Here is a 535,974-nt window from a genome sequence, read left to right as displayed (position 1 = left end):
GGGAGGAAAATTCTTCCTCTGACAGGACCAGATTAAAATTAGCCGATCCTGGGCAGTAGAAACTCAAAGGAGCCTCTAGTGCAAAGTGTACCTCTTCCCTGTCAATCGGCCAGTTAATCAATCATTTTTTATTGAGTGCTTACTGTGTGCAGAGCACTCTACTAAGGGTTTGGGAGAGTACCATATGAGAACATGTGTTTCTATGATCCCCACCTTCAAGGAGTTTACAGTCTGGTGAAGCTCTTGCAATCTAGATGGTGGGGAACACCTCCCCATATAGCTCAGCACACACTGGAACAATTTTTTTTATTGGGGCTGTGACCATGGTGTGTGTGTTGGGGTGGGGTTTAGGGGGAGGGGAGAGAGAGGAGGAAAGAGAAGAGAGAGAGGGAGAGAGTGTGTGTGAGAGAGAAATGGGGAGAGATTTTAGTGGCTATGGTGGGCCATTTGCTGAGAGGGGTGGAAGACTGAAGACCCCAATGGGTGCCTTAATATAGTGATTGGGGCAATTGTCCATTTTGCTAAATGGTTAAAGTTGGGGGATGCAGGGGGTAGTTATGTCGACCTACCGTTGCATTTAATTCTCTGGTCAAATTTCTAACTGGTCAGAGGAAAGACTAAGGTGAAATGGAGAGAAAGGAGACCTCCTCTTCTCTCTGGAATGAGGAGGGCATGTCATCCGGCAGTTCTGGTCCCCCACACTGATTCCACATTGGGTGCTGCTGTGATTTGCTTCTATTGCTTAGTACAGAACTTCATTCTCTGTAGTCAATCAGTAAATACTAATCAATTAATCAATGGTATTTATTAAACGCTTACAGGAGGCAGAGTACTGTACTAAATGCTTGAAAGAATATAATACAACAGAGTAGGTAGACACAATCCCTTCCCACAAGGAGCTTATACACTAGAAGGGGAGACAGAAATTAAAATAAATTACAGATGGATATATACAAAAGTGTTACAGGGTGAGTATCAAAGTACTTAAGGAATTCAGACTCAAGGTATGGGGAAATGCCAACCCGTTCCAAAAGCAGTTAGTGTAAAGGTGGCCATTTGACTCATTCTCATATCTTAATAATAATAAATAATGATGGTATTTGTTAAGCGCTCACTATGTGCAAAGCACTGTTCTAAGTGCTGGGGAGGTTACAAGGTGACCAGGTTGTCCCAGGGGGGCTCATAGTTTTAACCCCCATTTTACAGATGAGGTAACTGAGGCACAGAGAAGTTAAGTGACTTGCCCAAAGTCACACAGCTGACAGTTGGTGGAGCCGGGTTTTGAACCCATGACCTCTGATTCCAAAGCCCATGCCCTTTCCACTGAGCCATACTGCTTCTCCGTAAGAATAATAATAGTAATAATAATAAAAATAATCTTATTACCCTTCTCTCAGTAATCCATATTCATTCAAAAAATATGTCAGCAGGCAAATGCGTGTCGATATATGTGCCACACAGCTGCAAGTAGTCGAGGCCACAGATTGAGATTTGAATATCTTGAGGCAGAATGTACGAAAGTATACGAGGGAAAAGCAAAGAAGAAGAAATGATAACTTTTCTAAATCTGTGGTTTTCTTTAGGACATGGTCTGCTGTGCTAAGAACGAGAAAGAACCCCCCTCAAAAGAACTGTACATCAATTAGGTGGATGATTTTTTCCTAAAATCATTGTCCTGGTGTCTAGGCTGCCATCCCCTACAACCCTGTTTATTTACATTTACAAAGGGCAAACAGTGTGCAGCTTTGCCTCTTGTTTAAACAGTATGTAAAATGAACTCCAGACAGCTGATATTTTACATTTCCTATTTGCATCAGTAAAATTGCTTTTTCACAAGCATTAAGAAATAACTCATTAAAGCCGGTTTTAAACTGTCTGCACTTTCACCAAAATCAGAAGTGCCAGCGTCCGAAAAATACAGATAATTAAAAATAAAGAAAATAGCCAAAATAATCTACTTTCATAAATAATTTCTGAAAGAAAGGTTTTATTCAAGTTGATTACTTTGGTTATCTACTTAGGTTTTTCTCATGTAAAACCTAAAATTTTCAATCTGGCCTCATTCTGTCGCATTTTCTAGAACCTTGGATATTTTAATTACACTATACTAACTTTGCTATTGCATTTTAATTTATACTTAATGCTTCATGGTATTTCATTTCAGCAGCATATAATCAGTCTGCAATTTACCAAAACAGTAGCACAGATGATTTGGAAATGAAAAATCAATGAAGGGAATCATTTTGTAGTTTGCATATTGCAAGTAAGATGCAATTTTAGGAGAAGCAATATCCTTGTTTTAAATATTGTTGGTTTCTCGCCAGCCAGAGAGTTAAGTATGATATAAATTAATTGGCAATGATATTAATACATAATGTTATTTTACCAAAGAATAGTCCATTTTCAGATGGGAAAAATGTAATTCTGATGAAAAAAATGACAGGTTCCTCAAGACTTTCTCCAGGAGATTTCAATAACTGTCCAAGTGAATGAATAATAACAATAATATTAATGGCATTTATTACACACCTACTATGTGTAAAGCCCTGTTCTAAGCGCTGGGGAGGTTACAAGGTGATCAGGTTGTCCCATGGGGGTGTTCAGAGTCTTAATCTCCATTTTACAGATGAGGGAAGTGAGTCCCAGAGGAGTTAAGTGACTTGCCCAGAGTCACACAGTTGACAATTGATGGAGCTGGGATTTGAACCCATGACCTCTGACTCCAAAGTCCAGGCTCGTTCCACTGAGCCATGCTGCTATTCTAACTACTGTCTAAGTGGCTCATGTGAAAGTTTCTTTCATTCCTAGCAATAGCATATTGATGATTCAGGCCCAAGCTGCCCGAAGGAAGAAGAAAAATCTAACTGCAAAGGAACTGTTGGTTCAAAGCAGTGCGTTGTTTCAGACTTTAAATTTTGCAACAGTCTTTCTAGATATTAATATTTTGTGCCTCGAAGAATGAGAATGGCAGAAGGTCTCTCTGGGAGAGACAAGCTAGCACTATCCACTGGAGTTCTTTCTCAAAAGGTTTTTGAAAAGTTTTTCTTAGATGGAACTTGCACTGAAGAAAATGTTAAAGAAATGCTTTCCTGCATGGTGACAGGGAACTAGTACCCGAGCAGAAGAACCAATACTTCCTGCCATGCTTATCAGAGACAACAAGTTTCTAGGGAGGAGAGGTAGTTTATGCTGGAACATTACTAGAGGGAATGTTCCAGAACCTCAAGGGAGCTCTGTGATTCAGCCTAACAAGCAGGACAGACTGAGTCATTTATTTCTTCTTATATAAAGCATGAAGTGAGATGTTTGAAGACTTACAACAAGTAAATTGGAAAATATATAAAGTGAACACATAGGGTATGTGTGCCTTATTTGGTGTAAACAAGAAACTTGGAAGGTTAGAAGAGATGCCACATTTTGGGTTGTGCGATATGGAAAAGACACATTAGCATTTAATCTGTCCTTCTCCCAGATCAGAATATGGTGAAGCATTTTTTTAATGGTATTGGTTAAGCGCTTACTATGTGTCAAGCCCTTTTTTAAGTTTTGGGGTAGATATATGTCAATTAGTTGGGGCACAGTCCCTGTCCCACATAGGGCTCACAGTCCAAGTAGCAGGGAGAATAGGTACTCAATCCCCAATTTACAGTTGAGGCAAATGAGGCATTGAGAAGTTAAGTGACTTGCCCAAGGTCACAAAGCAGGTGTGTTAGATTGGAATCCAGGTCCACTGACTCCCAGGCCAAGCTGCTTCTACATTTCTGGGGTGTTGGGAGAAACAGTCATATACCATAGCAGGGGCAGGGAGGACAGAATTCATGTCAGCAGATGATATTTACATGTCGCAAAATAATAGATTGTTCTATACAGGAGTAGTACTTTGGCCTTGGGGGAGAAGATGAATGATATTTGCGTTCCATCAAGATATTAGTCTGAACACAAACAATCCCCAGAGTTTGAACCTTGGGAAGAAAACTAGAAAATGTTTCAAATGCAAACTTCCTTTTTGTTTTTTTTGGAAGTGGCAGGAAACTTTGAGTTTCTAGACAGAATTACATTTAATCATAATTTTCATGTCCTGTTTCATTTTGGGCCTTCTCTCTTCTCTATAAGAGTATAAATGATTTTACCAAATATAGAGTGCTTATCATGCAATAGCCTTTTCAGCCACAGGTGCCAGCATGGATTAGATCTCACCATATTGACTATAAGCTCCTTGAGGGCAGGGATCATGTCTGTAAACTCTGTTATATTGTATCGTGTCTCAGAGTTCGATGATTTCTTTAGTCTTTAAGCTCCTTGAGGGTAGATACTGCCTATGCCTATGCCTTCGTATTGTACTCTCCAAAGTGCTTAGAACTGTATTCTGCACATGGTACGTCCTCAGTAAAGTCGACTGATTGATTACTCTCCCAAGTGCTTAGTACAGTGCTCTGCACAAGGTAAGTACTCAGTAAGTGCCTTTGATTGATTGATCAGTAGGGCACTCTGACCAAGTTACAACACAGCTAAAGGAGCATAGTTCAAAAGAATCTGAGACAGTTTGTCATTTTTAATAGGAAACTGAACATAAGAATTTGTCAACAACTTTTAAATCGTTAGATGTCAATTCCCAAAGTTGTAGAGCACTCTGATTTTAGCAACACTGTAAAATGGCAAACTGCTAAGTATCCTTTTAATGTGTTATTCTGAAAAATGAATAGCTAATAAGGCCAGATGGCATAACAGAATTTCCTGACAATATGTTGCAGTTTCTTACTGGTCTTTGGGGACTGATTATGAATCTATAGGTCTCAATTCTAGCTTAGGGAATATTTCACAACTCTCTGTCCTTTCTTGTTGCAACTCACACAACTGTCTCTGTGATCCCAGCTCTGAAGATGAGTGAAATGCAAATGAAATTCCTGAAAAATTACACAAGGTGTGTAATTCTTTGGCCCCCGCAGGGCTTGTTAGCTGTAAACTGGATCTGGTTATCTCAGATATTCAGTTAATCCAAGAGAAAGGTTGTAGATTGTGTTAATTTCTCAAGTAGAATTTTAATCAGGATAAGTCATTTAAAAGAATGTGCATGGAACTTTTTAATGCTTGGAGGTGAATGAAGTTGAACTTGAAAGTTTTGATAAAGAAAAAAGGCAAATTTTCATCTCCTTTAATTCACATTCTGGAAATATATCACTGTCAGAATCCTCTACATGCCAGTAAGTAGAAATGCTTCCCTGAACAGGGTACTGTGAGTGTTCTTCATCTGATCCAGTCACTACTTTTGTCAGTTATAATTAATCAGCTAAGTAGGATGCTTCTACTGAACAAGGAAACATAAATTAATTTAAAAAAAACCCAACAAAACAGTGGATAGCAAAGATTTAAACTGCACACCCTATCCCTTGATATAACACTGTTTTCACACTCATAACTGCTTAAATAACTTTCCAAAGTTATTTCTTGATATACTGGTAGTAAGATCTGTTTTTATACACGGAGGGAATATTAGTCCTCATATGACTCACTGTGTGCTCTCTCTCGAACAGACATCTCTCTTTCAATCTTCATACTTTCCAGTTCCCCATAGCTCACGTCACTTTGAGATATAGTAAATACCCACTCACCTGGCTATGCCTTGGTGGTTTCTGACTGAAACATTTTCTGCCAATCCAAAAAAGCTTCAGGACAACCTGATCAGTTTGGCTAAAAAAGCATAAAATATAGCAGTTGAGGGGGTCAGTGACTTTGGGCACTAAACCTTCATATTCTGTGTTAAGTTCTCATGTAGAGAATGATGTAGAAGTCATGACGTAAAACCAGTAATTTAACTTTGTCTGGAATTGCACATTAGACAGGAAGGCCCATATAAAACAGACCCACTTTCAGTCTGAGTTTTTAAAAGATCCCTGTGCCAAATATGTCTTTCTGTGGATTAATATTCAGAATTTGCACACTGACACCTGGCAGGGCTTTTCCAAACCTCCAATTAGGAAATCTTGTTTTAAAATGATACCCTATTTTTCAAACTAATATAGATTCTCACAGACATATCCATTATAAGTAATGTGTTGGCTGTCCTGTTGAACTTGTTTTTACAGAGCTAGAGAAAAGACTGAGCTCAAGCTTTTTAAGCTATGGAAAACTCTCAAACATGAAGCAATCTTCAATCACCGGCAAAAGTATAAAGCAGATTTTTACTACTTAGCACATTATTCCCTCATATTTTTCCCTTGTTTATTTTTTTCTTTTTGCAAGAGGGTAATAGTTATCTTTGATTGCTACGGGCACTTATAACAGCTGCATAATTAATATTGGCAGAGGTAATAGATTTGTAGAACAGTAACAAGCTGGAGCCCACTGACTAGGGAGGGTTTATAATTTCTCAAAAAATTGGAGCTTCTGGGCAGTTGACAGCTAAATAGTGACTTATGGAAAAAATATCTATGAACCATTTTTCTGTCGGAAAATATGTTGTTATTCCTTCAGGTGGCAAGCATTTGCTGAAGTCGGCTTTGTTCCAAATACAGAACTTGATTTCTGTCCAAATAAATTAGGTTTTAAGAGATGTGTGAAGGGCCCCAATCCAATTTATTGCTCCAGTTCAATGGAAGGGCCCTTCACCATCCGTCTCCCTTCTTTCCCTCCCCGCTGTACCCTCTGACTACACCTCAGCTCGCATGTTTCGCTCCTCCCAAGGTTACTTCCTAACTATACCTTACTCTCATCTCCAAACCAGTGTGCACACCCTTCCCCCACCTTCATGAGTTCTCTTCCCATTAAAATTTTCCAAGCTATATCACCCTCCACTTAAAAATCCTCCTGTAAAACCTCCCCCAGGACTAATCCCACCTTCTTGAGCCATTCCCTAACTACCAAGGGGCTTACAGCTAGCAGGGAGACAGACATTAAAATGACATTCGGGTATACATTACATGTCTGAGGATGGAGTGAGTAAGGGAAATGAGGCCTCTGTCAGGGAATGCTTCTTGGAGGAGATGAGATTTTAACAAGGCTTTGAAGATAAAGTGGTGGCCTGGTGTAAATTGTATAGATTCCATTTGGGACTATCTATCTTCTCTATTTAAACTCCTACTTTAATGTATTTTCCCAATACTTGGGACTGAAGTGCTCAATGAAAGTGACTGTGGTGTTGATAGTAAAACTCTCTCATTTTTAACAGGGTGACAAAGACACAGAAGCTTCACTGTCATGACAGGAAGGGTGAAGACTTGTATAAGATTCTCATGGTCCAATACAGCAGTCAGAGCATGAAAATGAAGCTTATGTATCTTAAAGTGTGTGACTTTAAGCTAGATTGTAAGCTCCTCCATATTGTAAGATCACTGTGGGCAGGGAACATGTCTACCAACTCAGTTACATTGTATTCTCCCAAGCGCTTAGTACAGTGCTCTGCACACAGTAAGCGCTCAGTAAATACGATTGAATGAATGAATGGTCTATTCCAAGGAAGCATCCAGGAAATCTAGTTGGATTCTTGAAGAGTGAAACCCCTGAGACTTGCTCAGCTGAATTATCATGATGGCCTTGAATTTTCACTATCCTCACTTCCTTCCATTTTGTTTCCTGGAATAAATTCCTCCCAATTTAAAAGGTCAAGAAGCTTGTAGAGAATTAGGTTATATTCTCTTTGTGAGAAAAGAAGCCAGTTGAGTAAGTTGTCAAAGTCTCCCTTGTTGTCCTGAATTTTGTTACATGTTCCGTAATAATGATGTACATTCTCTGCCCAGGATGCCATAAATAGAACCAAGTCCAGTGTTATGAAATGAAATTATTTTTATTTTTGGATGGAGCATAATGCTTCCCTTGAGTCAAGTTTAACTTTGAACATGAGATCTGCTGGCAATCTGAAAAAGTCTTTATTGACAATGCTGGGATAACAAGGTGAGAGGAAAAAAGATGGAAAGATTTTCTCCCAAGGTTTTATATATTTCCAAATTAAGCATTTAGCCAGCATTAGCCCTCTAATTAATGGGGAACAAAGTCCAATGAGGTTTTTTTTTTGATGAAATGCAGTTGGTTCCTTTATCAAAGCACTATTGCAAATCGATTTTTGTTTACTCAATTTTATCATAGTGATTGAATTATATATTCTTTGCTTGTGCAATGACCTGGCCATCCTAATGTGTTCTCTAGACTTTAAGCTCACTGTGGGCAGGAAACATGTATCTTGCTGGGCTCTCCTGTTGAGGATGTCCTTGAGTGTCTTCGATTTCTTTTTAATTCAAGTCTGGCAATTACAGTGCTCATTTTTCACTGAACAGGCTGGTTTGCTTTGCTTTGAAATGCATGTTTGATGGCAGTTGTGATTACATCCTAACAATGGCGACCAGAAAAGAGAAATAGAACTGAGGTGGGCCAGGAAGGAGAGCTGCACTCAAGGCCAAGGTCAGAAAAACACATTTACTGTGCTTTTCTGAATCCTCGGAAGACTTTGCTGCTTGCATTGCTAAGATGGGATACTCATCAGGTGAGAAAATTCCTGGTTAGCACCATCAGTTGTCCTTGTAACTAAAGTAAATTATTCCATATTGTTTGCCAGTTATTTAGTCAGAAACAAGGAGATCAGAACACAAGAAATGCCGTTTCCAGGTTATAGCAATGGTCCATCCAGACCAGCATATATATCTGACAGTGATGACACGATACTTAGGGTTGACATTCATCCTAATGATTAGAAATTATCTTAGCTGTGCTCTGGTCCAGCGGAAAGAGAATGGCTCTGGTAATATGGAGTCCCGTGTTCTAGTCCGAGCAGCTGAAGGAGGGGAATGTCTGCCAGGGCTAGGCAATCAGCAGTGAAAGTTGAAGAATAAAGAACCACTTAGGATATTCTACAAGATGGAAAAGCCCAAAAGAAATCCTGAAAAATAATTAGCTAATGTAGGTAACAGAGACCTCGGTGGCTACCAAAGCAACTTATGGTGCTAAGTAAGGCCTATCACTGGCACTACGCTGCAGCCACTCCCGCTATAGAGCTTACATGTTGGACTTCAAAAAAAAACAACACCTTTTCATGCACTTTACACTAAGCTGCATCCCTACCCACCTACTCTCCACCCTATGTCCTAGCAGAAAAAAGTGACTGGCAGGAATGAGAAAGAATGAGTAATTCCATACTCCCAACTACCACTATAATTAACTCCTTTGAACATGTGCCCAATTCTGGAATCTTAAGACAGAGGTTCATCTGTCATTCTTTAGAGGAGACTTCATCATCGTGATCAAGACAAACATCACTATCCTGTCCTAAGGTATCCTAAACATCTTTCATTTTTCCTCTTTCAGGTCCAAGCTTTTCTCTAATAATCCATTATGGACATCCTGTCTATGGATTGATGTAAACTTTTCTCAGACCTGATGTTTTTGTCCTCAGGTTTTCCTGTGGTTATGACCCACTGCGCAAAGCGTTTCCTTTAGTCGGTTTGCACAGGCACCCTCAAGGTTCAATTAGGGCCCCCTCATCCTGCATTGTGGGATTTTATGAACCGTAATTTCCTGTTCATGCTGACCATACTCTTCAGCCTTGATTGGGGTGGTTGTTAGGATTCAAAAGTGATTGAGGCTAACCACACTGTTATTTTCCTACTTCCATCTCTGTAAAATAAGGGAATTAAGTGCTTGGCAACAAAAATAGCCACAGTTCCAAGTTCCTCTTTTCTTCTGTTTGAAAATGACTTGCTGATAGGCTGTCATGATGAGATGGATTATGCAATATGATCATCAAAACCTGTATTAATGCCTGTTTGGTTTTTCTCGTATTGGACAGTTTCAAGTCAGAGTTGCTCTGAGAATGAAGCAATTTTGGATGTTCTCATAGCTCCAATTGTTTGGTTTGGGGGGAGGAGGGGAGCAGAATTTAACTGCTTCTGATGGAACAGAGGTAAAGAGGAATGAGTATACTCTGATAACCATTACCATGGGCAGGAGTGGCAAAGAGGTATGTGTGTGTGTTTGTATGTGCGCGCACGCCCATTTATGCTTGATGGTTGTATTGAGGTGGCAGTGTGGAAAGGAAAATGTGTCCTTAGCTCAGAGCTTCCACGGTACTGGTCTAGGCTGCACGTTTCCATAGTCTGCATTGATTCGTTACATTAACAAATAACTCTTCTGTAAGAAAAATCACAATCAGCATGAGTCAAAGCATAGTCTGAGGAGTGCCCAGGGCATTGTGAAGACAAGATCAACTGGCCTGATGCACTGTACAGACAGGATTGTCAATTTAGGAGCCACAAACTATTAGTGTCACGCCCAGGGGCGATCTCTGTCATCGCATTTGTGTAATTGACAGGTAGCTTCTAGGTCTTTCTGCCCCACCATCCTCCTGCTTCCCTGGGGATCCTTAGGTAGTCCATTCCCAGAAGTGTGGTTTAGGGAGAAAGCCCAGAGCTTGCAATCTCATGATATCCTGATGTCAAAAGTGCCCCAGCCCTCACTCTGGCATTTAGCTGATGCTGCCTGAAAGTGCTAAACTGCTACAAGGCAGCTAAAACTCTGGATGTCAATTTTTAGAGAGGGCTGCATAAATACTTTAATTTGAGGGCACTTAGAATATGCTAGCAGTACATTTCCTGGCCTGCATTTATTTGGAGGGAGATGAGCGGCAGTTACAGACTCTCATGAAGGCTGAATGTACTATTGCTACAGCATAGCCACTCTCTGATGGCTCCAGGGATTTGCAGCTGCTCATCTAATTCATCGGTTTCATAAGATTTCATTCCCACTCTGATTTGAAAGTCTAAATGGGACATGTCTGCAGGAGTGGTTGAATTGCCTCTTGGGACTTCAATTTATTGTTGTAGCAACGACTTCACGCGTGTGGTCGAGCCACATGACTGAATCCCATGGTGAACCTAGTTAAAAATCATCTTCCCAACTTTAGAGCCCTGTGTGCTCACTGATGCAGGCATACACAGTAAAAAAAAAACAAAACACTTGTGATATTTGTTAAGCACTTATTATGCATAAAGCACAGGGCTAAGTGTTATTCCTGCCCCACATGGGGTTCACTGTTTAAGGGGGAGGGAGAACAGATATACCGTCTTTACAGATTGTGGTATTTGTTAAGTTCTTACTGTGTGCCAAGCACTGTAGTAAGTGCTGGGGGTGGGGGGGGATATAAGTGAATCAGGTTGGACATAATCCTTGTCCAAAGTGGGGCTCATGGTCTCAATCCCTGTTTTACAGATGAGGTAACAGAAACACAGAAAAGTGAAGAGACAGTGGCAAAACTGGGATTAGAGCCCATGGCCTTCTGATTCCCAGGTCTGTGCTCTACCCTCTATACCAAGCTGCTTCCAAGCTGGAATAATAATAATAATAATGATGGCATTTGTTAAGTGCTTACTATATGCAAAGCACTGTCTAAGTGCTAGGGAGGATACAAGGTGATCAAGTTGTCCCACGTGGGGCTCACATTCTTAATCCCCATTTTACAGATGAGGTAACTGAGGCCCAGAGAAGTTAAGTGACTTGCCCAAAGTCACACAGCTGACAACTGGTGGAGCCGGGATTTGAGCCCATGACCTCCGACTCCCAAGCCCGGGCTCTTTCCATTGAGCCACACTCCTTCTCAAGTGGGCAGGATTAACATTTTAAAGACAATGAAACACAGAGGCCAAACAGCTTGATTTAGCATGGGACAGTCGAAAGACCATTACAACAAACAGCTCACCTGGCAAGCAGAAATAAGGAAAGGGGTTGCTCTCCTTGATTAAAGGCTTCGTGAAAATCAGTGAACTAGGAGAGTCAGAGGAAGACCTTGTGTAGGATAAACCCATTAGTTAAGCAAGGATCTATCTCCACCTGCAGAGAATGCTGAGGAGAATGGTAATAATAATTACGGTATTTGTTACGCATTTATTATGTGTCAAGTGCTGTTCTTAGAGCTGGCATAGATATAAATTAATCTGGTCAGATGCAGATCCTGTCCTACAGGGGCTCACAGATTAAGTAGGATGTGGTAAGGTTTTGGGTCTCCATTTTACTAAGGGGGAAATGGAGGCACAGAGAAGTGAAGTCTCTTGTCCAAGGTCACACAGACAAGTTGCAGAGCCGGGATTAGAATCCATCCAGACCCACTGACTCCCAAGCCCATGCTCTTTCCACTAGGACATGGTGTAGATTTTGAATTTGACATTTCAGCCACACAAACACATATGGATAAGAGCTTACTCTCTGAAGCAGAAAATATATGCTACATTAAATGCATAGACTGCAAACTTCTCCCCTCTCCACGCCCTTCCAGCAAGCCTGTTCTTTTGAAGCACAGAACGCTAACGAGAGAAGAATGTCTTCATTTTGCTTTGTACGGAGTCACGGGCATATTGTTTGGTTTTCTCTTAATCTCTTCTTCAAGTTGGGCACCAAACAATTGGCTACTGCTTTTTGATGAAAAGAGGCTGCTGACATTTTGAACAGATAGTGTGATTAACTCAGATATCATGAAAATGTTTCCAATTTTAACATTTCCAAACAATTAAAGACATTTGAAAGTGACCAAAGCTCAAACCATGGTTGGTAAAGTGAGTAATCTTTGTTTATTTTGGCAGTTTTCACTGAAATATTTTTCACATAAGTAAGAGTTGTAATTGAAACACTGCTAGATGAAACATTCTGAGGCAAATTACTACAGTTTGCAGAACTATCAACCACCTCCTGTGGGCAGTGTTCTAACCCCAGCTCCTCAACTTACATGCTGTGTGACCTTGGGCAACTCACTTAACTTCTCTGTGCTTCATTTCCCTCATCTGCAAAATGAGGATTTAGTAACTGTTTTCCTTCCTAATTAGAATGTGAACCTCATGTGGGGAGTGATTATCTTTTATCTCTGCCGGTAATTACTACAGCACTTTGCACATTGCAAGTGCTGAACAAATACTACACTTATTACTAGTCATTTGATAACATACAATAGAAGTAAAAGAAATGGTGCCTGACCCCAATTATTGAATATTTGTAATTTATAGGACCCAAATATACAATCAATGCAATAGGATTTGCACATGCCATCCCCTATTAATATTAATAAAACTCTTGCAGATAAAATTCCCTGAACATTAAGATTATGGCTTGTGCTATAAATATCCTGTATATAAAAGTTTCATTTAATCCTACTGCTTTAATGCTCAAAATGCTTGAGAAACCTGGTTATCTTGGTTTGACACAGCAGGAACTATTGTCAAACTTATGGACTTCTAATACAGCAGTTGCTAAAAATGGATTTCCACCAAAGGCTTGCTTTAGAAGTAGAACAGCAAAAGTTTCCCAGCTTCTGTGTTCAGTAAATGAGGCATTCTGACAACTGACGAGTGTTTGTGATTTCCAGTGCTGATAGTCTTCCCAAGATGGTCTCTTGTCACCAAGAGTACATATTCCAGGGCATTTTTAAAGAGTTGAAATGGCAGCCCCTTTGAATTGCTCTTTCAGCCTGCTGGAAGAGAGAATAAAAGAGAGACACTCGCCTTTTCTTCCTATTGCATGTTGGTAAATCAAACAAAGGCACCTAATGGAAAGAGCATGGAACTTTGAATCAGATGACCTGAGTTTTGATCCCAGCCCTACCATTAGCCTGCTTCAGGATCTTGGGCAAACCTTTTAACTTCTCTGCATCTCCGTTTCCTCATCTGTATTAAAGGAATAAGTTGACCTCTTAAATTGGGTGTCTCATATGTGAAAGGCACTGTCTGATCTGATTATTCATTCATTCATTCAATTATATTTATTCAGTGCTTACTGTTTGCAGAGCACTGTACTAAATGCTTGGGAAGTACAAATCAGCAACAAAGATGGTCTCTACCCAACAATGGGCTCACAGTCTAGAAGGGGGAGACAGACAACAAAACAAGTAGACAGGTGTCAATACCATCAAAATAAATAGTTATAGCTCTATACACATCATTAATAAAATAGAGTAATATATCTGTATAAATATACACGAGTTCTGTGAGGAGGGGAAGGGGGCGGGGGGCGATGGGGAGGGGAAGAGGAGGAGAAGAAAAGGGGGGGCTCAGTCTGGGAAGGCCTCCTAGAGGAGGTGAGCTCTCGGGTTTTGAAGGGAGGAAGAGAGCTAGCTTGGCAGATGTGTGGAGTGAGGGCATTCCAGGCCAGAGGTAGGACGTGGGCCTGGGTCGACGGTGGGACAGGCAAGAATGAGGCCCAGTGAGGAGGTTAGTGGTAGAGGAGTAGAGTGTGCCGGCTGGGCTGGAGAAGGAGAGAGGGGAGGGGAGGTAGGAGGGGGCGAGGTGATGGAGAGCCTTGAAGCAGAGAGTGAGGAGTTTTCCTTGATTCAGGAGAGCCTTGAAGCAGAGAGTGAGGAGTTTTCCTTGATTCAAAGGTTGATAAGCAACGAGATTTTTGAGGAGGGGAGTGACATACCCAGAGCGTTTCTATAGAAAGATAATCTGGGTAGCAGAGTGAAGTGTAGACTGAAGCCGGAAGAGACAGGATGATGGGAGATCAGAGAGGAGGCTGATGCAGTAATCCAGTTGGGACAGGATGAGAGATTGAGCCAGCAAGGTAGCAGTTTGGATGGAGAGGAAAGGACGGATCTTGGCGATATTGTGGAAGTGAGACGGGCAGGTTTTAGTGATGGATTGGATGTGTGGGGTGAATGAGAAAGTGGAGTTAAGGATGATATCAAGGTTGCAGGCTCGTGAGACGGGAAGGATGGTAATGTTATCTCCAGTGACGGGAAAGTCAGGGAGAGGACAGGGTTTGGGTGGAAAGATAAGAAGCTCAGTCTTGGACATGATTACCTTATACCTCCCCTGGATTTATCACAATTCACTGCACATGCGAAACAGTTTATGAATAGCAATGCTACGAGCTGTAATGCCTGTGTACTAACAGGTTCTATTGGTGTGTTAAGTGAAATGCAATGCTGTTGTTGAAGTAAGAACTTAGGAAGATAACATCACTCTTCTTTTAAATTTCCTGCAACTTCTCATCAGCTTCAAAAATCCAATTTTTGCATTTAAGTGGAGTCTCAGCAACAATATTTCAGATGGTGAGTTTCCCCAACAACCCAAAAGCAGAATAGTGGTCAGGTATTGGAACCCTTGCTGTGTTTTTTTCCTTCTCCAATCTTCTTGTCCTGCCCCTGTCTCCCTGAGTGTTTTTCAGTGAATGAGCCCACTGATACTCCTAATCATACTTTGGTATCCTGGGACCCTTAATAATAATAATAGGGGTACTAAACATTTATTATGTGCCAAGGACTGTACTAAACACCGGGGTAGATATAAAATAATTAGGTTTCACATGGGGCTCACAGTCTAAGTAAGAAGGAGAACAGATATTGAATCCCCATTTTGTAAATGGTGAAATTGAGGTCCAGAGAAGTTAAGTGACTTGTCCAATGTCACACAGCAGGCAAATGGCAAAACTAGGGTTAGAACCCAGGTCCTCTGTCTTCCAGGCCAGTGTTCTTTCCACTAGGCCATTTCTGCTTCCCTTCTGGCTACATTCCGAAGAATTTTGAAATGTGAGGCATGATGCAAAATATATGGCCATTGGAGCCATCTATTATTTCCTTCAGTGGTGACTTCTATTTCGAATGTTTTAAAAATAATTGAGCATTTAAATCCTTTTTTAAATTTGAATATTTTAAGTGCTTATTTTGAAAATCTGTATCACTTATTTTAAAAACATTTCCTCATCCTTAATCTCATGCTTTATTTCTCTTTATTTCTCCAGTGGCTCTTCAAGAACATCCAATAATGTGACATCAATCCCATTGTTTTCAGTAGATTTTGTTACAGCTGCATTTTACTCATATGCTTCAAGATCTTCTGACTGTGATGCTGGAGAAACTCTCTCTGAGGCATCCTGGGAAATAATCCGAGCTCTTGAAATGGGTATGAAATGAACCCTATGTCCCCACTGGATATTCTTTAGTAGCTAATATTTTCAGTAGTGTTCTTTTCGTCTCGGTTTCCTGAGAAAAGATTAACTCTATAACTCCAAGCTGGTTTTTATCAAAGTGCATCTACACTAGCAAGTGTTTTCTGGTTCTTTTGGTTCCTTCTTGATATTATCTTCTTCCAGAAACCAAATTGATCTTGTCTTTCAGTGGCTATGAAAGCTAGGGAGTTTTCAGACTGATTGGGCAGGGTATGTTTTCTCTTTATCGTACTTTCTCAGGCGCGTAGTACAGTGCTCTGCACACAAGTGCTCAACAAATACGACTGAAGGAATGAATGAATTGTCAGGATTTATAGAAATAATATGTTGGGATATGGATTAATGGGGTGAATTATAGAACCTGAAAATATGACAATAGCAAGTTGCAATTTCTGATTTTTGATAGGGGAGAAACGCTGGGCAAAGATTCACATTTTGTATGGTTCCAGCATTAGGGAGATTTTGGAGCACGGGGATGGGGGTAGCTTCCCAGGGCAATAGTCAGAAAAGATATATTGAAATTGTTGAAGCTTGGGTTAAAGCGGTGTCTTCTAAAATAGCTTAGGGGACTTCCTGCTAATATTTCATTACATGGCCGTTGAGGCAGGCCTGTGAGAAAATCTTTTAGCGGTCAGAGATGGGGCCTGTTTAATCCGCGTGAAACAATAGCCTGCATTGGGACCTCTACAGGGACTCAGAATGACGTTTAAGACTGATGCGTGACTGATAAAGCATCCCACATTACTAGTAGGTGAAGATGGCTATGTTACAAGGCAGACAATAATAGTAAAAGGAGAGTAAAGACACATGGAAAACTGGAATTATCTTTGAATGAATTCATAAATTAGGCTCATACAAGTGAGTAGTGTGGTAAGTGAAAAATGACCATCACTCCTCCCTGCTTCCAAACCTTCAAAGCATACCTCCTCAAAGAGGCCTTCCCTGACTAGGCCCTCATTTTCTCTTTTCCCACTGCCTAATGTGTTGCCCTTGTCCTTGGATTTGTACCCTTTGTTCACCTCTTCCTCAGCCCCACACCATTAATCTACATATCCAAACTTTATTTATATTGATGCTTGTCTCCCCCTCTGTACTGCAAGCTCTTTGTGGGAAGGGAACATGTCTACCAACTCTGTTATATTGCACTCTCCCATATACTTAGTAAAGTGCCTCGCACACAGTAAGTGCTCAAATACGATTGACTGATTGATTGAAAAATGAGTCATGGGTGTTGCAATCTAAATTAATGGGTAAGGGAAGACTTCATGGGGGCAGTGAGGCTTCTCCTTGGTATATTTCAGAAATAGGCCGGGAATTACAGTCCTCTAGACTGTAATTTTGTGGTTAGGGAACATGTCTAACAATCATATTGTATTGTAATCTCCCAAATGCTTATTACTGTGCTGTGCACCCCATAAGTGCTCAATAAATGCTACTGATTGATTGAATGATTTTCCTGATATAAGTATTTCGCAAAGCTTGTCTCAGCTGTCAGTTCCAAAAGCTTTCAGTTTTATGATGTCAAGTGACCTGGTAATTTTGTAAGGCACAACCAGTTCTCTTTCTTTTGATGGTCCTATCATGTGGGAATTTAACAAGTGAGTTGATTCCAATGCCACCGGAATGCTGAGGTTTTCTGTGAATGGCAGAACTCTGTTCTCTGCACTTCAGTGACAAGAGCAGCTCTCTACTCTGCAGCAGAACATTTTGTGCCTTAAGGGAGTTAGAAAGGAAATGAAGAGACATTTGTTTTAATCTGTGGGCAGAGCATAATATTTTGGGACAGGATTAGTTACTCATATTTCATCGGTTTGGAGAAAGGCAGGGTGAATTTCAAAATCTCCGAAATCACGTAACCAATCAATAGTATTTATTGAGTGCCTCCTATGTGTATATACAGTATTCCATTACTCACTTGGGAGAATATGGTAGAGTAAGTAGACACGATCTTTTATCTTCAAGGAGTTTACAATCTAACAGGGGAGGCAAACAAAAATAATTTACAGATAGGTAGAAGGAAAAGGGAGTATGAATTTAAACATGAAAGGAGACTGGGACTCCTTTCAAGATGGCATTGGATGATTTTATTCAATATGTGTGCATATGTGACACACACATGCACATATACACTACTAATCTTCAGGTTCGAAGACATGTTACTGATGGTGAAACTTTCATCAGTGAGCATGGGTGTAGTTGTCAAGATCAGTATGTGTCTGATAATCCTTCCGCATCTTGTGTGCATAGATTGCTTTCACTACATTTGTTGTGTTCCTTTGTTTCCTTCGGTGATTGTTTTATTATTAATAACAGGAAGGGCTTCGACTTCTAACTGGGAGAGGCTACAGAAGCAGACAGTGATTTCAGTGAGAGACTGGCATTTCAACAAAAGTACTGTAAGCAATTTCTGCAAAGCCCTGTACTTGGCTCTGACTGGAGTGAAAAGAGAAGAGTAGAATGAGAGCGATAGGACAAGCCCTCAAGGAGCTTTCATTCTAACATGTAGACACAAGGAAACATAAAACATGAACTTGTAGGTAAAGTGTAAGAACACCGCAAAGAAGAGCTTAGTAAAAAAGGCTAGTGGCTCTCACCTTGAAGCATATGGGTCCGGAGCTTTTCCTTGATGTGGAGGGAAATGAATAACCATGAATAACCTTTTGAGGAGGAAAGAGATGTGAGCAGAATGACATTTTCAGAAGATCTACTAGACTGCAAGCTCCTCGAGGGTAGAAATCGTATCTACTCTGTGTGGTAAGCTCCAAAATGTCTAGTAAGGGGCTCTGCACTTCATACCATTTACTTATGTTTATGTATTTATTTATATTAATGTCTTTCCCCCCTCTAGACCGTAAGCTTATAGCAGGTAGGGAATGTGCATACCAACTCTGTTATATTGTCCTCTCCCAAGAATTTAGTGTACAGCAAGTATTCATTGAATACAATGGATTGATTAATTGAAGCTTATTGACAGCCTTAAAGCTAACAGTCAGGCATTTCTTCTTGATGCAGAAGAAACTGATTTTAAAAAATATAGTATTGTATTGCTTATACCTGTTATAATGAGCTCAAAAAAGCAGGCTTGCTATGTCTTAACTTATCCTTTCAGCTCCCTATGATATTCTTCCCTCATGAACTGGGCACTTAAAATTTCATGGCATCTTGTGATTTACATTTTTTGATGGTCCCCAAGGAAAGATTTGGCTCAACATATATTTAGACTATTAAGTCCACTGTAAAAGAATGACTGATGTCATTTGCATTAACTCCCTGTGGCTACCAATTGCCTTCTTTATATTTAATTTTACATGCTCTTTTAATGAAGCCTGTAACTTTTTAGAAAGCTCTGTGACACGCTATATGAAAGAATTTACACAGACTTAGTATTGGGCATTTTTCTTTACTAATTGAAGGAAATGACTGCCTTAGTTGATGATTGGAAAAGTTCAGGGCAGTTTTAAAGCTTTTCTTTCAAAAACCCATTTTAACCACAGATTGAAAAGGTCAATCTTTAAAATTGTAGTCACTTTTTCAATGACTTTCCCTCCTCCCACAGTAATTAATAACCTCGATTTGGGTCCCTAGTTGGTGCATTTAGCAAAGCTCATTGTGGGCAGGGAACATGTTTACCCAACTCTTTTGTACTGGACTTTCCCAATGTTTAGTACAATGCTTTGAACACAGTAGGTGTTCAATAAATGCCATTTATTGGTTAATAAAATAAAATAAATAGAATAGTAAATATGTACAATCTCTTCTTCAGGTTGGGCACCAAACAATTTGCTACTTCTTTTTGATGACCAGTAAGTAAGTACCAGGTTCTCTGAGGCACCTCTTCTGGCTGCCACGTTGGGTCTTCCTCCCTATTTTGAGGGAGGAATATTCAATTAATCTAATTCAATTAGATTAATCTAATTCAATTCATTCAGTTAATTAGATATTCAATTAATAGTATTTACTGAGTACTCTATTTATTTTACTTGTACATATCTATTCTTTTTATTTTATTTTGTGAATATGTTTGGTTTTGTTCTCTGTCTCCCCCTTCTAGACTGTGAGCCCGCAGTTGGGTAGGGACCGTCTCTATATGTTGCCCACTTGTACTTCCCAAGAGCTTAGTACAGTGCTCTGCACACAGTAAGCGCTCAATAAATACGATTGATTGATTGATTGATTGATGACAAGAGGCTGCTGACATTTTGAACAGTTAGCATGATTTACTCAGATATCATGAAAACGCTTCCAGTTTTAACATTTCCAAACAATTAAAGACATTTGAAAGTGACCATAGCAGGTCAACTCTACCCTACCCCCTCTGACATCACTTGTGAGTGGTGACCATCTTGGGAAAATCTGGTTCGGGCACCATCTCTGTAATGTCCAAAGCAGTGGCCATGTTAGTGAGCTCAGGGAGACATAAGACAGGTAATCAATCAGTCAATCAATCAATCAATCGTATTTATTGAGCGCTTACTGTGCGCAGAGCACTGTACTAAGCGCTTGGGAAGTACAAGTTGGCAACATATAGAGACAGTCCCTACCCAACAGTGGGCTCACAGTCTAAAAGGGGGAGACAGAGAACAAAACCAAACATACTAACAAAATAAAATAAATAGAATAGATATGTACAGGCAAAATAAATAAATAAATAAATAGAGTAATAAATAAGTACAAACATATATACATATATACAGGTGCTGTGGGGAAGGGAAGGAGGTAAGATGGGGGGATGTAAAGGGGGTCGAGGGGGAGAGGAAGGAGGGGGCTCAGTCTAACCATCTGAAGTGGCGATCCTGGGGCTGGATGGTCCCAACCATCCCCTAAAGTCTATGCCTTAGTCCAGCACTGAGGGAGCATTTTAAACACCTAATGACCCCAAGATCTCAAACCAGTTGGGAAGTAGACACAGAGGGCAGGTTGTAATGATGTACAACAACCAGAGATTAGGCAACTGACTTGAGCAGAGGTTTAAGGATGATCGGAGGATGAAGAGGAAATGGAAGCAGCGTGGCTCAGTGGAAAGAGCCTGCGTTTTGGATCCAGAGGTCATGGGTTCAAATCCCGGCTCCGCCAATTGTCAGCTGTGTGACTTTGGGCAAGTCACTTCACTTCTCTGGGCCTCAGTTACCTCATCTGTAAAATGGGGATTAAGTTTGTGAGCTCCACATGGGACAACCTGATCACCCTGTATCCTTCCCAGTGCTTAGAACAGTGCTTTGCACATAGTAAGCTGTAGTTACCTGTATATATGAATATATGTTTGTTCATATTTATTACTCTATTTATTTTACTTGTACATATTTATTCTACTTATTTTATTTTGTTAATATGTTTTGTTTTGTTCTCTGTCTCCCCCTTCTAGAGTGTGAGCCCACTGTTGCGTAGGGACCATCTCTATATGTTGCCAACTTGTACTTCCCAAGCGCTTAGTACAGTGCTCTGCACACAGTAAGCACTCAATAAATATGAATGAATGAATGAAAGTAAGAGCTTAGCAAATACCAAAATTATTACTATTATTATTAAAACAAGAAAGTGCCAAATGGAGAGGGTAAAATATCCAAGTTGTGAATGGTGAGATTGTCAATCAAGTATTGGCCTTATCAACCACACCCAACACACTAATAAAATATCTGTCAGTAAAGTCCTCTTCTAACTTGAAGGACAGCTATATATGTTATGTTATATAATCACCAGTGTCTTTATCATGTGGTTCATTCTTCCTAAACATTTGTGATCACTCACGTAGGAAGTTTAAAAATCACACTTTGCCTTTTTCTTTTGATTTTGCTGCCTTTTCCCCTTTTATATCAGCTTTTAGCTTTAAGCTTGGAAGTGACCTTTTGTGTTTGCAGAAAAGATAAAAAAAAAAAAAACCTTTTCAAATGTGATTTGACTACAGGTAAAAAATGTAGCAGCTCTAACTTCCATTGAGGTTGATGAGAGAAAAATACTACTATTTCATGGTATTTGCTTATTGCTTACCTTGTGACAGGCACTGTACTAAGCACTGGGATAGATACAACCCAATCAGGTTGGACACAGTCCGTGTCCTGCATGGGGCTCACAGTCTTAATCTCCATTTTACAGATGAGATAACAAAGGCACAGAAATGACTTGCCTTAAGATCACAAAGTAGACAAGTGGCAGAGCTGGAATCCTTCTGACTCTCATGCCAGGTCTCTATCTTCTAGGACTTGTACTTCCCAAGCGCTTAGTACAGTGCTCTGCACACAGTAAGCGCTCAATAAATACGATTGATGATGATGATGACTCACTGCTTCTACTTGATTCTGACCTTACTAACTTAAAATGCCTAGCAGAAACCACTCTGGCTTCTTCTGAAGAAACAAAATGAATTTCAAATTATTTAAATGGAAGGAGCAGAGTGGCCTAGTGGACAGAGCATGAGCCTGGGAGCCAGAGGATCTGAGTTCTAATTCCAAATCCACTATTTTTCTGCTATCTGAGTTTGGGCAAGTCACTTGAATTCTCAGTACCTCGATTTTCTCATCTCTAAAATGGGAATGAAATCCTACTGTCTCCTTCTTAGACTGTGAGCCCCATGTGGGACAGGAACTATGTCCAACCTCTGCCGTCAACCTCCTCACTATACCTCGTTCTGTCTTGTCCCGCCATCGACCCCTGGCCTGGAATGCCCTCCCTCCGCACATCCGCCAAGCTCTCTCTCTTCCTCCCTTCAAAGCCCTACTGAGAGCTCATCTCCTCCAGGAGGTCTTCCCAGACTGAGCCCCCTTTTTCCTCTCCTCCTCCCCATCCCCCTGCCCTACCTCCTTCCCTTCCCCGCAGCACCTGTATATATGTTTGTACAGATTTATTACTCTATTTTACTTGTACATATTTACTATTCTATTTATTTTGTTAATGATGTGCATCTAGCTTTATTTTTATTTATTCTGGTGACTTGACACCTGTCCACATGTTTTGTTTTGTTGTCTGTCTCCCCCTTCTAGATTGTGAGCCCGTTGTTGGGTAGGGACCGTATTTATATGCTGCCAACTTGTACTTCCCAAGTGCTTAGTACAATGCTCTGCACACAGTAAGCACTCAATAAATACGATTGAATGAATGAATGAATTAATCTTGTATCTACCTCAACACTTAATAGATGTCTTGGCACATAGTAACTTCTTAATATAGAGTTTAATAATAATTGCCATTAGTGGTGACTCTTACTGCTGTGTAGCTTACTGTGCTGCTGAGGCACTGGGACAAGGATTTCTTTGGGGGAAATACTACATTTTTCAAAAAAGTATTGTTCAGACAAATACAAAAGTAGAGGTTGCTAAGCAAGTAAATTAATAAGCATAGAACAGTAAACTTTTATGCTGCTTTTATCCTAATTAAATATCTGTAAAAGCTTGTTGTGATTAACCTGATTCTGGGCTAAATATTAGAACAAACCAATTTGTGCCGCAATTATTCTGTCCTGAAAATGATACGGTGGCATCATTATTCAAAACTTATTCCATTTTCAATCAAAGATCCTTTTTTTCATGAACAACTCATTTGAAGAGTGGCTTATTCCACTTGTTTTACCCTGAAAAATATGATTATTCATTCTGACTTTTCATAATTATGTTTGACTCTCAACCTAATTAAGAATTAAAATGTTGTCATTATCTCTACAGTGTGGTTAGTCACCATGATAGGGGAATGAGCCTTTTTGATTGCCTTCTGCCATTTCTTATTCAAGCTATCCATTCTTTTCACTAAGATAACTAATCATCCGTGGCTCTTTAAAATGAGCTGTTCTTTGGCATAACATTAGAGAAATCATTAAGAAACAATGGAAAAAACCTCAATGCCTCTTGAGAAGCAGAGTCTCTCAGTTAATGGATTGAGAAAGAAAGAAGGAAATGGCAATCAATGGTATTGAGCAAATTACTGTGGGCAGTACACTGAACTAAACACTTAGGAAACTACAATAAAGAAGGTAGATGCTATCCCTACCCACAAGAAACTTACAATCTAGGTTTATTCTTACCTTTACCCTCAGTGCAACCAATAACTAGTCGATATTGCATGGGATGGATGTATTACACATTTCAAAAGTTTTTTCATGATTGACATTTGTGATCCAAATACAACTGTATCTTTTGTCTCCTCTCCTCACTTTTTATAGGTCGCCTTCAAAGCTCACTTCTGAGCCTATAGCTTTCTCTCCTGATACTCTCAACTCTTTCAGGAAGCCCATTTACTCATTTTCTGATTTCAACTACCACCTCTATGTAGCTAACTCCCAGATCTATTTGTAATTCTATATAGCCTAGTGCTTAATACAGTGTTTGGCATGTAGAAAGTCCTTAAAAATCACTGCTGTGACCTCCCACTTCTCTCCCAGCTCATGATTTCTTCTGTCTCCGAATATTTACCTCCTCAAACTTTGTATTTGAAAAGCTGAGCTCCTCATCTTTCCTCTTAAACCCTCACCTCTCTCTAAATTTATTTATTACTGCAGGGACAACACTATCTTTCCAGGACCTCCCACTAGTTACCTCAGAGTCATCTTTCTCCCCCTTCTCTTATCTATCCCACCAAATCCTAATTGAGTCTTCCAAAGGGATATATGGTGAAAAATCTTTGTTCAAAGATGGCAATGCTGGCTGGGAAGTTTGCTATCCTGTGGTTGGAAAAATCAGTGCTTGAATTGCATTTCCTGCCTCCCTGAGCTCTCTTGAGATATCAAGATCTTCATATCCCTTATTCCTTACTATCTCCTAATTGATGGTTCAGGACGTACCTAAGAGACTCCATCAGAATGAACTTTAAAGAGATGTTCAGATTACTTTGAAAAATGAAATTCTGCTCCTTTTGTTAGGAAGAGATCGCGCTATTGGGATGGCCCCCAAACAATAAAGTTTTACGTATTTTCCAATGGAGTGTGCATGATGACTATCTCTAGGCAACCAAGCTTCCACATGCACCTGCCTTCTCTGAACATTTTGTAGGTTCGTGGGGGAAAGGTGGGCTGTGACACTCTTAGCACTCCATTCACATTTTCCCCAGAGTAGGCAGCTAAACCTTTCTGGAGATTACCCAAAGACTGACCCGAAGGGGATCTCTGATGATCTCCTGTGGGAGGCAATGCTTTTAGAGGTTCTTTAGTTGTCACCCCTACATGGGGCTCATACAGAGTTTTCTGTGAAACAGATGTGAGTTGTTGTCAGGCACAAAATCTATACAAGCCTTTTCCGGCCCAATATAATACCTTTTTTTTTTCCAAATTGCAACTATTCTGTGCAGCTCTACTGAACTATGTTATTTGTTTTTTCAAGGCTGTATTTTTATAGGGGATCATATTTGATCTGAATGTTAATAGGCTGGCTGCAGTGAGCTAGGGGACTTTCTGTTTTTCCTCTGCCTGTACTGAATCTACCAGAGGTACAGTACCTGCAGTGTCTCACCTGGCCTTTCCAATTCCCTAAACCCACAGATGGGACATGATGAGACAAAGCAGCAGGGCGATGGTCTAGAAGCCGGAGGACTTGGGTTTGAATCCGAGTCGTACCGTTAGCCTGCCGTGTCATTGTAGGTGAGTCACTTAACTTCTCTGTACCTCAGTTTCTTCATCTGTAAAATGGGAATAATAACACCTGCCTTATGTCCTTACCTCACAGAGGTGTTGCGAGGGTTGAAATGTAATGATTAATGTGAGAAAGCCTTGGTAATAAAAGCGTTATAGCAAATAGAGAACAGTGTGGCGCAGTAGATAGAGCTCAGGTCTGGCAGTAAGAAGGTCATGGGTTCTAATCCTGGCTCTGCCACTTGTCTGCTGTGTGACCCTGGGCAAGTCACTTCACTTCTATGGGCCTCAGGTACCTCATCTGTAAAATGGGGATTAAGACTGTGAGCCCAATGTGGGACATAGACTGCGTCCAACCACTCTAATTTGTGTCTTCCCCAGTGTTAAGTACAGTACCTGGCGAATCATAAATGCTCAAAAAATACCATTAAAAAAAGGGTGTGGGAAGGGGACAGTGGTGAGGAAGACAAGATTAAAGTAGAGTGAGTAGGTTGGCATAAGAGGAGTGAGGTGTTTGGGTTGGGTTGCATTAGTATTAATAAATACCACAATTATTCTTACCCACTACTAGTGGGGCCTGTTTCTACCTCATCCCTTATCAGACAAAAGGCAATTTATTCTCTCTGGGCCATATACAAGGTCATGGCTTTTCAGCTGTTGGATTAATTCCAGTCAAAGCTGAAATCCATGAAGTCAAGAACTAGATTGGCAGTGACACAGAAGGGGATATGCAAATAATACAAGCTAGCTAGAGGAAATCTTAAAATTCTGGGCTAGAAACAGTCCTGGTTAGAAATTGATATAACTTCCTTCACTTGTGTACCTTATAGATTAACATGTAATTTAAGGTCAGATAAGTTTCTACTTGAATCAGTCAATCAATGGTATTTATTGAACACTTACTACGTGCAGAGTACTGTACTAAGCGCTTGCACTATACTTGAAGAGATGAACAGACTGCACTTTCAGAGGAAGACCTACTGTCATCTTATTCCATTACTTACGCTGTGGAGCCTGCTACAAAAAGGAGAGATGTTACGACAAAGACTAATCTACTCAAGGGAAAAATAGCAAAGTTAGGTTTCCCAGACCATTCTTAGGCCTCTAAAGGAAATTTAGGATTGCCTATTTTCCATTTTTGTGATTGTCCATTTCTGGAATTATGAAATGGTCTAGTTATCCATGAGGGTCCAGGCTGCATGGAACCTGTACTGATAAATGCACCTGACTTTTCAGCTACCCTCATGCAAATGTAGAGTAATACAAAGCCACCAGCAGCACAACCAAAGGACTCTGATATAAAATCAGAAATCAGGAAAGTGACAGTTATCTCTTCTTAGCATTAATGTAGGCAGAATTTACAGGCTCCTCACAATCTCTACCCGTTGCTTGCCTTTTGGGAACATTTCAATTCCACCCTTCCACAGCAAGTGGAGAGTCTGAAGAGAGAAAGGAGATGAAACTCAAATCATTTCTATTTTCCGGTAGAAGTGGAATGCATTCATCTTTTCTTCCAATACATCTCATTCAATTTAAGTCTAGAAGTGATAATCCTTTTCACATTGCCCAATCTGATGGAATTCTAATGAATTCTGAAAATATTAATGATGAAGTGTGCTTGTAAAAGATGTTCCCCCAAACCATTATTTATTCCATTAGCATCAGTATTTTATTCAACTTTCAAAACATTAAAGCGAGTTATGCATTACTACATATTCACATGGTATTCTAATTAACGTTTTCATTTCCTATCCTTTTCTAATTGAAGTGGCTTTCTATTGCCCACTTCCAGGTGCGGAAGACAAATAACTTTTACGTATGTAATGGATGAATGTATTTTTTTAATCCAGTTTCCATCATCTGAAAAACTATTTAGAATCAGGAAATCTGGAATAAAACCCAAGGCTTTGCAGATGGTTTAACTTTAATACTAGTTTTCATCTAAATTATCTTAAGTATTATTAAGTCTCAAGATAGGAACTAAGGGTTGTGGAAAAACAAAATATTTCATTACTGTTGCCCTCTATACCAACCCATCAGCCAGGCTGTATAAAGCCTTGGAGAGGCCTAGGATTACTTAATCAGTGATATTTACTGAGCACTTACTATGTGCAGAACACTATGCTTAGAACTTGGGAGAATACAACAGAGTTGGTAGACATAGCTCCTGTCCTCAAGAAGCTCAAAGTCTAGAGGGGGAGACAGGCATTGAAATAGTGAGAGAAGCAGTGTGGCCTAGTGGATAGAGCATGAGTCTGGAAGTCAAAAGGACCTGGGTTCTAAATCCAGCTCCACCACTAGTCTGCTGTGTGACCCTGAGCAAGTCACTTAACTTCTCTGTGCCTCAATCACCTCATCTGTAAAACGGAGATTACAACTGTGAGCCCCATCTAGGATCTGGATTGAGTCCAATCTGATTGGCTTGGATCTACCCCAATAATAATAATAATAATAATAATAATGATGATGGCATCTATTAAGTGCTTGCTATGTGCAAAGCACTGTTCTAAGCGCTGGAGAGGTTACAAGGTGATGAGGTTGTTCCACAGGGGGGCTCATAGTCTTAATCCCCATTTTACAGATGAGGTAACCGAGGCATAGAGAAGTTAAGTGACTTGCCCAAAGTCACACAGCTGACAATTGATGGAGCTGGGATTTGAACCCATGACCTCTGACTCCAAAGCCCGTGCTCTTTCCACTGAGCCACGCTGCTTCTCAATGCGTACTACAATGCCTGGCACGTAGGAAGAGCTTAACAAATACCATAAAAAAGTATGGATATGTACAGAAGTGCTGTGGGGCTGAGGGTGAGGTGAATATCAAGTGCTTTATTAAGTGATTAATTGATTTCATTCAATCGTACTTATTGAGCATTTACTCTGTGCAGAGCACTGTACTAAGCACTTGATTTTACAAGACCCCTCAAGGGGGGCGTGATATCATCATGTCAAGCTGTATATAACATCACTGGGCAGTGGCAACAGAGAAAGCGAAGGAGTAAGAGGAAGCAGCACAGGCTAGTGGAGGAAGAAAAATGTCTTCAATCAACAGTCTCTATTCCGAGTATGCGTGAGGATGACATGCAGCACATCCACTTGATTGACAGATTTCATCACCCCAGTCCTTTTTCCTTATCCCACAGTTGTTCTGGGGAGGAAGATTGTTCAAGCAAGGTCCCAGAGAACAGCAGGCTGGACATGAGGTGAGACAAAGGACAACCCTCACAGCTAGTCATCTGGGGAGAGATTAGACGGGAAGCAAGTGATCGCTGCTTCCCCTTCTGTTTTTTGTCAGTTTGAGACCAAGGGGTTGCAGAAACAAAGCTGTTTAACAAAACAAAGCTTTTTCTTCCCAAAACACTGCTTTTGCCAGCCGGGAATCCAAAAATCTAAATTGCAAATTTTTACAAATCCTTAGCAGAAAAAAGATCAGCATCCTCAATCGGATAGATTCTAGGGCCATTCAACAAACCAAGAATTAGAAACAAAATTACAGGAGAATTAACACTACAATATAAGTTTGTCTGTATTTCTATGCTATGCATATAGTCAGTTTTGTTATGAGCTATCTATTTTGTTCATACATTATCTACAATCTGAAAACTTGGATTATTTTCACATATAATAATATTAATAATTGTGGTACTTGTTAAACACTTACTTGTACTAAGCATGGTCCCAAGGGCTGATAATCATGTCAGACCAGTCCTTGACCCACATGGGGCTCATAGTCTAAAGGAAAGAGAACAGGTATTTAAGCCCCATTTTATAGATGAGGAAACTGAGGCATGAATAAATTAAATGACTTGTCCAAGGTCACCCAGCAGGCAAGTGGTGGAGCCTAGATTAGAATCCAAGTCCCCTGACCCCCAGACCTGTAATGAATTCAGAGTCCTAAGGAGAGGAAAGGGAGTATTGTTGGAAATAAATTTGGTTTGCAGTTTAGATTGTTGTCCTGGTTATATTCAGAGATTGAATTAATCCATATTTCAGTCCAGTCTCCTATTGAAAGTGGTTGTTATGTGGAAGCAAATGACATCTCTCACATCTCACATATTTCTGTTTTCCTTTCCACACTTTCTTTCCATCAGAACTACCATATCCTTTGGGAAGCAGGGTGCCCTAAAGGCACAGGCCTGAAAGTCAGAAGACCTGGTTCTAATACCTGCTCAGCCACCTGTCTGTTGTGTGACCTTGGGCAAGTCCCTTAAATACTCTGTGCCTCATTTCCCTCATCCTTAAAATGGGAATTGAAGGTCTGTTCTCCTGCCCCCGTAGAAGGTGAGGTCTGTAAAGGGCAGGGACTGTCTAATCTTACTGTATTCTGTCTACTCCAATGTTTGGCATATTGCACGGGCTTAACAAATGCCATTATTATTGCTGTTATCATTATTATTATTATTAGAAGCAACTTGGCCTAGTGGAGAGAATGTGGGGCTGGGAATCAGAGCACCTGGGCTCTAATCCCGGTTCTACCATTTACCTGCTGTGTGAACTTGGGCAAGTCATTTCTCCGTGCCACAGTTACCTCATCTGTAAAATGGGAGTCAAAACTGTGAGCTCTATGTGGGACAGGGATGCTGTCCAATCTGATTATATTGTTTCTACTCCAGTGCTTAGTACAGTGCCTGGCACATAGCAAGTGCTTAACAAATGTCACTAAAAATTTATTACTAAACAAGCTTAGAGAGTTGGAACTATTTTCTTCATTGAAGCCATATTCGGGGGAAACCTACATAAATCTGAAAAATAAATCAAATACAGTTTTGATTTTTTGACATTCACTCATTCAATCGTATTTATTGAGCGCTTACTGTGTGCAGATCACTGTACTAAGCGCTTGGGAAGTACAAGTTGGCAACATATAGAGACGGTCCCTACCCAACAGTGGGCTCACAGTCTAGAAGTAGACATGATCTACTTTTAAATGTTCCAGGTGGTTGAACTTCCTTACGTTTTCCTGGGAGATTTTGTTATAATTGAATAGTTCCCATTAGCCAGAAGCATTTCCTGATATTATTTAAAGACTTCCTCATTTTAGTGCCATTATATTGCTGAGCTACTTGAATTACTCCCTTAGAAGCCTGAAAGTGATATTTATCTCTTCCCCATATTCTCCCTGTTTCACTTTGTTTACAAGAATTGAAAGCTAGCTGACGGCTACATGGTGGTCTTTCTTTTTGCCTCTGCTTTGTACTGGGGATGCGTAGAGAGTGAAATGAACTAAACATCATTGCTTTGTTTTTTCTGAGAACCAAGTTCCTGGAACTATCAGTTTTCCAGGTGTGAGCTGGCAGTCAGGAGAGGGAGAAAGAAGGAAAATGACAGGGAGGAAAAGGTTCCACAATAACGGTGGCCTTATAATGCATCACTGATAGTTTATGATAAACAGCTTAACAATAGCAGGGGCAGAAAAGCTGATTCAACCCTTCCCTTTCCACCTATATTTCCCTAGCCTGGGTGTTTGTTGCCTTGATGTTGCTGACTGTTGACATCTGTTAAGCTTCTATTATATGTTTTTGATCTTCTCAACAAAGTTGCTTTGTTTTAGAAAAAGGGAACGCCCTGATCATAATATATCTATTGGGCGCCGAATATTTCTGGATGTGTACTAATGCCTATGAGCAAGGAGGAAATTGAATAGTCCAGGAGAAAAAGGCTAACTTCACAAAAGTGCTAAAGGTTTCTGAGAAGCAGCTTGGCTTAGTGGATAGAGCACAGGCCTGGGTGACCTTGGGCAACTCACTTAGCTTTCCTGTGCCTCAGTTACCTCATCTGTAAAATGGGGATTAAGACTGTGAGCCCCATGTGGGATAGGGACTGTGTTCAACCTGATAAGTTCATCTGCCCCGGGGCTTAGTACGGTGTCTGGCACGTGGTAAAAGATACCATTAAAAAAACAAAATAAAAATATTGATCTCTTTCCTCAGCCAGTAGATATATGTACTCCAAGGTAAACTTTTCCACTGGGAAGAGTGAAATACATCCAGAAAAAATGATCTCAAACAGGTCACCGGTAAGTACAAAATCTATACTATTGAAAGTTGGAAGGGACTGATGATAATTCAGAAGATCTATCGGTAAAAAAGATTGTTCCATTTTCCTGGACATTAGAACTCTTGGATTTTCAGAGTTGACTTCTCTTCAGGAGCACAAACTTTAGCACTGGTTTCCTGTTTGGTTTATTACAATGGCTGAGGACTATGAGTATTTTGTTGGCTCACTGAGTAATGGCCTATCCTGGGTCTCTTACAAGCTGCAGAGATTTGGGGAAAGGGCAGCTAATCTTATTTCGAATACCCATTATTAGTGTGAAATGGGAAAGTGGCCACATCTGCTACAAGGATTTTATTACAAACTGAGGTGCATAATAATGATAAAAAACAATAGAAATCTTATATTTATTTGCTGGTGATCTCTAAGAAGCTCAAGGTACTTATTACTCACAGGTTTTTTTTTATCTTATTAAGTAGGAATTACTTTTCGAAAACTCAGGCACCAAAAGGTCAGATCACAACATCCAACTGTGCAAATAAGAAGAGGGGAATGTTAGTTATGTTAGTTAGGTCTGACTTTGTTTCACTATCTTGATTCCCAGTGCAGCCCCCAAAGTCAGGCCCTGCAGACCTATTGCTTGATGCCTGAAAGCTAGAAAATGGATTGAATTGGGGACCCTAATGGCTCCTTCTTACTCTGCTTACCTGCTGCATAAAGGAACATGCTGGGAATAACAATAATAATGGTATTTGAGAGGTGCTTACTATGTGTCGCTAAGCGCTCTTCTAAGCATTGGGGTAGATAGAAGTTAATCAGGGGCTCACAGTCTAAGTAGGAAGGAGAATAGGTATTGAATGGAAATGCTGCAAGCTCTCAATGGGTAATTTAAGTAGCATATAGGATGGGAAGAGCCTGTGAATGAAAGTCAGGCAGCAGGGCTTTGAATCCCAGACCTGCCGCTGGTCATTCATTCATTCAATCGTATTTATTGAGCGCTTACTTTGTACAGATCACTGTCATCACTGCCGGACTGTTTTAATGAAAAATGATGACAGATATCCTTGTTCCATGATTACGGTTAAATTCTGGTGGACCTGTGGCCCTGAACAGAATTGAACTTTTTAGACTCTCCAGGATGGCTACTCGAGAACTCTCAAGCGTTTTCATTAGAGCCTGGTCGTGGACACATTCAGACCGCTGTAGGAGGTTGCACTTCAATAAAAAGGGATTAAGGGAGGATTAGGATATGTATTCCTTTAGCCCTCCTCTTGGAAACTACATTTCCCATAATCTTTTGACTCCTCACTGCTGCCTTATCCTCCCTTTCTAGACATCAAGTTCTCACTGATGTCCTGAGTTATGCCAAAGAAATTTATCTGGGTGCGCAATAGATGAGAAAGCCTTGGGGTGTCTCATTGTCATCTGGCATTGCACTAGTTCTCTACTCATTTCATGCTATGAGCACATGGAATGACCTACTTTTCCATTTATATTAGAATAATCAGTAGTGCCGGAATAGAAATCACCTCTTTAAAGTTCATTAGTGTGGTTTGTAGGAGCCCCCAGATTCTTTTGAAAATGCATTTCCTTGGCTTCTTTCTGCCCGGCTAGGAATTGACTCAATTTAGTCAATGCAGTGTTCCTCCTGGACATGTTTTTTGAGCCATTGTTTATTTTAACACCTGAAAATCAGATGTACAGGCTGTTTACTTACCCTTGCATAGAGAAGCAGATGCATTATTTGTTTCCGGCACAGATTTTAGGTGCATTTATAAAACTCTAGAGTCCCAGAAGTTGTAGGACTTTGCAACCAATTAAATGTTGAGTTTGATGGGAGGGAGCAAATACCCCTTTTCTTTTATGGAATAACCTTAATCCTTATGAATTAATTTATTGGTTTATATATTCTTGAGAAACTCTGTGGTAAGGGAAACTCGTGCTGTAATATGCCCAGCTTGATAGGATGTCATTCAAGAATTGCTGTATGCAAAAGATGCGCCCTGTTGGATGCACACACCAATAAGGAATTTCAAATTATTATAAACTGCTTTCCAAATAAGCTAAGCATTAAAGAAAAGCAGTGTTGCCTAATGGATAGAGGTTGGACTTGGGAGTCAGAAAGACCTGAGTTTTAATCCCTGCTCTGCCACTTGCCTGCTGTGTGACCTTGGCCAACTCACTTCACTTTTCTGTGCCTCAGTTACCTCATCTGTAAAATGGAGATTAATAATAATTATAATAATAATTATGGTTTTTGTTAAGCACTTACTATGTGTCAAGCATTGTTCGAAGCACTGGGATAGATACAAGGTGTTCAGGTTGTCCCATGTGGGCCTTGCAGTCTTAATCCCTATTTTACTCATGAGGTAACTGAGGCACAGAGAAATTAAGTGGCTTGCCCAAGGTCACACAACAGGATTAGAACCCATGACCTCTGACTCCCAAGCCCGGGCTTTTTCCTCTAAACCACGCTGCTTCTATGACTGTGATTAAGACTATGAGCCCCATGTTGGCCATGGACTGTGTCCAACCTACTTATCTTGTATCTACCCTAGAGTTTAGATCAGTGACTGGCACAGTGTAAGCTAATAACAAATACCGTAGGGGGGGAAAAATGACTGATGATCAGTAATGTATCAACCTGCACTAAGCTGCACAGCCAAAAATCAAAATAGGCAGCACAGACATAAACAATACTGTCTTAGACTTCTTTTATCTAGATAGCACACTCATTAATCTGGATTGCACAAAGATGCCCCACTTGACTCCTTGGACAGTTCCATCATGGCTACACAATCATTTGCACTAGTCCAGAAAATAATGAACTTCCAAAGATTATGCCTTATTTGGGATCTTCTAAATCCATGAGAAATGGCAAAAGCCTGAAAGTATTGCCCACTGAAGGTCATGGGTCCTAATCCCAGCTCCACCACTTGTCAGCTGCGTGACTTTGGGCAAGTCACTTAACTTCTCTGGGCCTCAGTTACCTCATCTGTAAAAGGGGGGTGAAGACTGGGAGCCCGCCGTGGGACAATCTGATCACCTTGTATCCTCCCCAGCGCTTAGTACAGTGCTTTGCACATAGTAAACGCTTAACAAATGCCATCATTATTATTACTACTATGAATTCTGTTATGTTCAACTGTATATAATCATAGAGAAATTTCAAATGGCTCAGTTTTATACAACAGTCAAAAAGCATAGAGACCTAAAGTTTCCCTGTAAATGTCTTCCTTGTGATTCCTTTAAATTGTTCTTTTGAACACTCATCCTACTCATGCTGTTCAGCGGAACATTACCAGTTGTCATTCAAAAATCAGTTTCTCGGGAGATCAGACCCGCAATCCCCTGGTGTTTCTAGTGCACTTTGCTTTCGGTAATTTGCCCATACTGAGAGGAGGAAAAAGTAGCTCCTGGTGTTTACAATAATGGAACGAATCGGGAGTCTGTGCTTCCTTTCTTGGATTGTAGTGTTGTTTTGTGATTTACCAAAGAAGCTCTCCAGAGATTTTTAATAGAGCAACATTGTTAAATGTAAATTTGGTTTCTTTTTCTTGTTAAAACTGAGCCTATTGACTGGGATTAAATTTAGATTTTTTTTTTTTTTTTGGTGAGAACGATAGCACTTTGTTCAGTTCTGCCCTTTCTTGACTGTAAACTGGAGGAAATTGGGGAAAGGTAAGGGAAACAGAAGGCCCCCATTCAATGTAATGGGGTTCTCTACTGCTAAGCCTAAGGCAGGGCCTTCCCTTTGCCCTGAGTGGTGGTTCAGGACATGGATGAGTAGCCTTCATCCCTTCAGCAGTTGAACGCCTTTTTATTGGCCAGATGTCGGAGTGTCAAAGGAAGGAGCCAATCAATCAATCAATCAATTGTATTTATTGAGTGCTTACTGGCTCTTCCACTTCCCGCGTGCCATGGCTACGTGCTGCTGCCCACTGCCTGGCTCAAGAATGGCTGCAGGGGTGGAGGACAGCAGGTGACATCAGTAGGCATTGGAAGTTGGAAGAGAAGTAGGAAGAAAGTTTGATCATTCTCCTTTTCAGTTCCTTTCATCCTCAACCAATTTTTGCCTCTCTCTTTCTCCTATTCTTCCTCTTTCCTTCTCCCATTTCCCTTTCCTCCTTTCCAGTTTTCCATTCCTTCTCTCCTCTTTCTCTATTCCCTTCTCTCCCTCTCCTCTCACTTCTTTGTCTGCCTCCCTCTTTAGGCCAGCCCTCTTTACTTCCTTTCTGCTGTGAACCCCTTGAATTCTGGTCACCCGTGGGGATCGGGGCAGAAGATAAACAAAAGATATTTTTCTCCATCACTGTACTCTTGGTGGAAAAAACATGCAAGTAAATGAAATGCATATGGAGACTATTATAGACAGTAAATGACAAAAGAAAAATGCTGCTGGTTTTGCCATTAAGCAGGTGGCCAAATCTAGGGTTGACCATTTCAGAGAAAGATGCTAGCTGACCACGCAACAGAATATAATCGCATTGGTAATTTGAGTATCGGAAACACCTTTTCCTACTAAGAGTATAATGAAACATAAAATTATGAGGTGTGACCAGAGGTGGCATGATTGTTGATTAAAACCCTTGAGTAGAAACTTTGGATTTTCATAATTTGTACTTTGCAGTCTGAGGCTCTCGTAGAATGAGTACTCCACAGTTTTTTACTCTATCATTATACATCGGCACATGTGCTAAATATTCATTTCTGTGTCCCAGAGTTGCTGTTTTCCCATGAATGACAATTGTTCCAATTCAGTTAACCACCATGGTTATCTCTGGGCAGAAAGTCACTGTCTAGGCTATTCTTATTGGCAGTCCTTGGCCTTAACTTAACTGGGAAGCAGCGTGGCTCAGTGGAAAGAGCCCGGGCTTTGGAGTCAGAGGTTATGGGTTCAAATCCCGGCTCCGCCGCTTGTCAGCTATGTGGCTTTGGGCAAGTCACTTAACTTCTCTGTGCCTCAGTTACCTCATCTGTAAAATGAGGATTAAGACTGTAAGACCCATGTTGGACAACCTGATCACCTTGTAACCTCTCCAGAGCTTAGAACAGTGCTTTGCACATAGTAAGCACTTAACAAATACCAAAATTATTTATTTATTATTTATGTGCTAGAGTCCAAAGTATTTTCTTATGGGTGACAGAGCATGTAGGCTTTGAGCCAAAGAAGACCTATGAAGTCAATTCCTCCTGTTCTGGCTAAGTAGGGCCAGGGTATAACGAAGTTGTGATAGCCTCAATCTGTCTGTCTTCTGGGAACTTTGCTTTTATCTCCATATTGTCCCTGATCTATTTTGTCTCTTTGGTAAAGTAACTTATCTCCTCTTAGGATCAAAGTACTAGGATCATTGTACTTTCCAAGAGCTGAGTAGAGTGCTCTGCACACAGTAAGCATTTGATAAACATCATTGACTGGTTGATCTAGAAAATTAGATAATTTTTGTTTGCTTTCCATCTTATAGGATGAACTAAGTATCGAGATTGATCTCTTAGCTATTGTATATATGGCATCCTTTGGGCAAGGCCTGGGCCCTGGGTGACTGAGAAATTCTGCTCTGGGAGACTGAGAAATTCCCAGTTGATTAAGTGCCTGTGTGGGCCTGTCTGGATTGCAGCTGACTCCTAGTAATGACTTCTTGCTTAGAGTTTAGAGCAAGAAAGGATCATCTATGAGCCAACAAGGAAATGCTTGAGTGCTCTGTACACAGTAAACACTCAGTAAATATGATTGATTGATTCATTCAATTCATTTATTCAATGGTATTTATTGAGCGCTTACTGTGTGCATAGCACTTTACTAAGTGCTTGGGAAGTACAAGTCGGCAACATAAGGAGACGGTCCCTACCCAACAGCGGGCTCACAGTCTAGAAGGGGAAGACAGACAACAAAACACAACCTAGTTCTCCCCACTCTACTATTCCTTTGAAACACTGAGCGTCTGCTGACCTGTAGGCCCTTCCTCCTATCCACCAGCCTGTAGAGGTGATCAAACATAACGAATGAATTATTTGTAACATTATTAAGATTTTACTTGTACATATCTATTCTATTTATTTTATTTTGTTAATATGTTTGGTTTTGTTCTCTGTCTCCCCCTTATAGACTGTGAGCCCCCTGTTGGGTAGGGACTGTCTCTATATGTTGCCAACTTGTACTTCCCAAACACTTAGTACAGTGCTCTGCACACAGTAAGTGCTCAATAAATACGATTGATTGACTGACTGAGTTGGCTGCCCTTGGCCATTGCACGCCACCACGGGCCCCACCCACCCTCCGTCCACCCCCCAGGACAGTCCGCAAAGTCATATTATGAAGTAACAACTGTGTAGGAAGTCTTCTATTTACTACCAACTCATTCTAGAGTTTTCTGTATTAGAGTTGGAGACAGGGGAAGTGGATTGTACTTAGCAATTGCATGTGTTTTCTAGACATCTCCTGGCTGAGGAAGCTTCCTTGGGAAGTTTTCATGCAGATAACCACTGATACCAATGATGTTGCAGGTAGATAAACATCTGGAAGAAGCAGGTCTGAAGGCCTGAAGAGACTGATGCACTGGGTAGGGCAGTATTAAAAGAAACAAGAAATTAAGGCAGGAAGAGAAAGAATTCACTGGAAGTAAGAGATGTAGGAATCAATACAGAAAAGAAGAGGAAAATGTAACAAACTAGTAAAAATTTGCAAAAGGCAGAGAGGGAAAAGAAAATCGGCCAAGCAAGAAATATTGCGGTAGCACATATACCTGCTTTGGAGTCTTTTTTCATCAAAACAGATTAAAGGAGAATGAGAAATATGAACTACTCAATATTAAAGAAGATAGTAAAGACTGTTAAGGGAAGAGATAGAAAATTTTCAAGAAACACCAAGAATTCACTGAAGCATCACTTGGGCCATGATTAATTCTTTTACCTGGCTTTATCCTTCCTAGACAATGAAACCTGTAGTGGCCAAGAGATTAACAACATACAGAATTGACTCAGATATAACTAATCATGTCATTGGAGATTATCTTTTTAAGATTGTTAGGTAGGGCACAGAGGGAATTCAACAGATGTTGAATGTAGATTACTAAGGCATTTGATGGCTTTTGAAAATGTGAAAATTGGTTACAGTTGGGATGGATAGGAAGAAAATTATGTTGAATTAAAACTGGTTCTATTTACCAGAAGCCAACGATACTGACAATGGAAAAAGTATTATAGCACAAAGCCTTGATTATAGCCAGAACGAAATTAGTTCATCAAATCATCCTCCAAAAAAAAAAAAACCTCAAAATTCCACAGGAATCAGTTTGTGTGGGACTATGCCCTTTGCAGATTAAAGTGATATAGAATCAATCAATCAATCAATCAGTTAATCTCTTGCCCACTACAGGTTTCTTTGTCTAGGAAGGATAAAGCCAGGAATAAGAATAAGCCAGGAATTGAGCAGTTGAGTATTTACTGGGTATCAAACACTGTACTAAGTTTATTGGGAAAGTACAAATCAACAGGGTTAGGACATATTCCCTTCCCACAAGGTCTACCTTTCAAAAAAAAAAATACAATGACTGGCCCTAAAGTGGATTTGGTTCTGTTACCCTGTTGTAATTAAATTTATATGTCCCCACACCAGAGTTCACTTGGATCAGGACAGTAAGTTCATTGTCGCAGAGAACATGTCTGCCAACTCTGTTATATTGTACTCTCACAAACCCTTAGTATAGTGTTCTGCACACAGTAAGTGCTCAATAAAAATGATTGATGGATTAGCAACGAAACCTGCCAGTCTCTGCTCCAGAACTCAAAGTCCACTCCTGAGGCAGCACATAGTATTCTCCTACAGATTAATTCATGAATGGATGTATAAGAATGTTGAATTTAGAGAAACTAAATATTATAATGGTCTCTTACTCGTGTGGAAACGCTCTACTTGCTGTTGTCCCTCAGTATGAATTGCACAGGATCAAATGATGGCTGAAAACTTGAAGAGCAAGTAAACAAAGTTTGCACCAAAATATGATGCTTGGTACTTGCTAAACCTTCCCTAACAAGGGTAAGGTTGTTTGATCCCCACTTGCTTTACTTTTTAGAGAAAATAAATCACTTAAAATTGAATTTGAACAGTAAGCCAGGAGAGCAGATTTAGTTCTTTTTGAACCAAAATGGACCATAATTAGGGTCATTATCTGTAAACTTGGGGGATTTTCTTAACAAAAGATGTTAAAGTGGCAAAATTTTCAAAATTGTAGCAGCAAAAAACAGGCATCAGAACCCCCCCCGCCCCATATTTTTCCAAGGATAATTTTCTTTTGATTTTTGAACATATAAACTCAGAACCTCTCTGTTTGCTCATGTGGTTTTCACTTATCTTTATGAATTCACCAAGTTTCGATATCTGTCCCATGTAATAATAATAATAATTGTGATACTTGTTAAGTGCTTGCTATGTGCCAGGCACTGTTCTAAGCCCTGGAATGGATACAACCAAATCAAATTCAACACAGTCCCTGTCTCACATGGGACTCACAATCTTAATCCCCATTTTACAGAGGAGGTAACTGAGGCACAGAGAAGTCAAGTGACTTGCCCAAGGTCACACAACAGACAAGTCTGGTTCCCAGGCCCGTGCTTTATCCACTAGGCCATGGTGCTTCTAGTTTGCCTAATTCCAAAGAAAAATAATAGTCAAGTTGATAATATTTTGGTCACCTAAGATATTTCATCAATCAGTGGTATTATGGACTAACTACCACTCCAGCCCAGGGCTTAGTACAGTCCCTGGCACATAGTAAGTGCTTAACAAATACCATAATTATTATGATTATTGTTAAGAGCCTACTGAATGTAAAGACCAGTATTAAGCACCCAAAACAGAAGTAAAACATATATTCCCTTGCCCCAAGGAGCTTACGATCTAATGTGGGAGACAAATCAAAAGTATTTGTAAAATAACAGGATAAAATACTTAGAAATGCAAATATCAGGATGAGATTGTTACATAAATAATTGAATAGGTAATTTTATATATATATGCAAAAATGCTAAGGATGGTCATAGAGAGGCAGCATGACTCAGTGGAAAGAACACGGGCTTGGGAGTCCGAGGTCATGGGTTCTAATCCCAGCTCCACCACATGTCTGCTGTGTGACCTTGGGCAAGTCACTTAACTTCTCTGAGCCTCACTTACCTCATCTGTAAAATGGGGATTAAGACTGTGAGCTCCACATGGGACAACCTGAGCACCTTGTATTCCCCCCAGCGCTTAGAATGGTGCTTTGCACATAGTAAGTGCTTAACAAATGCCATTATTATTATTATTATAAAATTTTTCAACATTAAGGATGGCTGTAGTGTTCACCTGACTTGGGGAGTTGTGAAGTTACCAGGGAGAAGCTTCTTATCATCAATCGTATTTATTGAGCGCTTACTGTGTGCAGAGCACTGTACTAAGCGCTTGGGAAGTACAAGTTGGCAACATATAGAGACAGTCCCTACCCAATAGTGGGCTCATTAGGATTTTGGGAGGACTTTGCAGGTGGGGAGAGTTGCGGCCTAGCAGATTGGGTGGAGAAGGGAGTTTCAGACAGGAGGAGCGGTGGGAGTGAGGTTCAAGAAGGAGGCACAGTTAGAACTGAGGGGCAAAGAGTGTGAGCTTGGGGGAAACAGGTGAAAAGAGCTGATATGTAAGGGAGAGATAGTGAAGTGAAGCCAGTGGTAAGAAAGGCCTAGAAGTGGCACGTATAAAAATAAATGACATTTATTAAGCATTTACCATGTGTCAAACACTGTGCTCAGTGTTGTGGTTGATACACGGTAATCTGATTAGCCCCAGTGCCCAGAGAAAGCTCAGGCACAGATAAGTGACTTAGATAAGGTCCCACAACAGACCAATAGGGGAGCCGGGATTAGAATCCAGACATCGTGGCTCCCAGTCCTGTGCTCTTTCCACGAGGTCACACTGCTGCTTTTAATAATAATAATGATAATAATAATAATGGTATTTGTTAAGCACTATGTGCAAAGCACTGTTCTAAGCACTGGGGGAATACAAGGTGATCAGGTTGTCCCACGTGGGGCTCACAGTCTTAATCCCCATTTTCCAGATGAGGGAACTGAGGCACAGAGAAGTTAAGTGACTTGCCCAAAGTCACACAGCTGACAATTGGCGGAGCCGGGATTTGAACCTGTGACCTCTGACTCCAAAGCCCGGGCTCTTTCCACTGAGCCACGCTGTTGTGGGAGCCTCCTAATTGACCCAGGAGCCTGAGGAAGGAGTTAGTCTTGTGCTCTGCTTCTCATCCCACCGCCAAGGTGGCAGGAGGAGTGTCATTGGGGAGAGGAGACAGGCTACAGTAATATCAGAGAAAACCAAGACAAGCTAAATGATTCAATGCACACATTGTGAAGTGCAGTTGAACCTCAATATTGCAGATGATTTTAATCAGCCTTTAAATGTTGGTCTTCAGCTTCGCTATATGTTCACAAAACCATTATTGCTGTTGTTAAACATTCAAGAAAAGATAAAATGCAAGGGAAGCTTGTTTTTTTCCTGGTTTCAGTGGTTTTGTTTGCTGCCCTTGGTAAGTGAAACACAGCAAAAAAAAAAAAAATCCATTTTCAGTGGATTTAAAGGGACATTGTCCGGCTGGACCACCTCAAACACCTACTGATCTGAAGTTCAAGAAAATTACTAAGAGCACATCTTCCAAACATTAACTGATTAGCAAGTCAAATACTGCTTTTAGGTCCAAGATGGATTGCACACCTGTGTTTTCAGCCTACCTCTAACCTTGGTTCTAGAGTAATTGAGGTTCATTTATGCAGATCACATTATCATTCTAACATCCAAAGCCACACCGTTCTAATAGAAAAGTCAGTTTTCACATAGTCATTATGGAAATTTCCTCTAGGCGTTCATATTTCATAACAGTAGCACGAGTTAATGATACATTATGTTCTTGCTTCTGCAGTGTCGTTTCAATTTTCTCCCACATAATGGAACACTGAAGGGAAGAACTCCTCCAATTCCCATCAAATGAAGGAAAGGAGACTGATAGGGGAAGTGGAAACCTAGGGAAATGGATGCCTAAAAAGCTTGAGGAAAGAGAGGGGGAGGTCTGGAAAAGCAGGAAAGGGTATATAGAGAAATAATAACGTTACCTCTTCTCCAACTCTGTGTCCTAGACTTCCTCCCTGAGTTGGTCTCTCTCAATTCTCCTGTCCATTTTCCTGTACTTCCTTCCACACCACAATCTCCACTCCCAGTATTTTTCCCCAGGGAATTCCAGGGCTGGATATTGACTAGGGAGGGATCCCTGTACTTGAGCAAGAGATTCTGATAATCAATTTACATTCTGCTGGATTAACCTAATTGTTTATACCAAAAAAGAGGACCTTTCCATTAAAATCTTTCCCCCCACCATTCTCCCTTCCACCCCAACGCCCGCCCCCTCCACATACATGAGCACACTTTTCAGAAGGGAAAGCAGCAATTTATATTTATATAAGCTGCCACATTACATTCTGTACCAGTTGACTGAATAAAATCATTGTCAATTTTGGACAGTTTCCTATTGTGCTGCTTCTTTCTCCCCCTCTCTATTTTTCTGTTTTTCCAATGCTTAGGGCTTTTGCATTTTGCCTCAAGGGTTCATAAAAATGATTGATGCTTGCGGTTCAAAGCCAAATCTACCTGCAACCAAACCAAAGCATTCCTTGAGAATTTCATTGGCGTTTCCATATTTTTGAGACAGTATTTAAGAAAATGGAAGGGAAAATGATAAACCGATAAAAGTAATTTAACCTGAATGAAAGGTGATAGCAATTATTAGAACTATTTTCTGAGGTATCTAAATGTAATACTACTTGCTGAGTTGCTAGACTGGATTTTTCTCATATGCTATATTCTCCTGAGGAGAAACTGAACAGAAAAACAGACTGCAATATAGCTTCATAACGTAGATCAGAGAGGCATGTTTTGTCCTGTGATTTTCTAATTCTCAGACCTCATCCTGTGACTCTCTGTATTTTTCTTGGAGGTACTACAAACGTTATATAACAGTTGACCCCAGAGAAACTCCACGTCTGAACAACCATGTAGTCAGCAACACAAAGCTGGATGTTGTTACTAAAATCTGGCTACTTTATCATCTTTGAAAATGGCGTATGAATGATAAGTATGTAATGTATATATTTTAGTGGGTATTATTATTATTATTTATTAAGCACTATGTGCTAAGAACTGGATCCAAAGTAATCAGGTTGGACACAGTTCCTGTCCCACAAGGGGCTCACAGTCTTAATCCCATTTAATGGATGAGGTAACTGATGCACAGAGAAGTGAAGTGACTTGCCCAAGATCACATAGCAGATATGTAGCAGAGCAAGGATTAGAACCCATGTCCTCTTACTCCGAAGCCCGTGCTCTTTCCACTAGACCATGCTGCTTACTAAGGAATAGAGTATGAGTAGTTGCATTAGAGATACAGTAGAAAAAAAGTGAGGCAGGGAATTGGAGAGAGAATGAGAGACAAAGGAAAGAAATGAGAGGGAGGAGAGAATAATATTAAGAAAGCTAGCTTATCCTTTGGGAAACTGCTAGAATTTGGACATCAGACTTCATACCAATCTGTTATGTCTAACCTTCTGGAGGACTGTAAAACTCAGGGTTTTCATCCAGAATATTAAACAGCATCATCAGTTCACCAGTATTGAGACTGCTCACCACAACACAACTTTGCTGGGTGGACTACAAAAATAAAGTAGAAGTGTGCCGATTCCCACACACTGGGTATGGTGATTTAAATGGAACATGGTCATGCCAAGGGAGCAGAGCAGACATTTTGAAGACATCGTGAAGGTAAGCACTCAATAAATACGACTGAATGAATGACTCCCACAGTGATTTCTGGGAAACATCAGCTGCAGCAGATAAACCAACCCCATGTGTAGCAATCAGGAGAGGCATTTCCTTCCCAGAGCAGAGAAGTCAGGAAGCTCAGGAGACTGGGAGGCAGATGTGAACACAATGACCAAAGCTGCAAATGGCAAATGGCAAATGCTTCAGGGCAACAAAGTACAATTTTAATTCTTTCTATCTCTCCCTCTTTCAACCCTCTGACAGAAGTGCCAAGAAGCAGAGAGACGGTAGGAAACAAAGAAGGAAGGAAGGAGCTCCTCATAAAATACAAGTTGACGATCAAAATAGGGATTCAATATCTAGGAAGCAGCAAGGCCTTAGCGGAAAGCCAAATACAAGCCAAATCCGGTTGGACACAATCCACGTCCCACATGGGCTCGCAGTCTTAATCCCCATTTTACAGATGAGATAATTGAAGCACAGAGAAGTGAAGTGATTTGTCCGGGGTCACACAACAGACAAGTGGGAAAACTGGGATCAGAACCCAGGTCTTTCTGACTCCCAGGACCGTGCTCTATCGACTAGGCAACACTATTTGGGTCCTGATGTTTTCCTGGCAATGTTTTGAGCTTTTCCAGTGTCCCCAGCCCTGTACACTGGCTTTCTTGGGATATTCCAGGAGCCAGGCAGGCGAGTTGTGGGCTGCGTTGATGATGATGTTGGTATTTGTTAAGTGCTTACTATGTGCCATGCACTGTTCTAAGTGCTGGGGTAGATACAAAATAGTCAGGTTGTCCCACGTGGGGCTCACAATCTTCATCCTCATCTTACAGATGAGGTAACTGAGGCACAGAGAAGTTAAGTGACTTGCCCAAGGTCATACAGCAGGCAAGTTGCGGAGCCGGGATCAATGCCAACCTTCCAGAACCTCTGGCCAGGGACTCTCAATCGGCATTCAGTCACAGGAGAGTAATCCCTAGCTAAAACTCATCTCTGTATTGCTGGTTTCACATCTGTGTGATTTGTGGTCTAAGACAAATCTCTCGGATTGAGGAGGATTCACATGTGAAAGGGTTTGTGCATCAAAAGTAGGAAAAACTTAAACTGTGACTGTGAAGCCATGAGGAACTGTGGGTATCGTGAACATCTGCGGTGTAGAAGGAAACACTGGTTACTGATCCTGCCTTTATGGTTGTGGAAAACCAATGTAACAAATATAGATGATGCGTCAGCTCACCAGTAAACAGGTGGAGTTTGAATGTAGTTTGGAGTATTTTCCAGATGAACATTTTTATTTACAGTAAACTGCATTTTGGCATACAGAACTCATAAAGTGGCATATGGCATCACACTTTGTGTACTGACTCCCTCCCCCTCCCCGCCACAAACTTGGAGAGCAGGGCAGAGGGAGAGAAAGAAATGGAGAGATTCAGGGCATTGGGGATTTTAGAATGCATTCCTTTATTTCTCTTCAATCAAAACAAATAGTTCTTAATGTCCATATGACTGTGTCCATTTGACTAAGACTATGTATCCAAGAGTCAGACCAAATTTTAGCAGTTCTTTGCATTTTTTTTGCTCCTTTTGATTTCCATCAACCTTCCTTGGCATTTGTGAATTTTTGGTGTTAAAATATAAATTGTGCAGACCTTAAATGAGAATTCAGAGACTGGCTTTTGTGTAGGACTGTTGTCGTGAGTGAATCTAGTGAAAAGGTCTGGATGATTATAAGGCAGGTAGTTTCCATTTTCACTGCAAAAATGAATCAACTTCAGAATGTGCCAGCTTCCAAGGATGTATTGGCATTAGTACCTGCTCTGTAGCATGAGGCTTGGATTATATAGCCATTGAAATGAAGATTGAAATAGCCAGAATTCATTGTAATATTTTTAGTATGTAAATACGACCTACTCTTTATGGAAAACTTGGGTCATCATTTAGTAGTCTTCACTTTAGCTTATCATCAGAACAATCGATAACTAAATTTTTTTTTCAAAATCCTCATATATTACAAGCCTGGGACCTGAATTAAAGTTATTCTCTAATCAGCCAGTCAGCAGTATTTATTGAGTGCTCACTGTGTGCAGAACACTTGGGAGATTACAGTGCAACAGAGGTGGTAGATACATTCCCTACCCACAACAATTTTACAGTCTAATGTCAAGTGCTTCTAATTAGGGAACTGTGCAACAGTTCAGGGGTAAAAGAGAGGTGGATATTTTGGGACTGTTTTTAGTCTGTACTGCACTTTCCTAAGCACTTAGTACAGAGTATTTGCATATCATAAGTGCTTAATGAGTGGCATTTATTAAGTGGCATTTATTAAGAATCTCAAAAGGGATATAGGATATAGCGTACATATCTTTTCTAAAAATGGTGAAGCAGACATGGTTTACAGTAGTACTAAGGATAGTATATATATAGATATATAGCTAGATATACACACTCACTATATATATATACACACATATATATACACTCTCTATATATAGTATGCATACACACAGACACATACATACTCTATGGAAATTTTCCCAGAGTGGATAGATTATGTGGTTTATGCAAGGAATTCTTTTTTACTAGGAGAAAAGAAATAGCACAAAATGGATAATCACTTCTATTTACAAAATAAATGAACTTCTCTGTTCAATTTCTTGGTATAGTGTCCTTGTCTTATGCAGTCATCTCAGACCCGTAGTGACAGAATAGACACGTGTCTCCCAGAACACCCTACCTCCATCTGCAATTGTTCTGGGAGTGTATCCCTAGAGTTTTCTTGGTAAAAATATGGAAATGGTTTACCATTAGCTCCTTCCGCACAGTAAATTTTAATCTCCGCCCTTGACTCTCCCATGCCGCTACTGCCCAGCACAGGGGAGTGTTGACTTGTAGCAGATTGCCTTCCACTTGCTAGCCACTAGTATGTATAATCTTTATTGTGTCTATTGTGCACTAAGTGCCTGGGAAGTACAGTAGAAGTACAGGACATAGGAACCTAGGATACCAAACTGCTAGGAAAAGGGAATGTGGGGCCCGATCCTCCAACTGAGAGTATTTATTCTGTTCTGTTGTGTTCTACTCTGCCTCCATGACTTTCTGAAGGAAGTCTTCACCTGCCAGGTGGAGGCCTTCCTTCATTTTCCTTCATCTTTACTGGATATTTCATTCGGGAAGCCCCAACCCTTTTTGGATTGTCCTTGTAATTCTTGGATAAATTTAGCCTCATTATTATTGGTGGATAATAATAATAATAATGATGGCATTTGTTAAGCGCTTACTATGTTCCAAGCATTGTTCTAAGTGCTGGGATAGATACAAGGTTGTCAGATTGTCCCATTAAGACTGTGGGGCTCACAGTCTTAATCCCCATTTTACAGGTGAGGTAACTGAGGCACAGAGAAGCTAAGTGACTTGCCCAAAGTCACACAGCTGAGAAGAGGTAGGAGCTGGGAGCTATAATTCTATTTATTCTCATGGTATTGACACCTGTCTACTTGTTTTGTTTTGGTGTCTTTCTCCCCCTTCTAGACGGTGAGCCCATTGTTGGGTAGGAACCATCTCTATATGTTGCCAATTTGTACTTCCCAAGCGTTTAGTACAGGGCTCTGCACACAGTAAGCACTCAATAAATATGATTGAATGAATGAATGGCCTCTGACTTCCAAGCCCATGCTCTTTCCACTAAGCCATGCTGCTTCTCTGCGTTACAAAAGCACATTTTAAAAAATTAAGTTTGCCTGATGCATTTTTGATTCAACTTTTTTTTTTCTTTTTCCCCTTAGTTTTAAAAACCTGGATTTAATCAGTATGGATGACTCAGAAGGTTTCCCAGGTAGGCAGAGGATTTATTAGGGGATTATTTGGTCCTACAGATTGATGATAGCAACAGCTCCAGCAGAGCTACAGAAGAACAATAAACTGAAATAAATTGCCTACAAGTTACAACAGAAAATTTGCCACAATTCAGCAATCCTGTCTTTGCCCTCCTAGTAAATCAAAGAATACAAAGAGAGAAATCGTTTTTGTCTAACAGCAGGTAATCTGGATTCCAGGTAATCTGGTAATCTAGACTTCAGCAATCAGTGTATTGAAAAGCCATTTCCTTCCCCAAGTAGGCCTTATCATTCACTGAACAGTAATGCTTTGTTACTCTGATACCTATTTTTCACAGCTATTTACATTTTCGTGTTAGGGTCCTTCCATGAGCTGTGGGGAGTTGAAACTGCTGGCAGTTTATGAGGTTCTGGATGTAATTGTATCTACATAATATTTGCTGCCCAATATTTTCAATTATATCATCCTTCTGATAAACATAATTTAACTCCTGGTATTTGGAAGATTCTAAGAGTTAATGATTGAAACTAGGTCTGTGTGCTGGAGCCACACTGTTTGCTGAATCCTAGCTCAGCCTTGGGGAATCAATTCAGTATTCCATCTTCTCTGTAGGGTTATTCAGTACCAAATAAGTCACTGGCATTCGGGTTTACTCCCTCTGTAGTGAATTAACAAGATAGACAAAGACACGGTCCCCTGCTGATTTATAATCTAATGGGGGAAACAAAATCAAATAGAAATTCACAAACAAAAAAAATAAACCCATGAAATGCAAGTCTCAGAAACATTGAATAAATAAAAGATTCGTGGAAATATAAATGCAGAGGGCTTTGGAGTCAGAGGTTGTGGGTTAAAACCCCGGCTCCACCAATTGTCAGCTGTGTGACTTTGGGCAAGTCACTTAACTTCTCTGTGCCTCAGTTCCCTCATCTGTAAAATGGGGCTTAAGACTGTGAGCTCCACGTGGGACAACTTGATCCTCTTGTAACCTCCCCAAAGCTTAGAACAGTGCTTTCCACATAGTAAGCGCTTAACAAATGCCATCATTATTATTATTATAAAAGCGATATTTACTGAGGCAAAATATAAAGGACTGAGAGTAATGAAGTGGTAGTAATTTCTTTGGCAAATGGTAATCAACTAGAGAATTAATCACATGTACTGAGCACTTACTATACACAGAACATTGTGCTAAATACTTGGGAAAGTACAATACAACAGAGCTGGTAGATGCAGTATCTGCCCACCAGGAGCTAGTAGTCTAGAGGAGCATATATTTTCTTTTTATAATACTTCCTCAAGTGCCTATATTATTATAAGCACTTAAGCATATAAGCATATAATTATTATTATTATACTTCCTCAAGAGACACTAGTTCATAGTGTCTAGGTGCCGAGCACTGTTCTAAGTGTAGAGGTAGATACAAGGTAATTAGGTTGTCCCTCTTGGGGCTCATAGTTTTAATCCCCATTTTACTGTTTACGAAATTTACTGCAAATTCATATTATCCATTGATTGATTGCTTGTAAGGGTTCTGATAGCAGAGGTGACTTCAGAAACTTTAAGCATCCCCGTCCCTGAGGCCCCGTCCAATGGCTTGGGAGTCAAGAGAGCGCGAGTTCTAATCCCGGCTCCGCCACTTGTCTGCTGTGTTACCTTGGGGGAGCCACTTAACTTCTCTGTGCCTCAGTGACCTCATCTGTAAAATGGGGATTGAGCACGAGGCTCTGCACACAGTGTATGATAAATAAATAAATACTACTGAGTGAATGAACTGCTTGTGTTACTCTCTACCTAGGTCCCTTAACCAAGGGAATCATCAAGAAAGAAAGGAACAGTCTTCCAAGGTAGAGACTTTCTTGGTAAAACTCAGCATTGGGCATTTTACCTCAATTTGGGATCTGATTTAATCCCAGAACCTATGCTCTTTAAAAAAGATAGTGTTTAAATTTGAACCTGAAGATTATTTCCTTAGGTTTTTATGGCATTTGTTAAGTGCTTACTATGTGTCAGGCACTGTACTTAGCACGGGGGTAGATACAAGCTAATCAGGTTGGACACAGTCCATGTTCCACACAGAGCTAGAAGTCTTAATCCCCATTTTATAGATGAGGGAACTGAGGCACAGAGAAGTGAAGTAACTTCCCAGGTTTTCCCTCTTCCTCCAGAGCTGAACTAACTGAGACATTCAGTTTTCCAAGTTATTCTCCATCATTCAAGAAGACAGGAGACCTAAGCTCCATGTGTCTTGGGAGAAAGCAAGTATTTAATCATAATACTTCCATAGGGTCATTTTGGAATTAGTCAAAGTCCCTTAATGTGCATAGGGAAAAATTTTGTAATACTGAGAAGGGCTTAAATAGGTAAGCCTTGAAGTACAAAAAGTGAACACGAAACCCTTTCACATTACACTGCATTAAAAACTACTTGGCAGATAGAAAAAACAACAAGAAACCTGCAGTAGTAAATGCCTTTGGGAAGCTGTGTTGCTAAAACCATAGCTCAGCAGGATAATATAATGAGACTGTACTGATATGCTGGAGCAGCAGGAAACTTTGCAAAACCATATTGCATTCAGCAAAGTGTTATCCACACTTCTCCACCTATTCCTGACCTCGAGGAGACCAAGAATTGATTACGTCCTCCTGTATAGTCATATGTGATATCTGTTTGTTATATTCATTCATTCATTCATTGTCGTATTTATTGAGCGCTTACTGTGTACAGAGCACTGTACTAAGTGCTTGGGAAGTACAAGTTGGCCACATATAGAGACAGTCCCTACCCAACAACGGGCTCACAGTCTAAATATATAAATAAAGCGGATGTACACTATCTGTTTTATTTTTGAGGTTTCTAATTGTGGATATATTTGTGTTTGTTTCCCCCACTAGAAGTGTAAGTTTCCTTTGAATGGGGAAAATGCCACTTAGTTATTCTGTACTTTCCAAACATCTAGTACAGTGCACCACACCAAGTGAGCGTTCAGTAGTGCTACTATCAATCAATCAATCAATCGTATTTATTGAGCACTTACTGTGTGCAAATTCTTTTTGAGACCAAGAATGCAAGCTTGGTGTTTTCCAACATATCCTATATGCAACAGTGTAATCTGATATTAGTTAATGCAACAACATGATGGACATATTTTTGATTTGAGATTGGGTCAGGTTTGTGCAATTCAGAATTTGCACAAAGGTATTCTCGGATCCAGCTCCAAAATGTTGGAACACCTTCAACCCCTAGCCCTAATCTCTCTTCCCAGAAGAAATCTCATATTTTCTACTACAGAGGATGCCTCCATGTATCCATGGGTCTTGCTGGCCCTTTAAACTCAATATGGCAATAACTGAATCAATCAGTGGTATTTGTTGAGTACTCACTGTGTGCAGAGCACTGTAGTGAGCACTCTGGAGAGTACAATAGAAGAGTTGGTAGATATGTTCCCTGCCCACAAGGAGCTTACAGTCCAGAGTGGTCCTCATCTGCTCCCCACCCCCGACCCAAATCTTTTCCTCCACCCAACTTTCCCATCACAATTGACAACACCACCGCACTCCCTTCCTGCAACCTCATAGCTATGGCATTATCCTTTAATCCTGCCTCTTTGTCATCTGCCATTTTCACCTGCAGATCCTCTTCTCCCACTCCATCCAAACAATCCCTACCCTGATTCAGTTGCTCATAGAGCACAGGCCTGGGGATCAGAAGGTCAAGGATTCTAATACCAACTCTGCCGCTTATCTGCTGTATGACCTTGGATAAGTCACTTCACTTCTCTGAGCCTCAGTTACCTCTTCTGTAAAATGGGGATGAAGACTGTGAGCCCCACGTGGGACAGGGACTGTGTCCAACTTGATTTGCTTGTATCCACCCCAGCACTAAATGGAATGCCTGACACATAGTAAGTACTTAACAGATACAATAATAATAATAACAGTAATTATTATTATTATTATATCCCAGCTTACCATTTCATGGACCTCCTCACTGGTCTCTGTGTCAACAGTCTCTCCCTGTCCAGCCTATATTTCTTTCTTCTACTCAGCTCATCTTTCTGTCTCCCCGCCACATACTATAAGCTCGTTGTGGACAGGAAATGTGACTGTTTATTGTTATATTGTACTCTCCCAAACACTTAGTATAGTGATCTGGATGCACTAAGCACTCAATAAATATGAGTGAATGAATTCATGAATCTTTCTAAACTGTCATCTCGTGCATATGTGTGTGCTTTTGTTCGTTAGGATCTCTCCTCTCACTGTAGCCATCTCTCAGCTGCTGAAATAAGCCATCAAGCCCAGGGCTAAAGGACAAAAAAGTGAAAATATTGTAATAGAATGCCAACAGAAGAGGTGAGGAAAATGGGGCTACACCCTGGCAAGAGGACAAGACCACTACCAGTGGTGTTTTCTCCATAAAGGCCTCCTGCATCTACAGATGAGTCTGGCAAAGATTTTGCAGACACAAAGAGAAGGAGGAGGGATAGAGCAAAAACCTTCAATAATATTTGTCACAGGGACCAGAGCTTGGCAGGAAATGAATGATTATTTGGTGATGGGAGGTAGGTACAGGTCAGAATGCCTGTTTAATGGAACCTCTGCTCTTCACAAATATTCTCTGATTTAGGCATTTGCTCTTCTGCCTCCGTCCCGTTATTATTGTAATAACAATAATGGTATTCAGTCGGTGTTCATGTGGTACAATCACTATGCTAAATGCTTCGGAAAGAGCAACAGTAGTACAAGATATGTTACCTATCCAGAAAGTTTACACACTAATAGGGGAGACAGATATAAACTGTTTAACAGTAATCCAAAATCAATCAATAGTATGTACTGAGCACCGAACTATCCACTTGGGACAACAGACTTGATAAGCACTATTCCTAACTTAGAATCTAGTGGAGGAGTTAATTTCAGTTTTTTCTACTATCAAGTGCCTGGCACATAGTAAGTGCTTAACAAATACCATAATTATTATTATCTGGGTCCTTATTTATGGCAGATTCTTTTCTATACTTTTCAACGTTTTTTCCTATTTATTATTTTTACTTTATCATCTAATGGATTTAAAAGCCAGATTGAAAATAAGAGATGGCAGATATTTCCCCAAGTATGTTTTGGTTGCTAGTTACCTACTCTGAGCCTTTGTCTACACAGCAAACTTCAAAGTTTACCACTTACCCTTTCCTCTCTTGGCTGTTTCTTTATTTCACCCTCTTTTTCTTGTATTGCACAACTGATAATGCTTAGCATAGAGTCAATTTTTACTAGAATTTAAAGGGCAGTCAACCCCGTGTTTTTGCAATTAGAGCATCTCTTAATTTAATCACTGTCCAACTGAATGCATTTGCTGAGATAAGCTTGGGTTTAGGGAGCAAAGAAGGAAGACACTAATCAAATTCTTCTAAATGCAAAAGATGAAGTTATTCAAGATTTCAGCAAAAGCAATAGAGGGAAGATAAATATTGAAGGAAGAACTATAAAATAACCATTTTTAAGTTCAAACATGCAAGAGAGCCCAAAGCTTGAATTCAATTTGTGATCCACACAGGTAAGACTTTTCCTTCTGTAGGACTGAAATGCAATTGAAGGTGATTAATAATGACTTTGTAATATTAACAGTCTTTAAGGGGATGATTATTGAGCAGTACCATTATTTTTGATTATCAATCAATCAATGGTATTTATTGAGCACTTACTGTGTGCAGAGCACTGTACTAAGCGCTTGGGAAGTACAAGTTGGCAACGTATAGAGATGGTCCCTACCCAACAGCGTGATCCCAGCTCTACCATTTTCCTGCAGTGTGATCTTGGGCAAGTAACTTAATTTCTCTATGCCTCAGTTTCCTCTTCTGTAAAATGGGGATTCAACACTTGTTCTCCCTCTGTGTGCTCCACGGTTTGACAGAGATTGTGTCCAATCTGATTTTCAGAGAAACAGCATGGCTTAGTGGCAAGAGCCCTCAGTTACCTCATCTGTAAAAATGGGGATTAAGACTGTGAGCCCCACGTGGGACAACCTGATCACCTTGTAAACTCCCCAGCGCTTAGAACAGTGCTTTGCACATAGTAAGCGCTTAATATATGACATCATTATTATTATTATAAGAGCCCGGGCTTGGGAGTCAGAGTTTGTGGGTTCTAATCCTGGCTCCGCCGCTTGTCTGCTGTGTGACTTTGGGCAAATCACTTCACTTCTCTGGGCCTCAGTTACCTCATCTGTCAAAGGACATCTGTCAAAGGTAACTGAGGCCCAGAGAAGTTAAATGACTTGCCCAAGGTCATACAGGAGACATGTGGCAGAGCCGGGATTAGAACTCAGGTTGAAATTCACCATAAGTGAACACGCTCTGTGAGCTAATGAGAAGGTTTACTCTTAGTGCTCTTAGCTGCAATTACATCCCACAGGGCTGAAAAAAAGCAGGATTCCACATGTAGAAGCGGCTGTTTAGGTTTTGAAATGCACTTTTATGAGTATCAGGAGAATGTATTAAACCGGGGCTCTTGAACTGGGCTTCCAAACTGCTGGCCTATTTGCCTGATTCAATTTATTAAAATGGACACAGCATTGGTTTAAAAATTGTCAAGGGACTGAGAAAAATATGCACCAAATTTAAATGGGATGATCCTGTATGAGTCTCAGAGAATCTGTTGACTTCCTTACTCCATATAGAATGGCTAAGTAATTCTTTAGAAGTGTAAATGACAATACTAGATGACTTTTCACCATTAATTAATTGACATTTAATGACCCCTCCCCTCCACCAAGTGCCTTTTACTACCGAGGTGCTGCTTCTACAAACAATCCATAGTGATGAAAGACCTTTTAGAAAGTTTTTTTCTCTGTCTTCAGGCAGAGGTAAATTTCTTACTTCAAATTTCTCTCAGACTAAGCATTATCTGTGTCCATTCATTACCCTTTGTATTCTATTTAAGGCACTTAAACCATGATGAAGTGCTTTACTTTTTGCAATTAGACTCTCTAATGAAACCAACTTCTCCCTTACTCAGGAAGCTTCTTTTAATATGGAACTGTTGCTAAAATAGAGACAATGGGGTGGCTCTGACAGGATGCCTTGGCTTGCTCCCTGAATACTTCCTTACTTAAAGAACTTCTCCAGATTTAGTAGAACTCCCTAAAGATTCCCACATCAAATTAAATACAAGAAAACCACCTGGGCCAATATTGGTTGAAATTTTTACTCAGAGAATGACCTAAGCAGATGAAAACAACAAAAAAGAATGGTTGTCTAGTATTTTGAAAGTCCAGTAATGAATGCTAAATTATAGATTCCATCTAATTCCCTGTCTCCATAGTGCTTATGCTAGAGAAGAAGTGTGGCTTAGTGGATAAAGCAAGGGCCTGGGTGTCAGAAGGACCTGAGTTTGAATCCTGACTCTGTCACTTGTCTGTTGTGTGACCTTAGGCTAGTCACTTAACTTCTCTGGGCCTCAGTTACCTCATCTGTAAAATGGGGATTAAGACTATGATCCCCATGTGGGACAGGGCCTGTGTCTAACCCGAATGATTTGTATCTACCCCAGCACTTGGAATAGATCTTGGCACATACCATTGTACTCTCCCAAGTACACAGTGAGCACTCAATAAATATGATTGAATGAATGAATAATAAGGGCTTAACAATTGCCTATATTATCATTATTATTATTCTCTCTCACAGCTCAGTGAAGCTAATAAAAAAGTGACTGCATCACGGATAAATAAGCCTGCTCCTGAGACTTTCCAAGCTGTTCTTATTTCCACTGTTCAAGTGTCACAGGTTATCCCATAAAAAAGGGGTGAGAAAACCTGGGATTTAGATGGTCCCTCTTCAGAGGGCTTTCATGCTAAATCTTTGAGAGAAAAAAAGCCCAAAACACATTTAGGCTCATCTGGATGTAGGATAGCACTGCCAGCTGCCATCATTGTCTGCCCTCCCAGTGATCCCTGCAAATGGCTTTTAGTTTTCCGGAGGCAATTTATGGTTTGGGAGCTCGGAAATCTCATAGGTGTCAGAAGTTGAGTTCCTTTTCTCTCTTCCCACTTAACCCTATGCCACTAAATTCCTAGAAAGTTTCCCATTTCTTCATCAGCATCAGTATTTTTGGGCCATGGAGCAGGTGGCATAGCTTAATTGAAAAACTCATGGATTGGGAATCAGGAGATACAAATGTGCGGGCTGGAATAGATTGCAAACCGTGAGGCCCACCACAGGTTGTGCGTCTTCTCTGTGGTGTCAGCTGTACATAACAGGAGGTTACCGAACAGAATAACCAGGGACTGAACAAGCAGTGCAATCAATAGTATTTTATTGAGCATCTGATGTCATTGTGCAACTTCTGTTTTCAGGCACTGAACAAAGTGTGTGGGAGAGTGCAATAGAGTTAGTAGAACTGATCCCTGCCCTCAGGATCTTACAGCCTATCAATCCATCATATTTATTGAGCGCTTACTGTGTGGAGAGCACTTTACTAATTGTTTGGGATAGTACAATGCAATAGAGTTGGCAGACATGATCCCTGCCCACAAGGAGCTTACACTCTAGACAGGGAGACAGGCATTCAAGTCAGTGATTTGAAGGACAGAGTTCACTTAAAACCAGCTTCAAATAATGTAATGAAAAGAGAAAGAGTTCTTTGGGGTCAAAAGAAGTGGAACCAGTTGCTCCACATCTCTATGAATGAAACTGTGTTATCAAAAAACAAAGGTCACTGTAATTCATGGTTTTTGAAGATTAAGATGGTCATTGATCCATTTATACCAGCATGCATTTCTGGAAAGTCAGTCCACATTTAAATCACCTCATGACTTCCTACCCTTGGACTTTTTAGTTCTTCTAGACAGAGGAAATGAGCCAAAAATGCAAACATATTTTTGTCTCTTTCACCCTTGCCTTACAAACCTTTGAGTAAAAAAATCGGCTTTCATTAAATTTAAGCAAATTAATGTAAGTTTAATGATAGGTAGAATGTAATGGCTGTGTCTGCAGTGGGTCAATAGGAAATTTGTTATTTGACCCAACCCACAGCAAGGTAAAAGTAGGAAAACAATTTGCCATAATAATAATGCAATTGTAATTGTTATTGCACTGATATTTAGGAAATGAAGCCTCCTCACACCAAATTTCTATCCCGTTCAGGAAGGAAGTTGGAAATGGAGTGGGGAGGGTGAGGAGCCTGATGCAGTGGTGGATTGGGGGAGGGACGACATTTTGGATCAGATAGAGATTGTTGCCAACTACCCCAACCTCCCTCATCATCCCAGTCTTCGAAGTATAGCCCACTCACCCTTGTTACCCCTTCTCCTAAATCCATGGGGGGGGGGGTATGAGAGAGAGCCCCCCCAAATCTGCTCTGCCTGACCCAGACCTCCCAACCCATCCCATACAGACTTGAGGGGCTGAGGACCAAGTCCCTTGGGGGGGAGCTTTCTGACTTAAAAGAGAATAAAACCCAATAGCAGGACTGGGTTGGTGAGGGATAGGAAAAGGGTAGGAAGTATTTATTCTGACAGTTGTGACACCTGTCAACATCTTTTGTTTTGTTGTCTGTCTCCCCCTTCTAGACTGTGAGCCCGTTGTTGGGTAGGGACCGGCTCTATATGTTGCCGACTTGTACTTCCCAAACGCTTAGTACAGTCCTCTTCACACAGTAAGCGCTCAATAAATACGATTGAATGAATGAAAAGGACGGGATGAATGGAAGGAGGGAGGGCAGACTGGAGTTACACTATAAATTATTTATTCATTACTTATTCATTATAATATCTGTCTCCCCTCAAGCTTGTAAAGGGGCAGGGAACGTATCTGTAAATTCTCTAGTATTCTCCCAAGCACTTTCATTCATTCATCCAGTCGTATTTATTGAGCGCTTACTGTGTGCAGAGCACTGTACTAAGCGCTTGGGAAGTACAAGTTGGCAACATATAAAGACGGTCCCTACCCAACAGTGGGCTCACAGTCTAGAAGGGGGAGACAGACAACAAAACCAAACATATTAACAGAATGAAATAAATAGAATAAATATGTACAAGTAAAATCAGTAAATAACCTTAGTCTCTAGTATTCTCCCAAGCACTTAGTACAGTGCTTTGTACATTGGGAAGCGCCCAATAAATACAACTGATTGATTGGAGTGAGAAAAAAAAAGCCTATTTCCCAGTCAATTGCCACTTCTACAGTTATTGGTGGCACTTTACTCACTCGGAGTGGAAGTGACACCTAGTGGTTTTAACGGAGGTGACAGGCCTCCCTTTGGTTTTACCCCTTGCACACTTTTGTTTTCTACTCAATCATTGTTATCAGTTGAGGCAATCCAGGTCTTCCTTCCAGCCTTTCATCTTGGAATCAATCAACCAATCAATCAATCGTATTTATTGAGCGCTTACTGTGTGCAGAGCACTGCACTAAGCGCTTGGGAAGTACAAGTTGGCAACCTATAGAGACGGTCCCTACCCAACAGCTTTAGACCTATGTGCTTTAATTCCTTGGTGGTTAAGCCTGGAGGAAGCCTTGAACCGATCCTAATATTGGGATTTCCTCCAATCAGGAAGTTGCAAAAGCACCAATTTTCGGTTATGACTTCCCTTTTTCTGTTGTTACTCTGCTCACTTGGGTTGTGCAAATGCATACAGCACTTTTCATCTTCATCGCCCAGAAAACTGAGGATGGGATTATATCGTCTTTTTATTTTAAGAATTAATCAGTCCTAAACCCGGCTCCTTTTAGGCCATTTTGAAATGGAATTAAGCGGGGTGATTTAGGGGGGAAAGCAGAAGGCTGGGAGTCAGGAAACCTTGGTTCTAATCCCTGCTCGGTCACTTACTCTGCTGTGTGATTTGGGGCAAATCTGTGCCTCGGGTTCCTAATCTGTAAAATGGGATTAAATACTTCTCGTTCCCCCTTCGACTATGAGCCCCATGAGAACAGGGACTTTTTCCAACCTGATAATCTTAGATTGCTTAGCATGATCAAGTCCTTAACAGATACCCCAATTATTATTATTTGGGACAGGGACTATAGCTGATACGACTTTGTGTTTAGCATAAAGTTTGGCACGTCGGAAGCACTTAGCAATAGCACAATTTTTATTAGTACTATTAGCTGGTGAGCTAAGTCCTTAATGGGAAATTCCTTTTCTTCCGTCAGTCAGTGGCATTTGTTTAGCATGTAGTGCGTATGGAGCACTGTACCAAGAGCTTGTGAACGTTATTGACACAGGGGCCATGCCTTATCAGGTATTGTTCCTGCCTTTTCATTAGTCCTTGCTCAAGGTTCAAAAAGACAGAGAACTCAGAAGGATCAGAATATTTCAATCCATAAATGGTTTCATTGAAAAATTCTCATCTTTGTAAAGAATAGTATTAATAACTGTGGTATTTGGTAAGCATTTACTATGTGCCAGGCACCATACTAAGTGCTGAGGTAGATAATCGGATTGGGCACAGTCCCTGTTCCACATAGGGCTAGCAGTCTAAATCCCCCATTTTACAGATGAGGAAATTGAGCCATTCGTAGCATTATGGTATCTGAAAAGTCTAAAAAGCTTGGACTCTATATACAAATTGCCCAGACATTTTGGGAAATTAAGACTAGCTCTTTTAAGAATGATCTGAGTGTTTTCTTTAACCAAAAAAAAAGTTGTTTTTGTGCCCTACACATAGGAATCCAAGATGCATTTAGAAGAGTGCATTGAGCCTAGGATTACAGGTCCATGGGCTGTACAGAGTTCTGATTTAAATTTAAATAGATGACAGAATTCATCAGCATCTTGTGATTGGTACAATCAGCCTTAGAAAATATTTCACCTGGTTACAAAGAACTGCCCCCGGATGATCCATGGGTCCTGGGTCACTTTTTGTTTTATTGCATTTGTTAAGTGCTTACTATGTGCCATTCATCCGTTCATTCAATCGTATTTATTGAGCGCTTACTATGTGTAGAGGCTGTACTAAGTGGTAGGGTAGTACATGAGGCTCACAGTCTTAATCCCCATTTTACAGATGAGGTAACTGAAGCACAGAGAAGTTAAGTGACTTCCCAGGTCACACAGCATACCAGTGGAGAAGTGGAATTAGAACCCCGCTCCTTCTGACTCCCATGCCTGTGTTATATCCACTAGGCCATGATACTTCCCTTCAGGGCCATCCCTCAGCCACCTGGAATTTCTCATGGTGACTCTGTTTGCTACCATTGGTAATGTCATGGTGTGGCGAGGGTGGAGGGGGCATGTAGAGAGGGGCTAGGGATTTTCTGGGGAACAGAGATGGAGATGTCAAAAATCTATTATTTTGGGCCTATTCAGCCTTGATTTGGAAGTCCTCATATCGTCAGAAAGACCTTGGTTATGACTGGTTGTAAAACCATCTGAAGATGAGGTGGTGTAATTGGCCCCAACACCCTCATGGAGCGACATTTATTGTTGGTAGGGAATGCCGCACTCGACAAATGCCAATAATGGCTGTTATTCCACATGCCCTTTTGGAACTCTACCGAGCTGTGCTCACAGCTGTCAGGTCTGGCAAGATCAGCAGGAGAGAAACCAAGCAGACAGCTTAGAGAATTAGTGCCCATGATATGCAAAAAGATCTATTCCATTTTTTTTAAGGTGGCTGTGTCATTTTTCTATGCATTTCAAATTAATTCATGCTAACTTTCATTCACTCAGGCAAAGAAATGACATTGCGCTGATTCCTTCAGTTCTTATCATTTCAGTCAGAGGCTCCCGGGCACATCCGTACCATGGAATTAAAATGTTTTTCACTGTATTACTTGAATTAGTTTCAGATGAGCTTCCTCGACTAGGCATATATTTCCTTTATCCAGAGCCACATTAAGTAGTGGGGACTCTGGGTAATTCTCATTCCTGTCTTAATCATTTCTTACCTTGATTTGTGCATCTTTCTTTTTCTGGCCTCTCTGTTCTTACCTCAAGAACTATTTACTGTAGACTGGATCTACCAACTCTGTTGTATTATACCTTGCCAAGTGCTTAGTACAGTGCTCTGTACCCAGTAAGCATTCAGTAAGTACCATTGTTAATTGACTACCACTAAAAATGCTTTTCCTGTAACCCCAATCAGAACTTGAAAAGCCCTATAAAACTTGAGTCACTACACCCCCTACAGACAGTAAGCTCCCTGTGGGCAGGGAATGTGTCTGTTTATTGTTGTATTATACTCGCCCAAGCACTTAGTATAGTGCTCTGTACACACTAAGTGCTCAATAAATACAAGTGAATGAACAAGCTAGTTAGTAAAATGTCAGAATTGTCAGTTCCTAGAAAAGGAGAACGCTCTCCCAAAATGAGAATTAATTACTGTTTTCCCTTCCCCTTTGACTATGTGGGACCATGTGGGACCGGGACTGTGTCTGAGATGATAATCTTGTATTTACCGCATGCTCAGCAAAGTGTCAGCACTTAACAGATACCATAACATTAATAATGATCGTTGGCCGTGGATGGGGAGTAGAGAGATAGTACTTGGATTTGTACTTGGATTTGTACCCTTTATTCATCCATCCCTCAACCCCACCTCACTTACGTACATATCTGTAATTTACTAATTTATATTAATGTCTGTTTCCCTTTCTAGACCATAAGCTTGTGGGCAGGGAACATGTCTAACAACGCTTTAGGGGGAAACATTCCAGCTAAAATGGGGGTTAGGAATGTAGGGAGTGGAGGGGGGCAAGGGAGGAACCCTGAAGGAAGAGGTATCTGAAAGGGTGGGAGATGTCCATGCCACCCCAGCCCCTGTTGGCTTGTCCCCCCCGGTGACATTTGGCCTACACACAGCGCTTCCGCCTGTCCTCAGGGGGTGACAATTCCATATCCCCAAATCACCTGGGGTCTGAAAACTCCATTTTTATAGTCATTCGGGGCAGCCATTTGTGAAGCTGGCAAGTCAGCATTTGTATGCTCTTTCTGGACAGTTTTTGCTGACTAAAAAGCCAAGCCTGCTGATTTATCCAACGAAGGATTTGTTTCCCTGGTGAAATAACTCTCTGGAGGGGAAGAATAATAGGGGCTAGTTATGAATTTGATATGAATGCATGCACCAAATAGTCTTTTAAGCATTCACAGACCAACTCCATTCCCCTAGCTTACTTTTTTAGTGGGAGAGTGGAATAATCAGAAGGCTTCCTCTTCATCATGCAGTATTCATTTCTGTGAAGCGTATTTCTGTTTTTGCCTCTTGGCGATGACACGGCTCTCCCTCTCGAACTCTTCATTTCACTCATGGAAACACTTTTGGCTTTTAAATATGGGTCTATCTGAATAGTGATACCAAAGTGTAAAATGTCTGAGTGAATTTCTGACGAGAGCAACCTCCAAATCCCAGGAAGCCAAATTGTAAAATTGGTCACCCAGTATTTATTTCTATCTCTTCAGGTCCCGAGTTAGAGAGTATGTGCTGAAAAGATAGCAGATCGTAGATTCCAGAGCTTCATTTAGCCAACCTAAATCTTGTGGCAAATCCCAGGAAAGTGAAGGGCAGGGCCAAAGAGTGAGGCGCTTGGCGTCCACATGATGTAAACCTGGGTGGAAATGCAGGTAGTTCATTGCCTGTTCCTTTCTGAGCTTCAGGAGTGGAAGGACCAGGATCCAGCTCCTGGGAGGAGAGAAAGATTGAGGAATGGAGAATAGTGCCTTATTGGTGGCCCTGATCATAAAGTCCATGTACCTCAGATGGCCTGTGGAAAGAACACAAAGCTTGGAGTCCAGAGACCTGGGCTCTCCTGCCTGCTCTGCAACTTGCATGCTGCATGTCCTTGGGCAAGTTATTTCATTTGTCTATGCCTCAGTTTCCTCATCTGTAAAATGTGGATTAAATATCTGTTGTCCCTCCTTAATTGTGAGCCTCATATAGACCGTATCCAACCTGATGATCTTGTAACTACCTCAACTTGGGCAATCTTAGTGTCAGGTGACCTGATAGCTTTGAACCGGGTTTCATTCGGTTGGAACTTGGCTCATGATAGAAAGTTCCCTCTCTAATCCAGTGAATACATGGTTTATTTTTAAAGGCTTTGATTTATAAAAGAAGTCATTGAAAAATCTATGACTATTGCTTTACCTCTATTCACATGCATACTGAAGTAAAGAATTCAAACTTAGTGAGGCACAGTGACCCCTTCTAAAACACACGTGAAAGTATATTTTTCAAAGGGATCATTGATTCTAAATCTACTTATAGAATGTACTACTAATCCAGATAAAGGAATGAGAATTACCAATTTATAATACCTTTTTGTGTTATATTAGCAATCAGTCTATCCTTCAGTGCAGTGGCCATTTGTGATGCTAGATTGTGTGCTCTTGCCAAGAGTTCCACAACTACCTCTCTGAGTTCTTCAGAAATCTTGGGTGGATTATGTCTGAAGTCAGTGATTTGTTTGCATTTAATATATCAGTTGTTTTCAGCCCTGACAACACTTTTTATATCACAATCATCAAATGGAACCATTGATTCTCTAGTCTGCCTCATGCTTTTAATATATTTGAAGACTCTTTTATGATTTTGGCATACATCGGGGAGGCCAAAATATTTTTTGGCCTGGGTAGTTTCCTATTATTGCCAGACCTGTCATTCTTTATGTGTTTTCCTCCTCTTTTTTCTCTGAAGTGTCCATTTTTTTTAAAGGTTGGCACTTATTCTCTGACTTACTTTGTCAGTTTGAACTTTTGATCTACCTCTTCAATCTGCTGGATGCTAGGAAGATAATGGCTCCAGTCCCTCTCAAATAAGAGCACTGTAAGGAATGAAGGTGAAGGGGGAAGATTTGGAATTTGTATGAATTACCTGCCTGAAGAAGTCAAACAGGCAGTTTTAAAACTTGCAAAACTGGTTTAAAAATAAGGCAGGGAGAATTGGAGGGGACTGCAGAGATTGAGGCGGGGGGAGTCCAAGTTGTTACTCTGGGAAACAATTTTAATAGAATTTACTGAGAACTTATTCCATATGGAGCACTGTACAATTTCAAAGTAATAGCCGTGGGGAGGTGGACGTTTGGCAGAATGAGGAATAGGACAAGAAAAGGGGTTAGAATAGATTTACCAGGTCATCAAGTGGGAAGGCTCAACACCTTCTCAGCGCTTAGGCGCTTGGGTCTGTATCCCTTAAACACTTTGATATCATCCCACTCCCATCCCCAAAGCACTTAGATCCATATTCCTTGGTAATTTATTTTAATGTCTGCTTCTCCTCCTAGTCTGTAAACTCCTTGTCTACCAACTCCGGTGTATTGTACTTTTTATATCATAATCATCAAATGGAGCCATTGATTTTCTAGTCCCCCTCATGCTTTTGATATATTTAAAGAATCTTTTATGACTTTAGCATACATCAGAGAGGCCAAGCTTTATTACAGTTCTCATGGACTGATTGACTTTTAAGAGACCAGTTGGAGAATGAGCAATCAGATATGGGGTGTCACTTTCAGAACAAAGACTTAGAAGAAAGATGAACTCAACACTGTATCAATGTAGTAAAAGAAAACTACCAGGGAGAATCCTTAGAGATAGTAACCCGAGGCATTCAAATATTGTCATTAGCTGGTCTTTGAGTAGATGCAAGCTAATCGGGTGGGATAGAGAAGCAGTGTTGCTCAGTGGAAAGAGCACGGGCTTGGGAGTCAGAGGTCATGGGTTCTAATCCTGGCTCTGCCACTTATCAGATGTGTGACTTTGGGCAATTCACTTCACTTCCGTGTGCTTCAGTTACCTCATCTGGAAAATGGAGATTAAGACTGTGAGCCCCATGTGGGACAACCTGATTACCTTGTAACTACCCCAGTGCTTAGAACAGTGCTTGCCACAATAGTAAGCACTTAACAAATACCATTATTATTATTATTTTAGAGTCCATGTCCCACATGGGGCTCAGTATTAATCCCAATTTTACAGATGAGGTAATTGAGGCACAGAGAAGTCAAGTGACTTGCCCAAGGTCACACAGCAGATAAATTGCGGATCCGGGATTAGAACCCAGATCCTTCTGACTCCCAGGCAATATACATACTACTGTAATATGCATAATATAATAATGTACACACTTCAGTAATACTTTGCATTTAGACAGATCTAATTATCTTGTAAATGCTCAGTACTTGACACAGTAAGCACTCAGATGCTGTAAAAATAATAATCTAGACTTTCAGGTTAATTAGGTTAACATATAAATTTTATGGCCACAGCTTTTATTTTGGCATTTTGCTGAGCGGGGAGATCATTGGAAACTTTCAATGGCGATTTAGGTTTTTTTAAGTAAACTTGGTTCATTTCTTGTAATGTCTGGACTCTTTCACCAGGCTTACTGGGTGCAGAACACAGTCCTAGGCACTTGAGAGCACACAACCCCAGCACAAATCAAAGAACCCAGCCCTGCCTTTAAAACATTTTGAATCTAGGATAAGAACACCAGACCTCTGGCTCCCAGCCCTCTGTTCTTTCCAGAAGGTTATGGAGCCTCTCCTTCTTACAGTGAAGATTTCCTCTTTCAGCTCCCCCCATCCCAACTCTCAGTGAAAAGCGATATGGCATAGTAGTTAGAGCACAGCCTGGGAGTCAGAAGATCTTGGGTTCTGCTCCCAGCTCCACCACGTGTCTGTTGTGTGACTTTGAGCAAGTCACTTCACTTCTCTGGGCCTCAATTATCTCAACTGTAAAATGGGGATTGAGACCGTGAGCCCCACCTGGGACAGGGTCTGTGTCCAACTTGATTTGCTTGAATCCACACCAGCGCTTAGTACAGTGCCTAGAACATAGTAAGTGCTTAACAAATACCATAGTTATTATTATTAATGGAACTTCTGCCCCTCCCTCACTGTGATGAACGACTTCAGGTTGTTTTGGGACCTGGAAACCCAATGTATCTGTAGAATCCCTGAGGCAAGGTATTGTTCACTCTGAGCTACTTGGGGAATAGGCGTTTCTTGATGAAACAATTAGCCTCATTTCAAAGACTCAATGAAATAGTCGTGTGTCATGAGACCCTCTTTAGCTTTGCTGGCCCCAAGCATTCTGAGAACTTTTTGCAATTATTTACTGAAGTCAACAGCCCTGGATGCCCCCTTACTTCAGAAACGATTGTTGAGACAGAGTGCTCATCCTTGCTCTCGTCTGGCTAGTCTCCCTGCTCTCATTATGAAAAATTGTGCTGGCACTTCGAAAAATATATTGTTTGTCTCATCTATGTCATTCAGGTTCCCTTCTCTTCCCATTCACTCGAGGGGAAGAAGAACTATGAGGATCGGGGAACGTATATGTTACCTTAATAAAAGAGAAATCTGTTTTAGGTGACTTGATCAGGAAAGTTGTGACTTTATGAGGTCGAATACATTGGAAGCCCAGGAGTCAGGAGGCCTGCCATTTACTTGCCTGCTGTGTGATTTTGGGCAAGTCATTGAACTTTTCTGTGCCTTGGTTTCCTTATCTGTAAAATGAGGATTAAGTAGCTTCCTGTTCATCTTCCCATTAGACTGTGAACAATGTGTGGGACAGGGATTATGTCTGATCTGATTTCTGTGTACCTACTCCAATGCTTAATACAGCACCTGACACGTAGTAATCTCCCAACAAATGCCATGATGATGATGGTGGTGGTTATTATGCATTCAATTGTATCTATTGAGCACTTATTGTGTGCAGAGCACTGCACTAAGTGCTTAATAATAATGGCATTTGTTAAGCGCTTACTATGTGACAAGCACTGTTCTAAGCACTGGGGAGGATACAAGGTGATTAGGTTGTCCAACGTGGGGCTCACAGTCTTCATCCCCATTTTACAGATGAGGGAACTGAGGCCCAGAGAAGTGAAGTGACTTGCCCAAAATCACAAAGCTGACAATCGGAGGAACCAGGATTTGAACCCATGACCTCTGGCTCCCAAGCCTGGGATCTTTCCACTGAACCACACTGCTTCATTTGGAATTACATTCTGGAGCAAGGCCAAGTATGGACCATCCTTTATATTTCTGAGTTTTGCTTAGCTTTTGACTGTGCCTTTCATTAGTAGTACAATAGACTGGGCTTGTTGAGGGTAAATTGGTCTCCACTCAGATATGATTCTGAAGTTCGTGCTAATGATCCCACTAATAGAAGGGCTGTATCTTTTGAATGCAGAATACAAAAGGGACTTTGCAGCATTTGAAAAAGGCCGATGGAACTGCAAGCCGCCTTTAGGTCTGGTATTCTCTCTCCTCAAGTGTGGTTCCTGATTCCTCCTTCCCTACTCTAATCCAGCACTGTGCTGTCAGGATGTTTACTTACAGATGAGGGCCTCCTAGCTGGCCCTGGGCACCAGTCAGACAGGAAGTCCATTCTTGAACAAACATATTAGCAGGTCCATAACCTGCTCAAATGTGATGTGGTGTTCCTGATAAGCTAGCACACCAGATGAATTAGTCACTTAAAACTCCCAGAAATAAACATTATGTGCGGGGGAGGGTTTTGTTTTGGGGTTTTTTAATGAAAAAAGCCTGGTCTCTTTCACCCTCTTGGCTAATGGCAAAGCTACCGCATGGGTGATGCAGCATGGAAACAGTTTCCCAGCCTGATGACTACAGACTCTCTCAGGCATTTGCTAGTTTTGTCTTTATTTTATTTCTGTTTCCAGACATGGTGGTTAACGTTTTGAAAAGCATTTATAGGCTCTTTCTCTTCCATTACCTCTTCCACCCTTGTTGATTCTCTCTTTCATGGGCCCTTTGTGGATGAGGCATCCATTTGCATTGGAACAAATGATTGCCCAGGAAATAAGATGGCCTTTGGACTTCTTGTTGGGAATACTTTAAAATAGTCAAATTAGAAAGGTGAAGTGGAGACGGCAGGCGTGATCTGATGAACCCTCCCTTAGTTCCTTATCTGTTTTTTCCTCCCTTCACTGTATTTATCTTTCCTGGTAGATTGTAAGTCCCTTGAGAGCAGGGATCATATCTTCCAAGTTTTTCAATCTATCGCCCCAGGGCATTTACTGAGGGCCTGCTGCGAGCAGACCACCGTTGTAAGCGATGGCCTCAATACCAGAGAAATAATCCAACTGAATTTCCTTTTTTTTGCTAAGCATCAGTCACAACTATAGCAAATCTCAAATAGATCCTCATTTTGCAAGTCAACCACAAAATAAGTCGGTGACATTGGAGTGCTTACTGTGTGCAGAGCACAGTACTAAGAGTGGAGCAGAGTAAGTAGATATGATTCCTGCCCTCTGGGAGCTTACAATCCATTAGGAGAGACAAATGAAAATAAATTATATATGAACATTGGGTAAATTACAGGTGGTAGAGGCATCCTAGGACAATATGTACCTAAGTGCCTAGGGTGTACAGACTCAAGGTTCGAAGTCACAAGGGCTCCTCTGCTCTCTCCTTAGCATGGGTTAAAATTAGAAATGAAAAATCACTGGGACAAGGAAAGAAGTGGAAGAGAGGGGAAAATGAAGATCAGAAAAAATTTAGATAAGAGGGAGGAGTAAGAGAGAGGCGGAAATGAAACAGTAAAGGGGGATAGAAAAGAAAAGAGGAAAATACCGCGAAGCAGAAAATCAAGGAAAACCAAAAATGAAGATTGGGAAAGGAGAAGGAGAAAGACCAGAAGGGCAAACAGTAGGAGCTGAGATCTGGGAGAGCCTGCATGGACTTGCTGGGGAATAGGTGGATGGATGGGAGAGACTGGGTTAGAAAGGGAAGTGGATGAGGTGAGTGGATAGATGGTTCTTTCCAAATTTTAAAATCATGAATTCATCCTTGGTATATCCATGCTGTGAATCAGTATTCTTTTACTTTGAAGCTCCATCGTTTTGGAAATTCCATCCAATGGTTTGGCTTACTGAGGTTCCTGTTTTATTTACAATGGCTTCCGAGTGTGACTCCAGAAATTGTTTTAAATTGAGTCTGAGAATGGACATTTCTTCAGGGAAATTTTACAAATGAGCAATACCATCTACTCAATATGTATCACTTTGTACTTTCCAAAGTACTAGGCGTTATTTTATTGTTGTAGTTGCCTTTCCTTGCCCCAGTCCTCTGAAGTAGCTTGCCTTTGATAATCACTAAGATTATCCAGAAGTCAGGAAAAGGTAGGATGCCTAAATGTGGTTTGAAGAGTTGATGGGTAATTGATTCACTGTATCTTAATTGGAGCTTACTGACAGATCCTTTTAACATCAAAGGGATCATTCTCCACGATTCCTTCTTGGAATTCTTCTTCCTCCTTGGAACGGAATTGAAATTTGTTGTATTGATTGAAGGCACGGTATTTTTGTACATTTAGTAACTTATTTTTAAGGAAAATGGAGACCCCCCCCCCCCACATCCCCATAACCATGGCCGAGAATTTAATATGAATGACAACTGAAGGAGGTCAGTGGAGATTTCTTCAGGGAGGATTAATAGGATATGAATATCAAGAAGCTTATGTAAATATTCTTATACTCTACTATTTCCACTATCCATAATCTATTTTAATGTCTCTCCAACACCCCTCCTCCCCTCCCCCCCATGACTATTGCCAACTCTGTTGTATTGTACTTTCTCAAGCGCTTAGTACAGTGCTCGGCACTAGTAAGCACTCACTACATGGATTGACTTGAGGTGGAATTGCTTGGAGGGTTAAGGTCTAGAAAGGCAGACCTAGAGGGAATATAATAGAGATTTCATATGGAAACTTTTTTCAAGGTGGTGCCCACTGAAACTTGAAGGTGATGAGTTAAAAACAAAATACATCTAAAAACTGAGATTGTTTGTATTTAAGAACTATGAGGACATGAGATCAGTAATAACACATTATTGACAATATATTACCTGGGTTTAAACGAGAATTAGGTAGTTGGAAATTTGTTGCTACTAGTATTGCTAATTTTTTTCCCCTAAAGAATTAAATCTCTAGCTTTAAGGCTGCTGCTGTTGTAGTTCTTTAAAGGAAATGGAGACTGCAAAGCAGGTTTATCCAATATCCTGTTCATCTCAAAGAGAAGTGCTTGGTCGTGTGGCAATCAATCAAATGTATTTATTGAGCACTTACTGTGTGCAGAGCACTATACTAAGCGCTTGCATGAGTACACTATAACAATATAACAGAGTTGGTAGACATGGTCTCTGCCTACAGTCTAGAGGGGGCTTACAGTCATCAGTCTTTTTGCTCCTTCTAGTCAGTGGTATCTTACTCTTTCATCTCTGAAGACAAGGGCATCAAATACCCATGGAATACCTACATGTAAAACCTCCTCACGTTGAGTCACTTGCTAACTTGAGTTGTGGATTCCCTAAATGCCTAGGATAATATTCTGCATGCAACAGGCTAAAGTGAACAGACTAAAAATATTCTCATCATCTGATATTAGCCCTTCACATTCCCTTCTAGCTTAAGAAAGCCTTTACTTGAACTTCCAAACCTATCTGCATATTTCTTATGCTTTTTCTGTCATCAGGTATTTAAAATTCTGTCCTGTCACTCAGTGGGTAGTAACCAAGGGCTATCCTCCAGTGTAATAACATTCCTCATCTGGGAATTTACTAATCTTTTTTTCCCATTCAGAAGGCAGAAGGAGTTGAAACATTGGTAGGAGACTACTTCTGGCACTCTCTTCCCCTCCCTGCAACACTTCTACCCCTTCATTGGGCAAGGAACATTTATTTATTTTGAATATTTTAGCATGCTTCACAGACACTCCCCCATCACCATATAGAGAAGTCAGTCTACCCAGCATTAAAACAATCCTGCTCAACTAAGCTTTGTCGGCACTTCGGATACACTGCAATCTGTTCTACTGTTACATTTTGAAAGATTGATATTTAGGATCAGTTCATCCTAACTTTTTGAGGGTTTTGATTAGTGACACAGTAAATCCCTATTTAATATCAAACTGTGTGCAGTAGGTGAGAACAGAAGTGACTTTTCCTTCTTGTGGGTTTGCTTTGGGCTTGCTGCTTTCTGCTGTTTGTCATTTTGTCTGCAAAATAATTCTGGGCTACTTGCTCTCCTCTTGTTGGCGAGGTTGTAGAACATTTGATTTGTGCTCTGTCATGGTAGTTTAGGGACTGCCCTTGAACTAGTTATCCTCATCACAACCCTTTCTTCTATCCCCTCTGTTATCTCATCAGGATTAATGAAAGCAATAGAAGCTTGCTGTGTGATCTTGAAAACCAATTTAAGCACACATGCCTCATTGTAATAGGTAACATCCTACAAATACTGGTAGTACTCTAAGTGAGCCAAAGAGAAGCCCCTTCCCTCCCTCCACCTTCTTTATCATTTGATCCCTTGGAAACTAAGGCCAGCAGATTCTCTGTAGAGAAATTTATGCTGAGGGTGTCCACAGGACCTGCTTCTGGAACATTGCAGAAGTGCAAAATGTGTGTGCTGCCCATCTAACGTTCATGATGCTCTGAATGTGGCTCAGTGGAAAGAGCCTGGGCTTTGGAGTCAGAGGTCATGGGTTCGAATCCCAGCTCTGCCATATGTCTGCTGTGTCACCTTGGGCAAGTCACAACTTTTCGGAGCCTCAGTTACCTCATCTGTAAAATGGGGATGAAGACTGTGAGCCCCACTTGGGACAACCTGATCACCTTGTATCCCCCCAATGCTTAGAACAGTGCTTTGTACATAGTAAGCGCTCAACAAATGTCATTATTTTATTATTATTATTACTATTATGACTAGATTTTTCCATGCACCCTCCCCTCTTCTGCCCCCAAGGAATGAAGGAACCAAACCAACAGAGTGTTGTCCCTCTGTGATGGGCTGTAGAGTTGCTGCTCCACTCTCTTGATTTAGTGACTGATCTTGACTAAACTAAGCAGATTACTCTATTTTAGGGTTTGTCCCACCTCCCACCTTAGGGACCCAAATGTTATCTCGACATTGGCCAGAAAAGCAGTTTTTTATCTGAATGTGACAATAGCGCTCTCGATAGACCATCTCTGAAGTATTAAACTGAAACACCTTCAACCCCCAATTTTTCAAAATAACTTGCTACGGTGCTGTCAGTTGACGCTGAACCAAGGGAGTTGGTGATGGAAGCAGCATGGCTCAGTGGAAAGAGCCTGGGCTTGGGAGTCAGAGGTCATGGGTTCAAATCCCAGCTCTGCCGCTTGTCAGCTGTGTGACTTTGGGCAAGTCACTTCACTTCTCTGTGCCTCAGTTCCCTGATCTGTAAAATGGGGATTAAGATTGTGAGCCCTATGTGGGACAACCTGATCACCTTGTATCCTCCCCAGCGCTTAGAACAGTGCTTTGCACATAGTAAGCACTTAACAAATACCAAAATTATTATGATTATTAGTGAAGGATAATAAAAATTACATTTTGAAAAGGACAATGAGCAACAGGGTACAGTGGCCAGAGGAGCTGAGTGCCTTCCCGATATTTTAAAAGTTGAGAAGACCTCGTTCTTCTGCTTAGGTCTGTGCTGGGCATATAATAAATATTTAACAAATACTCCTGTTATTGGTGGGGGTTCTCTGTTTGCTTTACCAATAGGGGAATGGGATGAAATGTCGGTTGCCTCTGGCAACCTGTTTGACAGTGTTCCACTTCTGTTGCCATTGATCCTTAGTCACTTGACCTTCCTGGCTCCCAGTGTAAGGCACGAGTGAAGATGGAAGAGGGCTTGGGTGCCCAGGTCATGGGTAAGGACATGAAGACAAAGTCTAGATGGCAGCAGAGTCCCTGCCATTACCTTCAGCTATGTATACTGGGAGTTGTCGTGAACATTTTTAGGGGTAAATGTGTCTCATGTACACGTAGCTAACTGCTCCCTTCATACTGCTCTCGAGAGCTTTGGCCAAATGTCTTTTCTCTTTTAAAAGAGTCTTCTGAACAGCTCAGAACTATTCTTGGGAGAATTTCAGGCCATTTCCCCAAGGCTTTTGCTCCATTTGGCCCTGATAGCCTGACTCAGATCAACTTGAATGCATAATCTGTGGAATTTTTTACAGGGGTCACTGTCAAATCACTAGCCCTAGTTTCTAAGCTGTAGACTGTGAGATACTTATGGGCAGGGACCGTGTCTACCAACTCTGCTCTGCACACAGTAAGCTCTCAATAAATAAAATCGAATGAACTTCAAAGCCCTGCTGAGAGCTCACCTCCTCCAGGAGGCCTTCCTAGACTGAGCCCCCTTTTTCCTGTCCCCCTCCCCATCCCCCCCACCCTACCTCTTTCCCCTACCCACAGCATCTGTATATGTGTTTGTACAGATTTATTACTCTATTTTACTTGTACAGATTTACTATTCTATTTATTTTGTTAATGACGTGCATCTAGCTTTACTTCTATTTATTCTGATGACTTGACACCTGTCCATATGTTTTGTTTTTTGTCTGTCTCCCCCTTCTAGACTATGAACCCATTATTAGGTAGGGGCTGTCTCTATATGTTGCCAACTTGTACTTCCCAAGCGCTTAGTACAGTGCTCTGCACACAGTAAGCGCTCAATAAATACGATTGAATGAATTGAATGAATGAATATCAGATTCTCCCAAGTGCTTAGTACAGTGCTCTACACACATTAAAGGCTATATAAATATTCCTGATTCTAACTCCACCACCAGGTGCTCTCTGATTAAACTTACTATATCTTAAACTCCTTCCTCTTAAGGGAGTTGATCCATTTTATGGTGAAATCCATGACTTTGTTTTAGTGCCCTGTTTTTTTCCCTAGATGCTGTCTATTTCTAGCCTATTATATTTCCTGATAATTGTAATGGTTATGGTGTTAAGCTCTTACTATGTGTCAAGCACTATTCTAAGAGCTGGAGCAGATACAAGTTAATCAGATTAGACAGTCTCTGACCCACATGAGGCTCAGTCTATTAGCAATACCACAGACTGGGCTATTTTTATCATTTTTTTTCTCAATTCTGTTTTTATGATACACATCTATATTTATAAGTTCCCACTCCGCTGTGTGAAATTCATTCTCTGGAAAAATTCCAGTTCATCCTTTAATTAGACTTTTATATCTTCCAATCATGGTCCTTTTTCCTCAAGGTAAGACAATTTTTTCGTAAAAACCTTTTCAACTATTTTTGCTACTGACATTCTACTTACTTATTATCCATGCTGTTCTTTCTGTTGTCTCTTTATCCCTATAATAGACTGACTTCCCCTGGGTAGCCTTTTTCATTGCATATTACTGTGCTATTGATTAGTTTTTTTCCCTCTTAGAAAAGTTTGTTTAGCAGCTAAACAATGTGATTTTGTTCTCTCCTTTAAATGTGGATAGTCACCAGTATAAATTTTGAAACTGTCATATCATGATTATGTTTTTGAAGAATCAGTTCTTGTGAAGTAAAAACATGTTTTTAGAAGTCTGCTTTAAATATTCAAGTCCTTATAGTAAATTAAACACTATTCAGGACATACATGTCTTCCTTCAAGAAACTTACCTTACTGCTTGATCAGAAAAGTAAATTACTTTCACTTTCTACAAATTAGGATTTTTCTGTTGTTGACATTGTTGATGACATGAGAGAGAATAAAGCTGTCAGGTGTCTTCAGGATGGATGATGTTACCTCACTATGATTACCAGGGTAGCTCTCCTAGGGAAATATGGGCCAGTGAATTTGAAACCACATAATACTATATAGATGACACAGAAAAATTCTAAATCCTAATACCCTTGTTAGGCTAAATAACCCTGTACATGACTGAAGTCCTTCTAACACAAATGCCCGGACCTTTGTCGCTACTCAGTAAATTTTACATCAGTGTCCAAAGCTACTGGAGAAGTGGGGCCTGGTGGATAGAGCTCAGACCTGGGATTCAGAAGAACCTGGGTTCTAATCCCAGCTCTGCCATTTGTCTGTTGTGTGACCTTGGACAAGTCACTTTATTTCTCTGTGCTGCAGTTCCCTCATCTATAAAATGGAGATTAAGACTGTGAGCCCTATGCGGGACAGAGACAGAGACCAGCTGTAATCACCATTCTGTATTGCATGTAAAAATTTAACTGAGTGACCTAGGAAGGGTCTCCTCTTATATGAATTGGAAATTCCAACTACAGTCCTTAGATTTATTAATTTTTCTTTTCAGAGTTAGCCTGTACCAGTGGATGAATGTTGTCCTAAGTGGATGCAGGAGTTTAACTTTTTGGGGCTACTTGGACAGTACTAATAATTTTACTTGTAAGTGTTTACTATGTGTCTAGCACTGTACTAAATGCTGTGGTAGATACAATATTATCAGGTCCCACATGAGACTCAGTCTAAGGAGGAGGGAGAACAATTATTGAATCCCCATTCTGTGGATGAGGGAATTGAGGCCCAGAGAAGTTAAAAGTGATTTGCCCAAGGTCACATGGCAGACAAATAGTGGAGCTGGATTTGGAATCTAGGTCCTCTGCCTCTCAGCTCTTTCCACTAGTCCCTACTGCTTCTCCAGTACCCAGTAGTTTTGGACATTGAGGTAAAATTTCCTAGGTAATAGGAAGCAGTGTGACTCAGTGGAAGGAGCCCGGGCTTGGGAGCCAGAGATCATGGGTTCTAATTCCAGCTCTGCAATTGTCAGCTGTGTGGCTTTGGGCAAGTCACTTAATAATAATAATAATGGCACTTATTAAGTGCTTACTATGTGCCAAGCACTGTTCTAAGCACTGGGGAGGTTACAAGGTGATCAGGTTGTCCCACATGGGGCTCACAGTCTTAATCCCCATTTTACAGATGAGGGAAATGAGGTGCAGAGAAGTTAAGTGACTTGCCACTTAAGTCACTGAGTGCAGCTTCTATATTCAGATAGAAGCACCTGCTGTCTTTGCCAAAAGAGCAAATAGCACGGCATGTCCTTCTAAGCTTAACCTGTGTGGGTAGAATTCTGAAATTTTGACTGGATATCAGAGAAAAACACTTCCTCTTTAGCCTTGTAGATTTAAACAGACTCAATCTGCAATGAAAGAATTGATGGTATTAAAAGTGCTATGGGTGGCAAAGTGTACAAAGCAAATGTGTGTCATTCTCCCGAATGAAATATCTAAATGAGTCATGAAAATGTGCTGACCTTATTTCCACAAGAACTAAAACAAATCAGATGGGCCACTATTAGATCCAGCTACAACTGACAGTCTGGGAATTTACAAGATTAGGTGACTTCTTTAACTCCCATCCTCCAGTTCAACATCTCGTTAGCTGTGAGACCTAGCTCTACCACAGAAGCTTTGTTTAGTTCCCAGAGTGGTTTGGCCAGTGCCTCCCATGAACCATAATCAGCACTGAAAGCCAGGCAGGATTACCAAAACATCTTGGACTGCAGTCAGCTTTTCACCACTGGTTCTGCGTCGGTATTGCTTCAGTGGACTGAACTCATAGGAGAATGGATCGCCTTAGGGTATGGCTAGGGGAACAGATCGAATGACTTAAAATTACAGTCTGTGCTTTCACAGACAGTGATACACAGTCTGTGTCGCATAGTTGGACACTGTTGGGACAACACAGGACAGAAGGAACACCCTGGCAGGCAGCAAATGGGAAAGAGGCCCCTCTCGGCAAGCAAATGTTTCGCAAAGGCTGGAATACCATGGAGCAGGCTGGGAGATGTACAGGACTTGGACAGACCTATCGATGCAGTAGCTATCTAGTCTTATGTGGGAGGAAGTGTCAGTCACGCGTTGCCATGGTGGACAGTGAGTAATGCTAGCACCCAACAGGACTGCTTGAATTATCAAGAGAAAGGGCACTATTGTTGTCATAGGTTCGCTATATTGAAGAATCAGCGTGACCTAGTAGATTGAGCACAGGCTGGAAGTCTGAAGAAACTGGGTTCTAATCCCAGCTCTGCTGCTGCATGACCTTGGCAAGTCACTTAACCTCTCTGTGCCTAAGTTCCCTCATCTGTAAAATGAGAATTAAGCCTGTGAGCCCCAGGTAGGACTTCGACAGTGTCCAACCTGATTAGTTTGTATCTCATCCAGTGCTTGGTGCAGTGCCTGGCACATAATAAGCACTTAACAAATAGCATTTTAAAAAAGGAGGCCTCTGGCCATCCTGGCACCATCTCTCTCTGCCTGTCTTTCTTCTCTCTCCCACCCCATTTTCCCTTCTTTCCTTATCTTCTTCCCATTAAAAGGACTTTAGGGGCCAAGCAGGGAAGCACCTAAGTGAACATTGTCCAGTGAGGGCAGGAAGGGTATGCTTCCTTTACTCCAGGCCCTGGAATCAAATTTCCCAGTGGAGTTAAGTTACCATTTATACCATGAAGGCCCAGCTGAATTCCAAGAAATTCCTTTCAACTGGCCTCATATAGACGCGACAGAATGATAAATGGTTACAAGTGCTCTTTCAGCTGTGCTTTCTGTTGAATGGCCTTGGCAAAGCTGTTTACTGAATTGGAGTTTGAGGGAGAATCAAGGAGGCTAGGCCTCAGGGAAGCAACAGCCCATAACCCGTCCTGAATGGAGCCATGGCAGGTGCAGTCAGCCTTCTTGAGTCAAGACGCTAAACAGTGTAAGACTTCACAGGCAGAACCACGGCTAAATGTCCTACTTTTTCAGGTTCTCTGGAGAATACTTCTCTCTCTCTTTCTCTCTCTCTCTGATCTACCTCTATTCCCCCCACCCATCTTGTATCAGTGTATATCTTCAGGTGTCAGAGAAATATTGCATTTCAATTATTCTCTCATGAACGGCAAATAATTATGGTATTTATTAAGCACTTACTGTGGACCAAACATTCTTCTAACTTTTAGGGTAAGTGCAGGATAATCAGATCAGACACAGTCTCTGTCCCATATGAGGGCTCCTGATCTAAGAAGTGATGTGACCAGATACCATATTCCCTCTAGAAATGGAGGCCCAAAGTGACAAAGTGCTTGGTACAGTGCTCTGCACACAGTAAGCACTCAATAAATATGATTGAATGAATGAAACAAAGAGTTCAGTTCCTGCTGAAGACACTAGGAATAGGGGGAATCTCTATATAGCAAAGCAAATGAGGAAATATCAGGTTAAGAAAAATGAGGGACAGGATTTGATTAATTTTGAATTCTTTTTCTGGCAGCGGTTAGAATAATTTATGCATTTTCCATCTAAAGTCTCCCTGTCTGATTACACTGAGGAAAACAGAGTCATTAAAGATAATTTCCATATTAATAGGCAAGAGATTGGAAACATTTGAGAGTGGAGAACTCCAATTCTTGCATGCTGTACTCTAGTTTTATCCTGTGTGTAACTTTTGAAATCAACATCCTCAGGTAATCTCTTCATTTCATAGCAGCACTGCAATCAAAATGCATAATTTATAGAAAAATCTAATTTTATAGTCAGGATCCTCCAGATGCAACCATATGCATACCGATTTAGTAGCTTTAACTGAGGAGTATATGGAATGTCAAAAGAAATAGACTCCCTAAGGATGCCTCACCTGTCCAGTAAGCAACTCTTCAATTAGTAATTCCAGGAAGAGAGGATTATGCACTTTCATCAATCAGGTATTTTGTACTCTATGGGTTCCTATGTTGCTAGATCTCTGATGGATTCTAGTCTCTAAAATGCTTTGCCTGGATTAATTTTTCTTAAAAATGCCCTTTTATCAACTGCTTTAGCCAAATTTATCCTGCAAAGAGCTAGAAGTGGGTTCCTTTGAGAGTAATATATTTTTTATCATGTTGACGTGAAAAGCAGCTGCAATCCTCCTCTCCATCTGCTAATGACCATAATATGGCATGGCATGAGAAGGAATTTCCATTTTAAATTAATTCAATTCAAAACAATATTCCAAATATATAAAACACAGGCATGTGGGCTTTTCTCTTCAAAACATTTTTTTCCAATGTTCCTTTGAAATTTTTGCTAGAACATTTCCGTGACAAATAGAAATAGACTAAATATATTTGCTGTGCTGAATTTCAAAGAGTTGAAAAGTATTTTTTTCAAAACTAATTTCTGTACCATACACCGAGTGTCAGAGCAAATACAATAGAACAGAATTATTTTTCAAAGACCTGTTTTTTGAGCACTCCTTTCTGCATAGTACTAAATACTTGGGAGAGTACAAGAGAATTAGTAGATAAGATTCCTGCCCTCATTGAGCTTACATTCTAGCATATAAGTGGGGGAAATTTCATTTTTTAATTGGGGAAGTCTCTTGGAGAAAAAATGATTTCTCGAAGGCTTTGAAAAGAGGGATTGGTCTGTTAAATTTAAATAGTATTAAATTTAATAATAGTATTTACTGAGCATTGCACTATTCTAAGTGCATGGACATCACAAAACAAGCAGTGTCATACATTATCAACAAGGTTCTTCCCCTTAACGGGGGTGTTAGACATGAAAGTATTTACAGAGCGATCAAAATAAATATCTGAATGTATAAATGCATGAAGTGCTGAGAATGATTATAAATAGCTGTGTAAGTATTAGTGATGGCTGGATTTATATGAATCGTGATGCTGGGAATTAATTAGGAAAGGCTTCCTGGAGAGGTGGGATTTTCAGGAAGGCTTAGAATGATAATAGTAGTAATAGTATTTCAACACTATGGGCTAAGTGCCGAGGTAGATACAATACAGTCAGATCAGACAAAGTCCCTTTCCCAAAGCAGAGGGAGGACACGCATTTAATCTCTATTTTACAGGTGAGGAAATTTAGGCATAGGAAAGTTGTGACTTGCCCAAGATCACACAGCAGGCGAATGGTGGCCCCGGCATTAGAATCAAGGTCTCCTGACTCCCAGCCCTTTGCTCTTTCCACTAGTCAATATGTGGCCTCTGGGATATGGAGAGTGCTGAGGTCTGGTGGATTTAGGGCTGGGGGCAGTTGTTCCAAGCTGCGGAAACTGTATAAGGTAGGGAGCCGATCAAAGTGGGAGTGTTGAATTTGCAGCAGAGTTTAAAAGCTGGCTTGGGAGGAGCAAAGCAGGGAGCCTGGGTAGTAGTGGGTGAAGAGAACAGATGCATAGCTGAGTGAAGTGGTGGAGAGTTGATTAACTAACTACTTAAAAGCCAGTGGTCAGGAGTTTCTGCTTGAAGCAGAGAGAAATGAGCAAACTCTGGAGAGTTCTAAGGAATGGTGAAACACATGCAGAAAGACTTTTTAAAAAGTGAAAATATTCCTTCCATATACTCGCTCTAATTCCTGTAACTTCAAAAACTTGAAACCTTTTGACAACTTCACTCCCAGTTCACAGCTGGGAAACTTTCGATTTTTTCTAGGTCTGCCTAAAAGGAAGGAATACAACTGTATCGCTCACAGAGAAGCAGCGTGGCTCAGTGGAAAAGAGCACGGGCTTTGGAGTCAGGGGTCATGGGTTCAAACCCCGGCTCCACCAGTTGTCAGCTGTGTGACTTTGGGCAAGTCACTTGACTTCTCTGTGCCTCAGTTACCTCATCTGTAAAATGGGGATTAAGACTGTGAGCCCCACATGGGACATCTGATCACCTTGTAACCTCCCCAGCGCTTAGAACAGTGATCTGCACATAGTAAGTGCTTAATAAATGCCATTATTATTATTATTATTATTATTATTACAACTGCCTGGGCAACCACCAGCAATGAAACCTCCATCCTTTGGAATAACATCTGAATGTGACAGGTTTTTATTCTCAGTGGGTAGCATATTGAGGATTGATGAAATCAGCAACAGCAATATTTATTGAGGGCTCATTGTGTGCAGAGCATTGTACTAAGCAATTGGGACAGTGCAGTACAACAGAGCTGGTAGACATGTTCCCTGCCCACAGTGAGCTTTCAGTCTAGAGGGGAAGGCAAGAATTAATATAAATACATAGGTATGTACATAAATGCTGTGGAGTTTAAGGTGGGGTGAATATCAAGCACCTGAAGGTCACAGAGATGGTTTGAAAAACTCTGGAGTAAAAGGAGCTTGTTTGTGTGAGGAAAGACCAAGCAGAAGTTAAATAGAATATCAGGGAGAGAAAAGGAAACCACAGACAAAAATGTTTCATTTGTGAAACAATTTTGAATCTAAATTAATGGACATACTCAACTTCACATTCATAGTTGTTATAAATATAAGTAACCATCTATCAGTTTTATTTGAAACCATGGGAATTGCTAAGATAGTCCATAATCATGATGCATCAATTTTACTTAAAATATTTTTGAATCCCTGTAACTTGATTTTAAGAAAAGGACAGAAAAGGGAGTACTAAGTACTTAATTTTGAAACCACACACAATTTTTTTTAATGCATGTGTATTATTGGATTTCTAGAAGTCATAAGTGATGCATGTTTAACAAAAAGGAGAGCTGGAAAACAAGGATTTATTTGCTTGTAACGTAGGAAGGATGTTTGAGAAGGTGGCCACATTTAATCGGGATCCCTTGCTAATTGAAATCACTTTAGCAGTACTGCACAAAATCTCCACTGCCTGTGTTCCCGGTTATTCTGTGCTTTTCAAACCTGTTCCTGCAGCCCAAGACTGTACAGACCCAGCCATTTTCACCTTTCAGTAGGAGTCCCTGTCAAAGAGCTAAAGAATTCACCCAGGCAATGGGAGGTGGGGCAGATACTTAAGGCTGAGTGTTCAGTTTCCTTGAAGAACAGAACAGGAAAAATGAGTCTGAAACGGAAACTAGAGAGATTTGCCTTAGTTCCTGGAGAGATCTCCCTGACTTGCTCTGAGACCAAAAAAATTTTTCTCTTCAGATTATGATTGGCGTAGATTTTCTTTCTTGGAAAGCTTTTCATCCAGTCCTGTTTGGAACCAGGGGGCTAGGCTTGATGGCTTCAAACATCTTCTAGCTGGGTGATTCTATAAACTCTGTTTTGTTTGTTTGTTTTTTTATCTGTGGTAGTACAAATGGGATTGAGCACCCATTTGGTGTGGTTCACTGTAGTTGGTGCTAGGGAAGTACAGAATAAAGAAGTGAAATAATGTGGTATTTTAGCAAACACTGTGTGCCAAGCACTCTCCTAAATGCTGGGGTAGATACAAAATAACCTGATTAGATGCACCCCCAATCCTACAGTCCTTCTCCTCCACTAATAGTAATAATGTGGTATTTAAGCCCTTACTATGATCCAAGCACTATATAAAGCACTGGGGTAGAGAACACAGGGTAATCAGGTTAGTTACAGCTCTCGTCACAGTCTAAGAGAGAGTGAGAGCATGGACCTTATCCCCATTTACCAGTTGAGGAAATCGAGGCTGAAAGAAGTGACTTTCCTAAGGTCACACAGCAGGAAAGTGGCAGAGATAAGAGTAGATTCCAGGTCCTCTCACTTCCTGGCCTGTGCCCTTTCCACAAGGCCACACTGCTTTTCAGGTTCCCTGCCCTCACGAGCTTACGATCCTAAAGAGGAGACGACAATATTCACAATAATGACAAAATAGAGTGGACACGAATGCCTAAGTGGTCAGAATGTCAGGGAAGGTTTATTAGAACTGGTATGATTGTACAAGAGCCTTGACTTGGGGAAAGCTGTGAGGAATGTCTGATGTGGAGACAGATGGGGAAAAGTTCTAAGCCAGGGGAATAGCGTGAGAAGGAGAGAGGGGCAGGAAAATAGAGTGAGGTATGCCTAGAAGGTTGTCTGGGAGGAGCGATGAGCCCTGGTGTTCAGTCTTTTTCTCTCACCTATTATTCCTTCCAAACTACTGTTCAGCAATACAGTGGAGTAAAGACCCCAAGTAATTAGTTTCTATTGACTTACACTTCCCTACTAGATTTATTACTCAGGATAAAGATCAGTGAACATTCCCGTGTCTGTCTAAGTGATTGCAGCAGGAAATACATCTTTAGCATATTTCCACTGATATTGAATTCAAGACAAGGCACTTGCATTTTGGAGAGTAGAAATCGAATTTGTCCGAAATTGGTGTGTCTGTTTCTCTTCAGTGCTCAAAATCTATTCTGCAAATCTTGCTTTTCCCAATTCTACACTTGTGCGGTTTTCCCATGTTTTTTGATGAGCTCATCCAGGTCTGATTCCCACGTCCCTGAAGAAATGGGCAGATCCCTTTCTGGGAAAGGAAAGATGCTTTTCTTCACTACAAAAGAAGAAGCTTCCTTGCAGATGGACCATTTGTGATCCATAGCAGCATTTCTCAAAATGGGGGTGAGGGATCTCCAGGAACTTGGGGGAGACTTTCAAGGGGATCACATAGGTCAGAAGTGCAGAACGCCGAGATTCTTTGGCAAGGATGAGATGGGGCTGAAACAGTCCTGGGCCCTCCTCTCCAATTTCCTCCTAAATATCCTGTCTGATGTTGGAGAGGGAGTCCCGTGGCATACACTCTGCTGGTTGTGGACCGTCTAAAGACGAACTTAGTGTTTTCCTTCAGTTTCAGTGTTTTGTGGTAGGTTTGGGGTTTCTCTGAAACTGCATAAGATGTGTCAGACTTGCAAGCTTCCTAGGAGCTTCTGTGCAGCCACAGAATGGCAGGCTATTCCCTAACTTCATTTCCTTTGCTTTATTCCATGTGAGGTTGTAGTTAATCTTAAAAATGATTTTTTTCAAAGGGTGGGCCACAAAGAATCAAAACTCACATCCCCAGAAACAATCTTGATATCATCATCAATCGTATTTATTGAGCGCTTACTATGTGCAGAGCACTGTACTAAGCACTTGATATGCCTGCCTCTGGAATCCAGGGTTTTGAAACTATCATGCTCACCAACAACATTTTCTGAGCCCCACTGGGTCGAATCAGCGCACTGTGTATTTGGAAACGCGCAATAAAAATAAGAAGAAATGTTTCCAACCCTTGAAGAAGTTACTCAAATAAATAAAAAATGAAATGTCAACTAACAATAAACTGACTCCAAAACAGTGCCATCTGCCCTTAGGAGAATCTCTTCTAAGCCTTTAAAGGTGTCTGATAGAGTGTCGGGGAATATGCCAGCTCTGGAAGCAGCATTGTTCAGTGGGGATAGAGCAGGGGCCTGGGAGTGAGGTCATGGGTTCTAATCCCGGCTCCTCACCTTGTCTGCTGGGAGAACTTGGGCAAGTCACTTTATTTCTGTGTGCCTCAGTTACCTTTTCTGTAAAATGGGGATTGAGACTGAGCCCCATTTAGGACAGGGACTGTGTCCAACCCAATCTGCTTGTACCCACCTCAGCGCTTAGTACAATGCCTGGCAAATAGTAAGTGCTTAACAAATAGTAATAATTGTATTTAAACCCTAAATCTGTGTCATGTGCTGGAGTACATACAAGATAATCTAGACTGGAAGTTCATTATGGACAGGGAACTCGTCTTCCAACTCCATTATATCGTACTCTCCCAATCACTTAGTACAGTGTTCTGCAAGCGGTAAGCACTCAATAAATTAGGCTGATTAGTAATCAGATCAGATGCAGTCCGGTCCCATATAAGTCTCACAGCATAAGGGAAAGGGAATAAAGGTATTGAATCCCCATTTTACAGATGAGGAAACCGAGGCAGGGGAAGTTTAAGTGACTTGCCCATGCTCCCTCCCCTAGTTCCTCCTGCTTTCTCACCCCCTCCCAACTTCCAGCTAGTATTCTGTCTCACAAACTCATCCTAGCTCTGCCTGAGATGATTCAGATTCACACATTGGAAACATGTTCAAGTACAGCAAAGGCTTGTTGTCTTTCCTACCTCTCGAGCCGAACCAATCTGTGGCGAGAAAGCTAGACAGAAATCATTGTTAACACAGTGTTATTAGAATTGTTCCCCAACCACTCATTGAGAGTGGAGGGAAGAAGAAATCATAGCAGCCAAGATCTCAACCTTCCACTTCATATCAAACTTCAGGGCTCTGACATCTGCTTCCAGGGGTCTGAGACCTACTGTGACAGAAAGAATTACATTTTATTCCTTCTGTGGCTCATTTCGCCTTAATATCATGCCAAGTGGCAGTGTCTTTCTGCCCTTACCTTTCATCTGGGTTTGCTCTGACCTTTTCTGTACTGTAGAGGATTTTTCTGAATGATAAATTTAGGTGAAAATAAGTTGTTGAGCTACCACTGCCTGAAAAATGGTAATATTATGCCTTCCAAGGCAGATTCTATTGCTTCCTCACTGATAGAGTTAACATCTCTAATTGCCACCAGACGACTATGCACAGATGCAACATTCAGATTTAACTGGGTCAAGCAATTACAAGGTTCTCTCTGTCTGTGCTAGGGGTACCTGTTTCGCATTTCAAGTTCCCAGCAAGCTTGAATGACCAGTGAAGATTTAGCAGCAGATGATGTTGGAGGCATCCGGGTGTGTCCTGGAAGGAGTGCCAAACAGATCGATCCTCCCCAATCATGGAGGATTCTTAAAACTAATGTCTTCATCATTCATTCTTTCGATTCATTCAATCGTATTTATTGAGCGCTTGCAAGTCTTTAATAATGAATCCAGTGACACTGGTCCTTAGCCAAGGATGTTAACAATTGGCTTTTAAAAGCAATTCTTGGGGTAGGTCTGTGTCTCCAACACAGCCCTTTTATCTTATTTCCCATAAAATAGCTTTGAAATCAATTACCCCTCAGGAGGTAATATCTTAGATAAGCTGTGGTTACTCCCACTCTTGGATGGGGAAAAAGACAGAGGTTAGACGGCTAAGACACAGGCCTCAGTCAGGAGGGCCTGGGTTCTAATTTTGGTTCTGCCACTTGTTTCTGTATGATCTTGGGCACATCACTTAGCTTCTCTGTGCCTCAATTACCTCATCTGTAAAATAGGGATTAAGACTGTGAGCCCCATGTGGGACAGGGACTGAGTCCAACCTGATTACCGTGCATATACCCCAGCACTTTGAACAGTGCTTGACAAATAGCAAGCACTTAACAAATACCATCATTATTATTATTAGTGGTGATGAGATTTATTGAGAACCTCCTGGGTGTTCACTTACCAAGCATACAGATGCAATTCCCATTCACAAGGAATTTTCCCTCTGAGGGCGACAGGCACGTGTGCGTTAGTCTGCTGGTGCATCGTTTTCTAAAACCCAGAAGGGGGTATAATCTTGCTTAGTATATGATAGGCATATTTTGAAAATTCAGAAATGACTTTCCAGAGATGAAAACCTCCAAGTAAATATACATTTTTATTTTACTTATTGTCTCTCTCTGTATGTTGGGAATTTAAGCCTTGAAAAGGAGGTGATGAATAATTCCACTGAAAAATATTCATTTTAATGTTGATATCTAAATGCAGGTGGTTTTCCATGCCTGGTGACTTACATGCATAAACATAATGTATAATGCAGTCATTTACAATATTTAAAGGGCATAAACTACACTTGGGGTCTTGTTGAGGTACTGTAATGTTAATAAAATCGGGTCACTTTGAAAAAAACAACTTTAGATTCTGGATTTAGTGTAGATCTATGTAGAAAATTAAAAAAAAAAACAGAATTAAAATTCAGTTCACACTTTCATTGCATTCTAAAGAGATTCTGTGGACCAGTAACAACATAGAGGCTTGACGGATTATCTCTTTTTCTTTACAATTTTACAAGTATGAAGGTGAAGCAAAATGCACTCTTGTTAATTTTCCCCAAACTATCTGTTACAGAGCAGTGAAAAATCAATTGTTTGATCAAGGTCTAAATTTTTATTCCTCTTTTCAATTTTTGCTCATCCAAGAAATGCATTGGATTTGAAGTAAAATAGAAATGTGGAATTTAAAGGTCTCCTTGGGGATGATTCAAATTTACTCCACTTGGTAGTCCCATTAAGGTACAGTTCTAATAAGAGAGTTGAGGGTTTATCACATGTACATATCCATAATATATTTATAAGATATCCATCTCCCCTTCTAGACTATAAGCTCATTGTGTGTAGGGAACATGTCTACTAACACTGCTTGGCATATAGTAATTGATTAACAAATGCCATCATTATTATTATTCTCTCAAGCATTTAGTTCAGTGGTCTGCATACAGTAAGTGCTCAGTAGATAACACCAATTGATTTAAAATTGCTCTTGGAAATGCTCTTAGCATTTTCAGTCTTTATCTGCCACCCAAGTTTGCATTTACTTTGCCCATGCAGCGGACACCTCGACTATGTCACCCCGTCCTAGCTTCATCCACCCTGTTCTTACCATAAATCTATAACATATGTGTTTTTCCCATCAAAATCTGAGATTCCTAAAACAAACTTCCAAAAATTGATGGAGATGTAACCATTAAATGATTTTTATGTCTGTGTCATTTCTTTTTCAATAGTAATTTCAGTTTCCCAATTTCTTTTAAAGCCAGTCACGTAGCCCAGGCATCTGTGGTAGACAATGTTCACTTCCCAGTCAAGGCCCAAAACAAGTAATGCAGCACGACACCTGTGCCCTTCAAACCTCTGCAACTATAATGCTTTTGAAGATTTGGCTCTAAGTTTGAATTTCAAAATACATCTGTGAGAGTATTGGCTCCATTTAACTGTTGGGATCATTTAGTCATGGAGCAGTGGAGAAGTACCTGATCTAAACTGTATGTTCATTATAGGCAGGGAACTTATCTGCAAATTCTGCTGCATTGCGCTCCTCCAAGCACTCAGTACAGTGCTCTGCACTTAGTAAGTGCTCAATAAATATCACTGATTGATAGTGAGATTATGGGCATCTCACCTTGAATATCATTTCTTCAGTCCTGCCCTCACGCTTCACTCCTCTAAAACCAACCTACTCATTGTATCTCGATTTCATCTATTTTGTGACCAGCCTCTTGCCCACGTCCTGTCTCTGGGATGGAATGGCCACCCTCTTAACATCTGACAGATGATTACTCTCCCCACCTTCAAAGCCTTATTTAAAACACATCTCCTTCAAGAGGCTTTCCTTGACTAAGCCCTCATTTCCTCATCTTCTATTCCCTTCTATGTCACCCTGATTTGCTCCCCTTACTCACCTCTCCCTCAGCCCCACAGCACTTATGTACAATCCATAATTTATAATAGTGTCTCTCTCCACTTCTAGACTGTAAGATCACTGTGGGCAGGGAATGTGTCCACCAGCTCCATTATATTATACCCTCCCAAGTGCTTAGTGCAGTGCTCCATACAAAGTGAGTGCTCAGTAAACACGATTGATTGTATTTCTCAGCTTTCGTCAAGATGATCTTTGAGAATTAGCTTGTGGGGTCGGGGGGAAGGAAGTGTTGCTTCCTTGGGTTGGGGCATTGCCAGTAAGAATGAGGGTGCCCCACCTCTCCTTCCAAGGAAAAGTCCGGGCAGTAGAGAAGAGGAATGCCCTGAGAGGGACCAGGGTTGGAGGGAATACTTTTAGGGGTATGGGGCCCACCCTCAATTGTACTTTGAGCACTTACTAGGTGCAGGGCTGTACTAAATGCTTGGGAGAGTATAGTACAACAGAGTTGGTAGTCTCGTTCCCTGCCCACAACAAGCCGACAGTCTGAGGAATACAGACTGCTGTGGGATAAACCCATGAAGTGAATGAGGGGAGTATTCCAATTCTCCGCCACATGCTTGAGGGATGCAGTCAGGAGAGTAGGCAAGCACACAGAAATCAGGATGCACAGAACCAGAGCTCGAGGGCAGCTGAGGCACAGGGAGCCCTTCAGTCTCCCCAAGATATTCTCCATCTTTCCAATTCTCCTTTGCTGACTTTCTGCTCCCAATCTTCTATCCTGGCACGCTAACTCCTATGTTCCTCTGTTTTCTTTAGCCCTGCCAGACAACCTGCAGTGCACACAGTTGGAGTGCACACAGTTGGAGTGCAGAGTGATTGGATCGGTAAGAGAAATGCATCAGAAATCACCTCATATTAATTATTTTACACAGACTTCTGAAGCCCACAGCGTAATATCCATCCCTTTTGTGAGTTCCCAGGCTCAATACAAAGCCTGAGTCAAGACAGACAGAAAAAAAACTTTAATTGCAACCCTCTGGGATGAGGAAAAATAGTCTAGGTCCAGAGTCAGGTTATTTGCTCTTGAAAAAATACTTTAAAGCTGGCATCAAATATTCAAGGAGTTCTTTTGAATTACCCACAATTTAGACAAATTTCTCTTGGTTTGTCAAAAGTTGTCATGAAGTCTAAAATTGGATGCTGTTCTAGTTTAGGCCTGGCTGATAATTAGTAAAGATAGCTAGAGGATTTTTTTCACTTACTCTTCCCAAGGCCCATTGTTATTAACCATAATAACTCTTATGATAATTATTTTTCTATAAAGATTCCACTCTATTCATAAAGAAAATTATGTTTTGAGAATGCCTATCAAATCCCTTTCCATTCTCCTGGAAACCAGAATCCAGTCAATTCAGAAATGGAAATCCACCCCCTTCAAATGGCTGTGGGGAGGAGAAAGCATCACCATTTCATTACCTCTTATAAATTCAGTTCAACATAAGTGAAATGGAATCATGCTCTGCGTTTTGTACAGGTAAAAGTCATTGGCTTTTATTTTGCATACTTGAGAAAGAAAGACTGGAGAGGAAAAAAGGACCTTTGGAAAAAGCATAGGATCCACTACTTGTTCACCCTTGATGGTCTATTTCTCTTTCACTGAGAAGCAGCGTGGCTCAGAGTAGCAGCATGGCTCAATGGAAAGAGGCCGGGCTTGGGAGTCAGAGGTCTTGGGTTCTAATCCTGACTCGGCCACTTGTCAGCTGTGTGACTTTGGGCAAGTCACTTCACTTCTCTGTGCCTCAGTTCCCTCATCTGTAAAATGGGGATTAAGACTGTGAGCCCCACGTGGGATGACCTGATTACCTTATATCCCCCTAGTGCTTAGAACAGTGCTTAGCACATAGTAAGCACTTAAAAAATGCCATAATTATTTTATTATTTCACTTGACCCATTAAGATTCTTTTTTATCTATCAAGTTATTTTTATTACCATGGCTGGTTCAGATCTTTGTTACACCCAGTTCTCCAATCACACAACTCTCTCGTACAGCCCACTTTTTCAGTCCATCACCAAGTCCTGTTGGTTCTACCTAAACAATATTGCTAAAATCCATCCTTTCCTCTCCATCCAAACTGCTGGTACACTGATATAAGCACTTTTAGACTTTTAGACTGTGAGCCCACTGTTGGGTAGGGACTGTCTCTATATGTTGCCAACTTGTACTTCCCAAGCACTTAGTACAGTGCTCTGCACACAGTAAGCGCTCAATAAATATGATTGATTTATTATTCCATCCCACCTTGACTACTGCATCTGCCTCCTTGCTGACCTCCCTGCCTTTCCCCTCTCCAGTCCTTACTATGCTCTGCTACCCAGATCGTTTCTCCTAAAAAATGTTCAGTCCGCATCTCCCAACTTCTTAAGAACCTCCAGTGGTTGCGGAGCCATCTTTGCAACAAACAGAAACTCCTTGCTTTTTGGTTTTAAAGCACTCAATCAGCTCACTCCCTCCTACCTTACCTCAACAATTTCCTACTACAGTCCAGCCCACATACTTCTTCACTCCTCTAGTCCTGTTTGCTCACTGTGCCACATTCTCATCTATTTTGCCACCAATCCTTTTCTGGTGTCATCCTTCTGATCTGTAACTCTTTTCCCTTTTCCTCCCCACTCCATGTACTGCAGACCATCGCTCTCCCCACATTCAAAAACTTCACTAAGGTCACAACTCCGTCGAAAAGTCTTTTAAAAAAAATCAATCCTATTGGGTACTTACTGTGTGCAGAGTACTGTACTAAGTGCTTGAGAGAGTACAATCTAACAGACACATTCCCTGCCCACAGTGAGCTTAGAGGGGAAGACAGACATTAATATAAATAAATTACAGATAGTCACAAAATTGCTGTAGGGCTGAGGGTGGGGGGTGTGAATAAAGGCAGCAAATCAGGGTGATGCAGGAGGGAGTGGAAGAAAAGGAAATGAGGACTTAAGTCGGAGAAGGCCTCTTGGAAGAAATGTGCCTTCAATAAGGCTTGGAAGATGGGGAGAGAAATTATCTATCAGATATGAAGAGGGAGGTTGTTTCAAGCTGGAGGCAGGATGTGGGCAAGAGATCTTAGTGAGGTAGAGGAGATCAAGGTGCAGTGTGTGCAGGTGAATTGGAGGAGTGGAGGGTGTGGACTGGATTGGAGTAGGTTCATTCATTAATTCAATCATATTTATTGAGCGTTTACTGTGTGCAGAGCACTGTACTAAGGTCTTGGGAAGTACAAGTCAGCAACATATAGAGATGGTCCCTACCCAACAACGGACTCACAGTCTAGAAGGGGGAGACAGACAATAAAACAAAAAAAGTAGACAGGTGTCAAAACTGTCAGAATAAATAGAATTATAGCTATGTAGCTATATGCACATCATTAATAAAATGAATAGAGTAGTAAATATGGACAAGTAAAATAAATAAAATAATAAATATGTACAAATATACATAAATGTCTGTGGGGAGGGAAAGGGGGTAGGGCGGGGGGGTGATAAATGATAATAATAATAATGATGGCATTTATTAAGTGCTTACTATGTGCAAAGCACTGTTCTAAGCACTGGGGAGGTTACAAGGTGATCAGGTTGTCCCACGGGGGGCTCACAGTCTTCATCCCCATTTTACAGATGAGGTAACTGTGGCACAGGGAAGTGAAGTGCCTTGCCCAAAGTCACAAAGCTGACAAGTGGCAGAGCCAGGATTTGAACCCATGACCTCGGAATCCAAAGCCCGTGCTCTTTCCACTGAGCCACGCTGCTTCTCACAGTGTGAGAAGGCAATGGGGAGGGGAGGAGGAGAGGAAAAAGGGGGCTCAGTCTGAGAAGGCCTTCCAGTCTTAAGGTTGACGTCTCCCTCTCGGGATAGCATCTGCAGAGTTTCCAGTCCTCTACCAGTCTCGGCTATGAGAGGGAGAGTCAAGCAGAGGCCTATCCATTCCATTCCTAGCTTGGCCAGTGGCAAGTAAATGGAAGGCAGTCTGCTACAAGTCAAAACTCACCTTTTCTGGGCAGCAGGAGCGTGGGAGATAGTCGAGGGGGAAACTCAAGTTTACTGCACAGAAAAAGGCAATGGTAAACCACTTCCATATTTTCAGCATAAAACTCTGTGGATATCATCATCAATCGTATTTATTGAGCGCTTACTGTGTGCAGAGCACTGTACTAAGCGCTTGGGAAGTACAAATTGGCAACATATAGAGACAGTCCCTACCCAACAGTGGGTTCACAGTCTAAAAGGGGGAGACAAAACCAAACATACTACAAAATAAAATAGAATAGATATGTACAAGTAAAATAAATAGAGTAATAAATATGTACAAACATATATACATATATACAGGTGCTGTGGGGAAGGGAAGGACGTAAGATGGGGGGGATGGAGAGGGGGGATGAGGGGGAGAGGAAGGAAGGGGCTCAGTCTGGGAAGGCCTCCTGGAGGAGGTGAGCTCTCAGTAGGGCCTTGAAGGGAGGAAGAGAGCTAGCTTGGTGGAGGGGCAGAGGGAGGGCATTCCAGGCCCGGGGGATGACGTGGGCCGGGGGTCGATGGCGGGACAGGCGAGAACGAGGTACGGTGAGGAGATTAGCGGCAGAGGAGCGGACAATTGCAGATGGAGCTGGGATGTGCTAGGAGAGATGTGTCCGTGGAGTCGCTATGGGTAGGAGGCGAGTCAACAGCATAAGACAAGACAAGACAAGATCTACAGCAGAATTATAAAGACTTTCAAGGTTAATTTCTCCTATAGTTTCTGACAAGTCAGATAGTACGACCAAACTAGACATGTCCTTTTTTTATGTAATTCCATATTAGCTGCTCCATGCAAGAGAGTAGTACAGTTTCTATTATTGTCGAAGTGTGCATCAACCTCAACAATTTAAAAGGGAAAATGTTCCTGTTCTAACACTGTTACTGTCATTCAGTTTCTACACAGCTCAAGGGAATAAATCTAGGTTTCAGAACACAGCTTTCTCTTGGAAGACAGAATGCCATCTATATTACTGTCAGAGTCAGGATTCTTATCAAATTGCAAGCAAAAAAAAGAAAAGTCAGTATTTCACTTCTGAGAAGCTTATGGCTTAGAGGTATCATGGAAGTCTATGGAAGCAGCATGGCTCAATGGAAAGAGCATGGGTTTAGGAGTCAGAGGTCATGGGTTCAAATCCCAGCTCTGCCAATTGTCAGCTGTGTGACTTTGGGCAGGTCACTTAACTTCTCTGTGCCTCAGTTACCTCATCTATAAAATGGGGATGAAGACTGCGAGTCCCACGTGGGACAACCTGATTACCTTGTATCCCCCCAGCGCTTAGAACGGTACTTTGCACATAGTAAGCGCTTAACAAATACCATTATTATTATTATTATTATTAATCCTGTCTTTCCATTTGATGGAACTCTTCTAGAATGTGGATGTGGTACCTATGATATATCCAAGGTTCAGTGATAAGGAAAGTTGTACAACTGAAATTGCTACCTAGTCCTTGAGGTAAAATCTTCTGGCTGCAGTGACCAATTCTTTATCTACGTGTGTGTATGCCATATCCAGAACTGGACTCCTTTTGGGAGTTAGGAAACCACACAGACCCAATCCTAGAAGATACTGCAGCCTAATAGGCCAGGAGGCCTATCAATCAATAGGATTTACTGAGCACTTTGTTCATATCATACGTTATATCTTTTTGTTTAAGTTAAATAGTACTAGAAAAGTTCAAAAATAGAAATCCAAGAAACATATTCACATAATTTACATAGACCTAAATTAGATTGTGAGGTCCTTGTTGGCACGGAAAGTACTCTGACAAGCATTTAGTACAGTCCTCTGCACATAGCAGATGCTCAATAAATAGGACTGATTAAGGACTATTGGATAGCTAGAATTCTAGGAGTTACGATGACACCAGGATTAATCTGGGAAAATTTTGTGAAAGAAGAGGACTTTAAAAGAGCTCTGAAGATAGGAAGAGATAGAGCTAATGTAAGCTGCAGAAAAGAAATTGTTGGAAGTGTTCTTCATAATTGTATAAAATCACTTTTCGCAGTTTGAAATTATCAAGTGGGTCCGTGCTTTTTTCTGTTCACAAGTAGTTTCCAAAATTAGGATTCTCTCTTTCCCCAGAAAGACATTATTTTCCTGTGTCCACTTATATGCACTCACTCCTCTAGGTGAAATTTCAGTCTGCTTCCTTGTTCCGTTGATTGTATGAAAGTGAAGATCATTGATGTTAAATGTTTCATAAAATTGTTGCTATCTTTGGATTTTAATTTTATTTGAGGTTAGAGGTTGCATAACTGAATGCACAGGTGTCTTAGCAGACTTTAAAGTAGTCAGTATTGTCAGGTATTCTGGGCACACTTCTGTCACATGAATCCTTGAATATGTTTTGGTTCATCCCAAACTCCTTTTTGATTAAAGCAATCCACTGGCCTTTGGATTGTTCTAGTGCTTTTGAAGCATGAGACCTTCTGGCTTTTAACATAATGTGAAGACTTGAGTACATCATCTGTATTTCGTTGTCTCACCTATTTTTGTTTTAACTGGTTCCCTGTTTGGAGAAGGGTCCTTGTACTCAAAGACCCTTAGCTACAAACCTTTAATGCCCTTGGTATTGAATTGTAATGAAGATGCTTATTTGGAATGTCCCCTTAGTGTTTCTACATGTATCCTGAGCACGTGTGAATACATTGTCTACAGATGCTCCTTATTAATTTCTCATACCCTTGGGATAGCCTATTAGTTCCTCCTCTAGCTTCCAATTTTTGAAAATAATTTTTCTGCCTAATATGCCCCACTGTACAGCGATGTCTTTAAGGTCAGGGGCTATGCTTTTTACCTCCATCAAATTCTCCCAGGTACTTAGTGCAATACTCTGTGCACACAAGTTCTTAATGAATAATGTTGTTTGAGAGTTTCTGTCATCCAAATTGTTCAGGAATTTTAATTTGAAAGTATTTAGCCATTTTCTATGCTTCACTGGGTACTAAAATGTGTCTCAAATGAAATAGGAACATAAATTCCTAATTTCCAGTTGAGAAAACTGAGGAAAAAGTTTCCTTTTAAATGACTTGGTTGAGGTCATTTGGAAGTTAAAAGTATCCTGGAACTAGGCTTTGCAATTTACTTCCTGTGAGTCTCATCATCTAGAATTTAGCAACTGGAAAACCACGTAATCAGCAGAGGACTGATTCCCCCACCAAACCGAATCATGAACGTAGAATTTGAGATATGTACTTTGGGCTAAATGACAGAGGATAGCCAAATGTTGTACTTGATGGCCATCATCAATTACATCCTATCAAGTTCAGCCTGCCTTTTTCTTTCATTCTATTCACCTTGAAAGTTCTCTCTAATTTTCCATCCTTTTTAGCTTTACAGATTAAGCACTTAGTCTCTCGTATTTTTCAAAATGCCAATTTGTTGATTTGTACATATGAAAATACTATTTTTTCAGGGTTTTCATATTTCAAAGGCCTCTTAATATGCCAGCTTTCAGTAAGTCACGTTTATGTGTAGGTAGAGTGAAGAAAAATGGTACAGTTTAGATTGAGGGTTTTTTTGGAGGGGGGGTTCCAACATGAATAATAATAATAATGGCATTTGTTAAGCACTTACTATGTGCAAAGCACTGTTCTAAGTGCTGGGGAGATACAAGATGATCAGGTTGTCCCATGTGGGGCTCACAGTCAATCCCCGTTTTTTACAGATGAGGTAACTGGGGCACAGAGAAGTTAAGTGACTTGCCCAGAGTTACACAGCTGACAAGCGGTGGAGCCGGGATTAGAACCCATTACCTCTGACTCCCAAGCCCATCCTCTTTCCGCTGAGCCACGCTGCTTCTCAGTAGTACAGGACGAGTATTCTGTACTATACATCTAGCAGCAGTCTGAACTTTGGTGGATTAATGCCAGGGCTCAGAGTGCTAATGGGCACCAGGCCAAGGGGAGGGACCTCTGTGGGCTCTAGCTACTTAAGCTGGGCTGGAGACTCCAATGTTGTCATAGGCAATGTGCATGATGTTATCACACAGATAGACAAAAATAATTTGCACTTGGATCTGAGCTCTCTAAGCACTTGATATTCACCCCTCCTCCAGCTCCATGACACTTATGTACAGTGGAGTTTAGTGGATAGAGCACAGTCAGTAGGACCTGGGTTCTAATCCCTGCTCTGCCACTTGTCAGCTGCGTGAGCTTGGGTATGCCACTTAAATTCTCTGAAGTAAGCCTCAGTTACTGCATCCGTAAAATGGGAATTAAGACCGTGAGCTCTGTGTCCAACCTGATTATCTCCAAAGCTTAGTACAGTGTCCGGCCCATAGTGCTTAACAAACACCATTTAAAAGAAAATCCATAATTCAGTTTAATGTCCCTCTCCCCCTGTAGACTGGAAACTCCTTATGGGCAGGGATTTCATCTACCAACCAAGTGTTTAGTACACAGATCTGCACACAGTAAGTGCTCCATAAATACCACTGATTGATAGTGACAGGAGGAGGAAGAAGAAGAGTAAACAAAAGGTAGTACCAACACATCATGAAATCAGGGGATGCCATCCTTGCACTGCAATCCCTGAACTTGGGTCCTTGCTCTCCTGACCCTCCACTCTAAAGCCAGTACTTGTGGTGGCTGAAGTGGAAAACCCTAGCAGAACTACCCAAGATGTAAAGACAACCAATGATCGCTGCCAGCAATTTTTCCAGAGCCTATGTTAAAAATAATAATAATGGTTTTTAAACACATACTATGTGTCCAGCACTGTTCTAAGCACTGGGGTAGATAAGTTAATCAAGTTGGATGTTGTCCTTGTCCCTTATGAGGATCACTCTCTATGGAGGGGAGGAGAACAAGTGTTAAATCCCCATTTTACAGTTGAGGAAACTGAGGCACAGAGATGGTAAATGACTTGCCCAAGGTCTCACAAGAGGCAAGTGTTTGAGCCGGGATTAGAAGCCAGGGCCTCTGACCCCCAGGCCTGTGCTCTCTTCACTAGGCCACGCTGCTTCCCGTTTCTAGATTCATTCATTCAATTCATTCAATCGTATTTATTGAGCACTTACTGTGTGCAAAGCATTGTACTAAGCACTTGGAAAGTACAATATAGCAACAAAGAGAGACAATCCCTGCCCACACCGGGCTTAGAGTCTAGAAAGGGGGAGACAGACATCAAAACAAGTAAATGAGCATCAATATAAATAAATAGAATTATAGGTATATACACATCAAAACAAGTAATAATAAGTAGCTGCTGCCCTCTATGCAGGGCATATTAGAATGGCAGAAGTCACAGATATCTGCAGATAGGCTAAAAATATCATGGCTCTTTTGTGTGGGAAGATAAAGGCCAGAAAAGGCTGTGCCAAGCACTGTACCCCAGGTTACTAAGACCCTGGGGTAAATACAAGATATTCAGGTCAGAAATAGTTCCTGTCCCACATAAGGCTCAAGATCTAGGGAGAGGGAAAACAAGTGTTAAATTCCCATTTTACAGATAAGAAAACTGAGGCACAGAGAAGTTAAGTTGCTTGCTCACTTGCATGCAGCAGGTATGTGGCGGGGCTGAGAATAGAACCCAGTCCCCTGACTCCCAAACCCATGTTCTTCCCTTTAGGCCATGCTACTTTCTTCTCCTCTGGGGATAGTGCAGGGTGAATAGACTAGGCCTGCTGGAGAAGGTATTTTGATTAGGTAGAAGGAAAATTTTTCTTTGAAAGTAATTTTTTTTTGTATTTGTAATGAATTACTAGGGGAGGCTATTCAATCGGTATTTGCCAGAATAGATCATTCCTCTTCGCGTGGTCCTTCTGCGTAAAACTAATTTCTAAACTCTAATAATCTGTCATGTTCCTCTGAGCAGTCTGAGGTTTTCAACTCTCTCTAGTTATGGATCTAGTAAAGGCTCTAATTGGAAGAAAATGTAACGAGAATTCCCAGTTCCCATTTCTGCCTCCCAGTGTCATGCTTTGTTTGAAGCCGCATGACCATATTGCTGAATCGGCTTGCCCCTCACTCAGGCCCCATCTATCCATCTTTCTCTGGGGTTTTCATCAATCGTATTTATTGAGCGCTTACTGTGTGCAGAGCACTGTACTAAGCACTTGGGAAGTACAAGTTGGCAACATACAGAGACAGTCCATGGCTGGTCCCCCTGTGCCTATTTGTGAGTTCGTTTTCATCCCTAAGTCTATCACCTTATTTCTTAAGGTTTCTACATGTCCAAAACATGATTCAGTGAACCTACCAGCCGGTACTGGAAAATACATCTTCCCCTGTGTCTGGAACAATGGGATTTCTACCCTCGTTCTTTGTTTTTTGTGTTTTTGGTTTTTTTGTTTGGCTTTTGTTTTTTTATTTAAAAAAAAAGCCTAACAACAACAAAATACAGCCGTTGAATTCCTGGGTGATGTTTCCCAATTCCTAGCAATTTTCTTTTTGTCTCTAATGCTCTGGTTGAGAAAAACGTTTTTGAACTCAAAGGAAAAGAATCCTTGCCTTCTTAACAAGAGAAAATAAACAGGGCAAGAAGGCAGTGCTAACAAGGTTAAAATCATATGCATATTGGAAAAATGGCTTTAATAAAGTTATAGGTGCTTTGGAATTTGGAGAGAAACATTACTTTATTGGAAGCATATTAGGGTGACTATAAATGAAGCCCCATAGCAGTTGAAAAACAAAATCGTGAATCAAATGAGAGAGTAAAGGAAGGGTATTTGAATATAAAAGTGTTTTCCAAACCTTTTCCATTATTATTTTGTGACTAAAGTTTCACCTAAAATTACAATAATTATCTCACATCATCCCAAGTATGACACGATTATCTGTTTTAAAGTGTGAACGATATATGGTCCATAAGGCTAAATAAAAATTCAAGCCAAACTGCCTGAACAATCCCTCTTCTGTAGCCACCTTCTGTTCCAACAGTCATATATCATTTTTTTCGTGTTCAAAGATGAGCCCCCTGCAAAGTGAGATCCTATGGATGAGTGTGGCTGAAAAGATCACTTCAGCAAAATTGAAGTTCCAGGAGCTTGAGTCAAGGATTCTGTGAGGCAGGAAAATTTTTAACGTATTTTTATAATTTCTTCCATATTTGTGCTAGTATTGCTTGAAGAGCAAGAGTGTCACCAAATGATACCACTGTTCTATCAGTGATCATTGTGACCAGTATCCTGGGCCCACCGACTATTGTTGGACTTTTAGGGGTGGGGAAAAGGTATCCCAGCCCCCAGGATATACGCTTGAGTTGTTTTTCCAGTAGTAGTGATGTTTTAGACAGAACCATCCACAGTCTTCCATTGCTCCTCCTGCAATCAGCAGCACATTGCAAGTTGATTGAGGTTAGGGAGCAGTCTGTGACCTCAGGGCACGGTATTTTTGATCTCTCAGTGGGACACACTGCTGTGCCCTTATCCACTTTTCAATGTTCATTCCCCCCACCCCCCACCTTTAGAGTGTAAACTTCCTGTGGGTGAGGACCACATCACTTCTTTTATGTCAAATGTGTGTGTGTGTGTGTGTTTGTGTTTAATACAAAAAAGACATTTAGGAGATACAGGACAACAAAATGGATCAAAAAGCTGAACATCCTGGAACCTCCCCAACAGGGCCATTTCTGCTGGGATTTTTATGTTTTTATAAAATAATAATAATGATGGTATTTGTTAAGCGTTTCTGTTCTAAGTCCTGGGGGCATACAAGGTGATCAGGTTGTCCCACGGTGGGGCTTACAGTTTTAATCCCCATTTTACAGATGAGGTAACTGAGGCACAGAGAAGTTAAGTGACTTGCCCATAGTCACACAGCTGACAGTTGGTGGAGCTGGGATTTGAACCCATGACCTCTGACTCCAAAGCCCGGGCTCTTTCCACTGAGTCACGCTGCTTCTCCATGTTTTTATGTTAAAGCACTTTTATGTTAAAGAGCTTACTCTGTGCCGGGCACTGTACTGAGAATTGGGATAGATACAAGCTAATCAGGTTGGACAGTCCATGTTCCACATGGAGCTCACAGTTTTAATCCCCATTTTACAGATGAGGTGACTGAGACACAGAGAAGTGAAGTGATTTATCCAAGGTCACGCACCGGAGTGGTGGCAGGATTAGAACCCAGGTCCTTCTTACTCCCCAGCCCATGTGCCTTCCACTAGGCCATGCTACTTCTCCACTTCAGCTTTCCACCTGCTTCATCCCCCAATTTGGTTTGCATTTCAAAAACCATCAATTAACCTGGACTGAAACTGCTTCTTTAGACTAAACTCCGAAGCTTGTTTTAAAATTTCCACTCCCAGTTCCACTGTCTCTTACGCTTCCACAGGTGTCCCTGTTTCTAAAAATGAGGTGTGTTAAAGGGGAAGGGGAGGTGGGGCATGCGATACATACATCCATCAAGCCATAGATTATTTCTGCCCAGATCCCTGCACCGGGATGGTGGATTTCACATCTGAGTGACTGAAAAAGCCAATGCAGGAGCACTCTCCATGCCTATTGTACAAACAAAATGTCTGTCTTGTTGCGTCGTTCAATGTTTGGAGCCTTTAACATTATTTTCCTTTTTTTAAAAAACTTCTGCCCTGAGTCACTCCTTTCTAGCTATGTATTTCATGCTGGTCTATTCTCAGCAGTTGACTCCCATTTTTCGGCGGGAATAAAGCACTGTCTGAGGCTCCTTTTACATGTTCTATAAACATTTCCTCTGCTTTCCTGGCTTTGTTTCACAATTTTAGCTCTCCATACAGCAGTTGTTTGGGTATACTGTTGTCACTCCTTCTCAGATTTCACCCTCCTTAACTGTTAAAAATGAGTCTAGCTTTGGTGCTAGGAGACTACATTCCAGAACTTCATGGTTTGTGTTCTCGTCTTGCCACTTGCTATCGAGCGTGGCTTATAAACAGTGCTGATGGAACTGCTCGAGAACCATATTTCTACCAAAATCACCTTCAACTCATTTTTTTTTTTACCCAGACCCACAGACCCATAAGAACGAGAACTAATTCCCGCATTATAGCAATGCATCCTGAATTTTTTTTTTACCAACTTACCAACTCGGCTAGCTGAGTCATTGCTTTTTTACTTAAAAACCTCTCCAGCAAGAGCTAGAGAAATCAATATCCTTCTGTGGGGTTGTGAAAATGCTGGAAACAGTTAAGCCATTAACCTTCTCCCACTCTTTTGATGGCTGCTAGAACCAACTCCCATTTCCCCAGTAATTTTTCAAAGCGCCCTAGTAATGACCTTTCAAACGTTGCAAACTTTGAACAGGGAAGGAGCTCTTTTCTCAGAAATACCTGGTGCTATCTGCTCCATTGTTAATGATATCAAATCACAAAACCCACAAATACCCTGAAATCAGGATTCCATAAGAATGGTATTAAATATTCATTTGAGTTTTATTGCTTAAGAAATAATACATGAAGTTATGGTAGTAGTTCATTTGCAGGAATATACAAAGATTAAAGGAGAAGGACAGGGAAGAGTGAAAATGTTAAATCTTGTGCCTGGCAGCATTTTTGCAAAAACGCACCAAAGTGACACTGAATAATAACCTGCACAGATTCTGAAAGTTTTATTTTATAGATTGCGGTGGTCGGGCTCTACTACTATGAAAATATCTTTGAATATAAACATTCTGACACTGCCACCTACCTTGCTGAGTGACCTTGGGCAAGCCACTTCACTTCTCGGTGCTTCAGTGCATCTGCAAAATGGGGATTCAATACCTGGGCTCTCTCGCACGTGGAATGTAAGCCCCGTATGGGACCTGATCTTGTATCTACCCCAGTGCTTAGTGTAGTGTTTTGCATAGAGTAAGCACTCAACAACTACCACAAGTATTATTATTATTATATTTCAAGGTAAAAATGAACCCATTGACTGACAGCTATTACATTTTTACATACGTATCTGCAAGAACAGTCATATAGACAAAAATACTCTAGCTAAAGTTCAATATGCTTGTTTTGACAGCGATCCATTTCTATTTACTAATATAGTTCCCTTTTTCACCTGCTCAAAAAACCAAAGGATAGTTTATCCACCATAGTGATTCTGTGAACGTAGTAACTTTGTTCCTAGTTAAAAAAGAAACCCAAAGCTGCTTTAAAATATAAATTACAAGCCTCTATTGTGTAAGCAAAGGTCTTGAGTTGGGATGCCGGGGTATTAAACGATGAGGTTTGCTTGTCGGTGCGTTGTATTCGGTTCAGTGATGACCACACAGTGTATTCAAGATTGTGTGGAGGTGGCACTGCCCTGTACTGTTTTAGAGGCAAGGCAGAAGTTCTAGCTCTCACTCTTCTTTGGCTTTTCCCCTACCTGTGTCACAGTAAATGAATCGTCTCTTGTATTGGTGTTACGGTTTCACCAGTCAGGAATACGACGTCAGTCTTTTTCACGTCTCTGACACACCTGTGTTGCAGTGTACTTGGGAGAATGAGCAGAGCCATGGACCAGATGACATCATTCTAGACTGTGAGCCCATCGTTGGGTAGGGACCGTCTCTATATGTTGCCGATTTGTACTTCCCAAGCGCTTAGTCCAGTGCTCTGCACTCAGTAAGCACTCAGTAAATACGACTGAATGAATTTTAGTCCCCGAGCTTCAATCCACCCTCAAACGTTGATTTCCTATTTTCTATGTTTTCCTTCCTGATCTTTTTGTTTTGTTTCACAAAACAAGCTTGAAATGCATTTCTACTTTGTTTTGAAGCCCATTTGATTAGACTGGGGAGGGGAAGAAACCATCAGCGAGCGTGCACAATTTACCTGTGTTTTAGGTCTCTACTTTTTCCTTGGGTGGCCGGCATAAATAAGTTCATGAACAAAGGAACATAACTGCAAGGAACAACCACCGAAAGGAAGATATCAGAGCAAGCGGTCCACGTAAAATTCTATTTTGGCAATAAAGGATAGTCAAAAGAGCAGGCTCAAATTTTAGCAACAGAAATTCGACAGTGCCCCTTGCACAGATCATGCAGTCAGTCACTCCAGAATAGATGGTGTAGAGAATAGTTTCTGGGATAAGTGGTTCCAACATATTCCGGCACGGCTTTGCAGTGCACTACCCAATAAGCTATGCCAAAGCCACTAAAGAATCTATGTCTCAGTTTCAGAGTTTCCTCTTTTCCAGAGAGCCTCTTGACTTCCCTTTCATGTGTATATTTGATGAGAATGCCGAAGACGGGATTGAAGTCAATCTGTTCTCTTCTCTTTCATCAGGATGCTAATTGTACAGGGGTACTGCAATCCCACCAGGAAGGGCAGATGAGCGAAAGAATGTCTACGTTTTCTGACTCTTCATTCATTCAACTGTATTTATTGAGCGCTTACTGTGTGCGGAGCACTGGCCTAAGCGCTTGGAAAGTACGCTTCAGCAAAAATAGAGACAATCCCTACCCATCAATGGACTCAACTCATCCATTCCCTATCCCCTAAACTAGATTCGTGAAGGATTTCCTTTTTCACTTTTCTTCCAGGTGTGGATGGGACAGGAGATTTTCAGAGAATGGTGAAAATCCTTTTCCTTCCTCCCTAGGGGGAGTGGATGGGATAGGAGTTGGCATTCGTTCATTCATCCGATCGTATTTATTGAGCGCCTCCTGTGCGCAGAGCACTGTACTAAGCGCTTGCAGGGGTCGGTGGTGGGGATGATAGAGGTATTTGAATGGAGGGGTGAAGGTACTATTCGTGCATGCATGACCAGACCGGCAGAACTCTTTCAGGTGGAAGATTTGGACAGCAGGAGCTTCAGATTTGGACAGCAAAAAGTCCTGAGAGGGGGAGTAACTGAGTGTGGAGAGACCAGAGTCCCCCCAGCAGACATAGACACACACACACACACACACACTCTCTCTCTGTCTCTCTCTCTCTTTCTCTCTAATAAACACTAGCCAAAAAAAGAGAATCTGTAGCCGACAATCAGCCCGAAAGGCGGGGGGGGGGGGGGGGGGGGGGGGGGGGAGTCTGGGAAGGGTGTCGAGGGATTTTCCCAAATCAACACCTTACTAGACGGAGGCAGGGAGCTGTTTTCAGTTGCAGATCTGTACCTGGTGGTGCCCAGTGGAAAGGTGTGAATTTTGGGTAGCGCCCAAAAGACCAGAGTCTTTGGAAGGAAAGAAATTAGAATAAAGGAGGGGAAGGAAGCCACCGGCCAAGGGTCCCGTTTGTGAGTCCGGGATAGATGTGCCTGGATACACCCCAGCGCTCAGAGCAGTGCCTGGCACAGAGTGAGCGCTTAACAGAGACCGTGATGGTGATGAGGATGATGATGATGATGATGGAGGGGCCGGGGGTCCTTCGGCTTAGGGGAGAGGGGGCCGAGAGGGCTAACAGACAGTCGGCGAACCGAGCGCTGAAAGAGTAAAGGATTGGTGTGGATGGCACAGTCGGCTTCTCCACGGCCCTGCAGAGGTGTGGGCCGGGGGGATGGGGGGGATGGCAGGGGGCAGGGGGAGGGAGGGGGCCCACCTCCGGCCGGCCTTCATTCGATCCTATTTATGGGGCGGTTGTGCCTTCGTTCGATCCTATTTATGGGGCGGTTGTGGGTGCGGAGCCCCGGCCTAAGCGCTTGGAGAGAACGGCGCCCCTTTCCCTAAAGACAGACGGTCCGGCCGCCGGCCCGACTGGGCCCGGCCCAACGGTCCGCGGGGAGGGCTCAGCCCGGGCTGATGCCCTCTCCAGCCCCCTCCTCCCCCCAGGCCCCTCCCAAGCACCTTCCTCCCCCCCACCCCCCCTCCCAAGCACCTTCCTCCCCTCCCCAGCCCCCTCCTCCCCCAGCCCCCCTCCCCTCCCCAGCTCCGTCCCCAGCCCCCTCCCTAGTCCCTTGCCCAGCTCCTTCCTCTCCCTAGCCCCCTCTCCCCCCCCAGCCCCCTCTCCCCTCCGTAGCCCCCTCTCCCCCCCAGCCCCCTCTCCCCTCCGTAGCGCCCTCCCCCGCGGCGGGCCCGTCCCCCCGGGGCGGGTCGGGGCGGGGCTGGGGGCGGCGGGAGCCTGCCCGTGTCCGCCCGCGGGGGAGCCGCCTCGTGCCCTCGGGCTGGCAGCCGCCCCCCGCCCCGGCTCCCCCCCTCCTCCTCTTCTTCCTCCTCCTCATCTGCTCCTCCTGCTCCTCATCCGCTCCTCCTCCTCCTTCGTCTCCGTCCTCCGCCCCCCGCGTCCGCCCGCCCGCCCGCCCGGCCGGCTCTGCGGCTGTGCTCCCGCTGCCCGCTGCCCGGTGCCCGCTGCCCGCTGCCCGGTGCCCGTCGCCCGGTGCCCGTCGCGGGGCGGGCGGGGGTCCGGGCGGGGCCAGGGGCCCCCTGGGGCAGGGCGAGCGGAGCCGGGCCGGGCCCCATGTGGCAGGAGGCGATGAGGCGGCGCCGCTACCTGCTGGACCGGGCGGGGGTGGCGGGGGTCCCCGGGGACGCGGGGGTCCCGGGGCTGGCGGGGCTGGCGGGGCCCGGGGGCGGCTGCCCCCGCGGCGGGGCCGGGGCCGGGGCCGGGGCCGGGGCCGGGGCCGCCGGGCAGCCCAAGTCCCGGGACTGGCTGTACGAGTCGTACTACTGCATGAGCCAGCAGCACCCGCTCATCGTCTTCCTGCTGCTCATCATCATGGGCGCCTGCCTGGCCTTCCTCTCCGTCTTCTTCGCCCTGGGGCTGGTAAGTGCCCGGCCCCCCGGCCCCCCGGCCCCCCGGCCCCCGGGGAGCCCGCCGGCTCCGAGCCCCTCCCCGGACGCCGAGGACCCCGGGCCCCCTCTCTGCCTCCCTCTCTGCCCCCCTCTCTCTCTGCCCCCCTCTCTGCCCCTTCCCGGAGGAGCCGCGGACACATCCCCCCTTCCTCTCCCCCAACTTTCCCCTTCCCTGTCCTCTCCTCTCACTCTCCCCTTTCTCTCCGCCAACTCTCCCTTCCCGTCCCGCTAACTGTCTCCCCTTCCTCTCCTCTAACTCTCCCCTTCCTCTTCCTTTCCTCTACCTCTCCCCCTTCCTCTTCCTTTCCTCTCCCCTAACTCTCTCCTTGCACTTCCCCTCCTCTCCTCTAACTCTCCCCTCCCGTTCCACTAACTCTCCCCTCCCACTAACTCTCCCCTTCCTCTTCCTTTCCTCTCCTCTAACTCTCCCCTTCCTCTTCCTTTCCTCTCTCTTCTAACTCTCCCCTTCCTCTTCCTTTCCTCTCTCTTCTAACTCTCCCCTTCCTCTTCCTTTCCTCTCCTCTAACTCTCCCCTTCCTCTCCTCCACCTCCCTTCCTCTCCTCTAACTCTCCCCTTCCTCTCCTCTAATTCTCCCCTTCCTCTCTGCCAACTCTCCCCTTCCTCTCTCCTTCCTCTCCTCTGACTCTTCCCTTCCCCTTCTCTAAATCTCCCTCCCTCTCGGCCAACTCTCCCCTTCCCCTCTCCTTCCTCTCCTCTAACTCTCCCCTTCCCCTCCTCTAACTCTCCCCTTTTCCCCTTCTCTAACTCTCCTTTCCCTCTCTTCCAACTCTCCCCTTCCTCACCAGTAACTTGCCCTTTCGTCTCCTAACTCTCCCCTTCCTCTTCCCTTCCTCTCCTCTAACTCTCCCCTTCCCCTCCCCTAACTCTCCCCTTTTCCCCTTCTCTAACTCTCCCCTTCCTTTCCCCTGCCAAGTGTCTATCCACCCCATCCTCCTCCCCAGCCCCGCAGACCCTGCAGGGAGAGAAAGTTTGCCGGCGGTTTTGGACCCAGGGAAAGTTGGTTGGCTTTCCCTGGGCGGACAGGCAGGACACAGAGAGTTTTCCCCCCGCACCTGGTTGTCACCCTCCAAGCCGTGCCCCTCTGGACTAGCCAGGGCAGGGCTTCAACTTCCCACGGACCGTGTCCGGTTGAAGTCTCAGACTCCCTGCTTCGCTTGAGCCGTTCTGGGTCGTGGCTGTTTTTTCCTTCTCCCTGTTCTGCCTTTGCTCTGCGCTCTCGAGTCCTCCTGCCGCGATTTCTTTCTTTTGGCTTTCTTTCAGTAACCAACTTTTCTCCTCCTCCTCTCCCCCTCCTCGTCATCTTCTTAGAGCAGAAAGCGTTTAACAAATACCATCGTTATTATTATTATTATCATTATTACCGTTAATTCTCCCCCGCCCTTTACTACTGACGCCTTCATTTCACTCTCCACATCCTTGCGGTTTTCTACTTGCTACTTTCCCTTTTTTCAATCTTTTCGTTCGTTTGGGATGTTGCTTCTTTCCCTATTATTGTGCTTATTTCTCCCCCTTCTTTCATACGGTAAGAGTACATTCTTTCTGAGCCGCTGCTTCCTTCTGGCTTTCCCCACCGTTATTCCTTTCCCTCCTTTCTTTTTTTTCCCCCTTCCCTGCTACTCCCTCTTGTCTTCCTCTCTTGCTTTGCCTATATATCATTTCTATTTCTCCACTCATGTTTGACACTTTTACTGGTCTGTTTGGGTGGCGAGACTTTCTATCTTGTTTCTTTCCCAACTGGTTTAATTTGCTCCTCTCCTTTTGCTGATTTCCTCCTATTTTTGTGGATTATTCTCTTCTCTCCCTTTGGGAGGAGGTTGTCGGGCGAAAGTAAGTGCCCTCCGGCAGGAGAGAGAGGGGACACCAGACAGACCTATAGGTGCCTTGTTGGAACCAATGCATAGTTGTGTCCAGGCAGACTGCCCCTTAGGGCAAATGTACTGTACTAATTTTCTCAGAACACAGAGAACTGCTTTGGCCAATAATGATCTTAATTACTCTCCTCCTATTGTCTCTATCCTTTCTTCCTCATTTTCCCCCTTGCCGCTCGCTCATCTCAACAAGATCCATCTCTTCCTCACCTCATCTCACACACTCTCTCATTCACTTACTCCCACACTGGTCTCGTGTCTGCCCTGCATTTCCATCCCTCACAACATTTGACTTCAGTCCCATCATTTTGGTAGCCTCAGTAGTGCCCATCTGCCCCGGCCAATGGCCTGCAGAGCTTGGGGGCTGCGAACAGTCAGTGGGGCAGAGTAGTCCTGGGGATGGACGTGGCCTATGGAAAGAGCTGATCTGCTGTCATTGCTGTGACAGTGGCAAATGCGGGAAGAGCTAATCAAATGAGATCTCTCCAGAAATGGGCTCCTGGCCAGGAGTGGGTTGAAGTGAAGAAGTAGGTAGAGTCTAAAAGACAGGAGTTCTTCCAGTTAGGAAGATGCCAAGCACATCTTGATTCAGGGTGGGAACTCTCCATCCATCTGTACTAGAAAACATTGTCTGACTGGGTGGAAGAATAAACACTTTAGACAAATATGTAGATTATAGCGATTGGGCTTCCATTACCAATTCATTGCCTCCTGTTTCTTCTCTGTTGGCAGATTAGCTGTATTTACTTTCCACACTTAGAATCCCTAAAAGCTTGACTTGGAAGAACCTTTGACACAATCTCCTTAGGAACACCCCCCCCCCCGCCCCGCCCCAACACACACACAGAGGGAAATTCTGCACATAAATAAATGGGTATTGTTTTATACCAACTAGATAATGAAGAGCGTTTATGAAGTTTGATGCCCTGGGTACCACTTACCACCTAAAAAAAATCTGAAGTTTGGGAAACTGAAGTTTCTAGATAAGCACTCTGTAATTTTGAGAGGAAAGATCCCCTCGAGTTACCTGTTATTTCTTGTGCTTCTCAGTCCCAAAAGCAGTTGTCAATAGTTTTAAGGAAAAAAAAAAGTGCAGTATCTGAATTGCGCAGACTGGATAAAATTCAATCATAAAATCTATAGTAGACAGTAAAATTCTCATTTCGCATTTTTGATTCTTTTTGTATTCACTGTTCAGAATGTTGTAGGTGGAATAGCATCATTTGAGATCACCGATGGGGATGGAAGGAGGAGAAACCTTGGGTGTGGGGAGGAAGCTTAGGGAAAAGCCACAGTGAAATGGCGGGGAAGGAGAAGACAGAGAACTAGTCAAGAGAGCCACTTTCTAAGGATCTGTCTCAGCTGTGTCATCGGCTTCTCTCCTTGACCCGTACCTGCCAAGCTAGAGAAAAATCCAGTCCACCCCATTCTTATCTCTCATATCACACTCTCCAGGCTGATTCTCTGCTTACCCTTTCTGGTGTCCCCTCTGGGGAGCAGTAACAAGGCATTGGATCAGAAACTCCAGATGTGGGTGCACCAGTTTTTTGAAATCCCTCCAACATCCTTTACATAGTCCATTTTGAATAGTCTCATTTCGTTTTGTCATCTAGATATCTTGACTGTGGATAGCATTGTCTTAGAGTGATGCAGAGATTACGCTTGCTGTCCCATGAGAGGTGGTGCTACTTGGATTCCTAATCAAGGAAAATTTAGTTTCCTCGGATTGTGTGGTGGTTCTTGCACCTGGTAGTAATCGAAATGAATATATTGGAGAAAATGTTACACCATGACCCTGGATGCTTTGTGCAAATATGGCTAAATCTCCTCCCGATAAAGCCCAGTCAGGAAGCAACCTGGAAACTGGAGAATGCGGGACCTGGAATCATAGCAAGCCAGTACACAAACCCCACATGAAATCCAGAAGCCTGAGACCCAACAGACCCTCAGTGCCTATCGTATGTGCGGGAGAGAACTAGCTCTGTTATTTTCCTTTTCTTTAATTGCAGTACTAGTCATTAGCCCTCATCATGACATTTTGGTTAAGATATGGTGCTAGGTTCTGCTAATCATGCACCTGGAAAGTAATTAAGAGACACTTACTCAATCTCCTGTGGAGGACAAGCAATGCCTTGGAAACCAGAAGGGTACTGTCTCTCTATTCTGGTCTTTACAACTTCCAGAAAGAGAATTCAGACATCCTTGCTAGTTCATTTCTTAGCATGTAACATCTGTTGTGTTTCTGAAATCACTGCAGTGTTATTTCATTCTCTATCCTTCTATGACAATTTTAAAGTCACTCCACAATCTTTCCTACCCGAGGTGAAACAATTTCAGTTTTTTTAGTCATTCTTCATAGGTCTCATTCAAATTTTTTTGTACTAGCTGACTTAAATTTATCTTTTCTCAGTTTCATTCTATATTATATGAATCATACTTCTCATTACTATGAAAAAAAATCACTCTTTTATATTACTGAACTTAGTTATTGTGCACTTTTCAAATATTTATAAAATGGTACCTCCCACCATATTGTTTGACCAGGCTGTTTCATTCTTTTCTCACACTGGGTTCCTCTCAATAGGGTTGTTTTTTTGTTTGTTTGTTTGTTTTCTTTGGCTCTTCCCTGAATCTACAATGATTTCTCTATGGCTTGATGGTATCAGTGGTGATCTTGGAGTTGTAAATCATTTATGCTTTTCCATCTCTCCTGTTAGATTGTAAACTCCTAGAGGCTAGGTAGCATGTTTTTCACTTTTATTGTACATGTCTTCCAGTGCTCTACACATTGATTTTTAATCAGTACCATTGGTTGTTGGGATACACCATACAAAAGCATCCGAGGCTTCCTAGAGATTTAATTTGGTGACCTCTGAACCAATTGGACATTTTTGGTTTCAATTTTACTCTGCCCTGTCCGTGAGTTTCAGAAGGCAAAGTTTTTAACCATTTGGATAAAGAAATCCAATGTCAAAAAGTAATTGGACAAAGAAATCCTTTTTTTTCATCTGGGGTTCGGTATTAGGGCCATTTTCTCTCACATTGGGTGTTGTGTGGTTGTCTGGCTTACCATTCCCCAAGATGGCTACTGCTGGCATTGAGATCCTTTTTCTTCTTTAGAATTTGCAATTAACAACTCCTGCTTCCTCCTATTGATGTTCTCTTAGTTCATTCAGTATCTATCAACCATTCAAATCCACCTGGTTACTCCAGTTAAAGAGAGGAACAATATTGGACAAAGAGCAGAGTGACTTGGCACCAGTGGCCCCCAAACCAGTGGTTTTGGGGATTTCCTTAACAGCCCTTAGCAGGAAGAGCTTTTAAAGAAGCTCTCAAGAATGGTTTATGGGTTGTTCACCTCTTCTTTCTTATCCTTTTGTGAGGGCTGTTTCAATATCCCTAAAATTCTATTCTCAAAAGACAAAGCAAACTTATTATGTGCTGTTGCACACGTGTTAAATCACTTTACAATATCAACTTTCATAGTTCAGTTGTTCTTCCAGGGCCAGTTACTTTAAAGTGTTAGTTTAGATGACAGTTTTCAGAGGCATGGGAAAGGGGCTTCATCAATTTGTGGAATCACACAATAATCAGATATACTGAAGGAAGGGAAAAAAGCTAAGGTTCTGCCTCTGAACAGATGAGGGAGAAACACAAAGGGATGATCCAGCAAGGAGAACAATTTTTCATTAAAATTTAGTGAGATGATTTCATTTGTAAAATTGGATGAAAAGTTGCCTTTTGGAGACATCCAACTCAGGATACTGAAACATTTCCTTTGGGATGTTGCCAAGATTTCCACTTAACATGTTCTTACTAGAATAATCTGGCTCAGATATTGTTTTAGAGCTAAGAGATCTAAGATCTAATTCCCTGCTTTCATCAAATATGCCTGATTTCTATATTCACCAGGTCCCAGTAGAAGAAAAGGTTTAGCCATTCTTTTGAGTGAGTCTGTGTGTTTGTGTATGTGTACATGCATGTGCATGTATGTATGCTTTCAGAATATCTGATCCGAAAAAGGTGTTCTAGAATATTCATGGCTGTTGTATTGTTTTGCGTTTATGGATTCCTTCATATTCAGTGACCTGTAGTGTATATTAGCCTAGTAGAAGATAACCTTACCATACCCTTACCTTATTGCAGTTTTTCATTTGATGAAAAAGGTTTTCTTTTACTACATATTGACCTCTTCTTGCTTGGTGGTCTATGGGATTGAATAATTAAAATTTGAGTTAAAATCAATCCCAACAGACTTTTCCCAACTTTGTATAATTTATTCATATAAAAAATTTAGTTTAGAATAAAAAAGAAATATGGATCTGTTGGGAACACTTCTGATACCCTGTAAAAGAAAATCCATTGTTTGCCTAGCACTGGTCTTTCAACTAGGTATTTCTGAAAGTGCACTGTACTCTAGAAGTAGACAGTCCGAAGTGGGCACGTTAAGTGAGACAAAATTTGAATTGGCCTCAACATTAGCAATCTCTCCCCACATATAAACACAGAATCGGTTTATATGTTATATGGTTTGCTTCATGAATGGCAGTTCTTCCAAAGTATTTTGATATTTCATGTGAAAGAGACCAGATTTTCTCAAAATGTAACAAAAATTGGAGTGAAAACACTACCCAGGCAGGGACACTGCAGGATTGGCAGTGTGACGGTAAGTTTGGGGGATTCATGTCAAAAATGATGGATGACCCTCGGTCCTCAGATGTCGGGACTAAACGTGGGAATTGCCAGTCATGCCCAAGCTTGTCGAGTAGTACCTCCTTCAAAAAGTGAAAATTACAAAAGAGACTACCTAATTTTAGAACTAGCAACACCCTGAAATGCATTGAAATTGAGCAGGTTTATTTGCAATTAACCCCCCCTCCATCCCCAAAACCCAAACTATAAACCAGAAAACAAACAGTACCCTTAGCTAACTGAGAGAAAAGGTGAGGGAGAGAGAAAATGAGATAGAGTAGTGGTGAGAGAGGAGGGAGGGAGTAATGGACTCCCTCCCATTAGTGAACTAAAACACCAAATTTGTCTATTGTGTGGGGAATGAACAATTAATGGTGTTGGACATTTTCCTTTACCAATATATTTCAACCCTAGTTTGGTAGGCAAGACTTCATGGCTCACTGGTTCTTTAGCTTCTTTGCTGAGATGACAAACTAATGCTAGTTATAAAATGGTCACTTTGTTGGAAGGAACCCGAGTGAGAAGTACAGTTTTTTCATAAACCAGTGAGCGTTCATCAGACAGTACTAGCATTTGGTTACTACCGACTGAAGCAGCGTTTGGAGGAGCCTGATCTCACAGGTCCTGTGATAGATTCCTTTGTCCCTCTGTCTCCAAGGAGCAAGTGTGTGGGTTTTATTTCACGTGCCATTCCAAAAGGCAATGCAAATAACGAAGCAGAAAAAAAATTACAAGCTGCCAGTGACCTGTGGGTGTTATGAAGGAAAAGAGAAAAAAACACTGAGTAGTCACCTTACTAGAGGTGAGAGAACAATCTAACTTGAGCTGAAGAGATGGTAAACTTCTGAAGATCAGAACAAAAAAATCAGTCAAATGATTGACATGTGACTCGGTGAGTCAAGATATAAAAGATTTAGGGACAGCAAGGGTTTCTTTTGCTTGCTGTGGGCCTGGAGAACTTTAACTGCTTTTTTGCATATCCCACTAAGGATGTGTACATTCGCTAAAAAGTCTGAGGTGCCACCCTCCTCATAGCCAGGAGGGAATTTTGGAGAGGGTGAGCTTACTTCAGCAATCCTTGTCACATCTTTCAGCTTTGAACAGGCTGTGAAAAGGATTGTCAAATCACCCTCACCACCTCCAAAATTCCCTCCTGACTGTGTTGAGCGGGTCACCTTAGAATTTATTTTCACATGAAAGGATTCTTTATCAACAGAACTCACCAAATTCTGCCCAGTGTATTTTTTTATGATATTTGTTAAGCGCTTAGTATATTCCCAGCACTGTTTTAAGCCCTGGGGTCAATACAAGGTAATTTGCCCCACTTGGGGCTCACAGGCTTCATCCCCATTTTACAGATGAGGTAACTGAGGCACAGAGAAGTTAAGCGGCTTGCCCAAGGTCACACAGCTGACAAATGACTGAGCCGGGATTAGAACCCACGTCCTCTGACTCCCAAACCCATACTCTTTCCACTAAGCCACGCTGCTTCCCCAGTACATATTTTGGGGAGAGAGTAGTTAGAAAACTGGGGAATATTCTTCTGACCTCGCCAGCCCACTTGAGCTCAGTACACGGCATCATTAATGGAAACCGCTTCCTTGCGTGCATGGGTACATGTAGCAATGACTGCAGTATTGGAACAGTCTAGGCAGGCAGTGTGGCCTAGTGGAACGAATAAAAGACTTGGGTTCTAGTCCTGGCTCTGCCACCTGCCTGCTTTTTCTTTGTGCCAGTCACTGAACTTCCCTGGGCCTGTTCCCTCATCCAGAAAATAGGGATTGAACTACCTTTCTCCTTCTATTTTAGATTTCAAGGGCCACATTGGACAGGAACTGTGTCTAATCTGAGGCTCTTGAATCTACCCCACTTCTTAGAACAATGCTTGGCCAATAAGTGCTTAATAAAAACCATTATTATCATCATTATTACAGCAGAGTTTCCTTAATGCAAGGTTTCTGAAAAGCACAGTACTCTCGTTATAGAATGATGTGTATTTTGGAAATTCCATTGTATTTCAACGTTACTTCCATCATCAAGAAGAAGCGCCGGAACTATCAGAAGTTTTTAATAGAATTTCATTTTCTCATCATTACTATTAGAATATTAGCCAGAGCCTTTAAAGACTGGTGACTGAAAGATGTGACTTAATGCCTCAGGGATTACAATTTACCATGCCAACTACAGCGGGAAGCAGCCTGGCCTAGTGGAAAGAGGACAGGACTGGGAGTCGGAGGAGCTGGGTTCTAAACCTGGTTCTGTCTATTGCCTGCTGTGTAAATTTGGACAAGTCCCTTAACTTCTCTTGATCTGTTTTCTCATCTGTAAATTGGGGATCCAAAACCTGTTCACCCTCCTACTTACACTGTGAGCCCCATGAGAGGCGGGGAGTGTGTCCAACGTGATTATCTGGAGAAGCGGCGTGGCTCAGTGTAAAGAGCGTGGGCTTGGGAGTTAGAGTTCATGGGTTCAAATCCCCGCTCAGCCACTTGTCAGCTGTGTGACCTTGGGCAAGCCACTTAACTTCTCTGTGCCTCAGTTCCCTCATCTGTAAAATGGGGATTAATACTGTGAGCCCCACGTGGGACAACCTGATCACCTCATATCCTCCCCAGCACTTAGAACAGTGCTTTGCACACAGTAAGCTCTTAACAAATACCAACATTATTATTATTATTGTTGCTGTATGCACCCCAGTGCTTGGCATATGATACGTGCTTAACAAATACCATTAAGATGTGGGGCCCAGCTGAAATAATGGAAAGAGTGTTGAAATATAATGGAATTTCCAAACTACATGTCATTCTATAATGAGAGTACTGTGTTTTTCAGAAATCTTGCATTAACTCCATGCTGTAGCAATAATGATAATAATGGTTTTTACTAAGCACCTATTTGCCAAGCACTGTACATTAGCTAAGAAAAGTGTAAAAGGTGCAACATCTCCACACGGGGTCCGTGTGCCTACCAAAGCATTGATGCCATCAGGAAGCCCAGACACTGGCAATTGCTAAAGAAATTTGGCCATTTCCTAGCTGTGGTCAATCGATCTGTCAGTTGAATTTATTGAGCATTACTGTGCACAGAGCACAGTACTAAGTGCTTGGGAGAATAAAGTAAAACAGAGCTTGTAGACATGTTCTCTGCCCACAGTGATCTCACAATCTAGGCAGGGAGACACGTGTTAATATAAATAAATTATGGATATGTTCATAAGATCTCTGGAACTGAGGGAGGCATGCATAAAGAGAGAAAATCCAAGTGCAAGAAGGATGCGGAAAGGAGGGGGAGAAGAGGAAATGAGGGCTTAATCAGGGAAGGCTTCCTGGAGGAGATGTGCCCTCAAAAAGACTTTGAAGGTGGGGAAAGTCAGGTCTATCAGATATGTCAGATATGTCATCATATCTGTCAGATATAAGGGAGGGCGTTCCAGAGGCAGGATGAGGGCGAGAAATTGGCGTCATCGTCTAGGTCATCTAAGAGATTGTAACAGAAGACAGATCAGATTCTAGAAGCCCACAAAGCTAAGAGGTAGAAATGGCATTAGACTTTACAGGTAGCAAAAGCAATATTGCAGAAAGGTACGGGCTTTATATGCGTGTAGTGTGGGAGGGAGTATGTGTCACATATTGGTCTTGGTCCCACTCACATGCTGTAATAAATTTATAATAATTAGCATCATCCAACTCCAAAGGGAAGCTGTAAGAATATAAAGCCCTGAATAGGAATGAGAAAATCCATGGTGAAGTGCCTCACAAAATGTATGTTACCTTAGAAATGTTAAATAACACATGTATTTCAGCACGCTTTAAAGACCAGCTAGCTTCTGAATACAGGTTCTGTTTTCACATACAGACCAAATGCCGAGCTCCCTTCCTTCATGTTTTATAGAGACTCTAGGGGCATTGCTCAGTGAAAAAGCCTGCTTACACTTAAGGCATGTGCAGAATTTTCAGACCTGAACGACATGCAAATATCCACAATGATTTATAAGCTAAATTACCGAGATCGTACAGTAGGACATGCAAGGCATAGCATGAGAAATCTTAGAAATGCCAATTTCCAAGAGTGATGTCAGTGTAAATACTCATGTTGCCCAACAATATTATGCTCGTCCAAGTGCTTGGTACAATGCTCAGCACACAGTGCTCAAGAAATATGGTTGACTATTTGAAGATAACTTGCTCCAAAAATAAATGTTTCCTATAAATTAGTGGGCATTTTGATAACTCCTGAAATACAGGTCTGTCTTAGGAAGGAAAGCAAAATCTCTTTGCTTGTTTTGTGGTGAAGATCTGTCTGTATCTAAACACCAGTATAAAAAGCCTGGATAGAGTCAGGGGCAGAGCCAGGAGGATGGAGGAAGGGGAGATCTTGAAGTTTCCCCTTTCCTTACACAGATCTTCATCCCCAAATACAGATAATAATAATAATAATAATAATGATGATGATGATGGCATTTGTGAAGCGCTTACTATGTGTGAAGCACTGTTCTAAGCGGTGGGGGGATACCAGGTGACCAGGTTGTCTCATGAGGGGCTCACAGTCTTAATCCCCATTCTACAGATGAGGTAACTGAGGCCCAGAGAAGTTACGTGACTTGCCCAAAGTCACACAGCTGACAATTGGCGGAGCCGGGATTTGAACCCATGACCTCCGACTCCAAAGCCCATGCTCTTTCCACTGAGCCACGCTGCTTCTCTAATGCAAATGCAGCTCTAATGATAGTCCTTGTTAATTTTAATTTTCTGAGACATCCTCTTTACAGTCATGCAATAAATACGACTATTTCAACTCAAAAGGAAACCTTGACTGCCAGCACTTTTGGATTGGCTTTAGTCCCCTGCATCCCAAATTCTTACGTTTTTACTACAGATGGCTTCTGAAAGGGTAAACAATCCCTGCCACTGAAATTGCAGAGGAACTTTAGAATTGGTGCATAAAGTGATAATGACTTAACCTTACCTAATCTACTATGGGATCTTTACTAGGTCCTTGAAAATAAGTGTACAGTTTGAGCATGAGTAAGGTGCCAAATCCACTTTATTTGGGGAATGGAAGGACTAAATTGGGAGGCTAGGTTCTTGGCCAGGTAGTCTTTTTAAATACTCAGCAATATATATTGTAGTATTTAGTGTTAACGTAGCACCATGTAAATGCTATGTGATGTGTGAAGCCCTTCATAAATAAAGCAGCAGGATATGTCAGAATGGCCAGGAGAGACTCCAGGAACAATCAGGAAGATGTAGTAAAGAAGACTGGGTGGCTAGTAAATATATATCTCTGAATGCCTAGGAAAAATAGTATTTCGTAGTCTCTTGTTTTGAAGTCATTAAAGTTCAGTGATTGTAGTTATCACCAGAGAGGATTGTATGTGAGAAATGCTTCTGAAATGACGAGCAAAATGGGCATAAAATACAATTTCAAAAATATCTGTGGACTCTAATACAATCACCTGTCTTCCTGAACATGTCTGTCTCATGCACGATGATGCAATCTAATGCCTTTTACAGTTGAATATGAATTTCCAAATTTCTATTTACATTTAGAAAACTTTAAATGGGGTTCATATAAGGACATTCTAAATAGTGATTGTTTAAAATAAGCTCCTTGGGATTGTTCTGCTGGAGTGTGATCAAGGTTGACAAAATGTTTGTGGCCCAGTTTTGGTCTGCTACAAAAAGGCTAAAGGCAAATTACTTTTGCTGCACAGAATGGGGCATTATGAGCCTAAGTACTAAAGAGAGCTGTAGAAACATAATATGTCCCAAAATTGAAACTACTGAGCCCTCTTCTTATAGAGGTAATTCATTAAAATATGCCATTTACCCAAAAGTATAATTTAGTATCACACACCCGCTCTATTCTTTAACCATTAAAATGAAGGGCCAAATCAGACCCATTGATTAGAAAAGACGAGATTGCAATTGAAAAGGCTGAAGAAGCTTGGTGAGGAGAACTGTGGAAGGTCTCAGTGATTCATCACCTGAAATAAAAGAATTACCACAAAATAAAAGCCCTAAATGCCTCTGTGACTTTAAAATCTTCATAATTAAGGAGCATCCGGCTTTATCAGAAAATATACTTGGAAGGTGAAAGGAATGTTGAATAGAAAATTGCTGAATAAACTAGACAGTACACAAGATCATGAAAAGGACCATCTCAGCAATTTGATTAACTCATTTCAGGTATTTTAATATAAGAGATCAGATTGCAGTGTGCCACAGGGGGATAAAGTAGACATATTAAAATCTCTTTTCTCTCCCCCTCTAGACTATACACTCATTGTGGGCAGGAAATCTGTCTACCAACTCTGTTATATTGTACTCTCTCAAATATTTAATACCGTGCTCTGCACACAGTAAGCACTCAATAACTATGATTGATTGACTCTGGAGTCATGGCCTGGGGGAATGATTTGTCCAATTTGAAAATGTTTTACAATTTGGCTGCTGTTTTAGGCTTCTTACCCTAGAATAAGTTGCCTCTGTGCCTTGGAAGTTAGTACCACCAACTCCAGGTTTCCTGGGAGAAGGGAGTCTGTAGTCCATGAAGTGTACATCTGTTCTTGGGTGGTTTCAGGGGACTTTTGCTGTTCTTTCTGTTGCCCCTCTGAACTGTGTGGAAACCAAGCGTGTCCTGTGTCGAGGTAGGGCTGCCAACCATCTGTGAATTCACAAGCAGTCCATAAAAGTGCATTGGAATTGGCCAGCATCTACAAAGCCTGGGAAGCAGCATGGCCTAGTGATTAGAGCCCAGGCCCAGGAGGCAGAAAGACGTGGGTTCTAATTCCAGCTCCACCACTTGTCTGCTGTGTGACCTTGGACAAGTCACTTCACTTCTCCTGTGCCTCAGTTACCTCATTCATAAAATGGGAATCAAGACTGTGAGCCCCATGTGGTACACGGACTGTGTCCAACCTGATTAGCTTGTGTCTTCCAGCACTTAGAACAGTGCTTGACACATAGTAAGTGCTTAACAAATACAATTATTATTATTATTATCATTATCATTATACTAATATTTGGATACCTGTCAATACAGGTGGCCACTACATGGAGGAAACAACATAAGCATCGTAATGGCACTTAAATTGGATTCAATTGGAGTAGTGATTTTATGCGAATATCTGATTAATTTTAAACCATCCTCTAGCTAGGACAAGTAACTTTGGGACCTTCCAAAGCAACTTTTGCTGCTCGATTTTACCAAAGTGACTCACTTGAGATGTGGACTCTTTTCTTATGTGAATGCCTTTTCTAGGGAAGCTGTTTTGAAAGCTCCTTTGGTTGATGTCTCTTTTCATGGAATAACAAATCTAGTTTTCTTCTTCCTGAGATTTACAGTCTAATGGAGGCAGACCAAGATTTAATCTGTCATCAGTGACATTATAAATTTTAAAATGGTGTCTCCTAAATGACTGCGAGATCTACAGAAGATACATCGAGGGCATTGGTTAGTTTCACCAACGTCAACCACACGTCTACGTCAGTGGCGGCCACGCCTCATGAGCCAAAGAGGCCCAAACCAAAAATACACCATAGCTGATCAAAACCGCCAGAAAGGACAGATTTCCGATTGGGGTCGGGGCCTTCTTAAGGTCAGGGATCATGTCTACTTACTCCATTGTACTCTCCCATCTGAGAATGAATGAAATTGTTGAAGTGGGAGCATTAGGCCGGAGCCATGACAGATTCTGGAGAGGGGCAGCTGCAAGGAGTTGAGGCATGGGCTGATGCTCCCATGGGGTGATGGATTCCCCTCTTCTTCAGCAGCCCACCTACAGCTATTTCCTCGTGGAACTGTTCCTCTTTCCAGCTCTCAGTCTACTGGGTGGGATGTCATGGTAGTCTCACGGGTCTATCGGGGAAATGTCAGCCAGAGTCAAAAAACATTGGAGACTAAGTGTGGCAGTGGCAGGTAAAGATACAACTTTAAATGAGGTGAATTATATCTGCTGCTCAGATCTCTCAGCCTCTGATTAGTTTTGTATCAACCCAGCATTTAGACCACTGCCTGGCACCTAGTAAGAGCTTAACAAATGCCATAGTTATTATCATTATTATTATTAATTCATCGTGCTAGTGGAGTGCCATAGGGAAGCCATTGTTTTTTTGTCTTCCCCTGCCTGTGCCATCTTTAAATCCAGGCATGATAATGAGTTTGGCTTTAGGTTTGCTATGATTAACAGTCTCATTTATCTTTGAATCCATTTATCAGAGGATATGCCATATTTTTGTTTTCTTATTATGAAAATATCCCCCTACATTATATATCCAGTAAATAGATGGTTCTTTAATATTAAACATTAACTCTGTGAATAATTACATTCCCAATTTAAAACGAAATGTTTCTTGTTTTTCCTCTGCAGTGTTTCTTGACTTAGATTAATGACGGTAAGTTTTTAAGCCCAAGTGCTTCACATTGTAACTTTCTCCTTTTATTTCTGTGTTCCTAGGACATTGAAGATCATGTGGCATTTTTAATAACAGTCCCAACAGCCCTTGCAATTTTCTTGGCGATATTTGTCCTCGTCTGCATCGAATCTGTGTTTAAGAAGCTACTTCGCGTTTTCTCTTTGGTCATCTGGGTGTGTCTCGTTGCCATGGGATATTTGTTCTTGTGTTTTGGAAGTACCATCTCACCTTGGGACCAGGTAAGTACATTTTTTTTACCACTTCATTCTTCGGTTCACAAAAGGTTGTCAACTATAGCCTAAGGCCTATATTACGGACAAAGAACCTGATTATCTTGGAGTAAGGCTTTTCCATACACATTAGTAAGTAGATGTCAGTTGCTTATCAAAAATTTCCTTGGGGATTAAAGGTGTAGGAGGCTTGAGAACAAGTTCACTGTCTAATTCTCTCTCTCCTGGATGATTTATGATCTCATTTGCCTAGAGTTTGGAAGACTGGACCGGATGATAGCTCATAGTTCCAGTTCAGTGATTCTGTGAAATTATCTAGATGATTTAAGAGAAATCTCAAGGTGCCTAAATAAACCATGTATTTTTTTTAACAGAAAATACTTATTCAGGAAACATTTATAAATTAGGGAATTGGGATGATATTCTGGTTAAAATGTAGTTGAAAATCACTTTTTATCTGAGCAAATTAAACAATTACCATCTTGTAACAGTAGTTTTAGAAGCGCAGTCTTAATCTTGTCTTCAATCTTTGTGGTCAATACATGGATGACATTGATGGTAGACACTATGCAGAAGTCCTATTTTTTATTGCAGAGGTCTAAGATGACGCAAAATGTTGCTTCTTCAGTTAAATTTACAAGGTAAAATACATTTTGTATATGGTCTTGCTTGTCATACAATATGAAGTAGTGTGTCAGTGAAGGCCAGTTTGTAGTCATTTGGATTCCTTCTTAATTTTTCTTTACATTTAATTTTAGCAGAGAAGTGAACTATTTTTACTTCAACAGATTCTTTCTGCTGGGTAATGAGGGTGAGAGATGTGGTCAGAATCCCACCTGGACACTCCCTGCTCCTTTGTCTCTGAGACAAAAAAAGTCCTTTTAGTTGAGGAAATTTAATTAACATAGAATTAAGATGATGCAGGGATTCTTGAGAAATCTAGTCCCATCCTCTACCACCTTGTTGAGGGTGACTTAGTTCCAGAAATATTCATTCATTCAATCATATTTATTGAGCGCTTCCTGTGCACAGCACTGTACAAAGCACTTGTGAATTACAAGTCGGCATCATATGGAGACAGTCCCTACCCAACAACGGGCTCACAGTCTATAAGGGGGAGACAGACACAAAACAAATCCCCACCATTTCACTTTTATCTCCATTTGGTCAGCTAAAATCTGACCTGCTTTAGTGTCTGCCTGTTTCTTTATGGTCAGTCTTCAGCATACAAGAAGGACAACTAGTATGCACCTTTCACACATGTGAAATCGACTGAATAGCCAACTTTGCTCTTGCTTGAAGCAAGCTACTAAAACGTTTTGAACTGATATAGTCTGTTTCTGTGTCCGCATAACTGCCTTTTTTTGACCAAAGCCGTTCTTCTTGAATTCCTTTGTCAATAAGAATTTCCTTCCATTTGGTCTTGACTTCTAGTGTCCTTAACCTGCTAAATGTTGCTTTCATAAAAATTAGGGTATTTTTGCTGGTTCTGGCTTCTCCTTTCTGCCCTAAGCACTAGAATAGCATCATCTCATCATTCATTCTTGTTCTAACTTCTAACTTCCCAGGTAGTCAGGACCAGATGAAAAAGGCCATCTACCCTAGTACAGTACAACAAATTGCCATATTAATTCCATGCTTTGAGAGCATGGGAGCGGCCAATGTGTTTTAAAGACAAGTATATTTCATTTCAGAGATGCCTATTTCCTGTTGTGATTAGGGCCAGAACTTTACAGAGTCAACCTGAATAGATAAGTGAACATTAATCAGTACTTTTGGACTTCTGCTATACAATTTAAAGATATGCAGAGAATCGGAGTATTCACTTCCGAGGCCGTGTCAGTCCTCCCTGCTTATGTCTTCCTATTTACATTCCAGCTCTCTGACCAGTTTGTCCTTCTTTCTGCATATCTGGACTATTGGGTCTGTACCCATTAAATAATTTTATTCTCTTCCCACCCCAGTCCCACAGTAGTTATGTACAAATCCTTATACTCTGCAGTTTTCTCTAACTCTAGTTTACTTTGTCTTCCCTACTGCCTGGTAAGCTCCTTGAGGGCAAGAATTGTGCCTACCAAATCTATCCTCTTGTAGAGAGAACAATGCTCTGCACATAGTACACACTTAATGAATGCCACTGACAAATTCACTGACTGAGCTCAGTGAGCAGCCCCATTAAGGCAATATGTTGCTCAATGGGGAAGGGGCTAGAAAAGTTTCTAAACAGTGATATTGAATTGAAAGCTAATTGTTGGCAGAGCACTGCATGTGAGACTCCGAAACTCTAGGACTGTGCTTGATAAACTTTAATTATGTGGTGGATTGACAAATGATAAATCAATGAATAGACCTGTAAACAAGGTGGAGACTAGTTGGTCTTATTACCCTCATGTACGGCATCTGATTAGGATCTCATTGTCAATAGCACCATCTTGGAAAACAAAGTCACTTTGCTGTCAAACTTCTTTCTTGATTAATTTCCAACACTCCAACTGACATCAACCCAATGGCCACCCTTAGCAGTAAGCTGTATTTTAACTTATCGTTAGTATTTGTATAGACATATGCAGTTGTATATATAGATATTTAAAACTATTTTACCTTGACCCATTTGTGCTACTACTTATTATATACGTGTGTTTCCTCCTGCTTCCACTATTTCTAAATCATTTATGTCTGCCTGTCTCCCTTATTAGATGCTTAGCCCTCAGAGGACAGGGAACCCATTATTTACTTATAAAGGACTCTCCCAAGGGCTTAGCACAGTGCACTGCACTCGTATACCTGATTGACTTTTGTTTGGTGGGCTATTTGTTGGCTGTGGAATCTCTTATGTGTCTGAATTGGGTTTATAGACATGCAGAAATCTGAAACAACTTGTCAGGTGTGGTGGCCAAAACCTTTGTTTAGCCTGATAGGTGTCTGTTGATGAGCATAAAGAAAATTATCTCGCCTGGGAAAGACAGATAAAGCCCTTAAAAAGACTTCCCATTTTGCACATTTCATTTGGTTTTCTTTGAAGCTAATTGAATAAGATCTCTTTCCTAATAATCCTACCACCATTCACAGATAAGGCCAAAATAATGTGTTTGATCATTGTAAAATTAAGCTTGATAGTTACTAATCATTTGCGATTCTGAAAGTTAACATCTTGTTTCAAGAAGGGAGGTTTGCACAAGTATGTTATATAAATAAGAGGATCACTGGGCTTGAATGTTATGAGAAAATGAAAACAAGTGAGAAAAGAAGCAGCGTGGCCTTGTGAATAAGCATGGGCCTGGGAGAAAGGACCTGGGTTCTAATCCTGGATCCACCACTTACTTGGCTGCTGTGTGACCTTGGGCAAGTCACTTAACCTCTCTGTGCTTCAGTTACCTTTCCTATAAAATGGGGATTAAGACTGTGAGCCCCATGTGGGACATGAACTGTGTCCAACTTGATTGTCTTGTACTTACTCCAGAGATTAGAACAGTGCCTTAACAAATACCAGAAACAAGTGAAGTTTTCTGCTAGTCTTTGGGTGGAATTAGTTTGTGTTTTTTTTCAGGAAAATTATGTAATTATTGCTTTTTTTTCTGGAAGCATCTGCTTTATTGCTACAGTATATTTTCTGTGTAGTCTGTTAAGAAAGCAGTGATACTTTAGGGCTCTCTAGTAATGTGTTCCCATTTGCCAGTAAGAGACACTGGGAAAATCGTTGGTCTGGGGCTTATGGAGACTTTCTGCATCTGATTTCAGGGTGATGTCAATGAACAGTCCAGACTGTAGGTGCATTCACCAGCCCCTATGGTCGATGATCAATCAGTAGTATTTTTTGAGTGCTTACTCTGTGCAGAGCACTCTACTAAGCCCTTGGGAGAATACAGATTAACAGAGTTGGAAAACCCAGTCTCTGCCTTCAAGCAAGCTCCCAGTTTAGTGGGACTTCATTTGGGTTATCTATGCTTACAATCCCAGGTTTAGGGATTTTGCTACTTACATTGGTACTAATGAGAATGGGCTTTTTCTATACAGAAAAAAAGGCATATGGGATAGGCCCAGTCTTCAGAGCACAAACTATCCCTGATGAAGTTCTGGGGGAGAGAAGAGTGATCTGCAGGGGAATGGGGGGTGGGTGCGGGTCTCATCTAGGACCACATTATCGCACTCTGGAATCAGGACTTGCCACAGGGGAAAAAAATTCAACCAAGAAACCCTGTTCTGAGCCTCTCTGTCATATGTCACTGAGTGGTAGCCAGAGGATTTCTTTTTTAGCAATGTTATAAAGAGTCCAGCCTGACATATTTTTATATGGTTGTTGATGCAAACAAGAGACAGAACCTTCTCTGAGAATGTTTGGCAAATTATTGATTTTTATTTTGTGGTATTTGCAAAGTGCCTTCTAATGCTACAAACACCGTCCTATGATCTGGGGTAGACACAAATTAAATAAGATTCATTTCTGTTCCTGCCCAGGGCTCACAGTTTAGCTTAGCCCCACTTTACAAACGAAGCTAACAATAACAGTAATAATCGTGGCATTTGTGAAGTGCTTATTAAGTGAAAAGCTCTGTACTAAACACTGGGTACTTACAAAATAATCAGGTCAGACACAGTCCCTGTTCCACACTAGGTTTCACAGTTTAAGGGAGGCTGATCTGAGTAGTGGTTAGAAATATTCAATTTAATTTGAAGTGTTCTGTTTAGTCAGTTTGCTTTCGCTATGCAATTTGGATAGTACATTATAGAACAATTAGGATTGGGCATCTGCCAGAATGGAAAACAATCCATAAGTTGGTCTGTGTAAATATTTGTTGGAAGAAGGGTAGTGCATCTGTGCGTGCCATCAATACAATAACCTGATACTTCTGTAACAAGAGGTTCTTGAAGGATACAATTATCATGATACAGGAAAAATGATTGTACTTCTGACTTGTAATTTTGAAATGAGAAGGGGAATTTTCTGTGCTGTCTGCACTACCTTGGGGTCAAATCTTGTTTAGCTCCCTCCCCCCCAGTTACAAAATATCCTTCCTTTGAGAAGTTAATTAATGAATTTTCCAGTTATTCTATACTTTAATAGGATGTTTCATATGTGGATTTGTTTGGTATGTCTCAACTGATTCCCAAACCAGGCACCCAGTGGGACAATCACTGATACAAGTGAATTATTGGAAAATAGAATAAGGCAGTGATTATGGCATGGCTGCATGGTAACTAAGTTCAAATGGAGCTCAAATGATTTTTTTTACAAAACTTTGGTCTTTTTTCATACACAGTTCTTCTCAAATCTCCTGACTTTGTTTCAGACCACTTTCTCAGATGATTTATCCATTTTGGAACTACAATAGACAGTAAAGAGAGTTCCGCACTTGAGAAACGAGAAACAACCCCATGATGTGTAGCGTGAGATCCTTTTGAAGCATGTGGCTTGCTCTGCCCCAGCTCGTTACAGTCCTAACTTTGTGCTCTATCTCCCTGAGTTAATCTGTGTGACTTTTCTGGAAGCTTTACATTATTGCAATATGAGATTGTGAGCAGTGTTCACAGAGGCATTTTGAAAGGCACACAGATGTGAGGGCATCTCTAACTACGTCCTCCAGAGAATTGAAAATAGGGTCTTCGAGGATGTCTGGAATGCATAGATTTTTTCCTGAAGCAGGGCTTTGTAGGAGAGGGAAAAAGGCTGTCCGGGCTTTTAACGAGTTTGTCCCCATTATGACTCATGCATAAATGGGGCAAGTTTAGGTGATAATCTGGTCTCCGTCTCAGGGCTTTAGAAACCCCTGCTCTGGGCTTGGCAGATGTCTTCGTGAAACAAGCATGGACCTGGTGCAATTACCTTCTTTTGAAATCGTTCATATACCCTAAAAAGCTTTTAGGGAAAAAAGTTAAATATTTTTTAAATCCCCAAGTGATGTAAACTAAGGTATCCCTTCCAGTCTGAGACATCAGCTAGGAAGGAACAAAACCGTTTAGTTGTTTTTTCTTTCTGAAAGAGACAACCACCCTCATCCACCTCACCGGTTGATTACCAGTGCTTCAGATTTCCTTTTCTCAGCAGCACCTGAGTATGAACCCTATCCAGTTCATAAGAAAAGGGGAAAAGTGTTTACACACACCCACACACATGCAAGTATGGTAGGAGTTGTTTTTTAGATGAATGCTAGGTAACCTTTTCTCCACAAACCTCCGAGATTCTGGGGAAATTCAGGTTTTTCTTTAAAAAGTGATTCAGGAATCAGATCAAATGGAATCAGTGCCTTTTTCTTACTCCGTTTCTACTTTACACTTTTCTAGGATTAGCTCTTTATGGTTTTCTTTTTCTCCAGGCCCTGTTTAACCACAAGGCACTCAGCTGTTGTCTTTTTCTTACAATGTGTTAGTGCTTTGAGGAAGGAACTGGCCAATTTGATTTTTATTCTACCACACAATCTGTAGAAACTGGAAAAAAAGACATTAATAAGCAAGCTTCATTATCACCTTCATCCTTCTGTAAGATTTTGGCTTCACAAGGTGACCTCTAGGTGATTGTATTTCATTTGCTGCTTCATAGACACTCCAGAGAAATTCTGTTCTGAATGTTTTTCCTTTGAAAATCTTCAACTACAAAATTGCACATTAGAATTACGGATCTAGGAAGACTTCTAGAGGTCATCTAGTTCATCCTCCAGACAGAGGAAAGTCAAACTCCCCGGAGGATGGGTCCCCCCATTTTCTTAAAGATCTTCTGGGATACAGATGCTGATCTTCCCTTAGTTGCCTGTTTTGACAAATAATCAAGTGTTTCCTATGTCCAGATAAAGGTTTTATTTTCAGTCCTTTTTGCCTTACATGGTTTTCAGTGGACATGAAGAGGTCTGCATCTTTCTTCTCCATCCTCTTGTTTCAGTAGATTACTGGATTGGATTGTCTTTGGTCTAATGAGCATCCACTTTCCAATGTTTTAGATTGTGGTTTGTGGGGCTTTGGGTGGCCAGGGCTTGCAATGGGGAGGGGGCTTCCCTCACAGTGATGGACTGGTTGGAGAGGCCTTCCCTGGACTTCTGGACATCTCCCCCATTCCCACTGCCAACTCTAGAACCCCCAGGTGATATCCTGCCCACCTTCCCCTCCTTGTGAGGGGCCTGTCTTTTCACCCTTTCCCAGCTACTAGGAAGGACACCAGTGTGAAAGAGAGCCAGAAGTTGTGTGCTTCTTCCATTTTCCTTCCTTTTTTTTATTATACTGCCCTGAGCGTGGGTATCATTTCTTTGGAGTGAAAAAGGTAAGAAGTCAATGAACAGCTAGAGACTTGAAACAGATCTGCTGTGCTTCTGGCAGGCCAATTCGGGATTATACTTTTGGTTAGTAACATGTGGTAGATTCATAATTTGATGTAGTGGGGAAAAAATCCTTAAAGGATGGTAGTTTTGTTCCCTCACTGGGAAAATACAACCACTTCTGACTTATTTGAGTGATGAACAGGCAGTTTGCATTACCCAGGCTTTCAGGTTCACTCCTGCCTGACTTTCAGCTCTTTCCAGCCCTTTGAATGGAGGACGTGGAAAGGACCAGTTAACAGAGCGAAATTCAAACCAATCCAGTATTTTCCTTTAAGGTTTTGAGTAGATCTGGAGGTGGCAAAGCATTGAAATTATTGGCTAAAAAGTGATTTTTTTTCCTCTGGTTTTCATTTACCCACCATGCCCTTTCCCTAATGTCAGGTGGATGCACTAAAATTAAAGTTCAGGTTTGGCTTATAAGTTGCTTTAGGAATTTTCCATTGTAACTCTCTTAAAAGAACATATTGGATTAAATTGTTCAGTTTGTATGATGTTCCATACCCATGTGTTTAATTTTACAATGTATCTCTTTATTCGGTATAACCATTATTTTTGATCTTGTTTGCTAAATGGATTGTTCCACTTATTAGAATGGTTCAGAAATAGAATGTGAAGAATAAGACACTGATAGATTTTATATAGCTTGCCTTAAGTGGTCTTTTTAAAGGATATTTGTTGGAATTTCTAAAACAATCTTGAAGTGAAGTAAACCATCTTTTGTCTCTTCCCTCCTTCTCTTATCCTATACCTCTCTCTCCTGTCCATTTCTACACCCAGTTTTTTTCAGAGCCTGTTTAGGATGCTAAAGTTATAACACAGAATGAGTTTTAAAAGAAGGAAGGTTACTCAAGCCTAACTTGACTTCATGATGAGTCCCCACCTTTTTAAATAAGTATTCTACTCCCTAGGGAAAATTTAGGCCTTACGGATGCATTAGTAATGCTTCTTATAGTGGGTTCCACTCAATCCATTATAACTCCACTCCTCTGCCAGTTTCCGTAGTGCCTTGAGATCACTAATACAACTCTCAAATTAGCAAATCTTTCCCCAGGCTGAAGTTTACTCAGACAGAGGCTGTTGTCCATTTTGGAGTTATTGAGTCTGAAAGTATTGGATTGAAGGAATCTTACTGGGGCTGAGATTTCATTTGTTCTTTAAACTCTAGTCCAGGAGCTGTCAGCTCCAGTGAATGTAATGATATTGGAGTAATTCTTTTTCTCGGATAGTAAAAATAAAATAATTTAAAAAGTAAAACACTAGGTAGATTAAGCGGACTTTTGCAATGAACGTGCCTGTTCCAACTGATAATTGCTCTGATCATTCATTTACACTGTTTATACATTTTATAGATGATTACAGTTTGGCAAGTTGACAGGTATTCATTTCAAAATTGGATTGTTGTGCCATACAGTTCAGCAGCTATCCGTTGCTCGGTTTTCTATTCTGCAGATAACTATATTCTGAAGTTGCAGGTTGTTGTGACTTTAGCAGATGGCATTATTCTGTTTTTTTAGCCATGCAGGACCAATTAGCACCTGTTCTTCGCCCCCTCAGTTCAAAGATTCTGAGAAACATTGTTCTGCTGTTAAATGCAATTGAAGAAATAAACTGCAACACAAAAGCAGGTTCCCTGTAAAATCAATGCTGCTATTTTGCTGTTACCTGCCAAATAAATTCACACTCTGTGCTGGCCATAACACCTGTGTTCACTAGGTGTTGGCTAGAAAGCTGCTAGGGAATTAGGGATCTTTCATCTGACACCTCGAACCTGTTGGGTTTAGTGTTAATCCATTATCAGAGAAACTGCTTGTGGGAATGCAGTCATGGTGTTGGAACAGTTCTGTTATACTGCAGAAAATTTCCTTAATGGGACTTTGCCAGAACTCAACCTTGATGATAGGAAAACCGGGTATAGATACATCTGCCTTACATAGAGGTATAAAACCTCTAGTAGTATGCAGTTTTTCCCCTTTTATCTGACCTCACTTTATACACTGAAACATAAGAACTGAAACATAACATGAGAAGAAGTGTGGCTCAGGGGAAAGAGCCCGGGCTTGGGAGTCAGAGGTCACGGGTTCTAATCCTGGCTCCTCCACTTGTCAGCTGTGTGACTTTGGGCAAGTCACTTTGCTTCTCTGTGCCTCAGTTACCTCATCTGCAAAACGAGGATGAAGATTGTGAGCCCCACTGAGAAAACCTGATCACCTTGTATCCTCCCCAGTGCTTAGAGCAGTGCTTTGCAAGTAGTAAGTGCTAAACAAATGCCATGATTATTATTATTATAAGAACACATAAGAACACTAATTCAATCAATTTTCTTTTCTTCTGGGTACCACTAAAAACCTACATATTGCTATATGCAGACATGGATAATAATAATTGTAATATTTGAGTGCTTACTCTTTGCCAAGTACTATTCTATTCATAGAAATGATGCAGTTGATCATTCATTCATTCATTCAATCGTATTTATTGAGCACTTACTGTGTGCAGAACACTGTACTAAGCGCTTGGGAAGTACAAGTTGGCAACATATAGAGGCGGTCCCTACCCAACAACGGGCTCACGGTCTAGTGGGGGGAGATAGACAACAAAACAAAACATGTGGACAGGTGTCAAGTCATCAGAATAAATAGAAGTAAAGCTAGATGCACATCATTAGCAAAATACATGGAATAGCAAATATGTACAAGTAATAAAATGAATAGAGTAATAAATCTGTACAAACATATATACAGGTGCTGTCGGGTGGGGGGAGGAGGTAGGGCAGGGGGAGGGGGAGAGGAAAGAGGGGGCTCAGTCTGGGAAGTCCTCCTGGAGGAGGTGAGCTCTGAGTAGGGCTTTGAAGGATCAGAAACGATCAGAAATGGTCCCTAACCCCCACGTGGCTCAGGGACTAAAGGGAAGAAAGGACAGGACTCAGAGAAGTTAAGCATCTTGCCCTAGATCATTCAGCAAGCAAGCAGCTGAACTGGAATTAGAATTTGTTTCCTCTAAGGCCCACTGCTTCCCTATGGCTATATGTGATTCTTTAGGCTGTCTACAGAGAAAACCTATTCTTTTGGCTGTTTGCAGCTAAAATGTCTGGACAGTTTTGTGGCTTGCATGTATCCCCACATGATATAGAGGCCAGAAAATGATAGTGGACCCCGTCTCCATAACCCTATGCCCCCAAACTGATGTTCTCAATGACTGGAGCAAGGGGACAAAAAGGGTTAGGAAGGAGGGAGATCATGGGGATATGAGGAAGGGCGTTAGGAGAGCAGGAAGCAGTTGAGGGGAACTGGTGGAAAGGTTAAGGGAGAAGAGTGAGGGGACAAAAAGGAAAGGTGGAAGTGGACAGGCAAAGTTGAGTGGGACAAAGAACACTGGAGTGAAGGATTATGGACAAAAAGGTCAAGGTATAAGGAGTATGAGGTTGAGGGTAACAGGGAGGAAGAGATTCAGGCTAAGAGAGGGAGGAAAGATGAAGAAGAGTGTGACAGGCAGAAAGGATGGGTTCTAACCCTGGTTCCATCATTTGTCTGCTGCATGACCTTGGACAAGTACCTTCTCTGAGCCTCAGTTACCTCATCCGTAAAATGGGAACTTAGACTGTGAGCCCCATGTGGGACATGGACTGTATACAACCTCATAACCTTGCATCTACCCCAGATTGCAATGTGTACAATGCTTGGCACACAATAAGCACTTAGCAAGTACCATAATAGTAATGATTGTTATTATTATTGGAACTCCCAAGGAAAACAGGATAAGCTAAAAAGTACAGGTGGAGATTCATTCATTCATTCAATTGTATTTATTGAGCGCTTATTGTGTGCAGAGCACTGTACTAAGTGCTTAATAATGTAATAATGAAATAGATTATCTCATAGATGCTCCTTTATAAGAGTGGCTTTCATCCCAGAGAGGAAGAGGATTTTTCCAATACTTGTCAAATTTTAGGAGTTCAATAGATTTTCCCTAAAGAGAAAATTATGGGATTTAATTAGTTCCAGTATCAGTTCCGGTATTTAAGGTACTTACTGTGAGTCCAGCACTGTTCTAAGCACTGGGAGATGTACAAATTATTCAGATTGGACACAGTCCCTGTTGACATGGGGCTCACATTCTAAGTAGGAGGGAGAACAGGTATTAATCCAGGGAAGAGTGGTATCCCTGCAAGCTGCAATAGGGATGATAAAATGTCATGCACAACATCGTCACTTTTAAAATGTTTGTGGTTAGGAAGCAATTTATCTGTAAAAGACAAAGGAGGAAAACTTCTATTTGGTTTTCTTGACTTGTAAGAAGCAGGGTCTTAGCTCATTCTTATTTCCCCTTGATTCCCTTTTCACTCCCAATAGTTAAAAGTTGTGCTGATCCACTCGATATTGCACTGATTTAGGCTTTCCCTTTGCAATGTTACCTGGGTTCTGAATAGCCAGTGAATGAAGCAATATATATTTTTAAAAAATACCCAGCTTGTCCCCAGCTAAGGGTCAGGCATGTTCCTGTGGTTTGGCAGTAGACGTGAAGAAAACAGGTTTATCTGCTCCTTAGTTCCTGTCTGCTGTCATGGGGGAAATGATGGGCAGGTCCTTAAGGAACGGTACAAATGAACACAATGATCTGGATGACTGACATTTTCTAGACAGATGGCGCAAACCCCCTTGGAGCCTAAGGGAATTTGGCAAACAAAATGTCAGGGCTGCTGCCAAAGTTATATCTCACTTCTGCCTGTATAAGGTTTCAGTGTGTGAAGTCCATTTCGGTTAAAGTGTGAAGTGTAAATCTGTTTGCTACCATGTAAAAAATAGGGCCTGAAAAACTTAGCTTTTGTTGTATTTGGGCCAAGATAAGGCCCCACCTATTGGTTTTTAAATTTATCTATTCAATGAGAAGCAACATGGCCTAGTAGAAAGGGCACGGTCCTGGGTGGCAGAGAACCTGAGTTGTGACTCTGCTTCTGCCAATTGTCTGCTGGGTGACCTTGGGCAAGTCACTTAACCTCTCCGTCACTTAACCTCAGTTACCCCATTTGTAAAATTGTAATTAAATCCTCCACCTTCCGACTTATTGTGAGTCCCAGGTGGAACAGGGACTGTGTCCAACATGATTATTTTGTATCTGCCCCAGTATCCGGTGCTTAACAAATGCTAATTTTAAAAACATTGTTATTTCAATAAAGCTCTCCTGCTGGTAATACACAATAATTTTGCGATTATTTGGTGCAATTTCATCTGAAAACAACATGCATAAAGCATCTCCAAAATGAATGTCAAATGTGAGCATAGGCATAGCTTCATTTACAGGGACTCCAAGGATATAGCCACCATTATAGATAATATAGATCCTTGACTAGCTCTGATGAGTTGTCTGAATGCTGCAGGCAAATCCTTCTCAGCCCACTCCCAAGCTAGGTTGAGGCTAAACAATCAACAGCCAATGGATTTTGAAGGAACCTCCCTCCCGTCTTTTGGATCAGATTCTCAAAGCACCAAACACACCCATGAGCTGTTTGAAATAGGTAGCAGGTATCTGTGAGTTGCTGGCATTTCATTCAGAGGTATTCTTGTCTAATGAGAGCCAAATGGAACTTTAATAATCCAGAGCATCACTGCAAGATGCTGAAAGATATGTCATTGCTGTTTCATCATCAGCTAAGACCTTGGAACTGAAAATGCCACACCTACCCCTCCCTCACACTTTTCTGGAGACATAGTTAGCTCTTTTGAAGCAAGTAAATCACTTAAGTGTACCAGAAGAGATCGTTTTTAGTTCTTTGAATCAGAAGAATCATCCATCTCCGCCCCTGGGGCAGTTATACCTCCACACAGCATTATTTCGCTGCGTAGAGAAACTCAGACATGACCCATGTGACCTCTTACCTGTTGAGGTGCACAAAAGTAGCTCTGCCTCCTCTGAAGTATGTAGAGTGGCCCTGGCTTTCCTAACCCTCACCCCTTCTCCTGTGTCACAGACCAATGATCCTTCCACATCTCCTTCTATTCTTTTAACTATTTTTTTTAGCATTTCCTATTTTTTAAAAACTCCAGTGATGCTGGTTGTATCAGTATCCTTGTGGCGGTAGGACCCTGTTGGCGGCAGAAGCAGTGACAGAATTGTCAAAGCCCCTGACAGAACACTAAGAAACAGCATGGTCTAGTGGAAAGAGAATGGGCCTGAGAATCAGAAGACCTGGGTTCTAAGTCCCAGTTCCACCGCTTACCTGTTGTGTGACCTTAGGCAAGTCACTTAGCTTTTCCGGGCAAATAGCAGTATTATTATTATTATAATCTGTGCCTCAGGTAGCTCATCTGCAAAATAGGATTAAGACTGTGATCCCCATGGGACATGTGGGCTGTGTCCCACTCAGTTATCTTGTACCTACCCCAGCACTTAGTACAGTGCCTTGCATATGGTAAGTGCTTAACAAATACCATTAAAAACAAACACTGGAACTGCTTACAAACTGTCAGTTAAAGCAATAGATGAGGAGCAGGGGAGCACTTAGAGATCAGGGAGAAAGAGAAGTGAGTTTAGGATGTAGGGAGGGTGTTCAGGAAAATCAAGACCTGGGAAGTGAGTAGGGAGAGAGAGCAGGAGCGCAGATGACGTGGGATACTTCCCTGGTGAATTCACAAAAGCAGAAGTCAGAGGGGCACTCACCTGAGTAATAAGTGATTTCTGCTAGGCTGAAGAAGGCCCAGAAAGTTTCCCACATCTGTCCAAAATGTTTTGCCCATTTTTCCGTGCCAACACTAAAGTCGCTCCCAGGGCGAGCATATGGATGGCATGTCCTGGAGTAAGATATTCTAAACTAAAAAAAGTGTAAATGTTCTACCAATGGGTTAATTTCAACCTCAGGTAATGAACTGTAATGTCTTCCTCAATTTTTCTTCCCCCTCTCCTCTCCCAGGTTCAGGGCTGGACTGGATTGTGGGTTGCCTGAAGCTTGATGCCTGAAGAAGAGAAGCCTTAGTCTCAGGTTTACTTGTAGAAGTTGAGTGTGTTCCTTTCGCATTCTTGGTCCACAAAGAAGCAGAGGATAATCTGATGGGGTGGAGACCTATCAGTCAATCATATGAGTGCTTACTATGTGCAGAACACAGTGCGAAGCACTCGGGAGAGTACAGGATACCTGTTGGTAAATATGTTCCCTCCAAAAAACAAGCTTATTGTCTAGAGCTATCTGTGAAACACTCTTTCCCCCTCAGAGGATAGGTCTTGTCCACACTCCCACTTGTAATATGTTCCAATACCTATTGCATACTGGTATGTAGGAAATGGGTATTACTAACCTTGACCTGAAGCCATGAAGAATGGGGGAAGACTCTGGCCAATTGCTTTACTACGTTGGGCAGTGTGTCTTCCTTTGGACATGAGGGGAAGAATCAGGCAGAACACTTTAAATCTGAAATTCTAGATTTTCTGGCTGGCTGTGCTTTCTATTAATGCTCAATAAAATGAGCATTTATAGTAGCACTCTATTCATGGAGTCATAAAATAGCAGGCATTTTCTTTGTCCTGAAAGAAGCCATTGCATCAGGCTTGAGTCTTGGACTCTCGATTGTAATTCTGAGGTAATGTGACACTGGTATTTGTGTCACTGAACAATTAGCTATTGCTTCGAATTTAGTATTGATTTTGTCTAGTGAGGCTGGCTCCAAATATAACTTACCCTGAATACTTCGGTCGATATAACTCAATAGGACATTGTACTTAGAAATGGCATATGTTTGTTTTATGTGATTAGGACATTTGAAAAGAATAGAAAATTTTGGTGGTTTGGAGAGGTGAAGGGATCTTCCTTTCTGATACGCTGGATCATGTGAGGTTTTATAACAATAATAACTGGTATTTGTTAAGCCCTTACTATAATAATAATTATGGTATTTGTTAAGCACTTACTATGCGCCAAGCACTGTTCCAAGTACTAGGGTAGATACAAGGTAATCAGGTTGTCCACGTGGGGCTCACAGTCTTCATCCCCACTTTCCGATGAGGTAATTGAGGCACAAAGAAGTTAAACAACTCACCCAAGGTCACACAGCAGACAAGTGATGGAGCCGGGATTAGAACCCACGTCCTCTGGCTCCCAAACCTGAGCTTTTTCGACTAAGCCACGCTGCTTCTCTATGTGCTAAGCACCATACTAAACACTGGGGTAGATACAAGATAATCAGGTCCACATGAGGCTTCCACTCTGTGTAGGAAAGAGGACAGATATGGAATCCACATTTTGCAGATGAGGGAACTGAGGCACAGAGAAGTTAAGTGACTTGTCTAAGCTTACCCAGCAGACAAGCAGAGCTGGGATTAAAATCCCAGCCTTCCGACACCCAGGCTCCTGCTCTTTCCACTAGGCAAAACCGCTTCCTGTTGACATGGGTTTATGTGGGTGTACTCCTCAAATCACGTACTTGGAAGTTAAGTTTGGGAAGCATCTCTATTTAGTCCTGATGACAAATCACTGTGCATGGAAGGTTGCTGCCCTAAACTCAGTCCAAGACAGATTGGAATGACATCAATCAAACACTGGTATTTATTGAGCATGTTCTGTGTGGAGAACACTGTACTAAACACTTGAGAGAGCTCAATATGAGTTACAAATGTCATGGTGATTCATCGCCTGAGGTTGAGACAAGCTGAGGGAGGGGACATTTAGGTGATCTGGGGGGATCTTTCCCATCCTCTTCTACACCCAGAAGGAGTAAGAGTAGAACTTGGAATTGACAGATATCTTCATTGCCTTGCCCTAAATTTATCTCTTTCAATGAAAAATCATTTCTTTTCTGACCACCTTACTGCATACCCTGACTGCTCCTCCGATCCACTGACTTGTTTCCCAAATCTTGCTGTGTGCAAGTTGAATAACTTGTGGTCTCCATAGCTCAGAGGGATGGAAGTGGGTGGAAGCCATAGCCCTGACAGTGGAGTTGGGGGAGAAGGAGCAGTTGAGACAGGAGGAGCATGAGTTCTTATTAATAGGTTTCTTCCGCTTTGGAGCCCAGCAAGAATGTCTGCATGCCTGACACTTTTGCAGCCAATTAGTGCCCTGGGGCCACAGAGCTAAACTGCTAGCCAATCAATAATCAAGATCTGCAGCTCTACAAAGACAGTACCCCAAATTCACTTTTAAATATAAAGAATTTATATGTGAATAATACATGAAGAGAGAACAGATGCCTTTCATAGAATCAGTTCATTGCTGTTCTGTTCAGTTCAGTGTTTGCTTCTGTAAGTGTTGGAATAATTTCCAACCACTAAGCATTAAGTGATGTATCTTAGTGTGGGACTACTGCAAAGAGCTTTAGATTCTTATGATTTTAAAATTGTACGTAGGACTTTGAAAGAATATTTGATAAATTTAGCCTCTATTTTTTGACTCGGATGCTGCCATTCACTTTCTCCAGGTCTTGTGTTTCATTTAGATGAGGGTCATAACTCTTGGTAAGGTACCTGTTGTGGTCAGCTTGAAGAGCTCTTGTGTTTTCTTTCTCTTACTCATTTATGGTGTGTAATTAAGTTGTACATTGCATAGTATTACTTTGCAATCTTTTTACTAAACCTGTTCCATGTGCAATTTTATAGTTGGTACCTGTTTAGCTAGCGAGTTCTTAATTTTTCTTTCCTATAATCTTTTTTCCTATCATTAATTCATTATCATTAATTCAGATCCTAAAGTAAATCAATAGCCAAAACAAGGAAATTTCAGAGAAGTATTGAGGGAAGTTGGAGGATAGTTGGGTTCAGGAGACATTTGCCAGACACTTCTGGATTTTGGTCAGTAGATGTTGGAAGTGCTTATCTTGTTTTAAAGTACTTATCTCTACCTCATTTTATGGTTGAAGATTCCCAAATCTACTTCTGCATCTTATTTTAAAAAATCCTCAGTTAAAAAGTTCTTACAGGAGTCAGGCTCTGATCCCTTCTTGCAATATTACCACATTTCCTTCAGCCCTGTCCTCTAGAAATGGAGATCAACTGACCCTCATATAACTGGCAACAGTTAATAATCAACCTTCTCTTTGATAGATTTATAAACCTAACTCCTTTAACCTTTGGTTGTAGAGGAGACAGCCTTTCCTTTCTTCTAGCCACCTCATCATTTCAGTTACTTCCAATTTCTCCACATCCATCAACAGCCCTAATCATTAACAATATTTATGAAGTGCCTGCTTTGTGGCCAGCGGTAAATAAAACTTCCATGTTGGGTAGCAAATAGGTGGAGTAGATTCCTAGAGGGAATCAAAAGGAAGAATAAAGACAGTGTCCCTGCTCTAGAGTTGTTGCTAATCTAATGGGGAAGAGAGTATATACAAAATCATCATCATGTAAAAAGTGACAGAGGGATGTCAGATTTATGCTTGTATACTTGTTGCTCATGGCCAGAGACAGAATCAGCATTCCAGAGACAAGTGCTAGAAAGGTCCTCCCTCCTTAGAGCAATATCACTCCGTTAGTGGGTTTGCAATCTTTAGTCTTTGAGGCACGAGGCTGTTACCCATGGAAAACCACTGATTTTGCAAACGTGTGCATTATAGTTGCCTAATGCTATACAGATGATTAAATTTAGATTCCCAAAACAAAGATAATCTAAATCATGACTGTTGAGGAAAACCTGCTTTTCTAGATCGGAAGCAGTGTGGCCTAGTGGATGCAGCTCAGGCCTGGGAATCAGAAGGACCTGAGTTCTAATGTTGGATCAATCAATCAATCAATCGTATTTCACTTTGGATGGATGGATCTCACTTTGTCTGCTTTATAACCTTGGGCAAGTTACTTAACTTCTCTGTGTCTCAGTTACCTCGCCTGTAAAATGGGGATTAAGACCATGAGCCCAGTGTGGGACAGGGACTATGTCTAACCCAATTACCACATATCTACTCCAGAGCTTAATACAGTGTCTAGTACATAGTAAGTGCTTTATAAATACCACAGTTATTATATCTCCTTCAGGTTCACAGAGAATGCCACACAGAGTTAAGTTCATATCAGTTTGTGCAAGAGCCGCTAATGAAATCAATGCATGGAAAGCAATCATTTTCATATTGCTTGAGTTTTGAATTTACCAGTAACAATGTTGGTACCGTTTTCTTTTTTCTCACCCTGTCCGGGTTTTTTAAATCTTTTTTTTTAAAGGGTCCTCACGTTTCTAAAGGCTGCACGCCAAACTGATCTGACCTTTGTAGCCTTTTCTCTAGACTGTAAGACTGTGGGCAGGAAATGTGTCTACAATTCTATTATATGATGATGATGGTATTTGTTAAGTGCTTACTATGTGCCAGGCACTGTTCTAAGTGCCGGAACACTCTTATTATATGGTTATGTTGTACTCTCCCAAGTGCTTAGTACAGTGTTCTACACACAGTAATTACTCAGTAAATACAATTGATTGAATGATTTCTCCATCCTCTATGGCTATGGCCCATTCTTTGGGATTTTGTTTTCCTATGTCTTTAAAGTGATTTTTTCAGGGCATTGTGCTTATGGTTCCCCATTTCAACTCACTTAAGAGCAGTTTTTGGGTATGTTACTGTCACCTTTTCTCCTCATATGTCCTGTCCGGTGAAAGCGTGATGATAGCTTCAAAGCTGGTAGGCTGGTTGAGATCCAAGACCCTTTTAATTATGATCCTGTTTTCTCTTTTGATTTTAAATATGGCAAATAGTTGGAGGGGAAGGATGGATCTGTGAAAAGTTATTCGTCCAAAATGTGAATGATTGAATGAAGAATAGAAGGGAACTAAGTTAATGAAAGATCAATCAATCAATGGTATTTATTGAGAACTTAGTGCAAAGCATGCCCCTCTTTAGGTGATTTTTCAAGGAAGTTGTATGTATTAATTACTTGGTTTATTTCCACTCCATGCCTTCCTTCTAAATTTGACCAGTGTAAATATTCTGACAAAAATCTTCCTAGGCAAGCTTTTAGTTCTAATGTATTTAATTGAATAATGGCACCAGACCACAAACATCTAACCTTAGTGTAGCTAACCTTCTACACTGCAAGTGGCTTCTGGTTAACACTTGGAAGAGAATCATAAATCTTTTAGTTTAATGGGAAAATTTTTAATAGTGACAGTTGAAGATAAGAAACATTTTAGTTCTCCAAACTGATATTTCACTCCTGCCTGATAATGGAAGATCAGTTGCCAAGTGTTTATGTCCTGATTAAACAGCATCAAAAACACTTTTATTTTGTCTAAAGATGGTTGGATTCATATGTATTGGGATTGAAGTTGGACATTGCTTAGGGAGTTGTTTTCCTCATCCCTCCATCTTTGAATTCTTTCCCAGATTTTAGTACAGTGCTTTTCACAACATGCTTAATGATTACATCTATTACCACTAAAAAGACTTTTGGTGAATATTCACTATTAGAAATATTAGTCATTACTAGCTGCATCGAATGTCATGTTCATTGGATCATATCAATTCTGAAATAATTTGGTCTCACTTTGGCAGTTGACTATCTCACAACATGGTTTTAAGTCCTTTGATTTATGAAATGCCATCCTATTTGGAGCCCACTTGCATAAATGAGAAACGACGTGGCTTAATGGAAAGATCACGGGCTTGGGAGTCAGAGGTCGTGGGTTCTAATTCCAGCTCTGCCACTTGTCAGCTGGGTGACTTTGGGAAAGTCACTTAACTTCTCTGTGGCTCAGTGACCTCATCTGTAAAATGGGAATTAAGATTGTGAGCCCCACATGGGACAACCTGATTACCTTGTATCTACCCCAGTGCTTAGAACAGTGCTTGGCACATAGTAAGCGCTTAACAAATACCATCATTATTACTATTTAAATGAATTCACTTCAATAAATTCTGTAATTCTGGTGGCGGTGTTTCATGAACCATTTGTCAGCTGCCTTTATTTATATTTAATAACTGAATTTGAAATCAAGGAGGATTATATGTCAAGTAAGATTATATGTAGAGATTCATCCTGTCAAGACATGTAGCTGCCATTTTCAACTTTCAACAATTTTCTTTATTATTATTGTTGTTTTGCATTTGTTAAGCATTTGCTATGTGTCAAACACTAAGTACTGGGGTAGATACAAGTTAATCATGCTGGACATAGTCCCTGTCCCTCACAGTCTAAGTAGGAAAGATAACAGGTATTTAATCCCCATATTACCACTGGGGAAATTGAGGCACAGAGAATAATAATAATTATTATTATGGTATTTATTAAGTGCTTACTATGTACAGGACACTACTAACTGCTAGGGTGAATACAGGCAATTCAGGTTGGACACAGCCCCTGTCTCAGTGGGCTTCAAATATCTCAATTCCCATTTTGCAGATGAGGTAACTGAGGCACAGAGAACTTAAGTGACTTGCTCAAGGTCACACAGCAAGCAATTAGCAAAGCTAGGATTAGAACCCAAATCCTTTGACTCTCAGGCCAAAGCTCTTTCCACTAGGCCATGCTGCTTCTTACAGTTCCTTACAAAGAATCATTACTACTTGATCTATTCATATTTAGAAATATGTGTCTTTGCTAGGAGCCCTTTTTTTTTAAGAAAAGTGTCTTCATTAAAATTCTAAGAACTTTTTTTCATATTTTGGAAATATGATTCATCACTCCACAGATCAATTTTCATAGTAGTTTAAGAAAATGACAGGCTAGTGATCAATCTTAGCTGTACAAGTGCTGAACAATCAGTCACTTCTGGAAAATTATTTAGAGCATTGTGTTATATCTGGTTAACTATCACTGCACGGAGAGTCTTAATGTCATGCACATTCCTTGATGGTGATATGGCCCTTAGAAGAAGAAATCTTTAAAGTTATTCAAATAACCACCAAGCTAGAAAACTTTTTAAAATATAAAATTCAATATAAAATATAATATTCTATTATACCCTGAGAAAACAACAGGAAAATTTGGGGAATGAACTATCTTGATTTGGGGCATCTTTGAGATTTTAAAATTAATGAGGTGCAATGAAATCAATGAATTTGTTTGGGGTGTTTTGTTTACCAGATCTTCACTATTACAAGATTTCCATTTACTGCGCAGTTTGCTCTACTCATTCTTCAAGATGAAAATCTTAAAAACTTCCTCACTGGATGTCAGTGTGAATAATTACAGTGATTTCAATAACAGAAGCTAATTTGTAGTTGAAATTCTTTTATAAACAAATACCTTCAGTGATCCAAACGTGCGTCTTTCTAAATGTTCAACCTTTCCAATTTTGTTCCCTTGAACAAGTGGTGATTATCAATCTTGAAAGTTTTTCTCCCAATTAAGGCACAACTTAACCTATATTCAACTTTGACTTTCCCATATCCTTAGGAGAATGTCCTATGCCTTTGATAAAATAGAAGCAAATTTAAACTACAAACAGTACCGGTTTGAGCCCCTCAGTGGTCGACATGTGCGTGTCAAATTGAAAGTACTTCCTCAGTAGGCACGAATCTGCCTTAGCTGAGTCTAAATGCAGATGGAATTGCCTGAAGGAAAAAAAAATATCACTGAGAGGAAGAGGAACCACACAAACATATTATTTTGCAGGTGGATTGATTGGTTGGAGTCAGTCCCAGACAGCAGAACTTAATAGCTGCTGCTGACTGCTCTTTACTCTGATGGCCACGCTTTGGCTGTTGCCATTTTTATCCTCTCCAAGGTGGTTCCATTTGGCAGAGAACGCAAAACTGATTTGAACATTTGGGGTCCTAATAGTGATAGAGAAGCTGTTGAGCCACTTGGCCGTTACCAGTCAAGTCAATCAATTTATTCTCTCAATTCCAACCCTAAATATTTATTAAATGGTCTCATTTTTCTGGGTAAAAAGATGAAGCTATTCACTCTCCAAAAGGTACATTCTAAAATGAGAGATGAGCTAAGCAATAACAAAGAGTTGTGGGCATAGATGGCTGACAGACATGGGCTCACTAGGCTTCAGGCTGCTTACAGTGTGTCGATTGGTTGGCCCGGAGGGCAGATATTCCAGTGGCTCACAGTCCACACTTGGCAGGCCCAGGGGAGGGTTGGCACTGGTGGTATGTTCAATCTGTCTTTTTCCTCATTCCCCCCAAAATAAACTACCTGCAAAGGTCACCTGCCTCCAACCCTGACAGGCTGGCACTTGCTCATTTCTCAAAAGTCCCAGTGGGAAATGCTCCTTTCAAGTCAGATCATGCAAAAATCATTCAATTGATGCTATTTATTGAGCACTTACTGTGCTCAACTTACTGTGTGCAGAGCACTGTACTAAGCATTTGGGAAATCAACAAAGTTGGTAGACCCATTTCCTGCCCACCAAGAGCTTACAGTCAGAGTCAGAGGTCATGGGTTCGAATCCCGACTCCGCCACATGTCTGCTGTGTGATCTTGGGCAAGTCACTTAACTTCTCTGGGCCTCAGTTACCTCATCTGTAAAATGGGGATGAAGACTGTGAGCCCCACGTGGGACAACCTGATCACCCTGTATCCTCCCCAGCGCTTAGAACAGTGCTTTGCACATAGTAAGCGCTTAACAAATGCCAATTATTATTATTATTATTACAGTCTGGAGCGGAGCCTAGTTTAGAGGGCTGTTTATAAAGGAAGTCACCATTCACCATAGACATAGGCTGCCAATTCTGTCCCAGAAATGCAGTGGACAGTAGCAGTAGCAGCTACAGCCAGGCCGTAAGTGCCTTGTCTTCCCACCAAATTGTTTTCAAGCCAGGCTTCCTACCGTTAGTGCTGCATTTTTATGGTGCACTGCCTGTATGTTTCTGCAATTGCTTCCAGCCTTGCGGACTTGTTATTTCCCATATTGATTTGCTGCAAAAGGCCCACCCTTATAGGAATGAGAGCCCAGAAAAAATGTTGGTGAGGGGGATGTACAGCATCAAGCTGGGTCTTTCCCCCTGTTCTCCCTCTGCCCCCTACCTCTTGTAGGATTGGAAATTCAGGCAGGTTTCCTCTTTACCATGGCATGGTGCATGGCAGAGAGTAGAGAGCACAGCTGAAAAATGAAAAAGATAGGAAGAGGGACTGAAAGGATTGGGTCTGAAGGGCAGGGGGGCACAAGGAGAGGAGCATAATAGACCTGAAACCCAGACAGGGAGAAAGATCATAACAGGAAAAGTCAGAGAAGGGCACTCACTGAGTGGTGGAGGAAAAGGAGAAGAGAAAGTGAGGAAGCATAAGTAAACATTAAGGACACAGATGTGAGGGAAAGATAAGTGGACAGTTGAACTGTGAGGGAAATAAAGAGACCTAGAGGGAAAGGAATACAGGGTCAGAGAAAGAGGAGGAGGATCAATCAATCAATCAATCGTATTTATTGAGCGCTTACTATGTGCAGAGCACTGTAAGGAGGATGACAGAGGTGACAGGAAGAAAGAAAGATAGAAGGGAGTAACAGGTCAGCTTTGTCTAACCAGGGCACAGACAGATGTTTCTGCTAGTGGAAAAATAAAATGAATGATAGGATAAAAAGTAATATGCTTACATGCCAAATTATACACAAGTGTGAGGCTGGGAACATTTCCTTATGCCATTTAATTAAAAAAAAATAATGTTTAAAGCTAGTGACTTGTTTCAAAATGAGAAAAATCAACCTGAAACCGGTTGTTGGAGAAAGAACACAGGCTTTGCACCAGAACATAGGTCTGGTTGTTTTAACCTTTAGCCACTGCCCAGGACTTGAGGCTGAGATGTCTGGAAATTAGCAGAGAGACAGATGGTCAAGGAGCAGCATGAATTCAAACTCTGTTAGAGGCACTCTCCCACAGTCTGAGTGGAGTCATTTAAACTACGTGTGTCCCTAAATAGCACCTCATTGGAAACCAGATGCTGGTTGAGGTCGCTAAATAAATTTCACCCACAAAAATGTGTGTGCACTGCATACCAAGGCCCCATCCAGCAAGAAAAGGCTATCTCCTTTTTCACAGTCTTGTAAATAAATTGGCAGAAATTGTGTTCACACTAGGTGAATTGCTATTTCCAAGGGAGAATTTTCAGAAGTGGTGTTTTCTCCAGGGCATTGTATATATGAGTTTGGTTGGCATGATTTTTTCTCAACATCTGGACTCCACCATTGCCAGTCACCATCTCCAAGAAATAGGCAAGAGAGCTGAAATGCTGCTGACAAGATTCTCAACAGTGTCTAGAACAGTACGTTAGATGTGTTAGTATTTGTTAAGTGCTTACTATGTGCCAGGCACTGTACTAAGCGCTGGGGTGAACACAAGCAAATCAGGTTGGACACAGTCCTTGTCTCACATGGGGCTCACAGTTCTCATTTTATAGATGAGGTAACTGAGGAACAGAGAAGTTAGGTGACTTACCCAAGGTCACACAGCAGGCAAGTTGCAGAGCCGGGGTTAGAACCTGGGTTCTTCTGGCTTCCAGGCCTGTGATCTATCCACTACAGAGAAGCAGCGTGGCTCAGTGGAAAGAGCCCGGGCTTTGGAGTCAGAGGTCATGGGTTCAAATCTCAGCTCCGCCAACTGTCAGCTGTGTGACTTTGGGCAAATCACTTAACTTCTCTGGGTCTCAGTTACCTCATCTGTAAAATGGAGATTAAGACTGTGAGCCCCCCGTGGGACAACCTGATCACTTTGTAACCTCCCCAGCACTTAGAACAGTGCGTTGCACATAGTAAGTGCTTAATAAATGCCATTATTATTATTATTATTATTACATCACTATGGTAGATCCAAGAGAAGTAAAGGGGGAAAGATATTTTATACTGTATTTTTATTTGTGAAAAAACAATCGGCATCATTAGTAGATGGCGACTCTGGAAGCTATTAAGCAGATTTAGTTGGTCTTCATAGTTAATCAGATTCCTAAAACTTCTTCACAATGGGCTAGGCAATCAAATCAGAGTTGAAGCACCAAACAGTAAGACGGGGTGGTCTCGTATATGAGTCATTAGTCCTGTTCTATTATTATTATGGTATTTAAGTACTTACTGGGTTTGTGAGGCAGTTACAGATTAAGCAGGTTGACAGAGTCCCTGTCCCATGTGGGGCTCAGGGTCTAAATAGGTGAGAAAACAGCTGCATTAATTGCTCCCTTGCTTGAGTAGGTAAAAAGGAACTAAAGGTTGGTAGCAAAATATGCTGCCAATACACAGGGAAACTCCTTCAACTAAAAACATCTGGATCTTCACTAAAAGTTTTTTAAACAGTCTGCTGAAACATATCCACCATAAGAAATGTGTTAGGAAAAGTACTGTAAGCCTCAAGGAATGGAGGTTACGTAAATTAAGAAAACTCTCCTTTCAACCAAAGACATTCAATAGCTTCACAGAACTTAAATTTGTCATACAGTTCTGCTGTCTAAGCAATAGAAAAATGAATTCAGAAGGCAAGACGTTCTCTCGGATTGACACAGGTAAACAACTGGGTTGCAGTTCCTGTTGGCCTCTCACAGAAGGCGTATCCAGCTTCTTGAGGACTCACTTGTTTTCAATGAATGCTTACTGTGTGTAGAGCACTGTACTAAGTGCTTGGGAGAGTACAATATAACAGAGATGGTAGACAAATTCCTTGCCTACGAGGAACTTCCAGTCTAGAGGGATTTTTTTTCTAGACCGTGAGCCCATTGTTGGGTAGGGACTGTCTCGATATGTTGCCGAATTGTACTTTCCAAGCGCTTAGTACAGTGCTCTGCACACAGTAAGCATTCAATAAATACGATTGAATGAATGAATTTCATCAGGATCACCTTTGAATTGTCAAATGGCAAGATAAGATTACCAACGCTGAAGTTACTAGAATGCCGTCAGTTCACTAGCAATGGGGCGGTGTTCATCATGACAACCCAACTATACTGGGGAAATATATGAGGAAAATGGATGATGGTCCCCTAAAAGCTGTGTGCTGAGAGGGGACAAACTTAAGGAGGGAGCAAAGAGAAAGCATTTTAAAGACCCGGTGAAACAATATATGTGATTCAGAAGTAAACTCAATGTACAGTTGCAGGACAGAGGCCAACTTGGTGGGAGACAATCAAAAGAGAGGTTGCTCTTCATGAGCAAAGGCATCAGAAATGTTAGAATACCAATATATACACAGAAAGCTGCTGGACAGCAAATAGGAAATGTGATGTGCCCAAATTGCAGAAAGTACTATTGATCACTCCCTGGGTCTCTTCATCCATCTCAGGACACATGATTAGTATTTCACTGCCAATAATCTTGTTTCGAACGGAATGTCTGCTACCCATATATGCTCATTCTCTCTGTCATCCTTTATCTCTCTCTACATATGCATGCATGAGCACATACATACACACATCAATCAGTGGCACTTATTGAACATTTACTTTGTACAGAGTATTGTACTAAATGATGGGGGGAGGTTTCAATGAGGTTGGTAGACATGATCCGTGTGTATGTATATGTGTGTGCTCACCCCGTGCATGCATTGAAGAGCTTGGTTATTCACAGATAAATTGCTTCCATCCAAAGGGGCTAGCAAAGCAGCGTGGCTCAGTGGAAAGAGCACGGGCTTTGGAGTCAGTGGTCATGGGTTCAAATCCCGGCTCCACCAATTGTCAGCTGTGTGACTTTGGGCAAGTCACTTAACTTCTCTGTGCCTCAGTGATCTCATCTGTGAAATGGGGATGAAGAATGTGAGCCCCCCGTGGGACAACCTGATCATGTGTAGCCTCCCCAGTGCTTAGAACAGTGCTTTGCACCTAGTAAGTGCTTAATAAATGCCATTATTATTATTATTATCATTATACATTGGAGCAGAAAGAAAGAAAAAGTTCATTTGTGTTTGCAGGCCATTTTATATCTTAGAAATTCAAAGTACTTCACAAACACCAAATCATTAACTCGATACTAGAGAACCTTTAAAAGAATACGTCAATAAACATGATTTGGTGATTGCAATCATTTACATTACGCCTGACCCACTTCTACCATCATTCCTCTTCCCTTCCTTACCTGTCTCCATCTCTTACTGCCTCCCATACTTGTATTGGGTTAAGCTGTGCCTGCAAGAAACTCTTACAATTCATCACCCTCAGAACAGACTAGAATGTAAGCTCATTATGGGCAGGGAATATGTCCACCAACTCTTTTACACCGTACTCTCTCAAATGGTCTGTACCATGCTCTTCACACAGTAAGTGCTCAATAAATACAATTGATTGATGTGAAACAAGCAATAAGGAACAGCCCAGTTGGAGAGATTGTGCATGTTTCTTTTCAAAGTCTGCGGCCTGGCTCTCCATTAATCCTTCATTTTTCTTGGTTTCTGAATACCTGGGCTGGACTTATTCCAGCATTTTTTTTCCATTTTAAAGGTGGTAAAGCTGAGGTACACAGAGCTTTCTGACTTGCTTACATGCACAGAGACAGTTCATAACTAGAACTTCGATTCCATACTCCATTCGGTATGCTATCAATTAAACCACGCTGTTTCCAGAATGAGAAATGACTGAATGGAAACGTGAAGCTTTCCAACCAAGCTAATTACTCTCCCTCGTTAGTATCCAACACATTCATCCTCCTTGGTGGATAACGTGGGTTTGTTACGAAAGGCATAGCATTTTGGTGCTGTGAATAACTTTGTAAGACTACCTCCTACTCTGCTTTGAATATTCTTTTCTTCCTTCTATAGTTAAAGATAAGGACTTTAACTTGTTTTCAATTCCCACAATTTAAAGTAAATGCTGATTTATGTCCTTTATAAATGTTTCAGGTTTTGATTAATTACTACTGTTGAACTGCATGGAAAGAAATACAGTTTAACTCCTACAGGGAGTTGATATTTAATCATTCCCTTGTATTTCAATGGAAAGAATTAAATGAATCTATTAGTCTAAAAACTTAAGCTCTGCCTGACTCCCAATCCCTCTCTCCCCCGCCTGACTCTTTAATGTTCTTTTAACAATGCTTGAGTTAGGAACAATAACATTTATTGTTTGCAGATGAAAGATGGAATATATCAATCTAGAAATATTTATCGGGGAAAAGAATTTGGCCCAATGAGGGAAGGATAGAAAAAACACCTCCTACTCATTTGGGAGGGTCTTCCTATATTATCACTCCCAGGCCTCCTTCTGAAGCTTCCTTGCTACAGCTGAAGATTGACTCAACTCTTCCCTGCTGGCTGTCATCTTAACCGACTGCTGACAGCCCTGACCTCTCTATGCCCACAAAATAACAGAGAACCACTGGCCTGGGAGCGAGGGAACTCGAGTTCTACTCCCGGTTATGTTATTTGGGGAAGTCACTTGCCTTCTCGATCCCTCAGTTTCCTTATCTGTAAAAGCGGGATGAAATACATAGTCTCCTTCCCCTTTAAGGCTTGTGAGCCCTATGTGGGACAGAGACTGTCTCTGACCCAATCATCTTGTATCTACCCCAGTGCTTGGTAAGGCTCAACAAATAACAAAATAATTATTATTTTGGTGGTGTGTCGGCCTGACGTCTACCTTGATCTGTCCCTCCAGCGTCTTCAGTGCCTAAGAGATGTTTGGATCCAAATCTGCTAAGTAGCAGCCCTTAACCCAAGAATAGGAGAAGAGCATCGCCCCTCTTCTAAATGGTGCCCAGCACTTACCTCCACATCTTTATGATAATGAGAGTTACCTGATGCAGAATAGTTTAATAATAATAATTAATAATAATTGTGGTACTTGTTAAGCACTTACTACTTGCCAAGCACTGTTCTAAGCACTGGGGTAGATGTAAGGTAATTGGGGTGGACGCAGCCCCGTCCCACATGGTGCTCACGCTCTTAATCCCCATTATACAGATGAAGTAACTGAGGCCCAAAAAAGTTAAGTGACTTGACCGAGGTCACACAGCAGAAGCTGTGGGGCGGCATTACAACCCAGGTCCTTCTGATTCCCAGGCCCATGCTTTATTCACTAAACCACAATCATATGCTCAGTTTCCTTTAGAATTCCTTTAGATTTGGGGAAAACAAGCCTTTCACCTTATATTACCTGGACCTCCTATGGCAGTTTCCTTTCTACTGCCTGCATGAGTATGTTAAAAATGTGTGGAATACTCTTTACATTGTGGATTAGTACAGAGCCACATTTTCAACATTCCCCCATGAGTAAAATTTGCTGTTGCTCTATACTCTTGCTCTAACATGAGGCCCAAGCTATACTATAATTTGTAGCTCATTTTGATTTTTTGCAGCCTTTTAATGAGTCGTAGCTCCTTCCAGCCCCATTATTAAATTCTAAGACTCAGCCACATTTTCTCATTGGAAGCAGGAACAGCTATTCCCTTGCTTGATGCTGAGAGCTTTTTAAAGAACGCTTGTGTAACCTCTGGAATGAAACCAGCGTTAGCCGCAGCTCTTTGTTTTTGTCTTGATGTTGTCTTATTGATTTATTTAATCTCTCCTTACGTATTGGTCACCAGTCCCCTTTTCCCTTCCTAGTTTTAGACTATGAGCCCCCCCCAGGAACTAACTCCCACATGTATAATATTTCCCAGCAGTGTGTACACAGAAAGCACCTAATACATATGAATACTATTACTATTTTGTTACAGAGAAGAGACTCTGCATTTTGAAGGCTGATTTTTCCTACCCTTCCTCACTAAAGCTACCACTGGGTGTGGCCTAACTAAGCTTCTCTCTCCTCAAGGGAGTAGATTGCTCTTCAGTGGTCTGTCCTTGAGAGAAGAAGACTGGAGGCAGTATCACACCTCATGATTCTTGAGTCTCATTACTGTATCTAACTATCCAGTAGTTCTGCCTTAAACTGGGATCTGAGTATTTGAGTGCAAGTGATAGACTGTCTCAGTTACCTCATCTGTAAAATGGGAATTGAGACTGTGAGTCCTATGTGGGACAGGGACTGTGTCCAACCCTATTTCCTTTTTTTTAATCCACCCTAGTGCTTAGTAAAGTGCCTGGCACACATTAAGCACTTAACAAGTACCATCATCATCATTATTATTATTATTAATAAATGTTAATTCAGTTGTATTTATTAAGTCCTTCCTGTGTGCAAAGCACTGTACTAAACACTTGGGAGAGTACAATAAAACAACAAATAGACACATTCCCTGTCCACAACGAGTCAGAGGTCATGAGTTTGAATCCCGGCTCCACCACATGTCTGCTGTGTGGCCTTGGGCAAGTCACTTCACTTCTCTGAGCCTCAGTTACCTCATCTACAAAATGGGGATTAAGATTGTGAGCCCCACGTAGGGCAACTTGATCACCTTGTATCCCCCCCAGCGCTTAGAACAGTGCTCTGCACATAGCGCTTAACAAATGCCATTATTATTATTATTATTATTATCTCCCATCTAGAGGACGAGCTTAATACCACTGATAAGGATGACTCTTTAGGAACTGGTCTTTGGCCAACACATGAATGTTTGAATAGGACATGAGGTAATACTAGACAAAATGGTGTATACTTGCATAAGGCATCAGACACAGTCTGAGTACTATGTCACACAATTTTCTGAATGCAGGGCTCCCGAGTGCAATCCCTGCTTTATCGGAGGACTGTTTGTGCCTGAAAACATCGCCCCTTTAAACTCCAGCTGCTCTTTATACCTTGAGAACCTTAGATTGCTTTCTCTTTAATGGGGACTAACACTTCCGCTCTCTCTGTCATTAATGCTTGGTTAGTATTAGGGAAAGCACATTTTGAATTAAGAGCCCCTCAATGCTCTCAAGAAATGCCCTTGTAAGGGATTCATTGACCTCAAGTAAAATCTTGTTTCTTTTTATTGCATAGTCCAAATACTAACAGAATTTATAAAGGCCAGGGTAGAGAGTGCCTATTCAAAAACAAACAAAAAACCCAACAAAGTCTAGTGACTTTGTATTTCATATCATGATGAGCCCGTTGTTGGGTAGGGGCCATATTTATATGTTGCCGATTTGTACTTCTCAAGAGCTTAGTACAGTGCTCTGTACACAGTAAGCACTCAATAAATAAGATTGAATGAATGAATGATGCTGTGCCATAAAACTAATCTTCATCAATCAATCAAATTTATTAAGCACTTACTGCATGTACTGTTTTAAGTACTTGGGAGAGTACAGTATAATTGAGTTGGTAGACGAGTTCCCTGCCCACAAGGGCCTTGCAGTCTAGAAAGGGAGACAAGCATTAAAATAAATTACAAGTATCTTCATAAGTTCTGTGGGACTGAGGATGGGGTGAATATAAGTGCTTAAAGGGTACAAATCCAAGTGCAAGGTTGACACAGAGGGGAAAGGAGAAGGGATAATGAAGGCTTAGTTGGGGAAGGCTGCTTGGCGATGGATGTGCTTTTAAAAAGGCTTTGAAGATGGGAGAGATATGAAGGAGAGCTGATTCTAGGCCAGAGGGAGGATGTTGGAAGGGCTTGGAGGCTTTGAAGGTACAGTGAATGAGTGGGAATTAGAGAAAATTGTATGGGCTGGCTTGTAATGGGAAATCAGAGCAGTAGGTAGGAGAGGGGAAGGGTCATCCAGTGCTTAAAGTTGTTTTTGTTTGATGTGGAGATGGGTGGGCAACCATTGGTGGTTCTTGAAGAGTGGGGACACATGGGCTCATGTAGAAAAGAGTAACAATTGTGATCATTGTTAAGTGCTTACTATGTGTCAGGTATTCTACTAAGCACTGGGATGGATACCAGCAAATTGGGTTGGACGCAGTCCCTGTCCCACGTGGGGTTCACAGTCTCAATCCCCATTTTACAGATTAGGTAGCTGAGGCACAGAGAAGTAAAGTGACTTGCCCAAAGTCACACAGAAGTCAAGTAATGGAACTGGGATTAGAACCCTGACCTTCTCACTCCCAGGTCTGTGCTCTATCCACTATACCACGCTGCTCTGGGCAGCAAGTGAAGTGTGGGCTAAAGTGGGGAGAAACTGGAGGCAGGGAGGTCTGCAAGGAGGCCGATGTAGTAGTCAAGGTGGGATAGGATAGTGCTTGGTTTGGTGTAGCAGCAGTTTGGATGGAAAGGAAGGCAGATTTTAGTGATAATAATAATAATAATGATGGCATTTATTAAGTGCTTACTATGTGCAAGCACTGTTCTAAGTGCTGGGGAGGTTACAAGGTGATCAGGTTGTCCCACGGGGGACTCACAGTCTTAACCCCCATTTTACAGATGAGGTAACTGAGGCACAGAGAAGTTAAGTGACTTGCCCAAAGTCACACAGCTGACAATTGGAGGAGCTGGGATTTGAACCCATGACCTCTGACTCCAATGCCCCAGCTCTTTCCACTGAGCCATGCTGCTTCTCATAATGTTGTGAAGGTTGAACTAACAGGTTTTAGTGACTGAATATGTAGGCTAAATTCATTCAAGAGCACGGGCTTTGGAGTCAGAGGTCATGAGTTCAAATCCCAGCTCTGCCATTGCTGTGTGACTATGGGCAAGTCACTACACTTCTCTGGGCCTCAGTTCCCTCATCTGTAAAATGGGGATGAAGACTGTGAGCCCCACGTGGGACAACCTGATCACCTTGTAACCTCCCCAGCGCTTAGAACAGTGCTCTGCACATAGTAAGTGCTTAATAAATGCCATTATTATTATTATTATTCATTCATTCGTATTTATTGAGCACTTACTGTGTGCAGAGCACTGTACTAAACGCTTGGGAAGTACAAACCGGCAACATATAGAGACGGTCCCTACCCAACAATGGGCTCACAGTCTCTGAGAGAGATAAGCTGAGGATAATTGCAAGGTTATGGGCTTCTTATGTAAACACAGCCAAGTAAATATGTACAGATCCTTTAGTAATGGAACAGGTTGACATTTTAAATCTAAAGCAGAAAATGTAGAGGGCAGCTCCTTTTTTAAAAATATTACCTAGTTGCTGCTTCTGGGGTTAAAATAATGATCAGATTTATTACTGTGGATAAACACAGAGAATATAGGGGAAAAACTAATCTATTTGACCAGCAGTGATCTTTCAGCTTGTTATACTGCATCACTGGTTTTTTTTTTATTACATTTACAATCAATACAAAGCTTTCCATTAGTGTACAATAAAACTTCGGTTTCCTTCAAAAGAGAATTCAAGACATGCTGAAGGTTAGGAAAAATATTGTCCCAAAGTAGGTAATTTTGGACTTCTGTTAAAATGCATCGTATGCAGTTTTTTTGGAACAGGAGTTGGTAAAGTATTTTACATCAGTTGTGAATATTATATTGGCTAAAAAATTGTCTTCATACTCTGGTTCTTTCTATGATATAAATCGTGACTGTAGAAATAAAGCTCTAATCTTTTCATTTTTTGTGGTACTGAAACAACCCTCATAAATAAATAAATACCTAGTTTTATAAATAAACCACTGGGTTATGTCCCAGTTGCTTTAGAGCAACTCATTTATTATGTCTCAGGTGTTTGAATCATAAGGCTATTTACTCACAAGCAGCAGACAGATAGCCCACTGTTACCTCAGGAGATATCTAATTTTAGCTGCAATCTCACGGCTGAACTGAATCTATGCTGTAAATAAGGTTCACTTCACTGACTTATGACACAAAATTAGTCAGGCACTGTGGCATGCTTAGTTGATGTTATGAAAGGTAGCATATTTTAATTTTCCATCTCGATCTATGAACATTCTTACTTCTGATTTGGGTATAGCAATGTTTTTTTTTAATTAGCTACTATAATGAAGAGTTTTAATTCATGTATTTACAATTAATACAGGTTCTATGGAACCTATTTGGAATAATTGAACCTGAACCATTGGAGTGAATTTCTTTTGCAACTTTCTGTTCCACTTAGTGATTTTCTGTAGCCATAAAGTAGATGTCAAGGATGTAAACATCACTGGTTTCCTCAAGACTCTTTTATGCCACTTTCAGAGACATAATCCTAGGCAGGAGTTACCACTCAGTATGATATTTCTGATGTGCTTCTAAGACAAATGGTAGAATCAAGTATCAATTTTTCATTTGACTTGAAAGCTAGTCTCTTTTTTCTTTTCCTTTTTTTTGTAATCACTTACTCTTTGCCAGGCTCTGTACTAAGTGCTGGGGTAGATACAAGATAATCGGGTTGGACACAATCCCTGTCCCACTTGCAGCTCACTGTCTTAATGACAATTTTACGATGAGGCAACTGAGGGACAGAGAAGTTAAGCAACTTGCCCAAAGTCATAAAACAGACAAGTGGTGGAAGCTAGGATTAGAACCCACATCCTTCTGATTCCCAGACCCGGGCTCTATCTACTAGGCAACACTGCTTCTCCATTGTTTCTGTTGCTAGTGATTCTTTTCCTTGCTCTTTCCTCTGGAATGGCAAGGCACAGATTTACATTCCCCAGGTGACTATAAGAAATCCAAAAGTTCTCCCGGGATGAGAAAACACTGTATTTACAACATCATATTAGTTCACCAACACCAAGGCAATTTTTGCTACAACTACAAAAAACCCTGGCACTTTTACCAAGCTTTTAGGAAGTACGATTGAGTTGGTGGACATGATCCCTGCCCACAGTAAACTTACAGTCCAATGGAGGAACTTACAGTCTTTCCAAGATACCCAAGGGGCTGATGTTTGGGGAAGTGAAGGGGGGGGGCCTAGGGAAGATCAAATATATATTCAAAGACAGAATATACAAATGCAGCATATAGAAAGACTAACAGTTAATGGAGGAGTAATTGATGCTACTAGGTTAGTAAGTCAGTCTTTTCTAGAAACGGGCAGGAGCTACACAACGTACAGCAAGAAACCACCTTTACTTATTTACGACATTGAATGGATTGCTAATAATAATAATGATGGCATTTTTTAATCACTATGTGCAAAGCACTGTTCTAAGTGCTGGGGAGGTTACATGGTGATCAGGTTGTCCCACTGGGAGCTCACAGTCTTAATCCCCATTTTACAGATGAGGTAACTGAGGCCCAGAGAAGTGAAGTGTCTTGCCCAAAGTCACACAGCTGACAATTGGCAGAGCTGGGATTTGAACCCATGACCTCTGACTCCAAAGCCCAGGCTCTTTCCACTGAGCCACACCGCTTCTCTAACTGCTAACTCTCATGCTGTTAACTGCATATGCTCTCCGCCATACTGTTGAGATGAATAAGAGCTCACTCTCAAATATGTTATCTGTGAAAACAAGAAGATTATAAATGCATATATAATTTAGTGATCCATGCAGGAGTCAAATCAAAATCCCAGGAAGAGTTCCTGAAATTAAAGACAGACGATTAACAGTGAACCATGAACATAAATATGTCACCTTAGAGTATGTTTCTGCTTCCTATGCGTCTTCTAAAATAGACATTCTTTATTAAGTGATGAAAATGAATTTTGATCTATTGTTAGCAGAGTCCAAGACTGTTTCTTTCAAAATTCTCGAGGGTGCCTACTCTGACTGATTACTTTCACCTTCTGCTGATTTTTATATTTGCCTCTGTCCCCTTGGAGTCCTCTGCACTTGAACTCACCTCTCCTTGCCCAAACTGCCTTACAGATGGGTGGCAGCACTCCCTAATCCTGGATCATTCATTCATTTAATCGTATTTATTGAGTGCTTACTGTGTGCAGAGCACTGTACTAAGCGCTTGGGAAGTACAAGTCAGCAACATATAGAGACGGTCCCTATCCAACAACGGGCTCACAGTCTCGAAGTCTGTGTTGGGTTAGATACAAGCTAATCAGGTTGGATGCAGTCCTTGTCCCACCTGGGGCTCACCATCTCAATCCCCATTTTCCAGGTGAGGTAACTGAGGTGCAGAGAAGTGAAGTGACACACGCAAGGTCACCCGGCAGACAAGCAGTGGAGCCAGGATTAGAAGCTAGGTCCTTCTCACTCCCAGGCCTGGGCTCTATCCACTAGGCCCTGCTGCTTCCCTCTCCCAAGCGTTCAGTACAGTGCTCTGCATACAGTAAGCACGCAAGAAACGCCATCAAACTCACGACAGACTGAACTCAGTCCGTTGTGCCACAACACGTGCTTTCAAAACGTGGATCATGGAACCCCACCCCCTTGTCCAAGGCCAAAATTCAACCCCTCCTCTAATGCAGATGGAGATGCTTCCTGCTCCTAGCAGAGAACCTCCTAATAGGATGAGTTTAGCAGGTAGAGGTGAGGAAGGTGTGCATATTTACTATTCTATTGATTTTGTTAATGATGCGCATATAGCTTTATTTCTATTTATTCTGATGACTTGACACCTGTCCACATGTTTTGTTTTGTTGTCTGTCTCCCCCTTCTAGACAGTGAGCCCGTTGTTGGGTAGGGAGCATCTCTATATGTTGCCAACGTTTTCTTCCCAAGCACTTAGTACAGTGCTCTACACACAGTAAGCGATCAATAAATACGATAGAATGAATGAATTGGAGGTGCCTTAAGGGAAATTTTTTCTAGCAACTGCCCTTCTTTTTACTAGCTGACATAATCATCATCATCATCATCATCAATCGTATTTATTGAGTGCTTACTATGTGCACAGCACTGTACTAAGCACTTGGGAAGTACAAATTGGCAACATATAAAGACAGTCCCTACCCAGCAGTGGGCTCACAGTCTAAAAGGGGGAGACAGAGAACAAAACCAAACATACCAACAAAACAAAATAAATAGAATAGATATGTACAAGTAAAATAAATAAATAAATAGAGTAATAAATATGTACAAACATATATACATATATACAGGTAATCCTGCCTGGGAAGTCAACTCTCTAGGGAGTTGTGTTTCCAACTGTCACCTGGAATAGCTGTCTGTGAAGGCCCAACTTTTTAATGAGTCACTAAGCTCTAAGCAGTGGGGTTTAATTCAAGATAATCCCTTGGACACAGTGCCTGTCCAACAGAGGCGTCGCATTCTAAGAGGAAAGGAGGGGATTTTTGTCCTGATTTTACAAATGAGGAAACTAAGGCACAGAGAAACTGAGTGCTTTGTCCAAGGTTATGCAACAGATAGGTGGCAGAGTCAGGGTTAGAACTCAGGTCTCCTGATTCCCAGGCCTCCGCTCTTGCCACTAGATCATGCTGTTCGTGTCTCTGAATCAGCAAGGCTGCAAAGCCCAAGGGGTCACCCGACTCAAACCCTGGACTCGAGTTCGACTTTCAGGTCAGTCTCACTTGGCCTGACAGGCTGCAAGCCGACCCAGGCCTGGCTAGTATGAAGACAAAGAGTTAAAGAAATTAAAGATGCACCTCGGCTATTTCTGGTCAGTGAAGCGCTAAAGTAATTTATAATCCTGAATCAGAATTAATGACTTGAGATTGTTTATGACTTCATTGATTTGGTGAAATGTTACAGTAAACGTCCTCCAAGTGTTTACAAATTAAATTATTAGCTAGATGGTCCTTAGGGCTTGGAATTATTATGCTGATTCAGAATCTCCATGCAGCGAAGTCTTAGTTGTTGCCATCTTCTGTGACCTTTGATGAAGGTTTTTGACTGGTGAACTTGTGTGATAATGATTGTGAATTAGCATGAACATTTACAGATTTGAGGAAGAGCTTAAAATGGTAGGAATTTTACCTTTTGAGCTCTGCTAAACTATTTGGGGTGAAGGAAAATCCAGAGATGTGGCCCCCTCCGTGGAAAACTCTCTGCTGTCCAGCACAGGTGAGTTTTGACTTGTAGCAGATTGCCTTCTACTCTACTAGAGAAGCAGCGTGGCTCAGTGGAAAGAGCCCGGGCTTTGGAATCAGAGGTCATGGGTTCGAATCCCGGCTCCACCACAAGTCTGCTCTGTGACCTTGGGCAAGTCACTTAACTTCTCTGAGCCTCAGTTACCTCATCTGTAAAAATGGGGATTAAGACTGTGAGCCTCACTTGGGACAACTTGAACACATTGTATCCCCCCCAGCACTTAGAACAGTGCTTTGCACACAGTAAGCACTTAACAAATGCCATTATTATTATTATTATTATTCTACTTGCTAGCCACTGCCCAAGCTAGGAATGGAAATGCCTCTGCTTAACTCTACCTCCCATAGTCAAGACTGGTAGAGAACTGGAAATTCTCCAGGTGCAACTCTTAAAGGGCCTTAAATACTACCAGGGGAATAAAAGTGATACTCAATCACCCTGTCCCCTCCTACCTCACCATACTCTCCTACTACAATCCAGTCTGCACACATCGCTCCTCTAATGCCGGACTACTCACTATACCTCAGTCTCATTTATCTTGCTGATGACCTCTCACCCATGACCTGCCCTTGGCCTGGAATGCCCTCCTTTTTCATGTCTGATAGACACCCATCTTCAAAGCCTTATTGAAGGCACATCTCTGAGGCTTCCCTGACTAAGCCATCATTTCCTTTTCTCCTTCTCCCTTCTGCATCACCCTGACTTGCTTCCATTATTCACCACCCCGCGACCCACCCCAGCCCCACAACTCTTATGTACACTTCTGTAATTTGTTTATATTAATGTCTGTCTCACCTTCTAGACTGTAAGCTTGTTGTGGTCAGGGAAAAGTGTCCATTTTATTGCTGTGTTATACTGTCCCAAGCACTTAGTACAGTGTTCTACACACAGTAAGTGCTCATTAAATGTGATAAATTGATTTATTGATAATAATAATAATAATGATGGCATTTATTAAGCACTTACTATGTGCAAAGCACTGTTCTAAGCACTGGGGAGGTTACACGGAGATTAGGTTGTCCCATGGGGGGCTCACAGTCTTAATCCCCATTTTACAGATGAGGGAACTGAGGCACAGAGAAGTTAAGTGACTTGCCCAAAGTCACACAGCTGACAATTGGCAGAGCTGGGATTCAAATCCATGACCCCTGACTCCAAAGCCCGTGCTCTTTCCACTGAGCCACGCTGCTTCTCTACTGATACATTCTCTGCCCACGGTGAGCTTCCATTCAAACAGGGGAGACAAAAATTAAACCATTTACAGAGTAATTAAAATGAATAATGTTGAATTGAATAATTGTATATGTGTAAGTACTGAACATAGGTATAATTAAGTACAAACATGCTAGAGATGACCGATGTATTTATTTAAACAAAGAAGCTAGGAATTAATCAGAGAAGACTTAGTGCAAGAGGTGGGATTTCAGGAAGGAAGGCTTTGAATAGGAGTAAGGAAGTTGGAAAGGGTCCATGGGATAATGTCCAGGCTTCTTTGAAATGTAAGAAGATAAGAGCCACATTCTAATCATGGAACTTTATCAAGAACAAACTCCTTTTTACCTAGCAGACAGGGATTGATTCATTCAATTGTATTTATTGAGTGTCTGCAGAGCATTATACCCAGCACTTGGGATAGTCAATATAATAATAAATGAACACATTCCCTGCCACCAACGAGCTTACAATCTAGAGGGGGAGACTGCCATTAATGGAATAAATAAATTACAGATATGTACCTAAGTGCTATGGGGCTGGGAGTGAGAATGAATGAAGGGAGCAAGTCAGGGCGATGCAGAAGTGGGTGATAGAAGAGGAAAGGAACACAGGATCTTATGGCATGGATTAGGAGGAAGTGGGGAGAATAGTGGACGGCAGTATGAAGCAAGAGAAAATATGAATGCAGTAATGAGGATCAGGAGATGCCCAGAAAAGACCAATTTTCTCTTGACATGCCCACAGATAGAATTAATTTGGCTAAATTGATTAATCAGTAGTATTTATTGGGTGCCTACCATCTGCATAGCACTGCACTTAGCACTTGGGAGAGTTCTCTAGAATGAGTAGATATGATCCCTGCCTTCAAGAAACTTAAATTTAGCTAAAATATGTTGTGAGAGATGCTCAGTAAATGCCATCGATTAATCAGTTGTCGGAACGTGTCACAGACGAGTAAGGTCCGATAAATAGAAAGTGAGAGAATGGATAATTGGTGAGGTCTTCTTTCTTAGCAGTTATCCAGTTCTGACAGAGCACATATTTTCATTATATGTTTTGGCTAGAATGTGGGTATGGAATCAGGGAACATTTGTCAGACACCATGAGCTTTTTGGGATACAGGATGTTAGAGTTTCTAAAGAAATGGCTTATGTGAATGTGCATGACACAAGACACTGGGAGTACTTCAGTTTGAGGTTGGCAAGGGCTTTGCAAGAACACAGACCCCTCGTTTTAGGAGAACCGGGTGTGTGTTTGTCTCTGTCCTTTGAAACACTTGAAAAAGAGGCAAAGATCGCAAAACAAAGCAGCTGCAATCAGATGGGGCACAAGCTGGTAATTCAGGGATCAGGTGAGGGAACAGGGAGAGAAGACATAAAATAAGGGGCTTCTTTGACTATTCAAAAATGGCTCACCTAAGGGTGAGTGGAAAATATGAATGAAATAACATTTTTGAGCCAACTCAAACTTTGAACAGGAAATGATTGGCTTCTGGTGTTGGAACATGTAAAGATTAAAGAACTTTATAGAAAGAAATGACTTTCCTGCAAAAGAAGAGATGAATATAGGATTTGTTTTCAACTTGGTCTGAGAATGGATTTTCAGAAGCAGTAGCATTTTTGGAATGCCCTACTCTACGCAGAGCCATGGGGACATTCAGCACAAACAGAAAGTATGGTCCCTCACCTTGAGGAACTTTTGAGACTTAGAGTTAGATATTATTTTAAGTATTTAAGGTGTTCTATTTATAGTAAATCAGCTCCAAGAAGGCTTTGTTGTACTTTTGAAAGTTTCCTGAAGTAACGTAGAAGCTCATGAGTGGCATTTTATTTCCTACCTAAGAACTCCTGGAATTGAATATTTGTGTTTGCATTCCAGAGCTAACCTGCTAAATAGTTCTTGAAAACATTTCATTCTTGGCAACTTTTTTCCATAAATCATCAGTTTTGACTTGCCTGGCTGGAGACTGGTGGCGTGTTTTTAATGTTGTGTTTTCAGTACTTCTTGTACTCACTGACATTAGGGCAACTTATTAAAGGAAAATTTTGCACATCCAGTTAATAGGTGTACTTTGGCATGAGATTTGGTGACATAGGTTCATTCTTAATTCATTTTATGTAATTTATTTATTTGGTTTTAGATGTATCCAAAGTCTTTCTTCCAAAGTGTCCTTTCTTCTAGGGATGATACAGCTTTGGCTAGCTAATAGTACAAAATTTAAATCAAGAAAAGTAGGGGAGGGAAAAAATGAGTCAGAACAGGGCATGGAAAGGCAGAAAAGAGCAGGCAAACATTAGACCAAACACTTTTTTATGGCATTTGTTAAGTGCTTATTATGTGTCAGGCACTGTACTAAGCACTGAGATAGATACAAGCTAATCAGGTTGGACACAGTCCGCATCCCATATGGGGTATACAAGCTTAATCGCCATTTTACGGTGAGGTAACTGAGGCCCAGAGAGGTTAAGGTCACACCATAGACAAATGGCGGAGCTAGGATTAGAAAACAGGTCTACTACCAGTCCCATGCTCTATACACTAGTTCATCCTGCTCTGTGTCCCTGAAGTCACTTCCATATGTTGGACTTAGGAACACAGAATTTTAAAAAATGGGTTCATCTAATATCTCTATCACATATCCCTGTCAGACATGAAATTATGAGAATGCGAAAGTTCCAACGGTTATCAAAATAATTTACTTGCTGGTTTTAATGTTTCTCAAGGATGGGCTCTGACTGTCAGGAAGAAATACACTTGAAATTATCCTCTAGGAATTTGGGTCTCTGGGTAATCCAGGAAGAATGGAGAGGATGGAGAAGAAGAGAAAGTAGAGGCCTCTGATCTCTGGTTCCGGATTCATCCTTAGCTCTCCCGCAATCCCCTCTGCCCCTCTTCTCACTTGGGTAGTGTGGAAACTATCAAATCAGCCAATTGGTATCAGGCTGGGATGCTGAACACTAACATAATATACTGTAACTACTCCTTTTAAGACCAAAAATTGAAAGATTGCTTTAAAATCAAAATTTTAGGAATTGCAAAGATCACATCAACCCTTTAATCTTAATCTCAGCATCCTCTTCTCTGATAATAGTAATAATAAGTGTATTTGTTAAAGACTTACCACGTACCAAGCACTGTTCTAAGCGCTGGGGGAGATACAAGGTAATCAGGTTGTCCCACGTGGGGCTCACAGTCTTAATCTCCATTTTACAGATGAGGTAACTGAGGCACAGAGATGTTAAATGGTTTGCCCATAATCACATAGCTGATACGAGGCAGAGGTGGGATTAGAACCCACAACCTCTGACTCCCAAGCCCGTGCTCCTGTCGTTAAGCCATGCTGCTTCTCTGATACCATCCACAGGTGTGCTGCCTTCTTTCAAAATCTCAACACCCCGCAGCAAGAAACTGGTTTACTTATAGGATTTAATGGTGGACAAATGAGCGTATCTTTGCACATTCTGTTACAGTTTGTTCTGGATGTCTAGATGGATTTCTCTCTTCACTGGTATTTACTGAGCTCTTATTTGGGGCACAGCACTGTACCAAATGCTGTTGGGCTTAGGATGCTTCAAGGGTTCAGTTGGAGTTTCCTGTCAAGAATGATGGGCAAACCTAATTCCTGAGACTTCAGGACTGAGAAGCTCCATAAAAGAATCGATTGTGATAGTAGCGGTATGTGCAGTGATAATTATAATTATGGTATCTGTTATGTGAATACTATGTGCCAGGCACTGTACTAAACACGGGTGGATACAAGAATTGGGTTGGACACAGTCCCTGTCCCACATGGAGCTTACAGTCTCAACCCCCGTTTTACAGATGAGGTAACTGAGGCACAGAGAATTAAAGTGACTTTCCCAAGGTCATCCAACAGACAAGTGGTGGAGCTGGGATTAGAACCGATGCCATTCTGACTCCAATATCATATTCGTAGTTGAAGATCTAGAAAGCTGTAGGGGTGCTCAACTTTCCATATATTGAGAGGCCTGATCCTACCACAGATAACTTATCTGGATTTTGGAGCAATTGTATTGACATCCCCTTTAGTCACATTCAACATCTAATGTGGGATAAGAGGGCCACAAATGAATTTCTGGGTTTTAAACAACTCACTAACATTACGATATGAAAGAAGGATGAGCAACTATAGCTGTGGGGGGAGTTGAAATTTGGCAGACTCAAATAGGAGGGGGAAAACGATAGAAAAGCACGCCCTCAAACAATGTAGCATAGCTGGGATTGGGATATGGAGAATGAAAAATTGCAAGTGTCCCTGAAAGTGACAGTCTTACACAGAACTATCCACGTTGGCACAATTTGGAATGGATTCTCCATCATGCATTTATCTTCTCAGCTGTACTCACACAAGGATCTGCTTTAGGAACGTCATTTTAGAAAATCGAAGGCAGAGATATTGCTGTGTATGTATATTCTAGCATCTCTATTGGTGTAATTGGAAGCTTGGTAGAAGTATTTTTCTACCGGAACAATAGTTCAGAAATGATCATTTTGCTAATAATGAGTTTACTTAAAACATATCAGGCTGCACTGGAGAGAGGGAATATGGGTGAATTGCCATTTGGGTTTCTATAACCTGCATTTGCAAAGCTTTTTCCAGTCATTTTATGTTTGGTCTGTCCAACATCAGTTTAGCAAATAAGCGCAACCCTCAGAAAAGAAAGTTTGGAGGGGACAAACGGGGAAGTGTGAGATCTTTCTAAGCACACATAAAGATAATAACTGTGGTATGTAAGTGCTTACAATGTGCCAAGCACTGGGGTACATGCAGGATAATCAAGTCATATCCAGTTCCTGTCTTACAAAGGCCTCACAATCTAAGGGGCTGGGAGAGTGGTATTGAATCTTCACTTTACAGGTGAGGAAACTGAGGCACAGAGAAAGTGACTTGTCTAAGATCACAGAAAAGGCAAGCAGCAGAGCCAAGGATTAGAACCCAGGTCTTCTGACTCCCAGTCCTGTGTTCTTTCTACTAGGCCCCATAGTTACTGTACCTCATGGCTTTGGAGGGAGTGACAAGGAGGAGAGAAGAAAAAAAGCAATGTTGCTAGCATTTGGAAAATGCTTTTTTTTTCTTCTTTTGGGCAGCATATTGTCCCAAGGGATGTCATGGAGCCAGAAAGCAAGAGGCAATGATCATGAACAAGGTTACTAGAACTGAAGAAATTCAGAGTAATTTTTCGTTGGAATGACTTTGGTAGTTCATTGTAATGGAGGTGGAAACGTATAGAAGCTAATGGAGGTCAGTTGGGGCTTGAGAAAAAATATGTTAAAATGACTGATTTGTTGTACTGGTGTTTGTTCTAAAAGGAACCCTAATACATATTAACTTGGCAAATGTATTTTCTAATGGCTCTCATGTCAGACGTTTGATTTAATCCTCACATTACTGCTGAGATGTAGGTAAGAGCATGTAGCCTTACTCTCCTTTTTGGATGAAGCTAAAAAAGCACAGAGAAATTCAGTAACTTGCAAGGTCGCAGAGAAACCAGTGAAGAGAGGATTAGAATTCAGAGCAGCAAGTTTCTATCCAGAATCCTATCTTTCTACTGTATGTAGATATTGATTTATTTTATTTGTACATATTTATTCTAGTTATTTTATTTTGTCAATATGTTTTGTTTTGTTCTCTGTCTCCCTCTTCTAGACTGTGAGCCCACTGTTGGGTAGGGACTGTCTCTATATGTTGCCAACTTGTACTTCTTAAGCGCTTAGTACAGTGGTCTGCACACAGTAAGCGCTCAATAAATACGATTGAATGAATGAATGAATGAATGAAAATGCCCAACATACTCCACACTGTTTCCAGCAGGAGTTCAGGTGTGAGTGGAAAAATCCCTGAAAAGCAGAGTAGCCTAGTGGAAAGAGCATGGGTCTTCGAGTCAGAGGACCTGGGTTCTAATTCTGGCTCCACAACTTCTCTGCTGTGTGATCTGGGGCAAGACACTTAACCTCTCTGGGCCTCGATTACTTCATCTGTAAAATAGGAATTAAGACTGTGAGCCCTACGTGGGACAATGACTGTGTCCAAACCGGTTGTGGTTAGTACAGTGTCTGGCATGCAGTAAGAGCTTACCAGAGAAGCAGCGTGGCTCAGTGGAAAGAGCACGGGCTTGGGAGTCAGAGGTCAGGGGTTCGAATCCCAGCTCCGCCAATTGTCAGCTATGTGACTTTGGGCAAGTCACTTAACTTCTCTGGGCCTCAGTTCCCTCATCTGTAAAATGGGCATTAAGACTGTGAGCCCACTGTGGGACAACTTTATCACCTTGTAACCTCCCCAGCGCTTAGAAAAGTGCCTTGCACATAGTAAGCACTTAATAAATGCCATTAAAAATCATAAAAACAGAAACAGCAACAAAAAAATGATGATGATGATGATGGTAGTATATGTTAAGTGGTATATGTAAGCAGCCTCCTAGCCCTCCAGCACACATGTACATATCTGTAATTTATTTATTTTTTATCAATACCTGCCTCCCCCTCTAGACTGTAAGCTCTTTGTGGTCAGGGAATATGTCTGTTTATTGCTATATTGTACTCTCCCAATGGCTTAGGCCAGTGCTCTGCACACAGTAAGCACTTAATAAATACAATTGAATGAATGAATGAATGAGGGGAGCCACTGATAGATGAGCAGGGAAACCAGATTCGTCCTGGTTGGACCACAGGATTTAGAAGGGGCTGAACAGTGTTATTTGAAACCATATACTTCATATACTTCACCCCATCTTTGATCTCTCTCTCTCTCTCTCTCTCTCTCTCTCTCTCTCTCTCTCACTCTCTGTCTCTCTGTCTCTCTCTCTCTCTCTCTCTTTTTCCCCTAGAGTTGCTGACTAAATTAGACTCATTTAACCGTAAACTCCTCCATTAGGTTGCAAGCTCTTTCGGGGCATGGATTGTGTCTACCAATTGATCCATTCATTCATTCAATCATATTTATTGAGCACTTACTGTGTGCAGAGCACTGTACTAAGCACTTGGGAAGAACAAGTTGGCAACATGTAGAGATGGTCCCTACCCAACAATGGGCTCACAGTCTAGAAGGAGAAATAGAATACCAGTTGTATTGTACACTCTCATGCGCTTAGTGCAGTGTTCTGCGCAAAGTAAACATTTAACAAATATCATTATCAATTGAGTTTTAAAAAAATCATCCACCTTGCGATTGAAACAGTGCTACTGAATATGCAGGAGAATTGGATTCTACAGTGACGACACCGAGTCAATCCGTAAGTTCGCTTCATATATTTGGTTGCCTTGACCAAGTTCTTCAGGAACCAATCAGGTCCATTAAGCAGTCCCATTTTACAGATAAAGAAACTGAGGAAGAGACCATTTCATTTACTGGCTGGGAACCCTCCAGTGAGTCGGTGGCAAAACTAGGATTCTTAAGCTCATTCACAAAGTTTCTTTAATGAAATTTGGTTCACTGATCCAAGTAAAATAGTGAACACTAAGTAATATCATTTTAAAATGGAAGTTGAAATAGCTAGTTGAGTTAATAAGTTGCATTAAAAAAATAGTCATTCATAGCAGTTCATCCTCTACAGTTCATTTTTTTATAAACTGTGAGCTACAGTTTCTCCACTAAATATACCGTGGTCTCAGGTTGTATACACGACCCCAAAATTAAGTATAGGTTTTGAAACACAAGCCTATATATCTATCGCTCTAAAAGCAAATAAAAAATCCAAAGACTGAAACTATGCAAGACTTACTTTTTTGTGTTGTTTTATAAAGCACATCATAATGGAGATCAGTTATATTTTTAAAGTTATGAGCTTTCAGAGAATGTTTGAGAAATGGCACCCTTGTCTCCCAGCTGGCAGCCACTTGAAAATATGAAGGCATCAGTCACCTCAACTGCCTGTCACTCATCTCTGTTCCCATGGAAACAGACATTGCATTACTCAAACAGGGTACGGCACTTTTAATGGTCATCACTTGGCTCCACCTGATTCAAGCTAATACAATTAATCCCTTCAGTTCATGGAATCTTAACATTCCATCAGTTTTAAAAAATGTTGATTTTGGAACATGCAATCACGCCGAAAACCAAGCAGAACACGGGTTGTCAATATTAGATGAGAACCAGTATGGGGCAAGAGTGTAGGCTGGCTAATACTTAAGGCCACTGCTCTGAGGGGAGTTGTGCAAATACACAGAAGGAGTCTGCATATTTGGAAAAGGAGTGTTAAGTCTGTAAAATCCTTGAGATAAAGGGTAACAAGTTCTTCTCCTGGTCCCCTCATTAGCCCACTTACCTTGCTGTGCTCGGATTTCATGCTTACGAAAGAGGATGTCCCCCAGGCAGGAAGAACAGGGCTCTGTGTTTTCTCCATGCTCCACTGCCATTTTTGCTCCAAAGGGGAATTGTTGGGCTCATAAAAAGGTTACCGATCTCGGTAACCGAAAAGATTATTGCCCCTTCCTCCTGCATGGGGTATTGTGGTTTGCATGGAACGACTTCCTTGAAAATTAAAAACTTTTGGATAGCTTTTGTTATTCTGATTCCACAAAAATTAAAAGTTGGTGTATGGTCCACCCTCTCCGCTTCTGATCGGTGAAAAAATCTGTTTGCTGCGCCATTCACGCTCCATCCTCTGATTGGATCAATCAGAATAGGCTCATCGACCATGGTACCAATTCTGTAACATTGGTCACTTGACTTTGGAGGGCATCTGGACTGGAAGCTCATTGTGGGCAGGGAATGTGTCTGTTTATTGTTGTATTTTACTCTCAAGTGCTTAGTACAGTGCTGTGTACACGGTAAGCGCTCAATAAATGCAATTAAAGGAATCTGCTTCTATTGATCCCTCTACTTCCTGCATTAGGAAATTGTCCCCAAAGACATGGGGAGCCTCCCATCCCCACAGTACTCATGAACATATCTGTAATTTATTTATTTATTTATATTAATGTCGGTCTCCCCTCCATCTAGGCTGTAAGCTCATTGTGGGCAGGGAACACCTCTGTTTATCATTGTATTCTCGGGAGGCAGCATGGCATAATGGATAGAAAACGATAGAGTGGATAGAGTCAGAAGGTCCTGGGTTCTAATCCTGACTGTATCACTTGTCTGCTCTGTGACCTTGGGCAAGTCACTTAACTTCTCTGGGCCTTAGTTACCTCATCTGTAAAATGGAGATTGAGACTGTGAGCCCCATATAGGACAGGGACTGTGTCCAGCCTGATTTGCTTGACCACCCCAGCGCTTAGTATGGTGCCTGGCACATAGTAAGTACTTAACAAATACTATTATTATTAATATTATTATTATTATTGTTATAGTGTTCTGCACACAGTAAGCACTAAATAAATATGATTAAATGAATGGGGAGGTGATATAATTTCCCAGCCACTGACCTCAAGGATATTTTACAATCATTTAAGATGTTTGCTGAAATACCTAATGATTCGGGGTTTTAAGATTCGCTGAAAGGACAAACTATCAAAGCTTAGACTCCCATCTCAGCTCTCAAGTTATCAATTATCTTTCAGGACCAGTTCCCAGTCCTCAATTTTTTTCTGTCCTGATCTCCAGGGACATCTCTCCCTTGAGGATATACTGAAGCCTTGAACTGTGATGCCAAAAGAAAACTGTGAAATTTGTTAAAAATAAAAATAGCTTGTTCTCTCTGTTGTGAAGACTCCCCTGAAGACTACAAGTGGCTTATGTTTGAGAAGTGTTGTGCTGTAAAAAGCTCATCTAATTGGGGCAGCTTGAGCTGGGAGACATTGTGGCATTCATGTGGAATAAATGGAATGGGGGAGAGATGTGTGGGATCTTTTTTTTTTTTGCCTTTGTTGCTGCTTTTTTCTTGCTTTTTTCACTGCCAAGGAACTGGCAGGGCTGGCTTCAGACATTTGGCCTCCCAAGATGGGGAAAATCTTCTGCTTTCACTACTCCCATCCTTCCATATTGTATGATAATAATAATAATAAGTATGATAGTTAAGTGCCTACTATGTGCCAAGATCTGTACTGACCACTGGAGTAATTATAAGGAAATATAAGATAATCAGGTTGTACACAGTCCCTGTCCCTGTTTCACAAATGAAGAAACTGTGGTCCAGAGAAGTTAAGTGATTTGCCGGAGGGGACACAGCAGGCAAATGATGGAGCTGGGATTACAACAGAGGTCCTCTGATTCCCAGACCCAAGCTCTTACCACTAGACAACTCTGATTCCCACTTGCAATTGCATTGATTTGGCAATTTCTGAAGACATATTTACTATTTGATTTCAAGGTTAGTAGAAATTGGAGAACTCTTGAGTGTTGAGATTGACAGATGACAGGGGGAAGAGAAGAGGCATAGCAGCTGTTAGCACTAAGTCTACAGCACGGTTTTTCCTATTTCTGTATTTCTTTGGTTCATGCTTGAAGATGATTGAATTCAACACAGGGGAAAAGAAGAAGAGATTTTTAGGATTTGGGTGGTGAAAATTAGTATTCTTAATGGTTGGGATCTTACTCCAGTCCGAGAGCATTTTGTGAATGATTGGTTGTTGAAATGTTAAGTTTTAATGCAAAGATCAGTAGGAATTTTCATGGAATGAGATATGGATCACTGAGTTTAGATCATTACAGTTTGAGGGGATCAGGGAAGAAATTTAACTAATAGATTACATCCAATTTAGCTATTCAGGAAAAAAATCTTAATGCTTTATCATATTAGTTTTTCTTTCAATTACAGGAAAAGACTATTTTCTGAGATGTGGGAAGCTGTCATGGTTCAGCACTTATATATTTAGAGACGAAGCTTCCCCACTCTCCTAGAGACTGCATTTGTCGGAAGTTTTTGATCTGCTTATTGGCACTGTTCCAAGGCCAACTGGCTTACCAGTAAACCATTGAAATAGAAAAGCAAAGAAGGATGAAAGTCCAAATCTTGACTCAGATTTGCCATTGAAAAGTAAATGAATCCTTCCAGGTGTCCAGTGTCTTAGCTGAAAATCAATCAATAATAATAGTTATTGAAGTTTTACTGTGTGCAGAGTCCTTGGGACAATGCAGTAGGCCAGAGTTGGTAGATACATTTCCTGCCCACCAGAAGCTTACAGTCTAGTGGAGGAAAATGAAAAATGGACTTTCTCTTGTAGAAAATAAGTGACATTTTCATGTGTTAGTTTTTATAAGGATCCTTAAGACATTTCACAAGATATACCAAAAATTTATGAGAAAGGATGGTACCCAAATCTGAATGTCTTTTTATCTCAGAGTTCCTTGAACTGTCTATTCAGTCTTCCAAAGAGAAGCCATTAAATGCTTCAAGAGAGCAGAGACAGATCATTTTAACAATCTAATTTGGTGCTTTTAAATGTGAGCCTCTTGAAATCTGAGATCTGAGAATGTAGTACATACAAGTGAAAGATAATGAACTGGGCATCTTTGGGGAAATTGTTTAAATGTAGGGAAGGAGACTGGCTGCTACTTGGTAAAAAAAAAAAGCAATTGATGAAGGAAAGGATATGTAAGAAAATACTTTAAAAATGATGAAATGGAAGAAATCATTATACTTGGGACTTAGAAAAGAAGGAAATGCCTTGAGGAGGACCAAATCTAAAAAAATGGTGGAGCATTTGTACTGATAATCGGTTCAGAGGTCTAACTTGCAGTTCTAGGTTTTGATTAGTAAGTCCCATTTCCAACACATTCGTTGTTTGATTAAGGAAGTAGCATTTGAAACGGTTTCTTTTCTGGCATCTCATTGGTAATTTTCTTCCAACTGTCCCCTAAGAAGAGTATTATTTTTTGAAGGAAGATATAATGAATGATTCAGCTTCCTAAATATCTACCAGATTAAAGGAAGTCCTCAGAAATCACCAATTGAATCCAAAATGTATGTTAATCACTGAAGCATAGTTGCTTTCTCACCTATCCTTTCCTTTTCATTTTTCTGTACTGTAATAATAAACAATAATGTCAAGATGTGATAGAAAAGAAGGGAAAAAAACTCAAATGCTATTTTGGGCTAGATGAAAAGTCACTGCTACACCTACTTCCTAGGATGCTGCATGCTTAATTTTAAAACCAAAATTGAAACTTTGGAGTTCAGATAGAAATGAGGGCTGGCAGAGATGACCTTTGATCTTCCTAGAATTGCATTAAAGTTCTTCCTCTGCACCTGTTATGTTATAAATATACCCAAAGCAAATTTTGACTTGTATACACTCATCTATACATTAACTACTTTCATGAATCTTACCATAAATAACCATTTGAAATGCCCAAGTTCAGAACTCTGGAAAACGCTTTTGCTGATTTTCTGAGCTCACAGTTTGTCATGCATGTTTCCCAAAGTCTTTTATTGTTGTGAATACCTTTCTTTGTTCCTTTGTAGAAGGGAATTTTAGCATCAGGGATAATATTTATTGTTTGTCAACTTGAACTGGAAAGCAAAATGTGGAGTAGAGGTCCATTTAACACAAAACTTGAAACTTTCAGAGAAAGTATTATTCTTATGGCGTAGTGGCAAGACCACGGGCCTGGAGTCAGAAGGTCAAAGGGTTCCAATCCCACCTCTACGACTTGTGTACTGGGTGACCTTGGGCAACTCACTTCACTTCTCTGTGCCTCAGTTATCTCATCTGTAAAATGGGGATCGAGACTGTGAGCCCCATGGGGGACAGGGACTGTGTCCAACCCAATTTGATTGTATCCACTCCAGCGCTTAGTACAGTGCCTGGCACATAGTAAGCACTTAAGAAACAGATAAGAATAGAATAGAAATAGAAGAGAAGAGAATTGAAATCAGAAAGATGAATCAGGTCACTGAATGCACAGTTTGAGTAGAAGGGCTAGCGGCTAAGTAAGAATGACAGCCATTTCCTACACACTCATTTCTTTGATTCCATAAGGAGAGAAATTGACCAGTTGTGGCCAAAAGATTCTGGTTCCGTCTTTTATTGAATCCCACTGGGACAACAGGAACATCTATTGGCAGGATTCAAGGAGAAAGATTGATGCATGGAAGCAAGATGCCTCATTCTGTTGGGTCACTACGTGGGTTCATCTATTGAAATAATCAGGAAGCCCCTTCAGTTTCTTAAAATGAATCAGAAAAAGAACAAGCAAATCACTGAAGCAGAGGTGATGTTTATCTGTGTCCTTACTCACTCACAGACAAGATTAATTGAGCACATAGTCAGTGCTCAAAAAATACCATTGATTGATTGGGGAAGACGATCCCAATTATTCAAAACTTTATTGAAGGTACATCTCCTCCAAGAAGCCTTCCCTGATTAAGCCCTCCTTTCTCTTCTCCCTCCCCCTTCTGTGCCTCTATTACTTGTTTCTTCATTCATCCTCCTTCCCATCCCCACAGAACATATGTATATACCTGTAATTTATTTATTTATTTAATTTATTTTATTTTATTTAATATAAATAATGTCCGTCTCCCCCTCTGTACTGTGAGCTTGCTGTGAGCAGGGAATGTGTTTGATGTTATATTGTACTCTTCCAAGTGTTTATCACTGTGCTTTGCACACAGCTCTCAGTAAATATTATTATTACTAGTAATAGTTAGTAGTGCTAATAATAATAAATATGATTGAATGAATGAATTGTTTGTGGTTGATTTGCATCCTCTGAGAAGAGGAATGAGTTCTGATGGAGATTCCAGGCCTCTCTAGATGACTAATGAGCACATTGAAAATTTTCAAAAAACATGAGGAAGAAGTGAGAAACTGTTAGTCAATAGAATATTGGCAAATGCAATGATATGTTTGTCCATTTACCAGAACTATTTCAGATTTGCTATCCTTCACCTCACTCATTCCGTAAATCTTTACTTCTTCTCCCCATATCTTTGCCAGTGCTCTCAGTATCAATATAAAAAATATTCCTAAAATAAATTTTTATATTCCTTCTTTTCTTGATTTTGGAGAAAACATTGCCAGTAATGTTGGCTAAAAAAATTAAATGACTTGCTCAAGATCACACAATCAGGAGGTGGTTGATCCAGGATTAGAACTCAGACCCCCTGACTCCCAAGCTCATGCTCTTTCCATAATAAGTTCAGTATCTTAACCTGAAAGGAGGAGACAGAACAAAGTATGCAGCAATGTCTGCCTATGGGTGCAGAAAAATGAAAACATGATAAAAATCATGAAGAGATCAGACGCCAGTGGCATTGATGAACATTGCCTGTTCAAAAATGTAGAATCAGTAAAATTTTAATTGACACATTTATTCATAATAATTATAAATATGATTGCAATCTATTAAACAATTTGAGACTTGTAGGCGTAATTTGGAACAGAGAACCATATTTTTCTTTTTGAAGCTTCAGAATTTCTAGGATTGTTTGGCAGAGATGATTGACTTGGTTTCAGTTTGACACACACACATTCCTGACCATCTGATGCTTACCAAGGACAAAAGAACCAGCACAGCTGGCCTCTTAATTTCAGTCTCATCCTGCTTGTTTAGGGTCTGGACTGTAGCAGGCCTGGACAGGGCAAGTGGGAAGGAGAGCAAATAAGAAATATCCGGGACTAGAGTGCCCCCTCTCAAATGTGCGAAAATTCCAATTTGTAGTTTTGATTATTTCATGTACTTTCTCCTTTAGACTATATAAGCTTTAATAGCAGGTGGTTGTAGCATTAGCAAGTGTGTGCAACAATCGTCTGAGGGTTTTTATTTTCTTTTTTAATGGCATTTGTTGCCATTATGTGCCAAATACTGTACTAAGTGCTGGGGTGGATACAAGTTGGAGAAGCAGCTTGGAGAAGCAGCGTGGCTCAGTGGAAAGAGCACAGGCTTTGGAGTCAGAGGTCAGGGGTTCCAATCCCGGCTCTGCCAATTGTCAGCTGTGTGACTTTGGGCAAGTCACTTCACTTCTCTGGGCCTCAGTTCCCTCATAAGTAAAATGGGGATTAAGACTGTGAGCCCCACACAGGACAACCTGATCACCTTGTATCCCCCCAGCGCTTAGAACACTGCTTTGCACATAGTAAGCGCTTAAAAAACACCATCATTATTATTAAGTTAGTCAGGTTGGACACAGTCCCTACCCCACACAGGATTCACCTTTTCATCCCCATTTTACAAGCTAGCTCTCTTCCTCCCTTCAAGGCCCTACTGAGAGCTCACCTCCTCCAGAGGCCTTCCCAGACTGAGCCCCTTCCTGCCTCTCCCCCTCGTCCCCCTCTCCATCCCCCCCATTTTACCTCCTTCCCTTCCCCACAGCACCTGTATATATGTATGTATGTTTGTACATATTTATTACTCTATTTATTTTACTTGTACATACCCATTCTATTTATTTTATTTTGTTAGTATGTTTGGTTTTGTTCTCCGTCTCCCCCTTTTAGACTGTGAGCCCACTGTTGGGTAGGGACTGTATCTATATGTTGCCAACTTGTACTTCCCAAGTGCTTAGTACAGTGCTCTGCACACAGTAAGCGCTCAATAAATACGATTGATGATGATGATGATGATGATTTTACGGATAAGGTAACAGAGGCACAGAGAAGTGAAGTGATTTGCCCAAAAGTCATTCAGCAGGCAAGCAGAGGTGGGAGAATTAGAACCCAGATCCTCTGATTCCCAGACCCGTGCTTTTCTCACTAGACCATGCTGCTGTCTTTATGGAAGTAAGAGCTAGCTGTATAAATTTTATGTCATGATTTTTGGAGCTGCAGTCTTTCAGCATTAGTAGAGGAAGAGTTCATTTTCTTTCAAAACAGAATTTATCTCAGAACAACGATTGGGAGCTTCCAGGGTGGGTATAATTTAATATGCAAGTCAATTCTGCTTCCTTGTTACCGTGAACAGATGAACGGATGAAACCCATCTCATCTAGTTGGAGGAAGTTGGTTAGGCAAAAGGTTTTTCAAAAATCAAATCAAAAATAGCTTCATGTTTCATCCCCAGGATATTTTAAGATAGATACATTATTAAAACCCCTTAATCATTAACTTTTAAAATACAAAAGTTTGGTACCAGAAATACTTACACAATGTGTGCCTAAAATGTTATCATAAATTTTGCCCAAAGAACCAATTTAGTAATCTATCTCACACTAAATGCTATTATTTTTGGAATAGTGAGATGAAGAGGTGTGGAGTATGTAATTTTCTGATAGTCTATTTAAAAGAATGTTATTCATCTCAACATCTTGCTTTGGTATTTCTTGCAGCTTTCAGATTGGGAAGTTGTTTAGCACAGGCTGTATTCAGTTGTTCCTGTGCTGAGAGGGAGCTTGAAGGGAAGGGCTGGATTTAAGGATACCTAGCCTATCATATTTGGGAATCTTTCAAATCCCTACTTTTAACTGTCAACGACACCTTGTGGACTGGGAAGTTTCTCTCCTCAGTCACTCTAACTTCTGGGAAGCACTATTTCATTCAAACGATCCTATAGATTATATATGTTCTCAGATAACCGGAGGTCCTCCAGTCCGCAGGAATTTGTGAATTTCTAGGCCCGATTCCATGACTGTGGCGTCCATGACTGGCCGAACCCCTAAAAGCCACACCCCGCCGTCACAGTAGTCCATGGCCCCCGAGCAGAGCAGTTAGTGTGAATCCCTGTGAACGGGCAGTGGTGTCCTGACAGGATTGTGTGATCTCCCTGCCTCTCCCTCGTTCTTACTGCTTCTTGGCTGATTGTCTCAAACAAGAAAGGCTGGGCAGGGTTTTGCCCGTTGAGTGCTGTGAACAATCAATTGTAGTTATTGAACACTTACTGTGTGCAGAGCATTGTACTGTTTGGGAGGATACAGTAAAACAGAATTAGGAGACATGTTCCCTGCCCACAAGGAGAATACGGTCTAGAGAGGAGTTTACAGTTTAGAGAGGACTTTATAGTCTAGCATGGGGTCAGATGTCCCAAGTATTTATATGTTTTTTGTGTGTATGTCTCCCTGTTTGTGTGAATTGTGTTTTTCTTCCCACTGATCTTGGATCACTGGTCTCTCCTCCACAGAAGCCCCTCCTCCTTCCCCTTCCACATCCCTATGGGAAGCAGCATGACTCAGTGGAAAGAGCACGGGCTTGGGAGTCAGAGGTCATGGGTTCTAATCCCGGCTCCGCCACATGTCTGCTGTATGACCTTGGGCAAGTCACAACTTCTCTGGGCCTCAGTTACCTCATCTGTAAAATGGGGATTAAGACTGTGAGCCCCATGTGGGACAACCTGATCACCTTGTATCCCCCCCAGCACTAAGAACAGTGCTTTGTACATAGTAAGTGCTTAACAAATGTCATCATTATTGTTATTACTATTTGAAACCCAGAATGACCATGTGAATGTCCAAGACTCATTCAACCTTGTCATCTGGTCTCCCAAATTGTTCTTTCTCAGAATATCCCAGGCCTCTACTCTTTCTCTTTCCTCCTGTGCCAACCCTTTCCTCACTTCCCATGACCTACTTCCCCTTCCCCCAAACCCATTCACAGAGAAAAGACTTTTTTTCCCCAACTGTGCGTTGTATCCCCTAAAATAATGTTACTATTAACTATTAAAAAACCGTAATATTAAGTTATATAATTAGCCATGGTTCCTTTTTTTCCAGTCTTATAGATTGCTAGGCTTTTGAACCTTTAACTTTTGTTGTGTTGATAATTTTTCATTGAACTTTTTGCCCTGTGAATATTTCTGTTCTGTAGCACACTAGATTAATTTCTAATTTGCACATGCTATTACTGCCGCCAGATTATTTTCACCTTGACAAAACCTTAATACATTTTCATGGGCCTCCAGAAGCTCTCGGCTTCTCTAAAACATTTAGGAGACTGTCATGGAAACATCTGGTTGTCAGTCAGTGCCCCAAAGTACATGATGACCTCCTCTCGTTAACCAGCCAGGATACAGTTTTAATGCTGCAACTTTTAAGGTATCTGTTGCATGTGAAATTGTGTTTTGTGAAAATAAGAGTCATGAAATAAAGGTTGGTGTTAAGAAAGATTGAAATTCAAAGCAATGTAGCCCTAGAGTGGCATGTCTCGAGAATATAGATATTGAGTTCTAATTCTTGTTTAGCCACTCGCCTGCTGTGTCAGGGCGAGTCATCTAACATCTTTGTGCCCCAGTTTTCTCATCTGTAACATGGGGATTAAATACCTATTCTCCCACCCACTTAGATTGTGAGCCCCATGTGAGGCACTAATTGTATCTGACCTGATTATCATATATCTATTCCAGTGCTTACTACAGTGTTTGGCACGTGGTTAGCACTTAACAAATAGTACTATTATATCATTATCATTATTAATTATTAATTATTATTATCATTATATGATAATAATAAAAAGGATATTTGTAGTGTGCAATAACCTAGAATGCAGATATTGTCTGTGGCAGAGTCCTCTGCAGGTTATAAATCTTGTGGGAAAGGCACTTAGTGAAAGATTCCCCTTTCAATAATCATTTTGCTTTCTATTTTGCATTCTATGAGGCGGCCTGTTTCTGAAAGTGTCAGATCTGATAAGCATCCCCTTGGTTTATTTTCATTTTTTCTGATGTAGTATTCAATAGGAGTTTTATCTCCAGGCTTAAATATTCACTTGAAAACTTGCACTTGAAACTGTTTTCAGTTCTTCAGTCTAGAAACCAACTTTCACTGGTTGGTTTTAGAAAGGTAGACACCACCTCAAGAAAAGGAGAGAGTTGGGCAAAAGAGGGCAAGTGAATCTGCAAGCATGATTTTCTTTCAGCACTGAGGTAATTTTCATGTGCATTATTAATGAGCACCAAGCTTCTGCCTGAATTATTGTAAGTTTCTGAGATATTTTTAATGGCATATTAGGCACTCTGAGGTTAATCGAAGCTGTGGAGAAAAATATATTTCTGGATGTACTCTGGGTCCATCATCCAGTAGTAGTCAAGCAGTAAGGGAACATAAATCCTATTTTTATTTAATGCCTGTTCCCTCCCCTTTCTGCTGGGTTTGTGTGAAATGCATTCAGGCCCTGGGTTCAGGGAAATAGTCTCTGATGCCACCATCGCTGCTGTCTCTTCGAGTCTGAAGGTCAGGGCACATTGAAACACTCAGCATAGGAGCAGTAGGCCAGCAAAACCTCAGTCCTGTCAGCCATCACCCCAGCCAGGCGAACATAAATTAATGTGACAGAACTGTATTTTAAAAGAATTAAGGAAAACGCTATGCTAAATAATAACTAATGCTTCTAATATATGTATACATGTTTGTACGTATTTATTACTCTATTTTACTTGTACATATTTATTTTATTTTGTTAATATGTTTTGTTTTGTTGTCTGTCTCCCCCTTTTAGACTGTGAGCCCGCTGTTGGGTAGGGACCGTCTCTATATGTTGCCAACTTGTACTTCCCAAGTGCTTAGTACAGTGTTCTGCACACAGTAAGCACTTAATAATAATAATAATAATAATAATAATAATAATAATGTTGGTATTTGTTAAGTGCTTACTATGTGCAAAGCACTGTTCTAAACGCTGGGGAGGTTACAAGGTGATCAGGTTGTCCCACAGGGGGCTCACAATTTTAATCCCCATTTTCCAGATGAGGTAACTGAGGCCCAGAGAAGTTAAGTGACTTGCCCAAAGTCACACAGCTGACAGTTGGCAGAGCTGGGATTTGAACCCATGACCTCTGACTCCAAAGCCCAGGCTCTTTCCACTGAGCCACAGCAGCTTCTCATAAATAAATTGAGCTTCTCTCAATAAATACGATTGAATGAATGAATCGGGGTCAGCTTGATCTCCATTCCCTTGTGAGGACAAGCAAAGCTAGTGCCGCCTTACTGGAACAATACTCATTGAGGTTGAAGTGCTGATGCGATCTTAAGAGATCCTGCCTCATTTTTTTAGGCGTGAGTTCCCCATTTAGCTGTGAACTGTGCCTTTTCGTCATTTCTCAGGAGACTGTCTAGCCCGAGAGCAAGAGAGAGTGGCATGAGGAAAGCTATTGGAGGTGAGGGAAGCCACGCACCCAGTGGACTAGGTATCCAACAGATAATGCAGCTCTACATCTTCTCTTTTAGAGGTGTAAAAGGGCTGATTTCTAGATGAAGATAATCTCTAGAAGGAGCCTCCTGCCAGGCCAGGAAATGTTTCCCACATTGCATCAGTGAACATGTGATAGTGGCCAGACCTTTATGCCAATATTAAAAGCACCTGGGAAACGAGAAAACAAGAACAAAAAATCGAAAGCGGGCTGTTGCAAAAACTTAGATAAAACCAAACGTTAACTCTAGCAGGAAGTTATTACTCTACAGAACAGCTGTTCTTTCTATAGAGGGAAAGCCAGGATGTGCTATTGCTTGTCATCCCAGACCCCAGATATCTGCTTTTCTCTGTTTGTTTTTTTATCCATTCACTGAAGAGCAATTTTCATTTCTCCTAGTGGCTCATCGTCTTAGGTTTTTGCTGCACTAGTGGGAGCTTTGTAGGAGGCAAAATGATCTAGTGGAAAGAGCATAGGCCCAGCCTGTGATTGATACTTTAGTCCCAACTCTGCCACTAACTTCTTGTGTGACCTCAAACAATTTACTAAACCACTCTTTGACTCAGTTTCCTTATTTGAAAAACGATGGTGATTATCTCTGATTCTCCTTAACTCGCAGGGATTTGATGGAGTAAAAGAACTTTCAAAGAAGGAAACTAGTTTGACGTGGGAATCATTGGAGGAAACTTTGCTAGAAAGTAAAATCTGATTCAGGGCAGAAGCTGTTTTTTATTGTATCTTCAAGAACACCCTGAGCACCTTACTTTTTTTCTTCATTAAATTGTTTGAGGGACTATCCTTTCAATTGTTTGGGGGGTTTATGGGCATGCTTCTAATAATGATAAAAAATAAGGTAACTGTGGGAAAAGGTGATGAAGGAAAATAGAATGCTGAAAATGAGACCAGTCAAGTCCTCAGGAGGTATCAGCTGGCTAAGTAATTTCCCCCAGGGATTACCATGTTGTCATCTGTTTTGCTTGCATCACTCCAAGCTATTGTTTTGACCTTGGCCAAGGGGAAAACGGATATCATGCCAACTGGAAAATCCCACATTTTTTATTAGATTGTTATGGTGATTTATACTCTACACTGAACCCGTAACCGACAGCAGGAGCCGTCACCACATCAGAGGGTAGCTGCCAGCTTCACTGACACTCTTGAGCCATAGTTCGTCTTTTCACTGTAAGTGCTTACTAATGATAGCTGTTCTGAATGTCTTGAAGCACTTTCATTACACTTGGCATACCAACTCAGAGTTTAAGGTACTTTAAAATTACCTTACCTCAGAGCTGCTCGGAAGCTCCTTCTTATAGGTGTTTTTTTGCCTCTTGCTTAGAGCTCCCTCCCCTTGCAAATCTGCAAGACCACTGTTCTCCCTAATGAGACCCTTCCCAAATCCCACCTCCTCCATTCATTTTTCCCCCATTCATTTTTCTTCTCCCTACTTCTTCATACCGCCTCTACTACAACAACAACAATAACAATAACAGTAACTGTGGTATTTAAGGGCTTACTAAATTCCAAACGCCATATTAAGTGCTAGGGTATTTTCAGTGTAAGCAAATCAGGCACAACTGGGTGTCCCACATGGGGCTCACAGTCTAGGAGGGAAGGAAGCTTGGTATGAGCAGGGATTGTGTCTGCCAAATCTGCTGCATTATAGGCTCCCCACGCACTTAGTACAGTGCTCTGCAAATACCATTGAGTGACTGAAAATGGGTGGCATCTTATCCCCATTTTTCAAGATGAGGAAACGGAGAGCCATAGAAGCTAAGTGATTTGCCCAAGAAGACACAGCAGATAAGTGGTGAAGCTAGGATTGGAATCCTAGTCTCCTGGCCCCCAGAGCTGAGATCTTTCCACTGGGCCGCAATGCATCATCTCAGCATGTCTGTACTCACAATCCGAGTGCACTTTTGTACATATTGCTATGTAGCCTCTACTATTTGAATTCTTCTACCTTCTGTTTTCAATTTATTTTGTCTGTCCCTTTGTGGGGAGGGATCACGATCACGGGCTGTCCTAATAGACATGCTGAGAGATAAGTGATGATTACTCTTTATCTACCTCAGTGTTTAGAACAGTGCTTGGCACATAGTAAGCACTTAGCAAATACCATCATTATCATAAACAATGAAATTACCTTGTGTCATCAATTAGACCCTCCACTCATACTCCGCCATAGAGAAGCGGTGTGGCTTAGTATAAAAAGCATAGGCTTGGGAATCAGAGGTAGTGGATTCTAATCCCAGCTCTGCCATGTATCAGCTGTGTGACTTTGGGCAAGTCACTTAACTTCTCTCTACTTCAGTTACCTCATCTTTAAAATGAAGATTAAGACTGTGAGCCCCATGTGGGACAACCTGATTACCTTACATCTACCCTAGCATTTAGAACAGTGCTTGGCATGGAGTAAATGCTTAACAAATATGATGATGATGATGATGATTATTATTATTATTAGTATTATTATTATTATTATTAGTAGTAGTAGTGTGTCTGAGACAGTAGCAAAAGGATAGTGGGAAGAATAATATTTCAAATTGCCCACCTAATATTTCCTGATGATGATCCAGTTGTACTTACTGAGTAAAGAAAATTAAATAACTCAATCCCAGGTTTAGTTCTACATAGGTTGCCTTTTGATGGTGGGCTCCAGCAATGAGTCAAATAATCTGAGTCAAACCCTACTTTCAGAATATTAAGAGGTGAAGGCGAAGTTTCCTGTGGACATATTTATACGTTTTTTTCTGTCAAAGGACCTGGTTGATGTGTAGAATAGCTATAGACTCATTACCTTTCATTTTCAAAGTTCCTTTAACATCCTAATACCTAGGCCCTTTCATATCCATTATCTTATAGCCATTATTTGAAGCAGCATGAGCTGGTGGAAAAAGCACGAACCTCGGAGTCAGAAGACATGAGTTCTAATCCTGGCTTTACCACTTACCTGCTGGGCGACCTAGGTTCAAGTCACTTAACTTCTCTGTGCTTCAGTTCCCTCATCCAAAAAATGGGCATTCAATACCTGGTCTCCTTCCTATTTAGACTTTGAGCCCCATGTGGGATCTGTTGCTCTTACATCTACCCAGGGTTTAGTACAGGGTTTGACACATAGTAATCACTTGTCCAAGACCATTATTACTATATCTTACGCAATCCTATTACCATTGTCATGAGGTTGGCAGGTACATACTTTGGGTTTATATTACTAGTTGATAAATATGGTCCCCTTTTTTGCTTTAAATGGCTAAACTCTAACTGCTTTGCTTGATCTACCCCGATTAGCTAACATTTCGCGCATCCACTTTTACATATTGCTCCTGCTCAGGACTTCATTCATCAGATCAGTAACCGTTCTTTGTTGAACCAATTGGCCCAAGGTGTATGCTGAGGGAATATAGCCAGGCAGACATTCCCATGGTAACCTGGAAACGCAAGCTATTAAGCTTGTCAGCACCTTGTACCCACACAGTCTCTGGAACTGCCAATTCGTTTTTAGTTTTACACGTGGGCCTGTCAGAGGCTGCCATGGATAGCAAGCTTGAGGACCAGAACCCTCAGAGATTAATCAGTAGCCAAGAAATTTCTCTCACTGGGAGTTGAAATGGCTCTTCAGTACCTCCCACCTCCTTAGGGGCTGTGAAACGCAGTCCCAGAGCTGTTTGTGAGCTCACAAAATATTTCCACCAAAACCCCCAGCTCCATTTAATTAATAAGCATGCCATTTACTTTCACTTGTCTGGAAGTAATGCATAGTTTACAGTAGATAACTTATTGTGTACAGTGAAAAATGAAAAGAGGTATTATCATTTTTATTTGATGACACTGTAGTGTGAATAGAACTTTCTTTTCTAAAAGCGCAAATGCCTTAGCAGTGGAAGTATACTTATATTGCAATTCTCCTAGAGGGCTTTGAAAGACTGTACTCTGAAATTAGCAGAACAATTTGCTTTTATAAACCATGCTACATACATGCCGATTCCGAATAAGAGAGCAAAACAATGTGATAATGTACCAGGTGTTGAATGCTTCATTGATTCATTGCTGTTCTTGAATATAAAACATTCATTTTTGAGGCACTATACTATAAAGAGTTTGTGGAATGGCATACAGGTATATAAAAATATTTGTGTCAACATATTGTGTTAAGTTGTTACATTTTTCAGATCCTCAGTGTTTTAACATTTAAACTTTAACTCCCATGCCACTTCTTTGGGCTAAGCCAAAAGTTGCTTCAGTTCAGTTGCTTCAGTTCAGTTGTTTCAGTTGCTTATTAAATGCAGTCTTCCCCACTGATAACAATAGTGCCAATAATGTTTCCTAGCAATTGAGAAGCCAATTTACACTTTATCATCTGGTTCATAACTTTATCAGACATAGTAATATTTATATGGTATGGACATATGCTAAATGCACTGTGAAAATGAGTATGTTTGGATCTCCTACACCTAATATTGATTTCTTCAAGGATTGACTGCAACCTAAGAGAAGATGAAGGCTTCTGGTGACCTTGATCAAATTCTATTTTGCTATATGTTCATCTATCACAACTTTGGAGTCATATCCAGATTTGTGTCTGTGGTGAATGGCAAACACTAATTGATGTCTGTCTCTCCATCTCTAGACTGCAAGCTAGCTGTGGACAGGGAATGTGTCTGTTTATTGTTGTATTGTGTTCTCCCAAGCATAGTATAGTACTCACACAGTAAATGCTTAATAAATATGGCTGAATGAATGGATGGATGAACACTAATTTTTCTAGTTTGGGCCCTTGCATTCTATCTCAAATTTTCTGCAACTATTTATATTTTCCTTCCATGTCACCATACATAACCCAAGGCATTTGTCATTGTCCTCACTATCATTACTTTCTTCACCATCACCAAGGTAGTTTTCATTGCCCAACATTGGGAACTGTGGCATCCTGCCCACTGTGTGATTTAGGGCAAATCACCTGACTTCTCTAGCCCCTCAACTCCTTTTCTATAAAATGGGTATTTAATTTCTGTTCTCAATCCCCCTTAGGCTATGAGCTCCAGGTCACTTGTCTTGTATCTACCATACTGCTTAACACAGTGCTTGGAACATAGTAAGTGCTTAACACAGTTATGAGAACGAAGTCCAAGAAAAGCACACAGTCCCTTATTCTGAATAATTACTGGTTTACCTACCATATTTTTGATTTTCCTTAGGCATAGCTAGGTGAATCATGTTTTATTGTTTTTGCATTTACTTTATTCTTTTGTTTTCTGATTATTAACTTTTATTAACACAGCTCGTGATTGATTATTTTTAAGTGTCTTCGGCATTTAATGGTGTTCTTTACCTTCTTACTTAGCTGCACTGGTTTCCAATGCCCTTTTGACTGCATTGATTTTTATGACACTAAACCATGATTGCAACCTCCACAATGTTTTCTTAAGTATTTTAACCTTCCCTGTCTGCGTTCTTCAAGAATCAGAAAATTCCAAGTCAACTCCTTTGGCTTATTTTTCATTCTCTCACTGTTTGCACTTTTGAAGGCCCCTTTGTGAGTGTGTGGGTGTGTGAGTGTTTGCCTTATATGCAATTCCACTTTTCATAGACCCCCATCAAGTTTTTAAATCCAATTAAGAATTCCTGGTCTTAGCTGGAGTTTTCGTTTTATTTCCTTCTAGGCTGAAGTTCTTTATGGGTAGGGAACGTATGTGCTATTTCCATTATACAAGTGTTTAGGACAGTGTTCTGCACATAGTAAGCACTTAATAAATACCATTGATTAGTCGACTGTCAGGACTGTTAGGGCCAAGCAGGAAGCTGTAGCATGTTATAGTAACTCTATGAGGCTCCACCTTTCTCTGGTTTCAGACACTTAATTATTTCAACTTTCACACTGTGAAGGTATGAGGACAAAGTGATATTTACCAATGTGCAATCAGCTTTTATTTCTGTGTGTGTTTCCTTCAAGACCAGAGGGGAAGCTCTGTGGCTTAAACATTGGTCAGTAGAATAGTCTTTTACTATCATCTTCAAAGGCAGAAGGAGTCTGGAGGAGAAGCGGAGTTTTGAAACCAGGATTCAAAGGTTGATGTGACCTTTCCCCTTCCTCATTTAATCAGAGAAACTTCCTGGAAGACTGAAGTTGAAAGAGAACTGTTTATGAGAACAATAGAATTGCTTGGAAAATGTTAGACACTTGGAAAACCAAAACGTGGTTTACTTTGAAAATATATTACAAATGGAAATAGTATATATTTCTGTCCATTATTAAAAAAAAAAATGAAGACAGATCAGCTCCCTGCAATGCCTTATAGTTTAAAACACTATTCCAAGATACACATCATTCCTTTTGTAGCCTTCATTTTAATTAAAGGGGCATCTAGTTTGGTTTGTGGATCACTACTACCTTATCCCTACATGAGTTGTGAAATCTAACAGGAAGTGTGTTAACAGGTCAAATTTGAAGGGAAGTTATGTCAACATAGTTTTTTCAAGCCGTGTATTGGCTTAATAAAAGTCCTCGATACAATTATTTGCATTCTTATGCCAAAAATCAAATCTTATTTTTAATGTTAATTTTGAAAAGTATGTGAGCCATTTTCTCTTCATTTTTATTTCCAATTCCTCATTATTTGTTCCTTTTTTCTTCATTTCTTTGGGTGAGTACCAAACTCCATATTGGACAAGAGATTATGGTCTGTTCCATAATTACTAAAGAGCTAAGGAACAATCAGTCAGAAGACCACCAAGATTAGGTTCCAGTCTGCTGAGAACCAAAGATTCTCTGTAATGATGCAATGCTGAAAACTTGTCAAACACGATGGCAGCACACTGTTCATTCTTTTTCATTCCCTTTCACATACATTTTTTTTCATCTTATTTTTCAATTCATCATAATCCTGTGGGGAGAGTTTATGGCCCAGTTTATTTAAATTCAAATCTCTTTTTTTACATTATATCCATATGTCTCCATAGCTCCATTTCACCAAATGTTTGGGGGGATCCCTTTTCCCCCTCTCCCCAACCTGGCGCTGCCTGTCTTTCTCTGTTGGACTGTTTCTCTCATTCTTTCATTCAATCGTTCTTATTGAGCGCTTACTGTGTGCAGAGCATTGTACCAAGTGTTTGGAAAGTACAATTCGGCAACAGATAAGAGACAATCCCTACCCAGCAATGGGCTCACTCTCTCTTTCAGTCATTCTTTATGAGAAAGGACCATATATGTGAAAAGATTGAAGAGCAAGGTACCCAAATGGCTGTTACTGGGTGAACTGAAGAATGAGTTCTTTTCTTCTTTTTTATGGTATTTGTTGCATGCTTACTGTGTGTCAGGCACTATTCTAAACACTGGGTTAAATACATGCTAATTAGGTTGGATACAATCCAAGTCCCACGTGAGGCTCACAGTCTTAATCCCCATTTTACAGATGAGGTAACTGAGGCACAGGAAAGTGAAGTGACCTGCCCAAGGTCACACAGCAGACAAGCGGCAGAGTCGGGATGAGAACCCAGATCTTTCGGACTCCAAAGCCCGTGCTCTGTCTACTGGTCTGCGCTACTTCTCTAGGTGGGACCTAAGTAAGGAGCCCCGAATGTTTGTTTGCTTTAAAGCTTCAGGCAATATTGCAAATCAAAAGAAAATTTTGGAGGCAGCAAAATATGTTTTGTTTTGTTCTCTGTCTCCCCCTTCTAGACTGTGAGCCCACTGTTAGGTAGGGACCGTCTCTATCTGTTGCCAACTTGTACTTCCCAAGCGCTTAGTACAGTGCTCTGCACACAGTACGCGCTCAATAAATACGATTGATTGATTGATTGCTTAGAACTGGGGTCCGGGCTGGGGGGGAGGGGGTGATTCTCTTAAAGCAGAGCTAATCTCATGTTAGGAATTTTTATGTACAATATATACTGTAAATCACAGTTCCTAGTTTTGAAACATGCCATAGGTGCATTGTTCTTAGTGAGCCCTGACATTTCATTCACATTTCACCAGGCTGCTTCAAGAAAACTCTCAGCTTGTGGTTACTTATGCATATCTATGTAGATTGTATTTATTCTGTCATTTTATGGCTCCACAAATATACAGGCTTATTCTTTTTGAGATAAAGGAAAAATCCAGGTTGATGAGTAAGATACCTTTCAATCTTAGGTATAATTAGCAAACACTGCAGGAGACAGAGAGAAGTTATGAGAGGAAAACAAAAAGGCCAAAACAAACACAAACAGAAGAGCTAAGCTTAAGTAGATCCAGAGATTATCCAAAGACTGCTAGTTTTGGTTGACTGGTAATTAAGCCAGCATTTGTTGACCCCTAATTATTTGTTTACCCAGTGGCTCTATAATAGGGAGGCTGCATTCTTATGAAACCTAAAAAAAGGGAAAACTTCCTCTGAAGTACTTACCCACTCTTGCCACCCACGTGCATATGCACACAAGAGTTGTTTCGGTGGTGTAATACACTGAATCGAAACAAGCTCACATTCTCTGGTGAATGCTCTTTAATTCCCTACTTTTGTTCTGTTCAAAAGATATTTTGGAAACATCGGTTGTGGCATGACTGACTGTAAGCATCTTTTGTACAGGGAATACGTCTACCCAATCTGTTATATTGCACTTTCCTGAGCACTTAGTACAGCGCTCGTCACACAGTAAGTGTGCCATAAATAGGATATCTTTGATTGATATAATGTGTTTATGCACCGAAGTTGAGGGTGTTCCATACAGAAGGATATGCTGGCCTTCAAACAGTCCTGCATTCAGCCTTAAGATGGTGGCAAAATAGTTTCTGGCTTCTTAGTCCTAGCTTAAAGTCACATGGTTATCACAATGGACCTTAGGCCTCAACTCTCAGGGTGACTGCAAAGGCTCAAGAATAAGCTCCTTGTGGGCAGGGAGCATGCTTCTTGCTTTTGTTGTATTTTCCCACGGGCTTAATATTTGCATTGCTCCCAGTGAGCACTCTATACAATGACCATTATTTGGGCGTTTGCCCAGGAGGGACAGGTAAGCCTTATGATGTGTTTCAAAGAGAGATGGAGCAAATCTCCAGAAGGATGAAAGGAAACCGAAGCCAGAGCTCAGTGAAAGCTGCTTTTTCCCATCAGCAATTGGCAGGAGCAAGTTACTTGTTTCCTCACCAGTAAAATAGGGATTCAATTCCTGTTCTCCCTCTTACTTAGACTATGAGCCTCATGTAAGAAATGGACTGTGTCTGATCTTATCCTGTATATTCCCTGTGAATGGTGCATAAGAAACCCATACCAAAATTGTTGGTGCTATCATTATTATCATTATTATTTTTATCTGTAAAGCTCTAACTTTTAATAGCGAGGAATATTTGTTCTGAAATTATTTCCTTCATTTCGAAAGATTTCACTAAAGTTGGGACTTCTCCTTTGTATATGTAGGCCTTTGGGTGTATTGGAAGAGACTAATGCGGGTCTGATATGGCTTGCAAAAATGATCTTGACACTAGTATATAGTCCCAGAAAAAAAAAAAAAAACAGAATCCAGAAGGCAGGACTTCAATTATTGATATGCAGAGACTCTTACAGAATTATGTGTTCTTCCCTATTGGACCCACAACCTAGTTTCCAGGATTGTGTGTACGTACCCTATTATTGTACTCTCCATGTGCTTAGTACAGTGGTCTGTTCACAGGTGCTCAAGAAATTCTATTGATTGATTTTTGAACTGAGTAGCATTCCTTCAAATCTGTGAAATGGTCTTTGGTATTTTTCCTTTGCTATAAAGGTTTAGCTGTTTGAAGCAAACAAGCAAAATAATAATAATAATAACGATAGCATTTATTAAGCGCTTACTATGTGCAAAGCACTGTTCTAAGCGCTGGGGAGGTTACAAGGTGATCAGGTTGTCCCACGGGGGGCTCACAGTCTTAATCCCCATTTTACAGATGAGGTAACTGAGGCGCAGAGAAGTTAACTGACTTACCCAAAGTCACACACTGACAGTTGGCGGAGCTGGGATTTGAACCCATGACCTCTGACTCCGAAGCCCGTGCTCTTTCCACTGAGCAAAATGTGACTATACAAATAGCAGCTCTAGACTGTGAGAATATTTTGGCTGCTTACTCAGGCATATTTTCTCCTCAATAATTGTAGAACCTTAAATAATATTTTCCTCTACTGCCTTATCTTAAATATCCTCTGCTTCCATAAACTGTCCCTCCTCCGGTTCCTCATGCTCTGGGAACCTGCCACTGCCTTCACCCAGGGACTAAAGTGAAACCATTGTATGTTGATGTTAGAAGATGTGGAAATACTCCAAAATTTTTTTCAAGCTGTTGCCCTGTTCAAAAAGCGAAAAATTAAATTAATTATATTCACAGCAAAAATTATTGAGGGTTCTCTTCTGAGCCAAAGCTGATAAAATGGATTGATTGTACCTGCTTTTGATTCTGTCTCTTTTCCATTCTCTACTAGGCCAGCAAAATAAAACTCTGGCTAGGAAAGAAGAAATAGGGAACCAAGATATTATTCCTTAGTCATTTTGGAAAGTAGAGATAATAATGATGGCATTTGTTAAGTGCTTACTCTGTGCAAAGCAGTGTTCTAAGCACTGGGGTGGATACAAGGTGGTTAGATTGTCCCACGTGGGGCTCACAGTCTTAATCCCCATTTTACAGATGAGGTAACTGAGGCACAGAGAAGTTAAGTGACTTGCCCAGGGTCACACAGCTGACAATTGGCGGAGCCGGGATTTGAACCCATGACCTCTGACTCCCAAGCCCGTGCTCTTTCCATTGATCCGCAATCAATCAGTGGTGTTTTTTGAGTGCTTACTGTGTGCAAAGCACTGTACTTGAGAAGAGTACAATACAAAAGAGTTGGTAGACATTATTCCTGGCCCTCGGGGAGTTTATAATCTAGAGGGGGAAGCAGATATTAATATAAATTGTATTACAGATATGAACAAGAGTGCTGTGGGGCTAAGGGTGGGGTGAATATCATGTTCTTAAAGGCTACAGATTCAGGTTCATGGGCTTCTCCCACCTTCCTCCTCTGTCCGATCTCAGGGGCCTTAATATAGTTACCACCTCTCACTCCACCTTTATTAGAAGGATGTATTTAGTGCAGTCAGTGTGTTAATGGAGCAGTGTTAGCTAGGAAACCAGAGGTTGACTTGATCATCAGTAACCAACCATGACCAAAAATTCAGGTTTATTGCCAATGACAGCACAGCCTTCTTGCATAATGTACATTAGCAAGGCACTTACCATTAAATTCTACATAATTCATGCACTACCTTTTAACAGCATCTTAAGACATGCTGAAAGAGTAAAACGAAGTGTTCTTTGACCTCCAGTTCGTTTGAACCAAAACAGATTGAGCTGCGAGAATGGGAAGGAAACCATTATTGTATGACTCTAACACTATTAGCCCTTCTCTGCTCCTCCAGTGACACCTTCTTGGGTTGTTATCACTCTCGGGAGAGGAGAAGGGTGTTGGGAATAAGTAGTTTTAAAATAGAACTACAGTTGAGGTCTCGCTAAATAGTAGAGGGTATGGAGCTGTCTGACTGTCTCTGATGGTTCTTGTGACCTTCCTAAGGAGACTCCTAGAGTGGAGATTCCTGTAATGCTCCCTCCCTGGGAGTGGGAGAATCGGTCAGACTTGGTAGTTCTCATGCTTGTAAAGATTTAGAAATGATCAAAACTAGGTGAGTAGGTGAGTAAAAGACTCCTTTTATTTGTTTATTTTTTAATGGCATTGTTAAGCGCTTACTGTGTGCCAGGCACTTTACTAAGCACTGCAGCTAATCAGGCTGGACCCAGTCCATAGCCCACGTGGGGCTCATAGTCTTAATCCTCATTTTACAGATGAGGGAACTGTACACAGAGAAGCTGAGTGACTCGCCCAAGGTCACACAGCAGATAAGTGGTGATGCGGGGATTAGAACCCAAGTCCTTCTTTATCCCAGACCTATGCTCCATTCACTAATCCATGCTGCTTTTCGTCTTCCCTGTATTTTGATAATTTCTTTTAGTAGAAGGAAAACTGATTCTCTCAGCTTGCCTTAATTTCCAATCCTCCTGTGCTTGATTGAGAGAACCAAGAGACAAATGCAGTGCTCCAGTGCACCAGCGCTTAGAACACTGCTTAGTAAGTGCTTAATAAATGCCATTAAAAAAAATGCTGAACCCAACCCGTGTTCCTCTTTATTCCTCAACACCACCTTCATTGCCAGACCAGCCGCCTAATCTCTTCTCTTTGGTTCTACTTCTCTGTTTCCATTTCTTTTTCCATCCACCCTACAGACCAGTGCAGACTCAGATCTTGTAAAAACAAGTTTTTAATTCAACCATATAACCCAATTAAAGAAGCAGCATGGCCCAGGGATTAGAGCAGGAGCCTGGGAGTAAGAAAGATCTGAGTACTAATCCTCACGTCACCACTCATCTGCTGGGGGACCATGGGCAGATCACTTAACTTCTCTGTGCCTCAGTTACCTCATCTGTAAAATGGGGATTAAAACTGTGAGTCCTGTGTGGGACAGGGCTTAATACAGTGCTTAATTCAGTGCCTGGAACATCATAAATGCTTAACAAATAACATAAAAAAGTAAAAATTCACCTCTATGATCATTCATCTGGGGTACACATCAATTACACCCTTCACTCCTTTTATGATTTTTTTCAAATTTCACATGAAAAGAGACAATAATAAGCTTTCAACAAAACAAAAAAGCTAAAAATATATGCATATGATTACTTAAAATAATAATTATGGTATTTGTTAATTGCTTACTAAATGCCAAGCAGTGTGTTTAGAGCTGGGATAAATACAAGGTAATTGAGTCACTCACAGCCCCTGTCTAAGATGGAGCTCAGAGGCTAAAGAGGGAGAATAGGCATTTAACCCCTTTTTTAGAGATGAGGAAACCTAGGCATAGAGAAGTGATTTGCCCAAGTCATGCAGTAAGGAAGTGGTGGAGTCAGGATTAGAACCCAGATCCTCTGCCTCCCAGACATATGATCTTTCCACTAAACTTTGCTGCTTCGCTGCTTGATATGACTGAACGTTCTTAGAGGGTATGTACATTAAGGTTGCATTTGCATGTGTGTGTGAGTGTGTGTGTTTAATCTGAACAATTCCTCACAAAGATAGAAAACCCAACCCAAGAAATGCTGTCATAAGCAGCATTTTCATTCACAAACAGGACTGCCAACAAACAGCACTAGTTAGTGAGAAAGGCTAGTTTTCCACTCACATGAAAATAAAATCAAATTACACGTCCCCAAAAAAGCATCTACGGTTGAGCATTTTAACGGGCCATCTTGCTGCCTTCCATCCCTGCTGTCTCCTTTCTCCAGGCCCATACTTGAAAGCAGAGCCCTGGACAGCACAGCATTATTGAAACAGCTGTCTCTCAGAGGCAATGTGCTACTATTTCGTTCATCATCAAATAGTAATCTTTCAAAAATGACATGCCTACGAAACCGAAACAATACAGATGTGCCAGCTGCCCGAATTTTTTTGAGAAGGCCTTCATCACAACTAACCTTTGCCACAGCAAATTCTCTTGGTCATGGGCATAGTGGAAATAAAAGGGAATTCATAATAATATAGTAATAATAACAATAATTGTGGTATTTATTAAATGCTTAGTATGTGCCAGACCCTATCCTAAGCATTGGGGTGGATACAAGCAAATCAGGCTGGACACAGTCCCTGTCCCACATGGGGTTCACAGCCCGTGGCTCAGTGGAAACAGCATGAGCTTTGGAGTCAGAGGTCATGGGTTCAAATCCCGGTTCCGCCAATTGTCAGCTGTGTGACTCTGGGCAAGTCACTTAACTTCTCTGTGCCTCAGTTCCCTCATCTGTAAAATGGGGGTGAAGACTGTGAGCCCACCGTGGGACAATCTGATCACCTTGTAACCTCCCCAGCACTTAAAACAGTGCTTTGCACATAGTATGCACTTAATAAATACCATTATTATTATTATTAATCCCCATTTTGCAGATGAAGGAGCAAAGGCACAGAAAAGTAAAATGACTTGCACAAGGTCACACAGCAGCCAAGTGACAGAGTTGGGTTTAGAACCCAGGTTCTTCTGATGCCCAGGCCTGTGCTGTATCCATGAGGCCACGCTGCTCTATTTCATTGCCTTACAACAAACACCATTACTATGTTGGTTGTTTAGGAATCTATAGGTTAGTGAACAGAGTGCAGTAAGGGGTTACAGAATGATCAATCCAAACAATCAGTAATATTAATTGAGCATGTATGGTGGGCAAAGCTACGTACTAAGTACTGGGAGAGTACAATTGAATTAGTAGGCATGATCCTTGCACTGAAGAGTATAACATCTAGAAGGTGAGACAGACTAAACTACAGGTTGTGGGTCCTGAAGTGTCACAAAGGCGTGAAGGGGAAGTTGGGGGATAAAAAATGAGGTGTTTAAAGATTAATTGGGAAAAAGCTTACTAGAGGATATGTGATTTCAGAAGGACTCTGAAAATGGGGAGAGCTGTGGTCTGTCAGATGAGAGGGAGTTTCAGAAAGAAGGGAGGATGTGAGCAAAGGTTTGGTAACAGGAAAGATGAGAGGAGACACAGCAAGTTTAGCTTGAGAGCAATGAAGTGAGAGTGAGAGAAGAGAGTGGATAAGCAGAAGGTATAGAGATGATTAGAGTGCCTTAAAGCCAGTAGGCAACAACTGGGGGCATTTGAGGAATGGGGAGACCTGTGCAGAATAACATTTTAGAAAATTGATCTGAGTAGTAGAGGGAAATAAGGCCTGGAGAGAGGAGAGATTGGAAGCAGGGAGATCTGTGAGAGGCTGATGCAGTAGTCAAGTCAGGATATGCTATCAATCAATGATATTTACTGAGCTCTTATTATGTGCAGATCACTATACTAAGTGCTTGGGAGAGTACAGTACCATATAATTGTCAGTCACGTTCCCTGTCCATAACGGGCTTACCTGACAAATGTCTGGATCACTGTGGTTGGTCATTTGCAAAGAGAGGAAGGGAGAGATTTGGTCAGGTGGAGGAATAATTGAAGGATTTGGAGAAAGACTGAATATGAGGGTGTTGAAATAAAGGAAGGTATCAAGAGTCATGTCAAAGTTACAGGCTTGTGAAGCAGGGTTTATGAGACAATGGTGGTGTTATCTACAGTGACAGATAACTCTGAAGGGGAAAGGATTTTGGTGGAAAGATCAGCTCTGTTTTAGATGTGAGAAGCAGCACGGCCCAGTGGAAAGAGCGCAGGCTTTGGAGTCAGAGGTCATGGGTTCAAATACTGGCTCTGCCAATTGTCAGCTGTGTGACTTTGGGCGAGTCACTTAATCATGGATTACTATTCTATTTATTTTATTTTGTTAATACGTTTTGTTTTGTTGTCTGTCCCGCCCCTTCTAGGCTGTGAGCCCACTGTTGGGTAGGGACTGTCTCTATACTTGTACTTCCCAAGTGCTTAGTACATGCTCTGCACACAGTAAGTGCTCAATAAATACGATTGAATGAATGAATAAACTTAACTTCTCTGAGCCTCAGTTCCCTCAACTGTAAAATGGGGATTAAGACTGTGAGCCCCCGTGAGACAACTGGATCACTTTGTAACCTCCCCAGCGCTTAGAACAGTGCTTGGCACATAGTAAGCATTTAATAAATGCCATCATTATTATTATTATTAAGAGGCTTGGGAGTTGAGAAATTTCCAGGTGCTGTAAACTCTGTTGGGTAAATCATAGGAAGGGATTTGGGTGGGAAGATGAAGACTCGGATGTACTCTTTGGAAAACCAATAGAAACTCCACTTGAACTGTTATTTGTGTCAATTAATTTCTCATTCAATTTGGTTGCCATTTTCAGTTCTATCGGTCTCAAAATTCTGAAAATTACCCATCTGAACATTCTTTTCCTACTTAAGATATTAGTGCCTAGACTGTGAGCTATTTGCGGGCAGGGAATGGGTCTTCCAACTCTACTGTATTTTCTTCCAAGTGCTTTGAACACTGTTCAGCACACGGTTAAGTGCTAAACGAATATCATAGATGGATTGATTTAGAGTTTGGTCCCTGTGCTTTTTTAGTTTTTACCTGGATTGCACGATAGTGCTTAGAGCCCGGGCTTTGGAGTCAGAGTTCATGGGTTCAAATCCCGGCTCTGCCAATTGTCAGCTGTGTGACTTTGGACAAGTCACTTAACTTCTCTCTGCCTCAGTGACCTCATCTGTAAAATGGAGGTTAAGACTGTGAGCCCCACGTGGGACAACCTGATCACCTTGCAAGCTCCCCAGTGCTTAGAACAGTGCTTTGCACATAGTAAGCGCTTAATAAATGCCATTATTATTATTATTATTAGATGAGCAGTTTAATGGAACACAGTATGAAGTATCCCATCATCTTTAGGACATGTATTTGAATTCTTTTTCTTTGGTGGTAATGGTTTGCTTGAGCCTTCCATTCACACTCACTCAAGTACTCTTTGGACAACAGCGCACATTTTAATGTGGTTTGTCTTGAACCAGAGGTGGTCTTTGGCGTTGGAATATCTCTATGTACCCTATCCCTAGCAGATCTTGGCTGTACACTCCTTTAGTTCATACACTGTTGTTGATTAACACATATGAGCTGGACCATTGGGGTCTTCCTTGGGAATCAGGTATCCTCTCTGGCTGCAGAACACAAATATCTTCACACTTTCTCTGCAGTGAGACCCAACTATGTCACCAAACAAACCGTACAACGTATTGGAGACGAACAGGGATTGCATGTGGGAGTGCCAGTTGTCTACTGTGACAGAGTGGGATGGAACAGAGTAAAATATGGAGAGTTTCTCCTATATTTTACCACTCTGCTCCATGTTAGTCAGGAGGCAACGGCCGGAGACCACTCGTCCCCAGAAGCATTCCTTTCCTAGGCCAAGCTAGTGGAGAAAAGTAGGGGGTGAATGGAAGAATGAAAATGTAAAGACAGGAATGAAATATGTTGCCTACTGTCTTCACATGTTTGAATCTGGAACTGGCTCCAGAGAAGACTTCTTGATGCTTTTGTATGTAGACACAGGACTCACAGAGAAGCAGAGTGGATCAGTGGAAAGATCACGGGCTTGGGAGTCAGAGGATGTGGGTTTTAATTCCAGCTCCACCACTTGTCTGCTGTGTGACCTTAGGCAAGTCACTCCTCTTCTCTGTGCCTCAGTTACCTCATCTGTAAAATGGGGATTGAGATGGTGAGCCCCACGTGGGACAACCTGATATAACCTTGTATTTGCCCCAGTGCTTTGAACAGTGCTCAGCACATAGTGAGCGCTTAACAAATACCAAAATTATAATTATTACTATGATCTGGCCTTCCTCTCCCCTGGCTCTCTAGTGAGAACTGCAGAGTGTTTAATCAACCATCAACCAGTCAACCATCTGGCTTCCAGGTCGTGATTGAGATACTTGGAAAAATAAAGCCCATATTTGCAAATGCTAAGGAATTAGACGAAACTGTTGGGAGAGGTGATAGGAATGATAGGCGGCAGAGCATTTCTCAAAGACATCTCCTTATTTTTAAAAGAATGGTTTTGTTCAATCAGTGTGTTTGTCAATATGTGTTTGGAGTTGAAAGATTTATATGGAAAAGCAGTAAACATTCAAATAGTATGGTATCCAAAAGACTAGTTTAAAGTACTTTTGAGAAATCCAATTCCTCGTTAATCAGGATTGAAGTGGTGCTCCTGGGAAATTTTACTATGCTCTGAGCTGTGAGGGGTTTTTTTGGATGTGCTCATAGCTGTTTAACAGTGATGACTAAAAATCGATTAAGTCCATCATCAGCTACTTGAGTTTGAAGATGTGTAGAATGAACCAGGCAAGTTTCATTTAAGCAGGATTTGCCTCAATTCTGGGGAAGGAACACAATTTTCTGGATATGATGTAATAATTAAACTCTTTCTTTTCATTCATTCATTCAGGCGTATTTATTGAGCACTTACTGTGTGCAGAGCACTGTACTAAGCGCTTGGGAAGTACAAATCGGCAACATATAGAGACAGTCACTCCTCAACAAAGGCTCACAGTCTTCTGTCTTCTGAATAGGTCTCTTATAGCTGTGGCATTGGGGCTTTAAAGCTATCATGGCTTTGCATTGGTATTAAATAGCAAAAAGTGAAACTTTAACCAAAAGCAGGGAAATTGAAATAGGAAATTGGAAAATGTAGACGGTCTTTTGTTTTTCTCCAGCAAAACGGTTTAGTACTTTTTTAAAATCCTAAATTATATTTGCATTTCCTGATCCATGATTACCAGGAAATCAGAGGACCTGGATTCTAATCCCACCTCTGTCACTTTCTGTGTGACCTTTGGCAAGTCACTTCACTTCTCTGGGCCTCAGTTTCCTCAACTATAAAATCAGAATTCAGTGCCTGTTCTCCCTACTGCTTAGACTGTGAGCTCAATGTGGGACAAGGACTCTGTCCAATCTGATTAAATCATATCTGTCCGAGCTCTTAGAACAATGTTTGATGCATAGCAAATGCATAACAATTACCATTAATAATAATAATAATAGCAGTAGTTTTTGTTAGGTGCTCACTGTGTGCGCTGCGCTGTACTAAGCACTTGAGTAGATACAATGAAATGGGGTTGGGCACAGTCCCGGTCCCATATGAGGCTCCATCTTAATCCCCATATTACAGATGAGGTAACTGAAGCACAGAGAAGCGAAATGACTTGCCCAAGGTCACACAGAGGACAAGTGGTGGAGCCAGAATTAGAACCCACAACCTTCTGACTCTCAGGCCCATGGTCTTATTTCTACTGTCATTATTATTATTACTATCATTGTTATTATTATTATGATTTTAACTCACTGTCACAGAATTTCTAGAGTTTTCTGATAGCCTCACATATGGAAAAAAGTAGGGGGAATACATTTGGGAATTTACTCTGTGTCACTGACTGTTCTTTTTCCCTTCTTCTCACAGGTGTCATTTTTTTTATTCATCATTTTTGTGGTGTACACCATGCTGCCCCTCAACATGCGAGATGCTATCGTTGCCAGTGTCCTGACCTCTTCATCCCACACTATCGTGCTGAGCATCTGTCTGTCAGCTACTGCCGGGGGAGAGGAGCATTTGATTTGGCAGGTGGGTGCAAAGCGGCATGAATTCTTGACTGTACATGGACTCCTCTGGTACCAGGGAAAGGCTCTGCTGTTTCTTCTCCTGCATGGGATTCATTTTCTCTTTTAATCCTTCTATCACTTCCCCTTTCCGGACTTTGCAGGTGTACTAAGTTTGAATGGCAGTAGTCATGATGGTTTTCACTATTCTCCCTCCTACTTAAACTGTGAGCCCCGTGTGGGACCTGATTATCCTGTATCTACCCCAGTGCCTGGAACTTAGTAAGTGCTTAACAAATACCACTATTATCATTAGTAGTAGTAGTAGTTGTTGTTGTATAAAATGTTTTGTGCAGAACACTGTACTAAGCATTGGACAAAAATACACGGGGAACATTAGACTCTGTCCTTGGTCCTCAATCTAAGAATAGGTTGAGGTAGAAGGGACATGCAACAGTCACAAAAATAAGGATGAAACAATGAAACCAATAGAATTGTATAAAAGACCAGGATGATGATGTGTACAATATGTGGGGTGGGGTATTGTGACTTCTTGAATCCCAGAGTCCAGGGGAACAGTCCTAATGGAAGCCAGTTCCTACCTCAGTGTTCTGAAAATTAAATTAAAGTAGCTTCAAGTTGTCACTGCCTGCTCTTCTCCTGATTGGGGAAGAAGGGAATGATGGAAATCCCAGTAGAGTGTGGGAGGTTTGGGTTGTGGCAGGCTCTGGCAGTACAGTTATAGGTACACAGTGTTAGCAGTGCTAATGGATGATAATGCCCTAAATTCATCAGTAGAATTAATGGTTCTTAGCAATTAGCCTCCAAAATTGTTCATGCTATTATGAAACATGAGATATGGTGAATCTATTCTGCTGATGGATGAATTTCAGTATCGTTTCGATAGTTGAAAGTCACTCTTGTTCCTTGTCCTGTAAGTTGTGCTATTTTGTTAGGCTGAGATTTGGTAGAGTTTATCCCATGTCCAGTTTCCCTAAGCCCTCACCTTACCTCGACTCCAAAGACTATGCAAGGCCCCATTTCTAGCCCTCATGACAAAGTTCTTTAAAAGGGTTGGAAACCTTTGCTCACTGTGAGAGGTTCCCCAAGGCACAAGCTCAGTTTTCTGAATAAAGAGCACTGGGGAAGAAAACATTAGGTTTCATTAAGAGGACAAATAGCTTCCTCACTGTTATTTTGCATCAACAAAAGCCAGTAGAAGCAATTTGAGGTTACAGGAAACAAACACTCTATTTCTTTTGCGTGGAAATTGCATTTCTTTTTGGTGGATTTTTATTGAATTTCACAAAGGGAAACCCCCAAAGACCGTTCCGTCAAGTTGAGGAAATGGCAATAAGAATAGTAATTTGTCACGGGAGGAGGCGAGCTTGGACGTTGGCCATTGTCATTGTGGATTAACTGGTACATTCATAGTATCAGAAATGATATCCTTGGTTCAGATATCCCGGTAGAGAGCTTATTAAGATGCATAATGTAGAACTGAAAACCTGCCATTAGGCCTACAGAAGAATCTCTCCCTTCTTTGAACCGTGCTAGGAATTTCTCCAAGATATTTTCTGGGAACTTGGAAAGGTTCCGTTTATCAAAACTTGCCACATAATAGCACTCATAATAGAGGAAGAGAAGGGGCTTCCTTCAAGGCTTAAATTTCCATCAAGGGATTCATTTAATGTCTGATTTTGTAATTTAAACTGTGTCTATTTTGCCATTCCATTTGACATATAGCAAGAGGTATAATTCAAACTGAGTACGTTTCCCCACCCAAATGGCCTGTGGTTTGGCACAAGTACCAAACTACCAAATACCATCATCATCATCGTTATTATTATCATTATTATTAAGTATAATAGGCCTTAGACATTCAAACCAGATTTATACAAAAGCTTTTCAACTTTGGAAATATGGTGTCTTATATGGTGTCTTGGTCTCATCCAGATGATACAAAGGCAATTTCAGTAAGTGCTTAATTTACCGTAATAGGCTGGAATCCACACGCAGACTTCTGCTGTTCCACTTATATTCTATTCTCTAATGTGGTTCCCCAATCCCTTTGCCTGTCAAAATGAAACTTCCCCTAAAGATTGGTACGTGACGGTTAGGTCCAGTGACTACAAAATACAATGCTTCTTTTTCCTTTTTTCCCTTTAGGGAGTGAGGGACATATCAAAGGCTCTTGAGTTTTTCTATTAAAAACAATCAACTTGGAACAGTAACATGGTAACAGTGAGTTAATTCAGAGTGTTGAGCAAAGTGATTAAAAATGCATCATCCCCTCAGTTCATGGAGGGTTATCAAAAGAAGAAGTGATTTACATCAGGTCAGATTTCCCCTTCTAAAAAGTTTCTGAGAATGCTAATAACTTTAAATACAGGCAAACCAGCACTTTTGGGAAAATGATTTTATGAGGCTTTAAAGTATAATTGGTCACTGTTAGAATCTTAAAAAAATAATAATCCTGACAGACTGCTTAAAGAAAACTTGGTCGAGTTTTTTATTCCCACATTGTGGCTGAGTAAGCACAACACTTATGAGGTCTCAGAATTGACTATTGGTGAAACCATTTTTCAGATTTGGGTCAGAATGTGGACAGAGTTGATTCTCTTTGAATGTGCTGGAGAACCTGTATGAGAAATGGAGTATACTGGTAGTGGCTTGCATACTGCTACATGCAAACGCTCACCCCTGTTAGTCATGTATGTGGGTGGTGTGTGCACGTGTGCATGCACACACACACACACACACACACACACACACACACACATTTATGTAGGGTCTAGAATTGGCCAAAGTGCTTGCAGCATAGTGGAGATGCTATGCTGAGATGCCACCTTCACTAGCCAGTGATTTTTCTGGATTCCTCCTGGGCCAGTCCACCTCGTGGAATGCTGTACTTAATATTCACCCCACGCTCTCCCCCCAGTACTTAAATATTTAAGATTTTTTATAATAAATAATAATAATAATGATAGCATTTATTAAGTGCTTACTATGTGCAAAGCACTGTTCTAAGCACTGGGGAGGTTAGAAAGTGACCAGGTTGTGCCACAGGGGGCTCACAGTCTTCATCCCCATTTTACAGATGCGGTAACTGAGGCACAGAAAAGTGAAGTGACTTGCCCAAAGTCACACAGCTGACAATTGGCGGAGCCGGGATTTGAACCCATGACCGCTGACTCCAAAGCCCGTGCTCTTTCTGCTGAGCCACGCTGCTTCTCTATTTGTTAAGCATTTATTATGTCCCAGTCACTGTATTGAGCACAGGGATGGATGTGAGGTAATCAGATTGGACACAGTCCCTGCCCCACACAGAATTCACAATCCTAATCTCCATTTTGCAGGTGAGGTAACTGAGGCACAGATACATTAAATCATTTGCCCAAGGTCACACAGTTGACAAATGGAGAAGCCAGAATTACAATCCAGGCCCTCTGACACCCAGGACTGTGCTCTTTCTCCTAGGCCACACTGATTCTGAAATGCCTATTTGTCTGCACTTATGTACATTCATTCATTCATTCAATCATATTTATTGAGCACTTACTGTGTGCAGAGCACTGTACTACGTGCTTTGAAAGTACAGTTCGGCAACAGACAGAGATTATCCCTACACAACAATGGTCCCACAGTCTAGAAGGGTGAGACAGACAGCAAAACAAAACAAGTAGACAGGCATCAATAGCATCAAAATAGATATAGAATTATCGATATATACACATCATTAATCAAAGAAATAGAATAATAAATATGTACAAATATACACAAGTGCTGTGGGGCGGAGAATAATTTATTTTAATTCCTGCCTCCACCTCTAGAATGCAAGCTCCTTACGGACTGGGAACGTGTCTACCAACGTGTCTCTGTGGCATTGTTCTTTCTTATGGGTTTAGTACAGCACACAGCAAGTGCTTAGTAAATACCCATTATTGATTGATTCGCGGAAACATTTTTGCAGTTTTTCACTGGGACAGTTACAGTGAGGAGCTAGGTATCATTTAAGGGGAGAGTGGTGGCTCTGGTCTAGCAACAGTTTTGCAATCTGTGTATTCCCATTGATCAGTTTCCTTCTGACATCGACTTTAAAGAGGCATTTTGAGGAGAGCAACCCAGGTTGTGGCCTGGAAGACCCCTCGATTCAGTTAACAATGACTGGGTTCAGACTGAAGCCAAGAACATGGCTTGCTTTCTTCTTCTCAACATTTAAGGGTGTGGGCCAGTAACCTTCAGAATTACTTGAAAGAACAATCAATCAGTTGATCAATCACTGGTATTTATTGAGCTCTTGGAAAGTACAATGCAATAGAGTTAGTAGAAGCCATAGTTATCCACAAAGAGCTTACAGTCTATGGGGGAAGGCAGGCATTAAAATAAATTATGATTAGGGAAGTAGTGTTTAAGGATATTCATTTATTAAATCATATTTATCATGTGCAGAGCACTTTACTAAGTGCTTAGGAGAGTACAATATAAGAATAAGCAGACACATATGTATATATGCTGTAGAGCTAGAGTGAGTATCATAATGTTTAAGGAGTACACAAGGGCAAAATCAATACAGAAGGGAGAGCCAATAGGGAAAATAACAGCTTAGGGAAGGCCTAGGATCATTCTGCACAAATCAGTCAATCAATCAGTGGTATTTACTTGGTACTTAATGTGTGCAGAGAACTGTACTAAGCACTTGGGAGAGTACAGTATAGCAGAGCTGGTAGACATGTTCCCTGCCCACCAGGAGCATACAGTCTACCGAGGGAAGCAGGTCAGGCATTCAAACATTAAAATTCCTACTTTTGGTAATCTACTTCCTTTAACATAATACCTGGTCAAAATCCTTACAGGAATTTCAAGGAGTGTTTCAAGAGGATTTAAGATGGGCATCTCATATACAAAAAATTATTTCATGGGGAACTTTTAGCCTTCTGTTATAAAATGAAACAAAAGCACATAGGTTTGGAAGTGATTTAGAATATTCACCCATTGTTCTTCAGTTAGATTTTAAAGTGTATTATCCAAAAGAAGCAAATTAGTTTCCTTTCCACTTGAGTCTGTTTCATATTATTTTTCTTAATTATAGGTTAAAGATGAGAACATAAGTCTAGGAAAATGTTTTAGGATATTAACACACTCCAAATGTCATTTGTTTGTGGAAGGGATGGAACCCAGTAGAAATGCAGTTCCCAGACAGAATAGTTTTTGTCATTTTATAGACAACCTATTGTAATAGTCAATTTTATCTGCTTTTATGGACTCTCATGCAAAGAAGTATTCATAAATTAATAATATACTACTTATAGACTATGTTACAGAAATCCTATAGACCTAATGTGGTCTATAGAAATTATCAATGCTCTGGTACCCATTAAGAGACCATTTTGTAAACCGAAGATAAAGAAGTCGATTGGAAGAGATAACTTGGGCTCACTAGGGCTGGATAGGAGGGAAGCTGCCTTAGATAAGGCATCTGGAATTGCCTAGCAGTTTAAAAATTATTTTAGTAGCTTCAGATAAGGTATTTGCAGACAGTGTTAAAATGACAAATAGGTGATCAGGGACAGATGTTGTGAGCTGAAAAGTAGACCTGGAAAACCTCTTACAGATTTCAATCCTGGCACCAATAAAGACAAAAAAAGATTAGTACAAACATGTGAACCCCTTACCAGAGTAATAGTGACATAAATTTCCTCCTGAAGATATAGCTTGATCATAAAAATCATATCTTCTGTGAAGCACTTTTCTAAGAGATGGCATAAGACCTCTGAAACATTCTACGTGGACCGTTTGACTTTCTAAATTGTGACTGGTGGCTTCTCTTGGCCTGATTTGGGAAATTTCAGCCAAAGTCAGGGCTGGAGGAGGGTGGAGGAGCAGGAGGGCAATAGCCTTGGCCAGTGCAAAGTTCGTTCCCCTTCACCTGGCTCAGATCAGTAGTGCCTGCCAACTTCACACCCCTATCGCTCCTGCTAAGGGCCTGGTCTGGATACCTGCCCTCTCTGCCCATTCTGCCTAGCTCTCAGGCCATACAGCCTCCAAGCATAGATCTTGAGAGATAACAAATCATACTGAATTGTTCTAGGAGTCAGGATGTGTAAAAGAGGAGGTCACTCACCCCCGCTTCTTTTTTTTTTTAATTTTTACCAGAAAACTTAGTTTTCAGTTGCCTGGTTCAGATACCACGTTGGGCACCTTATTGTCCAGTATTTCAATTTTAAATGCCCCTCCCTTTGGTCAGCTCCTGCTACCAAGTTTCAGGGCTCGGAAGCATCACCCTTGTCGGCGGGACACCCACGGAAGAGAATTCAAAAGCTCCGGAGCCGGTGGGGAAGATTGGGGTCTCGCTGGAGAAGCAGGCTAGGTTGCTGTGGAATTGATAGACTACTGCAAAATGGTGCAAATGGTAGTATCATGTTATGCTGCATATCTGTGAGGACCGTCCGTGGCTATCATAAACAGACTTTTGTGTGCCCACTCTTTTAGACTGTGAGCCCACTGTTGGATAGGGACTGTCTCTATATGTGGCCAACTTGTACTTCCCAAGCACTTAGTACAGTGCTCTGCACACAGTAAGCACTCAATAAATACGATTGATGATGATGGTATGGCAATATGAGGTCCACTCAGGCCCCCTGCTCTCCCTGCCTGGTTCAGTGCTAGCCTTGACACAATAGTGATATACTTCTGAATTGGGAATGAACCAAAGCTGAACTGAAGGTGTCCAGGAGCCCATTTCCGGGTGTGTGATCAATCAATCAATCAATCGTATTTATTGAGTGCCTACTGTGTGCAGAGCACTGTACTAAGCACTTGGGAAGTACAAGTTGGCAACATATAGAGACAGTCCCTACCCAACAGTAGGCTCAGTGTGATCTCACAGAGCTCTCTCGCAGGGCACAGGGCTGGGAGTCAGAAGAACCAGGTTCTAATCCTGGCTCTGACATTTGCCTGCTGTGTGATCTTGGGCAGATCGCTTAACTTCTCTGTGTCTCAGCATCCTCATCAGTTAAATGGGGAGTCAGTGCCCATTCCCCCCACCCCCCTCCTCTGTGTGTAAAAAGAACTAGTTCTGATTTGTTATCATAAATCTTTCCCAGGGTTTAGTACAGTATGTGGCACATAATAAACTCTTGACAAATACCACAATTGCTACTACAGATGAGCAGGATTTCAGCAGTTTTAGGATGACTCCCGAATGCCATGGCACCCTCCTGGAAGATGATTTTAGGCTACATCTGATTTGAGGCTATCTTGCTTCTGATTCAGCGACTAATGCTTCTCATTCCTTGTGTCTTGAAAAATCCCTTCCTTCCGCTGACTTCGCTTCCCCATGTCCCTCAGCCTCTTCGAAATCCTCTTTAAAAAGACATCTGCTACAGGAAGGATTTCATGAATAATCCTCCCACTTTCTCAGCCAAACCATTCCAGCAGTCACTTATAAATATAAGTGCAAATACATGTTCACTCATCGACTCATTCATTTGTATTCATTATGCATTTCCTCACCCCTAACCATGGTCTATTCATTTTTTTTTTGTTGTTCTACTGTCTCCCCCAGTAGAATGCAGGCTCCTTGATGACAGGAATTTCTTGTTCTGTTACTCTTGAATATTTCTAAATGTTGAGAAAAGTGTTTTGCACCCAGTAAGGGGTGCAAATACAGTCGATGATGAGGCAACTGCCACCCCTGAAAGAGGGGAGGGTGTAATAATAATGATGGTATTTAAGTGCTTACTATGTACCCAGCACTGTTTTAAATGCTGGAGGAGACTAGAGTTTGTTTTAGCCTAGCCCAAGCCTGCCTGGGTGATCTCAGCATTGATCCATGGGTGAAGCTCCGTGCCATGCGGACTCAGGGAGTAACTCCAATTTAATTTGTTGCAATAACCTAGCACTTACTAGTGGCCCCTGAAATGTAGGCTTCGTTCCCACCCACCCTCCTCCCCCATCTGATTTCCACCAAATACCTTGTGGACCTCAATAATAACAGTACAGGCCTGGGAATCAAAAGGTGGGTTCTAATCCCCGCTCTGTCACTTGCCTGCTGAGTGTCCTTGGACAAATCATTTCACTTCTCTGGGCCTCAGGTATCTCATCTGTAAAATGGGGATTGAGAGTGTGAGCCCCACGCAGGACTGGAATTGTCCAAGCCAATTTGTTCGCATCCACCGCAACACTTAGTACAGTGCCTGGCACATAGTAAGCACTTAATAAATACCATTTTTATTATTATTATTATCATTCTTAAAATTGTAGTATCTGTTAAGCATTTACTATGTCCCAAGCTCTATACTAAGCATTGGATAGATGCAAGAGAATCAGGTCTGACACAGTCCCTGTCACACATGAGGCTCACAGTCTAAGAGAGAGGGAGGATAGGTATTTAATCCCCATTTTACAGATGAAGAAACAGGGACACTTAGAAGTTAAATGACTTTCCCAAGGTCACACAGCAGGCAAGCTGTGGTGCTCATCCTCAGATTCCCAGATCCATTTTTTTTCACTAAACAAATGCTGCTTTCTCAATTCAATACTCTTATTTTACATTACACACTGAAGTATTTCTACATCATGTTACTGGTGGGGAAATTCAGGCACACAGGCCATGAAGTTCATCGCCTTCATAGCTCACAGTTCACAGCTTTTCCCTAGAGCATTTCCATGGAGCAGGGGATTCCTGAGCAAATATTGGAGCTAAGGATGTGATGGACACTGAGTTTGGCCCTGACTTGGTTGGAGACCTTTTGAGGGGTGATGGTATTAGAATACAAAGGTTTCTAAATATAGCTACATATTTCCTGCTGATTTTGACCCAATTCCCGTCCCCGTCCCCCAGCCATACACTGTACACACACATACCCTCCCATTTCTCTTTTATTTTAAACTTCAAGCCAACTAAGAATTGAAGATTTGATCTGCGTTCTCTCAGACAAATTGTGTGAGTATTTGGACACTCTATCAACATTTTGTCATTTTGTTTTTTGGGTTTTTTTTGCCTATTCTGCTGTCAGGGTCCATGTTCTTTGCTTGAAATAATTCCCTGGTGCTCAATGAATCAACAATATTTATGGAACTCTGTCTGTATGCAGATTACTGAACTAAGTGCTTGTAGCATGGGATTGTGTGTTTGTGTGCTGTATGCATTTCCTCATCAATCTCTGAGGTTTAGGACTAGCAATGAGTCAGTCTTTTAAATAGCTTATTTTTCCATGTATTCTTGAAAAGGGAACCACAACGTGATGCTAAATGGTTTCAGCGTCTCACCCAATGAATACTGCATATTACAGTTTTCCACAAGAATAATTTACCCATGTAGTCAAAAGGCACATTAGCATATATGGCTTTCATAGCTCACAAAAATAGATGGATTTTAAAAATATGACCTAGTGATGAAATGTCCAGTTCAGGTCTGGGAATTCTGAAGTTTTAATAATGACTTATTAGGTGACTTTGAGTAAATGGCAATTCCTCTAGTAAGATTATGGGAATGACATGTCCCTTGTAAATTATTTGCATTTTTAAATCTCTAGAGTTTATTCAAAGTTAGGCAGGGAAGACAAAATACTGGGTCTTAATCTTTGCCTTTCAGTTCAAGGTTTCTTAACTGGAGATCTGAAGCTTAATGTGCATTTTGAGAAGCTGCATTGCACGGGACTGGGAGTAAGAAGGACCTGGGTTCTCGTCTCTGCACCGCTTGTCTGCTGTGTGACCATGGGGAAGTCACTTAACTTCTCTGTGCCTCAGTTACCGCATCGGGAAAATGGGGATTAAGACTGTGAACTCCAGGCGAGATAGGGACTGGGTCCAACCTGATTACTTTGTATCTACCTCAGCGCTTAGAACAGTGCCTGGCACATGGTAAGCACATAACAAATACCATAAAAAAAAATCAATCATTCATTCAATCGTATTTATTGAGCACATACTGTGTGCAGAGCACTGTACTAAGTGCTTGGGAAGTACAAGTTGGAAACACATAGAGACGGTTCCTACCCAACAGTGGACTCACAGTCTCGAAGATATATATATATATATATATATCCTGGCCATCGGTCCCTATCACTCACTTTCCTTCTCCCCTCTGTAATTAAAGTATTAATTACAGAACTCCATCAAGTGAGCTGGTAGGGGGTTGAGAAATCCCCTGCAACTACCTGGCCAAGGTTCAACCATCCAAGCATCTGAAAATAGAATCAGTGTGTCAGAAAACTCAGTTAAGCCTCGGGTTACTGGGAGCCACGAAGGTAGGGTGGTCAGTGATCCCTTAGGGAAATGTGTTAGGTTTGGGTGGTCTAGGGTGGACTGCAGCAGAATGATGAATATGGCAGTATTACTTGTTTTAAAAAAGGTATTTGTTAAAACACTTGGTACGTGTCAAACATTGTTCAAGCACTGGGGTGGATACAAGTTAATTAGGTTGGTCACAGTCCCTATCCTGCATGGGGCTCACAGTCTAAGCAGGAGAGAAAACAGGAGCACAGAGGCAAGAGAAGTTAAGTGACTTGCCCAAGATCACAAAAAGTCAGGATTAGAACCCGGGTTCTCTGACTCCCAAGCCTGTGCTTTTTCCACTATTCATTCATTCAATCATATTTATTGAGCTCTTAGACCATGCTAGTTGCTTGGGTGCAGCACATAATAATAATATTGGCATTTACTAAGCGCTTACTATGTGCAAAGCACTGTTCTAAGCACTAGGGAGGTTACAAGTTGATCAGGTTGCCCCATGGGGGGCTCACAGTCTTAATTCCCATTTTACAGATGAGGTAATTGAGGCACAGAGAAGTGAAGTGACTTGCCCAAAGTCACAGAGCTGACAATTGGCAGAGCTGGGATTTGAGCCCGTAATAATAATAATAATAATAATAATAATAATAATAATAATAATAATAATAATAGTATTTGTTAAGCACTTACTATATGCAAAGCACTGTTCTAAGCCCTGGAGAAGTTACAAGGTGATCAGGTTGTCCCACATGGGGCTCACGGTTTTAATCCCCATTTTCCAGATGAGGTAACTGAGGCACAGAGAAGTTAAGTGACTTGCCCAAAGTCACACAGCTGACAGTTGGCGGAGTCAGAATTTGAACCCATGACCTCTGACTCCAAAGCCCGTGCTCTTCCACTGAGCTACACTGCTTCTCTGTGTGAATCAGTGATCAGTTTGGACTCAGGCGACACTGCGTGAGTCTTGCATCCTGTCTGTGATGACCCTGGTCTTGATGGCCGTGCTCTAAAATATACTACATCCTTACGGATAGGCATCCACAACCCTGTCTCTGTCAACACATGCGCATCACAGCGCTGTGCCAACCTTCCAACATTGATCAATGCCATCACTGATCAATCTACATCAGGCTGTCTGCAATTACAAAGTCAAGCTAAGAAACAAATCTTTCCATCAAGTTCAAAGGAAAAGGTCCGAGGCTAGTTCTAAGATTCTATGTATATGTATCTAAATATTTAATTTTCAGTACTTTATCTTTCAAATCCTTGCCAGTGAAATGTTGTTTCAAATGTTTGCTCCCTTAAGTCACACTTAGATTCAAGGCTAGGATCTCACCAGCGGTAGCATCATCTTTGCAAATGAAGGATAGCTACATAACCGACTCCTAAAGCATTAATGATGTCGGCAGGGTCCAGATTCTGCTAATGCTACAATGGCGCTTAATGTAGACTTGCCCATTGCAGATTTGGACCCAATTCAGATTTCCCTAATGAAAATGTTTTTTCTAAAAATATGCCTGGCCTGGGGCAAACAGAGTCATTACTGGCTTCCATTTATGTTGGTGCCTTTGCCCAGGAGCCTTGAATCTCTACCAGAACCAGCTTTCAGACTTGTAGCTCTTATCTGCTAGATTAATGCCCACTTTCTAATGTCCAGCGCTTCATCTAAAGCCTTTCCCCAGCCACTTTATATTTCTCCTGTATCCTGAGCACACACTCGACTTTCTCTTGAAGCCAACTGTCTCCCCAAGCTTTGTAACCTGGAGGACTGTGCTGGCAACTTGCCCAGAATCCAAAAGCCACCTGTAATTTGCATACAAATGCACTTTGGAAATTCTAAAATCAACACAGGCAACCATAATATTTACTTGTCCCTCTTTGCTTGGGCATGATGAATAGAAGTCTCTTCCTGGTGGTATTCCCCAGCAATGAAAACCTGTGGTTGAATAGCTATCTCCCCATTTTGCCTTTAACAGAGAATAATTACAGAGGAGAAAGATAATGTCACTGGGAAAAAAAATAATTGTAAGAAAGTCAGTCTCTGAGCCATTAGAGAAGCAGAGCAGTCATAGGGTCTGGCTTGTTGGATTTCTGCCAGGCTGGCTACTGCAGTTCAGATACAAAAAACTCTACAAACTGGAATCAAGACTTTCATTTGAGAAGATATGCTCCCCCCTTGGCCTTGGCTACTCTCCGCTGTTTCCGTCCAGCCCAAATAAACATGCCACATAGAAACAAAGTTTTCAGTGATTTTGTGAAAAACCACATGCAGGTTCTCCAGCCTATTTGTGAAATCCTCCCCTCCTCTTCCCACCCTTCTCGTGGAATGATGGAAGAGCCAATATCCAAACCTCAGGAGCAGTTATGACTCTTGATGTATTTATTTCTGGAAAGGATAGCAAAACTGTTGGAACCTCAGACATTCTGGGAATGAAGTTTCCAATTCCAGATGAGCAAATGATCCTCCCAAATTAGGAGAGGAATAATGGATGGATGTGAATGTGTGAGTGTGGAGGTAAGCAGATGAGGTCTTGAAGCTTAAGATTGGTCAGTACCGATCATCATCATCATCATCAATCATATTTATTGAGAGCTTACTATGTGCAGAGCACTGTACTAAGCACTTGGGAAGCACAAATTGGCAACATATTTGTTGAATTCCATTTGGCTGTAACCTCCATGCCTTCAGGAACTCTGGGGCATCGCCAGAGGTGGCTGACCTGTTTCCTCCCTCCTCATCCCATGGAGCATCAATGGGTTTCATGCCCTGCCTCCTGCAGGAGTAGAGGGTAGGCATTTTATGGAACCTGCATGGCCAGAACTCTAATGTTACTGGGGTCTCCAGTAACATTTCTCCTTAGGGGGAAAGGATGACTGTAACCTCCATGTTGGCAGGGATCATGTGTACCTACTCTAATATATTCTCCCTTAGTATAGTACTTAGTATAGTGCTCTGTATGGAGTAAGAGGTCAATTAATATCATTGATTGATTGGCTGGATATGCCCAAAAGCTCTAATTATTGTTATTATGAGTATTATTATAATAGTATTTATTAAGCACATCGTATGTGCCAAGCACTGTACTAACTGCTAGGGTAAAACAAGATAAGCAGGTCACGGACACTGTCCCACATGGAGCTCACAGTTTGTCAGAGGGAGTCGGATTTAATCCCCATTTTATAGAAGAGGAAAATGAGGCACAGATAAATTAAGTGATGACTTTGCCTAAGGTCACATAACAGGCAAGAGAGAGGCAGCATGGCCTGGTGGATAGAGCACAGCTGGGGATTAAGAAGGCCTTTAATCCCCATTTTATAGAAGAGGAAAATGAGGCACAGATAAATTAAGTGATGACTTTGCCTAAGGTCACATAACAGGCAAGAGAGAGGCAACATGGCCTGGTGGATAGAGCACAGCCTAGGAGTAAGAAGGCCTGGGAACCAGTCTCGGCTCTGCCATTTGTCCGCTGTGTATATAACCTTGGGCAAGTCACTTAACTTCTTTGTGCCGCAGTTCCCTCATCTGTAAAATGGGGATTGATACTGTGATCCTCCTGTGGGACATGAACTGTGTCCAACCTGATTAGCTTGTATCTACCCCTCGTACAGTGCCCGGCACACAGTACCATAAAAAAAAAGATGACAGAGTCTGGGTTAGAACACAGATCCTCTGACTCTCTGGACTGTGCTCTTTTCACCAGACCATTCTATACTTCCCTCAAGCCGAGTTACTGAAGAATACTCCTCCTACATGCTGAGCATTAACAATTTTCCAGGTAACAAATACCATTATTGTTATTAGGTAAAAGCAAATCTGATTCCTTGCTTTTTTATTCATGAATGTCTGATTCATGAGTACGTCTTCTGCCTTAATGTCTTTATAAGTAAATGCCTGAGATATTAATTTTAAAACAATTGTGACTGGGCACACCAAATAACCCCCTGTTGATTTTTCTCCTTCCCTTTTCTCACTACTATGCCCATCTTTGCCCTGGCTTTTGCTGTCCTCATAGAACATAACCATCATAGAAGGGCTCGGTTTTTGTTTTAAATGGCAACGATGCGCAGGGCAACTCAGCCTGCAACTTACTACCTGGCTTGCCTAGAGTCCTTGACCCTGCTTTTAATCCCTGAATTGTGGCTTCCCCGAAGAAAGTCTTCTGCAATAGCAGTAGCAACTGCAATAGCCTGTTTCAGGTTTTCTTTACTACTTATAACAGAGACAATTTGGATGATAGTGCCATACGCTTGAGTGGCCAAGCTATCAAGCCAGACCAAGGTAGCGAAGACTTTGCTTACTGGGATTTTGAATGGGGATGGTGGGGGAATGGGAGTTTATGACTGTCAACCGATCACTTTTCCTCTCTATCTTCTGAGCGTTCTTTTGACTAGAAGCTTTCTAAACCCTTCCCCACCCTGTCCCCCAGAAAAGTCCTGGATCCACTGGAGGGAGAAATGGAAGAGGATGTGAAAGAGCCAGTGCGATCCCCCGTCCTTAGGAACCCATTAGATTGGTAGTTCTTCAAGGGCAAGGAAAGTGTATCATATTTCTAGGGCACCCTCCCAAATACTTAGTATAGTGCCTAGCTCCCAGTTGCTCAGCAAATACCATTGCTGGACTAATGGATTTCATGAGGCCTCTGCGATGGGAAACTTTGGTTGGACTGAATTCGTACCCCAGCAGAGAGTTGCTCTGCGCTGTTCATTTGGAAGCCCCAGGAACCTTGCATTATTTACCACCATTCTCCAGCCACCTTAGAGATGAGTACCATTTCTTGAACAAGAAAAACCTTGTGTACTTGGATGAATCCCTACTTCATTTCTGAAGCAAAGTCATGAAATATTGTGTTAAGAAGAAGCCAATGGCTTTTTTAGTTTAGCTTTTCATTAGGCGAGTATGAAGAGCTCTGTTGAAAGAGATGAAGCTGAAAAGCTGACTTCTATTTTAAAATTTTCAGCACTTTGAGCTGTAAATGTATCAGAAAACACTGAATCCAACATCACTTGCACTCCTTTTTTTTATAACACACTATAAAAATAATTAAAATATTCCTATAAGCTAACATTTTCTTGTTGGCTTATAATAAAGCCATATCTGTAATTTTACTGATACATTTTGGAATTTCCCTTAATATAAATTGCCTCTAAAGGTATAATCAGCAGTCCAAATGGCACACAGTTTTAATTCAGAGTGGGAGAAGAGCTGATCTGTTCAATTTATGAAATGCCTTGGCTACATGAATGCATCCAATAAGCTCTGATAGTGAAGCATACCGAATTCCCTTAAGGAATCACTTGAGCTCCTCAGGTTTGCAGTGACAAAGCGCATCCCAAGTTTAGGCAGTACAGGATCAGATGAGGAAAATCGAGGAGCATAAAAAGTTGTTCTAGTGGCAAAATTGTGTGAAGGGGAAGGTCGGGTCATGATGGTAAAATTGGGTGAGAAGCAACATGTTCAAACTATAAAAACCTTTCATTTACATAGAAAACAACTTCTTATTGGCCGGGAATGGACTGCTGAAGTGTGTAATCCACAGCAGATACATAAATACCTAGGTGATTAAATAAAAATATTTTTGGATGGAGATATACACTTTTCCAGGCATGCAAAATGTGCTGCAAGAGTTGTCGTTACCACTTCACACTGACCTGGAAGCTGAATGGGTTAAACATGGAGAAAATTGCCTAATTTTCATAGTTTTTCATTTGGGTCTTTTTAACGTGTTACTTTCCATTGGGCCTTGTTCTTACCTTAATCAGTGGGTCTTGGATGCTTTATGGGATTTTAATAAAATTGAGCTGGCATGGCTGAGGACTGAAGAGTTGGCAATAAATGATATGAGGTTATCCTCCATTTTATAGGAGCTAATGCCCACTGGTGACAGATCAAAGCCTTTAGATCAAACTCTGCTCTTGTCTCAGTGGGTACAGCTCATCCTTTACAATAGATTCACTGTGACAAAGTGCAAATTTTTTGAAAAGCATTATTTCATCGGCTTCTGTTTTCAGAGAGATTTTTTAAAAATATATTCCTCATTGCTCAGAAGAAGTATCTTAATTTTTGCAGCCTGCAATTCTTTGGGTGGATCCTGATCTCTTAATCTTTTGATCAACTTACTTGTCCTCTAGAATTGATATTTGAGCCCAAAACTAACAGAGAAATTTGGGCCTGATCCTTGATGATGTCGTAAAATGCTTTAGGAAATAATTATGCACCTGTGTGGTAATGTTTATGTTTTTATTTTTAACAAATTTCTGTTCAGTTTGCATGTTCCAGACAAGATCAATGCAGTGTTTCTGTTTTGACAGAACTAAAGAATCCTTTCTCTGATTGCTCCAAATCATTGGAAAGGCATTAAGAAATCTATATTAGATATGATCTTTGGCTATCTTTTGGCCACAAGTGCAGATGTGCTGGAGTAAAAGAGCATTGTCTGGATTGCTATTGATGGGCACTCGCCTGTTTGCTATTTAACTGAAGATAAGAACTTGACTGAAATAAATGAACTCCAGCCTTCTGCTGAAAGACACTATTTTCAGAAATTCACATCGGAGAGGAAAGGATTTTCAAACTTTTGAAAAGCAACTAGGAAAGCAAAGTTGTATTTTTCCTTTGGCCACTCCTCTTGGGTAATCCTGAATAACTAGCATCTGGAAAAAAAAGCCATTTCTGTTAGCCATCTAGCTGTTGCTGTTTGGCTTTTTCATATTGTTGCACATTCTTTTCATTTTAGATGTGCAGATGCATCCATTAAAATTGCCTTTTGAAGTTATGACAGCTCTGTGTCTAATGAATGAGCAAACGCATCTGAGGTATTCAGACATGACTTCTGAAAAACAATCTCATGTCATTTTAATCAAATGTGAGGATAACTTTTAGAACATTAGAAATGAAATACGGGCCAATGCGGTAGCACTAAGAGGCTTCTGAGCAGCTATTTCTATTTATTCAAATAATCCTGTCAGTATTGTGTCATGCATACACTTAGAAATATTTTCTGTGCTTGCATACACTTAGAAATATTTTCTGTGCTCCAGCAAAAGAACTAGAGGATTTCTATTCTACCTTCTATTCTATTTTCACTTCTCTGGCTATGTAAGCGATTCAGGTTTGTAACCCTCTCAAGGAGTTATTTGTTCTAGAGAGGCATCCACAGCAAATATATATATATAAATAGATAGATAGATAGATGATAGGTAGATGGATATAGATATGTTTTTAGAGTACGAAGTGGGAGAAAAAAATGGCATGAGGCAAACCATGGTAATCACCAGGCCTACTTTTAGTCCACCGCAGTAGTAAACACAGGAAAGCAGTAGTTAACACAGCAGGGAACCTGACTGTGGCAAACAAAATTGCAGGAGAGCTCAGATAGCTTGGAGCACCGCACACTACGATCCAATCTGTAATGGACATTTTGAGTTGCTAATGGAGAAAATGTTCCAGTGTTTCAACTAAAGACCGCTAGTGGCCATTGTCAGAAAAAGGCCAATTTTGGAAATAGAAAGGCAATTTAGAGCTGTTGTTGTCCCTCTCCAAATTCTGGTTTGGCTCTGCTCTACACCTTGGAAGTTCCTGGAATACAGATGCTTCTCAGCAGCATCTCCCTCACTGGGTCCTTCCAGGCTCTTCCACTGGAATTTAGTTGTCCTGTAGTCCTTTCAGCTGTCATACAGAGTAGACAATCCTAGTTTTGGAACCTATGGGATAAAGCTAGGTCAACTGTGACTGTTGTCTGTCAGAGGCTTTGACTAGAAGCCACTTTCATGGAGGTCCCAGCCCCTCTACTGGGAAGGCAGGGGGAGCTGGAATAAACACAATTGATGATGATGAAGGTGGTAGAATCACCTCTCTCCTCAGCACTGTTTCTCTCCCTCTTCTCATCTACCACTACTCAGTGAGAAAATATGGTGGCATCCGGGAGGGAGGGGAATTGTAGGCGACAAGGGAGGAAAGTGAGAGTTTGAAGTTGCCCCTATCATCAGTACCGCCTGCTCCATGCTATCACTCTGTTGCCAAGAAAAGATAAGAGAATCGGGGGATAGCATTTTGTCCTTCATTCGGGCATATTCTCCAGTGTCTTTTCATCTTGTTCAGAATTTCTACATTAAAAGTCCACTTGAACCACTCAGATTGGCTTTCTTGATGTCCTGGAATTGATATACTCTGTGCTGCCTTGGATAAATTTGTCAGTACCCCATGTTGCTTTTCTATCATTTTGTCTTTGATCTTATCCTCTGATGACTTTTGGGTTTGGCTTTCATGTATTAGAGCTATTACATTATGTGCACTCCTCCATCGTGGACTTTGATTATTTTTTTCTTGCAAACCACAACCTATGAAAGCTTCACCAGGGACCCTAACTAACTGGTTAGTATATCTGCCTTATTTTTTACATAATTTCTGCACACCAAAAAGCAAATTACTTCTGATGAAACCTTTTTGACGAGGACATTAAAGTGCTCACTTCCTAATAATAAGAAAGGATTCTATCAAGAATCTTTCTGCAGCAAGCTGCCAATCCTTGATATAGGGAAAATCAGTAACAACTTCAATTTTGATAAAGCTTATTTCCAGGGCCTGAATTCTGCTGTGTTATCCATGGGTTAGATGTTGGTGGCTTTGTCTTTTCATCTCTTCTTTGGCCCACACAGATTGTTGGAAGTCTTTCTTCTGATTCATTTTTTGGAATCCAATGTCCTGAATTCTCTCTCTGGTGGTTAGGTTCTCAGCACTTTTTCTGATGCCAAATCAATTTTTCTCATCTCAGGAGAATGAAAACTAGTAGCACTGAAGATTACCTTTTTTTGCTCCTGTTGTTTTGTGTGTGTGTGTGTGTGTGTGTGTGTGTGTGTGTGTGTGTGTGTGTGTGTGTGAGAGAGAGAGAGAGAGAGAGAGAGAGAGAGAGAGGGAGAGAGAAGTGGGTACTGAGTGTCAAGCATCGTTTTAAGTGCTGGGTACAAGTCAATCAGTTTGAACACAGTCTCTTTCCGACATAAGGCTCACAGTCTAAAGGGGAAGAAGATATTGAATCCCCATTTTACAGATGAGGCAGCTGAGGCCCAAAAAATGTGAATTGTCATCTTGCCCAAGGTCACACAGCAGAACCCAGGTCTGCTGACTCTCAAGCCTTTGCTCTTTCTACTAGGCCATGCTGGTTCCTCTTAGATCAGCGTTATTGGTATTTTCTGAGCACCTACTTTATGTAGAGTACTGGATTTGGCATTTAGGATTATACACAAGTCTTCCCCTGGAGATGCTTGCTATCCAATGGAGGAGGCATTAGCTATAAATTCTGCATTTCTTCCTGGATGAAAATGTATCATCAGAGGACAGTAAGACTTGGAGCTTTTGAAATTCTGACTGCTTCTGGATTTGCTACACAATATGGTAGCATTTATGACAGCTACCGTATTGTAAAGAGAGCCTTTTAATTGCTATTAGAGTTTAGTATGTAGTGTCCACAAGGTCCTGGGTGCTTAGTAAAAGGTATGCATGGCCTGGCTCTTTTTCTCAAGAAGGACTATGAGAAATTGGAACAAAGGTCACTCATATTCAGAAAATGAATGCAGCTCCGTCATTTTATGGAGACATGAAATACATGAAGTTTCAGGAAACGGTAATATTGACAGGAACCAGTGGGGTGCAAAGAGCTGGGAGTCTTCTTGGGATTTTCTTCCAGCTGTCTGATGAGTGACCTTGGGGAAACTACTGCACCATTATCTTGACTCACCCTGGTTCTCCATGAAAAATCCTTTAAAGCTTCTTTGTCTTCTCAGAGCTGCCCTAGTGTCAGTTTGAGCACATGATCTTAATTCAGCCAAAAAAATGAATCTTTCCTCCCTTTGGGGTTCGTTGTCTGGCAGTGCCTCATTTCTCTGGACTGATCAGACCGGGCACCAAAAATCCAGATTTAGGAGTGAGATCACTTTAAATAGATTTTAATAAGTGGAAAATGGTGCATGGGATACATAAGGCAATACAGACTCGCAGCTTGAGTTGACAATAGGTAATTTCCAGAAACCTTGAGACACATTTCCGTATCATTGCATTAGAGGAGAGTACACTTTGCTCTTCTAATGCCAACCTACACACTGTACCTCTATCTCGTCTATCTCGCCGCCAACCTCTCACCCTCATCCTGCCTCTGGCCTGAAACATCTTCCCTCTTCATATCCAACAGGCATTTACTCTCCCAACCTTCAAAACCTTACTGAAGGCACATCTCCTGCAAGAGGCCTTCCCTAACGAAACCCTCATTTCCTTTTCTCTCTCCCTTCTGTGTCACTGCTGCGCTTGGATTTGCTCCCTTTGTTCATTCATTCAATCATATTTATTGAGCACTTACTGTGTGCAGAGCACCGTACTAAGCGCTTGGGAAGTACAAGTTGGCAACATATAGAGACGGTCCCTACCCAACAGCGGGCTTACAGTCTAGAAAGACTTTATTCTTTATTCACCCTTTATTCACCCCTCCCTCTGTCCCACAGCATTTATGAACACGTCTGTTGTTCAGTTACTTATATTAATGTCCCCTCTAGATTTTAAGCTCAATGAGGGCAGGGAGTATGTCTACCAACTTGGTTTTATTCTTATATTGTACTCTCCCAAGTGCTTAGAACAGTGCTCTGCACACAGTATGTGCTCAGTAAGTACGATTGATTTGTTGATCATTGTCACTAACAACGGTATTCACTGAGCTCCTGCACCGTGTATAGCACTGTGCAGGGCACTTGGGTACAAAGAAATGGAAATAAAACCAGCTTCTCTCTCAGTACATACATGAAACTGCCTAGAACAGAGCAAACACAAGTAGAGCACACAAACAGGCTCTGTCCCAAAAAGTGAGAATTCCAGTAGGGCAGGAGCTGAATAAATGAAGCTGAATTGTGTAAATCTTTCTACCCTCATTTTAAACTGACTTTCTGTTTTAAAAGTTAACTGATGATCTTGTCATGTTCAATGCCATTCATGGAACATCAGAATTAGAATTCCTCAACCTCAGTTGGACTACCATCTATATCTCAAATTCTGTGAACATTTGTACCTGCACTTATAAAGGGAGATGGAACAGGTTTAATAATCATGTAAACAAAATGGGCCTCTACAAAGCCACACAATATTCTTAGGTAGTAGGCTGAAAATATTTTTTCATGATGTTGTACAGTTTTTCAAGGGTCTGGAAAAAAATTGAGGTTTTTTTGTGGGGGGAAGAAAATGGAAATTCTGAAAATAGATATAGGACGTAAGCACTTGGAGATATTTTTGGATAATGTGATGTGGTTTCACTTCATTCCTGGAAGGCTTTTCTTGGCAGAACTTTGTTGTAACACCTTAAGCCTATGTTTCAGATGGAAGAATTAAAGGTAATTAATCATGCAAAACTTATTCTGAATACCTCCTCTTCTACTAGATTAGAGGCTAGGCTTCATCTGGTTTCATAGGGAATTTTTCCTCCAGAAGATGCCCACTTAAACAGCACATAATAGCTTGCGCAGTGTCCTCGATTATTTATTAGTTCTTCCTCTGAGTAAACCTTTAAGGCAGGCCAGTAGTTGGAACTCTATTTAGAAGTGGCGCAACTGAGAAAAAGAAGTGACTTTCCTTGGTTGTCCAGTGTGTTCGCTGGATACCTGAAGTTAGGACCCTAGTTTCCAGTTCACTAAGCTAAAGGTGAATGTGATGACAAGTTCCAACAGGCATCCACTTTTCAGCTGGAGACCTTTAGAAGGAGAAAGTCCTTGACTGTCAATATCTTGCTAATCCAGGAATCAGAATAAGTACTCAAAGAGTTGTCTATTTATTTACATGCCACTCAGACATGGTTAAATTCAATAGTTGCCGTAAAAGAGACTGCTTTAAACAACAAATCTTCAGCAGCTTGAACAAGTATCCCTATATAGAAGTTCAAGGAATCCATTCAGCTTCCAATGCAAAGTAACTCAAGCCCTGATTCTAGGCATTGTTTTGGAATGGAATGGAGGCTTCGGAGAGTAAAGGCTGCTTATCCTCAAGTGTGGGAATTTGCACTGTAGGACTCAGCAAAAGGCCTCAGTGGTCTGCGGAAAGATGCGGTCACCAGTCCATCAACTGGGCGGGAGGTACCTTTCACGATGCTTCAATGGAGATGGCTGTCTCTTCACAGGGGTTTTCTTTCTGAGATTTTCTATTTGCTTAATACAAAAACAATCCCTGTTGGGGTGGGGGGGGGGGGCAGGCAGCAAATACTACTAATGACGCTATAGGATGATGAGCTCCAGAACATGTTGCATCCAACTAATTAACTGTAGCTCAGCAAGAGGCTAGTGAACAGATTCAAGACTACTTTTAATCTATCCATCAAAATGCCTAGAATTGCCAAAATAGAAGTAAGTGTGGGTATATGTAGTCATAATGGTTGAGAAGCTGCATGGCTCAGTGGAAAGAGAATGGGCTTGGGAGTCCAAGGTCATCGGTTCTAGTCCCTACTCTGCCACATGTCTGCTGTGTGACCTTGGGCAAGTCACTTCAGTGGCCTCATCTGTAAAATGTGAATTAAGACTGTGAGCCCCCCGTGGGACAACCTGATCACCTTGTGTCCCTCCAGTGCTTAGAACAGTGCTTTGCACATAGTAACAGCTTAACAAATGCCATCGTTATTATTCAAAGAAGTTTCTTTGGACAGCGATCTCTTAGGTTTAAAAAACACAGACAAAAAAGCATCATCCTATCTCGCCCTTCTGTAACACAGATGCATGTCAGAGTGTTGTCAGCAAAAGGGAATGCAACCAAATGGAGTGTGGATAGTTGTTTAGGTCAGCAGTCTGCATTCGGATGCTGCTGGCAGGAGCAGAGCGATTGGAGTCATTGCTTCAGCAAGACTGTATGAGGCAGCGAGGTCTCCCTACCAGTGAAATATGAAAAGCTGCTTTCTGCCTTCTCCCCTCTTTCTTCCATGGAGTGCTAGCCTCATAGAAGACAAATATCAAACCTCGGTTGTCAGAACAGTCGTGCTTGATTCACATTATCAAATCACATTTCAACAAGAGGCTAGTGAACAGATTTAAGGCCGATTTTAATCTATCCAACAAAATGCCTAGAATTGCCAAAAGAGAAGTGTGTGATGTTTGGTTTTGTTCTCTGTCTCCCCCTTTTAGACTGTGAGCCCACTGTTGGGTAGGGACTGTCTCTATATGTTGCCACCTTGTACTTCCCAAGCGCTTAGTACAGTGCTCTGCACACAGTAAGTGCTCAATAAATACGACTGATTGATTGATTGATTGATGTAGTCATAAATTCTTCATTCACATCCTCTGTACTTAATAATACTAATGATGGCATTTGTTAAGCGCTTACTATGTGCAGAGCACTGTTCTAAGTGCTGGGAAGGATACAAGGGGATCAGGTTGTCCCACGTGGGGCTTATAATCATAATCCCCATTTTACAGATGAGGTAACTGAGGCACAGAGAAGTTAAGTGACCTGCCCAAAGTCACACAGCTGAGAAGTGGTGGAGCTGGGATTCGAACCCATGACCTCTGACTCCCAAGCCCAGGCTCTTTCCACTGAGCCACGCTGCTTCTATACTTGTGAAAGAACCATTCCAGACACCAGGATGTGTTGTCTCCAGTCGAGTCTTTTCATTTGGCAATTATTTTAGATACCCTCCTTTTTCAAAGATGACATTACTAATGGTGAGATCCTATCCATGTGTGCAAACGTAGAAAAGAGTCATGCGACCTGCCTTCCACATTGTTTTACATGTCAGGATAGATCTTTTTTGTAGTAAAAAGCTGCCCCTCGCCCAACCTAACTCTATTTTTGAGCATGTTCTTTGTATCTCAGTGTCTGCGAGGACTTTGTTTTACATATGCCAGGAATATGGCTGAAATGAGTTAATGACAAACCTACTGGGAATCCCTATCACTCAATAATAATAACAGTTGTGGTGTAGGTCCTAGTGGAAAGAGCATAGGCCTAGAAATCAGAGGTTCTAATCCACACCCTGCTGCGCGCCTGCTGGGTGACTTTGGCCAAGTCACTTAACTTCTGGGCTTCAGTTTCCTCATCTGTTAAATGAGGATTAATGCCTGTTCTACCTCCTGTGATCCCCATATGGGACAGGGATTGTGTTTGACCTGATTATTGTGTCTCTACTTGGTGCTTAGTACAGTGTTTGGTACACAATAAGAGGCTAACAAATACCATCATTATCTTTAACCAAGAACTGTACTAAGTGCTGCGATAGATACAAGTCAACCTCCAAAAAGCAGAAGTAACAGCTTACTATGGATCTGCAAAACTCTCGTGCTCCTTACAGACATCGTACTATTTTTTCAGAAAGTACCAGGCCATGAAGTAGGAGTGAGAAGATCATACATTGCATCTACAAATGGGGAAACATGCATAATTCAGTGACATACCTAATGTCATCTTTTTCACTAGCTGAAATTTCTCCTCTTTCGGTTTTACTAGTTGAAGATAAAAAGAAAAGCAACTACCCAGTGGCTGTCGGATAATTACGAAGGATTCAATAAAGAATTGATACTTTTTACATATGCTTGAACTCCTGTCTGGTGTCTCGGCAGGATTTTTTTCCTAAATTTTTGCTGCACTTTTTGTTCCTTTGAGTTCGCTAAGGAAGAAGATGAATCATTCATAAATTCTTACATATTCATTTTTAGAAACTCTCCAGAGAATCCAGCTAGAACATCAAAGTGTATTTGAATTTTTGGCACTTTCCCAGCCTCCTCTTCTGAGCAAGTATTTTTTAAAGGTATTTGTTAAGCACTTACTCCATGCCATGCATTGTACTAATTGCTGGGGTGGATACCCGTTGTTGGGTAGGGACTGTCTCTATGTGATGCCAATTTGTACTTCCCAAGCGCTTAGTACAGTGCTCTGCACATAGTAAGCGCTCAATAAATACGATTGATTGATTGATTGATTGATACAAGATTTATTCAATCTTGAGCGCTTACTGTTTGCAGAGCACTGTACTAAATGCTTGCACTGTACTGAGATTAGTACAAGATAATCAAGTTGGACGTAGCCCCTGTCCCACATGGGGCTCACATTCTAAGTAATAATAATAATAATATGGTATTTATTAAGCACTCACTATGTGCAAAGCGCTGTTTTAAGTGCTGGGGAGGTTACAAGGTGATCAGGTTGTCCCACGGGGGGCTCACAGTCTTAATCCGCATTTTACAGATGAGGGAACTGAGGCACAGAGAAGTGAAGTGACTTGCCCAAAGTCACACAGCTGACAATTGGCGGGGCTGAGATATGAACCCATGACCTCTGACTCCAGAGCCCGTGCTCTTTCCACTGAGCCGCGCTTGTAGGAGTATCAATCAGTGGTATTTATTGAGTGTTTTCTATGTGCAGAGCACTGTAGTAAGGGCTTGGGAGAGTGTAATGAGTACAGTGCAGCACAATTAACAGACAGGTTCTCTGCCCATAATGAGCTTACCCATTTTGCTGATGTGGAAACTGAGGCAGAGAGAAGCGAAGTAAATTGCACAAGATCACACAGCAGACCAGTGGCATAGCCGGGATAAGAACCTATGTCCTCTGATTCTCAGGCCTGTGCTTTTCCCTTTAGGCTACGCTGTTCCTACTTGAATCCCACAAGCCAATTCTAGATCCAGTGCGTTGAATGGTCCCTCAGTCTTGGGTTGAGTCATGGTTCCCCTCAAAACTCCCATTCATTCATTCATTCATTCATTCATTCATTCAATTGTATTTATTGAGTGCTTACTGTGTGCAGAGCACTGTACTAAGCGCTTGGGAAGTACAAGTTGGCAACATATAGAGATGGTCCCTACCCAACAACGGGCTCACAGTCTAGAGGGGGGAGACAGACAACAAAACAAAGCATGTGGACAGGTGTCAAGTCATCAGAATAAATAGAAGTAAAGCTAGGTGCACATCATTAGCAAAATAAATAGAACAGTAAATATGTACAAGTAAAATAGAGTAATAAATCTGTACAAACATATGTACAGGTGCTGTGGGGAGGGGAAGGAGGTAGGGCGGGGGGGGTGGGGAGGGGGAGAGGAAAGAGGGGCTCAGTCTAGGAAGGCCTCCTGGAGGAGGTGAGCTCTCTGTAGGGCTTTGAAAGGATTCCAGATATCAGTTTCGTTCCCCGCCAGGTCAGGCCAGTGTCCGTACCCTAGATAAACAATTACAGACCAGGCTCAGAATGGACCTCAGTATATTCAGAAATGAAAGTAAAAGATGTGAAGAATCTGAGCCTGGTGATGTTGCCACAAAAAGATGATAAAATATATCAGGTGAATTACCTCAAAAGGTATTTCTTCATTGCTAATTAAGTGATAGCTAATTGTGAGTGATCAGACATAACCAGTAAGCAACAAAGAGCTGTTAAACCCCTTCTAACATGGATCCCAATTCTAGAGACGCAGCGTGGCTTAGTGGAAAGAGAACGGTCTTGGGAATCAGAGGACGTGGGTTCTAATCCCAGCTCCGCCACTAGTCTGCTGTGTGACCTTGGGTAGGTCACTTAACTTCTCTGGGCCTCAGTTACCTCATCTGTAAAACGGGGATTAAAAAATGTGAGCCCCACGTTGGACAATCTGATTTCCCTGTATCTCCCCCAGTGCCTAGAACAGTGCTTTGTACACAGTAGGCGCTTAACAAATACCATCATTATTAACATTACACTAACATTATTACCCAGTTCACAACTAAAGAGAGCAGTTAAAGTAATAATAAAAGCTTGAATAATATCTCCATTTGAAAATGTGATACATTTAAGTTATAAAATACATTATGCAGTCTTGGAATTGGAACATTTTTTAACAGTAATTCATCTTATGATGTTCTAGTGTTGTATGAGAATTCCTTTTTTTGTTAGTTCTGGGCTTCAATCAAACGATTTCACAAATATATTGTGCCACTTTCAAAATAGGACTACATAAAAGGAACAGTATTATTTTTCACAATGGATTTCACAGTTAATACTGGATTTGGATCCTTTATCCCTCTAGACTATAATCTTGATGAGGGCAGGGAACGTATCTGTTATCTCTGTTGCATCACACTCTCCCAAGTGATTAGTACAGTGTTCCCCTGATAGTAAGTGCTCAGTAAAACCATTGATTGATTGATTGGAAGGATTTAATGTATATTACTCTGCAGGTAGCATCTGGTCTGTTAATAAATGATAATTGCTCCATGAGGCATTGAGCTGCAGATTTTATAAATGGTAGGAATGGCTTTCATCCATTGTATAATTCGTAGGAATTGTTTACAAGCTAAAATCAGTTACCACCTAACGAATGCAAGAAAGGAATCCATTTGCTCAGATGAACTATGAAAAGGGAATATATTTACTGGTCCCTCAAATTGGAAGATGATTGTTCTCAGCGGTGAGAGCCTTTATCTTTGGGCTGAATGACATAGCTAACACTCCATTCTACACTGTGTTCTTTGTCATTTGGTGGATTTACCAATCAATCAACCTTTACTGAACACTTTCTGCATGCAAAGCACCATGCTAAGTGCTTGCTGGAGTACTTATAACAGGGCTGGTTGACACATTCCCTGCCCACAATGAGCTTACACACTGTATGTTGTCAATAGGTACATAAGTGCTGTGGGGCTGAGGGAGGGGTGAATACAAGGTGCAAATCCAAGCACCAGGGCAATGCAGAAGGGAGTGGAAGAAGAGAAAATGACAGCCTAGTCAGGGAAGGCCTCATGGACGAGATGTGCCCTCAAAAAGGCTTTCAAGGTGGCTCTTTACATTCAAATCTACCTCTTTCAGGGGCATTGGGATCTTTCAGGGGTGTTTGGATAGGGACCTTCTCTGTATGTTGCCAATCTGTACTTCCCAAGAGCTTAGTACAGTGCTCTACACACAGTAAGTGCTCAATAAATACGATTGAATGAATGAATGAATGAAAGGAGAACAGTCCTTCAGGATGGGTATAAGAAGGCCATCATTTTTTACAATGTGGTTTAAGATTGGACTTCTTCACTCTGTCTTTATACTACTTGTTTTGTCTTCCCAACGGACCCATTGACTACCAATATTGGTTCTCCTCACATGTTCCATTCAGTGAAATGGGATTCCTATGAGCAATTCCTCAGTGTGCATGACCCAGATATATTTTAGAAGCTCATGATCCTAGCTCATACTCTGATGTTGCATTTGGCTCGTAGTTGACACTAATAAATTGCTTAAGAATCCATACGTGCCACATTTGGTAGAGCCAGGTCTTACGGCCATGCAGAGAAGCAGCTTGGCCTAATGGAAAGAGCACGGCTTTGGGAGTCAGAGGACTTGTTATATGTTGCCAACTTGTACTTCCCAAGCGCTTAGTACAGTGCTCTGCACACAGTAAGCGCTCAATAAATACGATCGAATGAATGAACTTGGGTTCTAATCCCAGCTTTGCCAAATGCTTGCTGTGTGACCTTGGGCATTTGACTTTTATGTGCCTCTGTCTTCCTTTTTTCCCTTCTGTTTCGAATGTGAACCCCCTGCGGGACAGAGATTGGGTCCCACCTAATTAATGTCTAAATACCCCAGTCACTTAGAACAGTGTTTGACACATAGTAAGCACTTAACAAATATAATAAAAAAAAGAAAAATACAGAAATTTGGACCCCATCGTAGCTTTATTGAACCAGAGTTTGTTATGAATCACACTACATCTGTAGCACTACACTCTGGGTGATCTCCTTAAGAATAGGTCTGGCTTTCTTGATTATCCGGCTAGACTAGATTATTAGAGGGAAAGGTTAAGGCTGTGTCAAATCTCAAAAAGGATAAAAATAGGTGCATGAATATACAATCAATGGTAGATTATTGGAGGAATGGAAGAAAATATCTCACTCCTTCACCAAGAATCACTTGGTGCTTTTGTTGAAGATAAAATACCTGGAATACTGGGCTAATTAGACCATTGGTCTCATGCAGACTGGTAATTTTTGTGGGTTTGTTTGTCAATAAAAAACAAGTTTGATAAATTTTGGATTGCATTTGAAACCTGACTACTTTATTAAAGACTATTTAAATATCAAATTAAGAATCAATTTAATACCAGCTTGGGAGACAAGTAACGCAAGAATGCACTTAATGTAAAACGACGGAGGAACAGACTGTTCTATAAATGTCTATTAAAATCAAATTTAATTTCACTTTAGAAAGAATTTTAACATAAATTTTCATTTTCTCTCATCAAGTCTGTCAATGACTACATTAGATCATTGTAAATGTTATAGTTTATTAGTGTTATTCCTACCAAAATTTTGTCTGCTGTCATTTTAACATTTACCCCTTTTAGAGAAGTCTTGTGTTCAGTTTGATTCTCTTAAAATCTTAACATTTTGTCCATTGTTATGGTTTCAGTTTATAAAAGAGTGCTTAGCATCTAACGAAACACATCGATTTTTTTTTCTTAAAAGATTTTCAATTTGAAAGGCTAATCTCAGACCGTTTCAATGACTTCTTCAGGACATTTGGAAGAAAGTTTAAATTCCTAACGTACACTTTAAACTGACCTTCCATCTTCCCGGTCAACCTGGTTTGACTACTGTATCTGCCTGTCTTGAGTACTGCATCAGCCTCTTTGTTGTCCTCCCTGTCTCCTGTCTCTTCCCACTCTACTCCAGTCCATACTTCACTCATACAACCCAGATCATTTTTCTAAAAAAAAAAAAAAAATTAAATAAATAAACACTTAGTCCATGTCTCCCCACTTCTATTGTTTCTAAGCATCCAGGCTATAACTAGAAAAAGGACTGCTTTAAAACCCAGGCTGACTGCAAAACCAGACTATTGTCAATAATTAAACATCTGTGGTTGTTTATCTTTTCATGCTGTTTATATTTTAATGTGACTGTCTTTATGCAGTAGCAACAAAGAATGTTTCAACTATCGGGTTAAAAGGATTATTTAAAGTTACATCTTGAAATCCAATTTAGGGGTTTTTTTTTGTTTTGCTTTAAATAATTCCCATTTGCTTTGCTGACTTTAAAGTAGCCTTTGAAATACCCAAAAGGCATGTTTCAACTATTGGGTCAATAGGATTATTTCAAGTTACATCTTGGAATCCAATTTAGGGGTTTTTTTTTTGTTTTGCTTTAAATAATTCCCATTCGCTTTGCTGACTTTAAAGTAGCCTTTGGAATACCCAAAAAGCGAGTAGTGGAATTTAGGAATGATTATCTCCTTAGTATTTGAAAATAATCATATAATTCAAAGAAGCAGTACTGAAATAAGTTTATTGATTTCAACTTATTCCAGTCACCAGATGTGATATTAGAGTCTGTGCACTGTTATAAGGCATTGTAATTGAACGTATAGTAGGAGTAAATGAAAATGCTTGCATGTAAATGAGTTTACATAAATGAGTTTTCTATTAGGTAGAGGGTGGTGTTTCTAGAAGCTTTTAAGGGAGTAAGTAATGCTGTGGTTCACAATACAGCCCGGACATTAGTATATGATATTAGATGAGTTAGTGATTATGTCAGATCCCGTCTGTGTCTCCAGAGAAGGGTGTCTTAGCAGTTTGGATATTGATGCTTTACTAAATCCTAGGGTGGGGACAAGAAAATTGAACTGGACATGGTCCCTGTCCCAAATGATACTCACAGTCTGAGGGAGGGAGAACAGGCATATAATCCCCATTTTACAGATGAGGAAACTGAGGCACGGAAAAGTTAAGCAACTTACCCAAAGCCATGCATCAGGCAAGTAGAAGAGAAGCAGCGTGGCTCATTGGAAAGAGCACGGGCTTTGGAGTCAGAGGTCATGGGTTCAAATCCCGGCTCCACCACATCATCATCATCATCATCATCATCAATCGTATTTATTGAGCGCTTACTATGTGCAGAGCACTGTACTAAGCGCTTGGGAAGTACAAATTGGCAACATATAGAGACAGTCCCTACCCAACAGTGGGCTCACAGTCTAAAAGGGGGAGACAGAGAACAAAACCAAACATACTAACAAAATAAAATAAATAGAATAGATATGTACAAATAAAATAAATAAATAAATAAATAAATAGAGTAATAAATATGTCTGCTGTGTGACCTTGGGCAAGTCACTTAACTTCCCTGAGCCTCAGTTCCCTCGTCTGTAAAATGAGGATTAAGACTGTGAGCCCCACATGGGACAACTTGGATCACCTTGTATCCCCCCCAGCGCTTAGAACAGTGCTCTGCACATAGTAAGCGCTTAACAAATGCCATCATTATTATTATTATTATTAGAAGAGCTGGGGTCTAGAACCCCGGTCCACTGAAGTAAGCCGTCTCTCTGGCCTCCAATGGCTACCGATCAATCTGCGCATCAAGCAGAAACTCCTCACCCTGGGCTTCAAGGCTCTCCATCACCTGGCCCCCTCCTACCTCACCTCCCTTCTCTCCTTCTACTGCCCAGCCCGCACCCTCCGCTCCTCCACCACTAATCTCCTCACTGTACCTCGCTCTCGCCTGTCCCGCCATCGACCCCCGGCCCACGTCATCCCCCGGGCCTGGAATGCCCTCCCTCTGCCCATCCGCCAAGCTAGCTCTCTTCCTCCCTTCAAGGCCCTGCTGAGAGCTCACCTCCTCCAGGAGGCCTTCCCAGACTGAGCCCCTTCTTTCCTCTCCCCCTCGTCCCCCTCTCCATCCTCCCGTCTTACCTCCTTCCCTTCCCCACAGCACCTGTATATATGTATATATGGTTGTACATATTTATTACTCTATTTATCTATTTATTTATTTATTTTACTTGTACATTTCTATCCTACTTATTTTATTTTGTTGGTATGTTTGGTTCTGTTCTCTGTCTCCCCCTTTTAGACTGTGAGCCCACTGTTGGGTAGGGACTGTCTCTATGTGATGCCAATTTGTACTTCCCAAGTGCTTAGTACAGTGCTCTGCACATAGTAAGCGCTCAATAAATACGATTGATTGATTGATTGATTGATTGGACTGCTTCATGGCTGAGCTGCCATTCCCAGAAGGATCCACATGGCATGTACATGGCTCTCTCCTCAGCAAGGTGGGCTGCATGGACCAGAGAAGGCCCAGCTTCCTTCTGACTGCCCGGAGTGGTCAGAGAATAATAATAATGATGGCATTTATTAAGCACTTACTATGTGCAGAGCACTGTTCTAAGCGCTGGGGAGGTTACAAGGTGATCAGGTTGTCCCACAGGGGGCTCACAGTCCTCGTCCCCATTTTACAGATGAGGGAACTGAGGCACAGAGAAGTGAAGTGACTTGCCCAAAGTCACACAGCCGACAATTGGCGGAGCCAGGATTTGAACTCACAAACTCTGACTCCAAAGCCCGGGCTCTTTTCCACTGAGCCACGCTAGAAGACCATCATGGAAGCAATTTTTAGGTTTCTCCTTTCTCAGTGACAAAGCACTCATTATGCTGATATGTTACTGTATGGATCTGTAGGAAAGCGCTCAAGATATTACTGTTTTCCAGTTCAGTGGGTAGTAGGGGCCTGAAAGAAAAAACTTAGCTACACTGGAAACTGAACATTCTGAACTTAATAAGTGTTTGGAGAACCCCCCTAAGGAGAGACAAATACTAGGTAAATCTTCTTCAAATGCCATCGAGTTGTTTCCGACCTATAGGGACTCCATGGACATACCCTCTTCAGAATGTCCCACCTTCTGTCATAATGTTGTGCTGTAGTGTTTTTTTAAAATACATATACAGTGCTAATATGTAGGACTGTATAAAAACTTGCAGTTAACATTCACTAACCCCAGGGGTTACTGTTTAGTTATCACCCTTGCTGTGCACGTCAGTAGCAAGAATTTCTTCCCCAAAAGAAGTCCCTTATGTTAGCAAGGAATCTCAAAGTCCCATGACTCTGTTGCTGTTTCTGTTATTCAACCGTCCTGCAATTTTTGACCCAGATACTGGAGGAAGGAGGAGGAGGGAGGTGGAAAAGAAGGGATGCCAAGCTACAGTGGCTTCACTTAACCCCTTGGCAGTGCGAAATTCGTTCATTCATTCATTCAGTCATATTTACTGAGCACTTACTGTGTGCAGAGCACTGTACTAAACGCTGGGGAAGTACAAGTCGGCAACTTATGGAGACGGTCCCTACCCAGTAACAGGCTCACAGTCTAGAAGGGGGAGACAGACAACAAAACAAAACATGTAGACAGGTGTCAAAATCATCAGAACAAATAGAATTAAAGCTATATGCACATCATTAACAAAATAAATAGAAGAGTAAATATGTAAAGTAAAATAAATAGAGTAATAAATCTGTACAAATATATATACAAGTGCTGTGGGGAGGGGAAGGAGGTAGGGCAGGGGGATGGGGAGGAGGAGAGGAAAAAGGGGGCTCAGTCTGGGAAGGCTTCCTGGAGGAGGTGAGTTCTCAGTAGGGCCTTGAAGGGAGAAAGAGAGATAGCTTGGCGGATGTGCGGAGGGAGGGCATTCCAGGCCAGGGGGATGACGTGGGCCGGGGGTCGACGGCGGGACAGGTGAGAACGAGGTACAGTGAGGAGATTAGTGGCAGAGGAGCGGAGGGTGTGGGCTGGGCTGGAGAAGGAGAGAAAGGAGGTGAGGGAGGAGGGGGCGAGGTGATGGACAGCCTTGAAGCCGAGAGTGAGGAGCTTTTGCTTGATTCTTAGGTTGACAGGCAGCCACTGGAGATTTTTGAGGAGGTGACTAACTGGAAAAGCCTGAGACAAATGGGAAGAGTGGAAGCTAGAAGACAGATGATCGAATATCTGAGGCTAAAAGCATAGTATCAGTGAGTGAGCCGGAGTTGTTGCCAGGTGTATAGTTACATGGACCCTATTGTTACCCTGCAAACATTTCATCATTCCTCTTCCTGATCTACAGTGGTTCTCTTTCCATGAAAATGTCTAAGCTGTATTTCCATTTGTGATTATCACTGCACATTGACCCATAGCCCAAGAATTGTTCAAAGTACTTGAGGCTCATTAAAGATCGAATAACAATAGCAATGATAATCTTGTTCAAAAATGTCTGAAAGCTTTTGAAATATAAAAATCAGTCTAATTGAGCTCTTGGTATTTGGATCATAATATGACTCCAGGGATTAATAATTATCTGAGAAAACAAATGTCAAATGCTTGCGATCATTGACCCAAATCAGCCATTGATCCTCTATTAATGAGCAATGCCCGAAGCAGAGCTATTCTTATGAAACACAAATGAGCAAAATGTGAATACCAGGCCTTGTGTTCTAGACATTGCCTCTTTAATATTTCCGTGGTATTTTCAGAGAATTAACCCCCTCTAGCAAGTTCATTTCTGTAAATTCCATTTTTCTTCTAATAAACTAGCTATAAACTGATTAAGGACACTGTTATGGTGAGAAGCCCTACAGAAGGAGATGGAATTGATTTGGGGGGAGCAAAGTGCGTGGAGTTTGGCAATCCCAAGGCTTGCTGGGAAGATCAGAAATGTATATGATTCTGTAGAAGGATAAATGCTAGGGCACTAGATAAAGTTTGGCTTCACAGCCCTGAGAAACCTCAACTAAATCCAAGTAAGTGTTATTTATTGATGTGCTGACTGCTTCTTTAAGCCAATTATTTGGGACATTCGGTTCGCTATTTTAAATTGCCCTGACTCTTTCTCTTCTCTCCTAATTTGTTTTCTAGACTCCTTCAAGGCAAAAGCTAAGTGGGTTTGCAAAGGACCACAAAGTTTTTCCCTAATCAGTTATTACCATTATCCTCTTACAATGAGAACATTACAATATGCTTCCAAAACATATATAGCAAGCAGAGACACCCATTCTTTGCCTGGGTTTTGCTTGCCTCTTTCCTTGGTGCTACATAATCTTTTTTTTTTAACAGTGATTTCTTTCTCTCCACTCACACTCATGAGCACACAGTTTTACACACAGTCATATGCACTCATAAAAAAATTATTTTACATATATAGATGCTTATGTATGGGGGGATACTTATATAGTCATGCTTGTACACTAAACAAAAATGATAATATACATACAGGCATGCTCACTCCTGCTCCTACAGGGACACAATATATGCTGCTATCCCTACCCTTGTATATATACAAACTTCTAGACTGAGAGCCCGTTGTTGGGTAGGGACCATCTCTATATGTTGCCAACTTGTACTTCCCAAGCGCTTAGTACAGTGCTCTGCACACAGTAAGCACTCAATAAATACGACTGATGATGATGATGATGAAACCAAGTAACGTCTTCCTTCTCAGAGACATTTCAGTAGCTTCCTGAGCAAGAGATCCTCACCCCTACAGTCAGTGGTATTTTCAGAGCACTTACTCTGTGCAGAGAGCTGTATTTAGTGCTCTGGAGAACACAGTACAATATAGTCAGTAGACACAATATCTGCCCTACAGTGTAGAGGGGGAGAAAACTAAAGCAGTGACAGAAAATAAGGGAAAGAGCAGTGTCAGGAAAGAACACCGTCAGGTAAGTGTCAGTTGGCTCAGAGTTTCAATGCTACCTCATTGAGGAGAAGGAGGAGAGAGTGGGAGGTAAAAGAGGAAAAAATGATGCTGCAGTTTTCATTTAGTAAGATGTTCCAATCAAAGCTCATCTGATTAGAGATGAAACATGAGCAATTGAAAATTTGGTATTGTGAAGAAATCATGGTTAACACAAACTATACCTTTTAATAATCGAAGTAATCCCTCCATTTGCAATTTTTTTTTTATTTTGAGTATTTAGTGCTTCAGTCAGTATATGCACCTCTAGTTCACTGTAAAACAGCATGGCTTAGTGGATAGAGCACTGGCCTGAGGATCAGAAGATCATGGGTTCTAATACCAGTTCTGCCACTTGTCTGCTGCGTGTCCTTGGGCAAGTCACTTCATTTCTCTGTGCTTGTTACCTCATCTGTAAAATGGAGCTCGAGGCTGTGAGCTCCACGTGGGACAGGGACTGTGACCCAATTTGCTTGTATCCAACCCCAGTGCTTAGTACAGTGCTTGCACATAGCAAGCGCTTAATATTTTTTGAGCAGAGAAGCAGCATGGCATAGTGGATAGAGCATGGATAGAGTACTATTTTCTTTCATACTTCTCTTTATCAGGACCATGGAACTATACACTGAAAAAGACAGTTGCATGGTAGCATTTTCCTCTAGTTTTTCTATCATACATACTCTCAGGCAATTTGTCAAAGCTGAAGTTGTGGTAGCTAAAAGCCTTCCTTTAAAAAAGAATTCACTGAATTATATGGGTGAAACCTGAAATTTATGTGGTAATTCAGTTGGAAAAAAGGTTTTGTTTATCAATTTTGCAAGGAACTCCAATTCACACCTGTTTGAGCTCAGGCTTTGCCCATTATCCGCTCTTTGGAAGGAAGGTTTTTGCAGCTCAACCAATAAGGAGTAAAATATTTCTCATTTGTTAACCTCTAAGGCCCAGGTTCACTTAGTACAGTGCCTGGCACATAGTAAGTGCTTAACAAATGCCATAATTATTATTCACCACCATCAGGAAATAGACTATCTCAGATGTACACAAAAATGAAACCAAAATCTCTACACTCATTTAAATGCTGTATTAACGCAGCTTGTTTCTTTGCCTTGTAAAGGACTTTGTATTGCTCCAAAATTAATCTCTTTTCAATTTGGTCCTTACAGCTGAAGCTGGAATAACAGTTGGCTGGTACTCTATGGGACAAGAATGTTTTTTTTGGAAATGAATTTCATCTTGAAAAAGTATGTTTTTGGCCTGAATCTGAATGAGGCAAGATGAATGTTAAGCAGCAAACCAACTAGCACAGGATAGTATCTGTTGCCAGATTAATGCTTGTTCAGACGGACAGGCCTTTCCAATCTTTCCATGAACTATAATAAATGTAGAATTGGTATTGTTTAGGTAAATGTAAATGCTGTAATAACATTTCAGTGTGCTGTTGGACAATGCTGTAATTTTGCATGTGGAGTAAGAGGTGAGGAAAAGAGGTTTAATGATATGTCAAAAGAATTATTTAGTTGGAAATCTGAGCAAAATGGCAATTCCTTCACTCCTTTTCACTGTTCTCTATTTAAGTGAAATTATTTTCTAAACATTTATCCCCTTCAGTGGTATTTGATTGCTTACTGTGTGCAGGGCACTATACTAAGCGCTTGGCAGAGTACAACAGAGTCGGTAGATACGTTCCTTTAGAATCTACCATTAACTAGAGATTTTGTCCAGGGTATACTTCTTTTGTGGTCATTCTTTAGATGGTATTTGAAAGTTGATCTTCTTCCCGTGTACATGGAACAGAGTCAGAAGTCTGTTGGAACTCAGAATTTGAGACGTAGATTAAATCAATCATTCTGCACTGACAATGTGGAGTGCAGTTATGGGTGTTTCCCAGGCAACATTCAACATTGGGAAATAGTCCGATTGCTCTAGGTAGAATTTAATGAAACAATCAGTAGAGAATGGTAGAGGATAGTTGAAGTAGCTGAGATGTCCTGATAGTCATAGATAAGATGTGGTGAGCCGATCAGTTGTCATTTTGAGCAACCAAGGAAAATTAACTGCAGAATCTGGGGAAAAAAATAAAGGAGGGTGTAAAGTCCCCATTTGATGGCGTATAATGAATGTACTGGGAATGCTGGTTGTGCCCAACGAGGGTAGATTCTGTGCATGTAGAAAAGGGAAAGTTATCATTGTTAAGCTTTTTTTTTTTGGTATTGGCCCTTGGGTAAGCCCAAGTGAGATACTGATGTGTACTAAAGAGTGAATGATGAATAAAGACTTTTCTCCCAGTAATAATAATAATAAAGATGGCCTTTGTTAAGCGCTTACTATGTGCCAAGCACTGTTCTAAGCACTGGGAGGGATACAAGGTGATCAGGTTGTCCCACGTGGGGCTCACAGTCTTCATCCCCATTTTACAGATGAGGTAACGGAGGCCCAGAGAAGGTAAGTGACTTGCCCAAAGTCACACAGCTGACAAGTGGCAGAGCCAGAATTAGAACCCATGACCTCTGGCTCCCAAGCCCATGCTCTTTCCACTGAGCCACACTGCTTCTCACTTACCACAGTACTTACCACTTATCTTGCCAGGTCAGTTCAGTAACAGAAAGCACTCTGGAATATTGAAAAGAAAAATGGTTGTGGCAGAGTCAGTCAGTCAGACAATCGTATTTATAATCCAAAGGTAATTCAAGACATAAATTGATGTTTAGGAAGTGGGAAGCTCAGTTGCATTTCCTTCCATTCCTCTGTCTCCTAAAGACAGCTCAAGCAACAGTGTGAGAAAATCATTAAGGGTTAGCATTTAGATTTTGTTTCAAGAAGGAAAATAGAGGATTTTCAGGTCAGGAGATGGACAAAACAAATTTCTAGTGGCCAACCCACACTTGATATATCCTTCTGTTTCTTTCTTGTGGAATTCTGTCCACAATAAATGCTCAATAAACACCACTGATTGATTGATTTAACAGTGGCCAAGGCTGTGATCAGAACAATAGACATCTCCTTGAAAGAACTATTTATCTACCTAGATAAAAGCAGCCTGGATTATAGCCTGTTTTCTCTGCAGGAAATAAATAGAATTAATAAAAGAAAGACCGTCTCTTTTAAAAAAATAGATGGTAACCACAGATATAGCCATTAGATAGCAGGGACTGTATACTTTGATTGTGTATTCCCAAGTGCCTAATACGGTGAACAGCAGTCTCAGTACATACCAAGGATGGTTTCAATTTCCAAAATTTGGGAAAATGTTGGTCCTTTGAGTGTCAAAATTAAATATAAAATGTCTCTGGCTTGCTTCTTCACCTGTCCGTCTTCTTGTATTCCTGCCATCCTCTCATAATGCCAATCTGTACTTCTACCTCCAAAATCTGGTATAGATGTAAAGGTTAGGTTCTCTGTGCTTTTTTTTAAATTCAATCTAGATTGGCTAGGTTTTTGGGGTTTTTTTTTTTAACTTGTGCATTTGGGACCAATTTAATTAAAACTGTTCATGTCTTTAACTTTGAAACCCTATCCTGATGCATACTGACAAGAGCTCTATAATGAGCTTTCGAAAAAAGAACTAGCAAGACTAAAGCAAACATAACTTCTGCCTCAGGCCTTAGTGAATGGAAATCAGCCTCAGCTAACAATGACAATCTAAATGAATGTGATGTCTTCAAACTCCCCCAGACAGGCAGTTGATTCCACTGTAAAACCAAAATGAGCATGTTCTTCTGAAGGAACATTTCATTTGTGAGGTTAGCGTTAACATGGAGCATCTCGGGTTAATAAACTGCCTTTCCCCAAAAACCTTTGTCATGTTATAATAAAGAGTTACTTTAGATACTAACTGTGTGACTTTGGTCGTCACTTAACTTTTCTGTGCCTCAGTTCCCTCATCTGTAAAATGAGGATTAAGACTGTGAGCCTCCTGTGGAACAACCTGATCACCTTGTAACCTTCCCAGGACTTAGAACAGTGCTCTGCACATAGTAAGTGCTTAATAAATGCCATTATTATTATTATTATTACTTTAACTTTGGGGCCTTATACAGTTGACTCCCCAAGGAGTCAACAGAGGGGACTAGACAAGGAGCCTTAGAGGTCTATGAAAACTATCCTGATGCTCTTCCTCCTTAACCCCCTGATAAAAAAAATCCCTCAGAACCAATCAATCAATCAGTCATTTATTAAATACTTGCTGTGTGCAGAGCACTGTACTAAGCACTTTGGGAAAGACAACACAACAATATAAAAGACATGGTTCCTGCCCACAATGAGCTCACAGTCTAGAGGGGGAGACAGACATTGATATAAATAAATGAATCAGGGATATACACAGAAGTGCTGTGGGGCTGGGGAGGGTGGAGAAAGTCAGGGCAATGCAGAAGGGAATGGGCAAAGAGGAAATGAAGGTTTAGGGGAGGCCTCTTGCAGGAGATGTGCCTTTAATAAAGATTTGAAGATTGGGAGAGTAATTGTCGAATATGAGGAGGGAGGACGTTCCAGGCCAGAGGCAGGACATGGGCGAGAGGTTGCCGATGAGATAGATGAAATGGAGATACAGTGAGGAAGTTAGCATTAGAAGAGTGATGTTTGTGGGATACGTTGTAATAGGAGAGTAGAGAAGTGAGGTTGGAAGGAGCAAGGTGATTGAATGCTTTAAAGCCGATAGTAAGGAGTACTGTTTGATGTGGAGGTGGATGGGCAAATAATGGAGGTTCTTGAGAAGTGGGAAAATATGAACTGAATGTTTCTGTAGAAAAATGCCCTAGGCAGCAGAATGAAATATGGACTGGAGTGGAGAGAGGCAAAGAGAACACTAAGAGGGCTGACACAGTAATCAAGGCGGAATCATCAATAATCAGAATCATCAGTAGGTAAAGAGAGTAACCCAAATCGCCTTAGAGAAGTTGGCTGGCTCCAGCTCTGCTATTGCACTATTTTATTTGTTCACTGAAGTTGAGTAACATTGAATATAACAGTGATTTTTTTCCCCCAGGGTGCCACCGCTAAATCTAGGACTTTTCACCTGAGATTAGCAATGACATCCACATAGTGAAGATAATAATAATAATAATAATAATAATAATAATGGCATTTTTTAAGTGCTTACTATGTGCAAAGCACTGTTCCAAGCACTGAGGGGATACAAGGTGATCAGGTTGTCCCATGTGGGGCTCACAGTCTTAATTGCCATTTTACAGATGAGGTAACTGAGGCTCAGAGAAGTGAAGTGACTTGCCGAAGGTCACACAGCAGACATGGTGGAGCCGGAATTCGAACCCGTGACCTCTGACTCCAAAGCCCGTGTTCTTTCCACAGAGCCACACTTCTTCTCTATGTTTGTGGGTTTTTTTGTTTTGTTATGTTTTGTATTTTTTTATGCATTTTGGTAAGTCCTCACTCTCTGTCAAACACTGTTCTAAGTGCTAGGGTAGGTACAAATTAATTAATTTGGTTGGATACAGTCACAGTCTAAGTAAGAGGGAGAATAGATATCAACATTTTATAATTGAGGAAACTGAGGCAGAGAGCAGTTAAAGTGACCTGCCCAAAGTCACACTGCAAGCAATTGGCAGAGCCAGGATTAGAACCCAGGCCCATCAGACTTCCAGCTCTGTGCTCTCTCCATTAGGCCACACTAACGGCTTCTCGTATATTCTTTGGATATACTCTTTAGTACAAACTGTTTGGATTTCTACTCAACAGATATTTTCCTGCATCCTATTGCTTTGTTCTGGGATGAAAATCCTCCAAATACTGTCTCAATGAACACTGATTTTAACGGTAAAGTTTAATGACAAGATCTAATCCTGAAGCAATATGACTACCAGCAATGATAAGAACAGTGTTGCTTGAGGGAGCATTAGTTTCATCCCTAAATGGATAAATTGCTAGGTTGAAAGTTCTTACATTTAAATTGAATTGCGTGATTTTTTTTTAGTACAATTCATAGACAGCTGGGCTGACATCACTTATCGTTGGAGTGAATTATAATACGATCGTTCTGAGACCATTGTTACGACTGAGTGAAGCTGTCGTTCATTTAGTTAGGAGTAAATGAAGGGAAATGGAGTGTATCATATTTATCAAGTCCATCAACATGTTTTTTGCTGTTGATTAAAATACAATGCTTGCAGCAGAGAACATTACAGTGGAAAGTGTGGAAAACTGATAAGAGTTTACTTGAACATTCTCTTTGGAGTCTGAAATATGGTGTACTGGGCTCCGTTCTGTCTGATTTGGGGATGGGAAGGACGCAGGGATGGAAAACAAAAATGAGGAGAAGTTCATCCATTTTGAAGTAACAATACTAATGAGAAATATAAAAGCATGAAGGGAAAAGAGAGTCCTGTAACAAATTTTATGGCAAGCCTCATGGTGAATGTAATAATGAGGATTTCAGCATCTGCCAAGGAATAGATTATTGGCTCAACTAAAGAAGAAGGGAGACTTGAGATTTGTGGCTCCTTCCATAAACTATTGAAAATGCTCGATTTTAGCACTGCCTTTCCATAGTGAAATGCATACCGTATGTTCTGTGCCTTTGAGAATGTACATTGGAAAGAGTAGAAAAGGTTGTGTCATCCTGATTATCCACTCCTAATCTGTTCTCGCTATTGCTTCTAAAATCATTTTCCCACATTCACAATTTCAGCCACATTCCTCCAGTCCTCCAATTCTTTCCCTTTGCCTTCCAAATCAAGTAGAAACGATCAATTGTAGCCTTTAAGATTCTCCACCAGCTTAATTGTCCTCATTTCCTGCTTCTAATCGTCCACTTCAGCCAAGGAAGCTTTCTGCTGTTACTCACCTGTAACTTTTTCCTATGGTGTCTTAGCCTTCACTTAAGCCATCCTCAAGACTTGCCAATTTCCAGTGAAAACTCGTGGCCCAGTCTCAGCCTTTTCTCAATCTCTTTCCCAACACATTTGCCACATTATTTGTTTATGGTCTAATTCATACTGATTTGCCTTTCTTGTTTCTCCTCTTCCATTCTAAATCCTGAGGAAGGATATCATTTCTATTTTTTATTCTGTGCCCCCAGCTGCTCACTACAGTGCCCTGTGGTCCATGGACTCTTAGGGCTTTTAAGGGTTTTTCTAAATATCAATCACATAATAATATCATCATGCAGGCCTTGGCCTCTTGGGAATTTGTCTGTTCATTGTTATATTGTATAGGGAAGCAGCATGGCTCAGCGGAAAGAGCCCGGGCTTGGGAATCAGAGGTCATGGGTTCTAATCCCAGCTCCAACACTTGTTCACTGTGTGACCTTGGGAATGTCACTTAACTTCTCTGGGCCTCAGTTACCTCATCTGTAAAATGGGGATGAAGACTGTGAGCCCCATGTGGGACAGCCTGATTACCTTTTATCCTCCCCAGTGCTTAGAACAGTGCTTGGCACATAGCCATCATTATTACTATTATTATTATTATTACTCACCTAAGTGCTTGGTACAGTGTTCTGCATGCACTCAATAAATACGATTGAATTGAAATAATTCTCATCAGCGTAGCTAGTTTACTAAAGGCATATACAACAACCTTATATTGAATCTGATCCTTATTATTGCATTTACAGTCTTGTTAAATTATGCATATCATCTCATAACTTTAGGGAATGAATCATGCATATGGTTCAGGCTAAACCAAAGCAGGAGTTTGGAGAGTGTCTTTCTGGTAACAATCTGGAATGCAGTATGAGTAAGTGCTTGTAATTTTCTTAAGACTCTCTAGAAAGCTTTAGCATTCTTTAGCATGCCCTTATAGAATATGGATGACAGATTTAATCTGAATTGAGTTTCTTTAAATGCATTCTTCTTCTAGACTAACCTAGCCCTTCCATTCCTATTTCTTATGCTGTGCATACATACTCCTTGTCTGGCTCTTTCTTCACACTGATTGCCTATAGAAATCCCTGAGATATGCAGAATCTCTGCAGGAATCACAGCAACAAAATAACTTTCAGACCAAGGTGATCTCCAGCATCTGATTCCTATATATTTTGAATCCATCTTCTTCATTTCCTTTTATAACATTGTCTACTTACAGTATGGAAAGTATATGGTTGTAGGCATCATATTAATATCTAGAGTGATGGACAGTACCATTTTTAGTGGTACTTGTTAGGCACTTATTTGATGCCAGGCTCTGTACTACGTTACAAGTTAACCAGGTTAAATGCAATCCATGTCCCACATGGGGCTCACAATCTTAAGCCCCATTTTACAGAGGAGGTAACTGAGGCACAGGGAAGTGAAGTGACTTCCCAACTATGTTGCCAACTTGTACTTATGTTGCCAACTTGTACTTCCCAAACGCTTAGTGCAGTGCTCTGCACACAGTAAGCGCTCAATAAATATGATTGATTGATTGACTTGCCCAAAGTCATACATAAGGCAAATGGTGGAGCCAGGAATGGAACTCAGGTCCCTTTGACTCCCAAACCCGTGCTCTATCCACTAGACAATGCTGCTTCTAATTTTAATTTTTTATAATAGTTGAAACCTTATAGCAAAATGAAAGGTACTCATTGTAATGTGCACTTATTATGTCCAAAGATAGTCCTATATCTTTGGGTACACAATTTTTGTTTCCCTTTATTCTAAATACTTACATAACAGCTAAAGGAATCAATTTAAAATGTCCATTTCCTGTAAATCAGTAGTATGTCACAGCTTCATTAGATAATTCAGGATTGAACAGATTCTGTTGAAAGCCTATTATCCACAATAATCGGGCCCCAGATTCATTCAGGTTGCAAATGTTTGGCTACTCAATTTAAATTGGATTGGTCTATCTTGGACAGCACACCCTCATTTGGTCATTTGAAATTTTATTTAATTACCAGAATAAGCTTTTCAAAAATTGGCTTTCCACTGTTCTACAGCATTACTCACCCAGAACTGGACATATAACCTGCATTTCCCTTTTCTTCCAAATTCATTTCATTCATTCAATTGTATTCATTGAGTGCTTACCTGTGCAGAGCACTGTACTAAGCACTTGGAAAATGCAGTTCAGCAACAGAGACAATCCCTGCCCACAACAGGCTCACAGTCTAGAAAGGGGGAGACAGACATCAAAACGAGTAAACAGGCATCAGTAACGTCAATATAAATTAGTAGAGATAGAGATAAACATCAGAACAAGTAAAGCAGGCATTAATATAAATAAATAGAATTACAGATATGTACATCTATACACAGGTGCTTGAGGGGTGATAGAACAAAGGGAGCAAGTCAGGGTGAGGTGGGGGGGGAGATGAGAGAAGGAGGGCTTAGTCTGGGAAGACCTCCTGGAGGCGGTGAGCCTTCCGTCAGGCTTTGAAGGGGGGAAGTGTGATTGTTTGGTGGATTTGAGAAGGGAAGACATTCCAGGTCAGAAGCGGGACAGGTGAGAATGAGGCACAGTGAGAAGGTTAGCACCAGAGGAGCAGAGTGTGTGGGCTGGGATATAGAAGGAGAGAAGGGAGATGATGTAGGAGGGGGCAAGGTGATTGGAGAGCTTTGAAGCAAGTGAGGCGTTTTGGCTTGATGCTGAGGTTGATAGGCAACACTGGAGATTTTTGAGGAAAGGGTGACACGCCCAGAACGTTTCTGTAGAAAGATAATCCGGGCAGCAGAGTGAAGTATAGACTGAAGTGGGGAGAGACAGGAGGTTGGGTGATCGGAAAGGATGCTGACGCAGTAATCCAGTCCGGATAGAATGAGTGATCGTACTAATGTGGTGGCGGTTGGGATGGAGAGGAAAGGGCTGATCTTGACGATGTTGTGAATGTGAGACCGGCAGGTTTTGGTGATGGATTAGATGCGTTGGGTGAATGAGAGATCAGAGTCAAGGATGACACGAAAGTTGCGGGCTTGTGAGACGGGAAGGATAGTAGTGCCGTCCACAGTGACGGGAAAGTCAGGGAGAGAACAGGGTTTCTCTGTTTCAGATTTCAGGCTACAATCTTAGCAAAAGATCTAGGAGTGCTTTCCTTCCCAAGGTGGATTACCCCTCAAATCTTCACAATATCTTCAATAAACAGGAAGGGCCGGCTTTCCTCTTTTCCTCAGTAGAAAAACTGAAGCACAGTCATTTCCCAGTTCATCTACTCCAGTACTGAACCCACATCTGAAGACCTACATTTCTCATTCCAGTTCAGAGGGGGAGACAGATGTTAACATAAATCACTAATAATATATAATTTATAGATATGTTCATAAATGCTGTGGGGATGAGGGTGGGGGAATATCAACTGCCCAAAGGTCACTGATCCAAGTGCATAGACAACACAGAAGGGAGAAGGAAATAATTGGGGAAAGCCAATTAAGATAAATAACCTCTGAAGGCTTCTCGTGGCTCTAGTCTGGCTGTTGGTCCAGTGGAAAGAGCAGTGCTTGGGAAATTAGAAGACCTTGGTTCTTTATCTTTAATCTACTTTCATGTCTTTCATTAGAGAAGCAGCGTGGCTCAGTGGAAAGAGCATGGGCTTTGGAGTCAGAGGTCACGGGTTCAAATCCCAGCTCCGCCAATGGGGAAGTCACGTAATTTCTCTGTGCCTCAGTTACCTCATCTGTAAAATGGGGATTAAGACTGTGAACGCCCCGTGGGACAACCTGATCACCTTGTAACCACCCCAGTGCTTAGAACAGTGCTTTGCACATAGTAAGTTGTTTAGTCACTCTATTGTGCTCTCAAGTGCTTAATTGCATGCTTTCTGCACACAGAAAGTGTTCGATATCTGACCTCATTAATTTGTAATTCTCTCTTTGATTAATACCATCCTTGGTGTACAATGCACACAGTAAAAACTCAATCAATGCCGTTGGTTGACACTCCTTTTGGGACATCTCCCTGCGTTATCCAAGAACTTCATTTAACGAGCAGCTCATTATTTTATAAAATTCATTGGACTTCATAAATTTAGCATCAAGAATCTGGTCCTGGTGCCATGGTGACATTTCCAAAAATACTCCGTACTCTAGAGATACGGCTTTAATTAGGATGGTGATGGCTTTGTGGAATATCAGGTGGATACCATTAATGGTACCTTGGCAATCTTAGTACAATAGGGAGCAAATCTGGCATCTCACCGCAGGAAGATTAATTCCACTGAAATGAGTTGCCAGCACTATACAGAGGTTTAATGGGAACCTTGTTCCTTCCAAAATATAAGAATAATTTAAATGTTCTTTAGGGACTTTCAGAGTTGCTGACTCTTCAGTAGTACTTGGCTGGCACCAACAAGGAATAAAAGTAGGTTTTGGGTTCCATGCAGGAATAGCTTCCCTTTTAAAAGCCATCTAATTAGGTAATTAGAGCATCTCCTGAATACTAATTGAAAACTATAGATTATTTCCTAGGGCAAGCCCAGACTCTATAAAAGGGTTCCAAATGTTAGAACACACCAATCAGGAAAAAAAAAATTCTGGCTCTTCTGCTTTAGCTCAATATTGATTTGTGAATCTGAAAGTCCCAGGAAACATAATGTGCCACTTAAACGCTGGCATGATTTCCCTCCAGCCTACAAAAGAAGGTCCCTTTTGGCCACCCAAAGAGGAGAGATTATTCTAGTAATGGTGAGAGTCACATACACCTAGAAGGGAATAAAAGGAAGTACAGGAAGATAAACCTGAATTTGCTGGAAAAAATAATGTGGGTAAGTTACCAGTATAGAAGCTTCTGTCTTGGAGTTGTTTGGTAGCATCTAATGTGACTAATGAAGAAAAATTTATAGTGCAAAGCAAAATTAAGAGTAAACCCCATTTAAAATATAGTAGAGTTTGTAGACATGTTCCCTGACCACAGAGAGCTTGCAGTCTAGATGGGGGAGGCAGACATTAATATAAATTAATAAATTATTAAATCAGATAAGATCCCTGAGCTACAGGAACCTTACAGTCTAAAGGAAGATAGAGAGGACAGGTATACTGGGAAAGGATCAAGAAACAACCAGGACTTTAGAAAAGTGCTCAGTTTTTAAGCAAGCGAATAGTGCATGGCATCTCTGAGGTGCTGATTTTCCCCTTCAATGGTTGAACAGCAGGAAATCTGATTGCTTAAAGACTCTGCCCTGCTTAAAGCCATTACCTTCCTATTATTTCTTTGCCCTCTGAATGCACTTGGCTGAGGGCACTGGCTCCAATCCCTAAAGCTCTGAGAAAAGTGCGGCACTGCTGAGCCTCGTCCTCTACTGCTTTCTGTAGCTGTTTAACAAGCATTCATTTTCTCTACCCTGCAGTTTGCGGGCAGTGACTCTGAAGGGTTGAAAAATGTATCTTTGAATATCTGAGGGATAGATGCAGCACCTGTTGGAAGAAAGAGAGAGAGAGGAAGACAGTAGAGATGACCATGATGGGCAAGTTTGATAATGGAAATGCTTTGTAATATTTATTCATTTATTCAATTCATTCTGAAAAAACATGGCTTAGTGGAAAGAGTACAGGCTTGGGAGTCATAGGGCATGGGTTCTAATCCTTGCTTCACCACTTGTCTGCTGTGTGGCCTTGGGCAAGCCACCTACCTGTGTCTCAGTTACCTCATCTGTGAAATGGCGATTAAAACTGTGAGCCCCACGTGGGACAAACTGAAAACTCCTTTCTAAAAGAGAATTGAAGGGAAGGAAACCTAAACTTCAAAGTTCAAAGTATAGAGGAACTGGTTTTGCCTACACTTCCCAGAGGTCACGATGGCATTCTGGGAAGTATACAGCTTCTCTTCCAATTGTGGGAGAGCACATCCACAAAGCCAGGGATGGGATAGATGTTTTCCTTAGGAATGACTTGGAGAAGAAGCAGTTAATGTATTGTGCTGTGCTAGGTGCCTTGTTGGCCTGTTTACTCACCCGGGACCCAGTCACAAGAATGCCCTTGAGGTAATGATGAAGTATTTGTTAAGCACTTACTACATAGCAAGCACTCTACTAAGTGTTGCGCTAGATACAAGATAAGCAGATCAAACACAGACCCTACCTCACATAATAATAATAATAATAGTAATGACATTTATTAAGCACTTACTATGTGCAAAGCACTGTTCTAAGCTCTGGGGAGTTACAAGGTGATCAGGTTGTCCTACAGGGGGCTCACAGTCTTCATCCCCATTTTACAGATGAGGGAACTGAGGCCCAGAGAAGTTGAGTGACTTGCCCAAAGTCACACATGACAATTGGCAGAGCCAGGATTAGAACCCACGACCTCTGACTCCAAAGTTCGGGCTTTTTCTACTGAGCCACGCTGCTTCTCATGGGACTGAAGGAGGGAGAACAGGTCTTTTATCCCCATTTTCTACAGAGGTAACTGAGGCACTTAGAAGTTAAATGATTTAACTAAGGTGATCCAGCCGATGAGTTGGTAAAGTTGGGATTAGAACCGAGGTCCTCTGACTCTCAGGCCACCTTTGCGCTATCTACTAGATCATAGTGTTTCTCTGTCTCTCTGCTTCAGCTGTACCTGAGTTTAAGGTAAAAAAAAGAAGCTAGGGTGAGCTAATTTGGGCTTATTGAAATCTAACCTGTTTCAGTCACTTTCCCCAAACAACATTTTCCCCAAATAAGACAGTAAGGTAGTTTATATGGGCCAAGCACATGGTAATTGGCTTCTTTTAATCAATCAAGCTGTGCATTTACTGTTTAAAACCACAGTGGCATTCTCAGTTTTGCTAACTTCCATTGTTCCATTTTCCAATTGGTAATAGTTTTTAAATCTTGACTATGACCATTATTATACTTGGACATTTGAATTGACCACGATTACTGGGGTCTTCACAGAGATACGAACTGGATCCTGGCTGGAATTTTTAGACCAGCACCTTTCTTGGACTTCTCCAAATATATCATGGTCACCCATAGTCCTAGTTTGGTGCTCTACAGAAAATCTTGTGACGCAGAAGGTTGGGAGTCTAATAGGAGTAATGTATTCTAGACTGTGTTTTAAGAAGGTAACCTTGGTAGAAAAGTGTAGGATAGCTTGAAGAAGACAGAAGCTAGAATCAAGGAGATCACTAAGAAGACTGATGCAGTGGTCCAGCAGAAAGGTAGTAAAGTAAAGGTGGACACGTAGGTGGAAGAGGAAATGTGCAATCGTCCAACAGTGAAAGGTTGAAACTGATAAGGTAGATTTGGGAGTCATCAGCATACAAGTAGTAGTTGAAGCTATGTGTGAAGCTGAAAACCCCACCTCTTCCAATCAGCCTATCCTGATTTAGCACTGAGAAACAGTAATATAAATCATATAAATTTGTCAGCTATTGCTAGCACACCTGAAAATATGCTCATCTTCTGCAGTTTTGCCAACAAGGAGCATGCACTCTAACAGGGAAGACAAACATTAAAAGTATTTACAATTAGAGTGGTCCAAATAAATTATTGAATAAACATATTTTTGTATATTCAGAAAGGTGCTATAAGTACAGTGCTAAGGAGCTGGTAAGTAAATACATAAAAGCTAGACTTGGCTGAGGACATGATATCAATCCATCTGTCAATTAGTGGTATTTATTGACTGCTTACTCTGTGCAGAGTACCCTTCTAAGCACTTGGGAGAATACAATATATGAGAGTTGGTAGACCCTTCCCTTGTTCACAACGAGCTAGCTTAGAGTACTGGGAAATTGAGAAAAGCCTGCTGGAAGAGGAGGGGTTTTTGAAGAGGATTCGAACGAAGGGAGACCGTTTCAACTTGGCTAATGTGGGGCGGGAGTTCCAAGCCTGTGAAACAGCTTGTTCAGTTCTTAGATTTTTTTTCCACCATCCTTAACCACTGGATCCATGTGTTGCAATTTGTCTAACTCTGAATCCATCTGAACAATTTGAAGTGTGATATAATTTGCTGAGATATAAATAGACTATAATTTGAGTTGCAGTTGCTGTATTTCAAAGGTAATAGGTACCATGTAACTATACTTAGAGTGGGTGGTGTTTTAGCTAAATACTTCAGAGAGAAACTCGGCAAGAAGTACAGAAATATTTATTTTGGATGGATGCCATGATATATTATGACACGGTTACATCAGCTATAAAATGTGTGCAGGAACCTGGATGTGGCAGACTCAATCCCATTTTTGAATAGCATCCAAGAAGTAGGAAGATTTCTCTTCTGTTGAGCTACATCAGTAACTGTGCTGTGTAGATGTCTACATCGCTCTCCCTTCCCTTCCTAATTCTCCACACTGACAATAACAACAAAACAGTTTACTGTAGGAAAAGGTCCTACTTCTCTCCCTTTCTCTCGTTCTCTGTTTCCCTTTCTCTATCTCCCTCTGTCTAGTTTGGTTTCTTTCTCTCTGTCTCACTTTATCTCCAACTCACTGTCGTTTTTTATCTCCTCTCCCTTTATTTCTGTTTCCCTTTTTCTATCTCCCTGTGTCTCTTCCTGGTTTTGTTTCTGTCTCTATGTCTCAATTTGTCTCTATCTCATTGTCTCTGTCTCTGCCTGACTGTCTCTTTTGTCTATGCTTTTTACTCTGTCTCTATTTTACTCTGCCTAATCAATCAATAATATTTGCTGAATGTTTCATGTTTGTAGAGCGCTGTGCTAAGCACTTGGAAGAGTGCAATATAACAGAGTTGGTAGATATATTTCCTGCCTACAGTGACCCCTGTCTCTTTCTCTTTGTCTGTGACCTTAATATCACTGTGCTCTCTGACTCTGTCTCTGTTTTCTCTTGGTGATTTTTGTCTCTATCTATTTCTCCTTTCAAGAAATAGAGTGACTACTCAGTCCTAATCCCAAATTTGAAATGCCCAAACTAGGTATTCCAGGTTCAGATCTCTGCAAGGTTACTTTTGCCTTTCATTCTTTCATGAGGACCCATTTTCTCTAAGGTTTAATTTGTGGAAAGACCTTTCTATTAAGATCTTAAAAACCTTCCAGGCTCCTGGGTATGCACGGCTATTGAAGAGCTTACATTCTCTTCTGTATAAACCAGTGGCTTTCCCAGGTATCCTTCAGTGGCATTTCTTCCTGGGGATATAACAAGAAGCTATGACCTCATTGGGCACCTGGCTCCCCTAGTCTTCCATTGAAAGGCAAATATTTTATATTATACTATGTATGCTACATACATATTAATAAAGGTCCTGCTGCATGAGGGATTTCGGTGTAAAAATTAGAATATCCATTACCATCAATCATGCTTCTCTTCATAGGAAGCTAGGGGATTCTGTCCTCATGATACCTACTTCTGTAAGAATGACGTTCTAAACCAAGCACTTGAATCCTCAATTCAGATCCCTTGCCGTTGTTTCCATTCTGGGCTTCTTGAATTCTCAAGTCAGTCTTCCCATACCCTTCCCTTATTTTATCTGAAGGACTTCTCAAATCAGGAACTCATTCTGATTTTTCTCTTAAACATCAAGACTTATCATCTGGAGTAATGTGTCTCCTGACAGGATTTAATGACACAGTGGAGTTCAGAAAGCATTAAGACGAGGCTGGAAATCAAAATTAATTCATGGGTGTGCAAATTCACGGCGTGTCCGTAAGAAACTTCAGTGCAATCACAGATGAAATTGCCATTCCCAGGGGCCATGTTTGTCAGATCATTTCTACCTGATAATTTGCTCATCTCAAGCAGGAGTTTTGTCTTATTTGTCAGAATTGATGTTTACGTAAAGCTGTGTACTTGATGAATATTCATCAGTTAGCCTCTGAATCCAGTTACTGTTTTCTCTCTTCATTCACCTGGGACACAGGTTGTTATTTTGGAATGTATTTGCATAGTTAGTATCTGTTTGATTCTAAAGTCACAAACACTGCAGGCTCCCTCCTCCCAGGAAGTGTAAGAGTAATAACTAAAGGATCTTTGAAAGGAACAGTGTCATTGAGCCTGATGTAAAATAGATCGCACGTGGGCCTGGAGTATAGCTCATTAATTCATTCATTCAGTTGTATTATCATCATCAATCGTATTTATTGAGCGCTTACTGTGTGCAGAGCACTGTACTAAGCGCTTGGGAAGTACAAGTTTGCAACATATAGAGATGGTCCCTAGCCCATTGCGAAATACATGCTTAAATATCAAATATTTAAGAGGTAAATAATCAGTTAACTGCTTAATCTTAAAATTTGGAGAAGCTCTTGAGCCTATTTTTTTTAAAAAAGGTATGTATGTATGTATAGAAAAAAAAATTAGCATGAACCCTCAGCATCCAAGGACCTAAAGAAATCAGACCAGGAATAAAGAAAATAAAACTAGAATAACAAATGTGAATTTTAGAGATTTACAGACACTGTCACAGCATAACTAGTAGTACGATTGCCTAGATCATCACTATGAGAAGAGCAGGTGGAAATTATTCAAGCAGATAAACAGTTTTCGGTGCCAATTAGAAATATATATGTACATATATGTGTTTGTAAAAGGTTCATATTTTCATTGTGGGCTCCAAGAGGTCTGGTCAACATAGGGCTACTTTGGTTGATGATTTGTCCATATTTAGCTACCTTCAGAGTAATTCTCAGTTGTATAATGTGCAGAAAACCACCCTGAAGACATCCCCTGAAAGAGCAAGAAGGAAACCTCCCTTGACTCTACTGACCCCAAAATCCTGGGCCACAACATAGACGTCATATCTGTCTGTGCCTCAGTTCCCTCATCTGTAAAATGGGGATTAAAACTGTGAGCCCCCATGGGACAACCTGATCACCTTATAACCCCCCAGCGCTTAGAACAGTGCTTTGCACATAGTAAGCGCTTAATAAATGCCATCATTATGATTATTATTATTATCTGTCGATCTAGATCCAGTAGAGGGAGAGAGAGAGAGAGAGAGAGAGAGAGAGAGAGAGAGAGTGTGTGTGTGTGTGTGTTTGTGTGCAGATCTAGGGGATAAAGATAATGACAAATCTCAGAAATGAACAAGCTGTACCCTGGCTTGGAACCCCTTCCTTCCTCCCTCCCTTCCCAATTAGTGAGGCTGCAGCATTCTCCATCTGTATCTCAACTCCAGTGTTCCATCCATTCTTGCCGGGACTCGGAGGCGTCAATCAATCAGTGGTATTTACTGAGTGCTAACTGTGTGGAAAGCCAGTACTGTACTAAGTCCTGGGCAGGGCTATTGCTGCTAATTAGCCAGCGGTTTTTCCAGTGTTGCTAATTAGCCACTTTTTGGTCTGGGAACTGGGTGTAGAGCAAGCTCGGGGACTCTGGGCAGTTCATTCATTCTGGAGTGCGACTTCCTGGGCCTAGCAGTTGTGGCGGCCTGGAATATTTCTGCTCGGCTCCAATTCCTATTAATCGATGGTATTTATCAAATAATTTGAGTAGCACATTGTAAAAATAATAACAACAATAATAATAACAGTATTTACTAAGCACTTACTATATGTATAGTATATACTATGTATACTATATGTATAGTATATACATAGTATATACATAGTATATACATATGTATAGTATATACTTACTATATGTATAGTATATACTATACATATACTATACTATATAGTATATATATACTATATAGTATATATATATAGTATATATATATATATATATATATATATATATATATATATATATATATACAGAGAAACAGTGTGGCTCAGTGGAAAGAGCCCGGGCTTTGGACTCAGAGTTCATGGGTTCAAACCCTGGCTCCGCCAATTGTCAGCTATGTGACTTTGGGCAAGTCACTTAACTTCTCTGGGCCTCAGTTACCTCATCTGTAAAATGGGGATGAAGACTGTGAGCCCCCCAAGGGACAACCTGGTCACCTTGTACCCTCCCCAGCGCTTAGAACAGTGCTTTGCACATAGTAAGCACTTAATAAATGCCATTATTATTAGTATTATATGTCAAGCACCATTCCAGGCACTAGATTAGATGCAAATTCATCAGATTGCACACAGTCCCTGTCCCACATTAGTTCACATTCTAAAACAGAGGGAGGACAGGTATTGAATCCCCATTTTACAGAGGAGTAAACTGAGTCACAGGACTTCTCTAGGCCTCAGTTACCTCATCTGTAAAATGGGGATTGAGACTGTGAGCCCCATGTGGGACAGGGACTGTATCCAATATCCAACCTTATTGGCTTGTATCTACCCCAGCACATAGAACAGTGCTTGGCACATAGTAAGCGCTTAACACATAGCATAATTATTATTATTATTATTATTATTATAAAAATTAAGTGAATTGTCCAAAGTCACACAGTGGGCAGTTGGCAGAGCCAGAATTAAAACCCAGGTCCTCTGAATCCCAGGCCCATTCTCTCTCCACTAGACTAAGCTACTTATCACTAAGCTCTTTGGCAATACGATATAGTTGGTAGACACAATCCCTTACTGCTGTGTGGCCTTAGGCAAGTTGTTTAACTTCTCTGTGCCTCATTTCCCTCATATGTAAAAAAATGATTAAATTCCTGTTCTCCCACATTCTTAAACTGTTCGCCTCATTTGGAACAGGACAGTGTCAACCTAATTATCTTGTGCCTTCCCTAGTTCTTAAGGGCCCTTGGCACATAGTAAATGTTTTACAAACATTATTATCCCCATTATTGTCGTCGTTATTATCATTACCATTATTAGCTAGAGAGAAGCCGTGTGGCCTAGTGAGTAGAGTACAGGACCGGGAGTCAGAAAGACCTGGGTTCTAATGTTGGCTCTGCCACTTGTCTGCTGCATTCATTACCAGTACCAAACTCACTCAACTCAAACTCCAACTCAAATAGCCTGGGAGGACACCACAATTCTGTATTTTAAACCCCAAATATCAAACACATTTAATGGCATTGGGATTTGAGGTGCAGAAAATAGGAGAGAATGGAAAGTCAAGAATAGGGAGACATGTCAAACAATTAGAAGATACAAGTATCTGATAGTGTAAATATGCCACTTGTGACTTTGTTCTCCTTTCAGCATGCTGTCCTTACTTTATTCATTTAGATCCTGGCAAATGTCATCATTTTTATCTGCGGAAACCTGGCAGGTGCATACCACAAGCACCTTATGGAACTTGCTCTTCAGCAGACGTATCAGGACACCTGCAATTGTATCAAGTCCCGTATCAAGCTGGAATTCGAGAAACGTCAGCAGGTAAGCTAACTCTTTGACCTTTCTGGGTTATGATTGTGGTTGTTGTAATATCATGTTCATTAATGACATTTATCAATCAATCCACACTTAGTATGTGCAGATCATTGTAAAATATAACAGAATCAGCAGCCATATTCCCTACCCATAATGAGCTTACAGTCTAGAAGGGAAGACAGACATTAATGTAAATAAATTTATGTCAAGTAATCTTAACCTCATGGTTCTGGATTTCCTTATATCTGAGAACACTGTCTCTTGTAAAACTGTCCAAAGGGAAATGTGTTTTTTGGCATTTTCCAATTCACTGTAGACATTCTTTCAAATACAATCTCTTTCATTTTTAATTTCCCCAAACCAACAATTAAAATGCAGTGAAGATGGGAGGTAGAGGACTCATATTTCGTTTTATGATTGATTTTTCTGGTATTGTGACAATCACAACGTGTTAATAATATCCCTGATGGGACTATGAATTCTTCGGTCTCAGTCAACACTTCATTGTGTGATAGTATAAATGCATATCGCATAATTAGCCTGAAAATAGATCAGAATACAAATGTGATTGAACTTGCCTTGCCCACAATTTAAACTTAGTTCAGTTTTGTTTTCATCAGTGACTTAATAATAAGAATTGTGGTCTGTGTTAAGTGTTTGCTATGTGCCAAGCATTGGGCTAAGCACTGGGGTGGATACAAGTTTATCAAGTTGGCCACAGACAGTGAGCCCCAAGTGGGACAGGGACTAAGTTGAAGGGGAGAATAGGAATTGAATCCCCATTTTGCAAAAGAGGAAACTGAGGCACAGAGACGTTTCAAGATCACACAGCAGGCAGTTGGCGTAGCTGGGAATAGAAATCAGGTCTTCAGACTCTCAGTCCCCTACTCTTTCTGTTAAGCCATGCTGCTTTGTTGAACACGCTTCCTGCTTCCCCAAAGAGCCTTGCCTCATAGATAACTCCCATCATCATTGAAATTTATGGAGCATCCACAGGGCATATCCATCAATCAAAGGTATTTATTGAGAGCTTACTGTCTGAAAAACATTGTATTAAGTGCTTAGGAATGAACAGTAAAATAGAGTTGGTAGACAGTGCATTGCACTGCATTAGACATCCCTAAAATTCATAGTAACATGGGTTAGAGGGAATGTCAGCACTTAGGGAACTAAGAAATTTAGCCAAAAATCTTAGAAATGGTCGATGAAATTCCATGAGCTCCCCAAAGATGTCCTTGACAAGGCTCTGTAGAATCATTACCCAGAAAAAATGGTGTCCTTCTTGAGATCTCAGTGAGTTTACAGTGGTAGTAGGAACGCTAGTACGACTGAAGATTCAATAAGGATGGGACAGGATAGGATAGGGAGCAGCATGACCCAGTGGGAAGAGCATGGGCCTGGAAGACAGTCTAATCCCAGCTCTGCCACTTGTCTGCTCTGTGACCTTGGGGAAGTCACTTACATCTCTGGGTCTCATCTGTAAAATGGTGATTACGGCTGTAAACCTTATGTGAGACAGGGGACTCTGTCCAACCCGATTATCTTGTACCTACCCCAGTGCTTCATTCTTGGCCCATAGTCAGCATTTTAAAAATACCAAAAACTATATAAAAATTTAGAAATCAAATAAACAGCACTGCACTGGACTCTGTAGCGCTTACAGCACTTGGAAAAGGTCAGTGCTTGGACTCTGTTAAAATGAAGATGGGAAAAGAAAAGTGAAATTTATTGTGCATCAAATCACATCTCCTTCCCGAAGTCTCCCCTGGTTATTCTCTCATAATAATAATAATAATAATAATAATGATAGCATTTATTAAGCGCTTACTATCGTGTCTTCCCAAGTATTCCTTCATTCATTCATTCAATCGTATTTATTGAGCACTTACTGTGTGCAGAGCACTGTACTAAGCGCTTGGGAAGTACAAGTTGGCAACCTATAGAGACGGTCCCTACCCAACAATGGGCTCACAGTCTAGAAGGGGGAAGTACTGTATCACCTCTGCTTTGGGCCCTCATTCCATAAGCACTGAAGTATTTGTCCCCACTCTCACCCTCAGCAATTTAAACTTTATCTTTCCCCCACCTATAATTTACTCTAGTGTCTGTCTCCCCTGCTGGGCTGTAGGCTCACTGATGGTAGCGATTGTGTCTGTTAAGTCTGTTGTATTCTCCTAAGTGCCTAGTACAGAAGTAAGTGCTCAGTAAATACAGTTGATTGAATGATTGATGGATGGAAGACTCAATTCTTTGGTAGAGGAGAGCAGGTAGATGAAACTGTATTTAGATGTTTGCACTCTATTTTCACATAAAGTTTTTTAGAACCTGAGAACATTGCATATGTTGGAAACATAGAGAAGCAGCGTGACTCAGTGGAAAGAGCACGGGCTTTGGAGTCATAGAGGTCAGGGGTTCAAATCCCTGCTCCGCTAATTGTCAGCTGTGTGACTTTGGGCAAGTCACTTAACTTCTCTGGGCCTCAGTTACCTCATCTGTAAAATGGGGATTAAGACTGTGAGGCCCCCTGGAACAACCTGATCACCTTGTAACCTCTCCAGCGCTTAGAACAGTGCTTTGCACATAGTAAGCGCTTAATAAATGCCATCATCATTATTATTAAACATCTACTCGACCACTCCACTAGCTTCTTAACTATTTAGTGTCACTGTACTCAGATGTCTCCAGCAATTTCCTTACACATTTGGCTTGTTTCTTTTTCCTTCTTTCCCATGCATACTTTGGGGCACTACCAGAGCTATCCAGTGAGATTTTATGCTCACTCCTAGGGATGCAAATCCAACAGCTCTTAACCCCTGCTTCCATTATTGCTACTGCAATGTCCCGCTCATCATGACCACCCACATTTAAGTTTCCCAAACTACACCAAGCTTCCTCTTTTCTGAGGCAAATGAGAGGGTGGTTTTGCTAATAAAGATAGCCTTAGAATAAAACGTAATTTTCTCAAAGATGCATTTTTATGGGGAACCTTGCCTCATGAGCAGACCGTGAAAGACAAACCAATCCAAACTTGATTTTCACATTTTACTGAGCAGGAAAACAAATGCACAGTGGCAATGTCTGGTGGGCCGGGCATTCTTAATAGCATCTCTCTCACAAAGTTCACCGCACCTCCTTCATTTTAAGGGTGGGCCTTATGTATTTTCTGATATTGTCCTTAGAGAGACTTGGCAGTCTGCCTATATAAAATAGGCCTCAATCCTGACATTCCTTTCTAGCTGAGATGAGCTGATGTATTTCTCCCTGGAATGTAACAGCGATCATTGCTGAGTTGATGAGGCATTGATGCAGACTGAAATGGGCCAGTCTCTTTTCCCTACGGGCTGAGGATGTCTTTCTGCGTGAATGAAAGACGTATTTGCTTTCGATATGATGACAAGTCCCTGCCTTCTGGGTCGCTCTTTGTATTTGGGGACTAAGAAGCTAGCAAGTTTCATTTTTCCTTAGTTGCAATGTGTGTGTGTGTGTGTGTGTGTGTGTGAGAGAGAGAGAGAGAGAGAGAGAGAGACAGACAGACAGACAGACAGAGAGTATGCTTGCTTGCCATTGTTGCATACCATACTTCTCCAGCTTCCATTCAATAGCAATTGCTTCCCAGATAGTTTGAGCAATTGATCAGTTTGTAGAATAGTCTGAACAGTAGCCTACATACAGCTAGAGTGAGTTCCAAGTCAGGTGCAAATCTCTTCCTGGAGTGATGCCATATGAAGCCAAAGTTTGGGAAGTTATTCAGGGAAAGGAGCCCCACCCCATCCTTCCTCATCCAACACTTTCCATTTTATTTTTTTTTTATGGCATTTGTTAAGTGCTTACTACGTGCCAGGCTCCGCACTAAGCACTGGGGTAGATGCAAACTATTCAGGTTTGCATGTGCATGGCCCACATGGGGCTCACAGTCTTAATCCCCATTTCACAGATGAGGGAACTTGGATGTCTTGCATCCATCTCCCCATCTAGGCAAGAAGACACCCAAATCATCCCAGACAGATGGCTTACCTATTATTAGAGAAACAAGGACAATTCTACAGTCACTGTGTCCCAGTCCCATTTCTGAGAACCCACCTTGTTTAACTGAATGAATCCCCATTTTATCCCTATTAGGTCCCTTACATTGCAGGACTTAAACTGCACCTTCTCCAAAATGGTGTTACTTTTCTGTTTTTCAGAAATAACGTATTCCTTCACAGTTCTCACCTTTTATGGAAATGACAGTGCTACATTACAGTTCATAAAAATGAAAGCAAGCAAAGGACTTTGTATAGTTCTGTAGATTAAACAATACTCCTGTCAGCCCTAGCAGTTTTTCTTCCGCTGCTAGAATGAGCACGGTAGAACTATTAGCGGTGTTCTGGTGAATCATATTTGCGTAGGCATATTTGTAATGAAAAACATCAATACATTTCCTCTGGGACAAAATATTAGTTGGGAATATAGAAGGGAATGTTTGTTCTATTATGAACAGCATAGCTGTATGTCAGTGGTGAATTGAAAACTTGAAATCATCCTGACCCAGGAGTTTATCAAGATCTGTTGAGAATGTGCATTTCAACTAGTCTTTTCAAATCTTGGCTCCCAGATAAAATTGCGCTGACAATTGGCAGGGGTAAAATTCTTTAAAGTAGAGTTAGATTTTGACATTGATGAGAACAGTCGTTAGCATAATTACTATTTTGGTAATCTGCTGGTTATTCTGCAAAAACAGACTGAGAAGAGGATTGTTTGGAGGAATATGTTAAGAGTGGAGGAGCTTAAGAGTAACATAATATACAAAGAGACAAGTGTTGAAATCAGAAACCATCCCCTAAGAGGAGGCAGAATAATGATGGGCTTAGATTTGTGAGATTTTGGAAAAGTTACAAGTGGAATTTCAAACGCTTCTTTGAGAAACACAGCAAAACCCCTTCATTATAGGAGTAAAAGATTGGCAAATTTACTCTAAAAGGAATCTGAAATAAGTGAGTCGACTCCCTGAGCGTGAGCTTTGACAGAACTCTTGAAGCAGCTGACATCGATTGGAAAATTCTGAAAATTATTTCTTTTAATGTCGGCTTTTGTGTCCTAACCTACGCGTAAAATATGCATGAAGAATGGATTTTGTTTTCCATGGGTCTTCTCCTAGTATTTGATGCTGCATGAGTCAAAATCTCCGCTCCTGGCAGTAACATTATTTTATTTTTAAGTGGCAGATCAAATGGGAAATTGAAAAGCACGTGCCAAATGTATGTGAGTATCTACTGCAGCCCAGAGTACTATGAACACTGTGAAAAATGGGAGAGCATCCCAGAAAAAGGAATAGTGAAGAACGGAGATACGTAAAAGAAAAATGACTGATTGAGAGCCTTGAAGCCATGGTCTAGCTGTGAGATCTCAGGCCTGAGAGTCAGAAGGACCTGGGTTCTAATTCTGGTTCTGCCACTTGTCCGCTGCGTAACCTCTCCGTGCCTCTGTTTCCTCATCCAAATGGGGATTAGGACTGTGAGTCCCATACGGGCTGGCATCTACGCCAGTGCTTAGTTCAGTGCCTGGGACGTAGTAAGCACTTAACAAATACATAAAAAGGAGGTGGGCATTAATTACAGTGGTTAGTCTAATTGCTATGGGAAGTCTGGCACCTTTTCCTACCCTAAGATCTTGAAGAGCCATGACACGTTTGAATATTTGGATAATGAGGCCATAAACCTCAGAATATGAAAAGCTAGTCAGTAGGGTGTGAGATATAATTTCACCCCCAGGATGATTCAGTTAAGAATATATTTTTATGATTATTGCTCTTCACCAGGCTTCGGTTATGAAGTGCTTTAAATTTAATGAATCTTGACAGTATTCCTGTCCGGTCAATCAGTCAATCAATGAATAGTATTTATTGAGAGCTTCTTGTCGTGGAAACTTGGGAGGGGGACATGGTGGATGTAGTTCAGCCTTGAACTTGTTTCTGGGCTCAGTTTTGGCTTCTACGTAGAATGTTCATGAAGTCCCTAGTTCCGCTGTTTCGCTTTTTCCTGTTAGGTAAAGACACTTAGGTCCCTTGTGGGTACTTTCTCATCTTGATTTCAGTATGTGGGATTTCTGCAGATCATTTTCTGATCTTTCTTCCATGATCTGGGATTTAAAGAGCCTGGACACCTAAACTCCATAATATCAAGGTCAAAACAATCATTACGGTTCAGGTTTTCTAAGCGCCCAGTTGAAACTTAAGGTGATTTAATCCACTTGCGGTCAGAATGATGATCTAGGAAGCAATTTTTTCTTCAGACTGAAACAGGAAGTTTAACTGCTATAAACTTCAAACTACTGAGAGCTCTTGCTGCACGGGCAGTCTTGATTCAATCAATCAATCAGTCTGTTGAATGCTTACCTTATGCAGATCGCTGAAAGTGCTTGGGAGCGTTCAATACAATAAGGTTGGTAGACACAGTTCCCACGCTACAGTCTAGATGGAGACGCTGATGGTGGTTTTGCGTTCCATTTCCATTCTTGCTGCAGGAAGAGCAGAGGAAGGTTCCTACAACACATTTGAGGCTGTAGTCCTATAAAAAACAGATAATCTGGCCATATGAATAGCGAGTCATTTTGAACTGAACTGAAAGGAACAAATAGAGGAGCGGCGAGGCTTAGTAGATAGAGCACTAGCCTGGGATCCAAAGGATTGGGGTTCTAATCCCAGCCTGCCACTTTGTTGTGTGACCTTGGGCAAGTCACTGAACTTCCTCTGTGCCTCATCTGGAAAATGGGGATTAAGAGATTAGCCCCTTGTGGGGCAGGGACTGTGTCCAACCTGATAAATTTGTTTCTACACCAGCACTCAGAACAGTACTTTGCATATAGTAAGCACTTAACAAGTGCCATTATTATTATTATTTTTCCTTGTCCCCAATCCCATTGCCTCACAACATTCATCTCCTCTCAGCTAGGTGTAGAGGAAGGACGGAGAGGAGGTGGAGAGAGATTTGTGTCAAAGCCGCCACCCTTCCAGGGGACAGAGAAGGGGCGTATGGAGCCTTGGGAGGTTGTGTTGGTGCCATTGTGTCTCCAGGAGACAGAGAGGGAAAAGGGGGTGGTTTGGAGATTGCCGCCCTACTATGGGACAGAGAAGAGGCAGAGGGGGGTGCTCCGGAGGGTTGTGTTAGGACGACAGAGAGGTGACTCTGAGAAGGGTAGGAATGGGTCTCACCAGAAGGTCCTGTTTCCTTCTTCCCTGACTCTGTCTACTAGCAGTTAGGCCAGCGACTAAAGTTTAAACCACCTAGACGGTGGACGAAGAGGCCAGATAATCTAGAGTTTTATGTGCTTATCTTGGAGGACTTTACCAAATAGAAGGTCATTCTTCGTAATGGCAATAGTGCTTTGGGAGAGTCAGCCTTCTCCCTTGCCAAGGCAACCATCGCTGAACACAAAATTCGGAAAGGCTTCTTGCCTCCCGGGTGGTGGGGTTGGTGTAGGGGGCCGTGGCGGGGAGGAGGTGAGCTGCTGGCATTCCAGTTAAGAGATGTTTTTACACTTTAAGCACTGCTGTAGATGATTCCCACCCACTCTCTGCAGCAAACACCCAGGCATCCATTCAAAGAATAAGGAAAATGGCAAGGAGTTTTTGTTTTCATTGAATCTGTACGTACTTTGAAGGATGAAACAGTTTTATTTTCAAATAGTGAGAGTTGATAGTCGAGCAATATTAATATTTTTTGTACAGACAGTTTGATGGCTTCCAATAATGAGCAGTCATAATGCTGTTTCTCTGTTTTTAGACAAGAAAAGAAAGCATGGCTGTGTAACTGATACTTTTAAATATTCTCTCCTAGATAAAATCCCTCGGTGTGAGGAAATAATTGACTTACCTTGGATTTATATGTATTCAGAGTTATAAAGGGAATACATTTCAAGTTATCTCAGGAACATGACAGCCTAGGAAGAAAATTGATAATAACAATTTTGTATGATTTAAGGGAAATAATTTTGATGGAAGGCATGCTATCTTGAAATCTATGAAGCAAAGGGTTTCTGCTATTCAGTTACAGTAGCTGTTATATACATAGGTTCTAAAAATCATGGGCATTTGATAAGGACTCTTTGGTGAAGCTTATGAAGTTGGGAAAGGAAGGATTTTTTTTTAGAAGATAAGCCACTCTAACTTCTTGGATAAATCTAGTTTAATAAATAACAAAGAAAAAGTAGTTATAAAGAACTTCCCCAGCTGGAGTTGCTATCATTTGATATCCTGGGGTCAGAGAGGAGATTCTTCATTAAGAGAAATAGTTATCACAAAAGACATTTTATCTTTTCTCTATCGGTGACATATCTTAGAAATATAAAATGAAGCAGTCACATTGCTATCTTCGCTATTTCATAAATGTAGGTAATAAATGCGAAACAGGGATCTGCATGATATATTGTTTCCATATTATGTCTATCCACATAATAGGAATTTCATATAGAAATGAGCAGGAATGCGGTTGCTCTTGTGAATACATTATGTTTGCCTCTGGGAGCATGTAATGATTAGAAAACTTTGTCGAAATTAAACTGCACCAAATTGAGAGTAGTAAATTAACAAGTACCGAATGATTGAAAGCAACATGAGTTTCATTTACTGTGCACCCTGCTGATCAGGAATGAAGTTCTTGCAACATTTTCTGTTGTTCCCTGCTCCTTCATTCAGGGAAAGGAATACTGTGAGTTTACTACTGCTAACCAAGGAAAAGAGTGCCAAGTTCGTATATCTAGGGATCCTGGGTCCTAAAATGGAAGCTAAGATCCTGAGAGTTGCCAACGGTCCAAAGAAATGTTGAATTTGTCAAACTTGTCCCAGCCCTCTAAACTATAGCCCCAACCCAGAGATGCAAGAGAGCTGTTGAAATAATCTAGGTGCAGTGTGAAGACACATAGGATGTTTGGCAATGTGAGAATTGAATGGAAGGGAATTGAGGAGTAGAAGGTCTACTGTGAGTTAGGCTAGAGAGAGCCCTGATATCAGTTGTTTAGCTCCAGTATTGAGGAGCTCACATTCCCCGGTCTCCTCAGGGAGCAGGAAGATGAAACAGCCAATTTCCTTTCTCACCTGAGCTGTGGGTTTTCTTGGTTCGAAAGAAGTCTGGATTTAGCCCTGACCGAAATACCTCCTCTGCTCCTTTCTTAATCTGTTTTACCTCTCGCATATTTCTCTCCCTGGCTGACCTCGGATAACAGCGGGAACTCACCTCATCTAGCATTCACACTTGTCTTTTCCAGCAGAGCTACATTGGAAATGGCCAGGTTAAAACTCTACTCCAATCTCTACCATTTTTAGATTGTAGAGGGCAGGGACTAGGTCTAAAACTCATCTGTGTATTCTCTTCCAGGATGTAATACAGTGTTCTGCACATTTAACAAGTACTATTACTATACCCATCTGCTTCTGTCCTGGAACTCAGTCAAGAAAATCTTAGTCTCTCAGAATATCCCTCTTCAGGGCATCGCCTGCACACAGACTTCTCGGGTACAACCGGGAAATGTTTATTAGTCCTTCTGAAGGCCTTGTTTGAAATGCATTCCAAAGCCACAGATCATAACGAAATTCCATTCAAGCAATAGGAGACTAGGCATCAATCTCTTTGAATACAAGTGCAATATACTGCATTCTCAATGTTCAGCCTCTTCAGATGTCACGAAGCATATGATTTAAACCCATATATTGTACTCTCCCATGAGCGTAGTACGGTGCTCTGATTATAGCAGGGCCTCAATAAACACCACTGAGGTGACTTATTTCACTGCCCAGAAAAACCACGCTGTGTTTAGCATTGCATCAACGCTGAAGGATAAACCAAGTTCCAGCACCATATTGTTGATGATCCTATCTTGCTCTTTGATGTAGAAGATGGAGATGAAACAGTTCAATTTACCATACAGATCTCACAGTTAAATAGAAGCTTTGTGAACTTCATTTTGGTTTAAAACAGGGATTGCCACGTTATTATCTCTCTCTGTCAGTCTCCAACTCTTTATCTACCCTAACACTTGGTATGGTGCTCGGAATATGGTAAGTGTGTAAGAAATATCACTCTTACTGTGATCCGGCAGGGCATGCTGGACTTCATGATTTATTTCTCCATTTCTTTGTTTACGTGAATATGGTCAGAAAGGTTTCCACCCTGGTAACAGCAAAAAAAGATAAGTTAAGCTCTGCAAAGCAAAGGCACATAATAATGCTGAAGTGCAAGGGCAAGAATATATTCGGGAAAAATACCATTTTCCTTAGATGGCAAATCGAGCATATTAACTAGATTGTAGAGTAACAGCATGGGGTAGTGGATAAAACACGGCTTTGGGAGTCAGAAGGTCATGGGTTCTAATCCCAGCTCTGCCACCTGTCTGTTGTGTGACCTTGGGCAAGTCACTTTACTTCTCTGGGCCTCAGTTACCTCATCTGTAAAATGGGGATTAAGACTGTGAGCCCCCCATGGGACAACCTGATTACCTTGTATCTAACCCAGTGCTTACAACAGTGTGTGGCACATAATAAGCACTTGACAAATACCATACTTATTACTATTATTAATTTGAGGGAGATCAACCTACCAGAGCTTCTGGATTTGTATGTTCAGAAGCAGCGTGACTCAGTGGAAAGAGCCCGGGCTTTGGAGTCAGAGGTCATGGGTTCAAATCCCAGCTCCTACAACTGTCAGCTGTGTGACTTTGGGCAAGTCACTTAACACAGATGACTTGACAACCTGATCACCTTGTAACCTCCCCAGCGCTTAGAACAGTGCTTTGCACATAGTAAGTGCTTAATAAATGTCATCATTATGGTTATTATTGAGTGAATTATGTTAATAGCTGCAAGCTCAGGAATTGTGAATGATAAATAACTATGTATAGGAAGAGGACAATCCAAATTATTTAATGTCCTTGATGGTGTACTTTTCACGAGCGTCTCCCCAAGGCTCTGGACAAAGCAGGGAGGGAGAGGCAGGGCTGCAGCAACCAAAGAGACAGCCCCTAGCAGGACAGCCCCTTCCCACCTCAGGCCTTGACACTGCCCTTGTTTCCCCCCTTTGCTACCCCCATTATCCCACTCCCAACACCCACCATACCATAACTGAGTTGAGGCCTGACTGGTGAGGGGAGAGACGTGTTCTCTTGCAACGGGTTCAAAGGCACTTTGCCATCCCCTTGAATTGTCAACGTCTTTCATGGTGAATTGTACTAAGCACAAGCATGACAGAGGGTGAGGGAGCTGTTGTACATGCACCGATTGTAATTCAGCACAAGCCTCCTGCTCTGCTCCTCTCAGATATCATTTTAATAATCTTAAAGAATTGTTGTGGAAATCAGATGATATGCTTGAAGAAATTCTCCCTTGAATAAGGCCTACCTACGCTGCTAAAAATGGGGAATGAAACGAGGGGCTGGAGACAGGTGGCTCTTCCCTCCACTGCCCTTAAGAGTGAGATGTGGTCTCCTCAGGAGCTCCAGATGGGAGTATCAGGTCCAGGAGTTGTGGTAGTTATTATTATCATTATTATCTTTATCATTCTTATTATTATTATCATCACCAGTGGTTTTGTTAAGCACTTCCTCTGTGCTAACACTGGGGTGGTTACAGACACAAGCCCTGTGTGATATGGAGTTCCAGGGCTGTGGGAAGGAAAACAGGATCTACTCTCCGTTTTACGGATGAGGAAACTGTGATATAGAGAAGTTAAGTAACTTGCCCAGGGTCACATAGCAAGAAAGTGGCAGAACTGAGAATAGAAACTGTGTCTCCTCACTCACAGTCCTGTATTCCTTCCCCTAGGCCACGCTGCTTCTCTACTTCAGTAATACTTTGGAATTATCTCACCACTTTCCACTGAAGAATCTATCGATTTTCTTTTCAGAAAGCCTTTCAAATAATGTCATCCTTAATCCTTACTGCTGCTGGGATTAGCATTCCCATTTTAAATGGGAAACCTGAAGTACACCGAGAAGGCATAAGAATGGTAGAAACTTGAGGAGGAATGTGTAGCTCCATATTCATAAAGACCATAAGTAACTGATTGGGGCCCAAGTGAAAATAACCCACCTTCCTAATCCCAGACCTGGGCTGCTACAGAGACAGTATTGCCAGGCTCTAATTCATATTCAAAATATAAATATATTCACTTTGAGTCCTCACCATACTAGAGAGTTTACACTTCTTGCTAGGTATTCAAGTTATTATTACACTGTTAAGAATCCCCATAAGACAGAGTAATTCGGACAAGTTCTTTAAATAGAACATATTAAGAAATCTCTTGTTAGGAAAAACAAGACCATAATATGAATACTTTGGCTAGAAGAAAAACAGTATGCATCAAGGTCTTTATAACCAACTTGAATCATTTTAGTGCAGTGGGATTCCTAGGAAAATAGAAGTCAGATTAATTCCAACAGGACTTATTTCTGAACTAAAATAGGTGATTTGAATAAAACTAATCTGAATGGTAGAACAGCACTAGAAATGTTTACAAGTTAGGGTTTGTTTGTACTGCAGAATCAATTAATCCATGGTATGTATTAAGTGCTTACTATAGTAGTATCCTAAGAATTTGGGAGATTACAATAGAATAGAGTTCTGGGCTTACAACACTTCTCTAAAATTTTCTCTTTAATTCAATATATACATATCTATGAATTATTTTCACTTTAACTCCACCTCCTATTGGGGAGGACAGGCTGAAGACTGTAGGGTATAGCCATCATTTACTGATGCTGTTTGAAGGAACTGTATTAGAGGAGCAAGGAATAATCTTTATGTGCAATGATGTGAAAGGGATTATTGGTCACCCTCAGATCTTTTCAGTCACACTCACACACATGGATGGATTTTCACCAGTAGTAATACCAACTCCAAAAACAAAGATGAATGTTTCTGAAGATCTTCATCTTTGAGGTTGACATATGACATGAATCATAATAACTGGCACTGTACTAAGTTCTTATAAAATATAAACAGATCAGACAAAGTCCCTGCCCAACTTGGGGCTCACTATGTGTTCTGTGTGTGTGTACATCAATCGTATTTATCATCAATCGTATTTATTGAGCGCTTACTATGTGCAGAGCACTGTACTAAGCGCTTGGGAAGTACAAATTGGCAACATATAGAGACAGTCCCTACCCAACAGTGGGCTCACAGTCACACATGTGTACATGTGTGTATACACATTGTGACTATATATATGTATCACTAAACCCTATCTGCTTTTAACCTTAGTTGAGGACAAATCTGGTTCAGAATTTCCAAGCAGGTAATTGGGGTTGACAGAACGTACAGAATTCTATCGAAATACAAGCAGCATGCCATTTATTTTATCATAGTTGAATAGAATATACTGTTATTCTTATGACATTGTTTTTCAAACATGTAGATTAGCTCACACATCTCATTCTGAATCTGTCAACCTGAGTGGGATAGGAATTGGTACATGTTAAATTTGATTCTCTTGGTTGGGGAAAAGTGCAAAAAAAAATCTGTCTTCCCAAACCACAGATGCTGAAGAAAAAGAAGAAGCAGCTCCCTCCATCCTAACTCCCATCTCCTTTCAAAATGCTCTGAGGTTTTAAGCCTGTCTACCTTTCTTGCACTGCTGTGTCCTAGATAGAAGACATTTCTGATCCCAGAGGTAGAATTATAGGCATTTTGATCTACAGAGTGCCGTGGTAGAGTAGCCTGTGCCCTCAGGCTTTTCAGATTCTGTCTAGGCACCAAACATCAGGGATTGCAATCACCTGAGATTGTCTCTGATGGTTATGGATTTCTCCCACGAGGAAGAGAATTAAGCTCATTTTAGAAGAAGATTTGCTTTGTGCCAAAATGGTACCTGAATCTAGTTATTTTATATGCTGGTCTGCGTTAGCTGAATGTACGCCCAGGTTTTTGAAGTCAGAGCCAACTTACTCACTCATCTACTTGATTGAAAATAGCTGGAGTTTCCTAAGAAGCTTGTTCAAATGAAATCTGCTTCTACTCGTGATTTCCAAATGAATTTTTAACTACTTCTCCAGTTTATGTCTTTGCACATTTTCCAAAATAGATGAGTCCTAATTATTTTTTCCCCTCCTTCAAAAACTCCTTAGAATATATGTCTTCCCTTTCCCCATTCAGGCAATGCACTCCCTGAATCCTAACATTCAGTCCTAATGTTATTTTTGTTCTCTGAACTCTACCCTTGGTCATATTTCATTTCTCTTAATCCACTCACTCCTTGTCTTGGAACAGGGTAGATAAATACCAAATAATATCAGCAGAGTTTCTTTTACTTTTATTGAACTTGAGCTCCCCCATAAATGTTTAATAAAAGTGTTTTTTGTTGGTATAGAAAGCATCTTTGTGAAACCTCACAGGTGTGAAAATTTTTCACCTACAGTTGTCAGGGGGAAAGGTCCCATAATTTCATCACTTGCAGTATGGAGGAAGAGGAACAAACAAATCTGTAGACTTACTTCTCACAGCTAGAGTGATTTATTGTAGCTTAAACCTTCAAATAGCTAACTAATGTGATGGAAAGTAAGAAGAAATCAGGGAGAGAGAAGGAAGCAGAAAGCTAACATTCTAAGAGCATCTGCACCATTGCCTTCATTGACATAGCTGATAAATCCATACTTCAGCAATGAGGTGAAGGGACTGCATTTAAATGAACTTTTTAGTTAAAGAATGGTTTATTAGAAACAAGAGCAGAATGGTAATGGTACCGAATTAGAGTTTATTGCTCTGAATTAAGTTGAGAAATTTTCTTCAATTGCAACTTTATAGTCTTAATCCTTTCACTTTTTCAAAATTAATCTATCTGATAATCTCTCTTGCAAAGCTGTTTGCTTATTTTTTTGTGATACTATTAGTGAAAAGTTAACTGGATTGACACTGTAGCCAAGATATATCCCCTTTGGTTCTGAAGTTACCTAGTAGTGGTATTAGTATTTATTAAGTGCTTACTGTATGCAGAACAATGTGCCAAACATGGGGGAAAAACACACAGGGGGGAATTAAACAAAGTCTTTGTACCTAGTAGGGTTCATATTATTCTTTAATTGATATCTCTTTTACCTTATCATTGGCTTAGTTACAGATCTTGACTAGAACATTTTTTCCTCTCAAAAAACATTCTTTGTAGTTAAGGCAATCATTGTTTCTAATGTTATTGTAAAACTCAACTTCCTTCAACTTGGCATAATTTTGTTTGCTACTCTCTTCACCGCACATGGAGGACCAGTAGAATTCTATCATCATCCCTCACTGAAACTCTTGTGTGTAGGGCAAACCCTTGCATCATTCCTACCACACATGAGAAGGGCCAAGTGAGAATACTGGATCAATTGGGTTCTCTTTTTCCCTCATTTATTTTCTTGGAGGAAACTAAATGTCTCCTCTTCTATTCCTTAATCCCTCCCTCATCTCACAGGGGTGTGAGTGTCAGTGATGAAATGTGTCTGCCTGGAGTGGAGAAAGATAGCCAGAGTGAAATGAGTGAAAACAGCAGTAAAGCGAAGGGAATCTGCTCAGTGGAGAGCCTTGAAACTTGTGGTCAAAAGTATGAATTTGCCTTGAACAGTAACCAGACATCAGAGTAGACTTCCAAGTAGGGAAATGTCATGACCAGATCAGCGATTGTAGATGACTCTTCTGTAGAATCTAGAAAGATAGGGGCAGCTGGAAGAGGAATAATAACAATAGGAAGGAGACCTGGAAAGAAGCTGGGAACAGGGTTCAGTTGGAGGCTATGGTGGGAGATGAGATGGGATGGAACCACACTACTCACTGAAGAAAATTCAGCCACCTTCGTGAGGGAGAGCAGGGAATGCAAAAGGGAGCTATGAAAGATGCTAAGGTGATGATGATGGTATTTGTTAAGTGCTTATGTTGTGTTTAGCACTAAGTGCTGGGGCAGTTCCAAGATAATCAGGTCCCCTTTGGGGCTCACGGTGTTAATCCCCATTTTACAGATGAGGTAACTGAGGCACAGAAAAGTTTCCCAAGGTCACCCAATGGACAAGTGGCGCAGCCAGGAATAATACCCAGGTCATTCTGACTTCCAGTCCGGGTCCAGGTACAGGTGCTTGGGCCCTATTTAGGAAAAATGGAAGTTCATGTTGGTTTATCATTTCTGGAGTCTGCTGGATAAATGCAAAATATGATATAGATGGTGCAGATCAAGAATTAGGTTGAATTCTTTCCTGCAAATTGACCCAGAGATTTTGCCTTTACCTTCAATTGCTGCTAACAGTTGTGGCAACTGTGAGAAGTGTGTACCCTGCTGAAGAGAGCAGTCAGGTGCCCTGAGTTCTAATCCTGACTCCACCACTTACTGGCTGTGTGACCAGGAGCAAGTCCCTTAACTTCTCTGTGTTTGTTTTCTCACCTCTTTTCTCTTCCCCTCAGACTGTGAGCCCCATGTGGAACAAACAAGGTCTGTGTTTGATCTGATTATCCTGTGTTTTTACCCTGGCATTTAGGACACAATAAGCTGTACCTCTATCATCCTTAAAATTATTGCTGTCAGAAAGCTCTGTACGTTCATTCTGGACCACTCACTGAAGAGTGAGCGGAGTGGGTTGTTTTAGCCAACTACTCTGATGCATCAATATGGCTCTTTCTAAATGATAGCCATGAATTGATCTATTCTTTCTTGCAGTGAAAAACAAATGTGGACAAAATTCCAGGGGAAATTTAGGACCACAGAATGAGATAATATGCAGTTGAAAGAATGGTTTCTTGCTGATTCATGTATCAGGGCTCCGTGCTAGAAAAGTCTATGAAAGAATTGGCTCAAGAATACAAAATTAATACTTTGACTTCAACCTTACTGTGCCCGATAGCGAGAAAGCAGCGTTCCCTTGGTGGATGTAGTTATATTGTTCCACTTTCCTTGTGTACCTGATCCCACTTCTTCCAAATCCAGCAGAATAGGAAATGAAGAGGCAGAGCCCAGTACAAAGGAAAAAAGAATATTCCAGGTTGACTAGTCCCCAGTTTGTGCTTTCATTAGCCTGACAGATAGTTAATCCAATCTGGGGAGGTGACACCCCTTGCCATTTTGCTTTCTCTGTCAGCGTTAGGACAGAATGAATAACTTTAGAGATGATTTTGTTTAATGAATTTTACACAGCCAGAGTTATAAAGGAGTTACCCACATATGTATCCCCTTTGGTTTGAAGGTCACAGAGCTTCAGGGGCATCTTATAGCCCATTATTACTCTGGACACCAGGTGAACTTGGAATTCCCTGTTTTGAATACTCAGTTGTTTGCAAACCTCCTTGCAGTTCTGTAGAGATCAAACTCAAAGTCACTCACAGAGATTTTTCTTATTGGAAACAGCAGCAGAACCTGGTAAATGCATTGAGCTAAGTCAGTTTCTGCAATCATAAGCTGCTGTTCCTGAGAGGGCAGCAGTCTATTAGAAATTGAACCAGTTTTTAATTAATATTTTCACTTTATCAGATTGCCTTTCACGTGGCACTTATTCTCTATTGAACCGTAGGACACTTCAGTCATTCTGACAGCACAATCCACTCTTTCACTTTGCCTTTCCTAAGTGTGGTTGGATGCCCTTTCAGTCATTTTAAACAGATAGAATCTCTTCAAAGGGAAAACTTCTGTCACCCAGAGGCCATCCGCTTCACCATGGATCAGGATGACTAAATGCTATCATTTCTATTGCTGGTTTGAGACTGCTAGCAAGTTGTCTATGTCTCGGTGTAGGAAAAATGAAATGTTCAATATTAGAAACCACTCAACTTCTCTGATTTAAGGACAAAAAAAGAGTAACTCCAAAGCAGTTACACCGAGCGGACTTTATTTTTTTGTTTATTTTAGTTTTTAATAGTATTTTGTGGAATACAGTTCCAATGAAATAATATGCAATGTATTAAACTTTCCCAACAGCATTGTAATTTAAGACAAGAAATGGCAAGAAGCAGGGTATCAATTATGTTTGGTAAATCTTTTCAGCTAATCAAGCACTTTGAATTGTTCTGAGTCACTTTCTAATTGTTAAATATTTTTATTGGTTCATTTTTCTTGAATTGCAAATGGAAAAATGTTTGATAAATCAATATCGGTATACTTGCCTGATTTGCATTCTACATCCTGAAAACCCATGCTATCCTGGGCCGAAATGTTACTTTCTGATTTTGGATAGCAAATCGTGCTAGTTAGTCCTTAAATGTCCATATTCTGGGTGCTCCCATTGTAACAGTTCACCTATGGAACAACAAATGATAGAACAGAGTCATTGCCGTAATGCTTTCCCAGTAGTACAAACGCTGTTGAACATGCAGTTAGTTGTATAATGGTACGGTATTTTTTTATGGTACATAGTAAGTGCCGGGCACTGTATTGACTCCTGGGGTGGATACAAGCTAATCATATTGGACATAGTCCATATACCACAAGGAGCTCACAGTCTTAATCCCCTTAATCCCCTCCTCCCCCCCGCCCTACCTCCTTCCCCTCCCCACAGCACTTGTATATATATTTGTACAGATTTATTACTCTATTTATTTTACTTGTACATATTTACTATTCTATTTATTTTGTTAATGATGTGCATATAGCTTAATTCTATTTGTTCTGACGACTTTGACACCTGTCCACATGTTTTGTTTTGTTGTCTGTCTCCCCCTTCTAGACTGTGAGCCCGCTGTTGGGTAGGGACAATCTCTATATGTTGCTAACTTGTACTTCCCAAGCGCTTAGCACAGTGCTCTGCACACAGTAAGCGCTCAATAAATGCGATTGAATGAATGAATGAATTAAGCGCTTACTAGGTGCAAGACACTGAACTGAGCACTGGGGTAGTGATGGTAACTGGCCCAAGCGCACACGGCAGACAAGTGGCAGAGCTGGGATGAGAACTGAGAACCCAGATCCTTTGGACTCCCAGGTTTATTCTCTATTCACTAGGCCACACTGCTTCTCTTAAGCAGTGTAACTGAGGTAACTGAGGCACAAAGCAGTTAAGTGACTGGCCCAAGCTCACATGGCAGACAAGTGGCAGAGCTGGGATGAGAACTGAGAACCCAGATCCTTTTGACTCCCAGGTTTATTCTCTATTACTCTATTTATTTTACTTGTGCATATTTACTATTCTATTTATTTTGTTAATGATGTGCATCTAGCTTTACTACTATTTATTCTGATGACTTGACACCTGTCCACATGTTTTGTTTTGTTGTCTGTCTCCTCCTTCTAGACTGTGAGCCCGTTCCTGGGTAGGGACCGTCTCTATATATTGCCAACTTGTACTTCCCAAGCCCTTAGTACAGTGCTCTGTATACACAGTAAGCACTCAATAAATACAATTGAATGAATGAATGAATGGTGGAACTGGGCTAGCCTCATCTTCCTTGCTGAGAGAGATCTAAATCTATGTGGAACAGCAGCATGTTAAGAAATCTCCTGGGATAATTTTTTTTTTTTAAATATTAAAAGCTTTCTGAAGAGAGGAGAAAGACTCTAGAGACCTAAGAAGGCATCCCTACCATTCTAAGTATTATGCCTGGAAATGCTAATAGAATTGGAATGAAAAGCAGAGTGGGCAGTGATCCCAACATACACAAACACCCGCCTGAAAATGTCTGACTGCCAGATGTGTTTGTATTCTGCTGAGATTCATAGGCCGTGAGCTTAATTCAACCAGTGGACAAGGGACTGGGATTCAGCAGATTAGAAGACCCAGTTTGTACTGGCATCAGTAGCATGGAAAGAGCATGGATTTGGGAGTGAAGAGGCCCAAGTTCTAATCCCAGCTCTGCTACCTGTCTGCTGGGTGAACTCAGGCAAGTCACTTAACTTCTCTGTGCCTCAGTTCCCTCCTCTGTAAAATGTGAGCCCCAAGTAGGACCTGACGATCGTGTGTCTACCCCAGCACTTAATAATGATGGCATTTATTAAGCACTTACTATGTGCAGAGCACTGTTCTAAGCACCGGGGAGGCTGATACAAGGTGATCAAGTTGTCCCACGGGCCGCTCACAGTCTTAATCCCCATTTTACAGATGAGGGAGCTGAGGCCCAGAGAGGTAAAATGAGTTGCCCAAAGTCACACAGCTGACAATTGGCGAAGCTGGGATTTGAACCCATGACCTCTGACTCCAAAGCCCGTGCTCTTTCCACTGAGCCACACTGCTTCTTACAGTACTTGACACATAGAAAGTGCTTAATAAGTACCACAGTTATCATTATTATTATTGTCATTGTTCGTGCACAAAATCAAGTTAGTGTGATCAGTTATTGACAACCCGTCATTTCCATCTTGCTTAAGTGTTATCACTGATTGCCTCCTAAGATATCTGTTAAGTGAATCACGGGATCAAATAGAGTTCTTGCTATATGGTTAATATTGTAGGGACCAAATTATTTTGCATAAAAATATTAGTGTGTCTTTTTAAAGCCCACAGCCCCTACAATATGTTATTTCCTGTTTCTTCTGCTTGTAGCCAAATTAAAATCTGCAAACATAGCCAATAAGAGATAGAACCATATCACAGTTTTACCACAGATACTGGGAATGTGTTGACCAGCTCTGTTGTATTGTACAAGCGTTTAGCAGGGTGATCTGCACATAGTAAGTGCTCAGTAACCTAAGTGATTGATTGATTTTTCACAATATTGAAGAGAGCACTTTTCCAACCTCCTTTCAAGAAAATAGTTCCCGTAAAAGATCTCGACAAGTTTTCTGTAATTCTTTCATGCATGATCGAGCCCTTCAATCTCTGTGAAGAACATTGAGATTAATCTCATGCATTATCGAAACATATTCCTACTAAATACTTTTAATCTAAGAACTTAAAACCTCTTTTTCACAATTTTTTTCTCACCCACACAACATTTCTGGGAGCTGCATAGTTCAAATGTAAAAGTCTGAGTTTGCCCCCAAATAAGAACTGGATAGCTCTCCTAGAGAGTAATAATAATGATAATAATAACAATGATTTATTAAGCACTTACTGTGTGCAAAGCACTGTTCTAAGTGCTAGGGAGGTTACAAGGTCATCAGGTTGTCCCATGGGGAGCTCACAGTCTTTATCCCCATTTTACAGATGAGGGAACTGAGGCACAGAGAAGTGAAGTGACTTGCCCAAAGTCACACAGCTGACAATTGGCGGAGCTGGGATTTGAACCCATGACCTCTGACTCCAAAGCCCGGGCTTTTTCCACTGAGCCACACTGCTTCTCTGCTTCACTGCTGCCGAAGAGTCCTGCAGCATAGCCTATTAGATAGAACACAGGGCTGGGAGTCAGAAGGTGATGAGTTCTAATCCCGGCCCCACCACTTTTCTGCTGTGTGACCTTGGGCAAGTCACTTCACTTCTCTGTACCTCAGTTGCCTCATCTGTAAAATGAGGATTAAGACTGCGAGCTCTGTGCCAGGCAGGGACTGCGTCCAACCCGATTATCTTGTATCTGCCCCAGTGCTTAGAACAGTGCCTGGCACATAGTAAGTGCTTAATAAATACCACCATCATCATTATTATTATTGTTATTATTTTCCATCCCACCTGATGGAGTGAGGTGGGCAGGCACAAGTCCCAGAGTGGTCAGAGGAAGGAGTTCCCCTGGCATGGTGGGGTTTTGATGTCTATTCTAGAGTGAACATTGATTGTCCTTCCTGGCATCAGACACAAGATATATGACATCGCGTGTGTTTCATTAGATACGCCGTGCACCATTCATTCATTCAGTCATATTTATTGAGCGCTTACTGTGTGCAGAGCACTGTACTAAGCGCTTGGGAAGTACAAGTTGGCAATGTATAGAGACGGTCCCTACCCAACCAATGCATACAAACCATTTTTGTGGAAGTCCGCACGAGTCTCCTCAACCAAGAGGCTTCTTCTGGGGTGGGGGTGGCGGCAAGTAGCCCTGAACCCCCAACTTTCTCGAGGGCTTTTGTGTCGCCTTCCCAGGTCAGCTCAAAAGGTGAGCACGGAAATCACTTCTGAGCAAAAGGATTTAGCAGCTGAGGCCAAAGCAGAAGGAGGATGGAAGCTGAATTGAAAGAGCTCAACAAAGCACACATAATAATAATAATAATGATATTATTAATAATAACAATAATGGTATTTAAATGCTTGCTATGTGCCAGGCATGTACTAAGCACTGGGGTAAATATAATTGGGTTGAACGCAGTTGTATTTGCTTAAGGAAGTTACCTTTACCCCACCGACCCTTTTTGGGTGATCAACAAGAAAATAAGTCATCACTGACACTAGGCTGGCACCCGTCAGGGTCACCAGGCTCTTGTACCCGTGGCTTCTGCAGAAGTAAGGCTCCGCTGCAGAACGGTTGATTGATATAGTTATGACAGAAAAGCAAAGCCAAGTTTAATTTCTGGCAGGAAGCCTGAGCCATAAATCATTATAGCTGAAAGAAATAGATGGCAAGCTTTAAAATGCCTGAAGGAAAGTGATCTGAGAATGAGGAAGGCTATTTCAAAAAGGAAAAGAATACATTAAATAGTCGTCTATTTTGCAAGCCTCAGAAGCTAGTTCATGTTTTGACTAACCACTATTAAATTATATATTTGTCCTTTGGGGTTTGAAAATGATGCTACTAACACTGATATTTTAGCCACGTGTTTGAGTGTAGATGATAAAATTGACATGTTACTGATAAAGTAATTATTTCCCCATGCTTCTCTTCTTGATCTGATTAACGTATTTGACTCTTTCTGCTTCACTGGAGAGTCTTTTATCTATCAAGTACAAATTTAGTGGTCTCTATAGGAGATCCATGGTTGGTCTTGCCAAGGGCAAGTAGGTTAACTCTGGCTTCATCCAAGTAGTTCTTATCCTTAGCACTTTGCTGATTTTGAGCGTATCTGGATTGTCATGTGACTGTCTTCTTGCTTGTGTGCTATCGGACCACAGTCATCAATCAGGGTAGAGCAAACGGGAAGCTCCTATATACCTTAAAGGACGTGCAGTATGCTCCTCACCTGTCTAGTTGTGAGAATTTCCAGAGGATCAGCACCATAGCTTGACTATAGCTTCTAGATTGCTCTTCGGTTCTTGAATGAGTTTACAAAGATTTAGTTGGTATACTAGTAAATCCTGTTTCATCCCATTGAATATGGGGCTAATGTTTACAACACTGTGAATCATTCAGAGGAGGTGGGTAGGATTGGTGAAGACTCTGGCTTAAGATAGAGTGGTGTACTAGGGTGGCAATGATGGTGAGCCAGGGCAATCTTGGGCTATAGGTGTCAGACCTCAAACATTTCCAAACTTCTCAGAGGCTTAAAGTGAAACGATGCGTGAGGCTTAGAATATGTACTTGAGTCTACATATATATATATACACACACACACACACAAGTACAAGAAAAAGAACAAGAAGAGGAAATCTAGGGTGTACATGCATATACATGTACAGACTCTTGTTTTCCCCTTCTTGAACTTTGTTTAGTATCAGTACTCCAGTCTAGACTGTAAACTCCTCGAAGGCTAGAATCATGTCTACTAACTCTTCTGTCTACCAAGCACATAGTATAGTGCACAAAATAAGCTCTCAAGAAATGCTATTGATTGATCCATATGTAGCAAGTAGAAAGAAATTTATCATAGTTGAGACTTGGACTACTTGTGTTCCTCAACCCCTACCACCAAATCAAATCCTGGTGATTTTGTACTAATCTAGGTATTAACCTCAACTCATCTGTCTCGTTCAACACACGCATTCAATCGGTCACAGATCCTATCGATTCTACCTTCTGAACATTTTAAAATCTGCCCTTTCCTCTACATCCTAACTGCCACCGCACTCATCCCAAATATATCCTGCCTTCTCTACTGCATCGACCACCTCACTGACTTCCCTCACTCTTGTCTCTCCCCACTAGAGTCATTATTTCACCCTGCTGCCCGGATCATTTTTCTAAAAAACATTCAGTCTATGCAAGAATCTCCAGTGGTTGCCAATCCACCTGTGCTTCAAACAGAAACTCCTTACCATTGGCTTTAAGGTGTTCAATCAGCATCCTTTACCCCTCTTTTGCCAACCTACTTACTGTATCTCATTCACATCTATCTTTCCACAACCCCTTGTCCACGTTTTCCCTCTTGCCTGGAACACCCTTCCCATGCATATATGATAGACCCCCACTCTCCCCACCTTCAAAGCTCTAATAAAATCACTTCTCCAAGAGAGTATCCACAATTAATCCCTAATCTCCCCTACAACCTCTCCATTCTACATAACCTAAGCACTTGGAACTGTACTCTTTAAGCACTTGTTATTATTGGGGTGTTATTCACCCCACCCTCAGCTCCGTGACACCCGTTTACATATTCATAGCTTATATCAGTGCCTGTTTTCCCCTCTAGATTGTAAACTCCTTATGGGCAGTGGACATGTCTGCCAACTCTATTGTATAATACTCTCCCAAGTGCTCTGTTTTCAAAAATGGCATTTGTTAAGTGCTTATTATGTACCAGGCATTGTCCTAAGCACTGGGGTAGAAACTGTAGTCACAGATACAGTTGACACATGGGATTTATAGTCTGAGAGAAGAAGGATTTAAATCCCGTTTTATAGATGAAGTAACTGAGGCACAGAAAAGTGAAGTGACTTTCCACTGCTGCTTCTTTGGTACAGTGATCAATTCTAATAGTCTTTCACAAGATTAAGGACATAATTATAATGTCTCTTTTCATTGATTTAATTTGGTTCTTTAAGAGCATCACTTGACCTTTCTATTCCTTTCTATCCGTAACAAAGTTATGCTATTTACTTCTTGTAATAAAGCCGAAGAGATATTTCTTCATAGTTTTATTGTTTACATATGGTTTCAGTTTGGTTTTCAGTTCTAAGCCATCATTTCATTTAATTCCAATGTAAATAACTCTTAATCTTGGATATAGCTGCTTTCTTTTCAGTTTGCTTCTTCTACAATTGCTTTTGGAATCTTATCCCAAATGGAAAATGCCTTATTCCAGAGTAAACTCCAATCTCTGGAATTGGGCCTGAGCTGAGGCCCCACTGAAAGGTTGGGTAAGGTGATGACTCGTTCACTGGGTTCATAATAGTGTTATATTTTGGCTGTAAAATCAGACTCCAAGTTCTTAGTGGCCACTTGAGATCCTTGTGGCACATCCATTCATTCATTCAATCGTATTTATTGAGCGCTTACTGTGTGCAGAGCACCGTACTAAGCACATTTCATGAGGGGTCCAAAAAGTTGACATTCCGATCAAACGTTAAGAATATAAATTATAATATGTCTATATAAAACTCCTTTACACAGCATCTGGGTATGGGATTCTTATTCATTTTAACCCTAGATGTGATTGATAAAAGTGTTTGGTTATGAGGGACCATGAGCCTTTGCATCTCTCTGCTTCCTTCTGTCTCTCCCTCACAGACTGACTGATAGTAATAATAACAATCGTGGTATTTGTTAAGCACTGACTATGTGCCAGGCACTGTACTAAGTGCAGGAGTAAATACCAGGTGACTAGGTGGGACAGAGTCTAGCACTGTCTATCTCTATCACTGTCTTCTCTTTAACCCTGCTAATCTTTTAGTGCCTGTGACTATCATTACCATTCTTTCCTCTCTTGTCTATTGTCTACCTTTATTTCTCTTTTCACTGTCTCTCTTCCTAATTTATCATTTTGTCTTTTTGATTTGTTCTTTTCCTTTCTAGAGAGCTCAGTTTCTCTCATCTACGTTGCTCAGTTTTTCATTCTCTGTCCCCTCTGATTCCCTATGTCTCCTGCATTTATTTCCTTGAGAGTTTCTCTCTGTCTTGGACGCTCTTTCTCTCTCTCTCTTTCTCTCCCTTTTCCCCGAGTCAGCTAGCAAACACCTAGTTGAATTTATAGAGACAAAGCAGCAGTTCCATGGTGCATGCAGTCTTTCTTTTCTGTGCCTCCTAATTTGTCTGGCTATTTTAGAGACGTAATGTGGCTTAGTGTAAAGAGTGTGGGCTTGGGAGTCAGAGGATGTGGGTTCTAATCCTGGTTCTGCCACTTATCTGCTGTGTGACCTTGGTCAAGCCACTTCAATTCTCTGTCCCTCAGTTACCTCATCTGTAAAATGGGGATTAAGACTGTGAGCCCCATGTGGGACAACCTGATTATCTTGTATCTACTCCAGTGCTTTGAACAGTGCTTGGCACATACTAAGTGCTTAACAAATACTATTATTATTATCTTTCTGGAGTTGAATAATGTTAGCTGCTTCCTTCTCCTGCCCTTTCCCCGGTCTTGAGGCCATGCAGGACATTCTCAGGGAGGACCACGAATGGAAGCCAGAAAAACTTGAAATCACAGTGATTTGGTGATGTCTGTGCTCCCGGCTCAACCTGGAAAGTGGGATTACTGGTGGGTACTTCCCTAGTGCCCCTCTCTGGGTCGCACCTGGAGAGTTTCCAGTACTCTACCAGTCTCAGCTAGGGGAGGAAGAGTCAAGCAGAGTCCTACCCATTCCATTCCTAGCTTGGGCAGTGGCTAGTGGGTGAAAGGCAATCTACTACAAGTCAAAACTCACCTCAGCGTGGAAGAGACTTGAAGGCGGAGACTCGAGTTTACTGCATGGAAGGTGGCAATAGTAAACCACTTCCGTATTTTTACCGAAAGAACTCTATGGATTCATTATCAGAACGATTGCTGATGGAGAGTGGGGCATTCTGGAAGAGATGTGTCCATGGTATCGCTATGGGTTGGAAACGACTCGACAGCATAAGACAAGACTTCCCTAGTGGAGATCTCTAAGGTTGTGCTAACTGTCAGATTCCCCGAGCTAGGGTTGTAACTAGAGTCCTCAACATCATCATAAAAAATTCCAATTTGATTCAGAGTACAGAAGGTGCTGAAGGAAATGATGATGGTATTCACTAAGTGCTTATTGTGTGCCAAACACTGTCCTAAGCAGTGGATTATTTTGTTAGTATGTTTGGTTTTATCTCCCCCTTTTAGACTGTGAGCCCACAGTTGGGTAGGGACTGTCTCGATATGTTGCCAATTTGTACTTCCCAAGTGCTTAGTACAGTGCTCTGCACACAGTAAGCGCTCAATAAATACGATTGATGATGATGATGATGATGATGATTAGATACAAGATAATCAGATCGGACACAATTCTTGTCCCTCCTGGCTTCACAGTCTGAGAGAGAGAAAGAACAGGTACTTTATGCCCATTTTACAGATAATGAAACTGAAGCACAGAGAAGATGTGATTTGGCTAAGGTCACACAACAGACAGGTGATTGACTTGGAATTAAAACCCAGGTCCTCTGAGTCTGAGTCCTACTCTATCCATAAAACCACATTGCTTCCCATGGTTGAGAATAAGAGAACAGGCAAACAATTAACAAGGAACTATATATGCGTATGTGTGTGTGTGTGTGTGTGTGTGTGTGTGTGTGTGTTTATATGTAAATTTGTGACTGGCTGGATGACTTGACTGGAAAGGTGGAGGGATTGATCGGGGAATGCTTTTTCAGAGAGATGATTTTTTGATAAGGTTTTAAAGGAGGGTTAGGATGGGATTTCACAAAGCTGAGAAAGTATTTTGTTCCAGGCAGAGAAAAGGCGTGAACAGTAGGTTGAGAATGAGACAAGTAGATTACCTAGAGAGGAGCAGAGAGCATGAGCTAAACATTAATAGAACTATTCAGTGGAAGGATGAATTTAATATGCCTCCCATCAAAAAAGTTTGAGAACCTCTTGGTCTTGAGATTTAGTACAGATTTACATCATCATCCTAGAATTATTTCCCTGAGAAACAGTTTTCTCTTTTCTTAAAAGCTTAACCTGGTAAGATGGACTCATGAAAGCCACATTAATTCAACTTTTCCCTGGCTTCAATTTCCATTAATCCTTTTCGGGTGACATCAACTTTTGTATTAAGCCACAGTGATTGCAATTGATTAGTGAGCAACCAAGAAATAAATATGTATGATAATTATGTATTTTAGGTACCTTGAAATAGAAATGGAATGATAATCAACAAAAATGCTCGGTGTTTTCTTTTAATCACTCAATTCTCATCATTTGAAAGCATTTTAGTATCTTTTTTTGAAGTCACCATTTGAAAGGATTTCAACTCATTAAAATTGTAGTTTATTCCAGGGAGGGAATAATATATTGAATTCTTTAGGTGCCCAAAGTGGCAAAGTGTCTGGAACGTTTATTAGAGAGTTGGTATAGTTAAGTTGATTCCTCTAAAATAGGTCCAGCCAAGTTGGTCTCAGTGAGTTGTGGTGGTTTGCAGATTTCACTCGCTGCTAATCTAAACCCAGGAGTTATTCCAAGACTTCCCAAACCACAAGCTATGTCAGCCAGCAGAGATTCTGCCCCTGGAAATTTCCCAGAGGAGAAACCTACCAAACACAGAACAGATCCTGTGAATCAGCTGTGATTCCTTCAAACCTGCCTCATGTCCAAGATGAGTCCAGAGTCCTTGAAAGTAGGATGGCCATTGACAACCCTCGAAAATACCAGAGCATGGTATGCCAATAACATCACTTGTATTTCGCTGGACAAGCAGTGTGACAAGGTGAAGTTGTATGTGCCATTTTATGGAAGCCTATCTGAAACCACTTGAATCCAGAGTATCTTTTCTAGTGGTACTACTAACATCCCCTCCTCTTATTCTAGAGTTGTTTTATTCCCCTCCTAGATTCATGTGATCATGGGAGGAGGGAGGCGGAGGGGCAGCGGATGCTGAAAATGAAAATGCTGGACATAAAAGCACCTAGGGGCCTATTCCATGATGGTTAGGGAAATGACCAACTTCAAACCAGGCTTAAACCAGATAACTACCCACCCTTCGTGGATGTTGCCTTTTAACCTGATAGCCTAGCCTCGTGAATCTGGGGGTAATACTTGGGAGTTCAGCTAATTTGTACAAAATGCATTTCAGATCAGTCATTTGTATGGAGTGCAATGGCCTTCAGGGAAGTAACTGCAATGAATAGCTTGTGAATAGCTTGTGACAAAATAGCTTCCTTCCTCTGAGTCAATGATAAAGGCATCTGGTAGTATGTAGATAGACATATTGGAAATATCTTAGTAACATATTCCAATGTATGTTGTGTGAGAGAGAATTAAAGGCTAACATATATCTTGCCATTTAGGAAGCCTAAAGGAATGATCAGAATTTCCTTGGGAAGAAATGATGGAAGAATGGGATAATTTAAAGTGAAATGAACTAGAGAGAGAGTGCATTATGTGGGCCAAGTCTTGGGGAAGTAATCGTAGAGTTTATGCACTAACGCATTTTTTTCTAGATTATTGTTGAAGAGTGAGAATACTTGGGGGATTCTCTGATGAATTAAAGAATATCACTAAATAGTGAAATATACAGTTGTACTGAAAGGTTAGTTTACCTGTCAAGTTTAGGAGGCAGAAGATGATTTTTTATTACATATTCTACTCTACATTCTAAAATATATACTAGTGAGAACCTAGCTATACAGGAGGGAAATGACAGAAAGTTTGTGCCTAATATTAATTATCCTTTTGAAGAATAATTTTCTCCATCCAAGACTTCTTTAAAATCTTCTTGTTCATTTTAGTTGTATTGGAGCCAGCAGTGACAGCACATGAATGAAAATAATTGTACCCCTTACTAAGATATGAAAAAAAAAGCATATGCATTCTTCCAAATTAAGTCTTTCTCACATAAATTACTAGCTGTCATTGTAAATCAAACAACATGTGTTCTGATTTCTGACATGTGAATTAGCTGTTGAGAAGGGAAATGAGTCTCTTTTTGCAGCAAAAGCTAGATGACTTTTGTTTTTAATCTAAAAATAAAATGGCAATAAACAATTAGGTTTGGGGAGTTTCAATTGCGGTCACTTTCTTGAATTTGGGAATGATCTGTTGAAGTGATCTTAATGTAATGGACTAAAAGAATTCAAAAACCCTATTTGTCTGTCTCGAGAGCAGCATTGCTCAGTGGAAAGAGCCCAGGCTTGGGAGTCAGAGGTCATGGGTTCTAATCCAGGCTCCACCACTTGTCAGCTGTGTGACTTTGGGCAAGTCACATCATTTCTCTGTGCCTCTGTTGCCTCATCTGAAAAATGGGGATTAATACAGTGAGTCCCACATGGGACAGCCTGATAACCTTGTATTCCCCCTCCCCCCAGTGCTTAAAACAGTGCTTGGCACATAGTAAGCACTTAACAAATGCCATCATGATCATGATCATCATCATCATTCTCAGAATAGCCAAGAACTCTTGCATGGGTTCACGGTCCCTTGTTGCGTCTCTGAACCTTGAAAAGATTAAATAACAGTGGGTTGTTGGTTCTGGCCTCTCATTTTGGTAATAATGCCAATGCTGTCAACTCCATATGATGAAATATACGAGAAATTCATGCCTAACAATTCAGAAAACATATTTCATGGAAGAACTGTAATCCATTTGGGGTATGTGGAAAAACTATATTTGAAATCACATTTTTACCCTGTGATTATTAGCATCACCTGCTAGAAGGCATTCAGCAGGGGGATTTAGGTGCTTATAATTTTTAAATAAGGAAAACAAAGGCCAGATGTATTCTGTTATATGAAAAAGCTGCTTCTTCCTTCATATTCCTCTCCCATTGTAGTTTCACAATTTGGAATCCAAGGTGAATGAGGGTCATGAACTATTCAATTAGGTGATTGCCTTTACTTATATGTATATTTTTATCTGAATCCAATGCAGATCCCTGTAATGGTAATGTTACAGTGATCTACTTGACACGAAATATTACTTTCCATAAAATCCCTGAAATGGAAATTAAAAGGACCTCATCTCTTCAATTACTTGGTACACTCTGGAAAGTACCAAAGATTATTAATTATTTAATTTATTTCTCTTCTCCCCTCTTTGATAGTTCATTAGCAATAATGTTTCCTCCCTGGTCAGCTGTGGTCTCATTTGTGTTTCCTTGACATGGTAATTGGCTGAGTTGATTTATATTACCGCTAGAAGATTCCTGTCAGCATCAGTCAGAAATGTGATCTGATTCTAAAGCAGTTAATATGGCTTTATTGGAAGAATTTACTTCCCAAATGATTCAGAGATAGCTAAGTCACCAGATATATGAGAATCTCATCATACGCATTGTATAGTCTATTTCACAATTCCATAAGGCAGCTCTGAAGAAATTTGAAGAAGCGCTTTCTAAATTCCCTGTTTTGAAGGTTGGTTTTCAATCTGTCTGCATTGGGGCCAAGAGCAGGCATCCCACCGTTCTCTGAGACTGGTACGGTGCTCAGCCAGTCTCAAAAGTGCCGCTCTGACCTGAAGCGGCCGAGCTGGAGGTGTTCGCTCCAGTTAGAGCAGCGCCATATCATGCTAAGTCATGCCAAGGATTTCAGAGTTTGGGATTCAGTCCCTCGGTTCCCTAGTGTAGACTAGAACCCCGAATTGGTCTCAGAGTGGGACTTCTACATTCTCTAAATTCCCCAAAGCCCACCCTATTCCCCCCCAATCCAATTATATCCGCTTTCCGTAGATGAGCTAAAACAAGCCCTGGTAATTTATCAGTCACTTTGGAAGCGTTCGTGTTCACCGGCATCATAATGCAGGGAATGTCTTTGTTCAGTTAGGTGAGTTCAGCCATTATAAACATACGATTGCATTCTCAAGAAAGTGCAGTTTTCCCTCTAATAAATAAGGTTTTCGTTTTCCATGAATCCCCAGGCCTTTACGAATGCCAGTGTTTCTAGGTCTGTCAGCAAACGTGTCTTACTTTCATGCTGACAGTGCAGGAGGAATTTATTTTGTATCCTATTCATCTGTATTGGCATCCAGGCCTGAATCAGTTTTACCAATATATATAATGAGAATCAGCATCATGAAGAATACATGTTCATGGAATTTACATGAAGAAGGTGGATTTGGGAATAGTCAAAAATTGGAATGAAAATACTATTTCACTATTGTGAGTACTGTCAGATGTCTGGAGGGATTTTTAAGTAGAGATAGGAAGTGCAAGGCTAAAACGAGAATATTTAAATACAGTTACCCCTGAGATTGCCTTACCATTTCATGAAATCTATTTGAACAATCCTAATAGTACCTCTGGGTGGTAGGTGTCTGCTTATTGAGTTGTAGGTGTAATGAACAGAAAGCTTGTTTGGTTCAGTGCCTAGAACATTGTTAACATTTAGTTAAATTTGCACCTTCATTAATGAATAATTTCCCCACCTGGTCGCTTAGGAGGTACAAGACATAAAAGTAATTCCTTTTGATTTCTCAGACTGTGTGAGTTCAGAGTATGACTCATCGGTCAAGGCTTCGAAAGACGAATTTTTTAACTCACCTTCTGCTTTCTTTAAACATTCTCCCTCCTACTTAGATTTTGAGTCCCATGTGGGATAGCGATTGTGCCCAACCTGATGAACTTGTATTTACTTAGAACAGTACTTGACACATATTAAGTGCTTAAAAATAATAATATTATTATTAGTATCGATTTTACTCCCAAACATTCATTCATTCAATCGTATTTATTGAGCACTTACCTTGTGCAGAGAAGTGTACTGAGAACTTGGGAGAGTGCAGTACAACAATAAATGGACATATTCCCTGCCCACAACAAGCTTACCATCTAGAGGAACTCAAATTCAGATATTCAAAATATCTGAATGAACTACAGCATCTTCATCACTCCAAGGAATGTGATTTGGGGGAAATAGCAAATTCTTATTAATTTTCAGTAATGACTATAATAAAATAAGTGCTTTTGCAAAAGATGACAATATTTGAGCAAATTGGCTTAAAATTGAGAAAACTGCTTCACATTTTCTTTGTTTATTTTGACATAGGTAGCTTAGTTTGAAAGGTTTTTATGGAACTCAAGTAAGGGATTTTTCCCACTTCAGCTCTGGACTGATAAATCTTTGTTACTCATTTGGGTGAAACTCCTATTATTTTTCAATATAATTTAAATCATTTTATTCTGGGTGCGGTCAAGGTAGCTGTATTATAGACAGAGATGAACATATGCATTGACCTCAATTAATATTACAATAATCCATTTGCTGACCACCTTGATTGTATTTTCTATGTGGACTATTAATATTTGAACGTTTATTTGTTGGGCTCAACTCAAGAAAGTTCCTGTTTGTAGAAACCAGTGTTTAATTAAATTAAAATTTCTTTCCATACTATTCTGGTTTATTAATATGCTTATTCAGCTTAATAATATTTAGGATTCTTTTTTGCAGGAACGCCTTCTGCTTTCTCTGCTGCCTGCTCATATCGCCATGGAAATGAAAGCTGAGATCATTCAGAGGTTGCAAGGACCCAAGGCAGGCCAGCTGGAAAATACGAACAACTTTCACAATCTATATGTCAAGCGGCACACCAATGTGAGGTATTGGACTTGATTAACATTTGCCAACAAGGTTAGGGACACATTTTCTGGAAGGACACAATACTACTTTATTTTTCCTGAACTTTTTAACGCTTCCGTTACCGTTTCTCAAATCCCAGTGTTGGATATCATTCAGCTCAACTACATATCCTTTCCTGCAGCTAAAGATTTGCAGTGATAGTGATGTATGTCAGCTCTGACCTCACTACCTACCAGCCAATTGTCAAGGGAACATTAAGAAGTTCTCTTTTTTTTGTATGTGCATTTTTCCACTCCAATTTAGATTGTTTTTATTCTTCCAAGTTTGATTGGTATTTTTTCAGATGACAATTTTCAAAATGGTATCATGGGAAACAAGTTTGACTTCTGCAGTTGGTAATTAGGATGACAAGAAAGACATTGTATTTCAAGCATTGCTTAAAATAAAATCCCATCCATTTAAACAGCTGGAAAAGCAGGAACAGTACTTTAGAAATGAAAGATTAATTTACAGTTTGAAAATTCAAAAACAAAAAATGTATGCCATCATATGGTAACTAGGAAAACCTAAGATGTTTCTGAATGTGGAACAAAAAATTTATTTTTTGTTTTGGGTTTTTTTTTGCAGGGGGAAGTGGTGTTTTGTTTTTGCAGGGGAAGTAAAAGGGTTTACTTGGTTTTATATTAGGATGGTTTTAGATGGTTTAGATGGTTTTAGATTAGGAAGAGGACCCAGGCAGAAATTTCTGTCCCAACAGGCCTGGATTCAGAGTGGGGTCTGGTCCTTACTTTAGGGTAAGACCACACTAAAAGTGGCTCACAACACTCTTCATATCTGGAGCTAGTGATGGAAAGCAGAATCCCTGGACCAATTTTCTGACTCCCGGGAGGAATCCTGGGGATTTGACTCAGGGTTGTTGGACAATGTGTGACCATCCTGATTGTCGACTTTCCTTAACTCGGCCATTGGTTATATAGGATAGCAGCCACACTTCACACACAAACAGGATGGGACTACCAATGAGCCATCTTAGAAAATTGAAGACAACCATATACATAGGTTAGGGGAGAGAATGAAAGGGAATGACCCTTTTTCAGGGAGTGAAGAAAGAGAAGCAGGCAGAAGAAGGAAAGATGAAAAGTGAATGCCCTGTAGGAGGGATTACTTTAGAATGCATCACTCAAAATAAAAATTATTATTTCAGGTATTTTTATTAGATATGAGCTCCTTATGTTGAAAATAGAAGCTATCTTAGGAGAAGATTTCCTGGATACAAACCAAACATGGGACTCAACTTAGACTGTAACCAAAGCAGCCACCTAATTGGGCAGAAAGGCAAATTTTTGACAACCGATAGGACAAGCTGATATGGCTAATGTTGCTATCCTGTGTAAGCTGCACAGCAAAACTCAAACTCAGCAATAATTCTTGCTACTCTCTCACTCCCCTCTCTTCCTTCATTCCTACACTCTATTTGCAGTAGAGTCAAGTTTTGTTATCTAATGAATGAATTCTTACAAAATCCAAATTAACAAGAACTTCCCCTACTTTTAAAATGACAAAAAAATAATGATTAAGGGAATCATTTGGAGGAGCTACTGGAAAGAGCAGAGGACTGGGAGGCAGGGACCAAGGTTCTAATCTTCACTTCATCACGTACCTGCCATGTGACCTTAGACAAGTCATTTAACTTCAGTGTACATCATTTTTCACATGTGAAAAATGAGTTTAACGTACCAGCTCACCCTCTCTCTTTGATTGTGAGACCTGTGTGGGAAAGAGGACTGTGTCTGATCTGATTATTTTGTATCTACATCAATGCTTAACAAAATACTTGCCACAGATTAAGTACTAAAAATCATCATCATTATTGTGCCTAGGCAAGTTTCACCTCTTAGCTTATTGTGGGCAGGGAATGTGTCTTTTATATTGTTATATTGTACTCTCCCAAGAGCATAGTACAGTGGTCAGTAAATACAACTGACTGACTGAGACCAAGGGGAAAAAGTAGTGGTCCTCGTTCTTGTAATGAAAAGGCATTCGATTCAGAAAGAGATGAATATGAAGGCGTCGGAAAGCATCTTATTGAGAAATTGTTATTGTGATCTGTTAATGAATACAGTTTGCAAGCACGGAACCAGTCTTTGTTTTTTCAGCATTCTCTACGCAGACATTGTGGGATTCACTCGGCTGGCAAGCGACTGTTCCCCCGGAGAACTAGTACACATGCTCAATGAGCTTTTCGGGAAGTTTGATCAAATTGCAAAGGTGAGTGACTTCCAGCTGGCTCAAACCTCATTGTTTTAGACTTCCATTCCTCGTGCCTCTTCCTCTTGGGAAAATCTTATTTTTCTTTGCTGAAAAGCAGAGTTTCTAGAATTATGGGTATATTTTTTATCGTATTTGTTAAGCACGTTCTATGTGCCAACCACGGAACCAAACGCTGAGGTAGATTCAAGTTAATCAGGTTGGACACAGTTAATGTCCCACATGGGGCTCACAGTCTTAGTCCCCATTTAAACTCGTTGTGGCCAGGCAAAGTATCTACCAACTCTGTTATTTTGTGCTCTCCCCAGCACTTAGTATGGTGCTCTGCACACAGTAAGTGCTAAATCCAATTGCTTGATAGATTTCAGAATAATAATGATGGCATGTGTTAAGCGCTTACTATGTGCCAAGCACTGTTCTAAGCACTGGATAATGATGGCATTTGTTAAGCGCTTACTATGTGCCGAGCACTGTCTAAGCACTGAGGGGGTACAAGGTAATCAGGTTGTCCCACATGGGGCTCACAGTCTTAATCTCCATTTTACAGATGAGGTAACTGAGGCCCAGAGAAGTGGAGTGACTTGCCCAAAGTCACACAGCTGACAAGTGGCAGAGGTGGGATTAGAACCCACGACCTCTGACTCCCAAGCCTGGGCTCTTTCCACCAAGCCATGCAAGCCTAAGGGAAGATGGCAAATCCCATGTTTCAAAGTCTGTGCAGCGTGAATGCAGTTTTCATGGGCTCACCTGAGTTCAATGTGTAAAAGTGTGCGAACACACTAGCACTAGATTCTGTATGCTTGACACATATGACACGATCACGGAGGAGTGTGCTGTAACTTGATCAAAAGCAAGTGATGGGAGAATAGAAAAATGGTGGAATTTCTGTCAGGGAATAGTAGTGAGTCATAGTACAGCTGAAATGGAGGAAATCAAGTAGCAGACAGTTAAAATTCACCCATTTGGAAGTGATGCCAGCTCATTTGCAGGGATTCTTCAAATCATGTACTCATATGTAGTACTTTAAAACATTTTTAAAAAAGACTTACTAGGAGCAACCATAGACTTGTCCTATCCTGGGTTTTACACCATTTCAGAATATTTTTTTTAATCTATATGATACATTTTTTCAAAGAATTACAGGACTACTTCCTTTCCAACACCATCATAAATTCTTAATTCCTCACATTTTTACTTCCAGCCTATGCACTATGTCAAAAACCACTTAGGAAGAAATTATTTTGACACGAATTTTCCACCTCCTGTGCCCCTTGTCTTCCTCCAGCTCACTAAACTCATCTTTTTTCCACTTGTGATTCTTAGCCAGAATGGTCAACAGGAAACTCTGCCCCACTTAATCATTGCATTTAGAAAATATAATACATTATATTGCAATATATTACACAGAGTGAACTGGAAATATTGGAGCTGCCTGTCACTGTTTCATTATTTGATTGGCAAATTCTCTCTTCAAATACCTTTTCCTGAAGTTTTGGGAAGACATTTCCCATCAGATAAATCCAATTAATTGTTTTGAACAGGGGTGCTGAGGCTTAGGGCAAGACAGCACACAATTTTCTATTAGTTGAGGACAAAGAATTATTTCAGTGAAATTTTTCAGTTTTAAACAACAAAGGTGATTCCTGAAGCATTTTATGAGAAACTGAATTTAGCGCAAGGCAATATTAATACTCATTTGACCACCATAAATCAGAAACATGTGATATTCTTCTATGTTTATAGAGAACTTTTCTGTTGAATATGTTACATAAAGGGCCACATCTTTCCTCCCTCTTCAGTTGTCAAAATTTCTAAATGGGATATAGTCACGTAGGTTCTTGTAACCCAAAGTGGCTTAAAGTTGAAAGGATTTATTTCCCTGCTTCTTATAAGGTGGAGAGTGAGAGATGAAACTGAACAATTTAGAATAAACCTAATGATGGTGCCAATTTTACCATTCCCTACCAATTCAACGCCTCCACCAGAGGTTGTACAATTGGGTGCTTTGATTGGCGATGCCCAAAGAGTAGACTTTTCTGAAAGTTTGGCCTTCAGTGATCCAGGCAACAACTGGGAAGGCAAATGGATCTCTGAGTGTATGGTGGTAGTTTGGGATTAAGGGATCACTTGAGAAACATCCTGGGAATCCACACCTGCATCCAGGATCCTCTGTTTTAGGTAGGGTTCAGAGGCACTTGGTAATTCAGGGGTCTGCAATAGAGTTCCTGCAAAGTCTCATCCATGACTCTGTTAATGGAATTTCCCATCTCCCCTTGCCCCATATCCCTGTTTAGTAAGTGCTTAATAAATGCCATTATTATTATAACCCAGAGAACCTTGAGAATGTTCAAGAGCATCTGATGGATTACTAATCCTGCGTGTTTATTTGGAGTGGTCGCTAGAGTCCCTCACACATTCCCAATCCAGGTAATTAGCCATATCTCCATCTGGCTACCAGGAAGTCAGCCTAAGTAGTTGGTTGAGGTTCAAAATACCCAGCGTCCTCTGCGTATTGATTCATTGTCAATATTGAAATAGCACACAAATGGAGCATATGCCTCAGGTAAATAAATCTGCTCGGTACACATGATGTGTTTTGCTTCAAACAAACACCTCTGATCTTGAGAAAACGAATTCAGCTTCATTTTTCATTTTTATGAATGTAAATGAAATTGAGAGTTGGTTTCTGGAGTGGGGGAAAGAGAAGCCGTTATAAATAGATACTTGTTTGCCCTTGCATTTGATGGAGATGATGTTCTCAGGCATCACTAAGCATTTCATGTTGGCTTATGGTAGCTATGAAGTCCACAGACTTGAGGAAGGAAATCAGGATGAGTTTAATAAGAAAGAGGTAGGAGAAACTAGGAGAAATTGAGTATGCCACCACTCTTTTTCCCCCTTTTTAAAAAAAAAAAATACTTGGTTTTCCTGGGAACCTGAGTTTGCTGCAATTCAGATAGATTATGGACATGGGGAACCGCAAAGAGGTCATGAATGGTTTGTAGAAGAAGTAAGTAATATGTGTCATCAGGAAGAGTGAGTGGGGCCAATTCAGATTTCCGAGGCCAAACAGATATTTATAGTAATCAGTCGATTTTTGAAAACAGTTCATAAGGTAGCTAGGAACTAGTAGACAGGGCATTCTTAACTTTTTAGAAAATTGGTATGATCTTAACTGGCATGGTTGTTAGATCGTGAAATTCTGGCGCCTAAAGAGAGCAGAAGCCATGAAGAGTATGTGCCATATTTGAATTTAGCTCAGAACAGCTCATTTCAGTCTGTTTAGTTGGACAAGCAAATCCTGTTTAATTCCATAACGATTTATCTCATTGTATTCCTGTCATTAGAAACAACATGCTTTATTGCATCACACAAATCCAATCACTAGGGTGCCAGTTAGGTTTTGAAAATCCTCAAATCCAGTGACTCTCTCTTTGTTATTTCCTCCAGGAGAACGAATGTATGAGAATCAAAATCCTGGGAGACTGCTACTACTGTGTGTCTGGACTCCCCATATCTCTTCCGAACCACGCCAAGAATTGTGTGAAAATGGGACTGGATATGTGTGAAGCCATAAAGTACGTGCAGCATTGTGGTTATCAGGGTACCCTTTTTTGCTTAAAATTTAAATCTCCTTCACTTATCATCTGCTGTTATGTCTCTGTACAGCCTTTATGGATGTATTTTGAATTGAAATAAAGTTGTGATTGTTTCTGGTTTCTGGACTTGAAACAATCATTTTCTTAAAGGAAATCACAATGAATGTCCTCGCACCACCTAGCTGTCTTGGAACTTGGAATTTCTATTTTTGAAATGTATTTTTTGTTTTAACTCATTTCATGCTAATAAGCAAAGTGAGATCTCTCTATTTATATTACTTCCATCCTGAGTTGGGACAGAAGGTAAAACTTTCTCCACATGAAGTTTTTAATTTCAATCGCTCTTCTGTGGTTGCTTAGAAAATATTCCATTTATAATTTCCATTATTTCTTTTTTTAATTGTTTTCTTCCAGTTAAATTCTAGAGGATTTAAATTTGTGGAGTTTTTATTTAGGAAGTCACCCAACTTTTGAATATGCCTTTTATATTTCTCTAAAGGAAGACAACCAATTATTGGTGTGCTTGTTTTCTATTGAGTTCCCATTATGTGCTGAGTACTCATATATTCAATCATATTTATTGAGCACTTACTGTGTGCAGAGCACTGTACTATCCTGGGCACTGAAGTTGACTGCAAATTGTATCATCCCGCTTAATCAATAGTTCATTTTTTTTTTCAAATCTGTTCATCATTTTGACCATCCACTCTCCTGCCTGAATTTGATTTCTATTTTAGGCCAACTTTGGCTTCTTCATATAAAGTTGTTTCTACAAAATGAGAGAAAAAAGACCATTAGAATGCTTTCATTTGAACAGAAAAATATCTTTGAAAACCATTACTTTAAGTAAAATTATTAAAGATATAGGAAGTATTTTGTGCCTTGACTATTCGATTTGATTTTAAGCTTTTAATCAGTGAAAGCAATAAAGAACTCCAGGTATTAGCTGTCTTTTACATAGTTTTGTTTTATTATTGTTGTTATTATCGTATGACAAGCTTACTGTGTGTCGAGCACTATAGTAAGTGCTGGGGTACATCTGTGCCTCAGTTATCTCATCTGTAAAATGAGGATTAAGACTGTGAGCCCCATGTGGGACAACATGACAACCTTGTACCTCCCTCAGTGCTTAGAATAGTGCTTGGCACATAGTAAGCGCTTAACAAATACCATAATTATTATCATTATTATTCAGGTTAATCAGGTTAGATACAGGCCCTGCCCCACATGAGGTTTACAGTCTAAATAGGAGGGAGATCAGGCATTGAATCCCCTTTTTACAGATGAGGAAACTGAGGCCCAGATTTTCCAAGGTCACACAGCATACAATCGACAGATCCAGGCTTAGCGCCCAGGTCCTCTGGATCTAAGGCCTATGCTCTTTCCACTAGATCCCACTGATCCTTAGCATGCTTGACATTTCCCTTATTTTATTAAAAATTTAGTTGATCAACTTTAAGCAGAGTTGAGTAGGGAAGCTCTAGCAGATATAAAATGAAAAGCATTCCCCCATAAGCACACACCAACATAATTAATTAAAATGAATATGCTTTCATATGAAACTCAGCTATCCCTTTGTCAATTGTTTACCTTGAAATCTGTCATCAAGACTGCAAGTTGGTGAAATCATGCAACTTAGAACTTTCCCTCAGTTTAAACCAAAGTCATCTGAAGGGACTAACGTTTTGCCTCATCTGAAAGAGAGGAACCTGCTCTTAGAGCAACCTGAGAAATGGCTTACTCACATCTTTTCACCCATTATCTACCAGGTAAAACAAAAGGATGGCTAAATGTATTTATTTTCCTGCAGCATGCTCCTTTTAGGGCAGTCATGCAAGTTTTTTAAAAGAATGTAGGCTGAGACATTGGTAAGAGCTGATCTAGGGTTGTTTTTAGACAGTGTGGTCATTTTGCACTGCAAAAATTAAGTAATTGGGTCACAGATAATGAGATGTTTTATTACCATAAACAATGAGCTGGAAACTATCCATGGCCTTATTTAGTAATAATAATAATCATGGCATTTGTTAGGTCGTATAATGTACCAAGCACTGTGCTAAGCACTGGGGTAGGTACAGGATAAACTGATCAGTAATGGTCCATTCCCCATATAGGGTTCACAGTCTAAAAGACTTAGATATTTAAAGTGGGGTCTTAGCTAACACCCAAAGTGTTCACCCTAATCGAGTTGAGCTCAAACCTTTCACACTAAGATGGTTTGTAAAATATCCATTCACTGATGAGGTCACCGCAAGTGTTGTTTTCAGCACTTCACCAGACCATATGATTTGCATGACTGTGACAGCCATAAAATGTTTTATTTGTGTTCACAATTCCTAAGTTTGTTCTTCTCAAAGAGTGAACAGTGAGGGCCTTTTTCTTTTTGTTTTTCACACTGGAAGGCTATCACAAGTTAAAACCTGATTTTTGAACTGGAGGAGGAAGTTGCCAAATTGGGTTTTCCAGCTTAGGGACTCAGTGGCCCTGAGTTTTTACTAGCAGGTGAGGGCAGGAGAGATTTTTATGTTTGGAAAGGAGATGATCCTGAATATTGGGCAGAGAGCGTCAATCTAGAAAGGACAGAGAGGAGAAGATAGGGAGTTGCCCTCTTCTTGTCTCCTGAGTAGTGGTGACTGGGAGAAAAAAATCTTAATTTACCCAGCTATTTCCTAGAGGAGAAAAAGCCCACAGCATCCCATCTGCCCTTTGAACAAGGAGTAAGAAAATGACTAACCTTTTCTAAAACCATTATTATATCCTGAATTGAGTAGAAAGGAACTAAATCCAATGTAAAGCACACTTTAAATTGTGTCTACCAACTCTGTTATAGAATACCCTTCCAAGAGCACTATATTATGGTGCTCTCCATGCAGTAAGCTCTCAAAATATGTGATTGATTGATCAGAGTTCAGCTGCTGCTGAGAAAATTAATTTTGTTTATACCCTAACTGCTCAACTGTTAGTTATATTTCTACATATCCTTTGTTGATTTCATCAACTGCATTCCTAGGTCCTCAGCAGCTGTCTTTGATTGGACTCATGCCATTCACTCCGACTTGAAGAGATTTCTTGTCGGCATGAAAACAAATTGATTTTGGAGAGTCAGAAATAAAAATATTTAAGATACACTGTGATCTGAGGGCTAATTTGATACCAAATTACTTGAAGGATATTTTCCTAAATAGGTTGACATTTAGGAATTTTGCAGTACAACATGGGCCATTTTCTTCTGACTTGGAATTTATTTGTGCTCCTGCAGGAAAAATGTGGGCCAATAGTTTTGCCACTTAATTGGTGTCACTTTCTCGATCTAAAATCTGAAGAATTATAAAAGAGTCTCTTAAAGTACTCAAAATATGACCTTAGAGTCATACTTTAGTAAATAGATTGTATGACTCTAAATTTGTTTTATTCTTTTGGTTTTTAAATGAAAGCTTTCTAATAGTAAACTACTAATTATTTTTTTCTTTCAATTTTATTGCATGCTCTGGAGTCTTGTGAGTCGTTCGTATAAGAAGCAGCACGATTTGTAATGGATTGGTCATAGTGCACATTTTACATTCTGGAGTAACTTGAGGAGCTATGTAGATTATAGTTTACTGTATCCATCTCCTCTTAACCCTACCCTACTCATAATCATTTATTCCCTGCAAATTTTCTTTTTCGAGCAACTGTGTATTTGTTCCTGCAATGTAGATAGACCTAGAGTGGTAATATGTATAGACTGCTGTAATGTAAAAAAACATAATATATTCAAACTAATGACCTGATGGCTGTTTCTCTCTTTTGGGGACTCTGAATTAAGATTTTTCTCTCATTGGTAGGAGGTTGCAATCTTAAATTTACCACCATCCTCTGTTTCCTTTTGCCTTCACTGTGCTTTCTTGTGTTCATCAGTATGGCTCTCAGAATGTATGGCTTTTGTTTTTAATCATTTAACCACTTGACTATTTAAAACAGCTGTCTGGCTTTAAGATTCATCTAATGAGATCATGTGAATTATTGAGGAAGTTTAAGATCAGATATCTAGTATTCTTAACAGAAAGTGACTTCGCTTTAAAAATAGAAGAAGAAAGAACAAAGTTAAGGAGTTTGAACACATGGTTCTATTATTAAATGAAAAGTCTCCCAGTCAATTCACTTGGAAGTGTTCTGTTTTACAATTGATACCAGGACCTTTTATTTTCTCTGTGATACATGAATGAACTAATTACACAATCCCTGGGAAAGGATGCTTCCTGATTGAGTTTGCTGATGAGAAACTTGTTATTTGCTTCTAAAATTTTTTACCGGACCAACATTTTCTTTTCAATCAAGGTCTTTAATAGAATATAGAGGCTACATTAATAATAAAATGTGGTATTTATTAAGCACCTTCTAGATGCCGAGCACCATGTTATGGTTAAGGATAACTGCGATACAATCAGATGAGAAATGGTCTCTGTCCCTCATGAGTACACAGTCGGGAAGAGACATCTAATCACCATTTCACAAATGAGGAAACTGAGATATAGAGTAGGTAAATGACTTGCCCAAGATTACACAGCAGGAAAATGGCAGAACTGGGATGAAATTCCAGGTCTTCTAATTCCTAGTCTGATGCTCTTTCTATTAGGCACACTGTTCCTATCAACACTACTGTTGAAAATATTAAGATGGTCTTTGTATTGCATAAATACATTCTTGGCAGCCTTCTCACACTGCCTACACAAATCAGAATAATAGGAAGAATGAAGACTAGTTAGATTTGTGAGCCTCACCCTCCGAGGGACTGGGACTATGTATTGTGTATTCTTTCCCAGTGCTTAGTGCATAGTACACAATACCCAGTAAGTCCTTAAAAAATTCTATTATGGAGAAGCAGCATGGCTCAATGGAAAGAGCACGGGCTTGGGAGTCAGAGGTCATGGGTTCAAATCCCGGCTCTAGCAATTGTCAGCTGTGTGACTTTGGGCAAGTCACTTCACTTCTCTGTGCCTCAGTTCCCTCATCTGTAAAATGGGGATTAAGACTGTGAGCCCCATGTGGGACAACCTGATCACCTTGTATCCTCCCCAGCGCTTAGAACAGTGCTTTGCACATAGTAAGCGCTTAACAAACGCCATCATCATCGTTATTATTATTATTACTACTATCTCTACTGGTTGCGTGGTAGGAATAAACCATTCTGCTTCACCTGATATGACTCTATTTTTATCTTTAGGAAAGTACGAGATGCCACTGGAGTTGATATCAACATGCGTGTAGGGGTGCATTCTGGCAATGTCCTCTGTGGTGTGATTGGCCTGCAGAAATGGCAGTATGATGTCTGGTCGCACGATGTTACTTTGGCCAATCATATGGAAGCTGGAGGAGTACCAGGGTAAGGCATAAGCAACGATTTGAAATTTGAGGAGCATGGTGTTGCTTCTTCTCCTTAAATCCCCTGGAGCGTTCTCCTTTAGAGAACAACCTACCTGACATTTTCAAAATTCATCTCTCTCTCTCTCTAGAGTAAAGAGATGTTAATTAACATTTCCATATCCCACTGTGCTTAGGACGATTTGTTTTTTATTGGGAGCAACAAAAATAAACCTAGACTCTTAAGACTCCACAAATGGTTCTTGCTCTATTAATGGCTCTTTTAGGTCTCGTTCCAAGAAACCAACCTCTCTGCGATCTCAGCTTCATAAAATACAAATTGTTATTCTCTATTGAAGATTTACAGAAGGATTGCCTAATTATTTTTATGGGTTTATGTCACAGATCAGCATGCAGAGTAGTTTAGTATTATGATGAATTACAACCTTTCCTTGAGCCGGTTAGGGTCTTCTATTCCTCAGTGTCCAGAAATGTCTAGTGATTTGTGTTGTAATGGCAATGAATCAGCATCTCTTAGCTAATAGAATGTAGTCTGAAATGGTTTTGGTATAAGCAAACGGCAGAGATGATTTAGTCTTTCCCTAAGAGGCAGAAGGTTGGGAATAAATAAGACTGTCATTTATTAGGAGCATTCCAATCCTCAGTAATAGGAAATCAAAGAGATAGCTTAAAAGCCTGCCCCATATATGATCAATGAATCAATCAATCGTATTTACTGAGCACTTACTGTATGCAGAGCGCCGTTCTGCGTTCGGGAGAATACAGTATAAGAGAGTTGATAGGTTCCCTGCCCACAGTGAACTTACAGTCTATGTGAGTCACCCTCTTGGCAAATAGGGGAGAATTGTATGTTTTTAAGAGGAGACAAAGGAATACTTTTATCGTTTTCTCCCAAGCGCCTGCTATAGTGCACTGCAATTGTGGGCCCAGTCAATACTAATCAATGACACAAAGGACCAATTAAAAATGACAGAGTTTGGGGTCTCATTTTATTCTATGGAAACTTCACCATAGGAAAAAATATGTAAACTACTGATATGACTGTGCTCCCCACATGTCAGATGGGATTAGTAAAGAGAATAATCTTTAAAAAGTGGAAAACCTGCCCCTTTAGTTTATTTTTAGAGCCTCCTGAATGGGAATCTCAAATGACATAAATTCTATAATAATATAATAATGATGGCATTTATTAAGCACTTACTATGTGCAAGGCACTGTTCTAAGCACTGGGGAGGTTGCAAGGTGATCAGGTTGTCCCAAAGGGGGCTCAAAGTCTTAATCCTCATTTTACAGATGAGGTCACTGAGGCACAGAGAAGTGTAAGTGACTTGCCCAAAGTCACACAGCTGACAATGGGCAGAGCCAGGATTTGAACCCCATGACCTCTGACTCCAAAGCCTGTGCTCTTTCCACTGAGCCACGCTTCTTCTCTATGCTTCTGTTTCTGCTACCCATATGCGGAGAAACAAATTGCCACCCACATAGGAGGGATCTCTTCTGTGAGTTTGTACAGAAAAGAAGGATGTGTTTACTTCCCTCTGCTCAGAGACATTGCTCCTAGAGGAAAGTATACCCAAAAGGGAACTAGGAGGATGTGGTCAGGTGAGGACTGGATCCTCCTCCAGTCACTGAGCTGCTCTTGCAGCAACTCCATCTCCACTCCAGCAGTTCCAGGGTCAAGGTCTTCGGCAACCTCCGATGGACAGCAGCTCTGTGGGAGCAAGTTTCTCCACAAAAGCAGATATGAGTGGAGAATCTGGTGAGAGAGTAGTTGGAGAATTTCTTTAAAAATGGGAGAACTGAATCTGTTATGATTCAGGTGAAATTTGCAAAACTCCCCAATTTCAGAAGTGTGTGTCTTTCCACCCGAGTAACCAATGCAATTTTCAAATGTTCAAAATTTTCAATTTTTGACTTATCCCTTGGGCCACTGGAAGAAAGAAACACTTCCTGTGTGTAAGTAGAGAGCAGAATAGATGCAATTATTTCGTGGAGGTTAAACTGAGCTCTGAATGGTTAGACCTTTGACTTCATGAGCCTTAGGTCTCAGTTTCAACTTGAGAAATAAACAATTTGTCCAACTAAGGGAAAGTTTTGCCGTGCTTGGAAATGCCAAGTTTTACAATCTCTTTCAGGCGCGTTCACATCACGTCTGTCACCTTGGAGCACTTGAATGGGGCTTATAAGGTGGAAGAAGGGGATGGAGACATACGGGACCCATATTTGAAGGAGCATTATGTTAAAACCTACTTTGTGATCAATCCAAAGGTCAGTATTGACAAGGAAAGACCGTGCTTGACTTGGAAACTGTGTCATTCATTCAGTGGAATAAAGGTTACTTTAATAACTTCTTAAGAGGGTTTATTTCCCTTTCCCAAAAAGATTTCATTATTGCCACTCTACAGTTCCCACCTGCATAAGTGATTTCAAAAGTCTGAACAGACTGTTACCCAGACACAAAATTTTCTTTGTTTGCTCATGGTCACGAAGAATAAACATTGAAAGAAGAGCTGGGCTGTAAGTAATCTGACTTTTATTGAGAGCCTTGTAGGTGATGTGCCAGGTTGCCTAAAGGAAAAAACACAGGACTGGGAGTTGAAGATTAAATTCATTCATTCAATCGTATTTATTGAACTCTTACTGTGTGCAGAGCACTGTACTAAGCGCTTGGGAAGTACAAGTTGGCAACATATAGAGACGGTCCCTACCCAACAACAGGCTCACAGTCTAGAAGGGGGAGACAGACAACAAAATAAAGCATGTGGACAGGTGTCAAGTCATCAGAATAAATAGAAATAAAGCTAGATGCACACCATTAACAAACTAAATAGAATAGTAAATATGTACAAGTAAAATAAATAGAGTAATAAATCTGTACAAACACATATACAGGTGCTGTGGGGAGGGGAAGGAGGTAGGGTGGGGGGGATGGGGAGGAAGAGAGGAAAAAGGAGGCTCAGTTAGGGAATTCTAATCCTGTCTCTGTCACTTTGTTGCTGAGCAACCTCGGGAAAGTCATTTGACTTTCCCATGCCTCAGTTTCCTCATCTGTAAAATGGCGATTAAATACCCTTTCTCCCTCCCTCCACAACTAGACTGTGAACCCCAGTGTGGGCCAGGGACTATGTCTGATCTGATTGTATTCTGCCTACTCCACCTAGCACTGTGTTTGGCATATAATAGAAGGCAATATAATTGAGTCACTGTGGACATTTTGCCTCTCGAATATCAATCTCTGTCTTTGAGTGAATTGAAGCATATGAGGCTAATTTCGATTTTCTTTTCCAGGGAGAAAGGCGAAGTCCTCAACACCTCTTTAGACCCCGGCACACCTTAGATGGAGCCAAGATGAGGGCTTCAGTCCGCATGACCCGGTATTTGGAATCATGGGGAGCGGCCAAGCCTTTTGCTCACCTGCATCACAGGGACAGCATGACTACAGAAAATGGCAAGATTAGCACCACAGTATGGACTTCTTTATGTCATTCTAAATCCCACAGTCATTAGAGAATCAATCAATTGATCGATCAATGATATTTATTGAGCCCTTACTGTGTGCAAAGCACTGTACCAAGCATTTGGAAAGTACAATATCATAGAGTCGAAAGATGTGATCCCTACCCACAAGGAGCTTACTGTCTATAGTGAAGAGAAGAACCTAGCTTTCCAGTGGTATACACTCCAAGGAGTTTACAACATAGCAACATAGGGGGAAGCAACAACATAGCAACAACATAGGGGGAAGCAGCGTGGCTCAGTGGAAAGAGCCCGGGCTTTGGAGTCAGAGGTCATGGGTTCAAATCCCACCTCCACCACTTGTCAGCTGTGTGACTTTGGGCAGGTCACTTAACTCCTCTGTGCCTCAGTTCCCTCATCTGTAAAATGGAGATTAAGACTGTGAGCCCCACGTGGGACAACCCGATCACCTTGTAAACTCCCCAGCGCTTAGAACAGTGCTTTGCACATAGTAAGCGCTTAATAAATGTCATTATTATTATTATTATTATTACTATTATAGCAGGGGAGATACAGGCAGGAGAAGACAATGGAAAGATGGCTATGAGGATGAGTAAGTGTTAAACAGTAAAGTATGAAAATCGATGTGTCGAATCATTACAGTTGCCTTTGATTGCTTAATACTTGGTGAAATTTGGGAAGGTATGACTGGGGAAGAACGTCATAGGATAATGCAAACTACTTTAAGAATGATCTTGATTAATATAAATGGCCTTAAGCTTACCTCATAGGTCTTATTCTCAGAGCATTGCAGGGCGTTTTTAAAAATTTTCTTCACGTATTCTACATCCCTCTTAAACCTAGGACAGGACAGAGCAGTCAAGCAATATGAAACATGTACTGTGTGGGAAAAATGATTATTTCTAGTTCCTTTAATTAGTATTCTTATTTGCACATCTCTGTTTTAGAGATAAGGGATCAGAATGGAATAAAATTTTAAGGCAAATACTACGATATTTTTTAAAATGTGAAATACATTTTCTGTGACTGATACATACCTTGGGTTTTTTCTAGGATGTGCCAATGGGTCAACATCATTTTCAACATCGCACGATAAGGTACAGTCTGAACTTCAACATTTGTAGCAAAATGTAGCTCTCTGATTTTACCTTGGAAGGACTGACTTAACGAAGTTGGTTCTTCCAGAAAATTGGATTATTGATATCTGTTGTAAATAATTTATTTATAGTAGTCGCTGTCTCCCTCTGTAGACTGTAATACACTCATTATGTGTAGGGAATGTGTCTGCTAATTCGGTTGTACTTTCCCAAGGGCTTAGCTACAGTGCTCTGCACATAGTAAGCACTCATTTTCAGAAGCAGCGTGGCTCAGTGCAAAGAGCATGGGCTTGGGAGTCAGAGGTCATGGGTTCTAATCCCGGCTCTGCCACTTATCAGATGTGTGATGTTGGGCAAGTCACTTCACTTCTCTGTGCTTCAGTTACCTCATCTGGAAAATGGGGATTAAAACTGTGAGCCCCATGGCAGACAACCTGATTACCTTGTATCTCCTCCAGCGCTTAAACAGTGCTTGGCACATAGTAACTGCTTAACAAATACCAAAATTATTATTCTTATTATTACTTCACTTTTCACTTCAGAAAACTAGCATGTTGAGGACAGGTGTACACTAGAAAAAGGAGTGTAGACCTGAGATAATAATGGTATCCAAGCATTTCTTCGCTTTGCTGATGAAAATCTAGCATTCTTTCATATCTTTTATAGAATGGTATTTGTTAAGTGCTTACAATGTTCCAGTCACTGTACTAAGCACTGGGGAAAGATACAAGATAATTCATTCATTCATTCAATCATATTTAATGAGCGCTTACTGTGTGCAGGACACTGTACTAAGTGCTTGGGAAGTACAAACAACAGCAGGACATTGAACTAGAGTCATCTTGGAAATAGAAGGAAATGTGATAATGCAGATAAGGAAAGAAGTCAGGGTTAGTGAGGTGTATTTGGGAGTCATCCTCATAGAGGTGGTAATTGGAGCCATGGGAGCAGATAAGCCCCCCAAAAGAGAAAATGTGTAACAAAAAAAGAATATCTATGAATCTTTTAGAATAAATGATGAAATAATGCAGTCGCTTCATGAGAGAATGAAAGGGTTCATCCATTAACGCTAAGGTTAATGCTGCCAAGATTTAAGATTCCTGTAAATTTGCTTTGGAGTAGGGCATTAATCCGGTGACCTGCACTTTGAATGTTGAGTGTAAGCACACAATTGATTATTCCTAATGCATCATCAAAGAGTGATTTAGAAAGTAATTTAATCAAACAGGTTCCAAATAACTGAGCAGACTTTCTTCACAGAGTCATACGAAGGTTAAGGTCGAGACAAGTTAGCAAGAAGTTTTTTTCTGAGAGACTTTTGATTAGTTTAAAATATGTGATTTCCAAATTTTCTCTTACATAGCCAATTGCCGAATTAGCATATGGAATTTTTATATTATTATTGTAGTTATTGCTTTAGCCCAACACATTTTCCAGTGATTTGTTGTTGACAGATTCCATGTCTCCAAGTTCAGACCCTTAATTGGTACTTCCCAATTTCTGAGGAATCCCCAACATGATGATAAATGCTGTGTTTTCAACCTGGGCATTTGAATGCACAAAGGTGAACACTGGGTATTCAGAAATAGAACCTAAGGAATGAGACCTCTTTGTAAAGTTGACCTAGTGAGTCATGTCCAAGACTACAACATTAACCTTGTGAGGAATTACTGACTGTTTTGCAGTACAATAACATATGACCAACCTTTTTAAAAAGAACTATCCAGGGCCAAAAGAAGCCTTAATATTAAGGAGTACTTTCCCCAATATTAGTTTTCATCATCATCATCTTTCCAGTAATTTTTTTTCAAAATTGTTTGTTAGTGCCCTTTTCTAATGCTCAGTCTTGTATTTTGGGCCGACACAAAATGTTTCAGTACTTTTAAATGCTTTCCAAATGTCCCCCTTTTCAGAACTAAATCCCAGAAGAAAAGATTTGAAGAGGAACTGAACGAGAGGATGATTCAGGCCATTGATGGAATCAATGCTCAAAAGTACGTCCACGTTATTTTATGTCTTCTGCCGTTCTAAAAAGATCGTTCTCCTGATTGTTCTTTGGGCAGTCCAGTCTGCCCCAGTCCCAGCCTGAACGTGGAACTGTTCAGTGTCGGTGTGGCACCAAGCCAAAACAAAAGTAGCTAGAACTCACGCCTGTTGGGGACTGTTGCGCATACGCACTTGCTGCATGGGAGGTTAGAATCAATTGATCAATCATATTTACTGAGCTCTTACTGTGTGCCTCAATGGTCAGAGTAGTGTCCTGAGAAGCAGCTTGGCTCAGTGGAAAAAGCCCAGGCTTTGGAGTCAAAGGTCATAGGCTCAAATTCTGGCTCCACCAACTGTCAGCTGTGTGACCTTGGGCAAGTCACTTAACTTCTCTGTGCCTCAGTTCCCTCATCTGTAAAAATGGGGATTAAAACTGTGAGCCCCCTGTGGGACAACCTGATCACCTTGTAACCTCCCCAGCGCTTAGAACAGTGCTTTGCACATAGTAAGTGCTTAACAAATACCAATATATGTGCAAGTTTATTGAACAGCTGCAGCCCCTGGCCTAAAACCCACAGAGCAAAGAAGATCACACAGGAGGATCTGAACCTAGGCCAGGTTGTCCCTCGGTCTCTTGGGAGTGTTTGTCCTGACAAAGTCAAGTTTTCAAGTGGGACTTGTTTCTGAAATTTCTCAAGAATGTAAGTGAATATGCCTGTTATATTTTACTCTCCCAAGTGCTTGGTACAGTGCTCTGACACATTATGCAGTCAATAAATACGAACGACAGACTGACTGACATTCGACCTCGCTGTTGTCCTTCCTTGCTTTATTCCCTCCTCCATTTCTTCTGACTCCTGGGTAGGACCCCGACTCCTCCTGTAATGCAGGAATGTGTTCTTGCTCTATGTACCACACGAAGGACATCTCATTTTCTGTTCTTCCTTCATTCCAACCCCTCACACCAAGAAGGTCCACAAATCAAACAGAATCACTAGAGCCATCACAGACTCCTAACTAACCAAAAAGAAGGAATAAAATGGCAACCTACTCTGGGGACTTTCTCTGGTCAGGTTCAATCTTATTTTATTATTGCTTACTGAATATTTAACCTCTCTTGTGCTTTGATGTAATTTCTCCAGCAGTGCTTCTATTTTCATTAATTCCCTGCCTCCTACCACCTGCAGGTTTAATAAACAACTTTTTCCATTTTCAGACCATTAATGAGGAAGGTAAATGAGGCCAGACCTAATGCTAATAGCTAAAGACCTCACCGTACTCCTACTTTGGAGGCATGCTGCTCCTCAGTCCATTTTTAGCTCCTACAACAGTGCTCAGACCTAAATCAGCAAGATTTATTTTGCATGTAAGATTCTGAGACACGATCTTGTATCTTAAAATAAATTATTAGTGTCCAATAGGTAATTGAATTCAGCGCCTGTGACTTTCTTTAAACGTATGCTGCTTGTTATATCTCTGCTGTGCCGTTACTGTGCAGTTAGCAAATGATTTTGTTTTTGATGAATGTTGTGTTTCTCTGCTCTATTTCAGACAAACCTGTCTCCATTTCCTTTGAATGTTCTGTATTTGCCGTGTCCATAAAATCAGCAAGTAGGAGTGTTAGATTCTTAACAAGATTAAAAGCAAATTTTTTTAAAAAATCTACAGTGATGGAAATTAGTAAACTCCCACAGGATCTAAGTTGAAAAAAAACCAATCAGCAGGGATAAGAATATGCCAGAGACCTCACCTCTGTTTTACATTTCTTTTGGGGGTGGGTTTTCAGGTGAATGCTGTAAGTGCTTAGTCTAGAGATGAGTAGCACAAGAAAGCCTGCACTGGTAAGAAAAGGAGAAGTATTGGTGAAAATGGTTCGGGGAGGTGGGTGGCAATGGAGAATACTAGGAGACATCTGTTTCTTAGGTTTTGTTAAACAATTTACTCGGCAGCATTTTGTTACTGCCCCAGATAGCCAAGTAGCAGGACCCAAGTAGAAAGAGCAGAGGATTGGGAGACAGGAGTTCTGGGTTTTAGTCACAGCTCCCCCATTAGCCCACTTTTAATTTTGGGCAAATCACTTACCTTCTTTGTCCCTCATCTGTAAAGTGAGGATTAAATATCTGTTTTCCCCTTCCCTCCCCTTAGACTATTTTTAAATGGTATTTATTTGGCACTTACTATGTGCCAGACACTTTTCTAAGCTCTGGGATGGGTACAAGATAAACAGGTTGGATGCAGTCCCTGTTCCAAATGAGGATCACCATTTTAGTTGTAGGGAGGAGAATCTAATCTTCATTTTAGCGATGAGGTAACTGAGGCCCGGAGAAATGAAGTGATTTGCCCAAGGAAAGGCAGTAGACAAGTGGCAGAACTGGGATTGGAATCCAGGTGCTCTGCCTCCCAGGCAAGAGATCTTTCCTCTAGGCCATGCTGCTCTCCCATGTTGGACAGGGCTCTCTCTGACCCGGTTATCTTGCATCTAGCTCAGAATTTAGCACAGTGCTTGGTGCATAGTAAGTCAGTACTTAAATACCGCAGTTATCAGCATTATCATTACACAGGCTTCTGAAAAGGTCCTTGGCAGAAATTTGCAGGGCCTAGACCATATTGCCAGGACTTCTGACCCCTTGCCCCCCACCCATGGCTCTTGTGCCATTACTTTCCCTTCCCAGACTCCTGTGAGGTCTAGTGATGCCCAATAAACTCTGCAGGACTCAGAGACAGGAGCCAAGATGTGGGGAGGCTGGACGTTTAAAATGAAAATACCAGCCACAGCATCTGGTGCTGTATCAGTAATAATAATAATGATGGCATTTATTAACCACTTACTATGTGCAAAGCACTGTTCTAAGCTCTGGGGTAGTTACAAGGTGATCAGGTTGTCCCATGTGGGGCTCACAGTCTTAATCCGCATTTTACAGATGAGGGAACTGAGGCCCAGAGAAGTGAAGTGACTTGCCCAAAGTCACACAGCTAACAAGTGGCAGGGGTGGGATTTGAACCCATGACCTCGGACTCCAAAGCCAGGGCTCTTTCCACTGAGCCACGCTGCTTCTCTAAGCAGCCACACTGCTATCAGTAGTGGAAAGACAGACCGGCCAAAAGCTGTCTGGTATCTAACTCAAGTAATAGCTACCCTAATAGGGGTGGAACTGATGAATATTTTGTGGGATGAGAAAAACTTCTGTGGCCCTGAAGATTTTTGAATTTATATTCAATAGTTCAAGTCCAAAGATCTATTAAGAAGCTGTTAAAATGCCTGATTGCACACAGTTGATGAAAATTCTGAAAAATGCTTATATCACCAATAATTTTAATTAGAGACTGTGGCTCCTAGCTGTACTTTTGGCCTTTCTATTGCTTTTAAATTATAATTTCTAAATGGAAATTCGGTGGGTAATCATTAAATAGAAAAAATAACCTTTAAATTCTTTCATCATTGAAAAATGATACAATTGTGTATGTCTGTCATAAGAATCATCACCCAAAAGGTTGGTTTCCTTCTTTATAGCCTTCTAAATTCAACTTCTTAACCCTAGCTTTTTCCCTTGCTATTATTCATTGACTGATTTTTATTTACTTTGGGATTCAAGTGGAAAATAAAAGATGCATAGGTAATATCATGGACAGAGAGTGCAAAGATATTACCTCTCAAAGATATTCACAGTTATAGGTGCCTTTTTATCATTGTTAACACTGTCTTCAAGCCAAAGGTCAACTCCACTACTGTCAGTAGCTCATCGGTCTTTTTATTATTTGTGTTGGGGTTGCGCTTGGTCATATAAGCATGTAGGTAATTTTTACATCTGTGTGGGGAATTGCATTATCTTCCACTGTGACAAAAACTGATGTTAAAGGGGAGAATATTAGCAGTCAAATTAGGAAGGTGAGACCAGACTCTAGACTTTAAGTCCACTGTGAGCAAGGATTGTCTATCTTTATTGCTGTGTTGTGCTTTCCAAGCGCTTTGTACAATGCTCTGCACACAGTAAGTGCTCAATAAATACGATTGAATGAATGACTGAGTGAATAAATAGCCACCACTGGAAGAAGGAGGGCAGCCACTCCCAAAGCACACATAGAATCGTAGGTTGGAAGGCCCGGAAGAGTTTTTGAGCCCATTCCCCATCCTCCAAGCAGGGAAGTGACCTTGGGAAAGTACAGTACAAGAGTTGGTTGAGAAGCAGTGTGGCTCAGTGGATAGAGCACGGGCTTTGGAGTCAGAGGTCGTGGGTTCAAATCCCGGCTCTGCCAATTGTCAGCTGTGTGACTTTGGGCAAGTCACTTAACTTCTCTGGGCCTCAGTTACCTCTTCTGTAAAATGGGGATTAAGACTGTGAGCCTCCTGTGGGACAACCTGATCACCTTGTAGCCTCCCCAGTGCTTAGAACAGTGCTTTGCACATAGTAAGTGCTTAATAAATGCAATTATTATTATCATAGTTATTATTATTATTATTATTATTATTATTATTATTATTATTATTATTATTATGTTCCCTGTCTACGAATGAGTTTACAGTCTAGAGGGGGAGACAGACATTAATATAAATAAATAAATTATGGCTATGTACCTACGTTCTGTGGGGCTGAGTGGGGGTGAATTCCAAGTGATCAAAGGGTACAGCTCTAAGTGCATAGTCAACATAGTAGGGAGAGGGAGTAGGGAAAAAAGAGACCTTAATCAGGAAGGCCTCTTGGAAGAGATGTGACCTAAATAAGGATTTGAAGGCAGGGAGAGTGGTAGTCTGGAATATTTTGAGGTGGATGGAGTTCCAGATCATAGAGAGAGAGGGCAAGTGAGTAGGTTTGCCTTAGAGGAGCAAAGTGTCCAGGCTAGGTTGTAGTAGGAGATTACTGAGGTAAGATCAGAGTAGGAGAGCTGATTTTTCCAACTGGTTCAATTTTTTATCTTTATAAAAGCTTTTCAAGGATAGTTGGGGAAAGACTGGGTATTCAGTTGCAGGACAAAAACATACAGAACATGGCTACAGATGTCCTGATGGTGGTTTTGTTTAGACTGTGTGCTTGTTGTGGGGCAGGGAACATGCCTACCAATTCTGTTATATTGTACTCTCCCAAGTGCTCAGTACAGCAAGTGCTCAATAAATACAGTTGCTTGTTGTGGGCAGGGAATGTGTCTGTTTATTGTTATATTGTACTTGGGGGAGTGCTTTGCACTCAGTAAGCACTCAATAAGTATGATTGAATAAATGATTGATTGATGTGTCTCTTCATTTTATTTCCAGGCAGTGGCTGAAGTCCGAAGACATTCAAAGAATCTCATTGCTTTTCTATAACAAAACACTAGAAAAAGAGGTAAGATATTTTCACTTCTAAACCAGTTATTTTATCTGAAATACTAGTCATAAAATATTTTCTCAGGTATTTTTTTAAGTTCTTTACATGTGGCCTTCAAAGCACAGCTAAGCACATTGGAGTTGCTTTCGGCCTCCATCTTTTCTCCTCCCGATCTATTTTGTTACCATGGGGAGACCTGATTTGTTTCTTTTTTCTTACTCTCCTGCCATGATCATCCCCTGCTTGGTGCATTTCTCAGGAAGAGATTGGGTGAACAGATGTTTTGGTGGTTGTGCCAAGCTGGAAAGCCACAACCATGCCTGGTTTTCTCATTGTGAAAAATTGCGGGGAGAAAGGTTTTAGGGTTGTTTTAAGCCAGTTGCACATTAGAAAATGATACTTTATTTCAAAAGTTTTTACTGTTCTGCAAAGTGTAGTTCCTATTCACATCTGTGTTTGAAAGTTAGAAAATAATGGAATTTTCAACCCTTGGGGAGTCTGGTTGTTTTCCTCTTGTCTCAAAAACTGAGAAATTTCTCAGTGGAATGGAATACAAATTCCATTGCCAGTTAACACCAAACTGTAACCTAATGGCACTTAAACTCACAAAATGAATATCGTGTGGGGAAACACATTAAAACTTCCACTTTTTTTCCTATTTACTGAACTTCATTTCAATGCTTCTGTCTCCCACTGCCTTTGGCTTTCAATTGACATAAAAGGGGGATGACTGATGGCTGTACTACCAAGCGCTTAGTACAGTGCTCTGCACATAGTAAGCACTCAATAAATACGATTGATGATGATGATGAGAGAGAAATAATTTACGTTATTCAGTTGGCAAATTTCCGGTTTTGTTTCTAAAATTCTAGGCCAACAGGTTTTTTTTAAAAAATGACAGCTTGGTTTAAAATTTTGTTTGCCATCCGAGCCATATGTTGAAGCCATTAATATTCCCAAATTGCAATATTCGACTATAGCCTGCACTCTGACCAACCTGACCTACATCAAAATGAAAATTCCTCCCAAGATAACTTTCTGTACCAGGAGGCTTGATGAAATCACTTCATGAAATCACTAACCCATCTTTGGCTTTTCAGCTGAAAAGGACAGCTCACCTGATTCTAATGGATGAGCTTCGCCTCTTGAGTATTTATTTGCAAAACTACCGCTCGATGTATTTTGCGTTGGTCATTTTTTGCTTGAATTACTGTTCCATATATAATAGTTCTTTCTAGAGTGTTATTGATTTCAATCCAAAACCGTATCTTTCCCTTAATAGAGTATGTTTTCTGATAAATATTTTACTGTTACTTCTTCCTAATTTGTCTCCACGATTGAATTAAAAATGTAAAAAAGCAAGAGTTCAGTTGAATGCACGCGTTTTAATCACATCTCAGGATTTACACTAGCGTAACTTTATTAACATGCAAATTACTATGACTTTTCAATAGCAATAATTATCAAAGTGCATGACAGTAATACTAAACAGCTAGCAAGACATCAGTAGTTTAGAAATAAATGTGTGGATAGATGAAGACTTGTTTATATGCATCAGGCACTGACTCATGTAAGTTTACATGTACACCTAGTCATAGAGGCCAAAATGGGAGCTTTGGGAAAGTATCTGGTGAGGCTAATGATTTAAAGAGTGTTTTTTTTTTTAATTGAAATTACACATTCTGGGCCTTTCTTTTGCTATTATTCAAGGACCTGTTTCCTAACTCCTTTTTTTCCCTTCCCAGCAATATTAGAACTGCCCTATCATGCTCTCCCAAATGCTCAGTACAGTTGTCTGCACACAGAAAGCCCTCAATAGATACACTAAATTGATTCCACTCTCCTCCTCTGATTGCCCTGGTATATGTAGGAACCGTCTCTATATGTTGCCGACTTGTACTTCCCAAGTGCTTAGTACAGTTCTCTGCACACAGTAAGTGCTCAATAAATACGAATTGAATAAATGAATGTAACACTCTTGGATGAGTATACTGGGAGAGAGGAGACAGAGAGAAGGGGAAAGGAACAAAGGCAGCCACTTCTCCTGTACATTAAATCATACATTCCTATAGAACCCAATCAATTACCAGTGTTGTTGCAACTGCTCTACTCATGGTTACTTTAACATGGTTATTATTGGTAGTAATAATAATAATAATTGTGCTATTTATTAAGCACTTACTATGTGCCAAGCACCGTTTAAGCCCTGAGGTAGGTACAAGGCAATCAGTTCAGACACAATCTCTGTCCCTTAATCAAAGTCTAAATAGCAGGGAGAACAGATATTGAATTTCCATTTTACAGATGAGGAAACTGAGGCACAGAAAAGTCAAGAGACTTGCCCAGGGCCACACAGAAGGCAACTTGGAAAGCTGGGATTAGAACTCAGGTCATATGACTCCTAAACTTGTGCTCTTTCCACCAGGCCATACCGCTTCATGCGTTATTGCTTCATCTTGGTAAAGTGCATTTGTGTCAAATATGCTATTTTTCTTACACATTTTATTCTAGCGTCCTCACAAGCACCAGGTCATGTTTTCCTTCAGTGGCATGCATCACTTAGCCCATTGTAAGGCCATATTTGCTCTCAGAGATCCCTCTCTCTAGGCAGTTTAAAGAACAATGGAAAATCCCCACAGCAAGCACAGAGGACCTGGGTTCTAATGCGAACTCCATCAGTTGCCTGTGTGACCTTGGGCAAGTCACAGTTGTTAATATTATTGTTGTCACTGTCACTATTATTGTACTCTCTTGAGGGCTTAGGAAACTGCTTACTCCATAGAATAAGCCCCCCCATAATTTTCACTGATTTAGTGATTGAGGTTAAAGAGTATTCAGTTTTACACTCTGCCCACCAAAACACCATGGTTTCTTCAGGCCAAGTGCTTTGCACATAGTAAGTGCTTAACAAATGCCATTATTATTATTATTGTTATTCCTTTTATGAATGTAGTTAATTGCATAGAAACAAGATCCCATATTTCTAGGCAGATAGCCAAATAAAAATTAAAAGTCTTTGGAAGCAAGTTTGCTGCATAACAAACATAGGAAAGAGGCTCCATATTGTAAAACTGTGCATGACATTGTGGGATTTCAAATATTTACCATTCATTATTATTGAGTGAACGGCCATTGTAGTATGTGGTATGTCACAGTGTGGCCATTTTGCCATAATCTATTATGTAAGTTGGTGATGTATGTTCTAAGTGCAAATTAAGCTCCTGGATAATTGCATGCAATCCACCTCTTAAACTCTTATTAATGGATTCTAATTTATTTTTCTAGTACAGAGCAACTACCCTACCAGCATTCAAGTATTATGTGACTTGCGCTTGTCTCATATTCTTCTGCATCTTTGTTGTGCAGATATTACTATTACCAAAGTAAGTATATACAATTCTTATCTAATTTTTGGTACACCTTGTTGGACGTACTATGATATGGTGGAAATATGGTGGACTCTGGAAATATGGCCAGAGTCATCTAAATTATCCTGGTAAAGCCTCCCCCCACCTGCCATAACATTGATCTTACAGTAAACACCAGAAATAGCTTTTGACACAAGATAATCAAACAGCTCCCCTCGCCTTTCTCTTGTTGATTGATGTAAACATTAAGAAGCTTGGGTGCAGAAGACTTTTACAGTGAAGTTATCCTTGAGGCTCAGGTGTCTTTAGAGGAACTTCCATGAAGTGTTGCATCCAGTATGTCGAGTAAGTGTAGGCAACTTTGGTAGGGAGGAAAAATTTTCCAACACTCTTGTTCCACATCCCAATATAATGTGGCAAACAATTACCATATTTCCTGGTTCACTTGCAGCCACTTTAAAGCCTGATAAGTGTTAAAGTTGAGGCCCTTAGCCTGACATTCCACATGGCCAGAGAACCCCACTCTCCCTAGGACCCCACACTTAGTCCTTGTCCACAGACGGCAGCCCATATAAGTAAGCAAAGGCTTTTATTTCTGCCATCCTCAAATTTGGGTGCACCTTGAAGGGAGACTCCTTCATAACCCAATAACAGGTGTTTGAATTACTCTGTTATTCATAGCCTAAAGGGTGATTGGGTATCCCACACACTCCACTGTTCCTTGTCCTCTTTGAGGGCCCCCCACTTTCTGGTCTCATCTTTTCCACAACAACTGGTCTTCCACCCATTAGGTACACCTGACCTTTCCGATCCTACAGCTTGTCTTCTGCAGTAGGACTTCTCTGCATTCCATTTTGCCTTCCATCTTACACCTTCTTTTACATCTTGACTTTTCTCCCTACATTCTTCTTTACACCCTGGCTTTCTGCCTCATATTTTATAGCCCTGTTGGGGTTAGCCCCCTCCCATTCCCCACGCCCTTACCTGCCAACATTAGGCTAACAGAAAGAAACATCCTAAATAATTGGCATTGTGAAACCCAACAGAGTCCATTTGAAGAGATCACTACCTCCACTTGCCGTGGAGAAGACATTCTTTCTGGATTCTGCATTTTTCATGAGGCGACATGGCTTAATTTTTCCGGATGCGTAAACTCCCCAAAACAAGTCAGTTGGGTCAGCAACTAAACCATTACATTGCTCAAAAATTGGTGCATTACATCTCAGAATCTTGAAGAGCCCAGCGAACTTGTACTGTAATTGCAAGGGAATTGTTTTCCCCTTCTTGGATGGCAGCTTTTTCTAACAAGATGATGCTACTCTTTATATCTTCATGCAGTTACCGCACATTTCAAAAGACATTTGGCTATCAAGGTTGCCGAATTGTCATTCTTTGATTTTTACTATAGGGAATTCTCAGTGATCCAAGCTAGCCATTCTCCTGCAGGAAGCAGTCACAAATGTCATCAGAAACATCCCTCCAAAGGAGCTATATTTTGTCTACATGCATGTGGAGGCCATTTCCATTATTGTTAAAACTAAAGCAGGAACAGAGCATGCATTTAGGTGCAAGAACAATAATAGTACTTAGAGAAGCAGTGTGGCTCAGTGGAAAGAGCATGGGTTTTGGAGTCAGAGGTCATGGGTTCAAATTCCGACTCCGTCAGTGGTCAACTGTGTGACTTTGGGCAAGTCACTTAACTTCTCTGGGCCTCAGTTCCCTCATCTGTAAAAAGGGGATGACGACTGTGAGCCCCCCATGGGACAACCTGATCACCTTGTAACCTCTCCAGCGCTTAGAACAGTGCTTGCACATAGTAAGTGCTTAATAAATGCCATTATTATTATTATTATTATTATTACCATGAAGTTGGTGCCCAGACATTTGACCTAATTGGCAGATGCTCGTGGCACAGAATAAGCACAAGCAAAAAGACTCAGTGCTTTTCATTCATTAATGCCTTTAAATCCCTTCCAAGACTTTGCCTATGTCTGTCAGTACTATGTTCAACTCTTTTATGTTGTACTCACCCAAGACCTTAGTACAGTGCTGTGCACACAGTAAGCGCCCAGTAAATCAAGTGATTGATGTTCATCTGGACAGGTAGAGCAGCATCTGCAGAGCAGGTCTCAGCTGCTGTTTCTCTCTCTAGCTGTCACAACATCTCCAACCAAATAGGTAGAAATAGAGGTTTCAGCTCAGTAGCAGAAGAAACAAGAATCTTCTCAGCTAGCTCTTCTCAGTGCCCAGAAACTCCCTGTAGCTAACTTTTTCCTAGTTAAAATGCCCAGTCTCCAGGACCATGTTCAAAAGCCAGGAAAATAGTCCCTCTCACAGCCACCTTGAAGTTCAAGTCAGCTTTCAGCTGTGGATAGTGAGCATAAAGGGTCAGAAACGGAGATGTCTCATTTATGCTTATTTTTGCAGTTGTTCTATACAACACGCTGTTCATTATTGGTGAAAATGAGCAATTGTGATTTTCCCAAGGTCTCACAGCATGAGCTAGATTCCCACCTAGTTGTGAAATCACTAATCTATGTCTCCCTTGGTTAATCTCTGTGTATGTATAACCTTAATTGAATTGGCCTCTTTTAACCGAATTAACCTATTACCCTTTGTTGTCCTGTTAGCTTTTACTGAGAGTTCTGCTTGCAAGGGTAGGAAACACCCACAGTGATCCAAATTTGTTTTTAGAAGCTTCATTTCTACCCGCCAAACTAAAAAGATTCTCTGAGGTGATATACTGGTAGTTTAAAAAATGACTTTTGCTGATGAATTTTAGTTAATGTCTTTCATAAACTCAGGTCGAGTTGGTCCTAATAGCATGCATCTGAACACCCAATATGCAACATTATCTTCTTAGTAGTAGTAATTAATGGAGAAACATCTAGTTTTTCTCAGACGTTTTTCTGCTTCCATCCTTCACTGCGAAGTTTCTGTTTCTGTATTACTTTAGAAACCAAGATAGTTTTTACATGCTGTGCTGTTGCCATTATGAAAGGCCAGTGTTACTTTCAGACAGGAAATAAAGGAAGTGTGTTTGCTGTGCTGACAATTAGTTTTGGTAATTTGAGATGATGAAAGCAGACTGTCTTCAGGTGTGTTCTGAAGTTATTCGTTTTATGCTCACTATAAGTCAAAGGAAGGTATTGCATATATATATATTATATATATGTATATACTAATGATAGCATTTATTAAGCTCTTACTATGTGCAAAGCACTGTTCTAAGCACTGGGGAGGTTACAAGGTGATCAGGTTGTCCCACTGGGGGCTCACAGTCTTCATCCCCATTTTTACAAATGAGGTAACTGAGGCACAGGGAAGTGAAGTGACTTGCCCAAAGTCACACAGCTGACAATTGGCGGAGCTGGGATTTGAACCCATGACCTCTGACTCCAAAGCCCGGGCTCTTTCCACTGAGCCAAGTTTTTAAAACAGCAATTCTATTCAGGTCAGGCTGGACAAGGTTTAAATAGCAGTTAAAGGGTGAAGCTCAGCGTGAAGTGTTGCTGCGGCATGGATGAAGGAAGAGAACTCTGTGGCCAGATTCTCTCTGTAGGGGACAAAAATTTTGTCTCTGTAAACCTCAGTGTGGTAGCTTTCAAGAGAGGATTTCCTCTCTGTCAAATCCCTTTCCCCTGCCCTTGTTGGCCTTGCAGGGTTCCCGATTGGACAAGCAATCTCAGTGCTCAGCAGGTTATTGAATAACCCCACCCAGAGGGTACCGTTTTTCTGTTTCTCATTTTGAAAGCTTTCAGGGTTTCGTCGGTCAATACCCTTCAATTTGGACATTCTACTGTCTCCTAAATGTATTCTGCCCCTCTGAAGCAAGCACTGTTTTCTGGTAGAAAACAAATTCCTCCCTCACGGTCGAGGGTAGTTCTTCCTGCATCGCCTCCACACAGAGTGTTCCTGTTGTATCACTGGAGGATTGCTGCTCTTTAATCTCATTCCTGTAGGCACTGCAAAGCAAAAGAATAAGAAAAGAAGCTTCCCAGATGAACTGTGTTCACAGCAAAGGCATAAAGAACAGAAGTAGATTTTCCCCTAAGAAACAAAAATGTCTTGTACATAGATTTCTAGATCTGCATGTCTGTTGTCTTGTTTCCAGTCCCCAAGTTGGATGCCACATCACTTGTTAGCAGAATGCAGGCTGAACGCAAGGAGAGGAAAAGCTGCATTGTCTTCTAACGGCCTTACCCATACTTAGTCCCAGCCACCTGACAGAAATATTGGCAACAAAATAATTATCACCGAAAGAAAGATTGTACCTTTCCCTGCGTTTAACTAGAGAAGACAATTTGCTTTTCATGAGGGGGATGAATCAATTGCTCTTTGACGTTAAAAAGCAATTCTTTGTGTAAAGCATGTAATTAAAATTGATTAACTTACACAAATTTCTTAGTAGACTTAATGGGCCTGAGTCCAGACTTAAATCAGAGAAGGTCAACACTTGTAAACAGTGACTTTTGACATACACAGTATGTCAAGAATTGTTTACGATGTTCCCAAGCCAGCTATGGAATAATAGGAATTTTGCAGGAGAGTACTTAAACTCCATGTAGATACATGGAGTCATTTTCTCCTATAACATGTGTTTTCATTACTTAATTTGAGTATAATGTGATGAAAGTATTAGGCAGTGTTTTTTTCCCCAGCACAAATAAATACTGGATATAACACAATCCACAAAGTAGTTTCGGGGTAGGGCATGTGGGTAGCGGTGGTCAAGATATGATGCTGTTACATTTCTGCCTCAGCACTACTGTTCTATAATTGTGTTTGATTCTGTATGATTGTGTTTGCGTTTTTGCAACCGTACAGTACTTTGTAAAGTAACACTTACTGGCAAGAACAGCCGAGGGTGTAAACCATTTTGCTAGTGTTGTACACAATAATTTAAGGAGTTGTGTCAAAAGCTGTAAGTCAGGGTGGTATCTTTGAACCATCCAATTCCTAAACCCTTCAATTCTCGTTGACTCAATGGTTACTTAATAATAATAATAATAATAATGGCATTTATTAAGCACTTACTATGTGCAAAGCACTGTTCTAAGTGTTGGGGAAGTTACAAGGTGATCAGGCTGTCCCACAGGGAGCTCACAGTCTTAATCCCCATTTTACAGATGAGGTAACTGAGGCACAGAAAAGTTAAGTGACTTGCCCCAAGTCACACAGCTGACAATTGGTGGAGCCGGGATTTGAACCCCTGACCTCTGACTCCAAAGCCCGGGCTCTTTCCATTGAGCCACGCTGCTGCTTCTGCTTATACCACAGTGTTTCTCCAAAAACCTAGCTACCGTATTAGAGCGAAAACGATTGCATCGTAAATGAGATCGTCAGTGAGAGTTTGACTAAACAATACAACAACAGTGCTATGCCAAAGTAATATCATCCCTTCCAGTTGGTAGTTCACATTTACCAAGAGAAGAACCAAGGCTGCTACAAAGTGGAAGTTTGTCAGAGGCCAGGACTACCCCTTCCCAAATACTGCTTATCAGAGTCATTTGTAGTATTCTGTGAGAGACTGGCTTCTTTACTTGTACATATCTATTCTATTTATTTTATTTTGTTAATATGTTTGGTTTTGTTCTCTGTCTCCCCCTTCTAGACTGCGAGCCCACCTTTGGATAGGGACTGTCTCTATATGTTGCCAACTTGTACTTCCCAAGCGCTTAGTACAGTGCTCTGCACACAGTAAGCGCTCAATAAATATGATTGATTGATTGATTGAGAGAAACTCCACCCCCCTGTAGGGAGGAACTAAACTCTCCTCAAGGCAGTGTGAAGGGAAATCCATTCATTGGAACTGGGTATTTGCTGTGCAGTTTACACCCCCTGTCTCTCCCTGAAATCCCCCCAGAAAAGATCATTATATGGTAATTGATTTCTCTCTGCCAAAGCTGTATCTGGGTCAAAAAGGAAACTGGAGCGGCTTAATTTGGCTACTACCTTAGGATGGGTAATTATTTTAGACTACACCCTACTGCGAAGTCTTTTCCCCAAGCCTAGCACATGGTTTAAGCACATTACAACCTCAAGCTTTCTGTTAATTAAATCCTCAGATTGGCCCATCTCGAAACCTCTGTGGCTGTAAATATTACCTTGAAAACTGTGTCTTTGTATTTTCTGTTGTGCTCTTTCCCCATCTGTGCTATTGATTAAACCCCAATTTTGATCTGGTTGGGGAATTCTGTGGATGGTTATTTTAGACTACAGCCCTACTGCGAAGTCTTTTCCCCAAGCCTAGCACAGGGTTTAAGCACATTACAACCTCGAGCTTTCTGTTAATTAAATCCTCAGATTGGCCCATCTCAAAAACTCTGTGGCTGTAAATACTTCCTCGAAAACCTTGTCTTTGTATTTTCTGTTGTGCTCTTTCCCCATCTGTGCTATTGATTAAACCCCAGTTTTGATCTGGTTGGGGATTCTAGTTCAGCCATGATCAGTCCAGTCCAGCCAGAACAACTCTCAAGTGGATTTGGGGTGGCATTTCTAAATTCATTGCTTCCTTTAGCAGTCCTAAATACAGAATTGTCCACCATTTATGGTTATTCAGCATGCAGCCCCAATTTTGATTTGCCTAGGGAGAGGTTTCACTGGAGTCTAATGTCACTTCATAGTTTCCCTTCCTCAGAGCTCCTGCTAATGTTGACAGCTTAGAAAAGTGAACCTAGTCATTAGGTAGGAACCAAAAAACAGCCGTCCATCGAATAGTAGCTAGTTTCTATTGCAGCCATTTTTCTCAAAACTTGAAGTACTTAAATCATTCATGCCTTTGTCTGGGTCTGTGCAATGCTTGGGGCCCTCATCAACTGTTTTCGTCGAAGAAAAGCTGTCCCTTAGAAAACAAGGTGAAACTAAATTTAGTGACTTGAATAATTTCCGTGTATACCACGAATCAAGATCTTCAATGAAATTGTTACCAGCAGGCATGGCTCTAATAATTGCATGATGTCATTTTCAAGCAGCTTTACGAAGAACAATCGGCCCCAAATAGAATTAACCTGACGCAGCCCATGGAACTGTAGGCACATGGAACGGTAGCCTCACCTACTCAATTATCCATCTGAGGGAGGATGGAGTACATTTCTAAAAGGATGTTTTGGGCACTGGCCTCTTTATATTAACCTCAAACCTTTTGTTTCTGGCAGAACATCGATCCTTGGGATTTCCTTCGGAGTCGCGTTCCTCTTGCTTTCCTTCATCCTTTTCATCTGTTTCGCAGGACAACTTCTGGTAAGTCTTGAAAATATGGGAAATGATCTCACTAATGGGTTTATTAAACAAGGAAAACAGTGTCTTCCTCCCCGCTCCTGATGTCCACCCCCTAGTCAAATCAGGCAGGATGCTGAATTAAATTATTCTTCTCGAAAAATACTTGAAATCCATCAGAAAGATGCAGAAAGCAAACCAACATATGCACTGCACAAGGCTTCCACTTTGGAGATTTTATAAAATTGTTCATTGCCATTCAAGAATATGTGAGTTGGATTTTTTTATCTTTTGGGTTTGTGTGCTGAGGTATATTCTCTCCTCTGGAATTGAGTTTTTCAGGGGAAATTTACTACAAGGGGGTTTTTGTATGTACTCTACTTGATCTCCCTTAGATGTCTTAAGCTAAATTGTATGGAATTGTCCAAAGGTACCATCCTCTACTTCTCTGTGACTCAGTTTCCATTGTGTGAAATGAGGCTAAATTGCTTGTTCTGTCTACCTGTTAGATTGAGATACCTTTATGTGTCAGGGACTGTCCAATCCAATCTCCCTGGATGTATCCCAGGGCTTAGGACAGTGCTTTGACTTATGTAAGCACTTATTAAATGCCACTATATACAAAGCCCGGGTGGTGCCAAATGGAGCCTAACTGACATAGCTGACCTCATTCATGCACTGTATCTGGCGGTGAAGGAGGGTCCTGATGGAGCTTGTTGGGAGATGGGCAAGCAGGGAAACATGGAATAAGGTCACAGGAAGGGCAGAGGGACAGTTTAAGAAGGTAATAGTCACTGGAAGGAGAAGAAATTTGACATTCTACAGATGCTTCTTAAGATGAGTTACAAATACCCGGGAAAAGTGGGTGGAGGTGAAGTCATCAGCCTTTGTTTTGGCACAGAGTTGGTTTGAAAAGTCATAATAGTAAACTCAGATTTTCCAAAATATCCAGTGCAAAGATGAAAAGTCAATTTCCAAGCATCTGCCCCGAGTGATAACCGTTCACACTCCACCGATCTCCCTCACCCCATCTCATATCACAGCAACAGCAACCCCAACTCTGCCCATGAAACACCAATGCCAGAATTCCCAGCAAAGGCACCTCTCCCCTTCTGCTCTATTTAACACAGTCTGTTTCAAGCTAAATAAATCTTTTGAAAGTTACTGTAGCGGTAACATTTTAGTCACGTTTCCTTGCCATTAAAATAAGGTTAGTTATTGCAGTTGCAGCATGGTGTAGCTTTGAGATCTCTTCATTTTCCTGTCCCTGCCTATCTCTCCCTCTAGACTGTAAGCTTCTTACGGGCAGGGAACGTATCTACCGATTCTATTGTATTGCACCCTTCCAAGTGTTTCGGACAGTGCTCTGCAAATGGTAAGTGCTCGATAAATACCATTGATTGATTCGTCCGAGCATCCTCTCAGGCAGAGGAGCCAAAGAAAGTTGCATTACTCTGCTTGGGTTTTAGTGTACCACCAAAAAGCTTGTTTTTCTCTCACCCCCTAAACAGACACTGATCTTTTTTGTTGCGTGGGCCAAACTGTGGGCCCTGTCTCATTATCCCTGAGCAATAGTCGCTGCTGCCTATTCCTTCTGTGGGCTTACCCGGGCCTTCATTTTACCACCGAAACCCTTGGAACCCAGATCAAGATCGACTTGTCATTTTAATGATGATAATAACAACAGTAATACTGTAGTAATAAGAATTATGATATTTGTTAAGTGCTTAATGTTTGCCAAGCACTGTTCTAAGCATTGGAGTCGGTACAAATTAATCAGTTTGGACACAGTCCCTGTCCCACATGGAACTCACTGTCTGGGTAGGAGGGAGTAGGGTTTAATCCCCATTTTTGCAGATGAGAAAACAGGTACAGAGAATGAAGTGACTTGTTCAAGGTCACACAGCAGACAAGTGGCGCAGCCAGGATTAGAACCCAGGTCCTCTGACTCCCAGAAATGTGCTTACTTTGCAGTGTTTTAATAATAATAATAATAATGGCATTTTTTAAGCACGTACTATGTGCGAAGCACTGTTCTAAGCACTGGGGGGGGGGGGGGGCGTTACAAGGTGATCCCAGCTCTGCCAATTGTCAGCTGTGTGACTTTGGGCAAGTCACTTCACTTCTCTGGGCCTCAGTTACCTCATCTGTAAAATGGGGATTAAGACTGTGAGCCCCCCGTGGGACAACCTGATCACCTTGTAACCACCCCAGTGCTTAGAACGGTGCTTTGCACATAGTAAGTGCTTAACAAATGCCATTCTTCTTCTTCTTCTTCTTATTATTATTATTATTATTATTATTATTATTATTATTATTATTATTATTATTATTATTATTATTATCAGGTTGTCCCACTTGGGGCTCACAGTCTTAATCCCCATTTTACAGATGAGATAATAATAATAATAATAATAATGACATTTGTTAAGCACTTACTATGTACGAAGCACTGTTCTAAGCGCTGGGGGGGCATTACAAGGTGATCAGGTTGTCCTACTTGGGGCTCACAGTCTTAATCCCCATTTTACAGATGAGATAATAATAATGATGATAATGGCATTTGTTAAGCGCTTACTATATGTGAAGCATTGTTCTAAGCGCTGGGGGGGAGCGTTACAAGGTGATCAGGATGTCCCACTTGGGGCTCACAGTGTTAATCCCCATTTTACAGATGAGATAATAATAATAATAATGATGGCATTTGTTAAACTCTTACTATGTGCAAAGCACTGTTCTAAGCGCTGGGGAGGGGCGTTACAAGGTGATCAGGTTGTCCCACTTGGGGCTCACAGTCTTAATCCGCATTTTACAAATGAGATAATAACAATAATAATGATGGCATTTGTTAAGCTCTTACAACAGTGCAAAGCACTGTTCTAAGTGCTGGCACCATTCTAACTGAGGCCCAGAGAAGCTAAGTGACTTGCCCAGAATCACCCAGCTGACAAGTGGCAGAGCGGGATTAGAACCCATGACCTCTGGCTCCCAAGCCCCTGCTCTTTCCACTGAGCCACACTGCTTCTCTTAAAGCTTCTCTTTTACTCTCTTAAAAAGAGTTAGAACAGAAAAAGTGTCAATGGAGTCTTTCTCCTTGGCAGCCTGGAGCTGCTGCCTCCTCAAAGATGCTGCGAAACAGTGCAATTCAAAGAGGCTCCTTTGTCTCTGCCGCCTTGCATCCTCGGAGAAGGGACAAAGTCACCATCTACTGGTCTAATGCACCTCAGCCAGACTCCGTTGACATCCTTCAATTCAATTCTTGCTTAGCCGAAACACCCAAGGAGGGAGCCAGATTTGAAAATCACCAGAGGGTAGGGTGCGCAGGAAAAAAATGACAAGACAAACTTAATGAAGTGAATCAGAATTCCTTAGAGAAAAGTCTCCTCCTCTTTGCTGCTGTGGCTAGGAAATGCCTGTACGTGAGGGAATGAAAAACAGCATCGAAACGATCACGAGAAGCAGCGTGGCTCAGTGGAAAGAGCCCGGGCTTTGGAGTCAGAGGTCATGGGTTCAAACCCCGGCTCCGCCAATTGTCAGCTGTGTGACTTTGGGCAAGTCACTTCACTTCTCTGGGCCTCAGTTACCTCATCTGTAAAATGGAGATTAAGACTGTGAACCCCCCGTGGGACAACCTGATCACCTTGTAACCTCCCCAGCGCTTAGAACAGTGCTTTGCACATAGTAAGTACTTAACAAATGCCATTATTATTATCATATTATTATTATTAAAAGGATATCCTCAGATTATATATATATATATATATGTTTGTGTGTGTGTATATATATTGATATATTCATTCAGTCGTATTTGTTGAGCACTTACTGTGTGCAGAGCACTGCACTAAGCACTTGGGAAAATACGATACAGCAATAGAGAAAATCCCTGCCCACAATGCTTGGCACATAGTAAGCGCTTACCAAATACCATCATTATTATATATATGTGTATATAAAAAGAATACATATATATATTCTTTATATATACATATATACATATACATATATATATACATATAATATATGTATATATATATGTATTCTTTTTCTCTATTAGCCTGTAAGCTAGCTAGTTGTGGGCAAGGGACATGTCTACCAACTCTGTTGGTAGACTCCCAAGCGCTTAGTACAGTCCTCTGCACACAGTAAGCACTCAGTAAATATCACTGATGATGAAAGCCATTTCATGAAGATTTCCTTTAAAGCTAGCATGGAGCTCTTCCCTCACTTTCATAAGTGCTTAGTACAGTGCTCTGCACATAGTAGCACTCAATAAATGTGAGTGAATGAATTCCAATGCACCTTTTGCCTGATTTCCATAACCTATTCTTTTAATCTTTCCTATTCTTCTCCTGTCTTTATCCACTATCCTGCTGCTTAGCATGTTTTCCTTTGAACACTGTCCCTTCTCTCCTTTACCCTTGCCAGTCATTTCCTTTGCTGAGTAAAGTCAAACATTAATGCTTCCAAGTAACACATGGCTGTTTCCTCGCACACATTTCATCTCTAACATCTCCACTCCTCCCTCTCTCTGCCTCTCAGCCCTGTCTCAAGGACACTTCCCCAGAATTTTTCAGGCTGTCCCTTGAGTATTAAACAATTCCCAAACCAACAAAACGCCAGTTCCTCTATTTTATTCCCCAAAACATTACCGAGGAACCTGTGTTTTTCACCCATGGGTTTCTTGTTCCAATCTGGGTATGTCCTACATTTTGTATTCTACTTGTTCTTTTCGACAACAAGACTCCTTGGGGAGATTTTGTTTGGTTTGGCACCCTTTTGTTGGTTGGGCGGCAATGTGGGTATTCAAAGGCCTAGATAAATATTTAATAACAGTAAACTCTCAGGAATGTTGGGTAGCACCCAAATACAGATTTCCTGGCAACGTGTTCAGGAAGCTCCCATCCCCTCTTCACTCCTCTCTCCCCCTAAGCACACACACACACACACACACACACACACACACACACACACACACACACACACACTGTATTTTAAACAAGCAGCTCTCTTGTTTACTTTGGAGTCTGTGTAGTAATTGCCACATCCCTTCTTTAATGTGGCAATTTGTCCCTATATTCCTGCGATTCTTCAACGAGAATCCTGGAAGTGCATGGAGTGTGTCTAAAAGCTGTATTAAATTATACTCCCCAAACACTTAGTACAGTTCTCTGCACATGGTAAGAGCTCAATAAATGTGATTTACTGAATGATTGTTGTAGGATCAACATTCATGTCATTCAGCTCCCACAAACAAAAGCTACATCTGGAGCATCAGCTCCAGTTTGCTATCTCTATACCAAGCTCGTGTTCTTTGGCATCTGTCATTCTCTAGTACTTAGGATGAACATTTCCCTTGCAGAACATAGAAATGGGTCAGAGTTGATTTATTCGGTGAACCAATGCAACATTATCACTATATCACCCAACGTGTTTCTGAAATACTGATCTCTGTAACTTTCCTGGGAATCTCCTATGAGTAGATAGCAATCAATCAATTGATCAATCAGTGAGAAGCAGCATGTGGGCCTAGGAGTCAGAGGATCTGGGTTCTAATCCCAGTTCCACCATTTGGCTGCTGTGTGACCTTGAGCACATCATTTAACTCCTCTGGGCCTCAGTAATCTCATCTGTAAAATGGGGATTAAGACAGCGAGCCCCATGTGGGTCATGAACTGTCTCCCACCTGATTAGCTCGTATAGACCTCAGTGCTTAGTACAGTTCCTTTCGCCTAGTAAACTCTTAACAAATACCAATAAAATACTAATAAATACCAATAAAAAATGGTATTTATTGAATGCTTAATGGATGCAGTGCATTGTGCTAAGCACTTGGGATAGTATAGTACAGCAGAGTTGGTAGATGTGATCCCTTCCCACGAGGAGATTACAGTCAATAGAAGATAAGCATCCCTCAAAATAATCAAAACAATTTCACCTTCTTGGACTTGTAATATATCGCATGTATTCATTGAAAACCACGGATATTACAAAACAAACAGTTTATTTACTTAGAGATTAAATGTTTTGCAAATGAAATCCTGTCAAATGCTATTCTGCTACTTCCACTGTCCTTGACCTGCTGTGTTGCAGTATTTTTTGTGTTCTCTAGAGTATTCTCTTCGTCAGTGTTTTACTATCCCAGTGGAATAGAGTTGAAAGCTTTCCATGTTGGGAAGCAACCAGGAGCTTCACACAAACGCTGGGGCAAATCCAAAGCCCGTAGAAGTTTCTGAATCAGACTGGAATCAGAAAGACCTGGATTCTAAACCTGGCTCCACCACTGGTCTTCTGGGTGACCTTGGGCAAGTCATTTAATTTCTCTCTGCCTCAGTTACTTCATCTCTAAAATGGGGTTTAAGACTCTGAGCCCCATGTGGGATAGGGATTGTGCCCTACCCGATTATCTTGTATCTAACCCAACGCTTACTACAGTGCCAGACAAATAGTAAGTACTAAGTAAATGCCATAAAAAAGTGCTGAAGGGGAGTGCCCAATAGCAATGGAGCTGTTGAAAGATCATATGCTTGCTGAACCCACCACCCTAATTGTTTAACCTGGAATGCCCCCCAAATAGTATTAATTACAACATAATACCCCAACCGCACAACATGAAAATAAAGCATAATTTCTCTCTCCCCGTTCTGACTACAGCTTAGAATCTGCCTACATATGCCAATTCTCTTCTAGAAAGAGGGCACTTTATATTTTAGAGATTAAGTTAACATTTCCTAATTGGGATTAATATAATTGATCAAACAGTGGTATTTTTGAATGCTTACTGTGTGCAGAGCGCTGTTCTGAGCACTTGGGAGAGGACAAAACAAAATGTAACTGTCCTCCTAGGCTCAGATAAAAGCTAAAAGTGGCGAGTCTGGAAAGGAAAAGAGGTGTCTTCCATATAGAAGACTTCAAAACCTTTTCAATTAATGCACAAACTGGGTACATGATGGGATAAATCAAGTTGTTTTAACATAATCTGCTACTCTGTTAGCGAGGCAAAACATATAGGTTGTGTCAATTGCACAGATTATGCTGGGTGAGATGATTTTGCCCGAATTCTCTTTGAAGAGTATTTTGGAGAGTTACACAATGTCTTACTCATGTAGCTTTTTCGTATAAACAAAATGGAAGTAGGATTATGGAAAATATGATTGACTGGCTTTGAATAAATAATGTCTTCCAGCAAGGTATTAGAAATACTATTAGATCATCAAAGGTACTCATGACAGCTCCTGTGGCATTGTATTGCAGTTGTGACATTAAATGTTAGAAGCAACTGTGTCACTAATTTTTCACTGTCATTCAAAGAGACAGGCCTAATGTTAAGGTAGCGCTTCTCTCCAGAAAATACACCAAAAAAAATCACACTTTTATAAGCCTTTTTTAAAAAAAGGAAAACATAATTGCTTGGGTTTCATTCAAGAGCTTAATTATTATATCAGTTTTTAAACCATCCATATGGAAAATAATAGGAGTTATTGAGACCCACTGATAGTATTTCTAGCTTTTTCTAAGTGTTAGTCGCATGATGAAACCTTAATTACAAATTTTCAAGCAGGTTGCTAAAATTAAATCTATAAACAAAGTAACAGTTTCCTTTGGGTTAGCATCTTTTATGTCTTTAAGCCAAAGAAGATAAAATGAATTGAGAGTTTTCACTGTGAAAAAGGTTTATGTCTACTGTTACTCCATTAAATAACTAGCTTTAGTTGAAGTTAACCACACCAGGTACTTTGTATTGTGTGATGGCTCTAGCAAAGTATGCAAAAGGCATGGAAAAGAAAAATAATGTTCTTCATTTTTTTTTATTTTTCCATTCGTTTGCTCCTTTCTGTAGGGTATTTTGTGCTTAACTTTTTCTAAAGAAGTTTCTGGCAGAATTTGCTTGCAACTGAACTAAGGAATAGCATAAAAGAATCAAGTGTCTGTCCCATTGAAGGCGAAAGAACTTAAACAAAAATCCATTGCGACTCAGCGGCATGGAAAATTTTGTTTGCTCAAAAATATTTATTGAGCATTTTCTGTGTGCCAAGCACCATGTTTGTAGCTGGGGAAGTATACACGGATGAGATTTAGATGTGGCCCTGGCCCCAAGGGCCTCTCAGTCAAAGAATCAGCAGGGGAGGTGAAGGAGGTGGAGATGAATCAAAATACCTGAGCAACATAAAAGACAAGGACAAGCATAGTTATAATAAAAGCATTAGGGCATTGGTCATTGGGATGTGAAGAGGTAGCGGCATTTCTCAGTTGCATCTGAGATGCCTAAACGTCCCTATTTAGTGATACATTGCTCACGCCAGTGAAGAAAGGAGAAAGAATCAGCGTGGCCTAGAGGAGAGAATTTGAGTTCTAATCCCAGTTCTTCAATATCTGTTCGGGGACCTTGGGCAAATCACTTCACTTCTCTGGGCTTTAATTTCCTCATCTGTAAAATGGGGATTAAATCTTGCTCCCTTCTACTTAGACTGAGCTCCACGAGGGGCAGAGACAGTGTCCAACCTGATTACATTGTATCTCCTTGGGGCTTAGTTCAGTACTTGGCACAGAGTAAGCATTTAACTATTATCATTATTAATATTGTTATTATTGATAGGCTCACCAGAAGACCTTGATTTAATTTGTGTGTCTAAAACCAGACAAAAACCCACCAAATGTGTCATAGGACATCAGAACTCTACATGATGAGTACTGGAGTCATCCAGTTAGAGGAGTGATACTTGTAGGTGAGTTATCCCGGAGTTATCCCGATGCTGAGGTGATATTGTAGCCCCAAGTGACAACTTCCCGATGAAGGACTTCTCTCAGGAGCAGGTGCTGGACACTCCACTATAAGTTCCTTAACCACATAGATCAGCTCTAATTTTTTTAATGGTACTTCTTAAGCGATTAACACCTGAGCACCGTAAGTGCAGGGTTGGATGCAAGATAAACGGGTAGCACACAGGCCACGTCCCACACGGGGCTCACAGTCTTAATCCCCATTTTACGGAAGAGATAACTGAGGTTTAGAGAAGTGAAGTGATTTGCCCAAGGTCACACAGCAGAGACGCGGTGGGGCAGAGATTAGAACCCAATCCCTCTGATTCCCAAGTCTGTGATCTTTCCACCGAGTCTCTAATTCTGCTTATTCTGTTGTACTCTCCCAAGTGCTTAGTACAGTCCTCTGTACAGATAGAGTTCAGTAAATACTATGGATTGATTGGCCCTCCTTTTTTTTAGAGAGGAGGCTTTCCTTATTCTGAACTGCGTCTCAACTGCAATAGGCTTTGCAGTCCGACAGCTCCAACAATGACCAGAGTCAGGGGTTTTATATTTAGATGTCACATGCTTTGGTAATCAAATAGCTCCCTTTTCCCAAGGGAGAGACCAGGTATACGGTCACTGAGCCATGTGTAAAGTAATGCCAGCTTGGAGTTGATAAGCTGTTAGAAATCAGAGGTTAATATCATTCGTTCTCAGCCATACTGTCCAATGGCCCGGGTTGTTTGGAATGACTTTGTTTCTAGCAAAGAGGTTTCTCAGTTTGGTTCACTTCAAAGGTCAGACAAGCTGCAAATTCTCTGGATTTAAAGGAAAAATGAATTCTTACTTTATACATATATCGAAGAAGGGATTTGCAATTTTCTTTTGCTCAATGGAAAAAACGTTCTGAGTTTTTGGGTGGGTTTTTTTTTAATCAACTTGATTTGTCTGATAGGAAAATTCCTAAAACATCTCATTTTAAGACTTGGAATGAAGTGTTAACAGGCGTGATCGTGTAGCCATTTGGAAACTTTGTAAATTAACATGACACAGTTTCTGTAAAATACATACGTGGTTTAGTGGAAAGAGCACGAGCTAGGGAGTCAGAGGTTGTGATTCTAATCCCAGCTCCACTGTTTGTCAGCTGTGTAACTTTGGGAAAGTCACTTCACTTCTCTGTGCCTCAGTTACCTCATCTGTAAAATGGGGATTAAGACTGTGAGCCCCATGTGGGGCAACCTGATTGTCTTGTATCTACTCCAGAGCTTAGAATAGTGCTTGGCACATAGTAAGCACTTAACAATAATAATAATGATGATGATGGTATTGTTAAGCACTAACAAATACCATCATCATCGTCATCATCATGTGAAATTACTGTATCAAGGGAATGTTAATGACCTTAACAATAGTAGAACTCAAGTATATTTTAGTAGCCAATTTTCGGTCTTTATTTCCTGAAGTGTTCTTCCTCCCACTCTTTCCTCCTTCTTCCTTTAACTCTTGCTCTCTCTTCCTGTTTCCCTCCTCACTTACTCAGTTTTTTGACCTAGGAGTTTGGCTTAAATTTTAAAAATAAATAAATAAATAAAGCAGGCCTAATCGGAATTAGCAAATTCAGTCTTCTCATTTGTATTCTGTTCCATTTGGTTTCAGAGGGACTCCGTAGAGAGGCAGCATGGCTCAGTGGAAAGAGCCCGGGCTTTGGAGTCAGTGGTCATGGGTTCAAATCCCAGCTCTGCCACTTGTCAGCTGTGTGACTTTGGGCAAGTCACTTCACGTCTCTGCGTCTCAGTTACCTCATCTGTAAAATGGGGATTAAGACTGTGAGCCCCCCATGGGACAACCTGATCACCTTGTAGCCTCCCCAGTGCTTAGAACAGTGCTTTGCACATAGTAAGCGCTTGATAAATGCCATTATTATGATTATTATTGTGTCTAATATGTAGCTGCAAACACATCCTTCATTTTTGATGACACAGGTGACTGTTTTTGGTAGAGTCTATCCAAGCACCTCTATCTCTTCTATCTCACCGCCAGTCTCTTGCCCGCTTCCTGCCTCTGGCTTGGAATTCCCTCCCTCCTCATATCTGACAGACAATTACTATTCCCCCCATTCCAAATCCTTACTGAAGGCATATATTCAATAAGCCTTCTCTGTCTAAGCCCTCCTTTCTCCTTCTCCCACTGTCTTCTACATCTCCCTGACTTGCTCCTTTTAATCAGCCCCCCATCCAGCCCCACAGCACTTATGTACATAACTGTAATTTATTTATCTGTGCTAATGTCTGCCTCCCGCTCTAGACTTTAAGCTTGCTGTGGACAGGGAATGTGTCTGTTTATTGTCATATTGTACTCTCCTAAGTACAGTGCTCTGCAGAAAGCAAGTGCTCATTCAATATGATTGCCTGACTGACTGTCTCCTAATAAAATACTTCCATGTCATATGTTTGAGACTTTGTTGCCCTTCTTGGGTGTATTCCATTTCAGTAATTGCTTGGGTTTTCCCTCAGCACTCCTTCACGACCTCATAAATGACAGTCTTCTTGTCAGTCATCGGTACTTATTGAGCACTTACTGAGGGAAGAGCACTGTACTAAACACTTGGGAGAGTATAGAATGAAAGGATTGGTAGACACATTTCCTGCCCATGGTGAGCTTGCAGTCTAGAGGGGGAGCCAAATATTAATATCAATAAATAATTTCCATAATTTATGTGAGTGCTGTGGGGCTGAGGGTGGGATGAATGCCAAATTCCCCAAGGGAACAGAACTAAGTGCAAGGGTCCTTTTCCCTTTTGATCATCTGACATGGGAGCATCTGAACAAGTCTGGAAAGGTAATCAACATTTAATATTATCGCATTCAGGTCTCTCCACCTTTATAAATTTATGTATGGTTGCCTTTGCCAGCATTTATCAAAATTGAACCGAATATTTACGGAAGGTTTTCACCCAGTAAACATTTCCCTATGGGAAAAAATATGACAACTTAAATGGTTAAAATGGTTCCAAGGGCAACCATTTTTTGTATAAGTGTTAATGGGGAAGTATACCCTATAAAAATGAGAAGAAAAATCAAGTCTTTTCTGTCATTTTTTTTCTTTCTCTCCACTTCCCTTTATGGTGAAAATAAATGAAGGGTTTTTAAAAAATTTTTAAATCTACCTAAACATTTAGAGTTCTCTTCTGCAGTTCCTTTTAACCACAAAGGTCTAACAGTAAAGTTAAAAGTGAGATTAATGGCATTCTATAATAAATGTCTCAAATATTACTCAGCCCTGCCTTTCTCAGTTAATGTTGCCTTCTGTTTAGAGATCGGTTTTTCTCCATAAAAAAAATAATGCTTTCTTTCAGGATAAGGTTAAATTTTTGCTCTTGAGGGCCATAGATACTGGAGATAGTGGTATTACATCCTGTTAAATCTCAATGCATCACTTAGTTAAATATATAAGAACTGCTTAAGAGCCAACACCATTTGGTTGCAAAATATCTTTTAGGAATCATATATATTTATGATTTATATATATATTCTGAAGTGTTGTTCCATCCCTTGTCAATGGCTTTGTTGAGATTTTTGTAGATGATTCCATACGTTTGGGAAAAACGTAGCTTCTTTTAAGTCAGTGTACTTTCAGTGGATCGTTTCTAAATTGTACCTAAATCCCCATGCTAAATTTAATGTCAGAAGTGCTGTCATTAATCTCTTTCTAAGCCACTTATCCTCTTGCAAAGCGGTAGAGGATTAGCCCAGTGTCTGTGGGGAAAGTCAGGTTGATCTGCTTTATCTAAAAAGGGTTATTGATGCATCTCCATAGCCTTCATCATTGAAAACCTTGAAAGAATGTATAAATCTAACTCTGCCCTTTGCGCTTTCTGTCTAGCAGTGCAGCAAAAAAGCTCCTGGTTCACTGTTATGGATTTTGAAATCTTCTGGAATCATCTCCAACCGGCCCTGGCCACGGATAACTCTGACGGTGACAACCACCACCATAATACTGATGATGGCCATTTTCAACATGGTAAGTCAGCTGTTGTCATGTCTCAGGACTCTTGCCTACTAAACAGTTTCCCCATATGTGCCCTAGATACTTTTTTTAACTGGGACTTGTGATATCTTGATGAGGTAACATGCCAACAACAGGTTGCTGTGACTGAGCTTCTAGGACCCAGTGTCCGGAGAATGAGGCCCGTTCCCCCTGAGAGAGAAGGAGAGTGGATGTCTCTCTTCCCACTGCTCTTTCAGGGCCAATGAGTACAGCCAGAAAGTTGAAGGGAAGATGATGGCCCTGACAACAAGTGTTAGGCTAGCAGAATAAACTAAGAATGAACCCGAAGCCGCCTCCTGGTATTAAAGCCAATCCAGCAATGCAATTAAAGTGATAACTTTAAAAAGTGATATCTAAACTCTGAGCTATTAAAAAAATACAGATGGGATTTTAGTAAGAGGCACATCAATAGTTTAACATGTGGGTAGGCATAAGGAAAAAGAAGTTCTTTTACTTGTCCCTAATGGATTTCAGTCCCAAGGATAGCAGTCTAGTAGGCCATCCTCTGCCAAAGGCTGCAATTCCGGAGAAAAGATACATTTCTTAGAAGCAGTGAAGAGAGTGTCTAGAGGGATGTTTGAAAACTCAGAGGGTCTTGAATATTAGCTGAAGCAATTTTATGGCTTTCTGTATTCATGACTATGGATTTTAAATTCAAAAGCAAGCTACGCCTAGTGAGTCATGGCCACACATTCTGAAATAAACAGCACTCTGGATTCATGATAGATGGTTAAATCCTCCTAATTGGATCTTAAAGGCTATTCCACCAAAGCCTTGAATCTTTTTTATGGGGAAGCCTAATTTCAGACAATGACTACATTCAATTTCAATTTAAAACCTCAGACACAATCCAGGGACTTAACCAGTGTCACAATACTGGAGCTAATGCAGAACTTCATTTAGTTTGAAATTCCTCAGTTAATCTGAGAGAGGGAGCAAAGAGTTCCCTAATTAAATCCGCCGAGGATTTGAAGTGGTGATGCATCCTAAATGTCTTTGAGAAAGGGATTCAAATTCAGTAGCATCTTGATAAGCAGGTGAAAATAAACAAAATGAGGATCCAAAAAGACAAATATGGTGGGCATCACCCAAAAAAGAATCAATAGACGATTTAGCAGTGAGTCACGAGAGTGTGCATATAACTGGACATTACTGAAAAGGAGTGAGGCCTAATGTTAAGAGTACGGGCCTACAGTCAGAAGACCTGGGTTCTAATTCCAGCTCTGCCACTTTTTTTTTAAGTATTTATTAAGCGCTTACTATGTGCAAAGCACTGTTCTAAGCACTGGGGGAGAGATATACAAGGTAATCAGGTTGTCCCACGTAGGGCTCACAGTCTTAATCCCCGTTTTACAGATGAGGTAACTGAGGCCCAGAAAAGTGAAGTGACTTGCCCAGAGTCCCACAGCTGACAATAGGCAGAGCTGGGATTTGACCCCATGACCTCTGACTCCAAAGCCCTTGGGCAAGTCACTTGACTGCTGTGTGCCTCAGTTTCCATATTGGCAGAAAGGGGATTAAATACCTGTTTTCCCTCCCACTTTGACTGTGAGTACCATGTGGGACAGGAACTGTGATTACCTGATTATCTTTTATCTGCCCCAGTATTTTCTACAATGGGTGGCACATAGTAAGCTCTTAACATATGCCACTATTATCGTTACTATCTTTATTATCATTATTATTAGAGGCCTCTTATTTGCAAGTGAGCCCCCCAGCTTGTGCTATCTTCCCCAAGTAGCACTGATGATGACAAAGAGAGGAAAGTAAGTTGTTACTCTTGTTTGCTAACACCACTGTATAGCCTCTCCCCACAGCTGGCACCCTTCTCTGTCACTCCATGGTCTTATCTGACCAGCGCTGAGGAGAACTGAAGCAGGTGTAGAAGAAGCCTTATATACTCACATCGCTTCCCAATGGACTCCCCTGTGGGCCGGGCAGACCCCTCAGACACCATTTATTCCAACGGTAGTTTTTTCCCATCTCAGTGGAGCCAAAGAGATTCATCCTATCTGTATTATAAGTAGGGCCAACCAATCTGATTTGGACTTTACATTTTATTGTTGAAACCTAATTTAAACTCTCATAGAGCACCCTGTCCTTCTAACTGGCAGAACCAATGGCTTGGAGGCAGGAATTACTTACTTACCTATATTTCCTAAGCCTTACTCTGTGCAAAGCACTCTACTAAATTCTGGGGTAAGTGCAACATAAACAAGTCAGACAGGATCATCGGTAACATATGGGGCTCCCCGTCTATTAATTCATCCTTAGCATCCTTAACGCTGTTCTTGCTCTGCTGTTAATTTTCTTTGCACACTCAGTCAAGTTATTTAAATGCCTCATCTGTATCATGAATTCTCTAATAAAATTCCCAAATACTCTGAGAAATTTAAAGTTGCAAGGGTTGAGTGGGATGAGTGCTCTTAGAGAATGGATATTTGAGGCAAAGTGAACTTTCTCTGTTCTGGGCTTCAGAGCTTTCCAGAAGTCAGATAGCTCCTTCAACAGAGACCTAATTGTCAGGTCCTAGGCTACCATATCATAACCCTATTTATGTTCTAACTTACTTCAAAGCGGTAACTTAGGCAGGAGAGACTCTACCTCTAGGGCTCATTTTAATTTGTCATTCTTATTTCAGAAAACATAGCAAAGATGATCCATTTTCATTCAGATTTGTAGTTTTTTTGATACTTTTAATAAAAATAAATTACTGGTCATTGTTGTGGCTGTAGTGTGCTCATAATCTCAGGATAGTTCATGATATTTGCATAGGATAAAGAATATAAGTCCAGTATTAAAATGAGGTCCTAGAATTCTGACTTCGTGAAGTAGATCTAATAAGAGATTACAACATTTTCATTAATTTATATGAGGTTGTGTTTCTGCCTAGTGGAAAAGTGAACTCTCTTAAATCTCTGGAGAAGATAAATAGCATATAGTCCTTTTAAGAGAATGATTTCCTTTAAAACAACCATCTTTAAACCATAATAGAAGCAGTGATGGTTAACAAGCTAAGAAGGAAAATTTAGACTCCATTTGGGAGTTGGAGCTCTAATCTCGTGAACCACATGCATTCGACCTAGAAGAAGAATGACTGACAGGTGGTTTAGTCTCAGGCTACAAATGTTTCATGAGTTAATCATTTAGGGCTACAATGTTCTGCAGTACAAAGGAGTATTTGAAAGGAAAATAAATACAAGTTAGCTATCAAGAGATATGAGAGTGTTTTGGGGGTTTTCCTCACACTGCAAGTGGATGTTTTACTAAAATGAAGGTGGGAGAAGCCAGATCAGAGACACATCCAAAAGTACGATGGATCATCCTTAGAGAAAGAAATAAGTGGCTCTTCCTCAGTTTCCTTCCAACTTCGCAGGTGCTCGGGGGCAGAGGCTGAGCTAAATTAAATTTGTTCTGTTCATGAAAGCCTGAAGAAAGATCACTGCTCTTTGGGCCCTTACATTTTTCACTGACACAGTTGAACTGTGGTGTTAATAAGCACCGAGAGGTGTGAGACCTAGTCTACTGTTCCAGATAGATGGTTCTGACACACTCGTCAGCCAAGAAAATCAAACACTGCAGATGCCAAAAATGGGGCATTAGAAATCAATCCCTTTCCATCCTTGGCATAGAATGCCTTTGACACAACTTGGAATTCAAAGATGGGAGTGATTCTTTATTCTCCACCATCTGAGTGTTTGCAGGACATGATGTCTCCATCTCATTCGTTCATTCAATCGTATTTATTGAGTGGTATTTGGCATTGCAGTCGTTTTAGTGCTGAATCTCTGGGTAGTCATACAGTATCAATCACCATAAAATGGTGAGATCAAAGGACCCAAAGGTATTGGAAGAAAAATGGAGAAGAAGAGCTTAGGAACAGTTTCAACTTAACTTCTCCCAGTAGAAAATAAGGATTTGCAGAGCCGTGCAATTCCTTGGTGCCTCTTTGGTGAAAGGAAAAGGGCAAGCACTCAACAGAGTAAGTCGGTCAGTCTTCTGTAGTGAGCGCTTACTGTGTGCGGAGCATTGTACTAAGGGCTTGGGAGAGTACAACACAGCAATCTAACAGACACCTTGTCTGCCCACAGCGAGCTTACAGTCCAAAGGGAGAGCAGCAAACACACATGCCAAGGTGGTTCTGTCAGTCGCCCCAGCTGCCAGGCACCTGAAGCTTTGCTGAATCTCGGCCTATTCACTGAAGGTCTTCGAGGGGCCGAATCACACCCTCTCACAAAGCCATCACAGCAGCTGAATGGCTGGCCCCTTCCAAAAAGCTAAAATGACTGCAGCGCAAACAACCATATTCTTTTCTGCTTTTGCTGGACGTGTCATTGTGTCCAACCTTCCTCTTCCAAGCAGGAGCATTGCAATCAATGTCTGGGTGGCTTTCATTCCACCACTGCGCTCAGTCTATCTTTACAGCAGCCAGACAGGAAAAGAAAGAATATCACGCTGGTAATAAGCCATTTGAAAAAGAAGAAGAGATTTTAAAAAAGCCCAGGATTGATTAATTCTTTTGGAGGAAAGCTCTGAGAATAAGTTACTTCCAAGCTCAGAAAAACAAGAAAGATTGAAGTTTAATCTGGTTGTGGATGCAGACACACAAGAAGGATTATGGACTGAATTTCAAGAGGGAGGGAAGAGAGCATTCACTATTAACATGAATAAGCCTTGAGACCTCTAAAGTACATTTCTCTTTCAGTAGCAGTCATTTGAAGGATAACTGCTAAGCAATTGGTGTTTTGTGGCTGACTATGAATGTACTTTCTGTTTTTATCATGAATGTTTAAAGTTGTAGACTCATTTTATGTAGTGTGACCTAAGCAAGATGAAAGGATTATGTAATATTTCTCCTGCTTTCTAAACTTCGTCCTGTTGGTAGACTGTGTTGTCACTCCACGTGAGCAGGGAAGTACTGATTGGTGATATCTGTGTGCCAGAATAGAAAACCCACTTCCAAGCAGTTAGAAGCATTCCTCCCCATTTCTAATTTAATTCTGAAACAAGCAGCTGACAGATGCTCCTGGAGAAGAACAGATGGTCTATCTGACATTGCCCTCACTGTGTTCTAACTGATGACTGGGGAGTTTATACAACAGTCATTCATTTCTTACTCAGGTAGAAAACTTTCAGTAGGCGTTATGAAAGTTAACGTTTAAACCATATGTAGGCACAAATCTGTGAAGAAAGACAGTTCACCTTTTTCATTTGCTACAAGGGATCCGGAGGAAGTAATTACAAAGCAAGCCTTCACCCTGATAAACTCTTTTTTTGATCTAGCTTAGCTGTAGCTGCTAACATGCTCGATTATTTTCCCACAGTTTTTCCTGGATGATGCAATGCTAACTATCTCACCCAGCTTGAATACGTCGAACTCAAGTTTTCCTCACTTGAACGATGAAGCGATTCTGTATATACAAAGCTATTTTTTCCTACCTGTAAGTACACTTTGTTTTCTCTTGTTATCTACAGTATTCCCCTATATCCATAAGTTAGGTAGGACCACCAAGGTCAGGAAGGATGCAGCTCCAGTTCCAGTGTTATTTTAGTTCCGAATGCATTGTAGAGCTAAATTCAGAGATCAGATGAAGACCTCTTCATCTCATGCCAGCCCAATGTAGGGCTGCATCATTCTGCTGTAGTCTGCTGGTGCCTTGCTCTTCTCAGTTCTATTAATAAAACAGGGTCACTATGATGGAACTGTATTACTTGTCTTCCAAGATCTTGGAAGATCCATCTTTGAGCTTCTCAGAACACTCTTTGGCTATCAGTGAACAGAGGTGAAGAGGTGTGAAGGCTGTCCTGATCCAATTCAGATGATCTGGAGGTGTCCTAAAGACTCAAAAAATGTGTGTGTGTGCATGTGTGTGTGACTTATGAATGTAATGACAGACCTTGTAATTGTGTGTGCGCATCTCGGGCCACACTGATAAAGATTTTTCCATCTTTAAAGTGATTCAAATCCTTTGGTTTTTCCATTCCTCCCAGACTCATAGGGGTAGATAAGAGAAATAGACAGGGAAAGTCCAAACGATCATACATTCATTCAATCGTATTTATTGAGTGCTTACTGTGTGCAGAGCACTGTACTAAGCACTTGGGAAGTACAAGTTGGCAACATGATTCTGAATAGGGACATCATAGATGAATCCAAACCAAGCACTGCGGTCCCTGCAGGCAACACTGACTTCTTCTGTGTTGGCTAGAAATCCATCAATCAGTAGGACAAAATTGACAGCTTCGTGCCGAGCACTTGGGGGAGTAGAGCAGAGTAAGAAGACGTGATCCCTACCCTCAAGGATTGGGTTCTGTAGCTCTTGATCATGAGGGCCCACCCTGCAACCATGTTTTGCCCTGATCCCCCCATCAGAAATAGCTTGGCTCCAAGCCCAAGACAAAAAAAATCCCCTTCTTCTGGCAAAAATGTAATGCACACCAGAGGTGCAGAGTGCTGGACAGAGCAGGAGAAAATCAGGGAATCTTTCTTCTCCCCTTCTCATCCCGGCCTATCATCTTAACTGCCCCGGGGCCCATGTCTTAAAATAGGCTGCAGTGGTTACAGCAGCTGAGAGAAATCCTGGGTAAGGGGAGGAAGAGGCAGGAAAAACATCCTCTGACATTTCCCAGCAGCTTCTTCTCTCCCTTGCTTGCCTGAAGTAAACTATGAAGTTTCTTAGAGACAACTTCCCCCTTTAGGAGGCCTATTTTCTATCCTTTTATGTAATGATTTTTTTTTTCCTGAGTGCTGTTATTCTCCCTAATTTGATATCAACTTTCCAAAGTAAGGCAACTTGGCTGGAAAAGAAACTTCAAAGTAAGTCCAGCTAGTTATTTTAGATTAAATTCAGCAGAGCGTGATTGGTCCTACTTAAGGCAATTCTGCAATCACTTTGAATTTAATTTAGATAATTCTGAACATGACCTTATTTTAAGTAGAAACAAATTATTAAACACTGTGGGGGAGGAGGGGCAGGGAGGGGAAATCAAAGCTTAAATTTATTTTATCTGGCTGTTCTGTGAAAAGCACTCAGCAGAGCTTTGTTTCTGAATGAGTACCTAGAGGCCTAGGTTAATTCAGTATCATGTAAGCCAGCAAGGCAGAAATGTTTTGGAGAGATCATTCCCAGAATGGCTTTTCAAAAAGACAGTTACATTTACTATTGAACAGAAAATCCCCTAATGCTCACGTGCCATGTGAATTTCTCCTCCACTGGTGTAATTGTATCATTAACTGAGGCAATATTCCCCATATTCATAGAAGTCCCAAAGCAGCAATGGATAGAGCCTGGCTTCCTCTCAAAATGACATGGAAGAACATTAGGAAGCAGCTTTGTGAATGTGTGGGGGGACATTTGTGCTTCTCTAAAACTAATCATGCTGCTGTCTTGTATGCAAGACCACAAATAAGACATGGGTTTAAACTTGAAATATAAGTTGTTAGCATGGTCCAAATGATTTGAACTCTGAATTGAAATTGGGACACATCATTATTGCATCCTCTTTCTCCCATTCAGGGCTCCACGGGATATCACATTTCTTCCCCACTACACCCAGTTCTCTCCCAGAAGCAGAGACTGGCCAAGAATCACTCTCTGGGCAGCCACTGCTTGTGCCCTGCTGTCATCACAATTTCCCTGTGCAAGTCACCCTGGGGACATGCTAGGGGCAAAGTTTACAAGAAGCAAGAAATGGCAACAAAGATGATGACCAAATTGTCCACATAAAAATAATAAGAATAATAATGATGGTATTTGTTAAGTGCTTACTATGTGCCAAGCACTGTTCTAATCGCTGGAGTAGATACATGATAATCAGGTTGTCCCAAGTGGGGCTCACAGTCTTAATCCCCATTTTACAGATGAGGTAACTCAGGCACAGAGAAGTGAAGTGACTTGCCCAAAGTCACACAGCTGGTACGTGGCAGAGTCGGGATTAGAACCCATGACTTCTGACTCCCAAGTCTGGGCTCTTTCCACTTAGCCACACTGCTTCTCTAGTCTAGTCCTAATTCCATGAAGTCCTGTAATATAAAAATTCAGTTTAAAGACCCCAGGTATCAAAATCAGCCCAACTCAGAAAAAACAATCCCTTTGAAAAGGATGGATATCTTTGGTGGAAATTCATATTTTGGTATATTTTTGCTCTGGCCTATCAAGTGATCAGTCGTTGATTCTTGTTTGTCTTAAAGGATTTGATTTTAGTTGCTTTGGTGTCCGATGACTTTTATTAAGCCAACCACAGCATCAGTTTTCCTATCAATTTTGAGAGGCCATATCATATCTAAGTGCTATGACAGGAGAGATTCATCTTCTCCTACCCCTGCTTGAGTCATACCACCATCTCTTTATAGATCTCCCACAACCTTTGGCCCACTTACTGGGGGCAAATTAAGACTCTATTAATTATTAATATAAACGAGCTCAGTTTTTCAACAGCAAACATCGTTCCAGCAAATTAAGGCCTTCGCTGGTTCCTCTACTGACCAACCAAATAACAGGGGGGCCCATATTAATGTGCGCCACTTAACAAATTGGTCCGTCAGCCAGCTGAGAGTGCCTTGACTCTGAACCAGCAGCTAAGTGGAAAGGCCCAGAATTTTGCAACTTCCACTATGAAGGCTTCTCTTTTTTAAGGCTGAAGTGTTTGGTGAGTTGCTTGGAGAGGGAGCAGAGCAAGGTAAAGGTGAGATGATTCATTCAATCGTATTTATTGAGCGCTTACTGTGTGCAGAGCACTGTACTAAGCACTTGGGAAGTACAAGTTGGCAACATATAGAGACGGTCCCTACCCAACAGTGGGCTCACAGTCTAGAAGGGGGAGACAGAGAACAAAACAAAATATATTAACAAAATAAAATAAATAGAATAAATATGTACAAATAAAATAGAGTAATAAATACGTACAAACATATATACATATAGACAGGTGCTGTGGGGAAGGGAAGGAGGTAAGGCAGAGGTGATGGAGAGGGGGAGGAGGGGGAGAGGAAGGAGGGAGCTCAGTTTGGGAAGGCCTCCTGGAGGAGGTGAGCTCTCAGCAGGGCCTTGAAGGGAGAAAGAGAGCTAGCTTGGCGGATGTGAGGAGGCCTCCCTGCATGGTGGCAGTTATCTGGGTGAAAAAAAATCAAACAGGAGAGTGGAATCAAATCTCCCAACAGATTCCAGATGAACCCATCCTCCCTGGATTCTCCGAACCAGAGCTACTCTTTTCTAGATTAGACTCTTGGAGCGTCCCCAGGCCAGAGTGGACTTTTCACACCTCTATAGGCCTTCTTCTGCTCGGGACCTACATCCCCTGGTTTGGAACCACAGCCCCCACATTGAGCCAGCCACTGGGGCACCTGTCCTGAGGCCTTCTAGGACCTTAGAAAAATCCTGTTTACATTTTAAAGCCCAAAGTATTTGCTTTAAAAAGAACTAGATGGAAAGACATCACAGAAAGATTTCATAAGGAAATGAGAAGCAGCATGGCTCAGTGGAAGGAGCCCGGGCTTTGGAGTCAGAGTTCATGGGTTCAAATCCCGGCTCTGCCAATTGTCAGCTGTGTGACTTTGGGCAAGTCACTTCACTTCTCTGGGCCTCAGTTACCTCATCTTTAAAATGGGGATTAAGACTGCGAGCCCCCAGTGGGACAACCTGATCACCAGCGCTTACAACAGTCCTTTGCACATAGTAAGTGCTTAATAAATGCCATCATTATTATTGCTATTATTATAAGGAAGACACTGTTAGCCGAGTTGGGAGTTTTGTTTTAATGATAAAACTAATTGAAACTGTAAATGTGTAGAGCAATGCAGTATACTGCTGTTCATATTTAATCAATATGGGAGTCCAGATAAGAAGGTTCAGGACCCTGGATTCGTGGCCAAATATCTTCTTTATGGAGTTACAACATTTCCAGAGAGGGCAGAAGAGTAGCTGAAAGGGTGGAAGAGTGGATGGAACCAACACAGATAATAAGCCATACCTTTCCTCCTTTCTCACATGTACGGCAACGTGTTCCATATTAGCATTACATTCATTTATATTTTAAGTCAAGTATTCTTTTCTGATTTGCAGCTAAACCAGCTAGGTAAGGTACTGTAAAGCTGGCTGGGCTTTTCTACTGTTATATTTTCCTCACTTGCCTGTTCATTCTATTAGATACTAAAGGTTTGTCTCGTTTGTTTCTCATGTACTAGTACTTCATATATAGCTGCATTCTTGGACTGATATCCTGTTCTGTTTTCCTGCGGATAAACTATGAATTGAAAATGGTGATAATGCTGATTGCATTGGTGGGTTACAATATCATCCTCCTGCACACTCATGCTTCCATACTGGATGAGTACAGCAGGGTTCTGTTTCGAAGGTAGGTTGCTATTCTGCCCTCTCTCTGTGCTGTCTTTTCATTGTCAGTTAAAATTCAGAGTGCTGAATAATTGCAAAGTCATATAATGCTTGTTATCATTATATAGTTAGACTATATCATTATAGAAGCCAAAATGAGATGGAGTGATCAGCTGTAATATTGTTGGAATACAGAAGTATTGAAAGAAGATATTGGAAGAGAGATACACATTTATAATTCAATAATTCGCTATGTGTACTTCATATACTTGCCTACAAGAGACTCAATATGAGAGTCTCAATGTTTATAAGAGGCTCGTTAAAAGAAACCATGGTGTGATTATTCGGGAGGCCTTCTGACAGAGAAACAGATACTTTACATTTGTACTTTTATTCTCATTATAAAACTTGTCAGAAAGGAATCCTCAGGAATGGGAACCTTTGACAGTTGCCACAGAGTGGTTATGCAACAAAGATAGCAGTTCCTCCCGTCTGTTGTTATTGGCTATTTCTCTATTGTTATCCAGTGCTTGGAACAGTGCTTTGCACATAGTAAGCACTTAATAAATGCCATGATTATTATTATTATTATTCTAGTCCCACTGCCATGGTAAAATCTAGGACAATTTATTTTGGCCTTAATGGACATTGTCCGAATCTTCATTATAGTAACTGATCAGTCGCTATAAGTTGGACAGGGAAGAAAGTCTAAACCTTTTTTTTTTTTTTGGAAGCCATCTATCATTTTACAGTAGATGGATTTTTATAAAATTAAGGGATCAAGTTACAAAAGATGATAATGTGCCAGATATGTGAAAGTTTTAGTAGAGGAATTAATATGAGATGGAACTATCATCTCGAGTGAAAATTGCTGCCCCAACTACTTTTCTTTCCTTCCTACTCTCAGAAACAAGGTATTTGTTTATGCCTGAAGAGCTTGATTAATACATTAATACTTGGAATTCTAGTAATGGCTACACAGAATAGCAATCAACAATATCAGTGATGTTTTAATAGAAGGAAAGTACAAATATTTGTATCGTTGCTTAGATTTTTGCACTGTGTGCTGATGATCAAATCCAGAGTAAAATCCAAACTTATTCAAAAGCTGTAGTATAGCCATGGATATTTTAGGCAAAATCATGGATCGTGAAATTATGTCCGAACTTGAACTGCTGAAATAGTCTTGTAAGTTAAAAGAGGTGTGATGTGTCATGTCTATAGTAAATGATATTTGAAGATGGAGCTATAAAATGTGAAAGGGTAGCCTTTCTTCTGAAATGTGGAATTTTCCTCTCTTTTTTTGTTTTTGATTGTACAAATCAACGTACTGAATTGACTAATTGAAGGTGCTGTTTGCCACTCTTGATCCTTCAAATGCATTTGTTTTGCTCTTGTCTTCGCTTTAGAGTAACTTCATGAAAAAGGAAGTCATGCAGTTTTTCAACGTCCTTGATGTCCCTTTTGTATAATTTATAAAACTATAGAAGCCTTTTTCCACCCCCAAACGCCACAGAAGTTTATTTCCCCTTCCTCTCTCTTCTGACGTTGTGTGGGAGGGACTGGGACTGAGAAGAGCCTTGATGAAATAGCCAGGAGTGTTTGCATGAATCTTTTCAAGATTACTAATAAATAGTAATTTAGGTGATTGGCTACATCACCCCAGTTTGCTTTCAGTTTGCTACTCAACATGATTTGTTACATCACTCCTAACAGTAGAATAATGTCACTTGTCAATGCTTAGTCTTGTCAAGTTTTAAATGAAGAGTGAACATGACCCTACTAGGTATGAGTAAAAATTTCTAATCCCTCAGAAACACTGGCACCAACAAATCGGACTAACATCCTCCAGCTCCTGAGATTGGCTACTTGCATGTTCTTTAGGGTTTAGACCAGTTGTGACTAGTTATTTACTGCAGTCAGTAAACAAGTCTAAACTTAGTCTTCACCAGTATAAATTTCCAGGACGAATAGAAAGTCCACATCCTCTCAACTTAAAACACCTTCCGCTTCTATTCTGTAAAATTCAGATTCACATGGAATGAAAGAGAGGATGGAAGGGCAGAGAATGGAACTGTTGATGCCTTTCTAATTAATTGGACTTTTCTGAGATTTCTAGAGTTGAGCAGGAGGGGGTTCTAAAAATCTCTCTTAAATTCTAAATGACTTTGCTTCAGACAAATGCAGCATGGAAATCCCAAATGTTTCAATGCACTATGATGTATTTTGATTGGGGCAGTTAATGGGTACTGAATTTCCCTTTCATGGGTATAAAGATGTAAAACATGTTTCACATCAGAAGCAAACAGAGAATCTGCTGAATGGGAATGTCCTGTAAGCGAGGAAAATGCTCCAAGGTAGCCAAGGTTTTGGGGAGAGCCATGGACATTCGTCATGACAGATGCTAGAGGACCTCTCAGTGATTCAAGTGTTTCCTACAGGCTTGAAAAAGTACTCGCCCTCTGGAAGAACAGGAGAAACGTGAAGCTCTCACCACCTATGATATCAGTGCCTAAAGTTGTTTCTAAATGATGCCTAAAAAGTAGAAATGAATCAAAATTTAGATGTCCTGAGACAGCCGCAACCAATCAATCAGTAGTATTTATTGAGCACTCACTCTGTGCATTGTCGAGAGCTACTCGCTTGATAGAGCACAAAAGAATGAGTAGACATGATCCCTGTCCTCAAGAATTTAAAATAGAATGGGACAGACAGACACTGAAATAGATTACATGTGTGGAGATGTAACCAAGTAAGATTCGTACGGCAGCATCGTGTGGGGAGGGGAAGGAGAAGTACTTCCATGTTTAGGGAGTGAGCACTTAAGTGCCTAGGTGAATGTGATACTATGAGCTTTCATTCAGGTTTTGGATTCCTAGTCTGTTCAATGATGTTTGTTTTTAATCATAATGAAGAATTAACCAGAAAGCTATTGCATCCAAGAGAGACCTTGAGTGCTTCATTTCTTCTGGAAGCCAGAACATTCAGAGTCGTTCTCCCGAGCAGCTGCCTTACGTACTAGTACCATAGTCTCTATTAAGCGCTTACTGTGTTCAGAGCACTGTGCTAAATCCTGGGAGAGAATACACAGTCACAGTCTCTCTATTTCCCAGGGCTCACAGTCAAAGAAGCTATAAACAAAGAGGTTGCAGCTTAGATGAGCAGGTTTACTAGTTCTTGCTCTTACCTGTCTCTGCCTTTTCTTATTTAGAACTCCTGCGACAGTGAGGTCAGCCTCTTTGTTCTTCCAGTAAGTCTCAGAAGAACAGGAAGGGAAGTCTGTAAATTGTAAATTAGAGAGGGTCTGTGGTTCTGTAGTTTCCACATCCCTCAGAGACCCAACTACCTGAGAGATGTGAGACCGGCAGATTTGTATTATTCTCTGGCATCTTGCCAAATACATGCCCGGGTTACATGCTCTTCTGGCTTCTGCTAACTAAGCAATGCTTTCACCACCTCATAACTCATTTTTAAGGGTGAAAAGTCAATTCGTAAATGGAATAATGGAATGGAATGGAATGGATTTTTTTTTTAAAAAAAAGCATTTTGCAAGTTTGTTACTAGCTATCGCTGATATTGTTCATGTATGATGATGCTGGCTGTAATCTTGCAAGAAAATATTGTCTTTTTTATATAGTATTTGTTAAGCGCATATTATGTGCCAGGCCCTGTACTAAGCGCTTGGGTAGGTACAACTAATCAAACTGAACACAGTCCATGTCCCACGTGGTGTTCACAGGTTTTATCCCTATTTTACAGCTGAGGTAATTGAAGCACAGAGATGTTAAGTGAATTGCCCAAGGTCACAAAGCAGACAAGTGGCAGAGCTGGGATTAGAACCCATATCCTTCTGACTCCCAGTAGGCCATGCTGCTTCTCTACTGTGAAGGAAGAAATTTAAAATATCACTGATGCTATGAAGTAATACTGAGAAAATATAACACTCCCGTATTAGCTCTGGGCTAGCTTTTCATCCCTTTACTGTTCCAACTCTACCGCCTGAAAATATGTTAGGGAGAATGAAAATGCTCTGAGTGACAGATTGGACGGGCACATGCTGAATGGGCAAAGAAGCATTTAGTCAATAGGTGAACTGTTCCAAAATGAGATGGTATCTCAGGATATTGTTGCAGAACTTTAAGAAATGAAGAATAGCTGCTCAAGTCCATCAATCATTCAGCAGTATTCACTGAGTCTTGGGTCTAGATCACACCGCCCAACATTTGAACAAGGCAGCCTAGGAAGAAGAAATGAGAAAAAGAGTATCATAACGGGGAAAAGTCCTTGGTCTCAAGAAACTTGAATTTTCAGTACTTCCTCAGATGTTATTGCTAGAAAAGCAGTTGAAGTGACACTGTCAGCGTAACGAACTGAAGAGAGAAATCAGAACTTTTGCTGATGATTTCAAGAAATCTTAAGTAGTTATTTCAGACATTCGTAGTTTCATTTTTGTTGAAACGAGTGCACTTGGAATCCATGAAGGTTACTTTAGCAATAGGTAGGTTGCTAAGAAAAACGATTAGTGTATCCTGAGAACGTCAGAAGAGGAGCCCCACGTCTGTCCATTGGCACCAAGAAACAGACAGGGTTAAATGAGTTACCTTAATTTTTGCTGGAGATATGGTTTAATTAGAAACCTATTCAAAAATGAACCAAAAGGAATTATGTTTGTTATGCTATAGATGAATTATAATATTCTTATATGTATGTTTTGTTTTATAGACCAGGCATTTGGAAAGACCTAAAGACAATGGGTTCTATGTCTCTATTCATATTTTTCATCACATTGCTTGTTCTAGGTAGACAGGTAAGAACTGCTTCAGTGTACTAATGAGTGTGGTATATGTGCATGAATATGTTTGTGTTTTTATGGTCAAGCAATCATGCCTTAAAAGGGACAGACAATATGAAGAAGAAACAGTGGAAAGAGCATCGACCTGGGAGTGAGAGGATCTGGGTTCCAAACCCAGCTGCACTAAGTGCCTGCTGTGTGACCTTAGGCAAGTCACTTAACGTCTCTGTGCCTCAGTTTCCTCAACTGCAAAATGGGGATTCAGTACCTGTGCTCCCTCCTACTTAGAGTGTGAGCCCACTGTGGAATAGGAACTGAGTCTGACATGATTATCTTGAATCTACTCCAAGCTTAGTCCGGTGCTCGGCACATAGTAAACATATAACAAATCCCATAAAAAAATCAGTTCTTGAAACCTAGTAAGTGCTTAACAAATACCTAAAAAAAGGTAAAAAAGTCACCAAATTATTTTTTTCATATTGTACCATGATGCTCACCCATGTCAAGCATTTGAATATATCTATGGCTCCAGTCAAAAAATGGAAAATGAATAATTAAGCAAGCACTAAATCAATTAACTTAAATAAAGTTGTCTTGAAGACCTGCTGCCTCTAGCTTCATAAATTCCTTTAAAAAACAAATTTATTACAAACCTGTGTAGTGTTCGAAAGCATATTGGCAAGCAAATTTAAAATTCATGACTCCAAATTGACATTCACATTTTTCTAGTTTGCTTTTAACTCTGGAGACTGTAAGGTCCTCTGTAAACTGCAGACTATAAAAGGCTCTGTAAACTGTAGTTGCCACTGTAGACACCTCTGTAGACTGTAGACGCCTCTGTGGATTGTAGACTACTTTGTAGACTGTAGACTGTAAGGTCTTTGTGGGAAGCGATCATGTCTACCTACTCTGTTGTACTGTACTTTCCCAACCATTTACTACAATAGTCTATAAACAGTAAGTGCCCAAAAAGTGCCATTAAAAGAAGACACCTAAGCTTTTTGAAATTCCAAAATAATTATACTTTTTTTATATAGGACAAAGTCTACTTTGCCTTACTGCTGGCCTGTCTTATGAGTCTTCTTGAAACAGGCATAGAAAAACTTGTTTGCTTTCTCAGTAAATTGAAAGTTTGCTGCACAGAGAGGAAAAGCCTCCTTAATTGGAAAGTCAAGCATGCACTTTACAAAATTAATGGTGCTGCCTTTTAAACAGAGAAGTCAGTTCAGTGACAGGAATGTTCCTAGATGGTTTCTATGTAATTAGGAGAAGAAGCCAAGTTCTTGGGGGTATCCTGTGCCAGAATCCTATGAGGGGGCTGTGATTCTCGAGGTCTCAGGGACAGTTGAGATAATGGCCGGTTGAGAGCACCATCAAACTGATATCGGGATTAGCATCTCTTTGACCCTCCTCAAATCTGGACCATGGAGTTATTTTGGGGGTTTATTTCTTGTAATGACTGTCTGACTTTCATACAGAAAGGGAACCTGATAATCTGACACCCTAATTAAGGGAGCATGGTTTAAATGCTTCTTGGTTTATAATAATAGTAATAATGGCATTTATTAAGCGCTTACTCTGTGCAAAGCACTGTTCTAAGTGCTGGGGAGGTTACAAGGTGATCAGGTTGTCCCATGGGGGGCTCACAGTCTTAATCCCCATTTTACAGATGAGGTAACTGAAGCACAGAGAAGTTAAGTGACTTGCACGAAGTCACACAGCTGACAATTGGCGGAGCTGGGATTTGAACCCATGACCTCTGACTCCAAAGCTTGTGCTCTTTCCACTGAGCCACGCTGTTGTTTACTTGCAATGCAGTAATCTGAAGCTGCTTCCCAGAGTCAAAGTGGTGTGACACAGTTTAGTAGAATAATTCAGGCATTCTCCATACTTCCATACTTAACTTTAGTTGTATAGACAACCAAGTCAAATAAGTGAGTTTCAGGACCCCAAAAGTGAGTTATTGAACTAGTGTGAACCTGGCCTTGCCTTACAGGCACATTTGAATTGTGGCATTGATATCACGTGACACTTCCATCATCTTTCAACAGAACAGAGGGTCAAATAAGAGCTCATTTTTCAAGTACCAGTCAGATATTTAAAATGATGGCTTCGATTTCCATCATCCTCCTATATGGTAGGTCTTCATTTAGTCAGAATCTCACTCCTAAAACCCCTGAAATGACTTACTTGATTCTTTTGTCTGAACAACCGGAGAGGAGAACCCTCTATCCTCAGTCTTTCAAGAACTTTCCCTGACTCTCTTCTCACAGACCCAGTTTAGGAGATTACTTTGGGTAATCTGGGCCTCATCCTAAATGTGGATTAGAAGTGTGTGGTCTTAAATATACTAACCAATAGAGAAAGTCTCTATAACCCCAACATACTGAACAAAATATGGATTTCCATAATGCCAAAGGCCATAGGAAGAAACAAACCAGTCCCCTCAAAAAGAATGAAGATAATTCTCTAGAAAGGTCCCACAGCGGGCAAGTGCTGTGACCAGGAGAAAACCTGGCGTCACCTGACTCCCCATTCCATCTTTTTTCCACTAGAGCAGGCTGCTTTCCCACTTATCTGATTATCTTGTACCTACCCCGAGTGCTTAAGTAAGTGCTGAATAAGTGCTTAACATGACTAATTTTTTTAAAAGTGGTGGCAAAAAGGCTTGAAAAAGTAAAATTAAAGCAAAGTTTTGATTTTTTTCCCAAGATCTAAGGGCCCGTGAGCATTTTAAAAAGTGGCAATCTCGCTGAAGGTGATTTGTCAGTTATAATCTCTACAGTGTTAAATCACAGCCATGAGTTATGTCGCAGAGCTTGTGTTCACAAGTAAAGATAAACTGGACATTTTGACATTGAAGCATCCTTTTTTTTAATGGACTGGCTATGTGTCGAGCACTGTTCTAAGTTCTGGGGTAGATACAAGTGAATCAGGCTGGATGCGGTCCCTGTATCCCCATTTTGCACTTTAGGAAACGGAGGCACAGAGAAGCTAAGTAACTAGCCTGTTGACGGTTGAACCGAAGCATTTAGTACAGTGCTCTGCACATTGTAAGAGCTCAATAAATATGATGGATTTTTTGATTGGTTCTACTCTGTACGATGTAGCTGTTTCTTGCTGGTTGCTAGACGAGCTCATTCGGGAGTCTTTGGGTCCAAGTCTTTCTGTTAAAAGCAGATGCAGCCTGAGGCAGTGTGGCCTAATGGATAAAGCACAGGCCTGAGAGTCAGAGGACCAGACATGCTTGGTTCTAATCCCGGCTCCACCGCTTGTCTGCTGTGTGATCTTGGGCAAGTCACGTATCTTCTCTGTGCTTCAGTTATCTGTAAAAATGAGGATTCAGTACCCTTTCTCCCACCTACTTAACTGTGAGCCCCAGGTGGGACATGGTCTGTATCTGGTCTGGTGAACTTGTATCTACCCCAGTGCTTAGAAAAGAGAGTAAGTACTTAATACCATTAAAAAAATAAAGCATCGGTTGACTCTAAATTTTCTGCAGAGAGGTCACCCTTGGGGCAGCTAGTGGGAGGGGTTTGGAGGTTCTCAGAATTTGAATTCTCAGGTCAGGAGAACTTCATCTGTTTCGGAAAAAAAATCCATTATGTAAATGTGGGCAACGCTGTATTAAGTTGAATTCATTCATTCATTCAGTCGTATTTATTGAGCGCTTACTGTGTGCAGAGCACTGTACTAAGCACTTGGGAAGTACAAGTCGGCAACATATAAAGACAGTCCCTACCCAACAACGGGCTCACATTCTAGAAGGGAGTAAGCAGGCTAAATCAAATCTGATTTCAAAATATCATCCTTCTTTCTAAAGTTAAAAATTTACATGATTCTTTAAGCATTTCTTGTGGTTTAGGGACCGTTGCTTTATTTTGAACTATAACATACAATACGGTAGGGGATTGCTGTTTGGCTCACGTTTGCATTTATTGGACAGACGAGTTTCTGTATGTGCTGTAGTGCACTGTCTCTATGAGGCTATTCTCCTGACATTAAAAGGCTCCGAAGGTTTTGTATCACTATAAATTATTTATATCATAAATGGTAAATCAGGAGCCAGAAAAATGCTGTTTGCAATAAAAAGCACATTTCCACCAGTGCTTATTAAGTAAAGTGCTTTCTAGAAAGCTCTTTTTTGATTTACCTCGAGTCTGTTTCTACTTACCCCCAGAAAAACCCATTTTCTCCAGCAAGCTTTCATATTTACATTACTAAGTCTAATAAAATGTCCATTTCCCCTCACACATTGTAAAATTTAATTGAATGCCCATTGCCGTGTGCTTATCATATATAAATCTCAGTCCTTTTCATTTTTCAATGTGCCCCAGTTCCACTTGAACGTGTATATTATTTTCAGGGAATACTGATTGGAATACAGGATTATTCACGGGGAGAAAAACGGATTTGGTAATGTTAAATGGAAACCAAAGATACACACGATTGGGAAAGCATCACATCATGATGCCATATTTGCTTTCGAGCGTCCGATTAACTTGCTACTTTTGTGTCTCTTTGTCTGGGGGTTCCCCGCCCTCACCCTCTCTGTATTTGCCCAATAGTCTTTTTATCAGGATGTTACCCTGAAATGCGTTTCTGGAGACAAAGAGCCTTATAGGGAGGGTGCAGTGTGCTGTGTTTTGTCTCTTTAAAACCTGTACTCTCAAACAGGACAAGATGCCTATTGTTTCTTTACCTCTGTGTCCTCTTGTAACAGAATGAATATTACTGTAGGTTAGACTTCCTATGGAAGAACAAGTTCAAAAAAGAACGAGAGGAAATTGAAACCATGGAGAACCTGAATCGAGTGCTGCTGGAAAACGTACTTCCTGCCCATGTGGCTGAACATTTCTTGGCCAGGAACTTGAAGAATGAGGTCAGACAATGGGCTTGCATGCCAACGTTGGCCAGGGCGAAGACGCTGGGAGGGCAGTTGGACAGAGGGGGACACTCGGAATCAGTTCCCAAAAGTTTCTTACCTAGTTAAAGAAATGGCATGGCTTAGTGGATACAGCACGGGCCTGGAAATCAGAAGGTCCTGGGTTCTAATCTCAGCTCCACCACAGGTCTGCCACGTGACCTTGGGCAAGTCACTTCACTTCTCTGGGCCTCAATTACTTCATCGGGAAAATGGGGAATGAGCCCCGTGTGGGACAGGGGCTGTATCCAACCTGATTAACTTGTATTCAGTGCTTAGAACAGTGCTGGGCACATAGTAAGCTCTTAACAAGTACCATAATTATTATTAGTTTAGAGTAGGACATTTTGAGAGGATTGTGAAGGCCAAGACGCCGGGGGAGAAAAGGGGTCCCACTTTTCCACAATCCTTCCTCCAGGTGGGTGAACACGTAAATCACGACTGGTCATTCCTCAGAGATCTCAAGGATGGCGATCCCTCTGGTTCCCCGGGTATAGCTTTCCTGACGCCGTAACAGTCAAAGTGTTTCTCCACTTCTCTATCCAAACATTGCAGGGATTGTGTCTGCTCCAGCGGTATTGCTTTTATCCCAGTGCTTAGCATATAGTCAGCACTGGACAAATACCAGGTTATCATCAATCGTATTTATTGAGCGCTTACTATGTGCAGAGCACTGTACTAAGCACTTAAAAAGACGGGTAACGGAGGAGCCGGGCATCCGGGCAGAGGGACAAACGGGGGACAAGGAGGAGGGAGAATTTCTTTTTTTTTTAATGGCATTTGTTAAGTGCTTACTATGCGCGAAGCACTGTTCTAAGCGCTGGGGAGGATACAAGGTGATTAAGTTGTCCCCCGTGGGGCTCACAGTCTTAATCCCCATTTTACAGATGAGGGAACTGAGGTTCAGAGAAGTTAAGTGACTTGCCCAAGGTCACACAGCAGACATTTGGCGGAGTCGGGATTCGAACCCCTGACCTCTGACTCCAAAGCCCGGGCTCTTTCCGCTGAGCCACGCTGCTTCTCCATTTGACACGCAATTTGACATTTATCATTATTATTATCATTACTGAGCCCATTTCTTTTTATTCAGTCCTTCTGCAAAAGAGGTCCTAGAAGGCTCTGTTATATCGTATTCTTCCAAGCGTTTAGTACAGTGCTCTGCACGCAGTAAGCATTCAATGAATACAGTTGATTGAGTGAAGGCTCCAAGCTTGCTCTGGAGGCAGTATTTGGGAACACAGAGTTTCCTGCCTTCACCCCTGGCCAAGATTAAGACAGGACATGCCACCAATTAATCGGGGGAGCACATTGTAACCCACCTCTGACCTAGACCAAATATAACCTTTGCAGAAAAGTTAATTGGCCCTGAATAAATTATCCTAAGATTGAGTACCGTTAAGACAATGAAAGACTTGCTGAGATGGGTTAAGTGGACACCGTTACTGGTGACCATTAAGGAGAAAAGTGTTTGCCTGAGATGATTTAAGCCTAGTCTTGGTGTACTGGTTTTATTATCTGCCCTGTTACACGCTGATAAAATATCACTGTCAGTAATGCTATCTTCTTACCCAAAGGCAATTTATTTGGAGAGTAGAAAACATCCCTTGTAAGTGTAGGCATTTGCCTAGAGTTCCCAAACTTTGTTACCACAAATTATCTGAGGAGAGGGAGTTAGCTCGTTGTGGAAAAGGAATGTGTCTGCCAACTCTGTTGCATTGTACTCTTCTAAGCACTTAGTGTGGTGCACAGTGTAAGTGCTCAATAAATACCATTGATTGATTGACCACACCCTGGAAATGCTACCTTTGGACTGGAACAAAAGAGCTGTTTAAGATTCCAAGTAATTTCGGGTGAAAGGTAGCACTCCAAGGTTTTTTCTTGGAGACATCCACCAACTGTCTGGGCAGTTTTCAGTTTGTTATGGCATATTGTGAGTTGGAGGTAAAAGGTTTGCCTCTATTTTACAATAAATGGCCTGAGACTTATAGCAGCAAGGCCACCCAAAGGGGAACTGGAAGCAAGCGGTCAGTTCAAAGGTTCACATCTGTTAAGCTTGCTTTGTGGTAGTGTCTGGTAGAGCACCATTGTTTGGGGATGAGGATTGATGATGATGACTGCTCACCTGGAATTGCAAGAGACTGCACAATAAAAGGCATAAAGTGAAACCTAGAGAAATTGAAATACCTTTAGTATCCCTTAGCTGTGCATCAATCTCACTATCCAAGGCTAAAGGATCTAATTGCAGCTACTGACTGCTGTATTGACTTTGATGGGTTTTCTCCCAAGGGTGATATCTGGAATGATCAATGTCTTTCCCAAACAATGGACCAGCCCTCTTCTCTGTAGCTTTTCAGCGAAAAGATGCTGAGAGGTTCCTCACCCTCCCTGACTTAGCAAAGGATTCTTCCACTTCATCAGCAGTCCCCGCCATCACTCCACCACCCAGCCCGATCGGCAATTTAGTTCTAGTTTCTGTTCAAAGACACATCTGGGAGCTTTAGCGCTGCCTTTCTGTGATTTTTTTTCTTTCTGAGGGAAATGAAATTAAGCAGACGACTGAGCAGAACCAGGTGCCTCTGAGGGGGCACCTTGCAGGAGGAAGAAAAGCTATTTTTGAACTTAACGGATCCTCCTCTCTGCACATACTCCAGCTCTGACACAGACCCAGACATGTTTGGTTTTTTTTGTTTTTTTGTTTATTTTAATGGAAATGACAGCAAATAAACTCATGTTGCCATTTTAGGGATCCTCTCTAGTATGATTTTCCTCTTCAGCCAATCAGCTTCTTCCCTAGGGTGTCGGCTGCAGCTTCCCAAGGAGCACTATCCTAATGCCTTTTATTTTAATAACTCTTGGATCTTCTGAGCAACCAAATGCAATGTAATTAATCCCACACAGATCGGGTCAGCCTTTAAAATAATAATATTAATAATAATGATGGCATTTGTTAAGCACTTACAATGATCCAAGCACTGTTCTAAGCACTGGGGGGATATAAGGTTATCGGGTTGCCTCACATGGGGCTCACAGTCTTCATTACCACTTTACAGATGAGGTAAATGAGGCCCAGAGAAGTAAAATGACTTGCCCAAAGTCATACAACTGACAAGTGGTGGAGCCGGGATTAGAACCCACGACCTCTGACTCCCAAGCCCAGGATCTTTCCACTGAGCCACGCTGCTTCTCTAAAAAATATGGAACGCTTCAAGAATTTGCATGTCGTCCTTGCACGGGGGCCTTGCTAATCTCTGTATCGTTCTAATTTTATTATACGTGCTGCTGACACGAGCACAGTGGGACCTGGAAACCCTAACCAATATTGCTAGTCAAAGTTCCCAAGGGACAAAGATGAAGCCGGCTGTAGATAAAACTCAGCTTTATGTAAAGGAAAGCTCTGTTAGAATTCAGGAGCGCGGCACAGCCAGCACTGGTGGTTACAAGACATTGGATCAAAGAGACATTACTTTGGCCCGGGAGATTTGTTCTGTATTCTGTAGGTTTTAGGGTTCTTTCTTTTGAATTCTACCATAAGACATTCACCACTGTAAGTTTCCACACTTTGATAGTCTTTATACTAAGTTGAGGAGACCAGGCTCTGAAGAGAAAAGCAGCTTATAAGGGGACATTGTTATAAGGAAATAATAATAATAGCTATGGTATTTGTTAAGCACTTACTACATACCGAGCACCGTACTAAGCCCTGGAGTGGATACAAGCAAATCAGGTTGGACACAGTCCATGTTGGCTTCCAAACGTTTTTCCAACACTGAGATCTGTGAACAGGATGACTCATCTACCCTCTATTTTGGGTTCATTATGGAAGGACCGGTACGGGAACATCTATCAGTGAAATTAAGCAGGAATGACGATTACAATAATGACTGCTATGGCTTCAGTGCTGTGATAAGTCTTCTCTCCAGTGAGCAATCGTGGGATCTGAACACTATGGGAACTAGAGAATAATTTTCTTCATTCATTGATGAACAGATGAAGCAAAATGAAATTTTAGGACCTAGAGCTGTTCCTCTGACAGACAAAAGGGAAACCAGAAGTGTTAGGGAAGCAGCATGGCATAGTGGATAAAGCACGGGCTTGGGAGTCAGAAGGTCCTGGGTTCTAATCCAGATCTGCCATTTGCCTGCAGTGTGACCTTGGACAAGTCACTTGACTTCTCTGGGCCTCAGTTACCTCATCTGTAAAATGGGGATTAAGACTGTGAACCCCACATGGCTGACTGCCTTGGCACATGATAAGCGCTGAACAAATACCATATTAATAATAATGGTATTATTATTATTATTCCCATCTAAAGGTTAATGCCAGGTTGGTCTCCCTGGTTTCAGGAAAGAGTGCATGGAGCAAACCAGCCAGGGATAAACGTGCCTATCTCCATCCCCTCTGGGATCGATTCGGATCTGCAGTTGCTGGGCAGTGAGTTGAGGGAATGAATATATTTTTCAACTGTAAAGTTAGTGCAAACCTCACCGTAAATGGCACCGTAGCCCACCCTGTGCTAATCTGCTTTGAATGAACTCCTAAAGCACAGAGCCGGTGTTTCCAGCACTGATGTCATGCTGTGATTTCGATGGGAAAAATGACCTGCGTTAAATTTGACATTGCCAGAAATAAAGAAGGAAGTGGCTTGGTACTGTTAGGCCACCCTTCAACAAATTCAGTTAATCAGAATGCTTAAGCATCCTATGTTTTTTGATTTATTGAATGAAACACACCATGCATAACTAGCAAGAAAATCAGCATGAAGTACGTTGAAATTATTACCTGTTGGAAATGCAACAACCTTCCCACACCAAATATAAATAAATTGTATATTCAAGAGGAAAATGGAAAGGTTATTTTCTACTCATCTTTGTAATATTGTTTGTGAGTGCTTATTGAATCAGAAGTTGTTTACTTCCGATTCCCTTTAGTTTTCATCAGTTCTCTCTGGGAATTTTACGTGTAGTGCATTCCATTACATTATACATTAAGAGGAAACCTAGCTTGTGCAATATTAACATCTTTGCTTTCTGTATTGATTTAGTAAAGAGATTAATTTCCTTTTGGAAAAAAAAAACATGAAATGAAGGCTGCTTTGTTCATAAGAGCCGTAAATGTAATACTGTATATTAGATAACTATTTTTTAAATGATAATTTTATGTTCAAGTAAATAGCATTGCCTGATTGATCGATGGTCATCGGAGTTTGAGGGGACCCCATTTTGACCTCAAATCTATATTCGAGATTTGGGGTGCTGATTCTGAGCCTGACTGTATCCTGTGAAGGTCGGTCAGTGTAGCTTTCACTGGGGCTGTCAAGAAAAATTCCTCTAGGCATGGCAAGTGTCCTTTCTACCCTGCTGGGAGAAGCAGTGTGGCCTAGTGGAGTCAGAAGGACCTGGGTTCTAATCCTGTCTCTGCCGCTTGTCTTCTGTGTGAACTTCTCTGTGCCTCAATTCCCTCATCTGTAAAATGGGGATTAAGACTGTGAGCCTCGTGTGGGCCAGAGATTGTGTCCAACTTGATTATCTTGTATCTACTCCAGCACTTAGTAAAATGCCTGGCACATAGTAAGCACTTAAATACCATCATCATCATTGGTATTAGGGGCATCGAAAGCTGCTCTGCCTTCCCCTGAGATGCCTCATTATTTACTCCCCTACCTCCCTTACTATCCCCACTGGGCCCACTGCCACTTTTTCATAATCTTCATCGTTTTCAAGGCGTTATCGTGCTTTAGTAAACATTCAACACCCACAAGGGAATGACAGTCATGCTTGTCAAGATAGCTTGAATGAACCAACTTATGTCTCCACATAGAAGCCACTAGTTCTGTATTTTCCTGAGTAAAGAGAAGAGATGAGCCACGCTGGGTATTTCCCATCTCCCCACACCTCCACCCACAAAGAATGAGAATGAGTCACAGGTGTGTTTTGAACTTTATTGTTTGTTTGTTTTTCTGGTCAGAGTAATATTGGCATCAATACGGGTCATTCACTTAACTAATTTCATAATGTTAAAGAACCTAGGTTAAATTTTGATGTAACTGAATGTGAAGAAGCAATTTGGTGTTCACATAATCATTTAGCAAGGCAAATGGTAATAAGTGCGATTCATAAAACCATTTAGGCTGAGAAGGATGAAAATGAATATTCCCACCTGAAAAAAATGAAATGGCCTTGATCAGGCAAGTAGCAATTTCCCATTTTTCATGAAGAAATCCTCTTCTTCCCAAATCCTCACATCCACAGTGACTTGAGAGATGTCTAACGAAGTTCTTCAGCTTACAGGGTTAGGCTTTCTAATTCACTTCTGTCCTCTTCTTCTTTGGCAGGACTTGTATCACCAGTCATATGACTGCGTCTGTGTCATGTTTGCCTCCATTCCGGATTTCAAAGAGTTTTATACTGAATCAGATGTAAACAAAGAAGGTTTGGAGTGTCTGAGGCTCCTGAATGAGATCATCGCTGACTTTGATGACGTACGTATTAATAGCAATGGACTCAAGCTATCGTTTAAGAGCCCCAGAGGTTCTAATCATATACTCCTTGAGATTTCTGCATGAATGAGGCACACCTTTTAAGGGGTCGCCATTGCATTAAAAAGACAGATATTTGAAATAAAGAATAATGCTTTCCTAAGCATATTTTGCATGCTTTCTGATTCTTGGCACTGTTCCCAGAGCTTTAAGACTTATTCCACATTGTTCATTTATAAAGGCCTCTGGTTGCCAAAAATGATTTAATGGATTTAAAAGTAAAACATATACATAAATCTATAATATAAAAGTATACTTTCTGACTTAGAAGATCTCTTTTGGCAGAAAGGATAACCGCAACTTCTTTATAAATGAGTGGGTTTTAGAATTTGGAATGATAAATCTCAGCAGTTGTGATCTATCATGAATTAGCAGTGTCCTGAATTCAATTGAAAATGTTTTTTGTTTTAAGAAGATTGATGGTAATCAGTGAGTAGAATGTCGAAAACTTTTAATTTTTTTTTGAATGTTGCACTTTGACTCATTCATAGCACTTTAGCAGATGTTTCTTCAGATATTCTTTTGGGCAGGGATTATGACCACTTTTATTATACTCTCCCAAGCACGTAGTGAATTGCCCTTTGCACACAATAGTTGCTCAGAAGATACATTTGATCAATTGATTGGCATAGCTTTCCAGTTTACACAGGCTAAGTTTCTTCAGAGGAATATATCTACTTCCAACCAGATGGAAGTGGGTCATTGAAATACCATTAACAGGTAATTGAATTCCTTTACTTCTTTCTATGCATAAGATCAGACTTTCCTAAAAGGCAGTTCACATGAGCCTCTTCAATCAAGAGACATGGAAGTGGAAGTTATTGGAAGACATTTTTTATGGGTTTCATATGTTTTTCCAATGTACTGACTATCCAAATCTTGGTAATTTTTACAAATTTTCTTCCTTATGAGGTTATAGTACACCATCAGTCAGACTGTATTAAATATCTATTGTGTGCAAAGCCCTGTAGAGAGTGTCCTTGAGAGAGTATAACAAAAGTACAAAAGAATTTTCAACTCTTTTTTCTTCAAATTAATTTAAAGAAAAAACTTGAGAATGCTTTTGAACTGCTTAGCTAATCTGACGTTTACCTGAATCTGAGTCACTCAATGAATGCTGTAACTTCACAGTTGTTGTCTAAACCGAAATTTAGTGGAGTTGAAAAGATCAAGACCATTGGGAGCACGTATATGGCAGCTACGGGACTGAGTGCCACACCCAGTCAAGAACACACTCAGGTACGGTGAAGATACAAACAACCTGCTAGTTAAAAACTGTTATCATGGAGTTAGAAATGTCTTGCATGAAGATTTAGCATGTTTCAGGACTGACCTGTCTATCAGCAAAGCCATAGTCCTGGAGTCTTCCTACTCTTGAATATCAAGAAATCTTGACCAATCTGTGGATAATTCAGATTTCAATTCACTCTTAGTCTTGGTCAATTCTCTACTCATTAGCATTTTTGCAAAAGTGTTTGATCTTGCTTACAACTCTTCAAAAGGTTGTTGTTGGCTTCTTATTGTGTGTGTGTGTGTGTGTGTGTGTGTTTGCGGGAGGGAAGTGTAATATAATTCCACTGTGGGCAGAGATTGTCTCTCTCTGTTGCTGAATTGTACTTCCCAAGCGTGTAGTACAGTGCTCTGCACACAGTAAGCACTCAATAAATATGATTGAATGAATGAATAATTGGCAGTCGTCTCTAAAGTTAGGATTTGGAACAAATTAGGAATTATCTTTATCCTCCCCATACTTCAGTTCTCCTTCCTTCCCGGGCTCCACAGCTACAGTTCATTAGCTGTGGAATGTTTTGTTTTATCATTGTTGAACAGAGATTCGAAGGGAACATGAATTTATATATAACACCTGTGTACTAGATTTGGAATAGAATTCCCCCTGGACTCTTTCTAATTAGAGTTCAGCATTGCAGTTCTTGATTCCAGGAAGTTCATTGCTGTAATTAGTTTTACATCACTAAGAAAAAATTTGCAAACCAATATTTCACAGCATCTCTTTACAGAAAATGCTGCAGTTTGTGCAATAGGATATGGATTACAGTATAAGCAGATGCTCTCCTTTTTATATTCCATAAATCACACCTATCCAAAAGGCAATTGCAAAGAGCTTGCCAGAAAATGCCACATTTTTAATTCTAAAACCCTTCCTCTTAGTTTTGTTGTCATGCTACTTAAGATTGTTAGGGAAAAAATGCAGTTTGAAAGGGATTTTTTTCCACCCAAGGATTAAATTGTTCTGTAAAATTCCACTCCCTTACTGGTTGTAAGTGATTTTCTGCAGGAATTTAGTTTACCAGACTCCAGAGGTTATTTGTAATTATTTTTCCTATTTATTATTGAATGGAAATATAGTAATACATTAGTGAAGACAAAAGGTGGAATGTTTCAAAACGTAAACTGGTGGAACTACGGGGGAAGCAATCTCATATTTGATTTGAATGTTAATTTTATTTCTATTGCTGTTTATAAATTAATCCATTTAAATCATTGTAACCACAGAAGAGAAAAGCAAGATGCATCTAACCATTTTAAATACGTATTTTTAGCTCCACACATTAGTTTGAAAATGTAATCCTGAATTGGAAGAGCACACTATTTATAGGATTTCCACCTCCAGTATCCATGATTACATGGAGCTGACAGACTGTCACTTGCTTCTTCTCTAGAGGAAGATTTAATCCTAATGCAGAAAGTTTTCACGAGGCTGTTTTGTGGGGGGTAAACTCCCATCGACAGGGATCATGTCTACCATCTCTACTGTAGTGTATTCTCCTAAGGAGTTCCCCCCTTCTAGACTGGAAGCCCGTTGTGGGCAGGGATTGTGTCTCTTTGTTGCTCAGTTGTACTTTCCAAGCGCTTAGTACAGTAAGCGCTCAATAAATACAATGGAATGAATGAATGAATTAGCTAATACGGTGCTCCGTAGTCAATAAATAATTGTATAATAATTGTATTTATTAGTCAATAAATAATTGTATTTATTGAACATTGCACACAGCACTCAATAAATACAACTGATTGACTGAGGGCTGACTGGTCAACATTTGGAAGTGATTAAGCCCAAATCCCTACCTAACCTATGAAATTTCGTACAATGCTGTGCACACAGAAAATCCTCAAAATGCCACTGATTAGTTGATTCTGAAGCTCTCAAAATTAGACCTGAAAATGAATGACCAAGCGAACTCTTCTGTCAGCCCACATGGCAAGTTAATATGAACTCTGAATGCATCTCAAGGTGAAATCGAGCCCCAGGTGGGAGAGGGATTGTGTCCCCCCAGATTATCTTGGATCTTCCCCACAGCTTAGTAGAGTGCTTAGCACACAGTACGTGCTTAACGAATACCACAGTTATCATTATTACACTGTGGCATTATCACTTTGAAGCAGCTGCCGAGTTTATATGTCTGTGGGTCTAATGGAAATGCTTTATGACTGAAGTCGTATCCGCCCATTTTTGTATATTTATTGCCCTATTCAGGAGCCAGAGCGCCAGTACATGCACATAGGCACAATGGTGGAGTTTGCCTTTGCCCTCGTGGCAAAATTGGATGTTATCAACAAGCACTCTTTCAATGACTTCAAGTTACGAGTGGGTATGTTTTGGATTGAGTTTTTTAAGTATTTACCAGTTTCAGAATCTTTTCTCCCAGAACATCGCAGTAGTTTCCAAAATAACATAAGGTGAACTAGCAAAATCCTGAGGAATGATTATATTTTGAGTCCCAAATAAGGCAGGAATGCATCTGATCTGATTATCCGTATCACCCCCCAGTGCTCAGCACAGTGCTTTAGCACATGGTATTAGTAGTAGGAACAGCTGCAGCTTGTATGGTGCGCTGTACTAAGCGCTTGGGTAGTACAGAATAAAGTGATATGGAGGGAGACAAACATAACAATATTTCCCAACAGAGTGGTCAAAATAATTGATTCACAAATATGCATTCATAACTGGATAAATACAATAATAATGCCAACAATAATAATAATAATGACATTTATTAAGTGCTTACTATGTGCAAAGCACTGTTCTAAGCGCTGGGGAGGTTACAAGGTGATCAGGTTGTCCCAAGGGGGGCTCACAGTCTTAATCCCCATTTTACAGATGAGGGAACTGAGGCACAGAGAAGTCAAGTGACTTTCCCAGAGTCACACAGGTGCCAACTGGCCGAGCCGGGATTTGAACCCATGACCTCTGACTCCAAAGCCCGGGCTCTTTCCCCTGAGCCACGCTGCTTCTCTATAAGAATACAATACAATAATAATAATAGTAATAATAATAATAAAGCAGGTAGAGTTCACAAGCAAGCCCAGACTCATACATTTCAAACTTTGAATGAACTTCCTTGTAACTTCACAGGAAGTCAGAGAATAGCGAATGATATTAGCTACCTGTAAATCCATCCGCACATTGGTCTGTGATGTTAGATGCTTAATGAGATAACATTTAGTCACCCCTCCAAACATTTTCTTCCTGCTAGTTTCTTCCCCCAGTCAATGCTGCCTGGGCTCTAATGCCTAGTAGATGGTGCCATCTAGTAGAAGTCATTGGGAATTGAAATGTTCCGTTCCTACCTCTGGAGGAATATTAGAGCAATATTCCAAGGAAAGAATTTTAAGAGCAGTCGACCTTAGTTTTTCCCATTCTCCCTTTCTGCGTATTGAACTGTGTCACCAGTTGGTTGCAATGAAAGAAAAATCAAGTACTTCCAGCTGGGAGTAATCATCACTGTATGTAGATAGGACCTTCTCAAAGAGGACTCTACCGATAACTCACATGAACAATGGACTGATGTAGGGTAAAGGATAATAATAATAATGATAATGACATTTATCAAGTGCTTACTAGCTTACTCCTAGCTGAGTAGTGATAGCACTGAATAAAGGGATCGGTTCCTATTGCCTGAGCTGGAACAGCATCATCATCAATCGTATTTATTGAGCACTTACTATGTGCAGAGCACTGTACTAAGCACTTGGGAAGTACAAATTGGCAACATATAGCAACAGTCCCTACCCAACAGTGGGCTCACAGTCTAAAAGGGGGAGACAGAGAACAAAACCAAACATACTGACAAAATAAAATAAATAGAATAGATATGTACAAATCAAATAAATAGAGTAAAAAATATGTACAAACATATATACATATATACAGGTGCTGTGGGGAAGGGAAGGAGGTAAGATGGGGGGGATGGAGAGGGGGACGAGGGGGAGAGGAAGGAAGGGGCTCAGTCTGGGAAGGCCTCCTGGAGGAGGCCTTCTCCACAGTATCTGTGGAGTAAACTCTTCTACAGCCAAGGATGATTTATTCCTGAATTCCTAGATGCGAGGCTGGCCTGGTGGCAAAAACATCGCCAGGAAATCAAGACCCTTCCCAGCCAGAACACTTGAGAGTGAGGGAAAGGAAGAGAGGGGATCTGAGGACTTTCTGCCCACTCCTCACCTATATCCCCCTCTAGCCTGTAAGCTCTTTGTGGGCAGGGAACATGTCTACCAACTCTGTTATATTGTAATAATAATAATTATGGCATTTGTTAAGCACTTACTATGTGCCAAGTTCTAAGTGCTGGGGAAGATAATAAGCAATCAGTTTGGATGCAGTTCCTGTCCCACATGCGGCTCACAGTCTCAATCTCCATTTGACAGATGAGTTAACGGAGGCACAGAGAAGTTAAGTGACTTAGCCAAGGTCACACAGCAGAGAGGTGGCGGAGCCAGGATTAGAATCCACGACCTATGACTCTCAAGCCCGGGCTCTTGCCACTAGACCATGCTGCTTCCCCAAAGGCTTAGTAGAGGGCTCTGCACACCATAAATATGATTGATAGCCTTACTGGCTTTGAGAAGCTCCTCCCTGTACTCTGAGCTCTAGGCTCATAAGGAGATTTTCTGGCCAGAAATAGCCCAAATGGACCCAAACCTACTGGATTTTCCCTGGAGTTTCAGGGAGTGGGGCATCAGTCCAGTCTGCCCAAACACCCGGGCATATTTTTCAAAGTGCAAGCATTTTACCTAAAATCAACCTTCCTCTTTCTTCTAATCCCCAATCTCTCTGGAACTCGGATTCACTGCTGATTTTTTTTCCCATCTTTTCCCTCACTTTCTGACTTTTGTTTTCTATATTTATAATAATAATAATAATAATGGCATTTGTTAAGCGCTTACTATGTGCAAAGCCCTGTTCTAAGCGCTGGGGGAGATGCAGTGTGATCAAGTTGTCCCACGGGGGGCTCACAGTCTTAATCCCCATTTTTCCAGATGAGGTAACTGAGGCTCAGAGAAGTTAAGTGACTTGCCCAAGGTCACACAGCAGACTTGTGGCGGAGCTGGGATTCGAACCCATGGCCTTTGACTCCAAAGACTGGGCTCTTTCCACTGAGCCACGCTGCTTCTCTGCTGCTTCTATTTATCACCACCTTGTGTTTTTATTTTGCATGGTTTTCTTCACCAGAGTCCTCTTTATCATCGACCTTCATTTCTGCAGCCTAGAAGGGCTCCTCTCTACTTGGGAACCCTTTCCATTTCTGTTTGCATTCTCACCCCTCCTCCAAATTCGCCCATTCTTTTTTTTCCCCCCTCCTTTCCTTCCACTCCCTAGAGCTCTCATGCCTCTCCACTCTGCCTGTCATGGAGATTTTCAATAAAATACAACTCATTTTCCCACAGTTACAATGATCTCGGAATTTGCTTAGTAAGGGTCACCAGCTGCTAGTTAAGCCAATCAAAAGTGTCTCTAAAACCTGGCACGATTTTGGAACAGCCGGAATAAACGGCTACAACGTGTTTGTCTGTACTCTGATCATCTGTTTGTTTTAGGTATTAACCATGGGCCTGTTATAGCAGGTGTGATTGGAGCTCAGAAACCTCAGTACGACATCTGGGGCAACACAGTTAATGTGGCAAGTAGGATGGACAGCACTGGCGTCTTGGACAAAATACAGGTAATTGGATTTGCGCTTTAATCCTTTCCTATTTTGTGCCTACGGATTTTGAGTCCAAGCAGTTCAGATCAAGGGGAGAATCTACAGAAGACGTAAATAATGGTTAAATGCTCAGTCAGAGAGGAGGGAAGGGGTGTTTTTAGAAGTGTACAGTATTGCTAAATTTGAAGTGCAATTGCAATCCTTCAAATCAGTGAGCCTCCCTCACAATATGAATTCTGTATCAGTGGAAATTCCAGTAGATTTATAAGGGGAAAGGGATCAAAGAAATCATTTCATTATCCTCTACCCTCCCTGGGTTCTCATCATCATCATCATCATCATCATCAATCGTATTTATTGAGCGCTTACTATGTGCAGAGCACTGTACTAAGCGCTTGGGAAGTACAAATTGGCAACATATAGAGACAGTCCCTACCCAACATTGGGCTCACAGTCTAAAAGGGGGAGACAGAGAACAAAACCAAACATACTAACAAAATAAAATAGAGTAGATATGTACAAGTAAAATAAATAAATGAATAAATAGAGTAATAAATATGTACAAACATATATACATATATACAGGTGCTGTGGGGAAGGGAAGGAGGTAAGATGGGGGGGATGGAGAGGGGGACGAGGGTTCTGAGTCTAATTTGGTCCTAAGTGAAAATGCATTTACTATTCACTCAGCTATGTTTAATTCAGTTCCCACTACCCTCTCCCTCACTCCCAAAATCAACACTCCGGTGAATTCCTGTAAGCTGCAGAGGGGCAGTTACCCATTCAGGGACAGCATGGAACATAAGGGATAAAGGACCCCAGTCTCTAAATGTGACTCATCACCCCTCTTTTGAGTCTCCTATTTGCCTAGAATATGTCACAATATTTCCATTTCCTATGCTATTTTCATGAAAAACAATATTGGGTAATGTCTAAATATTCTTTTGCTTGAGATCAACCAAATTCAAATAATAGAAAAATCACCCAACTTAAACATTCTGGTGGTCTGTTTTCCATGCAGTGGGTTCACATGTTTATGATAACTCAACGTACCTTTAGAAAAGCTGTAAGCCTAGTTGTGGGCCCAATGGAAATAGCCTGTCTCTGGGAGTTAGGATACCTGGGTTCTAGTTCACTTGTATCTGTCAGGACTATGCCATCAGCAGGGATAATTTCTGGCCAAAAATCCTCCTAAGGCAGTCAGCAAAACTCCTAAAAAGTAGCTAACTCTCTTGGATAGCAAGGAACACAAGGGCTGCTAAAGCAAATTCCTGCTGGGTGGCAATGGCCCTGACGTCTAGAACTGAGGATTTTTTTTTTATTAAATTTGTTAAGTTAGAGAACTTCTGTTAGAGAAGCAGCATGGCTCAGTGGAAAGAGCACGGGCTTTGGAGTCAGAGGTCATGGGTTCGAATCCCAGCTCTGCCAATTGTCAGCTATGTGACTTTGGGCAAGTCACTTTCAGTTACCTCATCTGTAAAATGGGGATTAAAACTGTGAGCCCCCTGTGGGATAACCTGATCACCTTGTAACCTCTCCAGTGCTTAGAACAGTGCTTTGCACTTAGTAAGTGCTTAATAAATGTCATTGTTATCATTATTATTAAATGCTTACTATGTGTCAATCACTCTTCTAAATCCTGAAGTAGATGCAAGTTTACCAGGTTGGGCACAGTCCCTATCCCACATGGGGCTCACAGTCTAAGTAGGAGGAAGTAGGATTTAATCCCCATTTTACAGTTGAGGAAACTGAGTCACAGAGAAGTTAAGTGACGTCTAAAATCACACGGTAAGCAACTGACGGAGCCAGGATTAGAACCCAAGTCCTCTAACTGCCAGGCCCATGCTCTTTCTACTAGTTCGTGCTGTTCTGTCACTTTATGTGGGCAACTCCCTCAAACGGGCCATGCATTCTAACTATATTGGCCTAAGCCCTATTCACACAAATTTTCCAGTTTTTTAATGGAGGTCAAAAACCCAGGGGTATTGGGGATCGGACAAAATTTTGAGTTACTGCCACCCAACTACCTATTCCCATGTCTAAGAGAGTATTATGTTTCACCGGACCCAGTAAAATATTTACATAAAATGCAAGCTTCTCTTGGGAACACCCCTACAAAGGTTATCTTTAATTTCCAAGTTTAGGAGCTACGTAACATATGGGTGATTGGCATACTGTCTCCACAATCTAAAGGAAATGGAAGGGAAGAGGAAGGTGTCCAAAGATTACAGCAGGAAGCCAGAAGGTGCCATTCTTCCCCTTGGGCTCAGGAGGGCTATTTGCAGCTAACCCTACAGGAGTTGCCATCTTAAGGGAACTGTCTCCTGAATGCCCAATAGCCAGGAAACCACTAATAATAGGTATAATAATAATTGTGGTATTTGTTAAGCACTTATATTGGACCAGGAACTGTGCTACACATTGGAATACAGGATAATTACTACTTGTGACCACCCACAGCAGGGTATAATGTAAAAATACAAAAATATTGTATTTTTATCTCCCCTTTTAGACTGTGAGCCCACTGTTGGGTAGGTACTGTCTCTATATGTTGCCAACTTGTACTTCCCAAGCGCTTAGTACAGTGCTCTGCACACAGTAAGCGCTCAATAAATACGATTGATGATGATGATGATACCCTTTTGCAGAGCTTTGAGTCTGTATAGCTGCTGGACCAGAGACTCAACTGAACTACTGTCCTGGCTGGACTCCAATCCACCTCAATCCATGTTTCTTGGATGTTTGCTGCCCTTGGAAGGAATGAGCAGCTTGGCCTAGTGGATAGAGCCCAGCCCTGGGAATCAGAAGGTCATAGATTCTAATCCCAGCACCGCCACTTGTCTCCTGTGTGACCTTGGGCAAGCCACTTCACTTCTCTGGGCCTCAGTTACCTCATCTGTAAAATGGGGATTGAGACTGTGATCCCCATGCGGAACAGGGGCTGTTCATTCATTCATTCAATTGTATTCACTGAGTGCTTACTGCGTGCAGAGCACTGTACTCAGTGCTTGGGAGAGTACGATACAACAATAAACAGTCACATTCCCTGCTCACAGTGAGCTTACAGTTTAGAGTGTCCAGTGTCCCACCTGACTTGCTTATATCCATCCCAGTGCCTGGTACATAGTAAGCGCTTAACAAATACCAAAGTTGTTATTATTATTTTTATTGGGGAGAACTGGGGCCAGAGTCATAAAAATCAGCTCCTGAGCAGCCATACTCTCAGTGCCTCACCAGAATAGTAAATCTTGTTTCGAGTTGCACAAAACATCTGGCACTTGGGGCTTTCAGAATGCACTAGCACATTATGTGCACTTTAAGGTCCGATGTTCTGCAAAGGTTTAATTCTCTACTGCACTTTCTAAGCAGTTTTCAAGAGCACCGGATAACTACAGCATGCAGTCTAAGAGGAGGCCAACCTCAATACTGGAGACTTGAAATCCCACTAAGGACAATTCTGAAAATGAGTTTAGATCCATGGAGTCTCCAGGAGAATGGATGATAGCAGGTCTATGGACACTGAACCACCACCAACCACTGAAAACTCAGGGCTGAGTTTACCTGTCAGAGCTAAAATATATTTCCAGAGCAAGATGCAGCGCTTAACGTGGCAGCTGGAAGGTTTATAGCAGGGAGTAATTCTCATTTCCTTCTGCTGCTCTTAGTCCAGCTCTTTCCAGGTTGACTGCTTCTCACTTCCACTCGTGCAGGAAATAATTAAAGGGGAGGAGACGGAGAGTTCTAGGTCATCGGAAATAGACTGAGGATAGCTAACGCCACTTTACCCTTCTATGACACTTTCCATCTTTGAATTTCAGTCACTGCCCTACTTTAATTCTCACATCTCAGGACAGTTCAATATTAAGCAATTAAGAAGAGGATAAATCAAAGAGATTCAGCCCTCCCCGTAAACCCAGATTTGTTTAGGCCCTTTAAGTGGTGTTACTCAGGTAACTCATGATTATTAATAGAAATTATCTTTGGTATAACAGGTTGTGAGGTCAAAAACTCAAAAGTGGATTATTAACTTGGTCAAAGCTCTGCCTTATGGGAAACGGTAGTCTCAGCAAATGACTTAAAGCTCTGGTTTCCTCTCAAGTGTTGAAACCATAGGCGGCCTCTTTGCCTTAAGCCTTGTGGGCAGGGAACATGTCAGGCGAGCAACCATATTTATTGAGCACTTACTGTGTGTAGAGCACTGTATTGAGCACTTGGGAATGTCCAGTACAATGGAGTTGGTAGATAGGTCGTTCCCTGCCCACAAGGAACAAGGTGCAAATCTAAGTGCAAGGGTGACCCAGAAAGGAATGGGACAAGAGGAAATGAGGGCTCGGTTGGGGAAGGCCTCTGGGAGGAGTTGTTTTTTTCCAACTAAGTAAATGCTCAGTACGTACAATTGATTGGTTGATTGATTCCCATGAGAGGGTTGGTCTAAAAACTCCTCTGAGGTCATTACACAGCACAGTCACTGTATAGTTAATTTTATTATTTATAATGATTATTATTCTAATTATATTTGTCAAGTGCTTGCTATGTGCAAACCACTTTACTAAACTCTGGGGTAGATATAAGACAATCAGGCATTGAATTCCCAGTTTACAGATGAGGCAGGGAGAAGCGAAGTGACTTGCCGGTAAGCTTTACGCTCTTGCCACTCATTACTATTCTATTGTAAAGTTCTCAAAACACTAAGAAACACAAACTAATTTGTGGTACAAAGCAGTAAAGCTGGGGCGAGTATATTTGTGGAGAAGAATAGTCTTACAAAAAAATCCATTTTTTTCCTCAGTCTGCTCAGGACCAATCGGTTGTTAGGCTCCAGATTAATGTTAGCGAAGATTTACATCTAATTTGTGTCTTGTTCTGTGAAGACTTACGTCTGATTTATTTTAATGTCTGTCTCCCCCGCAAGATTGTGAACTCCTTGGAGGCAGGGTTTAGGTCTACCAACTCTACTGTACCCTTCAAAGCTCTTAGTGCAATTTCTACCAATTGACCGAACAATTTATCGGAGCCACCCCAAATTAGTCTCACCCTTACCCTGTTCCAGAATTCCTAATGTCAGCCATTCCACCTGATGAACCAGCTTGCATTTAGGCTTTTTCCACGTTGGCCCCAGCCCTGTCTCTCTTGCCACTCTTGGAGTCCTCAGGACCATCTAAGAAAGGGCAGCCAGGCAGTTTCCCCTTTTAGACTGTGAGCCCACTGTTGGGTAGGGACTGTCTCTATATGTTGCCAATTTGTACTTCCCAAGCGCTTAGTACAGTGCTCTGCACATAGTAAGCACTCAATAAATACGATTGATGATGATAATGATGATGATGAGTAGCAGCTATCAACCCTGCAGCCACCTTGGCCCGTTCAGGAGGGACTCAAGAAGAAGCAACCCCAAGGCCCTGGTTGCCATCTTTCCAGGTGTGCAAGCCCATGTTTCCAGTCCTACCTTGCCAAGTGGTGACCAAAAAAGTGCCATTTAGCAAACCCTCTTTCCACTAGATTGAAAATGAGGCTAATGCTGTGGCACCACTAAGAAACAGGTAGGAAACCTATTCATTTTCTTTTATCTTTTTCTCAGCCTGCTCACGTTTGCCCTAGGCAGGTACCTGCTCCGTGTGCTTACCTCTTTGCCTAAAAAGTCTCTGCTCTCACTTCAATTTCAGGTCACAGAAGAGACAAATATTGTCTTGCAGACCCTAGGATACGTGTGCACCTGTAGAGGAATAATCAATGTGAAAGGCAAGGGGGAACTGAAGACGTATTTTGTACATACCGAAATGACCAGGTCCCTTTCCCAGGGGAACGTGACATCCTGAAGAATATTTTTAGGTTGGGCAACAATACCGTATTTTTCAGGAAAGTATCACGCACTCTCTGACTACGTTTTTGTCCCCTGCCGTGAATGTGCGTGTTACTTTCCGCTGTGTGAAACTTTGGCAGAATAGTCCCCATGGCCCAGCCACAAGCAACGCCGCACTTTTCTGAAATGTTGGGATGTTTGTGTGCCGTGTGCCATGGGATGGGAAGACTCGATTGCCACTTGCACTGTGTTTACTCCAAGTGGAGGAAAGACTGAAAAGGAGAGAACGCGTAAGCGATGCAAGAGAAGAGCGAAAGGACTGACGACGTTGTTAGAGGTAAACAAAATCATTCTTAAGGCAATAAAACTAGGGGGTGTATAATATTTTCTGGTGCATGGTATTATCTGGAAAATACGGTAGCTCCCCATTGGCATCTGCTAGCCTGATATTGAAATACACAGTATTTGTAAATAAGTTTACTCTGTCCCTTCATGCGCAGTTTGGATGTGTTCGACGATACGTCTCATAGCCAGTGGAGGTTTGCCAGCCCTCCGTGGCATTCCGATGCTGGGGCCACGTGGCGGGCAACCGATCATGTCTCATAGCCCGTGACACATTGCCATTTACTCTCAGAAATAGTCCTCACAACACAGGACCAGTTTTGTACAAAACGTGTCAAATGTTTTGATGCCATTGTCTTTTGTAAGGTTAATTAATTCATTAAAAGTTTATATGTACTTTGCGTGACGACTTCCGAGTCTTCATTTCTTTCTCTTGCAGCATTTAATTCTCATGAGCTCCTCTGGCTTTACCGGGTTAGTGTCAAGCTATTTCTTGTAAAAAGAAAAGGTCTGTGGGGAGTTATGGCGTTCTCTAGAGTCTCCGGCTTAAGAAGTATCCATGATGATACGATGCTGAAACTGGGAACCTCACAAAGAGCTCCTGTCAAGTGCCAGGGGCCCCTCAGGGGAGAAGGAGAGCAGAGCCTTTCTTCTGAGGGCCCCTCGAGATCCCCAAAGGGACCTCAGTGGCTTGGAGTGTGTAAACCAGGGCTCCTGTTCCCTGGGAGCTAGGGGAGGATCACCTGCAAACAGAGGAAAATGTGGATTTTAAAGATTGTATGTGACATATCGAGCAACTGGGAGCTTGATGCCTAGTGAAGTAACAGGCTTCCAGTTCAGGATGAGGTAGCCCTGATTTTTGGAAAGAGCCTGGTTCAAATCCCAGCTCCACCACTCGTCAGCTGTGTGACTTTGGGCAGGTCACTTAACTTCTCTGCGCCTCAGTTACCTCATCTGGAAAATGGGGATTAAGACTTGAGTCCCCTGTGGGACAACCTGATTACCTTGTATCCTCCCCAGCGCTTAGAACAGTGCTTTGCACAAAGTAAGCGCTTAACAAATGCCGTCATTATTATTACCTTTCGTAACTTGTTTGGCATTCTTAGAACCAATAGAGCCCCTTCTGAACTTCCTGGATGGTATACTTCTACTGTAATCTGCATTGCCTTTTGTTGGAGAGCCTGTAGAAATGGAGTGAATGTTATTTACAGAATTCTCTTCATAAATTTAAGCTCCTTGAGGGCTGGGATCGTGGTAGAGCCAGTCCTCTCCCAATATGGGGGCTGTGTTCTTGAAGGATCGTACATTTAGGAAGCTTCGAATTGTAGCGTTCGTCTTGTGCTCGACACTGTTTGCTTTTTCTGGCTGTGTGGCAGTTGACAGAGACTTTCTCTACTCCTGCCACCACGTCCTGTCCAAAACACTGAGTGAAAATAAGCTATCTGGCAGACGTCAATGGACTCTCCCAACCACTTAGTACAGTGCTGTGGCCTCAGTTAATAGTATTGACTGAATCCAGTCCCATCATTCCAAATGTGATCTAAACACATACTATGTTGCCGTTCACGATGACAGAGTCATAATGATAATAATAATGTTGGTATTTCTTAAGCGCTTACTATGTGCCAAGCACTGTTCTAAGCACTGGGGAGGATCCAAGGTGATCAGGTTGTTCCACGTGGGGCTTTCTGTCTTCATCCCCATTTTACAGATGAGGTAACTGAGACACAGAGAAGTGAAGTGACTTGCCCAAAGTCACACAGCTGACAATTGGCGGAGCAGGGATTCGAACCCATGACCTCTGACTCCTAAGCCCGGGCTCTTTCCACTGAGCCATGCTACATGGAGCAATCCACATGCTTTGCACACAGTAAGCGCTTAACAAATGCCATCATTATTGTTATTATTACAGAATGTAGTCATCTCCTGGGAGAGTGAAATATTCTAACACCGAAGGCCAGGGAAATGGAGAGCAGGGAAAGACAGGGGAGAGGCTGAGTAGTGGAATCTTTTTTTTTGTATTCTTTCTTAAGCCCATCCCACTTTCCTAATCCTAAATCAGATCCGGGTAATAGGAGGTGTATCTTTATTCAGTATATGTGATCGCTAGTGGATCCCCGCCCCGCTGAGGATGGCACCTGGAGAGTTTGCAATACCCTATCAGTTTCGACGACAAGCGGGAGAGTCAAGCAGGGTCATACCCATTCCATTCCTAGCTCGGGCAGTGGCTAGCGAGTGGCAGGCAACCTGCAACAAGTCAAAACTCGTCTGTGCTGGGCAGCAGCAGCATGGGAGAGAGGCAAGGGGGGAGGTTCAGGTTTAGAGAAGCAGTGTGACTCAGTTATTACCTTTCTTAACTTTTTTGGCATTCTTAGAACCAATAGAGCCCCTTCTGAACTTCCTGGATGGTATACTTCTACTGTAATATGCATTGCCTTTTGCTGGAGAGCCTGTAGAAATGGAGTGAATGTTATCTACAGAATTCTCTTCATAAATTTAAGCTCCTTGAGGGCAGGGATCATGGTACAACCTTGATCACCGTTGTATCCCCCCCCCCCCGCCCCCACTGCTTAGAACAGTGCTTGGCACATAGTAAGCGCTTAAGAAATACCACCATTATTATTATTATTACTGCGTGGAAGAAGGCAGTGGTAAGCCACTTCCATATTTTTAACAAGAAAACCTCTATTGATACACTACCAAAATGATGGCAGATGGAGGTGGGGCATTCTGAGAGAGATGTGTCCTTGGAGTCGCTATGGTTCGGAGACGACCTGACAGCAGAAGACAATTGCGTTCTCATTTGTGGAGTGTTCATTTATGTTAAAAATCACTCACCTGCCTGCAGGATCCTGGTTTACCAGAATCCCCTGACTTTCTTTCCAGCCCTATTGTCCTGTAATTCAAAGATTCTGTGATTCTCTTTTAGCTTCTCAAATCATGTACAAAAAAAACCCGGGAGGGGGGCGGGAAGGAGGTGGTTCCTAACAACTGAATTACCCTGATCTCTCCCAGTATGGATGTAAAAGAACAGTAAAATTTGGTTTTTCCCTTCAAAACAGATTTGGAAATCTCATAAAGGAAAGCTTCGTGATTCATAAAGCGAAGACTCCAACCATGCAAATGAGAATTATCCAGGTATGAGATAATAGCACAACACCTGGAAATCATCAAGCCTAGATGATTTGAATTACCCTAGATTTGCTGAATAAACACCCCAATTACCTACTCCATTTTTGGAAACTTACGAGGCATGTGGGAGAAGGAAAAGATAGTGAAGGAGCCAAGTAGCAACCATTTTCTAAAGAAAATGGATTTCATTAATTATGTCCTTGAAAATCTGACTACAATACTTATCAGAGAAAATTTTGCCACGAGATGAATGAAAGCATCATGAAAAATCTTTAATCCAGGAGCCAGTATTAAGCATCTACTGAGTGCAAAGCACGCTTGGGAGACCTCAATGGAATTAATAGACATGATCCCTCCCCTCAAGGATCTTACGATCTAGTTGGGAGAGACAAACCCTAAATTAAATTACCTCTGGGAAGAATAAGTAGAACACGGGTGTTTATCATCAATCGTATTTATTGAGCGCTTACTGTGTGCAGAGCACTGTACTAAGCGCTTGGGAAGTACAAATTGGCAACATATAGAGACAGTCCCTACCCAACAGTGAGCTCACAGTCTAAAAGGGGGAGACAGAGAACAAAACCAAACATACTAACAAAATAAAATAAATAGAATAGATATGCACAAGTAAAATAAATAAATAATTTATTTAACATAGATAGTTTATGTGGCTTGGAAGTCCTAAAATGACAGGGGAAGGGATTTAAACTGGGGAGATGGAGAGAAGGCCTCCCAGAGATGATGTGTTTACATAGGAAGCAGCGTGACTTAGTGGATAGAGACTGAGCCTGGAGTCAGGAGGACTGCATTTTAAACCCGGCTCTGCCACATGTCTGCTGTGTGAATTTGAGGAAGTCACTTAATTTCTCTGTGCCTCAGTTACCTCATCTGTAAATGGGGATAAGAGTGTGAGCCCACGTGGGACAGGGACTGTGTCCAACCTGATTATCACCCGAGAGCTTTGAACAGAGTTTGGCAAATAGCAGGGCTTAACAAGTACCGTAATTATTATTAATTATTAGAAGGTATTGAAGAGCAACAAAGGAGACAAAGGGGAAGGTAGTTTTAGGGAGGATGGTGGAAAGAACACTGTGGTTCGCTAATGGAGTAGAAACCGTATTCGCGGATTTAAAAAAAATGGGTCAAAAGTAGGATCAGTTGCCAAGGAATGAGTTAAAGATCCCATAGGAATCTAATTAAAATAGGGGGAAAGTCTTAAATTTTGAGGATCCTTTAATATCAGGGCCAATACTGAACTCTTTTCCCAAAGAATATCCTGTGAAAATTGTTTTATGTTTTAGATTTTTTTTTTAAGATTAAAATGCATCTCAGTTCATGGAATTATTTTTGTCAACTCTGAAAAGGCATAAATATCTGCACATCATTTAAAACCGGGTCACAGTCATCCAAAACCAACCTTTTTACTTCGGGGCCCAGCATACTGCTATCTTCGCGCCTACTAATTACACTCCCATTTTGTGATAGACAAGTTTGAAAGGATGATGTGAATTTGGAAAGACCACAGGACTGGATCGTAATCCAAGCTCTGCTACTTGTCTGCTGCGTGACCTTGGGCAAGTCACATAACTCTGCCGTGCCTCAGTTAGTTCACCTGTAAAATGGGGATTAAGACTGTAAATCCTATGTGGGACAGAAACCGTGTCCAACCTGATTACCTTGTATCTACCTCAGTGCTTAGAACAGTGCTTGGCACATAGTAAGAGCTTCACAAATACCATTAAAAAAAGAGAAGAATGAATTTTGTGAATTTAGCTGTGGGAGCTGTGACAAATCACTTAATTTCAGGCTTGAACAGACAGATTTCTAATAGCACTTCGGTGGAATCTGCTCGTTGTTGGGTAGGGACTGTCTCTATATGTTGCCTATTTGTACTTCTCAAGCGCTTAGTACAGTGCTCTGCACACAGTAAGGGCTCAATAAATGTAATTGAATGAATGGAATGAATGCTGTAGTTGTGAGAATGCTGCTCTTTAGGAGAGAAATAACCTTTGAACAGGAAAAAGATGAGGGAATTTTAAGGTCCAGTTATTAACGGCCCCGTAGAGGAGATTGCTGGTGAAGTGTTGTAAGGTCATTTTGTGACATGCTGTTTTACTAACAGTGTTACCCAGGATCAGGTTTTACTCACCATCTTTAAGCTGTTCTCTAGAGAAAACAACCCTCAGAGTTGCCAGCGTAAACTATTCAGTTTTTGTTTGGACGGTTTCCTGGTTGTTTTGGAACATGTTTTTCTATTTAGACGATTTTTATTTACACATGTTTGTTCTGTGTCTGGCTTTGAGAATGAAGAGAATAGCTATTCTGGAGAAAATTGGCCATTTCTTCAACCTCAAAAGATTTAATAACAGAGTTGAGCTGTTTCAGATTAAGTTTCTCTGTTCTCATTAGGGATGAGATGGGGAGAAAAGCCATGATTAAAGCATCCCTGGTTAGAACTCCTTAGATTGGAAAGGGATCAGACTACATTGGTAGTGTGATGATTGATTGGTCATGATTTAGAATGCCTGCTTAGAAGAGAGTGTGGCTTAGTGGATATATCACAGGACTGCTAAGTCTCTTGACTTCGAGAGACCTGGCTTCCACTCTTGACTCTGCCGTTTGCAAAATGTGTGGCCTTCGTCAAGGCATTTAACTTTTCCGGGGCTCACTTTTCTCCTCTATAAAGTGGGGATTAAATACCTGTCTCCCTTTCCCCTTAGACTGGGAGTGGGACAGTGCCTGATACGATTATTCATTCATTAATTCAATCATATTTTTTGAGCGCTTACTGTGTGCAGAGCACTGTACTAAGTGCTTGGGAAGTATAAGTTGGCAATATATAGAGATGGTCCTAACTCCACAACAGGCTCACAGTCTAGAAGGGAGAGACAGACAACAAAATACGTGGGTAGGTATTAAGTCATCAAAATAAATAGAAATAAAGCTAGATGCACATCATTAACAAAATAAATAGAATAGTAAATATGTACAAGTAAAATAAATAGAGTAATAAATCTGTACAAACATATATACAAGTGCTGTGGGGAGGGGAAGGAGGTAAAATTATGTTTAATGTGCCCAAAGAGTAAAAAAAAAAGGGGGGGGGGGGTTTCTGGTTCCTTTGAGTGACTAAATGACCAGAAGTTTCTACACTGCTCAGCTTTTTAGATGTTTCAGGAAAGTGGTATATTACTGCTGTGAATACTGACCTAGAGGAAGACTTCTAATACCAATTTGCAATGTGGTTTGGGACCAAGACAAAAAGTTTCTCCTTGCATTACAGAGAGGGAATAAATTGAGTTGATATGCTCGGTCAATATCAGGATTACAGCCAAACGAGGGCTATGCTGGGACACCCTGGAGATCTCAAATAATAATAATAATGATAATAATGATGGCATTTGTTAAGCGCTTACTATATGCAAAGCACTGTTCTAAGCTCTGGGGGGATACAAGGTGATCACGTTGTCCCACTTGGGGCTCACAGTCTTAATCCCCATTTTACAGCTGAGGTAATTGAGGCTCAGAGAAGTTAAGTGACTTGTCCCTGGTCACACAGCGGACTTGGGGGGGAGCCGGGATTAGAACCCATGACCTCCTACTCCCAAGCCCATGCTCCTTCCACTGAGCCACGCTGCTTCTCTAATCTGATCTTGAGCTGATCTTCAGCTAGTTGAGGCTCCAAAGTTGGATTTATCCAAAGTGAGCATCGGAGGGGAAAGCAACGGTCTGGGCATCAACTACATCAGGGATCCACAATAGAAACATCTCAATCAATCAGTGCTATTTATTGAACACTTAATGTGTGGAGAACATGGCCTAATGGAAAGAGCTTGGGTTTGGGAGTACAGAGCTTCTAGTCCCAGCCTTCCCACTCACCTGCTGTGTGACCTTGGGCAAGTTTCTTAAATGATCTGGGCCTCAGTTACCTCATCTGTAATATGGGGATTTGGAAAGCCTATAGAAACTTTCCTTTAACAGTTGGAATCATAATCAACATAAGGGATTATTTTTAACTGCCTGGTAGGACATTTTCATGTTCGTACAGTAAAATTCATGTCATTTTAAGAACATCATAAAGATTATTGAAGCATGCTTAAAAACTGCTGTGAATACAAAATTCTCCCTCAAATGCCTTAAAAACAATATCTGGATTGAAGAGGAGTCAAAAAGTCATAATAGAAAATAGACTTTATTGGTATATTCATGGATAAACAGAAATGGATCATATTAACCAGATATACTAAAATATCGAAAGTCACCATCATACCTGGAAAAAAATCCTTAGCAATTACAAAAGAAATTGTAGCACTATGTGCTAAAAGAAAGGCCAGATTTTCAATGTAGGAAATAATGGAGTGCAATGGCCAACAGTTACACTTCTTTCAAGAGCTTCTAGGGGAAAAGTTTCAGCTGTGCTGTCATTAAATCTAAGCTGATTTCAGGCTAAATTGCCCTAGTTGGATCGAACAGGAAATAAAGGTTAAATTAAACCGCTTTTATTCTTCTACCCCTCCCCATCCCCAAACAGAAACCCACTGGTACCGTGACCCAAATACCCATCTCGCTGAAGGTAAAAACGTCAGAAAGGAGCGATGTGTCCAAAGCTGGCTTCCTTCATGCAGGTGATGTCATTTTTCCGGTAGAACTCAGCCTTCACACGGTTGACCCTCACGTTGTCTCTGCTGAGCTGTTCCACGGGATGTTTTATGTGCCGCCCGTACTCTGAAGATGCCAAAACCCCGACAGGTCTTGCCCATTCCTATTGAAATGGCACACGGCAGCCACAGGGGTTAGCACTCATTCACACTCAGTCGTATTTATTGAGTGCTTACTGTGTGCAGAACACTGTACTACCTACAATGAGTTTATAGTCTAGAGTGCTCTCGGACAAACTTCTTATAAAATAGGCAACGTTCAATGATAATGATTATTGAAAACAGCGTGGCTTAGTGAGCGAACCCGGGCTTGGAAGTCAGAACATGTTCTAATCCCAACTCCGCCACTCGTCCGCTGTGCGAATTTGGGCGAGCCACTTAGCTTCTCTGTGCCTCAGTTACCTCATCTGTAAAATGGGGATTAAGATTCTGAGCCCCACGCGGGACAATCTGATTGCCTTGTTATCTACCCCAGCATTTAGAACAGTGCTTGGCACATAGTAAGTGCTTAACAAATACCATTATTATTATTATTAATATTATTATTATTATTATGGTACTTGTTAATCACTATGTGCCAAGCTCTGTTCTAAGCACTGGGGTAGATATAAATTAATCAGATTGGACACGGTTTCGGATCCACATGGTGCTCACACTCTTAATCCCCATTTTACTGATGAGGTAACTGAGGCCCAGAGAAGTGAAGTGACTTACCTAAGGTCACAAAGCAGACATATGATAGAGCTGGGATTAGAACCCAGGTCTTTCTGGCATCCAGGCCTGTGCTCTAGCCACTAAACCATGCTGCTTCAATGATTCACTAATAATAATAACAGTAATAATAATAATAATAGTATTTGTTCAGCACTTATTATGGAGCAGTGCATAGAGCACGGGCCTGGAGTCAGAAGGTTATGGGTTCTAATCCTGGCTCTGATACTTTTCTGCTGTGTGACTTTGGGCAAGTCACTTCAATTCTCCGTGCCTCAATTTCCTCATCTGTAAAATGGGGATTAAGACTGTGAGCTCCATGTGGGACAGGGACTTTTCCAACCCAGTTAGCTTTGATCCACAACAGCGCTTAGTACAGTGCCTGGCACATAGAAAGCTCTTAACAAATCCCAGAATTATTATGTGCCAAGCACTGTGTGAAGATGGGTGGATACAAGCAAATCAGGTTCCACCTGGGGCTCACAGTCTCAACCCCCATTTTACACGTGAGGTAACTGAGGCCCAGAGAAGCAAAGTGACTTGACCAAGGTCACACAGCAGACAAGTGGCGAGCTGGGATTAGAACCAGTGACCTTCTGACTCTCATTGCTATGGTCTATTCACTACGCCAACCTGCTGGAGTTCTCTGTTTGTAAAATTATTCATTATTCTCCTGCCTCAGTAAATCAGTGGTATTTATTGAGTGCTTACCGTGTGCAGACCACTGTGCTAAACGCTTGGGAAAATACAACACAGTGGAGTTGGAAGACACATTTTCAGCTCACAAAGACCTTACAGTCCAAAGTCTACAGTCTAAATGTCTCTCTCTCGCTCTAGACTGTAACTGGGCAGGAGACGTGCCTACCAACTCTGTTGTATTGGACTCCCTCAAGCGCTTAGTACAGTATGCTGCACACAGTAAGCGCTCAGGAAATACAATTGATTGATTGGTACCTCCCGAAAGCTTAGTACAGTTCTCTGCAAACAGTGAGCATTTGCTAAATACCATTGATTGATTAATTAGCTAGAGACGGTGGGTTATTGCCTAACTCTGGGTCACATGATCTTCATAATCCAGAGAGCATCACGGCTACATACATAATACACCATGGCTATGTACATAAATGCTCGGGGAGGTGGGTAAATATCAAGTGCTATCCCAAGTGCTTAAAAACAGCGTGGCTCAGAGGAAAGAGCCCGGGCTTTGGAGTCAGGGGTCATGGGTTCAAATCCTGCCTCTCCCAATAGTCAGCTGTGTGACTTTGGGCAAGTCACTTAACTTGTCTGTGCCTCAGTTACCTCATCTGTAAAATGGGGATTAAGACTGTGAGCCCCACGCGGGACAACCTGATCACCCTACTGTAACCTCCCCAGTGCTTAGAATAGTGCTCTGCACATAGTAAGCGCTTAACAAATACCATTATTTTTATTATTATTACACAGCAGGGGTTCAAAAAATACTGTTGATTGAGTATTCTTGCTTAGTGTTACCTCTTTGTTAACATGAAGTCCATGACTTTTTGCATGCTCTCTGTCATCTCGGTGCAGTTTTTCATTATAACCTGGAGGTCTTTTAAAAATGCAGTCATACATGGAGACGGTGCCTGTCTTGGAATAAAAAGGAAAACACCTGATTTGTTTAGGTGAAAACTTCACAGAAAGTTTTACAGCCAGAGGGCTCATGGTCTGTGGCCAAAATTACAAGCCAGGAATTGGATCTTATCAATGTCACACTGCATTTAATTTTGCTATCAAGAATGGCACATCTGGTCACTATCTGCTAGGTTCTTCTAGAAATGTTCCCTGACCTGGCAAGCCACAGCTCAGCTGAAGTTGCTACAAGTTGCGGGGGGTGGGGGGGAATATATTAAAAATGTCGAGCATCTCAGGCATAAATAGAGATTATCAGTGGCAAGGAAGACATCTGCTTTCTCTTAATTCCAGTCTAAATCCATTTAACTGTGGTACATCGGTTTTTAAAAAAGAACCAATGTCTTAGCTGATCTTTTGTTTCCACCTCATTAGGCAGGCCTGTCATGCCTACTTAGTTCGGTTCCAGAACATTTGTCATGAAATCGCCTCCCAGGTTGGTGGTGGGATAAGACTTTTCTTGAGCTTCCTAAGAAATGGTCAAGTTGTGTCTACAGTGGCCCCGGTGGGACTAAGAACCCCTGCAGACTGTTTTTGGGCCTCACATCTCATAAAGACTGACTGTCCTCTTGGTAAACTATGCCTTGGTGGAGCATTGGTAGCGCAATGAAAGGCAGGAGGTGCAGCAGAAAAATTTAATGTGAGTTCAAAATACGGAGACCAGAGTCATAAGTTTATTCTTTCCTAGATTCTATCTGCTTTTAGGTGCTGGTTTAGATTATGCATTTCACACTCCGTACAAAGTCTTCAAATAAACAGCTGCCACACCAAGTTAGTTTGGCTCTAAAGAAACCTCTGTGTGATGTTTTCTAAACTTCCCTAAACTTTCTCATTCTCTAGTGCCCTGTCTTATCTATGTGCTATATTAGAAATCATTAATTCTTTTGTTCTGACCATTTTGACACCGGCCTACATGTTTTGTTTTGTTGTCTGTCTCCCCCTTCTAGACTGTGACCCCGTTGGTGGTAGGGACTGTCACTATATGTTGCCGTCTCGCAGTATGGAGAGATAGGCTCCCTCTAGACTGGGAGCTCGTTGTGGGCAGGGATTGTCACTGTTTACTGTTGCGTTGTACTTTCCCAAACGCTTAGTACAGTGCTCTGCACACAGAAAGTGCTTACTAAATAGGATGGATTGAATAAATGAATGACTAGAGGAAAGTCCAGCCCTGCCTTAGAAACACAGCATGGCTCAATGGAAAGAGCCCGAGCTTGGGATTCAAATCCAGACTCTGCCAACTGTCAGCTGTCTGACTTTGGACAAGTAACTTGACTTCTCCAGCGTTTAGAACAGTGCTTTGCACATAGTAAGCGCTGAACAAATGCCATCATTATTATTATTCTCTGTGCCTCAGTGACCTCATTTATAAAATGGGGATGCAGACAGTGAGCCCCACGTGGGACAACCTGATCACCTTGTATCCTCCCCAGCGCTTAGAACAGTGCTTTGCACATAGTAAGCGCTTAACAAATTCCATTAGTATTATTATTATCATTACCTTGGCCTCCTGGTAGAAGTAGCTGTGCTCTTTGGGGTCCTGGCGTCGAAAGGGGACGTAGCTGAAGGAGGAAAGGGCCGAGACGGGAGGCGGCCGAGGTTTTCCTCGTAGTGATTCCACGGTTATCTCCTCTTCTTCATCCTCCTCCTCCTCCCTCCACTTCCCCCCCATCTCCATGCCTGCTTTGGGTCGGGAGGAGGAGGAGAAGGGAGGAAGAGGACGCGTTCTTCGGTTGCTAGGAAACCGGTCCCCCAGGCAGGAGAGGCACGTGGAGGAGGAGCCTTTAGAAGAGGTCGGTTGCTAGGATACGGGATGGGGTAAGGCAGGCCTTCCCTGGGCTGAAGGCCTTGCCAGGACCCCTCGTTCGACCCCCAAACCTCCCCTCCATTTTGCTTCGCGGCCGCTGCTCGAAACATCATAAAAACATCTTCCTTCCCAAAACGCAGCGTGGCTCAGTGAGAATCAATCAATAAATCAATCAATCAATCGTATTTATTGAGCGCTTACTGTGTGCAGAGCACTGTACTAAGCGCTTGGGAAGTACAAGTTGGCAACATATAGAGACAGTCCCTACCCAACAGTGGGCTCACAGTCTAAAAGAGCATGGACTTGGGAGTCAGAGGTCATGGGTTCTAATCCCGGCTCCACCACTTGTCAACTGCGTGACTTTGGGCAAGTCACTTCACTTCTCTGTGCCTCAGTTACCTCATCTGTCAAATGGGGATTAAAACTGTGAGCCTCACGTGGGACAACCTGACTACCTTGTACCCCCTCAGCGTTTAGAACAGTGCTTGGCACATCGTAAGCGCTTAACAAATGCCATCATTGTTATTATTAAAACACAGATGTGGTTAGCTCTCATAATAATACTACTACTAATAATGGCATTTGTTAAGCACTTACTATGTGCCAAGCACTGTTCCAAGCTCTGGGGTAGATAAAAGGGTAATCAGGTTGTCCCACGTGGGGCTCACACTTTTAATCCCCATTTTGCAGATGAGGTAACTGAGGCACAGAGAAGTAAACTCTAGACTGTGAGCCCGCTGTTGGGTGGGGACCATCTCTATATGTTGCCAACTTGTACTTCCCAAGCGCTTAGTACAGCGCTCTGCACACAGTTAGCACTCAATAAATACGAGTGAATGAATGAATGAATAAACTGACTTGCCCCAAGTCACACAGCAGACAAATGGCAGATTTGGGATTAGAACCCACACCCTCTGACTCCCAAATCCGGGCTCTTGCCACTAAGCCATGCTGTTTTTCTCTCTCTCTCTCTGTCTCTGTCTCTGTCTCTCTCTCTCTCATTATTATTATTGTTATTATTGTTATGGTATTTGTTAAGCACTTACTGTGTGCCGAGCACTTTTCTAAGCATTGGAGGAGATACAAAGTAATCAGGTTGTCCCACCTGGGGTTCACATTCTTAATCCCCATTTTACAGGTGAGGTAACTGAGGCCCAGAGAAGTTAAGTATCTTGCCCAGGGTCACACAGCAGACAAGTGGCAGAGGTGGGATTAGAATGCATGTCCTCTGTCTCCCATGTTCTTTCCACTAAGCCAAGCTGCTTCTTAAAAAGGATGCTACCCTTTAAATCCTAGGGAATGGGCCACCAACATGACCCTGTCTGAAATCAACAATTGCAGTCTCATCTCAAAATATGATCTACTGTGCTCTCTGCCAACCTTCTTTTGGTTGGCAAAAACTCTGGGTTTGGGATTTCATTGAAATGGGCAGGGATTCATCCCACATCCTAAAATCCTCTTAATTTTTTTTATTGTTGTTTTGGGTAATGATTAATCATGATATCAGGCAAAGCAAATGCATTAAATTATTTACTTTCCAATCTAAGAGAGCTCCTAGCTTTTTGTCAGCCCACCCTATTTGAGTTCTTTAATAATTCATTTATTTTTCTAGGTTTGCTCACAGGGGTGAAATGGAACGGAGTTAATAATAATAATTATTGTATTCGTTAAATTCTTAACTATGTGCCAAGCACTGTTCTAAGCGCTGGGGCAGATACAAGGTAATCAGGTTGTCACAGTCTTAATCCCTACTTTGCAGATGAGGCAACTGAGGTACGGAGAAGTTAAGAGACTTGCCGAACATCACACAGCAGAAAAGTGTCAGAGCGGGATTAGAACCCACATCCTCCGACTCCCAAGCCCGTGCTGTTGCCACAATAATCGTGTTACCTCATCAGTGTTTTTGCTTTGGGAGGAAAACTTTTCATGGTTAAGAAGGGAGGAAATGAAACTTGTCTAAAATGTTACTATGATTACTATGTGATGTTGCAAAAATGTCTTTCCGGTTGTTTGGAGGATCTGCTTCAAACTGATAGCTCAGATATGAGTCAGGAGGAGAAAATGATCACTGAAAGAAACCTTGAAATTGTATTTCTGACTTCCTGAATGGGTGATGGGAAGAATCTGTGATGATAGCAGTTAAGGCTACTACTTGAAAAAAAATTGCATTTTGAAGAAGATAGCCTGCTCTCCTTAACAGTATGTCTGTGGCATATGCAACGCTTATTAACATATGCTTGAGAAAATGTATTTTCTCATAGTCACTTTCTGAGATACTCAAAGGAAATGGCCTCATTTTCCGTGCTTCGAATTTGAGAGTTGGAGAAATACTTTTCTTGGTGAAGAGAGGGGATGTAGTCACTGTTAGGGTGTTCGTTGAATCCCTGCCCATTTCAAAGAAATCCCAGACCCAGAGGTCTTGCAAACCAAAAGATGGTTGGCGGAGAGTACATTCAAATCATATTTTGAGATGAGACTGAAAGTGTTGATTTCAGACAGGACAGACTTAGATTTTGGGCCTGATTCAGGAGTGGATTATTTCCTGGCTGTGACAGGGCTATGAGCCACTCGCTCCACCTAGATCGAAACCTGGGATTCCTGAGGCATCAAGATGGATATGGGGCAAAGAAGTCAGACTTTGGGGCTGTAAAACTCTAAATCCTATTGATCGGGCTGGTGTGTTTCTATTGGGTTCCTTGGATGGTTTCAGGTGGTGAGACAGGTGTGATCTGTATCCCGAAGGGGTTCCCTATTTACACACGCTCACCACGCGATTATTGGGTTGGTTCCTAAGGATAGATTTGCCCTGGACTCAAAAATATGTCCACCTCATGAAGACCTCACTAGTCATCTGTAAGGCGTATTGCTGAAGAGATTGTTTCCTTATCCCCGGAGAAATTCAAATGTTGCTCACCTTGGAAACAGGGGAAGGCCTAGGTAATTCTTAATATCCCAGTCAGCCCTGTTACTCTGATTCTCACGCTCTCTAACCACATTGTATGATGGCTGTGAATCTTCTCCTGCCCCCTGTTCTTTGAAATTGCCTGTTTATGGTGAAATAAGTAAATGCGTTCATGCTTATGGACCTTGTAAGGGGAAAGGGACTCTTGTCACTGTAAAATACTAATTACTAAATCATGTGAGAACATGCATGAATTATAATTTTTAGAGTCTCATATGGTGAAGTACCAAGCAACCCACCCGTTTAACATTTTCCTCAAATAAAATGGTAACACATATACAAAATCAATAGACCAAGTCAGATACACCCCATGGGGAAACTATATCCCCCTTGCCTTACCTCCTTCCCCTCGCCACAGCACCTGTATATATGTTTGTACCTATTTATTACTCTATTTTACTTGTACATATTTATTCTATTTTATTTTGTTAATATGTTTTATTTTGTTGTCTGTCTCCCCCTTCTAGACTGTGAGCCCGCTGTTGGGTAGGGACCGTCTCTACATGTTGCCAACTTGTTCTTCCCAAGCGCTTAGTACAGTGCTCTGCACACAGTAAGCGCTCAATAAATACGATTGACTGAATGAACTAGAACCGCGTAGAATCACGAGGGTAACCTAGGTTTAACATACTTTATTAAAAATAATAATAATGCCTTGGCTCATCCAATTCCTTCATTGTAGTTCCCAAGATTTGGCAAATAGCACCATCTCCTGGTCTCCGTGGCGGAAATGATATTGTAAGGAATTGCAGCCAGATGCCGGTGATAAACCTGTAGGTTACATATATGTACTTATAGGTACATTTATTATTTTACTTACTTTATTAATGATCTGTATATATCTATAATTCTATTTATTTTGATGCTATCGATGCCTGTCTACTTGTTTGGTTTTGTCGTCCGCCTCCCCCTTCTAGACGGTGAGCCCGCTGTTGTGTAGGGATTGTCTCTGTTGCCAAATTGGACTTTCCAAGCGCTTACCCTAAAGAGTAATGATGCTTTTCATTCAGTGCGTGTTCATTAGCTGTAACAACGTTTTAAAAATATATTTCCAACATTGGGAATGTAATATAGTCATGTAACCAGTGTAGAAGTGAATGCTTCTGTTCCATTACCTTGGGCCTTAAGTATTCAAACTTCCAAATTCATATTACAGATTTAGGATTCTAAATCAGTAAGTGCTCAATAAGTATGATTGAATGCATGAATGAATGAACCTTTCTTCCCACTATGAGAAATGCGTCCAGTTTTCAGTGTAGCTCGGTCCTTTGAATACTCTTCAGACTTAGTTTCTCATTAGAGAAGCAGCATGGCCTAATGGCAAGAGGAAATGCTTGGGAGTCAGAGGATGTGGGTTCTAATCCCTGTTCTGCCACTTGCCTGCTGTGTGACCTTGGGCAAGTCACTTAACTTCTCCATGCCTCAGTTACCTCATCTGTAAAATGGGGATTAAGACTGCTAGCCCCCTGTGGGACAGGGACTGTGTCCAACCAGATTACCTTGTATCTACCCTGTTGCTTAGAACAGTGTTTGGCACACAGTAAGTGCTTAACAAATACCATAATTATTATCATTACTATTACCATATAAACATGCTTTGTTTCCATTCATTCATATCATATTTATTGAGCGCTTAGTGCACACAGTACTAAGTATATATGTATATATATATATACATACCTATATATACCTGCATATATGTATATATGTTTGTACATATTTATTACTCTATTTTACTTGTACATATCTATTCTATTTATTTTATTTTGTTAGTATGTTTGGTTTTGTTCTCTGTCTCCCCCTTTTAGACTGTGAGCCCACTGTTGGGTAGGGACCGTATCTATATGTTGCCAACTTGTACTTCCCAAGCGCTTAGTACAGTGCTCTGCACACAGTAAGTGCTCAATAAATACGATTGATTGATTGATTGATTGATTGATACTAAGTGCTTGGGAAGTACAGGTTGGCAACATATAGAGACGGTCCCATTTTTTTTTCTTGCTCTCAGCACAAACAGGATTCTAAACCAGTAATAATCAAGAATTTGGAAGTTTAAATACTTAAGACCTAAGGTAATGGAACAGAAGCATTCACTACTACACTGGTTATACTACTGTATTATATTCCCAATGTTGGAAATATATTTTTAAAACGCTGTTACTGCTAATGAACATGCACTGAATTAAGAGAATCATTACTCTTTAGGGTAGTGATTTCAGTTCTACTTTCTTTTAGAGGGCCCATAAGGTAGATTAACATGTTCAAGAACTACCACTTATTCTATTATAGCTTATATAGGTGACTAGACTTAAAATATTTCAGCTCATCATTACGGAAGCTATTTGGCTATCTTGCTGTCAAGCGTTTTCATTGTTCTTGATCTCTTCTTGCCATGCTATTAAATGTAGTAGTTAGGACATTACCATTAAAATTCAGATAAAAAATGCTCCTGAGGATAAGAATTACGCATATCAGCAAAACCTGCCCAGGAACACTGCCTACTTTGAGGAACCATGGATGGTTTTTTTAAGTAGGTTTTACTAGCCAACTCTAAATAGATTTTTCAGTGGATTCTTTTCATTTGAAATATGCCCTGAATCTGCAGGGGACAAGTCAAAACTTCATGCCCCCCCAAAAATACTCAAGGAAGAAATGCTGGTGGCTGTGTTTGAACTGTCAGGGTCACTGGGCTCTCCAAAGATCGTGATGTCACCATGTTTGTCCAGTGCTCCCAGCTGGCCGGACTGATCACCGATGGTCCTAATCAATTGTATTTATTGAGTGCTTACTGTGTGCAGAGCACTGTACTAAGCACTTGGGAAGTACAAGTTGGCAACATATAGAGACAGTCCCTACCCAACAGTGGGCTCACAGTCTAAAAGGGGGAGACAGAGAACAAAACCAAACATACTAACAAAATAAAATAAATAGAATAGATATGTACAAGTAAAATAAATTAATAGAGTGATAGATATGTACAAACATATATACATATATACAGGTATATATACAGGTCCTTAACTCTCAGGGTAGTAGCCCCTTCCAATGGAAGTGTCTCCGATCACAGAGAGTCTTCCCGACAACTGGTGAGGTACTCTAATCTGATGGGCAGTCTCTGGTTCAGTGGAAAGAGCACGGGCTTTGGAGTCAGAGGTCATGGGTTCAAATCCCAGCTCTGCCAATTGTCAGCTGTGTGACATTGGACAAGTCATTTAACTTCTCTGGGCCTCTGTTACCTCGTCTGGAAAATGGGGATGAACACTGTGAGCCCCCCGTGAGACAACCTGATCACCTTGTAACCTCCCCAGCACTTAGAACAGTGCTTTTCACCTAGTAAGTGCTTAATAAATACCATCATTATTAATAAGAGGAGCAGTGTTCTGACCAATCACAGGCAGTAGGCTTGCACTCTCTCCATAAATAAATACAAGCACTTAGTACAGTGCCCTGCACACAGTAAGTGCTCAATAAATACGATTGAATGAACGAAATGGAATAAATCCTGCCTGCACCAGCTGATAAAAGTTTGCAGCCTTACCTCAAAACAAAGATATCTTGTGTACTTATTTAGCAGAACACTGTACCGGGAGTTTGATTATTTACAAGTTGCAAGGCTTCCAGGCATTTCACTGTAAATGAAGCTGCTTCCAGACAGGCTTGGAATTCTCCAAATGAACATTAGCTTTCACTTATACCACCTATTCTAACAAGTCTTTTTTTAAAGGGTTTTGTAAAAACAATCATGCTTACATTGAACTGATTTTGAGATTCTTCAGCACAGTGCGGCCGGTTTAACCTTTAGCTGTGATTGCTTTGCCATTCACTATATGATTTTTTCAGTAGCATTACATCAGCCTTAGTGATGATCAACTTGTGTGGAAAAAACACCTTCCAGGGCACGAGGCAAGCAGGTACTGGACACTCACCAACTACAGATAGTTTTCTTATCTGGGCAACAAGGCGTGAATAGACACGGAAGAAGAGTTGTTGCTTTGGGACTTCTAAGAGTTGGTCAGGAAATTGAGTCTTTGAAGATCAAAATGACTGTATTACACACACACACTCTCTCTCTCCCCTAGATCAGAAGAGATGGGGAAAGGAAGAGAGTGGAAGCTGACAGCTGAGTTTTAGATTTCCATCTCGCAGATGAAACAAGGGACAAAAAAAACAATTGGAAGTCAAGCAAAATACCTGATACAGGAGATATTTATTCACTTCACTCTTTAGTTACCAGGAAATATCAGATTAATTTGGTTTAATAAAAATATAAAAGTGAATCAGGATTCACAGCTTCAGGGCTGCAATGAAATTATTTTAAACTGAGTTAGACACCATCAGGAAAGACAAGCACTGATCTTGAAGGTAACCTGCAATGTCCATGGGCAGAAATGCCTCTAAAAAAACTGCCCACTTCAAAACCAATTACACATCCTTTTGGGTTTTGTTCATCTTATTCATTCAATCGTATTTATTGAGCGCTTACTGTGTGCACAGCACTGAACTAAGCGCTTGGGAAGTACAAGTCGGCAACATATAGAGACGGTCCCTACCCAATAACGGGCTCACAGCCTAGAAGGGGGAGACAGACAACAAAACAAAACATGCACTGGCTCTTGAACTAAGCACCCAGATTCTTCTGCGATATTTCATTCTTGTCACTGACGGAGTCCATAAGTGTGAGGAAAGAGCTTTTTTTGTAGATATTCCATTACCGCACGTCTTGTTTGTAAAATCTCAACCTCATAATATGGAATCTGGAAATGCATTAAAAAAAGTGGTAAGATGAGTGGAATGTGATCTGGCAAGGGTTTGGCGTTCCTAATGACAGTGTATGGATCCGAAAGCTGGACAGCAAAAAAAACAGGATAGAAAGAGCATCGATTATTTTGAAATGAGGTGTTGGAGAGGCTTTTGAGAATACCAGAAACAAATGCCCGAAAAACAAACAAATGGATTTTGGAGCAAATTAAGCCAAAGTGACCCGACTTAGATTAGCATATTTTGGACACATAATCAGGGGGCCTAATTCTCTAGAGAACACACTATTGCTAGAAAAAGTCCAGGGAAAACATGGAAGAGGCAGACCTCCACCTAGATGAATAGAAACCATACCAAAGATAGCAGAAGAACAGTTAACAAGGTTACGGATCATGGCAGAAGACAGGAGGTTCTGGAGAAAATATATTCATAGAGTCGCTATGAGTCGGAAACGACTTGTTGGCACTTGATAATAATAAGGGACAAGATTGTCCAAATGCCCAGTCGCAGGTTTTTATCCTAATGAAGTCAAATAGCTTGCGCTACGGTCCATTTTGCTTACTATTGGGGGCTATGGCACTGAGGCCCTGTCCAGGGTTAGTTCTGGACAACTCGGTGAAACGAGCAGAAATAAATCTGCCTCTGACCATTCAGAAGGAGGGAGGTTCACTAGTCGCACTGGGGGCTGAATGTGGGTCTTCATCTTGTTCCACTGAAGAAGGATTCTCTGTACTATGTACCAAGTGCCGTGTGACATTAAGTCACTTAACTTCTCTGTGCCTCAGTTACCTCATCTGTAACCCTCCGTCTCAGACTGTGAGCCTCATTTAGGGCAAGGACTGTTTCCAACCTGATTATCTTGTATCTACTCCAGTGCTTTACTACAGTACTTGGTACACGGTATTAATTATATGGGATTGAAACATCCTTTACAGCATGATGTTTGGCTGATTTCAAGGGGCACAGTCCCTGTCATTTGAAAATTTTAGCTTTCTCAGGCACTAAGGATCCTTTGGCCCCCTAAAAGTAACCCAAACGTCATCATTCTCCAGCAGTGGTAATGTCCTCATCTCTCCCAAGGGAAAGGTGGATGCGGTGGCTTGGGAACAGCAGAGAGTGGTGATGTGGAAAAGGGCCTCTTCGAACAGCAGCTCTGACCCCTCAGAACGCTTCCAATCCCCAGGTGGACCAGAGCCCACGAGAGACCAGTTTTTGCAGTAAAAACAGGTGCGTTCTTACCTGCACAACTTCATACCCAAGTAATTGAAGATGTCTCTGTTTAATGGCTTCTTTTCCTATTAAATGTTGGCTATTGAAACAAAGTCTCTTTGGACCATCAATACAAAGAGCTATTCTGTAACACAAACAGAAACCAAGAGATATCTTTATTATTCTGAAATGCCCGGAATCATATCTACACGTACGTAAAGAATTGTAGAGTTCTAGAACTGGTAGATAAGTAGGAAACTAGAAGTTAGGCTGTGGTTCCCCAGCTTATAAGAAAACCAGTTTTCGATCCTGTGCGCAAAGAACACCTGATCCCCAGATTTTACAGACATTTAGATTCCTGTTGCATTAGAGCTTTGAATATTCTTCCTCACATGAGTCTGACCTGGAGTTGGAAGTCTTACTTCTTTTACTGGCAGTGGATTAGTGCTGACTGATATGGAGTGAAAAAAGATTTGCACAATTCAGAGGGCGTTATACTCTGTATTCAGAGGCACTCAATATATGCTTTTGATACAGAGATTGTACTAGTACTAGTTTTCATTTTAAGTTTTAAATTGGAACAATCTTAACAGTGTCAAACAGGCATTCAAGAGAAGGCAGTATGGGCCAGTGCAGATCATGGGATCTGAGAGTCGGAGAGCAGCATGGGCCTGGTGGAAAGAATATGGAGCTGGGTTTTAATCCCAGTTCTGCCACTTGCCTGCTGTGTGCCATTGGGTAAGTCACTTAACTTCTTTGTGCCTCAGTTACCTCACCTGTAACGCCCCGACTCAGACTGTGAGCCCCACATAGGACAGGAACTGTGCCCAACCTGATTATCTTGTATCTATTCCAATGCTTGGTACGTAGTAACCACTTCATACAATTATTACTAGGAGACTTGAGTTCCAGTCCCAGCTTTGCCACTGACCTCTTGATGACCTTAAACTTAACTCAACCGTTTCTCAGGTCCCTCCCTCATCTATACTAGGAGAAAATTACTCGTGGAATGTGCCCGCCAATTCTATTGTGCTGTATGCTCTCTAGCACTTGCTATAGTGCTCTGCATACAATAAGAGCTCAATAAATACCACTGATGATGATGATGAAGATACCCACTTTCACCCACTTTAAACTGTTGCCCCATGTGGAACATGCACTGACCTGGATTATTTTTTACCTTCCAAAGTGCATTCAAACCTAGTGGGCATTTAATACCACAATAATGATTATTATTAGACTAAAACCCTTTTGCTCCTAAATGGATGGGAAACAAGTCCTTGTATCTACCCCAGTGCTCAGTGCAGTGGTTGGAGTAAGTGCTTACAAATAACAAAATAAGTCCTCCTATCCACACTTCTGGCTTTACAGAGAAATGGAATTTATCTTCAGTGTCCAGGGCTCGGACAAAGACATCAAAGACATTGGGAGTGTGTGGGCGGGAAGAGCAAGTATGGCTCAGAGCAGGCTGCTCCCACAAACCCACGGCTCATTTAGCTCCCACGACAGTATCAAAAGTTCTGCTTTCTGAAGAGAAGGGATTTTGAATAAGCATCTTTAACATCTTCCTATCTGTATGTACCTTTTATGCACTTCATCGTATCCTGAAACTGGTAATACGAATCCTTCTTCATTAAGTTTAAGCTCAACATCTGGTGGGAGAGAGAAAGGAAAATATCTTTAAATGCTACTGTTAGACTTTGCCTTAGCTTTTCCCTCTCTCGGTGCCATGTGACCAGAGATTAAAATGAAATGGGCTCAGGCAGTGCGTCTGGGCATGTGTTAGAGAAGCAGCGTGGCTCAGTGGAAAGAGCCCGGGCTTTGGAGTCAGAGGTCGTGGGTTCAAACCCCGGCTCCGCCGATTGTCAGCTGTGTGACTTTGGGCAAGTCACTTCACTTCTCTGGGCCTCAGTTACCTCATCTGGAAAATGGGGATTAAGACTGTGAGCCCCCCGTGGGACAACCAGTTCACCTTGTAACCTCCCCAGCGCCTAGAACAGTGCTTTGCACAGAGTAAGTGCTTAATAAATGCCATCATTATTATTTATTTATTTGTAATGTAGCTGAATCAGTTCTAAATGGCAGGTAGCCACCTCTGAGAGAAAATGTCAGTGAGGTGTGTGTAGACTGGGAATAGGGGTCCTGTATTAATCTCTCTCTGTCGCCCTTCCTCCATCCCTCCCTCTCTCCTTGCACTGTCAGGGGTGTCTTATGGCATGACGAATAACTCTATATTAAGTTCTAAAGACTCTAATGAAAGCCATGGTTGGCTTTCTGTTTCTCCGTGACGGTTCAATAGGCTGATCACCAAACAAATTGAGCTGGTTCTATCTAGGATAAGGCTGAAGGCGTTCAGCTAGGAATAAATAGAACTGTACCTCACCTATTGTGTAACAATAAGGGGTCAATACTTTTGAAGCAAAATAAGCTCTTGCTCCTAAAAGACAGACAAGTCCTTTCTTCACACTTTTGTAGAGGTGAAAATCCACAGGGGTCTCCAGGGAACCACTTGGAGTGAGAAATGACTTCACTTGATACTTTGGAAGAAGTTTAGGACCCTGCAAATATATCCAAAATGTTATTTTTTTTGAAAGGGAAAGAACACACGGAACATTTAAATGAGCAGTCACGACGGTTGAGAGTTTGCAAAACTTTGAGCTCCAAAAGAAATCATCACGGCAGAATAATTAGTGGTCAAGGGGCCTACCTTATAGAAGGGACATTCCAGGATCACTGTTAAAAAAAGCTGGGTCAGCTGGGATAGGACCAAATGATTCAAGCCTGAATCTTGGGCTGAAATGAAAATCAGAATTTGCATAAGTCTTGATACAAATAACAGACCAATATGAAATGGACAATTAGCACAGGATTACACTTTGGAAAAATGAACTGCCAAAGATGATGAATAAGTTGAAAATTCGAGTCTTTGCAAGACGGCTTCAGGAGCTTGGATTTTTTTCCTCTATCCTGGAACGAGCCGGTGGGGCTATTTAATAGTGACCTCTAAGTTTTAGAAGCGTAGTGGACAGAGTTGCCCAAAGTTGAGGACAGAAGGAGAAAACTGTCTTTAGTTGCAACGTGAAGGATTTAGGTGAGTGTAACACTGAGGCAAGACGGGGCTCTTTCCATGAACAGCAACAGCGACGCCGGGCTCTGCGGACAACAGCCGCCACTCAACAACGGAAAGGTGTCGAGTGTGCGTGATGTGACTGGCACTGCGGGTGCCACACTGACCCTTTCTGCCAGATATGCTCCAATCCGAGAATTTCTCCGATCGGCAGCACCGTCTTGGACAGCGAAGGACAACAAAACACACTCAGGTTAGAGAAAAATTTCCTGACAGGGAGAAGTGGAAAGGAAAACCGTTTGGTACTTCTTGCCTTTTAGACTGTGAGCCCACTGTTGGGTAGGGTCTGTCTCTATGTGTTGCCAATTTGTACTTCCCAAGCGCTTAATACAGTGCTCTGCACATAGTAAGTGCTCAATAAATACGATTGATTGATTGATTGAATGGCTGAGGTGGCTATTCAGTTTCCCCTCCCAGCCTCCGGATTATATCGGTACATATTGAACCAAGATCCGTGCATATGATTTGGGTGTAATCAATCTGTGAACTGAAAAGTGTGCATTCATCACAGCCTTTTTTCTTTATCAGATTTTAACCTTACTGTGTGAATAAGATTCTAGAACCCTGGAGAGTGATTTCTAAATGTTTTTCATAGTACGGCCATAGATCAGAAGCTTAAAAGTAATGTGCAAAAGTTAATTCACCTAGCCCGGGGTAAACCATTTTAGCTGCTGAGAAGCAACTTGGCCTAGTGAAAAGAGCATAGACCTGGGTTCTAATCCCTGCTCTGCCACTTACTTGCTGTGGGACCTTGGGCAAGTCACTTCACTTCTCTGTGCCTTAGTTTTCTCATCTGTAAAATGTGGATTCAATACCGGTTCGCCTTCCTACTTAGACTGTGAAGCCCATGTGGAACAGGAACTATTCAACTGGATTATCTTGTATCTAGAGAAGCAGCGTGGCTCAGTGGAAAGAGCCCGGGCTTTGGAGTCAGAGGTCGTGGGTTCGAATCCCGGCTCCACCACAAGTCTGCTGTGTGACTTTGGGCAAGTCACTTCACTTCTCTGAGCCTCAGTTCCCTCATCTGTAAAAATGGGGATTAAGACTGTGAGCCCCCCGTGGGACAACTACTTGATCACATTGTATCCCCCCCCAGCGCTTAGAACAGTGCTTTGCACATAGTAAGCGCTTAACAAATGCCATCATTATTATTATTATTATTATTATTATTATTATTACCCCAGTGCTTAGTACATTGCTTGGCACACAGGAAGTGCCTAACAAATACCACAATTATTATTATTATATTTACTCCCTACATGATCATGTTCAGAAGCTGCAGTGGAAATTCTGGATGTTTCACTGTGAAGCAATTTGCATGGTTAATTTCTACCTTTAAAAATGACACTTCTGATGGTGGGGTTTCCGGAGATTAGGAGAAAATAGCTGCATTGAATGAAAAGCTTGCACACCCCTTTTGCCAGTGGCCCAGTGAGACGAACAGCATTGCCATTTACCAGTACTCAGAAGATTAATTCCTAGGTTCTATACTCACAAGATTTTCTACTAGGGTCTGGTAATGCAAGTTTTCTTTTTTGATAGCATGTAAAAAGTACTCTTATCCATTCTAACGAAGGCAAATATGTATATAAGATCAGATCTGGGACAACAGTATTGGCTTTTTTAGGCTTTCAGTTAACTAATATTTAACTATGTAGTATGACTATATTACAGGTAAATAGTAGAGTGCTAAGCGCTTAGTACAGTGCTTTGCACAAAGTAAGCGCTCCGTAAGTACAATGAATAATAATTATTTAAGATGTAGTAAAAGGTTTGTTATCCAGCTTGTTGGAGAAAACTTGGGAAGTTTCTTAGGGTTTAATTCCAAGACTGGGCTTTCCGGGCTTTACCGTTGCATCATAACAAAGAGCTGGAGAGAGCTGCACGTTTAGGAATAACTTCACTACAAGAAGCCTACCAACTGCCAGAAACGGACAGTAGAGAGGAGGCTCAACTTGAACTAAGGCTTCAATTCAGGTAGTTGATGGTATTAATTTCTACCATCTTAGGCTAGTGAAGCCGATGTTAGGAGAAGCACAAGCAGAATCTCTCGCCTACATTCGCTCTCCTCTAGAATTCCCCCAAAGTCACTCTCTGAAACAGCATCTTGGACCCCGAGATCAATTCAACGCATACTTATGCTAACAGAGTGCGGAGAACTTGATTTTCCCAGCTTCCTCCTTCAGCTGAAGAGGCCTCAGACGTATCCCGATCACTTCGGCACACCTCTCGAAGGATCGGTTGGACAAAATTGCTCGTGAATTTGAGGGTATCCGAAATACTGATCTCTAGAGCTTTCCGGTTGGTAAGGTGTCGGATAATGAAGCTCCAATTCGTATACTTCCCCTTCAGACCAATTTTTTCAATGGCATTTCATCAATTAAAATTACTGGCAAGAGATCGGCTATGGATGAATGCAACAAAGATAGTTGGAGAGACTGAAGATCACCATGCTAAAACAAAAGCCAACCACTGTCCAATCTAGAAGCTTTCTGACCACGACAAAAACAACTACAGAAACCTAACCTGGCCTTCAGCTAGGTGAGAACGTACGTGGGCAACTTACCTTGTAAATGTTGAAGGAAACAGGGGCTAAATATCTTTGACATAAAATTCACCGGGTAGCGGCCAATGAGAGTGCATGAGTGAAGAATATCCAACAGGGTCCGTGGTGGAAATGTACCGAAGCGAGAGCTCAGCGTATTTTCGAGCTTCCTAAAGAGGGAAGAAGCATTAGGTGGTAGGTAATTGAGTTGTCCCAATGGTACGATCATCCGAGAGATCTGGTCGGGGGTGAGAACGTCAGCCTGGGAAACGAAACTTTCCGCGGCCGCATCGAAGATGGGCTTTGAAAGAATCGATCTTCTACTGGAATACTCCATGATTCTGCAGACGGCGTCAGGGGGGGTCCGGACCGGGAAACGTGTCGTTCCAGAGCTTCTGTGAAGATCCCGTCACTGTGCCCGAAGTGAATGAAAGCCTCTAACACTTTTCCTAATTCTTCATGGGTGAAGCGAGGGATGTACCTCGCAGAGTGCTTAGCCAGCTTTACCATCAGACGGCGGGCCTGTATCTGGTCCAGGCTGACCAAAGCGTGAAGTATTAGGCTTGTCAACTTAGGGCTCAGTTTGGAAACTAAAGACAGGGAGAAATTGTTCATTCGATTCAGAAGAGCTTGGTACTGCCCTACCTCCCTGACAGCCCCCTGAAGCAGCCTATACACCAAGGCTGTTTCCTCGGGGGAACATCTGTCCAGGTTTTTTTCCTGAAGCTGCTGGACGACTTGCTCTAGCATGGCGCTGTCTGCGCCCTGGATTTCAAGCAAACTTTCTCCCAGCATACAGAGACTACTAACTGTCAAGTGTCCTTCATCAAGCCGGTGTTGGCTCTCTGCCACCAGGCGCCCTATTAAGCCACTCTGGGGTTCCACGGGCAGCCGAGTCAAAACTTTCCAAGCAGTCAGCAGTCCGGTGTCTGACGGGTTGGGAGATTCGTGTCCACACTGAAAGCGTACCGCGCCGAGGACTTCGCCGTCTAGCCCTTCTTTAGGCCATCTCAGACCCTGCCCGTTCTGCTCCGGCTCGCAAACCCGCGGCAAAGTTGTACCGGACGGGGTCTGCAGGTTACCGATGAGCCCAACCCCTTGCTCGGGTGAAGTGACATCGCTTATCCTGTTGCGAAACGGTTGTTCGTTAGTGCGTTCATTATCCCGTTCAGATCGGTCCCACGCAGCTGTTTGGGAGGACGCAGGTTCACTGAGAAGATGAGCCTCATTCCCAGTTTCTGAATGGTATTTTTTATAGAATGAATGGTGGGGCCTGAGTCTTGATTGGGCTGGTGGCAGAGAGGAGCTCCGGTGGCATAAAGATACCCGGTCTTCTTTACCTGTGTGTTTCAAGGTTTTCCTTAGCGCAGCGAAGGCTCTGTAGATTTGCACGGTGGAGGTGTAACGATGGGCTCTTGGTACGGAAATCAAAGCCATTTCCGAATCAGATCTGTCGTCTTTTGAGACTGGACTAGAAGAGAAAGAAGACAATAAGGCCCAACAGCAAAGCTTCATTTGATGTTTTTCTCAGCACTCAGTATTCCCCCAACTTAGCCCAAAATTAAGCAATCAAGGAAAATGTCGGACTGTAAGCTCCCTGTGGGCAGGGAATGTGTCTACCAACTCTCTTCTATTAGAGATCTGTGGCTATTGCGTCCTGCACCAATCATCCATAGTAAAGAAGGTCTACATACCTGACCCAACCTGCATCGGGGGTGGCAGTTTAGTTTCCAAGTAAGCTCGGCTGAGGAAGGGATTTTTCAGCCTTTCGGAAGCCCAGGAAGGGAGAAGGTATTGCCGTTCGCCCAGTTCATGTCGATGAACGGCGTGATTCATCTTCAGATTAGGGGCAGATCTCATGTGTCCCAATCCTAGTACCTCCCACATTGTACCTTCTGATTTTTCACACTTCTATTCGGGACAGAGACTGCAGTACTCCGACTACATTAAAACGGCAAGAAACAGTGAAGAGGATTCTTTCATTCATCCGTAATAGATCCCGACTCCGCCCGTTGTCTGCTGTGTGACCTTGGGTAGGTCACTTCACTTCTCTGGGCCTCAGTTCCCTCACCTGTCAAATGGGGATGAAGCCTGGGAGCCCCACATGGGACAACCTGATAATAATAATAATAATGACGATGGCATTTGTTAAGCGCTTACTATGTGCAAAGCACTGTTCTAAGCTCTGGGGGGATACGAGGTGATCAGGTTGTCCCACATGGGGCTCCCAGTCTTCATCCCCATTTGACAGATGAGGGAACTGAGGCTCAGAGAAGTGACTTGCCCAAGGTCACACAGCAGACATCTGATCACCTTGCGTCTATCCCAGTGCTTAGAACATTCATTCAATCGTATTTACTGAGCGCTTACTGTGTGCCCAGCACCGTACTGAGCGCTTGGAAAGTACAATTCGGCACCAGATAGAGACAACCCCTACCCAACAACGGGCTCACAGTCTAGACCAGTGCTTGGCACAAAGTAAGGGCTTAACAAATAATAATAATGATGGTATTTGTTAGGCGCTTACTATGTGCAAAGCACTGTTCCAAGCGCTGGGGGGATACAAGGTGATCAGGTTGTCCCATGTGGGGCTCACAATCTTCATCCCTCATCACTGTACAACCTCCCCAGCGCTTAGAACAGTGCTTTACACATAGTAAGTGCTTAATAAATGTCATTATTATTTATTATTATTATTGTTATTATTATTATTATTCATCCCCATTTTACAGATGAGGTCACTGAGGCCCAGAAAAGGGAAGTGGCTCAGTGAGGCTTCGAGAAGCAGCGTGGCTCAGTGAAAAGGGCCCAGGCTTGGGAGTCAGAGGTCATGGGTTCAAATCCCGGCTCTGCCAACTGTCAGCCGTGTGACTTGGGGGCAAGTCACTTCACTTCTCTGGGCCTCAGTGACCTCATCTGTAAAATAGGGATGAAGACTGGGAGCCCCCCGTGGGCCATCCTGATCGCCTTGTAACCTCCCCAGCGCTTAGAACGGTGCTTGGCACAGAGTAAGCGCTTAATAAACGCCATCATCATCCTTATTATCATTAAGAGACTTGCCCAAAGTCAGCCAGCTGACAAGTGTTGGGGTCTGAACCCACTGTTGGGTAGGGGCCGTCTCTAGATGTTGCCAACTTGTACTTCCCAAGCGCTTAGTGCAGTGCTCTGCACACAGTAAGCGCTCAATAAATATGATTGATTGATTAGAAGCCATGACCTCTGACCCCCAAACCGGGTTCCAACCTGAACACCTTGGAACCTCCCCAGTGCTACAGCTTTGCACATAGTAAGCGCTTAATAAATGCCATTATTATTATTATTCCAAACCCGGTTCCAACCTGAACACCTTGGAACCTCCCCAGTGCTACAGCTTTGCACATAGCAAGCGCTTAATAAATGTCATTATTATTATTATTATCATTATTATTATTATTCCAAACCCGGTTCCAACTTGAACACCTTGGAACCTCCCCAGTGCTAGAGCTTTGCACATAGCAAGCGTTTAATAAATGCCATTATTATTATTATTATTATTCCACTAAGCCACTATGCTTCTCTAACAAATAGCATCATTATCATCATCATCAATCGTATTTATTGAGCGCTTACTATGTGCAGAGCACTGTACTAAGCGCTTGGGAAGTACAAATTGGCAACATATAGAGACAGTCCCTACCCAACAGTGGGCTCACAGTCTAAAAGACATAAATCATTATGATGATTATATTATGATTTTCTTATCTCCTCTGAAATCCCTCTTCCTTCGGCCCTGGCAATGCATTCCCTACCTCCTGCAGCTGCTGGGGAGGCCTCGTGGGCAGGAGACATAAGGAAGGGGGGGGGGACCAATTTGTCCCCCCCGGAACCTTTGTTTGAGGCACGCGGATGTAGGCGGACCAGTAAGGACGCGTCCTATTGGCTGCCGCCGGGGGGGTCCGCCGAGGCCGGTCCCCCACCGTCCTTCCGCTTCCCCTCTAGGGCCCCGGAGGACTGGGCGTCTCGGTGGTGCGGCCTTCAAGGTAGGGGCCAAGAGGGCGCCGCAGGCCTGGTGGTAAGGCCCTAATGGGGGGCCCGAGGGGCGTTGGGGGGTCGCCCCGGATACGGGGGTCGGCCCACTTCCTCGAGGGCTGAGGGGAGGCCCAAGAGGGGCCCTAGGTCGCCAGGACCGGGCCTGGAGGGACAGTGAGCAAGACTTTGGGCAAGGCAGGGAGCAGGAGGACCGGCAGAGGATGCCGGGAAAAACCACAGCAACCACAATAATTCATAGTGATGGCATTTACTAATAATAATGATGGCCTTTACTAAGCACTTACTATGTGCACAGCACTGTTCCAAGCGCTGGGGAGCTGACTGTGAGCCCACTGTTGGGTAGGGACTGTCTCTATATGTTGCCAATTTGTACTTCCCAAGCGCTTAGTACAGTGCTCTGCACATATCTATTCTATTTATTTTATTAGTATGTTTGTTTTTGTTCTCTGTCTCCCCCTTTTAGACTGTGAGCCCACTGTTGGGTAGGGACTGTCTCTATATGTTGCCAATTTGTACTTCCCAAGCGCTTAGTACAGTGCTCTGCACATATCTGTTCTATTTATTTTATTTTGTTAGTATGTTTGGTTTTGTTCTCTGTCTCCCCCTTTTAGACTGTGAGCCCACTGTTGGGTAGGGACTGTCTCTATATGTTGCCAATTTGTACTTCCCAAGCGCTTAGTACAGTGCTCTGCACATATCCATTCTATTTATTTTATTTTGTTAGTATGTTTGGTTTTGTTCTCTGTCTCCCCCTTCTAGACTGTGAGCCCACTGTTGGGTAGGGACTGTCTCTATATGTTGCCAATTTGTACTTCCCAAGCGCTTAGTACAGTGCTCTGCACATATCTATTCTATTTATTTTATTTTGTTAGTATGTTTGGTTTTGTTCTCTGTCTCCCCCTTTTAGACTGTGAGCCCACTGTTGGGTAGGGACTGTCTCTATATGTTGCCAACTTGTACTTCCCAAGCGTTTAGTACAGTGCTCTGCACACAGTAAGCGCACAATAAATACGATTGATTGATTGATTCATCCCCGTTTTACAGATGAGGGAACCGAGGCCCAGAGAATAATAATAATGATGATGGCATTATTAAGCGTTTACTGTGTGCAATGCACTGTTCCAAGCGGTGGGGAGGTTACAATTTGATCAGGTTGCCCCACGGAGGGGGCTCACAGTCTTCATCCCCGTTTTACAGATGAGGGAACCGAGGCCCAGAGATTAATAATAATAATGATGGCATTTATTAAAAGTTTACTATGTGCAACGCACTGTTCCAAGCAGTGGGGAGGTTACAAGGTGATCAGGTTGCCCCACGGGGGGGCTCGCAGTCTTCATCCCCGTTTTACAGATAAGAATAATAATAATGATGGTATTTGTTAACCGCTTACTATGTGCCAAGCACTGTTCTAAGCACTGGGGAGGTTACAAGGCGATCAGGTTGTCCCACGGGGGGCTCACAGTCTTAATCCCCATTTTATAGATGAGGGAACTGAGGCCCAGAGAAGTGAAGTGACTTGCCCAAAGTCACACAGCTGACAAGTGGCGGAGCTGGGACTTGAACCCATGACCTCTGACTCCAAAGCCCGGGCTCTTTCCACTGAGCCACACTGCTTCTCTGCAGATGAGGTAACTGAGGCCCAGAGAATAATAATAATAATGATGGCATTTATTAAGCGCTTACTGTGTGCAAAGCACTGTTCCAAGCGCTGGGGAGCTGACAAGGTGATCAGTTTGTCCCACAGGAGGGGCTCACAGTCTTCATCCCCGTTTTACAGATGAGGGAACCGAGGCCCAGAGAATGATAATAATAATGATGGCATCTATTAAGCGTTTACTATGTGCAATGCACTGTTCCAAGCGGTGGGGAGGTTACAAGGTGATCAGGTTGCCCCACGGGGGGCTCATAGTCCTAATCCCCATTTTACAGATGAAGGAATTGAGGCCCAGAGAATAATAATAATAATGATGGCATTTAGTAAGCGTTTACTATGTGCAACGCACTGTTCTAAACGGTGGGGAGGTTACAAGGTGATCAGGTTGTCCCACGGGGGGCTCACAGTCTTAATCCCCATTTTACAGATGATGTAACTGAGGCTCAGAGAGTAATAATAATAATGATGGCATTTAGTAAGCGCTTACTATGTGCAAAGCACTGTTCCAAGCGCTGGGGAGGTTACGAGGTGATCAGGTTGTCCCACGGGGGGCTCACAGTCTTAATCCCCATTTTACAGATGAGGGAACTGAGGCCCAGAGAAGTTAAGCGACTTGCCCAAAGTCACACAGCTGACAATTGGCGGAGCTGGGATTTGAGAAGTGAAGTGATTTGCCCAAAGTCACACAGCTGACAATTGGCAGAGCTGGGATTTGAACCCATGACCTCTGACTCCAAAGCCCGGGCTCTTTCCACTGAACCACATTTGTTAAGCGCCTTCAAGACAAGCAGCATGAAACAGTGGGAAAAGCACGGGCTTAGGAGTCAGAGGTCATGGGTTCTAATCCTGACTCCACCAATTGTCTACTCTGCTTGGGCAAGTCACCTAACTTTTCTGCACCTCAGTTCCCTCATCTGGAAAATGGGGATTAAGACTGGGAGCCCTAAGTGGGACCATCTATTTGCGTTGTATCTACCCCAGCGGTTCGAACAGTGCTCGGCATATAGTAAGCGCTTAACAAATGCAATTATTATTATTATTATTAGATGGCAGGCACTGTATATATGTATATATGTTTGTACATATTTATTACTCTATTTATTTATTTTACTTGTACATATCTATTCTATTTATTTTGTTAGTATGTTTGGTTTTGTTGTCTGTCTCCCCCTTTTAGACTGTGAGCCCACTGTTGAGTAGGGACCGTCTCTATATGTACTTCCCAAGCGCTTAGTACAGTGCTCTGCATACACTAAGTGCTCAATAAATATGATTGATTGATTGTACTAAGCGCTGAGGTGGATACAAGCAAATCAAGTTGGACACAGTCCTAGTCCCATGTGGACTCCCACTCTTAATGCCCCTTTTACAGATGTGGTAATTGAGGCACAGAGAAGTGAAGTGACTTGCCCAAGGTCACCCAGCAGACAAGCGGTGGAGCCGGGATTAATAATAATTACGGTATTTGTTAAGCGCTCATTAGGTGGCTGGCGCTGTACTAAGCGCTGGGGTGGATACAAGCAAATCATCATCATCATCAATCGTATTTATTGAGCGCTTACTGTGTGCAGAGCACTGTACTAAGCGCTTGGGAAGTACACGGGCTGGACCGTGTACCAAGTGCTTAGTACAGTGCTCTGCACATAGTAAGCGCTCAATAAATAAATATGATTGATGACACAGTCCCTGTCCCACGTGGGCTCACAGTCTCAATCCCCATTTTACGGATGAGGTAACGGGCCCAGAGAAGTTAAGTGATTTGCCCAAGGTCACACAGCAGATAAGCGTTTGAACCCACGACCTTCTAACTCTCAGGGGCGTCCAATAATAATAATAGTTGTATTTTTTAAGGGTTTACTCTCTGCCAACCACTGTGCTAAGCGCTGGTGAAGAAGCACTATGGCCTGACGAGTAGAGCAGGGACACTAGAACCCAGGTTTTCTGACTATTGTTCTGGACTCTTTCGACCAGCGACGCTGCTTACGCACCGACAGACTTAACGTACTAATCGTTTAGTACAGTGTTCTCCACACAGTAAGTGTTCACTAAATAAATACCGTCTATTTCACTTCTTTCTCACAGACCCCGCCCGCACGGAGTGAGAGAATCGTCGGAGAGGTCGCGAGATTTCCACGGGCAGTGAGCTCCCCGAAACTTCCTCCCGTGTTTTTTCTTCTGGGCTCCGCCTGGAGGGAATTTTCTTCAGGGAATTTTCCTCAGGGAAGCGTGGGCAGGGAACCTGCTTCGGAGAAGTCGAGGAAGGAAAAAGGTAGCAATAAGTTCCAGAAATTTGAGCGGCGCGTTTGTGTGTGAAGGTTATAGGTGCAAACAATTTGGTCCCCTGGAAAGAACAGGACTAATTGGGAGTCGGGATATCTGGAATCCCAGTTCCACCACTTGGCTGTTGTGTAACCTTGGGCAACTCACTAAACTTCTCTCGTAATCCTGGCCATCTTACTCAGGTGCTTAGTACGTAATAGGTGCTTAGTACATAATACGTGCTTGACAAGCACCACAGATATTATTAACTAGCAGATAGAGCCTTTGGTAGGATCATAGTGAGCCTGGTCTAATGTTCTCAGGTGAGAAATACCCGATAGGTACGTTCACCCCTGTAATTTGTTACTCTTGGTTTCTGAGACTCTTTAAACCCAAAAGAACAAATCTGCATGGGTGTCTGGATCTGCATGGGTGTCTGCATTTGTTCTTTAAACCCAAAAGAACAAATCTGCATGGGTGTCTGGATCTGCATTCACTCTATTTATTTATTTATTTTACTTGTACATATCTATTCTATTGATTTTATTTTGTTAGTAATGTTTGGTTTTGTTCTCTGTCTCCCCCTTTTAGACTGTGAGCCCACTGCTGGGTAGGGACTGTCTCTATACGTTGCCAACTTGGACTTCCCAAGCGCTTAGTACAGTGCTCTGCACAGAGTAAGCGCTCAATAAATACGATTGATGATGATGATGATGATGATAATTCACCCCAAAGCGCTTATGTACGTAGCCGTACGTTATAGATTATAAATTATTAATGTCTGTGTCTGCTCCTAGACTGTAAGGTCGTCCGGGGCAGTGAGCATGTCTGCCAAACCAACTCTGTTCATTCATTCATTCAATTGTATTTATTGAGCGCTTACTGTGTGCAGAGCACTGTACTAAGCGCTTGGGAAGTACAAGTTGGCAACATTTTTAGACTGTGAGCCCACTGTTGGGTAGGGACTGTCTCTATATGTTGCCAATTTGTACTTCCCAAGCGCTTAGTACAGTGCTCTGCACATAGTAAGCGCTCAATAAATACGATTGATGATGATGATCTAGAGACGGTCCCTACCCAACAGTGGGCTCACAGTCTAGAAGGGGGAGACAGACAACTACACAGGTGGACAGGTGTCAAGTCATCAGAACAAATAGAATTAAAGCTAAATAATAATAATAATGATGATGGCATTTGTTAAGCGCTTACTATGTACAAAGCACTGTTCTAAGCACTGGGGGGATACAAGGTGATCAGGTTGTCCCATGTGGGGCTCACAGTCATCATCCCCATTTTACAGATGAGGGAACTGAGGCTCCGAGAAGTTCAGTGACTTGCCCAAGGTCACACAGCAGACCTGTTGGTGGAGCCTGGATTCGAACCCATGACCTCCGACTCCAAAGCCCGGGCTTTTTCCACTGAGCCACGCTGCTTCTCTAAATGCACATCATTAACAAAACAGAATAGTAAATATGTACAAGGGTTCTAATCCCTTCCCCGCCACTTCTCCGCTGTGTGACCTTGGGCAAGTCACTTCACTTCTATGCCTGGATTATCTCATCTGTTGTACCAATCAATCTGCGCATCAGGCAGAAACTCCTCACCCTGGGCTTCAAGGCTGTCCATCCCCTCGCCCCCTCCTACCTCACCTCCCTTCTCTCCTCCTCCAGCCCAGCCCACACCCTCCGCTCCTCCGCCGCTAATCTCCTCACCGTACCTCGTTCTCGCCTGTCCCGCCATCGACCCCCGGCCCACGTCCTCCCCCGGGCCTGGAATGCCCCCAATCCCTCTGCCCATCCGCCAAGCTAGCTCTCTTCCTCCCTTCAAGGCCCTGCTGAGAGCTCACCTCCTCCAGGAGGCCTTCCCAGACTGAGCCCCTTCCTTCCTCTCCCCCTCGTTCCTCTCTCCATCCCCCCGTCTTACCTCCTTCCCTTCCCCACAGCACCTGTATATATGTATATATGTTTGTACATATTTATTACCCTATTTATTTATTTTACTTGTACATATCTATTCTATTTATTTTATTTTGTTAGTATGTCTGGTTTTGTTCTCTGTCTCCCCCTTTTAGACTGTGAGCCCACTGTTGGGTAGGGACTGTCTCTATATGTTGCAAATTTGTACTTCCCAAGCGCGTAGTACAGTGCTCTGCACATAGTAAGTGCTCAATAAATACGATTGATGATGATAATAAGCACTCAAATACTATTGATGGTGGCATATGTGAAGGTCTTCTCTGACACCTCAGTTTCTATGCCGTAATACCCCCTCTTTCCCTTGCCCAAAGCAGACAAAAGGAGAACATCGCAGGTCCTCAAGACCCAGAAATGATGGGGAAGGGGTGATTCCAAATCACTGACCTAAGTTCACATCTGGGCCTCTCCCAACGCCACAGCACATACGTGCATATCCATCTGTAATTTATTTTAATGTCAGCCTCCCTTTCTAGTCTGAAAGCCCCTTGTGGGTGAGAATCATCTTTACCTGCTCTCGTATTGGACTCTCCCAAGTGGTTAGTACAGTGCTCCGCACACAGTAATTACCATAGACTATCCCCTTAAAAGCCAGTAGAGAAATACATAGCAACAGGAAGAAGTCCTCTTGCTCCTCAGCTTTCCAGTTGTCTCCATCTCTCTTTTTCTACGGTATTTGTTAAGCACTTACTATGCATCAGGCACTGTACTAAGCGCTGGGGTCGACACAAGCCAGTCAAATTGGACACAGTCCCTGTCCCACATGGGGCTCAACTGCTTCGTCCCCATTTTTACAGATGAGGTAACTGAGGAACAGAGAACTTAAGAGACTTGTCCAGTTCACCCAGCTGGCCTGTGGCGATGCCGGATTTAGAACCCGATCCTTCTGACTTCCAAATCCGTGCTCTATCCGCTAGGCCACACTGCTTCTCTTCCTTTGTTAGATGTCTTGGAAATCTTGGAAATATTCCTGCTCTATCCGCTAGGCCACAGTGCTTCTCTACCTTTGTTAGATGTCTTGGAAATCTTGGAAATATTCTTCCAAGAATTCTTCCAAGAATATATTCTTGGAAATCCTTTGAAGGTGTTCAAATTGGGGAATTTAAATCCCGGCGTTACCACTTGCCTGTTATGTAACCTTGGGCTTCTGTGCCTCAGTATCCTCAGCTCCTCTCCCACCCCCTTGGACTGTGAAGCCCAGGCGTTACGTGTGACCTTAGTGGCTTGTGTTTATCCCATCGCAACGCAAGCACTTTTCTAAACACTGGGTAGATACAAGCTACTGTTTCCTCGGCAAGTCACTTAACTTCTCTGTGCCTGTTACCTCATCTGTAAAATGGGAATTAAGACTGTGAGCCTAGCGCTTAACTTAATAAGCACTTAACAAGTACCTTGAAAAAAAAATGAATTTGAGGGACCATAGTATTCTGTTCTGTAACTTTAGCAGATGCACCGTAGTTTCTTTTTCTGTTGCATTTGTCGATGCTCTGTGTTGTTATTGGAAGGAGAAAGAAGCTGTTGATGGAGATAGTTTACCACATAAATGAGTAGTGTGGGAAGATAATAATAATAATAATAATAATTGTACTTGTTAAGCCCCTCTCAGGGTCGCATTGGGAGAGTTTCCAGTACTCTAGCAGTCACGACTTTAGGAGGGAGAGTCAAGCGGAGGCATACCCATTCCATTCCTAGCTTGGGCAGTGGCTAGCGGGTGGAAAGCAATCTGCTACAAGTCAAAAGGCAGCAGCAGCATGGGAGAGAGTCGAAGGCAGAGACTCGTTTACTGCGCGGAAGGAGGCAGTGGTAATCCACGTCCGACTTTTTAACCAAGAAAACTACGGGTGCACTAGCGGAACGATGGCAGGTGGAAGTGGGGCATTTTGGGAGAGATGTGTCCATGGTGTTGCTATGGGTCAGAGGTGACTCGGCAGCATAAGACAACAACAAGTTGTTAAGCTCTTATTATGTGTCAAGGACTAACACCGGGTTAGATACAAGAGTGGGCCCAACATTCGAAGTAGGTGGGGGGACCGATATTAAATCTCCATTTTGGGGGAACCGAGGTATAAAGAAGCTAGCTGACTTGCCCAAGGACACACAGCAAATTAGGGGCAGGGCTGGATTTAGGACCCAGAGCCTCCAACTCTCAGGTCCATGTTCTTTAAACTGGTTCACTTAGGCAATATACTTGTGGCTGGATATCAAATTTAGGATGTCTGTAAATAGAAGCAGCTTTAGAGCTGAGAGCGGGCCTCCAGCTGAAGTTTCAAAAAGAAGTGTTGGGTTTCGTCCATGGGTTGTCCAACTCCCCTCTGTATTCAGTAGGCCTGAGCCCCGCGGGGGATGGAGACTGTGCGATTCCCATCTGTGTGTTCTTTCCCAGCACTTGGTACGGTGCTCTGCACACAGAGCGTGCTTAAATAACTTCTTTTGCTGCTGCTATTCCCAAGCGCTTAGTACAGTTCTCTGCACACAGTAAGTGCTCAATAAATACGGCTGAATGAACGAGGGGGAAGGAAATGGCTACTCCAGGCTTAACCACTCCCCGATTTCCAGTGGATGCCGTGGGAAAGGAGGGGTTGGGATGCATTGGTGTGTATGTGTGCGTAGAGAGGTAAGGCGAGGGTGGAGAATATAGTCCTTCCTTGCTCCCCCTCCTTGCCCTCAGCCTCCACCCCGCCTTCTCCTTGACTCATACACACGTGCCTGGCCCTTTCCTACGTGGCTGTCACCAGCAGTTGTTATTTGGAGGAAGACAAGTTATGTTCCTGTTCTTCCTTCCATTATTGTTGCTCCCTTATCCGACCGTTTCAGTGTCAGGTTTCTCCCGCCGGGTCACAAGCCGTACGTCTTTTGAAGTGAGTCAACTTCTCCCTTTCCTTTCTGCAACATAGCTGGTCCTGCAACCCGCTGTGAAATGAGAAGATTTCTTTTGCTTTATGCTACCCAGCAAGGGCAGGCCAAAGCGATAGCAGAGGAAATAAGTGAGCAAGCAGATACACGTGGCTTTTCGGCAGACCTTCATTGTTTGAGCGAGTCTGACAAGGTGAGAGAGATGACCTGCCTGCTCTTTTGTAGCGTAAGAAGTTGAAGGGCGTTCGTAGTGCTTTCTTCTCCGTTGTGTAGCTCTTGGCCTGTGATAAAAACGGCAGACCTTCCTCGAACACCTATATCGAGCGCCCGGAAATTTTGACATTTTCTGCTACCTTAAGTGAGTGATTAGCATTTCTTCTTCAGCGGTTTTTAATCAACTCACTTGGAAGGTTTCCGTCACCTTTTGAAATACACAGAAATGCAGGCGTGAGTAGGCCATATGCTTTTCATGTCAGAGTACCATGTTTTTTTATTGAAGTTGAACAATCAAGTGCAGCACTGGAAAGCTCGGCCAAAGAACATGTATTATATGGTGTGAATATGCAAATAGTCATAGGTCCCTCAGTACAGAGCAGTGAAATTTAAAATGTAGTGAACACAAGGTGTAAAATAACATCCCGAGATGTTCTGCAGTATCTGCAGCATCTCACTAGGATGCTGGGATATGCCCAGCTTTGTTGGCTGTCAGTTGTGCTACTGGGAGAACTAATAATAATAGTTGTGGCATTTGTTAAGCGCCTTCCAGGTGCCAAGCACTGTATAGATAAAGGTAATCAGGTTGGACATTGTCCCTGTTCCACATTGGGGCTCCCAGTCTCGATCTCCATTTTACAGATGAGGCGACAGAGAAGTGAAGTGACTTGCCCATGGTCACACAAGCAGTCGTGTCAGAGTGGCTCCAAGGCTCACGCTCTTTCCACCAGGCCAAGCTGCTTCTCACGTTAACCGGGTGAACCAGCAGATATTGAACAGAGGAAACACAAACAGCAGAATTGATCAGATTAGAAAGAGAATTTTACTCCTGGAGTCACTAATTTAAATCTGGACTTGGATACCGGTACCCTTCACCCTCTGAAATCTGCTCAGTTTCTGATGATAAAGTGAGCAGCGTGGCCTATCAGTAAGAGCCCGGGCTTGGCAGTCAAAGGACCTGCGTTCTAATCCGAGCTCCACCACTTATTTGCTTGTTTACCTTGGGTAAGTCACTTCTTTGCCTCAGTTACCTCGTCTGTAAAATGGGGATTTGGTGTCTGTTCTCCTTCCTACTTAGGTTGTGAGCCCTGTGTAGGACAGGGACTGTGTCTGAAGTGGTGATCTTGTATCTTTCCCAGCGCATAGCACATTCGTGGACACTGAGTGCTGAACTAATGCCCCAATTATTAAAGGAAGCTATTGATCGCTGCCCAGGTTTGCGTGGGGAAGTATCGGACTTGGCCGATCGTCGTGGTGAACGGAGGGGAATTGTTGATGCCGTTACAGTTACATTACATTGATGCCATTTCATGTAAAAAAATCTTTTCAGTTGTAGGTATTCAAATCCAGTTTTGTCAGGTGCCAAGCATCACGGGCTGGGAATACGACCCCAGCCATCTTTGGTGAGAGTCCGACTCGATCTGTCAAGCGTTTAGTACGTGCCACTGTTCTAAGGGCTGCGGGTAGATGCGAGGTAGATGGTTGGGCAAGTCCTCTGGGGTTCAGCGCTCCCGTTCCCCCTCCCACTTTGGGTGAGCCCCATGTGGGACAGGGACAGTGTCCAACCTAATTAATTCGTATCTACCCCAGCGCTTTGAACAGTGTTTGACACATAGTAAGCACTTAACAGATAACATAAAAAAAGAAGAAATAGTCAAAAGGGTCTTTGGAGATGCATGGTTGAGTAGGAGTTCTTAAAATTGGGAGTCTTGACGCATTAAGCGTGTAAATCCTAGCTTTTAAAACTCATTTTTCCTGATGTAAATGTGCAACATTTACTGTTACCGCAAAGGCGTGTCGGGCTGTTGAGTTTAGGCCCGGTTTGGCCATCCCCCGAAACTCTCCAAAATAGATCATTTTCACCTACCCCCGTAGCTGAATGTGCTTGTTTTCCAAATGAACTCTGCCGTAGCACATCCTGGGGGAAATGCAGCAGCCAACAGAGAGAAGTAGTCAGGCGGTACAGCAGCTAGAGCTACGTGACAGCTTTCGAAGGAACTGTCATTTTCAGCAGTTGGTTATGCTGCACGGTTAAGTTTACCCAAATTCAGGTTTCAGGCAAGCTGGAGTCCAATTTTTTACCAAGTCTGAGACCTTCAAATGAGATGAGCCTGAAAAAAATCAAGTTCACGCACAGCTCCGTCTTGGCCGGCATAAATGTCAAGTTGATATTTGTCATGAACGTGTTTCAATTTTGTGTTGGTAGTATAACCTGAAAACAGAAACCGATCCGGTTGTCATCGTCGTGTCCACCACGGGCACTGGAGACCCTCCTGACACAGCGGTAAAGTTTGTGAAGAGAATCCAGGACAAGACCCTGCCAGCTGACTATTTTGCTCATCTGCGGTATGGATTACTGGGTAATGAAACTTTGGATTCATTTAGTACATTGTGAATGATTTATAACTGGTGACTGATCACTTCTCTAACATACCATGGAGGCTGGCCTCTGGGGTTAGGAAATAAAGACCATTTAAAATCACATGGACTCGTGATTCATTTGGATTTCATTTGGACTTCATTTGGGCTTAAGGCTGCTGTCCAAAGCCCATCCCCTTTTTTCTGGAGCTCTGCTTTCTGACGTGGATTTTGAAAATACCGTTTAAGTTCACCTTCGTTAATGGCTCGTTATGACTTTTCAGGTTTGGGAGATTCCGAGTACACCTACTTTTGTAATGGTGGCAAAGTAATTGATAAACGACTTCAAGAACTCGGTGCCCGGCATTTTTATAACACTGGACACGCAGATGATTGTGTTGGGTGAGAACCGGAAGCTTTTGGTTCATCTGTAATAATGATAATGATAATAATTGTGTTATTTGTTGAGTGCATTGTATGTGCCAAGCGCTGTACTAAGCACTGGGGCAGATATAAGATAATTGGTGGGGGTGGGGTTGGTATGTGTGTTGTTTTTAATCATACTCAAGCACTTACCGTTTGCTAGGCACTGCATTACGTACTGGGTTAGGTACAAGATAATCCATTTGAACACGGCCCCTGTCCGACATGGAGCTCACAGTCTAAGGTGGCTGGAGAACAAGTATTTTTATCCCCATTTTACCAGTGGGGAAACTGAGGCACAGAGAAGTCAAGTTTCTCGGCCAAGGTCACCTAGCAGGCCAGTGGCAGATTTGGGAGTAGAACCCAGATCCTTTGACTCCCAGATTCATGCTCTATCCAGTAGGCTATGTATGCTGCTTGTGGGTTTTCTTACACACCTGTCACCAGTTCACGAATCTTTTTCATTCACTGATTCATTCAATCGTATTTATTGAGCGCTTACTGTGTGCAGAGCACTGGACTAAGCGCTTGGGAAGTCCAAGTTGGCAACATCTAGAAATGGTCCCTACCCAACAGCGGGCTCACAGTCTAGAAGGGGGAGACGGACAACAAAACAAAACATATTAACAAAATAAAATAAATAGAGTTTATTTATACCATTTTTCTGTGTAAGCTCTTTGTGGGCAGGGAACACATCTACCAACTCGTTCATATTGCTCTCCCAATCACTTATTGTAGTGTTCTGCACGCAGTAAGCCCTCAATAAATACTATTGATTAATCAATTGATTAAGCACCGCCACATTCTTTACTATTTGCCTTGACGCCCAGAAACCGGTTTTTAACGTCCGTTCTTTAAAGCCACCGCATTTGTAACGCAAGGACTCATATTATTCATCGAGATTTCAGGTACTATGTTTCTCTTTCTCTGTTCTCCTCCTCGAATTATTTCAGGTTGGAACTTGTAGTGGGACCGTGGATTGACGGGCTTTGGACTGCCCTGCAAGAACAGTTTACGTTACGGAAAGAAGACAACATGAGCGGAGCCGGCAGGACAGCATCTGCTGATGTTTCCTCAAGAACAGATCAAGGGAAACGGGCCGCACTAGGCATTGATTCACAAATTGAGCTTTTGAGACTGGATGATTCGGGGGTAAAATGTTCCCCTACTTCAACACAAAACGCACTTAACGTTCATTCAGGAACGCTCATCGAAAACTTTGAATCTTCACTGATTCGGTCCATCCCACCCCTTTCGCAGGCTGCTCTGAACATTCCTGCCCTCCCACCTGCGTATTTAAATGTACAGTTTCAGGATCCTATTGATGAGGTAAGTAGTGGTGTTTTGTGATAGAAAAGATGGTGAAAGCTTTGTTAGTCAGTGTGCTGGGACTTTAAACACCTTTACCCATCTTTATAATCCTGAACCTAATTGATTGGAGAGTAAGACCATAAAACAAAAATTCCTGTAAACAAATTCTGTAGGAAAATGTTTTCACCTCTGTTGGGGATGAATAAACATCCTGCTTGGGTCATTGTGATAAAAAACATGATCTGATAATATGTTTAATAAAAAAGTAGCAATGCCACCTCTGGCTTACATACTGAGCGCCTTAAAGCATTTCTCACATCTGGGGAGTAGAGAATTATAAAATAACCTTGTGAGCCCGCCTTCTAGACTGTGAGCCCGCTGTTGGGTAGGGACTGTCTCTATGTGTTGCCGACTTGTACTTCCCAAGGGCTTAGTACAGTGCTCTGCACACAGTAAGCGCTCAATAAATACGATTGATTGATTGATTGATTGATTAATAGGGAAACTGATGCACTAATTAATTCCCTCAGTGTAGATAAGGGCAGAACTGAGTCTCCAGTTCAGAAATCTCACTCCTACCAAATATGTGTGTGTCCCCAAGTAGGACACACTTGTGGTTGAGTTTTTGCTGCCATCTTGATAACCGGTTTGCCTCAGAGCAGTTGTTTCTGCCGTGAGGGCAAACGGTAGTGGCTGTCTCTGCCAGTTTTCATGGGGAAGAGAAATGTTGTTCCGCTGTTAATGCCGGGCATGACTCCCGGGCATCGGGCCCGGCCGGGCCCTTTGGGACTACAAGCCCCCAAGAACACTGCTTGCCCTCTTATAAATTGTCCGGCTGGGGCCTAATGAGGGCTGTGGACCGGGAGGGATAAGACTCCACTGCAGGAACGTGGCTGGGCCTGTTCAGACTCCAGGATTTCAGTCCCCTTAGATCTTTTGAATGCCCAATTTGCAGTTTTCATCATCATCATCATCATCAATCGTATTTATTGAGCGCTTACTATGTGCAGAGCACTGTACTAAGTGCTTGGGAAGTACAAATTGGCAACATATAGAGACAGTCCCTACCCAACAGTGGGCTCACAGTCTAAAAGGGGGAGACAGAGAACAAAACCAAACATACTAACAAAATAAAGTAAATAGAATAGATATGTACAAATAAATTAAATAAATAAATAGAGTAAAAAGATATGTACAAACATATATACATATATACAGGTGCTGTGGGGAAGGGAGGGAGGTAAGATGGGGGGATGGAGAGGGGGACGAGGGGGAGAGGAAGGAAGGGGCTCAGTCTGGGAAGGCCTCCTGGAGGAGGTGAGCTCTCAGCAGGGCCTTGAAGGGAGGAAGAGAGCTAGTTTGGCGGATGGGCAGAGGGAGGGGAAATGCAGTTTTGCATTTTTACCTATCGCAGGTGATGGTCGCATTTGTAACCGACTTTGTGATTAATAGCTATTAGATTGGTCCAAAATCCAGATATTATGTCTAGCTTGTTGTACAATTGAAAAGACAGACCAAGCACATTAAAGAGGTAACCATTAATTTTGAAAAGTTACTTGGCTTTGCAGCCTCAGTTTTCCAACTAAAATAATCTGCACTTGTCTACCCCATAGAGGTTTTCATGAAGGTTGATGTTGCTATGACTAGATAACGTTTCAGGATGTTTTTGAGTTCACTGTGTAAATTATTTGCCTCACTTTGCCCATATTTTGAAGAGTGTGTCAGTCCAACTTTATGGGATTATATGGAGCAGAGTTATTTTAAACTCACAAATCATCACTATGTTCTAGTTTATTCCATTTCTGCCTCAAAGAGTGTGTAAACTCACGCATTAACCCTCTAAAATACTGGAAGAAAGCAGTGTGACCTAGTGGAAAGAGCTCAGGCTTGGCAGTCCGAGGACCTGGGTACTAATGCGGCTCTTCCACTTTCCTGCTGTTTAATTTTGGGCAAGCCAAGTAACTTCTCTGTGCCTCAGTTTTTTCATCTGTTTAACTGGGTATAAAATTCTCCTGCTTAGACTGAGGCCCATATAATAATAATAATAATAATAGCATTTATTAAGTGCTTACTATGTGCAAAGCACTGTTCTAAGTACTGGGGAGGTTACAAAGTGATCAGGTTGTCCCACCGGGGGCTCACAATCTTAATCCCCATTTTACAGATGAGGTAACTGAGGCCCAGAGAAGTTAAGTGACTTGCCCAAAATCACACAGCTGACAATTGGCAGGGCCGGGATTTGAACCCATGACCTCTGACTCCAAAACCTGTGCTCTTTTCCACTGGTCCACACTGCTTCCATATGGGGCAGGGTCCCTGTCTGACCTGGCTGTCTTGTATTTAAGCATTTACCACAGTGCTTTGCACATAGTAAGTGCTCCACAAGTACCACAGTTATTATGATTATAAAGTCATTGGTCAGAATGTGAGTCCTAGTTCGTCAACTGAAATTTCTGTTTCTGTAGGAAGCCCGTTCACCCTGTGAGCCTTCAGTGGATACGATTTTTCAGGTTCCAGTTTCAAGGGCAATTCCACTCACTAGAGAAGATGCTCTGAAAACAACTTTGTTTCTGGAGCTGGACATTTCCGTAAGTTGGCAACGTTGGTTTTCTAAATAGCGGAAATGGGGAAGGAAATACTGACAGCAACTTACCTTAAAAGGGGTGATAATTGTGGGTGACCATTCCATTGTATTTATGGGGAGAAGGGTGAGAGAGAGAAGGGAGAATATTTTACAGGCTGGACCATCTCTGTTGGAACTCGTTGCTTTGGCTACAAAGAAGGGATTCCATATGGATAGAAGGAATTGCAACAAATCATCAAAAAGTAAACTTTAGATGAGTAAATACAAATGTATCATCTCAAATAATATTGGTGGTCAGGCTCCAGTCGATCTGTCCAATAGAAAGAGGGAGCTCAGTTGGATCGGCGCCGTGACAACTTTATCTCTTCGTGATGTTGACTCACTTGAAGTTGGCCCAGAGGATGCACGACTCCGAAATGTGTAAAAACAGATTCCCAGCGTAGATCAGCACTAACCAATCTTTGTTGGGTAAGAGGGCATATCTCCTCCAAGAAGCCTTTTCTGACTAAGACCTCCTTGCTCCTTTTCCCTCTCCCTTCTGCATCACTTATGTACTTAGATCCGTACCCTTTAATGTCTGTTTCCCCCCTGAGACTAGAAGCTCCTTCTGGGCAGGAGACATGTCTACCAACTCTGTATCACTTAGTACAGTGTTGTGCACACAGTAAGCACTTAGTAAAAACCACTGATTGATTGGTTATCATCATCAATCGTATTTATTGAGCGCTTACTGTGTGCAGAGCACTGTACTAAGCACTTGGGAAGTAGGCAACATATAGAGACAGTCCCTACCCAACAGTGGGCTCATCGACGCCTCACAGATTCTTTCTATTTTTGCAAATGGGGACTTTGGCCACATTTAGTTAAATTTTCAGGAACGTCGGACAGGCACGGTTGATTAACTAGCATTTGATATTAGATTTTAGACAGTTATCTGCACACAAGGTGAAAGGGAAAAAATTGATACCAATGCAAAAAAAACTAGCTATATTTTTATTGCTGGTAATTTACAAAGTAACTTTTTCTCGATCATCATATGCACTCACTAACGTACTTTAATCACCTTAAAAAAAGAAACATTAACATTTCTGGAAATTGGAAAATGAAAAGTTCTTTATTTTGTGTCTGGGCTTACCAGCAGCCTGTTATTTGGTAGCGTCTTTTAGCAGAATGGGGAAAGACTGATGCAACCATCCAGTTAGAAAATTGGAAATTCTTCGGCTCCGGTTTCTGACAGTCTGAGTGATGGAAGGGTCCATACGTCACCACCTTACGACTCCCTTCACTTACCTTTCCTCCCAGTCTCCTGAAAGTTTGGCCTTCCTGGCCCTTATCCCAGGGCCAGAAATGCCCAGAAATGACCCAAAGTCTGGGAGTCCCCGGATGTGGCTCGGTGGAAAGAGCCCGGGCTTTGGAGTCAGAGGTCATGGGTTCAAATCCTGGCTTCGCCAGTTGTCAGCTGTGTGACTTTGGGCAAGTCACTTAACTTCTCTGGGCCTCAGTTCCCTCATCTGTAAAATGGGAATTAAGACTGTGAACCCCACATGGGACAACCTGATCACCTTGTATCCCCCCCAGTGGCTTAGAACAGTGCTTTGCACATAGTAAGCGCTTAACAAATGCCATCATCATTATTATTATTATTATTTCCAGATTGGAAAGATCCTGGTGGGGGGCGGGGGTTGGTTTCCCTGGAGCGTGGACATATCCAGAGATGTCCAACTTGGCTCGGTGGTGGTCCTGTTTCTAGTTTTACCTGAATCCCTGGGACGATTTCTCCGGGGAGCCCCAAAACCCTCACAGAGCTAAATAATGCCACTTGCTCTAGTCAAATCAGTAATGAAGGTGGTTCATTCAATGGTTTGTATTTACCGAGCGCTTCTTGTGTGCAAAGAACCACTAAACGCTTCATAGAGTACAATACAATGGAGCTGGTAGGTATGTTCCCTGCTGACAAGGAGCTTACAGTCCAGGTGGGGAGACCGACATGAAAATACATTAATGAGGGTGAGGGTGGGGTGAATATCAAATGCTTTAAGGATACAGCTCCAAGTGTAGGGCGACGCTATTCTTGGAAGAGATGTGATTTCAATAGGACTCTGAAGGTGGGTAGAGTGAAGGGGAGGGTGAGTGTCACACCTAAGGCAGGACATGGATACGGGGTCAGAGGCAAGATAAAGAGTTCGAGAAGGACCAGCCAGAGAGATATGAGGGTGTGTCGTACGTACCCTTCGTCCTAAACCACCCTTTCGTGGTCTCGTTTTTACTTAGAAAACATCATTTTCCCACCAACCTGGGGATTCCTTTAATGTAATTTGCCCTAATAGCGAGGATGAGGTTCAAGACCTACTTCAGAGCCTTCAGCTTTTGGAGAAGAGAGATTTCTGTGTTCTCGTGAAGATTAAAGACGACACTAAAAAGAAAGGTACCGCACTGTGTTTTGTTGATTAGGAATGACTCTGTTAGGCCAAAAACTGGGGTGGTGGGTTGGAGAGAAAGGAACCGCAAACTCTAAGCCATTATAAGGAATGTAGGAAATAATACGATTTCTGAGAGCCCATCCCATTTAACCTGACTGTCCAGTAGCAGTGGCCAGTTAACAGATTTCCCACATATAGTTGACGACATTTATAATTGTACAGTGACTTGTGCGCAGATACCAACAGCATTTTAATTTTAAAACTTTGAACTCCATTACAAACGGAGGGACCAGTTTTGGCTTAGGAAAATCAACCAGTTGTATTTATTTGCCTGTCCCCATTTCTAGGTCAGAATGGAGACCATTCTTCCTAGTACATTTCTCTCTTTGTGGGGAAAATACCGCTATTTTATAAAAATTGTGAACGGGGGGAGATTATATAAAAGTATTTTTTGTGTCAACCTGCCTTGTACTCATCTGACTCTCTTTATCTTCATCCCCAAAAAGGAGCATCTGTACCTCAGTATATACCTGAAAGGTGTTCCCTCCAGTTCATCCTTACTTGGTGCCTTGAAGTCAGAGCTGTTCCTAAAAAGGTGTGTGTGTTTCCTGTTGTCATAAAATGGTATTTAATTGATCATGTTTCTGCTCCATTTTGTTGGGTACCGCATAAAGGAAATGTTAAAAGCCGTGTTCCTTGCCCTTCAAGAGCGTTAAAAGGGTTTTCCATTTTGTAAAGATGTCTGCTGTAACAGTGACTGATTAGTTGTTTTGGAGCCCTTTGGAGGGAATAAGGGCTGCCTAAAACAGGTGGAGACCCTCCACAGTCTTCCCGTGAGGGAGAATGGCCCCTTCTCCTGGGAGCCACTGGGAAGCCAGATGACCAACACCATGTACCCACTCTGTTTTTTTCAGGTATTTGTTAAGCGCTTACTGTGTGCTAGGTACTTTGTTACCGGAGTAGATGGAAGCTAATCAGTTTGGACATAGGTCCTGTCCCACACGGAGTTTACAGTCTTAATCCCCATTTTCCAGATGCGGTAACTGAGGCACAGAGAAGTTAAGTGAATCGCCCAAGGTGTCACAGCAGACAGGTGGCAGGGGTAGGCTTGGAACCCAGGTCCTTCTGAATCCGAGGCCCGTGCTCTCTCCCCGAGGCCATGCTAGAACCCAGTATTTGTTCATCTTATTTCCAGTGTTACTTTTTAAAATGGAAAGCAGCTGGATTGTTTCATTTGAATATGTTCTGTTTAACGGAGAGGGAAAACTGTATCCTCTTAACTGTGTAATACATTTAGAGAGGGCATAATTCCTGAGCACCAGCCAGAACAGTGTTGACATCCACTTTGTCACTAAGCTTGGTGTGGGCAGGGAACGCTTCTGACAGCAATATTATATTGTACTCTCTTCTGAGTACAAAGTATAATACAGTATACTACTGATAATGCACAATAGTACAATACTCTCTTCTTCCTTCAGTATTATAGTGTAGAGTAGCAGCTTGGCTCAGTGGAAAGAGCCCGGGCTTTGGAGTCAGAGGTCGTGGGTTCAAACCCCAGCTCCGCCAATTGTCAGCTGGTTGACTTTGGGCAAATCACTTAACTTCTCTGTGCCTCTGTTACCTCATCTGTAAAATGGGGATTAAGACTGTGAGCCCCCCGTGGGACAACTTCATCACCATGTAACTTCGCTAGCGCTTAGAACAGTGTTTTGCACATAGTAAGCGCTTAATAAGTGCCATCATTATCATTATTATCACTCTCCCAAGCGCTTAGTACCGTGCTCTGCACACAGTAAGTGCTCAATAAATATGATTGATTGATTAATTGAAGGGTGTCGGTTAGCAGAATCTCCTGCTTTGGGGTCAGGAATTTATAAGACATCAACATCCATCCTGCAGTAGTTTGGAAGGCAGAGCAGGAGCAGGTTGGAAAGAGATCGGCCACGGGGACCCAGACACCGGTTTCCGCATGACCAGCTCTCTGCCCAGCTTGGCAGGAAGATGAGAAAGAAACTGATACGGCCAGATTCGCCTGCCCTTATCACTCTCAGACATTTTGCTTCTGCAGTTCCTGCAGGCACCCTGAGTCTTCATTTCTCCCTTTCCCTTCCCAATCCTTGTCAACTGCTGGGTTCCCTAGATTAGAGTGATGTTTAATATTAAATAAAAACACATTTTTGTGCTGCTTTTACACACCGAGAATTCCTAAAAGCTCCGTCCCCTTCCCCCATCCCTTCCCAATTTATCCCATGTTCCCCTTAAAAGACCACAGTTAAGACTTATGTGTTGGCATTTCAGTATAAAAGTACGTACTGAATAGTCATAGGTCTTTTGAAGAAAGTTAAAGATAAATCTGGGCAAACCACATAATAAGTGTTCGGATACTTTTTTGAAAAGGCAAAATCCAGTAGATGTCAGTGTTATCCAAGGTTTTAGTAGAAGTATTGTTATTAACTACAAGAAACCTTTCACGTGTGACTTAAACAGTCTTATCAAGTTCCTCACAACAATCAGAATTAGTAATACTGTGGTTAAGGAATGTCACCAAGACAGTTTTCACAACCCATTGCTTCATGACTTGTATGCGCATGTGTTGTGTAATGCCTTAGGTAAAATTGTCATGTTCTCTGGAGCTTCACTTCAGATATAATTTCAGTAAGCTTGAAGTACGCTCAGTAAAGGAAGCCTCTGATTATATTTACAATTTTAGGTCAGTTTTTCTCCTTATATCATGCATATTCGTGTTGCTTGGGGAATTGGACTCTTTCAAACATTTAGTGAGACTACATTTTTCCTTAGGAAGAGCTCATTTTTAGCGTACATAGACATGAGTCTGTGGAACTGGCACAACCCTTTTTCATTTTACTAGAAGCATTTGAAACAGTTACGATGAATCACTAGCCCTGGACCACTCTGTCCCTTCCGGTTTGAGTTCGGGTTTTTCTAGCCTGTAGCATTCTATATCGGAGAATTCGAATCTCTGGCCGTCAAAACCCCGTGACGTCCTCAGCTCCTGCCCCGGCCCTCTCATAGTGAAAGGAGCACAGACAGAGTCAGGAAACCTGGATTCTTATCCCGAATCCTCCATTTGCCTGCTCTGGGACCTTGGACAAGTCACTTGACTTCTTGGTGTCTCGTCATTTTCCTCATCTGTAAAGTGGGGATTAAATACCTGTTCTCCCTCCCCTTAGACTGTGAGCCACGTGTGGGACGGAGTCTGTATCTGATCTGATTGTGTTGTGTGTACCCCAGCACTTAGCACAGTCCTTGGTACTTTGTAAGCAGTTAGCAGATACCACACATTATTATTATCGTTTTATTAGTCGTAGTGGTGTTATAGTAAGATAGTCTGAATAGCTTTTGGGTGAGAATTGTACCCTTGGCGGTGAAGGACAAGAAACACATCCATTGAATCTGCCTTCATCTTGGCCTGGGCCCCATGTCCTACTTCCAGGTATTGGATTTCCAGGAACAGGGAAAGCAAAGTTCAGGCTTAGAGTAGAAGTAAGTCTCCGTAGATATTCCCAGTAGTTTTGGACTTCATCACGATCCCACACTTCAGCAATTTTCTCAGAACGGCAGTGTTTCTCCCGATTACATGAGACTTCTGCTAGTTTAATTTGGCTTCAAACCTTAAATTAAAAAGAGCAAAGAGAACGGTAACGTCGATGCCCTTTAAAGACATTTTGCATCCTCCAGTTTTGTGACTAAAGGTTGTATTCAGACTTTATCTGCGTGCCGTCAGAGCAGCTCACAGTTACCCTGAAATACGTCCCCAGCAGTTTTTGCCTGACATTTTGGGACGTGGCAGGTTTCTTCAGACTCTGGTGAAGGTGGTCAAAACCCCGGAAAATAAAAGCGGAATTTTCCCCCAAGGCCGAGACTTGGACAGGTAGAAAATTGCAGTTTCCTGATGGATGCCTAGGTTGTTTCCAGAGATGGGTACATCCTCATGTAGGTAATGAAGAAAATAGCATGTCATCCCAAACCACAGAGGACATCTTAATTAAAATCTGTTCATTTCCTTCCAGGCATTTTTGCGAGCCCTTGTAGAGCATACCAGTGATGCCGCAGAAAAGCGAAGGTTGCAAGAACTATGTAGCAAACAAGGAGCGGCTGATTATAACCGTTTCATAAGAGACTCTTGTGTCTGCCTGTTGGACTTACTCCAGGCTTTTCCAACTTGCAGACCGCCCCTCAGCCTGCTCATAGGTAAGGAGTTGTCTCGGATGTGATTGGTCGATTTTTTGGAGAATGAATTGGACGGTCCTTTAAAGAAAGAAAAATCACTGTTCAGTCATGGCCCCTTTGCGGTTTCCGTAGCCAAAGTGGAAAAAGCAATATCAGATTGAAGTTTTAATCAGAAAGAGAAGAGCTTACCGACTCAGATGCCGGGTCCCATTAAAAAATACTTTTAAAAAACAGCTAAATGAGTATGAACTGCCCACAGCATTTTCTTTCGTTCCTCTCCACATTCCTTTATTTTTACCAAGATAACTATTATTCCTCCTTTAAAAATGCCCAGGCTTAATTATCTCAAATAAAAATGATGTGACAGCTCATAATTGTGTGTTTCGAGAATTGATCCTGTTTATTGAGTGCTTGCCATGTGCAGAGCGCTGTATGAACAGTGCGGGAGACTACAGTATAACAGAGTTGCTGGACTCAATTCCCTCCCCATACGGAGTTTGCCCATGTGTCCTTTTTGCTTACTTTCTTGGAAAGGAGGTAGTGTAGTAGTTGCATTTTAAATGAAGTAGCTGTTGCCAGTTTGCAAATCATATTCAAAATGCGATTTTTCAATGGATGAGACAAGGAAGTATTTGTTATTTAGGGTATCCCAAGTTAACAGAAGCGGATAAAAGAGGTGACGCGTGCTCTCCCAACCGCTTATCGCACGGTAGACGCTTCAGAGATACCAGTCTCCTATGTCACGAAGAAGATTAAAACCCTTTTAAATGGCATTAACCGATTGTTGGGTTTATTTTCCAGAACATCTTCCTAAGCTCCAGGCCCGACCGTATTCGTGTGCAAGGTATTGGCATTTCTTTATGTACTATGATAATTCTTCAAAGGAACTCTTGGAGCTTTTATCAACCTTGAATTACTCACTGCTGCACTTTGAGGGATAGATAGGTAGAGCAGAAGAAAGCATTTCAGTAAAAATGGGCCTTCCACTTTGCTTTCTATCGCCCTTTGTGTAGAATATCACTAGGTGTTTCAAAGCCCCACTGTTGCTTGGGGAGGGGAAATTGGTTTAAGACAGTGGGACCATTTCTTCAGCTTGCTCTCCGTTTGTGAAGGGAAAGAGAGGCTTGTCTCTTTAAAGAAAATTCCGTTTTCAAGAATAATAACATGGACACTGTTTCTCAGCCTTGCTTTGGGAAATCTTAGAAATCTTCTGCCAGCTGGAAAACTGTCAGAGCTGTGTCTGGAGGCAAGAATGGTCATTTTAAACAGTGAATGAGCATTTATGCCTGAACTTTCATTTAAAAGAGACGAATAGCATAAGCCCTATCTAGTCTTGAAGCTCAAGCAGGTAATTAGAATCATCTTGCATATTATTAGGAAAAATTTCTTGGCAGGGAATCACTGTAGCTTTGCAGTTTTTCATTGGTACTGAGCAACTGAAACTGAATCTCATTTGCGACCACCCGGCGATGCCAGCCTGGCGTGGGTGCAGCCATTCCAGGGCAGGTGTTTGACCCCTCCACCCGTGTATGTCCTTGCAGTTCCAGTTTGTTTCATCCGGGAAAGTTGCATTTTGCATTTAACATCGTGGAGTTTCCACTTTGCCCAGCCCAAAAAGGAGTGTGTACGGGATGGCTGGCCAAACTCATCGCCCCCATACTTCAGCCCGACGGAAGTGCCCGGCAGGATGGGGATGAGCAAAGCATGGCTCCAAAGGTATTTTATGCGTTTGGGCGTCCTTAAACCCACGGTTTATTAGCCCTGGAGAAAATGCTTTTGTCTCTTAGAACTGTCATTATCATCCTGCTGATTGTGATAGTGAGTTCATTTGGAAATGTGTAGCCATCTCTGTGATTTCCCCTCACCTGATTTTACTTCAGATGCAGCCGTCATGTTTAAGGCACCATTCCCACTCTTAAAGGGTCTCTGTGTCTTCTCCCCACTCCTGCAGGGAACGCATGACTCTTTGTTGGCCCTTAATATGCGGAAAGACGTCTATGAGAATCCTTTCTCCTTGTAAATCATTTGCGTTTTTTAGTCATGCTTCCCAGCTGTTTTGGTTTATTTAAGATTCCTGAACTGGGACACTTTGCAGTCCTTAGGGAGAGTCAGAGCGTCTTCTGTTGTGAATTGGCACGGCATTAGGGAAGAAAACAGCAGCTTGGAAGAACCTTTCTGTTTCATCTTTACACTTTTCCAGTTACTGCCTAAAGGGGGAAGAGTAGTTTTACATTCTGTTTTTTCTCAAGTTCATAAGTACAATGTTAGGCTTTGGGTAACAGCATTGTTTGCTAAAGAGGTAACATTGGCTAGAAGAGTTTAGGTTTTTTTTTTTCTGGTATATGTTAATTTTTTAATAGGTTAGATATTAGGTATTTTAAAATTAGGCACATCATTATTCAATGACATGGCCGTGGGAAAGGTTTTGATAAGTTTTTATAAGTTGTACTTCTTATTTTTGTTTGTTTACCACGGGGACACCAAGAGTGTTTTTTTTTTGTTTTGTTTTTTCCTCCCTTAGAGAAAAATGTCAGTCCAGCCCTGGCTGCAAAGTATATGAAATGTTGGGACTCAGCCAATTAGTTCAAATTTGAGTTTTTCTGATTTGCTATATTGAATTAGTGGCAGATTGTAAAATGAAATTCAGTTGATATTGTACATAATCAACTCTACTAAATTTCTAAAGCAAAACTCAGTTCAGATTACTAATAAAATAAAGTTATGTTTATTCGAGCAATAGAGGATGAGACTGATTCCTTGATTTTTCTAACATCATCATGCAACTGGAGGATGTCAGGATGATTCCAGGCTACAGCACTTCTCGAGTTCCACGGGTTTAAAGTCCGGTCAAGGGCTGATTACTTATTTGGGGTTTATCCGAGCTTTTGTTTATCGTTTTCTTTCCCTCTGTGGCTTTTTAAACTATAGTTGGTTTTTCTGTTGCCACCCCTATCTGTCCTCTCACCTCCCTGAGTTGACTATGCCAAAGGCTGGGTCTTCCTGGGAAAATTCTGAATGCCAGAATCCAGGTGATAGCGGACTTGTTAGATCACCTCAGAGGCATACTTCTTGATGAAACCCCTCATTAAGGAAAACTCTCTTATAGTGTGCATACCTTGATCACCACATATATGCATGCAATAGTTTCATTCAAAATCAATCAATCATACTGAACACTTACTGTGTGCAGACCACTCTACTAATTGCGTGGTAGAGTACGATGCAGTAGAGTTGGTAGACACACCATAGTTCCTCCAGATTGAAGGAGGTGGAGCAAAAACAGGTGCTATGGAAGGGCTGTTTTCTTTTTGTTACAACCTGTGCGGTTGCGAAGATTGGAGTTGTGATGACAGGTAAATCTTTACCTTGGATAATATCCTCCTGGGTGTTAATTCTTGTTATCACCCAGGTTGCCAGTTACCCTGCACTCTAGGGACTGACGAGACCTCCAGAGCTGTCAAAGAGGTGAAAGAGAAGATTTGGGTGGGGAGCCTAGGGGAAAGGGTGGAGGGAGTTCGACAGAATATTTTTTGTGCTTTTCAATCAGACATCTGAGTTGATGTCCAAGTTTCCGAGGCAGGCTCAGCGTATTCAAACTGCACATAGACTTTAGCCTCATGTGACTTTTCAGTTAATCAAGAATTGTTTCCGCACACTGCAAGAACCTTGTTTGAAGATGCCTTCATGGTTTAGCACTGTGTCCGCGGCCACCTGCCCGTGCCAAGTGGTTTATTGTAACACCGCAGCAGTGAATCCAGACAGGCTGGAGTTGCTGAAAGAATATTCCCTAGTGACGACTTGCTTTCTCGTCCAGTTGCATCATCAGTCAATCAATCAGTGGTGTTGACCATGTGCTTATTGCATACAGAGCATTGCATTATGATTTGGGAGAATACAGTACAACAGAGTTGGTAGATAGGTTACCTGCTTATGATGAGCTTACAGACTAGAGAGGGAGACCGTCATTAATAGAAAAAAGGAGATAAATTTGATGAAAGCGGGCATTGTTGCAGAAATGAGTGTTTCTCTTTTATTGGGTGAGGTTCTCCTGTATGAGATGATAGGTTGCCTAGCAGGTGAACCTACGGAGATAGTTCGAGAGAGAGGCAGTAGAGCTCTGTGGAAAAGGGTGGAGGGAGTTTGACAGAATATTTTTCATGCTTTTCAATCAGACATCTGAGTTGATGTCCAAGTTCCCGAGGCAGCCTCAGCGTATTCAAACTGCAGATAGACTTTATCCTCGTCTGACTTTTCGGTTAAACAATCAAGAATTGTTTCCACACACTGCAAGAACCTTGTTTGAAGATGCCTTCATGGTTTAGCACTGTGTCCGCGCCCACCTGTCCGTGCCAAGCGGTTTATTGTAACACCGCAGCAGTGAATCCAGACAGGCTGGAGTTGCTGAAAGAATATTCCCTAGTGACGACTTGCTTTCTCGTCCAGTTGCATCATCAGTCAATCAATCAGTGGTGTTTGCCATGTGCTTATTGCATACAGAGCATTGCACTGTGATTTGGGAGAATACAGTACAACAGAGTTGGTAGATAGGTTACCTGCTTATGATGAGCTTACAGACTAGAGAGGGAGACCGTCATTAATAGAAAAAAGGAGATAAATTTGATGAAAGCGGGCATTGTTACAGAAATGAGTGTTTCTCTTTTATTGGGTGAGTTTCTCCTGTATGAGATGATCGGTTGCCTAGCAGGTGAACCTATGGAGATAGTTTGCGAGAGAGGCAGTGGAGCTCTGTGGACAGAACACAAGACTGGGAGGTAAAACCTCTTGAGTTCTACCTCGGGCTCAGTTGCTTGGGAGAAGCAGCATGGCTCAGTGGAAAGAGCACGGGCTTGGGAGTCAAAGTTCATGGCTTCCAATCCCAGCTCTGCCACATGTCTGCTGTGTGACCTTGAGCAAGTCACTTAACTTCTCTGAGCCTCAGTTACCTCATCTGTAAAATGGTGATTAAGACTGTGAGCCCCACGTGGGACAACCTGATCACCTTGTATCCCCCCCAGCACTCAGAACAGTGCTTTGCACATAGTAAGTGCTTAACAAATGCCATTATTATTATTATTATTATTACTTGCCTGCTGGGTGGCCTTAGGTAAGTCACAACTTCTCTGTGCCTCAGTCTCCTCATCTATAAAGTGGCAATAAAATACCTCTTCTCACTCCATTTTAGACTGTGAGCCCCCGGTGGGACTGGGACTGATCATCTCGTATATACCCCAGTAGTTGGCACATAGTAAGTGCTTAATAAAGACCATAATTATTACAAGTCAAAAATGTATGTGGAAAAAAGAAAGTGTAAAACATAGAAAATAAGACTGTGGATTTCCTCCCCAAATAACAATTGTTTTCCTAGGGTAGGTAAGGTTTAATGTGGTTGGTTTTACCAAAAAAAAGTTCCCTTTTTTCAGGAAAGAAAATGGAATATTCAGGGTCTTCATTCAGAAATGCCTTGTCGTTATCGGTCTTCATCTCATCCTCGTGGTACATTTTCACTTATTTTGGAAGAACATAATGGTGTCATTTTAATTTCAGATCTCCATATTTTCACGAACAACAAATTCCTTCCACCTACCCAGTGATACTTCAGTCCCTGTTATCATGGTGGGTCCAGGAACTGGAGTGGCACCCTTTATTGGTTTTCTCCAACATAGGTAGGTGCTGCTTTATTGATTACTTTAACAAAGAACCACACTCTGGAGTATCGGGAAAATGGCGATTCCCCCCCCCCCAAAGTTGGGTGAAAATGTTATAGGTGAGAAATAGGATGATCCAGGGGAAAGAACGTGGCTTAGGAGTCAGAGGACCTGGTTCTAATTCTGATTCCACCTGCTGGGTGATGACCTTGGGCAGGTCACTTCACTTCTCGTGCCTCAGTTACCCCATCTGCAAAATGGGAATGAAATCCTCCTTCTCGGATAGGCTGCAGTAAACTAAAAGGACAAGTCACCAGAAGATTAAAAAAAAAGTAGCCCAGAGAAGCAGTGTGGCCTAGTGGAAAGGGCACGGGCCTGGAAATCAAAAGACTTGGGTTCTAATTCTAGCTCTGCCCCTTGTTTGCTGTATGACCTTGGGCAAGTCACTCAACTTCTGTGCCTCAGTTACCTCATCTATAAAAGGGGAATGAAGACAGCTCCCTATGTGGGACATGGACTCTGTCCAACCTACCTCCTTCCCCTCCCCAAAGCACCTGTATATATGTTTGTACAGATTTATTACTCTATTTATTTTACTTGTACATATTTACTATTCTATTTATTTTATTAATGATGTGCCTCTAGCTTTATCTGTTTATTCTGATGACTTGAAACCTGTCCATATGTTTTGTTTTGTTGTCTGTCTCCCCCTTCTAGACTGTGAGCCCGTTGTTGGGTAGGGACCGTCTCTATATGTTGCCAACTTGTACTTCCCAAGTGCTTAATACAGTGCTCTACACACAGTAAGCGCTCAATAAATGTGATTGAATGATTGAATGAATTTAACAAAAACCATAAAAACAAAAAACAAAATTTTTTGTGGCATATTGCCCTAAGAAACGGCTTGAAACCTGCCCAAGACTTGGTATGCTTTCTAGTCTTAATTTTTGGCATGGTAGACAGGTGCAGTCTGCAAACACCATGCATTTCTGTCAGCTGTGTGACTTTGGGCAAATCACTTCACTTCTCTGGGCCTCAGTTCCCCCATCTGTAAAATGGGGATTAAGACTGTGAGCCCCCTTTGGGACAACCTGATCACCTTGTAACCTCCCCAGCGCTTAGAACAGTGCTTTGCACATAGTAAGCGCTTAATAAATGCCATTATTATTAGTATTTCTTGGTCAGCTAAGGAAGGGATGTCTGACCTGCATGGAGGCACAGAGGCTTCAGAAACCACAGAATACCAATTGTAAAGCTCCGAACCGATCAATTTTAACACGTTACCGCTAGCCTTTAAATACCCTCAGACTAGAGCACGTGTTTTTTAGGATCAAAAATTGGTTAGGTAGAAAATGTTAATTCTCAAGTCTAGACTTTGCCTTTTCTGGAGTAAGATTGCAGCTAGGTAAAAGTATCAGAGATCACCTTGGCACTACAGTCCCTACCCAACAGTCTAGAAAGACTGTGAGCCACATGTGGGACAACCTGATCACCTTGTATCTTCCCCAGTGCTTAGAACAGTGCTTTGCACATAGTAAGCGCTTAACAAATGCCATTATTATTATTATTACACCCGAATGCTGATGAGACCTTGATCTAAGTCGATCCTTACTGGTCCAAAAACTCACCTTGAGTGTTTGTGTGGAATATGGTGAAGTGCTTAAATAGTTGAAACTGGTCCCAAATGATATGAAAGCTTTTTCATCAAACAGCAACCTATTTTCCGAGGACTCAAGTAGTGCTTGAAGAGTGGTACACTTTGTACCAACGTATGTCCTGTGATTTGGTAAAATGGCGGGGGGCGGGGGGGGGGGGGGTTCCGCCCCCAGAATCAACTGGTTTCCTTTTCCAACTCAGTAGTTTTTGGAAAATCGGTTTTCCTTAGAGGATTGTTACACAGTAAAACAACTTTTGTGTTACCTCAGCTTCTTCCTCTGTGGAAACAGTGGGGACCTCCCCCTCGTACCCCCCTGGTCGTACATCTCTTTCAGGAAGTGGAAGAGAAAGCCTATTCCAGGAAGCTATGCCCCCCTTTGACCCCCTAATCTCCTTCCTTTCAGCTTCTTTACTCCCTTTTCCCAAATGCTGGGTAGGCTGTGGAGACGGGGATCTTGTGGGGTCACAACGTGCAAACAGAATTATGAACTTATTGCAGAATCTGGGTCTTTCGAGGGTTCCGTGAAGAGAGGTGTACTGATAGGAGAGCCAAGCCTTTTAGCATGATCTTATGTCGGGAATAGTTTTCCTCTGAGATACAAACTACTTTCAGAAGAATCGCTTCCCAGAAACGTATATAACCCGGATAACCCAGGCCAAGTGAGGTTTCTTCTTAATAGCAAACTATCTTTGTTTTGTCCCCTCCAAATTTTCTTCCAAAGAAATAAAATAGAATTTATTTGTCTTCTATGTGGATATTCTCAAGAATTCTACAATTTCTCATGTCTACACGTTCAGGGCAGGGATTAAGTCAGAGTGGGTTTCTTGGGATACTTCCCTGAAAATGGAAATAGCTAGTGTAAATAGTACTTTATGTGCTACTTGATATTTTTGCAGTTAGACATTGAAGTGACTGAAAATTCCCTTTACATTGTCAGAGGGGGAGTTTCCCATGACATGGCAAACATTGACTTGAAAGACGTATTACACCATGAAATCAAACTTTCGGGTTTCATTCAATTTTTCATGCTGTTGATTTTAAGGTACAGTATTACATTTTGAAAACCAGCCCAGACTCTTGAGAGATTATGTACTTATTTTTATCATTATTTATGCTAAGCCCTTTCTAAGAACAGCACGCTGAGTTCTTCAGAGAATTTATAGTGCCTAGTACAGTGGCAGGCACCCTGTAGGCACTCAGTAAATGTTAATTGAATGAATGAACTTTAAACACGGAACATTTGTCATTATAAAATTGAAAACATGGAAAGCAAGGAAGAAAATTGAGAAGGAACCAAGGTATGTGGCAAACCTTGTTGATTATTTTACCTTGAAGCGTAGAAGACTGAATTTATGTCTTAACCAGAAAGGCTTCTTCCTTTTCTTCCTCCCTCCCCAACTCCCCCCAATAGACAGAAACTCCAAGAGCAACGTCCAGACGGGAACTTTGGAGAAATGTGGCTGTTTTTTGGCTGCAGACATCAGGATAGGGACTATCTGTTCAGGTATGTAAGAATTTTAAATGATTGAATGGTTCTGCTTAACACCAGATCATCGTGTGTTAGGCAGGAGTTCTTGCGATGCTGTGGTTACTCAGTGCCTGTTGCATTTCAGAGATGAGCTCGACCGTTTCCTTCAGAATGGCACTTTGACTCATTTGAAAGTCTCCTTTTCAAGAGAGGTTCCTGTTGGGGTGGAAGTTGCCTCGCCAAAATATGTGCAAGACAATCTTCGCCTCTGTGCTCAGGAGGTGGCAAGAATCCTGCTCAAAGAAAAGGGTTATTTCTACGTGTGTGGGTGAGTGGTTTTAACACTAGAATCCCAACTACGGGGAGCCGATCAGCGTAGACCTTATTTAAGAAATGGGGAACTTTGAAAGGCATCAAACCGCTGGTTAGCCCCTGTAATGATGACAAATTCCTTTCTATAGTTTGAATAGGAACATAAGTGCTGAGATTACATTTAGAAAGACAAGATTATCTCGTCACTTGGGAAAGATAGCGAGCTTTTGCACACTCTTAAAGTAGAAAACCCAACACAGATCATCCAGACTTAAAGTCCATGGAGGATTTGCTCAGCATCAGTAAGAGTAGCCTCCCAATTAATCAATCAATCAATAATATTTATTGAGCGCTTACTGTACTAAGCGCTTGGGAAGTACAAGTTGGCAACATATAGAGACAGTCCCTACCCAACAGTGGGCTCACAGTCTAAAAAAACCAGTCAGGGGGGTGCGGAGAAGGGGGAAAATGCTCTTTTACTTTCTTTCACAGATAAATCATATCACTCATCTTCCAGGAATAAAAAGCAGTACCTTCCCACCCCCATGCCCTCTCCCCAGTCCTTCCCCTTCATGGTAGTACCGTGTGAGGTTAGATTTAGATCCTCCAGACCGTAAGCTAATTGTGGGCAGGGAGCGTGTCTACCAGCCATTGCTTTGTACTCTACGAAGTGCACACAGTAAGTAGCCCTCAGTAAGCACCATTAATTGGTCGATTGGCAGAAATCAGAAATCTCACTTCCCAGACATATTCAGCTTTTTTTTCCCCTCTCCTGCCAGGGAAGACACATTTCCCTGGGTAGAGAAAAGGGTCCTTCGCGCCTGCTCCCCACCATGGGAGAGTAGCAATGAGGCCCAGCTTGGCAACCATGAATCAAGCAATCAGTGGTACTTATTGAGTGCTCTCTGTGTGCAGAGCACTGTTCTCAGTGCTTGGGAGCGTACAATAGAATGCAGGCTTGATCCCTGCCTTCAAGGAACTGACAATCTAGTTGGCTTGAGACCTGCAGGAGAACTGCATTTTGCACTCCTGCCTAGCCCTGACTCCCAAGCTGCCCATCCACACCCAACTCAGAACTGTAATGAAGGTAATTGTGCTGGAGCTGATCTGTATTTAGGTCACACCTCTCCTGTCCCCCAGTTCGAACCACAACTTGGCTTTGCGTAGCCACGTAGGGACTCACGCCATTTGTGGGTTTGTCAGTCCTTAGGTCTCTATTGCCAGACTCCCACGAGAAATCAGCATTGTTATTTGAATGATGCCATCATATCATTATAGGACGAATGGTGCGTTCTCCATATCACAGGTAGTAAGTGTGGCCATTGATGTTCAAAATCTATTGCTAATTAGGAAATGTCTGTACTTTTTTTTCTTTTAGTGATGCAAAGAACATGGCAAAAGATGTCAATGATGTTCTAATAGAGATTTTAAGCGATGAAGCGGAAGTTGAAAAATTAGAAGCAATGAAAATATTGGCCACTTTACGGGAAGAGAAACGCTACCTACAAGATATCTGGTCTTGAAGCCTGGATTCCGCACTCAGGAAGGAAAGGAAGACTGTCTCGCCGATTCAGCCCTGGTTACCTCAAGAAGACCACCACACTGCCACCGTAGCTTGTGATTAGTCCTTAGTTTACATTATTTTATTTGCTTGGGGGAACTTTCTAGAACAGATGTGGAAAATTCCCCTGGGTGTTCTCATCATTGTAATTTTTGAATATCACTTTTAAAACATTTTAAATATTGAAATATGAATTGAGGGGGGGGGCGTTTGCTGAAACGAGTAGGGTTAGTATGGGCATCTCAGTGGTCCGATCTCTTTCCTCTGAATGGAGGATCCCAGATGGAAATGGCCATGGAGCTAGATCCGAACATTACGCTGCTATGTGTGCCACCCACCCTCCGATCCCCTCGCCTGGGACTGCTGGCCCGCTCGTTTTCAAATTGTTGGCTCAAACACACATTTAAAGTATATATTGCCACATTTTATCCGGGTGCGTACGAAAGATTAACTTATTGCCAGAATAAAGGATTTTGAAATCGTTATTTTTGTATCTATTTTAATGCAGATTACATATATGAGAATACTTTTGAAATGCTGTTGGGAAAAGGATTTGACAAGCTCGTGTTCTTCCATTTTAAGGAGAAAACTGCTTCAAATAAGAAAGAACTTTGGAGGTAGCAATTCATTTCCTGAGTTACCAAGTTAACGTGCCAGGTTTTTACCTTTGGACTTGGTAGCTTTTCTCATTCTAGTTTCTTTCTGGAAAGGGAGTTAGAGAAAATGAGGATGTAAAAGAGAGAAAACTCTAATTCTAAAGGTCCAGGCTGAACTGCCAGTGGGGGTCATGCCCTGAAGAAATACAATGGACAGACCCAAGCCTCAGATTCCATTTCTCTTATGGCAAGTTGTTTGGAAATAATTTACAGCTGTAGGTCTAACGCAGGGGTGGACGATGACTCGGGCGGGGACCGGGTCACAAACGCTATCCGGTGTTCACGATTCCCGTCAATAAAATTCATTATGACTACTATATACATGGATTGTGACTACTTCCCTGTATTGTTAAAAGATTTATTTGGTCCTACCTGCTTCTGAATGTTCTTTTTCAGTTCACCACCCAGTAGCTGCTTGAGTACTCTCCTCCGTGTTCCTCACATGCCCACCAAGGCAGGGGAACTGACTGCCATCAAAGACTTCGTCGTTCATGGTGCTGTTTTGCCATTTGATGCGGCTTATAGGCGACGGCGATGAGACGACTCAGGAACCAACATGCGTCCTCTGCGATAGGTGCAGGTCAAACCGCTCTGTAGAAGGTGGGCTCTTACTGCTCTCCGTAAATTGATAGTCTGGGATGAAGGTTGGTGGTTTAGTTTTGCCACACTCCACCAGAGTCCCGAAGAATATACGAGGCATTGTAATTTGTTTTTTAAAACACTTATTTTCTTATCCCTTTATCACTGACTGGTTTATTGTCTGGAGAACAAGGTTTGATTTAGGTTATCTGTGAAAAGTCTTTGATTATGAATTTCCAGTCTTTGGGCTTATTGTCAGCCCTTAGTTGCACTTTCCTGCCGCTACAGTGGCATTCATTATCATCTGAAAGTCCTTCATTGAATTTTGAGTGCATTTTAGTATTTCTGTGTTCTTGAACTTTAGCTGTTTTCTCTACAGACTGGGGAAGTCTCCCACGGAACGAGGTGGGTTGACTAGTTCAGGTTTGTGCGATCAACTTCTGGTGTTGGGGTCTGAAATATTTTGCTTTATCTTAAAATGAGCACATTTGAAGTTGTTGCAGCTTCAACAATGCTTAACAAAGGATTTCGTATGAGACCTTAACTGTTAATCAGTCTATTAAGGTTACTTTAAATAAAAAAGAAGACCCAAAGAGAAGATTGTTCCTTCTTATGATCCATTTTTTTTTTTTCCAAAAATCGTTAGAGTGAATTTACTGAGGGAAGCACTAATTATATTCTGGCAACTCTGGACGGTTCTGCCAATAATGCAAGGTTTTCCAGGAGAAAGAGGGGCGGGCGAGCGGACCGGCCGGGTCACACGTTCGCCCCCGTGGAGCCAGACATGGAAGGAGCCGCCGGAGCCAGCCCGGGGTCCCTGGTGTCCGGGGAGCTGCTGGGCCTGGAGTGCGGCGGGGAACGAGGTCCCTGCCAGCCTTGGGGGCTGCCTGGAGGAGGTTTCAGGCTCGGGGTGGCCTAGAGGGGCTTCTTGCCTCATGCCTCCTGCAGGCTTCCCACCCCCATTCCTGCATGTTAAGCATTGTTGAAGCTGCAACATGTCCAAGACTGAACTCCTTGTCTTCCCTCCCAAACCCTGCCCTCTCCCTGACTTTCCCATCACTGTTGACGGCACTACCATCCTTCCCGTCTCACAAGCCCGCAACCTTGGTGTCATCCTCAACTCCGCTCTCTCGTTCACCCCTCACATCCAAGCCGTCACCAAAACCTGCCGGTCTCAGCTCCGCAACATTGCCAAGATCCGCCCTTTCCTCTCCATCCAAACCGCTACCCTGCTCGTTCAAGCACTCATCCTTTCCCATCTGGATAATAATGGCATTTATTATTAATAATAATAATAATAATAGTGGCATTTATTAAGCGCTTACTATGTGCAAAGCACTGTTCTAAGCGCTGGGGAGGTTACAAGGTGACCCCTTTCCTGCATGTTCCTCCACACCGCATGCCCCTTCGCTCCCTTCTGCATGTTTCCCCATTTCTGTGTGCTCCTCCCCCAATCCTGCCCGCTTCCCTTCCTGCAGAGAGGCAGCGTGGCTCCGTGGCAAGAGCCCGGGCTTTGGAGTCAGAGGTCATGGGTTCAAATCCCGCCTCCACCCATTGTCAGCTGTGTGACTTTGGGCAAGTCACCCAACTTCTCTAGTGCCTCAATTACCTCATCTGGAAAATGGGGATGAAGACTGAGCCCCCGTGGGATCACCTTGTTACCTCCCCAGCGCTTAGAACAGTGCTTTGCACATAGTAAGTGCTTAATAAATTGGAGTCAGAGGTCATGGGTTCAAATCCCGGCTCTGCCAATTGTCAGCTGTGTGATTTTGGGCAAGTCACTTAACTTCTCTGGGCCTCAGTTCTCTCATCTGTCAAATGGGGGTGAAGACTGTGAGCCCCCCGTGGGACAACCTGATCACCTTGTGACCTCCCCAGCACTTAGAACAGTGCTTTGCACATAGTAAGTGCTTAATAAATGCCATTATTATTATTATTATTAATATTAATAAATGCCATTATTATTAATCAATCAATCAATCAATCGTATTTATTGAGCGCTTACTGTGTGCAGAGCACAGTACTAAGCGCTTGGGAAGTACAAGTTGGCAGGAGGGAAGGTCCAAAATGTAGTAATTTTTCCTTGTTTGTTTTCACTATACTTTTTTTATTATTCAGTTAAGCTTTCCTCAAGTTCGTAGGTTTTCTCCCAAAATTTCAGCTTTCTTTAATCAGTTGCTGCTCACACCAGATACTGAAAAGGAGTCGATTCTGCTCAACTTGAACTATAATGTTTAGTTGTCTCATTTGAACAATCGGTTCAGGCAGGTGAGCAGGGGTTTAGTTGCATATAAACTTTATGTTGTGCGTTTTCTGTTGGCTGAAGGAAAAGAGGAGTGATTTATTCAGGGTGCTCAGAGGTGTGCCTTTCCATGCACTTTCTGTATGGTTTAGTGGATAATCTTGTAAAACTATCTGCCCATTGTTTGGGTGTACAATACTACTGAGGTATTTTTTTCATTTGCCGATGCAACATGGCATTCAAAGGGTCATGGGTTCTAATCCTACCTCTGCCATTTTTTTGCTGTGTGGCCTTGGGGAAGTCACTTCACTTCCCTGTGCCTCAGTCCCCTCATCTGTAAAATGGGGATTAAGACTGTGAGCCTCATTTGGGACAGGGACTGATTTGCTTGTATCCACCCCAGCGCTTAATACAGTGCCTGGCACACAGTAAGTGCTTAAAAATAACACAATCATTACTATTATTCTTAGTGGAAACTATTTTGTGATTTGATCATTTTGGTTCAATTTGATTTCCACAGTTTTAATCAGTCCAAGCAATAGTATGCATTGGGCGTTCACTATATGTTGAGCACAGAATTACATGCTTGGGAGAGTACTTAAAAGACATGTTACCTGCCCTCAGGGAGCTTATAAAAACTACTTATTTTGCATTATAGACAGACAAAAATGAACACTTCTAAATGAGGGACCCTGAGAAAGGGATTTCTTATTTCTACAGTAATGTTGTTCAATTTATATTTTTATGAAATATTTAGCCACCATGATAAATATTTTCCACCTTGGACAGAAGCATTAACTCACCTGTTAATAAAAGCAGTATAACTTGTCCGGGTGCTAAATCAATTCTTCAAGGCTTTCATCAACGTTTGATTTAATGCTAACATTTTTCTTTTTAAATATACTTGGATGACATTTTAAGACCGTGAGACCTCCAGAAAGTTTTGACATCCACTATATTTTCCTAACGACAGTCCGAAGAGTTGACTTAGTTTGACCAAGTTTTTGCTTATCTTTTGCAGAAGGGAAGATCTTCTGTTTCAAATCTATTAAATTACCCAAAGAGTATTATATGTGTTTTATGTGGGTGAGAAGCAGCGTGGCTTAGTGGAAAGAGCACAGACTTGGGAGTCAGAGGATGTGGGTTCTAATCAAAGCTCCACCACTCGTCTGCTGTGTGACCTCGGGCAAGCCACTAACTTCTCAGTGCCTCAGTTACCTCATCTGTAAAATGGGGGACTACGACTGAGCCCCACATAGGGCAACCTGGTTACTTGGTATCTATCCCAGTGCTTAGAACAGTGATGTGCATTTAGCTTTAATTCTATTTGTTCTAACGACTTGACACCTGTCCACATGTTTTGTTCTCTGTCCCCCCCCTTCTAGACTGTGAGCCCGTTGTTGGGTAGCGACCGTCTCTATATGTTGCCAACTTGTACTTCCCAAGCGCTTAGTACAGTGCTCTGCACACAGATTGAATGAATGAATGAACGAATGGCACATAGTAAGCGCTTAACAAAGACCATCATGATTATTATTATTATCTAGTCTCACCACTCAGATAATCATTGTCATTTGGTAACAATTCGTTTTACCTCTAAAGCTACATGGCACGAGAGCCACTGTAGCCATAGTTTCCGATCCACCGTTCTTAACAAAAGAGTTTTCACGGGAGTAAACTAGAAATTCGTATTCCCACCCTTCCATATTTCTTTTTCATCGTCTTAAAATAGCAATCTAAGCTATTGTACTCCAATACCATCTGGCAGCTGAGACTCATTCACCCACTTTTCATTCCCATTTCCGTAAAAACAAGAGCTATTCGAGTGGAGAAGACAAGGTTTAAGACGTAAACATGTTTCCCCTGTGTGTTTTTCATGCCGCTTTGTCTTTTTTCTCTCTCACCCAAGTGCCTCTCTAGGCCAAGTCTCTACCTTAGTGAATGTGGAGTAATATGAAGTATTAGTGTCTGAAGTATGTCTAGAGAAGCAGCATGGCCTAGTGGAAAGATCTTGGGCCTGGGATTCAGAGGACCTGGGTTCTAATCCTGCTGCCAAGTGCTTTGCCTTGTGACCTTGGTCAAGTCACTTAACTTTTCCATGCCTCAGTTCTCCTGTTCTCCCTCCTTCTAGACTATGAGCCCATTGTTGAGTAGGGACCATCTCTATATGTTGCCAACTTGTACTTCCCAAGCACTTAGTACAGTGCTCTGCACACAGTAAGTGCTCAATAAATATTATTGAATGAATGAATGAACACTTAGATTGTGAGTACCATGCGGGATTAGTGACTGTGTCCAACCTAATACACTCGTGTCTACCCCAGGGCTTAAAACAGTGACACAGTAAATGCTGAAAACATACCATTTTTTTTTAAGTAACATACCATAGTGTATTAGTCCAGAGAAGAAAGAAACATTTTGGCTCAGGAGAAAAGTGTAACTTGCTTGTGGGCTGGGGATGCATCCCTGCTTATTTTGTGTCTTCTAAGCATTTACAACAACACATTCCACCCAGTGGGCATTTAACAAATGCTACTACTAAGGCCTGATTGTCTCAGAATTGACCCCAGAATCCAAGTAGTTTATTGTAATTTTCTTGAGGGCAGGGATCGCGTCTACTACTATACTCTCCCAAATGCTTATTGAAGTGCTTTGATTGAGTTGTGACAGGAAGAAGGGGAGAGAGTGTTTGATAACAGCATCCTGTTGAGTATTCCCAGGCCAATAAAGACCATCACCATTCACTACCATCAATTCCAGGTCTTCAGCCCCCTCAGAGAAATCGCACAAAACTCCCCTGTTTTTTGCCTATGGGCCGAACTGATACTCGGAACCCCGGCTACGGATTGATTTGCCAAACGACTTCTTTTCCGCTGTCCGGTTCCTTGCACAAACGAGGCCTGTGTTTCCACAGATTTGAAGCCCAGTTTTTTCAGGGTTAAGACTTGTAGCCTAATGATCCTTGACATCACCTTTTCATCGGAGGAAGACATCTCTGGGGAAGAAAATCCATAAAAGTTGGTCTCAGATGTATTGTCTGTTTTTTCTCACAGACGTGCCATACACTTGTTTGGATAAAAGTTCTCCTGCCCTTGTCTCCTTCCTGGATGGATTTGCCAGCCTTTTCTTTCATGCATCCCTCAGGTGTGTGTGTGTTGGGGGGCGGATTTGCATCACTTCAATGTCTAAATATCCATGTCTCCATTCAGATTGGTAGTATATGTGTGCTCCAGATGCCTTTGTAATATATTCCTGGATGAAATGTCTGTTGCTGCCCATGGCATTCTGTTTTCCATACTGATTACCTTCTGTGTGAAGAAATATTTCTTAAATTTCCCAAGGCCTTGCCATTTCCTGCTTCCCACTCTATTTTGTTTCTACCGATCCCATTTTCTGAGGTATCCAATTTTTCCTGTCTTTAATGTGTTACTGTCCATACCAATCCCCTTCTCTCCGTATGTTTGTGAGGTCATTCTCCTATTTTTTTTTTAACTTATCCTGCTCCTGGCAAAATGATACAATTAGAAGATGAGGCAATGCAGTGGACTATCTTGTGGTGTTCGTTATGCTTTTTATCCTACTGGCCTCTTTGCTTCCCTCCCTGGATTTAACATTTTATTTTAAAATTACATTTCCAGAAATGTGAATTCACTTCTAAGTACATCCAGCTCAGTGTCCTGTCTCCGGCTTCCTGGCAATGGCAACAGGAAGGTTGTAAGAACTCTATGATCGTTTAATCCTATTTATCGAGCACTTACTGTGTACAGAGCACTGTACTAAACACTCGGTAGAGTACAGTATAACACGTTCCCTGCCCACAACAGTTGTCCTTGATGTTTAAGGCGGCACTAGTTAACATTCCTAACTCTCCTCTGGTAATCCATTATGGACTGCTCAGCCACGAATTAATCCAAATTCATCATTTCTCCTTGTGACTTCATTTGTTCTGATGATTTTGACACCTGTCTACATGTTTTGTTTTATTATCTGTCTCCCCCTTCTAGACTGTGAGCCTGTTGTTGGGTAGGGACTGTCTCTATATGTTGCCAGCTTGTACTTCCCAAGTGCTTAGTACAGTGCTCTGCACACAGTAAGCACTCAATTGAATGAATGAATGAATGAATGTGATAAAAAATTCTGCCAGCCATATGGAGTGTATTCTTTGGTAATATATTGAAAGTTAATTGGTGATTATCTGGTAAATAACACTAATTGGAGAACCGATTCCGCTGTTTTGGGCTGTAACCTTAGAAAGACAATTTCTTAGTAACCTTTGTAAGGGAGGATGAGGAGAACGTGGAATGGAATCCATAGGTCATTCGAAAACTTACTCTTGGTCAATAGCTTCAGAACACTCCCCCCATCTTATTAGAACTGTTAATGAGATAAATGGTAAAGATTTGAGCCTCTTCTCCCTCTCTTGGCTTATCCTCTACCCTTAAAGCCCCATCCCACTTTTTTTTTTTTTGGCGGGGGGAAGAGTTAGGAGTTACTGTGGCAGTAGGAATGCAGATACTCATTCAAGTCATCACTTTCCTCTGTCCCCACTGCGGGCAGCAATGCTTTAAAAAAGCCTTAAATGTGAAGAAATCAGGGAACCCAGCTGCTTTTGGCATCAACCCTTTCCTCCCTCCCAGAACTGAGCAAGCTTCGACCCAGTGAGGCAGCACAATGTTAAAAATAGCTGCAGGTCAATAGCGACCTTCTCTTTCCTTTCTTGGCCTTTTTTTCACTTCAGATTGATTACAGCTATTTATCTTTGATTTGTAGTTCTTTAGATTCATAAACAAAGCTAAAAAAAAGGTTTGTGTCCACCCTTGATTTATATTAAAGTTAGTTTTTGCTACTTAAAATTCTGTTTGGCTCTAAGAATGAGTAGGCATTCTTCATAGGTGATAGTTTTTGTTTACTCATCAGATGATGTTATTTGCCGGATAATCACTAATATCCTCTAAGTACAGATCCTTCTTTGGAATACAGAATAGTCAGAGCACCTGCGCAGCAGAGAAGACAGTGTAACTTGAATATAATTTATTCAGAAGGCATTTTGGTGTTTGGCCTTGCCATATTTGCTTTCGATGAGCCTTCCTGGAAGAATGTTCCATAGCCAATTGAGACCCGTCCTGTAAAAGTGTACTTGGAGCTGTGTAAGTTCTGAAAATGTATTCTTTACTGGAAACATTCTCTGCATTCTACAGTTGGACAGATTCTTAAAATTGGTATTGTTGGCATAATCAATTAGATGTGTGAAACAGAAATGATCAAGCAATCCAAGGTTTTAAAATATGAACAAAGTTGGATTAAGGGCAAAGACATGAAAAATCAGGTCTTCACCCAGTATGAAAGATTTAAATGAGAATCTGCGGTGCACTTGTTTTTGTCTACAAGCCCAGACTTCTCTGTTTGCAGGACTCTTAGTGACTTCAAAGAGTAATCTTTATACAGTTGGGTGGGAGGGGCAAGCGGTATGTCTGGCAGGAGTTAAGAGCTGAGTCCTAGAGAATAGAGGAAAGTTAGGGAAAAAGAGGTAAAACCTTATTTAGCTTTCTGAAGGATGATGCCGGGATGAGACATTCTAAAAAAGACAGCTTGAAATAGAAGTATTTTTTCAGAAAATCAATGTTATTTGAGTGCCTACAGTCTGCAGGCCATTGTACTAAGTGTTTGGGAAAGTACAGTACAACAAAGTTGATAGGCACAGTTCCCCATTGCAAAGAGCTTACAATCTACTTTCTAACTTGGCTATCACCGTCTCCCATCTAGGGATTCTCTCAGTGAGATAATAAGGTATTTTTGAGCTGTGTGCTCTGATATGAAAAAGATTACCAGAAACCGAAAATCCAAATCCCTACTAAAATGAAAGCCAGGCAAATCAGATGCAGAAGGCTATTCCCAAACAAATGCTATTGATCCAAAAATGGTTGGGCATCATCTGATTAAAATATAAACCAGTGGTTTCATGTTGGTGTCATTTGGAGCATATGTCTAATTGTATAAAAGAAAGGAATTTTAACTTCACAATTTATAAAATATTTATGAAAGAAGGCATGCTTATTTATGGAATATTTTACTCCTGTACAACATCTAATTGTCTCCTCACAATCCACATCACTGTTTGGTGGTTTTAGGCCTCCAGGACTGCAGAACCTCAGGAAAAGCAATAATTCCTTAAGTGAAATGATGTTTATTGAGCCATTCAATCAGTGGCATTTATTTAGTGCTCACTGTGTGCAGAACACTGAACTTTTGAGAAAGTGTTGAAGGCCTTCCCAGACTGAGCCTGCTCCTTCCTCTCCCCCTCCTCCCCCTCCCCATTCCCCCCGCCTTACCTCTTTCCCCTCCCACAGCACCTATATATATGTATATATGTTTGTACATATTTATTACTCTATTTTACTTGTACATATTTATTCTATTGATTTTATCTTGTTAATATGTTGTGTTTTGTTGTCCGTCTCCCCCTTCTAGACTGTGAACCCGCTGTTGGGTAGGGACCGTCTCCATATGTTGCCAACTTGTACATTCCAAGTGCTTAGTACAGTGCTCTGCACACAGTAAGTGCTCAATAAATACGATTGAATGAATGAATGAATGCAACAGAGTTGGTAGACATGATTCCTGCTCACAAGTGGCTTAAGATCTGAAAGGGGAGAGCAGACATTAAAATAGAATAGGGACAGGGGAAATAGTAGAGTATAAGAATATTTACATTAAGTATGGTGGGGCTGGGTTGAGTATCAAGGTGTCAAAGGGGTTCACAGCCAACTTCTTAGCACAGAGGGGAGGGCAGGTAAGGGAAATAAAGGGCTTACTCTGGGAAGGCCTTTTGGAGGAGATGTGATTTTAGGAGGGTTTGGAAGCTCATAGGAGTGGTGGACTGTCAGATATGAAGGGGGTGGGAGTTTCAGGCCCAAGGGAGAAAGTGACCAAAGGTGCAGTGGAGGAATAGGTAAGATGGTGGTATGGTGAGTAGGTTGGTGTTAGAGGGGCGAAATACGTAGGTTGGGTTATAGTAGTGAGGCAGCATTATTTAGTGGCGAAAGCACGGCCTTGAGAGTCAGAGGGCATGGGTTCGAATCCCAGCTCCGCTGTGTGACCTTCGGCAAGCCACTTAACTTCTCTGTGCCAGTTACCTCATCTGTAGAATGGTGATTCAGACTGTGAGCCCCATGTGGGACAACCTGATTACCTTGTATCTACCCCAGTGCTTAGAACACTGCTTGGCACATAGTGAGAGCTTAACAAATACCATCATTTTTTTTTAAGTAGGAAATCAGTGAAGTCAGGTTGGAGGGATAGAGCTGATTGAGTGTCCACAGATCCAACACATTTGTACTAAGCACTTGGGAAAGAAAAACAGAAGCCTGAAACACTTCCTTGCCCACAAGGAGCATGCGCTCTTGTCAGTCATCATTATTGAGCGCTTCCTTTGGGCAGAGCACTGTAATGAGCCCTTGGGAGAGTACAGTAGAGTTGGTAGACACGATCCCTGCCCTCAAGGAGCTTAAAGTCTAATGGGGGACAGGCATAAAAGCTATTTAGAAACAGAGCAATGAATAATTAAATGTATTGCCAAGTATACATTTGTACACAAGTGGTGAGGGTAGCCAGTGACAAGCCAGAGCCCTGCAAGAACTGCCAAAAGTGCACTGGGCTAGGATAAAGTAGCTTGGGCTTGTCACCTCCAAACCACCCCTTTCCTCTTCTCCATTTCAGATCTCTCAGGATCAGGAAGCCATAGTGCTGAGGCAGTGACACTGGCAAAGTGGCACAGGGCATTAGTACGTGAGTGGTTGCATCTAGAGGGTGCTGGGATTTAATAGTAATAACAGCCATTATAGGGATATTGGTTAAACTCTTAGTATGATTGGATCACTCCACAAAATGCTGAAGTAGTTGCACAAAAATCAAGTCAGCACAGTCCTTGTCCCACTGGGGCTCACAGTCCAAGTAGGAGAGAATAAAAGTGTTGAATCCCCATTTCACTGAGGTACAGAGAAGGTAATAATAATTACGGTATTTGTTAAGCGCTTACTATGTGCTAAGCCACTGTTCTAAGTGCTGAGGTACTTCCCAAGCGCTTAGTACAATGCTCTGCACACGGTAAGCGCTCAATAAATACGACTGAATGAACGAATGAGGTCACACAACAGACAACTTGTGTGAGTCAGGATTAGAAGCCAGGTCTTCTGACTTTCAGGCCCGTGCTCTTCATTCATTCAATCATAGTTATTGAGAGCTTACTGTGTGCAGAGCACTGTACTGAGTGCTTTCCTCTAGGTCATGCTGTTTTCCAGGCTATGGGCTCCCTCCCGTTCCTTCAGATTCTTGGATTTGGGGCAGGAACTCCAGCACAGGCACTAGGGAGAGCTGGCTGTTTGGAAGTGCCTAAAGTGTAAGTGACTGGGACACAGATGTAAAAAAGTAAAATCCCACTTTATTCTAGTGTGATCATTCTGAACCCATACAACATCATGCTCTGGAGTTTAAACTATGTGCTCTTTAAACAGAGGATAATTAAGCTCGGTAACGTTTGGCACGGTCTTTGGATTATTCATCGTATTCAGTTGTAATTATGATTTTGAATTAGGGACGGGAATAGGTGGCCGAGCTGAAGGAGAAAGGGAATACTACTTGAAGTCAGTAGCAGAACTTTGGGATTTAATCAAAGGCTTCAAGATGAGGGTTTTGATTTGGAATAAATAATATTCCTTATTTTGTTTGAAGCTCATTTTTACTAATGAAATATGTATTTAAATTGTCCATGTATTTTGTGTGACCTTTTTTTTTTGCTTCTAAGGGGCCAGGCAGGTTTTCAGAGATACCAGGTCAATCAAAAGGGGGAAGTTTTCCTGGGCCCCATAATGATTTTTACACTTGCAGAGAATGGGAAAAAAAGGGTCTAAAATGAAGCCATGTGGGAGAAGTCACTGTAAGAACGATCGGATTCCCACACCACATCACCAAGGGCACTGACACACTGTAAAAACTCAGTACAGGCAGTTGGTTCAGAATATGCTCAGGTAGCAGCCCCCGACCATCGCAGAGTAGCAGCCAGTTTACTAACAAGTCGACAAAAAGGCCACGCACGCCTGTCTGGTGGCCGTCTCTCTGAAGCTTCTGTGGCCAGTTCTCTGCTGATGGCGAAGACAAAAAACCAAACCAAAACAAAACAAAAAACCTCCAGGTGAAACATGAATAAATTAGAAATCCATATAAAGTGATCTTGGTGTTTTCCTGGAGCCTGGAGCAATAAAAGTCAAGCAGGATTCTTGGTGCAAACTTGAAGGAACTTAGTTGTTCTATCCCCTATACAAGTTGCCTTCCCACTAAACTTCAGTTCCCATGACTTCTTGCCCAGAGAACAAGTACTGGCTCAAAATGGGGAATGTAAGGTCTGGATCCAGACAAGGTTGAGGCTGTTGTTGAAGGACAGACTAAACAAAAGCTGAGGTGGGAAAGGGAGTTTAAGGGAAAAATAGGACCAGGCTCCCCCAAACAATCACTAGAGACCCAGGGAACCCTTGGGAAACACCGTTAGGATAGCATACCATGTGTACGCCAGGTAACACTTAGATTATTAGTTACTGACACTTTTGCTTTGTCTCACAATTAGGAAAAGCTTTCCGAAAAAGAAATGTTTTCTCCCAACTACTTCTGCAAACACATGCACTCAATTAAGTAGACTCATTTTCAACATCTGTTCCTGGTGGAAACCAAACAATATGACACTGACTTCACCCTTTGAGATCAGAAATATACCCAATACTCAAGTGGAAATGACTACATTTCTTGCCGATAAGGTGTGTGCATTAAGATTGCCGCAGCTCCGAGCCTTTGTCTTGCAAGGCGTGTATCGTTTTATAAAGCACAAGGAGGAAAATCTTACATTTGTGTAAATCTTGAGACAAAAAATCAATTCAGAATATGTGGAAAACAGGAACAGTAATTCTTTCAACAGAGTTTGTAGGTCGTTTCCTTTGTTCTCTCTTACAGCTGTCTTCATTTTTTTTTTCATGTTTCTTTACAGAGAACTCAGTGGACTTGTTATTTTCATTTTTGGAAAGCATTTCAAAGAACCTCCTTCTGCCTTTAAATATGAAGTCAGGTGTAATTATTAAAATAGATGATTGCTATTATACAAGACGTGTCCAGTGCAGACTGCTGAAAGTAAACCTCTGTACTCCGTGGTGAGCTCAACTCGGGTCTTGACGTTATTGCTAGAACAACGCTTACGTTAGTTGTTAACGTGCTCAGTTAAAAACTCATTTACAACTAGACCTTTTGTCATTTCTTGACAGTGGATACATTTAAATTCCATGTGATGGAAGTCTACATATGCGAACTGCTGAGGTTTGTGGTCAGCTGGAGCATTTAATACCTAGGAATTTACAAGGAGAGAGCAAATAGGTAGTAAATATCAGTGTAGTTATGGAACCGGCTGCTGTAAATGTACCTGTTGTAAACATGCTTCCCACCTAAAGGAAAGTTGAGAGTCTTTTTTATCATTTTGGGCCAGGGTAGATTTCCCCTATTTGGACTTTGAGGCATGTTTCCATGTTAGCCCCCTTGCTCTTTTCTCTGTCTTTCTCTGTTTCTCCGTCTCTGTCTCTCTCTGTCTCTGTCTCTCTCTGTCTCTCTCTCTCTCGCCAGTAACATGAAAGTGAGACTGGACTAGGGCTAGAGCCGTAGATAATCCTGGGATTTGTAGTTTAGGCCTACTGCACGAGCTTTGGGAACTTCCTCACACCTCAGTGTGCATTTTCAAATACCATCCCTACAAGCAGCATGGCCTAGTTTGATAGAGCGTGGACCTGGGGTCAGAGAACCTGAGTTCTAATTCCAGCTTCGCCACTTGTCTGCTGTGAGTCCTTGGTCAAGTCAGTTCACTTCTCTGGGCCTCAATGACCTCATCTGTAAAATGGGGATTAAGACTGTGAGCCCACATGGGACAGGGATTGTTTCCAACCTGATTAGTTTGTACGTACCCATGCTGCTTCCCTATATATATATATATATATATATATATATATATATATATATATATATATATATATATGTGTGTGTGTGCGTGTGTGTGTGTATATATATGTGTGTATATATATGTGTGTGTGTATATATGTGTATATATATATATATGTGTGTGTATATATATATATATATATACACATAGAGATGGAGAGAGAGAGAGAGAGAGAGCGCAAGGCTTCAGAATAAAATTATATGGTCTACCAGGTGAATTATGGTAGATTTTTTTTGAAAGACTCACTCTAAGCCAGTATGTTAGGAAGAATAGAAACTATACCTTCGTTGTTGGAGATCATGGTGGTACTTCCACTTCTTCTTGAAAGCCTGTCCAAGAAGTTATTGTTTGTTTAATAGCTGTGAACTTATTAATGCATTTGCCTGGCAGGTTCATTTCCTGACCCATGAAAGCTTTGTGTTCAGCCTAAACTCATGGCCCTATTTTTTTTGAGCAGCAACTCAAGATTTCTGAGGGTCTACTTGGGTTTATACCAATTCTGCTTGGGATCCCAGCCAGGTTAGTATATTAAGAAAAAGCTGGCTCCTATCAGGGAAGGAAACTTCACAATTTGGTACCCATATGCCAATTCATTTTTGTTTCTGCTGGTACATGAAAAATAGAATAAATAAATGAAACGCTACTTATTGCACTGTCAACTGAGTCAGTGCATTTGTAAATGATACCATATTTATCCTCCGATATTGGCCCCAAATTTGCAAAAACAAAAGGCTGTTATTTTTGTTTTTGAATACTATATACACATCGAGGCTGTAATAAAAATAAAAGAACACTTTCTTTTCCAATTGCTGGAATAATGCAAGTAAAATTTTTAGTACGGGAATACTTTGAAATTTGCTATTTTGACAGCTCTAGCGATGCATCTGAAATTTGCAAAGCCTGTTACAGTATCGATGCAAACCTTGATTGAAATTCTAGGATGAATAGACAGGTAGGTGGGTTTTTGTTTTTTGAAACACTCCCAAGTTACGTCCTCCTCAAGCAGCTAGATAATTTTTTCATTTCTCCTGATGTTTTCTGATTTTCACAGTCCAATTTCATCCCATGTCTTTGTCATATAATTGAGCAAGCAGTGTGGCTTAGTGGATGGAGTAGGGGCCTGGGAATCAGAAGGACCTGGGTTCTAGTACTGGCTCAGTTTTTTTGTGGTATTTTTAAGCACTTACTACATGCCAAATACTGTATGAAAAGCTGAGGTGGATACAGGATAATCAGGTTGGACACGGTCCCTGTCCCATATAGGGCTCACAGTCTTAAAACCCATTTTACAGGTGAGGTAACTGAGGCACAGAGAAGTGAAGTGACTGGCCCAAGGTCACAGCAGACAGGTGGCAGAGCTGGGATTGGAACCCAAGTCCTCCTGACTCCGAGGCCTGTGCCCTTTCCACTAGACCACGCTTCTTCTTCACACTTGTTGATAGCAATGTTGAATATCAGTGCCCCTGTAGCTTTCAGCACTCTCTCACTTTGAGACATGCCACAGATCTTACCTTGGCTTAAGCACTTCCATAGCCCTCTTGTTGATGTTTTTGACCGATGTGAATAGAGTGATTAGGATCAAAGTTAAGTTAACATTAAATAATGACAACAAATGCACTTAATAGATCTCGATTTGGTTGAAGCACAGTGCCATTTTACTGAATAGGATGTGAAAAATAATTATCTTTGTGGTTATGTACTACATTGACATGTTTACAAGAGAAGCAGCGTGGCTTAGTGGAAAGAGCCTGGGCTTGGGGGTCAGAGGTTGTGGGTTCAAATTCTGGCTCCGCCACTTGTCAGCTGTGTGACTTTGGACAAGTCACTTCACTTCTCTGGGCCTCAGTTACCTCATCTGGAAAATGGGGATTAAGACTGTGAGCCCCACGTGGGATAACCTGTTAACTTTTGATCTATCCCAGGGCTTAGAACAGTGATTGGCACATAGTAAACACTTAACAAATACCGTTATTATTATATATACCCAAAATGTACATATGCCTAAAAAAGAGACTGAGAATGAGCAGCCAGAGAGATAGGAGGAGAACAAAGAGAGGACAGCGTCAGTGAAGCCAAGGTTGGATAATGTTTTCAGGAGAAGGAAGTGGTTGAAGCAGTCTTCTTATTATCTTTTGTTCATTATCAAAGAGATGAGGGTTTCTGGGTCTAGATGGTCCCGGGTGGGCAGAGGCTGCAAGATCTTTCCTTATTATGTGGCAAACACATAGTTACACCTGAAATTAATTGACAATAAGGCCATTCCCTGCTTTCTCTCCTGGGTGTGCATGTTTCCCTCCTCTGAACTACACTAGGCCTTCTGTTGTCTGATCTTCTCCATAAACTTTTCAGCTAAACATTCATCATCATTATCATCATCAGTGGTATTAATTAAACACTAGGTGCAGAGCACTGTACTAAACACTTAGGGGAGAGTGCAACAGAGTTGGCTGACATGTTCCCTGCCCACGAGTTTACAGTCTAGAGGAGGAGATAGACACTATAAATAAATAACTTCTAATATATAATTTATCGATATGTACGGAAGTGCCGTGGCATTGAGGGTGGGGCGGATGTCAAATGCTCAAAGATCACAGATCCAAGTGCATAGAAAAGATGCAGGTGGGAAAAGGAGCTGGGGGAAAAAACCTTAATCTAATTACTCCTAAACTTGTTTTCAGTGTGGTGGGGGTGGCGGGGGTGATTTGATCTTTAACTATTAGGACCTAATTCCTTGAAATGCTCAGTACTCAATTATAACCATGCATACGTGTCTGTTCAGTTTGCAGAACAATCAGAAAAATAAATCCATTTGATTAAAAAAATCCAGCATCAATGAAAGAAATTCAAAGTTAACAGTATCCTTTGATTTAATTTGGGAACCATTTTGCAGGAGCTGAAAAGCGATTGCAAAGTTTAAAGACTAACAAATGTAACCTCAAGCACTTCTATTTATCATTTTTGGCTGGTAGAATTAACTTCATTTCAGAGAAACTGACAGATGGATTTCGTGATTTATGATATATTTCTTCTGAGGCTTAAAAGAACTTAAAACCCCTGTAGCCGAAATCTCATATATTGACCTTAGAGATGATTGATCTCCAATTGAAGGTAAAGCCAATTCATAGTGTAGCCACAGAATCACATTTTACTCAAAAAAAAAAAAGTTAATCAATTTTGACGCGTTGTTTAACCGGTTTTTGAAACGTGATTTAACTTTCAGTCATTAGGCTACTATTAACAAGGTGTCTTAAAAAATAACTCTGAAGGATTTAGTAGTTTTAAAATTTGTGAAAATAGCAACCTGCTGCTCCAAAACTTCATTAAGATTAGTATTTATAATTTTTTTAAAAATCAGTTCATCTTGCAACTCACAAATAATTGTGACCCTGAGTAAATTTATGCTAGGAATAGTGCAAAATCCAATCAGGAGATCTTGGTTTCTGATGAGCCAAATTACAGGCAATAAATTCAGGTAATGAAAACGTTCTAGAGTTAATGGATTGATAAATACCTACACCATGGAAGCTTTTTCTCCTGATAATGAACTGTTTAAATGCAGGAAGACTCTATTTTTGTTAAATATTTTATAATTATGGCCCGCACAGGGCTGAAATAACCAAAGGAAAAAATCCGAGATTCCATAGTGCAGATTCGTTCTGCAGTTTGAGCACAACATGGTGAGCTGAGAGCAGAAAACTGGGTTTCCTTTTCCTCTAGGAAAGAGGGCTGGTAAGTAGGGTGGCCGGGAAATGGTTGATCTCTCGCCCATACCACACAGGCTTCGGCTACAGACAAGGTCTCCTTTTTGGGGCTTATGGGGGAGGCAGGTGAGGAAGAGGGGATTTTCCCTGAAGATTTTCATCTTCCTGAACTGCATTTCACAAGTCTGATGTTTTCCAACTTATGGTATTTGAAACAGGATAATTGTAAGATTGAAAGTTCCTTGGGAGCAGGGGCTGTGCTTGTTGTATCTCCAAGTGCTTAGTACAACACTCTTCCTACAGTAAGCCCTCAATAAATTTGTCATTAACAAGGGAGGGCCTAAAGTATAAGTTACTCAGGGCGTACCCTAGCATTTCCTAAGCTACAGATCACAGAAATGCTTTCATGGCTTTAGATCCTAAGACATTTCTAGACATTCTGGGGATAGAGAAGCAGCGTGGCTCAGTGGAAAGAGCCCGGGCTTGGGATTCAGAGGTCGTGGGTTCTAATCCCGACTCTGCCACATGTCTGCTGCTTGACCTTGAGCAAGTCACTTAACTTCTCTGAGCCTCAGTTCCTTCGTCTGGAAAATGGGGATGAAGACTGTGAGCCCCACGTGGGACAACCTGAACACCTTGTATCCCCCCCAGCGCTTAGAACAGTGCTTCACACATAGTAAGCACTTAACAAAATGCATTATTATTATTATTATTATTGTTATTATTATTATTATTATTATTATTGTTTGGCCACCTGGGGGAGTCTCTTTTTTTTGCCATTTCAACCACTCTAGGCAGTTTGGAACACTTCGAGATTTGGAGACAGTTTTAAAGATTCCAGAATAGTCCATGAAAGCTGTAAGCCTTTCTTCAGAATTAGCTAATAATAACAAATCCCTCTATGATGACACGCCTCCAAATTGATCGTATTTTGTGCCATTTGCCCCAATACTTTTTGCCTAGAAAATTTTCCCTTGTTGTTGCTGTGATCACATAGAGTTTCTAAAGCTTAACTAATTAGTACTCCTTTATATATTTTTTAAAGTAATCATCATCATCATCATCATCAATCGTATTTATTGAGCGCTTACTGTATGCAGAGCACTGTACTAAGCGCTTGGGAAGTACAAATTGGCAACATATAGAGACAGTCCCTACCCAACAGTGGGCTCACAGTCTAAAAGGGGGAGACAGAGAACAAAACCAAACATACTAACAAAATAAAATAAATAGAATAGATATGTACAAATAAAATAAATAAATAAATAAATAGAGTAAAAAAAAATGTACAAACATATATACAGGTGCTGTGGGGAAGGGAAGGAGGTAAGATGGGGGGGTGGAGAGGGGGACGAGGGGGAGAGGAATGAAGGGGCTCAGTCTGGGAAGGCCTCCTGGAGGAGGTGAGCTTTCAGCAGGGCCTTGTGTAAAGTAATCACATAGCTCTAATCCAGTCAAGTACAGGGGGTTATATCGGCCAAACTAGAATACAGTGATGGTTTGTGCGTTGGCAACAAATTTGCCCCAATTTAAACCAGTCGATCTGAATGTAAGCAACCTTAATAATAATTACTGTTAAGATAACTATTTTGTGATATCTGTTAAGTGCTTACTATGTGCCAAGCACTGTACTAAGAACTGGGGTAGATGCAAGATAATTAATGGACAATATCCCTGTCCCACATGGGGCTCACAATCTTAAGAATGGACTGGTATCAAATCCCTATTTTACAGATGAGGAAACTCAGGCACAGAGAAATTAACTGACTTGCCCACGGTCACACAACAGGCACGTGACGGAGTTGGGATTATAGCCCAGGTCTCCTGACTCCCATTGCTGTGCTCTTTCCACTAGGCCACACTACTTCTTTTCCAAACAAGTCTGGAATAACCAGAGAAGAATGTTTAGCTGTAGAGTTTATAGAGAAGATTCAGCAAAAGAGGCTTCATATGCTCATGTAGTTTCTAGGTGGGAAATGTGAGCAATCAGGGGAGAAAGCACAGAGTGGTCTCATTCTCAGTTTCTTCTTGGCATGAGTGACTATTTGCCACATAAGGAAAGAATGATCCTGGGGACTCTGCCCATCTCTGGAACCCCACCATCATCACTTTGTTATAGGGGCACAGAAAAGGGGCCTATAGTACTTTAGGTTATTGGAAGAAAGGTAATAGGAAGGTGGTGAATAAAATTTGAGATGTTTAGCAGACCACTGAACTGGATGGGGGTGAGCGTAGTGAAAGGAGTTTAAAGGCAGCCATTGAAGACAGGATTTGTTTCCTTTTTAATGTTCAAATAGTAGCAAAAAGATCTTTCTGAACAAGACTTTTCCTTTTCCCTGGTTCCTGTCAGTGTTAAGGATTGACTTCTGGGCTTTTTTAAACTGGCATCTGGTAGGGCACAATATGCCGCCCTTTGCTCCCATCACCGGATCACACCTGCTTCCGGAAGCACAATACTGTTTTACAAGGAAGTTGGAAACATTTTTAATAAAGCCTGTATTCAAATTAATATACTGCACCAATGCATCGGGTCAGGTCAGCATCCTCGGGGAAAGCACATTTTTGAGCTGTATACGTTAACACCTTTTCTAAGGAGAGAGGGTAGTAAGTTAGTAGCTTTCATAAAAGCCTCTGAAATCTTGTCACCTATGTATTTGTGAAATTATTTTTAGGACTCTGGTAATGTATTCTAACACCTTTCCTTCTCCATTTTCTCCCTTCCCACGCCTCCTTCAAATGCCTAAACACTGAAGATTATTTTCTGCAAAACAATCTCAATCACAATTCTGTGGGAAGAAAATGTCTCCGCTTTACAAGATGCTCCTCCAGTATGGTCATTTTAGGACCAAATGAGTCTGCTAATTCTTTGGAATTCTACACTCCCAAGAGCTTGGTAAAGTAAGTATAGGAAGCACTCAATAAATACCATTGATGGATTGATTTAATACTGCCAATAGATATGAATTTTGCCCACAATATCCCATAAATCGTTGCTATTGGCTTGATGCTATGCTCTTACTGGCTAGCTGGATCTTTCGCGATGTTTTTAGTTGTGCCTTTGGTGTCAATGAGCAGTAGCATCTCTAACCTGAAGTGGAGGGGATTTAGGGGGACGTACATCACAAAGCATTGATAATGGTGTTTCCAGTGATCCTTCAACAACCAATTAATCAACCAGTGCCGTTTTTGGAGCAATTACTGTGTGCAGAGCACTGTATTAAGTGTTTGGAAGAGTACGGAGGTATGATTGATAGGGCTTGTTTCCATTCTTGTTCCCCAGTTTTATCACTGCCACCCAAAATTGTGCTACCGGGCGGCCCCTCCCTACATGGCTTGGGTTGGTTTAACCCTTCTGCTGTATGGCTCCAGAATCAGTTTGATGTAGCAATATTAATGTCGTCCGTGAAAGGAAAAAAATGTGAAAAATGAAAGTCATCAGAGAAAACAGGTTCACGCCACTAATTGAAAACTTAAAACGGGAGCATGTCCATTTTCCATTTGAACCATTGCTATCAGTTGTAATTTTCGATATGTATTTCAAACAAGGTTTATTATCTGTTCTAGGTCTTAGTACTGTCACACGAACCCCCCAATATATTTTCCTCAAGGGTTAAAATAGCACCTGTGATTCTGCATCTAGCTTACCAATTTGTATTATTGAATAGTTAAGAGGAAGTTTTCCGGGGTTGGGTAATTTAGCAATCAGCTTCAAATTTATTTACTTGCATTTTATTGCTTTTTCACAGAAGTGATAAATAGGGATTTCTTTGCCCTTTATTGCCGATGCTACTTGGACAATTTGGAACCACTCGATAAGGCCGGGCAGTAGAGTAAATAAGTGCAATCTAATAAGCTGTAGAAAGATTCCGTCTTTATCCACTGTGAACCATGAAGCTCAATTGATTGATGGGTTGAAAATTTTGCATCTGTTTGCCAAGTTTGTTTTTGCTGGGCTATTTCCTGAGCTATTGTAATTCAGTAATATATTACATTAGCTCAGATCATGCTGATCAAGCAGTCAGTATGGTGCTTTGCACACAGTAGGCGCTCAATTAATCATTGACTGATCATGGTCCTTGTAGAAGAATTTTGCAATTAAGACACTAGTACCATTCCCAGTTATGCCCACTGCTTGGAAGATGTTCCAGAGGTCAAATTACCAATGAGGCAGCTCACACCCAAGGTAATGGGGACAGGAATTATGCCCCCCCTAACTACTCTGTATCTACCCCAGAGTTTAGAACAGTGCTTGGCACAGAATAAATGCCTAACTAATACCGCAATTATTATTATTATTATTATTATTATAATGATAATGATAAACCTGGGGACTTGGCAACTCAATTGATCAAAAGGTGCTAATGTATACAGCTCAATTGATCCCCTCTAGACTGTAAGCTCATTGTGAGCAGGGACCATGTCTACCAACTCTGTTATATTGTAATAATAATCATAATAATGGTATTTGTTAACTGCTTACTGTGTGCAAAGCACTGTTCTGAGCACTGGGGAGGTTACAAGGTGATCAGGTTGTCCCACGGGAGGCTCACAGTCTTAATCCCCATTTTACAGATGAGGGAACTGAGACCCAGAGAAGTTAAGCGACTTGCCCAAAGTCACATAGCTGACAGTTGGCGGAGCTGGGATTTGAACCCATGACCTCTGACTCCAAAGCCTGTGCTCTTTCCACTGAGCCACGCTGCTTCTCAGTATTGAATTACTGAATGAGTTCAATTCATTCAATATATTACTCTATTTATTTTACTTGTACATATCTATTCTATTTATTTTATTTTGTTAGTACGTTTGGTTTTGTTCTCTGTCTCCCCCTTTTAGACTGTGAGCCCACTGTTGGGTAGGGACTGTCTCTATATGTTGCCAACTTGTACTTCCCAAGCTCTTAGTACAGTGCTCTGCACATAGTAAGCACTCAATAAATATGATTGATTGATTGATTGATTGAACTCTCCCAGCTTGTGCTCTCCCAAGTGCTTAGTACAGGACTCTTCACATAGTAAGTGCTCAATAAATACCATTGATTGATCATTAGTGTTTAAATGAACACTTACTAAGTGCCGGGCACTCTATAGAGTGTTTAGGGAAGAATAATCCAATCGATTTTGTAGGCATGATTCCTGCCCTCAGAGAGTTTACGTTTTAGTGGGGAAGCCTCAGATTTGGGCATTCCTTTTCCGTCTCTCCCTCATCTTGCTTCCTATGGTTTTATATGCCTACGTGGATATCCAAAGGCAGGGGAGCAGGCAGAAGAGGAACCTCATATGCCCCAGTTGTTCGGGGGATTCTCATCTCAAAAGTGTTCTCTTGGATTCCAATTCAAGTCTAAGACCCTAGATTACGAGGGGAGCAGTACTGAGGTTGTGCTGAAATGCAGAAGATGTGGGTGCTCCCAAGATGTACAGGCTAGCTTTAAAAATAATAATAATGATGGCATTTATTAAGTGCTTACTATGTGCAAAGCACTGTTCTAAGTGCTGGGGAGGTTACAAGGTGATCAGGTTGTCCCACAGGGGGTTTACAGTCTTCATTCCCATTTTACAGATGAGGGAACTGAGGCACAGAGAAATTAAGTCACTTGCCCAAAGTCACTCAGCTGACAATTAGCGGAGCTGGGATTTGAACCCATGACCTCTGACTCAGAAGCCCGGGTGCTTTTCCACTGAGCCATGCTGCTTCTCTAGTGGCTTGCTTATCTGTGACTCCCACCACAATTCAAAGACTTCCTGGAAACCTTTGCTGGGCAGATCCTCTAACTAAACAGTGGTTATTTATTGAGCGCGTACTATGTGCAGAGCACTGTACTAAGCGCTTGGGAAGTACAAATCGGCAACCTACAGAGATGGCCCCTACCCAACAATGGGCTCACCGTCTAGAACTGTGATTAATATAATAATAATAATAATAATAATAATAATAATAATAATAATAATAATGGTACTTGTTAAACTCTGGGGCTCTCTTGGTGTTCCCTTACCGTCAGTGCTCCAGCCCCTGCCCACTTCACCTGCCCCAATAATAATAATAATAATAATAATGGTGGTATTTTTTAAGCGCTTACTGTGTGCAAAGCACTGTTCTAAGCGCTGGGGGGGTACAAGGTGATCAGGTTGTCCCACGTGGGGCTCACAATCTTAATCCCAATTTTACAGATGAGGGAACTGAGGCCCAGAGAAGTGAAGTGACTTGCCCAAAATCACACAGCTGACAAGTGGCGGAGCCAGGATTCGAACCCATTATCTCTGACTCCCAAGCCCGGGCTCTTTCCACTGAGCCACGTGCATTGTTCAGCCTAGCATTTCCACCCATGCAAGTGCACACGAAAATGCCCTTTCATGTCCCTGTCATGCCAAAATCTTTACATGCCACTGTTGAAAACGAAAGCTTTAAAAAAGTGGATAAACTAGCAAGCTGAGCAGAAGTACTCTTTTCCCCAATCAGTGCTACTTGTTAGATTTATATAAGTCTCAGTTCCCTCTGCTGGGAAATGGGAAAATTATGCTTCCAAACCGGAGGCAGTGTCAGGATTAAGGTGTTAATAAGGTGTCTGTCTCCCCCTTGTAGACTGTGAGCCCACTGTTGGTAGGGACCGTCTCTATATGTTGCCATCTTGTACTTCCCAAGCGCTTAGTACAGTGCTCTGCACACAGTAAGCGCTCAATAAATACGACTGATTGATTGATTGATTGATTAATGGGTATAAAGGGTTTCAAGATCCAAGTAGAAAGTGTTGTTACTGCTTTAATCAAATCAACAAAATATTTTTATTATTTATATGTCCAAAGTTCAATTTGACCTTTGAAACAATTTAAGAAATTATTTTGCTCCGTGCTTTCTGAGCCACCGCCCCAGTGAAATCCAATATCTTTGCTTCGTTTTACATGAACTTTTGTAATTATTTCTGTTTTCCACCTCCTTTTCAGAAGCTGAAATGTGCCCGCAGGCTACATGAGGGCCATCAAGAAAGGACATGTTTATAGAACCAGGTGCACTTGTCTACCGATTCCAATTTTACTCTACTAGAGGATTCATTACACCAAGCCTGATTCGGTAAGAAATGGAGACACCATTACAGCCCCCAATCAATCAATCGTATTTATTGAGCACTTACTGTGTGCAGAGCACACAGATATTTCCCAAGGTTTAAAAAACATTGGATCTCACAGGATCTGAGATTCTCATTTCCGCTTTTAAAAACCCTGGTGTTAGGGGGTCTGTGAATAATAATAATCATAATAATAATTATGGTCCTCGCCAAGCACTGTTCTAAGCCCTGGAGTAGATATAAGTTAGGTTGGACGTGGTCCCTGTTCCACATAGGGCTCACACTCCATTTTACAGATGAGGTAACTGAGGCTCAGAGAAGTTAAGTGACTTGCCCAATGTCACACAGCAGACATGTGGCAGAGGTGGGATTAGAACATGCTGCTTCATGTGAAGTGGAGCAGAAGTAGATTTCATGCACTAGCTTCCTCTGGGCTGACAACTCAGAGAGGTGGCTGTCATTGCAGAGTATCAGGGCTGGACCGGTTTAGAAATATTATTGGGAAATCATTATATAGACCACCCCATCTTAACCTCTTAGCAAGTATACTTGATTGCAGGCTGAGGGCGGGGCACGCAGGAGGGTGACATTGTGATCAGATTTTCAGGTTTTTGGGGAGCTCAAAGTGGGATTGGGGAGTGGGAACTTGGCCTTCAGAAGACGGGGCTCTGCCTGCCAATTCTGTTTCCTTGCACGCTCCCAAGCTCTTAGTACGGTGCTCTGCACAGAATAGTAGCTCAGTAAATATGATTGAGTGATTCATGGAGCCGGAGAAGGACAAGGGCCAAAGTCAGAGATACGCCGAGACAAAGAAAAAGAGAGATAGAGACAAAGGAAACGAGAGAAAAATAAAATCAAAGAAAAAGGAAAATAGAAAGAGGTAGAGAGAGAAAATGATGAATGGGAGGGAAAAATGAAGGTGGGGGAAGAGAGATATGGAGAAATGGGGGGGAAAAGAAGGGGTTGGGGAGGAATAAAGAAAGGGGTGTTGGGAGGAGGGGAAGGAGAGATAGATGTAACAACCCCATAGACACCTGCAGGCCTTCAGGTACACCCACTCAGTAATACAGTATGGGGTACTTACTCCTACCACAGTCCTTTTAAGTCTACAGTCTGTGTCAAATGAAAGTCCTCTTAGAGAGAAGCACCACTTCTTTGTTTCTTTCATGACCAAGACTAGAGTGTTTCACCAGTGTGGCATCCTAAAAACATATTTTAAAATTTCCCTAATGAATTCCAGATGTGGATTGCATGCGCCGCGGATGTCAATACGTGTGGCTAACACTGCCCCTGTGCATTTCTACTATTTACCAACTCTGTGCAAGAATCTTAACATTGCCTTGCAGGATGGTTGCCTGAGCCAAGCAGCTGGAGGCATAACCCACTGCCAAACTGTAAAATTCAGTGAGTCACCTTTTTAGTCGGTCTGGCTGCGGGGCACTAAATTTAACTCTTGAATCTTTTAATTCTTCCTGAATATCTTAACATTTGCTAGGACTTGGGTAGGTCTGGTAGATAACTGTAGTGGGAGAATCCTAAATAATTCAATTGCAGTCTCATAAGCATTTCAATTACAGCATATATGCTTCCATATGGAGATCGTTAATTTGTTCTAATTTGATCTTGATTCCTTTGTGCACTCAGGGGATTAAATTTGTCCTTTGATATATTTTGTCGGTTAAAATTCTTCACCTTCCACATAAGATGGCTTGTAAATGTGCTCATGTGTCCCTTGTGACTTATTAGTTGCAGTTGCTAGTAATTGCGGTTATTTAATTTCTTAATCATTTCTCCCGTTTTACCAAGAACTACTGCAGTTTACTGTCTGAAGCAGCCAGGCTAATGAGGTGTTTGGCCAATTGAGGCTATTGTTGTTCTAAGGAGAAATTTTCTCACTCTCTCAGTGGCTTAGTCTCTAAGCATTTTTATTGGAGTAGGGTGTGGTGGAGGCATTAGAGAAAGCTGGAAGGCAAGCACTAGCCAAGTATAGTTGAGAATTTCTTTTAATAATAATAATAATGATGGCATTTATTAAGCACTTACTATGTGCAAAGCACTGTTCTAAGCGCTGGGGAGTTTACAAGGTGATCAGGTTGTCCCACGGTGGGGGGCTCACAGTCTTAATCCCCGTTTTACAGCTGAGGTAACTGAGGCCCAGAGAAGTTAAGTGACTTGCCCAAAGTTACACAGCTGACAATTGGCGGAGCCGGGGTTTGAACCCGTTATCTCTCTGACTCCAAAATCTGGGCTCTTTCCACTGAGCCACGCTGCTTCTCTATGTTATATGACTCTTTGCTTGGAAGGGACTGAACACAAGATTTTAGGTTACTGTTGTTCCTTGTTGCAGTTTCCCGATCCCAAGCAGCAGTTACTGGGGAGATTTATTTTTGTATAAAGATTACAGTTTATTTGATTTTTGAGGATGATATGCACCCTCATTCCTCGGGGGGCTATCAGATCAGTTTATCTTTCTAGAAGAAGGCTTCTCATTTCTGTTGAGGTATGCAGCGACAGCTTAAAATGTCTCAAGCTTCTAGATTAGCAGTTCCCAAACTCTTTTTGACCTTGGCACCTAAGCCCTTAAAAAACTCTTTTCTGGCACCTCTCCCCATGCAATATAAAAACCCAGCCACAGCTGTGCTCAGCTGGGGGTGGAATTGAAGGTGAAGCTGAGGCTTCTGCAGAATGGTTACAGGTGGACATCGTAGCCTTTCTCTTACGTCCTACCCCTTCACCGGTGCCCTTACCACTTAACCACCACTGCTGCTATAACCCAAGCCGCAGTACGGAAGAGCAATTCAGCTACACCATAGAAGTGGGGAAGGGAGTGAGGATATTACAATTTTTTTCTGTCCCAGTTCACAAAAAGCTAGCTGTCCCCCAGGTGCCAAGTGTCCTAAGAGATATCTCCAGCACCAAAAATCCTGCAGCAGTACCAGAGGACTGCTTGGCAGGCAAGGCTCCAAGTGAAGGTAGGGAAATTGCTTCCATTTCAGGAGTCTTTGTGTGTTGAAATTATGCAGTCATAAGGGCATCTTGCTTGCGTGCCTTTTTTTTTTTATCAAATCTAGTGTCTGTAAACAATTTTGCTTCTTGCACTTACATTTCACAGGCTGTACCCTCCTCTCCTTCCCAAAATACATGAAAAAGGTGTTTAATAGCAATTCAACCCAATAATTTGCCAAGTTCTCCTAACTGCAGTTTGGATACCCTGTCTGACCCAAATCGTCATGATCATTTCTTTCTGCTGTTCAAAGCCACCATAACCTAATTGTTCTTTGAAACTTCTAAAATGTAACCGTTAGAAAGGAAGTAAAACACTTTTTGTCCCGATTCTCTATATAAATTAAGGTAAAACCAAGTGTTGCTTGAGAACTAATCAACAGCATAACCACATTAATATGCTTTATTACAATTTCTCAGTTACAGTTTGCTTATCTCATATTGGAATGTTAAAAATTCTTAGGATTTAAAGTGGAATAACAATTGCTTTTAAATACTTCTGAGTTGTGAATAGAAATGAAACTCATTTTTAGTGTTCTTAATATTGTGCTAACTTTTGAAGTGATTGTTTTTGGCATGAGTTTTTGGATTGGCTATCTAATCTAGGCTGCCAGCAATTCAGTCAAATATTTAAATTCTTCCCTCTGAGGAAGAGTAGGGTGTGCCGTGATGGTCCACACAAATTTTAGTTTATATTTGTACCTTCTGTGTTAAATTTCCATAGATATTTTTCTGATGCCTTGGAAGAGTTTATTTTTCCAAAGGTGTTCATTTTTTCCTATACTAGCTTCAGACTTTTTTTCAGCTGCTAAGCAGCACCTGAAACCCATTTTCAGAGACTCCCTCCCAGCTGTGCATGTGTCCTGGTTTAGTTGGGTGGGGTCTAAATGTTTTTAATCCCAATTTCAGTTTTCTCCTCTCTCTTTTGAAACAGTGTGCCTGGAGATATTATTACCTGAAAGTAGTTTATGTAGGATTTAGGAATAGATTCTTTGCTCGGATGAGCCACTTGTTGCTTTTTGATTCTTTTCATGTATGTTCCAGGAACACTGGGTTTCTGATCATCAATTTACCATTTGGGGTTGTTGGCATTTAGCACTTTTAGAATCCTTTAAAAACTCCATCTTTGTCTATATTTTTGTGGGCCCAAGTCTGGAAGAGAGTGTAGATAGGTACATGGTGACTGCTTAATTACTCTGTATTTATCTCAGAAACAACAGCCCCTCAACAGAGATTACTTCAGTGACTTGACAGTTAAAGATTTATGATCCAGAATGGCCTCATCTCGGTATGTACTTGGCATTACAGAAGTCTCAAGAGAATCTTGATATCCCAAATGTTGAATGCCTTTTTATTTTTAAAGGCACGCAAATGCTTCTTAACCTTTCTTGAAACAATTTATTGCTTTTTTTTCTTTTGCATACCAGTTTTGAGTAATTTATTGTTCCTATTTCATCGCCTCATTTGAAAGACCAATGCTGGAATCAGTTGAAGTAGCTGCCACAAGTGGAAAGAAATAACCTAACCGCCTGCAAGAGCAGTTCTGGTTATTTCTTTAATTCGGGGTCACAGCTGACCGTGTTCAGGCATTACCTGGAGGGCTGTTGGGGAACACTGAACCTGCTCTTCTTGGCCATCACATAGCAAAAGCTTCCAACTCAGTTAATAAAAACTAGGTTGATGAGAAACAGCATGAACTAGTGGATAGAGCACAGATTGGGAATCAGAAGGACCTGGGTTCTAATCCTACCCGTGGGCTGTTGTGTGACTTTGGGCAAGTCACTTAACTTCTCTGTGCCTCAGTTGCCTCATCTGTAAAACAGGGATTAAAGCTGTGAACCCCGTGTGAGAGACATGGACTCTAATATGATTAGTTTATACCTACCCCAGTGCTGATTACAGGGCCTGGCACATAGTAAGCGCTTAACAAATACCATAAACAATAATAATAATGATGATGGTGGCATTTAAGCATACATGATGGGCCTAGCATTGTGCTGAACGCTGGGATAGATACAGCACAATCAGATCAGTCACTGTCCCTCCCTTATGCACATTACAGTCTATTGGGGAGAACGAGTATTGAATCCCTGTTTTGCAGATGAGGAAACAGAGGCGCACAGAATCAATCAATCAATCGTATTTATTGAGCGCTTACTGTGTGCAGAGCACTGTACTAAGCGCTTGGGAAGTACAAGTTGACAACATATAGAGACAGTCCCTACCTAACAGTGGGCTCACAGTCTAAAAGGGGGAGACAGAGAACAAAACCAAACATACTAACAAAATAAAATATACTAACAAAATAAAATATACTAACAAAATAAAAGCCCGCAGAAGTTGGGCTTTGCCCACAATCACATGTCAGGAAAGTGGTAGAACTGGGATTAGAACCTGAATTTCTTTTACTTGAGTCGGAAAGCATCCTCATTTAATAGCCCTTACCATCGCATGTGTTTAAAGAAAATCTACAAAAAATAGAAGCAATCCGGTAGAGATTTATGATTTCTATCCTTAGGGATGTGCAGATTTATAAAGTGAAAGTACACAAATGCATACTTAGTTCAGTAAACAAAGTTTTTCAATTGCTTTATTTTTAATTTATGGCTTAAAGTAGTAAAATGTAAAAAAAAAGACTAAAAATCAAATAACAATTCAATGAATCATTGAGCACACTGAGGATAATGGCAACGTACCACAGCTAATCCTGAAAGCAGGAAGGTTCTAGAACAATTGTTTCATTGTCTCAGTAACCTCTGTGGTGGGTTCACCCAGCCTATATCTACACAATTGTTTTTTTTAATTTGCATGTCAAGGGGAGTGTAATCTGCTCTCTGATTTAGGTTTAGAGCTCTAATCCCATTATTCTGTTTTTGTTGATCTCTTCTGGGGATTGGAAGCAGCATGGGGTAGTGGATAGAGCACGGGCCTATGGGTTCTAATTCTGGCTCCACCGTTTCTTTGCTGTGTGACTTCAGGCAAGTCACTTCACTTCTCTGGGTCTCAATTACCTAATCTGTAAAATGGGGATTGAGACTGTGAGCCTCACATGGGACAGGGACTGTGTCCAACTCAGTTTGCTTGTATCCACCCCAGGGCTTAGTACAGTGCTTGGCACATAGTGAGCGCTTAACAAATACCATTATTATTATTGTTATTATCGAAAAAGCTAACGGCTTTTGAATAATGGGCATTTTGTCCTGCTGTATTGGGATTTGTCTGTGTGCAGTTTCAGGATGACCAACAAACAGCCTTGGAAATGGAAGTTTCATTGTAGTAGAAGATAGAAAGAAGATAAATAGAAAAATCCATGCAAGGGACTTTTCCAGTGGGCATTTGCCCTGATCTCAAGATTTTAGACTGTGAGCCCACTGTTGGGTAGGGACTGTCTCTATATGTTGCCAACTTGTACTTCCCAAGCGCTTAGTACAGTGCTCTGCACACAGTAAGCGCTCAATAAATACAATTGATGATGATCTCAGAGCAGCTGTCTTCTGGCATTGGAATTCCTATCGGAGATTTAACTAGGATGCTAATCGTGGGGAGGATTTTCTGATTTAGGTACCTGGCTTCATCCTACTTTTATGTATATCTACCTACGGCCTAGAAAATGACTTTTCCATATCTTATTTATTCAGGTTGAAATAACCAGTTTGAAAATTTAATGGGTTTTGGGGGGTTTTTTTCATCAAAAGCAGAGGACACTTCATTTAAATTCTTCTTCCTCTGTCCTGTGAAGAATCTCTGAATAAACATTTATTTGGCTAAATCTCACTCTGTATTCCTATTGTAGTGCACTCTCAAATCTCTCATGGATTGTTTTTATTCAACACACTGAGGTTTTATTTTCTAGAAGAGAGAGTTTCTACAAATGCAAGGGTTATAATAACTTCAAATAAGTGGTAGTAAAAAGTGAAATAAATGCAAATGAGAGTTTCTGCAGCAAAAGAAGCAAGCTGCTTTGAAGGGAAGGGGAGAAAAAGAAAACACCTAGTATGAGTTAGCTCATCAGCTCACCTACATTTATAATTGACTGAAAGGAAAGTGCAATTTTTTGGTGGTGTTAAGTTCTAGGGCGGTGTTTTTCCAATTATTTTTCAAATCACCAGCCTATTCTCCCTCCCAGCCTCCAGCAGCTATTACATGAGGTGAGAGTGTGACATTTTTGCCTTATAATTGGTGTGTCAGATTTCAAAAATCTAAACCAAGTTGTTTTCAAGCAGATATTAAGAACTAGAAATGGTTCTGTGCTGTCTTACCAGATGTTTTACAGTGCTGCTAGGCACAGGGGTTCCAGGTGCATCTGTGCAAATCATCAGCATAATCGTAAAAATTACTCAAAGCATGTCCTTTTGGCAATTGACACATCTTTTCCCTGCTAAACCATTCTGAGTATTGTTCACCAAAAAGCAAAGGCCCAGAGAAAGTTTAGATATGAATTTTCTTGGGTAAAATGTGCAAGAGATTCTCTAAGACGCTTACCCTCATGTATGGCATCTCATTTTTGCCAGGGTCACTTCGATCTGAATGAAGGATGAAGGTATTGAAGATTGTGTCCCCCGATTGCCGCAGGGAGCCACAGTGCTCCACCAATTTGCTGTGCTGCCATTGCATCTTTGGAAAGCTGGGGCCAATGCAGCCTAGTGGTGTTTGGGTGAGTGTTGCCGAAAGCGGGGCAGGGAGGGGTTCTGACCAAAAGAACACCCTTAGAACAGTGCTCAGCGCTTAGAACAGTGCTTTGCACATAGTAAGCACTTAATAAATGCCATTATAAAAAAAAACACCCTAGAACCCAAATCAGTCGTTTTTACTGAGCGCTTACTGTGTGCAGAGCACTGTTCTAAGCTCTTGGGAGATGTCGTAACAGAGTTGGTAGACACTTTCCCTGTCCACAGGCAGTCATCAGGGATCCCCGTCTCCACCATGGGCTGACGTGCCAACTAGAAAGGCATGACAGGCTGCCCTCTGGCGTGTTTGATCAAGGTTGTCTGCCTTTGTTTATGAGATGTGTAGTGGGTAGGGGTGAAAAATATCCCATGTATATTAGGTAATAATAATAGTAATGATGTCATTTATGAAGCGCTTACTATGTGCAAAGCACTGTTCTTAGCGCTGGGGTGGTTACAAGGTGATCAGGTTGTCTCACAGGGGGGCTCACAGTCTTCATCCCTCACATCCAAGCCGTCACCAAAACCTGCCGGTCTCAGCTCCGCAACATTGCCAAGATCTGCCCTTTCCTCTCCATCCAAACCGCTACCCTGCTAATTCAAGCTCTCATCCTATCCCGTCTGGACTACTGCACTAGCCTTCTCTCTGATCTCCCATCCTCGTGTCTCTCTCCACTTCAATCCATACTTCATGCTGCTGCCCGGATTATCTTTGTCCAGAAACGCTCTGGACATATTACTCCCCTCCTCAAAAACCTCCAATGGCTACCAATCAATCTGCGCATCAGGCAGAAACTCCTCACCCTGGGCTTCAAGGCTCTCCATCACCTTGCCCCCTCCTACCTCACCTCCCTTCTCTCCTTCTACTGCCCAGCCCACACCCTCCGCTCCTCCACCACTAATCTCCTCACTGTACCTCGCTCTCGCCTGTCCCGCCATCGACCCCCGGCCCACGTCATCCCCCGGGCCTGGAATGCCCTCCCTCTGCCCATCCGCCAAGCTAGCTCTCTTCCTCCCTTCAAGGCCCTGCTGAGAGCTCACCTCCTCCAGGAGGCCTTCCCAGACTGAGCCCCTTCTTCCCTCTCCCCCTCGTCCCCCTCTCCATCCCCCCGTCTTACCTCCTTCCCTTCCCCACAGCACCTGTATATATATATATATATATGGTTGTACATATTTATTACTCTATTTATTTATTTATTTATTTATTTTACTTGTACATTTCTATCCTACTTATTTTATTTTGTTGGTATGTTTGGTTCTGTTCTCTGTCTCCCCCTTTTAGACTGTTAGCCCACTGTTGGGTAGGGACTGTCTCTATGTGATGCCAATTTGTACTTCCCAAGCGCTTAGTACAGTGCTCTGCACATAGTAAGCGCTCAATAAATAAGATTGATTGATTGATTGATTGATTCATCCCCATTTTACAGATGAGGTAACTGTGGCCCAGTGAAGTGACTGGCCCAGAGTCACACAGCTGACAATTGGCGGGGCTGGGATTTGAACCCATGACCTCTGACTCCAAAGCCCGGGCTCTTCCCACTGAGCCACGCTGCTTCTGCTTCTCTAGATCTACCGAGGGAATTGGGGTTAGCTACAGGAGGCTCTGAGGAGTAATGTCCTTTCAGTTGAAGGCAAGACTCTGTGGAATAAGATACTTTTGCTACATATCTATTGTATTTATTTTATTTTGTTCATATGTTTGGTTTTGTTCTCTGTCTCCCCCTTCTAGACGGTGAGCCCACTGTTGGGTAGGGACCATCTCTATATGTTGCCAACTTGGACTTCCCAAGTGCTTAGTACAGTGCTCTGCACGCAGTAAGCGCTCAATAAATACGATTGATTGATTGATAGACGGAGGCACTAGGAATCAGTATTCTGGTTCTGGGATTTGATTGGCTGCCTAGAGAGATGCTAACGGTTATCAGGGGGAGGTTTTTCTTCACTACAACAATTTAAATAAAATGTCAAGTTTGCATTCTTGGTTATGCTGCAGGGGTATGATGTTCTATGTGTGATTTTTGACAAGCAACTGGTCGTGTGCTCTTACCAGGTTGAACAAAAACAGTAAGTCAAATAAATTTCTATTATGTGGCAGTTTAAAGAGAAATGGTGTGAAAATGGTCCGAGGGGAAAGGAATTCAAAATAAATAGTAAAATCATGGGTATAGCTGTTGATCGGTTACCTGATTAAGAAGGCATAGGGCATGAAAAGCAATGTAGGGGTGAACGTTATACCTGAGTACATGTTGTCTTGTGGGAAGGTCTGAGCAATCTTTAAGGCTGTCGTGTGCCTACAGTTCGCGAGAAAGATTCATTGGGGGGAGGATTTTGAAAAGCATAACAGCCATGGATGAATTAAAAATGGGTTAGGTCAATCAAAGTTAATTGCCTCTTTATATTTCTGATAGAGAGAGTGACTAAAGAACTGAGTAAACAGATTGTATTTCAGGCAACAACTTGACATCATGTTACAAAAACTGGCCTCAAAAATAAATGTGTATCTGCAGTACAAAGTCACCGGGAAAAAAAAATCAACAGCAAATTCAAAAGTCATAGGACAACAGGTTAGGAGGGGAATGGGGAACGGTAATAGCTTGAAGGATTTCACCTCTCTTCCCCTACTATGGAGGCTCAGTTGGATCCAGGCTTGGCAGGTGCCAACCATCTCTGGTCTAGTGGAGCCCGGGATGGGCAGGGCAATTCTGATCAGAAGGATCAGGTCTAAGGCCCATGCCACCACCCCAAGGAGGGGAGATTGAGAAGTCAATCACTTTAGTGCCCTTTGAATGGGAACCCCCTGCCAAGCAGGTTCCCCAACATTAGGGCTCATGTAGACTAGAGTGGATCCCTGGGTCACTCACTCCAGGCCGGGTCCAAAACCAGACTCGCCAGGCAGGAACAGGTGTCATTTGTTTAGCCACGTGGGCCAGTGGTGGTGTTTTGATGGACACTGGCAACTTGTGCCGATGAAGCGAGTTAGGATCTACATTTCAGGAGCTGAAACGACTTTCGAATCAAAGTTGTGATCAGACTTTCTAGTTCTAGAGTCATTGAAGCAGCAAACAAGGAAAGATGGGCCTGAACTGCAAAATGACTACAGCTGTCTAAAGCCGGTGACTGCTGACTGCACCCCAAGAAGCCATTATTCTCAGTAAATGCAGAGATCTGTACCCAGGGAGGGGAAATAAACAAGTCCAAACCCTGCTGTGGGCATTTCTTTGGAAAGAAAGAGAAGAGAATTGCAACTGCTTGTATTATGGATAGGAGTACACAAGGTGTCTACATAGATTGAATGGAATATACAGTCTAGTTCAAAAGAGGAGAGAAGGAATTCTGATTAGTCAGAGGGTTGGATTATTTCTGCTATATTTCTAATGCATTGTAAGTTGTTTTTAGAAGAATGAATGAGGTTCTACCAAAACAGTAATAATAAATGTTTCTGCTGAATTTTACTGACAGCTTTCTTGAAAATGCATACTATTCAAGAAATCTTAGCCTCTACGAGTGGCGAATATAACAGGGTTTTCTTTGTAACTTGTGAAGAGGGAATTAAAACCTTTTGCAATTAATGACACCTCGACCTTCAAAGATAAGCATCAGTATTAAAATGTGCTCATATGACTTTTTTCAATTTTGCTTAGCTCCGTGGCTTTTTTAGTTCAAGAAATGGGGTGGGTGAATCAGGTTTTGGGGTGTCAACATGTCCTTTAAGGAAAAATAATAGGAAATAAATGGAAACAATTATAGGGACTTGTCAGTGGGATTAAAACTTTTTAAAAAGTCAGAGAATTGTCACTTACCTGTGTGTTCTCTGGTGAGGCGAAAAATTGAGATTCTTACCTCAGTGTTTTTTGGCTAAAGACTTCAAAGCTTGGGAAGCAGTGTGGCTTAGTGGATAGTGCACGGGTCTGAGTGTCAGAGAACCTGGGTTCTAATACCAATTTCTCTACTTGTCTGCCATGTGACCTTGGCCAAGTCATTTAATTTCTCTGCGCCTCGGTTATGTCATCTGTAAAATGGAGATGAAATCATGGGAGAGGGACTGTGTCTAACCTGCTTATCCTGCACCCTCTCCAGCACCTTAGTTGGTGCTTGGCACAGATGAACTGCTTAACAAATACCATTAAAAAAAATCTATTTTGTTTTAATTTCCCAAAGCAACTGTGCATAGGTACTTTAATAAGCACTATTTTTATTATTGCTGTGAGATTTAAGTGCTTGCTGTGTGTCAGGCACTGTTACTTGCATGATTCATTTTTGAACTTTGTTGAACAACCACAGATTAGCCTTCAATAACTGCTAAAATATAGATAAGTAAAACATCAATATTTTGAAGAGTTGAATTTAGGAGAGGAAAGGGGAAGAGAATCTTTAGGAATTGAGGATAAAGCGTTTGTTTAAGTGGATGAAAACATTTTTTTTTTCATGTTGACCTTAGCTGTGCCCCTCAGGGTTTTTCATTGCCAAATCAATAGTGTTTGCTCACTTGCCCCTCCCATTGCCTTGGAAACACGTGGAAAGGCATCTGCTAGTCAATCTTAGTTGCCATCAGAATCCTGGAATTTCTGCTTTCTCTCTGTCTTACAAGCTGGATGGGATGGATGTGGAAAACTGGATAGCTAATTGATAATGTCCCCAGCGGTTGGGAAATCTTTGACCTCTCAGACCTCCCTCTGAAATCAGCCTAGGTTGGTAGTGTCAGAGATACAATTCATTTATCTCATGTTGAAGGCTTTGCAGGGAAGGCTTTCTACATCATAGAATGACCTCCCAAAGACTTACTAGTTGACAGCCAATCTTACCCTCTAGTGACGCCTAAGAAAGAAAGATATCTACGTTTTGGTAAATGCAGTCTAATCCAATCAAGCTAGTGATTCCCAGAAGGTACTGTTAAACTACAAGGGTAAAGTCAGGCATATGAGGAGGTATGTAGCTGAATCCTACTCCCTTCTCAGCTTTCAAAAAATGGGACAGCCTTGGAAGATCGTTTGCCTTTAAGCGGAATGGACACTGGATGTAAATCCAATTATGCATGAAGGAGGAATCTTCTGAGGCTTGAACATGTTTCAGGCATGCCTCCCTGTAACAGACTACACATAAGCAGAGCTAAGGTTACAGCTTCCTAGCACCCTTAAAAGAGCCACATTCTTGGAATCCCAAAAAGTGATGGAGCGGGCCCTTGATCTTAGCCAGAGAAATGCTTCAGAAAGGGAGTGCACTGGCCCTGACTCCTTGTGTGACCCTAAAAGACACTTGGGCTTTTTGGCTGTCTAGTCTCATCTTTCGTGTCTACAAGATGAGGGAGAAAATGTGTCACTTCCCAGTTTGAAAACCACTCTTCCCTGAAAGACCTGATCCAGTTCAACTACGAGGACCAGAGCAGTGAGAGCCAGTTATTGGAATGATTCCTTACCATTAATCACAAATTATAATAAAGTCAAATGATACTTTTTCAGTAAGCTCGGCCCAAATACAAGCTGTGACTGCTCTCCCGAAAGTGGCAACATGGCCTGTGAAAATTGAGGTGTTGGAAAAATGAGGAAAGATTAACCTTGGCATCAGCCATTCTGGCCTCAAATGTTGCTGTTCTTTGTATATCTTATTTCCTAATTTTCTTGTTTTTGGCAGTTCACTTTTTCTCATTTTTTCTGTGTATTTGGCTATGCATTTGTGAATTCCTCAGGACCGGAAACTTTCATCTGATTGTGGACCGGAAACAGGTCTACCAACTCTGTTGCATTGTACTGTCTCAAGCGCTCAGTGCAGTGTTCTGCACGCAGTAAACATTCAATAAACACCATTCACTGATTCCTCAACACCTAGACCAGGACTGCTCAATGTGGGTGTTCCTTAGGTTGATAATGAGTTGAACAGAACTGGAAGATGGGGATTGGGTCTAGTTTAAGGTTACACCTTAGCTGTGAATAAAGATGAGAGCCACAGGTAGGATAAAGTCACTGAAAGAATAGTCGCTTAGAACAGTGCTTTGCATATAATAAGCGCTTAACAAATACTATTATTATTATTTATTATTAGTCCCTTCCCAGCCTCCGAATATCGGGATCTTCAAAAATCTGGACACAAGCTGTAAATCTTCAATACCCATATGGAACAGATATACAAGGTCTATTTAGGGAATGCTTCGGATGGCTCTAAAGTCCCTCGAGACTGTAAGCTTGTGGGCAGGGAATGTGTCTACCAGTTCTGTCAGGCACTTAGTACAATACTCTGCGTACAATTAGCGCTCAGATGCCACTGATTCTTTCCAAGATGAAATCTCATTCACTAATTTTTTTTTGTCTCCTGAATGACTGAAAGGTGATTATTAACACCTGGGAGTTGAATAGGACTTCGCAGCTATGCCAGGAATTTGGTCAAATATTTTTGAAGAGAAGTTTGGATTTCAATTCTTCAATAAATTAATCATTTATCCAAGAATGGGCAGTTTGACAGCCAAATAATAATGTAAATCCAAGGAGAAAAATGATTTGATGTGTATTAAGATATTAATTTAGGATCAGTAAGGCAAGTTAAAAGTTTGTAGAAAGCGAATCAAAATTATAGAGAGCTGATATTTCGGTTTAGACACCTGACTTCCCCCAAAGACTCTGACTGCCAGCTTAAAGTTCATAGAATTAGCAAGTCTCCTTTCGCTTATCAGGGGGATTCTTTATTATGGGAGGAATTATTAAGTGGATTTAGTACTTATATCCGTTTTTATATTCTTTTAATCTAAAATTAAATGAAAAACACAGTGGAATGCAATATTGTACTTTGCTAGCGTTACACTGGCAAAATTAAATCTTACAAATGGTATATTGAATGACGAGATTTAGCCTTTTGAAAAATATTATTGCGAACTCCAGAAAACGGAAGAACTGTGACTAAGATCCAAGTAGCAGCGGAAACCACTGTTGGCAAAAAGACATGTTTAATTCAAGGCACACAAGGATTTTAGAGACAGTTTTCCACCTCTCTTTACTGCAAATTTCTCAAAATGTTGTCTAGCCTCCTTAGTGGTAAAAATAACATTTATTGAGCCCTTACAGTGGGCAGAGCTTTAGGGTCATCACTTTGAAAAAATATCAATTAGCACCTCCTCCCTAACCCATTCTAAATGGCGGAGGGAGAAATAACACATAGAACAATATGAATATTATCCCAAACAAGTTAGAATTCAATAATCAAAGGTACCGAAGTAAATATGTTGGTGAAACATGACTTTGAGAGGGATGTGTTTTGGGTACCCCACCCTTCTTGGACAGAAACTGGCACAGTCTTCCCAATTTTCAATTAACCACTTAATGAGCACTTACTGAATATAGAGCACTGTACTAAGGGTTTGGGAGAGTGCAGTTTGAGTTGGTAAACATGTTCCCTGCCGAAACAAGCTTACAGTCTAGAGGGGGAGTCAGATATGTTTTGAATGTTCTAGACCTTATGGCGTTAGCTTGAATCCCATGGGTATCTGGTGGAGGAGCAACTTGCATGGAAGTTTTGGGCTGTGAATGGTATGATTTACTGCTTTTTGTTTCCAATCATGGCTGGAGGAAGAGCAGCATGGTCTAGTGGATAGAGTATGAACCTGGGTTCAGAAGGACCTAGGTTCTAATCCTGGCTCTGCCACTTGTCTGCTGTGTGACCTTGGGCAAGTAGCTTAACTACTCTGGGCCTTAGTTACCTCGTCTGGAAAATGGGGATTAAGTCCGTGAGCCCTGTGTGGGACAGGGACTGTGTCCAACCTGATTAGTTGTAACTACTCCAGCAGTTAGTATTAAAGCTTGCCCCCCCCCCATTCCCCCCAAAAAGAGGAGAGTTTGGGAAGCAGTTGGGAATTGCCTAATGTGTTTGATTAGATTACTGGCCAGCCTGGGCACCCCTCACTGATCCTCCTCCAACCAGTTGAAGAGGTTGATTTATGATCCGCTAATGAGCTGCATTTTCTGATGGGATCTGATTTGTTTGGAACATCCTCAGACCTTCATTGAGAAAGACCTTTACTATTGGTGTCGGTCCTGGGTCTTAATAATAATAATGGCATTTGTAAGCACTGACTATGTGCAAAGCACTGTTCTCAGCGCAGAGGGGGATACAAGGTGATCAGGTTGTCCCACGTGGGGCTCACAGTCTTAATCCCCATTTTACAGATGAGGTAACAGGCTCAGAGACGTTAAGTGACTTGTCCAAGGCCACACAGCAGACATGTAGCAGAGCCGGGATTCGAACCCATGACCTTTGACTCCCAAGCCCGGGCTCTTTCCACTGAGCCACGCTGCTTCTCATTTAGCTTCCTAGCATCTGGAGAAGGGCTCTGCTCTCCTAGAAGCCAAGCTGCCCACCTGAGGAACTGGTGGGCATTTTTCTATGGAATCCTCTACATAGGGTGGGGAAGGGGGAACTGGATAGATGCTCAAAACGGGAAATATCTCATTCACTAAAAATACTAATTCAAGAGCTAATTATCTGAAGGTGGTAAAATCAGAATATTTTGATTTTGGGAGGACTGCGTATTATCTATTCTGAGGTGCTCTGGGAGTGTTTGCCTGTATCCGATGGAGGGGTTTGTAATATGCACTAATAATTATGTTTGAAGTAACTTTAGAATAGCACAGATTCTAGTTGGAAATGTGAATTATTGTGTGTATCTACACATATAACTTCAGTGTGTTTTCTGCAAACATAATTTTGGGATTTGAGGTCACACCAAGAAAATACTTGGGTGAGGTTGTTTAAAATAAAATTTTTAATCAGAACTTAAATACTACTTCCTTGTATTGTATATCAGTGATTGCAAAAAGAGTCATTCATACTTTCAGTTCAAATTTCTACACTTGAAACCAAAGCAATCTTCTGAAAATGAATTTATATCCTGTTCTATGGACATTTTAATATGATAGAGCTATGGCCAAGCAGCAGGAGAACAGCAAACAGGCTAAGCCATCTCTTTTTTTTCATCACTCTCCAGGAAAGTGTGATTCCCTTGCTCCATGTGTCCTGGATAGTACAGGAACAAGTCTCTCAATTGCATTTCTTTTTCTGAGTCGCTAATCTGTAACCAGCTCTTCTATTACTGAATTCCCTTCTAATAGCAAATTATCTGTACATCAGTAGTGGGTGTCTCCCTCACTGGATCCAGGTAACAGGAAGGCAGTAAATAGGGTAAGCCATTACCCTTCTTGAAGTGTCCTTTTACTTTCATACCTAGAAATAGTGAACTTCTAGGGGAAGTGGACTTTCTTTGCTCCTGGCTTCCTGACTGGTGTGGAAAAGTCTGGGTCTTTAATTATTGTCACTCCATTCCTTTATTACGTATAAGCAGCACTTCCATAGCATAACCTCATTCTCCACCAGACACTCTATCAGGTTCATGTATTTGGCTCTGGTATGAATATCCTGGGGATATTTCTGCTTGGGGGAACTGTAACACCAATACTTTCCACTACTTAATAAGTTTGTCAAGCAGCAGAATAATGAAAACAATTCTCCGTAGAACTCTGGGCACTCATAAAATATTTAGAAAGACTCATTTCATTCTGCCTTTAAAATACTCACCATATAAGTTTTGATACGTTAGTCAATATATTGGCAGAGGTGGTGAGGAAGGAGGATGGAAAAAAAGGAGGAAGAAGGGTAAAGATGGAGAAACAATGATCCAGGAATTGAAGAGGGCCCTGAGAGGTCACCCGACCTTCTGGAAGGTGACTGAGGAAACAAGGAATGAAGTGTCCTGCTTTTAATTTTAAGTAATTATCCAAGCCCATGGAGAACCAGTCATGAAATCCTTTCATATAAATTAAAGACAGACTAGTTAAGACACCCTTAGTTTCTTTTCTCCAAGTGAAATGGGCCCAGTTTCTTTAACCTTTTCTCAAAGAATCCTGGGTCCACCTCATTTTTGTTGCACTTCTGGTCTCCCTCTCTGGGGTGTCTCCACATCAGTCATGGTGGGCAGGGAATGTCTGTTTATGTTCATCTCCTACTCCCCCAAGCACTTAGTACAGTTCTCTGCACACAGTAAGCACTCAAAAAAATTTGAATGAATGAATGAATCCTTTTAAACCATGATAACCAAATTGCAGCACATGACTTAGTCTCTTAGTTGGTATAGGCAGGGGTCTCATGGTTCTCGAAGTCACGGACTGTGAAACTGAACCTTAAATTCTTCACGCCTCCCATCTTACATATGTGAAGTTCGCGGTGCTATTTGCCTCTTCCTAATTTAAAGCACGTTTTGAGAAAACAAAAAAACTGTCATTTCTGATCATTATTTGCAAAGGAGGCCGTTGATTTTTTAAATTACTTTTGAACTGAGTCAACTCCAGCTACTCACTTCCACCGTTTGTCATCTTATGTTGGCTGGCAACGTGAAATTCATTCAGATCCTGCAAACCAACAAGAGAGTAGAAGACACAAAAGTATTCATGGATTTTTTTTCTTCATCTTCATGATTAAACTGAGGGAAAAGGGTTCACCACTGAGAGAACAGAGGTTAAAAAGCCATCAGTTTTAAAACAAAAAGCAATCGTATTATTGGAAAACCACAATATCTGGAATCCATTAAAATGTTTAAATGAACATTACCTTAGAGCACAAAAAGATTCAAAAAGAAGAAGAAACCACAATTATTAGGAGAGCCCCAACTGGTGATGTGGGGTTTCTTCTTAAGCTAAAAATCCACAAGGGTAGTAATTTCAGCTGCAAATATCCTTTCCCCCAGGGTACTTACGTGTGTGACTGTAATAAGGAGGGGGAGAAAGCGTAGAAAAAACAACTGAGCGTTACACAAAATCTGGGACTAAAGCTCCAGGTTTTAAAGGATAAACTTGCCAGGAGCATATCACGGAGGCAGCGGAGCCAGGAAAGGGATTTCTTCCTTTCCATTGTTGTGATCCCTGGCCCTTGCTAGCTAATGCTGGGGGTTTGCGGCATTTGAAAAGTATGAAGCCCGAAGAACTGTTTTTGGTGGGAAATTAGCCAATATTTTTGACAGCCGTTGCCTAAACTTGTTTAATTTGAAACAGTCTTCATTGCAAGAGCCATTGCACTTTGATAACAAAATCTCTCCGAATTATTACGCCTGGAGTTTGTATGTGTTCTCCCAAGGCTCAATTTGTGCCCATATCTGCTATTGGATAATGTTGGGGGAAATATCCCCTTAAAAGTGGGGCCTCCTTTAAAAGATCCAGACTTCAGGAGGAGCATCTTTAGCACTCTGAAACCTTTTCCACTTTCCTATTTCCTTCCCTAAGCTCCCCCTCAAAAACAAACAACAACTGTTGGGTAGGGACCGTCTCTATATGTTGCCAACTTGTACTTTCCAAGCACTTAGTACAGTGCTCTGCACACAGTACATGCTCAATAAATATGATTGAATGAGTGAATGAACAACAACAAAAAAACCAGGGAGAATTACTATTACTACATTATTGGTATTTGAGTACCATCTGAGTTCAATTCTTCATACTAAGCACTTGAAGTGGGAGCCTGCTTTTGGGTAGGGACCGTCTCTATATGTTGCCAACTTGTGCTTCCCAAGCGCTTAGTACAGTGCTCTGCATACAGTAAGTGCCTAATAAATACGATTGAATGAAAAGTGGGAGGTGGAAGAGAATGTATTCAAGTGAAGGGTCTTCTTCCCCTTCACGTAACTAGCATCATCTTTCCAAGCTGGCAAAAAAGATTTGTTTTTAAAAGATAGCACATACAAGCTGTTGTGAGGACTTGTCTATCTGAGGTTCGCTCAAGGGTGATAATGCCTTCCTTGAAGAAATTCCCCAGTGTCATTTAGTGGGCAGCTTGAGTTTCTCCAGACCTTACTGCTGCTGAATGGCTTCTCCATCCTTGTGGCCTTCCTCTAGGCTCATCACCAGATAATGTTTTTAGTCCCCACCATTGTGAGCTGAGGGTTAGTATGAGGATTGCTCAGACAGAATGTACTCTGTAAATGTCAGGTGGTATTATCACTTGCTGCATACCTGCCGTGCACACCTTTCTAAAACACCCAGAAAAATCAATTGATTCACCTTCATTTCTGTCCTTGGCTTTGAACGTGTCGCAGAGTCTGGTCTGGGTTCCAGATAAAGACCATATTAGCTTTGAGAGGAGAAGTCTGGGGAGCCGAATAAAGTCACTCTACAGACGGGAGAAAATTGAATAAAGCAGTTACTCAGAAAAGCATTTCACGGAGAATACAATAATAAGTTGATCACATAAGGAGAGAACTGAATGCTAATGGAAAAGACGAGGAAGATCTTAGATAAGCTAAACAATTTCCTTATGAAAAAAGCAATAAAGGAGATAAGCTTTTAGACAAAAAGTAAAGAAAAACAAAGTTATTGATTTCTCCCTCTGCTCTCCTCCTCCAGCTTTTTCTTTAATGGTAAGGGAACAAGAGTAATGCAGCCCAAAACATGGTGATCTAGCAGTTTTCTGGCAACCTATAAAAATCAAATAACCCCAAAATAGAGATGCTCTGAGAGTCCCCGAGCATCTATCGCCCCTCGATTTGAGGACGTAATCTAAAACCATCTGGACTAAAGGAAACCGTGGAATGAGGGACAGGAGCATTCTTAAGCAAAATGACAAAGCCCTCCCAAAAGAGCTATACAAAATTGTACAGAGCATCACAATGGCCCCTCTAGTCAATACTATTATTGTTTTTCTGAAAAGAGAAGAATTCTTCTAAGCATCGAGGGGGGTATTTGTAATCCTTGAGGATGGATATGCAGTGTGTCCTAGTGCAATCTTAAATATGCTCTGACCAGTGAGGAGCTATGAATTGGCTGTCTCTAGGACAAAAGACACTGATCCAACAAAGGTGAAAATTGGGGAGGGAGAGGATGCAGGGGGGTGTAAGTCTTTGGCCGAGGCTATTGGCAGGTTGTTCTACCACTCACTAAGTGGTAGAGCAATCCGGTCTTTTGTACAGTAAGTGTGCAGGAGCTTCAGGTGTGATAGGGATATACAGCTTGCCAACATCTGACCTTGTTGGAATATGGAAAAATTCATCATTGTCTTCCCTCCTGCTACCTCCTCTCCACACCTCCCACTCCCTATCTTTATAATATTTTTCTGTTTCCGAGCCTTTTGGTACAGATGAGGTAGGCTAGGAAAGGGAGATCCTTGAGAAGCAGTGTGGCCTAATGGAAAGAGCATGGGGCTGGAAGTCAGAGGACCTGGGTTCTAATCCCGGTTCTCCAATTACTTGCTATGTGATCTTGGACAAGTCACTTAATTCTCTGTTTCTCAGTTTCCTTAAATGTAAAATGGGTGTTAAATACCTGTTATCCCTCCTACTTAAAATAGATTTTCTTCTTTTCTGGGAGAGCAGCGAAAGGCTTATGAGGTGGTGGTTCAGAGGAAAGTCTGGCAAGAATCATGGGTTGCACTACATTGAGACACATTGTGTGCCCTCACCTTGGGCTCAGGGTTAAAATAAGATGGCAATCTCTGCAGAATGTGAAAGGACCCAATAAAAAATCGGTGGGTTTTAATCTGCCTCTACCTGTTATTGGAGGCACAGATTCCAATCCACTTAGATAAATGATTTGGCCCCACTTTGAATAGATCCACACAAATCTAGAGAAAGGAGGAAAGTTATTAATATCCTGATCTTGACAGAATCAAGAGCGTAAGAAAGAACAGACCCCCAAACTTTCTTTCGTCTTCCAGATGTTTTTGAGTCAAATCCCAGTGGCAGCATTATAAGGCCTGGGAGCCTGGTGACCCAATGGATATGAACTGAGGAAAAAAGCCAAAAAGCCAACACATTTGATTACTGGCAGCTTTGGGGGAAGGTTGGTTTGGAGTGATCTCACCATGTCAAACACAGAAAAGCATCACCCAGCCCATCGGCTGAAAGTTCTTCTAAACCAGGGCCGGGTGGAGGAAAAAAAATCTAGCTGCATTAGGAATGGAGTCTCGTTCCTCCCGTGAGATTTTTCATGATATGACCTGTGAATCCAGGCTGCGGGGTTATACAAAGTGAGTTTTCCACCTTCCCCTTTGATGCGGATATGTGATCACACACAGTTTGATCTAAGCAAAGCTGCTGGCAGCTTGGAACACTGATCTGCCTCAGAGCTTCTGAGGATGAGCCAACTTTCTGAACCTGTGGAAAGTGCAGCGTTTGGAAGAAATTTTGGAAACAGAACAAAACCGTTGAAGTGCTTTCCTCCTCCCCACGTCTGTAAACTCAGACATTACTCGACACATCCTTTTTGGAGAGGCAGCTGTAGGGAGGAAGTTTCTTATGATAAAATGCAGAGCAAAGGGGATTTGGCATAGGAAAGATCTGTTTATAGCAAGATATAAACCATGGCCAGCAAGCAGCCCTCCTGCTGAAGCATGATTAAGGACAATTACTTCAAGCTGTTTGATCAATAATGCATATCAACCTAGTAATTTGGGGAAAAAGGCACAGGGTGGCTGGATTTTTCACAGGAGAGTAGGGAGCCTCTGACCACTGTGGTAAGTCGGTCCCTCCCAGCAACTGGGGCAGCTAGATCAAGATATCTACCCATCAAACTGAGTGCTAGGGTACGATGCTAAATAAGTGATGGTACTCGTTACTTTAAAACCCTTGGGTCAGCCACTAGACTTGTTCAGCATCCCTCAGGAAGACAATCCATTGTTCAGTTTTTAGTTACACTTGATCTTTGTCCCCTGCGTTAAAGGGAGTAGCTTGGTTTAGTCCTGTTGAAAAATGAATAGCTGCATTTTTAAAAGTCATGATATCCCTCCGTTGAGAGATAGCAGTAGGAATAAGAAGTTGAAGAAGGGGGATGGGAAGGCGAAAGGAAACAGACGAGGATCCGGTGAGGAATACCTGGGGAGAAGCCCAAATTAATTAGAGCGAGAAAACTACGGGTAAGGGTTGAAATCCAAATCAAAAGGTGCCAAGTTGAGGGAACTACGTAAATCTCTAAAATGAAGACAAATTTAAAAAGAAATAATCTTTCATCTCGATTCTATCCCTAAGAAACAACTGATTCCAACTGTGCATGTTTTCCGAGTAATAACCATAATGAATTGTTCATTTAAAATCAGGAGATTATCCTGAATAAGGATTTCTAGTTGTCTGCAAATATGATCACATGCAGAATCTAATGAAAAAATTTTCCCTTTTACTGCTTTCATCTTGAATTGCTCTACTGTTTGAGGTTTCTACCATTAATGTCATTTAAAAAGAAATGAACAAAATGACAGGTTCCTTAATTTTATTTCAGAAACCAAAGAAGCAGTTTTTCAGCATTTAAAAAAAGTGTAAAAAAATTCCTCCCAAGGTTCAAATATTTCCCCATAGCTACCCAATTTTCACAGTACTGTTGTTTGCATTCACTATATTGAAGGAGATTGATAAATACACATTTGTTTTGATGACATTATACACTAAATGTTACATTTCAGAGTGTAAAATGCTTAGGGAAAAAATGGATTTTTAGGGGGCAAGTTTAACTAGAGATGCTATGTTTCTGTTTGTTTAGATTTCATTATTTCCTTTTTTTTTACCATTTGGAATCATTAGGTTTTCAGGAGAAAAATAACTCTTGAAGATCTAGGGCCCTAAGTTAACAATAACTGTAGCCCTTGGAAGGTGTTTTTTCATGTGCCATAAACCAAGCTAGAAACGGAAGGAAGGTCCAGCCATCATTCCACAGCATGAACCTTTCAATTTGCACTGGAGCCGTATTCTGTCACTTCCTCTGTGAGATTCCTTTTCGGTCTGAGCTAATGATGGGAGATTTCTGATCAATCACCACCATCAGATACTTTATTGTAATAGTACCTCCTAGACTTTCTGCCATTGCTCTCAGTGAGCTATTGTCCTGACTTTTTTTTGGATTGCAATAAACAAGTGCTTGGACGATTTGGTTTTGAACAATCCAGGATCCAGTTTGAAGGGCTACCCCAGCCATGCTTCTAGAAGATGCAGATCACTAGCCACACCTGTTTATATTGTCTGTTCCCCAGCACTTAGAACAGAGCTCTGCACGTAAATAAACATTCCAGAAATACCATTATTTATCATATAATTTAATGTCAGTTATTATTATTAATAATGAATTCTTCAGACCTCTGTCTTAAATCTCTTCCCATGACGGTACTGCAAATACTAATGACTTTGAGTCCAACATTGGAGTGTTATGGTGGACGGAGGTTAAGAAGTTTAGGGGTCACTAAGGGAGATTCTACGCAAGTGACTCCAATATAAAAAGACAGACTCGTAGCTAATCAGGTCCTGCTCCAACGATCTCTTCTGCATGAATCATGGTGTGATTTATTTATTTTATTTATCATTTATTTATATGAATGCATGACTCCCCCTCTAGACTGTAAGCTCGTTGTAGGCAGGGACTGTGCCTATCAACTCTGTTGCATTGTACTCTTCCAAGCGTTTAGTACAGTGCTCAGTAAGTATAATTGATTCAAGTATCGCCTGCTTTTCTGAGTGAATTTTTTTCCTTCCCTTCCTACCTGCTGTCATTCTCTGTACCAACTGATTCTCATGGACCCCAGCACATCCTATTTAGCAATTTCTATGAAAGGTTTTTGGATCACACTGTTGACCCAGACAAAAGAATCGAGAGTGATAGCCTGATGGTGCTGGCTACCAATGGAGGTGGTAATTGGACTTGTCCCTGGGTCTCACTGAAGTATAATTTGTCTAAAAAGCTGCAGTATAAGAGAAAAAGAAACTTTTGCAAAAGAGGCATAATCTTGAATGTGTCCAGGTGACATGTATATGAATTAAAATGCCCTTATTGCAGCGTTCCAGGACTTTTCTTTTAATTATAGTTCTCTCATTCTGTAGATTATACCATTCTTTTAGGATTAATTAATCCTTTGGTGGTATTTTTAGGTCCCTGTGTAACATTTAGTTGCTTTTCTACCAAGACTTAATTATTAATAAGAACTCGATCTTCCATTGGTTTATATTTTATTCTCACGGCCCTCAGAGTTTATATTTAGAATGAAATTACATGGACTAAACTAGGGCAATTGGATTTGAATTGATGATATGGGAGTCCAGCTATTTTGGCCAAATTCCCAACCCACCAAGTGCTGAAGGGAGAAAGAGAGGGGCTATTGGTTAGGGAGATCTTGGGAATGCAATTTGAAGATGACTGAACTGCAAGGGGAGGGCTCCAGGGTAATGTCAATTAGTTCCCACACCCCGAAGCTGCAGGGTTGCTTCAGGAATCCCTGACATGCCTCTTGTATTCTGAAGCTGTGATTTCTGATCACGAAAACTTTGTCTTTGTCTCCAGAGAGCACCCTGAGACTTGGGGAGAAGAGCAAAGATCTTCTTACTGACACAGAATGACCTCCACAGGGCTAGAAGACTCACTTCCTGGTGAGCAAAAGTACCGGCAATCATCCCTAGTGATATTTAGCTTAGAGTTTAATGCCTCTCTTCAAGGCTATAAGAATATATGTGTCTTGTACTTTCATTGTGCTCTTCCAAGTGCCCAATGTTCTCATCCAAGAGAAGCAGCGTGGCTCAGTGGAAAGAGCATGGACTTTGGAGTCAGAGTTCATGGGTTCAAATCCTGGCTCCGCCAATTGTCAGCTATGTGACTTTGGACAAGTCACTTCATTCATTCATTCAATTGTATTTATTGAGTGCTTAGTGTGTGCAGAGCACTGTACTAAGCGCTTGGGAAGTACAAGTTGGCGACATATAGAGGCGGTCCCTACCCAATTGTCAGCTGTGTGACTTTGGGCAAGTCACTTCGCTTCTCTGGGCCTCAGTTCCCTCCTCTGGAAAATGGGAATGAAGACTGTGAGCCCGCCGTGGGACAACCTGATCAGCCTTGTGACGTCCCCAGCGCTTAGAACAGTGCTTTGCACATAGCGCTTAACAAATGCCATCATTATTATTATTATTATTATTCTCAGGGCACTGGGAGCCCCTGGTGGGACAACTTGATCACTTTGTAACCTCCCCAGTGCTTAGAACAGTGCTTTGCACATAGTAAGCACTTAATAAATGCCATCATTATTATTATTATTCTCCTAAGCATTCAGTACTTCACTTCTCTGGGCCTCACTTCCCTCATCTGTAAAATGGGGATTAAGACTGTGAGCCCCCCGTGGGACAACCTGATCACCTTGTAACCTCCCCAGCGCTTAGAATAGTGCTTTGCACATAGTAAGCACTTAATAAATGCCATCATTATTATTATCATTATTATTAATACAGTTCCCTACACAGAAGAGAAGCAGCGTGGCCTAGTGGAGAGAGTACGGGCCTGGATATCAGAAGGACATGGGTTCTGATACGAACTCCGCCACTTGGCTGCTGCGTGACTTGGGCAAGTCATTTAACTTTTCTGTACCTCAGTTACCTCACCTCTAAAATGGGTTTGAAGACTGTGAACCCTGTGTGGGACAGGAACTGCATCTGAATGGATTATCTCCTCTAGACTGTAAGCTTGTTGTAGGCAGGGGACGCATCTGCTATTTCTGTTGTGTTGCACTCCCCCAAGCACTTAGTTTAGCGGTATGCTGTACCTGGGGGTATGGGAAGTGTTATTGCTTCTTAACTCTCACTGCCAGGACCTCCTCTGGTGCTAGTGAACTAAGTTTGTTAGTTTGGCCAGGATGCGACCGGTCCCATATGCTTGGAGGCCTTCCTAGACTGAGCCCCCTTTTCCCTCTCCTCCTTCCCCTCCCCACAGCACTTGCATATATTTGTACGATGTATTACTCTATTTTACTTGTACATATTTACTATTCTGTTTATTTTGTTAAAGATGTGCATATGGCTTTAATTCTATTTGTTCTGACGATTTTGACACCTGTCAACATGTTTTGTTTTGTTGTCTGTCTCCCCCTTCTAGACAGTGAGCCCGTTGTTGGGTAGGGACCGTCTCAATAAGTTGCCGACATGTACTTTCCAAGCGCTTAGTATAGTTCTCTGCACACAATAAGCGCTCAATAAAGACGATTGAATGAATGAATATGCGCATAGTATTGTGCATAGTGCCCAATAAATACAATTGACTAATTCAGCTTAGGGCCATACTCATTTTCTGACGGTTGCCCAATGTGAGGCTCAATCCCTTTACAAAGTTTTAAAAAAAATCTCATGGAAGTGCTACAAAGTTATCCTATTTTACTGTGTCATAAAGATAGTAAATGACTTACCCAAAATCACAAAGGAAATTAATGCAGTGCTGAAAACTGATCTCCTGGTTTATTGGCTTTCAGTTCCTCTTTTTATCCATTAGGCCACACAGTTTTTGACTATGTGGACATGAAGGAAAAAATTAATCAAACCAACCATATGTGAAGCTAAGCAGAAAAAGGATCTTATCAGCTTGTAGAGTTTTAAACACTGGGACCACATTTACGTTTTATAAATTGCATGTGTTGCTGCACCTGCAAAGGAAAAGAAAATTTAGAAAAATCCTTTTATTAAGTTTTTATTTGACAGATGTGGCTATTTGTAGAGTGTCAATGAAACAACTAAGGAAGTAAATTCATTTTCTTGTCCCGCCCTATATATTTGTGTTAGTCGATTTATCTTTAGCATGGGTTCTGTAGACAGTAGTTTTTCCATTTTTTTTTTCTTGTTGCTTTAACCAATTTATTTCCTATTGTTCCTTCTCCTTTACTCTTCCGCTTTAGCCCTAAACTCCAACTTCTAAAAGGCTTGCATAAAGAGAAATAGGCTTTCTGCACAGTTTGGCACTGCTTTACCAGGTTGCTTGTTTGTCATTTTGCTTGCTTTAGCAAGATAGAAACTGGAGAGTACCTTTTTCATTCCATCGTATTTATTGAGCACTTATTGTGTGCGGAGCACTGTACTAAGCCCTTGAGCACTGTACTGTTTGGCACTGTACCAAGCACTTGACACACTGACACTTCAGCATGCATACATGTAAAATGCCCCCAAGCCATGTGCATACTATTATTAGTATTATTATTACTACTGTGGTATTTATCAAGTGCTGTTGTAAGCTCTGGGGTAGATATAGGTTAATGAAGTTGAACATACGCACACACATCCAGGAAACTGTCACATTCATGGACATCTTAGTCTTCTTCCATTATAGGTAATATCTATTGCCATCATAGATACTTTCTTCTCTTTTATCTCTATTTCGCAGTTAGGCATAGAAAGAAACTACATTTGTCTGGTGTCTGGCTCCTCACGTAGCCAATGTTTCCAGTAGCTAGCATCTTGTTCCTATTCTAAGTGGTTGCAAGTTGACCATTATTTACAGTATCTTTCCTAAGTCAACTGCAATTCTAGGCTTAACCTTTTCTTCCTTTAAAAACAAAGCTATGGAATGAATGAGCCGAAATACAAACACCTCGCACCCCAAGGGGTTGGTGTTTACCTGTCTCTTTGCCAACACCTGCCATTTTCATTGGCATTGATCTCTAGAGGCTAATTTGTCTAAGCTTCACTTTAAGTAAAGAAATGCCTTTGGAAACTTTTCCAAAATCTTCACTGAAATCTCATCCCCAGATTGAAAGGTCCTGGGCAAGCTGGCGTAGCTGGCACTTTCCTATGCCCCTTTTCCATTTGCCCTTTTCTTGATTTTGTGGTTAATTAATGGTGGCACCAAGCTGAGGCGATGGAGAAGGAAAGAACCCCATTGGGGCAACTGTGCTGGCTCTGAGCTGCACTAGGGAAAGTCAAACCCTGAAAACGAATTTACAGGTTGGGGATGTGAATATCCCTTCTCATTTATCAGTGTCACTCAGACGGGCTACCAGCAAGAATTGCATTTACTCTCCCACTGAAAGGGGAGACTACATTACTTTCCTATAGGAAACCTGAGCTGTTGTTTTCTGGAGAGAAATTTCAGGAGAAAGTAATGGAGGCTTCACAAAAAAAATCCCTTGGGGGAATTTTTCAGTTTTCTGCTTTACATGATTTGCTGTTGCAAGGATTCATTCTCTCTGTCTGAATTCTTGTTCTTCTGGAAAACAATACTGCAGGCTTTTCATTGTGTTAAGAGCAAATCACTATTAATAATTAATAATTTGCATCTTCATATGAAGCCCCTAAATGATCTTAGCTATAGCATGGGACTGATAAAGTTGATCTCCTAGCTGACTGTCATCCAGCAGACCAAAGAGCAGATCATGCCCATTGGTTGGACTGGATTTCTGATTTAAAACTATTTTTGAATCTGACAAGATAAAACTTGATAGTTGACTAGCAGCAAACATTTTCTGATATTTGCCAAAGGAAATCGGGTTTTCTGGCACTAGTTTCTGAATCCATTTCCACGTCTTGAAGTGCATCAGTTTACTGATGTCTGTGAGGGTCAGGGTCCAGCAGATTTTTTTCTTATATAAATATTTTTCCTTAACCCTGGGTAGATATGGCCAAGAGGAGTTCAATTCCTTTCTGACTTGCACTGAACAGCCCTCCAAAGGAATGTCTGGCTTTACATACTGAATTCTGAAATTCATTTAGCTGATGACAGTCAGCTTAGGAGATCAACTTTATCAGTCCCATGCTATAGCTAACCTCAGAGACAAAGACAAAAAATAGGTATGGGATTATAAACAATGGAAACTCCATGATATTGAGCAGTGTTCGTCACAACCCAGCTAGAATCATCAACAGCTGAAGGCAGCAAGACGAATGTATGGAACATTTCAGTTTTACTTTGAACCAATAGAATGTAAACAGTGATAGAATATTCCCCCTGGTGATACCACGTTCTTTTTGTTTCTTACATTTTGCCTTCTCTTGGCCACATGTAAAGTTATCTACATCAAAGTGCACTGAAGCAGAATTTCATGTCCTTAATTCTAAAGCCTCTAATTGCTACGTGCTTAGTACACGTAGTACTGTATGTGTACTACTGTACGCGTACTGTACATTTAGACTGTGTTCAACATACAGTAAGGCTGTGTGTTGGCTGATTAGTTGATACCCAAGAAGGGTTTATTTAGAGCTGTAAGACAAATGGGAAAATTATTTCCCTCCTGTGTTGTTTCCCTGTTTACTGATCTGAAAGGGATATGATCTTACAAAGAATTTGAAAATAGAATGTACGTTATCCAGATCTTTTCAGAGAAATTGCCCCATTAAAAAAAAAAAAAAAACAAATTTATATTCTGCTTCCCAATGTACAGGATGGGTTCTTCCACAAATAAAGTTTCACAACAGTCACTGTATGTTCCCCCAACAATTAAGACAATGTTAATTAAGACATTTAAGACAACAATACATGACAATGGAAGCGAAGGCAAGAGGAAGAGCACTTTATTAATTGGCAGCCACTTTAAAGGAAAGTACCATGTTAAAGGATTGGGCTTCCTGTTAAGAAATTGGTAGGCTCTTGGCTACAATGGGGGCTTTAGTGCTAAGGGAAGTCAGAAAGCGCTCCTTTGATGAGTGGAGTGTTCAAAGATAAGGTGAATTTATCCTTATTTGTAGATGGATTCTGAGGTTTGAACAGCCATTTCACTCTGACTCAACAGGACAAATGGAATCTGTGTCCTTGACATGAACTGTTTCTGACTTTGCCAGGGTCACAGAATCTGGTACTGTGCAAAAATACCAATTAAGAAATACAAAGACATAAACCTCTAGAGTAAAATATATGAAAAGCTCCACTGAGTTTTTAATTTTAAGAGAGGCTCATAACAAATGACAAAGGAGTAACTTGAGGCAAATATAGGGCACACTGTACTTAAAATACTATGAGGGTGTTACATGGCTTATTTTGTAAATGAACAAAAGGACGAAAAGGTTTTCCATGCTATCTACCATAAATAACCCGAGAGACTGGAACAGTTAAAGCGAATGGTCGTTATAACTCAGACAAGCAGCTCTAGCGTTAGAAGAGGGGAGATGATTGCAAAAGAAGCTAAGGAGACTAGAGAATCAACAAAGAATTATAGCCTTGCATAAAGAATGTAAGGTTTTTAGAAGGAGATCCTTCAACCAAGGGCAGAATGTGTAAGTGATGAATGATACGTATTTTTTTTAAAGCCAAATCCTTGTCTTAAAGAGAAGCTATGCAATTAATTATGAATTATCATTTGGTTATTTAAAATGTGTCGTGTTCAAATGGATTAACTTTTGACAGCTGCAGTGTTGAATACTTTTGATTGCTTTACCTCAAAGCAGAATTTCTCTCAGGGGCACCAAAAATGAGGCGGTTCAATATTTATAGAAGCAAGACAACCAGAGGAAATTATTGTGTGGTTCTTTAAAGTAATTACTTAACAGGATTACAGTGAATAAAAGTAATAAAAATGGGGAGAAAAATCCACATCATTTTCCTTAACTAACTTTGACTTCTCTAGTTTCTCTCGTCGCATTTTGAGCATGTGAATTTTTCTTGGACACTGTTGGCGTTGGCTGAACGCGAGGGATGCGAAGCTCCTTCAATCAATACAGCCTTCTGGGAGTAGGTTTCTTTTCTTTGCATTGTGAGACAAAGTTCGAAGGAACTGTGCAGCACTCCAATAGGAGAAGGGTTATCATGCTGGGGAGACTTCAGGTTCTTTGTTTTTGTTTGACCGGCAAAGCAAAGAGGACAGGCAAAATTCTCCCCTCATCACTGCCAAATTGCTAGTTTGTTTTTCAAAGTGTTAGTCTGTGAGCAAAGCGTCATAGGAAAACAGTTTGGACTTTGAAAGAAACCATATTACAGCTTTTCCCAATCGTATTTGTCCTCTCTAAAATTGTCTCCTGAAAGGCTGTAACTCAAGAGCACCTCAAGCTTTTCTGGATTTAAAAAAAAAACCTAGAATAAAATTATTCTTGAAAGCAGCTCTACTTACTGAAGACCTGCTACACAAGAGGAATGAGAGGGAGAACAAAGCCATAGGAGATTCAGGAGCAGAGGCAGGTAGGAGAGAAACTCATTCTTTCAATCGTATTTTATTGAGCACTTACTGTATGCAAAGCACTGTATTAAGTGCTTGGGAGAGTACAATACAGCAGCCCGTTGTTGGGTAGGGACCATCTTTATATGTTGCCAACTTGTACTTTCCAAGCGTTTAGTGCAGTGCTCCGCACACAGTAAGTGCTCAATAAATACGATTGAATGAATGAATAAACTGACACATTCCATGCCCACAACGAGCTCACAGTCTTCAATAGGCTATGGTCTGACAATGCATTAAATGTATGTGTTTTAGGTAGATTATTAGAAAAAGGGATGGACATGCAAGATCACACACGCAGCTAGACAGGCACCCACTGGACCACAGAAATATGCTTATGACTGGAGGTGTAAAGTTTTTTGTTTTATATTACACTCCCTCTTATTGCATAAGATAAGTATGGAAGCAGCATAGCCTAATGGATAGAGCACAGGCTTGAGAATCAGAAGGTCGTGAGCTGTTATTCTGGTTCTGCCACTTGTCTGCCACTTCACTTCTCTGTGCCTCAGTTACCTCATCTGTAAAATGGAGATTAAGAATGTGAGCCCCATGTGCAACAGGGACTCTGCCCAACCCCAGTGCTTAGTACAGTGCCTGACACGTAGTAAGCACTTAACAAATACCGCAATTATTGTTATTATTATACACTTAAGGAAAGTTATGTGGAAAAAGAGAATTTGTAACTGGAATTATGGTTTTGAAGAAAATGATATGATTTACAGCTGGGATATGAGGAAACCATAACCATGAGTAGGTATTCATGGTTGCAATTTCTCCTCTGCAACTAAGAGTGAATGTTGTTGAGGTAGAGTGGAATTAAAGTTGTCCCACAAGCATGTATTGAGGATGCTCCAGTCTAGATACTGAAGTCTAGCCATTTAAAGGGAGTCAGAGAAGCTGGCTTTGGTACAAGGCTTATTGACCACTTTTGCTAGGCAATCCCTTTACTCAATCTAGGGCATGTCTATTTTTTTAAAATTACCCATGACACTCCAAAAAACCGAGAGTATTGTCGGTAACTTGGGTTGTACGGTGAGCCAAAGGGAATTGTTTCAGGTTAGAATTTCAGTTGGATTACAAGCTATCCTCTCATGGATCACTGACAGAAAGAGGCCACTCCACTGGCAAAGGTAAAGATAGAGGGAATGATCTAGGTATTGTAATTTAGCATGTGAGGAAGGGGAAGTTAGGCAAGTTTTCTCCACCCTGTGCTCCGAATAGGCTGGAGTAGGCAATAAAGTTCACTTTGTCTAAAGAATAGAACAAGGGGTATTTTGTGATAGGAATTTTAATATTTTATTATGGTTATTAGTAAGTGCATTCTTTGTCCCAAGCATGGTCTTGAGCACTAGGGTAGGTATAGGATAACCCTTCTAGATACAATCCCTGTCCCATACACGGCTCATTCTATGAAGAAGGAAGACATGGTGTGCTATTTCCATTTTCCAAAGTGCTTAAGTGGTATGCCCAAGGTCAGATGACAGGCCAGTGACAGAGCTGAATTTTCCTTTCTCCCAGCTCTGTGCTATTTCCATTATTCCACATGGTTATCTGATCACACCAAGACAGGGCAAGACGGAGTTGATTTAAATTCTGATGGAACAGATTTGTGGTATACATTATGAAAAACATTCTGACTACAAGGGCTAATTGTAGTGATTCTTCAATAACCGAGCAGACAGTGCCTTTCTGGAACTGTAATCCAATCTAGAGGCTGGCAGGCTGTTTAGCCTTCTCCCTAGGATTGATCTTCCAGCGCTTAGTACAGTGCTTTGCACATAGTAAGCACTTAATATGCCATCATTAGTATTATTATTATCTCTGCCTCGGTGGTAGTATAAATTTCTTTTGTGGTTGATTTTTAAAAATAAAAAGGTGAGGTTTTTTTTCCTCTGTGACCACTTGATTTCACCTAGACTAAGAAAAGGGAATGAAAATGAAATGGAGGTAAACTACAGTGAAAATGTAAATGCCATGAAATGTCACATGAGCACGAGATACACTATTTCAGTGGGCCAGTTTAGCTTTAATGGCAAATGAAAAGCTGAATGTGTCATTCATGATGAAGAGCTGAGATTAGAAAAATATCTTCCCGATGCAGAAAAGTCTGAACATAAATGCTGAATAGAGGCAGTCTTCATCTTCCCACTGTGTTTATTGAAATATTAAGGGGATTAAGGGAACCAGGCAGATGTATGCATCAGTGCATCAGCTGAGTGATAGGCTTTCCCCCTTGCCATTGCGTTTGTCAGCCTTTTCCACACACTCTTCTAATTGAAAGCCTCTGGGTATTGCTACCTCAGAATGGCTCTTGGCCGTTTGATCCATGCTGGCAGTGGTATATAACTTTAATAAATAGGACGTGGTGCATGTGGAGGAAGTCAAACATTTATTTCCTTTCGAATTCTAGACCTTCCCTTTTGTTATGGCTCATATAGTCAAACGAATGTAACACATCTTTGGATTCAGCTAATTTAGTTCTCAGGCTAACATCAACCTGTCTTGATTTATACATAGCTGTTGTGCAAACAACTTAAAATTGCCGGTCACAGATACTGTTCCACTTTTACTCATGCTGAATGTGGTATTCTAAAAAGTTTCAAAATGCGAGACAACTAGGTCTAAGGAAAATGAATTTGCCTGAGGCAGATTGCTCTGGAATGAAAAAATGTCCTTTCTGCATCAAATTTGGCTTTTAAGAAAGAGGGAAGGAAGTCGCCCCAGAACAGATTAGATGGCCCCAGGCATCAGTAATGGGATAGTTCTCCCACCTCTATGGGGAAGCAGTTTAAAAAACCGCTTAGGTGAGCAGTTTCTCAAATTCTCTGCTGACTGGTAGCTGTGGAGGCCAGGATCTGGGGTGATCCAGCTCTGCATAGTTTCAGTAGAGACATTTCACCACTTGCTGTTAGCTTCCACTGAGAGGGTAAGTGTCAACAGGTTGTGAAGATAAGGATATCCTTCACAAAAACACTGATGGTATCCAATCAATGACAATATGAAATGCCATGACAAAAACCTCATTCTGATTTCAAAAATACTACCTTTTTTTATCAGCAGCAGCCTGTATGATGGTGCAGAGCACTGTCATGATGAGTAACAATAATATAATAATAATGTTGGTATTTGTTAACCACTTACTATGTGCCAAGCACTGTTCTAAGTGCTGGGGTGGATACAACGGTGATCAGGTTGTCCCATGTGGGGCTCACAGTCTTCATCCCCATTTTACAGATGAGGGAACTGAGGCACAAAGAAGTTAAGTGACTTGCCCAAAGTCACATAGCTGACAGTTGGCGGAGCCTGGATTTGAACCCACGACCTCTGACTCCAAAGCCCAGGCTCTTTCCACTGAGCCACGCTGCTTCTCCGTGTAGGATCATACATATGATCCTCTGAGTGGGATCATACATTGGAAATGAAAAGACATCGTTTGTCTCTTGCATTATCGGATTATAAATTGAAGGCCAGACAAATATGCCTTAATTATCAAATTATTCATGTAATGCTCGGATATTTAATGTTAAACCACACTTAGACACTTATTCCAACATACATTTGTTTGGATATATAGGGAGCTTTCCTGTAAAATGGTGGTTATGTTTTTGAAGAACTCCATGTTATGAGAAAAATATGCTATGGTCTCCATTGATTCAGTGGGAATTAATGGGCTAAGGCTAGATGGTTTGAATATAGTAAGTGTTTAATAACATGACTCATTCTGTGCCAAACCTTGTGCTAAATGCTGGAGTAGATACAAATATTAAAGATCAGACATAGTACCTGTCCCACAGAGGGCTCACAATCTATGTTTAGGTAGACAAGGGCAATAGAAATGGTGCATCACAAACCACACTAAGCAATATATCTAATAAATCAAGATGACGATTTCAAGACAAAGGAATAGATCTTGGATTTGTTCATTTGCCCTTTCATTTCAACATTTTCAACATTTCAAACATTTCAACATTTCAAACAAAACACTGCCATAATTACTCAAGAAAAAGTGGATTTTGAGACACAGTAATTCATAGTGGCCTTTTTTCTTAGTATGTTTTTCAGCATTTCAATCTGCCTGGGTAGACTCAACCAGAATGTTCAGATTTTCTGGCCATTTCAGCCAAGGCTTAAGTCTTTCCTGACCCTGTCGGGCACACTGTTCTATAATTGAACAGTATTGGAATGTTTGCTCATGCTCCTTATTGAGCATTAATAACCATGAGTCTTTCATTAAAACTGCGTGGGCAATGTGGGTATTACATTCTTCTGTATGCAGCATATTTTCAGGTTTGCAACATTTCCTCAAAGATGTTAAAAAAAAATCTAGATTTAAATGAAGTTCTGTTGCATTTCTTTCTCCACATTCATTCATTCATTCAATCGTATTTATTGAGCGCTTACTGTGTGCAGAGCACTGTATTAAGCGCTTGGGAAGTACAAGTTGGCAACATATCGAAACGGTCCCTACCCAACAGCGGGCTCACAGTCTAGAAGGGGGAGACAGACAACAAAACAAAACATATTAACAAAATAAAATAAATATGATATAGGCTCCTTGATATTAATTAATCCCCTTTGCTCTAGGCAAATATTTGCATGGAACCATTCCATGATAACAGCTCAGTCTGGTCACAGGCTTGGATTTGTCTTAATGAAGTATATTTTTATTGTGTTTTACCATTCCGTATGGGACAATTTAGACTGTATCTGTGTTGTCTACATGAGTAGTTTCAAAAGTTCTTTCAAGCATCATTTTCTTACCTGAACAGGTTTCATGTCCTTTAATAGGCTAGAATAACTGTGCTATTAGTTATGCACTATGCTATTAGTTAAGCACTTACTGCAGGCTTGGGTATCAGAGGTCATGGGTTCTAATTCCAGCTCCACCGCTTGTCAGCTGTGTGACTTTAGGTAAGTCACTTAACTTCTCTGTGCCTCAGTTACCTCATCTGCAAAATGGGGATGAAGACTGTGAGCCCCATATGGGACAACCTGATTACCTTGTATTTACCCCTGTGCCTAGAACAGTGACGCATAGTAAGCACTTAAGAAATACCGTCATTATTAAGTAGGAGGGAGAACAGGTAGTGAATCTCCATTTTGAAGATGAGGGAACTGAGGCACAGAGAAGTTAAGCAACTTAGGTGAGTGGAAGAGCAGGAATTAGAACCCAGGTCTTCCGACTATCAAGTCCATGCTCTTTCCATTAGGCTAGAAGAGTATGGCCTAGTGGAAGGAGCACGGGCCTAGGAGCTAGAAGTTCAGGAAAAAAAAATGCCAGCAAAGTTTGTCATTTTGTAGCTGCTCTTAAAATATTTTCTTAAATCATGTTCCTCCTTTCCGTTAGCGCAGCCCTGTTTCTTAACACAATGAAGATTGGATCATCTTTTGACACACTATATAGCACAACTTTTCAGGTTTTTATTCACAAATGATCAAATCAGCTAGTAAAGCTAATGTGGAAAATTTTGATGGAGAGCAGAATACTTAGATTACACATGCAAAACTATGCCCCAGGCCTCTCCCATCTAGATAAGATTGCTTTTCTGATGGAGAAAATAGCTGTGAAATCCACTCATTGTCATCCTCATCCTTTTAGAAAAGAAATGGCCATTACCTTGAAGGACTTGGGTGAATTAGTTGATCTGAAGTAAACACTATTTTCACTGATTCTTCCTGTTAATTTTGGGTGCATACATTAGAGTGACTGCTTTCATGTTTTAAAATGGTTTTTTTTTTTTTTTTTGGATTTTACTGTCCACTGTTCGAAATCTGTCAACGGCATCTAATGAAAACCCCTATTTCAATTTCTCGGCAGAGATAGTTACAAACTCTTACGATGAATTAAAAGTCTGTATTTTTGTGGCGAAGTTATAAATCTTTGGATCCTTAGTTTAGCCAAAGTCACTTTTAAGTTAATCTGATCCCTTGGGTCAGTTAGGGATTATTCTTTCCAAAAAATTAGGAGTGATGTCAATTACACAAATGGGGTTGCCTTTATTAATGACTATTTTGAACTTGTGACCACTGCAGAGAGATTCACATAGCCAGGTCTGACTTGAATGCTGTGTCTACTATAGCAAGTTGCTAAGACAATAACAAACTCCTTTCTATAAAGAAGTGTAGACAGACTAGATCAAAGTAAGCAGTAAGACAAGACGACACTGAGGAGCGTCATACAAAATAGCACTCCAGGTGCATGCCTGGCCTAATCACCATGAAATCAGCCAAGATGGGAACCTCCCACGGTGGAAGTGTTCAGGGATAATCAGTCGTCATTGTCTTGTTCATCTCCACCAAGATCTCATGTTTAACTTTATTTATCATTGCCTTCCAAATATCTGGATTTAGTATGGGGCTGGGTGAGGGGATGAAGGAGTGGGAATGCAGAGGTCATGAAGTCGATTTTCTCTGGGAAAGAGTTCACTGAATGACATTCAGCTGGAAAGCAACATGACTACATGGGGCGTGTTTACGGTTATTAAAATCCTCGGACAAAGTCCTCTAAGAGCTGTTGAGCTCTCCACTTCCTACATTAGCACAAAGATTGCATGAAACTTCAGTTTCCCTCTGGGGGGAGAATGTTATGAGGAAAGTTTCCAGGAGTTACTGGATCTTCCTTTGGGAATATGAGCTCCCAATGCTCCCATTATTCTGAACCTCACCGATTCTGGCTCCACGTTTGAAAGGGATGGAACTTAGCCAGAAAGAGAACTAATCGGTAGGGGAAAGGAGGGGAAGCAGAGGGCTGAGATTTGAGTGGATCAAGAAGACTCATCTGGCCTGCTGGGAGTTGGAGGTTTTTCTCACCTTAATTCTGTTAGGCCATTTCTCTTGTTTCAAGTAGCCCCTTGTTAGATTTGCCGATATCGATCGACTTAGTCCGTGCTGTGATTTCTGTCGAAATGTGACGGACTACCTTTGTGTGGCTTTGCATTTTGGTTGCTTGTTAAATAGGAACTGACTCTGTTTCTGATTTTCTAGAGCACATTTAAAATTTTACGAAAGCCTTTGAAATAGATTGTTCCGCAGCCCCAAACTGGAAAGCAAACGTTTTGTCTCACAATAATGCTCGAGCCGTCAGAGCTTGACATATCATTGGGGAGGTTGGGGAAAACAGTGTAAAATTTTTACTGCCGTTCTCTGAGCATTAAAGAAGTATTTGATGCGATAGCTGGAGGAGAGCCTGAACCTTTATCTTTTTGATTACTGTGAAGGTTGTCTTAATTGTACCATTGCCCTTGCTAGCACAGCTGGGTCTGGGTATATCAAGCAAAGCCGGCCTTACTGCCGTTCACCGTAATTAGCGATGTCAGGGCCAGGAGTGTTCCCCTTCACAACCCTCAGAGCCCTACCCTTTCTGTTTTGAATATCTCCCAAGTGAAGGTCACAGTAATTTTGTTCAGCAGACATGGGCGAGGGAAGTGCTGACCTTGAAACTGAACCGATGAAAGTTTTGTCATGAGTAGAACAGCAGGGCACGCGGGTATGCGCTCCTGAAAATATGGGTCATGAGAGGACTGAATTAGAAGCCAGGACACCGCACTTGTAGGAACAGCTTTTTCCAGTTAGGCTTGGCAATAAATAGGAATTTTTCCTTTAGAGAGTACTTGAGGAGTGTGACGTAGTGGAAGCAGCCTGGAAGTGGAGCGACCAGGGGCTGTGAGAGCAATCCAGCTGCCACTGGTGCTCTGTGTGCAGGATTGTCCTCAGCCAGTTGCACTCCCTGAGGCCGGAGTTGAAAGTGATGCCTCTCCAGTAACACATAATCTAACGTAGTGATGCATGCAGAGTGTAGCGGAAGGGTCCGCCCTTTTCCATTTCCCTCATCACCCTCTGCTGCAGCCCTCAGCCTAAACTGCTCCGCTTCTTACTTCCGCTCCCTGTTGCGCCATGTCCTCTCCCTGGGCCTCTCTCCTCCAGCTCCCCGCCAGGACCCCGAGGTGAAGCCTAGGCAACACAGACAGTGGAGTCTGGGCTCGATTCTTTGGAACGAGAGCTGAGGGTCCTACTTCTCTCCCTCCTCTAGACTGTAAGCTCGTTATGGGCAGGAAAGTGTCTGCTAATTCTGTTGTACTGTCCCAAGTGCTTTGTACAGTGCTCTGCACACAGCATTCTGCACATCATCAATCATATTTATTGAGCGCTTACTATGTGCAGAGCACTGTACTAAGTGCTTGGGAAGTACAAATTGGCAACATATAGAGACAATCCCTACCCAACAGTGGGCTCACAGTCTAATTATGCCCCAGGCACATAGTAAGCGCTCAATAAATGCAACTGATTGATTCTCCCCCCGCCCCAATCATGGAAGCCTCTACATGAGGCCCGCTGGCCGTCAGCTACTCACCGGGTTCAGTTTCCAGCCCGGGTCTCCAAACCACATATCTGCTACTCTGCCTCATTAGCGGCTTGCTTCACGCTCTGTATTTTGGCAGGGAGCTGGGTTTGCTGTCCCTGTGATGCAGGAAAGAAGGATCAAATCTAGGCAAGCTTGCCACCTTTCGCAGGCTGGGCAGAGCCAGTACTGGGCCGTATGTGGCCATCTCCTAGACTGTGAGCCCACTGTTGGGTAGGGACCGTCTCTATATGTTGCCAACTTGTACTTCCCAAGCACTTAGTACACTGCTCTGCACACAGTAAGTGCTCAATAAATACAATTGAATGAATCTTGGAAGGATCGGGAGTTAGGCATTTAGCTTTGCTTGCCACCACGAGTCAGCTGCTTTTCTCAATTGGCAGCTGAGCCCGGCCCTGTGTCACCTTGGACAAGACATTTAATCTCTACTTCTGTTTTCTCCTCCGTAAAATGGGGACAAAATACCTGCCGTCTCTGCGTCTTAGATTATGTATGCCAAGTGGGACAGGGATTTTATCTAATCTCCTTATTTTGTACCACAGTGCTTGGCTCAGTTCTGAAAAGTTGATGCTTGCTAAACGCACTTCTGTACCGTGCTTGAAGGTGGTAAAATGTTCTTCAGCCCGCTAAACTTCCAATTGAGTCACAGTTCTGATGTAGATTTTAAGCTCCTGCAGGGTACTATTGTGCCACTTAGTGTGGGCTATATATGCAATAGGCACTGACTACCATTGATGAGAAGAGGGTCTATTTCCTCATTCTCCCAAAAGAAGGGAAATCCAATGAAAAGTGAAGTACCTGAAAGGTGTATGAGTCCAATTCCAAAAGCCATTTGAAGCCCCCAAAAGACCCAAGGCCACTTGGAGTGGAAGCCTGATAAAGCTACCTCAAACCTGTCAGACACAATCTGTTTCCTTTGAAGTTCTAAGGGTTTCAGAAGAGGAAAACTTTATTTTCCGTAATATTGTCTTTCATTGTCGTATTTATTGAGTGCTTATTGTGTGCAGAGCACTGTACTAAGTACTCGGGAGAGTACAGTATAACAAACGCACACATTCCTTGCCCACAACGAGCTCACAGTCTAGAGGGACAGACATTAATGTAAATAAATAATAAATATAAATAACTAAGGTTAACATAATGACTTTTAATAACAATGGCACTGAGCTGTTTTGCACCCATATCAACAATGTCAAGTCCATTAGGGTTTTCCACTCATCACTTTATATATTTCTTTGATGTCATCTCAGTTTCATAATGATTGAAGTTTCTGGACCTCCTTTCTCTGCTCAGGGCTTATAGTTCTCATTTCTCACATTCTCAGCACAAAGGAGGTGCCAATATTATTAGCTGCATCATTTCCATCTATGGGGAAAAGAAACTCTGTTAGCCAAGGTGTTAAAAGAGCTGGAAGCCAAAGAGAGAGACTAAGGTCTCATCTAGGTAGAGAGGCATCCGAGGCTATTGACATTTCTAAACTGTTCTCTAAAATCTGAAAGTTAATTCCTTCTTTCAATCCCTTCATATTTATTTTCACATTTATGATGAAACTGCCTATTTTTAATATAGTCTGGTCTTCAAATTGTATTATTAGCCACCTTTAATATTTCTTCACTTAGATCAAATGTACCTCTGTAAGCACTTTTTCTCTTGGCACATTTATACGGTATGTTTTTACAGACTCTAGATGAAAATAATTCTCAAAAGCTTTTCTTGGCAACTCTTCCACTATATCAACCACCCTAATTCCAATATTATGCCTTTAAAAATCTTCAAATGTCTATTAAGGAATGTTTTGTGGGTCTCATAGGAAATGGCTGATTAATATCAGTAGTGTTTTTCCAATATGAAGAGGGCTTTGGTAGGCATAGTGGGGAATTTGCTTCTTGAGTGAAAGAAGGGTCCAGAAAGATCTTTAGTGTATTTGTATTTTGATTTGGATTCAAATGTGTAACTTGTTATAATTCTGGATTCCAAACACCTCAAGCGCCATTGTCAAAATAGGAAACATTTATAGCCTGTACTGCTTTCCCTCCAATCTCTCCCCACTCCATTTGTATGTATCATTCCACTCTCTGCTTTCCTAACTGTCAGATTCTGGGCCTGCATTAGTGCTTCATTGTGCTGGGGCAACATCAGCGGCCTTGGGAAGATTTGGATACAGAAATGGAGAAAAGTTGATTAATTTGAGAGGCTCCCGCACTCCTCTTTGAACATGTCTTTTTTGGCATAAAATAGGATCATCAGTAGTATTTTAATCTGTCATTATGGTTTCTGTATATTGTGAAATGATATCTTCTCCAGGAGGTCTTTTCTGATTAATTTCTCATCTCCGTGTCTGACTATCCCACTACTGTCATTTCAGCACTTCTGTCACACCTAAGCACTTTGGTGTCATCTTCCCTCCAAATAATAATAATAATAATGTTGGCATTTGTTAAGCACTTACTATGTGCAAAGCACTGTTCTAAGCGCTTGGGGGGATACAAAGTGATCAGGTTGTCCCACGTGGGGCTCACAGTCTTAATCCCCATTTTACAGATGAGGTAACTGAGGCTCAGAGAAGTTAAGTGACTTGCCCAAGGTCACACAGCAGACATGTGGCAGAGCTGGGATTTGTGCTCCTCCATTCCTCCCCTAGTCTCATTGTAGCCCTGGCAGCACTTACGTACCGATCTTTCATCTCTGTTGCTTATTTTATTTTAATATCTTTCTCCCCAGATAGACTGTAAGCTCCTTGAAGGCAAGAATCATGTCTAGTTAACTCTATTTTACTCTCCCAAGCAATTAGTACAGTGCTCTGCAAAGAGTAAGTGCTCAACAGGTTGACAAATTGATATGTCTCTCCATACTCAATCTCTTACTGGTTGAATCTGTTTCTTCCCTTGTAACCAACTATTTAAATGTAATTTTTTATGCTTGCATGTCTTCCCAGTTAGATTGAAGACCCTTGATAGCACGAACCATCTTTTGTTTCTATTGTGTTCTGCCACGCACTTAGCACAATACTCCACTCAAAGAGGACACTTAATAGATGTTATCAACAATGATGAGTGAATTATAGTGTTCTCCCCATAGTCAATATATGTACACAGAGGTTATGACCAGAGAAGGCAAGATAGCATCACCAGTCTACTTAGAAAGAGAATGGGCAAGAAACAGCATCACATACTCAATTAAATCTGGACAAAACATTAAATGGAGAAACTCAGTAAGAACCAAGTTTCTACCCAGATAAAACGTAAAATTTGAAAATGCATATATTTCTTTTTTTTTTTTCAAAAGACTCCAAGGTACATTTTGTAATCATTTTGTTTCACACTGTAATCATCTCATGGCATGAAAACTGAAAGCCAAATTTCTTTAATCTCTACAATTTCACTCGGTTCTTTGAGAGAAATTTTCCTTTGAAAATATTGACCGTATTTCTGCACAGAGCAAAGCCTTCCCAAAAACCAATAATAGCGTTTGCAGAGCTGAGCAGCTAACACTTCACAGAATCTTCCAGATCGGGTTGGACACAGTCCCTGTCCCAAATTTAATCCCCATTTTACAGTCTTACAGATGAGGTATCTGAGACACAGATAAGTGACTTGCCCAAGGTCAAACAGCAGACAAGCAGTGGAGTTGGGATTCTGATGCCGAGGCCTGTGTTGTGTCCACTAGGCCACGGTATCTTGATATTCTACCACTTCTGACTCTAGGCACCAGAGTTACTCTTCTTCATTTAAACAAGGTGATGAGGCGATAGTCAAACAGTCCTAGAAACAAAAGAGCTCAGAAGGAACTGTTGGATGAGGAGGGACAAATGCAAGTCCTAGACCACTGTACTTCATTCAGTCAATCGTATTTATTGAGCGCTTACTGTGTGCAGAGCACTGTACTAAGTGCTTGGGAAGTACAAGAATCACAGTCTTCTAGACTGTGATCCCGCTGTTGGGTAGGGACCGTCTCTATATGTTGCCAACTTGTACTTTCCAAGCACTTAGTACAGTGCTCTGCAAAAAGTAAGTACTCAATAAATACGATTGAATGAATGAATTCAAGTCGGCAACATATAGGGACGGTCCCTACCCAACAACGGGTTCACAGTCTAGAAGAGAATAATAATGGCATTTGTTAAGCGCTTACTATGTGCAAAGCAATGTTATAAGTGCTGGGGAGGATACAAAGTGATCAGGTTGTCCCACGTTGGGGCTCCCAGTCTTAATCCCCATTTTTACAGATGAGGTAACTCATCATCATCATCATCAATCATATTTATTGAGCGCTTACTATGTGCAGAGCACTGTACTAAGCACTTGGGAAGTACAAATTGGCAACATATAGAGACAGTCCCTACCCAACAGTGGGCTCACAGTCTAAAAGGGGACTAAACTCAGGCACAGAGAAGTTAAGTGACTTGCCCAAAGTCACACAACTGGCAATTGGCGGAGTGGGGATTTGAACCCATGACCTCTGACTCCCAAGCCTGTGCTCTTTCCACTGAGCCACGCTGTACTTTCACACAAGCAGGAGTCATCCTGTCTGCTTTCCAAATACCATCAGTGGTATTTACCGAGCACTCTGTATGCGTACAGCGCTGTAACTAAGTGTTTGGGAGAGGATAATACAGACTCATATGTTAGCACATTTGCTTCGGGGACAGCAATTCACTGCCCCACTTCCATTCTGATAGTCTTGCAGGGGGGCACTTGGGGATGCCTCTAAAATCTCTGTCATCTGGGCAGGGTCAAGTGTGATCTGAAGAATTGCCAGTATCTGTGAATAACAGCTGTAGGTTGGGTGGACTCCGGCCAGTTACAAGGCCCCCATGAGGAAGCAATTTTACAACAATAATGTCCTGTCTCCCCCAGCTCAACCTAACGTTTTGCAGCCCCACTAAGGTTAATGGTAACAAAATAGGCCAGTTACAAAACCCGCTTTTCATTAGTTCAAAAACAAAGGTTACAATGGTTTTCCTTGAGAAAGAAGTAGAATTGGTTCATTTTCTTTTCAGTATTCTCAACTGCCATCCTAACTGCCGTGTGCCTTCCAGTTGGTTACAGTAGGGAAATACGCTGGTCATTATTGTATTTGTCTTGCTTGTAAGATCAAATTAGTTGAAACCAGAAAAGAAGTTATGGGGGATGTAAGAGCTATCCTCTCCCTTCTGCTGTCTTCCCTCCCTTCATCCCCTGCTTCCTGAGGGCCCTTACTGGTGATTTCCTCTGGGCTCTGTCTTTGCTCTCTGTACATTTAGGTTCCCAGGTTTTTGTCCCCAAGACTCTCTGTCACTGTCTATTCTCTGCTTTCCATTGCTCTTATGAACCTGTGAACTCTAGGTGACAGTTCCCTCCATTTACTATATTCCTTTAATGTATGACAGTTGATTAGTATGCCATTGGGGTTCATTCACTTAAAAGTGCTGGTTACAATATTTAAAATTATACTCTCATTCCATTACTTAAAATCCTAAAACCCTTTTCAGTCAATTGGAAACAAACCACATTGCTAGTCTTTGTAGGATAGAAGCCCCTGAGGGCTTGAAATAAGTCAAAATTGTGCCAGCTTTCAAAATGTACAGAAGTACAAGCGTGTGTGCACACACCCCTGGTATAAATAGACTGAGGCCATCTGAGCAGTGGGAAGGCCCCAGAAGGAATCACTGACTACCAATTTACAGCCACTTAAAGGCTAGAAGATATTAGCAAGCAGCTACTGTGACTGAGGTGGGCAAATCTTGCCAGACCAATTTAATGTTCCTCAGATCCAGTAGAAATAAGCTAGACCATCTCGGGAACATGAGAGATATAAACTATCGAGTTTTTTGTCTGACAAATTAGAAAAGGGTGGCCTTTGCCAAGCTACTCTTCGATTTGCTCCAAAGATGAGCCCCTCTTCCGATGCATCCTTATGGGATCTGTTGCGCTGATAGTATGTTTGGTTTTGTTCTCTGTCTCCCCCTTTTAGACTGTGAGCCCAATGTTGGGTAGGGACTGTCTCTATATGTTGCCAATTTGTACTTCCCAAGCGCTTAGTACAGTGCTCTGCACATAGTAAGCGCTCAATAAATACGATTGATGATGATGACTGACCAGTCACCATTCCTTCATCTGAACATTAGCCTGTCTGCATCCCCCACCATGCCCACTTGGTCATCCACAGGGGTGAGACCCACTCTTAACATTATATTTGACCTCTTCAGGGCATTTTGCTAGCAACAGCTGCATACTTATATACCAACGTACTTTCTTTGCCTCTTCTCTATCACTTCACACTTTGTCCCTAAATTCTGCCAGTTTTATTGCCACAGCACTTCACCCATCTGCCCCTTCCTACCTTCCTGAGAAGCAGTGTGGCTCAGTGGAAAGAGCCCGGGCTCTGGAGTCAGAGGTCATGGGTTCAAATTCCAGCTCTGCCAGTTGTCAGCTGTGTGACTTTGAGCAAGTCACTTAACTTTTCTGGGCCTCAATTCCCTCATTTGTAAAATGGGGATTAAAACTGTGAGCCCCACGTGGGACAACCTGATCACCTTGTATCCCCCCAGCACTTAGAACAGTGCTTTGCACATAGTAAGTGCTTAACAAATACCATCATTATTATTATTATTATTACCCGCCCACACTACTTAGGTCCAAATCCCCCTCACTTCCAGCCAAGCTGCTGTGCCAGATTTTCTTACTAGTCTTCCTGCCTCCAGCCTTTACCTTCTTCAGTTTAACCTGCAGTCTGCTGCCCAGATAATTTTCTACCCTGCCAGTCAGCTTCACTCCCCTTCTCAAATGCATCCGATAACTATCCTTTTCTCTCGGTATCAAGCAAGCAGTGATCCCTGGATTCAGAGCTCTCCAGCAAACCTCTGTTTTTGACCTTTCTCAATCAAATCAATAAATTGTATTTACTGAGCATTTACTGTGTGTAGAAGACTGTTCTAAGCACCTGCTCCCTCCCAGGCCTATCTTCCTACTTCTCCTAAGCCAACGTGTCAGTTGCTCCTCACTCTTGATTACTGTTTCCAATCCTTTACTCATTTCCATCCTCCCGCTTGGAACTCCCTAACTTCTTGAATCCACTAAATCTCATCCCACCCTACCTGCAAATCTTTCCTGAAAAAAAAAAAAGTCCTCCAGAAGATCCAGGTAATAACTAATTACCACCATATTGGCCATGCTATCCTATCATCCACCCTCAGAACTTTGGTATGGATTTATTTGATTTTAATGATTATTATGCTATTCAAGCCATGAGCCAAACACTGTACTAAGAGCTGGGGTAGAAACAAGATAATGTTGTGGGCGGGAATGTCTGATTATTGTTATATTGTACCCTCCCAAGCACTTCGTACAGAGCTCTGCACACAGTAAGTGCTCAATAAATTTGATTGAATAATCAGGTAACGCACAGTCCTTGTCCTCAAGGGGCTCTCACTCAAAGGGAAAGGGAGAATAAGTACTGAATCCTTATTTAACAGAAGGAAATTGAGGCCTTAAATGACTTGCCTTAAGTCACACAGCAGGCATGTAACAGTGCCTGGATTAGAACCAAGATCCTCTGAATCCCAGGTCTATGCTTTTTAACCAGTGATATCTACTTTCATATTTGTTCCCACAGAACATAGATTCTGTTTCTGCCTGTCTTCCTCCAAGAGATGGGGCTTTCAGCTTCTAGTTTTATGCTCCCTAGTGCTTAGTACAGTGCTCTGTACCTGGGTACTCAAATACAGATATCAAATAGGCCCGTACTCCCGTTGTCTCCTAATGAAATCAGCGAATTGTAATTTCATTCCCATTTACCTGGCATTGTCAGTCTAAAAAAAAAATCTTTAAAAGGAATTTTAAGAGAACTGAACTGTTGAAAATTGATCTTGCCTCTGATATGCCATAAAATTTTAGCCAGATCATTTCACCTCAATTTCTTCATTTGTGAAATGGGTCCATTACCATCCTCCCAGGTGTAATCAAGATGAATTAGATAATATCTACAAAACTGTTTTATTTATCGGATATGTTTCTCTCCCCAACAAGTGTGTAAGCTCCTTATGAGCAGAGAATACGTCACTTACATAATCCAAACTTCCCAAGAGTCTAGTAAGTACCGCTGATTCTCAGTAAATGCTGCTGCTTTGACTACTCTGCCAAACTATTTGGAGAGACACCTTTTCAAAAAACCTAATACTCTGTCACTTCTGGAAGGATTTTTTGCAGTAGATTTGCAGAAGCAGCATTATTTGGAGCCACAGGATTTTTAATAATCTATCATCCTACAAATGGAAACCAGTTTTGGAATTCTTGGGGAAAACAAGATTTCCTATTCAAGAAAATATTAAATGAAGCACTGATATCTTTTTGATTGCCCCTTTCCCCCCAGCTTCTTGTAGAAACTATATTCTTCCCTAGTTCTTGGCTGTCATCAACTGTCACAAGGTGCAGCTTCTGTAAAAACTTAAATCTCCTTATGGTATGGATCCTTGAATTATACCAAGTTTCTCAGCCTGATTTACTAAGGATGTAGTTGGGATTTATTGCCACAAACTCAGTGTGTCTACTTTTCATCTCCTGTTTGGAAAGTGAAAATCTGAACTGCATTTTCCTTGGGGATTCAATGGGGATAAAGATTTGGCTATGGGCTAAAAGTTGAGGTAGTTCGATACCAGCTACTTTTCTATTGTTGAATGACTGACTTCTTATATATGCTAAAGACCATGAACTACAGATGTAAAGGTATCGGATCGCAGAGGAAATGAATCTCCAAACATAATAAGGGAAAGTGTCTTAATACAACAAGTACCACTGGAATTTTTCTCTCATCTGAAGTGAGCAGCTCCCAATAAGCTTCAATTGCACTGTGATGTTCATCCGTGACAATAACAAGGAATACCCTTATTTGAAGGAGTTTGAAAGTTGGGATTGATACAGTCTTCACTCAACTATGCTTAATACAGGGGGATAGAAGAGACCCAGTTAAGTCCAACTTATTTAAATGACCATTTGATTCAGAAGCTGTGTCTTTGTATTCAAGTCTTTGCCTTGGTCGTCATCAAACCTGGGTTAGGTTGGACGGGCATGCATCTGGGATCCATCTGCAAACTCAAAAGTGACAGTGGTGAAGGAGTTGGTAAGAGCCCCTCCTCTCTCCCTTCTCTTTTTCTCTTCATTCACTCCTTCTTTACCTCTTTCTCCCCTTCTAAAGCTGCCTTTAGGGGACCATTTCCAGGAGGTTTCCAGTCAGGGAAGTGGCATGCAAAGCAGCCAGATCAGAAATTCAAACAGTCTGAGGCTGTTGCAGCAATGGCAGCGAAAGGGTAATGGTGAAAGCATCAATAGGGGAGTGGGATGTGGAAGAAGTGTGTAGTTATCCAGGAGAAAAGGATGGGAGGGAAGTGCTACACAGCCAGGTAGAAGACATGCCCTCTCATCCTCTTCTCCTCCTCCCCATCTTCACCCCCACCGCTGTGCCACCTTGCACACTGGAAGATGTAATAACTTAACTGCTCCAATCTTTGAGGTTTCCCACAAAAATAGACCTGTTTGGGACGCCTCCATTCCGATCCATATCTTTCGAGATCTTTCTTTATGAGTATGTATTGGCTTGGCAGATAGAATGGCCACGTGTTGCTGGAGAAAAATATGGTTTTTCATAAAATGGTTGATCCCTCCTATCTGGGTAATAGCCTCACAATGGAACAATTGAATAATAGCGAGGGACATCATTGAGAGATTCTCACAGCTGGTTCCAAAAACCGCTCGTAATCCTAAAATGGTCCAGAGCAACTTTATACCTCACAATTAAATGTCACTAAATGTTTTTGCCTTTACGATCGTATCATTTCAATTCTTTCAGGCCCATTATATATGTCATCGCCTTCCCTGCAAACTGGGTTATTGAGGTCAGAGAAAGCCCAATCCAGGACACGCTGTAGGATTTTCTCTAAACTGAGGATGATGTTTATTCTGGCAAAATTCAGAGCAGACAAGCTTTAATTTGGGAAACTGTATCCTTGTTTTATAATTTGATCGCGAGGAAAGTTGCTCTTCTTGGGTGGCAGCAGCTTATTTGAGCATATGGAGAACTAATAAAAAAAAAAAGTGCCAGCAGCTGCCAGGTCTACCCAGACAGAAATGAGTAGGTTGCAGGGAGAGAGTGCATGCGAGCTGACTTCGTGTGTAGTTACAGAATCCTCACATCCCAGGACCTTGGGATCCAGGGGGCATTTCTCGTGCCAGACAAGGCTTTCATTCCAAAGCTTTCATTAGTCTTCCTTTCAACAATAGGGTCAATCAAACCTCTTGAAATTTTGGAAATTACGTTTCTTTTAACCATCCAATGTACGTAACATCTTCAAAGACCAGTCTCTTTCTGAAAGAGGAGATTACAGAGCATAGGAGTTGCCCGGGATCTGAGGGGAAAAAAAAAATGGGTCTAGGTTCTTTCAATCCAAGAAGAGATCAGTGTTTCAGTAGGCTCTCTGTTCTTAGGAAAACTTTGTTTTTGAGGCTGTGCCATCATTTTTTTAATGATACTTAAACATTTACTATGTGTCAGACATGCACTGAACTAACTAGGGTGGTGGATACAAGCTAATCAAGTTGGACACAGTCCATCTTACACATGGGGCTCACAGTCTATATCCCTATTTTGCAGATGAGGTAACTGAGGCACAGAGAAGTTGTGACTTGCCTAAGCGGAGAGGTGGCAGAGGTAGGATTAGAACCCAAGTCCTTCTGACTTGCAGCTTCCCCTGCAATGATCATCTTCTGTATTTCGAAGTGCCACAGTGTTTAATAGCTCTGATATCAATTTTTTTGTCGTGTATTGAAGACATGATATTCTCCATCTGAAATTTGAAAGTAATCCAAGTACTTCAAGCATTTGTGTTCTTTAATTTCTGGTTAAATGGGTTTCTAGCTAGAATAAGTGGGAGGGGAGCTAGTCTACCAAATCTGTTGTATTGTACTTTTAGTGCTTAGTACAGTAATCAGCATATGGGAAGCACTCAGTAAGTACCATTGATTGTGCTGATGCTATCCTGAACATACTAGATTATGGGGATTAGCATTTATCTATCCCAGTGCTTAGTACAGTGCCTGGCAAATAATAATTGCTTAAAAATGTTCAAGTAATACCTTTGCTTGATTGATAATTTCCAGAAACCTTGATATTGAGATGATTTTGTTTTCTGGACATTTTTAACATGTGTTTATAGGACTCTCCAATCTTTCACCTTGTTGACAGAGTAATCATTTCCTTGCCTTCCTTCCACCAGTAGTCAAACCCTTGTTTTAGTTGAACACTTATAAAGTCACATTCATTCTTCCCCATCTATTAAGCTATTCATGTTTTTGGAGATTGTTTATAGGTTTTTTTTTAATGGTGTAATGCATATTTGGCCTTATTTCTTATTCTGTTTAATAATAATGATGGTATGTGTTAAGAGTTTACTATGTGCAAAGCACTGTTCTAAGCGCTGGGGGGATACAAGGTGATCTGGTTGTCCCACGTGGGGCTCACAGTCTTAATCCCCATTTTACAGATGAGGGAACTGAGGCACAGAGAAGTTAAGTAACTTGCCCAAAGTCACACAGCTGACAATTGGTGGAACCGGGATTTGAACCCCTGACCTCTGACTCCAAAGCCCAGGCTCTTTCCACTGAGCCACGCTGCTTCTCTGGTTTAAATGTTTAACCTTTTCTTTTCTCCAGATATGTCTGTCTCCCTTTCCCCTCACCTATTTGCATAGACTGTGAGCTCCTTGAGGGATAAGGGTATATGTTACCATATGTTATCATATGTTACCACGAGAAGCAGCGTGGCTCGGTGGAAAGAGCATGGGCTTTGGAATCAGAGGTCATAAGTTCAAATACTGGCTCCGCCAAGTGTCAGCTGTGTGACTTTGGGCATGTCACTTAACTTCTCTGTGCCTCAGTTACCTCATCTGTAAAATGGGGATTAAAACTGTGAGCCCCCCCCCGTGGGACAACCTGATCACCTTGTAACCTCCCCAGCACTTAGAACAGTGCTTTGCACATAGTAAGTGCTTAACAAATATTATTATTATTATTATTATATGTTTTACCCCAACCTGTTTACTCTTTCCCAGCTCTTAGTACAGGGCTCTACATGGAAGAAGTGCTTTATAAATACTAGCGTTACTTCAGCAAGGAATACTATTACAGCTAATGCATTTTCTGATCATCAGAGACTGAATTATTAGGTAAAATGATCCTGAAGCAGAGAAAACTAGAATGAACTCGTCCCGCTGTGTTGCTATAAGATTTTTTTTCTTGACCATAGTTGTGTTGTGGTTAGATTATGACTTTTGTTGATTTTGTAGGTGTGTTCCAAAGACACCTGGACTCAATTTTCACTGGAGGAAAATGATGTTTATGCAACTAGTATAATCTTATGGGTGGTTGTTATTAAAATGTTTGTAATGCCTGCTTTTAAAAGGATGAAACCATTGCCTGACACTTTCCAAATTTTGAGATGCCATTCCTTTGACTATCTGGATGTCTGCAGTTGGAAAGTCTCAGAGTTTAGCTTTATGATTAAACCCAGTATTAGCATCTCAAGACTTTACAAGAAAGGTTTGGGATAAAGGCCCAAAGGGGAGTACATTTTTAGCAGTAGGAAACTCCAGGCAGATGGGGTGTCTTTCAGATGAACAATGTTAAAACAATACATCAAATTGGATAAGATTAGATTTTTATAGCTACTTCTATTCTCAAAAAATCTGAGAACTATTTCAGTGTATGAATTCAGTGTTGGCAGTAGAATAACTAGAAAAACATAGCTGCCCTATGCATTTAGCAATAGCAAGCGCAATCCCTAATTCTCTTAAATCTGCTACAGTAGCCCTGGGCACTGGCTTGCCCACAGATACATTTTTGAAAAGTAATTTTGGCTCTTTTCACTTTACTGTAAATTAGATTGCCCGTAGATATTTTTAAAAGGAGACATTTGATATGTTCCTTTCTTTTTGAACATGTTTTAAGCAAACAGTATTTCCCTGTTCATCTCTGACCCGGGAACTTTTAGCAAAATATCCAAACATGCAGAATTGGGACTACCCTGGCTAACCTGATCAGCCTACCTTGAGGTGCTTTCTCACTAATACTAATTGTGGCATTTGTTAAGCACTTACCATATGCCAAGCACTGCTCTAAGCACTAGGATAGATACAAGATAATCAGGTCCCATATGGGGCTTGCACTCTACGTAGGAGGGAGAACAGGTATTGAATCCCATTTTGCAGATGAGGGAATTGAGGCACTGAGAAGCGAAATGACTTGCCCAAGGTCACCCAGCAGACAGTGGAGCTGGAATTAGATCCAAGATCCTCTGACTCTGAGGCCCATGCTCCTTCTCTGGTTCACATCACCTGCTTGAACATCCACACCCTCTTTCAGGCCCTGTCCAAACTTGGCCTGTCCCAGAGACAACTCAAAACGCTAGAAGATTTGAACCCTTCACTCGTTTGCTGCCCCTTCACTCACCCTGGGATTCCTCCAGAGTGGCCACAAATCCCTGGAGATGTTGTGAGCCCTGCCCTCCATCCTGTCTTGCCACTACTTGCTAGGTTGTGTGAACTGCTCTGACACCATCCAAGTAGAAGCTGTATGGGGGAATGAGATTAGGGGGTAGAAAAGCCTGGCCATCAGGCTGAGGAACGGGCTTCAGGCTTGCTGTGCCAAGCTAAAAGATTGAGCGAACACACACTTCCAAAGGATTGATCCTGTTGTTGCTTCCTGCTATGCTCACCCCATGCAGAGTTGGCCGATTCTTGATTTTCCTTCGACATAATTACCTTTATAAAGCACTTTGCCTCTGGCAGACTTGGCCCAACTGTCCAAGTCCTACTGCTAGGGCATCCTTTAATATTCAGTCAAGGAAATGTTCCAATTAACTGGAATGTTTTGGATTTTAAATCATTTTTAAGGTTCCCATATTTTATTTTTATGCAAGCAATTAGGTGGCATGCCTTCATAGTTTGGAGCGGTTGGTGACTGAATTATAGGCACGTGAATGGAGGCAAGCTTAGTGCTAAGTAAAACCAAGTGAACCCTACAGACTGTTTTCTTTGTATATTTTCTTTCTGCAACTAGAATGCATTTGTGTAGTCCATTGGCAAAAATATCGGGTACAATCAGGCAACATGAGTTCAAGTCTTGGTTGTGCCTCGGTGAGTCAGAATTGTACAGAATCTTTCTTGGATCTGGTACTTTTTGTTGAATGTAGGCGAAGCAGATGCGAGCTCTTCAACTCACTTGGGGCCACAGGGATCTGGTTTATTTGTTTGTTTTTTGTTTTTTTGGGGTTTTTTTAATTCAAATAGACATGAAACTAAGCATTGGCCCACGTGCCTAATGCCTAATGAGAATCAGAAAGTGCAACTGATGAGAACCAGGTTTTGAGGCAAAAATAAATTGAATATGCACCACTCCCTAGTTTCTCTTGTTTTTGTTGTCTGGGGAGGCTGTGTTTGTTGGGAAGCCCTGAATGTATTTTCTGTGGGGTAGATCCTTCACTTATCTTTTCTGAATCAGCTGAGGAAGAGTGGGAAAGGATTGGGACTAGTTGGGAGGGAATGAAATTACTGAAGAGGTCAGGGCCATGGGAAATGTGGTGAGCCAATTATGCCTATTAATAATATATAATTATGTCATCTGTATATTATAAATGAGTATTAACAATATATACTTATGTTATTTTCATATTATAAATCTCTATTATGTAATAGTATTAGTAGAAATAATAATAGTAGTATATTATTAGTAATGAGGTATCCCATGCTTACTCTGTGTCCAAAGCCCAAAGCGAGACACTGAGTTACTCCCTGTCCTACTGGAGATCATAGTCTAATGGAGAGGGAGAAGAGATATTTAATCAGGTATTCGGGTAGCCATGAGGCCTAGGGGAAAGAGCACTTGCCTGGGACCTCTGATACCGGCTCTGCTTCTTTCCTGCTGTGTCATCTTGGGTAAGTCACTTAACTTCTCCGCGCTTCAACTCCGTCATCTGAAAATGGGGATTCAATACCTTTTCTCCTCCCTACTTAGACTGTGAGCCCATGTGAGACCTGATGACCCCAGCACTTGGGACAACGCTTGACAAATAAGTGCTTAAAAAAATACCACAATTAACCATTCAGTCCATGTTTCCCTGCTCTTCAAGAACCTCCAGTAGTTGCCCATCCACCTCCACATCAAATAGAAACCCCTTCCCATCAGCTTTAAAACACTCAATCACTTTGCCCCCTACTATCTTACCTCCCCAATTTCTACTACAACCCAGCTTGCAAACTTTCCTCCTCTAATGTCGAACTATTCACTGTACCTTGATCTTGCCTATCTCATTTATTCATTCATTCAATCGTATTTATTGAATGAATTGAATTCGTTCAATAATTCAATATTGAGAAGCAGCGTGGCTCAGTGGAAAGAGCACGGGCTTTGGAGTCAGAGGTCATGGGTTCAAATCCCGGCTCCTCCACTTTTTAGTTGTGTGACTTTGGGCAAGTCACTTCACTACTCCAGGCCTCAGTTACCTCATCTGGAAAATGGGGATTAAGACTGTGAGCCCCCCGTGGGACAACCTGATCACTTTGTAAACTCCCCAGCACTTAGAACAGTGCTTTGCACCTAGCAAACACTTAGTAAATGCCATCAATATCATTTATTGAGCGCTTACTGTGTGCAGAGCACCTTACTAAGCACTTGGAAAGTACAGTTCAGCAACTGATAGAGACAATCCCTGCCCAACAACGGGCTCACAGTCTAGAAGGGGGAGACAGACAACAAAACAAAACACCACCGACCTCTCGTTCACGTGCTGCCTCTGACTTGGAACTCCCTCCCTTTTCATATCTGACAATCACTCTCCCCACCTTCAAAGCCTTATTAAAATCCCATCTCTTCGGAGACCTTCCCCCCAAAAGTCTTCATTTCCACTTTGCCCACTCCCTTCTGCATCACCTTGGCATAGGTTTACACTGTTTATTCACCCCACCCTCGGTCCCACAGCATTCATGTACATATCCATAATCTGTATTGATGACCATCTCCCCCTCAAAACTGTTAGCTCATTGTGGATAAAGGAGGGTGTCTACCAACCCTGTCATATTGTGCTCTTCCAAGCACTTAGTGCAGTGCTCTGCACACAGTAAGTGCTCAGTAAAAACAATGATTAATTGATGGTGGTAGTGGTCTGAACATTCTGTAGGCAAGACTAGCTTGGAAGAAATTAGGTATTTTCAGGAGCACACTTGGCCATCTAGCCCTGGAAGTTCCCAATTATTCTTTAAGGATTGCCCAAACTCTAGCCAATATATCCAAATGTGTACTGTGCCCCGAGAGCAGGGAGAAGGAGGGCCTTGAGCAATGATCCATAAACCGAAACAAGACTTGTGTGGTCTCCAGTGGCATCGGTGCCTGAAGAAAAAGCCATTTGATCTGTCATTGTTGAGCTTCAGGCTGCGAGTAGGGCCAGATTATGTCAGATTACTTTGCACATTGTCCACAAGACGTGTTGCGTTCATTCAGGGATATGATTAAATTCCCTTCCCCACATCAGTGGAGGAGTGAATAATTGGAGGTAGCATGCGTGAATCTTTCAACACTATAGAGGTGGTTGATCACTATTCCTGCACATTCTTATTCTGCCAGTTAAAACTGTTCAGGGGATTCATCACCTCCCCTTATAACAGTCAAGTGATTTCTTAAGAACAGGACAGAAACAAGATGTACTTTTACTTAGGCCACCCATCTTCTCTCAGATGAAAAGATAAAAAATGGAAGAAAAATGGGAAGTAAAATAGTTAACCCTGGGTGAGTTCTGCCTTACTTGAAATAAATGGCCAATTAAATCAGAAAGGGGAAAGAGAGGCAAGGTCTGCCTAGCAGAGAGCCTTCAGCTTTGTGCCCTTTGCAAGATCTTTTCATCTAAGTGGGTCATAGTTTTGTCCTTATTTATCCATTTGGACATTGCAGTTCTCAAGAATGGATATAACACATGCCGTGTGAAGGACTTATGCCAAGCAATTTGGGGAAAATGCATTTTTTTTTTCCTCTGTTGGAGGAGGTATGAAACATCCCACCTACGTTGTCTTCAATCTTTCTAAGGCTGGAAACAAAAAAAAAATACTTCTTATTCACTGAAATTGTCCTTAAATGTATCAAGTGATAGCAAATAGTTTCTGTTGTTGTGAATATATTCTGACTCGCATAATATAGAAGTACTTTTTTTGGGAAAGATTTAAATAAGGAAAATACTTTGTGGTAGAGCAACCCAATTTCCTTAAAGAGGTACCTATTGGCAGCAGAGTGACAGCATTTTATTTATTCATTTATTTATTTATATCAATGTCTGTCTCACCCTCAGACTGTGAATTTACTGTGGGCAGGAATGTGTCTGTTATAATCTCCCAAGGGCTTAGTACAGTACTTTGGACTCAGTAAGCACTCAATAAATGCAATTGAATTTCTAGATGAGACAAAACATTACTTTGGAGCCTGCAGTAGTGTGTGTGTATATATGCTCTGCTTTTTTAAAAATTCAGGTAGTGGAATCTTAATTACTCCAGAGATCGCCTTCAGTACTAGGACCTATGAATCTCTTCCTAAGCAGCCCCAAAAATGTGGCAAAGTCATTTTGTTAAAGAAGTTTCTTTTTCCTCCTCTTCTTCTTCATTCATAATTCTTATTGGAATGGGCCCTAAGATATGGAAAGAAAAACTACGCTGATATTTGATTCTTTTTCATTTGGCAAAGGAGTATTTTCTCGGGTCCCTCAAAGCAAAACTGGGATTGCCATTGACTATTTTTTTTTCCAGTATAATCTTCTATTTGACATTTTATTTACCATATATAAAACACACACACACACACACACACACACACACACACACACTTTTCAGTATATTCTGAAGTTATCATACTGAGAATTTGCAATGTGAGCCAAAAAAAATCCCTATTTTTGAAGAAAGAGTGACTCTATCTTTTTGATGGTGTCTTACATGTTCAAGCTGAGTTGTTTGTCAGATATAAAAGCACAACTAAAAATATTCTACCTCCAATTTGTTTATTTTCTTGCTTCTTCCTGCAACTTTAGTCTGTGTCTGCAGTCAGGGCATATTCCTGTGGTAGTTCCAGTCTTTTTGCCACAGAAGAGATCAGAAAAATAAGTATGTAAAGTGATTTCTAGGACTAGTTTTGGAGGCTTCCCGCTTGGCATAACGCTGTATATATATATACAGCATTTTATATGTATATACATATATATGCATATATATCCCTGTATATATGTATATATGTTTGTACATATTTATTACTCTATTTGTACATATTCTATTTATTTTGTTTTGTTAATATGTTTTGTTTTGTTCTCTGTCTCCCCCTTCCAGACTGTGAGTCCGCTGTTGTGTAGGGACCGTCTCTATATGTTGCCAACTTGTACTTACCAAGCACTTAGTACAGTGCTCTGCACACAGTAAGCACTCAGTAAATACGATTGAATGAATGAATGAATGAATAACACTGAATTAGAGAGTTTAGTAACTCCTCCTCTGCATTGTAAACTCCAATTCTGGATTGTACTTTCCCAAGTGCTTAGTACAGTACTCTGTGCACAGTTAAACACTTAATAAATGCAAGTTTTTTTAATGGTGTTTAAGTGCTTACTATGAGCCACACTCTAAGTACTAAGTACTGGGGTAGATACAATCCCCGGGGCTCACAATCTTAATCCCTATTTTACACATGAGGTAACTGAGGCTCAGAGAAGTTAAGTGATCTGTCCAAAGCCACACAGCAGACAAGTGGTGGAACCAGTATTAGAACACAAGTCATCTGACTCTCAGGCCTGTGTTCTTCACACTAGACCACACTGCCTCTGCATCCTGTAGCATGTTTATTGGGCGTCTTTGCACACTATGCCTGATCTTGCCTATAAAATTGGGACTGATAAAATGACATTCTTCCTAGCAAGACAGAGAATGATGCTTTTAGAATATTTAAATTTAGGGATCAGATGTAAAATATCAAATGCTTCCTATATAGAGAACATTATGCAACATTGATCATTCTGCCTTCCGATAGTCCATGTACCCATATTTATTGACGCACTATTTTATTGTCATGGGCTCTTTTCCTGAGGGTGTTTTAATCATCTAAGGCTTTGATCATATTTCGACTGAGTTCATTAGAACTAAAATGCATAAAAGAGGGACTTATTTGAATTTGATAAATTAAAGATTTCTCACATTAATGTATAACCTTCAAGTCCAATAATTGGCCTGTTCCAACAGAAAAGATTCATATTACATTTGCAGAGCAAGGGATGTGCCGAACGAAATAGTTCAAACCAGACTGGCAGGAAATAACTTCTGTGATATTCAGACTTTTCCAAACCTGGAAGATGAAAGTAAAACCTCAGTATGTCAAAACATCAAACTTGAATAATTGCAAAATCGGGTTAAATCGGGTTAATCAGGGTTAAAGGGTTTCTTTTCTTCTTTTTTTTTTTTTTTTGCATTTTTCAAGAAAAGCTAGTTAGATAGTTGGGGGACATTTTAAAGCCTGACATCGAAATCAGATTATTTTTTCATTAGAGTAAATAACCTGGCAAGATTATTTCTTTTTCCCAGAAACCAGAGAGCCCCCCACCAACCCCCCAACCTAGATGAGAGCCCGGTTCGATGGAAATAGAATGCGAGAGAGAAATGAAGCATCCAACATCCAAAGCCCACTGAATTAAGACAGCAACACTTTGGCCACCCCACGGAGAACTTTTGGCTAAGAACACCAGTGCCCCCAGGAAGCCTCCATTATGTATTATATGAATTAACCTCTTCTCTCTCCACTTTCAGAATCATTAATCCTGACTCATCAGGTCCCAGATAGTTTTTATGCGAGCATAATTTTGAAAGTGAGTCTCAAATTCCATTAGCAATGTAATTCTCTATGCCCAAAAGAGGCATTTCCATTCTGCCTGGGTGTTTGTTTTAGTGCTTCTGATCCCTGATGACTTCAGCGTTCTCTGGTTCAGTAATAGGTTTCTACTCTTATAGCCATCAGGCAATAAAACTGTGTTGTCAAAGAAAGCGATGTCATGGAGGAAGTTTTGTGTAGCGGAGGATGAAGAATTTAATTTGACTTTGATGTGAATGGACAGAGATTGTGGAGGTGGAGGCCAATTACTGATAGATCCCGTCAGAGAGAGCGAGGGGAAGGGCAGATGGGTGTCAAGGTGAATGCATGCAAAATAGTGACGTTGGAAAACATAATGTGAATTTCCACTACAGGATGATGGACTCTGAGTTGCTTATGACTCAGGAAACATCTCAGAGTCGTCATGGGATGCTCCTTCAATCCTAGGCCCGGCCATTACGTGGAAGCAGCTCTGCAGACTGTGAGCCCGTTGTGGGCAGGGAATGTCACTGTTTGTTGTGTTGTACTTTCCCAAGTGCTTAGTACAGTGCTCTACACCCAGTCAGTGATTAATACGATTAAATGAATGAATGAATGAATTAAATGGCCCATTTAAGTCTGGGCAGCAAGAAGAGTTAAAGCCCAGTGATTTACATGCCCCATCCATCTGTCAGCTGAGGTTGGCAAATATTGATTTTATTGGAAGATCAATAAAGGGGCAGCGCAAAGCCTGCCATTTTCGTGGAAATGCCTTTTGCAATTGACCTTTAGATAATCCTTTGTGAATTTTAAATTTAATTAAATGTATTTTAGATTTTGCAAATTCATATCCCCAATCCTTCTGCCCCCTCTTGTTGAGTAGAGCTATCCGTTTCTAGCATTTTGTTGGCCATATTGTCCCACTTGAAGAGGGTCAGAGGCAAAGAGCATGTAGGCTTTTTTAATTATTATTATTTTTTACCATGAAAAAATAAATAATGGCTTGGGGTTTCTGATGCAGAAGTAGGGATACTGTTACCTTTTCATACAAGACAGGTAGGTTTGCATTTTCTACCACTCTCCTTAGCTATTTAATGTCATCGGCAATTGACTGGATTTGTGAATTTGAGGAGTTATGGCCTTTTGGTTATTCTCCTGCTTCTTCATCCAGTCAGGGAGGAGTCACTTTTTTATTTCCCTCCTCCCTATAAAAGGGGACACTTTAACTGATTGAAATCTTACTTTTAATGATGTCACCTTTGTTTTATGGTATCTGTTAAGCACATGCTATTTGTCAAACACTATTCTAAGCGCTGAGATGGGTACAGGGAAACTAGGTCGGACAAAGGCCCTTTCCCGCACGGAGTTCACAATCTAGGAGGGAGAACAGGTATTTAATCCCCATTTTACAGCTGAGGAATCTGAGGCACAGAGAAGTTAAGTGACTTTCCCAAAGTCACACAACAACAGTTGGCAGAACTGGGATTAGAACCTATAGCTCCCAACTCCAAAGCCAAAACTCTTTCCACTATGCCACACTGCTTCTCATCTTGTCATCAATTACTGAGCGGGGCCGTCAAAAATGCCATTTGATTGCTTGAGTTAGGTTTCACCTTGTGAGTGGCTTGGCAAGTCTGTGGATGCAAGTTTTCCCCCTTATAATAGGCTGCTGCTGTTTTTACCTCTCTGGAGTGATGCAGTGCAGTGTGGAGTTAAGCAGTTGCCATGAAGAGCAGAGTTTGAAGGGCCTGGTCACTGCTGCCACTTCCTCTGCTCAAGTGATCACAGAATCAATGCATATTATTCACTGAGCACCTACAACGTTCAGGGCACTATTCTAGTGTTGGGGAGAATATAATTCACGTAGAAGAAACAATCCTTGCCCCCAAGGAGTTTACAGTGCAGCATGGTATAGTGTCTAGAACACGGGCCACGAAATCAGGAGACCATGGGTTCTAATCCCGACTCTGCCACTGGTCTGCAGTGTGACCTTGGGCAAGTCACTTCACTTCCGTAAGCCTCAGTTACCTCATCTGTAAAATGGGGATTGAGACTGAGGGCCCCACATGGGACAGGAACTGTGTCCAACCCGATTGGCTTGTATCTACCCCAGTGCTTAGTGCAGTGCCTGGCACGTAGTGAGTGCGTAACATACCATAATCATTATTATCATTGTTACAAACTAGTAGAGAAAGTCACATTTATAAATAAAGAAATGTGCAAATAACAGGCCCTAGATGCTTTTCTTTCCCATTTGTCCACTTTCATATGTCCATCCAAATCCCTACACTGCTCCGGGAATAGCACTCTTCCCATAACTGCATCTGACTTCTCATTACCAGAGAGAACCAACTTTCAGAAAAAACGAGCATCTGGAAATGAAAGTCTATGTGGGGTAAATTGAAAAGTCCCTTTTCTCTTCGTACATTTCCCACTCAGATTTTTGTAACACTTAGCTTTCCCATCCTGTCATTACCAGGTTGGGGAAGGGGATAATAAGTCTATCCCCAAAGTGTCCTTTTTTGCTGTTGTAGTTGAATACATAAAAATCTTACTAGATTAAAAGCCCCTTGAGGGCCGCAATTGAATCTATTTCTTTTGTACTCTCCCAAGGGCTAAGCCAGTGCTCTAGTACATTATACGTGTTCAATAAATAAGATTGACTATGAACCCAGTTTCTTATGTTGACCACTCTTCTACAGTGATTATAATTTTATTGTCCATATGCTCCTCTTGATATAATGCCTTCTTCCTTGGGTTTATAGCTGGTTGATGTAAATAGCATTTAAATAATTTTTGCAACTTGCCTATGATTGAACATAAACTATTAGAACTGCTTTTCATTTCTCTTCTCATGTGCTTTTTTTTTTCTTTAACCTTGGGGCTGTAAGATCAGAGTGGCTATGACCCAATTTAAAAGACATTTCCAATTATAGTCCTTTTGGAGTACCGGAATATGAATCAGAGTATAAATAGTCTTTGCTTTAAAGCTGTGTATATTTATTTATTTGAATGTTCTTGTGGAATATATAGCACACTATTCTTTTGAAAACGTATGCGGGTATGGGTGTACCCACACGGGGAATATGTTTTTAGGAAGGCCATTTATGATGTGTAAACACATAAAAATAAAAGAAACAGTCTTAATAATTAAAATACCATTCCTTTTTAAATGTTGAAAGTGATACTGATAATGACTTGGGTTTATAAGAGGAAATCAATCCAGAATTCAAAGGTTTTTTTAGGTTAGTCTTTGCCATTTGAAGGTTGTTCTTAGACTACTATTGCTCTGAATCATAAATAAAGATAAGCTAATTTGTGTTACAAAAATAATCCTCAAACAACCTGATTTGACTTCGCAACTTTGGCAGGCGATGAGGGAAGCACGTGCAAATCTTAAAATCTTCATAATTATTTGGATTTGTGATGCCATGTCGCTACTGAATACAATTTATTATGACTGGAATACGGTGAAGCTGAGTGATTTAAGGCTGTTTAAACAAATGATTAAATGGGGTACCTTCTTGGAATCATCCCTTTTAGGGGAGTCTCTGTGACCAAACTGATGTCACCCCTCTCCAATTTACCTTTTCTGTCACTGCTGTAGGATACAAATTATCGTATCAATGGCAGGGCACGGGTGGTTTGGTGATTATGCTCAGGGGAGGTCAAGAGATGGTGAGCTCTCATCTGCAACCTCCATTTTGCTTCCTTCCGCGGGCCTTAATTTGGACATGATGTATTGCAAAATGTGTGGGCACTGCAGTTGTTTCTGAATATACTTTTGTAATGCGCATCAATTTTCGAAGTTCCTTTGCGATAATCTGAGTCGCATCAGCATCCCAACTAATAATATTCCTTTGAGGTACTAAGAAACGGTGTGGCCTGGTGGAAAGAGCACAGGCCTAAGTGTCAGGGGACCTGGGCGCTAACCCTGCTTTGTGACCTTGGGCAAGTCATTTAGCTTCCCTGTGCCTCAGTTCCCACATCTGTAAAATGGGGATTTAAGCCTCTTCCCTCCTACTTTGAGACTGTGAGTTCTATATGGCCAAACTGTACTTTCCAAGCACTTAGTACAGTGCTCTGCCCTCAGTAAGCGCTCAATAAATATGATTGAATGAATGAATGAAAGAACATGGGCTTTGGAGTCAGAGGTCACTGGTTCAAATCCCGGCTCCGCCACTTGTCAGCTGTGTGACTTTGGGCAAGTCACTTAACTTCTCTGTGCCTCAGTTACCTCATCTGTAAAATGGGGATTAGGACTGTGAGCCCCACGTGGGACAACCTGATCAATCAATCAATCATATTTATTGAGTGCTTACTGTGTGCAGAGCACTGTACTAAGCACTTGGGAAGTATAAGTTGGCAACATATAGAGACAGTCTCTACCCAACAGTGGGCTCACAGTCTAGAGGGATCACCTTGTAAACTCCCCAGCGCTTAGAACAGTGCTTTGCACATAGTAAGCACTTAAAAAATGCCATTATTATCTTATATGTACCCCAGCACTTACAAAAGTGCTTAACACATAGCAAGCACTTATACCACAGAAACATTGCATCCATCTCTAAATAGGGTAAATTTTGTTCAAAAGCTTCTGTGACTGGCACCTCTGAGCAGGCTTCTCTCTGAATTAAATGAATGAAAGTTGAAGACAGTCTAGTAGGTGACATTACAAATGGAAAGTAAGTGCTGTATTGACATTATCAGCTGTTCATTCAGAATAGATTGATTTCTTTCATTGTTATGCAGCAAGTGGGCTAAATAGAGTATCATCAAGCTACCGGTAATAACAGTAATAATCAGGATGGCATTTGTTAAGCGCTTACTATGTGCGAAGCACTGTTCTAAGCGCTGGGGGGGATACAGAGGTCATCAGATTGTCCCACATGGGGCTCACCGTCTTCATCCTCATTTTAATCAATCAATCAATCGTATTGAGTGCTTACTGTGTGCAGAGCACTGTACTAAGCGCTTGGGAAGTACAAGTTGGCAACATATAGAGACAGTCCCTACAGTGGGCTCACAGTCTAGATTTTAACATTTTAACAGATGAGGGAACTGAGACCCAGAAAAGTGAAGTGACTTGCGCAAAGTCACACAGCTGACAATTGGCGGAGCTGGGATTTGAACCCATGACCTCTGACTCCCAAGCTCGTGCTCTTTCCATTGAGCCATGCTGCCTCGCATAGTATTCTGGTAGTAATACCTCGGGGACACATTTTCTGTGTGACTATAAACTGGACATCTTAGACATCTTATGAAGTTATGAAATGGAGTAAGCCATATGATGTTTTTGGTTGAGATAGAATTCTGTTCTTTCCTCTACATAAGCTGAGTTAAGTAGTTTTGCAGACACACTGGAAGTTTTCTATTCAAACATATTGGATTTTTTTTGGACCACCTCTCTCTTCACTAGAATTTTTGCCGAATTTTTTTTCCAAGTGTAAACATCCCTGAGAAGATCTGAAATGAAGAGGAAAAAAAAAAGGCCAACCTTAGGCTCAAAACTGAAGTGTAGATTTCTGATAACTTTACTGAAATGTAGCTTCATAAGCAGCATTGGCAGGTGTGGAACATAAAGTCCAGAACAATTTGCCTCTAGGATTTTTACCCTTAAGCATGATAAGGACATGAATGTATAAAGTATAATCTAAAGGTTTATGGGAATAGGTGTTTCTAATATAATAATGAAGTGGTGCTTGTTAAGTAGCCACACATTTGTGATAGGGACCGTCTCTATATGTTGCCGACTTGTACTTCCCAAGCACTTAGTACAGTGCTCTGCACACAGTAAGCGCTGAGTGAATACAGTTGAATGAATGAATTTAAATTTCAACTCCTTTGGGATAAGGGATGACAAATTGGAGGCTTTTGTTAGATTCTCTTCATTCAATTCAGTTGTATTTATTGAGCGCTTACTGTGTGCAGAGCACTGTAGTAAGCACTTGGTAAGTGCAAATTGGCAACATATAGAAACGGTCCCTGCACATCAGCGGGCTCACAGTTTAGAAGGGAGAGACAGACAAAAAAACAAAACAAATAGACAGGTGTCAATACCATCAGAATAAATGTATTTATAGCTATATACACATCATTAATAAAGTAGAATAATAAATATTTACAAATAGACACATGCTGTGGGGAGGGGAAAGGTGTAGGGCAGAAGGAGGGAGGGGGTGATGGGGAGGAGGAGGAGAGGAAAAGGGGGGGCTCAGTCTGGGAAGGCATCCTGGAGGAGGTGAGCTTTCAGTAGGGTTTTGAAGGGAGTGGAGTAGATGAATATGAATGACTGAGTCAGTAGCAACTCTGATATTTGTTGAATGTATTAAAAGTGAGAACGTATTTCAGCTTAACTGCAGTAACCTCAGGAAAGCAATACTCAAGTAAATACTGAGCCCTCCCTTTGGAATGGGTCTCTGAATCAATCAATACTGAAAGTTTGCTTATAGAATTCTCAACCGATGATGCAGAGCCACCCTATGAAGGAATTTCACCAGGTCATCCTGAACATTATAAAACAGGGGAGATGAGAGAAATCTGGATTTCTGAATGAACCGTGAAATTCAAATAGCACGAATGGCAAGCTAAAACACTGATGCCAAAATGGTTGGTTTATTTTAATGGCTTGCTAGCTTCACCTCATTAAAAATAATTACATTTTTGGTATAAACAAGAATAGAAAAGTTAAAGAGATGCTAAAGGGGTAGAGACGGCAGAGAGGCTGGAAGTGGGAGGGAAATACGTACAGAAAAAATAAAATGGAAAGGTGGATAGATGCCTATGCTAGGGGAGAGAGTGGCAAAAAGCTCTCTATTTCTGTGTAACATATTTCAATAATGTTATTAAATGTGAACTTTGGGGACAGATCCCCATCCTGCGATTCTGCAGCTCATCCAGTGATATTTATCGAGCGCTCATTGTGTGCCAGAGCACCTTACTGTTTGGGAGAGTACAATACAACAAGTTGGAAGACACACTCCCTGTCCACAAGGTGCTCACACTGGATAATATAAAGTTCCATGGCAAAGGCCCAATTGTGTCTTGAGTTCTCTTGAATTCATGTGGATTTTATCTTCATAAGATCAATGCTGGGTGGTATTTTCATTCAAAATAGTAATTTAGATTTATAGTAATTCAGGTGTGCCTCCCATCTCAGGTGTGCCCCTTCTAGACTGTGAGCCTGTTGTTGGGTAGGGACCATCTCTATATGTTGCCAACTTGTACTTCCCGAGTGCCTAGTACAGTGCTCTGCACACAGTAAGTGCTCAATAAATACGATTAAATGAATGAATGAATGAATCAAATTTGATGTTAGAAGTCAGAAGCAATGCTTTGGCACAGAAATATTCCACAAGAAAAATCCAGAGCAGCTAATAATTGAGGGTGAGCAATTTCTTCAGCGGTTCTGTCACAGCCTCTCCAATTATAAAAAGAAGGAACAATGATAGGCGGCAGTTTATGCCATCAGGAAGGACCGACACTTCCAACAAGACTCACAGTCAGTCACCAGTCACTCAGCTACCAGCAAAATCGTTCCTCTTCTAACCTTTTCCGCCACACTGAAGAAGGAGTCTGGGCTCCCTCACTGGGCCTTTTGAAGTAATTTTGTAGATATCCCCCTGTCATTTAGAACCAACCTACATCTTTGCTCTATCCCTCTATCCTCAAGGCATTGGATCGTAAAGAGGAAGGCCAACATCAAATTAACTTTCAAAAGTGTTCTGTAAGGCGGCCTGTGAGATTGGAAATTGTTAGAGCTGCCCCTTTTTTTTTTTGTCGTTTGACATGCCCTGTTGAAAGCAGAGTCTCAGCACCCCTATTCCAATTGTTTCATGTTTGGGCATCAAAGAAAAGCACATGGATTTTGTGACTTTCTAGGTCAAAAGTGTGACCACACTCCAGAAGGTGGCACTATGGTTTTTGTTACAGTTCTAGAAATAATGCTGGAGATCTGGGGCCTTCTGCAAATTGGGGAATTGAGCCTTAAGAGCTAAATAATGTTTCCTCAATGTTGACTCTCCTCTGGGCTGTAATACAAACCCTGTCTTCCATATATTTCTGGATTAGCAAATGCCAATTTAAAAAAAAAAATTGTCCGTGCCCAACCTGATTATTTTGTATTTTCCCCAGTGCTTGGTACACTGCTTACCATATAGTCAAAGCTTAGCAAAAACCACTATTACTTGGGTCTCAGTCTCTGCCCACTCCCTACCCTTCCAGGAAATAGACCCTGCATTCATTATCCTCCTGCATCAGGTTGGCTGGCCCAAATCTAAATTATTTAATTGTCATTGTGTGTGTGTGTGTATGTACATACATATATAAACAAATGTTAAGATGTCAATATATTATATAAAATGACATTTGTATGATTAACATGACAATATAGTGTATTATAAAAAAATGGACAACTAAATCAGAGGGTGGGGGCGATGTATATGTACAGATTGTGAGCTGTGCAACAGGAACTCTTTTTGATGACATAACCTGATATACACCCCAATTTTTAGCATATAGCGTTTGATAAATGTTATATATGCATATATAGATAGATGCACAAACACTCACAAATTTACATCTTTTGTACTCTCAAAGAACTCGTTGTTGGGTAGGGACCGTCTTTATATGTTGCCGACTTGGGCTTCCCAAGCACTTAGTACAGTTCTCAGCACACAGTAAGTGCTCAATAAATACGACTGAATGAATGAATATTGTGCTTTGCACACAGAAAGTACTCAGACACTATTTGATTGACCTATCATTTGAAAACAAAATATTCTTTAAAGTTCTAGTGAAAAGGTTTAATTTCAATAGGAAGCATATATATATATATTCCATGCACACATATAATTACAGGATGGAAATTTTCAGCCACACATAGGTTGCCTAGGCAGCGTAGAGAAATCCTAAATTCAAACACATTCTGCAGCATATGTTCATACATATACATAATCATATACAAATAGTTAGCTTTTAGTATCTGTTAATTGTACTTCATTATGACTTCAGCTCTAAATGGCAGCCAATTTTTTTATATTTTATTTTTCCCTAATCTAGAAATGACTGTATTTCACAGAAAAAATGATGAATTAATGGTATCGAAAAGACAGTGATTCTATAAACTATGCCTTTTTGAGCTCTTTCCGGGCTGTGTTGCAAAATCCTTTTCTCTTTCAAGCCTACAGTTTTCTGGACCAAAGATAGCCAACTGCTCACAGAGGCAGAGGGGATGGGAGGTGGTGGAAGGAAAAGGAAAAGTGAGAGGCTAAGGAGGAGAAGGGAGAGGTGTCAAGGAACAGTAAGTGAATCTTCCATATGGGCAGAGGCTTGAATTCTCTCAGCACACTGAGAAATAGTGGTTGAAGATGAGATGGCCTAGAATAGGAAGTAGCCTCAGTGGCATCTCTGGATGGGACCAGTGTCAATGTAACGTTGTAGGCTAAGCAGAATTATCATAGGTTGTGATTTTTCTTTTTTTAGCAAACTCCATAGAGGAGAAGCCTCACTGTTTAGCAACTTGGAGGAAAGAGAAACGGAGAACTGACCAATCATCTGGTGCTGCTGCTGTCACATATTCTACATTGAATTGTACTTTCCAAGCACTTAGCACAGTACTCTGCAAACATTAAGTGCTCAATAGATGCGAGTGAACGAATGAATGAAAATGAGCAGAGAAAGCACTTGAATATTTCTCCGCTCAGTTTCAATTCGTTAGGCCACAGAGCTCTTCCCTGTTGTTTGGGGACTGATTTAGAGACCAAGAGATCTCCGTGTTGGAGAGCTTTTCCTAACATTCAGAATACATTATATTTTCTTCAATTTCATTTCATTGTTTTCAATCATCTTCTGGCTCAATGTCAGACAAACCTGATTCTGTGGTTTTATCACTTGAAAGGTGTTAGCAGGTTATCATGTTCTCCAGTCCTTTGATCATACAGTACAGAATTGGGAGAACATCTTTCTTGATTCGGAGCAGCCAAATATCTGAAGTCAACTTTTATTCATTCAATTGTATTTATTGAGCACTTGTTGGCAGAACACTGTACTAAGCTGTTGGAAAGTACAATTCAGCAATAGAGACAATCCCTGCCCACGCCAGTCTTCAGTCTAGGAGGGGGGAGACAGACATCAAAACAAGTAAACAGGCATCAATGCTACTTGACCCCGCATTTTAGACCATGATGCTTTTATTTTAAGGTAAGACCACTACTGTCGTGTGCTTTTTTCAGTAAGCTGGGGAGCTCCAAAGTTAAAAACCAGTTCCCCAAATCCATGATTTTATCTTAAGTCTGTTGAGCGGATTGGAAAGATTTCAATAAGAAGGTAAAAGCTTTTGACAAAAAGCAAAAGAGTAGCATTGAAATATCTGTTAGTTTTGTACCTTCAGCTTCCTGTGGACTTGTCCAATGCTTCAAAAATGAATAGCTTATATGTAATTAGTTGAAATCTGTGGCCCCAAAACTAAGGTGGTCTAAGAAACAAGGTTCTGTAAAACCTCTTCTCACATCAGAGACCATGCTACAAGCCTTTCCAATTTTAGAAGTTTGACCTACCAATTGAAAACCTTCAATGACAGAAACCTTCATTGCTCCTAATGATAAATTGGAAGTTTGAAGTGGTAAACTGTTTTCCTGTTGATGACAAATATTAATCTCACCATGCAGTGTAATTTGCGAGTCTCCGAACCTCTCACCAGTTGGTCGAAGGAGCATTAGTAGAGGAAAAGTGGGACTAATTGGATTGTCGTGCTGTGTCTTGTTGGCTGCCTGATTGTTCACTTTCAACATATTGCTTGGTTTCTGTGTGAGGTATTTTCCTCTCTTGATGGAATTAGCTCATTTCAAATAAGCATTATTGTTTAGCTTCAATGCTTGGCAGGCCAGTGATGTTGGCATGTTCAATCTCCCCACCTTTCTAGCCTGATTAAAGCTGCATCTCCTCCAAGAGGCCTTCTCCGGCTAGGGCCTCATTTCCTCTTCTCCCATTCCTTTCTGCTTCACACTTAGACTTGGGTTTGTAGCCTTTATAAACTTCACCCTCAGCCCCACAGCATCTATATACATATCCATAATTTAGTTTAATGTCTGTCTCTCCCTCTAGACTGTAACCTCCTTGTGGACAGAGAATGTGTGTATCAATTCTGTTGACTTTTACTTTCCCAAGCTTTCAATTCTGCACCATAAGTGCTCAATCATTACTATTGATTGATTGGTTCCCTCCTACCTCTGAAATGAGGTGTGACGCTTCCTCAGTTTAGGAAGACTTTTCTGTGTGACTGCCAGAAGAGGAGGAAAAACAGCATCCGCCTCTCCAGAATAGCAAATGGAAGGAGTATAGGAGTCAGGATACCTGGATTATAGCCCTGCCTCTGCCACTTGCCTGCTGTGGGTCCTTGGGCAAATTGTTTAACTGCTCCGTGCTTCAATTTCCAAATCGGTAAAATGGAGGTTAGATACTTGCTCTCCCTCCTACTTAGAATGTGAACCCCAAGTGAGACAGGGACTGTATTTGACCAGATTATTCTCTATCCACCCCAGTGCTTTCTGCAAGTGCTACAGTAGTACTGTCATTGCTGTTGATGATGATGATGGTATTTAAGTGCTTACTATGTGCCAAGCACTGTTCTAAGCGCTGGGGTAATCAAGGTTGCAAGGTAATCAGGTTGTCCCCGTGGGGCTAACAGTCTTAATCCCCATTTTACAGGTGAGGTAACTTTGGTGCAGAGAAGTTGTGACTTGCCCAAAGTCACACAGCCGATATGTGGCAGAGCTGGGATTAGAACCCATGACCTGTGACTCCCGAGCCCGTACTCTTTTCACAAAGTCATGCTGCTCCCATCCTGCTTGTTATTGTGGGAAGTTATAAAGTCAGAGGATATGTGTATGTTGCAGTTACTCTGGGCTGCTTCTGGCTAGAAATACTTTCGTGGTTGTGAATTTATGGTAATAAGGTCATGCACTTTGGCCCAGCACCTGAGTAACACTTAATGTTGGTGGGAGGGAAATCCCCTTCTCCCACTCTAACAAGGAGAGATAATGTGGAGCAGAATTAAACCAATTGGTTTGTAATCTGTCATGCAATTGAATCCCAATGTTTTGTTCCTCGGATGAAATGCCTTTCCCAAGCTCATTGCTTATCTCCGTTCATTCTTTTTCATTCATTCATTCAATCAATCATATTTATTGAGCACTTACTGAGTGCAGAGCACTGAAATAAGTGCTTGATAAGTACAATTCAGCAACAGAGATAATCCCTGCCCACAATGGGCTCACAGTCTAGGAGGGGGGAGACAGACATCAAAGCAAGTCAACAGGCCTCAATAGCATCAATATAAATAAATAGAATTGTAGGTATGTACGCATCAAAATGAGTCAACGGGCATTAATATAAATTAATAGAATTATAGATATGTACATAGATAAACAAGTGCTGTGGGACAGAGGGGGGTAGAGAAAATGGAGGGAGTCGGGGTGATGGGGAGAGGAGGAGGAGCTGAAGAAGAGGGAGGCTTAGTCTGGGAAGGCCTCCTGGAGGCAGTGAGTCTTCAGTAGGAGTTTGAAGGAGGGAACTGTGATTGTTCGGCGGATTTGAGGAGGGAGGGCATTCCAGGACACGGATCCATAAGGACAATATATATATAATATGAACCCCAAGATATAGATATATATGCCTCCATCTTGGGGAATAACAGGTCTTTAAAACCTCATTGTTTCCGAGAATAAAAATACCTACTCCAATGTCAGCAAAATGATAAAAATTCCTTTTTAACTTCCACCCACACTCTCTAGACATTGGATGATTACAATTTCTTGTTACCCTCATACTCCATTTAAACCCATACCTTATTTCCTACAGAAACATTAAGGTTCAGCTCAAACAATGTTCTCCTTATGTTTCACTCTCCATTTATATTTCACTTCTTCCTTATGGAGAGATCAGGCACTTATTCTTTGTGTCATGTTCTCCCCAAGGGGACCACAAACTCTGGGCAGTATGTGTGGCTCCTAAATGTTCCACATAGTTTCTTTTTTGTGAGTCTTTTTCTTGTGTTTGAGTGAGTTTCTCTTCTATGACCAGGAACATTTTACGAGGCTATATAAACCATTTAATGCTAGCGGTGGATCAACTTGCCTTGTAAGAACACAGATCGGCTAATAGCTGATAAGAATGTTTATGAATCTTGAAGTGGATGTCAGAATATCAGTAGTTTTTTGGAAACTATAGGAAGACCAGTGAAATAGAAAGTGGCTCGTAGGAATGTCAATGTAATGAATCTAATTTCTGTTTAGAATGAATAGGAGTCTAGTTATTTCTCTTAATGAGAATTGACAGATTTTTCAAAAGACCTTTTGATGTAATATTTCAAGCACCATGAAGTCACTTTGTTCTCATTATTTTTCACCTATCCAATATCTACAGAGGTGCTATTTTGGGTGGTGAGGGAGCCGTCTATATTGCTGCTTTCTTCTACTGTTGCCATGACACTTAATACCTTGCTTGCCCCTGTCATAGCCTGCTTTCCCCAGAAA

The 535,974-nt window shown here is 41.4% G+C and overlaps 4 protein-coding genes and 3 non-coding genes across 9 annotated transcripts; 4 read left to right on the top strand and 3 right to left on the bottom strand.

Moving 5' to 3' along the window:
* Positions 1-91,741: 91,741 nt before the first annotated feature.
* LOC119948973 lies at positions 91,742-91,879 on the top strand. Its single transcript, XR_005457072.1, has one exon. It is a non-coding gene; the product is annotated as a small nucleolar RNA SNORA7 (small nucleolar RNA).
* Positions 91,880-105,194: 13,315 nt separating this feature from the next.
* Positions 105,195-374,329, top strand: ADCY2 (adenylate cyclase 2). The gene is made up of 25 exons (XM_038770480.1): positions 105,195-105,500; positions 120,570-120,767; positions 198,671-198,832; positions 254,346-254,495; positions 287,675-287,823; positions 289,960-290,071; positions 293,522-293,649; positions 298,874-299,032; positions 301,167-301,299; positions 302,320-302,496; positions 303,562-303,605; positions 305,519-305,599; positions 310,840-310,909; positions 314,177-314,274; positions 321,417-321,501; positions 334,102-334,239; positions 339,591-339,707; positions 344,450-344,619; positions 349,320-349,404; positions 354,113-354,271; positions 360,645-360,791; positions 361,980-362,087; positions 364,345-364,459; positions 367,683-367,807; positions 373,450-374,329. Exons 1-25 carry the CDS (start codon positions 105,195-105,197, stop codon positions 373,600-373,602), a joined length of 3,369 nt encoding a protein of 1,122 aa, XP_038626408.1. The 3' UTR covers positions 373,603-374,329.
* On the top strand, positions 280,844-280,981 carry LOC119948975. Its single transcript, XR_005457074.1, has one exon. It is a non-coding gene; the product is annotated as a small nucleolar RNA SNORA7 (small nucleolar RNA).
* Positions 357,502-357,605, bottom strand: LOC119949051. The gene has a single exon (XR_005457147.1). It is a non-coding gene; the product is annotated as a U6 spliceosomal RNA (small nuclear RNA).
* Positions 374,330-381,543: 7,214 nt separating the features above from the next.
* CX3H5orf49 (chromosome X3 C5orf49 homolog) lies at positions 381,544-385,787 on the bottom strand. Its single transcript, XM_038770485.1, has 3 exons — positions 385,578-385,787; positions 383,921-384,037; positions 381,544-381,822 (listed from the first exon to the last, which is right to left on the bottom strand). Exons 1-3 carry the CDS (start codon positions 385,752-385,754, stop codon positions 381,643-381,645), a joined length of 474 nt encoding a protein of 157 aa, XP_038626413.1. The 5' UTR covers positions 385,755-385,787; the 3' UTR covers positions 381,544-381,642.
* Positions 385,788-393,376: 7,589 nt separating this feature from the next.
* FASTKD3 (FAST kinase domains 3) lies at positions 393,377-401,925 on the bottom strand. Its single transcript, XM_038770418.1, is given in 7 exon segments — positions 393,377-393,599; positions 394,843-394,957; positions 396,395-396,464; positions 397,196-397,370; positions 397,520-397,605; positions 400,506-400,856; positions 400,859-401,925. Coding segments are annotated over 7 exon segments (1,959 nt in total). The 5' UTR covers positions 401,922-401,925; the 3' UTR covers positions 393,377-393,500.
* Positions 401,926-404,460: 2,535 nt separating this feature from the next.
* On the top strand, positions 404,461-437,880 carry MTRR (5-methyltetrahydrofolate-homocysteine methyltransferase reductase). 3 transcript variants are annotated; one of them, XM_038770512.1, is made up of 16 exons: positions 404,461-404,503; positions 408,250-408,436; positions 413,294-413,445; positions 415,672-415,825; positions 416,108-416,225; positions 417,200-417,575; positions 420,023-420,145; positions 422,413-422,566; positions 423,068-423,156; positions 426,593-426,773; positions 427,554-427,596; positions 428,294-428,468; positions 432,297-432,415; positions 435,466-435,558; positions 435,668-435,850; positions 437,213-437,880. In XM_038770512.1, the coding sequence occupies exons 3-16, from the start codon at positions 413,317-413,319 to the stop codon at positions 437,355-437,357; spliced, it is 2,082 nt and encodes a 693-aa protein (XP_038626440.1). In that variant the 5' UTR covers positions 404,461-404,503; positions 408,250-408,436; positions 413,294-413,316; the 3' UTR covers positions 437,358-437,880. The 3 variants fall into 3 exon arrangements, with proteins under 3 accessions (XP_038626440.1, XP_038626439.1, XP_038626441.1); XM_038770511.1 differs by having other exon boundaries at positions 404,483-404,535; XM_038770513.1 differs by lacking the exon at positions 404,461-404,503 and adding an exon at positions 406,117-406,141.
* The last annotated feature ends 98,094 nt before the right edge of the window (positions 437,881-535,974 follow it).

This window comes from Tachyglossus aculeatus, chromosome X3 (genome assembly GCF_015852505.1).
Source record: "Tachyglossus aculeatus isolate mTacAcu1 chromosome X3, mTacAcu1.pri, whole genome shotgun sequence".
In the NCBI taxonomy this organism is placed as follows: domain Eukaryota; kingdom Metazoa; phylum Chordata; class Mammalia; order Monotremata; family Tachyglossidae; genus Tachyglossus; species Tachyglossus aculeatus.
This window is presented reverse-complemented; position numbering and strand designations above follow the sequence as displayed.

Coding starts and splice junctions, on each gene's coding strand:
- ADCY2 (XM_038770480.1), top strand. CDS start 105,195: ATGTGGCAGGAGGCGATGAGGCGGCGCCGCTACCTGCTGGACCGGGCG. Junction 334,240..339,590: donor TGATGGCCATTTTCAACATG/GTAAGTCAGCTG, acceptor ATTTTCCCACAG/TTTTTCCTGGATGATGCAAT. Junction 349,405..354,112: donor TGCTTGTTCTAGGTAGACAG/GTAAGAACTGCT, acceptor CTCTTGTAACAG/AATGAATATTACTGTAGGTT.
- CX3H5orf49 (XM_038770485.1), bottom strand. CDS start 385,754: ATGGAGATGGGGGGGAAGTGGAGGGAGGAGGAGGAGGATGAAGAAGAG. Junction 384,038..385,577: donor ACTTCTACCAGGAGGCCAAG/GTAATGATAATA, acceptor TTTTATTCCAAG/ACAGGCACCGTCTCCATGTA. Junction 381,823..383,920: donor GACTTCATGTTAACAAAGAG/GTAACACTAAGC, acceptor CCATTTCAATAG/GAATGGGCAAGACCTGTCGG.
- MTRR (XM_038770512.1), top strand. CDS start 413,317: ATGAGAAGATTTCTTTTGCTTTATGCTACCCAGCAAGGGCAGGCCAAA. Junction 422,567..423,067: donor AGACGACACTAAAAAGAAAG/GTACCGCACTGT, acceptor ATCCCCAAAAAG/GAGCATCTGTACCTCAGTAT. Junction 435,851..437,212: donor GGTTATTTCTACGTGTGTGG/GTGAGTGGTTTT, acceptor TTTTTCTTTTAG/TGATGCAAAGAACATGGCAA.